The sequence below is a fragment of the Hemitrygon akajei genome, chromosome 7 (assembly GCF_048418815.1).
Source record: "Hemitrygon akajei chromosome 7, sHemAka1.3, whole genome shotgun sequence".
NCBI lineage: Eukaryota > Metazoa > Chordata > Chondrichthyes > Myliobatiformes > Dasyatidae > Hemitrygon > Hemitrygon akajei.
In genome coordinates this window covers 40,221,984-40,787,735 of record NC_133130.1, presented here as the reverse complement: position 1 = coordinate 40,787,735, position 565,752 = coordinate 40,221,984, and the positions used below count along the sequence as shown (strand labels likewise).

Below are 565,752 nucleotides of genomic sequence, written 5' to 3'. Positions count from 1 at the left end.
ATCATTCTAAAGAAATACTCAAAAAACTCCGTTGAAAAACTCAATCTTAGAACCATGAATTTCCAAGGATGCTTACTGAGCAGAAACACATACATTTCTCCCAACTCTTTATTTCAGATCTTTGAAGGAATGTTGTTATAAGCAAGTTTTAGGAAACTTGGCGATAAGTAACTATTTCTACAGAATTATATCCACATGCATATACAAATTGTACATAATCTGCTGAATGACATGAATTTAGTGGTGAAAATGCTTTCCACTCTCATATGTGCTCTATGTACTTATAGTTAAACAACAATCAAACTACTCTTAGCTACTGCAAAAGAATATAATGGTAACAAATGCCTCTGTGAGTGAGATCAAGTTACACTTTATGCTCTTCCTAGAAAGATATATTAACTTACTGGAACTTAGTGAGGGTTTTATTTAAAAAGAGATGTGAGGTGATCTCAATGCAAGTTAAGTCATTTTATAAATTGACAGCTGTTAATTCAGAGGCTTTGCCCATTGCTGAATAAGGATTATGCTTACTCTGCCAGTAGTAGTCTCTGATTGCTTGGCATGATCTTTTTGCCCCAAACTTCCACTTCAATCTTAAATTTGGTTTTATTTAGTATAGTTATTTACGATAATATAGCTTCTTCAATTCAGTAAGTTGTATACCATTCTAGTTTTTATCTGATAGTAATTCCATTGGGAGCATTTTACCTCAGAGTCTGTTGGTGTGTTATCATTGTCACATGTACCATGATGCAGTAAAACCCTTATCTTGCGTACAGTTCATACAGATCAGATTGTTACAAGGTACTGCAGGTAAACATAAAGGGTAGATTAAAAAGCTAGTTGTTCAACTTATCATACTAGGGAGTTCAAAAACAATTACATGTTCAAGCTCATAATCCAGGTTGATGCTTCAGTTTAATCCTGAGGAAGTATGGCTTCATTGTGTGGTGTTTTGGAGCAAATGCTGATTTAAAGATTTATATACTCTATTTTAAGAAAGTTTGAAGAGGAAGTTCCTCTGAATATTGGTTTAAATTTCCTTTCAACTAGAGGACAAATTGATCACTTATATTTGTGGGGCTCTGCTAAGAAATGACTGCTCTGTGAGATCCTGATGCAGCAAGATGGCACCTGTATTCTTACTCCCAGTAAATTGGGCAGGTAAATAGCATTCTATCATGCACTTTCAGACTTACACTCCATAAACCAAGTGGACATTACAAGAAGGACTGAGTGTAACAGGAGTAGCAGAGACCTCAATTATCTATGCAATATTAAAGGTTTATATACAATAACTGTCCATTAATGATGTTGTTTCTTTAATGATTATGTCACGGACATATATATCTCAGTGCTTCTCTCCATGTCTCAAAGATACTGCAAGCACTCAACAATTTAACCTTACACCTAAGGCTTTATATTAATATTGTAAAAAATAATAAATATAATAATCAATAATTGTTATTGTTTTATTAATTATAATCTTGCACTGCCAGGTGAAATTCTCACTGTGGCATTTCCACAAACTGAATTGTCCAGAACTTTTCACACACATAGTTGGAGAGTATAGTTTGTTTGCATGACACAATAGTTACATGAGGTAACTATTTATCTGAAGGAATGGGATAGGTCCCATTGATAATCATGAGCAAGAAAGCAGTGCTCATTGCTGTTCTCCTTCCCATCCCACAAGGGCAATGAGATTTCAAGTGGTGCTACTTTGGGGTGGAGTGCACTTTACACAGAATGTATGCCAAGCTCAGGTTTGGTGTCTGATCACATGGCCAGCAAAAAGTTCAAATTTCATGGTCCTTGCTGACTTCAATAAAACAATCAGGCTACCATTTCTGGCCTATTATCTCAATTGGCATATTTCAATCAGATGCTCCTTTATCAGTCACGAGAGAAATCAGAATGGTAGACAACTGCAAGCTTATTCTCACAGAAATGTGGCTCCAGAACAGCAACCCATGAACCATCAATCTTCAAGCTATGCCACTCAGGGACTTATGCTAACATTATTTTGAGACTGTATGTGCTACTGTAAATATATGTTTCATTTAGCTGTATACCTGTACGGTTGAATGACAATTAAATTTGAACTTGAACTTCCATTTCATGTGGGCAAGTGCCTCATCTGGGTATTGGTGTGTCAGGACGCAGTGAAAATTTTGATTTGCATACTGTTCATACAGATCAAATAATTACACAGTGGATTGAGTTAGCATAAGGTAAAACAATAACTATACAGAATAAAGTGTAAAACCTACTGACAAAGCACAGTGCAGGTAAATAAAAAAGAGCAAGATCATAATATGAAGGGTGATTGATATGTTTGTAGCCTAAGGTAGAAGGAGTCAATTTTAGAAAACCTAGCACATATATTTTTCATAGTCCCCTCCTACATTTACACACTTAGTCCACGCAGCATAGATCATACGGATCTTGGACCTCCAGAAAGTGTCCACAGCAGGGGGTGATTGATAACTTCGTGGCCTAAGGTAGAAGGAGATAAGTTATACAGCTCTCATTACATACACATGCAGTTCAACTCTTTGAGTGATTATGCAAAAAGTTTGAAGTTAATAGCTCATCTGGGGTGATTGATAAATTAATGGCCTAAGGTAGACGGAGATGAGTTATTAACTTCAAACTTTCTGCATAATCACTCAAAGAGTTGAACTGCATGTTAGCTGTTGAGCTGTTGGGGTGAATGATTAGTTTTTGTTGTACTGCAGATTACGGTCTTTCTTGGGGGCTTTGCTATGGCTTGCTTGGTGGGTAGTGGGTGCTGATGTTTTTTTCTGAAGTAATTGGGGAAGGGGGAGGGTTGTTGCTTTGCTGCTGCTCGTGAGTGGGGAGAGTGGGGGGTGTTTGTGGGTACTGATGTTTTTACTGTCACTCATTCTTTGGGGCACTCTTCTGTTTTTGTGGATGTTTGCAAAGAGCAAGAATTTCAGGTTATATATTGTAAACATTCTCTGATATTAAATGGAACTATTGAACTAAAATCATTCCTAAGACAATGTGATCTGGTGCTCTATAAAGAGTTTTCCATGGAGAATGATGTTATTCCATGTCCCATTAGCAGGAAAATTACTTAAATTGCTTAAGTATGAATCATGCTCAGAATAGCAATAGAATAACCAAGGAATTTTTGTTATCACTGTTCATTCCGAAAAACTATTGTCTTTCAAAGCCATAATGATGTATCTTTATGCAACTAAGTCTTGAGACGTGTGCTTTAACATTTATGAGTGTTACTCTCTAGCAAGACAATAACTCAATTAGTCATTAGCATTGTAGAAATAAAATAGTCATATTTTGAGGTTGATCAACGGGCTTATCATTGTTAAGGTACACCCTTACATAGGCAACAGAACATTAAGCACTGTTATTTCACAAGGATGTGAATCTAATGGTGAAGTACTGCAGAGAGTTTCCATCTGATATGTGATTCTTGCTCAGAACTTTCGATGTATTGGGATCTCGTTGAACTCACTGCCTCAGTAAACAGTAAAATAAGCTTTTAAACTATGTTTTTATATTCCCAGCTTTTTACAGATTCCCTTGATTTAGTCCAAGAATTATTTGATTTTCTTGGCAAGGCCTCCAAACCTCTCGCCAATCAATTGTGACATAATATTTAGTTTTCCATTTAATTTGATATGAGATCTCACAGAAGGACATTGTTTCTTTGTTGATTCTGGCTGTGCTACTCAACTGTAGTGCCCTAAACTCATGTCACCTGAAAGTTTGCTAATTGGAAAGAGATTAGATCTACTTGCCATTTGTACATCAAAACGTACAGTGGAATGTGTTGTTTGCTTTAAATCAAATGAGGGAGGATTGTGCTGAGGCAGCCTGCAAGTGCTGCCACAATTCTGGGGCCAACATAGCATGCCCACAACTTAGTAACCCTAACTGTTCACCTTTGTAATGTGGGAGGAAACCAGAACACCCAGAGGAAGTCCATGCAGTCGCTAGGAGAACAGATTACAAGCTCCTTACAGACAGTGGCAGGAATCGAACCCTGTTCAGTGTTCGCTTTTGCTGTAAAGCAATTGCACTAACCGCTATGTTACCATGCCACACTGCGCATTTATGATTACAGTACATCTTCATTAGATATACTATATGTGATCTGGCTCTTCAAGATGACAAGACGAACAGGACAAGCCATAATCATGCTTGAGCTAATTCCTTAGATAAGGTTTAGATGAGCCATTCCTGCCAAACACTGCATTAGTGGTGTGTGGCTACTTCTCTACAACCTGAGCACCAAACACTAAATAAATGAATAAATATTCTCATAGCTGCCTCTGGATCACACCTTAAAATTGCTATCATTTCAATTATCAAGGGGTTTCTCAGCCTGAACATGTCAGGATTTCTATGGTGAAGATGTTTGATAGTATGGTGTCTAAGCCAAGGAATGTGAACAATTTCCACAAATAATGGCAACTAAGATGAGCAGGAATGGTGACTGAGGTTACATGGGGAGCCTTTGATGAACTGGCCACCTTAATCCACATTAGATGTGCTAATTCGACCCACATATTCAAAAAACTAAATCTGCAATTGAGAGACTTAGGCAAGGCTGTGTCCCATCTGCGCATTGCCTTCCCCACTCAATTGCCGGGTATAGTGCACTTATTATCAAAGGCTGGAAACTTCCACTCCTGCAAACATTTCTTTCCTTTTTACCTCTTGGTATTAGAAGGATTTCTCATCACAGGCTTTGACTGAGGCTTTGCCAATGATGTTGACTTCTATTTACATAGTGGTTGTGTTGAAGTGAAAAGTCTAAATACACATCACAAGGATATCATTAGACAAACCATAACACTGAGCTGAATACTAGGGCAGATGCTTGATGAATAAGTAGGTTTTAAGGATGGAAGAGAATTAGATAATGAAGACCTTTAGGGAGGGAATCCAGGGTTCAAGGCCTTGGCAGCTGAAGGCACAAATACCAGTGGTGGATATTTAATACTGGTGTGGTGAAGAAACCTGAACTGAAAGACCTGTGAGCACAAGGAGTTAAACGGTGACCAATTATCAGCACCTATCAGATTTTTTTTGCTTAATATTAACACTTGTACATGAGTGTCATAGAAGTCTTTGGAACGCTATTAATCAAAGAAAAAAAACCTATAAGGAGGAGAAGGGAAGAGTGAATGTTGGGAGGAATGAAAAACACTTTTCTAAAACCCTTCTCAGGCCAAGAGAGTGATAGCATTGGTAGTTAATACACTGTGTGCCAGAAATATTTGGCAGGCCTTCACAGAAACATATTGATGTAACTTGTCAAACCATCAAAACTGCATTATCAACATTCTGGAGCTATTTTAAATATCTCTGGTTGTACATCAGTGCCCGGAAGATTTCTAAGAAATAAGATTTAATGGCCTTGGCTTTTGCAGTCCACTAATCAATCCAAAAGTCTTTAATCCATCACGACCAGTTGGAACATTGAAAGGGATGCTGAAGGAAGGATTTCTTGAGAACTTAGCAACTCTTTCCATGCTGCTTAATCATATGAATGCCATTTTAAAGCTTGGTAGAATTGAATATTTTCATTTTTTGGGTCAGTTGTTGCATATATATGAATGTGCAGATATCTACTAAGACCTCTGAGTGGCATGCTATTATTGCTGAATTACAGTTGCTAGTGTCTGGTTACAACTTTAGACCAAGGTTATTGCAACTGCTTGACCAAGGTTACTGTGCTTTCTGCATTGGATGTTTACCTAGCTGGCAGTATTTCTTTTTAACTGAGTAGAGAAATTGCTGGTTTCCATTTTGAACCTAAAATTCAAGGTGCATTAGATGCTGGGGTCCCAAGGCTTAAGAGAAATTATACCATCCACCTCGCCAACATACTTCCAGTCTAAACAAATTCTGTTGCTCCATCAAAACGGACTCATCAGTGCATGACGTCACACCCAGACCAGCAGTGACCTTCAGTCAAGCTCTGGGAAGTGAAACAGAAGGAGACATTTGCAATTTGGCCGTAGAGTGCAGTAATGCTTTGAAGCTGAGAGAAACAAGCAATAGTGTTAAGCATATCATGTTTTGTAAACTCCTTTTCATTGGCTGCAGTTAAGTCACAATAAATTTAGGAATTCCTGAACAAGCTATTAACAAAAGCAAAGTTTCTTGACTCATTTTAGATCCAAGATGGACATATTTTCCATGTTGTGGGGGTTGTGGTAATAGCCATAAGAAACTGATTTACCTTCCACAATATTGTGCAAAATGTATTGATAAAACAGGGGGTTAATTTCTCCCACTTTATATTTATTTATTCTGGGGAAAAGATAATCCAAAGCTTTAGGTTCTTTTGGAGCAGGAGAATGATCTCCCATCAAAGTAATATATGAAGTAGACCTGCCACCCTGGAATAGACAAAAGTAAAAATATATGCAACAGAAATTGTCCAGCATATAGTCCTTTGCTGTACTTAATGGACGTACCTGCTTCTGAATATTGTTAGATTACAATGGGTTGTTACCCGCTCGCATTGTGGCACAAGCAGCTTCATTGAATGAGTCAGCTAATTCCCTTGGTGTGACACAACCAAACAAGATAAAATCTGCAGATGCTGGAAATCTGAGCAACACACACAAAATGCTGGAGGAACTTAGCAGCATCTATGGAGAAAAGTACAGTCGACATTTTGGGCCGAAACTCTTCGAAGACGTAGTTAAAGCCACATACAGCATTATTGCCTCGTTATAATCCCAATGGTATGCCAGTCATCCTGGGACTTCCATGCAATATATTTGTGAAAGGACAGAAAACATTAGCAATTAAAGATGAACAAAGAGGGAGGACAATTTTGGTAATTCCATAAAGGTGAACAAACTGGAGGAGAATGTGATGATTACTGGACAAAAGAGAAATAAAGAAAACTGAAGCTATATGGCTGACAACTGGATAAAGGAAATTGGGGAGAAGGAAGATCAAGAACATGATTAAATTAGGTCATGACCAGCTTCTTGGCTCAAATTTATTCCACAAAATACTAATGTTATCTAAAAAAAATCTCATGCAGTATTTTCATTCAAAAGTATTCCTTTTGTAAAATTAGATATGCCAATTTATACATCCAGTTAAAGTTTGATCATTACAAGTGATAGAAATTTAAAAAGTCAGTATCCGGGTATATTCAGAAGATCAGGTAGTATCAGCTGTAAGAAAATTATAATTAATGTTTCAAATTGATGACCTTTATGAACTTAAGGCTGACTTGTCAGGGTGTCCTGTAAGGTGGTAACAAGGGAATGTAGGTGGTAATAAGATAGATCAGCTGGTTGAGTGGTGTTACCACATCAACTTCAGACTCAGCATCAGTAAGACCAAGGAGTTGCTTGTGGACTTCATCAAGGGGTAGTCGGGAGATCATACACCAATTCCCATCGAGGGATCAGTGGGAGAAAGGGTGAGCAGCTTTAGGTTTCTGGATGTCATAATCTCTGAAGATCTGTCTTGGGCACAATACTTTGATGTAACCATGAAGACTCAGCCAGCTCTATCATGGGCAGAACCCTCTTCACCATTGAAGATATCTTCATGAGGTGGTGCCTCGAGATAAAGATAAGCTTTATTTGTCGTATGTACCTTGAACCATACAATGAAATGCATAATTTACGTCAATGACCAACACGGTTTAAATATGTGGTAGTGAGGAAGATCAGCAAAATCTTGAGGTCTATGTCCATCGGACACTTAAAGCTGCTGCACAGGTTGACAGTGTTTTTAAGAAAGCGTATGATGTGTTGGCCTTCATCAACCATGGGATTGAGTTCAAGAGCTGTGAGGTAATGTTACAGCTAAATAAGAACGTAGTTAGACCCCACTTGGAGTTCTGTGTTCGGTTCTGGTCACCTCATTACAGGAATAATGTGGATACTAGAGAGAGAGTGCAGAGGAGATTTACAAGGATGTTGCCTGGATTGGAGAGCATGCCTTATGAGAATAGGTTGAGTGAACTTGGCCTTTTCTCCTTGGAGTGACAGAGGATGAGAGGTGACCTGATGGAGGTATGTAAGATGATGAGATGCATTGATGGTGTGGATAGCCAGAGGCTTTTTCCCCAGGGCTAAAATGGCTAACACGAGGGGGCATAGTTTTAAGGTGCTTGGAAGTAGGTACAAGGGGGATGTCAGCGGTAAGTTTTTCCACACAGAGAGTGGGGGATGTATGGAATGTACTGTCAGCAAAGGTGGTAGGAGCGGATACAATAGGGTCTTTTAAGAGACTCTTAGATAGAGTAGGTACATGGAGCTTAGAAAAATAGAGAGCTATGCAGTAAGGAAACTGAGGCAGCTTCTAGTGTAGGTTAAATGGTCGGCACAACATTGGGCCAAAGGACTTGTAATATGCTGTAGATTTCTATGTTTCTATGTGCTGGGTGCACCCCACCATTGTCATCATGCTTCTGGTGCTTAACTAGCATGTCCACACTTACTAACCTTTACTAATCCATACATCCTTGGAATGTGAGAGGAAACTGGAGTCACAGGGAGAATGTAGAAACTCCTTACAGACAGCATTTGCAATTGAACCCCGATCACTTGTGCTGTAAAGCATTACGCTATGCACTGCATTCCCATGCTGTACCATGAAGGCAGCATCTATCATTATGGATCCTTACCATCCAGCACATGCCCCCTTCTTGGTATTATGATTAGGGAGGAATTTCGGGAGCCTGAAGACACACACTCAACGTTTAATGAATAGCCTCTTCCTTTCCATCATCGTATTTCCGAATAGTTCATGAACCCAAGAACACTATCTCATTATTCTTTTATTTTGCACAATTACATACTTCGTAATTTATAGTAATTTTGTGCACCATCCTGCATAGTGATGTCTTGTGATTCACTGGAACTGTACTTTAGGCTGGAAAATGAAAATATGAAAGACATTGGCCCTTTTACTTTGTCTTTCCCTGAGTCTCGGGACCCAAATTGTCCTTCCATGTGAAGCAGTTATTCACGAGCACTTATTTCATACATGGATCAGCATCCAGATATGTGAATTTAACAAGTCTCTGCTGATTTGGTGAGAGTGCTGCTTCCCAATCAATACCCAGTCTGAATTTTCTTCCGGTAGACGAATGGGATCCTCAGAGACTCGTGAGATGTTTCACTCCGAGTCACAAGTCTTTTTAGGTGAGAAGTGGACTTTAAGAGTTGTTTCAATAGAGATTATTTTTATGCTTGAACTTCAGAAAGACTTTTTGTATTTCTGGCAAACCAGCTTGATGGGATTTAAATCAGTACTGGAGACTCCTAAAGTTCCAATATAAAGTTATAAAACATAGAACAGTAAATCACAGGGCAGGTCCCTTGGCTCATGATGTATTGAACAAACTAAATTTGTGACCAAGTGATCAGCTAAATTAATTCCTTCTGTCTACACAGTGCCCTTCCATGTATTACACATACTTAAGAGTCTCTTCAATGTCCCTGTTGTATTTGCCACAGTAACCACTATTCCTGTTAGTACTTTCCAGGCACCCACCAGTTTCTCCCATTCTCTTGCACATCTCCTTTGAACTTTTCCCCTCTAACCTTAAATGCATGCCCTCTGGTATAAGATATTTAAACCCTGAACAGAAGATACTTGCTTTCTACTACAGCTATGCCTCTTATAATCTTAAAATCCTTTATCACATCTCCTCTGAACCTCCACTGTTCCAGAGTAATTACAGCAGATGACCTCTAATCCAGTCAATATCCTGGTAAACACAAGGAAATCTGCAGATGCTGGAAATTCAAACAACTCCATCTCCCTCTGGTGCTCCCCCCTCCCCCTTTCTTTCTCCCGAGGCCTCCCGTCCCATGATCCTTTCTCTTCTCCAGCTCTGTATCACTTTCGCCAATCACCTTTCCAGCTCTTAGCTTCATCCCACCCCCTCCGGTCTTCGCCTATCATTTCACATTTCCCCCTGCCCCCACTACTTTCAAATCTCTTAGTATCTTTCCTTTCAGTTAGTCCTGACGAAGGGTCTCGGCCCAAAACGTCGACCGTGCTTCTCCTTATAGATGCTGCTTGGCCTGCTGAGTTCCACCAGCATTTTGTGAATATCCTGGTAAAGCTTTTCTACACACTCTCCAAAGCTTCAATGTACTTCCTGTGATGGGGGTCATCAGAACTGAATGCTGGGCCCTGGTGGAGGGCTTTGTCAAATGGTGCAAGCTGAATCACCTGCAGCTCAACATCAGTAAGACAAAGGAGATGATGATGGACTTTTGGAAGACTCAGCCTGCACTGCTTCCTGTTACTATTGATGGGGAAGATGTGGATGTGGTGAGGACCTACAAGTTCCTGGGGTGCACCTGGATGACAGACTTGAGTGGAGCACCAACACAGAGGTTGTGTACAAGAAGGGCCACAGTTGTCTCTACTTCCTGAGGAGGCTGAGTTCCTTTGGAGTATGCAGGCCTCTCCTTCATGTTCCAGCAGTCTGTTGTCTGTAGTACAATCTTCTGTGCAGTGGTGTGCTGGGGCAATGACATCAACGCAGGCAATGCCAACAGGCTCAATAAACAGATTAGAAAGGCTGTCTCTGTGATAAGAGTCAAAACGGACACACTGGAGGTAGTGATATAACAAAGGACCCTAGGGAAAATCCTGGCAAATCTGAACAATGTTTCTCACCCTCTTGCATGAGACCTTGGCTGAACAGAAGAGCAATTTTAGTAATAGACTAAGACAACTGCGTTACTCCAGAGCGCTGTATATGGTCATTCTTACCCTTGGCCTTTAGAATCTATAATGAGTCAATCTACAGCTGAGGAAGTGATGACTCCCTCCTGTTAGACTGTTTGAGGTAAAAAAAAAATTATTATTTCTAACTTCTCTTCTAATATCTGTATATCTATACACTTATAATGCTACTGTGAATCTGTAATTTCCTTTGGGATCAATAAAGTATCTATCTATCTATCTATCTATATCTCTATCAATCTTGTGTGTGTGTGTGTGTGTGTGTGTGTGTGTGTGTGTGTGTGTGTGTGTGTGTGTGTGTGTGTGTGTGTGTGTGTGTGTGTGTGTGTGTGTGTGTGTGTGTGTGTGTGTATTTATATATATATATAGGGGTGTCTAGGGAGGGGTAGCACCTCTGGACAAAGAGCTTGTCGTGTCCATTCTGGAGCAGCTCACTCATCTTTGGTCCCCACTGGACACTCAAAACTCACCTGTGGCTCCAAGTCGCTGTTTGCATGGGACAGTGGCCTCACCCCGATACACTGCTTTAACAGGCAAGTAAAACCAGGTAAGGGTGGCCAGCGGCCTCATACCCCAGTGAGACAGAGACATGCCTCTCCTAGCATGCAAAGTCAACTCCGGTGGGTTCAGTGGATCTACAGTGAGATCCAACGGCCAGGAAGGTAGTACTGCAATGCTCCATGGAGAGCGATGGGCAAGACAGGGTACAGAAGACATCATGGTCAACCATTGCAGCCAAGGAAGACCCCAGTTTGTGTTGCTTGCACATACCACTCGACCCACACCTCTGAGATGAAGAGAGTGGAATTGCCCCAGTGCTTTTCCACTTTAAAAACTCTCCCACACAGATTTTCTGTCATTATCAAGACATGATGGACAAACGCCATATATACCTTTAGTATATCTATACCTATCAATCTATATATAATAATATATATATATAAATAAAATATTGTCAACCTACATTCCACTTTCTCTATAGTTGTACTATTTTATTCTCAGAATTGGATTTGGGTTTATTATCACTCTGTATGTAACCATAATGCTTTATTCTGTACTCTGTCATTGTTCTACCTTGTACTAACTCAATGCATTGTTGTAATGAATGATCTGTATGAACAGTAAGCAAAACTAGTCTTTCACCGTACTCTGTACATATGACAATAATAAACCAATTTACCAATTAACCCACTTAATTCCTCAAAGTCTAGCTTCTACTTTTAGTTGACATCTATCCTCCTCTGCTGATGTCCTGACTATTAATAAATTGTGTATGTTCATAATAAATATGTGGTTTCCACATTCTATTTAAAGTTTGCCAATTACTGATCACATTTACCCAACAACCAAATTTTCTAAGTTATTCATCTCGGTAACTTGGCACTTAACAGCATTTTTTTTAGTTCCCAAGTCATAAATATTGCCTTTTCTTTTTATTGTAAAGGTATATTAAATGTATTCAAGCTTTTTCAGTTCTTACAGTATTGCCAATTTGAATATTTATGGTAAACCTTTTGCTTTTCAGTTTAATTTTGTATATCATTTACTATTAATTTTCAGTTGTGTAGCTTGGTCAAATATTATACGTGACATAATTGCAGTCCACTTTTGAATATTTTGCCTTCCTGACCAGCCCAAATTTAGATTTTGTATCCTGCAGTAGCTGCATTGCTTTTCAATCAACAAAGAACAAATTAGACTACACATTTCTGGTTCACAGACTCTTGGCAATAATGATCAAGGAAGGCAAAGACTAGTTTCATACAGGATCTGAGGTCATAGACTGTGATAATAATAGAATCAGCTTACTCTTGTAATCTGACAGCCAGTTGAAGAATATAATTGGTTAAAAGAAAGCCTATGCTGCTTGGCAGCAGGAACTTTGTGTGTCAGGTGAAGTGTAATAAAGGTATAGAATAACAAATTGATTTTTGAAGTAACTGATTGAGCATATCTTGAATAATGAGTCTGGTTATAAAAATAGTGTTAAACAAGGCCCGGTTGCTAACACTCCTGCCTCTGTCAGAAAGTCATGGTTCAAATCTTTCAACAGAATAATTGGAGAACAAAAATCTAGACTGAATGTATCACTGCCTGAAGTGAAGTCTTTTGAATGAGATGTTTAATAGCTCCACCACCCTTAAGTAGATACAAAACATTCCAAAACACTATTTTTAGACCTTCAGTAGAACCAAATGTGATCATTTGAAAAATATCACTTCATTGTTTGTGGGCAGATGTGGTAAATAAATAAATAAATAAATATTATTTACGTAATTCTTAAATGACAACAGTGACCAGAGCTTGAAATAACTACATTAGTTTATGGGCATTTCGGAAATCCTGATTTACTAATGATATGCAAATATAATGCATTTTTAGTCATAACGTTCCAGAAAATATAATTTTAAACTGAGCAGCTGGTGAAATATGCTTTAGTATATCATGTTGTAACAGTTGGCCTTAGGTAAAGTACATTTGGTATACATCTTAGCCCCAATATTGCTGAGAAATGTTGGCAATTCCAGACCAAATCTGAGAGTTTTTGATTTAATTTTCACATATCCCATGCAAACAAAGTCCAAAGTTGCTGGCTGAGTTTCACCATCCATTCTTTCTTTTTGGTCTAATGGCAGAGATCCATCTTGCGGGGTTCCCTCAGCACCTAACCTGTGGAATTAGCTCCTGGACCTTTCAGCAGTTTGCTCTTGTTCTGTGACCTATTTTATTTCAGTCGGTAGGGGATAGGTATTAGGTTTTGAGGTTTGAGGAAGAAAAGAAAAAACTGAAGTTGATTTACTTTCCTCTGAAAATAGTTACTTATGATTTGTTTAATGAAAATTGTTTTTATGTATTTTAGTTTACTTTCTCTTACTTTAATTATTTAGCTAAGTTATTAGCTACTGTTTACTCTTTGAGCTGCATGAAAATATGGAATTTCATTGCACTGTGGTGTATATGCCAATAAACTAGTCTGAATTTGAACTGTTTCAAGTTTCTCAGATTTTTAGTCAACTTTGTCTGTCTCTGATATTCAGAAACTTGGAAAATTCCCAATGGTTTTGTTAGCTGATGATGTTAGTAGTAGGGAAACTTCAGGCATGAGGTTTCTCTATTGCATATAAAACAAACCATCCACATCTGGACTCAAGAAGTTCAAGTGAATGGTGATTGCAGGTGGAAGATCAATAGCAGGAAGTTCCATCCTCGTTTACAATAGCACTTATGAAATTCTCTGGATTAAAATATAGAGCTGGAATTTCATATGCAGTTTCCTAATAACTACAGCATAAGTGTGGAATTAAATTATGTTTTTTTTCAAGAAAATTATTTGGCATGAATACATTTGCACTATTTTCAACAGCTGTTAGCCCATGTGCAGGATGTGCACTGCATTTTCATTGGTACTACATTTGTTGCCCCTGCTGAAAATGGTCAGGGATAAAGATGAATCCATATCCATTGCTTTTAGAATCACAGACATAGAGAAATACAGCATAGATATCGACCTTTTGGCCAACAAGACCCAGACAACCACAATGCCTACCCTGCTAGTCCCAATTTCCTGCATTCGCCACATATCCCTCGAAGCCCTGCCCCTCTATGTACCTACGCAAGTATTTGTTAAATGATACTATTGTGCCTGCCTCCACCACTTCTCTGGTAACTTGTTCCAACTCCTGCATGAAAAGATTCAAAGTTCAAAGGACATTTATTATCAAAGTACATATATGTCAGCATATACAACCCAGCGATTCATTTTCTTGCAGTTATACTCAATAATCCATAATTGAATAACAATCTTAATAGAATTAATGAAAGACTGCACTCAACTTGGTTCTTCAAACATTGTGCAAAAGGCAAAAAAGAATGCAAATGCAAAAAGAGATAGATGATAATAACAAATAACTGAACAATAAATATCAAGAGCATGAGATGAAACTGGAAGATTGGGAAAACTTTAAAAAGCAACAAAGAACCATTAAGCGAGCAATAAAGAAAGGGAAGATAGATTATGAAAAAAACTAGCACAAAATATAAAAACAGATAGTAAAAGTTTTGATAATTATATGAAGTGGAAAAGAGTGGCTAAGGTGAATTTAGGTCCCTTGGATGACAGAAAGAGGAATTGATATTGGGTAAAGAGGAAATGGCCGAGGCTTTGAATGACTTTTTTGTGTCAGTCTTCACAGTGGAGGACATGTCTAACATACCAAAGAGAGATGTTATGGATGCGATGGAAGGGGAGGACCTCAATACAGTAGCTATCACCAAAGAGGTAGTGTAGGCCTGAAGATAGACAGGTCCCCGGTCCAAATGAAATGCATCTCAGTAAGAAATGGTAGAAGTTATAGTAGATGCTTTGGAATACTGCATGCAGTTCTGGTCTCCTTACTTGAGAAAGAATACACTGGCTTTGGAGGCAGTGCAAAGGAAGTTTACCAGGTTGATTCCAGAGATGAGAGGGTTAGACTATGAGGAGCGATTGAGTCGCCTGGGGCTGTACTCACCGGAATTCAGAAGAATGAGAGATCTTATAGAAACATATAAAATTGTGAGATAGATAGACAACATAGAGGCAGGAAAGTTGTTTCCACTGACAAGTGAGACTACAAATAAGGGACATAGCCTCAAGAGTCAGGGGAGTAGATTTAGGATGGAGATGGGGAGAACTGCTTTTCCCAGAGAGCGGTGAATCTGTGGAATTCTCTGCCCAATGAAGCAGTGGAGACTACCACAGTAAATAGATTTAAGACAAGGTTGGATAGATTTTTGCATAGTAGGGGAATTAAGCATTATGGGGAAAGGGCAGGTAAATGGAGATGAGTCCATGGACAGATCAGCCATGATCTTATTGAATGACAGAGTAGACTCGACGGGCCAGATGGCCTACTCCTGCTCCTATTTCTTATGTTCCTATGTCCTTGATGAGGGTAGGGAAATGAATGTTTGATACATAGAATTTAGTAAACATTTTAACAAGTTCTCTTGTGGTCTGTTTGTCCAAAAGATTAAATCACATGGGATATTGAGTTGGTAAAGTGGATCCAAAATTGGCATAGTTGTGGATAGTGAGGAAGGTTATTAAAGAATTAGTTGGTAACTGGCAGATGGATTTTAATCCAGAAAAGAGTGAAGTGTTGCACTTTTGGAGGTGCAACTAGTCTTTTCCTACTAGTCTTCCTCGAGAATCAATCTCACCTCCAACCTGTTTGGAAAGCAACAGGCAACGTAGACACGGCTGTTCTCCAGAACTCCCAATGATACAGAGCGGTATTAATTTTACCCACCTTATATTGGAAATATACGGTAACCACAACAAAGTTCACTCCCTTGATTTACCATTGATCTGTGATCATATGCGGAAGATTTTAATGAGGAGTGCCACACAGCTCACGATGTACTATCCAATACATCAATCCGGTGTAGAGGGGCCTGTTCCTATTCCTGTTCTATGTTCTATGTTCTAATGTGCTTTCAAACTTTTAGCCAGATTATTTGGTTAATGTCAAAGAATAGACTATTCTTTATCCACCTGGCTTCTAACTCCAGGGACACTGCATGCCAAAGGAAAGCAAAATAGTAGTGTGTCAACCTTGGGTATGCCATGAGAGGAAAGTAGGAAAAGTTGAAGGAGAAAAAGAAGAGGGTGGAGAAGGAGAAGAAGAGGATAGAGACAACCTCATACCCCTGATCTGGTTGCTGTGTCAGGGAGAAGCTGATCTCATTACACTTTTAGTGAGGAAATGGTTGAAATCCACAGGCCAAATGCAGAAACTATTGTCAACATTAAGGGTTGGAATGATAAGGAACAAATAATATTCATTATACACAAGTGTGAAGCTATAATCATGTTTGAGATGACAGTGTCTAATTACTTATCCTTAACAGTTAATGGCATTACATTTACAGGTTGAGTAAAAACTGAACTGGACCAGCAGCTTAAAGTGAAGGATCGACTTTATTTGCCGTTTATATTTACATGCAGTATGAAATTATGGTGTCTTGGCACTACATGCAATGAAAAATGACATAATTCAACAATTACTGTATACAGAATAAAAATTGGATAAAAATTAAAAGTGCAGAAATACACAAATACCAGCATGTAATTACAGTGTAACAGCTTTATGAAAAGTGGTTTAAGGTGTTCACAGTTCAGAGCAGTCAATGAGGTAATAGATAGAGGGGCTGGGTAAATAGAATGATTGTGCTTTCCAGAAGAGAGCTTTTTGAAAAGGCAGTTTGTTGGGTGGGTTATGTCTGTGACTATAAGAATATATCAGAGACTATGTACTTTGCAACTCCTGATTCCTTAAATCTTTCTTACCCCGACATCTCCTCTGTACCTACTTCCAAGTACCTTAAAACTGTGCCCTCTTGTGCTAGCCATTTCAGCCCTGGGGAAAAGTCTTTGACTCTCCACACGATCAATGCCTCTCATCATCTTATATACCTCTATCGGGTCACGTCCCATGCTCTGTCACTCCAAGGAGAAAAGGCCGAGCCCACTCAACCTATTCTCATAAAGCATGCTCCCCAATCCAGGCAACATCCTTGTAAATCTCCTGTGCACCCCCTCCATGGCCCCCACATCCCTCCCGCAGTGAGGCGACCAGAACTGAGTACAATTCCTTGATAGTCAACCAAACACAGAGCATAAACTTCACATCATTTTGTCTTCACATCAGACTAGGCTCTAAAACTAAAGCCGCAATCAATTTTGGTGGTTGTGAATTATGCCAATGTTTCACCCCTTACATTATACTACACAATCCACCCCCAAAATTCACCAAAACACGCACTTACAGCCTGTTCGGAGCTCAGACAAACTTGGGTCTTATGTTACATGGATGGAGTAACAGTAGGTGTCTCTGGTTAGTCCAGAGGTATGTTGACCCACTTATGGTCATGTTGTGATGCCAGGAGCATGATAAAATCCTCCAACTCTTGCTGGGTCAGTTTAAGGCGATCTCCTGAACTACATTCAGGTTACCCCTTCTATCTATGGTAGAAGTTTTTATTCTCCATTTCAAATCACAGAAAGGGTTATTGTAAATGGGACTAATGGGATGCTGGTGTACATCATAGTGAATGAAAATGAACGAGACCAAGTGTAGGTCACCAGGAAACCAAGAATGCTGAACAGCATGATGGGAGGTAGGAATAGATACAAAGGAACTGAATTTACTGAGGAGGGTGGAACGCTGCTGAAAAGCCAAACAAGCGATTGTGCCTAGCCCTTGTAACAGATGCCCAGAAACCAATTCAGCTATAGACGACTGCAGGAGGCATGAGCCCCAGCAGCACCCACGGGAGACGATCATACCATCACTCATCCACCAGGGAAGCTCTCCAGCAGCTTTTATGGAGTGGTGAAACCATTCACGTTGGACTGCAGATGATAGTTTTTGTTTCGATGTCATCACACGCCAGAGGTCTGGTGTGAATTGGGGTCCGCATTCAGAGGAAATATCAGATGTGGTGCCAAACCCAGCAACCAAGGCACTAATGAAACCCCGTGCTACGTCTGTAGCCATTGTCGATGCAAGAGGAATGGTCTCTGACCACCTGATGGTACGTCCCACCATGGTAAGGAGGAGTGTGAAACTGCAGGAGGGAGGAAGAGGACAAACCAGCTCCACATTGCCAACAGTCAAACCGTTGCTTAGGGATCTCAAAAGGAACCAATGGTGCCCAAACATGACGATTAATTTTCACCCCCTTGCACTCAACACAGCCCATACTCCGATCATGCACATCCTTTCTCAGCCCACGCCACACAAACGAGTGCAACCAGTTTCTGTGAGGTGTTCTAGCCAAGATGCGAGAGGCTGTGAATGGAGATAAAAGCAGAACACCTCCAGTGTAGCTATATGACGTGGCATTGCGTGTCGCGCAGGAGAGAAACCCCAGCTTCCCTGAGTTAATGTCAGCAAACAGCAGGCCTGTCACTGCTTTTCAGTGCACCTGCAGCTCCAGGTCATGAGCTTCATCGGCTGTCATGCTGGTATGATCAACTCCAATGTGTACGGACTCGATGACCGGCAATCAAACTCAGCATTATTGTTCCCCTGAATGTGCTGTTAACTCTGATATGCAGGCCAGGTGGTATTGCTGCATGCAGGCAAAGGGCCTGATATTTTGACCATTGCATGCAGGAGAGGTTCATGGTCAGCCTGGATGAAGTCCCATGTGCAACATCACCCACTGAAGCTGAGTATCACCCATTATGTCCCGTAAGTCCGGATTGTGCTGCTGTTGGCGGCCTCCAGGGAGGTTATGTTGCTCTTTGCCTTCTCATCAATAGACGATGCAAGCAGCAGACTCACATGAGCATCTGCGTCACTCTGAAAGAGTATCCATAAAGAACAGTAGATAAAACTGGCAGCTGGAACACAGTTTTCACAAACCTCTGATATCCTGATGCACTGGCACTGTCGAAGCTGCAAGGTGGTCGGCACTTCCCCGTATTCGTACCAAAGCGAGTGTGATAAAAGCACACACACAGTGTTGTCCGTTTCTCAGCCGTGGGCATGTGTGTGTTCAAGGCCCCATGCACTGGGCTTATTGAGGTCGAGAAAGGGGGAGGAATTATACTCCTCTGCCTTGCTGAGTGAGACTTTCAGCGATTTTAGCCAGCTCCCTAAAGTAATTTATGGTTCTATTAGCAAGAGGTTTGCGAACTTGGTCAGGTATTTGCAACATAGAAATACAGAGAATCTACAGCACAATACAGGCCCTTCGGCCCACAATGCTGTGCCCAACATGTACTTACTTTAGAAAGTACCTAGGGTTACCCATAGCTCTCTAGTTTTCTAAGCTCCATGTACCTATCCAGGAATCTCTTAAAAGACCCTATCGTATCCCCTCCACCACCGTCACTGTCAGCCCATTCCATGCACTCATCATTCTGCGTAAAAAACTTACCCCTGACATCTCCTCTGTACCTACTTCCAAGCACCTTAAACCTGTGTCCTCTTGTGTTAGCTTCAGATTCAGATTGATTTTTTTTTATCACTTCTACATCCAAAACATACAGTGAAATGTTTGTTGCTTGCCTAGAAGAGTGGACAACCAAAAGATTAACGAAGGTCATTCCCTCTGCTTCTGGTGTATCGTGGTTCAGGTGTGAATGATTTATAAACTGCACTGCTGCAAGTTTCTACAGAGCCTTTGATATCACCTGCCATAAGTAATATCTACCATTTAGGAATCTAATGTTGGCCAGCAGGGAGAATCCATCAGCTTTGGTTTGATTCCAAGTCACACTCCAGTCTATTTGTCCATCATCACGTGGGCAAAATTTTGGAATCCCTCAGAGAAGGGAAATACATTCTCCACAAGGACCACAGAAGTTCCTCCTCACATACTCAGGGGCACTCAGGGATGACCAATGCCATATTTTATGAGTGAATACAGATAACAGGATCTCTATTGACAACTCTGTGCCAGTCTGTGTGCTTAGTGCTGGGTGGGGCAGATGCCTGGGCTCAGTGCAATCAGCAGTCTGTACAGCTCGCAACCTCAATTTTCTCTGAACAGAGTCTATTTAAGTAACAGAAGACACTGAACTTTTGAAAGAAACTTCTCCCATTTTCTTTTGCTAAACGTGCAAGGAATAGAGGATGAATTGTGGACTTTAGTTTATTCTTAGTCACATATAGCAGCATGGTCAGTCAGCCTGATTGACAACTGAATTATCCAATCATGCCACTCTATTACTCTGTTCACTCAGTCTCAGAATAGCATTGTAACCAAAATAAAAGTATAGAGAACTGCTCACTATGCTATAGACTTTCACTTCCTTATTTTCTGTAATAGTTCGCTCCAGGTGTCACAGGAGACAACAGATGCTAGGAACTGGAGCCAAAAATAAGCTGTTGTTAGGTAGCATCTAAGGAAGGAAATGAACAGTCGATCTGTCAGGACAAGATCCTTCTTCTGGACTGAAAGAGTAGAGAGGAAATAGCCTGTATGGAGAAGTGAGGGGAAGAGGTGGAGCAAGACCTGGCAAGACAGTTGGAGTGGGGTGAGAGTGTGGGGAGAACCAGCATGAACATCTTCACTCTCCACAACACTGAACACTGGACAACATTGAACACAATCAATAGCTGACTTTCAAGGACACACTATCAATAGTGTGACCACAGTAAGTGATGCTTGGTTTCAAGAATCACACCAGTTGGTTGTGCTCTGACTACATAATCTTCTAATCATTTTAACACTTGAGATTTTAGAGATCTCCCTTGTCATCTTTACCAGAACAATGATGTTACCCAGGTAAATCTAAGCGCCTGGACAGCCTTGCAGCACCTGGTCCATTGCCTTCTGCCAGAATGCAGGTTGTTGTTTTTCACTGTTACGAACATCATTCCCAACAGGACATATCTTTTCTCTAGTATAAGTTCTTGGTTGGATATCTATGGGCTTCAGTTCAATATTCTTTGAAATACCATTCAAACTCCATTTGTGGAATGACTGAAACAGCTGAACCAGTGTCCAGTTCCATTTTAATTAATTTACCATTCACTTTTGGCATGTCATATTACTTGACTTCTGATATTTTTCACATTGTAAATCTCAAGGCTGCCAGTCCTGTGTCACTCTCTTCATTATCAGATTTTTCATCAACAGCATGCAAATTAGTGCCCTTTTTGAAAATTTGATGTTATTTTCTTCTCTATGTAGTGGATTTATTTTTGTCTGCCTGGCATGCTCTTCATATGTGTCCTACACAGACAATTTGTTCAGCTACACAAGTTTCTGTTCAGTCATTGCAATTTTGTTCAATCTCATTTTCAGTCCTGACTGCAACTCAATTATGTCTCTGGCTGCTGTTTCTATTGATACAGTGAATTTAACTGCTCTTTTAAATTTGAGTGGTGCTTCAGTTAGAAGCCATTTTTGAATGTTTCCTTGTGAGTTTCCACAAACTAAACAAGCTCTCATTGTATCATTAAGCCCATCACTGAAATGACAATGCTTAGACAACCTCTTCAGTTCAGCCATGTACACCGAAATGGACTCCACTTCCATTTGATTCCACTAAAGTGTTCTGCGATCAACAATGTTTTTGGTTCTAAATGTTCCTGCATTGCCTTCATGATATCAACAAAACTCATTTGGTTGGTTTGTTTGGATCAGTCAATCTTCTAAGCAAATTGTATGCTCTTCCACCAATTGCACTCAGCAAAACTTGCACTCACTTCACATTGGCTATTTCATTTGTTTCAAAATACAGCTCAATTCATTCAGTATATATATTCCAGTTTTCTCTTTTGCAATGGAACACATCTATCTATCTGACGTAGCCAGTCATTTCTGTTTTATTTATTTATTATTACAGTATTATCATCCTGTACTTACTGTTTATGAACATATAAATTTTGTCAACGTCTGCCTTTTTAACTCAACCGTCTCTCCCAGTTCTGGAGAAACGTGCTGCACTTTTTAAAACTTGATTGTGTCTCTCCCCTTGCAAAGGAAAAAAAAATGTAGAACTTCAACAGGTTTGTAGCCATCTTGGGTTCATTTTAAAACTTACTTGTTGCCATTGTTATGCCTTTCAACTCCAAAACATCAAACTAATTGAAAGAAAAACATGGAGCCGGGGATAACTTGTGTAAGTTTAGCTTTTACTTTAGAGACTCATGCACTTATGATGTGTTGGCATAATGCTGTATGCTATTCACATTCTTTTGCATGTAACCATAATGTAAACAACAAAGAATGCTTAATCAAACAATATATTTACAACATTACTCAAATATTACTGAAATATTAATAAACACAACTTCTTCTAGCTCTCCTAAGTCCCATCTTAAGCTCCTTCCTGACTACCTTATAACTCTCATGTCCTTTCTGATCTTTGGTTCCTGAACCTTAAAAATGCTTTCTTCTTCATCTTGAGTAAATGCTCTACCTCTCTTTTTAACCTTGGTTCCTTCCTCCTGCCCTCCTTTTCCTGCCCCAATGGAACAAATCTATCCAGAACCTCATGAAAATGCTGCTTACTCAGCCTCCACATTTCTGTTGTGCATTTATCTGAGTACATTTGTTCCCAATTTACGTTCACAAGTTCCTGCCTAATAGCATCAGAAGTCCTCCCCCAAATAAATACTTTCCTATATTATATACTCCTATCCTTGTCTGAGGCTAAACTAAAGGTCAGGGAGTTGTGGTCACTGTCTTCAGAATACTCATCCACTGAGAGATCTGTCACATAACAAGATTTATTGCTTAGTGCTAGATCAAGTGTGGCCTCTCCTCTGATAGACCTATTCACATATCGTGCCAGGAATCCTTTCTGAACACACCTAACAAATTCTGTCCCTATCCAAACCCCTTGCATTCAGGAGGTGCCAATCAGTATTCAGAAAGTTTAAGTCACCCATAACAAAAAAAAAACATTCCAAAATCTGCTTGTTGATCTGCTCCTCAAAGACCCTATTGCTAATGGAGGCCTTATAGAATACTCCCAGTAGAATGATTGCTCCCTTTCTGTTTCTGACTTCCACCCACACTGACTCAGCCAATGACCCCTCCTCAACATCCCTCCCTTTCTGCAGTTGTGTTACAATTCTTGATTAGCACTGCCACATCCCCACCTCTTTTACCTCTTTCCCTCTCCCTTTTGAAACATGTAACCCCCATAACATCCAGCAGTCATTCCTGCTCTTATGGCAGCCAAGTCGCTATAAGGGCCACAGTGCTGTATTTCCATGCTCTAAATTCATTGCCCTTGTTCCTGATACTTCTTGCTTTAAAGTAAACAAGTACATAATCTTCAGAGGATGCAATCAATTTGAGCTTCATGGAGTCACTACCTCACCAACCTTCAACTCCAACCAGGTGGCTTGAAGAAGATTTAACCTCCATCATCCAAGTAATCTGCTGGCAGACAGATTGTCACACAACTGTGAGAACTCAAACTCCTTGTGAATACTGAAAGCTCAAACAATGGTGACTTTCACTATAGATCTCAGACTACAGGTAACTTCTGCTTGCCCTAAAATGGAAGTTGAGATGTCAGCTATCCTACACATTTTGATTATGGCTGCAACTATTGAAGAGGAGTTGGTGGCCATTTTCATACCTGGAGGAGAAAACATTTCCAGCTTCAGTGCAAAGCCATGTGTATGGCAGGAGATGGCTTCTAATTCCCCTTGAGGTTTGATCTTTCAAGCAGGTATGGCAAGAACCCAAGAATTTCATTCTGCAAACCCATCCATCTCTAAATGTGGATTATTCAATTAAGATCTTCTTCTGAGTCTTCCAACATATATCTCACATGCAGTCCTAACCTTCAGAGTGCTAATAACTGGGCTAACATCCCTTGGCTGCTATCCACTCTTGCTCAGTGACTCACTAGATGTAGTTTACCCCTTTAAGCTACCATCTCCAATGCCAGTAGCATTGCAGCTGGGTGTGGTAGTCAAATCACATGACAAGCTGTTGTCTGCTTTGCTCTCTTCTGTAGTCAGTCAACATAGGACTTCTCAACAAATAGAAAAGAGGAAGAGGCATGAGAAGGTATTAGTGAGGGAAGGTTAGATGGGCATGTTTAAGGAATTAAGGTACTGTAAATAGAACGACTTACTGGCATCTTCAGTGACCTGTGCACTACTTATCAGTGGACACTCTGTTGGCTACTCCAGTGCTACTAAGCACTCTCTCCTCCTGAACAGAATACTATTGGGTGCTGGCCACTCTCCCTGAAAGTTTCTCTTTGCTGATGCTATGTGCAGCCATCTCCTGCAAGAAAGAGAGCATTATCTTAGTTCCTGCCCGACAAGTGTTGATTAGTCTGTCCTGATGAAGGGTCCTGGCCTGAAATGTGGACTCTTTATTCCTTTCTGTTGATGCTGTCTTACCTGCTGAATTTCTCCAGCACTTTGTGTGTTGCTCTGGATTTTCAGCACTTGCAAAATCTCTTGTGTTTTTGATGAATTCAATATGTCATGTGGCTGCTCACACATACTAGCAGCGTGACTCTCATACTAATGATAAAGGTGTGACATTGTGATGGATACACGAGAACTACAAAAGTACTGTATTTTGATTGACGGATCTAATTGTTTACAAAGTTGGATGGCCATGTCCACACAAGTGTGGTCTTTACATTTTCTGTGGCACTGCATTCATGTCCTTGGCTCTTCATTCCTAGTATTGTTCACTTGTCAATGCTCCTTGAGTATTGGTCAAGAGGACTTCCTGGGTACCTACAGTTAGGGAACCTCTCTTTCCTCTCTACATCTGTTGACCAAAGCCTTTACATCCAACTTTTTTGTGTGCCCAGTCTCACCCCTGCTTTGATAACTTTTCCAACAAGTTGCCAATACAATTAGCTATGTAGGCTAGATCTTTTCTCAGTCTGCTGATTTTACAGGTCTCCTATCTGCCAATAACATCTGCCAATATGACTGCTGGTTTTACTGTATAGCTTTGAGGAGAGGTGTTTACAGAATAATGAACAATTAACAGCTGTAATGAAAAAGAAACCAGCTAATATATCATGATTTTGTGATAAAGTGTCAAATGTTAAATAAACAGAGCCGATTACATTAGGGCGAATTTTCTGTGTACATGCTGGAGAACCCCAGCTGCTGCCAGCAAGCGATGGAAGTCAATGGCCTGCCTTGTGTGCAAGACTTGGACAACAGCTGTGAAACCTCCCTGAGCCTCCTTGATGGTAGGCTTAATGGACGAATTGTACTATTTTAGTTCAAAATGTTAAAATATATTATCAATTCCTGTTATAATGAATGGAATGTGCTGGACACCTGAATTGTTATTTTTCTTTAGCAGTTTCATGCCTGTTGATGCCATTGTAATTATCTTCATAGTGCTGTGAAAACTCCAGCCTTTCTGTGGTGGGATGAAAGTACACTATTGAAATGGGCTGGCAGTATAGGCAGCCATGAGTAGTAGTAAGAAATACATTGCAATCTTAATGGAAAGCACAGATTTCATATGTGATGCACCATCAATAACTCTCCGAGACGTGAGGCGAGATATTGGCTTTTATTGACTGGAAGAAAGAACAAGCAGTAATTGACCACCGTACTACATCCTGGAGACTAAGGGGAGGGCTCAGGCCTCAATCGCCTTTATACCGGGGTCTGTGTGGGAGGAGCCACAGGAGCAGTCAGCGGGGGGGGGGGGGGGCATGTCCAGACAGGTATATGTAGTTCACCACAATATGTAAAACATCAAAGATATACTATAAATGCTGCACAATACTTTTTAAATTATGTGCCTGTGCACAGCATGATGCACTCACATTCATGCAGTACAATATTGCAGTCAATACAGCTAGGCCATTTCAACTCTTCCTTGTTCGGTAAGAGTGCTTAAAGCCAATATGAAAAGTCACCCCAATACGATAAATTCATTTCCCTGCATCTGCTTCTTTTATTAAAATCTACTTGAAATTATCATTCAATTAAACAAGAGAAAATCTGTACGTGCTGGAAATCAAAGTAATACACACAAAATGCAGCAGGAACTGAGCAGGCCAGGCAGCATCTATGGAAAAGAGTAAACAGTTAACATGCAAACACGAGGAATTCTGCAGATGCTGGAAATTCAATCAACACACACAAAATGCTGGTGGAGCACAGCAGGCCCGGCAGCATCTATAAGGAGAAGCACTGTCGACATTCTGGGCTGAGACCCTTTGTCCTGACTGACTGCCTGGCCTGCTGTGTTCCACCAGCATTTTATGTGTGTTGTTTGAAACAGTTAACATGTTGGGCCAAAACCCTTCATTGGAAGTTCTTCTAGCATTTTGGGTCTGGTGGTATACAGTATGCTTTCAGGCTTTCTATCTTCTGCCTGATTGGAGAGTGGTGAAGACAGAGTGTCCTAGGTGGACAGGGTCCTGGATGATATGGCTGTTTTTCTGAGATTGCAAGAAGTGTACCCAGAGTTGCTGGAGAAGAGGCTGGTTTTTGTGATGTGCTGAGCTGTGTCTAAAACTCTGCAGTTTCTTGAGTTTTTTTTTGCATGGCTTTTTATTTGTTTACTTGTGGATTGTTTGTACTTATCGGGTCTATGTACTCCAAATGTCACGGTTAATAGGAGCGAAGAGTTAGCTGCAAAAATCTCCGCAGTGCACACAGTTACAGCCATTCATTGTTTTAACAAAGTAAAACTTTTCCAAATGTTTCCAATGAGCAAAGTTTTGTTAATCCTGAAATGTGGATGAAAGGCATTATTGTTAACTGGGTACAATGTATCTCATTGGGCAGAGAGTGGTGTATTTTCAAAATTTATACTACAAAGAGTCAATGGAATTTGAGCAAACATTCATAAATAGAATGTTTGTAAATTGAGGAGCACTTGAAACTGAAAAGTTTCACGTCATCACCAATGCTTGAGTGTTAATCATAAACAAGAAAATATCTGCAGACACTGGAAATCCAAGCAACACACGCAAAATGCTAGAGGACCTCAGCAGGCCAGGCAGCATCTATGGAAAAAAGTACAGTCGACGTTTCGGGCCGAAACCCTTTGGCAGGACTGGAGTAAAAAAGCTGAGGAGTAGATCTAAAAGGTGGGAAGAGGGGAGAAAGAAAAGAGAACCACCAGGTGATAGGTGAAACCTGGAGGGGAGGGGTGAAGTAAAGAGCTGGGAAGTTAATTGGTGAAAAAGTCAGAAGGCCATGGAAGAAAGAAAAAGGAGGAAGGAGCGACGGGCAGGCAAGGAGATGAGGTGAGAGAGGGAATAGGGGATGGGAAATGGAGAAAGGAGGGGGGTGGTTTCGGGAGCCATTACCAGAACTTTGAGAAATCGATGTTCATGCCATCAGGTTGGAGGCTACCCAAATGAAATATAAGGTGTTGTTCCTCCAACCTAAGTGTGGCCTCATCACAACCTTGGAGGAGGACATGGATAGATATATCAGAATGGGAATGGGAATGGGAAGTGGAATTAAAATGGGTGGCCTCTGGGAGATCCCACTTTTTCTGGCGGACAGAGCATAGGTGAAGCAGTCTCCCATTCTATGTCAGGTCTCACAGGTATACAGGAGGCCACACCAGGAGCACTGGACACAGAATATGACCCCAACAGACTCACAGGTAAAGTGTCACCTCACCTGGAAGGACTGTTTAGGGCCCTGAATGGTAGTGAGGGAGGAGGTGTAGGGGCATGTGTAGCACTTGTTTCACTTGCAAGGATAAGTGCCAGGACAGAGATCAGTGGGGAGAGTCAAATAGACAAGGGAGTCAGGTAGGGAGTGATCCCTGCAGAAAGCAGAAAGTGGGGGAGGGGGAAGATGTGCTTGGTGGTGGGATCCCTTTGGAGATGACGGAAGTTTCGGAAAATTATGTGCTGGATGCGGAAGCTGGTGGAGTGGTGGGTGAGGATAAGAGGAATCCTCTCCCTGGTAGGGTGGCAGGTGGATGAGGTGGGGGCAGATGAAATAGAAGAGATTAATTTGAGGGCAGTGTTGATGGTGGAGGAAGGGAAGCCCCTTTCTTTGAAAAAGGAGGACATTTACTTCGTTCTAGAATGAAAAGCCTCATCCTGAGAGCTGATGCAGCGGAGATGGAGGAATTGAGAGAAGGGGATGGCATTTTTAATGGTGGGATGAGGTATAGTCTGGGTAGCTGTGAGAGTCCATGGGTTTATAATAGACATCGGTGGATAAGCTGTCTCCAGAGATAGAGACAGTGAGATCAAGAAAGGGGAGGGAGGTGTCAGAAATGGACCAGGCAAATTTGAGAGCAGGGTGGAAGTTGGAGGCAAAGTTGATGAAGTCGACCAGCTCAGCATGGATGCAGGAAGCAGCACCAATGCAGTCGTTAATGTAACTGTAAGGAGTCACTTAGCATCCTCCCCGTGGAATGGGTGTGTTTTCTCCAGGTCCTCTGGTTTCCTTCCAAGGTCCAAAGATGTACCTGGTCAGTTAATTGGTGATTGTAAATTGTCCCACAATTAGGTTTGGGTTAATTGATTTGGTCAGGGACTGAGACAGAGTGACTTGAAGGACTGGAAAACCCTACTCTGCATTGTACCATGAAATACGTGAATAAAATGAGAAATGCTCAATTGTATTTCAGCACTCCAGCTTCCACATCACTCTTTATTCTTTTCCCATTGACTCCAATGGCTGATTTGCTGATATAAAGTGTTCGATATTGGGTATATTTAAAGCGAAGTTTGATAGTTTCTTAATCAATAAGGGGATCAAAGTTTACGGGAGAAAACAGGGGTTACAGGGTTGAGAAGGATAACAAATCAGCCATGGTGGAATGGCCTAATTCTGCTCTGATGTCTCATGGTTTTATGGTCTTATATCCACCCTTCCTCCAGAGATTAGTAAAATTACCTTAAAATTCTTCATGGATTCTGCAAACTAAAACACACTGTGACTTATATGTTCCTTTGGGTTTCTAACCTTAAGTGCAGTACATGTGACATATGCAGAGTATTTTACAGGAAACTCTATAAAGTGTCTTATTATTTGAGGTTCTTCTCAGATTGTATTATTTATGCACACAACTGTATAGCCGATCCGAAGCAATAGAATTGAGGGAGGGCACATGTCTGAGAAAGAGGAATGAGCCGAAGTTTGACAGATTTAAGTGCTGGGCCAGATGGAAAAGGGTGGGTAAAGGCTGAATGGAGCTGGCTGGGCCCAGGCCTGAGGATATACTGAAGCAGCAGGGCCCAAGTCAGAGAATGAGGAATGAGACAAGGTCCGGCAGATTTAAGCGCCGAGCCAGATTGAAAAATTCAGGGTGTCGGGGTTGGAGGCAAGGGACGAGCTGGTATTCAGCTCACTGTTTGGCAAGGTTTACTCATCTCTGTGCTGAACTAGTCTATGGCCTACAGCTAATGGGCTCCTAGATAAGCTGTGACTGGCTTCGTGGCTGTGAACTTTAGTTACTTGCTTACTTTTTATTGTTTGCAAGATGTGTTCTGTTTTTATTGCACATTGGGTGCTTGCCGTTCTGTTTTTTAATGGGTTCTATTGAGTTACTTTGCTTTGTGGCTGCCTGTAAAGAGAGAAATCTCAAGGTTGTATATATGTAGTGTACTTACTTTGATAATAAATGTATTTTGAACTTTGAGTATACACACAATCAAACATGTCAGTCTTCGACAACACACTTATTTATATATAGTATACTACACTGGTTTTCCAATAAACTTTCATGGCATTTATAAATTTATGATTTAAACTGGTTGCTGGATCATAAATTTTCTCAATTTTTTTCAACTGATATAATTTGATTTGATCCACAGAGTTCAGCAGATGTCAATGCAGTATCTGTTTCTGGGGTCTCTTCTTAACTGCCTCAGTCATGCTTTGTGTTTCTTCTTTGATCAGCTTGTGATGGCAAGCTCCTTTGTATTAGTATCAGCATTGCACATCACTCTCACTTTTGCACCAAACTTGGCTCACATGACTCAGAATTAGTATTAGAATTAACACTATGCATCATTCAAGTTTCCTTCATGCTCCCAGAAGCCAGATCCATAGATGTGGTGATTCCATTTACATGCTCAAGTGTTAAATATTGCAATTTAATCATGTCAATTAAATATGCTAATTTGTTAAACCTCATATGAACTTGTTCAGGAAAGCACCAAACTGCTGTGACAAGACAGATTCTTCTAAACCATGACATTATTACTAACTAGAAGTCTCCCTGACCTTTGGTTTCTGTTAGCAATTCTGTGGCTTTCAATCTCTCCAAAGGTAGCAGATTGAAGCAATTATGCAATGCCATCTCTCTTTATAGAATGAAGAACCTTTATCCTGTATGGCATCTAGAAGTCTACCATGGTAGCCAACATATGTATCTCATTCTTTTGGTATTGCTTAAAGATGGCATCATATAGAATTTTTTTAAACAGGCACTATGTAAGCTTAACTTTCACCCTCAATTTCAACCTTTTTTGTATGCCCTGAAAACCTCTTCATCTGTTCTGTGTGTGAGAGCAGAGTCAATTGTTGGAGAAGAAATTGTCCAGAGCTATCAGAACCACTTCCTGCAGCCCCAGAATCAACTCCTACAATCAGCACAGAGGAAGCCCCAGAACCTGAGATTGTTTCACAGGCACAAGTCTCTCCTGCCAAGCAGAGTGAAGCACCCACCCACCCTCACCTTGTCAGAAAAGAAATTATCCCACAAGAGTAAGAAATCCTCCACGGCAATTAAATCTCTAGGCTGGAATGGAACAATTAGAATTTACTCTGCTGTGGATGTCTATATAGTAGTTGTATTATATAGTATAGAGAGAGAGAGAGAGTGTGTGTGTGTGTAAGTTGAGATGCATTCTATATTGAGTTGGAGTTTATAGCTAAGCAGGGAGTTGTGCTGTGTATTTAATATCTCAATGATGTTTGAGTAATATTATAAATATATTGCTTGTTAGGCATTCTTTGTTTTTTACATAATCATTTCAGATTATATGTAAAAGTACAGTACTGTGCGAAAGTGTTAGGCATATACAGTATATATACCTCGGGTGCCTCAGCCTTTTTCACAGTTCTGTACATGAATGGCATATGTCATTACCCCACCATGTCATATGTGAGTGCCTCAACTTAGTTAAATGAAGTAGACACATTGTCCTGGGCTCCTGTGTCTTTCTTACAATTAGTTTCTGGAGATACAAAATATAACAGTACCTTCCTGTTTTTTAATTCTATCTCTCCAGAAACACAATGCAGAGCTTAGTTTGCCTTTCCATGGCCTTCTTATTCCAATGAGATTTAAACTGTATTACTTTTACTGAGGCTTCACTCTTGCCCACAGATGAACCAGGTAACATGAAGGGATTACAGGTCTACTTTATGCATCTTCTGAGAAGCCTCACCACCTAGGTAAGTTTGCTCTTCAGAAATTCACACAATTGTAACACATTTTGAGACTGTTAACTGAGATGGACAGAAAATTGTGCACTGCATTTCTGTCAAAAAATACTTGGGAGTACTTGATGAAGTATGATAAACAAACATGGAAGGAGCCAACACCCATTTTATGTGAGGATACCAACAAGAATATTCATTGGTACTCTAATCCCTGAATTTAATGTTGGAAAAGGTCTTGCAAATTTTGTGCACACAAAGGCCTTTTGCCCCTGACTCTCCCACGTTTCACAGAGCTCATGGAGCGAAGTCAATTAGCAGCAGATGGTGAAATGGAGTGGGAGCTAGAATATCCCAGTGGAGAGCAAGTATGGTGGTGCGCTGAGTGTGTTGTGACTGACTGAAACTAAGCTATGCAGAAGCTGCAAGTGAGGAATATCAGTCTTTATTCACTCAGCAATCCTCCAGGAGTAAGAGAAACACACTCGCCTGACATGATGTTTTAAACTTCTTTAACACAAAGGTAACAACAAATGATTAACTACAGTTTCAATTGCTATAATCGCATACTTTAACATTTGGAATATCGTATGTAAATTTACAGAATTAATTATTTATAATGGCAGCACATCCCAATTAGCAAAATCTCTTTGAATATTCAATACTGGCGTCTGTTCCAAAAGCCTCAACGTTCAAAGAAAATTTATTAGCAGAGAAGATATATACAATACTAAGATTCATTTTCTTGCGGGCATTCTCAATAAATGCATAATAGAAGAATTACCACAACAGAATCTATGAAAGAAGTCACCAACTTGGGTGTTCTACCAATTTGCAAAAGAGAACAAACTCTACAAATACAAAAGGGAAGAATTTGTAAAAATAATAGACAATAGGCAATAGGTGCAGGGGTAGGCCATTCGGCCCTTTGAGCCAGCACCGCCATTCACTGTGATCATGGCTGATCATCCACAATCAGAACCCCGTTCCTGCCTTCTCCCCATATCCCTGACTCTGTTATCTTTAAGAGCTCAAATAATAATTATCGAGAACATGAGATGAAGACTCCTTGAAAGTGAGTCTACTGATAGCAGGAACATTTCAATGAAGGGAGCAAGTGAAGTTGAGTGAAGTTATCCCCTTTGGTTCTGGAGCCTGATAGTTTTTGCCTGATGGTGTGAATCCTGTATCTTCTTCCTGATGGCACCAACAAGAAGAGAATATGTCCTGGGTGGTCAGAGCCCCTGATAAAGGATGCTGCTTTCCTGTGACAACATTCATGTAGATGTGCTCAATGATGGGGAGGGCTTTTCTCATAATGGAATGATGTTGCAGCAACAACCTGGCACTCAACATCAGTAAGAAGAAAGAGCTGATTGTGGACTTCAGGAAGGGTAAGACGAAGGAACACATACCAATCGTCATTGAGGGATCAGAAGTGGAGAGGGTGAGCAGCTTCAAGTTCCTGGGTGTCAAGATCTCTGAGGATCTAACCTGGTCCCAACAGATCGATGTCGTTATAAAGAAGGCAAGACAGCGGCTATACTTTATTAGGAGTTTGAAGAGATTCGGCATGTCAACAAATACACTCAAATACTTCTATAGTTGTACCGTGGAGAGCATTCTGACAGGCTGCATCACTGTCTGGTATGGAGGGGCTACTGCACAGGACTGAAAGAAGCTGCCGAAGATTGTAAATCTAGTCAGCTCCCTCTTGGGTACTAGCCTACAAAGTACCCAGGACATCTTTAGGGAGCAGTGCCTCAGAAAGGCAGCGTCCATTAATAAAGACCTCCAGCACCCAGGGCATGCCCTTTTCTCACTGTTACCATCAGATAGGTGATACAGAACCCTGAAGACACACACTCAGTGATTCAGGAACAGCTTCTTCCCCTCTGCCATCCAATTCCTAAATGGACATTGAATCTTTGGACACTACCTAATTTTTTTTAATGTACAGTATTTCTGTTTTTGCATGTTTTTAAAAAACCTATTCAATACACATAATTGATTTACTTGTTTATTCATTATTATTATTATTATTTCTATTTAGCTTATTATTTTGTTCTCTCTGCTAGATTATGTATTGCATTGGACTGCTGCTGCTAAGTTAACAAATTTCACATCACACGCCAGTGATAATAAACCTGATTCTGATTCTGTATCTACAACTTTTTATGGGGAATTTCTTTTCAAAGATATTGGTGCTTCCAGACCAAGCTGTGTTGCAGCCCATCAAATACTCTCCACAACTCATCTATAGAAGATTGTCAAACTTTTAGATGTTATGCCGAGTCTTCGCAAACTCCTAAGGGTGTAGAGCCACTGCTGTGCTTTCTTCGTATTTGAATTTACGTGCTGGGCTCAGGACAGATCCTCCAAAATAATAACACCCGAGGAATTTAAAGTTGCTGACCCTCCCCACCTCTGATCCTCCAATGAGAACTTGCTCATGAAGTTTGGGCTTCCTTCTCTTGAACTTAACAAGGAACTCTTTGGTTTTGAGGTTGTTATTATGCCACCACTCAGACAGATTTCAATCTCCCTCCCATATGTTGACTCATCACCACCTTTGATTCGGCCATTGACAACGGTGTCATCAGCAAACATGAATATCTCATTGGAACTGTGCTTAGACACATAGTCATGTGTAAAGTGAGTAGAGCAGGGGACTAAGCATCTTATGATGCACCTGTGCTGATAGAGATCATGGAGGAGATGTTGTTGCTAATCTGAACTGACTGGGGTCTGCAAATTAGGAGATCGAGGATCCAATTGCAAAAGCAGGTGTGAAGGCCAAGATCTATTTTTAGCTTATTGATTAGCTTTGAGGAGATGATGGTATTCAATGCAGAGCTGCAGTCGATAAAGAGCATCCTGATGTATGCATCTTTGCTGTTCAAATGTTCCAGGGTCACATGAAGAACCAATAAGATGGACCTGTTGCTCCGCTAGGCAAATTGGAGCGGATCTCAGTCGCTACTCGGGCAGGAGTTGAAATGTTTCATCCTCAACATCTCAAAACACTTCACCTCTGTGGGTGTAAGTGCTACTGGATGATAGTCATTGAAACAGGTCACTATGTTCTTCTTGGACACCAGTATAATTGAAGCAAGTGGGTATCTCAGACTGCTGAAGTGAAAGGTTATAGATCTCAGTGACTACTGCAGCCAGTTGTTCAGCACAGGCCTTTAGTACTTGGCCAAATACCGTGTCTGGGCCAGATGCTTTTCATGGGTTCACCCTGGTGAAGGCTGCTGGCATGCTGACCTCAGGGACTGAAATCATGGGATCAGTGGGGGCTGTGGGAGTTTGTGATGGTTCCTCCATGTTTTGACGGTCAAAAAGCGAGCATAGGTGGCATTAAGCTCATCTAGAAGCAAATCCTTGCTGTTGACTACGTTGTTCGATTTAACTTTATAAGTGGTGATAGTATTTAAGCCCTGCCACAACTGTCAAGCATCCCTCATTGATTCAAGTTTAGTCCAGAATTGCTACTTCACCAGCGAGATCATACCTGGACCTCTTGTAGCTTTCTTGGTCACTGTTCTTGAATGCCTTTGATCTTCCTGTCAGCAGATTGTGGTTCTCAGGGTTCATCCATGGCTTCTGATTGGGGAAGAATCAGTACAAAATTCCAGATGGCCAAAATATACCACTTTTGTTCTAGTGTGAAGGACGGCTCCATGAATACACAACTAACCAGAAGGTTAAGTGACAAAACAGATCTGAACTGAACTGTGCCTTGGTGGCAGGGATATACCTTCAGCAATGTGCTAATAGTAGCAACGTTCATCTGTTGTTTTCCCCTATGTGGTTTTAATGGGACAGAATCAGAATGTCCCTCACCCAATGATTGGTTTCACTAGTCACAAACTATCAGTTGGAAGTTACATTGCGTACAGGTTTTATTTCCTGAAGATCAGTTCTCATCCATAATTATGCTATCCATAATGTCATAACTCCAGAATGATTCCAAGCAGAGTATGGGGATTTGTAAACAATCATTATTTTCCTACATCTTGGAATGGCAAGCAATAATAATATTGACTGATAAGATGTTCTGGTTATATTATCTGCCCTGAAATTGTAAATGTCCACCTTTTTTTTGTTCTGTTTGCTCCTATTTCACTGCCCCAGAAACATTTCAAATGCAGGGATGTAACAAAGTTTCCTGTGCAATTCTTTTGCAATGGAAATTTAAAGAAGGAACAAATGCCGACTTGGCGTTGTTCAAATAGCTGACATGTAGCTTTTATTTTGGTTTAATACTGCTTTGTCCGTCTGGTCTCTCCACTGATGCCAATTTCCTTTTTGACAGAGCTCAGCATTCTCCTGTCACTTGAGTTGCTGGTGCAGTGGGGAGGATTACAGAATACCACTGTCACGGTCCCGACTGTTAATTCCTCTTATTACCCTAATTCCCTTTTCCCCGTGTTCTCCTGGGCTCCTTGATTGCGGCACCTGATTCTCTTCTAAACCTGCTGCTTAAAAACCCTGGCCATCCACTCATTGCCAGACCATTGATCCATTCAATGTGGTAATTCACGTTCACAGCCACTTAGAATGGTGTATTCTAAGTTCAGCTTCAGTACCAAGGTTCTCCCTGTGTAACTCTGTCTCTCTGTGTCAAGATATGTATTCTAAGTTTACTCCAGTACCGAGGCTTACCTGTGAAACGCTGCCTCTCCGTGTCAAGGTACGAGGGGTGATTGATAAGTTTGTGGCCTTAGATAGAAGGAGTCAATTTTAGAAAACCAAGCTCATTTATTTTTCAACATAGTCCCCTCCTACATTTACACACTTAGTCCAGCGGTCATGGAGCATATGGATCTTGGACCTCCAGGAAGTGTCCAGAGATGGGTGATCGATAAGCTTGTGGCCTAATGTAGAAGGAGGTGAGTTATACAGCTCTCGTTACATGCACGTGCAATTCAACTCTTTGAGTGATTATGCAGAAAGTTTGAAGTTAATAACTCATCTCCTTTTACTTAGGCCACAAACTTATCAATCACCCAATGAGTTATTAACTTCAAACTTTCTGCATAATCACTCAAAGATTTGACCTGCATTTGCATGTAACGAGAGCTGTATAATTCATCTCCTTCTACCTTAGGCCATGAAATTATTAATCACCCATCTGTGGATACTTTCTGGAGGTCCAAGATCCATATGCTCCACGACCACTGGACTAAGTGTGTAAATGTAGGAGAGGACTATGTTGAAAAATATAAGTGCTAGGTTTTCTAAAATGGATTCCTTCTATCTTAGGCCACAAACTTATCAATCACACCTTGTATGCATTCTAAGTTTACTCCAGTACCAAGGTTTACCTGTGAAACTCTCTCTCTGTGTCAAGATATGTATTCCAAGTTTTAGTTCAGTACTGAGGTTTACCAGTGTTACTCCGTCACTCTGTGTTAAGATAAGCCTTGCCTGCCGTCTGTCTCCTTTTTGCCGTTCAGCTCCCGCAACGCCTGTGTCAAGAAAAAGATTGCCTGCCATTTGCCTTTTCTTCTGACGCTCCACCTTCCGTCCGTTCCCCGTTTGCCATTCAGCTCCAGTAACGCCCTTTGTCAAGAAAAGCTTTGTCCGTCTCCTGCTCTTCCGTTCATCCACACTGTTTGCCTGAGTTAACTTCTGTCTCTCAACCGCTTAGAATTGTGTATTCTAAGTTCTGTTCCCATGCTGTTTGCCGGCGTTAACCCTGTCTCTTGACCGCTAAGAATTGTGTATTCTTAGTTCTGTTTCCGCACTGCTTGCCTGTGTTAAACTCTGTCTCCCAGCTGCTTAGAAGGCTGTATTCTAAGTTTAGGTTCCGCGCTGTTGTTTCCATGTGTTAACTCTGTTTCTCCGTGTTTAGCGGGAGCATAGCATCCCCCCTGCAGTTCTCTTCAAGCCATGCTCGCACCCTGCTCTGCCTCTTTCTGCCACCCGCCTACACTCTCCGTTGGCTCAGTGGTTAAACGCCACGTAACCACCGTAGCGACCCGGGTTCAAGCCCCAGTCAAGCCTTCCTCGCTCCTCAGCTTTCCTCTGCCTAATCCTCGCTCCCCAGCCTTCACTGTGTGGTAAACTATGTATACCTGTCTGGACACGCCCCTCTGCTGACTGCTCCTGTGGCTTCTCCCACAGACCCCTGTATAAAGGCGATTGGAGGCACTGCTCCTCGCTCAGTCTCCGAGATGTCGTGCTCCGTTTTGTTGCTAATAAAAGCCTATCGTTCACTTCCAGTCTCCCAGAGTTATTGATGGTGCATCACACTGTAACCGTGAATAAACTTTTTTAGATTACTCTACCTCCGTGTCTGTGTCCTGCATTTAGGTTCGCCTTGTTCGTTGCAACAACCACCCAAGATAGGTAAAGCAATAATAGAGATCAAATCTGGAAACCGCAAGAACCATCTGACATTATTTGGCTGGAAGGTTAGCCAAGAAAAAAAAAGATAAGTGATTAAAAACTCAACCAAAAGAGGACAGAGAACATAGATCATAAAACAGTACAGCACAGTATAGACCCTTTGGCCCAAGACATTGTGCTGACTTTTAAACTACTCCACGATCAATCTAACCCTTCCCTCCCACATAACCCTCTATGTTTCTTTCATCTATGTGCCTATCTTAAGAGTTTCTTAAATGTTCCTAGTGTATCTGCCTCTACCACCACCCCTGTCAGATGTTCCAAGCATTCATCACTTAATGTGTAAAGGACTCACCTCTGATAATCCCCTATACTTTTCTCCAGTCTTAAAATTAAGTGCTCTTGTATTAGCCATTTGTGCCCTGGAGAAAAGCCACTGGCTGTCCACTTGATATATGCTCTATGCCTCTTATCATCTTGTAGACCTCTATCAAGTCAGCTCTCATCTTCCATCGGTCCAAAGAGAAAATCCCAAGGTTGCTCAGCCTTTTAAGAAAGCTACGTCCACTGAATGGCAAACTACCATGGCAGGCCTTGAACCTGAGGTCTTTTAAAAAGACCAGCGACCTTTATACAAAAATGATAAATAATCACATCCTAAACTTAGTACCTTCCAAAAATGAGTGTAGGGGTCAGAATGTAAGACTAGCTCGCTCCCATTGGTTCACCTCCTAGCTTCTCATATCTTTCCCTTTTATCCCCCCCCCACCCACCTACCTTCCTTCTCTTACCTGGACTCACCTATTATCTGCCAGCTTGTGCTCCTCCCCCTCCCCTTACCTTTCTGACACGCCTTAGGCTTGCTCAGCTCGCTTCCGTCTAGGGGGAGCACCTTCGACCCCGCCAAACTGGGTAGTCAGCTTGTGTGGATGCTGTGCGATATCCCCAACACGCCAAATAACAGACAGTACACCATATTCGATTAATTGATTACACTTTATAGAGCTTACTAGAACCAAGTGACTAATAACAATACAGTATATATGAAGGAAAAGAAAATAAAGAAAAAGCGCCAAAACTTATCAAAGTCCAAACCACTTCGTGCACAACCGTTGGAGCTCAATTAATGAAGTCTTCTGGCCACCATTCGATCCCTTCAGACCTCCTCGACTCGTAGCTCAGGACCACCCGAAGTGATCAACCAAGCACCCTGTCTTCGTCTCCTCTCCTTGCCGAAAATCCTGGCCTTGGACCCTCACTCGGGGTCCGTTCCGTCACCCAGCTTACAGCATCACGTCCTCTCTCTCTCACCCCCTTGCGCCAACTCCCCAAATGCCCACCAACAATAGTTTACAGACCCAGAAGAGAGAATAACATTAATCCCAATTAGTTAACAAATTACAATCCCCGTTATCAGCAACTCTAAACCCAAACAAGCTGTGAGAGAAAGCACTTATCATAACAAAGAAGCATTCCTACTTTTAACAAAACTAAGAAGCCATTTTTGATTAACATACGCAGTAACAAAGAAAAAGAAGAAACCCCCTTACACTGGCTGCTGCCTTCTTTTTTTCCTGTTTTGATGAAGAGTCTCGGCCCAAAATGTTGACTGTCCATTTTCCTCCATAGATACTGCCTGACTCAATGAGTTCTTCCAGCACTTCAGATGCATACATCAGAATGCTCTTTATTGACTACAACTCAGCATTCCATGCTATCATCCCCTCAAATCTAATCAATAAGCTTCAAGACCCTGTTAATAAAAGTTGTCATCTTTGTCTTGATCTAAACATTTTAATGGAATCTGTTCCAGAGTTGAAGGAGAGCTTTTGGGTTGTTCTTGAAGGTACACACTCGCCCACTTTGGTCTTAAAGAAGTCAATGCAGTAATAACTGTGGCGTATTCATTTAGATCCAAAGATGAATCTCTGAATATGGTCCGGTCCACCAGTTCAAAGCAGTCCTTCTGCCACACTTGACCATACCTTTATAGTCTTAACCATCGGTGGTGCAGTTCTCAGTCTCTCCTGCCACCATCAGATTTCTGAACAGTTCATGAAACCTACCTCACTATTCCTCTTTTGCACTTATTAATTTTTTAATTGTAACATAGTATTTTTTTTAAAATTGGACTTACTGCTGCCACAAAACAACAAATTTCAAGGCTTATTAGTCATAACGAACCTAATTTTGATTGATTGTCATTTCTTATCTACTTCACCCCTAAATATTTGTTGATTTAGAAACTGCAGAGTATTTGTCACATATCTGATTTTTTTTTTCAGTTCTCTGCTGTTCATTCGTCCCAGATGCAGCTCACATCCAGAGAAATAGAACGACACCCTGAGCACTGTACAAGCTGCTCCTCTGTACTCAGAGCTGCTCCAGGAAACAAAGGGGTGTCACTGTCTCAAGTGGTGGATCATGATGGCCCACCCTTGGACAGGCCTGATGTCCTTTGAGAGTTCATTGGTTTCTGTGTTGCTCTCCCTGTGTGTGAAGTAGGATGTAGACTACTCAGCAAAATGCCAGACTCCACTCAGCTGAACACAGGAGTCATGATATAGTGTCCAAGTTCCGGGTACTTTATTTGGCAGCAGTAAAACATACAACTGAGTAAGAGTGAAAACAAAAGAGAAGGAGAAATATGCCATAAGTACTTCATGCAGCAAACTTATCATGATTAAGTCACACATTAATAAGAAATTAGGAATATATGGAACCAGATGTACATGTAAAATAAATAAAATTTATACACAACATGAGTAAATTAAGTTTTAAATTATGCAAGAAGGTTAATATCACATAAGCATTCCTTAAATTACCAAGGTTGGTCAAACACTACACTGATAATTAGGAATAAAGTTGTACATAATATTAACACAAACTATTGCATGATAGTTCTCTCCTCTATGAACGAAAACAATACTTACAGGCGATAATTTCAATAGCGCAAATGAAGAAAGACATCACAGGATTGTAAATATGTACTTCAGTCTGACCGAGAAACTCCACCAAAAACAAAATGGCTGCTCATCTGATTCTCAAAATTAAAGTCAGCAGGCCTATATTTCAAAATAAAATCCTGAACAGTCTTCAAGGCCTTTGAACAATTTTAAACATCTCTGTCAGAAATATTCAGGAACTGTCAACTCAAATAAATAAGCAAATAATAAAAAGATAGCAATATACAGGAAAATACAGGAAGTTAAATTGACTTAAATATTATATGGCACAAGAAATGTATTAAAACATTAAAATGAAGGAAAATTATATGCAGCAAAACATACATGACCGTTTTGTTCTGGGTTGGGGTCTCTTTCAAAAGGTTATCAGGGCATTTAAGAAAAAAAATTATTACGTTTATTAAAAGGGCAGATCATGAAGCCCAGAACCTCATGATCTGCCACCAGATGCCCCAATGCCACCTGCAATCTTCTCAACTTTGTAAGCAGTTCAGTTCTGCATACTGATATTCTGCTGCTCAGCTCAGTGATGAGTCCCATGGCTGAGCTGGAGTTCAGAAGCTCTGGCATTAACCTCCAGGTCATCTCTGACTTTCATGCTTCAATACACAGATGTGGTGGTAGGAACGGTATGCAAAGGACAGCTGAACTCTACTTACAGAAATAATGGCATAAGATAAGCATGATTTGGCCCAATGTCTTCTGAAGATTTGTTTTGTAAGTCTTTACCTGTTAAATAGTTCCTCATTTTGTTAACTTTTAGCTTCTGGCATCTTAACGGACGTTAGTGCAATTCCAGCTTCCTTTCATGGATCTTTCTTCAAACAAAGAAAACATGTCCACATATGCACACACACACTCCCAGGCTGCAGGTTATAATTACCATTTTAGAACAATTAAGTTTCAAATCATTTGATGCAGTAGCATTTGTCATTAGGACAACTAACATACAGTAGCAAAGTAAGTCAAATTCCATACTTATCCACAGCTTTGTTCTAGAAGGCATCAGAATCCAATTTGTCCTGACTGCAAGCACTGTAAGGTTTTGATTAACAAGCATGTTTCCAGATTACTGAACTACTTTCAGCAGACTTTCAAGCAATACATTGCAAATCATAACAATTTGCTTGAGGAAAATAAAATACATTTTATCGAGGGCATTTTTGATCATTGTCGGAAATATGATAAGTGACATTCCTTATAATGCATATCAATCTGTAAGTTAAAAAAAACTATAAAAGTCATTTAGAAATTCAATAGGATGCTGATTGGTGAATGGGGAAGTGGAAACTCAGGTATCAGGCTAGCAGAGATAATAAGGCAATTGTGAACTAGTGGAGGAAAGGGCCTGAAATGGAAGGTATATAATGGGATTTGCCTTTGTGGAGACCCAGTGCAGTAAAATCTATTTATCCCAGAAGTGACCAACTGCTCTACAGAATTCCATTGACTAATTTCCCATGTCGGAAGAAACCCAGCACCAAGAATAAACTTCCTTATTGAGAGTCTGACATTGAAGTCATAATCAAAAGGACTGCAGATGATAATAAGTCTGATACAAAAACAGAAAATGCTGAAAAACTCAGCAGGTCAGGCAACATTTGTTGAAAGAATTAGTCAACTTTTCAGGTTTTAAGAACAGTTCTGAGAGAGCTGTTGGTGAGGCCTTAAACTAATTTGGTAGGGGGGTATGAACTGGAGTGTAGGGACATAGGATAAAAAAGCAAAAATGGCATGCAGTCAGACTGCCAGGAAGGGCAGGCAGATGATAGGACAAAATTGCAGCCAGCAGGGTGAGTATCAGTGCATTGGAGATGCAGAATCAGAGAAGGTAGCAAATACAGTACTCAAGTTGTTATAGCTCAATGCACAGAGCATAAGAAATAAGGTTGCACTGTTACAGATGATCACATATGATGTTGTGGCCATCACTGAATCGTGGCTGAAGGATGGCTGGAGTTAGGAGCTGAATGTCTAAGTTTACATGTTGTATCGGAAGGATTGGAAGGTAGGCAGAGGGCATGGCGTGGCTCTACTGGTAAAGAATGGCATCAAATCAGTAGAAAGATGTGACATAGGTTTGAAAGATGACGAAGCCTTGTGGGTTGAGTTAAGACACTGCAAGAGTAAAAGGGCTCTGATGGCAGTTATATACAGGCCTCCCAACAGTGGCTGGGATATGCACCACAGATTACAATGGGAAAGTAGAAAAGCCATGTCAAAAGGGCAATGTTATGATAGTCATGGGAGATTTAAACAATCATGTCAATTGGGAAAATCAGATTAGTAATGGATCACAAGAGAGTGAGTTTGTTGAATTCCTACAAGATGGCTTTTTAGAGCAGTTTGTCATGGAGCCTGCTGGGGGATCAACTATACTGGATTGGGTTTTATGTGATACACTGGAGGCATTTTAGGGAGCTTAAGGCAAAAGAACCCTGAGGAGACAGTGATCACAATATTATTGAGTTCAAATTGAAATTTGATAGGGAGAAAGTAAAGTCTGACATAACAGCATTTCAATGGAGTAAAGGAAATTACAGTGGGGGTGCATGGAATGCATTGCCAGTGAAGGTGGTAGAGGCGGATACAATAGGTTACATGGTCGGCACAACATTGTGGGCTAAAGGGCCTGTAATGTGCTGCAGATTCTCTATGCTTCTATGTTTCTAAAGGAGTTGGCCAAAGTAAATAGGAGGGAGATGCTGGCAGGGATGTCAGCAGAGTAGCAATGGCATGAGTTTCTAGGAAAAATGAGGAAGGCGCAGGATAAATGTATTCCAAAAATGAAGAAATACTCAAATGGCAAAATAGTACAAACATGGCTGACAAGGGAAGTCAAAGCAAATGTAAAAACAGAGAGGGCATACAACCAAGCAAAAATTAGTGGGAAGGTAGAGGATTGAGAAGCTTTTAAAAACATACAGAGAGCAACTGAAAGAATCATTAGGAGGGAGAAGATGAAATATGAAAGCAAGCTAGCAAACAATATCAAAGTGGATAGTAAAAGCATTTTCAAGTATGTAAAAAATAAAAGAGAAATGAGAGTGGATAGAGGACCGTTTAGAAAATGAGGCCGGAGAAATAATAATGGGGGACAAGATGGCAGCTGAACTAAATGAGTATTTTACACCAGTCTTCACTGTGGATGACACTAGCAGTGTGTCAGATGTTGAAGGGTGTGAGGGAAGAGAAGTGAGTGCAGTTACTATTACAAGGGAGAAGGTGCTCAAAAAGCTGAAAGACCTAAGGGTACATAAGTCTCCCGGACCAGATGAACTGCATCCTAGGGTTCTGAAAGAGGTAGTGTTAGAGAGTGTGCAGGCATTAGTATTTATATTTCAAAAATCTTTGGACTCTGGCATGGTCTCAGAAGACTGGAAAATTGCAAATGTCACTCCACTGCTTAAGAAAGGAGGAAGGCAGCAGAGAGGAAATTATAAACTAGTTAGCCTGACCTCAGTGGCTGGGAAGATGTTGCAGTCAATTGTTAAAGATGAGGTTATGGAGTACTTGCTGACACAGGATAATATTGGACAAAGTCAGCATGGTTTCCTTCAGGGAAAAATCTCCTGCCTGATGAACCTGTTGGAATTCTTTGAGAAGATTACAAGTAGGATAGATAAAGAGAATGCAGTGGGTGTTGTAGATTTAGACTTTCAGAAGGCCTTTGACAAGATGCCACACATGAGGCTGCTTACCAAGTTAAGAGCCTATGGTGTACAAGAAAGTTGCTGACATGTTTAGAGCATTGGTTGATTGGTAGAAGGCAGCGAATGGGAATAAAAGGATCCTTTTCTGATTGCCTGCCAGTGACTAGTGGCGTTCCGCAGGGGCCAGTATTAGGACCATTTCATTTAAGCTGTATACCGGTGATTGAGATAATGGAATAGATAGCTTTGTTGTCATGTTTGCAGATGATATGAAGATTGGTGGAGGGGCAGGTAGTGTTGAGGAAACAGGCTGGCAGCAGAAGGACTTCAACAGATTAGGAGAATTGGCAAGAAAGTGGCAAATGAAATACAATGTTGGAAAATGCATGGTCATGCACTTTGGTAGAAGAAATAAATGTGCAGTCTATTTCCTAAATGGAGAGAAAATCCAAAAATCTAAGATGCAAAAGGTCTTGGAAGTCCTTGTGCAGAACACCCCAAAGGTTAGCTTGCAGGTAGAGTTGGTGGTGAGGAAGGCAAATGCAATGTTAGCATTCATTTCAAGAGGTCTAGAATACAAGAACAAGGATGTGATGCTGAGGCTTTATAAAGCGCTGGTGAGGCCTCACCTTGAATATTGTGAACAGTTTTGGGCTCCTCATCTAAGAAAAGATGTACTGGCATTGGAGAGGGTTCAGAGGAGATTCACAAGGATGATTCTGGCAATGAAAGCATTACCATACGAGGAACATTTGATGGTTCTGTGTCTCACTGGAATTTAGAAGGATGAGGAGGATTTCATTGAAACCTTTCAAATGTTGAAAGGCCTAGACAGAGTAGACATAGAGAGAATATTTCCCATGGTGGGGAAGTCTAGGACAAGAGAGCACAGCCTCAGGATAGAGGGGCGTCCATTTTAAACAAAGATACAGAGAAATTTCTTTAGCTAGAGGATGGTGAATTTGTGGAATTTGTTGCTACAAGCAGCTGTGGAGGTCAGATTGTTGGGTGTATTTAAGGTAGAGATTGATAGGTTCTTGGTTGGACATGGCATCAAAGGTTACAGGAGAAGGCCGGGGATGGGGCTGAGGAGGGGAGAAAGGATCAGCCGTGATTGAATGGGGGAGCAGAATCAATGGGCCAAGTGGCCTAATTCTGCTCCTATGTCTTATGGTCTAAGATAGAACAGTACAGGCCTTTCCACCCATGATGTTGTGCTGACCTATAAAAACGTACTCCATATATCAATCTAACTCTTCCCTCCTACATAGTTCATAACCCTGCATTTCCCTTACATCCATGTGCCTATCTAAGAGTCTTTAAAATGTTCCTTTTGTTTCAGACTCTACTGCTACCCCATCAGTGCCCTCCAGGTACTTACAGCTCTCTGTGTAAAAAACTTAACTCCGAATCTCTGACATCTCACCTGAACCTCCCCCCTCTCACCTTAAATGATTTCCTTTGGTATTGGCCATTGCCACCCTGAGAAAAAGGTGGTGAAGCATTACAACCTGAAACATTGACCATTTCTTCCCACAAATGCTGTCTGACATCTATTTTGGTGACATGAAAATCCATATACTTAACACAGCAATTTCCCTTGTGGGAGGTATGATGATAATTGATCTTAGACCATAAGATATAGGAGCAGAAGTAGGCCATTCAGCCCATCACATCTGCTCTGGCATTCCATCATAGCTGATGTCAGATTCCACACAACCCTATTCATTGCATTGGTTGTAATAGTGTTTCGCTCAAGAAAATGTCCATTGCAGAAAGTTAAGTCAACATTATTTGCAAGGTATCTAGGTAACTACTCCATGAAGGAGTTAAACAAAAAGTTTTTCAAAACTCTGCTCTCAGCCAAGCAGTCTATTTTAAGAATAATTTCTGTGACTAACAGGATCAATCTGTTGAATTGGAAAGGATGATTCTGTGATAAGTCATTTTCTTATGTTTCAGCTGCACATGACAATTAGCTTCAAAGGATTAAATGGTATATGATGCCATATACTGGGTGAGAAACCTCAAAAGTACTATACATGCACTCTAAAAAGACAGCTTTCAACCGTCTGTTCAGCTATTGTTGAAATTGTTGAAGTTGAAGCTGAGGCCTAATTTGGAGCATTGTGTGCAGTTTTTGCTCACCTACAGGAAAGATGTAAATAAGATTGAAAGAGTGCAAAGAAAATTTACTAGGATATTGCCAGGACTTGAGGACCCAAGTTAAAGGGAAAAGTTGAATGGGTTAGAATCTTATTCCGTAGAATGTAGAAGGTTAAGGGGAGATTTGATCGACGTATACAACATTATGAGGTGTATAAATAGAGGAACTACAGAATCAGAATCAGAATCAGACTTTAATCGCCAAGTACCTATGCACATACAAGGAATTTACTTCCAGCAGATGTTGTCTCTCTGCTCATAACAATAATAATGATAGATATAAATGAAAATATAAATTATACATACAGGTAGTGCAATCCAAGTAATAGTTAGCCGACAGTTAACCGGCAGTTAACTGTTCAGCAAGGTGACCGCAGTAGGGAAAAAACTTCTCCAGTGCCTATTAGTCTTAGTCTGGAGGGATCTGAAGCGCCTACCAGACGGAAGCAGATCAAACAGTCTGTGCGCAGGATGGGAGGAGTCCTTTATGATGTTCCCCGCCCTCTTCTTCAACCTGGAAGAGTGCAGGTCCACAATAGAGGGCAGGGAGGCTCCAATAATGCGCAATAACAAGCAGGTTTTTTCCGCTGAAGCTGGATGAAACTCTAACCGGAGGTCATGGGTGAATGGTGAAATGATTAAGGGGAACATGAGGGGATCTTCTTCACTAAGAGGGTGGTGAGAGTGTGGAACAAGCTGCTAGTGAGAGTGGTGGGTTCCATAAGTTATAGGAGCAGAATTAGGCAATTTGACCCATCAAGTCTGCTCCGCCATTTCATCATGGCTGATTCAATTTTCCTCCCAGCCCCAATCTTCTGCCTTCTCCCCGTATCCCTTCATGTCCTGACCAATCAAGAATCTATCAACCAATCAAAAGAATCTGTAGAACCTATAAAGTAGCAAACACCAGAGGGCATATGTACAAAATTAAGGGAGGGAAATTTAGGGGAGACATCAGGGGTAGTTTTTTTACACAGAGGGTTGTGAGTGCCTGGAATGACTTGCCAGGGATGGTCGTGGAGGCTAAAACAGGGGTATTTAAGAAACTCTTGGACAGGCAAATGGATGAAAGAAAAATGGAGGGTTATGGGGTAGTGTGGGTTTAGTACTTTTTTTATGATAATATGGGTCAGCACAACATGGAGGGCTGAAGGGTTCTATGGTAACCACTGCCTTAAATATACATAAAGACTTGGCCTCCACAACTGCCTACGGCAAAGAATTCCGCAGATACATCACTTTCTGACTAAAGAAATATCAGGTCATCTCCATTCTAAAAAGACATTCCTCTATTCCGAGGCTGTGTGCTCTGTTCTTAGACACTCGCACCATAGGAAACATCCACTCCACATCTACTCTATCAAAGCCTTTCACCATTCAATAGGTTTCAATGAGGTCACCCCTCATTCTTCTGAATTCCAATGAATACAGGCCCAGAGCCATCAAACGATCTTCATATAACAAGCCATTCAATCCCGGAATCATTTTTATGAACCTCCTTTGAACTCTGTCCAGTTTCAGCGCATCCTTTTAAAGATAAGGGGGCCAAAAGTGCTTACAATACTTCATGAGGCCTCACCAGTGCTTTATAAAGTTGCAACATTACATCCTTGCTTTTATATTCTTGTCCTCTTGAAATGAATGCTAACTTTGCAGTTACCTTCCTCATCACAGATTCAACCTGCAAATTAACCTTTAGGGAATCCTGCACAAGAGATCCCAAATCCCTTTGTGCCTCAGTTTTTTGAATTTTCTTTCTAGTTATAAAATAGTCAACCCTTTCAATTCTTGTACCAAAGCGCATGACATTACACTTCCCAACCCTGTGTTCCATCTTTTGGTATCCTCTTTAATACTATTGGCTAAGTTACTGTCGTATTTCATCTTAACCTTCTGAATTACTTCCTTCTGTTGGTTTTTAAAAGCTTCCCAATCCTTGAACTTCCCATTAATTTTTGCCCTATTGTATGCCCTCTATTTGGCCTTTATGTTGACTTTGACTTCTCTTGTTGGCCACTGTTGTGTCATCTTTCCTTTAGAATACTTCCTCTGTGTGATGTATATATCCTGTGCCTGCTGAGTTGTTTCTAGAAATTCCAACCATTGCTGCACTGCTGTCATCCCTGCCAATTAATTGTGGCCCCAACTCCTCTCTCATGCCTCTGTAATTCCATTTACTCCACTGTAGTACTGATATATCCAACTTTAGCTTCTCTTTCTCAAATTTTAGGGTAAATACAATCATATTATGCTCACTTTCCCCTCAGGGTTCTTTTAGCTTAAGGTCTCTAATCAATTTGGTTCATTGCACAACACCCAATCCAGAACAGCTGATCTTCCAGTGGGCTCATCCATGAGTTGCTCTAAAAAGCCATCTCGTAGGCACTCAAAAAATTTCCCCTCCTGGAATCCAGCATCAACCTTGGGGGGTCTTCGTGCAGGATACCCTAAAGGTTAACCATCAGGTTGGATCGGCAGTAAGGAAAGCGAATGCTATGTTGGCATTCATTTCAAGAGGAATAGTGTATAAGAGTAAGGAGGTGTTGATGAGGCTCTATGGGGCACTGGTGAGACCTCATTTGGAATACTGTGCAATATTGGGCCCCTTAACTTAGAAGGGATGTACTGATGTTGGAGAGAGTTCAGATTTACAAGGATGATTCCTGGAATGCAGGGGCTAACATATGAGGAGCATTTGTCACCTCTTGGACTGTATTCATTAGAGTATAGAAGAATGAGAGAGGATTTAATAGAAACATTTCGAATGTTGAAAGGGTTGGACAGAGTAGATGTGGAAAGGCTGTTTCCCTTGGTGGGTGAGTCCAGGACAAGAGGCCACAGTCTTAGAATTAGGGTAACCCATTTAAAACAGAGATGAGGAGAAATTTTTTAAGCCAGAGGGTCATGGATTTATGGAATTCATTGCCACATGCAGATGTGGAGGCCCAATCATTGAGGGTGTTTAAGGAGGATATTGATAGGTATCTAATTAGTCAGGGTATCAAGGGATATGGGGAAAAAGCCAGAAATTGGAACTAGATGGGAGAATAGTTCAGCTCATGGTGGAGTGGTGGAGAAACTCGATGGGCCGAATGGCCTACTTCTGTTCCTTTGTCTTGTGATCTTGTGAACCTCATTTTCCCACAGATTGAAGTCCCTACAGATTGAAGTCCCCCATGATGCAAGTAACATTGCCCTTTTGGCATACATTTTCTACATCCTGTTGAAATCTGTAGGCCACATCCTTACTACTGTTCAGTGGGCTGTATACAACTCCCATCAGGGTCTTTTTACCCTTGCATTTCCTTAGCTCCATCCACGATGATCCAATACCTTCTGACCCCATGTCACCTCTTTCAAATGATTGGATTTCATTTTTATCAACCAAGTAACAAACACTGCCCCCTCTGCCTTCTTGCTGATCCTTTCAATACAACATGCATCCTTGGACATTACATTTGAGGACATGAGTTGAGAGTTAGGGGGCAAAAGTTTAAGTATAACATGAGGGGGAATTTCTTTACTCAGAGTGTGGTAGCTGTGTGGAACGAGCTTCCAGTAGAAGTGGTAGAGGCAGGTTCGGTGTTCACATTTAAAGTAAAATTGGATAGGTATATGGACAGGAAAGGAATGGAGGGTTATGAGCTGAGTGTGGGTCAGTGGGACTAGGTGAGAGTAAACGTTCGGCACAGACTAGAAGGGCCGAGATGGCCTGTTTCCGTGCTGTAATTGTTATATGTTATATGGTTGTATGGTTATTACGCTCCCAGCTATAATCTTTCACCCATGATTCAATGATGCCTTCAACATTCTACCTGCCAATCTGCAAGTGTGCTGCAAGTTCATCTTCCTTATTCAGTATACTGTGTGCATTCAGATACACCTTCAGTCCTGTATTCATCCGTTTTTGATTTTGGCCACCTTTTAGATTGCAACTCATCCTGTTGACTGTGATTTTGCCCTATCAACAGCCTCTCCTCATTACACATTGCATCCGTTTGTAAACCAGCTACCTCACCTTCAGCATGATTATCCGTGTTTCCTACGATACCTCTTGCATTGGAGTATACACAGCTCAGGACACTAGTCGCACCATGCTCAAACTTTTGATTCCTAACTTTCTCTGAAGTCATACCAATATCGGCCTCCACAACCTCTCCACCAACTGTTCTGGCACTCTGGTTCCCATCCCCCTGCAACTCCAGTTTAAACCCCAACGTGCAACATTAACAAACCTTCCCACTAGGATATTAGTACCCCTCCCGTTCAGTTGCAAACCATCCCTTCTGTACAGGTCCTGCCTTCCCTGGAGAGAGCCCAGTGATCCAAAGTTCTTATGCCCTCCCTCCTATACCAACTCCTTTGCCACATATTAAACTATATAATCTTCCTCATTCTAGCCTCACTAGCACGTGGCATGGGTAGCAATTCAGAGATCACAACCCTGAAGGTCCTGCCTTTTAACTTAGCACCTAACTCCATGAACTCCCTATGCAGAACCTCATCACACATCCTACCCTTGTCATTGGAACTACATGGACCACAACTTCGGCCTGTTTACCCTCCCACTTAAAAATGCTGAGGATTCAATCCGAGATGTCCCATACCCTGGCACCCGGGAGGCAACATACCATCCGGGAGCGTCATTCTCACCCACAGAACCTCCTGTCCATTCCCCTACTAATGAATCCCCTATCACCACAGTGATAGGGGATATCTCCTCTTCCTTTCTGTGTCACAGAGGCAGTCTCAGTGCCAGAGACCCGACCACTGTGACTTTCTTCTGTTAGGTCATGCCCCCCAACATTATCCAAAGTGATGTACCTGTTGTTGAGGTGGATGGCCACAGGGATACTCTGCACTGGCTCCTTAACCCCTTTCCCCTTCCTAACTGTCAGCCAGTCTCCTGTGTCCTGCATCTTGCATGTAACTACCTCTCTATATGTCTTGTCATCCCTTCCGATCCCAAATCATCCAGAGTTCATCTAGTTTCAGTTCCAACTCCTTAACACAGTTTGTCAGAAGCTGCAGCTGGATGCACTTCTCACAGTGTAGTCGTCAGGGACACTGGAGGTCTCCCTGCCTTCCCACATCCCACAAGAGGACTATTTCACTATCCTGCCTAGCATCTCTAATTTCCTAGCTGAGCAGTTATAAAGAAGAGAAGGAAAAAAATTAGCTTTTCTTTCCTTTGCTTTCTCTGAGTGAAACCTCTCTTCACTGAAGCCTTAAAGAGCTAAAGCCTTAAGATCTCAATTCTGACTATGCCCACTCAGGTGATGACCACTGTGCTTGCCCCTGCCTTCCTTTAATTTGCTCTTACTAATCCATCCCAAAGGCCGACTGGCCACTGGTCAAACTCCATGACCTGCTCCTGCCTTTTATCCTCGGGCAGTGAACCTGATTGAAGTCGCTTTCTCTTCAAACTTCCGATGTCTGGATTGGCCGCTGGTCAAAGCTCCATTACCAAAGGCACTCTCCTGCCTTCTCCCTGTGTCCCTTCAGGCTCTGACTAATCAAGAATCTGTCAAACTTCTGCCTTAAATATACCCAAGGACTTGGCCTCCACAGTTGCCTATTTCAGGTATTCCATAGATTCACCACTCTGTGGCTAAAGAAATTTGCGTTCAATTTCAACTCTTAAGAGAAATTTGGATAGGCACATGAATGGAAAGATTATCGAGGACTATGTTCCTGGTGTAGGTGATAGATTAATGGTTCGACACAGACTAGATGGGCTGAAAGGCCTGTTTCTGCACTGTGCTGTTCTATGACTCTCTGATTCCATGCATCCTTCCAATTATAAGTGTTGATTTAATGAAACACAGATTTTATGGTGCACAAATCAAATTCAAGCATGCTATTTTTTTACTGTGATGAATGCAGACCATTAGCAGAATTTTGACTATGAATAAAGAGAAAATAACTTGCCTTCATAGTTCATCACTACCCTTATATTGCAGGCAACATTTGCTGCTTAATTATACACACAATATAGTGGAGTGTGTGATGTGTTAAGTTAGAATGTGATCTGCTTAGCGCTGCTTTACATTCGAAGAGATTTCTGCCTGACAAAGCAGGGCTTATTTAAGTGAATAACTCTGAATATTCCCAGTCAATTAAATCACAGAACCATAGAAACTCGAAGTACAAAACAAACCATTCAGCCCACTCTTTCTGAACTATTTCTTTCGCCCGAGGAATCAGAATTGAAACTGTTGTCCCCATAGCCACATACCTTGCTCTAATGCTCAAGCAATTGTGCTTTAACAAGACACAATGCTCTCAGTGTTAGTCATTTCCTGTGGCAAACATTCTAAGATAAAGAATGCTCAGTAAAAATAATCTTGTAAACATTTCCACATTTTTAATGATAATTTAAGTTGTTTGCATTTATCATGGACCAAAGGGAATAATGTTTCCTATTCAGTTTAATGAATTCCAAAACTGATTATTTTAAATTTAATTTAGAAGAAAAAAAGCTTAACAGAGCCTTCAATAAGTTTCTTTTCTGCTGGACTGGAAAATCCGTAATGTGTGTTTCCAGTGCCCTTTAAAGATGGATTTTTTAAAATTGCATGGAATACTGTAAATTAACAACTTTGACTTTGCCTGAGAACTGAGAACTGGAAGTCCTGCTGAAGGTCTTGGCTCAAAACATTGACTGTCCTCTTTTCCATAGATGCTGCCTGCTGAGTTCCTCTAGCAGATTGTGTGTGTTACAGAGAACTGGGATGCTTGAATCTCATTGAAATCTACCTAATGTTGAAAGGACTGTGGATGTGGAGAGGATGTTTCCTATGGTGGGGGTATCCTGAACAAGCGGGCACAGCCTCAAGATTGAGTGGCAACCCTTTAGGACAGAGGTAAGGAGGAATTTTTTTAGCCAGAGAGTAGTAAATCTGTGGAATGCTCTGCCTCAGACTATGGTGGAGCCAAGTCCATGCATATATTTAAGGCGGAAGTTGATCATTTCCTGATCAGTCAGGATATCAAAGGATATGGTGAGAAAGCAGGTGTAAGGGGTTGAGTGGGATCCAGGATCAGCCATGATGGATTGGCAGAGCAGTCTCAATGGGCTGAATGGCCTAATTCTGTTCCTATGTCTTATGGTTTTATGGTCTTGCAGTAGATCTTACCTTTACATTCACATTGGTTTTTTAAAAATGCTAACTTATCCTGCTGTTTTGAAATACTAACCTAAAGTGAGTGGATTTACCCTTTCAAATATGCAGAAATCTGTGGAAATGCTGAAAATACATTTAAATTCAAGAAATAAATTAACATCTTTCCATTGAGAGAATATTTCCCTCGTTCTAAAATGTACCACTTTATGTTTTAAGTATTGTTTTAAACCTCTGCTTTTTATACTGCGGCGACCCACTTTCTGCGCAGGCGAACCAGCTCACAAATAGCCAGCGCGCGGGGGGAGACTTTGGTAATGCACCTCTGACGTCATTTCTGCCCGGAGAGGGCGGGGGCTAGGGATTAAATGCCAGCGCCGCGAAGTTTGAATAAACTAGTCTCGAAACGACTTACCGACTGCGTGTCGTTATTTCAGTGCTGTGTGTAACACATCACTACATTGGTGACCCCGACGGTCCAAACGGGATTTGGACCAAAGGTGACCGACTCTTCATCTGTTCACGCAGTTTCGCTAAAACTGCCAACTTTCTGGATGCTGCGACCACGCGTGTGGTTTAGCCAAGCGGAAGCCCAGTTCCAGATTCGGCAGATATCCTCTGATTCCACGCGTTACTACCACGTGGTGAGCGCCCTTGACCAGGAGACGGCCGCCCAGGTTCCAGATTTCATACAGTCGCCCCCAGAAGAACGCAAATATGAAGCATTCAAAGCGCTGCTCATTGGGACCTTCGGCCTCTCATGGCCTCTCATGCCTGCTTCACCTGGACGGTTTGGGAGACAGACTGCCATCAGCATTGATGAACGAGATGCTGTCCCTGGCTGACGGACACAAGCCCTGCCTCAGGTTTGAGCAAGCGTTCCTAGAGCGACTGCCCGAGGACATACATCTGCTGCTGGCCGATGCAGATTTCAGTGACCCCCGGAAGGTGGCGGCCTGGGCAGACATGTTGTGGAAAGCCAAGAGGGAGAGCGTGGCGTGGATTACCAGGCCACGCGCCCAACAGCAGACCAGACCAGGCCCGGCAGGGGGGCGCACACAACACAGAGGCAGGAGTGAGGAGGCCAGTGAACAGTGGTGTTTCTACCACCAGCGGTGGAGCACAAAAGCCCGCCGTTGTCACCCACCCTGCAAGGGCCAGGGCCAGGGCCAGAGCCAGCTGCCGCTAATGACTATGGCGGCTGGCCACCAGGACAGCCTCTAGTACGTCTGGGACAAAAAGTCAGGACGCCGCTTCTTGGTCGACACCGGAGCGTAGATCAGCGTCTTGCCCCTGACGGGGTATGACACCCGCAACAGGAAGCCAGGACCCACCCTGAGGGCCGCAAACGGCAGCACAATAAGGACCTACGGCACCCGCACAGTGCAACTGCAGTTCGGCGCCAGCTGGTTCACGTGGGACTTCTCCTGGGGGCGGACTTCTTGCGAGCTCACAGCCTGCTGGTTGACTTACAAGGGAAAAGACTGGTACATGCCGAGACTTTCCAGACGTTCTCCCTGGGTGAAGCCAAGTTTCCGGCCCCACACCTGGACTCCATCACGCTGTCGGACAATGAATTCACCAGACTCCTGGCGGGCTTTCCATCGATTCTGGCACCGCAGTTCACGGCAGCCATGCCCAGACATGGGGTACAGCACTACATTCCGACCCAGGGACCACCCCTCCACGCCTGTGCACGAAGGCTCCCCCCGGAAAAGCTCCGCCTGGCGAAGGAGGAGTTCAAGAGGATGGAGGAATTGAGGATCGTATGGAGGTCCGACAGCCCATGGGCCTCCCCCTGCACATGGTGCCCAAAGCAGCCAGGGGTTGGAGACCATGCAGTGACTACCGCAGACTGAACAAGGCTACCACTCCAGACCGCTACCCTGTGCCACACATACAGGACTTTGCAGCAAACCTGCACGGGGCAAGAATCTTTTCCAAAGTAGACCTCGTCCAGGGATACCATCAAATCCCGGTGCACCCTGAAGACATCCCCAAAACAGCACTCATCACCCTGTTTGGCCTGTTCGAGTTCCTCCGAATGCCGTTCGGCCTGAAGAATGCCGCACAGACGTTCCAGCGGCTAATGGACGTGGTGGGACGCGACCTGGACTTTGCGTTCATCTATTTGGACGACATCCTCATAGCCAGCAGTTGTCATCAGGAGCATCTGTCCCATCTCCGCCAGCTCTACTCCCGCCTGAGTGATTTCGGCCTCACGATCAACCCAGCCAAATGCCAGTTCGGTCTCGATACCATCGACTTCCTGGGCCACAGGTTTACCAAAGACGGGGCAACACCTCTGCCCGCCAAGGTAGACACGATCCGCCACTTTGCCCGGCCCAACACGGTCAAAGGCCTGCAGGAGTTTGTTGGTATGGTGAACTTCTACCACCGTTTCCTCCCCTCAGCAGCCCGTATCATGCGCCCTTTGTACACCCTGATGTCAGGTAAAGGCAAGGACATTACTTGGGACGAGGAGGCCGTGGCCGCTTTCGTTAAAGCCAAGGAAGCCTTGGCAGATGCCACGATGTTGGTGCACCCCAGAACGGACGTTCTGACTGCCCTCACGGTGGACGCATCCGACACAGCAGTCGGTGGGGTGCTGGCAACCCCTGGCGTTCTTCAGCAAGCACCTACGACCACCCGAACTCAAGTACAGTGCTTTCGACCAGGAGCTGTTGGCACTGTATCTGGCAATCCGGCATTTCAGGTACTTCTTAGAAGGCAGGCCGTTCACCGCGTTCACGGACCACAAACCGTTGACCTTCGCGTTCACGAAGGTGTCCGATACCTGGTTGCCTCGCCAGCAGCGACATCTGTCCTACATCTCCGAGTACACGACGGACATCCAGCATGTCTCGGGAAAGGACAACGTCGTGGTGGATGCACTGTTCAGGCCCTGTCCCTGGGGGTGGACTTTGCAGCACTGGCGGAGGCGCAGCAGGCAGACGATGAGATGCCCAGCTACAGGACCGCAGTCTCGGGTTTGCAGCTGCAGGACTTTCTCGTAGGCCCAGGTGATAGGACCCTCCTGTGCGACGTGGCTACCGGCCAATCTCGCCCCATCGTCCCGGCAGCGAGTTTTCGACTCCATGCACGGTTTGGCGCACACATCTATCAGGACAACCTTCCAGCTGGTCTCCAGCAAGTTCGCGTGGCACGGACTTCGCAAGCAGGTCAGTGAATGGGCCAGAATGTGAGCGCAGTGCCAAACAGCCAAGGTGCAGCGGCACACTAAAGCCCCTCTGCAGCAATTCGAACCCACCCACCGGAGGTTCGACCATATTCATGTGGATATCGTGGGCCCCCTACCAGTGTCCCGAGGAGCGCGGTACCTCCTAACTATGGTAGACCAGTTCACGAGGTGGCCAGAGGCGGTCCCGCTCACCAACACATCTGCCGATTCCTGTGCCCGAGCACTGATCGCAACCTGGGTAGCACGCTTCGGGGTACCGGCCCACATTACCTCCGACGGAGGCGCCCAGTTCACCTCCAGCCTGTGGTCGGTTGTGGCCAGCCTGTTGGGAACGCAGCTGCACCACACCACTGCCTACCACCCACAGTCGAACGGACTGGTGGAACGCTTCCACCATCACTTGAAGTCGGCTCTCATGGCCCGCCTGAGAGGACCTAACTGGGTGGACGAGCTTCCCTGGGTCCTGCTTGGAATTCGTACAGCGCCCAAAGAGGATCTGCACGCCTCGTCGGCCGAGTTGGTGTACGGTGCGCCCCTGGCCGTCCCGGGAGAGTTCATACCAGCCCCAAGGGGGCAAGAGGAAGAACCCGCAGCAGTCCTGGACAGGCTACGTGAAAGGCTCGGCAACCTGGCACCCGTACCAACTTCACAGCACGGACGGACCCCAACCCATGTACCCAAAGACCTGCAGAACTGTAAGTTTGTGTTTGTACGAAGGGGCGGACACCAGGCACCGCTACAGCGTCCGTACGAGGGGCCGTTCAAGGTGATCAACAGCAACGGGTCCATGTACGTTCTGGACATTGGGGGGAGAGAGGAGGTTTTCACAGTGGACCGACTCAAAGCAGCCCATGTGGACTTGGCGCAGCCGGTCGAGGTTCAGGCACCGCGGCGTAGAGGCAGACCTCCCAAACAGAGGCTGATCCAGACTGTGGACATTGTGGGGTGTATTGCCGGTTCTGTGGGGGCGGGGGGGGGTTATGTGGCGACCCACTTTCTGCGCATGCGAACCGGCTCACAAATAGCCAGCGCGCAGGGGGAGACTTTAGTAATGCACCTCTGACGTCATTTTGGCCCGGAGAGGGCGGGCACTAGGGAATTAAATGCCAGCGCCACGAAGTTTGAATAAACTAGTCTCGAAACGACTTACCGACTGCGTGTCGTTATTTCAGCGCTGTGTGTAGCACATCGCTACAATACTGTAAAATATGGATCTATTGCTCTTAGAGCAAGGACTCCCCTTTGCGCTATGTATGATCTGTTGCCTACGCATTTGTATTGTTCTCTCTCTCTCGCTGCAATGTGAATACATCAGTTAAAGCCATCCCCTGCGTGTGTGCTTTTATTTAATTTTTATGTACTGTGGTTGCACAGACACAACTAATTGGCGATGAGTACGAACCTGAATGTCAGAAAGTATCATGAATTGCACTGACGGTTATGGGACGAGACAGTGAGAGGAAAGAGTTAAACAGTACAGAAAAGGCTGTAACAGACACTAACAAAGGAACGCGTGAGTACACTGCACAGTATACAGTGAAAGACACAACTAGCAAATTTAAAGTGAAAATAATGTGTCGATGGCTTCAGTCAGGAAAGCTGACAAATTTGATGGCACGGCTCTAATGAAGGTTGGGAGTCATATGTCGAGAGGGTTGAACTGTATTGTAAGGCAAATGACAAGGTTGAACAAAAGAAAGCCCCCACTCTTCTTAGCTAATTGGGTACAACAAAGTACAGAATCTTACACAACCTAGGAACTCCAGAAAAGTCAGCAAGCATGACATTGGATGAAATTGTTACAATTTTATAAAATCAGTTGAGCCCTAAATTGCTGGTAAAAGCTGAGCAATTTAGATTTTACTAAAGGAACCAATCAAAGTATGAAATAATTTCTGAATACATTGCAGAACTGCACAAACTTTCCCAATACTGTGACGTTAGAGATGGACTTTCTGATGCAGTAAGGGGCAGGTTTGTATGTTGCATGCATAGCCAAGGCGCTCAAAAGAGACTACTGGCAGAAAGAGACCTGACCTTAGAATGGGCATTGACCATTGCAATATCATTAAAAACCGCAGCAAAGGGTGCAACAGAACTACAGAGAAAGATGTTAGAATGTGAAATGCACAAAATGTCCCTGAATGGTGCAAAACCCCAAAATTTTATTGATGTGGCAAATCCTCCTATGATGCAAATGACTGTTAGTTCAAAGAAAAAGTTTGCAGAAAGTGTCACAGACAAGGTCAAATAGAGAAAGAGAGAGCGCAAGGCAGATAAAAAAAACACAACCGAGTGAGAAGTTTCAAGCACAGAACTAAGCAAATGTATAGTGACCAAATGTGAAGCAGAATCAGGCAACACAGAGACTGACAAAGGTGAACTGTCATGCCTAGAAGTGCATATTATTACTGAAGCAGAATTATATGGATCACAATTGGTGTGTCTGGTGTAAAACTGAAAATGGAGCTGGATGCAGTGTCTGCTTTGTCTATAATTTCAGAGTCTGACTTCAACAGATTGTTTTGTAAGTTACCATTAGAGAAGACCTCAGTGATGCTAAAGACCTACACAGGCAAAAGTGTGTCTCCTGAGGGTAAAGTGAATGTGACATATGGTGGCCAAACATAGAGCTTTATCTGTTGAAAGGTGGAGGGCCAGCACTTTTCAGATGTGAATGATTGAGAAAAATCCAACTAGACTGGCACACAATCAAAGCTCTCAATGTGGGATCAAAAGGCAAGTGCAGCCGAAATGATAGCACTAACTAGAGACTGGCACAGCTGCTTAATGCTAATGAGAAGGGGATTGGTAAATCAAAGGCATGAGAGTAGAATTGAACTGGATAAAACAGAAACATCAGTGCCGTACACACTACGTTCTAAAGTGGATTCAGAGCTTGGAGGCGTCTGGAATTCTCTCCAAGGCTGGGGGTGGGGGGGGGGTGGAGGGGTGGCACTTGTGCCATGTCCATTGTCTCGGTGATCAAGTAAGGGAAAGCTGGAGCCATTCACATATATGGGGATTTCAAAGACGGCAGTAACCTGGTACTGCATACTGTGCAGTATCTCCTGCCACAAATAGAAGATATTTTTGCCTCTTTGACAGGCAGGGAGAGGTTTCAAACATTGACTTGTCACAAGCCTATCTGCAAATGAAGGTTGAGGAGTCAAGCAGGAAGTTCCTCCCAATCAACAAGGGACTGTTCCAGTATAATCATCTCATCTTTGATGTCACATCAGCTCCAGCAATTAGGCAAAGAGCAGAGGACCAAGAGCTCCAAGATATCCCAGGAACACAACGTTACCTTGATGACTTTATCATGAGTGGCAAGAATGATGAAGAGCACCTCCAGAACATTGGTAAAGTGCCTACTAGGCTGAGTGAGTATGGTCTGTGTGTAAAGAGAGAAAAATGTGAGCTTTTCAAGAATGAAATCCCATAATGTGCACATGTCATTGACAAGCCTGGCTTACATAAGCCTCAAGAAAAGATTGAGGCAGTGTTACAGGCACCCAAACCAAAAAATGTGTCACAACTCAGGTCATATTTGGGCCTTGTAAACTACTACCACCAGTTTCTCCCAAGCATTGGAAGCATTTTGGGATGTATTTTGCATACATTTCTCTGACATTAAATTGAACCTTTGAACATTGCTGCAGTGCTGCACCCATTGAATGCACTGTTACAGACAGGAGCAAAGTGGGAATTGTCAGAAAGATGTGTAAAAGCATTTGAGGAAACAAAGAGACTAATAACATCAGATGAACTGCTCATCCATCTGGTCTGGAGCTACATGTGGTGGCTGGGAATAGATAAACAGATTGAAGACTTAGCCAAAAGCTGTTTGGGATGCCAAAATGTTTGAAATGCACCCCCAAGGACACCAGTACACCCATGGCAGTGGCTGTCGACACATGGCAAAGAGTATATATTGACTTTGCTGGGCCATTCATGGTCTCCATGTTTCTGATTGCAATGGATGGTCTTTCAAAGTGGCCAGAGGTTATACCAATTAAGTTAATTACCACATTAAAGGCTGTTGCCACCCTGAGGACTATCTTCACCAGAAGTGGCTTACCCAAACAAATTGTGAGTGATAACGCACCACAATAGATGTCAGAAGAATTCCTACTGCTCCTGAAGTTAAATGGCATCAGATATTTCAAGTCACCTCCTCACCACACAGCAGCAAATAGCTGAAAGGTTTATCCAAACCTTCAAGAAGTCCATTAAAACGAAGGTCAAGGAGGACATTTCTCTTCAGCACAAGGTAGAAACTTTCTTTTTGTGTATCGGAACTCTGTTCATGTGATGACAGATCGAACACCTGCAATGCGATGCAATGTTCATGAGCAGGAATCTGAGATCTCACACAGACCTCCTGAAACCAGATCCACTGAGGGAAGTACAGAATAAATCAGCCAGTTTCCAAGTGAAGCAGCAAGGAGCTTCACATCTTATCCTTTCTAATTTAAGTTTTGTTATTTTTGCTAATAGAGTGTAATATGAAATATAGAGTCATACAGCATAGGAAAAGCCTCTTGGACCCACTTTGTCCATGTACCTACTTCAACCACCAAGTACCTATTTATAATAATCCCATTTACCAACACTTGCACAAAGCCTTCTCAGTCCTGATAATTCAAGTGCTTGTCCAGATATTTATTTTAATATTGTATGAGTACCTGCCATCACAACTTTCTCAGGCAGTGCGTTATAGATTACAATCATCCTTTAGGTGAAAAAGTTCCTCAGAACCCCTCTAACCCTTTTAATCATCACTTTAAATCTTGGACATCCAATACAAGGAAGTGCTTTTCACCAATCATCCTTTTTGTGCCCTTTGTAATTTTGAGTATCTCTCAGGTTCTCCCTCAACCACAACCATTTGAGGCAAAATAGACACCCTATCTAATCTTTCCCATATTTGAAACATTCCCTCCCAGGCCACATCCTGGTACATCTCTCTGCACCTTCTCTAGTGCAATTCCATCCTTCATATAGAGCAGAGACCTGAACTGCACATTACACTAGCTGTCACCTAAACCAAAGTTTTATAAAGTTGTTACATTATCTCCATGCTGGTATTGTCTATGCTCCAGGTACTGAAACCTAGCACCCTTTGTTTGCTACTGTACTCTGTTGGTACCATTGTTAGTAGAATCTCAGATGGAGATAAGAGACCTTACAAGAACAAGATATACCACCTAGCTGAGTGATGTCGCTGCTGCAACTTTGCACTCAATGTTAATAAGACGAAAGAGCTGATTGTGGACTTCAGGGAGAGTAAGACGAGGGAACACGAACCAATCCTCTTAGAGGGATCAGAAGTGGAGAGAGTGAGCGATTTCAGATTCTTGGGTATCAAGATCTCAGAGATCTAACCTGGTCCCAACATATCAATCATATCAATGCAGCTATAAGGAAGGTAAGACAGTGGCTACATTTTATTAGGAGTTTGAAGAGATTTAGTAGGTCAACAAAAAAAACTTGGGTTATGGGGAAAGATTGAATAGGTTAGAATTTTATTCCCTGGAGTGTAGGAATATGAAGGGAGATTTGATAGAGGTATACAAAATCATGAAGGGTATAGGCAGGCTTTTTTGGCTAATGTGAGGTGAGATGAGTACTTGAGGTCATAGGTTAAGGGTGAATGGTGTAATATTTAAGGGTAGCATGATAGGGCACTTCTTCACTCAAAAGGTGGCAAGAATGCAGAACGAGCTGCAAAAGGAAATGGTGGTTGCCAGTTCTATTTCAACATATAAGAAAAATTTGAATAGATACATGGGTGGAGTGATATAGAGGGCTGTGGTTCAGCCGTGGGTCAATGGGACTAGGCAGAGTAATAGTTTGGCACAGACTAGATGAGTCAAGGGCCTGTTTCTGTGCTGTAGTGCTCTATCAGTCTAAGAGTCTTTATGAAAACTTCCTGATCTCAGGCATGCAGTGTGATGGATGAATTAGAGCAGAGATAATGGGCCCATTATGGAGAAGTGCTCACATTAAATCAGCTTCTGTGTCCCCTTGGACTTCTTTTTGCACACATCTTGCCAAATCAGAAGTTAGAACTGCAAACGGTTAGAAGCAAGTCAATTTTATATCAAAGAATTGCAGGTAACTGCAGTAGATACACTGTGGCCAGCCTCTTGCACCTAATAAAGTAGCCACTGAGTGTACTGTATATTCATTGTTTTATGCTGCTGCAGCCCATTCACTTCAAGGTTCGATGTGTTGTGCCTCCAGAGATGCTCTTTTGCACCCCATTGTTGTAATTCATGGTAATTTGAGTGATTGTTACCTTCTTGTCATTCTCTTCTGATCTCTGTCATCAACTTGGCATTTTTACCTGCAAAATTGCCACTTACTCAATGATTTTTGTTTTTCTTACCATTGTCTGTTAACTCTAGGAACAGTTGTGTGTGAAAGTCACAGGGTATCTATTTCAGCCGTTTCTGAGATACTCAAACCACCCCATCTGACACCAACAATCATTCTACAGTCAAAGTCACTAAGATCATATTTCTTGCCCATTTTGATGTTTGATCTGAACAGTAACTGACCTCTTGACCATGTCTGCATATTTTTATGCATTGAATTGCTGCTATGTGATTAGCTGTTTATATATTTGCATTAACGAGCATGTATACCTAATAAAGTTGCTACTGAGTGTAGATGATAGGTCAAAGTAGCAGAACCAATTTAAATATAGAGAACATAATAACATCCAAAAAATTGGTGAGTGTTGACTGTGGTATACCTTACAAACAGAGGCGCAGCCCCACCTATAGTGAGTAAGGAAAATATTTTATAAATCAATGTCACTTATGTCAATATTATTCACAATTAATAACACTGTTAGACTTGGTCTTGTAGAATTTTGGTGCATTTTTCTTTGGAGTGTAAATGCAACAGAAATATCATCCAGTCAAATTACTATGGCAATATCAACTGGTACTTTATTTATAGATGAAGATGAGTCTTATGGGAAACAAGGAAGGAAATTGCTGGGGCACTTGCAGTGGTTTTAATACGTTTATTAGACACAGGTGAGGTATCAGAAGGTCAGAGTTTTGCAAATATGCCTTTATTTACAAAGGGACAGTAGAGACAAGCCAGGGAACACAGAGCCTCTGAAACTTACATTAGTGGTGGGATAGTTATTGGAAAGGATTCTGTGAGGCAGGATTTATTTGCATTTTTACTCTGAGAGCGTTGGATGCCTGGAATGAGCTGCCTAATGTGGTGATGGAGGCAAATACATTAGAGGCATTTAAGAGAAGTTTAGATAAGCACATGAATATGAGGAAGATGGAGGAAAATAGACATTGTGTAAATAGGAGGGCTTCATTTTCGGGTGGGGAGTTGGTTTACCTTTTAGGCAGTTTAGCACAACTTTGTGGGCTGAAGGGCCTGTTCCTGTGCTGTACTGTTCTGTGTTCTATGTTGTTCTATTTGCAAAGGCAAGGATTTATTAGGGATAGTCTTTGTGCATGGGAAATAGCCTCCACCAAATTAGAATTGGATTTTGAAAAGGTGACCAACATGATTGACGAGGGCAGGATGGTAGAAGATGCCTGCATGAACAGGGCTACATGAAAGGCTGGTCTAGAAAGTTAGAACACTGGTGATCCATTATGAACTAATCAGATGAGTACAAAATTGGTTTGATGGTAAGGGGCAGTGGATAGTAGTGGAATATTGTTTCTCAGACTGGAGGCCTTCAACCAGTGGTGTGCCATGGGGACCGGTGCTGGGTGCTCAGATTTTTATCATATTTAGTAACGATTTGAATGAGAAGGTCAGTGGCATGATGAGTAAGATGGCATATAACATCAAAATTGGTGGTATAGTGCACAGTACAGGTTATTCAAGGTTACAGCAGTATCTAGAGCAATTGAAAAATGGTCATAGGAATAAGCAGATGGAATTTCACTCAGAGAAGTGCAAAGTGTTGCTATTTGGTAAGTTAAAGTAGGTCAGGGCATACACAGGGAACGGCAAGCCCTGGGGAATGTTATTGTTCAGTCTGATTTTGGGGTAAAAGTGGAAACACAGATAAAAAGAGTGTGAAGATGACATATGATACGCTTGGCTTCATCAGATGGGGAATGGATTACAATATGGCATGTTGAAGGTATAGAAACTGTTACATTAAGCAGACTTCAATTATTCCAGTGCCTAAGAAGAATGTGGTAACCAGCCTCAATGGTTATCATCCAGTAGCACTTACATCCACTGTGATGAAGTGTTTTGAGAGGTTGATGATTAAACATATCAACTCCTGCCTGAGAGGCGATTTGGATACATTCCAATTTGCATACCAGCACAAAAGGTCCACAGCAGATGCCATTTCATTGGCTCATCACTCAACCCTGGAGTATCTGGACAGCAAAGATGCATATATCAAATTGCTCTTAATTGACTACAATTCAGCATTTCATCATTCCGTTAGATGATCTAATACCATTATTCCCTCAAAACTAATCAATAAGCTTCAAAACCTTGGCATCAGTACATACTTATGCATTTGAATTCTTGATTTCCTCATTTACAGACCCCAGTCAGGTTGGATTAGCAATAGCATCTCCTTCACAATCTCCATCAGTGCAGGTGCACCTCAAGGCTGTGTGCTTAGCCCCCTGCTCTACTCACTTTACACTTATAACTATGTGACTAAGCACAGCTCCAATGTCATATTCAAGTTTGTTGACGACACCACTGTCGTAGGCCGAATCAAAGTTGATGATGAATCAACATATAGGAGGGAGATTGAAAATCTGGCTGAGTGGTGCCATAACAACAACCCCCTTCTCAATGTCAACAAGACCAAGGAGCTGATTTATTGATTTCAGGAGGAGAAAACCAGAGATCCATCAGCCAGTCCTCATCAGGGGATCAGAGGTGGAGAGGGTCAGCAACATTAAGTTCCTCAGTGTTATCATTTCAGAGGATCTGTTCTTGGCCCAGTAGGTAAGTGCAATTATGAAGAAAGCACAGCAGTACCTCTACTTCCTTAGAAGTCTGCAAAGATTTGGCATGACATCTACATATAACTTTGACTAACTTCTATAGATGTGTGGTGGAGATTACAGCTTGGTACAGAAACACCAATGCCCTTGAATAGAAAATCCAACAAAAAGTAATGCATACAGCCCAGTCCATTACAGATAAAATCCTTCCCATCGCTGAATACATCTACATGGAGTGTTGTTGTAGAAAAGCAACATCAGTCATCAGAAACCTCCCAGGCCATGCTTTCTTCTCACTGCTGCCATCAGAGAGAAGGTACAGGAGCCTCAGGATTCACACCATCAGGTTCCGGAACAGTTATTCTCCCTCAACCATCAGACTCCTGAACCAGTGGGGATAAATTTGTTCAATTTCACTTGCCCCATCACTGAACTTTTCTCACAACCTAGGACTCACTTTCACAACTCTTCCTCTCATGTTCTTAATACTTCCTGCTTATTTATTATTATCATTATTATTTTTTTTCTCTTTCTTTTTGTATTTGCACAGTTTGTTGTTTTTTTGCACACTTGCTGCCCGCCGTTTTGGTGTGGTCTTTCTTTGATTCTATTTTGGTCAATGGATTTGGTGAGAATGCATACAAGAAAATGAGTCTCAGCATTGTATATGGTGACATATATGTACTTTGATAATTAATGTACTTCTAACTTTGAATTTGAAGAAATGTGTATAGTTCTGGTCACCACACTACAGGAATGATATGATTAAGCTAGAGGGGTACAGAAAAGACTACTTAGATTTGAGGACTTGAGCTGCATGGAAAGATCGGATAGACTGGGTGTGCTTTCCCTCGAGCAAAAGAAGCTGAGAAGTGACATAATACAGGCATATACAATTGTGAGAGGCAGGGGTCTGTTTCCCATGCTCATGGTGTAGGTAGGTAAATTAATTTATTATTCTCACACACACTATGACAAGCTGTCATTCACACAGATCATTTCATCACATCAGTACATCAGGGTAATACAAGAAAAAACAATAACAACATGAAGAATATAGTATTAAAGATTCAACAATCTACCATGAGGAAGTGAACCCAAAACAACAAACAACTGCTTGAAAGGCAGCTGTGTTTACTACTATAAAACTAGAGGGCATTGATAAATCTGAAATAGAGGAGATGTAGAGTGGATCTGAGGAGCAAAATTTACACTGAAGGAGAGGTTATTATCTGGAACAAACTGCCAGAGGAGATGGTGAAGGCAGACTCAGCAACAAGAGCAGGGCACAGAGGGATATGGAATGAATGCAAGCAAGTAGGATTGGTATAGTAGGCATAATAGTTGGCAGAAAGGCCTGATTCTGTCTTAACCATTAGATTCTAATCTGTTTCAAATCAAGATAGTGAATGGCATTGAATGAGAATTTAATTCAATTAAGATTAACTCTATTAAACAAAAATTAGGAATTCTACCAAAATTAACAAACAATCAAAAGAAATTACACATTTTTAAAAAAGGCGAATAATTCTTAGAAAGCTTTTTTTATCTGAAATGTTTACCAACTTTATAAATTTGTTAAAAATGTCTACCCCTCCTTAGAGTATTACTTATAGAAGAACTGTCATATTTAAACTTAGTTATTTTTGAAAACATTTATCTTGTAGATGTAAAACGAGTCTACCCATGACCATTTTCAAGAACTAACTTCCTAGCTATACAAAAGTCTTCTGAAGAATGTTTCAAGGAAGTTACTTTTCAAGTTGCCCAAGGCTCTATCAAAAAACTCTTAACTGATTTTTTTGTTTCCTTGTGAATCTGGAATGTGATTTACAAAATAAGATTTGATTTTTGCTTTCTCCACACTCAGAACATTACTCTTTTAAAACAGTCTAGATCAATTTTATTTCAGTGAAGTTTTTGAAATTGTATCTCTTACTTAACAAATTTATCTTAAGAAAAGTTGAGTAAAATTACTAAAATCTGAAAGAAAATATTTTATCGCATTGGTTTACTAAGCAATACTGATATATCAACAACAAAAAATCTGCAGGTGTCAGTTCAATCATCTTCCACTGACTGGCAAGTCCAATTTCAACCCAGAAATGCAAGGGAGAAAAAGTAATAACTCCATGTGTCAACCTGTGGTTTGGCTAAATTTATTACATGTAATATATACAAATGTTTATTGATGCCTGCATTTCTTTGAATTCAAAATAACTTATTTTCAAGGGTTTGCTGCTGTACCTTCTCATTTGGCAGGTAAAGTGCAAGCATATCCAAGATGACTTATAACTTGACTTATTTTGAGAACTTCTCCATAATGGACCCAGTATCTCTGCCCTAATTCATCTATCAGTTTGAGATCAGCAAGTTCACTTTTGGGAGAGACTTCAAAATAAATCTTCAGATGAAATTGATCCTCTTCTTGTAAAACATGTAATTTTCTGAATAGCATTCATTAAACCTTTATCAGGCATCATGACTTTAAAGTTTTGGAAAACGTTTGGAGAAATACAATGGAACCAAATGCACGAAGGGCGCTGAGTAGGCTACGGTCAATTATGGATAACTCTGAACTTCCTCTACATAGCACCATCCAGAGACAGAGAAGCAGTTTCAGCGACAGATTACTATCGATGCAATGCTCCTCAGACAGGATGAAGAGGTCAATACTCCCCAATGCCATTAGGCTTTACAATTCTACCGCCAGGACTTAAGAACTTTTTAAAAGCTATTATTAATGCTTTTTGAGATAGTGATTTAGATGCATATCATATTTTTTACTGAGTTAAGTATTGTATGTAATTAGTTTTGCTACAACAAGTGTATGGGACATTGGAAAAAAGTTGAATTTCCCCATGGGGATGAATAAAGTATCTATCTATCTATTTACCTATCAATATCTGCAATTATTAGAAAGTCTTTTGAAGAAAGGTTGAACAGGATATGCTTGTGTCCCCTGGCATTTAGAAGGGGGGGGGGGGGAATGTACATAAGATCTTGATGTGGAAAGGAACTTCGTTCTTACAGGAGAATCTAGGGGTCATAAAGGTTGGCGAAGTAAGGCTACATCGTTACCTCAATACTTTTCAGGTTGCACAATCTCCAGATGATGAATAGATAGCAGCAATTGAAAAGCACATGATAATGGTCACTTTATTTATTAAAGTTTATTACATCCCTCTTTCAGTGCATCTTGGAACTACCATGAAACTATCTTATTCTTCTTTAAGGTTGTGATTTAAAAACCTCAATGTATTTTATCTGCATTTAATATCAGAATCCAACAATATTACAGTTTTGTAACTTTTTGCTTGAACATCTCAAAAAAGTTTAAACTGCAAAGTCTGCTTAACAATTTTCCAGTTTCGTTATGACTTCCATTTTTCCTAACTCATCCATGAAACACACTTGGCAACCTAGTGTTTATCCAATTATTAGAGTCTCTGTTGAAACTGGAGAATTTGCCTTCCTAATTTACAACTATTTCCCATTTTGCATAAAGACACTGCAATCTAGATTTTGTACATTTTGTGCAGCAAGGTGTTGAGGGCAGGGTAAAGTTCTGGCACTGGGCATCAGCTTGAGTTATCTCCACCTGCACCAACACCATGGTATCCAGAATGTTTAGCACTGAACTTCACTCATCTAATGATGTGCTATTCAGTTCCAAACCACATTAGAATCAAAACATTTATACAACAGATGGAGACTATTCAGTCTTTCCTGTATGTCCCAGCTCTTTGCAGGGCCAACTAAAACCAGACAAAAAGCCCTGTCTTTCTCTGTAGAGCTTCATTTTTCATTTAACATGAAATAATTTCTGCTCAGATATTCCCTGTGGTAAAGCAGACTGCACGCTCTAACAATTCTATGTAAAGGCTTTTCTCAACAAGGCTCATGGCTCTCATTATGACAACTGTAAATTGATGACTCCCCAAACAGAGGAGGTAGTCTTTCCCAGTCACTCTGTCAAAACCTTTTCAAACTTTAAGGTATTTGCATTGATTGATTAGTTGAATAACCAGGATTTCATTTCAGCGGAACAGTCAGGAAAACCGAACAGCATTAAAGATGTACTGTGGATCATTTTCAAATTAACAAGCCAAGAGTCAGATAGATTTTAACCAATTCTGCATTTCCTCTGGCTGTTGATGACATAGATTTTAATGATTATTATTATTTTGAATGATTAAACACAGATAATTTTGCAAGCTAAATATAGTATATTATTTTAAAATTATCTTTATAAAAGTAGTTGTTAGACATCTGTGTATTTCACATTTCATACTTCATGTCAAAAGTCAAAAATGGCAATGATTATTTTCAGTAACATTTTAGTTGGGAATATTCAATACTCCCAGAAGAACTTAAAGGTTTTTAGAATTCTACACTAAAAAGCAAGATTTGAATTGAATTTTGCCAATAGCAATGTGTTTTGCATGTTCTGTTCCTCATGTGAAAGTCCAATGACACCCTCATATCTATTTTCCTGGTGAATTATGAGTGCCTCACAATTCCAGGAGAACTGTTTTAACTCCTTAAGCACAGTATCTTCAAGGTCATTTTCTCACCAGCAGCTCGGTATGAATTCCGCTGCTCCTTGGCACCAGAAAGCAATTGTGCAGTGAAATTTCAATGTTGGCAGCCAAACTACTGGACAGCTTGCTTCATAGAACTAGGGCACCACATTGTGGAAGAAGGCAGAAATATCATTCCCTCATTTTGCTCCCTAAAGCTGTGGTTAATCTGTGCTCTAATATTTTTCTCGATCTTCCTCACTGAAATGCTGCGTCTCATCTCCAACAAACACCCTGCGAGAATGAATTTATTTTTCAGTGCTGATAGGAAGCTCATGGCAAATGCGTTCCAGAACCAAACTCACCCAAGACTCGGTAATGTAATTGCAGCATAAACCCTTAAGAAATAGGAGCAGGATGAGGTCCTCTGGCCTATCGGGCCTGCTCCACCATTCAATAAGATCATGTTTGATCTGGCCATTGTCTCAGATGCAAATACCTGCCTTTTCCCCATAATCCCTAATTCCTTTGTTATGCAACATTTTATTTAACTGTCTTAAATATATTTAATGAGATAGCCTCTACAGCATCCTTGGGCAGAGAATTCCACAGATTCACTACTCTCTGAGAAAAACAGTTCCTCATCTTTGTCCTTAAATCTACTCCCCTGAATCTTGAGGCTATGTCCCCTAGTCGCAGCTAACCTACCAGTGTACCAAATGTTCTGCCTCTATCCTATCTATCCCTTTCATAATTTTAAATGCTTCTGTAAGATCCCCTCTCATTCTTCTGAGCTCTAGCAAGTATAGTCCCAGACAACCCAAACTTTCCTCATAGGCTACTTATCTTCTCTCCGGAATTAACATGGTTGACCTCCTCTGCAACACCTCCAAACCCAGTATATCTTTCTCAAGTATCACACAGTACCCAGGTTATGCCCTTATCAGTACCATGTATGGTTGCGACATAACTTCTCTTAAATCTCACTAGCAAAGAAGGCCATCATTTCAACCAGAGAAACACCCATTTATCTCATGTCTCTGCCTTCTTTAAGTTAACCGATACTCTATCCATTCGAATACATTACCCTCACTCCATGCATTCCTCGTGAGTAGGTCTTATGCGGCACCTTATCAGACACCTTCTGGACATCCAAGTATACATCACCTGCAAGTTACCTCTATAAATCTCAGGGTTGTGTATGGTGACATTATGTACTTTGAACTTTGATCTATTGTGTTCATTATTTCCTCAAAAAACTCCAGTAAGTTTGTCAAATGGGATCTGCCCTTCCTGAATCCATGCTCTGTCTGCATGGTGGAACCATTTCAATCCATAAACCTCATGATTTCTTCTTCAGTGTTAGCTTCATATTGCAGATGTCAAGCTAGCTGGCCTAATAACTTTTTTTTTAAGCAGTGGTGTGACATTCATAGCCTTCCAATCCTCTGGAACTACCCAGACTCCAGTGATTTTTTTATTATAAATTTAAAGTTCAAAGTTTAAAGTAAAATTTATTATCAGAGCACATACATGTCACCACATATAACCCTGAGATTCTTTTTCTGCTGGCATATTTAGCAAATCTAGAACAGTATTTATAAACAAAGTCAATGGACAACAAACTGTGCAAATGCAAATATAAATAAATGGCAATAAATAACGAGCATGAAATAACATGGTACAGAGTCCTTAAAGTGAGACTATCAGTTGTAGGAACACCAGAGTAGAATGAGTGTTGTTATCCCCTTTTGTTCAATAGGCTGATGGTTGAGGAGCAGTAACTGCTCTTAAATCTGGTGGTGCAATTCCTAAGGCACCTGTACCTTCTACCTAAAGGCAACAATGAGAAAAGTGCATGGCCTGGGGGAGAGGATCTTTGATGATGGATGCTGCTTTCCTACAGCAGCGTTTCATGTAGATGTGTTCAATGGTTGGGAGGGTTTTACCCATGATATACTGGGCCAATGACTTTTGGTAGGATTTTCCACTCAAAAATATTGTTGTTCCCATATCAGGCCATAATGCAGCCAGTCTGCACACTTTCCACCGAACATCTATAGAAGTTTCAGGAGCACTTTTATAACTTCACTATTTCTTTCAGTACCCTGGGATGCATTGCATCAGGACCAGAGGATTGATCTTCCTTTAGGCCCATTAGTTTGCTCAGCACTACTAATTTAGTGATGGTCATTGTATCAAGGACCTCACTTCTCATTGCATGCAGAAGACATTTGTAATTGAGGCTAAACTCTTAAACTATCAGTGACACTCTCACTGAAGAATATGAGAGGGCAGGCCTCACTCCTCGACCCTCACAGGACAACGGTCCTTGATTAATTTCCCTCATGGAGCAGAACTGTCCTCTGACAACAAAAGTTTACGGTGGAACTTTTAAGAAGGCTTTCCAATTCTCTGGAACTGTCTATTGGCAAAGACAGACATCAGTGATGTATTTAATATACATATACAGTACATACTCTTTAGTCAATACAAGACTGGGTGTGTTAAGATCAGGCCTAACACTGTCTAAAGGACAGCAGAGATCCCTCTTCTCCTGATTGATTTTGAGATTCAGCTCCTCAAGTCACTGTCTCTGCTAAATCCTCTAAAATCATCACAAGGATAAGTGAACCAATGGCAACATCCTCTCCCAAGCCAAGACTGAAACACTGAGGCCCATGTACTACTCAAATGGGCAGCCACATTGATTTCTGGGAACATCCAGTCTATGACTACAGAGGGTGGAGAGTCCCAATATAAGCAGCAGGAATACACCATCTCACAAACTATTCTCCCCTCAACTCATCATACACCACCCGGCCCACATATGAAGGATTCTGCAGTCCCACATTGTCTTTATAAGAGACTTTAAAAGAGACCCTGACTGGAGGCCTGTGACCAGTGGTGTGCCATAGGGATTGATGCTGGGTCCTTTGTTCTTTGTCATCAATGATCTGGATGGTAATGCCGTTAACTGGATTAGCAAATTTATGGATAACCCCAAGACTGGGGGTGTAGTGGACAGTGAGGAAAGCTATCATGTCTTTCAGAGGGATCTGCATCAGTTGGAGAAATGGGCTGAAAAGCTTCAGATGGAATTTAATGCCGACGAGGTTTTGCACTTTGTTAGGACCAACCAGGATAAGTCTTACACAGTGATCGGTAGGTCACTGAGGAGTGTGGTAGAACAAAGGGATCTGGGAATACAGGCCCATAATATGTTGAAAGTGGCATCACAGGTAGATAGGGTCATAAAGAAAGCTTTTGGCAGATTGGCCTTCAATGTATTAAATCAATGTATTAAGTGTAGTATATGGGATGTCATGTTGAAGTTGTGTAAGATGTTAGTGAGGCCTAGTTTGAAGTATTGTGTGCAGTTTGGTCACCTACCTTCAGGAAAAATGTAAACATGGTTGAAAGAGTACAGAGAAAGTTCACAAGGATGTTGCTGGGGTCTGGAGGACCTGAGTTATAAGGAAAAGTTTAATAGGCTAGGACTGTAATCTTAGAAGAATGAGAAGAGACTTGATAGAGCTATACAAAAGTATGAGGGGTATAGATAGTCTAAATGCAAGCAGGCTTTTTCCACTGAAGTTTGGTGGAATGACAAGCAATGGTCATGAGATAAGGGTGAAAGGTGAAAAGTTTAGGGGAACATGGGGGAAACTTCTTCACTCAGAGGGTGGTGAATGTATGGAAAGAGATGCCAGCACAAGTGGTGCATGTGAACTCGATTTCAATGTTTAAGAGAAGTTTGGATAGTATGGTCCTCTGGTGCAGGTCAATGGGAGTAGGCAGTTTAAATGGTTATGATGTAAACTAGATGGGCAGAAAGGCCTGTTTCTGCCCTGTACTTCTCTATGACTCTATAACACTCACAAACCCAGAGTGGAAGGAGGTCATCATCAATCTCAAGGGACTGCTGAAGGAAAAAACAGATCTGTCCAGGGGAGATGTAAACAGAAGGAGATGAATCTGGACAGAACAGAGAAAGGAAAACAATGCGGGATATGTGAGATTCAGAGCACTGCAGCTGCAGGAAACATGAAATGAATCAAATTCAGAATCAGGTTTATTGTCATTGGCATGTGAAATACGTTGTTTTGTAGTAGTAGTGCAGTGCAAGACCAAAAAATTACTCTAGGTTACACATTAAATAACTAGGGCAAAAGGTGAATAGCAAGTAGTGTTCATGGGTTCATGGACCATTCAGAAATGTGCTGAATTGAAAGAGAATGGTAAGAAATACTCAGCATGTCAGTGAGCATAGGTAGAGAGTCATTGACCTTGCAACAGAACTAGTCAGTTCAGATGTAAACCAAAAGACCGTTACCTGAACTTGTTGAATTCAGTATTGAGTTCTGTTGAGACCTACAACAGGACAAATCAGAAGACATGTTGCTGTTCTTTGAAGTCATATTGGGTTTGGATGGAACAGTGTAAGAGGCCAAAGCCAAACAGGTCGGAGGATGAGTGAGATGGAGAATTCATGTGACAGGCAACTAAAGCTTAGGGCACCATTGCAGACTGAATGGTTCACCCAATTTCCATTTCTGTTTCTCTAGAAGAATGTGCTGTGAGCACTCTAACCCTGCACTAAACCCAACTAATTCTCCACACAATCTCATCAACTGGCCCAAACCCCAAATTCTATCACGTCACTTACAAACTAAGGGCAATTTACAGTGGCAAAATAACCAATAACTTACTCGTCTGGGAGATGTCAAGGTAGAGGAGGGGCAGAGGAACGATAGCACTCAGAGGAGCACCCAGATGGTACAAGAATTGGTGGAGGGGCAGGTAGTGTTGAGGAAAAAGGTAGCATGCATGCAGAAGGATTTAGACAGATTAGGAGAATGGGCAAGAAAATAGCAAATGAAATACAATGTTGGAAAATGCATGGTCATGAACTTTGGTGGTAGAAATAAATGTGTGAACTATTTTCTAAATGGTGGAGAAAATCAAGGAATCTGAGATGCAGAGGGACTTGGGAGTCCTTGTGCCGAACACCCTGAAGGTTAACTTGCAGGTTGAGTCAGTGTGAGGAAGGCAAATGCCATGTTAGCATTCATTTCGAGAGGTCTAGAATACAAGAGCAAGCTGAGGCTTTACAAGGCACAGGTGAGGCCTCACCTTGAGTATTGTGAACAGTTTTGGGCTCCTCATCTTAGAAAAGATGTGCTGGCATTGGAGAGGGTCCAGAAGAGGTTCACAAGGATGATTCCTGGAATGAAAGTGTTATTATACGAGGAACATTTGATGGCACTCGGTCTGTACTCGCTGGAATTTAGAAGGATGGGGGGGGGGATCTTATTGAAACCTTTTGAATGTTGAAAGGCCTAGACAGAGTAGATGTGGAAAGGATGTTTCCCATGGTGGAAGAGTCTCAGACAAGAGGGCACAGCCTCAGGATAGAGGGACGCCCTTTCAAAGGAGAGGTGCAGAGAAATTTCTTTAGCCAAAGGGCGGTGAATTTTGTGGAATTTGCTGCCACGTGCAGCTGTGGAGGCCAGGTCATTGGGTGTATTTAAGGCAGAGATGGATAGGTTCTTGATGGGACATGGCATCAAGGGTTATGGGGAGAAGGCCAGGACCTGGTGTTGAGAAGGAGAGAGAAAAAGGATCAGCCATGATTGAATGGCGGAGCAGACTCGATGGGCCAGATGGCCTAATTCTGCTCCTATGTCTTATGGTCTTATTCATGCACAGAGGAGAATGTGCAAATTCCATATAGGATTGAACCCAGTTTACAAGGACTGTGAGGCAGTGGTTCTATTAGCTCCTCCACTATATGCTAACCCATTTCTGGGACAGAGAGGGAAAAGGGAATATGTATTTAAATTGTAGACTCCAGATGGATTGGAGAGGAAGAATGCATTTCTCTTACAATAGATGCTGATTAACAACACTGTAGAGTAGTTGGAAACAGGATTAAAGGGCAAGTGGAAGTGAATTTTTTCCACCCAGAGGATAGTGTAGATCTACAGCTATGAAAAGGTGAAGTCAAAAACAGCCTTCACTTCTGTCAAAGGACTATAACCTCTATGATACTAGAAAAGATTCAAGAGTGTCTTCATGCTTCTTTGAAGAAATGAAACATCTCGCTGAATTTCAGGAATCCCTGTCCATGACTTCAATGTGGGGAATGAGCATTTGGCAAGTATTGAGAAACTTACATTCAGCAGGAGCACCACCAGCCCAGTGTAGGCAGGTCACCACCTATCCTATAGGGCATCTGCTGCCCATCCATGGAAGGCTATGCATCTCACATTGGCCTCATTAGCCACCTCAGAACCCAAAGAACCAGCATGATAATAAACCATCCTCGATCTCAATGTACTGCCTAAGAAGAGGAAGAGGCTGCTACAGTCTAGGAACCAGAGAGTGGGTTTGGATTGGACAGGTCTTCCTCAGCTGGTGCTGACCTACTGCTGAGCCATAAGCTCCTATAAGACCAAAAGCCATAGGAGCAGAATGCGGCCATTTGGGCCATTGCTCTGCTCCACCATTTCATCATGGCTGATCTATTTTTCCTCTCAGTCCCAATCTCCTGCTTTCTCCCTGTTTCCCTTCATACTCTGAACAATCAAAAATCTGTACATAAAAACTTGCCCTCCACAGCTGTCTGTGGCAAAAAATTCCACAAATTGACCACTCTCTGGCTAAAAAAATACCTCTTCATCTCCATTCTAAACAGATGTCCCTCTGTTCTAAGGCTGTGTCCTTTGGTCTTACACTCTCCCACCATAGGAAACATCCTCTCTACATCCACTCTATCTAGGCTGTTCACCATTTTATAGGTCATAATGAGGACTCCCCTCATTCTTCTGAATTCCGGTGAATACAGGCCCAGAGCCATCAAACGATCTTCATATGACAAGCCATTAAATCCTGGAATCATTTTTGTGAATCTCCTTTAAACCCCCTCCAGTTTCAGCACATCCTTTCTAAGATAAGAGACCCAAAACTGCTTACAATACTCCAAGGCTCTATAAAGTCTCAACATTACATCCTTGCTTTATATTCTAGTCCTCTTGAAATGAATGCTAACATCGCATTTTCCTTCCTCCCCAAAGATTCAACCTGCACATTAACCTCTAGGGAATCTTGCACAAGGACTCCCAAGTCCCTTTGCACCTCAGTTTTTTGAATTTTCTCTCCATTTCGAAATTAGTCAATCCTTTCATTTCTTCTACCAAAGTGCATGACCATACACTTCCTGACATTGTATTCCATCTGTCATTTCTTTGCCCATTCTTCCAATCTAACTCTGACTCTCTACTTCCTCAAAACTACCTGCCCCTTCACCTATCTTCACATTGTCTGCAAACTTTGCAACAAAGCTATCAATCCATCAATCAAATCAATAACATATAATGTAAAAAGAATTGCTCCCAACACAGACACCTGTGGAACATCACTAGTCAATGACAGCCAGCCAGAAAAGTCTTCCTTTATTACCATTCATTGCCTCCTGCCAATCAGCCACTGCTTTATCCATACTAGCATCTTTCCTGTAATTCCATGGGCTTATAGCTTGTTAAAGAGCCTCATCTGTAGCACCTTGTCAAAGGTGTTCTGAAAGTCCAAGTACGCAACATCAACCGATTCTTCATTTTCTATACTGCTTGTTGTTTCTTCAAAGAATTCCAACAGATTTGGTAAGTAAAATTTTCCCTTGAGGAAACCATGCTGACTATGGACTATTTTATCATATTCTCTAAGTACCCTGAGACTTCATCCTTAATAATCGACTCCAATATGTTCCCAATCACTGAGGTCAGACTAATTGGCCTATATTCTCTTTTCTTCTTCCTCTCTCCCTTCTTGAAGAGTTGAGTGACATTTGTAATTTTCCAGTCTTCCAGAACCATTCAGAATCTTCTTGAAAGATCATTACTAATGCCTCCATGATCTCTTCAGCTACCCCTTTCAGAACCCTAGGGGTACACCATCTGGTCCAGGTAACATACCTACCTTAAAACCTTTCAGTTTTCCAAGAACTTTCTTTCTAGTTATGGTAACTTCATACACTTCATGACCCCTGACACCTGGAACTTCCACTACACTGCTTGTGTCTTCCATAGTGAAGACTGACACAAAATATTTATTTGATTCATCCGCCATTTCGTTGTCCCCATTGCTACCTCTCCAGCATCATTTTCCAGCAGTCTGATATTGTTGCACAGAGCAACTGAGGAGAACCCAAGTGCAGGACACAGGCACGGAGACTGAGTTGGGGATGCTGGCGCAGACGTGAACGTTGAACAGCAAAAAGGAGGAATCTGGACACAGAGCTCTGATATGGAGTCTTGACACAGAGAAGAGTTTTTCATGGAATAGCTTGAAACTGGAGCTGAACTTAGAACTAACGGTTCTAATCAGTCAGGAAATGAAGTTATCACACGGGAATAGACCAACAAACTGGCGACCAGTGGTTGTGACGTCAGGGTTCTTATACTGCAGTTCTTGATGGAGACCAGGTGTGCTCTCATCAAGCGAATTAGCAGTAAATGGGAAATTAACGATTGGAATCAAGACATAATCAAAGGAGATTAGGGGCAAGATAGGGGATTAACAATCAGGACCATGACAGATATCCACTGCTGCCTCTCTTTTACTAATTTTTGCTCTATTATGCGCCCTTTCTTTGGCTTTATCTTCTTTAGTTAGCCACAGTTATGTCCTTGCTTTAAAATACTTCTTCCTCTTTGGGATGTATATATCCCGTGCCTTTGAATTGCTTCCAAAAATTTCATCCATTGCTGTTCTTCCATCATACCTGCCAGTGTTCTTTTCCAATCAGTTCTGAACAACTTCTGTCTCATGCCTCCGTAATTCCCTTTACTCCACTGTAATACTAATACATCTGACTTTAGCTTCACCTTCTCAAATTTCAGTGATCATATTATGATCACTTTCCCCTAAGGGTTCTTTCACCTTAAGCTCTCTGATCAATTCTAGTTCACGGCACAACATCTAATCCAGAATAGCTGATCCCCTAGTGGGCTAACCACGAGTTGCTCTAAAAAGCATCTCATTGGCACTCTAGAAAGTCCCCTTCCTCGAATCCAGCACCAACCTGACTTTCCCAATCTACTTGCATATTGAAATCCCCCATGACTAATATAACATTGCCATGTGTCTTCTATCTCTAATTGTAACTTGTAGGCCACATCCTTACTACTGTTTGGGGGTCTGTATACATCTCCCTTCAGGGAATTTTTACCCTTGCAGTTCCTTAGCTCTATCCACAAAGATTCAACACTTTCTGACCCTATGTCATCTTTCTAATGGTTTGATTTCATTTTTTTACCAATAGAACAATGCTGTCTCCTCCGCCATCCTTCCTGTCCATTAGTTACAATTCATATCCTTAGACATGAAGCTCCCAGCTATAATCTTCTTTCAGCCATGATTCAGTGATGCCTACATCATTCCTGCCAATCTGCAACTGTGCTCTAAGTTCATCTACTTTATTCCGTATACAACACTTCCAGTCCTGTATTCACCCTTTTCAATTTTGTCTGCCTTTTACATTCTAACTCATCCTTTTGACTGCAAATTTGCCCAGTCAACAGCCTCTCCTCACTATATATTGCCTCTGTTTGTAAACCAGCTACCTGACCTTCAGCACGATTATCCACCTTTCCAACGATATGTTTTGCATTGGAGTATATGCAGCTCAGGACACTAGTCACACCATGCTCAAACTTTTGATTCCTAACTTTCTCTGAAGTCATACCAACATCTGCCTCCACAACTTCTCCACTAACTGTTTTGGCACCCTGGTTCCCATCCCCCTACAACTCTAGTTTAAACCCCACCATGCAGCAACACAAACCTTCCCGCTAGGATATTAGTGCCCCTCCAGTTCAAGTATTAGCCATCACTTCTCTACAGGTCTCAGCTTCCTTGGAAGAGAGCCAAGGAAGAAATGAACCAAAAATCTTATATCTTCCCTCCTACACCAACTCTTCAGCCACGCATTAAACTGCATAATCTCCCTCGTTCTGGCCTCTCTAGCACATGGCACCAGTAGCAATCCTGAGATCACAACCCTGAAGGTCCTGCCTTTTAACTTTGCACCTAACTCCCTGAACTTCCTATGCAGAACCTCGTCTCTTGTTCCACCCATGTCATTGGTTCCCACATGGACCGTGACTTCTGATTGTTCACCCTCTCACTTAAGAAATACTGAGGACTCGACTCTTGGTGTCCCGGATCCTGGCACTCCAGTGGCAACATCCCATCCGGGAATCTCATTCTTGTACACAGAACCTCCTGTCCGTTCCCCTTATGAACAAATCCCTTATCACCACAACTTGCCTCTTCTTCCCCTTTCCCTTCTGAGTCACAGAGACAGACTTAGTGCCAGAGACTTGGCCACTGGGGCTTCCCTTATCAGGTCATCCCCACCCCACCCCCAACAGTCTCCAAATTGTTGTTGAGGGGGATGGCCATAGGGGTTCTTTGCAAAAACTCCTTTCTCCTTCTGGACTGTCACCCAGTTTCCTGTGCCCTGCACCTTGGGTGTAACTACCTCTCCAAATGTCCTATCTATCAGTCCCATCAGCTTCCCGAACGATCAAGCATTCATCCTGTTTCAATTCCAACTCCTTAACGCGGTTTGTTAAAAGCTGCAGCTGGGTGCTTTTCTCAAGCTGTCTTCATCAGGGACACTGGAGGTCTCCCTGCCTTCCCATATCCCATAAGAGGAGCATTTCACTATCCTACCGGTCATTCCAAGTTGAGCAGATATAAAGAAGAAAATGAAAAAAATGAGTTTTTCTTTCCTTTGCTTTCTCTGAGTGAAGCCTCGCTTCAGGAAGCCTCAAAGAGCTAAGCCTTAAGATCACCACTCTGACAACGTTCACACAGATGACAGCCGCTGCGATGATGAGTTTGATTCTGCTTTCCTTTAATTTGTTCTTACTAATCAATCCCAAACGCCCAATGGGCATTGCCGTGACCCACTCCAGCCTTTTTATCTCGGGCAGTGGACCTGATTGAAGCCCCTTCCTCTCCAAACTTCCGACATCAGGAAGGCCATTGGTCAAAGCTCTATAACTCTAACATGATGAGAGAGACAGGGAGCACTCAATTGATAAGCATAATTACTATTTGTGTATCTGATACATTGAGACTTACCATCATTTTCACTAATTTTAGGGCAAGTTGTTTATTTATTTGAACACAGGCAGATATTTCTGTTTAAAGATATGTAACAGAGGGTTAATTCAATTTGTTTCATATTACAGTGACTCAAATATTTACTACCTTTGTGTGAAGGATGCTGTTGGCATGGTAGCAGGGGAGCTAATGACCATAATGAAATGCTGTGCTGAAGACAATCACTGGCACTATTAATTTGATTGTCAGCTTACTTATATTAGATTTTGTGTCAAAGAATCTCAGATTAAAGATTATAATAAAGCTTGCAGAAAAGATTATATTCAACACATCTACCAAGCTGAGTACAGAACCTTGCCATATTTTTATATGCATTCACAGAATGTCGCTGCCTCTGTCTAACTTGGCTTTTATTGTCTATTTCTAATTGCCCCTGAATTGAATGTTTTCAGGCTAGTTAAGGGGCAGTTAAAATTCTAATTCATTTCTGTCATACATGGGCTGGACTTGATAAAGACATTAGTGTGCCAGTGGGGATTTAACACCAACAGAACAGTTTTGTGCTTACTATTGTTGATGGCAGTTTATTATTTAATATTTATTAATTTATTGAAATGGCCACCCATTTCAACTTGATTTCCATTCCCATTCTGACATACCTGTCCATGGCCCCCCTATTGCCATGACGAGGCCATACTCAGGTTGGAGGAGCAACATTTCATATTCCATCAGGGTAGTCTCCAACCTGATGGCATGCACATCAATTTCTCTAACTTCCAGTACTGACTCTATTTCCCTGACTCCTTCCAGTTATCCCATGGTCCACTGCCGTCTCCTAACAGATTCCTTCTTCTTCACTTCTGTCCCCACTCCCCCCACCTGGTCTCACCTATCACTTGCTTGGTTGTACTCCTTCACCATCCACCCACCTTCTCATCCTGGCTTCTGTCCCTTTCCTATCCAGTCCTGATGAAGTGTCTCGGTCTGAAAAGTCAACTGCTTATTTCCTTCCGTGGATGCTACCTGACCTGCTGAGCTCCCCCTGCATATTGTATGTTTTGTTCAAGATTTTCAGCATCTGCAGGGTCACTTGTATCTTCAACCCAACTTCTACATGCCACTCAGTGGCCACTTTATTAGGTACTCCTGTACACCTGCTTATTAATGCAAATATGTAACGAGTCAAAAAGTGGCAATAGCTCAATGCACAACGGCATGCAGCCATGGTCAAGAGGTTCAGTTGTTGTCCACACATCAGAATAGGGAAGAAATGTGATCTAAGTGACTGATTGTGGAATGAATGTTGGTGCTAGACACGGTGGTTAGAGTTTCTCAGAAGATGCTGATCTCCTGGGATTTTCACATGCAACAGTCTCGAGAATTTACAGAGAATGGGTCGAGAAACAAAAAAAATCCAGCGAGTGGCAGTTCTGTGGACAAAAATGCCTTGTCAACAAAAGTGGTCAGAGGAGAATGGCCAGACTGTTTCAAGCCGATGAACTTTTGGCTCCCATGAATAGAAACCGAGTTCATGCATGTGATGTCTGCACAGTATTAACTGAACACTAGATGGCTTCTTAATTCAGGGAAACAGCTGCACTGTGAGGTTTCTCCTATGTTACTATTGTAATTTGTAATAGAATTCTGTAGATCATTTGAAAATTAAAGCAACTGATTATCATAATAATGTACCTACAGTATATATCCAAACATCCCAGCTACATTTGTCATTTTCCATAACACACAGAATGATATTTGCCTATTCCTTTTCGTGAAAGAAAGATTCATTAAGGCATCATCATTTGAATACAAATCACAGTCAGAATGAAAGCAGTAACATTATTGTGGCTGCCCAGTTTTTTGAAAACAAATATTTTTGATGTTACTCTAAAGGCAGTTTAAGAGTGACTGTCTAATTCCTCCAATTTGGAAAGAGCTTTCTAAAGTAAAAGGGGGAAGACAGAGAGGTAAAAGTGATGTTGCAGGGTCCCTGTCAGTCAGGTTTACACAGTATATGAAGCACAGGATCAGGCCATTCAGGCCAACCAGTCTCTAGGTATACTAATTCTCCATTTCACCCTCCTTCTGTTTTACCTCACCTAAACCTATCAGACTTGCACTCTATTCACTTTCCCCATATATATCTGTAATTCGTTATGAGGTCAGAGATTCTTCTTTACCAGTCTCAGCCTATATGCCACTGAAACACTCCTCCATACCGTAGCTGTTCCAAATTTTGTCCAACCAGCTTCACATCTTGGACCCAATTTGAACTCATGCTTGCCTAAAACTCTGGTGTATTTTGAAAAGTCTTCCCAATTTTAATGGCAATGAAAAAGTTAAGAGATGAGATTTTGTTTCATTCTCACTGCATCTCTAAGGCAGCATTTTAAGTTTTCTTTTTTTCTTGCAGAGTCAATGAGAAAAGAGTGAAGTCATTTGGGCTATTAAGTACTTCCTAGGTCCAAGTGGAGCAGCCATGACAGTGTCACATATATATTACACTTTGAAGTTAGGATAGGAGGTAACTTTGAGGAGAACCTGCTGGTGGTGAAGTTTTTAGGCACCATTTGTGTTATTTCTTCTTAGTAATGAAAGTTAGAGGTTTAGGAGTTAACAACCTAGTAACTTACGATTTTTGTTACAAACTAGTCTGGTAACTGTAGTGGATTTTGCAGATGTCAGGCAATGTGACACAAGTGGAGGGTATGAATGTTTAGGGAGATGGTTAAACAAATTTGGTCACAACTGCTTCAGCCTTGCCTTTAAGCATTAATGCATTTTGATGTGTCACCAGTGAAAATAGGGATCTTTATGCTCTTGCTGTAAACTGTGTAATAGTTTATTTATAATTCAATCAGTCCACCATTTGCAAATTACTTAGTTTTGTGTTTGCTGTATGATATTCATATCATCCCATGTTTGTATTTCATCAGGTGTGAAAATTTACCTTTAGTTTCATGTCAGGGGTGAGGAGATTATCCTGTCTACTTGACAGATAGACCTCAGTATGTGCGGTTGGGAGACTGTAGGTCTGACACGGTGGTCAGCAGCACAGGAGCGCCGCAGGGAACCGTACTCTCTCCGGTCCTGTTCACCCTGTACACATCAGACTTCCAATATAACTCGGAGTCCTGCCATGTGCAGAAGTTCGCTGATGACACGGCCATAGTGGGGTGTGTCAGGAATGTACAGGAGGAGGAGTATAGGAAACTGATACAGGACTTTGTGATATGGTGCAACTCAAACTACCTGCGTCTCAATATCACCAAGACCAAGGAGATGGTGGTGGACTTTAGGAGATCTAGGCCTCATATGGAGCCAGTGATCATTAATGGAGAATGTGTGGAGCAGGTTAAGACCTACAAGTATCTGGGAGTACAGTTAGATGAGAAGCTAGACTGGACTGCCAACACAGATGCCTTGTGCAGGAAGGCACAGAGTCGACTGTACTTCCTTAGAAGGTTGGCGTCATTCAATGTCTGTAGTGAGATGCTGAAGATGTTCTATAGGTCAGTTGTGGAGAACGCCCTCTTCTTTGTGGTGGCGTGTTGGGGAGGAAGCATTAAGAAGAGGGACGCCTCACGTCTTAATAAGCTGGTAAGGAAGGCGGGCTCTGTCGTGGGCAAAGTACTGGAGAGTTTAACATCGGTAGCTGAGCAAAGGGCGCTGAGTAGGCTACGGTCAATTATGGAAAACTCTGAACATCCTCTACATAGCACCATCCAGAGACAGAAAAGCAGTTTCAGCGACAGGTTACTATCGATGCAATGCTCCTCAGACAGGATGAAGAGGTCAATACTCCCCAATGCCATTAGGCTTTACAATTCTACCGCCAGGACTTAAGAACTTTTTAAAAGCTATTATTAATGCTTTTTGAGATAGTGATTTAGATGCATATCATATTTTCTTACTGAGTTAAGTATTGTATGTAATTAGTTTTGCTACAACAAGTGTATGGGACATTAGAAAAAAGTTGAATTTCCCCATGGGGATGAATAAAGTATCTATCTATCTATCTATCTATCTATATAGAGGGACTGAATAGGATAGGCATATGCTCTCAGGAGTTTGGACAAATAAAAGATGCCCTCTTTGAAAAATAAACAATTCTGAAAAATACTGGCACTATACATGCTGAATGATTGTTCATAAGTTTGGGAAGCTCAGAATAGGAATGCAATAAGGAGAAATATCTTCATCCCAGGGGCTGTAAATCTTCAAAGAGTTCTCAACTCCCAAGGAACACATTCAAAACTGCAATTAATATGCTTTAGGACTCAGGGGATGTGGGTTTCAGGCTGGACATTTGATGAGGCTGATGATAATCTTGGAACTTAATAAATAGTAGAGCAGACTTGGGGAAAACTGCAGTCAATTCTGGCTTCCAATTTTTATGTTTTTATTCACAAGCTGTAGAAGTACCTATCTGGCCTCTTCACTTTATGCTTCTCTTGCAGGACAATTTTTCCTGTTGATGCATCCAAACAGAGCAGTTTTCTCTTGAGGCAAAAGTGATTTTGTTGTCTTAGAAAGCGACACTGCAATTTCCTGAAAAAGTATTAGCAAGACACCAGAGGTATTATTATCTATGAAGAACCAATTCTAAACGTCCACTGAAAGATTACAACTGATGCAATCAAAGAAGATTTTAAGACTTTGGCCGTTAAATTTTAGAAGAGAATGAGAGGATAATCACACTGAACAGTATGGCGCAGCAATTGCCATATTTTTGAGTGCCCAAAATACAAGTATTGCATGGTGCGGGGTTAACAATTGGCATTGGCTGCCTAAGTGTCTTGATTAGTGTCTGCTTAACAACATGGATTGCTGAAGCATGCAATTCTGAGAAAGAAATAGGTTCAATCCTTCGTTTGTGCCATGACATGTAAGCTCAGAAACCACAATGGTAATTGCATCCCACTCCGAGATTGGGAGAATCAAACAAAGATCACACATTTCATCACTTCTAGTCTTGATAGTATTGGTTAAGAATATTGAAAGTATTGATTGGTCTAAGGGAGAGAGTTTCATTCTGCATCTGTTATAGTACACAACTTAGGAAACCCTACGAATGCTACTAGAAATACAGATCACTGCAATATCTGGAAGTCTGAAAGTAAGGTAAGGGCAGAAATGAAGACAGTTGTAATGTATGCAATGATTAAAAACTTGCAAGCTACCATTGATTTGTGCATACATTATGATGAATTAGTTGAATAATTTCTGTCAGTACCACTAATGTACGTATTTCCCCTTCAAAGGAGGATCAGGAGACAAAATTGAGTGAAGGAGTATATATTTTTGGATAGTAGCTGAATGGAATAATGTCTCTAATATAGGGGAATACAGTAAACAAATATTTTAACACTTTCAGACCATATTAATCTCACCACTGGATCAATAGTGTTCAGCATTATTAAGGTCTAGGGCCAACAAGCATTTGACTGTATTGGTCAAGGCAAATGATTTTCAAATTTTGACCTATTATAGTAATGAGAAAAAGCCCCAGTTTAGCACTTCACAACTTTCCATGCACAGCTATTTTTCAGTTGGTTCACAGCCAACCCAACCCCACTTTCAGAATTAGAGTCAGAAGCAGAATATCACTGGCATATGTCATGAAATTTGTTGTTGTGTGGCAACAGTACATTGCAATACATAAAATAAAAAATTGTAAATTACAGTAAGTATACTTACATTTTAAAAGTTAAAGAAATAGTGCAAAAGGAGAGAAAAAAGTAGTGACGTAGTGTTCATGGGTTCAATGTCCATTCAGAAATATGATGGCAGAGGTGAGGAAGCAATTTATTGAGTGTGTGTCTTCAGGCTCTTGCACCTCCTCCCTGATGCTAGCAATGAGAAGAGGCATGTCCTGGGTGGTGAGGTCCTTAATGATGGATGCCACCTTTGTGAGGTACCGCTCCTTGAAGATGGCCTGGAAAGGAAGGGAGGGATTTGGCAGGGAGAAACCAAAACGCCATACTGTTCAGTGTGATTATCCTCTCATTCTCTTCTAAAATTTAACGGCCAAAGTCTTAAAATCTTCTTTGATTGCATCAGTTGTAATCTTTAAGTGGACATTTAGAATTTAGAAATGCTAATTTGGCAGGGAGATGGGAACCGGAGTGATAGTGCTGAGGATAAGGTAGTTGGTTTACAAACAGAGACAGTGTGTAGTGAGACTGCTAGCAAAAAGACGTCGATCATAGGGCAAAATTGCGTCAACAGGATGAGTTACAATGTAAAAGGCAGACAAAATCTGAAAAGGTGAATACAGAACTGCACACAGAATGCTGGAGGAATTCAGCAAGCCAGACAGCATATATGGAAAAGAGTACATTCGACATTTCTGGCCGAGACCCTTCAGCAGGAAGGATCTGACCCACAAGAGGGGGAATTTGTAGAATGCCTACAAGATGGCTTGTTAGAGCAGCTTGTGGTTGAGCCCACTAGGGGATCAGCTATTCTGGGTTGGGTGTTGTGCAATGAACTGGAATGGTTCAGAAAGCTTAAGATAAAGGAACCTTTAGGGACAAGTGATCTCAGTATGATAGAATTCACCCTTCAATTTGAGAAGGAGAAGCTAAAGTCAGATGTATCAGTATTACAGTAGAGTGAAGGGAATTACAGAGGCATCAGAGAGAAAATGGTAAAAATCGATTGGAAAAAAACAGGCAGGGATGATGGTAGAGCAGCAATGGCTGTAATTTCTAGGAGCAATTCAGGAGCACAGGGTAACTACATCCCTAAGAGGAAGAGGTATTCCAAAGGCAGGATGATGTAACAGTGGCTGACAAGAGAAGTCAAAGCCAACATAAAAGCCAACGATTAGAGCAGAGCAAAAATTAGCGAGAAGTTAGAGGACTGGAAAGCTTTAAAAACCAACAGAAGACAACAAAAAAAGTCAGATGGTATACTCTCCCACATTCTGAAAGAAGTGGCTGAAGAGAATGTAGAGGCATTAGGAATGATCTTTCAATAATAAAACGAATCTGGAATGGTTCTGGAGAATTGGAAAATTACAAATGTCACTCCACTTTTCAAGAAGGGAGAGAGGCAGAAATAAAGGAAATTATAGACCAGTTAGTCTAAATTCAGTGTTGGTAAGATGTTGGAGTTGATTATTAAGCATTTGGTTTCAGAGTACTTAGAGGCACATAATAAAATAGGCTGTGGTCAGATTCGTCTTCTCAAGGGAAAATGTTCCCTGACAAATCTGTTGGAATTCTTTGAAGTAAAAACAAGCAGGATAGACAAAGGAGAATCGGTCGATGTTGTGTACTTGAATTTTCAGAAGGCCTTTGACAAGGTGTCACACATGAGGCTGCTTAACAAGGTAAGAGCCCATGGTATTACAGGAGAGATACTAGCATGAATAAACCATTAGCTGATTGGCTGGAGTCAAAGTATGGGAATAAAGGGAGCTTTTTCTGACTGGCTTCTGGTGAACTAGTGGTGTGTTCCACTGTGTTGGGATGATTTCTTTTTGTGTTATATATCAATGACTTGGATGACAGAATTTACGTCTTGGTGGGCAGGTTTGTTAATGATACAAAGATAGGTGGAGGTGCAGTGCATCTTGGTAGGAGAAAATAAAAGGTTGACTATTTTCTAAATGGAGAGAAAATTCAAAATTCTGAGGTGGTAAGAGACTTGGGGGCCCTTATGCAGGATTCCATAAAGGTTCATTTGCAGGTTGAGTCTGTGATGAGGAAGGCAAATGTGAGTTTAGCATTTATTTCAAGAGGACTAGAATATAAAAGCAAGGATGTAATGTTGAGGCTTTATAAAGCCCTGGTGAGGCCTCACTTGGAGTATTTTGAGCAGTTTTGGGATCCTTATCTAAGAAAGGATTTGCTAACATTGGAGAGGGTTCAAAGGAAGTTCATAATAACATTTCTGGGATTGAAAGGCATGTCATGAGAAGAGCGTTTGATGGGTTTGGGTTTGTACACACTGGAATTCAGTAGACACCTCTTTCAGAACTCTGGGTGTACACCATCTGGTCCAGGTGACTTATCTACCTTCAGACCTTTCAGTTTCCTGGGAACCTTCTCCGTAGTAATGGTAATTTCACACTTCATAACCCCTGACATCTGAAATTTCCCCCAGACTCCTGGCATCCTCCACAGTGAAATTATATGCAAAGTACTTCTTCAGTTCATCTGCCATTTCTTTGCCCCCATTACTACCTCTCCAGCATCATCTTTCATTGGTCCCATATCGAATCTGGCCTCTCTTTTATACTTTATGTATCTGAAGAAACTTTTGGTATCTTCTTTAATATTATTGGCTGGCTTACTTTTGTATTCCATTTTTACCTTTTGATGATTTTTTTAGTTGTTGTTTTTTAAAAGCATCCTAATACTCTAACTTCCCACTAATTTTTGCTCTATTACATAACCGTATAACAATTACAGCACAGAAACAGGCCATCTCAGCCCTTCTAGTCAGTGCTGAATGCTTACTTTCACCTTGTCCCACCTACCTGCACTCAGCCCATAACCCTCCATTCCTTTCCTGTCCATATACTTACCCAATTTTCTTTTAAATGACAAAATCGAACCTGCCTCTACCACTTCTACTGGAAGCTCGTTCCTCACAGCTACCACTCTCTGAGTAAAGAAGTTCTCCCTCGTGTTACCCCCAAACTTTTGCCACTTAACTCTCAACCCATGTCCTCTTGTTTGAATCTCCCCTACTCTCAATGGATAAAGCCTATCTACGTCAACTCTATCTATCCCCCTCATAATTTTAAATACCTCTATCTAATCCCCCCTCAATCTTCTACGCTCCAAAGCATAAAGACCTAACTTGTCGAACCTTTCTCTGTAACTTAGGTGCTGAAACCTAGGTAACATTCTAGTAAATTTCCTCTGTACTCTCTCTATTTTGTTGACATCTTTCCTATAATTCAGTGACCCAAACTGTACACAATACTCCAAATTTGGCTTCACCAATGCCTTGTACAATTTTAACATTACATTCCAACTCCTATACTCAATGCTCTGATTTATAAAGGCCAGCATACCATAAGCTTTCTTCACCACCCTATCCACATATGCCCTCTCTTAGAGTTTAATATTGGCTTTGACTTCTCTTGTTAGCCATGGTTGTGTCATCTTGGCTTTAGTCTACTTCTTCCTCTTTGGGATGTATATACCTTGTACCTTCTGAATTGCTTCCAGGAATTCCGATCTTTGCTGCTCCACTGTCATCCCTACTACTTCTGGCCAACTTCTCTCTCATGCCTCTGTAATTCGCTTTACTCCACTTTAATACTGATACATCTGAACTTAGCCCTTCCTTCTCAAATTTCAGGGTGAATTTGATCATATTATGATCACTTGCTCTTAAGGTTTCTTTTACTTTAAGCTCTCAAATCAATTCTGGTTCATTACAGAGCACTCTATCCAGAATAGTTGATCCCTAAGTGATCCCAACCACAAGCTGCTCCAAAAAGCCATGCAAAGGCATTCTAGAAATTCCCCCTCTTGGGAACCAGCACCAACCTGATTTTCCCGATCTACCTACATATTGAAACCTCCATGACTATTGTAACATTGCCCTTTTGGCATGCATTTTCTATCTCCCATTGTAATTTGTAGACCACATCTTTACTACTGTTTAGGGGTCTGTATAGAACTGTTATCAGGGTCTTTTTACCCTTGCAGTTCAGTAACTCTAACGAAAATGTTTCACCACTTTCCGACCCTACGTCACCTCTTTCCAATGATTTGGTTTCAATTTTCACCAACAGTGAAACACCACTTCCTCCACCTTCCTGCCTGTCCTTTTGATACAATGTGTATCCTTAAACGTTAAGCTCCCTGCTAAAATCTTCTTTCATCTATGATTCAGTGATGCCTACAACATAATACCTACCATTCTGTAATACTTCCACTAAATCCTGTCGTATCTGCTCCACTCATAAGCAGCATGCAGTTAGAAGCAGCCCCTCGTAAGACAGGGAATTCTTCTTTTGAGATTAATCTTCCCTCTCACTCCAAACTTACCATCTTTAGTGCCCTCACTGTTGATCCTGGCCCAATCACATCTATGAACCACCCTACAATTCAGAATTTTACCACCCGCCCCACCTCCACAAATGATAGCTTCCCTTCTCAGACTCCTTGCCAACAAATGAAGCTTCTATTCCCCTTACCACCACATCCCATGGGTTTCTCTTTTGAATCCCACTTCAGATCCAAAATCATGATCCACAATCAACCCATGTCCTCCACTAGCTCCCCAGAGGTACAGTGGTTGGAGAAAATATTGATTCTGCTGCTCGAGCTCCCTTGGCTCACATATTCAATAGCCCCTCTCACAAAACATACTCTGGCTCCTGTGCCACATCAGTGCACACAGTACATCTTTAGAGGTACAGAACAACCTCTAAACCATTGACTGAAATAAATCAAGTATCAAGAAAAGATAAAAAGAACATTTTCAAAACCGGCATAGTGAAAAACAGATTTTTTGGGGCATGGTTTAAATGCCAATTTCTCTTTAAGACAAATAATGTCGGAAATACTGCTATCTCTCCATTGAAGCTGTTGATTTTTGTTTGATTTTCAGCTGGTGATCATAAAGTTCACTCCAATCGCTATTCATTGCCATTTTCATCCAGCTGCTCCTTTTTACACTTGTTGGTATAACAACAGTGATGCAATTGGATTACATCAGCAAGCCAAGAAAGACAAAGGGAATGAAAATGACCAGTCTGAGCTGTAACCGGGGTTTTAAAATGACAATGTGAACAGATGTGAAAACCAAGAAAAGAAAATGAGCACGTTTAAAATTGCACACTAAAGGCTAGTCATACTGTCAAGCTAATGGTTAATATTGTGGTTTGCAGTACAGGATACTGTTACATTTATTCTGCTGGCAACATTAATGTCACAGATATGCTAGAAGGATATAGTCTACTCCAGAACTTGATATGATACAGCCAATAAATGTTGTAATACAGAAAGGGCACGTTATAATTTCAGAAGCATTAGGAAGCCTAAATGTGCATTGCTTCTGGCCCTAAGGCTAAATAATTGGCATATCAGATTAAATCCTGGACCAGCATAAATGGGACCTAAAAGCTCATTTGCAGACTTCTGGAAAATGTCCAAAGCCAGCTGACCAGGAAATGTTGAAACAGGTGATTGTTCATTTACTACAAAGAATGCCCGTTTCTTGTGTGGTTAGTGGAAAATCTGTTAAAATATCAAATTAAAGGTCTAACGGTATCAGAAAATGCTGGAGAAACTCAGCAGGCCAGGCAGCACCTATGGAAATGTAAAGGGGGGTTTCTTCTTTTTCTTTGTTACTGCGTATGTTAATCAAAATGGCTTCTTTGTTTTGTTAAAAGTAGGAATGCTTCTTTGTTGCGAGAGAGTGCTGGAAGCTTGTTTGGGTTAAAATTTACTGATAACGAGAATTGTATTCCTTTGTAAACCAATTGGGATTAATGTTGTTCTTTCTTCTGAGTCTGTAAGCTATTGTTGGCGGGCTTTTGGGGAGATCGGCACGAAGGGGTGAGAGAGAGAGAGGACACGATGCTGTAAACTGGGCGAGGAACGGACCCCAAGCAGGGGTCCAAGGCCAGGAGGTACCCTGAGGAGAGGAGACGAAGATAGATGTGCTTGGTTGACCACTTCAGGTGGTCCTGAGCTGCGAGTCGAGGAGTTCGGAGGGGATCGAATGGTGGCCAAAAGACTTCAGTAATTGAGCTCCAATGGTTGTGCACAAAGTGGTTTGGACTTTGATAAGTTTGGCGCCTTTTCTTTATTTTCTTTTCCTTCATGTATACTGTTATCATTATTAATTACTTAGTTATAGTAATCTTTATAAACTGTAATCATTTAATCGCATATGGTGTCCTGTTTGTCCTTTGGCAAGGTGGGGACATCACACAGCATCCACACAAGCTGATTACCCAGTATGATGGGGTCGAAGGCTCCTCCCCCTAGACGAGAACGGGCTGAGCGAACCTGAGGCGACCCGGGGGTTACTGAAAAGAGTACAGTCAATGTTTTGGGCTGAGACCCTTCACCAGGGCCTGGAGAAAGAAAAATGAGGAGTCAGAGTTAGAAGGTGGGGGGAGGGGAGGAAGAAACACAAGGTGATAGGTGAAACCAGGAGTGGGGAAGGGGTGAGTAAAGAACTGGGAAGTTGATTGCTGAAAGCAATACTGAGCTGGACAAGGTGGAATCTGATAGGAGAGTTGCTCCTCCGCCTTTTCTTCCTTCCATGGCACTCTGTCCTCTCCTATCAGATTCCCCCTTGAGGACTAGGCCTCAAACCTCAGGCTTGCCTGTTGCTGCAGACCAGGTGAGAGGCACGGAAGTGCTACAGCATAATGTCCATGATCGGCTGGGGCCTGGCCTCTCCTGTTGGTGCTGCATTCCCATGATCAAATGGTGGAATGAAAGGCTGGACTGTTTGCATCTGCACACTGCTTGGACAATCAATTGCTAGACACTGTCATTCAGGGTCTTGGATTTTATATATATATATATATATATATATATATATGTTTTTCTTTTGAGTTAATATGCTTTTTTGCTTGTAATTTATAATTATGTTACTCGCTATTTTGAAGTTTGCTTGCCATTTTGAATGATTTGCACCTTGCCCCCAGAGGAACGCTCTCATTCAGCTGTATCTATGTATAGTTTGAATGATAATTAAACGTGGTTTGATTTGATTGAATTTGAAACTCTAGAGACTGTTGTGCATGAAAATCCCAGAAGGTTAGTAGTTTCTGTGATACTCAAACCCACTCTGTCTGGAACAACAGTTATTCCATGGTCAAAGTCACTTAAATCCCATTCTGATGTTTGGTCGGAACAACAATTGAACCTCTTGACCATGTCTGCATGCTTTTATTCATAGAGTTACTGTCAATTGATTGGCTGATTATATGTTTGCATTAATGAGCCGATGTATAGGTGTACCTAATAAAGTGGCCACTGATTGTAGGTGTCCCTCTCCATCACTTTTCCCAGTCATATACATTCCCCAATGTTTTTAAATATCATTATTTTATATCTCCAAACTAGTCATTGATTGCTGTTTATTATCAAATCAGATTCTATTCTGCTTTGATAAAAAATGAAGAACTTGAAATATGGAATTGATTTTTCTTTATGCAGCCACCGCCAGACTTGTTGAGCATTTGCAGCATTCTCTTCTATTTCCTGTTTCTAACGACTGTTGTGTTCTGTACCTCACCACAGTATTTGTACCATCACGACAACCTCGGTCTTAGTCTCCATTCCATCAGACACCCCTCCCACTCTCTTCACCTCTCCCTCTCACTGGAACTTAAAACACATTAACTCCATCACTTTTCCACTTCCGGTGAAATACTACTGAGCTGAAAATTAAACTCCATTTCTCTCTTCAAAGATGTTACTTGAACCATTGAGTATTGCCAAACTTTTCTAATCTTATTTCAGATTTTCAGCATCTGCATTTTTGTTTGGTTTTTAATAACTGCTGAGGCTCATTAGGAAACCTTCACTCTCACAGTTTGCTTATAGCAATGTATAAAAAGAGATGGGAATGTTGAGAGTCTCATGGTTGAGTCAGAGTAATACATTGTAGTGTTTCAGATAGCAAGTTATCAAAGAAAGCTGAAGAGCATTGTACATCCCTGATGCACCAAAGTGTGATCTTAAGGTGCATGATTGGATGTCATAGAATTGTAGATAGCCACGTAATTAGAGATTATTTTAAAATTGCACCATGGTCAGTCAGTGTACTGTAGGCCAAAGGGCATGTTTCTATGTAGTACTGTTCTGTATTCTATAATATGATTTGTTTTAGAAGGGAGAGACCAGGGGAATAACAGGAATGTCCATGATAGAGTGGAGAGTCACATTGTTCAGAAGGCCCAAGACACAGTTTAACACATTTTTGCATCAACTTCCCACATCCAAAATCACAATAAAAACTGCTCACTTGAAGTACTTGAAATGGATCACACTGTGAATTTTCCAAAGTGCAGTGGTGATACTGTAATGAGCTGCCAGAAACAGTGGTTGAGGTGGGCACATTAGCAACATTTGAAAGCCATCTAGATAAATACATTGGAGAGGTTTAGAAGGCTACAGGCTAAACGCAAACAGATGTTCCTGGACAACACTGTTGGCAAGGAAGCGTTGGGCTGAAGGCCTGCTTCCATGCTGTAAGAATCTGAGACTCTAGTTGTTATCTCTCTCTTAGATGACAGAATTTGTTATGCTTCAGCAACCTCTTCAGGAATATTTCAATTTTAATATGTTTTTGGGAATATGAAATCACTTGTACAGAAACAGCTAATTCTCCCATTATAATTATCATATGCACATGTACATCTATGTACTGGTACAATAAAAAGTTTGCTTGTAGCAGTACCACTGTCACATAGCAAGTGATCCACGGTCTGAGGCCCTTCGTTAGCTGGGGTTGACCATGGATGTTGTGTCCTTACTGTCTAAGTCAATACACAAGTCAGGGCAGTATGATATAGAGAGCAAGCTGTTGCCCAGGGAGCAGGTTCCCCTCTCCACGCAGCTGATGAATTCATAGAGCGGCAGAGACCAATATAGTTTAGCACCGTCGCAGGAGTTGCTGGTCAGTGTTGAACTCAATGCAGGACTACCTCAGGGACTGTAGCTCCTGATTTTTCCTCAGGGTTTACTCCCAAAGCCTTCCCCATGAGTGGACATATTCACAAGGCAGCAGAGGTTTGAGATCAGAATTGTCCTTCTCCTAGATGACTTACCAACCCCATCTGCACAAAGTGACTAGTTTTAACGTACCAGTAGCCCGACTTTTCCCCTTCTTCTGTCAGGAGAAATGGATGTGAAAACTAGAAGCAGGACTTTATTCTCAGAGGCTATTTGAGATGCACACCAGGGAGCATTTAACAGGAGCTTACCCCCACTACCTCCCCTAGTTGTGACAACCTAAAGGAACCAATATTCACCAAAGGATACATAATATTCACAAGAATCATAAAGGTAAATTACACACCATTATTCAAAAGCATCCTTTGTAGTACAGAGTGATACAGTGGTCATAATGTTAGTTGTAGTGAACCTAGTGGTGTGGGTTTTCAAGCTTCTGTACCTTCTGCCTGATGGTGAACACAAGAGATTACACAGATGCTGGAAATCTAGAGCAAGACACACAAAATACTGGAGGAACTCAACCGGTTAGGCAGCATCTGTGGAATGTAATAAGCAGTCAATGAGCAAGTCAAAGATTCAGTTGCAGATAGAGTTACAGAGGCTCAGGTCATGAACCTTGATGATGAGTTTGGATCTCTCATATTTATAGGCATCTGTTAGTCTCGTGAGACCATGGATTTGCGCCTTGGAAGGTTTCCAGGGCGCAGGCCTGGGCAGGGTTGTATGGGAGATCGGCAGTTGCCCATGCTGCAAGCCTTCTCCTCTCCATGCCACCAATGTTGTCCAAGGGAAGGGCACTAGAACCCAAGCAGCTTGGCACTGGTGTTGTCGCAGAGCAATGTGTTGTTAAGTGCCTTGCTCAAGGACACAACACGCTGCCTCAGCTGAGGCTCGAACCAGTGACCTTCAGATCACTGGACCGATGCCTTATCCACTAGGCCACGTGCCAACATCTCTCATCTCTCATGTACTCATTCATAGAGCATCAATAGCCCCTGAACAGAGAAGTTTAAATATCCTCCACTATCTGAGTGTTGCCTTTGTTAAGGACCAACATCGGCTTTGATCTACCCTCGAGCCCAGTGCTCTCAGAAAACTTTCACAGCATCCAGCTTTGTATGGGCTACATCTTACCACAGAGAGGCAATCACTGTAAGATCCAATTTCACTGAAAACCGAGTAATATTGGCAAGTTCCTCATTCTCCATTGTCTTGGTCCAAAACAAGCTCAGAATCTCATTTCAGTTCAGACGTTTATTTCATATGAGTTCCTCCTCACAAGCTGCCCACCTCATTCACTTAGCATTACATGTCACTGCACTACACCAGCCTATCTGCAGCTGAAACCATCATTCCTAGACTGATACCTGTGATACTCAAGGAGAGAGCTGTGATGAGAGCAAGCCAGAGGGAAAACTGTGAATGGGAGAGTTGTGATATTTTCCCATTTTGCTTCCTGGACCAGGTTAGATAATGCCCAATTGCTAGAAGGGAACCCAAAGGCTGAGAGCACAAGTGCACCACTGCTGCACTGTAGAAGTAGGGGGAAGTCAAAACAGAGAGGGGGAACTGAAGGAGATGGGGTTGTAAGACTTCTGTGTGATAGCAACGAGGATGCTGGATTATAAACCAGAATGCACCAACTCATTTGCTTGAAGCAAAGTATAACTGATGAATAAATTATTTTCCACTGCCTCTCTTTGGTAAGGTAAACTAGTTCAAATCTAAATGGCCACCAACATCTCAATAACTTCACATATTGCCGTGTGTTTTGCATCACGATTCGCTTTATTTGTCACATGTGCATTGAAATACTAAAACATACAGTGACATGCATCACTTGGTTCATTTTGGTTGGTCAAACATGATGGCAGAATATAGCATTAATGGTTGGACTCTTGGCAGTGTGGAGGATCAGAGGGATCTTGGGGTCCAAGTTCATAGGACACTCAAAGCTGCTGCGCAGGTTGACTCTGTAGTTTAGAAGGCATACGGTGCATTGGCCTTCATCAATCATGGGATTGAGTTTAGGAGCCGAGAGGTATTGTTGCAGCTACTGTATATAGGACCCTGGTCAGACCCCACTTGGGGTACTGTGCTCAGTTCTGGTCGCCTCACTACAGGAAGGATGTGGAAGCCATAGAAAGAGTGCAGAGGAGATTTACAAGGATGTTGCCTGGATTGAGGAGCATGCCTTATGAGAATAGGTTGAGTGAACTCAGCCTTTTCTCCTTGGAGTGACGGAGGATGAGAGGTGACCTGATAGAGGTGTACAAGATGATGAGAGGCATTGATCGTGTGGATAGTCAGAGGCTTTTCCCCAGGCCTGAAATGGCTAGCATGAGAGGGCATAGTTTTAAGGTGCTTGCAAGTAGGTACAGAGGAGATGTCAGGGGTAAGTTTTTTTACACAGAGAGTGGTAAGTGCGTGGAATGGGCTGCCGGTGGTGGTGGTGGAGGCAGAAGCGATAGGGTCTTTTAAGAGACTCTTGGATAAATACATGGAGTTTAGAAAAATAGAGGGCTATGGGTAACCCTAGGTAGTTCTAAGGTAGGACATGTTTGGCACAGCTTTGTGGGCTGAAGGGCCTGTATTGTGCTGTATGTTTTCTATGTTTCTATGTAACCACTATGCTACCATGCCACCTACTATGCTGTCATGCTGCTATATCTGCATTACTCACCTGAACCATGATCTCCATTGTTCATGACATAGCTATCATTTACCTATATTCCAACTACCCCCTTCCCACACTATTATACAGTTACCAGTACTCTTACACTTGCACCCACAGTATAAAAGGCCACCAGCAGCCTGGAAAGTTAAATTAATGTTCCAAGTAGAAAATAGTGGAAGATGTTTTTTTCACAGTGGAATCACTCAAAGGGACTTCTGCTTTTTTTGGAATTTATCAATAGGTTCGACATTGATGGGTTTTCCAAATACACAAATGTCACAAAGCTGGAAAGTCTGATTCAGGATATTCATTGACTACACAAATGGGTTGGCTGAATGGGAAGACAAAGTGCAGACAGCATTTACTTCAGGGAAGTGTGATGTAATACACTGTGGAGAGACAATGGGCCAATAAAAAGAAACAATAGACCAGATTGTCTCTCCTTATAGGTCCATTGTCTCTCCACATCATCACTCACTGATGAGATGCAGTAGTGCAGCGGTGATTGACAAACCTGATGAACACCAAGGTGAATTCAGCAAGCCGGCCCCACAGTGAACTGCATGCCACGTGTGATTGGATCTTGCATACGATGAAGGACCTCCCACCAAAAAAGGTATGCTTCTCAGTCTCACAGGCAATACTGACATATGAGTTTCCTTTATAAAATTAAATACATAGAAAATTTGTAAAGGTTACTAAACACAAGTAAGATATTGTGGAGTGTAGGCCATGCCTCTGGACAGACTTAGTTACTTTATTAAGAGATACAACATGGAAAGGATCTTTCCACCCAATGAGCCGTACCACCCAACAAACCAGGCTGAATGGTCTAACTCTGCTCCAGTGTCTTATGGTTTTATGGTCTAACCCGCTGATTTAATCACAGGACAATTTACGATGACCAGTTAGCCTACATCAGTACATCTCTGGACTGCGGGAGGAAACCAAAGCACCCAAAGGAAACCCATATGCATACAGGAAGAATGTACAAACTTCCTTGCAGAGGATGCCGGAAATGAACTCTGAAGTCCAATGCCCCGAGCTTTAATAGTATCACACTAAACACTATGCTACCATGATGCCCTTGTAGTAGAAAGGTGCAGGAATGAAACTAAACCATAATTTACGTGGTTTCTGTGATCATAGAATCTGATACATATAATTTTACTAATTTGCATGTTTTAGGGCATTCAACAAAAAATTTACATTTTTTGAAATAATCTTTAACAATATGGAGAGAATTGAAAATCTTAGCAAAGTGGTATGAGCAGGACAGGAAATATTATCTCATGTAATATTTACTCCCAGCCTCAAAACAGTTCATGTTATGGCTTGAATATACTATACTAGTAACAGACATACGAAGTCAGGAATCAGAAGTTTGAACATGGAGGAACTAATGAGCATGAGTTGTGTATATTTTAATGTCAGGAGTATTGTAGGAAAGGTGGATGAGTCAAGGGCATGGAGCAGTATGCGGAATTATGCCAGTGCAGTCAGTAGTTAGATTTGGTTGCAGGAGGGGCAGGACTGGCAGATCAATGTTCCAGGGTTATGTTGTTTTAGACGTGACAGAGCAGGAGGGATGGCATTTCTTGTCATGAAAAATGTCACAGCAGTGCTCAGACAGGATAGATAGAAGAGCTCATCAATGGAGGCTAAATAGGTGGAAATGAGGAATAGGGAAGGAATGACCACATTAAAGAGATTATATTATAGACTACCCAACAGTCCACAGGATTTAGAGGACCAAATTTGTAGCGATATCACAGACTGTGGCAAGAAACATAAGTTTGTGAGAGTAAGTGATCTTAACTTTTCATGTATTGACTTGGACTCCTATACTGTAAAGGGGCTGGATGAGATAGAGCGTGTCAAATGTGTTCAGGGAAGATTCTTTAATCAGTACATAGAGGCCCTAATTAGAGAGTGCAATACTATATCTCCTATTAAGGAATGATACAGGGCGGGTGACAGAGGTTTGTGTAAGGGACAATTTGCATCTAGTGGCCATAATGCCAGAAATTTCAAGATAATTATGGAGAAGGATAAGTCTGCTCTGCTAGTTGAGATTCTGAATTGGAGGAAGTCCAATTTTGATGGTATCAGAAAGGATCTTACAAGTGTGGATTGGGACAAATTGCTTTCGGGCAAAGATGTACTTGGTAAGTAGGAAGCCTTCAAAAGTAAAACTTGAGAGTCCAGAGTTTGTATGCTCCTGTCGGAATAAAAGCCAAGGATAACAGGTTGGGGGAATCTTGGTTTTCACAAGATATTAAGATATTTTCTGGTTAAGAAAAGAAGGAGGTGCATAACAGGTTGAAACGGGAAGGAGCAAATGAGGTTCTTGAGGAGTACAAAAAATGCAAGGGAACACTTGCAAGAAGAGCTGAAAGAAGACATGAGGTTGCTCTAGCAGACAAAGTGAAGGAGAATCCCAAGAGCTTCTAAAATATCTTAAGTGCACGGGACAAAATTGGTCCTCTGGAAGATCAAACTGGTAATCTACGCCTGGAGCAAAAAGAGATGAGGGAGATCTTAAATGGATTTTTTGCATCTGTATTTACTTGGGAGATGGAGACAGAGTTTATAGAAGTGATGCAAAGCAGCATTAAGGTCATGGACTCTATACAAATTACAGAGGAGTTGTTTGCTGTCTTGAGAAAAATTAACATGAATAAGTCCCCAGGGCCTGACACAGTGTTCCCACAGGCCCTGTGGGACCCTAGCAGAGATACTTATAATGATTTTAGCCATGGGTGAGGTATAGAGGAATGGAGAATAGCTGATGTTGTTTAAGAAATGCTTTTAGAATAAGCCAGGAAATTATAGGCTGGTGTGCTTGGTATGAGTAGTGGGTAGGATATTGGAAGGTATTCGAAGGGCCAGATATATGAATATTTGGATAGACAGGGATTGATTAAGGAAGTCTCACCAATGCCTTACAAAGCCTCAACATTATATCATTGCTTAAATATTCTAGTCCTCTCAAAATATGTAAACATTGTATTTGCCTTCCTCACCACCAACTTGACCTCCAAATTAAGACCATATTAGACCATAAGACATAGGAACAGAATGAGGCCATTTAGTCCATCAAGTCTGCTCCACCATTTCATCATGGCTGATCCATTTTTCCTCTTAGTCCCGATCTTCTGCCTCCTCCATGAATCCCTCAATGCCCTGACCAATAAAGAATCTATCAACCTCTACCTTAAATATGCATAAAAACTTGGCTTCCACAACATCTGTGGAAATGAATTCCACAGATTCACTACTCTCTAGCTAAAGAAATTTCTCCTCATCTCTGTTCAAAAAAGATGCTGCTCTGGCCTCTGGCCTTATTCTCCCCAGTAGTAAAAAACATCCTCTCCATATCTACTCTATCGAAGCCTTTCAATATCTGATAGGTTTCAATGAGGTCTCCCCTCATTCTTCTGATTTCCTGTGAGTACAGGCCCAGAGCCATCAAACGCTCCTCATATGACAAGCCTTTCAATCCCAGAATCATTTTTGTGAAACTACTTTGAACATTGGGTTTTGAAGCAGCGATTAAAAGACAAGCATAATCACTTGTGGAAATCCTGAAATCTTAAGATTTTACTCACATACCTATTTATTTAATGAGATCTTGGTGTTCCTGGGAAATTCAGCATTTATTACCCATTTCCAATTTTCCCTTGAGAAGGCAGAGGGAGCCACGTGCAACTGCATGTGTTGCTTGACTGTTTCAAAATCAACTATCTGAGACAGGTTTGGTGTTACATTTAGGCAAGACTAGATAAGGATAGAGGATTTACTTCCATGAAGAGCATTGGTAACATAGGTAGACTTTGACTGGGGGGAATTCAAAGTATCAATACTATCATTCCTGCTCTTGAATGGTGTCAGGACTTCCCAGGAAACACACCAGGAAAGTGTGAGACATAATTTAGCTTTTACAGATCTTCTGTTGTTAAGGGTTGAACTGATACTAAATACCGTGAATACTGTTAAAATGTTATCAAGCAACTAGAAAAAAAGTTAAATAGATTTAAAACAATACTTGTTACTTTTAAACATGCTTCTCATTCATTGTTATTCCTTCCTATCTGAATGAATGGACCTATTGTTTCTGCTATAGGCGTTTGCTAAATCCAACCTTGGAGCTCAGCTCACAAGTTTGGGCTTTCAGATTTTACACTGGAATGGCAGATCTCAAATACTTACGAAGGGTGGTGTAGCTATTGTGGGGTGCAGGTGGGAGGGGGGTTGGGGAGTGTTGGTCTTGACAATTTTAACAAATGCTGGCTGTTCAGAATGCAAATGTTAGCAAAACAAAATCCCTTGTTTTCTACTAAATATATAGGAACAGTGATTGTTTACCATAGTAGGATAGAATACTGTTATCCTTATTCTGGAAAATAGTATGGCATATCAGCTTGTGAATATTGAAAGAACATATCTTGAAAAATACGTGTACCATATCCGGGCTGGATGCCAGAAATCTGGAACAACACACTAAATTTCTGGAGGAACTCAGCAGGTCAGGTAACATCTAAGGATGTGGGACGAACAGTTAAGGTTCCAGGCCAGGACCCTGCATCAAGGCTGGAAAGGAAGTGTGGAGAAGCCAAAAAAAAAATGGTGGGTGTTGGGGAGGATCTCAAGCTGATGATCACTGTCCTTTCTTCAGTGAGTAGGCTGAGACTCCTAATCAGCCCACAAATTTGTTAAAGGTCGAGCACAATCAATTTTTTAATTCTTTTTCTGTATTTTTCATTCCACCACATTAGTACAAAGTAAACTGGAATTTTAAGATCTCTTGCAACAGCTCCAGAGCTATTTAGTATTGAGGGCAGAGTTGAAATAATCTCTCAAACAGAACAGCCTGTCAATCAAATCTTCTTTAATATTAATAATAAATACTTTCTTGATCCCGGGTGAGAAATTCTTTTCTTACAGCAGCAACATTTAAAAACACACTTAGCAGATTGTAGACTTAACCAATAAAAAGATACAGAATAACAATATACCCAATAATAATGTACCAATATTCAATAATGTGCAATAATAATGTATGAAATAATAAAGCAGAGACTATTGTACTATGATGTGTGTTCTCCTGTCACACAGAGATGAGCTGTTATATATACTTATTGCATTTGATAGGAAAGATTTTCTGTAATGATCTTTGTGACAGCAGAGCTGAATGAGTCTGTTGAAAAGGGTGTTCAGCTGCTTATTCAGTAGATCATGGAGAGGATGTGCCAGAATGTCCATAATGGATAACAGTTTGTTCAGTGACTTCCCCTCCACCACTAACTCAAGAGTCTAGGCTTGGAAAGGCATGCTGTACTGGGGTACTTGGGCACAACAACAGTATATGAATAGATTGAGTGACTGGGCAAATCTTGGCAAATGGGGTTTAATGTGGGCAAGGCAGCATCTATGGAAAGAAATAAACTCAACGCTTCTGATCGAGGCCCCTCATCAGGATTCTGAGGAGTGAACATTTTGTGTGTGTTGCCTTGGATATCCAGCATCTGCAGATTTTCACATGTTAATGTGGACACTTCATGCACTTTGCTCAGAGGAATGACTGTTCTCTAAATGGAGTGGACCGCAGAGGGATCAAGATAGTCTTGCTTATACATCAGACAGGATTAGAAGATAATTATGAGGGGAAATGACATATTATAGTTATTGTCTTAGGGTTGGAATTTAGACATAGATGGGTATTATTACAACTGCAGAAAGTGCTAGTGATGCACACCTGGGAAAAAACCTCTGACTATCCACACAAACAGTGCCTTTCATTAGCTTATACACCTCTATCAGGTCACCTCTCATCCTCTGCCACTCCAAGGAGAAAAGGCCGAGTTCACTCAACCTATTCTCATAAGGCATGCTCCCCAATCCAGGCAACATCCTTGTAAATCTCCTCTGCACCCTTTCTATAGTTTCCACATTCTCCCTTGAACTGGAAATTTCCAGCTCAAGTATTTATAATCTTCTCCTTTTGTAAAATTCTTTGAAAATATTATATTATGTATCTTGAAGAGCATGAGCTTTAATTTGTACTACATTGTTATACAGATCAGCAAGCCATAGCCCTAAGACTAAACATTGTGTTGATAAATCGCAATTCCCATATTTTAAACAAATATAATAATTACAAAATAAGACAAATTATTATTTTTATTTATAAATGGTTTGTTTTGAAAGATCTAATTTCCATCTTACATTTATGTTCTATCCTTATTTTCAGTCTGTAAGATATCAAACAGATCACAAATTGTGATTCTTACTTCTGATTTGCTGTTTGTGTGAATTTGTGATTAGTTATCCACTGCAATCCGTACCTACTGCTGCCAGGTTAACTGCCATCTGTGCCCAACCACACTGCCCTGCCCTGGAGACTGCGTCTGACTGTCCACCCAAAATCTGCACCTGCGTATAACTCCCGCAAACTCTCACCCCAGTTCATTGATCCCTTTAAGATTACCCATTACAACAACCCAGTCACCATCCCTCAGGATCACACCTATCTTCCACATCTTCTGCCTGAAGCCTGTTGTCCATCGACCTCTGAACCCTCCTGAGCCTGCACCTCTGGAACCAGATATGGTGGAAGGTGGTCGATGTATGCAGTTCGTCGTTTGATGGATTCATGTTGTCCTGGACAGGTTGTGTAGTACCTGGTCGACTGGGAAGAGTACGGTCCAGAGGAAAGGTTTTGGGTTCAAAGATCAAAGGTCCAAAGGTTCAATTTAATGTCAGAGAAATGTATACAATATACATCCTGAATTTTTTTCATAAATATCTACGAAAACAGAGAAGTGCCCAAAGAATGAATGACAGTTAAATGTAAGAACCCCAAAGTACCCCCCCAGCCCTCCTCCCTCCCGCACGTAAGCGGCAGCAAGCAACAATCTCCCATCCCCCCACCAGTAAAAATAAAGCATCAGCACCTGCCACTGAGCACTCAAGTGTGAACAAAGCAATAGCAGAGACACAGACTTGCAGTTACCCAAAGACTTCGCTTCTCACCTGGCATTGGACATACCACAGGTGCCATCCAGTTTCATCTTGGATCCAATACTCATCGAGGATCAAAGATAAATGGTTTGTTTTGATGAATCCGACTCATCTGGATTGAACTGGGCTGTCAAGTGTCTGCTGTAGGAGTGGGGTCCTCTCAGGCCTGCACAGCCAGCACCTCCCAGTCTCCACCCAGCTAACAGGAATCACCCTCCACTCATTTCTAACTCATCACCCGCAGTCTACTTAAACCCAGCTGTCATCCACAAACCTTGTTCTGTCATCAAATCAGCCAGCCTCAACCAGTTACATCTAGCCTTCAGTTACCTTGTTGCCTGTGAGTTTAGCATCTGCTTGTATCGTGGCCTCTCATGGCTTGTTACTTTGCACTCTATTATTAAAGTCTTCACACACCACTGAATCATCTCTGCCACTCTACATTTGGGTCAAGCCTCCTCTACATTTCCTGACAGGCGATAATATGTGCAAGATCTCTGTGACTCTGATTCCTTCTCTTTACCGGTTCCACATAGCTCTCAATCCTCAAATTTTCCAAACACTTATCTACTTCCTCTTTTAATACCTTCAGTGACCTGGCTTCCACAACATATTGGAATGGAGAATTCCGGAGATTCACCTGCATCTGCAAAAAGAAATTCCATTGTACCTCAACTTGAAATAACTCTGCAGCTGGTGGGAACATCTCTTGTTCCCTTAGGATGTTTCACTAAGATCATTCCACCTTCTTCTAAACTGTAAAGATTACAGATTGTAATTCTTTTTCCATTCTAGTGAACATTTCTTCTGATGCTAGTTATATCCTTTCTTAAGTGGACCAAAACTATGCACAGTAGTTTTGAGGGATTCTTCATGTGGATAGTCAGAGACTTTTTCCCGGGGCTGAAATGGCTAGCACAAGGGGGCATAGTTTTAAAGTGCTTGGAAGTAGGTACAAAGGAGATGTCAGGGGTAAGTTTTTTACAAAGAGAGTGGTGAGTGCGTGGAATGGGCTGCCAGCGACGATGGTGGAAGCAGATACGATAGGGGCTTTTAAGGGATTCCTGGACAGGTACATGGAGCTCTAGGTAAGGTCATGTTTGACACAGCTTTGTGGGCCAAAGGGCCTTTATTGTGCTGTAGGTTTGCTATGTTTCTATGTTTCTAAATGATGGTTTTGACCACAATCTCCACATAAGGAGTAGATGGAATTCAAACAGGTTTCTCCTTGCTGAATAAGAATTGGGTTTTGCCTATATAGTTGGAGATACAAGCATGAAGATACAGCAAATGGAGGGTATTGTTCAATGGAGCTACAATGATCAAAGTAACGAGAGAACATTTTTAACAAGCTCAAAATACTTTGTGATTTCAGAAGTCAGGTTCCTCATCATAAAACATGTCATTTCCAGCATATTCAAGAGCCCCCACCACTTAGGAGCCATGGATTCACAGGATTTCAAGACTTTGAAGCTTTCATAATTCTTTGATTTCCGGAGACGATGTCTGAGAAAACTACGGAAGAACTCACCCTGTGGTGATGGCAACTCTGGATAGTCCATGAGTGGCTGCCAGATTTACGGTGCAATGGGGACAACTGATTTAAATTTCACCATCACTTCAATTGCCCGCACTATCAGAAAAAGGCACCACTCATTAGTGCCTGCAGCTGCTGCTAACGTAATGTCATTTCATTTTCCTGTTTTACCATGGCAGGTGGATAATCAAAAGTCCAAATCTCCTTAGATTATCAGCAAATAATAAATTTTAATTTTAATTCAGTTCACTTGTGGTTAATGTAAATGAAACAAGGAGCCAGGTGAAAAAGCATTATACCCTGCGACCACTGTGGATAATAAGCCTGTACCCTGGCAACAGATAGCTCAAAATTGTGAGAAACATGCAGGACTGAATTTATCCAACAGGAATTTTGTATGAAGTGTTTATACTAGACCTTTGCACTCCTTAACACATACACATATTAGAGAACTTGTTATTGCTACGTTCTATGTTTTAGAAAAGATTCAGTGGGCCAAAAGGCATTCTTCCTGAAGAAGATGGTGCAAAGCAAACAATGCAGTCAAGGACTACATCCTCCAGACAGTTCATGAAACTACTTCTTCTTTTTCTTTCCAAGTTGGTTCTGCTGCTGTTGGAGCCTGTGATCTGTATTTTGGTGGCGTATTTTCAGGCCGATTGAGCAATCTGGCAACTTTGCTGTCACAGAGGGTGTTTGGTGAGGTTTCAAGAGAAGAGTGCAGCCTCAAGGCCATGAAGACTGGACATGGGGTGCAAGCCCATAATTGACTCCATATCTTGCCTATCTTGCCGGTTAAAGTATTGAGGAAGATTGAAATAATCAAGGCAAGAGCGGTGCCAGAGAAATGTCCCTGAGTCCAATTGATCTCTCTCTCTCTCCCTCTCACTCGATTCAGGAGTCCTGGGTCTTGGGCAAGGTTTATTTGACATGGACTGTGGATTGGACTCATGTTACAATGTGCTTCTGGGGTCTGGTGGCTCCTTTTGGTGTTGCTATTTTGGGCGATTTTGATCAGGGCATCTTGTAGATAACGAATGACACTACTAGATTTAACCGAACTGAGCTGAATATCAGGACTCTTTCAGTCTTGTATTTCATATTGTGTTTTTGGTTGTTTTTTGCCATCTGCGTGATTTGTTTTTGTTTTGCACATGTGGGGAGGGATTCTTTAAATGGGTTCCAGGTTTTGTGGCTGTCTGTGGGAAAATGAATCTCAGGGTTGTATACTGCATACATACTTCGATAATAAATGTACTTCGAATCTATTGAATAATTCAGAGATTCCATATAATGAAAGGATACTTGCTAAATTGATTTCAGTAGGTTCTGGAGAGTTGGTGGCACAGTGGCGTGCCTTACAGCTGTCATACAGCTCCAGTTATCTGGGCTTCGTCCTGATTTGTGGATCAAGATTCAACCTTATTCAGATATACATGTATTAGGAGTCTGCATGTATTTACAATGTAAGCAGTATCATAAAAGGTGGCTGAAAGAGTCTACAGTCCATGCATCGATGAGGGTTCTTAGGGGGTATCCTGGAATTATGTGAATATAGCAGATGTTAATTCAAGCAAGAAATAGTCTTCAGTTCTTAAATTAAATTGTAAATTGCAAGCAGTAAATTGAAGTTAAAAGTATACCTTTGTATATAAATGATACTGCCTGTGGATCACAGGCTAGCCCACAGCTGGTGGGGCGGCGGGTACGAAGCTAGCTACTGAGAGATATAGTTTGCACTGGGAAATGGCCACGAGGTGCTCTTGTGCTAAGACAATGGGGTTATGTTAATTGGCCTGCATCAAAGCAGGCAACATGGGCTTATCAATAGTTGGGATATTTCTGAACTCAGAGTCAGTCCTAATAACATTAATTTTGGTTGTCTCTGATCTCAGACCCCAGCAACCTTTAGACCTCAGCAGCTTTTAGATCATTTGTGTGAATTAGTTTGTCCCTGCAAAGGTGTTTGAGCATTCAGAGTTGTCTCCCACTGCAGATATGCAATTCAAAGGAAGCATCGTCACCCCAAAGTACTGAAGTAAACATTGTCATTGTAACTATTGATATCATGCTTCGATCTGATCACCAGCGGGCTCCAGAGTCCTCCAGGCTCCGACACTCCTCCTTATTTTCACCTGTGCCTTGTTTTATTTCTCCATTTAAGCTCCCTCTGTTTTGTTTGTCTTTGTCCTGTGTGTAGTAATTCTCGAGTCCCAGCCTATGTACAACAATTCAATGGTTCCATTTAATATCAAAGAATGTAAACAATATACAACCTGAAATTCTTGGTCTTTGCAGACATCCATGATAAACAGAAGAGTACCCCGAAGAATGAATACCAGCAAAAACATTAGAATTCAAAAGCCCCCTTCTCTGCCCCCATGCACTAGCTGTAGCAAAGCATCAACTCTCCCCTCCCCCCTCACACTTACTTTAGCAAAAAAACCTCAGCACACAAACTACAAACCAACCCACAAGTAAAGATTCTTTGTTCAACTCCATCCTCATTTCTGATCTATGCCTCTCCTGGTTGTCCACTGGTTGAAGATATGGAACTTCACCATAATAACCCTGGATTAAACTGAGCCTGTTACTGCAAGACTGAGCCTCAACATGAACCCGTCAGAGTACGAGCACCTCTGATCCGAGCTGGCCTGCCATAAAGTCACAGTAAGTGGACATGAGTGTGTGATCCAGCAGATCTTGACTGCTCTGCAAAGACTCACTGAGATCATCTGGCTGGGCCAGCAAAACCCTGCTGCCACCCCAAATTCTGGGTTGCTGAACCTGCTGGTGCTCAAGTGATTTGATGGCAACCCAGGGACCTGTAGATGGTTTCTTATTCGGAGTTCCCTGGCTTTTGAGTTGCAACCCATCCAGGTCTCCTCTGACTGCTGCAAAGAGGCCTAGATCATCTCTCTCCTCTCTGACAAAGATCTTGCCTGGGGCACTCTGCTCTGCTCGGCTACTCTGTCCAATTTGTGTAGACATCTCCCACTTCACAAGGGAGGTGAAGAGTGTGCTTTACCACCTGGTCAGTGGACAAGGGGCTGCCAACTGACTCCTCCAGTCTCATCAGGGTACCCATAATGTGACTGGCTATACAATCAAATACCGCACCCTGGTGGTAGAGAGTGGTTAGAGCACTGATGCCCTTATGGCCATGTTCCACCATGAGTTATCAGTTGAAATTAAAGATGAATTGGCAGCCAGTGACCCAGTTGAAGATCTCGAGACTTTCATCAATACCTCCATCTGGGTTGACGTTCATCTCCAGGAAATGAGAAGAGAGCACTGCAGTGAGTCCTCTACCTCCCATCTGTCTACATATTGGACACCATACTGAGACTATGCATTTTCACTTTATTTAACACACCCACTGTCCCCTACAAATATGTTATGATGTTGTTTGGTTTAGATAATGATTCAGCAGTCCTCTAGGCCCTGATGAACGATGTTCTCTGAGAGATGCTAAATCACTTTATCTTTGTATACCTGGATGAGGTCTTCATCTTCTCCAAGACCTACCACAAACACATTTGACATGTTCAACAGGTCCTTCAAAGTTTACTACAGAACCAACTATTCATCAAACTGAAGAAGAGTGAGTTCCACATCTCCTTCTTCGAGTTCACTCTCTCTAAGAGGTATCTGCAGATGGACCCTGGCAAAACCTAAGCAGTCAGAGATTGCCCTCAACCCACCACAATCAAGCAGATCCAGCAGTTTCTGAAGTTCACTAATTTTTACTGCAACATCAGTGCCATTGTAGCATCCCTTATTGCTCTGACTAAGGGAACCTCTGACCCATTTCATTGGTCCTCGGAAGCCAAGGTAGTTTTTCCAGAAGTTGAAGCATCGCTTCATAGTGGCTCCTGTCCTTGTTCTCCCTGACCCAGACTGCCATCTATTGTTGAAGAAGACATCTCAGACATTGGGTTTGAGGCTGTTCTTTTACAGCCTGGGTCCAGTGCTTGTCTCTGTGCTTTCCTCTCCCAGCAACTCTCTCCTGCAGAGAGGAATTATGACATACAGAATAGAGAGTTTCAGTGGTCAAATTAGCCCTGGAGGAGTGGATACATTGGCTGAAGGTGGCCAAACATCCATTTGCGTTCTGAACAGACCACAGGAACCTGGTCTATTTTCAAGAACTGAAGCAGCTAAATTAGTGCCAGACTTGGTGTCTCTCTTTATGAACCATTTTGATTTTAACATTACCTGCCATCCAGATTCAAAAATTCAGAAGCTGGAAGCCCTCTCCAGGCAGATTGAACAACCAGACCTGGTGGCTGTCCCAGAATCCAACCTCCCAAGTCTGGGGGCACCAGTCCAATGATGGGTTGAGACCACGATCTGGAGAGACAACAGCAGGGAGCAGACTCAGGAAATGGCCCACCGGTTCAGTTTTTGTCACTAACTCTGTCCGTTCAGATGCATTATAGTGGGGGTATGCATCATATATTGCAGAATATCCAGAGGCTGCTCGAATGGCAGAGTTCATTAAGAGACAGGCATGGATGGCGATGTTAAATAATACATCTGTCACATCTGTGCCCAGAACAAGGAACTCAGATCACATCTACAGGGGCTGCTACACTCACTGCCCGTTCCATCCCATCCTTGGTCTCATCTCCATGAACTTCATTACCAATTTGCCAGCACTGCAATGTAACACAGTGATTGTGGTGATGGTGGACCAGTCCTCCACGGCTTGCCACTTTATGCCCCAACCCAAACTTCCCCCAGCTCAGGAGATGGCCAACCGTATGCTGCAACACATTTTTAGAGTTCTTAGCTTTCCCCGGGATGTTTTTTCTGACCGAGGCCCTCATTTTGCTTCTCGCTTTGGGAAGGCCTTCTGTCGGCTCATTGGAGCTAGTCAGCCTCTATTCAGGATTTCACCCCAGACCAAAGGGCAGACAGAGAGGACCAATGACGACCTGGAGAAGACCCTGAGGTGCCTTGTGTCAGGCAACCAATCCACTTGGAGCGATCATCTGCTCTGTAAGAGTTTGCTCATGGCACTTTGCACCACTCTTCTACAGCTATGTCTTAGTTTGATTATTCACCCCCTCTTTTTTGTGAACAGAAGTCCGAAGTGGAAGTCCCATCTGCTAAAAGCTGGCAGAAGTGGAAGAAAGCTTGGGTAGCTCTGCTAAAAGCCTCTCTGTAACAACAGTAGGATGCCAACTGTCGAAGGCGGCTAGGGCCTTCATTCCATCCTGGTCCAGCGGTCTGGCTCACCTCCAGAGACCTTCCTCTATGGGCTGAGCCTTATAAACTGTTGACATGCTACATCAGACCATTCAAGATTCTTCGTCAGATTGACTTATTCTCTCCAGACGCCATATGCCCCTTCTGTGCAGTCTGCTGCCCTCCCCATGCTCCTTGCATCATCTACAGTCAGTCGGTGTACATTGTGCATCCTCATCACATTCTACAGGGGTTGTATTGAGAGCATCCTGAGCAGCTGCATTGCTGCCTGATTTGGAAATTGCACCATCTCGGATCGCAAGACCCTGCAGCGGATAGCGAGGTCAGCTGAGAAGATCATCGGGGTCTCTCTTCCCACCATCACGGACATTTACACTACACGCTGCATCCACAAAGGAAACAGCATATGAAGGACCCCATGCACCCCTCATCCAATCTCTTCTCCCTCCTGCTGTCTGGGAAAAGGCTCCGAAGCATTTGGGGTCTCACGACCAGACTATGTAACAGTTACTTTCCCCAAGCTATCAGACTCCTCAATACCCAAAGCCTGGACTGGCACCTTGCCCTATTGTCCTGTTTATTATTTATTGTAATGCCTGCACTGTTTTTGTGCACTTTATGCAGTCCTGAGTAGGTCTGTAGTCTAGTGTAGCTTTCTCTGTGTTGTTTTTTTTACGTAGTTCAGTCTAGTTTTTGTACTGTGTCATGAACACCATGGTCCTGAAAAAACGTTGTCTCATTTTTACTAGGTACTGTACCAGCAGTTATGGTCGAAATGACAATAAAAAGTGACTTGACTTGATATTCTAATGCAAAGATGAGGAAACTGTGTTGACAAGGGAAGTCAAAGACATCATAAACGCAAAAGACAGGGCAAACAACATAGCAAAAATTAATGGGAAATTAGAGGACTGGGAAGTTTTTAAAAATCAAAAGAAGGTAACAAAGCCTTAAAGAGAAAAAAGATGAAATATGAAGGAAAGATAGCCAAAAATTATAAAAGAAGATACCAAATGTTTTTTTAAAAAATATATAAAAAGTAAAAGAGAGGTGAGTGTGGATATCTGACGGCTGGAAAATGATGCTGGAGAGGTAGTAATGGTGTGTGTGTGGGGGGGGGGGGTGCGGAAGAAATGATGGAGGAACTTAATAAGTATTTTGTGTCAGTGTTCATTATGAAATATACCAGCAGTATGCCAGAAATTTGAGAGTGTCAGGGGCAGAATTGAGTGTTGTTGCTATTACTAAGGAGAAGATGCTTGTGAAGGTCAAATGTCTGAAGGTAGATAAGTCAAGTGCACCAGATGCACTATACCCAAGGGCTCTGAAAGAGGTAGTTGAAAAGATTGTGGAGCAATAGGAATGACCTTTCATGAATCACTAGATTCTGGAATGGTTCTGGAGGACTAGAAATTGCAATTGTCACTCCACTCTTTAAGAAAAGAGGGAGAAAAAAGTTATAGGCCAATTAACCTGACCTCAGTGTTGTGTCTGTACAACTACATATCAAATAAATAAAGGAACGCACTCAGGGGTGAAGTTAACTTGTATATTCACTTCGCAGAGAGGGCAGCAAATCAATGCACATGTGTAAGTTAACACTCAATGATTACTGCTAAGGGGAATCATTGAACTAAGAGCAATAGAGCCATACACTACACTTCCTCCCCTTTTAGATTAATGTTACATAAACTGTATGTGTTATAAAACATTCAATTTCCCTTTAACAGACCATATTCAAACAAACATGCTTGCACGATAACAGTGTTTGCATGATTTTTTTTCTTTTTTAGAAAATAACAGTTCATAATGAACTTCACTATACTAAAGATCCAGGTTTTGGGGTGGCGCTCTGTTTCTTTCAGGATAGCACCTCAGGACTTGTGGAGTGGCATCAGGTTTGGTAGCTGTCTTTTCAAAGACAGCTTTCTCTGTTGCCAGTGTTATGTTGCTGTTAGTGACATGATCATCACTGAGAGGTAAGCCCAGTGGATGTAGTGTGTCAGTCTTGTTGGACACAGATGAACCAGGTGTGTTGTTTGGCTGAGCATCCAGTATCTGGTCTGCATAACATCTCCAAAATCCACTGTGTACATCAATGGTCCAGTTCTTGTAACCAGTTGACCTTTTGTCTTCTCTGTAATCATGTACTAAGACTTCCAGTCCAACCTCAAAACTGCTTGTTGATTTATTTAGCAACTATTCTGCACTTCCATCCATAGATCTGGTTTCAGGAGGTCTATTCAGTTCTGGGCATGACAACTCACCTTTGTCAGACTCTGTGTTGTCTGATTCAGTTTCACTTTCATTCACTTTATGCATTTGTTTAGTTTTGTGTTTGAGAGTTTTCACTCCGCCTGGTTTTTCTCTTTGGTTGTGTTTTTTTGTCAGTCTTGCATACTTTATGTGGCCTTGTCTGGGACACTTCCCGCAAACCTTTTCTTTGAAAAAACAGTCATTTGCATCATGAAAAGATTTGCCACATCAATAACATTTTTGGTTTTTTGCACCATTCAGGGACATTTTGTGCTTTGCACATTCTGAACTCTTTCTGTAGTTCTGATGCATCCTTTGCAGCTGTCTCCATTGATATTGCAATGGTTAATGGCCATTCTAAGATTAGGCTTCCTTCTGACAGTAACCTCTTTTGAGTGTTTTGACTACACATACCACATACAACCTGTCCCTTAATGCATCAGATAGTCCATCTCCAAAGTCACAGTACTGGGAAAATTCATGCAATTCTGCAATGTATTCAGAAATGCTTTCATCATCTGACTGGTTCCTTTCGAGAAATCTAAATCTCTCAACTATTACTAGCAGTTTTATGCTCAAGTGATTTTGTAGAATTTCAACAATTTAGTTGAAGGTCTTGCTTTCTGGCTTTGCAGGAATTATTAAATTGCATAAGAGATTTATGCTTTAGTACCCATTAAGCTAAGAAGAGTGGAGACTTATTGTTCCTCATCCACATCATTTGCATTACAATACAGTTCAACCCTCTCGACAGATTATTCCCAGTCTTCAATGGCACTATCAAATTCATGAACTTCCCCGACCAAGACGATTGTCATGTTGTTTTCACTTTAACTCTGCTAGTTGTGCGTCTATCACTGTGTAATGTGCCCTTTTTGATTCATGCATCCCTGTGCTAGCATCTTTGACTGCCTTCTTTGTACTGGTTCACTCTTTCCTCTCTCTGTCTCTCTCTCCCTTCCTTTGATTCCGTCACCTCGTAAATGTCAGTGCAGTTGGTGATATTCACTGACATTCAGGAAGATGTTGAAGTCCATTATTAAGGATATGGTTTCGAGGTACTTGGAGGCACATAATAAACCTGGGCAAAGTCAGAACAGATCCTTAAGGGGAAATTTTGTCTGACAAATCTATTGGAATTCTTTGAGGAAATAACAGACAGGATAGACAAAGGAAAGTCAGTGGATGTTGCTTACTTGGATTTTCAGAAGGCCTTTGACAAGGTGACACACATGAGGTGCTTAACAAGGTAACAAGGTATTACAGGAAAGATATTGGCATTGACAGAGCATTGGCTGATTGGCAAGAGTCAAAGAGTGGGAATAAAGGAAGCCTTTTCTGATTGGCTGCCAGTAACTAGTGATGTTCCACAAAGTTCAGAGTTGGGAACGCTTTTTTCTCCATGTTATATTTGAATGATTTGGTTGATGGCTTTGTGGCCGAGTTTGCGGATGATATGAAGTAAGTAGAGGGGCAGGTAGTGCTGAGGAAGTAGGGAGCTGCAGAAGGACTTGGACAAATTATGAGAATAGGCAAAGAAGTGGAAAATGGAATATAGTCTAGAGAAGTGTATGGTCATACACTTTGGTAGAAGGAATAAAGGCATAAACTGTTTTCTAAATGGGGAGCAAATTTGAAAATCAGAGGTGCAAAGGGACTTGGGAGTCCTTGTGCTGGGTTCTCTAAAGGTTCATTTTCAGATTCAGTCCATGGTAAGGAAGGCAAATGCCATGTTAGCATTCATTTTGAGTTTATAAGAGCAAGTATGTAATGCTAAGGATATAAGAACAGAGATGTAATCCTTATAAAGATAAGGCATTGGTGAAACTGCAGTTGGACTATTGTGAGCAGTTTTGGGCCTCTTATCTAAAGAATAGTGTGCTGACATTGGAGAGGGTCCAGAGGAGGTTCATGAGATTGATTCTGAGAATGAAGGAGTAAATGTGTCAGGAGTGTTTGATGGCCCTGGGCCTGTATTCACTGGAGTTTAGAAGAATGAGAGGGGATCTCATTTAAAACTATCAAACATTGAAAGATCTAGATGGAGTGTATGTAGGGAGGATGTTTCCCATAGTGGGTGAGTCAAGGACAAGAGGGCACAGCCTAGAGGAACGTCCATTTCGAACTGAGATGAAGAGGAATTTCTTTCACCAGAGGTTAGTGCTTTAGTTCAGCATTCAACACAATCATCCCTCAGAAACTGATTGGAAAGCTGAGCCTACTGGGCCTGAACACCTCCCTCTGCAACTGGATCCTACACTTCCTGACTGGGAGACCTCAGTCAGTCTGGATCGGGAGCAGCATCTCCAACACCATCACACTGAGCACAGAGGCTCCCCAGGGCTGTGTGCTCAGTCCACTGCTGTTCACTCTGCTGACCCACGACTGTGCTGCAACACACAGCTCGAACCACATCATCAAGTTCACCGATGACACCACCGTGGCGGGTCTCATCAGCAAGAACGACGAGTCAACTTACAGAGAAGAGGTGCAGCAGCTAACTGACTGGTGCAGAGCCAACAACCTGTCTCTTAATGTGAACAAAACAAAAGAGATGGTTGTTGACTTCAGGAGGGCATGGAGCGACCACTCCCCGCTGAACATTGACAGCTCCTCAGTAGAGATCATAAAGAGCACCAAATTTCTTGGTGTTCACCTGACGGAGAATCTCACCTGGTCCCTCAACACCAGCTCCATAGCAAAGAAAGTCCAGCAGCATCTCTATTTTTTGCGAAGGCTGAGGAAAGTCCATCTCCCACCCCCCATCCTCATCACGTTCTACAGAGGTTGTATTGAGAACATCCTAGCAGCTGCATCACTACCTGGTTCGGAAATTGCACCATCTCGGATCGCAAGACCCTGCAGCGGATAGCGAGGTCAGCTGAGAAGATCATCGGGGTCTCTCTTCCCGCCATCACGGACATTTACACTACACGCTGCATCCGCAAAGGAAACAGCATTATGAAGGACCCCATGCACCCCTCATACAATCTCTTCTCCCTCCTGCCATCTGGGAAAAGGCTCCAAAGCATTCAGGCTCTCACGACCAGACTATGTAACAGTTTCTTCCCCCAAGCTATCAGACTCCTCAATACCCAAAGCCTGGACTGAAACCTTGCCCTACTGTCCTGTTTATTATTTATTGCAATGCTTGCACTGTTTTTGTGCACTTTATGCAGTCCAGTGTAGGTCTGTAGTCTAGTATAGCTTTCTCTGTTTTTTTTATTACATAGTTCAATCTACTTTTTTGTACTGTGTCATGTAAACCATGGTCCTGAAAAACGTTGTCTCATTTTTACTATGCACTGTACCAGCAGTTATGGTCGAAATGACAAAAAAAGCTGACTTGACTTGACTTGACTAGTGAATATGTGGAATTCATTACCACAGGCAGCTGTGGAGTCCAAGTCTTTGAGTACTGTATATTTAAAGCAGAGGTTGATAGGTTCTTGATTAGTCAGGGTGTCAAAGGCTACAGGGAGAAAGCAGGAGAATGGGGCTGAGAGGGATAATAAATCAGCCTGATGAAATGGTGGAGCAGTCTCAATGTGCTGCATGGCCTAATTTTGCTCTTATCATCTTAGGGTCTAATGAGGGCAGCCAGCCGCAATGGGTGTTTCAAATTCTGAAGTGGCTTGATGTGATCTATTGAACTTACCCATGGCTGACAGGAGAGTCAGCAATGAATTTTGCTCAACTGGTTTCTACGTCGGGTGTTTGTTCTATAAGAAACAATTGATTGGATTGTGCCTGTGTACCTTGAATGAAAGGTGATCATAGTATAATATATTTGAAATTTTAATTTGCCTTGACAGGCTGTTTTCTGAGGATGAAGAGACTAAAAAGAAGTCCCTTTTTTGTCAAAGTGAAAACAGACCTCTACAAAGTGATCTAAATTAACTACAAACATAAAACACAAAATAATTGATGGCATAAATATTCACCCCCTTCAAGTAGCATTAGCAGCAATTACAGCCTTGATTCAGTGCGGATAGGTCTCTATCAGCTTTGCCTGTCAGGACACTGAAATGTTTCCCCATTCTTCTTTACAAAACTGCTCAAACTCTGTCAGATTGCATGGGAATCACAAGTGAACAGCCTTTTTCAAGTCCAGCCACAAATTCTCAATTGGGTTGAGGTCTGGACTCTAACTTGCCCATTCCAGGACATTAGTTTTGTTATTTTAAGCCATTCCTGCATAGCTTTGGCTTTATGCTTGGGGCCATTATCTTGCTGGAAAATAAATCCATAGGGATCGCTCCCTATGTGACTCCCTTGTCCATTCATCCCTCCCCACTGATCTCCCTCCTGGCACTTACCCTTGCAAGCAGAACAAGTGCTACACCTGCTCTTACACCTCCTCGCTCGCTACCATTCAGGGCCCCAAACAGTCCTTACTAGTGAGGCGACAGTACACTTGTGAGTTTGTTGGGGACATCAACTGTATCCAGTGCTCCCAATTTAGCTTCCTGTATATCGGTGAGACCGATGTAGATTGGGAGACCGCTTCACTGAGCATCTACACTCTATCCACCAGAAAAGTGGGATCTCCCACAGTCCACCCATTTTAATACCAGTTCCCATTCCCATTCCAACATGTCTGTCCATGGCCTCCTCTACTGTCAGGATGAGGCCACACTCAGGCTGGATGAGCAACACCTCATATTCTGTTTGGCTAGCCTCCTTCCTGATGGCATGAACATTGATTTCTCAAACTTCCTGTAACGCCCCCTCCTTCACCATTCCCCATTCCCATTTCTTCTCTTACCTTATCACATCCTTCTGGTGCTCCTCCCCCTTTTCCTCCATCCATGGCCTTCTGTGCTCTCCTATCAGACTCTCCTTTCTTCAGCTCTGTATCTCTTTCACCAATCAACTTCCTAGCTCTTTACTTTACCGCTCTGGGTTTCACCTATCACCTTGTGGATCTTCCTCCCTTCCCCAAACGTTCTTTCTCTGACTCCTCATCTTTTTTTTCCAGTCCCGATGAAGGGTCTCAGCCTGAAACATTGACTGTTTACTCTTTTCCATAGATGCTGCCTGGCCTGCTGAGTTCCTCCAGTATTTTGTGTGTGTGTGTGTGTGTGTGTGTTGCTTAAATCTTCTCTTGCAGCTGCAAGTTGTAGTTCTCTTGCACACTGCATCAGGTTTTCCTCCAGGATTTCCCTGTATTTTGCTGCATTCATTTTACCCTCTACCTTCACAAGCTTTCCAGGGACTGGTGCAGTGAAGCATCCCCACAGCATGATGCAGCCACCACCATGCTTCACGGTAGGGATGGTATGTTTTTGATGATGTACTGTGTTTGGCTTAAACCAATTTTGGTTTCATCAGACTATAGAACCCTTCTTCCAGCCGACTTCAGTCTCTCCCACATGCCTTCTGGCAAGCTCTAGCCGAGATTTCATGTGAATTTTTTCCAGCAGCAGCTTTCTCTTTGTCACTCTCCCATAGAGCTGCTACTGGTGAAGCACCCGGTCAACATTTGTACACAGAGTCTCTCCCAGCTCAGGCACTGTAGCTTGTAACTTCTCCAGAGTTGTCATAGGTCTCTTGGTGGCCTCCCTCACTAGTCCCCTTCTTGCATGGTTACTCAGTTTTTGAAGGCAGATTAATAACAGTGCCATATTCTTTCCATTTCTTGATTATTGACCTAACTGTACTCCAAGGGATATTCAATGACTTGGAAATTTTCTTGTATCCATCTCCTGACTTGTGCTTTTCAATAACCTTTTTGCAGAGTGGCTTGGAGTATTCTTTTGTCTTCATGGTGTAGTTTTTGCCAAGATACTGACTCACAAGCAGTTGGACCTTCCAGATACAGGTGTATTTTTACTACAATCAGTTGAAACACCTTGACTGCACACAGGTCTCCAAAAACAGATCTCCATTTAGCTAATTATGTGACTTCTAACACCAATTGGCTGCACCAGTGATGACTTGGTGTGCCGTGAGTATGTATTCAATCAACTATTTTGTTTTATATTTGTAATTCTTTTAGTTCACTTTGGAGAGATATGTTTTCACTTTTGCACGAAAGTCTTCTTCTGTTGATCAGTGTCAAGAATCCAAATTAAGTCCACCGTGATTCAGAGTTGTAAAACAATAAAGCACGAAAACTTTCAAGGGGCGTGAGTACTTTTTATAGGCTCTGTATATCTTCACACTTCGCTTCTGTTTCATTGTACCGCCTTGATGGATATGGAAGATCAGACCAGTTGTTTTGCAAAACAATAGCTTTTCACTGTATCTCAGTACATATTACAATAATAAACGATAGGGTGTTTTAAGAGGCTTTTAGATAGGTACATGGAGCTTAGTAAAATAGAGGGCTATAGGTAAGCCTAGTAATTTCTAAGATAGGAACGTGTTCGGTACGACTTTGTGGGCCGAAGGGCCTGTATTGCGCTGTAGGTTTTCTATGTTTCTATGTTAAACCAATTACCAAGTTATCTATCTATTTACTTACAATAATCACCACAGTTTTTATAACAAGACAACTCTATATAACCTCCTGCACGTTGCATTCCTGGGTATAATGACATAAGTTAAATTCAGACCGCAGCCCACAAATTTAAAGGAAGTTGGTCCTGGCGATGGTGGCCCTAAAACTGCCGGATTGTTACGAAACTTGCATCCAATTCAGAAACGGGCTTCAGCCAAGAATCGAGCGGTCCTTTTTTCCGGTCTAGTATGTGACTCGACCCAGGACGATGTGGGTTCTTAAACACGAGAACATCTGCAGATGCTGGAAATCCAAAATGCTGGAGGAACTCAGCAGCCTAGGCGGCACCTGTGAAAAAGAGTCGACGTTTCGGGCTGAGGCTCTCCACCAGGACAGTTCTTAAACGGGCCAGCGAGGGGCTTAAGAATAGTTGGCAAACATTGCACTTGTCAACTTCTAAACAAAAAGAATCAGGAATGAAATTGGTGAATTTGGCGGGTAATGTGATTTAGATACATAACTGACCGCCTTCAATGTTCTAATTTTCCAGTCATTAGCTTAACAAGCACCTGGAACAGGAGCGCCGGAAGCTTCGGATATTGCAGCTGAACGGGCAGCAGATGACCGCAGACTGACGCTTTTTCCTGGATTTAAAGGATCCCTTTCATTTCCCTCGCTGGATACTTTATGACCGGACGCAATAAGTATCCAATCGATGTTATCTACAGTGATTATTCTCTATTTTTAAGTAGTTACTGGTGGACGTAGATGTGTAAGCGCTGGCGCGGACTGCGTGCGCCGTGGAAACATTCTTATCTTCGACATACAATTATCTTTCCCCAGAATAACCCGGCCCGGGGGGCAGACGATTTAATATGGCTCAGTAGCACTAGCACACATGCTGACGTGTGAACAACGCACTGTGTGATTAAATGAGACTCGATCCCGCTAATCTCCCGCTATAAATAGAAGCGCCGGGATGCAGTGAACACTGATTCCTCTAGGAGCATCTTGGATACATCTGAGCATTGGCAGGCCTTCAATCGAAGTACCATGGAATACGCCAAGCAGTTAGTGGCGGCGGAGATTAACGGCGTGTGCTGTGCCAAGAAGTTGGTTGCCAATTGTTTTGACGGGTTCAGTAATTTGACTTTAGAGCCCAAGAAAGTCGCGGTTCAGTGGCGAGACGAGAAGGCGCGGAGCGGAGGGGATGCCTTGGCGGAATTGGAGGAAGCCTATGCAACCATCCTGAGAGGGCTGGGGGAAAATCCACAGAGGGAAGGACTGCTAAAGACTCCCCACAGAGCCGCGAAAGCCATGCAGTTCTTCACTAAAGGTTATCAGGACAATATTCCGGGTAAGGGTTTGCTTTACGTTTTAAATTGGGTCAGGAGCAAATTAAAGGAGTGAAGCTAGCCATACAAGTTTGACAACAGCCGATAAACAGATAATATTTCAAAAAAATATTTCATCTCCCCCCCCCCCCCCCATCTAATGTGGACGTGGAGACTTGCCGCTGTTTGAAACGGGTGAGTATTTGTGTTACAGAGTAGTTCTTGGCAAGAGTGACATGGTAGACAATGCCAGGGCCATTCATTCATTCATTCCTACAGCGAGGAGCTGGCAATATTTTCCTAGTTACTGACCCCGTCACACCCATAGCTGTCTCATCAATGTGTTTGTCAGTGCAGCGGGCGGGGACGGAAGAGAAATTATAAACACAAGAGATTTTGCAGATGCTCGAAATCCAGGACAACACACACAAAATGATGGACGAACTCGGCAGGTCGGGCAGCATTGGAATGAATAAACAGTCGACGTTTCGGACCGTGACCCTCCATACGTGTGCAGCCATAGCTAAAGCAGCAGGCGGCAGCGACCTTCTGAACCTGGGGCTCCGCTGTGGGGAGGTGGGTAGCGGTGGGAGAGAGGGGGGGGGGGGGGTGAAGAGGAACAGGTGCTAGGACAGCACCGACGATAGAAGAAGCAAGAAAAATAGCCAGACTAACAATATCGCAATGCCATCTGTAAACAGTAAGTTGAAATTCGGAGTGAAATGTACAAAAAATTAATCTTGCCGCAGAAACGCATTGTGTCTTAGCTACCAAACATTAAAATGTTAGTAAGCCAATTTTATTTTAAACACAGGAATACTTCAAAATTTATCTTTAAATCAAAACCATGTCTTGCCTTTTAATTGTGGAGGAATTTATAGTACACAAAGCCCTGCGCAGTAAAGTAACCGTATTTCATTAATTCTCCCTGCTTTCAGCACCTATTTTTAACCTTCCATCCAGCATTATATAGCTTTGCAAAATCATTCATGCAAAGAAAATATCTTCACAAATCTTAATGTCATCACTTTATGATCATCAGTGTTTCAATGAGCAACACCAAGTCCAACTTCGGTGATCAGCAGGTCCATGGTCTGTCATGCTCTGCACCCCCAGTTTGTTTTCAGCGGGAGCATCTCTTCCGTCTTGCATCCTCGTGTGATTTCCCTTTTCCCCATGTTGAGGTGTATTGTAAATTCACTCCAGCTCCTTCATGTTTCTAATCTAAAAGCAAGCTTGACATTTTTTCCAGCTATTCTTCTTTACTTTGTGGTCTAAATTCATTTTTCTACAGAAGACTATTGTAAGATGTGTAATTTTTAGATTCTCTACCATTCAACTCAATCATTCAATGTAATGTAGTCACAGACATTGATCAAAATTTTTTTCCCAATTTAATCCCCAATTTCAGATAATACTAATACTAGCAATCTCAAAATATTTCCTAAGAACCATTACTTCCACTTGCAGGGATTGCACAGTTCATAAATTGTTTGCTGGTTTATTTTGTACAGCCATTCCAAGATTCAGCAGGTTTTTGTCATTTTCTATAGTTCAAAAGTTCTCACATTTATTGAACTGTTACTGGCTTCCAAGGTTTCTGTATAAACAGTTGCTACAGTACATGGGTGCATTAGTGTGCATTCATTTTTCAGTGTTTCAATAACTCTATCCTCATTGAAATTTATATCCCAAAATCAAAATGAGAAAGGTCAAGGCCCCACTTAACAATTGCTGTCAAAGTGATTGTGTCCATGAACCTTTCTGCTTGAGGCCTTCTAAACTGCTGCAAGACATGCTGGTAACATCTATGAAAGATGCCCTATGCTTGAAGAGAGCTCAGATTTCAGTGTGTTGACAGAGACCACTAGATGGAGTTAGCACACCACTGCTTGAACACTGCAATGTTGCCTTTAAAGAGTGCACACAGGAAGTTAAATCTAACCACTTTTTAAAAAGGCTGTGAATTATTATAAATATATAGTTGGTCAATCAAGATTGATGAGCTAATGGACCTCTTTCTGTGCATGATGGTTTTCACATAGGTACGAGCTCAAATGAGTGATGTATTTAATGGCTACTGGGAAGTAGGGCTAAAGTTCTTCATCACCACTTTCTTCATGCATTTCTCAGCACACGCATAATTCTGCAAGTGTACAATGTGGTTCTGCCAGATATCAGAACAAGAGGGATTCCACTCTTTAGGTATCCTGTGAACATGGGCGGTAAATACTGAAGGGCTGTGAAGGACTTAGCGGTGGAACGAACCCAAGTGCAGAACACGGGCGTGGGGGCAGAGTCAGGAGGCGTTCTTAACGTAGCGAGCGTGGAGTCGAATGGATAGGAGGGTGAGAATATGAATCCCAGATGATACGTTACCTCCCGGGTGCTAGAGTCCGGGATATCTTAGATCGAGTCCTCGGCATTCTTAAGTAAGAGGGTGAACAGCCAAAAACCATGGTCCATGTAGGTACCAATGACATGGGTAGGACAAGTGACAAGGTTCTGCATAGGAAGTTAGGTGCTAAGTTAAAGGGCAGGAGCTCCAGTGTTGTGATCTCAGGATTGCTATGTGCTAGTGAGGCCAGAACTAGGAACATTATACAGTTTAATATGTGGTGAAGGAGTTGGTGTAGCAGGGAGGCATAACATTTTTGGATCATTGGGCTCTCTACCAGGGAAGGTGGGACCTGTACAGAAGGGATGGTTTGCACCTGAACTGGAGGGGGCCTAATATCCTCGCGGGAAGGTTTGTCAATGCTGCACAGTGGGGTTTAAGTTAGAGTTGCAGGGTGATGGGAACCTAAGTGCCAGAACAGTTAGTGGAGAGGTTTTGAAGGCAGATGTTGGCAAGACCTCAGACAAAGTTAGGAATCTAAAGGTTGAGCATGATACGACTAGTGTCCTTAAATGCATATATTTCAATGCAAGATGTAGGAAAGACAGGTAATAGTGCTGAAGAAGAGGTAGCTGCTTTACAAACAGAGGCAATGTGTAGTGAGGAGAGGTTGTTGATAGGGCAAAATCACAGTCAACAGGCTGAGTTGCAATGTAAAAGATGGACAAAATCAAGAAGGGTGAATACAGGACTGAAGGTGTTATATTTGAATGCAGGCAGTATATGGAATAAGGTAGATAAGCTTGCAGCACAGTTGCAGATTGCCAAGTGTGATGTTGTTGGCAACACTGAATCATGGCTGAAAGATCATAGGAGAAAGATAAATGTCCAAGCATACACATTTATTGAACAGATAGGCAGGAAAGCAGAGGGGGCAGTGTTGCTCTGTTGTTAAAAGCTAAAATCAAATCATTAGAAAGAGATGACATAGGGTCGGAAGGTGTTGAATCATTGTGGATAGAGCTAGGGAACTGCAAGGGTAAAAAGACCCTGATGGGAGTTGTACACAGCCCCCCAAACAGTAGTAAGGATGTGGTCTAAAAGTTACAACGGGAGATAGAAAATGCATTCCAAAAGGACAATGCTACAATAGCCATGGGAGACTTCAATTTGGAAAATCAGGTTGGCGCTGGATTCCAGGAGGGGAATTTCTAGAGTGCCTGTGAAATGGCTTTTTAGCAGCTGGTGGTTGAGCCCACTAGGGGATCAGCTATTCTGGATTGGGTGCTGTGCAAAGAAATAGAATTGATTAGAGAGCTTAAGGAAAAGAACTCTTGGAGGCAAGTGATCATAATATGAATGAATTCACCCTGAAATTAGAGGAAGAGAAGCTAAAGTCAGATGTATCAGTGGAGTAAAGGGAATTACAGAGGCACGGGAGGGGAGTTGGCCAGAATTGATTGGAAAAGAACACTGGCAGGGATGATGGCAGAGCAGCAATGGCTGGAATTTCTGGAAGTAATTCGAATGGCACAGGATGTATACATCCCAAAAAGGAAGAAGTGTTCTAAAGCAAAGACGACACAACCGTGCCTAACAAGAGAAGTTTAATCCAATATAAAAGCCAAAGAGAGGGCATATAATAGAGCAAAAATTAATGGGAATTTAAAAACCAACAGAAGGCAACTAAAAAGTCATTAAGAAGATAAAGGTGGAATACAGAAGTAAGCTAGCCAATAATATTAAAGAGGATACCAAAAGTTTCTTCAGATACATAAAGTGTAAAAGAGAGATGAGAGTGGATATCAGATTGCTGGAGAGGTAGTAATGTTGGACAATGAAATAGCGGACGAACTGAATACTGTAATTATTTTGCATCAGTCTTCATTGTGAAAGACACTGGCAATATGGTGGAAGTTCTAGGTGTAAGGGGACATGAAGTGCGTGAAGTTACCGTAACTAGGGAGAAGGTTCTTGGGAAAGTGAAAGGTCTGAAGATAGATAAGTCACCTAGATCAGATGGTGTCCATCCAGGGTTCTGAAAGAGGTGGCTGCAGACATCTTGGAGGTATTAGTAATGATCTTTCAAGAATCACTAGATTCTGGAATAATTCCAGAAGAATGGAAAATTGCAAATGTCACTCCACTCCTCAAGCAGGGAGTAAGCAGAAGAAAGGAAAATATAGGCCATTTAGTCTGACTGTGGTTGGGAAGTTGTTGGATCGATCATTAAAAATTAGGTCTTGGGGTACTTGGAGGTACATGATAAAATAGGCCATTGTCAACATGGTTTCCTTTCAGGAAAACGTTGCCTGACAAATTTTTTTGTATTCTATGAAGAAATAACAAGCAGGATAGACAAAGGGGAATTGGTTGGTGTTGTGTACTTGGATATCCAGAGGGCCTTTGACAATGTGCTACACATGAGACTGCTTAACAAGGTAAGAGGCCATCATATTACAGGAAAAATGCTAGCATGAATAAAGCTATAGCAGGAAGCAAAGAGTGGGAATAAAGGGAGCCTTTTCTGACTGGTTGCTGGTGACTAGTGAGTGGTGTTCCACAGGTGTCTGTGTTAGAATGGATTCTTTTTACATTATAAGTCAACGATATGGATGGTGGAATTGATGGTTTTGTTGCAAAGTTTGCAGATGATATGAAGCTAGTGGAGGGGCAGGTAGTTTTGAGGAAGTAGAGGGGACACAGAAGGACTTAGACAGATTAGGAGAATGGGCAAAAAATAGCAGATAGAGTACAGGGTCAGGAAGTGTATGGTTATGCACTTCGGTAAAAGAAATGAAAGGATTGACTATTTTCTAAATGGAGAGAAAATACAAAAAACTGAGGTGCAAAGGGACTTGGGAGTCCTTGATCAGGTTTACTCTATTTCATCTTTTGTTTGGAATAATAAAGGACCAAGAATTGGTAAATATCATTTACAAAAATTTAAAAGAGATGGAGGTCTTGCTCTGCCTAATTTAAGAAAGTATTATTGGGCTGTTAATATATGTTATGTGTTTTTGGTTATATTGGGCTAATAAAAATGAACGTCCACCTTGGGCTGATTTGGAATTGAATGCTATGAAACAGTTTTACTTAACTTCATTATTAGGAGCTTCTCTACTGTACAACTGGCGAAAATTACTAATTTAAATTTATACCCTGTGATTAAACAGTCATTACAAATTTGATACCAGTTTCATAATTTTTTTTATCAAAAAATTTAAACTTTTTAATTTATCTAAATTATTTATTTAAGCCTCCATTAAGTGATCCTACCTTTTGTCTTTGGAGGAATAAAGGAGTTTACTCCTTCATGGATCTGTTCCAAGATGGCTGATTGATGTCTTTTGAGAAGTTAGTAACTAAGTACTCTCTCTCATATTCACATTTCCTGCAATATCTTCAGGTCAGACATTTCTTACAAGAATATTTAAGTAATTTTCCATATATACAGGATTCTGACCTGTTAGATATTATTTTTAAAATGAATCATTCAGTGAAGGGTTTTGTTAGGAAAATTTATAATTTATTGTTACAACAGCACAATTACCCTTCACTTAAGATTAAGCAAGATTGGGGGAGAGAGAGCTTAACATGACCTTGATAACAGAAGATTGGTTGCGGATTTTGAAGTTGGTTAACTCTTCTTCAATCTGTGCCAGTCACTCTTTAATTCAATTTAAAATTGTATATCGTTACTATTTGACAAAGGAGAGTGTCTAAAATGTTTTCTAATGTTGATAGTCAGTGTGATATATATAAAACCGAGGCAGCTACATTGACACATATGTTTTGGTCATGTTCTCTATTGAAACATGTTTGCAAGTCTATTTTCTCTACAATTTCTGAAGTTTTAAACATTAATTTACAACCTAATAAATTAACAGTTTTATTTGGTATAATACCTCAATAATATTCATGGTATTTCTCCATCAGAACAACATGTAATTGTATTTGTTACATTATTGGCTAGAAGGGCTATTTTGTTGAAATGGAAAGATGCTTCTGCTCTTACTTTGATACAATGGTTCTCTCAGGTGATGTTATGTCTTAGTTTGGAGAAAATTAGAAGTCGAACATTTGATCCTCGATTTGATTCTGAGAAAAGGTGGGGTTCATTTGCCCACTACTATCATCTGATTTGAGTTAATTAATATGGTTCCCTTCCGATTTTTCTTTAAATGGATTTGAGTTGGCGGATTGATGTTTTTCTTTTATGGAAGCTTGTATGATGTATAGCTCCGGGGTTGTGCTCCCAGTGGGGGGTTTTTTCTCTTTTTTTCAGTTAGTAGGGGTTTTTTTCTTAGTAGGGGTTCTTTTTTTTCCCCTTTTTTCTTTCAAAAAAAAATATTCTTAACACTTACAAAAGCTGGATGAACTCAGCAGGTCAGGCAGCATCCGTTGAAATGAGCAGTTAACGTTTCGGGCTGAGACCATTTGTCAGGACTTAACACTTTTTTCTTCTTATTATTGATATATTGCTTGGCTTTGTTAATCAGTTATTTGCTAATTTAATTCATTGTACATAATGACATATTGACTTAATGTGTCTTTTTTTTGTTGATCTTCAATAATAATTAATAAAAAAAATTTAAAAATAAAATATGAAAAATGCAAAGGGACTTGGGAGTCCTTGTACAGGATTCCCTAAAGGTTAATTTGCAGGTTGAGTCTGGGGTGAGGAAGGCAAATGCAATGTTAGCATTCATTTCAAGAGAACTGGAGCAAAAATGCAAGTATGTAATATTGAAACTTTATAAGGCGTCGGTGAGGCCTCACTTGGAGTATTGTGAGCAGGTTTGGGGCCTTATCTTAAAACAAATGTGCTGACATTGGAGAGAGTTCAAAGGAGGTTCACGAAAATGACTCCATGATTAAATGGCTTGTCATATGAAGATCATTTGATGGCTCTGGGCCTTAACTCACTATAATTCAGAAGAATGAGGGGTAACTCTTTGAAAACTATCGAATTGTGAAAGGCCTTGATGGAGTAGATGTGGAGAAGATATTTCCTATGGTGATTAATTCTAAGACCAGAGGGGACAGCCTCCGAATAGAGGAGCGTCCTTTCAGAATGGAGTGGTAAATGTGTGGAATTCTTTACCACAGGCAGCCGTGGAGGCTCAATCTTTATGTACATTTAAGGCAGAGGTTGATAGACCTCTGCTTGGTCAGGACATGAAGGGATTCAGGGCGAAGGCAGGAGATTGTGGCTGAGAGGCAAATTGGATCAGCTATGATGAAATGGTGGAGCAGACCCAATGGGCCAAATGGCCTAATTCTGCTCCTATATCTATAGTCTTATGGTCTTGCATCTTATGGAAATGTTCCTACAACTTAATGGAGTCACTTTTCTTTTGTATTTGCACAATTTGTTGTCTGCCCTATCGGCTGCGGTCTTTTTCCAATCTTATAACTTTTTTTTACGCCCAATCTCGGGATTTTTTTGTGCGGGGAAGGGGTTTTGGGGATTGATGTTCCTGTTCTGTTTTTGTTCGTGTTTTTTTGTTTGCAGGGAAGTGGAATTTGGGGGTTGATCATGCTGCATTTCTTCTTTCATGGCTACCCAGAGAATTGAAGAATTTCAAAGTTGTATACTTTGATAATAAATGAACCTTTGAACCTTAAGTCAGGGGTTTCCAACCTTTTTTTTTCCCATTGACCCCTACCATTAACCGAGGGGTCAATGGATCCCAGGTTAGTAACCCCTGCTTTCAGCAAATTTCTGGTAGATATCTTCAAGTCACGAAAGATACAATTTCAGCATAAGGTATGGGATGGAGTGTCTGAACATATAAATACCAGTTAAGTTGGAAGTCTGCGCCTTATCCACCCAAGTTTTTCTGAAACTGTTGTGGGGAATCTAGTAGTGCATAGCCCAAGGTATAGGTAGTGCAATCACTTGAGCCAGGTATGATGTTTGCATAAAAGACTGTCTATTGGTGGGTCCTCAGGTGGCTGTAGAGAATGTAAGGAGGCTGATGCCAGGTCAGCAAGCACACGGTTGAACATATTGGAGTTGGGGCTCAGTGGCATGGAGTGCAAGACGACTGTGGACCCTTCTTCCACCTTCACTACCATTGTGATGTGACAACATCTTCCACTAGGTCCACCGTTGAGGTTTTAGTTGGATCACTTTTTGTCTGGAACCACCCCTTGACCATACTGCCACGGGTGACCCTACCAGGAGCTAAGCACCAGATGGCTAAACTGCAGACCGTATGGTTCTCAGGACCTTAAGAACTAATAGTCCTCTCCGCCATGACAAGATGATGATCCTTGGAGAAGCTTGAAGAGATACACACACTGGGGACAGATGAGGCTCTGGAAAGGTTTGTGTTTGCATGGAGAAAATATAAAATTCAAGCCATTCGTGGGCCAGGAGCCAAACTAAGTCTGAGTGTCACTATCTTGGTGTAGTATTCAGTGCTTTCTATAACCTAAACATTTCCTGCAAGTTTTCTTGAGTAGTCGCTGTCTGGAAATTGCATGGCTGCATTTCTGGATATCTAAGTTTATTACATTGGACTTCCAACATCATATGGGATGACATTTGCTTCTGTGCAATTGTTGGCCTTAATGATCTGAAATCCATCATTTGGGTTTTCTGCTATTCCTGGCAGTATCATCATGCAAAGTACTTTTTATTGATCATTCATTTGTATCTCTTTGTTAATTTGATATTTGGTATGATTTTAGAACGTATGAATGCAGGTGATGACAATGTGCAATTGTATTCCATCATTTTATTGGAATAGATTATTGTTAAATGTAGGAATAAAATAATGTCGAAATTGAAAGTATTGTTTTTATAGTTTGGTTCATGTCGTACCTCAAGTAAACTGCCACATTCCCTTAAGCATTTTTTCTCTTAATTACTAAAATGCACAGCAAAATCATCCATCACCATCTCCTTGTGCAGAACATTTCAAATATTTACCGATCTTCTGCTTTCCTTGGCCCCTGATATTTAAAGATCATCACGAGGACTCAAATATTGCAGTCATTTTTGCAAGTACTACGCAGTGAGACGAGGACATAATTTTTGTGTGCTAACTTTAATGGATCAAATTTTAACAGTCATGATCTGATCAACATCCATTTCCCAGAGAAATGCTGTTAAATCCACAATGTATTTTACACTAATAACTTAAGTTTTAAAGGATCTATTTCACAAATATGAAAACATTTTTAGAATAACAAGCATTAGTAATGACTGAGGGTGCTGAAAATGGTCATTAGTTCACCTAGGAAGAGTAAAACAAAGTTAACATTTCATGTGCTCTAAAGCAGTGGTTCTCTACAGCAGCCATATGGCCCCCAGGAGGGCATGCTTGACTTTGTAAGGGCCACAAATAAAAAAAAAAAACAAGCAATTGGGGGTCACATGAGCCATAAGTTTACTGCTTAAATTAAATATTACTAAAATACATAAGTAAAAAAGCAATAGTATATGTAATTTAGTTGGAACCCTGAATGAAATGATTGGGTAAGTATGTTAGATGAGGCAGCATCTAAAGAAGTGATCTGAGGCAGAGTGGAAGGGCTTTGGCTCATTTGTGCTTTGGCGATAACAGTTCGAGGTGAGGTAAGTCACCTGTGAGGAATAGAAACAGGTAGTATGTGTGTGAGGCCAATGTTCTGTACTGGGTGTCAGATGTGGGAAGTTCGGGAGAGTCCCAGCTTCCCGGATGGCCACATCTGCGTCAGGTGCATGAAGCTGCAGCTCCTTGGGGACTGGATTAGGGAACTGGAGATGCAGCTTGATGGCCTTCGTAAGGTCAGGGAAAGCGAGGAGGTAATAGGGAGGAGCTATAGGTAAGTACTTTCACCAGGAACTTGGGAGACAGATAAGTGGGTAACAGTCAGAAGAGGGAAGGGCAAGAGTCAGATACTAGAGAGTACCCCTTAACAGTAAGTACTCCAGTTTGAGTACTGTTGGGGAGGGAGGGACCTACCTGGGGGAAGTAACAGCGGCCGAGCCTCTGGCACAGAGTCTGGCCCAGTGGCTCAGAAAGGCAGGGAAAGGAAGAGGATGGCAGCAGTGGTAGGGGACTCTATAGTTAGGGGGTCAGACAGGCGATTCTGTGGATGCAGGAAAGAAACACAGATGGTAGTCTGCCTCCCAGGTGCCAGGGTCCGGGATGTTACTGATTGCGTTAATGTTATCATGTTACATATTGGTACCAACCACATAGGTAGGAAAAGGGAGGTGGTTCTGAAAAGAGACTACAGGGAGTTAGGAAGGAAGTTGAGAAGCAGGACCTCAAAGGTAGTAATCTTGGGATTACTGCCTGTGCCACGTGACAGTGAGTGTAGGAATACAGTGAGGTGGAGGTATAAATTTGTGGCTGAGGGATTGAAGCAGGGGCCAGAGATTCAGATTTCTAGATCATTGGGACCTCATTTGGGACAGGCGTGTACAAAATGGATAGGTTGCTCTTGAATCCCAGGAGGACCAATATCCTGGCGGGGAGGTTTGCTGGGGAGAATTTAAACTAGAATTACTGGGGAGTGGGAACCGAACTGAAGAGACGAAGGAAGGGGCGGTTGGCTCACAAATAGAGAAAGCTTAGAGACAGTGAGCGAGGGAAGATAGATGGGTGATAGAGAAGGGATACTCTCAGACCGATGGCTTGAGATGGGTCTATTTTAACGCAAGAAGCATCATGAATGAGGCGGATAAGATTAGAGCATGGATCAGTACTTGGAGCTATGATGTTGTGGCCATTACAAAGACTTGGGTGGCTCAGGGGCAGGAATGGTTGCTTAGAGTGCCAGGCTTTAGATGTTTCAGAAAGGACAGGGAGGGGGCAGAAGAGGTGGGGGCGGGGCACTGCTGATCAGAGATAGTGTCATGGCTGCAGAAAAGGAGGAAGTCATGGAGGGATTGTCTACGGAGTCTCTGTGGGTGGAAGTTAGGAACAGGAAGGGGTCAATAACCATATAGCAATTACCGCACAGAAACAGGCCATCTTGGCCCTTCTAGTCCATTCCGAATGTTTACTCTCTCCTAGTCCCACCTACCTGCACTCCGCCCATAACCCTCCATTCCTTTCCTGCCCATATACCTATCCAATTTTTTTTTAAATGACAATACCGAATCTGCCTCTACCACTTCTACTGGAAGCTTGTTCCACATAGCTACCACTCTCTGAGTAAAGAAATTCCCCCTCGTGTTACCCCTAAACTTTTGACCCTTAATTTTCAACTCGTGTCCTCTTGTTTGCATCTCCCCTACTCTCAATGGAAAAAGCCTATCCACGTCAACTCGATCTATCCCCCTCATAATTTTAAATACCTCTATCAAGTCCCCCCTCAACCTTCTACGCTCCAAAGAATAAAGACCTAACTTTTTTCAGCCTTTCTCTGTAACTTAGGTGCTGAAACCCAGGTGACATTCTAGTAAATCTCCTCTGTACTCTCTCTAATTTGTTGACACCTTTCCTATAATTCAGTGACCAGAACTGTACACAATACTCCAAATTCGGCCTCACCAATGCCTTGTACAATTTTAACATTACATCCCAACTCCTATACTCAATGCTCTGATTTATAAAGATAACTCTAATTATAAAGATAATAACTCTACTGGGTGTTCTTAATAGGCCAGCCAATAGTAACAAGGAATTTGAGGAACAGAGAGGGAAACAGATTCTGGAAAGGTGTAATAATAACAGGGTTGTCATGGTGGGAGATTTTAATTTCCCAAATATTGATTGGCATCTCTCGAGAGCAAGGGGTTTAGATGGGGTGGAGTTTGTTAGGTGTGTTCAGGAAGGTTTCCTTTCACAATAGGTAGATATGCTTACAAGAGGAGAGGTTGTACTTGATCTGGCATTGGTCAGGTGTCAGGTCTCTCAGTGGGAGAGCATTTTGGAAATAGTGATCACAATTCTATCTCCTTTACCATAGCATCGTAGAGGGATAGGAACAGACAAGTTAGGAAAGCATTTGGTTGGAGTAAGGGGAAGTTTGAAGCTATTAGGCAGGAACTTGGAAACATAAATTGGAAACAGATGTTTTCAGGGAAATTTATGGCAGAAATGTAGCAAATGTGCAGGAGATACTGGAACATACCAATGAGACGGAAAGGACGGTAGGGTACAGGAACCGTGGTGTACATAGGCTGTTGAAAATCTAGTCGAAAAGAAAAGCTTACGAAAGGTTCAAAAACTAGTTAATAATAGAGATCTAGAAGATTATATGGCTGGCAGAAAGGAGTTTAAGAATGAAATTAGGAGAGCCCGAAGGGACCGTGAGAAGGCTTTGGCAAGCAGGATTAAGGAAAACCCCAAGGCATTCTACAAGAATGTGAAGAACAATAGGATAAAACATGAGAGAATAGGAGCAATCAAGTGTGACAGTGGAAAAGTGTGTATGGAACTGGAGGAGATAAGAGGTCCTTAATGAATACTTTGCTTCAGTATTCACTACGGAAAAGGATCTTGGTGATTGTAGGGATAATTTACAGTGGATTGAAAAGCTTGAGCATATAGACGTTAAGAAAGAGGATGTGCTGGAGCTTTTGGAAAGCATTAAGTTGGATAAGTCTCCGGAACTGGACAGGATGTACTCAGCCTACTGTGGGAGGTGAGGGAAGAGATTGCTGATCCTCTGGCGATGATCTTTGCATCATCAATAAGGAGAGGTTCCAGAGGATTGGAGGGCTGCAGATGTTGTTCCTTTATTCAAGAAAGGGAGTAGAGATAGCCCAGGAAATTATAGATCAGTGAGTCTTACTTCAGTGGTTGGTAAGTTGATGGAAAAATCCTGAGAGGCAGGATTTATGAACATTTAGAGAGGCATAATATGATTCGGAATAGTCAGTATGGCTTTGTCAAGGGCAGGTCATGCCTTATGAGCCTTGTTGAATTTTTTGAGGAATTGACTAAACATGTTGATGAAGGTAGAGCAGTAGATGTAGTGTATATGGATTTCAACAAGGCATTTGTTAAAGTACCCCATGCAAGGCTTATTGAGAAAGTAAGGAGGCATGGGATCCAAGGGGACCTTGCTTTGTGGATCCAGAATTGGCTTGCCCACAGACGTCAAAGAGTGGTTGTAGACGGGTCATATTCTGCATGGAGGTCGGTGACTGGTGGTGTGCCTCAGGGATCTGTAGAGGGATGGGTTAGTAAATTTGCTGATGACTCAAAGGTTGGGGGGGGTGTTGTGGATAGTGTGGAGGGCTGTCAGAGGTTACAGCGAGACATCAATAGGATGCAAGACTGGGCTGAGAAGTGGCAGATGGAGCTCAACTCAGATAAGTGTGTGGTTGTTCATTTTGGTAGGTCAAATATGATGGCAGAATATAGTATTAATGGCAAGACTCTTGGCAGTGTGGAGGATCAGAAGGATCTTGGGTCAGAGTCCATAGGCCACTCCAAGCTGCTACGCAGGTTGACTCTGTGGTTAAGAAGATATACGGTGCATTGGCCTTCATCAACTGTGGGATTGAGTTCAAGAGCGGAGAAGTAATGTTGCAGCTATATAGGACCCTGGTCAGACCCCACTTGGAGTACTGTGCTCAGTTCTGGTAGCCTCACTACAGGAAGGATGTGGAAACCATAGAAAGAGTGCAGAGGAGATTTACAAGGATGTTTCCTGGATTGGGGAGCATGCCCTATGAGAATAGGTTGAGTGAACTCGGCCTTTTCTCCTTGGAGCGGCAGAGGATGAGAGGTGACCTGATAGAGGTGTATAAGATGATGTGAAGCATTGATCATGTGGATAGACAGAGGCTTTTTCCCAGGGCTGAAATGGTTAGCACGAAAGGGCATAGTTTTAAAGTGCTTGGAAGTAGGTACAGAGGAGATGTCAGGGTTAAGTATTTTTACGCAGAGAGTGGTGAGTGCATGGAATGGGCCGCTGGCTACGGTGGTAGAGGCGGATACGATAGGGTCTTTTAAGAGACTCCTGGATAGGTACAAGGAGCTTAGAAAAATAGTGGGCTATGGGTAACCCTAGGTAATTTCTAAAGTAAGTAAATGTTCGGCACAGCATTGTGGGCAGAAAGGCCTGTATTATGCTATAGTTTTTCTATGTTTCTAAAACAGCTTGGCCTCTGTGTGTATGTGTGTGGCTGTGGCATGTCAATTGATATTTCTGCTTGAGCACACACAAATCACTGTTCACACCCTGCAGGGTAGCCCTGAGAGTCCCTCTCTACATCCACCCCCAAATCTCTGATTATACAGTGAGCAGGCAGGCGTCACCCAGCGGGATACCCTGCAATGTGCTCTACCAGCTGGTGATTGTAGATAATTACATGTTAATGGGAACCAGCCTCATCTCTTTCCAACTGAAAGACTGTTAGAGGTTGCCAGGTTTTCCATATCAAAACCTTTATCAGAAGGGATGTTAAATGGAAAGCCTCGCATGGCGGTATTGTAGTACTCTAACCAAACCTGTTTTGAATATCGGGAACAAACTGAGAATTGGATGGGGCTGTCTGCAGCAAGGCCAATAAGCAAGTCCGCAGCAGGAGCTGGTTACATTTGTCTTCTATTGACCCATCCTTGTTATAATACCTATAAACGTGACATGACGGCTGCAGTTACTACAACGGGGTCATCTGCCCCAAACAGCTAAACTGCAGAGAGGCAAGAACACGTGACGTCTGCTACTGCACCACCACCTACCACTGCAACTGCCATTACATCCCTGATACTTATATTTTGAAAGGAGTTTCATTCAGTTTTCTTGGTGAGTACAAGGTCTTTATTGACACATAAAATTTGCATATACAATAGCATTTTTAAAAATACTTGGCTAGAATTTAAATTATTTTGAATTTCAAAGTTCAGTATTTTTAACAAATACTGCCTAAATGTCATTTTATTTTTACATCTCTATTCCAATACTGATACTTTTTCCACTTGTAATTATATTTATTGTAATTATTTTACTAATTTTTTATAGAGCCTACTCACACAATTGTATTGTTACTGTTTGTTCATTTAATATATATATAAATTTTTAAAAATTTATATAAGATTAACCATGGCTACTGCAGCAAAGGAAAATGTTAGCAATAGGTATATGGTGGAATTTAAGGTGGGGGATATATGGGAGGCAAGATTTAAGGGTCGGCACAACATTGTGGGCTGAAGGGCCTGTAACGTGCTGTACTATTCTATGTTCTATATTCCATTGAGTGCCTTCCACCGGGTTTTTTTCCATCCCCACAGAACAAAAAGATGTCTGATTTGTAAGACTACACTTCCAAATTAAAACTTGTGGCCATATATGCTGAGAAGGAAATAAAGCATCCAAGTCAGAGCTTTGAAATTATTTTATTTTTCATATACACCAGTAATGTTATATTTAAAATATAATAACATCTAAAACCTGTTCAAATGTAAATATTGACTGTATATTAGAATAGTTACTAAGTTGACCAAAAAAACTTTAGCAATTAACGGAGACTATGGAGGGTAGGGGTCACAGAGGTAAATGAAAGTCACTGGTCCATGAGCATAAAAAGTTTGAGAACCACTGCTCTAATGGAGGATTCGAGCAAAGTGGATGGTAACTTGCAGGTAGCTTGTGTTTCACAGTGCAGGTACAGATGTGCAGATATTGCTACTAGATGTACATATGAAGTAATATGAGCTCGGAATCTAGCTGCCATTCGTACTGGAAAAAGTGTCAAACTTTTTTTGCTTTGATACTATAACAGTATTTTTGATACTATGACAGTTTGTTTGAAAAAAGAGAGATCAACCACAAAGTTTTGGTTAATATTACATGGAATATTTTGATGACCATCTATAATCTTGTAGTTTTTGCTGGTACCATTAAATTTTTAAACCACCTGTGATTTAACTTTTCAGACTAAGTTTGAAAAGAGAAGCTATTTAACCTATACAAATTCTTTACTTGTTTTTAAATCCGTCTGTATTGTTAGAAATTGTACAGAACAAGCTAGGTTAGTGATGCTTATAGCTCAGAGCCCTCTGTTCAAGTCTGCTGTTCAATTCCCACTTCAGAGACCACAGTACAAAAATTATGGCTGATATCCATTGCATTTACAAAGAGGTGCACAGTTTTGTAAATGCTATTCCTTTTGGATGAGACAATGAACAAATTCAATTTATTTTCTTACATGTGCATAATAGATCCCATGGGAACCTTTAAATCTTGTGTTCTTTCCAGAGTTGCTGCCTGACCTGCTGAGTGTTATCGGGCATTATCTTATACTGCCAGTGTCCTAGCTGATAATTATCTCTCAATTATTTTCAGTGTAAAGCAAATTATTAGATCATTACCGCATTGCTGTTTGTGGGATCTTGTTGTGCTGAAATTGGATATTCCACCATTGCAACAATTGTATCTTTAAAATGATCTATTTGCTGTAAAGGTGCTATACACAGGAACAGCAGTTTCCCATCTTTTAATGCTGCATTGCGATTTTTCAGAAGAATCCTCATCCAGGTCCATTTAAACATTATTTGAGAAATCTTAAGCATTTTATTCCAGTTACGCTCCCAACCAAAACTGCCGACAAGCATCAGGAAATTACTAGTACAAATATTTATAAGAACTCATCAAATATTTTGCAAACACATTGTTCAAAACTGTTAATGAAGATTAAGACTAGAAGTTCAATTTCAACTAACATTTTATGAGTCTGCTTGCTAACATGATAATAACATATAAATGAGTATCAATATTTTCAAGGAATATGCAAGATGCCAACAAATTAGGTTGTTGTGTAATTTTGTTTAAATATAGATACACTATCATTATTTTATTCATGGCTTGTACTACAATATTTCATTATCATCTGAGTGTTTGGTTTGGTGCCAAGACTGTGCAATGTCTGTACAGGCAGTCCCTGGGTTATGTCTGAGTTCCGTTCCTGAGTCCGTCTTTAAGTCGGATTTGTACGTACGTCGGAACAAATACATCCGGTATTATTTAGCGTCAGTTAGTCAAACGTTTGTCTTAGTATATAGTATATATTTTACCTTTCTATGCATATAAAACACTTAAGAAACGTATGTATTCCAATAATTAAACCACTGCATTGCTTAGTAATAATTGTAGCTTTCATCGGGGCAGGGCCTTTCAAATGCTCCATTATTCTCACTTTATCCTTTAAAATTGTTCTGCTCGTTGACCGACTGTAGCCTAATGCTTTTCCAATGACTGATGGCATTTCACCTCTTTCCAAACACTATTATTTCCATTTTATTTTCAATTGCGATTGCTTCCCGTTAATGGAACAGAAACACTGCGGGCGGCAGATCCCGACCTCCGCCGGCTCCCGAGGTCTGCTGGGTCTTAAAGACCACCGCACACCATCAACAGAACAGAAACACTGTGGGTGGTGGGTCCCGAGGTCCACTCGGTCCTAAGGACCACCACACTGAGACAGGCTAAATGGGACAAGTGGGAGCTGTGCTGGGTTTGGGTATTTGATCCTCCACAATATTCCGCGTGGGAATTTAAACTGGAGGTGGCTGTGTTGTTTTTTTTTTTAAGCGGTTGAGTTGCGAGCTGTAAATCAACCCGACACAGATGGTACGGGAGTCACTGGATCGACAACAACCCGGCACGGGAGCAGTCTGTCAATGGATCGAACTCGCGAACATCCGTTCTCCAGCCTGGCGCTGACCTCACTGCGCCACCAGCCTACTGGAACGGTGGGGGGGGGGTCAGGGTGAATCTTACTAAAAACAATTTAAGCCAAATACAAAATTTAAAACTCAGCAATGACTTAAAATGGCAGACGGCGTCGCGATCCGACTTAAAATGGCGGACTGCGTTCTCCTTCCTCGGTTCGTAAGTACAAGTTGCCTGTAAGTCGGACGTTCATAACTCGGGGACTGCCTGTAATTGGAGTTTATTAGCTCAAGTTTTTTTTAGTGAGGTCTGATCATGAGTTGAAAATGACCCGTTGAAACTAGCTTTTATTAAGTGTTCTGAGAAATGTTTAGTAAAGGTTGCATCTAATGCAAGCTGATATTTGTAATAAGAACAAAAAATACTGGAAAAAACTCTAGTTAGGGAGCAGATGTGAAAAATGAGGAATAGTTAACAATATAAAGATTTGAGTCAAGGAGAGGGGAAAGAAGAACACAAGGCATTAAGAATGGTGAGAAATTAATTGATTCAACTGGTGGTGCATGTCAAATGAAGATGGTAATAAGGCAGATCTAAGACCATGACACAAAAAATAGCAGAATCATTACAGTAAATTTTTGGAGAAAAGGTAAAACTGACATTGAAATCTGTATTGAATCCAAAAGTAGGAAAGGTGCTGACTCAATTAATTAGTTGATCTTCCTTGAATGTTCATTAGAGGAATGTAGAATCTGAGATTGCAGAGGGTAAGAGATTAAAGTGATAAGTGACTGGCATTAGGTTCACAAATTTTTTTAAAAATAGGTGCAAATAAAATAGGTGAAAAAAGCAATCATCAAACTCCTAATGCGGTCTCCAGCACTGTAGAGTTCTCAAAACTGAAACCTTTGCAATTAAATCACTGTTTTGGACTGCAAAGAACCAGACCTTCAGCCCACAACGTTGTGCCAAATCATAAGACCACAAGCTATAGGAGGAAAATAAGGCCATTTGGCCCATCAAGTCTGCTCTGCCATTTCATCATGGCTGATCCAATTTTCCTCTTAGCCTCAATCTCCCTGTTATCCCTTTATGTCTTGACTAATCAAGAATCTATGAAACTCTATCTTAAATATACACAAAGACTTGGCCTCCACAGCTGCCTGTGGCAAAGAATTCCACAGATTTACAACTTTCTGACTAAAGAAATTCCTCCTCACTTCCATTCTAAAACAACTCCCTCTATTCTGAAGCTGTGTCATCTGGTCTTAGACACTCCCACCATAGGAAACCTCCACTCTATCAAGGCCTTTCACCATTCAATAGGTTCCAATTGAGGTCACCCCTCATTCTTTTGAATCCTAGTAAATAAAGGCCCAGAGCCATCTAACATTCTTCATATGACAAGCTATTCAATCCTGCAATCATTTTCGTGAAACTCCTTTGAACCCTATCCAGTTTCAGCACATTCTTTCTAAAATGAGGCCCAAATCTGATCACAGTGCTCCGTGAGGCCTCACTAGTGCTTTACAGTCTCAACATTACATCCTTGCTTTTGTATTCTAGTCCTCTTGAAATTTTTGCATTTGCTTTCCTAACCACAGACTCGGCCTTAAAATTAAACTTTAGGGAATCCTGCATAAGGACTCCCAAGTCCGTAAGCACCTCAGATTTTAGTATTTTTTATTTAGACAATAATCAATCCTGTCATTTCTTCTACCAAAGTGCATGACCATGCATTTCCTGATGCTGTATTCCATCTGCCATTTCTTTGCCCATTCTCTTAATCTCTCTAGGTACTTCTGTAGCCTTTCTATTTCCTCGAAACTACCTGCTCCTCCACCTATCTTCATATTGTCTGCAAACTTTTCAACAAAGCCATCAATTCCATCATTGAAATCATTGACATAAAACGTAGGAAGAATTGGTCCCAACACAGACCCTCTGGAACACCACTAGTCATGGCAGCCAACCAGAAAAGGCTCCCTTTATTCCCATTCTTTGCATCCTGCCAATCAGCCACTGCTTTATCTATGCTAGCATTTTTCCCATAATACCACTCAAGGAAGGTCAACTAATTGACTGAGTCAGCACTTTTCCTACTTTGGATTCAATACAGATTTCCTCTAATTCCTGCTTGTTAAGCAGCCTCATGTAGCACCTTGTCAAAGGCCATCTGAAACTCCAAGTACACAATATCAACCGATTCTCCTTTGTCTATCCTTGTTATTTCTTCAAACCAAATAAATTAGTAATCAAATGGCCAACTAAGCTAATCACTTATGCCTACACAATGACCATATCTTTCTATTTTCCTTGTATTCACATGCCAATTCACTATAAATGTCTCTTAAAAGTTCCCAATATATCTGCCTCTACCATCCACCCTGGGCAGTATATTCCAGGCATCCACCACGCTCTGTGCCTGTAATATATATAACTTACATCTTCATGTCTCCTTTAAAATTACCTGCTCTTACTTAAATGTGTTAACTCTGGTATTTGATGTTTCACCGTTGGAAGTAGGCAAAGATAAAGTGAACCCTATCCTGATGGTTCTGAGAAGAGAAAGGATGGGAGCAGTTGTACAGAAAGTGAAATAGACATGGCCAAGTACTACAGTGGAAAAGGATCTTTGACTGAGCTGAAAAGGAAGACTTAATTAGATACATTGGAAGAGTCATTATCATGTGGATGTGACTGTACAGATACCTAAGATCAATAAACGTTACCACAGCCAGTAATATAAATTTGGAGGAATCAAAGGAAAAATGGCTCTTTTTGGACAAAAACTAAAAACAGAAAATTGCTTTGACAGGTACATTTACTTTTCTTCTGTAGATGGTGCCTGGCCTGCTGAGTGTCTATACCCTTTCCTATTTTTATTTCAGATTTACAGCATCTGCAGTTTCTATTTTTAATCTGAGAACATGTTTAGTCAGCAGAAGAAGGTGTGGTATTGAATGAAGGCAATTTAAATGTCAAATCGAGGAAAAATCAGAAGGCTCTTTGGTTGAATTGAATTGACTTCTTGCATCTTTCACAGACATGAGAAATAAAAACCATTACGTTACGTCTCCATCTAAATGTGCAATGTGCAATCGCAGTAATTCATAATAAATAGAACAGTCAATGTAATATAGAGCACACTCAAATCAGCATGAGTTCATCAGTCTGATGGCCCGGTGGAAGAATCTGTCCCAGAGCCCGTTGGTCCTGGCTTTTATGCTGCGGTACCGTTTCTTTGGATGGTAGCAGCTGGAACAGTTTGTGGTTGGGGTGACTCAGGTCCCAATGATCCTTTGGGTCTTATTTACACACCTGTCTTTGTAAATGCCTGAATCTTGGGAGGTTCATATCTACAGATGCGCTGGGCTGTCCGCACCACTCTCTGCAGAGTCCTGTGATTAAGGGAAGTACAGTTCCCATGCCAGGTAGTGATGCAGCCAGTCAGGATGCTCTCAATTGTGTCCCTGTAGAAAGTTCTTTGGATTTGGGGGCCCACACCAAACTTCCTCAACCGTCCGCCCTGGTAAAAGAAAGAACCTAAAGATGAATTGAGATTCCCAATGATGTGGTTAAACCTGGAGTTTGTTTTACAACTAAGTTTGAATTTATAATTTTTCTTATTCAGTATAGACTGTCACCAGCATGATAATATGTAGCTGAAAGGATAAGGTTCTTTTTCAGAAATGTTATCATCATTTAGCTTCAACATCTTTCCAGTACATGTTCTCTCATCTTTTTCAGACATACTGAATGATGCTGTCTTTGATGAGGACCATGATGAAGTAGTTATTGTGAAGGATATCGAAATGTTTTCACTTTGTGAGCATCATTTAGTTCCATTTTTTGGCAAGGTTAGTATACAGTTTAAAAAATCTACGATCAGTTAATATGGTCCTCAATACACTGTTAAGAGCGCAAGGCAAAGGCATTTGGAGCATCATTAGCTTTTGGAATTACTCCCAGTTCCTTCATTCTGTAACCTTTTGCAAATATTAATAAATATATTAATATAGTTGATATGCATTCTCTTTACACTGCTGTCTCTGCTAGGGAATTCATTTAATATCCTAATTTTACTGAATTGATTTTTTTTATTCGTAAGGTAACTTTCTGGTCAACTAATGAAAATAATTCTTCCTTAACTTTTATCAAACTTTTGACAATTTTAAATCCATTAATCTTCAGCATTCATGGAAAGGCTTCCTATCTTTATGGGGTAGAATGTATCCTTGTGTAACTTTTCTCTGTGGAAACCATTCCATGGATTAGACTTCTGTCCTAAAGTAGGGCGATGAAACGAAACAAAACTATTCAGATTTCAGCTCTGTGCATATTTTCTCTTCAGTAGAATTATATTCTTCCCCAAAAATTGTTTGAATTCCTGTACAAGATGAAGAAAGAAAACTGATGGTTAAATACCTCTGAAGCATAAAACTTTAAATAAAATCAGAGTTTCCAAAGAACAATCCAGTCCTGAAAAAATACCTTGAGCCTTCAAACCTCAATAACTTGTGAATAAGTTTATTTTCTCCAACATCACAATTGTCTATACAGTGGGTGATCTGAAATACTTCTATGTAAACAAGAATCAAATATAACATGCCATAGATCTATTATTTAACCAGCTGTATCATGAATTATTGAATTGGAATGCTCCTCACTTCCAATTGCTACATAACCTTCCTGTTCTGAGTATTTCCAGAATTATCTATTTTAATTAGTTTTTGAGCATCAGCAGTATTTTCATTTTTATGTGCTTGTGTTATAAGACCATAAGACATAGGAGCAGAATTAGGCCATTTGGCCCATCGAGTCTGTTCCACCATTCAATCATGACAGATCCATTTTCTCCTCCTCAGCCCCACTCTCTGGCCTTCTCCCCGTAATCTTTGATGCCATTGTCTGTATTCATATCTGCCTTTTATATCTCATCACCAATTACTAGTCACAGTAATATTTTGCCTTTTCTTGCAGTGTTGTCATTTTGTATCACTCTTTCAGCCAATGGAAAAGCTTTTATCAGCCTTGCTACAGCAAGAATATAATACCATTTTAAATTAATTGAGGGCAAAGCAATGTGAGACTTTTTTCCTATTCTTATTTACTTCTCACTTGCAGGTACACATAGGTTACCTACCAAATAAAAAGGTGGTTGGACTAAGCAAACTAGCAAGGTAGGTAAACCGTAAATCAAATTTCTCACATTAAGCTTAAGCTTTTTATTGCCTTAGTTTATCCTTTGTGCACAAGAAAATTATGGAAAATCTAACAGAAGGTTTGAAATAATGTTTATGACAAATCCTATTTAATTAAAACAGAACACCAAATTACAAATACAGTACAAGGCAGATGCATAGTGATTGAAACTTGAGCCCTTGTATCATTACAGAGGCCTCTACATTCACCAGTGTTTGAGGTGATTCCTCTGGCAATGGAAAGATGAAAATTAACCCAATAATCCAGTTAAAGTCTCTGTGATACCTGCCAAACCCTGTAGTTTATTGCTCTGTTTCTTTTTCTACTTGATTTGCTCCAATTTGCTATGAATTTGGTACTTCAACAATTGTTAGCTTTTTGAATATTTAAAAAATTGAAGGACAAGTGATTAATGAAGGAAAGTGGTGCTAAATTTTTTTAATCTGCCATTTTTATCTCTAAGGGTGGAGCATCTAGGTGGCTTGCTGGTTTAATTTTTTTTTTGTTCTCCATTGTCTGGAATTGCATCAATATTCGAAAAATGCTGAATCTTGTTAAATGAGGTTAAACAGGATTTGGCTCATGGGGAAGAGTGATATATTAAGTAGTAAGATTATGGAAACGACCTTTATGATTAGAAATTACTCTCTGAACCAAGATTGTGTTGGAACAAAGTAAAGTAATTAGTCATTTTCCTCTGCCATTTCTGCAGCAAACTAACTGACATAAAGGATGAAATTAGGTAAAGTTAGGAGAACCAGCTACTTCCACTCTTTGCTCTTGCCCAGTCCCCAGCATCCTCCTTCCACAACTGTCAGACCAATTCTGACAGTAGTTTGGTTTAGACCATAAGACGGGAGCAGAAATAGGCCATTCAAAAAATTCCTCCTTGCCACTGTTCTGAATGTCGAGGCTGTGGCCACCAGTTCTGGATACCCCCATCAGAGGAAACATCCTCTCCACATCCACCCTATCTAGTCCTTTTAAGATAAAATCTTATGGCGTTACAGGAAAGATACTGGCATGGATAACGGAATGGCTGACTGGCAGGAGACAATGAGTGGGAATAAAAGGGGCCTTTTCTGGTTGGCTGCCAGTGACTAGTGGTATTCTTCAGGGGTCAGTATTGGGACCACTACTTATCACACTGTTTGTCAGCGTCTTAGATAATGGAATTGATGGCTTTGCAGCAAAGTTTGTGGATGATACAAAGATAGGTGGAGGGGTAGGTAGTGCTGAGGAAGCAAAATGATTACTGCAGGACTTGGACCAATTGAAAGAAAGGGCAAAAACGTGGCAAATGGAATACAGTGTTGGGAAATGTATGATAATGCATTTTGGTAAAAGGAACAATAGTGGAGACTATTGTCTAAATGGGAGAAGGTTCAACCACCAGAGGTGCAGAGGGAGTTGAGTCCTTGTGCAAGACTCCCAGAAGGTTAACTTACAGGTTGAATCTGTGGTAAGGAAGGCAAATGCAATGTTGACATTTATGTCAAGGGGAATAGAATATAAAAGCAAGGACATAATACTGAGCCTTTATAAGATACTAGCCAGGCCACACTTGGAGTATTGTCAGCAGTTTTGGGTCCCATATCTCATAAAGGATGCGTTGTCATTGGAGAGAGTCTGGAGGAGGTTCATGAGGATGATTCCGGGAATGACAGGGTTAACATATGAGGTGCGTTTAGCAGCTTTAGGCCTGTACTAAAGCTGAATTTAGCAGAATGCGGGGGGATCTCATTGAAACCTACTGAATGTTGAAAGGACTAGATAAGATGGATGTGGAGAGTATGTTTCCTATGGTGGGAGTATCCAGAATTAGAGGCACAGCCTCAAAATTGAGGGCCGACCCTTTAGCACAGAGGTAAGGATGATTTTTTTTTTAGCCAGACAGTAGTAAATCTGTGGAATGCTCTGCCACAGACTGCAGTGGAGGCCAAGTCCATAAATATATGTAAGGCGAAAGTTGATAGTTTCTTGATCAATCAGGGCATCAAAGGATATGATGAGAAGGCAGGTGTATGGGGCTGAGCGGGATCAGTTGTGATTGAATGGCAGAGCAGGCCTGATGGGCTGAATGGCCTAATTCTACTCCAATGTTTATGGTCTTGTAAAGTACCTATTAAGTTCATCTGATATTTCTTTGTCCTCCATCACTACCTCACCAGCATCATTTTCCAGTAGTCCATTATCAACTCTCACCTCACTTTTACTCTTTATATAACTGAAAAAAACCTTTGGTATCCTGTTTGATATTATTGGCTAGTCTGCCCTCGTATTTAATCTTTTTCCATTTTATAACTTTTTTTGCTGCCTTTTTTTGGATTTTAATCTTCCCAGTCATCCAACTTCCCACTCACTTTTGCTACCTTATATGCCTTTCCTTGGCTTTTACCCAGTCCCTAACGTCCTTTGTCAGCCACTGTTGCCTACCCCTGCCATTTGAGAACTTCTTCCTCTGTGGGACATATCTATCCTGCACCTTTGAACTATTCCCAGATACTTCAGCCATCTCTGCTCTGTCATCATCCCTGCCAGTATCCTCCTCCAATACACATGGGCAAGCTCCCTTCTCATACCCCTGTAATTCCCTTTATTCCATTGCAATACTGACACATGTGAGTCATGCTTCTCCCCCTCAGATTGCAGTATGAATTCAATCATGTTATGATTACAGCCTCCTAAGGATTCCTTTACATTATGCTCCCTAATTAGATCTGGGTTATTAAACAACACCCTGTCTAAGATAGCCTTTCCTTCAGCAGGCTCAAGCACAAGCTGCTCTAAAAAGCCTCTCGTATACATTCAACAAATTCCCTCATTTATAGGAGCTTGGATCTTTTCTGTTTAGGTGACAAGTGATCATCACAAATGTTTTGTCTTTAGCATTTTAGATAAAAATTTTCATGTTGCAGTGATGAACAAAGAGTTGTGTTTCAGTTAATTCTGTTCAATGTATTTCACCTTAATTTCCTGTTGTCTTGTTAACCTGAAACAATTAATAAATGTAATTTGGTGAGAGTGCCTATAGGTGTCTTATCAATTAGCAATTAACACTGAGGTAGGAGAAAAATGAGGTAATTTAGTGCTAAATTGAATGCAAGTGTCTATTTAATAAAAAGACAATAGATGCACTTCTTTCTAACATTCTCTCTTGTCTCTCATTGGGAGTTCATAGCAATTTAGAACTCAAATCCAAAAGGTTATGTAGCATATGAAAGCTTGCTCTTTTTAATTATTCAAGTGAAATTGATAGCAGATGGCAAATCATCTGGCAAATTTGGAAGTGACCTGAATATAAATGATTTGCTCATTTTTCTGGACCACTGTTACTGTACAAATATGTACAGCCAGATGCCAGTGGCTAACCTCAAGCCAACTTGGAATGTCTCTGTGCCCGAAGAGAGCTGAATTTGATATTCATTGTTTCTTCGCTCAAAAACATTTAACTAAAAGCTATCAAATCTACAGGTTATGCCCAGGACCTTCTGAACCTTGCAATTCAGTCTTACTGATCATTAGGCAGCAATTCTAAATGTAGCCAAGGTGTCAAATAATTATTGTCACAATCAATTACTAATGTTCCCTCATTAATAATTCTTCAATATTTCAATGTGAGGAAAATATGATTCCATTCTATTTTAATTTTCCTTTTTCACCTTTTGAGTCAATTGTAATCTCCACCAATTTTCACCTGAAACATATTCTAGATTTGCACAGGAATCCCGTGTATCTCAGGTTCAGATGGACAAACTGACATGGTTTCTCAGTGCTGCATGATGATTTGAATTGATTTTTGGATTGCAACATTTTGAAGGAAGCATATAAATGAATTGTCAAAAATAAGTCTCTGCATGGAATCCTTTAATTAGGTCATTGATGAACATTGAACAATAGTATAGGCCCTTCAGCCAATGATGTGGTGCTGACCTTTAAATCTACTCTAACATCAATCCAATGCTTCCCTTTGATTTAGTTCTGTCATCCATGAGACTATCGAAGAGTCTCTTAAATGCCCCTAACATATCTGCCTCTGCCACCAGCACTGGCAGCACATTCCAGTGACTCATCACTCCCTTTAAAAATGTTTTTTGATACATTGTACTGTTAATGTTGTTATAATAGAACATGGATAAGTACAACACAGAAACATGCCCTTCAGCTTGTGATATCTATGTCAACCACAATGCCAATTGATTAATCCCATCTGCCTGCACATGGTCTCCATCCCTCCATTCCCTGCCTGTTCATGTGCCCCTTTAGATGCCTCTTAAATACAGCTGTTACAATTACTTCAACAATTTTCCTAGCAGTGTATTCCAGGAACCTACCATTGTGTCTCTTAGAAACTTGACTCAAATATTCTTTGAATTTTCCCCTGAGCTTAAATTTCAATCTAACATTTGACATTTCCATCCTATCTATTTCCAGTCCGACCATCTACCCATCCAGGCCTCTCATATCCTGGGCCCAACATATTGATACAATCATGTTGATTAGTACCAAGAGGATGATTGTATTGAACGCTGAGCTGTAACAGCAGCCTGACGTAGATATTACTGTTGTCCAGGTGACTAAAGGATGAGATTGCATCTGCTGTAGATCTATTGTGGCAGTAGGCAAATTTCAGCAGGTTCAGGTCCTTGTTTAGGTAGGAGTTAATTCTGGCTATGACCAACCTCTCAAATCATAGCAGATGTGAGTGCAAATGATTGATGTTCATTGAGACAGCTGACCTTGCACTTCTTGACAATTGGTAGGACTGCTGTCTTATTGAAGCAGATGAGAACCTCTGACTGCATTAGAGAGAGATTGAAGATGAAAAACCTATTTTAATATTGCAAATTTTAAAATAAGCATTTATTTTAATTTTTACAACTATACAGTTTTTATCAGTGAACCCTCTGAAATATGGCTTCTGAAGTTTGGTTATTTTACACTTGCACTTAGTAGTAATCCACCATGCTAGAATGTAACAAGAGGATACTTTTTTTCTTAACAGAATTGTTGAAATCTACAGTAGAAGACTTCAAGGTATTCAGTTCACTTTTTTTTTGTTTCCTCAATGTGCTTTTACTAATTATCATAAATTATTGACTTTAATTCCTTCTCAAATCCATGACATAACATATCAGTATAATAAATTTCAGCTTAAATTGCCAGGAGTCATACCCTATTTGCAACATTCAGGTTGGGGAGAGGGAAACCTTTTAAATTTTTGACATGGGTCAACAATCATTTATCTAGTACACATCCCTTCCTGATGGTTTCACGTATTCATTTGGTAATGCCAGGTATACCAGCCAATTAGGAACAGATGTGTTGACAATTCAAGAATTTAGCTTGAATATCCTAACAAATCTAATTTGTTAACAAATTTTCACATGCATTCTCTGTGTTTCTATTCCCTTCTTCCAAATAGTATACATCAAATATGTCCTTAAATACAATGCTTACAAGTTTGCTATGATTATGATACATTTATACATAGTGAACCAGAGAATATTTTCCTTTTGATCTCTGGTCATCCACATGATTTAAATGTATAAATGCCTTTATGACAGACGTTTAGAGTAATTTTGATGTGGTTTCAATATCCAACTCAAATCTTCCCTTGTATTAGTAGTTCTAAATGAGTTAACTCATTCTTTAGCTATTCAAAATGTATAAGTCTGTTTATTAATGATTTTTAAAAAATCGTTGTGTTGGAGGTGAGCACTGACAACTTTTCCTACATTTGTTCATTGTAGTTCAAGAACGGTTGACCAAGCAAATTGCTGTAGCCATCACAGAGGCTTTGAAACCAGCTGGAGTAGCTGTTGTAATAGAAGCCACGTAAGCACTCCTTTAATTTAGGCACATATATCGTTGTATGGTGACCCTGCTTTTATGAGGTGCCAGAGTTGTATACTGAAAAAGTAAATTATTTTGATGTTTGCAAAATTTTCTAAAGTAGCTTACAAGCGTTGAATGCGTTTTGTAGGAGCCATGCATCTGTTTTCTATTTGCATTGTGTTCTGTGTTGCCTGTTTATTATGGTAATACAGAGCAGAGGCTGAACAGTGCAATGTTGAAGGTCAAATTGCTGGAGGAAGTGAGAAATTAAACTTACTGGGAAAGCTCTGGTGACTAGAATTGATAATGTTCAAAAGTATTATAATAAAATTAAGAAGATTAATGATTTAATACCATTAATTAGAAGCTTCCTGGTACAAGAAGAGCAAAATATCTTGCAAGTGCAATCTCATTTGGAAGATTTGAAAAATCTTTGTGAAGATGTTGCTCAGCAGCATAACTTGTCTTTAATCCTATCTCAGAGCAAGATAAACAAACCAAAAGCTTTGCAAATATTGACACTCTTATTAATACAGTTCTTTGACTTCTGGAACAGTATTATTGGATTGATCAGAGGGCATGTCATACAAAGATAACAACCCAGGTAGCTAGCAGCGACATTGGTTTTAGAATTGCTGCTGCATTCTGTCAACAAAAGATTTCGACAGACACACCAAATGAACATCAGCATCCCATACGACCATAAGATATAGGAGCAGAATTAGATGACTTGGCTCATTGAGTCTTCTCTGCCATTTCATCATGGCTGATCCATTTCCCTCTCTGACCCAGTCTCCTGCCTTCACCCCCTATCCCTTAATGCCCTGTCTAATCAAGAACCTATCAACCTCTGCCTTAAATATACCCAATGAATTGGCCTCCACAGCCGCCTGTGGCAAAGAATTCCACAGATCCATCACCCTCTCACTAAAGAAATTCCTCATCTCCATTCTAAATGACTGTCCCTCTATTCTGAGGCTGTGGTCTTAGACTCCCCCACCATAGGAAACATCTCCACGTTCACTAAATTGTGGCCTTTCAACATTCGATAGGTTTCAGAGAGATTTTCTCCCCCACCCCCACCCTCCCTGTTCTTCTAATCTCTGGAGTGCACAGGCCCAGAGCCATCAAATGCTACTCATATGATTAGCCTTTCATTCCCAGAACCATTTGAACCTCCTTTAAACTCTCTCCAATGTCAGCACATTCTTTCTTAGGTAAGGGGTTCACATTGCTCCAAGTGAGGCCTCACTAATGCCTTATAAAGCCTCAACATTACATCCTTGCTTTTAAATTCCAGTGCCCTAAAAATGAATGCTTACATCACATTTGCCTTCCTCAACACCACCTCAATCTGCAAATGAACCTTTAGAGAATCATGCACAAGGACTCCCACGACCCTTTGCACCTCAGATTTTTAAACTTTTTCTCCATTTAGAAAATAGTCTATGCAATTCCGATGTGTTGGCAAAATTAGAGCGCAGCATGTGATAAGTAATGATTCCTGCTGTGTGCTTTGGGTGGAACACAGTTTGGAATGGTCATTGCTTACTGTAAGCTCTATAGTGTGGTGTTCGCCTTAGATTTTGGCACTTGGTTCTGTTGAAATGCCAAAGTATTTCAATTGCTAACATCAGAATTAAATGCCATTGCTTTGTCTGGTTTGCATGCTTGGAAAACAACAAGAGCCAAGCTGGAAGCAGTGACCTTGGAATCAGGACTAAAAGAGAAAGTATTTATAAAGCCACAGGGCATGTTTTGACCACATATAAAGCCGATGATTTTCGGGATGAGGTACACCTTGAAGACAGTGCATCTAATGTGCATGCAGGAAGTCTTATTTTGATAGCAGAGCATCCCGTGCATCTGATACCTCCTAGCATACATTGGAACAGAGGGTGATTTAACTGAGTTATGCGCGAGACAACAAATGTTGAGGGATAAGCGTGCATTGTTTGAACAAGAGGAGCAGATGGAAGAACAGATATGAAGAAAGATGGAGCAGCTTAAAATGCAGGAAAAAAAATTGCAGACAAGATGGCCAAAGTGAAAGCCCTGAAGGCTTCAAGTGCTGTGGGTGCTAAATGTGCTCCAGCAGGATAGTTCTATGGTGAGAGCTCTGATGTTGACATGGCACAGAGAAAATCCAATATACTCAATGGAAATGTGGATACATTTGTTCCTCAAATGTCTGAGGCACAAGCTTGGACCCCAGGGATTTGGTGTTCACTCTCAACCTGCACCAAGGAGGCACTCTGAACCTATGTCATACCCAATAGCACAAGGTGCTTCTGAGAACATTAATTTACAGTGTAGTGACAGTTGTGTTTCAGGTGATAAAAATCTAACTAGTGCACTGGAGGCCATAAGGACGCAAAAGGAAATAACAAGCTTTGGAATGAAACAACAATGCATTGCACCTCTGCCTAAAAGACAGATTCAAATCTTTAATGGTGATCCATTGCAGTGTCATTCATTTATGAGGGCTTTCAAGAAGATCATTAAAGGAATGACTGATGACTACGGCAACTGTCTCTATTTTTCTCAAACAGTTCACCAGAGGTTACCCCAAAGATCTTGTCAAATGCTGCCAGCAAGCCGGATTGGAGCAAGATTATTGAAAAGCCCAAGGATGTTGCCTGGAATGGGGAGCATGCCTTATGAGAATAGGTTGAGTGAACTCGGCCTTTTCTCCTTGGAGCGACAGAGGATGAGAGGTGACCTGATAGAGGTGTATAAGATGATGTGAAGCATTGATAGTGTGGATAGTCAGAGGCTTTTTCCCAGGGCTGAAATGGTTAGCATGAAAGGGCACAGTTTTAAGGTACTTGGAAGTAGGTACAGAGGAGATGTCAGAGATACGTTTTTTACGCAGAGAGTGGTGAGTGCATGGAATGGGCTGCCAGCAGCAGTGGTGGAGGCGGAAATGATAGAGTTTTTTAAGAGACTCCTGGATGGCTACATGGAGCTTAGAAAAATAGAGGACTATGGATAAAACCTAGGTAGTTCTAAGGTAGGGACATGTTCGGCACAGCTTTGTGGGCCGAAGGGCTTGTATTGTGTTGTATGTTTTCTATGTTTCTATGTTTAAGCTTTACCACAGGAACATTTTCGTGATGAGTACAAAATTGCTGCAGCCTACGTGGAAAAGGCTCTTTTTTGGCTGCATATCAAGTCCGAAGACATGAAAGCTCTTCAAGACCAGTCTTTTTCTTAGAGGTCTTTGCAATGCCATGAAAGAAATGCAGGACATGTGTGAGATGGACATGCCTGCTAATATGATGGTTGTACTATTGAAATTGCCCTTGTAGTGTTCTCGCACAGGTGTAAAAAAACCTCTGAACTAAACACACAGTATAAACCGAGTCAATGAGGCGTGGTCTCAGTAAGATTAACCGTTTACTGTTCACTCTTTCACATTAACGTATGGTGAAAACTGTTGATGAAACAATACAAAATATATACAGTATTTCCTTCTTGGCATCACATTTATATCATAAATACTTGCAAAAGTAAAACTACAACAACTATATTACATTAAAGTGCAACATACAGTCAAAATCTACCTACGCCATGGACTGGCTTTAAATACATCAACACAAACTATCCGCAACTCTTTAAATAATAAAGAACATAAACTTTATCAACCATCATTACTTTTAACAGAATCAGCGTTAACATTTTTACTTCAACATATCGATTATCTTATGAACTTACGGCGTTGCTTCTCTGATGTTTCTAGTGCGTAGAAAGAACTTTTCTCGCGCTGATCCTGCACACACAACCCCCTCCTTCCCGTTTCTCCAAACCGGTATTTTCCCACAAGATGCAGCGAAACCGGGTGTGACATCATCGCATGCCGTGATACATCACAGACAACGAATTTACTTTAAACAACCTTAGCTTTAATTAAAAAATAATTACAAACGAATTACTAAAGCGAAAATATACTAAACAAATATCTTAAAGGCAACACGGCCCTATATGCTTCGGGATAAATGGAGAACGGTTGTCTGTGAACTGCAGGAAAATTGCAATGGTAAGGTTACTTCCACTAACATTGATTTTATCGAAAGACAAGTAACGATTGTTACACACACTGTGTTTGTAATGTCCTGGTAACTAATGGCCTTACCAGGGCTGGTGATCATGATTGTAAACTCTCTATAATTCCAGTTCAGCTGAAGTCCAAGAGTAACAAGACGGTGCTTACATATGCTTTCCCAGACCAAGGAAGTACATAGAAACATAGAAAATAGGTGCAGGAGTACAGTTAGACGAGAAGCTAGACTGGACTGCCAACACAGATGCCTTGTGCAGGAAGGCACAGAGTCGACTGTACTTCCTAAGAAGGTTGGCGTCATTCAATGTCTGTAGTGAGATGCTGAAGATGTTCTATAGGTCAGTTGTGGAGAGCGCCCTCTTCTTTGTGGTGGCGTGTTGGGGAGGAAGCATTAAGAAGAGGGATGCCTCACGTCTTAATAAGCTGATAAGGAAGGCGGGCTCTGTCGTGGGCAAAGTACCGGAGGGTTTAACATCGGTAGCTGAGCGAAGGGCGCTGAGTAGGCTACGGTCAATTATGGATAACTCTGAACATCCTCTACATAGCACCATCCAGAGACAGAGAAGCAGTTTCAGCGACAGGTTACTATCGATGCAATGCTCCTCAGACAGGATGAAGAGGTCAATACTCCCCAATGCCATTAGGCTTTACAATTCTACCGCCAGGACTTAAGAACTTTTTAAAAGCTATTATTAATGCTTTTTGAGATAGTGATTTAGATGCATATCATATTTTTTACTGAGTTAAGTATTGTATGTAATTAGTTTTGCTACAACAAGTGTATGGGACATTGGAAAAAAAGTTGAATTTCCCCATGGGGATGAATAAAGTATCTATCTATCTATCTATCTATCATTCGGCCCTTCGAGCCTGCACCACCATTCAGTATGATCATGGCTGATCATCCAACTCAGAACCCTGTACCTGCTTTCTCTCCATACCCCTGATCCCTTTAGCCACAAGGGCCATATCTAACTCGCTCTTAAATATAGCCAATGAACTGGCCTGAACTGTTTCCTGTGGCAGAGAATTCCACAGATTCACCACTCTCTGTGTGAAGAAGTTTTTCCTCATCTTGGTCCTAAAAGGCTTTCCCTTTATCCTTAAACTGTGACCCCTCATTCTGGACTTCTCCAACATCGGGAACAATCTTCCTACATCTAGCCTGTCCAATCCCTTTAGAATATTATACGTTTCAATTAGATCCCCCCTCAATCTTCTAAATTCCAGCGAGTATAAGCCTAGTTGATCCAGTCTTTCTTCATATGAAAGTCCTGCCATCCCAGGAATCAATCTGGTGAACCTTCTTTGTACTCCCTCTATGGCAAGAATGTCTTTCCTCAGATTAGGGGACCAAAACTGCACACAATGTTCCAGGTGTGGTCTCACCAAGGCCTTGTACAACTGCAGTAGAACTTCCCTGCTCCTGTACTCGAATCCTCTTGCTATGAATGCCAACATACCATTCATCTGCTGTACCTGCATGCCCACTTTCAGTGACTGGTGTACAATGACACCCAAGTCTCGTTGTACCTCCCCTTTTCCTAATCGGCCACCATTCAGATAATAATCTGTTTTCCTGTTCTTGCCACCAAAGTGGATAACCTCACATTTATCCACATTAAGTTGCATCTACCATGAATTTGCCCACTCACCAACCTATCCAAGTCACCCTGCATCCTCTTAGCATCCTCCTCACAGCTAACACTGCCGCCCAGCTTCGTGTCATCCGCAAACTTGGAGATGCTGCATTTAATTCCCTCGTCTAAATCATTAATATATATTGTAAACAACTGGAGTCCCAGCACTGAGCCTCGTGGTACCCCACTAGTCACTGCAGTGTTCTGTACAGTGAGCCTCATGAAGAAGCTCAGACTGACAGGAAAAAGAACACGAGCAAGAGAAAACCTGCAGTTGCTGGAAATCCAAACAACACACACAAAATGCTAGAGGAACTCAGCAGGCCAGGCAGCATCTATGGAACAGTTGACGTTTTGGGCTAAGACCCTTCATCAGGATTGGAAAAAAGATGAGCAGTCAGAGTAAGGAAGTTGGGGGAGGAAGAACCACAAGGGGATAGGTGAAACTGGAGGGGTGAAGTAAAGAGCGCGGTGGTAGATTGGTGAAAGAGATACAGAGCTAGGAGAGGACAGACGACCATGGAAGAAAGAACGGGGAGGACCACCAGAGGGAGGTGTTAGGCAGGCAAGGAGAGAGAGGGAGATGGGAATGGGGAATGTTAAGGGGTGGAGGCTTTACCGGAAGTGCGAGGAATCGATGTTAGTGCCATCAGGTTAGAGGCTACCCAGACGGAATATAAGTTGTTGCTCCTCCAAAAAGAACACGTGTTCTCTTGCGCACCATGGGTCAAGAGAAGGTTGTGAGTAGCTACTTCATTTCAGGATTGGAAGTAGCTGGCTTAGGTAGTACAAACTATTGTGAACTGACTAACATCTTTATGCAGGAAAGCATTCCTGTCCACAAAGGGAATATTCCTCCTCAAAGGGATCTTCAGGAATGGTCTCACCTGAGGCATATTCATTTGCTAGAAATTGATTCAGAAATCAAGCTGCTGAATATGCCTAAAGCATTTGAGCCATTGAAAGTGATTTGCAGTGTTAATGATGGACCCTACACTATCAGAACCATGCTGGATTGGACTATTAATGGACCACTGAAAGGAGACCATGGTGGTGGAAGAGTCTATGCTCAAACAGAGCTGACAGTAACAGGATTTCAGTTTTGAACTTTGATCTTCGGCAGCAATTCATTTGCCAGGAGAAGATCACAATCCAGGATAGACTGCTTACCAGAAAGAGGACATTTGTGTGAATGTTAAGGTTTCATGTCTCCAGATGCATGTAATTGTAATTATTATACGATAATAATTAGGAAGCTGGGATATACGAGCCGTGCATCTGTTTTTCTATCTGCCTGATATTCTATGATACACATTTATGATGGTAATTATGGCAAATAGTCACATGGGTGGGGTTGTGGTAAAAGTGAGGGAATAAATTATGTATTTGTGCTTTGTTCTGGGCAGTTTAGTTTGGTTTTGGGGTGCACTGTATGTCACATCTTTTGTTGACCACAATTACACCTAATTGAATTGCTTCAAGATCATTTGTTTTGCTAGTTACTAATAAAGGATCAAATAGAGTTCTTTGATTTTTGGGGCATTATTATTGGATTGATCAGAGGGCATGTCATACATGGTTAACAACCCAAGCTAGGTCACTAGCAGTGGCATTGGTTTGTTAGAATAGCAGCTACATTTTTATTCATTAAAAGGAAAATAATTTCATTGGTAGCCAACCGATTTCTTCAACGGCAACCACTAATGCAGTGTGGGTGCTTCTGGACCCAGTACACTCTCAAGACTCATCTTTGCCATCTGCACTTAATTTATCAAGAATTACAAATTGATTCTCTACTCAGTTATGGATGGGTTTTGAGGGCAGCACAGCCCGAGGCCTCAACCTTGTAAGTCCCTATCAGTCTTTGAGAGTTCGTCAGCAGCCTCCAATGGCTGTAAGTGGATTTTTTTGGAACTTTTAAAAAATATTTCAGGAGACACTTAAACTGTATAAGTACTGTAGATCTCAATTTTAATAATAAAAACATGAACAAATAACTGAACAATAACAATTAGCATCAAAATATAGTAATTTATGGTATTTATTTTCAAAGGTTTCACTTCAGAGTATCACTGCTCCATTGGTGGGCACCAAGATTCATTGACCTACAGGAAGGTCAGATGCAAGAACTACTTGCTTTCAGTTAGCAAGCTGCAACATTATTAGTTAAAGGCATCCTTTAAATAGGAATGGGGCAATAGACAGTATTATGCTTTCATATTATTACAACAGATAAATTGGCTGCATTTGGAAAATAAATATTGGAGCTATTGCTATAAAGGTACCATCTCCTTTGAATTTTACCCCAGACCTTCTATGTGCATTCTTTTAAGATAACCTTCAAAGACACATGATGCTATTTATGCCTGACATGCTCTTCAAAAGGTGATCATGTTAGGCATTGGTTCACAGACACTAATCCCAGAGTGTCACTGGAAATAGTGGGATAGGAGAAGATTCCACTTCCAAATGAAATTGCAATACAGATGCAAGCTGGCAATGTTGTTCATCTCCCTTGCCTTGTAATGGCAGAGACCCAGATCTGCCAATTGTTTGTTATCTCTGTGTATTTCATGCTGTCCTATAAAAGGTGTAAACTCTAATGTTGTGTTTTGACTGCATGTTGACATTGGTCTTTAAGTAATTCCATGCAGTCTCTGGGAAGGCAGGTCTTTGCAGCAGGGTTAGGTTGGAAGTGTGAGAATTATAAGTAGAGTTATGTCACATAGAAACAAGAAGGTTCTTTGGCCCATTGTGTCTGTGCTGACCATCATGTACTATACTTATCTGTAATACTATGCCACTTTCAGTATATTGTCTTCTATCCACATTATTTCAAGTATTTGCTAAATATTTCTTAAGTTGTGAGAGCACCTGTCTGCATTGCCTTTGTGAGCAGTTCTTTCATCGTTTAGTATTATAGTGTCACACAGCACAAACAGACCCTTTGGCCCCTCCAAGTCTATGCTGACTACCAATCACCTTTTACACAAAACCAACATTAGTCCACCAGGTGAAAAATATCTTGCTGAAACTACCTTTGAATATTCAAGTATTGCCTTAAGCCTACACTCTCTAGTTATTGTCTCCCCTGCTAGGACAGTTGCAGGGGTAACTATGTCCTTCATGATTTTTTATACACCTCATCAAGACTCCCTTCAGTCCTCTCCATTCGAAGGAAAGAAACCCGATGTTATCTTATCTCTGCTCATAATGAAACTACTCCATGGCAGGCAACATCTTGGTGAATATCCTCTGCACCCTCCCCAGTGCAACCACATCTTTCCTATTGAAAATAGTATTTTACCTGTGGCCTAAATGTTTCACATGTTTGCACCAAAACTTCCTTGCTCTGTTTCTGGATAATAAAGATAAGTATTCTGCATGGCCTTTTAACCACGTTATCCATCTGTGCTGTGCTCTTCAGGGATCTTTAGACATGTACTTCCAAGGGCCCCACCACTTGTGTGTATAACTCTGCTTTATTAGTCCTTCTAAAATGAACTGCATCACAATTTTAAGATTAAGTTCTACCTACAATTGTTCAGTCAATCTAACCAACATGGTAATATTGTTCCTTAACCAAAAGTTATTGCTTTTTGTTTGCAATGATGCCAATCATCAATTCATTAACTAATTTTATTTCATACAAGGTCTCTTGACACAGTATGTAGATAAGCCTACAAGAGGAGAAGCTGTACTTGATCTGGTATTGGGAAATGAACCTGGTCAGGTGTCAGATCTCTCAGTGGGAGAGCATTTTGGAGATAGTGATCACAATTCTATCTCCTTTACCATAGCATTGGAGAGGGATAGGAACCGACAAGTTAGGGAAGTGTTTAATTGGAGTAAGGGGAAATATGAGGCTATCAGGCAGGAACTTGGAAGTATAAATTGGAAACAGATGTTCTCGGAAATGTACAGAAGAAATGTGGCAAATGTTCAGGGGATATATGAGTGGAGTTCTGCATAGGTACATTCCAATGAGACAGGGATAGGATGGTAGGGTACAGGAACCATGGTGTACAAAGGCTGTTGTAAATCTAGTCAAGAAGAAAAGAAGAGCTTACGAAAGGTTCAAAAAACTAGGTAATGATAGAGATCTAGAAGATTATAAGGCTAGCAGGAAGGAGATTAAGAAAGAAATTAGGAGAGCTAGAAGGAGCCATGAGAGGGCCTTGGTGGACAGGATTAGGGAAAACCCCAAGGTATTCTACAAGTATGTGAAGAGCAAGAGGATGAGACGTGAGAGAATAGGACCAATCAAGTGTGACAGTGGAAAAGTGTGCATGGAATTGGAGGAGATAGCAGAGGCACTTAATGAGAACTTTGCTGCAGTATTCACTACGGAAAAGGATCTTGGTGATTGTAGGGATGACTTACAGCGGACTGAAAAGCTTGAGCATGTAGATATTAAGCTGAGGTAAGGACATGTTTGGCACAGCTTTGTGGGACAAAGGGCCTGTAGTGTGCTGTAGGTTTTCTATGTTCTATGTTTTATGTTCTATAAAGCAGTCCATCAACTGTTCAGTGTGAATTTTCACCTTTCACAAACTTCCCTAATACTCAATGTCAATACCCTCATTAAGTTCCCCACTGCCCGCATCCTGAGAAATGGGGTTGCCATTTAACAGAAAGTAAACTGCACAACCACACATTCTATGCCACAAACACAGTAAAGAGCCTGTGTATTTTACAGCAAATGACTCCTCTTCTGACTTCTGGAAACTGTTCATTGTCTGTAAAGCAGGAGGCAGAAACATGACAGAACGTTCTCCACTTTCCAGGATGACTACAATAACACTCAAGGAGGAGGACACCTCTATTTATCTACTCCACCACAGGATCATACAGTCACTGGGACTTGAACATCTAGATTGAATATTGACTGAGGCAGGAAAGGTTTGTTTTAGTATGATCACTCAAGTCAAGTAAGATGTTCTCCTAAAGTGGTTGTCCATTGGTGGGTCCTCAGGTGGCTGTAGTGGTTGATCCAGGAACCACATATTCTCATGTGGTGTGGACACAATTAAGTGTTAGTTATGGTGAGAGGTTGGGTCTTCTGATTGTTGGTTCTCTCCTTCTGCTGGTGCAGCTTGGTCTCTGTGGTTCAGCAGAGATCATTCTCGTGTAGTGCAGCTCCCTCTCGATCAGATTTCCTCCAGGTGCATCTATTGAGTGCAGTGTCTTCCCACTTTTTAAAAGTAATGCTGGACTTCCGGTAAGATGGCGATTGTTTAGCTGCTCCGAACTTTTGTTCCGTTACTGTCGCTACCTTTGCACTAAATGTCTCCATTTTATAAAGCTTAGTTAGGAATTATTTCGGTATCTCTTACTTGCCTGTGAATATATCTAACCTACAATGTCTAGCAAGAGTTCTAAATCCGGGAGAAAAGAAACTACGACCTCGTCGGACGTGACGATGGAGGCGCTTGAAAATCTCCGAGACGAAATCTTAAAGGAAATTAAAACCGCTTTCAAACAGTTAGAAGAGAAACTGGATCGGATCAACGATAAAGTGGACAAACATGCTGAACACCTATCTCGCATCGATTCGACTTCTGAAGCTTTAGAAAGTCGGGTTCGATACTTGAAGACTCTCTGTTCCAGCTTAGAGGAAAAATCTAATAAACTTCTTTCCAAAATGGTGGATCTCGAAAATCGCAGCAGACGCTGCAATATCAGAATTCTGGGATTACCAGAGGCGACTGAAAAGGGGTCAACCGTGAAGTTTTTCGCCGAGTTTCTCTGTGAGATATTTGGGAAGGATCTGCTTCCGAAGCCGCCCGAGCTCGAACGGGCACACAGAGTTAACGTCCCCCCCGGAATTCTGGGCACCCGTCCGCGACCAGTAATCTTGTGTTTCCATCAATACCAGGTAAAACACAGTCTGATTGTGGAGGCACGTCGCAGAGGCTCTTTTTCTTTCCAGGATACAACCATTCGCTTTGTGGAAGATTTTGCACCCCAGACCTTAAAGATGCGCGCTGAGTATAAAGGCGTAATGAAAGTGCTTTTTGATCGTGGTTTCAAACCTTCCTTTCATAATCTTGCTGACCTAAGAATCAAGTTTAATACCGGGGAATTCAAGTGGTTCAAATCAGCGAGGGAAGCTGAAGCATTTGTGGCAAGTCTTCCGGCTATTCAGTCATCCTCGGAATCTGATCGGACCTCCTAAAATGGTGGATAAGTACTCCTCGTAGTAAAATTACTTTCTCTGGACTCGGAATTCACTTGAATCACTCAGACATTATTCACTGAAACTCTAAAGGCTGTTGACAATCTCTCCCGGGATTTGGTGTGTGTGTAATCTATTTTTACCTCTATATAACCTTACCTACAGAGTTCTACAACTAATTCTAACTTGTTTTGGAGGTTTGAAGTCTTTAGTGAAGGCCTCCCTGTTTGTTGGTTCACAGTTCAACTGCTGATTTATTTTTCCTCTGTTTTAAATATTTATTTATTTTATCTTTTTCTTTTCTTCACCCTTTTTTTTCCACTCTCTGAATTTTTTTTCTCCCCTCTCGGTAAACGGTTGATAAATACTCATCTTGAATTTATAATTTTCCCCTTCCTCTTTTTTTCTTTTTCCTTCTTACCTTTTTTTTCCCTTCTCTTACTTTATTCTTCTATAATATTTCGCGGGTAGGTTAGTTTTGGTTTTCTTCCGATTTTCTCTGTATTAAGTTGTATATCTTGGCAGAAGCTGTTCTAATCTGTAGTTATGTTTTCTAGTGCATAAACTAGTTACTGTTTGTTATAGCATTTATACGGAACTGCTGTCAATGACACAGATCTGGAAGTTGTATTTGGGTTAATTTTTTTGGTAGAGCTAGCTACTTGTTTTGGTAGCCGTCTAGTTTTGGGTTGTGTGGGTGGGGTGGGTTTTCCAGTTCCAACATTTCTTTATTGTTTAGGACATGTTTATATTTTGACCTTACGAATCTATGTTTACATCTCTGCTCCCAGACTGCTATTGTACCGCTTGATTTTTTATTTGCCTGCTGCCTTTTATGCATTAGTAATTGATAATGGCTAGTGCACTTAAATTCGTGAGCTGGAATGTAAAGGGACTGAACCACCCTGTTAAAAGGAGGAAGGTATTCTCACATATTAAACAACTCAAAGCTGACATTGCTTTCCTCCAAGAAACTCATATTCGTTGTTTTGATAACTCCCGGCTTCTGTCCAAGTGGGCGGGTCAGCATTTTCATTCATCCTTTGCCGCTAAAGCTAGGGGAGTCTCCATTCTTATTAACTCAAATATTCCTTTTGAACTCCATAATAAAATATCGGACACAAATGGCCGTTTTATTATTGTTTCTGGTAAACTATATAACACTAAAGTTGCACTAGCAAACCTGTATGCCCCTAACTTTGATGATGTTAACTTTTTTGAACGGTTTTTTTCCTCACTACCAGACTTAAACTCACACTCTCCTATATTGGGTGGTGACTTTAACTGTTGGTTGGATCCTAAACTGGACCGATCGTCCTCTGTTACCAGATCACCTACCAAATCTGCCTTAGCTATTCAGTCGTTTCTCTCTAATTTTGGTATCTCTGATATATGGTGTTTCCTCCATCCTACGGAGAGAGATTATTCCTTTTTCTCACATGTTCACCATACCTTCACTAGAATTGACTATTTTCTACTCGATAACCAACTTATCCCATTTGCCCACACTTGTGACTATCAGAGTATACTGATTTCTGACCATGCCCCAATTACCCTCTCTCTGAACTTTCCCGGTCTCCCTCAGAGGAACAAACACTGGCGGTTTGATTTAACTTTATTATCGGATGATGATTTCATAAAATTTATTAAAGACCAGATAACCTTCTATTTTAACACTAATACATCACCTGAAGTGCCATCCCAGATTGTCTGGGATGCCATGAAAGCATACTTGAGGAGTCAAATAATCTCTTACACAGCAAATCTCAATAAAAGATCCCGTGCAGATCGAGCAGACCTCATTAACCAGATCAAAGATGTGGATCAATTATATGCCCAAACTAAGAACCCTGAATTATACAAGAAGCGCGTTGAACTCCAAACTAAATTTAACCTTCTGTCCACTCAACCTGTCGAACGCCAACTTCTCGAAAGCAAGAGCCGCTTTTACATTCATGGGGATAAGTCTGGTAAATTCCTAGCCAATCAGCTGAGGCGTTCTAAAGCCAAACAACATATTACAAAGATCCGGAAGGAGAACGGAGACTTTACATCGGATCATTTAGAAATTAATGACGCATTTAAAAATTTTTATTCTCGGCTTTATTCCTCTGAATCCCTGAATGACAATATCTCTGTGGATCAATTTTTACAGAATCTGAATATCCCCTCACTTTCATCTGATTTCAAAGCCAAACTTAATGCGCCTATATCACTAGAAGAAATATCTTCTGCAATTTCTGCACTGTCCTCAGGGAAATCTCCTGGACCTGATGGGTTCCCTGTGGAATTTTATAAATCATTCTCCTCACTTCTTTCTCCTCAGTTACTTTCAGTATTATCTGACTCGTTTAACTACGGCAAATTGCCACCCTCTTTCAATGAGGCATCTATTATTCTTCTTTTAAAAAAGGGGCAAAGACCCAACAGAGTGTTCCTCGTACAGGCCGATCTCTCTGCTCAATGTTGATGTAAAGATCTTAGCTAAAGTGTTGGCTCATAGATTAGAAACCGTTATTCCCTCCATTATCTCTGATGACCAAACAGGCTTTATTAAAAACCATCTCCCTTCTTTTAACATTCGGCGTCTATTTAATATTTTATACTCAGTTCCAACTGGGACTCCTGAATGTGTTATCTCCCTTGATGCGGAGAAAGCATTTGATCGTATAGAGTGGAACTACCTTTTTGCAGTCTTAGAAAAATTTGACCTCGGCCAAAGTTTCATCTCTTGGATCCAATTGCTGTACCTGTGTCCTACTGCTTCTGTTCTAACTAACTTTCAGAAATCCCAAGTATTCAATCTCAAACGTGGCACCCATCAGGGATGCCCCTTAAGTCCCTTTCTCTTTGATTTGGCTATAGAACCTCTGGCGATAGCATTTCGAAAATGTCCTGAACTGACCGGGATTTGGAGAGGGGGTGTTGAGCATAAAGTCTCTCTCTATGCTGATGACCTACTACTCTTTCTCTCTTATCCGTCTACATCCTTACCTCTAATGTTTTCACTTCTTGACCAGTTTAGCCAGATCTCTGGCTATAAACTCAACTTACATAAGAGTGAACTTTTCCCAATTAATAAAGAAGCACAAGAACTAATATTTTGTGATCTCCCTTTTAAAGTAGTCCATAATCAATTTACTTATCTTGGAATTACAGTCACAAGGAAGTTTAAAGATCTCTTTCATGAAAACTTTGTCAATCTTTCATATGCTACAAAACAGAATCTGGTACAATGGTCACCTCTATCTATGTCCTTGGTAGGTCGTATCAATGTTGTCAAAATGTATGTTCTCCCCTTTCTATCCCAATTTTTATTCCTAAATCTTTTTTTGATTCCTTAGACTCTATTATTTTGTCATATCTGTGGCAGAATAAGCGCTCTAGAATTAATAAAATCCACCTCCAAAAATCTAAAAAAGAGGGTGGCATGGCTTTACCTAACTTTCGCTTATATTACTGGGCAGCTAATATACGTTGTGCTGCCTTCTGGTCTTTCTTCCACGGTCAACCTGAGTGCCCTAACTGGGTGGCAATGGAGTTGAGCTCCACTAAAGAATTATCTATATCTGCACTTCTTGGCTCTGCACTCCCTAGCAGTCTACCCAGATCAATAGCTAACCCTCTGGTTAGACACACTTTGCGTATATGGGCTCAGTTCAGGAAATGCTATGGTTTCCAGGGGTTTTCCATTTCTAGCCCTGTCACACATAATCACCTCTTTTTACCTACCACGTTCGATTCAGCATTCCATGTTTGGTACAGGAAGGGCATTAGACATTTTGAAGATCTCTTCATTGATACCCGCTTCGCTTCTTTTCAACAGCTCTCTGTTAAGTTCAACCTGCCTAACGCTCACTTTTTCAGATATCTCCAAATCCGACACTTTACTGCTCCCTTAATTCCTAACTTTCCTGAAATGCCTACGAAAAATGCTATGGACCTATTTCTCTCCATTAATCCACTAGGTAAAGGTTTAATTTCAATTATCCAAGATAAATTAGCAGCCTTATGACGGGCCCCTGTGGATAAAATTAAAATGGCCTGGGAGCAGGATTTAAATATCTCTTTATCCGAGGAGAGCTGGGACTCAGTCCTCAAATCGGTTAACTCAACCTCTCTTTGTGCTCGCCATTGTCTCTTACAGTTTAAGATTGTTCATAGAGCCCATTTGTCTAAATCTAAACTATCTCGATTCTACCCTGGCATTAGTCCGCTCTGTGATAAATGCAAGAGGGGCGTGGCCTCTCTCATCAATATGTACTGGTTCTGTCCTAGCTTGGAGAAATTCTGGAAAGATGTCTTCACTACACTATCGGGTATTCTGAATCAGCACCTAGAACCTAACCCCTTAATTGCTCTGTTCGGTTTTTGGGGCGAGACAGATTTATGTCTGGGTCCGACCAAATGCCGAATACTATCCTTTGCCTCTCTCCTGGCGAGACGCTTGATCCTCCTTAGATGGAGAGATGTTGCCCCGCCCACTCATGCGCAATGGCTTAACGACATTATGGCCTGCTTGGACCTCGAAAAAATTCATTATTCAGTTCTCAATTCGGATTTAAAGTTCCATAAGGTCTGGGGGCCTTTTATCGAGTACTTTCATAACCTTCCTCTTGACTAGGGTTTTTTTTTCTCTTCGGTCCCTTGCTTTCAGCTCCCTTTTTTTTTATCTGGTAGTAGGCATTATTATCCTCTGTTGCTAAGTGTATTCACAGTCTGGGAGTTTGACTGTCCGGACTTATACTCTCTATATTGTGTGGTGGTTGGTCTGGAATTGTTTTTTTTTCTTGTGTTGTGGGGTTTGGGGAGGACACTAAGCTCACTTGTCTTTAATTTAGGTGCTTTTTTGTTAAGTTCTCTTCCTTTGTAGCATATTGTTATTGTATGCTTAACCTTGCTCTGTATCAATGCTCCTCACTGGGATTTGGGGTTTTTAATTTTGTAAAATGTTTTGAAAAACTAATAAAAAAATAAAAAAAAAGTAATGCTGATTTTTTTTTCAGGCTGATTTTGATGTTACCCTTGAAGTTTTTTTTTCTGCCTACTGAGGGTTCTCTGACTTTCCTTCAACTGGGAGTAAAGGATTGTTTGAGGAGATGTGAGTTAGGCATCTGGATGACGTGACCTATCCATCGGAGTTGGCGTCATTTTATCGTGGCCTGTTCATGTTGCCCTCCTCCAGTATGATGGTATTAGTGGATTTGTTCTCCTAGCTGATCTTCAAAATCTTTTGTAAGGATCTTTGGTGGTATTGTTTCAGAGCTGTCAGATGTCTACTGTAGGTGGTCTATAATTGAATCCCTTGCAGTAATGTAGGAAGGATGACTGTTCTATATAACAAAAGTTTTACTGTCTTTTCCTTAAAGACTCTGTTCCTTAAGCTTGCTGAAGCTCCAATACCACTACTTAGGTGGTGGTTGATCTCTGAGTCGAGGTCTGCTTTTGAAGAGAGAATGCTGTTGTGGTAGGGAAAATGGTCTATATTTTCAAGGGTGATATCGTCAACTTTTATGGAGGGCTGAATAAATGGCTGGTTTGACGGTGGCTGATATAGGACCTGCGTCTTTTTTATATTCAGGACAAGTCCCAGTGCTCTCTGTGCCCTGTCAAAGGCATTCAGGATGCATTGGAGGACTTATTCAGAGTGTACTGTGATGGTCTTGTCATCCGCATACTGAAGCTCCATGATAAAGGTGACGCTCACCTTGTTCTTGGCTTTGAACTGGTTGAACTTGGGCTAATACAGAGCATGATTCTTAGCTTGGAAATGGGCATAACCAGAATAATTTCTGCCCTTGTTCGCTTTCCACGTGGAAGTAGCAGCAGCAACAGCAAAGCAGGCTGACCTTTCCCCTTCCTCAGATAGAATTGCGCAGAATAATCGCAGAATCCTGGCAAGGATCCAGTAGAAGCCAGATAACAGCACGGGAAAGCAAAGCATTGTGGCCTAGTATTTTAATAAGTCACGACAAGTAGAAAAACCAGCTACGCAATAAATACATCACCAAAACACCAAAAAACATCAATCCACCATCTCCCGCGCCATCTCCACCCTCATCAACTCCGGACACCTTCCTCCCTCAGCCAAAAAACTCATAATTCCCACACCCCGCACAACTCGGTTTTACCTCCTCCCCAAGATCCACAAGCCTGACTGTCCCGGCAGACCCATAGTTTCAGCCTGCTCCTGTCCCACCGAACTTGTGTCTGCCTACTTGGACTCCATTTTATCCCCCATAGTTCAGTCTCTCCCCACCTACATCCAGGATACATCCCATGCCCTTCACCTCTTCAATAACTTCCAATTCCCCGGCCCCAACCGCTTCATTTTTACCATGGATGTTCAATCCTTATACACCTCCATCCCACATCAAGAAGGCCTCAAAGCCCTCTGCTACTTTTTGGATAACAGACCCCACCAGTTCCCCAGCACCACCACACTTCTCCGGTTGGCGGAGCTTGTTCTAACTCTCAATAACTTCTCCTTTGGTTCTTCCCACTTTCTCCAGATCAAAGGTATAGCCATGGGCACTCGCATGGGCCCCAGCTATGCCTGCCTCTTTGTAGGTTATGTGGAACAGTCTATGCTCCAAATCTATACTGGCACCACTCCCCAACTTTTCCTCCACTACATCAACGACTACATTGGTGCTGCTTCCTGCACCCATGCTGAGCTCATCAATTTCATCAACTTTGCTTCTAACTTTCACCCAGCCCTTAAATTCACTTGGTCCATCTCGGACACTTCTCTCCCCTTTCTTGATCTCTCAGTCTCCATCTCCGGAGACAGACTATCCACTGACATCTTCTACAAACCCACTGACTCCCATAACTATCTTGACTATACCTCTTCCCAACTTGCCCAATGCAAAAATGCCATTCCCTATTCCCAGTTCCTCCGTCTCCGCCGCTTCTGCTCCCAGGATGAGGCTTTCCGTTCCAGGACTTCTCAAATGTCCTCTTTCTTTCAGGATTGTGGTTTCCCTTCTGGCATCATCAAAGATGCCCTCACCTCCATCTCCTCCACCACCCACATTTCAGCCCTTAACCCATCCTCCCGTCACCACAACAGGGACAGGGTTCCCCTTGTCCTCACCTACCACCCCACCAGCCTCCGGATCCAACACATCATCCTTTGCAACTACCTCCACCTTCAACAGGACCCCACCACTCAGCACATCTTTCCCTCCCTACCCCTCTCAGCATTTCGCAGGGATCGTTCCCTCCGCGACTACCTGGTCCACACGTCCCTCCCCACAGAACTCCCACCTGGCACATCCCTGCAAGCGCAAATGCTACACCTGTCCCCACACCTCCCCCCTTACCACCATTCCGGGCCCCAGACAGTCCTTCCAGGTGAGGCAACACTTCCCCTGCGAGTCTGTGGAGTTGTCTATTGCATCTGGTGCTCTCGGTGCGGCCTCCTCTACATCGGTGAGACCCAATGCAGATTGGGGGACCGCTTCGTCGAGCACCTCCGCTCCGTCCGTCACACCAGACAGGATCTCCCGGTTGCCACTCACTTCAACTCTGCCTCTCATTCCCATCTAGATATGTCCATACATGGCCTCCTCTACTGCCATGATGAGGCCAAACTCAGGTTGGAGGGGCAACACCTCATCTACCGTCTGGGTAGCCTCCAGCCTGGTGGTATGAACATTGAATTCTCCCATTTCTGGTAATTCCCTCCCCCTCCCCCTTCCCCTATCCTAGGTCCCTCTCTGCCTCTCTCCCCTTTCAACTTTCTGCTCCTTTACCTCTACAGTTCTTTCATGCTTATCCCCTCCCCCCTTTATCCTTCCTCTGATTGGTTCTCCACCTGGCGCCTCTAGCCCTTCCCCTTCCCCTATCTCTATTACTGGGCTTCGGCCCTCTCTTCCCCCCCATTCCTGATGAAGGGTCTCGGCCCGAAACGTTGGCTACTCTTTTCTCACGGATGCTGCCTGACCTGCTGAGTTCTTCCAGCGTTGTGTACGTACGCAATAAATATATTTACCTGAAAAAGTTACTACATGACCATGAAGTGAAGCAACCAAGAGGAGCTAAGACATTCTTTCGAATGTGATTGGAAACAAGTGGGTATAACTGTTTTAACAGTTACACCTACTTTAATAGTCTGCTCATATACCTGTATATCCTAAAGCAGAGTATACACTGATGTAGCCCTAACCTGCAGGTGAACTGTTAAAACGGGTGAAAGGTGATAAGGTTAGAGAAAAGGTCAATGTTACGGCAATCTTTCTCTTGCTGCCATAAAAGAAATAGATAACTAAGGTAAATTTAGGTGAGATGTGAAAGATTTAAGAGGGATTTGAGGACCAGCATTTTCACTGAGAGTGTGTGAGTATATGGAATAAGCTACCAGAGTTGAGCCAAGTAATTTAAGAGAAATTTGGTACAAGGAGGAGCAGGGTTTCAAGGGACAACGGGCTGAATACAGAAAATTGGGACAAGCAGGGTGAGCACTGTGGTATTCATGGAGTCATTGGGCTGTATTGGTCTATAATTCTATAAGTGATGAGTAACTATCTTAAAATGTTGTTTCTAGGCACATGTGTATGGTGATGCGAGGTGTGCAGAAAATGAATAGCAAGACAGTAACCAGCACAATGCTTGGAGTTTTCCGTGAGGATCAAAAGACACGGGAAGAATTTCTCACCCTGACAAAGGAGTAGAAGGATCGTTTTCAAAGTAAAACTCTCTTCAATGTTAGAGATAACTTCTGGCCTGTCATGAAAAGAGGCTTGCAGTGAAAATTCAAAGACAATTGATTCCTGCACTGATTAAATAAGATTTAATTCATCTAATTCAAACAATCGACCAATGTTTTCCAAAAATACTGAACTGTTTTAGTGTTTTCCCACCATACCTGAGTGACATATAATGCATTATCTTCTTTGTGTGTGATGGTGATTCACTTTGTACCTGTCAATATCCTTGTTGTGATGAACTGTATGGATCTGCAATTTCAATTAGCATTCTAAAAAAAATTCCTAAACTTTTAGAAATTTATTTTTAATAATATAGTAACTATTAAACCAACAGAGCTGGCAGATTACTTTATTAATAACCGAGCTTTAATTTTGGGCAGTAAAGATATGGGGAATGCACTGTCTCTCTCTTCAGCAATCTAATCACATTATTTTTCTTTTTTTTTTTAAAGTTCAAAGCCAGGGTATGCAGTGGACTTTCACTTCTCCTATCTGTCCTAACCGATAAATCAGAACTTTCCTCTCTAATGGCTTCAGTGCTCTTGATGTGAACCAAATTTCTAATTTTCCATTAGATAGATGCTTTATTGATCCCAAAGGAAATTAGTGTCACAGAAGCATTACAAGTGCACAAATGTACAAATAACAAATATTAGAAGAGAAGTAAGAAAGAATAAAAAATTAAAATATTAAGTTACCTCAAACTGTCTAACAGGAGGGGGTCATCACTTCCCCAGTTATAGATTGACTCCTTATAGAGCCTTATGGCCAAGGGTAAGAATGACCTCATATAGTGCTCTTTGGAGCAGCACAGTTGTATCAGTCTGTTACTAAAAGTGCTCCTCTGTTTAGCAAAGGTGGCATGCAGAGGGTGAGAAACATTGTCCGGAACTGCCAGGATTTTCCAGAGGGTCCTCCAGTGTGTCCAGTTTGACTCCTATAGCAGAGCCAGGAAACACCCAAATAGCTTTCATATTGTATGGAAACACATCTTCACTGTGTACAATTTCAATTAAAGCACGTTTTGAGGGATCAAACAGAAGATGCTTCATTTAAATTCAGTCATTCTGAGCAAAACTGGAAGTTCTTGACTCTGTGCAAGTGCGCTAAATGCTCTGTGGCTTTAACGAGGACAAAACAGTAAAAGAAAATTGTTTTATTATTGTTCTCTTTAACAGTATTTTTTAAATGGTTGAGAAGTTTTACTTTTTTATTTGTATGCATCAATTGTTGAGTGTGATGTTCAGATATACACATATATTGCAAACCTGCTAAGTTCTTGTTAGTAAAGTCAGGAGAATGGGATAATCAATCAGCTGTGATAGAATAGGGGACCAAACTTGATGGGCCAAATGGCCTAATTCTGCTTCTATGTCTCATCATGTTACAGTCGTATACACCTACATGTGATGAATTACTGAAACAACATACCCCAGGAATTACAGTTCTTTTCCAGACTGCGTTGAGTTAGCTAAGCAGTCATCAGCAATCCTGAGGTTGTGAACTTGGGGTCATTATACTGTACGTTGATTCAAATTCAATTGACAGAGGACAACATGATTTTTTTCTGATGAAGGGGCTCAGCCTGAAACACCAACTGTTTGTTCATTTCCATTGGTGCTGCCTGACCTGCAGAGTTCCTCCAGCATTTTGTGTCTGTCACTCTGTTGTTGTATGTGCTAAATGTATCCTCACTCTAGATTGATGCATAAAGATGACAGCTTTAATGGAGAATAGCTGGTGCCATTGTGAATGTAGTTCAATTCTCAACAAGCAGGCACACCTCTTGGGGTGGAGTAATGGAAAGAAAGAATAGAAAGAAAAAACCATTTCTCATGTAGTGAATAATAATCTAGCTACATTAGTAATTTGTCTGCAGTGCCACAAATTTAAAATAATTGCTGTTAATAATAAAAAAACAATTCATTTGCTGGTGTTGTAGCATAAGATGGATGAAAACAAATCATCAGACTGAATTAAGTAAGTGGCAAAGAAAATCGTACACTTCTGTCTTATTTGATTTGTACTAGTCCCCCACATGCCACAAATAAATTTCAGCCCCAATATGGTCTCATTGACTCCCTTGTCCAAATACTTTGATGAAGATCTTAAGAACATATTTAAAATAAATTTATGTCTCCAACAAATTATCTAAGTTATGGATTAATATGTACTATAATAGTAATTTCATGGTATGTTGCTCTTACTAGTTGTAATATTATACATTACATCACTACAAATTAGATCAAAAATACAATGCTCACCTCCTTTTGTACAAAGTTTTATATTAATGATACATATTTCCATTTTTACTAGATCACAGCCTTTTATCAGCTGAATAATCTAACTCCAATGCTAATACAACAGATTCTTAGACCAAGAGTCTGCGGAATGGAAGTAGCATTTGTGAAATATGACTAAAGGACATCCAAAGTGCTTTACAACCCATGAAGTTCCTTTTGTAAGATAGCTGTCAACTTGCATGGTGTAATGTGAGAAGTTATTAGGTAGTCTTTGTTAGATATTGCTTAAGGAACAGGGTAGTATAGTAGGGAGAATGCCTCTACGTGTGTTCTGGACTCTTTCGTATACCTGAGAGGGAACCAAAGGATAACAATCAAATTTACCTTTCATATGTAAAAGAGTGTCCTCTAAGCTAAGACACCAGATATAAATATAAAATATATAGAAAAGATAATGGTACTCATGTTTTGTAACCCATGTCATTCTTCAAAATGACACACGATGTGGCCTTAATAAGTTCTAATTGTATTATGTAAAATATCTTGAAATATAGAAATGACACAAACATTTCATTATTCTGTCAGCCACTATCACTTAAATGTTTGTATTTCTGCTGCAGATACATGATTACACAATTTCTTATGTATTACTGTACTAAATCACTGATTTTTTTTAGCCTTGTCACCCTTGGAAAGTCTTTTAACTTTAAATCCACCATTTCTGTATATCTGTGGAAATAATTTGTGCCTTTTTAATTTGTGCAATAGGGAAGAATTGTTATGGGGATTGTTTCATATATCATTATTTATGGAAAAAATGTAATATAGAATTTGGTTTTTATTTTGCTTCTGCTTGTCTGTAACAATGTTAAAGTGAATTACTAAAATATATCAAAATATAAGTTGCATCTCTTAACCAAATTTTTTTTCATGATTAATAAAATTAGGATAATATTATTAACATACTTCTCAATTTTATTGGGCAAAACAAACTTACTGATCAGATGTTCTATATTTCATAAGCGGTAAAATTTTGACATTGTACAATAGACCACTATTCTTTTCCTAATTTAACACTGACCAATTGGACAATCCTGTGTAAAAGTGAGAAGGAAGATTTCTTTCAAATCTGTTGCATACCAATATCACAGAAGAGAGTACGGTTTCTACAGTGATCTTGACAAAGACCAAAGCTTCAAAACCCATATTATAGTCTCTGTAGGCATGAAGAATCTATACTAGGTTTCATTTTAAGTGATTGCAGACAGAGTGGGAATAGAAATGAAAAAAGATAAAAGATTAGCTTTATTTGAAACGTAGATTGAAACATCAAAACCCTGTAAAGGGAGATTACTATCATAGCTCGAAGGGCTGAATGGTCTACTTCTGCACCTATTGTCTATTATGATCAGACTCCTAGGTGTTTCTGTACCTTAAAATCTCTAATCTGATCTAGATGTTTATAGAACACGCAATCCAGAACAGCTGATTGCCTAGTGGGCTTAACCACAAGCTGCTCAAAAAAGCCACGACATAGGCATTCTACAGAATCTCTCTCTTGGGATCCAGCACTAACCTGTAATCTTCTTTCAGCTATGACAGTGATGCAACAACATCATATCTGCCAATCTCTAAGTGTGCTACAAGATCATCTACCTTATGCCATATCTTGTGTGCATTCAAATATAACACCTTTAGTCCTATATCCATCAACCTTTTTGAATGTTTTCGCCTTTTACACTGCAACTTATCCCTCTAACTGCAATTTTTCCCTGTCATCTGCTTGTCCTTCCTCACAGTGTCACTACACACTGCCTCTGCCTGTAAGCCAACAGCCCTATCACTCAGGTTCCCATCCCCCTGCCAAATTAATTTAAATCCTTCCCAGGAGCTCTAGCAAATCTGTCTGCAAGAATATTGGTCCCCCTGAGGTTCAGTGTAATCTGTCCCCATGAAGGGATTCACAGGATTATCTTGGCCTTCAAATTCCACTCCACGACAACCTAAATTTCCACTCTCAAAAGAGGACTGCTAACTTAAGTTTGCAAGCATAAAGGATATACGTAGTGGGAGGACTATATAACTGGCAAAGTTTTCTTACAAAACAAGATAGGCTAGGAATACCTCAAATAGAGAAATTATAGTCATTTATTATCCTAGTTGGCAGACCATATTGCTCAAGTACTTTCATATCTACTATCAATATCCACCATATACAGGGCTGTGCACTAGGCACTCTTGATATTTTATATGGTTTCAGATGGTATGGCCTCCACAGAGCCCTGATCTCAACATCATTGAGGCTGTCTGGGATTACCTGGAGAGACAGAAGCAAGCAGTGCAGCCAAAGTCTGCAGAAGATCTGTGGCAAGTTCTCCAAGATGCTTGGAACAACCTACCAGCCGATTTTCTGATAGAATTGCACAGTGTATCTAAGAGAATTGATGCAGTTTTAAAGGCAAATAGTGGTCACATCAAACATGGGTTTGATTTAGATTCCCATTGTTTACTGCTCTTTTAGTATTTTTTGACATTTTGAAACTTTTCAAATTCATTTTTTTTAAAGCAACTTAGCTGTACAGAATTTTTTTTAGTTGTGCCTAAGACTTACACACATTACTGTACAGATATAGAAAAATAAAGGGCTATGCGGTAGGGAAATTCTAGGCAGTTTCTAGAGTAGATTACGTGGTTGGCACAACACTGTGGGCTGAAGGGCCTGTAATGTTCTGTAGATTTCTATGTTTTCTATCACCCAGATATCAAGATCTGGGACAATCGTCGGTTATAGACAAGGATTCCATTCTGCCACAAATACACTAACTGGGATGATACCCCAGGAATTTTAGGGTTGAGGTACCTTACCAATACTTAATTAAATGATAATACTGCTCAAAATGACTGGATAATGGGGAAGCAGTGTAGCAAGTTTGAGATACTGGCATCACTATCAACACTATGCTCCTCACTATCATCAGCTTTCATACCATCAGCAAACATAATAATATTTCCTACATTCATATACAAATCATTGATATATATGACAAATGATAAACACATGTCACAGGCTTCAATTTATAAAAGCAGCCCTCCACTATCACTTATGTTTTCTGTTACCAAGCCAACTTTGAATCTAGTTTAACAACTTGCCTTGGATTCCATGGACATTAACCTGGTGGACCACCCTTCCATGTATGATCTTATCAAGGGCTTTACTCGAGTCCACATAAACAACATCAATCACACTGCCCTCATCTATATACAAACGTTTTTTAACTACTTCACAAATTTCTATCAAATTAATCAGACAGAATGCCCTCCCAATAAAGCCATGCTAATTATCCTTGATCAATCCTGGCCTTTCTAAGTGTAGATTAATCCTGTTGCTTGACTTTTTTCTAATAATTTCTGTACCACTCTCATTAGACTCACTATAATTATCTGGCATATCCTGCTGCCTTTAGTAAAGGAACTATAATTGCTAGGCTCCAATCATCTGGTACTGGCAATTTTCTTGCTTGCTTTTCATAGATGGCTGAGTTATGTCTTCTCAAGAGACTTATACACCTTCATACTCGAGAATATATCCATCCTCATCCATGATACATATTGTATATGCAAATACAATGCCTTTTCCCTACTGAATTCAGAAGTTTTCATTGAAGACCTCTGTTGTCATGTACAGATTGTCCCTTGCTCTGGTTACCTTCTTGCTCTTAATGTGTATACAAAGTCCATGGAGATGTTGCCTTAACCTTGTCTGTCAGTGATACTTCATGGCCCCTCTTTGTTCTTTTAACTTTTTCCCCTGCAAATTCAATAATCCTGAAGAAACTTACCCTTTCCTTTTTCTGTCTACATTGATGGAGCCAAGAGGTACCATGACCGCTGGCTGGTTCTCTTCCCTGTTCAGAATGTGCAGTAATTATAGCCTTGACCCTGGCATCAGAGAGGTAACACACTGCAGTAGAGGTTGCTGATTGTTGAATCACAACAAGACATGTTTTCTCCCCTTACAATTGTGTCCCCTATCACTAGCCACCTACCGTAGTCTTTTCTTAACCAACCCCCAAACCCTTTGCAACAAAGCAGACCGCAGTGCCACAGTCTTGGCTGTTGCTGCTTTCTCCTGTGGAGGCCATTCCCCCCAACATTATCCAACACAGTTGAAAGGCAGATGAGCACAGAGAACTCCTTCACTACCAGGCTACACTTACCACTCTGTTCTGTGGGTAGCCATTGCTTTTCTGTCTATGCACTCATAGCTTGTGATGTGACCAGATCACTAAACATTGTATCCACAATATCCTCTGTACCACGGATACTCCATGGTGCAGCAGATGTAACCAAGCAATGTGTTCAGTCGGGAGTTACAGCCATACACACTTCCTGAAACTGTGGTCAGCTGTGACAGTGCAGTAGTAGTATTTCATGGGGACCAGAACTTCTGCTATGAATTAAGCTTGGACTAAGCCACGTTACTCATTTTAGTAATTACTCTAGGGATATTATTGCTCTCTTAAAGACTTTCAATTGTAGTAGTCAGTCATCCCTTTACTTTTATTTCAGTGAATGGAAGTAACAAGGGTAGAAATACCCACTTGTTGCCACTCACCAATCATCTGCCTCTGAATCAGTAACAGGATATAGATAGGCACATAGAGTTTACCCACCTCCAACACTGTCACTGCTTGCTGGGAAGTGGGTCTATTTATGTGTCCATCCTGCTGCTCACTCCCACATCCTCCTTGCTCATTGTTGCTGATAATTTGCACCATTTAAGAAGATTATAATTGTAAAACACCTGAAATTTGGGGGAGGGGAACAATTGTATCAAAATTTAAGTGAAATTACCCACAGGGATTCTCTGCTTATAACATGGAAGCCTCGGATAAAAAGCTTCCAAGATCCAAGGATTTCTATGGTTCTTCAGCGAAAGTTACTGAAGTTGAGGTGGGGATCTTCTACGTTCTCCCCTAGAGCATAGAAGACTGAATAGTGACCTCATAGAGATATACAAAATCATGTGGGGCATAGGTAAGTTAAATGGCCACAGTCTCCCCCGCCCCCCCCCCCCACCCCCAAGGTATGGAAGAGTAAAACAAGAGCATATAGATTTAAAGTGAGAGGGGAGATATTTAAAAGGGACCTAAGGGGCAATTTTTTTCACACTGAGTGTGGGGTGGGGGTGTATGTGAAATGAGTTACCGGATGAAATGGTAGAAGTGGGTATAATCACAATGATTAAAAGACATTGTTATGGGTTCTTGGATTAGAAAGGCTTAGAAGGATGTGGGCCAAACTGGGGCCAGTTCTAGAAGGCACCTTGAGTTGGACTGAAGGGCCTGATTCCTTGCTGTATAACTATAACTGTAACAGTTGTGGAAGTAACCCTTCTCATGCATTGTTTAAGGGATATTCTGTACACTATGCTGTACATGATATTCATTGACCTGAAATATTTAACTTCTATGGATGCTGCTTGATAGGCCTGAATTTACTATTTTCCATTTATAAAATCAGATTTCCAGTATCCAAAATATTTTGATTTGGTATATTGCTTGCTGTTGTCTTCCAAAACAATGACTTTCATATAGAATTTCAATTAAGCATCTCAAACAAACTGCAGTTACCAGAAATCCGGTAACTGATCACCTGTTTAATATATATACACATTTTTTTCTACTTACCCCAGTACGTTATGAATTTTATTTCTGTGATTTTGATGCATCTGTGCCAGGATTCCTCAGTAATTTAATATTAAAGAGGCTGCCTGCAGAATTCACAGGAAGCCTCAGCCAGACCTAAACTAATCTCAAATTAAATCACTGCTATTATCAGAGGAGACAACTAATAAAAATAGATTCCACCTAAAAATTTACTTCAGGACCTGCTTTCCCTGGGGGGAAAAAAGCAAAAGCTGAGAATTTTGAAGTTCAATGATTTATATACATTATTTTCAACTTGCTGAACTTAAGGATATTGACTTTTTGGTAAATTATATGTGCATATGTAGTCTGTAGTAAGTGGGGCGTGTCTCTGGTGGTCTCACTTGACTATAACTGCTTCAAGCTATTCTTGCCTGGGTGTTGTCTTTAACCCTTCCCTTACTGCAGTACACTGATGAAGGGTCTTGGCCCAAAATGTTGACTCTCTTTTTCTTTCCCTTGATGCTGCCTGAGCTGCTGAGTTCTCCAGCCTCTGCAGAATCTCTTGTGTTTGTGCATTAGCTAACTCTCTCCTTCATGACTATTGGTTTTAAGTATTACATAAAGGAGAAGTATACCTCCATATAATTACCACTTGAAAATTAAAATCCTCTTCATCTCAATGTTGCTTACTGGCATCCTGGAGTCTATTGCTTGCATACATTTATGAAATGGCTGCAAACTTTGGTTTGTTAACAGTAATGGTGTATTTATAGGACTAAACAAATCTAAATGACAGGTTAATCAATTTCACACAATTCACACTGAGTCACTGTTTGTGCTATAGAGTTAACTTTGCAAAAACAATCCTGTAATATAACAGGTTTTTCTTATATAACCATGTAACATATAACAATTACAGCACGGAAACAGGCCATCGCAGCCCTTCTAGTCCGTGCTGAACGCTTACTCTCACCTTATAAGCAATAGAGATCTTTACTCACCCTGACTCTGAACAGTCCCCTCAACCTATTGACTAACTTTCAGGGACTCTTCACCACTTGTTCTCAATATTTGTTGCTTATTTGCATGTTTATTTATTGATCAATTTTTAAATTTTCTTTTTGTCTATTGCACATTGGTGGTTTGTCCATTTTGTTATGGGTGGTCTTTCAGTGATTCAGAAACAGGTTTAATATTACTGACATCATGAAATTTGTTGCAATGATGTCACAACTATTGTTGGCAGAATTTCGGATGGTGATGAGGAGGCACACAGGAGTGCGATAGATCAGATGGTTGAGTGGCGTCATAGCAACAACCTTGTACTCCATGTCACTGAGACCAAGGAACTGACTGGGGACTTCAGAAGGGGCAATCAGAGGGAACACCCACCAGTCCTCAGAGGGATCAGAAGTGGAAAGGGTGAGCAGTTTCGAGTTCCTGGGTGTCAACATCTCTGAGGATCAATCCTGGGCCCAACATATTAATGCAATTACAAAGAAGGCATCTTCTTCATTTGGAGTTTGAGGAGAATTGGTATGTAACCAAAGACACTCTCAAATTTCTACAAGTGTACCACAGACAACATTCTAACTGGCTGCATCAGCATTTGGTATAGAGGGGCCACTGCAGAGGATCAGAAAGAGCTGCAATGAGCTGTAACTCAGCCAGCTGCCTCCTCATCTAGAATACTTTCAAAAGGCGATGTGTCAAAAATATAGCATCCATTATTGTGGACCCCAGTCACCCAGGACCTGCCCTTTTCTCATTACTACCATCAAGGAGGAGGTACAGGAGCCTGAAGACACACACTCTATATTTCTGGAACAGTATCTTCCCCTCCCATCAGAAATCTGATGGAAAATAATCCCATGACCACTACCTCAGTTTATTTTCCCTCTCGTTTTGCACTCCATAATTATTTTAAATTTTTTTACCTACTTATTGTAATTTAGTTTTAATTATAATGTATTCCAATGTGTGTTTCTTTGTATTTACTGTGAATACCCACAAGGTTGTTTATGGCAACATATAAGTACTTTGATAATAAATTTACTTGAACTTTGAACTTTAATCAATGCTAGGTGAATTACTGAGGATAAAGAAATTATCAGTGTTAGAGAAGTATCATGTGGCCAGAACCCCCTTTATTCTGCTGATGCATCCCAATTCTATCAATTTATGGCTGTATTTTACTCCCGTCCTGCTTCTACTGCACCTGGCAGCAGCAATAAACGTAAACTGTACCACAAAGGGATTGTGAAGTTGAATTACAAAGATGCCTGCCAAAGTACAACTACAATGAAAGGACTGCCATCTTGTGGCTATCCTGCTCGATATTTTCTGTGTTAAACAGCTCTTGGCACAGTTAGTTGTTTTTCCAAAATTTGCAAGTTGGAAAGAATACTTGTGCAAATGTTGAAGTATTTATGGCTCTTTTGTAATGCTCCTTTAGTAGATAATTTTGGACGTAGAGACACAACAACAGTGCAGATTCTGGAAATTGAATGGGGGGGGGAAGAGGAGTGAGCACTGCAAGAACTCAGAGGGGCATAAGGGCATGCAGCATTTAATAGACAAAAGGAGTGACTTAACAGTTCATAACCCTGCATCAGGTTTGAGAGGAAAGGGGAGAGACTGCTCTAAACCAGCTATAAAAGGTAGGAGAGTGACAGAGGCTGGTAGGTGATGTATATGTTTAAATAGGGAAGGGATGATTGCCAGATGGAACAAGGTGGAGAGGAAGGAATGGGAAAAGTGAACAAAGAGAAGACAAGTAGGTTGACAGGTGAGGATGTATCAGGGGTGTGGGTTACCTGAAATAGATAATTTCAATGTTCATGTCACTGGGTTTTAAGTAACCCAAGCAAAATAAGATGGTGTTTGTCCTCTTTGTATGAATAGCCGAGGCTAAGGACAAACAGGAGTGAGACAGATAGGAGTTAGGAGTGAGAACAAGAGTCAAAATGACATGCATCCAAAAGCTTAAGATGTGGGCAAGATGCAGATGGTCCACAAAATGGACACCTATTCACAACTGGTTTCTCCATTGTAGAGAACCACATCAGTTAGATGGCACAGAAGACCAGGTTGGAAGAGGTGCAGGTGAACCTCTGCCTCACTTGGAAAGGCTGTTTAGATACTTAGATAATGGTAAGAAAAATCTTTAACTTCCAACTGCAACAGGGGAAAGCGCCAGGAGACAGTGAGGGGTGTGTGGGGAGGGATAAGCAGATCAGGGAGTCACAGAGAATGGTCCTTGCAGAAAAACAAAAATTGGGAAACACAGAAGATTGGATGGATATAGGCCAAACACAGGCAAATGGGACTTGCTTAGATGAGAGTCATAGTTACTATGGATTAGTTGGATCAGAGGGCCAGTTTCCATGCTTTTTGGCTCTGTGACCGGTGGAATGATCCCCTAGGAGCTGGGATACGTTGGATGTGGATGTTCATGGGGTGAAATGTGAAGATCAAGGGAACTCTTCTTTCTGGGGTGGGGTGGTGAGAGCAGAAAGGCAGGAAATAGAGGAAAAAGCTCGTGAGAGCTCCATTTCTGGAAGGCATTTCAAAAGCCGTAGGGCAAGAGGCCTCATCTTGAGAAGTGACTTGGTGATGACAAATCCAGAAGAGATGGCAAACTGACACCTTTATAGTAGGCAGTTGTGATAGTTGGTGGACAGTTGTAAGTGGCCATTCAGACTACTGAGAGTCAAACAGTTTGGTGGATTTAAAGGCAGAGTGAAAGCTTGCAGCAAAGGCAATAAATTGATGAGTTCCACACAATGCAGGGAGCAGTACCAATGTAGTGGAGAAAAAGAGCTGGGTGGTTGGGGGTGATGGTCTGAGGTGTGCTGGAGTAGATGCAACTAGGCTCGCTCTACATAGGCAACAAAATGATGTGTTGCTGCGGCCCATGAGAACCCATGGTTACCCTTTTGATCTACAGAAAGTGGGAGGAATTGATAGAATTTGTTTAGAGCAAGGACAAGTTCTGCCAAGTGGATGATGATGTTGGTGGAGGGGAATTGCTGGGGTCTTTGTTCAAGAAGGAAACAAGAATCCCAGACGTTAGTGTGAAGGGAGTGGAAGAGGGAGACAGGAAAGAGTCCAGGTATGAAGAAATTAGTTCAATTGGCAAGTTGTACAGAACAGCAAGCCTTTCAGGGCAGTCCTGTTTACAGATAATAGACAAGAGGTAGCAGGAAATGCAGGCTTGAGACTATGAAATGTGAAGGATTTTCCCAATGTGATGAATTATGTAAAAATCTGGGAGATGGTGGCCTGCTGTTCATTACCAGGGCCATGATCTTATAGTCCAGGAGGAAGTTACAAGGAGCTGTCAGAAAGCTGGCATTTAGCCTTTGCCATGTAGAGATTAGTGCACCAGACTTCAATGGCACTCACCTGGTCAGTGAGTCTGATGACAAGATAGGGATTGGACGGAGTGCTGATTCATGACCATGAAGATTCATATATGCTTGACTTCTTGAGTAATTTAGTCAATCAGTACCAAGCAAGGATTAACAAGTCAGAGATAAAGACTCCTAAAATCCAAGTAACTTTATTGCTTCCAAAAACTGGAACATTAAAAGCTTGTTACATAGCATTAAGAAAAAGGAAACTTTACAAAATTGCTGAGTAATTCTGTAACTCAGCATAGCAAATTAGTCTCAGCAATGAAAAAGTTCAAATTACCAAATTCTTGATAAATATTTTCATTTCTGAACCAGAAGAAAACAAAGCAAATATAAGAAAACATCAATAGAATCCTTCCCAGGAAGTACAGTACTCAAAGTTTCTATTAAGGTAGTTTCATCACAAAGGATGTCTATCACTGTGACTCCATTTTAAAAAAATCTCCAATCATTTCAAATTTAAGAATGCTGACTGCCACAAGATTTCTTTTTATTTGAGCAATCAAGAAATGGAAGGAGGAGATAAACTATCAAATATTATAAATTTTGCTGCTGTTGCACGTTGTCAATATATAGCCAAGGTGATTACGCCTCCACTCATTTGGAGACTTTGTCATCTATCCAGTCAAAATTTATAACAATATTACAATTCAGAGTAAATTCTACAACTGAAATATGTGCACCAATAGATAAGACAAGCAACCACATTTATTTCAGAAGTATTACCTGCTTTTCTTTTACTGTTCTAGAATTATATACATTTTATTTCATTTACATACAAGAGCAATTTTAAAGGTGCAACAGCACGTTGTTTAGATACTTCAATGACGTCCAAAATACCCAAGCACAGTTTCAAATTTAAATTACACTGATGTCTGTTTGTAGTTTTTAGTATCCAAGATTTTTTTGCCACACATTGCACAGATGCCTGTAACAGAAGAAAAATCTGTTTAATGTTCGAACATTTGATAATTTTGTTGATCTAGATATAATAGGCAATTTAACATATTGTAAATGGATTCTTTACTGGAAATAGAAAACTATAGTAATGAGTAACATTTAAATGAAAACCAGAAGAATTGTGATAAAAATATTCATAGACACAAGAGCAAAAAGAACCAAATCCAGGAATAGAAATAGCAGATTAAAATATTAAAGTCATACTCCATGTACACATCAGCTCAATTTCCATACCTTTACTCAGTACTCCTTACTTGATTAAAAACCTAGCTGTTTTGACTTTTTTAAAAAAATGTCCTTGTTTTAACAGCTTTTGAATATTCCAGATTTACAATGTCCTTTGTGAGAGGAAGATCATCCTGACATCATCTCTGATGAGTCTTCACTCAAGTTTTAGATGGTAATGTCAGAAGAAAGCTGTTCTTATGAATTTCTATAATCATTTAAATACCTCAGTTGGAGGTAACATTTTCTTTACACCAGCCAACATAGACCTAATCTGTGCAAACAGACACATTATTTGACCCTTTAGTCAGTGTTATTCTGGTGAATCTGTGCTGCACCTAAACCAAGATCAATAAATCCTTTTGTAGCATTGTGCCTTTTTTTCATTCTTCTTGAGCAGGAAGGAGATAAAGTAATGTACCTGGTAACAGCCCTTCCGTAAAGGATTTCTTTTATTGGTGATTTAACCTATTGGTCTGATTGACACAAATTCTATTTAGATTTGAGTTAACCTTTAATTATGAACCAAACAAATGAGTCAGAAAACATTGTAGGAAGACATCAAATGAATGAAATAGTTTACTTAAAACATAATGGAAAAATTGCATGCAAAAATCAAGCAAGAGACAAAAATTAAATTTTCTAAAATTAGTGCAGAAATAATTTTCAGTTCCACTGAGATCACTACAAACGTTTTCAACATGATCTTGTGTGTCATAAAGTTTAAATCTGAGAACTTCCTGTGCACAAGCATATTGTCACCTCAAAATACTAAAATAAATCAAAATGACCAACACATACCTTTTTTGTATGCACAGCCTTGACAATAATTAGACCCAGCCTGATGAACTGCACTTTTACAAATACGGCACACTGAAAATTTGCTCTTTCCGTATGGATCAAACCTAAGGAAAAAGTAATTGCTTTACTTAATTACTTCTGACAACAATTTAAAATTTTTACATTATTCTAAGATTAGAAGGGAACTAGACTGGATCTTATTCAGAAAATGACAAAGAATGGAAAAAAAAAGTTGGTTAAAACATTATAGAAGTATTTTATGTTACAGAACAGTTACGTTCCACCGAGAATGAAGTGAAAGAGCAGTAAAGATTTATCTTGCCAACGTCTGAAAGGTGTTCAAATGTTAGTGTTTTTCTTAAAATATAAAGCTACTCTAGGGCAAAACAAATATAGAAAAACGTTAATCAAGTTAAGAATCCAAAATTAAAAGCCGAAAAGAGTGGAAACAGTAGGATCTGTGAAAGGCAAAACAGTTAATAGGACAGAAGAAATGCTTTGTTCTTCCACAGATGCTGAGTGCTTCTACTATTTTCTGATTGCATGTTCCTGAATAGATTGAGCTTTCTGTTTACAGTCAAAGAATGTAAGGTTACTGAAGGATTTTTTTTTAAATGGAAATAGAAATGTCAGGCTAGAAAATAAGGGACTAGAATATTAATTTGCAGATTTTGCTCATCTGTATAGGTTCTCAGCCTGAAAATTCTATTTAAAATTTCTCATTGTTCTTTTCAAATCATGCCATGACTTTATACTTTCTCACCCCATTCGTTTACCCAGTCCTAAATACTTTGAAATCCTTGTGCTTGCTCAAATGTGGCCTCCAAGGATCAGGACGCAATTTGCAAGTTCACAGATTACGGTTTATTCAGCTAAGGGACTGCTGGTAACAACAGGCAGCTCTGTATTTATGATTCCCAATTTGAAGGATCACAGACTTTAGAGAAGAAATTCCACAGCAGATAGAGTTAAATGGACAACAAGAAAACAGAACCAGGCAGTATGAAGACAATAATAGTTTCAGCTTGAAGTCAGAGCATAGCAAATTCTGACTCAGTGCCTTTGGAAGGAATGAAACTGGTGCCACAGGGACAAGTTAGTGCAGTGATGGTGAGGAGGCTGGGAGATAAAGATAATGGCTCACGATGCAATGCATTTTTTTAAAAAAAAGCACAAAAGGAAAATGCTAACTTTTTAGGGCCTGTTCCTTTATTTGCCCAAATTATTCACTGTTACATCAATAAGTTACATAAAGTCAAATTTAGCACTGATTTTCAAAGTTCTTTTCAGCATTGTCTAGAGAACCCTGTTCAACAACCATACAATATAGTATGAACATAATTTTCAAAAAAATCTAGTTTAAAAAATATTTACATTGTACAAATAACACAAGTCAAAAGGTTTCAGTTCAATTGACAGGCCAAATTTATTAGTTAATGATAATCAAATAATCAGATAGGAAATTGCTAGCTCCCATAATTCTGGCATGCTTTGCAGTCCAATTTTTACTCTCAATTCCCAATGGGGAAAAAAAAATCTAAGTAACTGCAGATGTTAGAATCTGGAAGAAAACTCAAGAGGGTACAACAGCAGATATGGAGAGAAATTAACAGTCAATATTTTGGATCAAGTCACTTCATCTGAACACAACCATGCTCCAAATCTATAATGTAAAATTGTACAACTTTTCATAAGTGAAAAGTCAGAAACAAATCCTACCCAACTAGGGCAATTAGGGATACTAAATTATTAGTAATACATTAAAAGAAAATCAACATTTGAAAATTTTATCTTTTAAAAAGTAGCTTTATACAAACCTTGCCTTTTTGGAAGTCAAAGCTTTATTCTCATTGATCTTGCGGCCACCACTTTCTGCATAATAATAAAATTGCAATTTTGGTTAAAAGGATTGCAGTGTATCATATGTAATAAAATTCTAAATACAGTCATAACTGAATGTCATACCCATTGTGTTCCTTGATCCATCTTTCCAGGTGTCTGGAGTAATAACTCTTCCCAGCTTCTTTTCACCTATGAGAGTAGGAATCAAAGAGTAAAATTAATAAACCACCAATAAAGAGGAATCAATGGGGATTCAAAGAACATTTATTATCGAGGAATGTATAAATTATACTTTGAAATTTGTCTGCTTACAGGCAGCCACAAATCAAGAAACCTGAACAAGTTAAAAAAAACTAAAACCACAATGCAGAGAAAGAGAGGGGGAAAAACACACACAAACCATGCAAACAGCAGAAGCAAGCTGACAGCATCCCAAACCAAACTGAGTCCCAGATCCACTCCCAGAGCAGCTGAAGTAGGCCCAAGCCTTAGTCCCCAGTTTATCACTTATGCCTGAAGAAATTGTCTCCTGAATGGAAGAGTTTTATTTTAAACAACAATTCTGGTATGATTAAAAGAGGAGTCAAACATTAATTGTTCATGGGAAATCCATAAGCAATTTGGAAAGTATTTTAAATCATAATTGATGTTTCTGAGGAGAGTAGTTACAATAGATTTCTGTTCAGAAACTTCTAGATAATAGATTAATGAAGGTGTTCCAATAAACTACGGGACACATTAAAGATGTGAAATACAAGCCAGAACTGTTGCTTTAACTAAAAGCTGAACGCTGAAGTTGCCCGTCAGTTCGGCTTGGCTGTCGAAAAGGTCTTCACAGATCCAGAAAAACACAGTGGCAACCTTGGTATCACCTCTCAGAAATAATCCCTTTTCTATCCACACTTCCCACCTTTTCTATGAGTTAAAATAACTTGATTTGTCCCTTTTCCCAATTCTGAGGTTCTTTATCCCGAAATATTATCTGCTTTTTTTCCCTCCGTGCAGCTGCTTCCCGACCTGCTGTGAGCTTCCCACATTTCCTGTTGTGCTTTAATTTCAGATTTATTCCCGGCCACAGGTAGGGAGAAGAGGAGGGGATGAAGGGCAGATGGCCACTGCCACTCCCCACACCCCTCTAAAGGAGTCAAGCCATAACGACATCCTCGGTGCCCTGGATAGCGTGTGGATTAACATCGGCTGGGAGGCCCGAGACCTCAGTAGCCGCTGTCACTCTGGGCCCGGGCCTCAATTACGGAATAGCCAGGTCGACACTCACATTTCTCACACACCATCCTGCCCCCTTCTCCGATCACTCACTTCCTCCAATACACAGGTCGCATTTCCGCCGCCAGAAGCTGCCTCCTCATTGGCTCACAGGATCAGGGTGAGCCTCTGGGTCTTAGTGCGAGGAGAATTCAGCCAGAAATCGTTCCAGCAACCTGTCACACTCAGTATGTTCTAGCAGCATTCAAAAATACTAGATACAATCTGAAATAGATGAAGATACACAACAGACCTAGCAAAATCTGCGTCAAAAGAAACTTAATGAATGGTGGAAAAGTAATTGACCATACGTGCAATTTTCTCTCCATAAACTTCTCTCTCTATTGCTGAACAACTGCTCAGCATTTCTGGCATTTACTGTTTTTATTTCACATTTCCAATATTTCTGTTTACATTAAAGAATACCTATCTTGCAGATTTTTTAACCAAGTACACGTTGTACCTACCAACTTTGCAACTTGCTGTAGCTTTTTATTGTTATACAAGCAAAAGGCATTTTTCTGAGATTAAAGTTAACAAAAAGAAACATAATTTTATTTTTGGATCAAACAAAAAAATGCCAGAGGAACTAAGCATGCCACAAAGCTGGTCACAAACAAAAACTGACAAAAGTAAACCAATGATTTAAGAATCAAAATTACATTTTTATCTAATGTTCTGATTGAGTTATTGATAACATACCCACAACAACCATTGCACCCGCCTTATTTACATGCATCAGTTCTAAAACCTATCATGTCTTGGTGCAGGGACCAGACTAGAACCAGGAGTGGAGAGGCAAGTAGAGTGCAGAGGGTGTGAGAATCTAGGAGGGCAGTTTTGCGCAATGCCAGAACTTTAATACCCATGCAGTGGTGCCTGGTTTCCAGTGGTGTTGGGCCCCCTGCCACTGGATCTTGCTCTACAAAGCCTGTGTGTTGTGAAATAACAACCCACATTAAAAATGAAACTATATAGAAGCTCAATCTAATGTTTGGTACGTGTAATATCCAGATCCACAGAGACAATCCCAACAGCTTTAAGTAGTGGAAGAAATACGCCACCTCACCGACCACTCACCTACCCATGCCATCAGCCGACACCTGTCTACTCTATATAAAGTGGTGGATACAGCCCAATTCGTCACAAGCAAAGCACTCTCCACCATTGAGTATAATTACATAAAGCTCTGCCACAAGAAAGTGGTATCCTTTCTCAAAGACCCCCACCACCCAGGCCATGCTCACTTCAGAATTCAAAGTAAAATTATTATCAATGTACATATATGTCACCATATACAACTCATAGATTCATTTTCTTGCAGGCATGCTCAATAAATCCAATAACAACGATCAAATCAATGAAAGACAGCACCAACTGGGCAGACACCCAGTGTGCAAAAGACAACAAACTGGCCAAATACAAAAAGAAAGAAGTAAATGAACAATAGATACTGAGAACATGAGAGGAAGAGTCCTTGAAAGTAAGTTCATTGATTGTGGGAACATTTCAGTTATGGGCTTGTCTTCTTTTACATACTGGTTGTTTGTCAGTCTTTGTTTATGGATAGTTTTTCATAACGTCTATTGTGTTTCTTTTTTTCTTGTAAATGCCTGCAAGAAAATGAATCTCAGGGTTGTATTTGGTAACATACGTACTTCGTTAATACATCTACTTTGAACACTCGACACAAGAGTGGAAATCGACCTTCTTCTCAAGATACTTTCTTCAAAAGCAATAGGCTATTTGCTGGAGGCACTCAGCAGGTCAAGCAGTAGCTATAGGGAAAAGGAACGGTCGACGTTTGGGTCAAACCCTTGCAGCAGCACAAGATTATCTTTAACGTGTTATACTCCGGAGTCATGGAGTCGCACAGCAGCAAACAGGCCCTTCTGTCCAACTTGACAATGCCAACTGTGTTTAGCGAGTTTATCCCAGCTGTTCGCGTTTGGTCATTAGCTTTCTAAATGTCTCCTATCTGTGCATTATCTAAATGACTTTTAAATGTTTCTATTACCTTTTTTTCCTCATACTTTTCTCTTCCAGGAAAAGTGGCTATTTTCCTGTACTGATTCCAAGTTGTTTCTTCAATCTTTCAGATTCCCTCAGTAAGTCGGATGCATTAAGGTTCTGACTAGTTCTCTCTCCACACATATATCTGACCTGTTTCATATTTCCAGAGCTTAGATTTTTTGCCAATAAAATTTGCAAATATGCAATTGAAAACTTTCGCATGAATTCGCCTTAAATGTATGTAAGAGGCTTACATTTGCTATAAAACATTAAACGCCCCGGCAGGGACAACGCGATTTGAAAGTAACCTTTCCAGCGCAACGCGCGTCAGAAATCCCACCCTCTCCGCGGACGATTGACCCAATAAGCAGGCAGCAAAACGCGGCTCTCTGATTTTGATTGGTCAATTCGTGTCACCAATTGACGGTCTGAACCCTGCGTTTCCGCTGTAGTGAAGCAGGTTGCTTGATTCATGATGGCGTCAATGGGAGATTGATTTGTAATGAGGAAAGAGGGGAATAATCCTTGTGAACCAGATACAGGACTGAAAACGCAGCTCCAGAAGTATTTTACTTTGCATTCTTTGCTCTGATTTTTAACTGTTGTAACACATTGTGCAGACACCAACATGAAGGACGTTGAGTTAAGAGGCATGTTCTCAGCGCACGTAATTCTCATCCTCTCGGTTCTCTTTGCTACTTTTGTACCTTCCTTATTTTTGGATAACTTTTCTGTAATTGAAACGCACCTGGTGTGGCTGTACATTTGTTCAGCTTCTGTGGTGGCTGTTAGCATTGTTTTACATTCACTACTGGAAACCAACACTCCATCGAACAAAAAGAATTCCTTCAATAATAAGGTAAGATTGTGATATATGTTTAACGGACTTAAATACGGTGAATTTTGTTTTTAAATTATTAAGTGGCGTCTTTGTCTTTTATTTTTGTTTAGATCTCAAAGACTATCAAGTCCTGTTTGTTATTCTTGACTTCCTGTTTAATATTTCATGGAATCATTGTATTATATGGAGCACCACTACTCGCGTAAGTAAATATCTAAAGCTTCTGCAAGAGTACTTACAACATGTAACTCAAAATTATGGACGTTTGTGGCTTCCAGTTTTTTTTTTTTTGAAAGGTCTAAAATTGGTATTTTAAGGGTGAAAAAACTGAATGTAATATCCCAGCATTGTTTTGCACTATCAACATGACATTTCCAGCTTCTATACTCAGTGCCCTGACGGATGAAGGCCAGCTGTACCAGAAGCTGTCTTCACTGCCCTGTCTACCTGTCACACCACTTTCAGGGGTCAATATACTGAAGACACAAGAGCTTCTGCAGACTCTGGAAATCTTGAGCAACTGGCAAAATGCTGGAGACACTCAACAGGTTAGACTGCACCTGTGGAGGGAAATAAGCTGTCAATATTTTGGGTGTCAATGAAGGGACTTAGCCTGAAACACCGATCGACTCCAGATGCCGCCCAACCTGCTGAGTTCCTCCAGCATCTTGTGTGTGTTGCTCAGGTACTTAAACTGTACTTCTGGGTTCCCGTGTTCTCCAGCAGTCGTACCATTCACTGTGGAAGGCCTCCCCTCATTTGACTCCCTGAAATGCAGCTCCTCAAACCTACCTACATCAAACCCTACATTTTTTTATTCTTTGGCCAATTTACCCGGCTGATCAAGATCCCTCTGTAAATCCTGACAACCATACTTAACTATACTGACACCACTTATTGTAGTGTCATCTGCAAGCTTACCATATATTCTCATTCAAGTTATTGATATAGATGACAAATAACAAGGATTCCAGCAGCAAGCCATTTCAACAGCAGAAACAGAATACTGTTTTGCTGTATTACTACATTTAAACGCTTTTTATTTGTAACTGCTAATTTTCAGAATCTATTATTTCTCTTGGTACATTGTAAGATTCTGCTTCACTCTGACTGGAGGTTCAGTATATTTTTCCATGGGTCCCCATCTCTCTCCTGAACATTGTTGCATTTAGTTTTGCTTTCTGATTGTTTCCTTTCAAAACTTATTTCACTTTGAATCTCATTTATGAAATCCTGCTTTGAGATCCAAGCTCCCAGTCATTCCCAAGGCTTTTGTACATGATGCAGTTGTTCCTTATTGTGTTAAAATCTTTCCATCCACAAGTTTCAAGGCCTTGTTATTGTTTATAATATTGCTATATATGACAAAGATTACAATAATCCTAAAGCTTGTGGGATTTTTCTTGTCTTTCTGTGTTAATGTTCCTCCAATAATTGCCATTTGTACATGTTGATAAATTTATTATTTTCTTCTGTCTTAATTCCATAATTTAAGAGGCACAACAGTGCCTCTTTCACCACAGATGGTTGAAGAAATTTGGTGTAGGCCCCCAAATCCTAAGAACTTTCTTTAGGAGCACTATTGAGAGCATCCTGATGGGCTGCATCACTGCCATACAGTTTATGGGAACTGTACTTCCCTCAATTACAGGACTCTGTAGAGAGTAGTGCAGACAGCCCAGTGCATCTGTAGATGTGAACTTCCCACTATTCAAGACATTTACAAAGACAGGCGTGTAAAAAGGGCCCGAAGGATCACTGGGGACCCAAGTCTCCCCAACCACAAACTGTTCTAGCTGCTACCATCCGAGAAACGGTACCACAGCATAAAAGCCAGATCCAACAGGCTCCGGGACGGATTCTTCCACCAGGCCAACAGACTGTTTAACTCATGCTGACACAACAGCATTTCTATGTTATATTGACTATCCTGTTGTACATACTATTTATTATAAATTACTATAAATTGCACATTTAGATGGCGACATAACATAATGGATTTTACTCATGTATATGAAGGATGTAAGTAATAAAGGCCATTCAATTCAATATTGTTTTATACTAAACAAACTATATAGAATAATTTGGTTAACAATTGTATTACATATAATGGCCTCATTGTGAAGCAGCTTCATTACAATGGAGAGTATCGTAACTGGTTGCATCACAGCATGGTATGGAAGCATCAATGACCAGGAATGGAAAAACATTCATCCAGACCAGTCAATCACAGGCAAAGCCCTCCCACCATTAAGTACATTTACATGAAGCACTGGCACAAGAAAGCAGCGGCCATCATCAAAGACCCTCACTATCTAGGCCATATCCTTTTCTCACTACTGTCATCAGGTAGAAGGTACAGGAGACTTGCGTCCCACACCACCAAGTTCAGGAACAGTTACAACGCTGACCATCTGGCTCCTAAATCAGCATGGATAACTTCAATGAGCACTACTCTGAACTGATTCTATGACTTACAGACTCCCTTTCAAGAACTCATTACAACTCATGTTCTCAGAATTATTTTATTTGTACATTGGTTGTTTGTCTGTCTTTGTTTATGTATAGTTTTTCACAAAATTCTATTGTATTCTCCTCCCGTAAACACCTGCAAAAAATGAATCACCAGGAATGATATGGTAACATATACTTTGATAATAAATTTCTTTTGAGCTGTGGATCCAAGTGGCATGGACACCAGAGTGATGCTTTTTATTGGATTCCTTGCTGATGTCTATACTAGACAGGAAGTAATGAAACAAACTTGTCAATCAATATAAACATGTTGCACCTTGATCTTTGATGGATGGCATGGTAGCATAGAAGTTAGCACAACGTTCTACAGTTCCAGCAACCCGGGGTCAATTCCTGCAGCTGCCTGTAAGGAGTTTGTACGTTCTCCCTGTGACTGTGTGGGTTTCCTCCAGATGCTCCAGTTTCCTCCCTCAGTCCAAAGGCTTAACAGTTGGTAGGTTAATTTGTTAGGCCTCGAATGGGCTAGTATTAAATTAGGGACTCGAAGGGCTGAAAGAACCTATTCCATGCTGTATGGCAATCAATCAATAAATAAATACTTAGTTACAAATAGAGGATTGTCCTCCCTTATGAAATAAAAGATTTTGGAATTAATAGAATTCTATTAAGTCATTGACCTGGTGAGATTGCACCTGGAATACTGTTCTGGTAGTCTGTTCTTCCTGCTCCAGTAGGATATACATGCGATCAAGAAAGTATGAGTAAGATTCATCAGATTGTTTCCTGGGGTGGATAGTTTACCCTTTAATACAGATGCCTGAGCCTATGCTGCCATGACATTAGCAGAATAAGAGGTGATCTCATTCCAATATGCATAGTTCTTGTGGGATGTTCAGGGCAGATACAGGATAGGTATTTCCCCTGACTGAGGAATAGTGTTTCCACCTACAGAGGTGTCTAGACTTGGAGAATACAGTCTCAAAATAAGTGTCAGCCATTCAAGACTAGGGACAAGAAGAATTTCAACCATGGTTAATAAATATTTGGTGTTCTTTACCCAAAGGATTTGCAGAAATAATAAGTTTATCTTAAGAAAGTAGGGTAATCTTATTGAAAGCTAGAGAAGATGTACGGGGCAGAATGGCCTTTTTTATTTCTTAAATGGGACCAACCAAGGTCTAGAAAAAGCTGAAAGAGGGGAAGGAAAAGTAACTTCTGACATTATTACTGACTCTTTTTGCTTTATTCATAAACATATCTCATTTTAGATTCTATCTGATTATTGATAGGTCTAGGAGAAACATTTTTATAGTTTGGATGCTCTCCAAATATTTTTGTTGTGCCTTGAGATGATCTCCACTCACTATATGACCTTGTGCATAAAGTATCTGACAATGCACAGTGTTAGAGGCACTTTCACATTCTTATGAAAGTTACTCAGCTTTTCCTAACTTCAGTAAATGTCCAGGTAAGAATCTTAAGACTTAGAAAGACTTGGCTGCCACGTATTTTGAGATGCAGTAAATGTATGTTAAACACTTCTGAAAATATCAATTAAGTAGCAGTGTTCCACTGACGTCTTGTATTTTACAGGTCCTTCAAGGAAACCTTTTCATTTGCTGTTCTACTATCTACCTTCACAACATTTCGATGCCTGTGTTTGCGGGGACCCAATGTGCAAGCATGGATACGTGTCTTTAGCAAAAATGGGTAAGCAGCAAAGTGTACAGTATTTGATTTACTTTTCTCGTAGATTTTTGGAGGGAAACCAGACTATTTCAGTTCCACTGTTTATCCAATCATCTGATTAATCAGACAGGTTTCCATAGCAGAATTTGATATAAAGTTAAAGAGTAAGAGACTATAATATTCATAATAGTTTTCTACTAAAACAATTCTCTAGTCCCGCCAACAACACACACAAAATGCTGGTAGAACACAGCAGGCTAGGCAGCATCTATAGGGAGAAGGACTGTCGACGTTTCGGGCTGAGACCCTTCATCAGGACTAACCGAAAGGAAAGATAGTAAGAGATTTGAAAGTAGAGGGGGGAGGGGGAAATGCGAAATGATAGGAGTAGACCGGAGGGGGTGGGATGAAGCTAAGAGCTGGAAAGGTGATTGGCAAAAGTGATACAGAGCTGGAGAAGGGAAAGGATCATGATATGGGAGGCCTCAGGAGAAAGAAAGGAGGGGGGGGGGAAGCACCAGAGGGAGATGGAGAACAGGCAAACAACTAAATATGTCAGGGATGGGGTAAGAAGGGGAGGAGGGGCATTAACGGAAGTTAGAGATGTCAATGTTCATGCCATCAGGTTGGAGGCTACCCAGCCGGTATATAAGGTGTTGTTCCTCCAACCTGAGTTTGGATTCATTTTGACAATAGAGGAGGCCATGGATAGACATATCAGAATGGGAATGGGACATGGAATTAAAATGTGTGGCCACTGGGAGATCCTGCTTTTTCTGGCGGACTGAGCGTAGGTGTTCCACGAAACAGTCTCCCAGTCTGCGTCGGGTCTCGCCAATATATAAAAGGCCACACCGGGAGCACCGGACGCAGTATACCACACCAGCCGACTCACAGGTGAAGTGTCGCCTCACCTGGAAGGACTATCTGGAGCCCTGAATGGTGGTGAGGGAGGAAGTGTAAGGGCAGGTGTAGCACTTGTTCCGTTTACAAGGATAAGTGCCAGGAGGGAGATCGGTGGGAAGGGATGGGGGGGGACAAGTGGACAAGGGAGTCACGTAGGGAGCGATCCCTGCGAAAAGCAGAAAGAGGGGGTGAGGGAAAAATGTGTTTGGTAGTGGGATCCCGTTGGAGGTGGCGGAAGTTACGGAGAATTATATGTTGGACCTGGAGGCTGGTGGGGTGGTAGATAAGGACAAGGGGAACCCTATCCAGAGTGGGGTGGCAGGTGGATGGGGTGAGGGCAGATGTGCGGGAAATGGGAGAGATGCGTTTGAGAGCAGAGTTGATGGTGGAAGAAGGAAAGCCCCTTTGCTTAAAAAAGGAAGACATCTCCTTCGTCCTGGAAAGAAAAGCCTCATCCTGAGAGCAGATGTGGCGGAGACAGAGGAAATGTGAGAAGGGGATAGCCTTTTTGCAAGAGACAGGGTGGGAAGAGGAATAGTCCAGGTAGCTGTGAGAGTCTAGGTTTATAGTAGATATCAGTAGATAGGCCGTCTCCAGAGATGGAGACAGTAAGATCAAGAAAGGGGAGGGAGGTGTCGGAAATGGACCAGGTAAATTTGAGGGCAGGGTGAAAGTTGGAGGCAAAGTTAATGATGTCGACGAGCTCAGCACACGTGCAAGAGGCAGCGCCAATGCAGTCGTCGATGTAGTGAAGGAAAAGAGGGGGATGGGTACCGGTATAGCCTTGGAACATGGACTGTTCCACAAAGCCAACAAAAAGGCAGGCATAACTGGGACCCATACGGGTGCCCATGGCTACACCCTTGGTTTGGAGGAAGTGGGAGGAGCCAAAGGAGAATTATTGAGAGTAAGAACTAATTCCACTAGACAGAGGAGAGTGGTGGTAGAAGGGATTTGGTTAGGTTTGGAATCCAAAAAAAACCGAAGAGCTTCGAGACCATCTCGGTGGGGGATGGAGGTATTTTGGGACTGGATGTCCATGGTGAAAATAAGACGGAGGGGGCCAGGGAACTTAAAATCATTGAAAAAGTTCAAAGCGTGAGAAGTGTCACGAACATAGGTGGGAAGAGATTGGGGGGATAAGACAGTGTCAAGGTATGCAGAAATGATGTCAGTGGGGCAGGAGCAAGCTGAGACAATAGGTCTACCTGGACAGGCGGGTTTGTGGATCTTGGGTAGGAGGTAGAAACAGGAAGTGCGGGGTGTGGGAACTATGAGGTTTGTGGCAGTGGATGGAAGATCCCCAGAGCTAATAAGGTTGGTGATGGTATTGGAGACAATGGCCTTGTGCTCCTCAGTGGGATCATGATCAAGGGGTAAATAAGAGATGTTATCAGAGAGTTGTCGCTGTGCCTCAGCCAGGTAGAGATCAGTACGCCAGACAACAACAGCTCCCCCCTTATCAGCAGGTTTTATAGTGAGGTTGGGATTGGTGCGGAGGGAGCGGAGAGCAGAGCGTTCGGAAGGAGTGAGGTTGGAATTGGAACAGGGTGTGGTGAAGTCAAGACGGTTGATGTCCCGTTGGACATCATAAAGAGATCCAGAGCAGGCAGAAGACCAGAACGGGGTGTCCATGAAGAGGAGGAGGGTTGAAGACGGGAGAAGGGGTCATCGGTGGGGGTAGGAGAGTCCTTGTCCAAGAAGTAAGCTCGGAGACGGAGCCGGCGGAAGAAGAGTTCAGCGTCATGGCGTACGCAGAACTCACTGAGGTGTGGGCGAAGGGGGACAAAGGTGAGGCCCTTGATGAGGACAGAGCGCTCTGCCTCAGAGAGTTGAAGGTCGGAGGGAATGGTGAAGACCCGGCATGGATGAGAGATGGGATCAGAGGGGGGAAGGGAGGCTGGTAGTGTCAGTGGAGAGGGAAGGGTTAGGGTGAGAGGAAGATGGAGCCTCTGAGGGCCCTGGAGCTGACGATGGAATCTGAGGGAGAGGGGATTGCAGAGTGGTGGTGGGGGAAGGGGAGACGGGAGTCCCAATCGCAGCATGTGAAGACCCGGCCTGGAGTTCAAGGCTGGAGTCGCAGTTGGTGGTTGCGCAATTGCTTTGAAGCTGTCCATGGTCGTTGGAACCCACGTTGATGGTGCTAGGGTCCGGGTTTTCAATATGCCCTGGGTTGCTGGGGCAGCCGAGATCGACGGCCAGGACGTATCCATGTCGGTTGGGACCCGCGTTGATGGTGCTGGAGTCCGGATTTTCAAAATGCCCTGGGTCACCGGGGCTGGGGACGCGATACAAAGACCATGCTCTGGGGTCTGCAGATGGAAGATCTTGCAATCCTTGCAGGACGTGATAAAGTCAAAGAAACGGCGATTGCACGCATGGATCCGACGGAGGATGAAATAATGGACAGGTCCATTGCAAACGGAGAGAAAGGTGTCCCGGAGGCGCGGAAGGGATTGTGATAGGGACGCCAGGTACCTTCTCATGGCGCAGAGTGTCGCCCTCAGAGCTCGATGGGAGAAACAACGGGAGACAGAGCCAATTAAATGTGAGTACCTGGGATCCTCAGAAGGTCCAAATTGAGAAGCTCGAAAACGGATCCTGAAGCCAACTGGAGTCAGTTGGCGGCGGAGACACGTTCCAAGGAAGGATATATGGCTATAATAGTGGGTCTGGGTCAAAATATGATCGAAAAGTTGAAGGGCCGAAGGAATTATAGATGGGGAGCAGTGAGAGAGGGTTTCACTGAACTCCCGTCGAAGAGAAGATTTAAACTACTTCAGTGTAGGCATCACTGGCAGATGCTTCACAGTAGTGAATTTAAAGAGCAAACACAAGGAAATCTGCAGATGCTGGAAATTCAAACAACAACACACACAAAATGCTGGTGGAATGCAGCAGGCTAGGCAGCATCTATAGGGAGAAGTGATGTTGACGTTTCGGGCCGGGACCCTTCGTCAGGACTAACCGAAAGGAAAGATAGTAAGAGATTTGAAAGTAGAGGGGGGAGGGGGAAATGCAAAATGATAGGAGTAGACCGGAGGGGGTGGGATGAAGCTAAGAGCTGGAAAGGTGATTGGCGAAAGTGATGCAGAGCTGGAGAAGGGAAAGGATCATGGGACGGGAGGCCTCAGGAGAAAGAAAGGGGGGGGGGGGGAGCACCAGAGGGAGATGGAAAACAGGCAAACAACTAAATATGTCAGGGATGGGGTAAGAAGGGGAGGAGGGGCATTAACGGAAGTTAGAGAAGTCAATGTTCATGCCATCAGGTTGGAGGCTACCCAGCCGGTATATAAGGTGTTGTTCCTCCAACCTGAGTTTGGATTCATTTTGACAATAGAGCAGGCCATGGATAGACATATCAGAATGGGAATGGGACGTGGAATTAAAATGTGTGGCCACTGGGAGATCCTGCTTTTTCTGGAGGACCGAGCGTAGGTGTTCTACGAAACAGTCTCCCAGTCTGCGTCGGGTCTCCCCAATATATAAAAGGCCACACCGTGAGCACCGGACGCAGTATACCACACCAGCCGACTCACAGGTGAAGTGTCGCCTCACCTGGAAGGACTATCTGGGGCCCTGAATGGTAGTGAGGGAGGAAGTGTAAGGGCAGGTTTAGCACTTGTTCCGTTTACAAGGATAAGTGCCAGGAGGGAGATCGGTGGGAAGGGATGGGGGTGGGGGGACAAGTGGACAAGGGAGTCGCGTTGGGAGCGATCCCTGCGAAAAGCAGAAAGGGGGGGGGGTGAGGGAAAAATGTGTTTGGTAGTGGGATCTCGTTGGAGGTGGCGGAAGTTACGGAGAATTATATGTTGGACCTGGAGGCTGGTGGGGTGGTAGGTAAGGACAAGGGGAACCCTATCCCGAGTGGGGGTGGCAGGTGGATGGGGTGAGGGCAGATGTGCGGGAAATGGGAGAGATGCGTTTGAGAGAAGAGTTGATGGTGGAAGAAGGAAAGCCCCTTTGCTTAAAAAAGGAAGACATCTCCTTCGTCCTGGAAAGAAAAGCCTCATCCTGAGAGCAGATGCGGCGGAGACGGAGGAATTGTGAGAAGAGGATAGCCTTTTTGCAAGATGGCCACACATTTTAATTCCACGTCCCATTCCCATTCTGATATGTCTATCCATGGCCTCCTCTATTGTCAAAATGAATCCAAACTCAGGTTGGAGGAACAACACCTTGGAGGCTGGGTAGCCTCCAACCTGATGTCATGAACATTGACTTCTCTAACTTCCGTTAATGCCTCTCCTCCCCTTCTTACCCCATCCCTGACATATTTAGTTGTTTGCCTGTTCTCCATCTCCCTCTGGTGTTCCCCCCCCCCCCCCTTTCTTTCTCCTGAGGCCTCCCGTCCCATGATCCTTTCCCTTCTCCAGCTCTGTATCACTTTCGCCAATCACCTTTCCAGCTTTTAGCTTCATCCCACCCCCTCTGGTCTACTCCTATCATTTTGCATTTCCCCCTCCCCCCTCTACTTTCAAATCTCTTACTATCTTTCCTTTCGGTTAGTCCTGACGAAGGATCTCGGCCCGAAACGTCAACATCACTTCTCCTTATAGATGCTGCCTAGCCTGCTGTGTTCCACCAGCATTTTGTGTGTGTTGTTGTTTGAATTTCCAGCATCTGCAGATTTCCTCGTGTTTGCTCTAGTCCCACCAATTCTTCAGTTTTGCAATTTTTTCTTTGCTACATAATGCAGTTCACACAATGTTCCCCACTGCATTCCATATTCCAACCACATGCTGCATACATTTTTAAAATTAATTTTGCCCTCAATTCACTTCCCATGTATTTAAATCTTATGACCTATAGTCTTTGACTCCTGCATCAAAGAGCCTCTCGCTGTCCACTCTAATCAGAATTCTTATCAGTAAATATTCTAACAGTAGATGTTCTATTTATCACAAAACAACATTTTGGAGAGGGAGGGAGAGCAGCAAGATGTCTTGGTAAATATTGGTACCAATGACATAGGGAGGAAAAGTAAAGAGGTCCCAAAAAGAGAATTTAGAGAGCTTGTAAAAAGCTGAGAAGGAGGACCTCCCGGCTAGTAATTTCTGGATTGCTGAATGTGCCACATGCCAGTGAGGGTAGATACAGGATGATCTGGCAAATTAATACATGGCTGAGAAGCTGGTGCAGGGGGCAGGGCTTCAGGTTCTTGGATCATTGGGATCTTCTCTGGGGGAGTTATGACCTGTACAAAAGTGATGGGAATCAATATTCTCATGGGCAGGTTTGTTTGAGCTGTTGGGGTGGAAACCGAAGTAAAGGGACACAGGATAGAATGCATGGTAAAAAAGTAAAGATAGCATGCAGTCAGTTGGTCAGGAAGGGCAGAAAATAATAAGATACAATTGCAGCCAATAGGGTGAGTATCAGTGCATTAGGGATGCAGAATCAGAAAGGATAGCAAGTAAGGTACTGAAAGTGATATATCTCAATGCACCGAGTATAAGAAATAAGGTGGATGATTTTATTACACTATTGCAGTTTGTCAGGTATGACGCTGTAGACATCACTGAGTTGTGGATGAAGGATGGTTGTAATAGGGAGCTGAATGTCCAAGGTTACACATTGTATTGGTGGAATAGGAAGGTTGGAAGAGGGGGTGGCGTGGCTCTGCTGGTAAAGAATGACATCAAATCAGTAGAAAGGTTTGACATAGGTTCGGAAGTGCGTTGAGTTAAGAAACTGCAAGGGTAAAAGGACCCTGATGGCAGCTATATACAGGCCCCCCCCCCCCCCAACAGCTGGATATGGGCCACAGGAAAAGCCATGTCAAAAGGGCATTTATATGATAGTCATGGGAGATTTCAAAATGCAGGTCATTTGGAAAAATCAGGTTGGAATTGGATCTCAAAAGTGAGTTTGTTGAATGCCTATGAGATGGTTTTTTAGAGCAGTTTGTCATTGAGCCTACTAGGGGATCAGCTATACTGGATTGGGTGTTATGTAATGAACCGGAGGTAAATAGGGAGATTAAGATAAAATTATTCTTTGGAGGCAGTGATCACAATATGATTGAGTTCAACTTGGAATTTTATTAGGAAAAAATAAAGTCTGACATAGCAGTATTTCAGTGGAGTAAGGGAAATTACAATGGTGTGAGAGAGATAAGTTGGAAGGAGATGCTGGCAGGGATGACAGCAGAGCGGCAATGGCGTGAAGGGCTTAGACAGATTAGGAGAATGGGCAAGAGAGTAGCCAATGAAATACAATGTTGGAAAATGCATGGTCATGCACTTTGGTAGTAGAAATAAATGTGAAGACTATTTTCCAAGTGGTGAGAAAATCCAAAATTCTGGCATGTAAAGGGACTTGGGAGTCCTTGTGCAGAACATCCTAAAGGTTAACTTGCAGGTAAAGTCAGTGGTGAGGAAGGCAAATGCAATGTTGGCATTCGTTTCAAGAGGTCTAGAATATGAGAGCTGGAATGTGATACCAAAGCTTTATAAGGTACTGGTGAGGCCTCACCTTGAGTATTGTGAACAGTTTTGGGCTCCTCATCTAAGAAAAGATGTGCTGGCATTGGAGAGGGTCCAGAGGAAGTTCACAAGGCTGATTCTGGGAATGAAAGAGTTATCATATGAGGAATGTTTGATAGCTCTGTGTTTGAACTTACTGGAATTTAGAAGGATCGGGGAGGGGAAATCTCATTGAAAGTTTTCAAATGTTGAAAGGCCTAGACAGAGTATATATGGAAAGGATGTTTTCCATGGTGGGAGAGTCTAGGACAAGAGAGCACAGCCTCAGGATAGAGGGTCATGCATTTAAAACAGAGATGCAGAGAAATTTATTTTGCCAGAGGGCGGTGAATTTGTGGAGTTTATTACCACAGGCAGATGTGGAGTCCAGGTTGTTGGGTGTATTTAAGGCAGGGCTTGATAATTTCTTGATTGGACATGGCATCAAAGGTTATAGGGAGAAGGCCGGGGAGTCGGGCTGAGGAGGGGGAGAAGCATCAGCCATGTTTGAATGGAAGAGCAGACTCGATGGGCCAAATGGCCTAATTCTGCTCCTATGTCTCATGGTCTAAGAGGAGCTTTGATAATATGAATGATTGTTTCAGGAGAAGATGAGATTGACTGGGGTTATTGCTGTGGAGTTTAGCAATAAAAGGAATGGAAGTGTAGGACATTTCACTTGGTTGATGTAAAATGTATGAATATTTTATAGGTTGGATAACAAAGTGTTTAAAAATACAATGTAATCAGAGTAAGTTGAGCTAGCGTGAACTGAGTTCATTTCTACATGAAACTCAGAAAACTGGCAGGACATTTCCAGTCACTATCCATTCTACCAGTCTAATGTATTCTCAGTGTCAGTTGCACTCCAAATAATGTGATCAAGCAATTCATATTTGATGCTCTTCTGATACAAATTGGTATTCCCAGTTTCCGAAACCAAAGAGCAAAACCATATCATGTTGAGCTCTAGATTCAAAGGGACATTGAGGTTATGACAGGACAGTGCACAAAGCAACTCAAAAGCTTACTGCAGACTTCTCAAAGAGTTCAGACTGTCTGTAAGCAGAGACCATTTTTTTAAGAGAATCAGTAAGAGAAAACTATAGTTATTTGGTGCTTCAGTGATTCCCTCTGCCTAGGAACAGGTCACTCGCCTACAATCTGATGAAGTCTTTCTCCTAGTTGAATACATTCAGACCCCAGTTAACACTGAGGACACATTCACTGGAAGTGGCACGCTATGTAACGCAGCGCTTTGCGGGGTCATTATAATATTACGTAAATGGATATGTGCCTGATTTTTAAAAAAGAAAACAAACCCGTGATGTATGATATTTTGTGTATACACAGTCATTCATGGAGTAACAAACAGGCAAATCGGCCTAACCTGTTCATCAGTGGAGCAGCACACATCGCAGGAGCCGCAGAGGGAAGTGGGTGTTGTGTGCATCTTGGAGGAGGGACTAGGCAGTGGGTCCTTCTCTAGCTTTGGCTTCTTCAAGTGGGTGTTGAGATTTGACTGCCTTTTCCTCATGAAGCAGTTCTCGGTAGCAGGAAATCATGTCATGAGCACCTCTCTTTTACAGGAATGCAAGTCCGAAGCATGTTAAGATTCTCAGGGTGGTCTGAGGCATTATCAGGCACCAAGAATACTTTAGGTTCAAGGTCATGCTTGTCCCAATAGCACTTCACTGATGGACAAAGATGTGAAACAAGCCAATTTTGGAAAACGTCAATCGTCACCCAGGCTTTCTTGTTTGATTTCCAAATCACTGGTGGACTTGACTTTAAAATTCCTTTCACTGCTCATGGTGTTTGAGAATGATACACAATCATAGGCTTTAACTTAAAGTAACCTTTAGCGTTGTCTCCGAGCAAGAGAGATGACCAGTCCTTTGCAGCCTTGAACCAGATGCATGTTTCTCTTCTCTGGAGATGAAAGTACAAGGAGGCATTCTTTTCCAAAATAGGCCTGTTTTATCCACATTGAAGGCAAGTCCGGGATGATAAGTTCAGAACGTGTGTGTTGCAGGCAAATCTTGGGCTACATTGCTGTCAGCACTAGCCACTTCACCAATCTCTGCTGTCTGTGGATGGTACCAACCTGTCCTCTTCTTCTTGAATATGATCGAAGCCACTTCTTGCCTTTTCCAATATGACCAGGTGACTTGGGGTCATGTTTCATTGTCTTTGGTCATCCACCCATATATTTAGTCTATTTTCCATTTTTTCAAGCTCCTTGAACAAGTCACCTTTGCTGATGACAACTTTTAAGGATTGCAGAAGCTTTCATCTTGTCTGCATTTTGTATAATTGTTCTGATTGATGTAGCCAATTTCAAAGAGGCGCCATCATCTGATTGACATTCACCAGCTTCTTAATGCTGTATCATTTGCAGTTTCACATCCCTGCCAATGCATTTCCTAGACATCTTAGACGTACTATTGCAGGCTGTTTTCCAAATGGAATAAATTGGCGAGGGAGCAAAAACGTTTATATACATGGGGGAGGCTGAGCTTGGACTAATTCGTGATTGGCTGTGAGTGGCACAGAGCGTATGTAAAGCACTCTCATTGGCTGAATGAATGTTTACTGTAATGGCAGCTGCGCTTGAGAGTTTTAAGTGTTGTTTAGAATGAATTTTTGTCATTCTTAAAAATGTCAATAAAGAATTGAATAACTGCATTGTTACAAATCAGCGCTATGCGGGGTCCGAGTGTACTCTCCTATCTGTATGGCCATCTGCTTCTGATGGTTTTTGTCTTGGTGTGAGGAGATAGATTTCCTTATGATAATTATAACCATATAACCATAAAACAATTACAGCACGGAAACAGGCCATCTTGGCCCTTCTAGTCCATGCCGAACGCTTACTCTCACCTAGTCCCACTGGCCCGCACTCAGCCCATAACCCTCCATTCCTTTCCTGTCCATATACCTATCCAATTTTACTTTGAATGACAATACCGAAACTACCTGTACCACTTCTACTGGAAGCTCATTCCACCCAGCTACCACTCTCTGAGTAAAGAAATTCCCCCTCGTGTTACCTATAAACTTTTGTCCCCTAACTCTCAACTCGTGTCCTCTTGTTTGAATCTCCTCTACTCTCAATGGAAAAAACCTATCCACGTCAACTCAGTCTATCCCCCCTCATTATTTTAAATACCTCTATTAAGTCTCCCCTCAACCTTCTATGCTCCAAAGAATAAAGACCTAACTTGTTCAGCCTTTCCCTGTAACTTAGGTGCTGAAACCGAGGTAACATTCTAGTAAATCTTCTCTGTACTCTCTCTATTTTGTTGATATCTTTCCTATAATTCGATGACCAGAACTGTATACAGTACTCCAAATTCGGCCTTACCAATGCCTTGTACAATTTTAACAATCCTATGCTCAGTGCTCTGATTTATAAAGGCCAGCATACCAAAAGCTTTCTTCACCACCCTATCCACATGAGATTCCACCTTCAGGGAACTATGCACCATTATTCCTAGATCATTCTGTTCTACTGCATTCTTCAATGCCTTACCATTTACCATGTATGTCCTATTTGGATTATTCCTACGAAAATGTAGCACCTCACACACAAAATGTAGCATTAAACTCCATCTGCCATTGTTCAGCCCACTCTTCTAACTAGCCTAAATCTCTCTGCAAGCTTTGAAAACCTACTTCATTATCCACAATGCCACTTACCTTAGTATCGTCTGCATACTTACTGATTCAATTTACCATCCCATCATCCAGATCATTAATGTATATGACAAACAACATTGGACCCAATACAGATCTCTGAGGCACACCACTAGTCACCAGCCTCCAACCTGACAAACAATTATCCACCACGACTCTCTGGCATCTCCCATCTAGCCACTGTTGAATCCATTTTACTATTTCAATATTAATACCTAACGATTGAACCTTCCTAACTAACCTTCCATGCGGAACCTTGTCAAAGGCCTTACTGAAGTCCATATAGACAACATCCACTGCTTTACCCTCATCAACTTTCCTCGTAACCTCTTCAAAAAATTCAATAAGATTTGTCAAACATGACCTTCCACGCACAAATCCATGCTGACTATTCCTAATCAAACCCTGTTAATCCAGATAATTATATCTCCCATCTCTAAGAATACTTTCCATTAATTTACCCACCACTGACGTCAAACTGACAGGCCTATAATTGCTAGGTTTACTCTTAGAACCCTTTTTAAACAATGGAACCACATGAGCAATACGCCCATCCTCCAGCACCATTCCCGTTTCTAATGACATTTGAAACAGATATTAGTTATTAGTTAACAGTTATTAGACATTTGAAACAGAAAATTAGTTACAGGTTTTATTTGTATAAGAGAGCTGTCGTTTGTAGGAAGATGTAGGAATGTAGATCGGGTATGTGTGTGAGCATTAAAGAACAGTATTTATAATACAGAATTGATCACGTTGGTTCCTGTGACATCATGATTTTGTTTTTGGCATTGCTCCATTATAATTCAGTTTTGTGCTTGGAGAAATTCAGTGCTGTCTGCATCTTATGTTGTTTTTTTCACTCTCCCTCTCATACTGTTCCCGCACTTCCTTTCCTTGGCTCTCCAAAGGGATTCTACCACCAAACGTTTTCACCTTTCCCCAACCCCCACACACTTTCTACAGGGACCCCTGATTCCCCTGTCCATTTGTCCCTCTCGGCACATATCCCATAAGCGGCCAACGTGCTATACCTGCCCGTTAACCTCCTCCTTCGCCTCCATTCAGGGCTACGTTCAGCACCCTTCCAGGTGGGGCAACACTTCACCTGCGACTCTGCTAGAGTCGTTTTTTATGTCCAGTGCACTTGATGTGGCCTCCTCTACATTGGTGAGACTTGTTGTAAATTGGAGGAACCGCTTTATCGAGCACCTCTGCTCTATCTTCCAAAAGCGGGACCTCCCCAGAGACCAGATATTTTAGTAACGCTTCCCATTTTGACATGTTGGTCCTTTTGTGACATGATGAGGCCACTTTCAGGATGGTGGAGCAAAACTTTGTATTCTATCTGGGTAGTCTCCAACCTGATGGCATGAATATTGACTTCACCTTCTATTAAAAATATTATCCATCCCCCTTCCCTTTTCTATTCCCCACTCTGGCCTCTACTTTTTCTCATCTGCCTGCCACCTTCCCTTCCCTTTCTCCAATGGTCCACTCTCTGCTCTCATCAGATTCCTTCCTTTCCAGTCCTTTGCCTTTCCCACCCACCTAGCTTCATCTATCATCTTCTGGCTATGCTTCTTCTCCACCCCACCCCCAACTTTTTATTCTGTCATCTTTCCCCTTCCTTTCCAGTGCTGAAGAAGGGGCTTTGCCTGGAACGTCAACTGTTTATTCATTTCTATAGATGCTGCCTGACCTGCTGAATTCCTCCAGCATTTTGTGTACCTTGTTTAAGTGCTGATACTGTTTTGCATCAAAGTAATGACTGCTGTAATGAACTGTCTGCACATTGCAACATGTGTAAATCTCTTTGATGCAGCTGTTTGAAATTGTTAAGATACCAGTTTGCAGTCAATTTTGTTCCTTTTTTTGTGGGGGTTTGGGTGTTGAGAACACTCAACTTGATGGTAGTTCTCTACACAACAAAGATTTCAATGCTTTTGGAGCGTGAAAAATCTTTTGTTTTAAGACTTGCATGAAGTCATTCTAAATAACCTGTCTAATGGAAAAAGTGACGCCACGCAATAAAATTGTGAGAACATTAACTATTGACAAGAGGCTATAGTTATCTCATTATTTATCGACATTGTGAAACAGAAGGTTATGTGTTCCTAAACTGGATTGGATCCAATAATGTGAAGTGACATTTATATTAATTGAGTTGGAGAGTACTTATTATCCAGTAGTCAAATCAGATATGAACTGACTCATGTTAAATAGAAAAATAAATAAGTCTGAGCTTAAAACACTCTGAAATGTAAATGTGTGCAAGTGGAAAAATTTAAACTTTTTAATTAGCAGTAGAAAATGTCAATACGCAGAAGGAAAAGAATGACTTGGATTCTGCGGTTTGTCAGTGAAGATAAGAGACTGGAGGCTGGTGATGCAGCAGGAACAAAATAAATACTCCAAGAAGCAAAGCTGGTAGAAATTCACCCTGTAATGTGGGCCTATTTGGGCAATATCATATTGGTCACCTCTTATCGGAATCACCTGATACTCTCTTCCATCCTGCCAGGAATTGAGGCTGAAATAAGAGTAGCGAGCTGCTTCATTTTTGGGCAGCTCTGTGGATGAAGTTCTACTGTCAAGTGTTTGCAATAATGAAAAGGAAACTTAAGTATATGTATAGTTCATTCGTTGTGTAGAGGTTAAAGAAAGACTAATTTGAAAGGTAAAATGCAAGGCACTTCATGACTTCCCGATTATATATTCTTCACAAAATGCTCCTTTTCTGAAGTATGCTTTACCTGGTCGGGAAACTGTAGAATGGGCCAAAGAGCAAATTTATATAACAGCCAAGTTAAACAAAACTTTTATTCAGATTTCTAGTTGATGTATTTATCAACATGATCAAACAGTTTCTAATAATTAATGGTAAAATTATTTTGAATGTGTTTGAAGCCAGCTTCCTTCACCAGACAATCTCTTGGGACAAAGATGGAATGATACACTGGCATTGAGATAACACCACCGCCATTTAAAACACCTGATCAAGCTAAAAGACATTTAAGGGGTGTTACAGTAGCGTAGCAGTTGGCACAACACTTTGGAGGCTCAGGGCATTGTAGTTCTGAGTTCAATTCCAACACTGACTAAGAAGTTTGTACATTCTCCCACATGGATGTCCTCCAGCTGTTCCAGGTTCCTTCCACAGGAGTCAAGAGACAAAATTATTGGGCCCTTGTCTAGTAGCTTTGTGTCCTTTCTTGCCACGGGCAAGGTCCCAGAGGACTGGCGAGTGGCTAACGTTGTACCTCTATTTAAGAAGGGAACAAGGGAAAATCCTGGGAACTATAGACAGGTGAGTCTCACATCTATCGTAGGGAAATTGCTGAAGAAAATTCTTAGGGATAGGATATGTGAGCATTTGGAAACCCGTGGCATGGAGAGCAAGAATGGCTTTGTGTGTGGCAGGTTGTGCCTTACCAACCTGATAGTTTTTGGACAAGGTGATGAGAGAAATTGAAGCTAGGGCAGTGGATGTTGCCTATATGGATATTACCAAGGTGCTTGACAAAGTCCCTAATGAGAGAGACGCTACTCCAGAAGATTAAAATGAATGGGGTCTGTGGCAAATTGGCTGTTTGGATTCAGAGCTGGCTTGTGCATTGAAGGCAGGGTAGTGGTTGAAGGGACTTACTCAAGCTAGAGGTCTATAATTAGTGGAAGTTGCAGGGATCTGTGCTGGGACCTCTGCTGCTGTGATGTATATAAATGACCTGGATGAAAATGTAGATGGGTGAGTTAGTAAGTATGTAGATGATACCAAGATTGTTGGAGTTGTGAATAGTGTTTATTAAATTTTTTTTATCCCAAAGCCCCCTTAATGCACTTTCATGCTTGCCAATGCCCCTCTTAGGCACAGCATACTTTCCAGCACCCCTATACTGTAATAACATGTCTACCGTATACTAACATGAGAAAAATGATGCTGCAATTTTTATTTGTCTTTAAACCTAGCTTACACAGTACCTGTGCCCTGAACAGCAATGTCCAAGCAGTTTCTTTTTTTGTCAGTATGTGGTTCACTGCACTGAAGCCTTTTTTAACAAAGTAGGAGGATGGAAATGCAATGAAGAGCAGTTTGGTTCTTCTCCAAAGACCAGAAAACTTCGTATGAGAGTGTAGCCACCTATCACAAATGATGACATTTTTGAAAATCATTTTTGCTACTGCTGTGTCCTGAATTTCAATAATTTCTTCTTGCAAGCTCTCATCCTGTTCTTCCACCTTGCAAAGAGATGGGTTAATTACCCAGTCCTGAATTTATCAGGTCTTTGATAAGTATAGATCCTTTAGTAACTGCAAATGTAAGCAGTACTCTTTCAAATCATTGTCTGTGAACGAGATTTGCCATACTTTCTATACAGGGAAACTGTGAGAAGATTCTTCTGCCATATCTCCAGTAGAAGTTCAATCTTGTTTCCCAAGCTCTAGTCAACCTTGAGCAAAAATTCAACCCCAGTGTCAAAAAGATCAAAGAAATATTTTAAGCAGCAGCCTTTTGACAGCCAACGCACCCCAGTGTGAAGAAGCAGGCGTTCAAACTCTTCATTGTTATCTTGGCACAGCTGGCAAAATATTCTGCTGTTTAATGGATGAGCTTTAATTTTGTTGATAGCAGATATTACAAGAGTTGGGCATGAAAAAAATCGCCAGCTGAGGTTTTTGGCTGCAAGCTGTTGACGATCAGTTACACAATGGATTGCAAGCAGACTTGGAATTTCTTTTTTCATAAATGCCACTAAACTAGCATGACGACCTGTCATAATATGGTGCTCCATCTGTTGAGCAAGAAATCATGTTCCTAATCGAAATACTTTTGTCCTCAATATACATTTTGAGCTTGTCATAGATTGATTCTCCATTGATATTTGTTTTTCTCTTTTTACAAAAGAGAATCTCTCATAGAATTTTCCATCTTTGATGAACTATGCATTTGCCATTACCAATGCCTCGTTGCCTCGCACAGTCGACTCATCCAGTTGTATCACAAATTCTGTTTTTTGTAGCTCTGAGCATAGTTGTTACTTTGTATCTTCACTCATATTGTCAATACAACAAGCTACGAAGTTATTACTCAGGAATTGATTTTTAAAATACTGGGATCCATTTTGAGAACAGGCATTATTAATCTTTCACCAATTGTGTGAGATTTTTTCACACTTTGCTATCATTTGGAAAAGTTATAAAAGCAATGAGACCACTATCAACATCACTTTCAGCTTTCTGGGCAAATGACTCGAGTGTGCAATGCTTTTCAAATGCTTCTTTCATCTTCTGGAACTGATTAATACCATAAGTAGCCTTTTCAGGGTGTCTTTTAAGGAAGTGTTCCTGCAATCCTGATGGTTTTGTGGCTTCATTAGACAGTACAGTGTTAGAAATAAGAAACATGGGCATTGCTGATCCGACGGGTATGGAATAAAACTATACTCCAGTTATGTAACATTGTATTGACGCACTTCCTCTACTTTCTGTTTCTTAGCAGGATTAGAATTTATGGCTCTACACAAATTTATCTATCATTGGCAGGGCTAAAAAAATTAACAGAAACTTTGAATGCATATGCAATATTGATGACGGCAGTGAGTTGATGTGGATGGAATGATGGTAGCAGCATCCAAAGGAATTGAATGAGGTGAAGATGAAGTCGATCACAACAGTGAAAATTACATTGACAAGGATTCAGATTGCAATCTGAATGTTAGTCAGGGTAGAGCTGATGTTCGGCAAGCTACCTTTATAGTATTCCAGTCAGCGCGATTGACCAATCACATAAGGTCTCATAATCCCCAAAGATGGTTCTTGACCGCACATATGAAGCTGAGGTCACTTTGAGCACCTCAAGAGGAATCCTCGGGGTCAGTAGGTTCACTAATTGGACTTACTTCACCGTTTGGCTCTGGCCAGTGCTCCCTGTTTTCTGTAGATCTGTAGAGAAAGCTGAGAGGGTGTACTTGACACCGACTGTTAAATTGCATGAACCTGTTCTGTGCCGCGTGTCAAGGGGAACGCTACTTGATAATTTATGCATCCCCAGTAACGTCTGTTTGGTTGGTAAGGTCTGGCGAGATCGGCGAGTGCTCACCACCTTCAGTGCTTTCTTTGGAAGTGCCTGCTCTACTAATAGTTGGCCAGGTCCTGTGAATCAAGTTAGGGTTCCACTTACAGTAAACCCCCCCCCCCCCCCCCCAAAAGAATCTTGAATGCTCCCTAGCGACTTCTATTTCCTAACACTCCCTTAGGACACGTAACTGCTCCCTTTGGGAATCACTGGTGTAGAAGACTGGCAAAGAATATAGCACAATATAGATATGGGCTGAGAAATGGCAAATAGAGTTTAACCAAGATAAATGTGAAGTGTTCCACCTCGGTAGCGGAAATGCAAGGAGACCGTTAAAGGCAAGATCGTTAAGATCATTGCTGAGCAGAGGGATCTTGGGATCTGAATTCATAGCTCTTTGAAAGTAGCTACACGGGTCAATAATGTGATTAAGAAGGCTGATGGAATGCTTTCTTTTGCTGGTTGAGGCATTGAGTTCAAAAGTCAAGCGATTATATTGCAATTTTATAGAAGTCTGGTGAGGCCACGTCACAGTTCTGGTTGCCTCTCTGTAGGAAGGATGTTGAGGCTTTGGAGAGGGGATAGCAGAGGTTTACCAGGATGCTGCCTGCTTTAGAGGGCCTGTGTCAAGCAACAGACTGGATAAACTTCATTTGTTTTATCCAGAGTGGCAGAGGGGAGATTTGATAGAGGTATGAGATTGTGGGTTATAGATAGACTGTACAGAGAGTATCTGTTTCCCAGGGCTGGAATATCTTATATCCAAAACTGAAGTTGAGAGAGGGTAGGTGCAAGGGAGACGTGAGGAGTAAGTTTTTTCACTCAGAGTCGTAGGTGCCTGGTATGGTGGTAGAGGCAAATACATGGAGGCAATTAAGAGACATTTGGATAGGCACATGGAGGGATATGGACATGGTGTAGGTAGGAGGATTTTGATTTGGTTTTTAGCTGGTTCGGCACAACATTGTGGGCCGAATGGCCTGTTCCTGTGCTGTACTGTTGTGTGTGTTTGTATTGTGTGCAGCACCCTATACCTAAAGCAAGCCATTCCTGCCTGGAGTCAATTTCATGGAATTTTGTTAGATTGAATCCCAGGATTAGGGATTGTTGTTTTGGGAGAGACTGGTCTATCCCAAGATAGACCAAGAGTTTAGATCACTGTAAGGGGATCTCATTAATGTATATCAGACTGAAAGGGATTTACAGGAAATGTGCTAGAATGACTTTTCTTCAGCTGGAGAGTTTAGAGTATAGGCTCAGGATCCAGCAATGCGGAGGCAAGAAGTTTCTTTATCCAAAGTGGTTTGTAAACTTTTGCGATGCTCCCCTTTAAAAGCTGCTTGCTTTTTGATTGTATGCAAGGTGGAGGCTGAATTTAATTGGAATTAAATGCACTTAATTGGTTTTGTACATCCAGGAAATGAGAAGATGTGGTGAAGTTAAAATGATCTTATTGATCTATGATGTTAATGAACGTTGAGGAAGCTCAGAGGGGTTGTATGACCTACTTCTGCTTCTGTTTTGCATGCCCTTAGAAGAGTTTTTTTTAAACCTCGCTATAAGAAACAGATGCAGGAGCATTTCCCACAGCTGCCTGTAAAGAGTTTGTATGATCTCCTCGTTACTGCATGGGTTTTCTCCAGGTGCTCCAGTTTTCTCCCACAGTCCAAAGATGTACTGGTTGGTAGGTTAATTGGTCATTGTAAATTGTCCTGTGATGAGGGCGTGCATTGAAGGTGAGAGGGAGAAGGTTCAAAGGGGATGTAGGAGTAAGTGTTGTTTCTTTACCCGAGTGGTGGATGCCTGGAATGCGCTGCCTGGTCTAGTGGTAAAGGCAAATCCATTGGAAGCATTTGAGAGGCGTTTACATAGGCATGCGAATATGTGGAAGATGGAGGGATATGGATATTGTGTAGATCGGAGGGATTTGGTTTTGGGTTTTTATTTACTTTTTAGCTGGTTTGCACAACGTTGTGGGCTAAAGGGCCTGTTCTTGTGCTGTACTGTTCTATGTCCTAATTACCAGTTAATTGGTAATTGCAAATTGTCCTGTGATTAGGGTAGGGTTTAACAGGTGGGTTGCTGGGTGGTGTGGCTGGTTGGGCCAGAAGGGCCCATTCTGCACTGTATCGCTAAATAAAAGCAACACAATGAAATAACACTGGGCAACAAACTTTTTCGAAAGGGCTGCTTCCTCGGAAATTTTTCAGTTTATGATAGACCACTTGAATCTGAACACGAATACAATTTCGTACTACTTGTATTACATAGGAATTTGGAGAAACAAGAAATTAACTTTTATTGACTATAATGCATTTAATTGCATAGCAGTGCTGACGTTTTGCAATCGCTCAACTAAGCAAAAAAAAAAGTTTTGCTGATGATTTTTGTTTGTGTTCAGTGTCTGAGGCTTCTCGCTTGTGTCCAACAATAATCAGCCAGCATTGATAAATTCCAGTTGCCTTAAGTGCTGTTTCTGCATGACCGCAATGTTCTGGTGAAACCTTTCACCATGCTCGTCACTGACAGCACCAAGATTTGCAGGGAAGAGGTCTGAATGAGAATGCAGGAAATGAATCTTCGATGACATGCTGCACTTAATGGTTTTGTATGCTTGAAGCATGTTGTCAACCAGCTGTACATAGTTTGGTGCTCTGTAGTTGCCAAGAAAATTTTCAACATCCTTGAATGCCTTCCATACGAATTTTCATTTCCGGTCCCACTGGGAATTCTTTGAATTTCCTGTCATTGATGACCTGTTTGATTTGTGGACCAACAAAAATGCCTTCCTTGGCATCAGTTATTCTGACTTGAATTATGAGTTGAAATAACAATTATAAGTGATTTCAAAAAAGTGGTGTGTAATAGGGGAGTTTCATGATCAGCAGCCTAAAACCCAGAAGATACATTTACAGGAGGCAAAATCTTTGTTGTCAAGTGTAATCACTGCAATCTGGCCTTTACTCTTTCTGTTGGAGTCACTGTGCAGGGCTTTACTCATGATGGAGGGACAGGTGAGTTCCTGCGTCCTTTCTCTTTGATGTAGCACTTTAGGAACAATAGCCTGCCCACATGTAGCATCATTTTGCTCCTTTAGAATCGCAAACTACTCATTGGTTGCATCTGTTGGATGTTCATAATTGGCATTGCTCTGCTAAATGAGGTGAGTGAGTACTCAGAATTCTTGTTCTTGAGAAGGCAACGTTGTGCATTTGTGACTGTCTAGATATGAAAGCATTCCAATCATTGTGTTTAGATAGATAGATAGATACTTTATTCATCCCCATGGGGAAATTCAACTTTTTTTCCAATGTCCCATACACTTGTTGTAGCAAAACTAATTACATACAATACTTAACTCAGTAAAAAATATGATATGCATCTAAATCACTATCTCAAAAAGCATTAATAATAGCTTAGGAACCTTCTCTTTGGTGACCCTCTCCACAGTAAAATGACTGGTGTCAGAATATAGCTTGGGGTATTCCTCTGTGTTGTGCATCCTCTAACCATTAATGCTTATCCTGTGATATTGGATTTTGGAATAACAGTGCAGACTCTTGTCCTGTGGAGGTGACCTGCATTCAGATTCTCGCAGTTTTAGCTGAAACTGTGAGGATTAATGAATGCCGAGTGGCCTTTCCAATGTCCTATCTTTGAAGGCTTGGCTGGGAGGCAGAGAGGGTTGAAATTTAGTGATGAAAGAGGGGATGGAATGTAGATGGTCTTGGTGTGTACGTGTGTATGCATCTGGGTAACTGTGTCTTGGAGGTATGCAGCTTTCCCTGTCATGTCTTTTAAGGTCATGAAATCTATTATGACATGCGTTTAAATGGTAATTCACAGTCCTGGCAGTAACAGCTCTGGCCGCAAACTGCCAGTCTCTTCTCATTTAATAAGCAGTACAATCTTTAGAGGTGTGGTGCATGTCATTCCCCCAACTTTGGTTCTAGGTTTCCACTCAGCTTTGATTCTAATTTTCCATTCAACTCCCAGACTCTGTTTTTTGCATCTTGCACTATTCCAATAAAGCTAATCTAAACTTGAGAAACCATACCTCATCTTCTGCAGCTCTCTGCACTTGAATATTCAACGATTTCAGATACCCTTTCATTCCTGTTTGTATCGTAACTAGCCAATTCTAATGCGAAGTCGTGTGCCTGAAACATGAACTCAGTTTTTCTCTATCAGTACTGCTAAGTGTTTTGCCCCCAGCCTTCCCTTTCACATTTTCAGCAACTGTGGTATTAAATCTCCAGCAGATTGTTTTCCCATTCCTTCGCATCTGCCTTCATTAACCTGCATCTATTCACACACTCTTCCTAACAGATGATTGACCAGGTAGCCCAAAAAAGTAATTGTATCATTTGCATAGCCTTTCTCCCCACTCTCCACTTTCTTACCTTTTCCACAAATGCTGTCGGAGCATCTCCAGAGTTGCCTGTTTCATTGTTTCAGATTCCCAGCATCTGCATTTCTTTTTGGCTTTTCTAATATAATCTTCTATCTTTTTGCCTCTTCCCCTCGCAACAACACCCCCCCCCCCCCCGACTTCCCTCCCCACCAACTCCAAAAATCTGAGTACTCTTTTCCCTTTCTATTTCTGATGCTGGCCCTCAGTTCTCCAATAGGAGTCACAATGTATGTTGCTCCCACAAGGGGAAGGAGTTTAATGGCCGATACCCTTCTCAGATAGCCGTGCAGGGAAGTGTTGATAGCTGTGCTGAATTGAGCATGGTGTCTTTGCAGATTGAGTCAGAATTGGGAAATAGTCCATCTTCATGCTGTTTCGTACACCTTCTTGACCAGATCCCTTTGAAATAAACCCAATTTGGCATTCGCACTAAATGCTACAGTGTTTTCATGTGATTCAGTTATTATTGTCATCAAACCCTTGTTGTTGTCATCAAAGTAAGTGGGGAAGGTGATGCTGTGGAAAAACTCTAGTAAACATCTATTTGATAGTCATCATGGTTTAAGCTGCACTTAAATGTGTTATTGTAAAAGCCATGGTTGAAGTAAGCATGATTTTCAATTTCAATATCATTTTTTTTCAAAAACTTACAACATTTATGAAGGATTGCGAGCAGTTATACAGATTACTGATGTAATTAAGAGTTGCAAAAGTCAAGACATTAATTTTCAGTGTAATGCTGTTAATCTGCACTTTGGTGCTGGACCAGTAGATTTTCCAGACCATCAGAAGTTGTTCTATTTGTGCTTCAGTGCACTTTCAAAATATGTTTTAGATGCTGTGCTGTAGAAATGTAATTCTTCTGGTGAACACAGCAAGTTTCAAGGGAATGTGGAGACTGGGGCCCTGCTGAGTGAAAGGGAGCTTGGGAACTAGAGCCCTGTGAATGGAAGAGATTGCGGGAATCTGCACACAGTAAACCAGACTGTTAGGATTTTCCAAATAGCTCGATATTGGATTGTTGAAGTTTTCCTGTGATAGGAAATTTGGCCCGGATAATAAATGTTTTATTAACGATAACGGGTCCTAGTACCAGGAAATTCACACAAGAAAATGATTGTGGCAGGAGAAAATCTGAGAGAGATCAGGAGGTAAACATTTAGACCTTTTAGAAAAATAAAAAGGCTTTTGCTGTCGAAGGTTGGAAATTTTAAAAAAAGTTACAGATGGTAGTGATTTAGTTTTCCCTTTGCGTCATTTAATCAACACTGCATCTTGCTGCTCTCATTTGGTTGTTTCACAGTTGTGCAGAGTACCTCAACCACTAGGAGGCGCGTGGTCACAGACATTTAGTTAAATTTACAGTATACATTCTGAGAAGCCTTGTTCCTTTGAGTTGAGTAAAGGTTGTACAGATAGTTGACCTCAGACAGTTTAGCACAGCAGGTGCTGTTAAACATTTTGTTTAAAATGATTGCTTTTGTTTTTATGCCTTCACTTTGAGGATAATAGCTAAAATGCCAGCATTTTATGTTCATCCCTAATTACCCTTAAACTGAGTAGACAGTTAAGAATCAACTGCATTGGTAGGTCTTAACTCCATGTAAGTCAATGGTGGAATGGTACAGTAGTGTGCTGATTAGCCCAGCACTTTACAGTACAGGCGATCTTGGTTCAATTCCCACCACTGCCCGTAAGGATATTGTACATTCTTTCTGTGACTGTGTGTTTTTTTCTGGATGTTGTAGTTTCCTCCCACAGTCCAAAGACTTACCAATTGTTAGATTAATTGGTCATTGTAAATAGTCCCATGATTAGGCTAGGGTTAAATCGGGGGATTGCTGGGTATCACGACTCAAAGAGTCTATTTTGTGTTATATCTCAAGAAAATAAGAAATTAAGGATAACAGACTTCCTTTAAGGTTATCATGATAAAAATCAGCTTTGAAAAGAAATTCAGATTAGTTTAATAATGTGAAACTAAATTCCTAGGATTTTTACAGGGATTTGACCTTGTCTCACCGTGGCATTGGTTCCAACACCCGGCTTTTAGTAAATAACAGAACCACTAAGTAACCATGCCTTATTTGCTACCTATGGTGTGAATAACTTTACAGTGGATTCCAATTAATTGGGACATATCAGGACCAGCACACTTCGGTCCAATTAAATTGCTGCCCCACCCCCCCAATTAGCCAAAGTTTCATGGTAATAGTTTAAAACGGACAAAGTACCATTTAATTAAGTACCAATTATGTATTTATATGAAATGCAGAACAAACTGGAACACTACCAATATTACTACAGTACTCTAAAACTGTGATTACTTCCTAATTGTTATTGATGGAGAAATTTGGACAGTGTACACTGCCGTGTTCTTTTGACTGTGTAGACATCCAGTGCAAATAATGGAGTGCCTTCATTGCCTTCCTGCATGAAGTGGTGTCAGAAATCACTGCTTTTTTAATTTGGTGTTGGTCACCTCAAACAAATAACATTAACACAAGCATGCACAACTGGCGCTATTTAACAACTGTTAGTTCTAAGCATAGTGTAGTGTCTTAACAGCCACACAAGCACACATGGTTTCTAGTTAAAAACTGTTGCATCCTCTAAATCATCATTTTCATTGTAACATTTAAGATGATTGTCGATACCTTCAAATTCATCATAGTTCCTGTTTGTTGAAGTGGTAAAATCGTTTCATTTTCACTCCATTCTGTTTCTCACATCTCCAAGCTTGACTGTTTGAAACTGCAGTGAGAAAAACAGTTCTGTTATTGTCCTACTGCTTATTTCTTGCCAACTATCAGTAATAAATATCACTGCTTTTTGAATACAAACACACACAACTGATGTTATTTTAAAAAACTGTTTGCACTAAGCAGGGTCTAGTGTCTAACAGCCGCACAAGTGCACTTGACTGACACTTGTTAGAAACTGCTTGGCACCAGTCTGCTGTCCCAATTAAGAGGCATGGTGTCCCAACTAAATGAAGGAAATCCCAGCTATTTTCTCGATTAGTTTTTGTTCTTTAAGAGTTGTCCCTAATAAACTGCAGCCTCGATTAGCCGATAGCCCAATCAACCAGAATGCACTGTGTACCTTTAATGGGCTTTTAAAAGTAATGGGTTGCTGGTCTTAATAGAGAGAAGTACTTCCCCTTAACATTGCTCTACATACAGGTTCTTTTGTTGGCTAACTTATGGGCTCAATAGGATTGATTTAAAAGGGGCTCAGCAGTAGAATTTGTTCGACCAACACCCACGTCTGGAATTAACAGTCCACCATGTTTTGAATATTAAAATCCACTCTTTTAACTGGATCTTACATATGTAACTCTTTGTTAATTGAAAAAACATTTCTGCTCAAGTCGAGTGTTAAAAATGTCTTTGCCTTCCACAGGCTGAAAAGCAAAAAGTGCTTGGTTGAAGGATAAAGGAGATAGGATTTTGACTGCATGTGTGATTCTTCATCTCAGATTTTTTTTCTTGCTTCCTTTGCTCAAGACAGGAGCAGTATATTAGTCCCATGTAACTGAAGCTTTACTTGGGAGTAAAGCCAAGATGAGCAATGAGCTGCCCCATTCCTACTACATCTGCACTGTAGGACAGCTGCTCATTGTTAATAGTGGTATGCACACGAACAGGGAGAGCCTCCAACTTCCTGACCGACTGGCAGGAACTAGCAGAGCAAGAGGAGGAGGTCAGTGCCCTTGTTAACAAAATAGATATGGTAAAAAAGAATTATATCACCTGGTTACATTTAAAATATAAATTTGAGTGAGTGGTGCATTGAAATGAACTTGGCTTCGGCACTTCTGACATCAGCATGAAATTGCATGCAGGTTTCCATCACAATACTTACAGGAGTTGTTAGCCAGGAGAGGGAAGGGAAGTCAGCTCTGTGGAGGTTTGTCTTTCTCGACGTTTAAAAAGATGCTCGGTTTATAGCTTTCACTAAATTGAAGATGAGTGTTTATGTATCGATAGTGTAAAAAGATATTTCTTTTTGTAATTTAGACACTGGGTTAGGAACTTCAAGTCCAACTTTACCTAACAGAACCAGAAATAATGGTTCCACACATAAATTTAATAAGACTAGAAATAGAAAGCTGTGCCTCTTTCAGTAATTTAGAGGTTCCGAGAGCAATTTAGATTATGAGAAAATGCAAAAGATGTCAAATCAGATTGAGTGAATTCTCATAATTTCTCTATGGTTTTATTTCCATCTGTGCTGTCAGAGAATGTCGAATAACAGTGCCATCATATTTCAATCTTATTGATTTGGGCTTTGATATTCTTAGGATCTGGTTCTCTGGACATTGTTCTCTCCACTTCTAAAGACTCTATTTTGTGGAAGTTATTCAGTTAGTGAAAATTTATTGTTTGAAGAAACTTGGATCACAGCCTAAAGTACACAGCATTGGACAGGGTTGATGTTGAAGTGGGAGAGAGAAACTGTAGCAGTGGATAGTCCTTCGAGAAGAAATAATTGGGACGTATGGTGGTGGGGGGAGGGGGCAGGAGAGATTATTGAGAGAAGTATACAAAATAATGGATAGTAGAATAGACTTTCCTGATGATGAGTATGGGTTTAACTGACATATGTGAATTTTTTTTCTCAGCTAGGAGAGAGGCAGTGCATATTAGATGACATCTAAGTGGGAGAGCTGCATGGGCTCAGTCGTAGCAAGCACTAGGCCTCAAGCCCCAATGCCAACGCCGCTGCCAGGAAAGAAATGTTGGAGCTGGTGTGCTCCACTGGGGGGCAGTGTGGTGCAGAGTCCAGGCTGGAGTGGAGCAGAAGATGTTGTGGTCAACTGCAGATTTCTACGGCATTCAATGGACCCTGCCTCATGTTGTGGTGTCACTTATTGACAGATGTCAGGAGAGAGGCATTGGAGCTGGTGCATTCCTCCCAGAGCAGAGTAGTGCACCATCTAGGTTAGAGTCAATGCTGCTCCCTGTGATCGTTCGGCAGATGACAAACTTGTGTTGTGGTCGACTGCAGGTTTCGACAATGATGGCTCAAGTGGCTGTATCTTGTACCTTTATGCGCTTGCTATATTGTACATTGTATGTGTGCTCCGTGCTGTGTATGATTGTTGGTACCGTGTTTTCGACCTTGGGTCTAGAGTAACATTGTTTCGTTTGGTGGTATTCATGTATGATTGAATGACAATTAAACTTGAATTGAATTAATTGAAGAAGCATCTGGATGTGCATTTGAATCACTAAATCTCAGTAAGCTACAGACCAAATATTTCACAGAGAACGGCAGGTTCCTGGTGAGTGTTACAGACAGAGGATCCTTGCAGTTCAAGAACAGAGGAACCAGAAAAGGATCCTTTTATTTCCACTCACTGCCTCCTACCTATCAGTCAATGCTCTAACCGTTAATGCCTGTAATTTCCCGATAATAACATGGACTCTCAACTTGGTAAGCAGCCTCATGTGTGGCACCTTGTCAAGGGCCTTCTGAAAGTCCAATTATACAACATCCACTCCATCCCCTTTATCTATCCTACTTGTAATCTCCTCAAATAATTCCAACAGATTCATCAGGCAGGATTTTCCTTTATCTTCACCAAGTGTCACCGAGTACTCCATAACCTCATCGTTAACAATTGACTCCAACATTTTCCCAACCACTGAGGTCAGGCTAACTGGTCTGTAATTTCCTTTCTGCTGCCTTCCTCCTTTCTTAAAGAGTTGAGTGACATTTGCAAGTTTCCAGTTCTCTGGAACTATGCCAGAGTCCAATGATGGAGGTCACACTTGGAGTACTTGGTTTCGTTTTGGTTGCCCTGCTATAGGAAATATGTTATTAAACTGGAAAGAGAGCAGAAAAGTTTTTCAAGGATGTTAACAGGAGTTGAGGGACTGAGTTATAAGGAGAGGTTGGACAGGCTGGGATTTTATTCCTTGGAGTGTAGAAAGCTGAAGAGGTGATCTTGTAGAGGTGTGTTAAATCATGAAGGGTATAGATAGGGTAAGTGCAGTCAGTCTTCCCAGAGTTGGGGAGAATCAAAAACTCAAGGGCATGGGTTTATGATGAGAGGGGAGAGATTTAATCAGAGCTTGAGGGGTAACTTTTTTAACACAAAAAATTAGCTTCCAGAAGTAGTAGTTGAGATGGGTACAGTAACAACTTTTAAGGGACAGTTGGACAGAATCAGAACAGGTTTATTATCATCGTCATGTGATGTGAAATTTGTTAACTTAGCAGCAGCAGTTCAATGCAATACACAATCTAGCGGAGAAAAAAATAACAAATAAAACAAAACATAATAATAATTAAACAAGTAAATAAACTACGTATATTAAATAGATTTTTAAAACGTGCAAACACAGAAAAACTGTATATTGTACACTGTATACTGTACGTAGATTGGGAGAAAATTAGAGGATTTGAGCCGGACACTGGCAAAGGGGACTTGCTTGGATACAGCACCTTGGCCAGCATGGATCAGTTGGGTTGAAAGGCCTGTTGGCACACTATGTCTCTATGACTATACTGGTAAAAGAGAATAGTGTAGATGAGTACTTGAACTCCAGTCCTGCTGATGGGTTTCGGCCCAAAACATCAACTGTACTCTTTTCCATAGATGCTGCCTGGCCTGCTGAGTTCCTCCAGCATTTTGTCTATGTTGCTCGGATTCTTGGATTTCCAGCATCTGCAGATTTTCTTTTGTTTGTACTTGGGTATAGAGGGTCTTCTTCTGAAGGGCACCTTTCTATGTAACTGATTCTGTGGCAGTTAGTTGCTGAGTCAGGATCACGTACAGGCCACACTGTTAGATATGTTTAATTAAAGTTTTCCAGCTGGTGGGATAACCTTAATGGAATTTTTACCTACGGATCAATAGTCCATGCCTCTGGCTCTAGTCAAATAACAAAGCCACCAGGTAACGGTTTCATAATTGTGTCATGACTTGTTAGACTCAAATAGTAAGGAAGATTCGTTTGACATAATGCTGAACTCCCTGCCAAAAGTTTTAAATTTTATAATGTTGCTTTTTGCCAACTTGTACGTACGATTGAAATAAAGGTCATGCATAGAATCAAAAATGGATGGTATCATAAAGAATCTCAAGTCCCAGGAGGAGGATGCAATCTACTTTAGCTAACTTTCTATGTATTGCTCAGCGTAGAGTAAGATGTCGAATGAGATATATTTCAATTAAAAGTTTCTGCATATTTGACTGTGAACAATTCAGGGTTGTCCTGCTGCTGAAATAAAATTCAGCAATAATTCACTTCAAATTGTGACTTGCTAAGACAGGGAGCTATGTTTTGTCATAGGCATTTATAGTGGAAGAGGGGTCAATTGGCCCATTGTATCTGGTCGTGAAGGACAAATATCCAGACTAATCACACTTTCCAGTTATTGACCTGTAACCTCATAGGTTCTGTGTGTCAGGATTTCTCCAGGTATATTTTACATATGATCATTGTTTCTATCTTCACTATCAGTTCAGATTATGACTTTCACACACTATAGTGATTTATTTTCCTCAATTTCCCTCTAATTCTACTAGTACCCTAATTCAAAATCTAATTATTCATTAAGTTGCCCCGAACTTTTCATAATATTCTAGGTATAGTCTACTTGGGGCTGTTTTTTTTAACTGAAGCATAACTTCTACATCCTTTATATCCAGAGGACTAGAATATAAAAGGAGAGCATTTCCATTATTGATGAATTTCAACGTAATTTGATATCTCTGTTCTTGGACCACAAAGATTACTATCTAAATGGAGTCAAGTTAGGAAAAGGGGAAGTACAACGAGATCTAGGTGTTCTTGTACATCAGTCAATGAAAGCAAGCATGCAGGTACAGCAGGCAGTGAAGAAAGCTAATGGCATGCTGGCTTTTATAACAAGAGGAATTGAGTATAGGAGTAAAGAGGTCCTTCTGCAGCTGTACAGGGCCCTGGTGAGACCCCACCTGGAGTATTGTGTGCAGTTTTGGTCTCCAAATTTGAGGAAGGACATTCTTGCTATTGAGGGAGTGCAGCATAGGTTCACAAGGTTAATTCCCGGAACGGCGGGACTGTCATATGTTGAAAGATTGGAGCGACTGGGCTTGTATACACTGGAATTTAGAAGGATGAGAGGGGATCTGATTGAAACATACAAGATTATTAAGGGATTGGACACACTGGAGGCAGGAAGCATGTTCCCGCTGATGGGTGAGTCCAGAACTAGAGGCCACAGTTTAAGAATAAGGGGTAGGCCATTTAGAACAGAGGTGCGGAAAAACTTTTTCACCCAGAGAGTGGTGGATATGTGGAATGCTCTGCCCCAGAAGGCAGTGGAGGCCAAGTCTCTGGATGCATTCAAGAGAGAGTTAGATAGAGCTCTTATAGATAGCGGGGTCAAGGGATATGGGGAGAGGGCAGGAACGGGGTACTGATTGTGTATGATCAGCCATGATCACAGTGAATGGCAGTGCTGGCTAGAAGGGCCGAGTGGTCTACTCCTGCACCTATTGTCTATAAAGTTTCCTTGGAATTCTACAGTTTTAATTTTCCACTGTTTTAAGGTCCTTGGTGGATGATCTTGTATTTGTAGACATTGAAATAGATTTCCCACACTTTTGTTTAATCTATTATTGCTGCTTGGTAGTTCTAGTTTGCTTCTCCACAGTGTATAGTTTCCCTGAGTGCCTTTTGTAATCCAGCATATGTAGTTTTCTGATGCGTATATTTAATACAACAGAAATCATAAATAAAGGCCTTGAATAGTTGAGGCACAAAACAAATTGCAAGACACTGGATGTCAGAATTTGACATCCTATTATTATTCTGTGCCACTCAGTCAAGCTAGCAATAATATGCCTTTCATGAGCTGCAGTCTTATTTTAAAAACTCCTTTTGATGGTTTTCATTGTAAACTGGTGGTTCATATAAATATTAAAATAGCCAAAGAATGAATGCCTGCTAATGTCAGAGGAAATGGAAAGGTGGGAATTTTAGAGTTTAGGGGCTCCTAGCCACCATTAAACGCTGACAGATTCTTTGCTCGTTTCCGGTAATATCCAGTCTTGAACAAATCAATAAGATCCTTCCTGGGTCTTGCTCTCAGTCTGCTCACCTGAATTCATTTGGGCTTTACTGATTGCCCAAGCAACAAACTGCACTCCACTTGCTATTCGCAGATGGTTACCTCATCCAAGGCCTAACACAGGTTTGAGTCTGCTTAGCTGAGTACTCACCTGGGCTTTTGCTTCCTACTTAAGGCATTGTCCAAACAAGAGCCAGTGAATACAGAGAGAATGTATGATGATAGGGCTGATTGGTGTGAAGGTGCATGTACAACACTGGGTACATGGAGCTTAGAAAAATAGAGTGCTATGGGTAACCATAGGTAACTTTTAAAGTAAGTACACTTCTGGCACAGCATTGTGGGTTGAAAGGCCTGTATTGTGCTGTAGGTTTTCTGTGTTTCTTATTGCCACCTCAAACCCTGTCGCACTAATGGATGCAGGATGGTAGTCACGTCACAAGATTAACAATCTAATTGTCAGGAGTCCTATTCCCCTTTGGATATTTTGAAATGCTATCTGTTGTCCTGGTTCAATATTCCTCAGATATCTAAGTCTAACTTGAATTAATTCGATCAGTAAGGTCCTTTATCAAAGACACCAGGAAAGAATGCTGTATGCAGTCTTGCCAGATCTCAAAGTACCTTGGGCAGTGTTTGGGTGGGTGTTGTTAAGCCAAGTGCGAATCAGCCTTGAATGGTAGAACATACTTAGTCCATTAAGTATCAGAAAGTAATATGGTAAACTTTTCAGGAAGCTAATGGTGGTCATGTGAAGTGGAAGTTTCTGAGCAATCCCTGACCATTTGGGTAGTGGTTATCAGAGTAGGGCTCATATTCTAATACATTCTGTGTTCTTTGTCTTCCGACTCGATATGCTTCCACCGAATACTCTACTCTGGTGGGTCTTTGTCCATTTTATCTCTGTTTTCCATTGCATCACACAAATTGCTGGAGGAACTAAGCAAGTCAGGCAGCATCTGTGGAGGGAACTGAGCAGTTGAGGCCATCTTGGCTGGAAGCATCGATCACTTCTTTCCCTCCAAGAATGCTGCCTGGTCTGCTGAGTTCCTCCAGCCATTTGTGTGTTGCTCCAGATTTCCATTATCTATAATCTGCCTTGTCTCCTGTTTTCTGTTACCAGTTCGTGTTCGTTCCTTTGCCGACTCACTTTAATTCCTCCCCAGTGCAACGTTGCTCCATGTTCACTCTCTGTCATTTGGCTTTTTACGTTGTCCTTTTTTCTGTCTACTGATCAATATCTATTTTGTTTGCAATTATCTTAACCATTTTATAAAAGTCTTCCAGGTTAACTATATTGGGAATGACCTAATGAATAAAATGTCCTTTTCCTCCTGCAGGGCAACATCTGTCTGGGATACGAGTCTGCAAATCACCACAATTTCCAGTTTGTTTGGAGCTTGGCTAGGAGCATTTCCTATCCCACTGGACTGGGACAGGCCCTGGCAGGTACATAATCATTTATAGGAATCTTCTGTAATGCCCTGGTTCATATTTTTACTGTTATGCTGTATGTATTTCATTTTAGCAGTTCTGTAAGAGCTGCTTGTTTTCAACTTGCTCCATTTTCAGCTTGCTAGGATTATTGTTGAAGATAAGAGATGAGGAGAAATGTGTGTTATCCAATTAGGATGGTTGAATTAAGGGGAGTTTTCTCTGGTGAGGGCACTACGGTTGGGCTTGAGTTTTTTGGTTCGGTGGAAAATGAAGAGAGAAGGCGCTGGGGAGAACTGGACGTTGCATACGATCTGGTGGGAGACTCGTTCGTTCTAGGTGGATTGCGAGTGCCGTTCGGAAGGTGGTGTGGGCTTTCATGCTGACTGAGGGCCCAACGTGTGAGTGACAGAGAAGTTCAGGTTGAGCTCCAACTTGTGCACATTTGACTGTTTAATTAGAATGGGCCCTTTTCTTTTTGTTATTCTTTACTATAACCTTAAGTTAAGGTTCATAAATATAATTCCTTTAATCCTATGCAGTGTACGGTCTGTTATTTTGTGGCACTAATTTGTAACAGGGTAAGCATCTACCACAGATGGGTTTGGCGTGGAAGAGCATGGGAGGTTGTCTTCCCTCGACCTAAGCAGCCAAGGAAACCAGGGGCTTTCACTTGGAAACTTACGGTGAACTTGAAAAATCTACTAAATATCTAATTGGTTTGGTAGTATGCATTATGAGAAAGAGAACCAAATTGTTTGAAAAGGAACTACTTTTGACAAGGACGTGTGTAAAGTAGAAAAATAATAGCCAGTGAATTCTGAAATGGGTAAAAGGATCAACATCAGGCTAATAGTTGAAATGCGAAGCGTTTAGAGTATAGCTAATATATTGTTGTGTAAGAGCTTTTGGAGAATTATATCTGAAAATACATGTATTTATTTGTAAGACAAGAATGATTTTAATGCATGATAATTTACACAGAACTAAAAAAAATAACTTGTTCAGCTGTCGGACTTTTTAATGTACAGATTTTCAAATTCAGATCTCCCAACTTGATCCCAGCTCGGGACTCTCACCACCAGGTTCAGGAACAGTTCTTAATCTTCAGTCATCAGGGTCTTGAAACAGTGGGGATAACTTTACTGCCCATGACTGAACTGTTCCCACAATCTATGGACTCACTTTCAAAGACTCGTCACCTCATGTCCTCGATATTTATTATAATTTCTTTTTTTTTTGAATGAGCACAGTTTGTTGTCTTTCGCACATTGGTTGTTTATCCATCCTATTGGGTGCAGTCTTTCATTAATTCTATTGCAGTTCTTGGATTTACTGAGAATGCCTGCAGAAAAAAAGAATCTCAGGGTTGTACATGGTGACATGTATGTACTTTGATAATAAATTTACCTTGAACTTTGAATTTTGCACTTTGTAGAATTCCATAGAATCATCCTTTTCCAGGATTGAAAGACTTGTCATATGAAGAGCGTTTGATGGCTCTGGGCCTGTATTCACTGGAATTCAGAACAATGAGGGGTGACTTCATTGAAGCCTATCAAATGTTGAAAGGGCTTGATAGAGTGAATGTGGAGAGGATGTTTCCTATGGTGGGACAGTTTAAGACCAGAGGACACAGCCTCAGAATAGAAGGGGCATCCTTTTAGAATGGAGATGAGTCGGAATTTCTTTAGCCAGAGAGTGCTGAATCTGTGGAATTCTTTGCCACAGGCAACTGTGGGGGCCAAGTCTTTATGTATATTTAAGGCAGAGGTTGATAGATTCTTGATTGATCAGGGCATGAAGGGATACGGAGAGAAGGCAGGAGAGTGCAGGTGAGAGGAAAATTGGATCAGGCATGATGAAATGGCAGAGCAAACTCGATTGGCCAACTAGCCTAATTCTGCTGTTATATCTTATTATTACCAATTGTTTTTTTATTAACTGCTTAATAACTTCAATATTTTATTCACATTTTATGTAATTTTAAAAATATTTGGTATATTGCTTTTTCAACATAGCAAAACATCCTAAAATGGTGGTAGTTGTGCTTCTGTTCCATAGAAGGAGCAAGAGGTGTCTGATGGGACAGGAAGTGAGCTCCTAGGTCAACACAAAGGGTTTCCATGTGCCAAAAAGATTGTCAGTGCCATTCTTATCATTCCTTCTTTGCACTGAGTTGACCTGCGGCTCCCAGGAGTTGGGGATTTGAGGAAAGCTATGAGTGTGTCCAAGAACACTTTTCTGTCTGCCAGGGAATCCTCTGTGACAGAGCCTGGAACAGAGTATCTGTTTGGGGAGTAACTTGCCCTCATTTTCCAGCTTCAGTGACAAACTTGATGAGCTTCCGATGAGTTTAAATGCACTCAATGAGATGTTTAGTTTGAAGTTTGAATTAGTTTTCTAATAAGTGGAAGAGATCAACTCTGAAAAGTCATCAATTTGAGGAAGTTATTTCTGTATGAACGCTGGCTAACCTGCTGAGTGTTTGCAGGTTTTTCATTTTATGTCATATTTTTAGTGTGTAAAATACTTTCTAGATGTTAGTTTTCTTTTAATTATGTTGTGTCCTTCATACTTTTTATTCTCCAATGATTACAACATCTCCAGACAGATTATTCCTGGGTTACAATGACCAACTATGGACACCCCCATATATATGAATGAGCTCCCGTGATATCACTAATTTCAAAGGTCCATAGGTAATTAGGTTTTTATTCCATACAAATGGCAGAAATAGTTTTCTCTCTGCACTTTCAGCGATTGCTCTTTCTTATCAGCTTTGTGTGCTTTTGATGCTATTCATTACAATACTATTGAGATATGCTTGCCATCTGAGTGATTTTTGTGCATTCTCTGACGTATGGACAAAATTTACATTTGGACTTAAGTGAAAACAGAATCAGTTCGTCAGCCTGTAGAGTCAGTGCCAGACAATGTACCAAATCTGGGTATAGTCTATGCCTCAGAATGTCACTGATGCTGGCACAATTGAACGAAGACTTCAGCTAGTGATTGTGTTCAACTGACTATCAGTCTCCCTTTTTAATGTACTGAAGTGAATAGCTAATGTATCACTACCCTCTTCACTGAATCGTTCACAAAGAAGGCAATTTGTGGCAGAGGTCCTGCAATTTTATTCCATCCACTGTTTGACATTGGTCTAGCAACTGCCAAAGAATACATTTGAATCTAACAATAAGTTTTCTCTTGAAGGTAGATATAGAATTTTAGCATTGATATCTGAAGATGTATTTAATGCAATGGAGTCTGAACCCAACCTAGCTGGATGCTCCTTACTTTCTCTGAGTGTAGCCACTCTACCATACCAGTTTATGAATTAAAGCATTTCACAGAGGGCACAACATTAAACTAAGAGGCTCTATGAATGAATCTGTTCTGTAGATGATTTGGCACTGTGGAGAAGTTGTGAAAGTGTAACTCTGGGAGAGGTTCCAGAGAATTGGAGGGTTGTGGATGTTGCTCCCTTATTCAACAAAGGGAGTAGAGATAGCCCAGGAAATTATAGACCAGTGAGTCTTACTTCAGTGGTTGGTAAGTTGATGGAGAAGATCCTGAGAGGCAGGATTTATATACATTTGGAGAAGCATAATATGATTAGGAATAGTCAGCATTGCTTTGTCAAAGGCAGGTCTTGCCTTACAAGCCTGTTTGAATTTTTATGAGGATGTGACTAAAAACATTGATGAAGGTAGAGCCATGTATATGGATTTCAGCAAGGCACTTGATAAGGTACCCCTTGCAAGGCTTATTGAGAAAGTAAGGAGACATGGGATCCAAGGGGATATTGCTTTGTGGATCCAGAACTGGCTTGCCCACAGAAAGCAAAGAGTGGTTGTACATGGGTCATATTCTGCATGGAGGTTGGTGACCGGTGGTGTGCCTCAGGGATCTGTTCTGGGACCCCTACTCTTCGTGATTTTTATAAATGACCTGGATGAGGAAGCAGAGGGATGGGTTAGTAAATTTGCTGATGACACAAAGGTTGGGGATGTGGTGGGTAGTGTGGAGAGCTGTCAGAGGTTACAGCAGGACACTGATGGGATGCAAAACTGGGCTGAGAAGTAGCAGATGGAGTTCAACACAGCTAAGTGTGAGGTGGTTTATTTTGGTAGGTCAAATGTGATGGCAGAATATAGTATTAATGGTAAGACTCTTGGCAGTGTGGAGGATCAGAGGGACCTTGGGGTCCAAGTCCTTAGGACACTCAAAGCTGCTGCGCAGGTTGACTCTAAGGTTAAGAAGGCGTATGGTGCATTGGCCTTCATCAACTGTGGGATTGAGTTCAAGAGGCGAGAGGTAATGTTATAGCTATGTAGGACCCTGGTCAGACCCCACTTGAAGTACTGTGCTCAGTTCTGGTCGCCTCACTACAGGAAGGATGTGGAAACCATAGAAAGGGTGCCGAGGAGATTTACAATGGTATTGCCTGGATTGGGGAGCATGCCTTACGAGAACAGGTTGAGTGAGCTCGGCCTTTTCTCCTTGGAGTGAAGGAGGATGAGAGATGACCTGATAGAGGTGTACAAGATGATGAGAGGCATTGCTCGTGTGGATAGTCAGAGGTTTTTCCCAGGGCTGAAATCGCTAGCATGAGAGGGCATAGTTTTAAAGTGCTTGGACGCAGGTACAGAGAAGATGTCGGGGTAAGGTTTTTACGCAGAGAGTGGTGAGTGTGTGGACTGAGCTGCCGGCGGTGGTGGTGGAGGCGGAAATGATGGGGTCTTTTAAGGGACTGCTGGATAGGTACATGGAGCTTAGAAAATGGAATGCTATGGGTAAGCCTAGGTAGTTCTAAGGTAAGGACATGTTTGGCACAGCTTTGTGGGCTGAAGGGCCTGTATTGTGCTGTAGTTTTTCAATGTTTCTATGTAACATTCGTAACATGGCAACCTGGAAAGAAATACTTCCATCGCTTCGAAATGTCAGCATAAGACATAGGGGTAGATTTGGAACACTCAGCCTATCACGGTTGATCAATTATCCCTCTTGACCCCATTTTCCTGCCTTTTCCCCCATAACATTTGACGCCTTGGCTAATCAAGAACCTATCATCCTTCGCTTTAAATATACACAATGACTTGGCCTCCACAGTCTTCTGTGGCAATGAATTCTACAGATTCCCCACCCTCACTTCCGTTCTAAATGGACGTCTATCTATTCTGTGGCTGTGACCTCTTTCTCCCCCTTCCATACTACAAGTGAAGTCTGACCAATGCTTTTAAAGCCTCAGCTTTATATTGTAGCTCATATTCAAAATGAATGCTAACATTACATTTCCCTTCCTTACCACCTGCTCAACCTACAAGTTAACCTTTGGGGAATCCTGCACAAGGACTCCCAAGTCCCTTTGCACCTCTGATTTTTGAATTTTCTCCCCATTTAGAAAATAGTCTGTCTATGGCAATACACTTCTCTACACTATATTCTACCTGCAACTTCTTTGCCCGTTCCCCCATTCAGTTCAAGTCCTGTAGACTTTCTGCTTCCTCAACACTTCCTGCTCCTCAACATATGTTTGTATCACCTGCAAACTGGGCCACAGTGCCTTCAATTCCGTCATCAAATTCATTGACATACAAGTTGAAAAGAAGCAGTTCCAATACCAATACTCTGGAGCACCACTAGTCACTAGCAGCTAACTGGAATTGTCCTCCTTTTTAACCCGACTCTTTGCTTTCTGCTAGTTGGCCAATCTTGTCTCCATGCTAGTATCTTTCCCGCAATAGAGGTTCTTATCTTATTCAGCAGGTTTATGTACGGCACCTTCTCAACGGCCCTCTGAAAATCCAAGTAAACAACATCCACTGGCTATCTTTTTTGGCTCTCCTGCCTGTTTCTAAATGAATTCTAACAGGAATTCCTCGTGAGGAAAGCATGCCAAATTTGGCCTACTTTATCTTGTGCCTCCAAATACTCTGAAACCTCGTCCTTAATAATGGACTCCACCATCTTCACAACCACTGAAGTCAAGCTTACTAGCCTATAATTTCTTTTTATTCTGCCTCCCTCCTTTCTTAAAGAATGATGTTTACAATTTCCTAGTCCTCTGGAGCCGTTCCTGAATCTAATGATTCTTGAAATATCATTACTAATGCCTCCACAATCTTATCAGCTACCTCTATCAGAACCCTGGGGTGTAGTCCATCTGGTCCTGGTGACTTACCTAACTTCAGACCTTTCAGCTTCCAAATCGCCTATTCCTTATAATAGCAACTGCACTCACTTCTGTCCGTGACCACGCTTGAATTTCTGGCATACTGCTAGTGTCTTCCACAGTGCTGACTGACACAAAATACATCTGCCATTTCTTTGCCTTTCCTTACTACCACTCCAGCGTCATTTTCCAGTGGGCCAAAATCTACTCTTGCCTCTCTTACTCTTTTTATATTTCTGGGGGGGAAAAAAGCTTTTGGTGTCATCTTTTATTTTATTGGCTGGCTTGCTTTTATATTAGATTCTTTTATCTCCTTATGGATATGGAACAAACTGAAAATTGTTTGAATTTTGTGTAATTTTGCTTTGTGAGTAGATTATCTTTGGCATATCCATTCCAACAATTTAAAATAATTTGACTAAACTTTGAAACCATATTGACCAACACAGAATTCTTCACAGATGAGAATTCTTGGCCAGTTTTCCTTTGGAAAATAAGGACTCCAGAGACTTGCACTTTGGATTGTTTTGAACTTGAAAAGCACTGTTCTGCTGTCTGTAACATTGTTATCCATATGCAAGTATGTAAGAGCTGGCGTTGGTACTTGTTAGAAACCTGGAAACAAAGAAAATCTACAGCACAGTGCAGGCCTTTTGGCCCACAATGCTTTGCCAAGCATGTACTTACTTTAGAAATAACCAAGGGTTACCCATAGGCTTCTGTTTTTCTAAGCTCCATGTACCTGTCCAGGAGTCTCTTGAAAGACCCTATTGTATCCGCCTCCATCACCGTCACTGGCAGCCCATTCCACACATTCACCACTCTCTGTGTTTTAAAAAAAACAACTTACCCCTGACATCTCCTCTTTACCTACTTCCAAGCACCTTAAAACTGTGTCCTCTAGTGATAGCCATTTCAGCCCTGGGAAAAAGCCTCTGACTATCCACACAATCAATGCCTCTTATCATCTTATACACCTCTATCAGGTCACCTCTCATTCTCCTTCGCTCCAAGGAGAAAAGGCCGAGTTGACTCAACCTGTTCTCATAAGGCATGCTCCCCAATCCAGGCAACATCCTTGTAAATCTCCTCTGCACCCTTTTTATAGTTTCCACAGCCTTCCTGTAGTGAGGTGACCAGAACTGAGCACAGTACTCCAAATGGGGTCTGACCAGGGTCATATATAGCTGCAACATTACCTCTCGGCTCTTAAACTCAAACCCACGGTTGATGAAGGCCAGTGCACTGTATGCCTTCTTAACCAGTCAAGCTGTGCAGCAGCTTTGAGTATCCTATGGACTCAGACCCTAAGATCCCTCTGATCCTCCACACTGCCCAGAGTCTTACCATTAATACTATATTCTGCCATTGTATTTGACCTACCAAAATGAACCACCTCACACTTATCTGGGTTGAACTCCATCTGCCACTTCTCATCCCAGTTTTGCATCCTATCAATGTCTCACTGCAACCATTGACAGCCTCCACACTATCCACAACACCCCCAACCTTTGTGTCATCACCAAATTCACTAACCCATCTCTCCACTTCCTCATTCAGGTCATTTATAAAAATCACGAAGCAAACAAGTCCCAGAACAGATCCCTGAGGCACACCACTGTTCACCAGCGTCCATGTAGAATATGACCTGTCTACAACCACTCTTTGCCTTCTGTCGGCAAGCCAAATCTGGATCCACAAAGCAAAGTCCCCTTGGATCCCATGCCTCCTTAGTTTCTCAATAAGCCTTGCATGGGATACATTATCAAATGCTTTGCTGAAATCCACATACACTACATCTACTGCTCTACCTCAAAAAATTCAATCAGGCTCTTAAAGCACGACCTGCCTTTGACAAAGCCTTGCTGTCTATTCCTAATCATATTATGCTTCTCCAAATGTTCATAAATCCTGCCTCTCAGGATCTTTTCCATCAACTTACCAACCACTGAAGTAAGACTCACTGATCTATAATTTCCTGGGCTATCTCTACTCCCTTCCTTGAATAAGGGAACAACATCTGTAACCCTCCAATCGTCCGGAACCTCCCCCATCCCAATTGATGATGCAAAGATCATTGCCAGAGGTTCAGCAATCTCCTCCCTCGCCTCCCACAGTAGCCTGGGGTATATCTCGTCCGGTCCTGGAAAATTAATCAACTTGATGTTTTCCAAAAGTCAGCACATCCTCTTTCTTAATGCCTCTGTGCTCAAACTTTTCAATCCACTGTAAGTCATCCCTACAATCCCCATTAGGTGACTCAAATTTAAATTTTTATATATACCATCTGATTTTTCGACTGTGTCAGTTTCTAAATTACAAATCATTTAGTTTCATTAATGAATTTTCATCTTGATACTTTGGATTTATTTTAATAAAGTATATGTTCACCATTCCCTTTTCCCCTAATTTTTCCCATTTGGCTTAAGGACAACCTGCTGTGAACTAGTCATCAGAAATAACAGACCTAAGGTATCTTTCGTAACTTCAGAATTCCCCCAAACACAGTGATTTCTTTTAAAGAGTTCTTGTAGGAAAATGCAACAGACATTTTTCACAATATGACATCCCATAAGCAGCGTTGAGGTAAATGAACAGACTTGCTTGAGGCTTAACAACTCATCTGATAACGGCACCATTCAACAATACAGTGTCCCTTCTGTACTGCACCCGGTCAATTTCTGATCCCATTTGAAATGGAAAGCAGTGCGTCAATAAAGAAGGAAAGAACCACCTTGGAGTTCAATCGCAACTAATTTAAGTATTACACATTAGTGTATTTTCCCTTCCTTAGTATTATACTATTTCTCATTTTTTTTAGGAATGACTTTCAACTTTAATGCTGTGAATGAAATGAGAACAGTGTTGAGTCATGTGGTCATATGAGCCTGCTGTCCCATTCAATAATAGTCGATCTGATCTTGGCTTCAGCTCCCAGCTTGCTGTCTGTTCCCCATTAACTTTGACTGCTCTGCTAGTCTATAGACTGTCTGTCTGTCTCAATATATTCAATGAACTGGCCTCCGCACGTGTCTTGGGTAGAGAATTCCAACGGTTCAGGATCCTCTGAGGAAAATAAATCCTCTTCATTTCTTTTAAAAGAGAGAACACTTGTTTTCCTGAAGCTGTGGTCACAATTTTAGATTGAGGGTTAACACCCACTCAGTATCTATCCTGTGGTCCCATCCGAGTAACAGACGGCCACATTGGGAGCACTGAAAACAGTATATGACCCCCAACAGGCTTGTTCTCCCTAACTACCATTCAGGGCCCCAAAAGGTCCTTCCAGGTGAGGCGACACTTCACCGGTGAGGCTGTTGGGGTCATGTATGCTGCTCAGTGCTCCCAGTGTGGCATCCCGTATATCAGTGCGACCTGATAGAGATTAGGAGACCGCTTCATCAAGCACCCACACTCCATCCGTCAAAACAAGTGGGATCTCCCAGTGACCACCCACTTTAATTCCACTTCCCATTCCCATTCTGTCTGCCCTTCACTGTCGGGATAAGGTCACACTTAGGTTGGAGGAAGAACACCTTGTATTCTCTTGTATTCTCATGTCGCCTCCAACCTGGCGACATGAACATCAATTTCTCAAACTTCCAGTAATGCCTCTTCCCCCCCCCCCCCCCCCCGAACTTTTCCCATCTTTGTCCCTCTCTCATGTTCTCTCCTTGCCTGCCCATTACCTCCCTCTGGTGCTCCTCCTCCTCCCCTTTTCTCTTTCTTCTCTGGCCTTCTGACTCTTTCACCAATCAACTTCCTAGCTCTTTGCTTCATCCCTCCCCCTCCAGGTTTCACCTATTGTCTAAGCAAACACGAGGAAATCTGCAGATGCTGGAGATTCAAGCAACACACACAAAATGCTGGTGGAACGCAGCAGGCCAGGCAGCATCTATAGGGAGAAACGCTGTCGACGTTTCGGGCTGAGACCCTTCGTCAGGGCTAACTGACAGGAAAGATAGTAAGAGATTTGAAAGTAGGAGGGGGAGAGGAAAATGCGAAATGATAGGAGAAGACTGGAGGGAAGGGGGTGAAGCTGAGAGCTGGAAAGGTGATTTGCAAAAGGGATACAGAGCTAGAGAAGGGAAAGGATCATGGGACGGGAGGACTCAGGAGAAAGAAAGGGGGAGGGGAGCACCAGAGGGAGATGGAGAATGGGCAGAGTGATGGACAGAGAGTTGTTTTTTCCCTCTCTTTCTGCCCATCACTCTGCCTGTTCTCCATCTCCCTCTGGTGCTCCCCTCCCCCTCCAGCATTTTGTGTATGTTGCTCCGATTTCCAACATCTGCAGATTTTCTCATTTGTGGTCCCATCAGAGTCGTTCATTCTTCTAAATTCCAGCCTTTCTGACAACAGTTTTGTGATCTCATAAATCAACCTATTGAATCTTTTTGTGAATGATGAAGATGATGTAAACTCTGTTGTATTCCAAGTATGGTCCCAACAATGTCTGTCAAAGACAAGCCTGCTTTAGTACCCTATTTCCTTTGTGACAAAGGCTAACATTCCATTTCCCTTCCTAATTACTTGCTGCTACCTGAATACTGACTTTGTGTTTCATGTACAAGGACTTCTAGATCCCACTGTACCACAACATTATGAAGTCTCTACGCTTAACAGTGTTTCTTTCTTTTTCTTCATTAAATAGTTAACCTCACGTTTCCCCTCACTATTCTACACCCACTAAGTTTGGCCCTTCACGCCTTCCCCACAGTTTGCTTTCCCACTTAGAATCGTCAACAAATCTGGCAACAGTCACTTTAATTGGGCTGTTATGTAAATAGTTGAGGTTTCAGCATTGATCCCAACAGCACTCCTCATCAGCTACAACTTTACAGATCATACAGCCAGTGTAGAGAGTGTGGTTTTGTCAGACAGACAGCTCAGCAGTAAGAATCTCTTATTTTTTATATTATAAAGCTAATTGAGTGATAAACATTAGCCAGGGTATTATGGATTACTCTCCAGTCTTGCAGTCTTGCATTGATGCAATTTGGGACGGTTTCAACAGTTATTTGTCATTGCTAAAATGAAGCTCAGATCGGTGCTGGCAGTGAAAAGAATACAGAGAGTTCTGTTAAATGAGAAAAAATGTCAGTCACGAACTGCTTGTCTACATTGGGCAGTAAGAACATCTTTAATGTACAAATTGAATGAGAAATTCAGTGACATTTCTGTCTGGGAGATTAATTCCACCTCATAAAAGTTGTATCAGCTTTTTATTTAGTACCATTGGTTCCAAAGGTGACTCCTATTTAGACTTCCATTGTCTTTTAATAGTTTTGGATGACAATGTGCATATATTAACAGCCATGAAGCTAATCCTGAGCAGGAACTATTGGAGGTTTAATTGGTCAGATAGGTCTCTTCCAAATGATGTTTCACAGTAAAAAAAAAGACGTGTGTTTCTAAGTTGGTTTTTATTCTTTCATTAGTGTTGGTGAGGCAACTTATCCATTTCATTAAGGTACTCCCTCAGTGCTGTAGTATAATAAAGATGAAATCAAAAGTTAGTGCCACTAGTAAAGATGTTGCCCTACAGCTCCAGCAAACCTGGTTCAATCCTACACTTAGTTGTTCTCTGTGTGGAGTTTGCAAGATCTCCAAGTGGCCACGTGGGTTTCCTTCAGCTACTCCAGTTTCTTCCCACATCCGAAATCTGGTTTGTTCACTGTAAAATACCACAAGTGTGTAGATCAGTGATAAAATCTATGGCGGAGTTGAGTTTGAGGAGAATAAGTTTTTTTTTAATGGGTTCTTGATGGTCCAGCTGACTTGGTGGGCGGAAGAAACTATTTCTGTACTATGTTGTCCCATGATCCAACAAAAAGTATTCTGGTACCTTATTAACAACACACAGAACACTGGAGGAACTCAGCATGTCAAGCAGCATCTACAGAGAGGAATCAACTGCTGATGTTTCAGGCCAAGACCTTTCATCAGGACCTTTCTGGTGCTTTAACTGATTTAAGCATGTATGTACACAGTTGCTGCCAATCAGTTATCTGATGAGAACTGATTCACTCATTATTCTGTCTTCTTCACCTCTGGCATCTCCTGAATATTTATTTTTGCTTCCAGCCTATTCCATGTGCAGGTACTTCCCGTAAGTGTTGCCATCTTCACACCTGGATTCAGATCCCATGCACCTGTTGTATCAGTCTACCACTTCTCCTTCACCCCTCTCTCCAGTCGATTTCCTAACCTGTATGAAACTTTCAGCCAGGCTGCATTAGGGGCGAAACACTCACATAAGAATACCTGACCAGGGATTTGCTTTTATAGTCGTATCATTGATATGAATGGCAGGGTTGGGTTTCTGCTCAGTCTTGATAACCCTGTGGTGTTCATTGATGCCAGATGCCAGTTAAGTACAGAAGATGGCCACTGGCTAGATTTTAATGTGGCATGACCTGTTAATATTTTTGTTGGACTAGTTCAAAAATTGCTGAACTACAATTCTTATACCATAGTGTTCCTTTTTAGTGCCATATATTAAATATGGCTGGCTATCTATCCCATAGGATGATGATGGTTCCTTTCAGTCATTTAGTGGGGTTTTGAGGATACCCCATGCCTCAGAAAGGAACAGCGTGTGCGTGAATGGATTTTAGGTGAGTAGGGGGTTGCACAGGTCCAGACCCACCCTCTCAACATCCCTTCCTGGATCCAGCGGCACGGTGGGGTGCAAGACGGCTGGGGGAAGTTCTGTTGCAGTGAATGGCCAGACCAAGCCTCGACGCAAGGGATGCCCTCTCCGCGCTTCACGGCACGTGTTTGCTAGATGGCCGTTGATCCTATGAGAGGGTTCATCCACCCTTTCACAGGTCTTGTTTTTCGTCCTGCAGGGTGTCTAGCCCCCCCCCCCCCCCTTACCAGGCAAGCCTGGTGGGGGAGCCAGTTTAGTCACTGACCATGAGACAGGTAGTACTGGGTTACATGGTACCAGTAGCACTCAGACCAGTGACCTGACTCGTATTAAATACATGTACTTGTGTAATTGATTGGTCAGCAATTCAGTGACACTAAAATTTAATGTTACAAAGAATTACTCTTTGTGGCAAATGAGCAGTAATGGTGATTGCAACACTCAAAATGTAGTTTGTCGTCATTCTGTACGCACCTATTTTTTTTTATTCCTTTCTAGAGGCAATCTACACAAGTACTGGCAGCCACATGGAGCCTAACTCAATAGTCTAGGGATAGCTGCAAGAGACTCCATTTCAGTCTGAGAACGATCATGCAAAATGGCAAAGTTTGCTGGTTAGAGATGCAGGGGTGGAATCTATGAGTCTCTTTAAAAACACACAAATATTGCTGGAGGATCTCAGCAGGTCAGGCAACATCTATGGAAAAGAGTAAGCAGTCAACGTTTCGCCCTAAGACCATTCATCAGGACTGGAAAGAAAGGTGAGAAGTTAGAGCAAGAAGGTTGGGGGGAAGGGAGGAATTACGAGGTGGGAGGTGATAGGTGGAACTGGGGGAGGGGTGTAGTAAAGAGCTGGGAAATTGATGGGTGAAAGAGATAAAGGTCTGGAGAAGGGGGAACCTGTAGGAAACTGTAGATTACCATAGAAGAAAGGGAAGGAGGACCAGAGGGAGGTGATAGGTTGTTAAGGAGATGAGGTGAGAGAGGGAAATAGGAATGGGAATGGTGGAGGTGGGCAATTACCAGAAGTTCAAGAAATCAATGTTCATGCCTTCAGGTTGGAGGCTGTTCAGACGGAATATAATGTTTTGCTCCTCCAACCTGAGTGTGGCCTCGTCGCGGCAGTAGAGGGGTCCATGGACTACCATGTTGGAATGGGAAGTAGAATTGAAGTGGGTGGCCACCAGGAGATCCTGCTTTTTCTGGCGTATGGAGCGTTGGTACTCAGCAAAGCAGTCTCCCAATCTACGTCAGGTCTCACTGATATACAGGTGGCCATAGCAGGAGCACCAGATACAGTAGATGACCCCAACAAACTCACAGGTGAAGTGTCGCCTCACCTGGAAGGACTGTTTGGGGCTGTGAATAGGAGTGAGGGAGGAGGTGTAGGATCAAGTGTAGCACTTACATCGCTTTCAAGGATAAGTACTGGGGAGAGATCAGCGAGAGAGGTGAATCGACAAGGGAGTCGCATAGGAAGCCATCCCTGCGGAAAGTTGATGGAGGTGGGGGAGATTACATACAGGTGGGACCCCATTGGAGATTGGCAGAGTTTATGGAGAATTAGGTGCTGGGCACAAGGCTACTGGGGTGGTAGGCGAGGACCCTTTTCCTGGTGGGGTGTTGAGAGGATGGAGTGAGGATAGATGTGTACAGAATGGAAGTGATGCCGGTGAGGGCAGCATTGATGGTGGAGGAAGGAAAGCCCCTTTCTTTAAGGACACCTCGTTAGTCTGAGATTGAAAAGCCTAACATCCTGACTTGGAAATTAAACGGCATCAATTAAGAGATAGAAGCGAAGAAAAGGAGCTCAGCAGAAAGCGAGTGGATATGGAAATGGATGAGTTAGCGTTAAAAATTATAACAATCGTCTCTATTTACTAAAGAGCAAATGTGCTCAGTCTCCAGGCAAAAGGCATGCTTATGCACTCACAGGAACTGACTAGTTTTCAGCAAGGCAGTAAGAAATAACTAAACATGTGACCCTTCACAGAACAGATTTATGGGAGAGTGAATGAGGTTTTCAAACTGTGGCTCATTTAAAGCAAAAGTTGTTTCATAAGCAAATAACATGCGGTCTGCACTTGCTTTCACCTCTCTCCTGCCGATCAGGTTTCATGGAATACAACTGAGTCCAAATGTAATCTTCCCCTCCTACTGAGCAAAAACTCCACCAAAGGAGAATAAGCACCATCCTGCCCACGCTCACTGCACGGACAAATCTCAGTAAGGTCCAAGTTTGGTTGCATTCTCTGCCTTTGGAGAGTGATTACTATCTAGCAGCTCCCCACACCAAACAAAGATGTTATCCAAGATCCATTCTCGTTTGCATGCTGTTCCATGTAAGAATTTGCATGTTTCAACCTGTGGTTATGAAATTCTCATATGTCGGAAGTAGACGCCGCTGGACATTCTCTATAGAGAATTGTATACTTTTACAACACAGGAAGCCATTTTGCTCATTGTAACCAGTCTGGGTAAAAATTGATTTTAATTTATTCCCACTTCTCAGCTCTTTGATGCATAGCCCTGAATGTAATGGTTCTTTAATGCTCCCTCAACCACCTTTTAAAACTGTTGAATGTTTCTGCCTTCATCAGCCTTTCAGGTAGCAAGTTGCAGCTCTCCATTAACTGGTATCTTGTTATTAATTCCTCTTAAGACCTACCATTTAAGTTAAATCTATGCCTGCTGTTTACTGGCTTCTCTACAGGGAAATGAATGCTTAAGAACATCCTGCCTAAGTTTCTGACAATTTTATATAGCTCAATTAAATCTCTGTCTGCTCAGTCTCCTGCTCCTCAAAGAAAACTGCCCCAGTGTAATGTTTAACAGGGCCGTTGACAAGGTTCTGCAGAGGAGGTTGGTAAAGGAGATTCAGTCGCTTGCCATTCAAGATGAGGAAGAAAATTGGATGCAACATTGGCTTTGCAGAAGAAGTCAGAGTGGTAGTAGATGGTTGCCTCATTGACTGAAGGCTTGTGACTAGTGGTGTGCCACAGGGACTGGTACTGGGTCCTTTGTTTGTCATCTGTGTCAACAATGTGGATGATAATGTGGTAAACTGGATCAACGGATTTGCAGATGACACAAAGATTGGGGGTGTAGTCGACAGATGGAATTTAAGCAGAGCTTACACCATCTCCAAAGGGATCCTACCACTAAATGTATCTTTACCTCTCTGCTCTCTTTGCTTTCCGCAAGGGTCACTCCTACTGCAATTCCCTTGTAGAGCTGTCCATCCTTCCCTCCCTCCCAGCAGGTATCCCTGCAAACGGCCCAAGTGTTACACCTGCCCATTCATCTCCTCCATTCAGGGCCCCAAACCTCCCCTCCAGGTGAGGCAATTGCGAATCTGTTGATGTTGTCTGTTGTGTCTAGTGCTCCAGATGTTGCAGTCTCTACATTGGTGAGACCCGTTGTAAATTGTGGGAACCGCTTCATCAAGCACCTCCGCTCCATCTGCCAAAAGCAGAGCTTCCCGGCGGCCAAACAGTTTAATTCCGATTCCCAGTTCCATTCCGGCATGTGCCTGTTATATGAAGATGTTGTATACCAACCAGGTGGCATAAACATCGATTTCTCCTTCCGGTTTAAAAAAAAATCCCCCTCCCCTTCCCCTATTTGTATACCCTACTCAGGCCTTTTACCTCTTCACCCTTGCCTGTCACGTCCCCCTAGGTCCCCTCTTCCTTCCCTTTCTCCCAGGGTCCTCTCCTATCAGATTCCTTTCTCTCCAACTATCCACCCATTTGGCTTCACCTGTCACCATCGAGTTAGCCTTATTCCTGTCACCCCTGCCTTTTTATTCTGGCACCTTCCCCTTTCAAACCTGAAGAAGGGTCTCGGCCTGAAACATTGACTGTTTATTCATTTGCCTGACTACCTGAGTTCCTCCAAAATTTTGAGTGTGTTGCAGATGGAATTTAATGCAAGCAAGTGTATGATGTTGCTCTTTGGGAGAACAAGCCAGGCTAGGACTTAATGATGCGTAGTGAGACACCAAGGAGTGCAGTAGAACTGAGAGGGTCATGGAATAAAGATCCATAAATCCTTGAAAGTGGCGTCACAGGTAGACGGGGCTATAAAGAAAGCTTTTGGCACATTGGCCTTCATAAATCAAAGTATTGAGTAAGTAATTTGGATGAAGCTGTATAAGATGTTGGTGAGGGCTAATTTGGAGCACTGTGCAGTTTTAGTCACTTACCACCAGGAAAGCTGTCAATACGATTAAATTATCACAGAGAAAATTTACAAGGATGTTGCCAGGACCTGAGTTACAGGAAAAGGTTGAATACATTAGGACTTTATTCCCTGGAGCATAGGAGAAAGAGGAGATTTGACAGAGGTAAAACTGATGAGTAGTATAGCCAGGGTAAATGCAAGCAGGCTTTTTCCACTGGGCTTTGGTGAATGAGAGGTCATGGGTTAAGGGAGAAAGGTGAAATGTTTAAGGGGAACATGAGGGGGAACTTCTTCACCCAAAGGGTGGTGAGAGTGTGGAATGAGCTGCCAACGCAAGCGGTGAATGTGGGCTTGATTTCAACATTTGAGAGAAATTTGGATCGGTACACTGGGTGTGGTCTTGCATTGATTCTATTTTTATAGTAACTGATTGCCTGCAAGAAAATGAACCTTAGGATTGTATAGGGTGATATATAGGTACTTTGGTAATAAATGTATTTTGAACTTTGAAATTGAGGTCTTAAAACTGAATAAAGCAAACTTCAAAGGCATGAGTTGTTGATGGTACATTGGGGAAATGTATTAAAAGATGTAACTGTAAGCGATCAAAGGTTACATTTTAAGAAGCTTTTATAAAAGCACAGAATATGTACGGAATGGAACAATGTGCATAATGTAGCGTCTTCATCATGTTTGGTATAGATGTTTTGGGCCATTCCTGTGTTGTTCTATTTCACAGCACTACAATTACAGGAAAAATGCCATGAACAAAGGCAACCCTTGTACTTGGCTTTCATAGGTTTGATAAAGGCATTTGACACAGTATACCACCAAGTTCTCTGGCATATCCCATGAAGACAAGAATATTGGGGCTGCTGTATGATGACACATCAGCCACAGTACTCAGCAGTAGTGGCTCTGAATCAGATTCCCTTCACTGTGAGGAAAAGAGTTAAACCGGCTGTGTCATTGTACCCTACGTTTTGCCATCTTTATCACTACCATCCTTCACCTCATTGGCCAAGGCCTGCCACCTGAGATCCAAAATATGACCAGAATAGTCAACAGGCTTTTCAGTTTCAACCAGTTCAAGGCCAAGAACAAGGTCAGCACTGCTTCTCTCATGGAGCTTCAGTATGCGGATGACAACACCATCACAGCACACTCTGAAGAAGTCCTCCAATGTATCCTGAATGCCTTTGCCAATGCATATAGGGCCCTAGGTCATGTTTTGACACAGGTCCTGTGTCAGCCACTGCCAAACCAGATATTTACATATACGGCGCTCGATAAAAGTTGATATTGTTTTTGAAGATTTAGACCACTTTCCCTACCTTGGCAGCAGTGTTTCTGCAAAAGCAGATATCAACTTCAAGATCAAGAACCTCCAGAGTAGTGCTATTGGAGCATAAGCAAGATAAAGGAAAAGAGTCTTTGAAGACCACAATATACAGGTCCAGACAGGTTCTATAGAATAGTCATTCTTCCTACATTACTGCATGGAGCTGAATCATGGACCACCTACAGTATACACCTGAAAGCCCTGGAACAATACCACCAAAGATCCTTATAAAAGACTTTGAGGATCAGGCACAGTAACACCAGTATATTGGAGGACACCAACACGAACAGATAGACAGACATACTTTATTGATCCAGAGAGAAATTGGGTTTCGTTACAGCATCTCCACCATGATAAAGGAACACCAACTCCGATGGATAGGTCATGTCATTTGGATGTCTAACTTGCATCTCCCTAAACAGATCCTTTACTCCTGGTTGAAGGGAAGTCAGAGAGTCCCTGGTGGGCAAAGGAAATGCATCAAAGATGACATTAAAATTAGCCTGAAGAAATCCAACATTACATCTTAAAAACTGGGAGGGCATTGAACTCAGTTGATGCAATTCTTCATCTAATCTGTGTAACTCAATAAGGGAACATCCTCCTCGACTCAAGTGATCACACTACTACTCTTTTATGTTCTATTTAAAGATTGAATTCATTGTTATGCTTAAAGGACTTTAAAAAAACAATCCAACAGGAAAATTGGTATGGGTATAGATAGTTAAAAATAGTACAGGTTGACCGCCGGCTTTTCTGGAAACTGATGGTTCGGCACCCCTTTTAATTCGGATGAAATTACGAGGCCAAGTATCGCTGACTTTTCATGAAACGTCTGTTAGATGATGGCAATTTAACCTGAAGGACATTCTTTGGTTCATTGCCCACGAGTGGGAGGAGGTAGAGCTTTCAACACTAAAGATTCGCTGGCATAAGCTGTGGCCTGCCTTGATGTCTGATAAAGCACCTGAAGGAAAGCTTGACGATAATTTTACAGGATTTTATGAACCAAAGGAGAAAGTAGTTCTTCATAATATGCTTGCTTATGCAAAAATTGTTACAAGACTTGCTTTCAAAGATTATAGTAAGTAGTCCTAATGAAGAAAATCTATGTGAGTGGATGATTGTCGATGACAAAACACCTGTTGTGCATCGCCTTACAGACTCAGAAATTATAGACAGTGTTCTAAATGCTGATAAAAACACTGCAAGTGATAAAGATGGCAGCAATGATAATGGAACGGATGAAACAGAAAGATTTACTACTGACAAGTTAATTGAATTGTTGGGTGATTTAATCAAATGGTTAGAGAAACGTACGTTAGTGACGGAACAAGAGCTAATGAATTTTTATTTGATGCAAGAAAAATTATACAGGGAGAGATCAAAACACGAAACAACTTTGCCTGGATGAAATGTTAAAAACAATGACTGAGAAGCAGCATTCTCAGTAATTAATTAATACATTTAATTTTTGTTTAATTAATAATCCTTTTTAAACTTATATAGTCTATTTTTGCCACTGTTGTTGGGTGATCTCCTTTTGCCCAGCAAAAACCCTAATCCGACAAGGCTTAGGAACAGAGGGTGCTGGAAAATCGGTGGTGAACCTGTACTGGATCAAAGAAAGAAACTGGTCATGTTAAGGGAAAAGAGAACTTTAAAAATTCAGAATCTGGCAAAAAGAAAAGGCATTGGCAAGGAAAGAGGATGTAAAGTACACACGCAGTCTAACAAACACATGACTAAACTATCTTGTAGGTCTTTGAATAGGAAAGATTAGCAAAAGTTAATGCGGGTCTCTTACAGGTAGATGAAAAATTAAAATGAGAATTAACAGAAATAACAGTTAAATTACAGTAAGAAAATGTGTGAATAAAATACCTTCTGGGCAGAATTAACATGGGTTTGTGAAAGGGCAATCATATTTGTCAAATTGGGTTTCAAACTAGCAGATGTGGACTTTAGAAATCCTTTGATAAGGAGCCACACGAGAGAAAACAATGAGTGTACTGGCACGGATGAAGAATTGGTTGAAAGTCAGAAAACAGAAAGAATAAATGTGTCGTTTTCAGGTTGAAGGCTGTGAAGAGTGGGTTGCTGTTGATGAGATGTCAGCTTTTCACAATCTATATCAACAATCTGAATGAGGGGATCATGTGCAGTATAACCGGTTTGCTTTGGTGTGATGCTGAGTGGCAGTGTAGTCTGAGAAGCGAGCAGAAAGCGTTTGGGAAGATAAAGACAAGTTAAATAAATTGGCGAGGCTCTGGCAGATAGAATTCTGTGGAAAAATTGAGGTCATCCACTTAAATGGAAAATAAAAGCAGAGAAACAGTTGTTTTGTAAAATAATGAGTGACGGTTACACAAGCAACGTGGGTGTCCTGCATGAGTCACTGATACAGGTATTTCAAGTAATTAGGTGGATTGGCTTGTTCTGCAAGAGGATTTCACTACAAGAGCAGACATCTTGCTTTACTGATACTGGAGCCTCGTGAGACTGAGTCTCCAATGTTGTGTATATGTCTGATCTCATCCAGCAAAGAAAATATGTGCAATACAGGGGAAAGGGGTAAGCAGAGGGACCAAAGCTGCCTTCATTTTTGAAAAATGAACGATGCTCTCATTACAAAATTAAAACCCTCAAAATGTTTTCCACCTGTGTCCAAAGAAACTTAAAAAGACTCTTTGGTGACATACCAAATCTCCTCAAACATCTTAATGAAGTAGAGTTGCTGGTGTGCTGCCTTCAGCGTTGTGTCAATGTGTTGGGCCCAGGATAGATCCTCTGTGCATCAACATCTCAGGAAAGCTCCTCACCCTGTCCATCCCTGACCCATCAATGACAACTGGTGCATGATTGCTCAACTTCTCCTACCTGAAGCCTGGCAAATCCTCATCTTGCAGACATTGAGTGGGACGTTGTTGTTGCAACATTACTTCACTAACTGATATATCTCACTCCTGTATGCGTCCTTGTTGCCATCTGAGATCTCACTAACAACAATGGTGTCATCTGTGAACTTGTAGCTGGTGTTTGAGCTGTGCTTAACCATCCGGTCACAAGTGTAGAAAGAGTAAAGTGGTGGGCTAAGAATGCGGTGTGGTGCGGCTGTGTCGATTGTCAGCGAGGAGAAGATGTTATTTACCCATCTTTACTGACTGGCCTCCCTATGAGGAAGCTGAAGGAGGGCAAGAGGCCCATAAGAGTCTTTTATCCTTGAGGGGGTAGGTGGGTCTCAACTTCTAATGAGGACTGATATAAGAATTTAATATCCTAAGTGAAACATTACACCTCTAGTAAGCCAAGTACTCTGTATTGGATTGAAATATCAGCCTAGTCGCTACACTCAAATTTCTGCACTGAAGCTGAAACCCACAATTTCCTAACTCCAATTTTCTGAATAATATAACAAGTGGCTGCTATTAAGGTAATTAATTTTAAAAGTTCTGCTAGGCTCAAATTCTAAAAGCTGCTCTATATAGTGTTTTTGGAATATTAGGGCTGACAGGTTATTTTATATGTTTTTTTTCCAGTCTATTTTTGATCCAGATCTCCACATTTCTTCCTCTGATTACACGTCTGACTATTTTGACTTGCCGTGGAGTGATCTTGAGTAGCCTATAATCAAAATTGACCTTAACTTGTTGTACTTTTTTAACTCAAGTTTGAACAACTGACCTCTGTATTTTGCATCAGATTATTTCCTGTCTGTGTTTGATCTACTGCCCTTCCAAGGTTTGGCAAAAATTCCTGTATCTCATTTAATGATGACATAGTCTTTTATATATAAAAAAACACTAAGCAGTTTAAAAGCCAAAATTGAATCATCATGTAAGTGACTGATCACGCACTTTGATTGCAATACATAGAGATTCAGTTAAAAAAAGAACAACTTTTTCTGTCAAGTCTTGCTAGCAAACTAAAAATTAATTGGATAGCCATAGTCTCCCATTTCTGTGAATTAAGTACCTGATTGAATCAATTTTATACTTCTTGGTTAAGTAAATCCACAGAAACATCTGGAATCTTAATGAATTATTTCATGTTTATTTTCCCTTTCCTCTCAACTGCAACTGAGCTAGCTATCCAGGAAATTTTTGAAAAAAGGAAGCCTGTGATATGTAAAAAAATAAAAAAGGATGGAAGCATTCAGTAAATCCATTGGCATCTTGAAGAATGGTTAATGTTTCAGGTGAATGATCTTTCACTAGAACAAGGAAAAGTTGGAAATGGAATGTTTTAAGTTATAGAAGGAGGTGTGAAGAAAATAAAAGGAATATTTCTAACACGATGAAGACCAAGAGACCAAAGGGCACAAGAGATGGCCATACTACTTGCGTGGAGGTAGTAACAGTGAGTTAACTGCAACTGATCTGCCTGGAGAAGATCCTAAGAGAGGAGATGATTGAGCAGAGAGGAACAGAAGTTATTCAATTGATGAGGTTACGGATGAAGTCATTCAGTTGGTGACACGGGACAAATTAGGACAAAGTCAGCATGGTTTCTTTAAGGGAAAATCTTGCCTGACGAACCTGTTGGAATTCTTTGAGGAGATTACAAGTAGGATAGATAAAGAGAGTGCAGTGGATGTTGTATATTTGGACTTTCAGAAGGCCCTTGACAGGTGCCACACATGAGGCTGCTTATCAAATTAAGAGCACATGATTTTTACAGGAAAGTTACTGGCATGATTAGAGCATTGGCTGATTGGTAGGAGGCAGTGAGTGGGAATAAAAGGATCCTTTTCTGGTTCCTCTGTTCCTGAACTGCAAAGATCCTCTGTCTGTAACACTCACCAGGAACTTGCTGTTCACTGGTTCTTTAAGGGAAAATCTTGCCTGACGAACCTGTTGGAATTCTTTGAGAAGATTACAAGTAGGATGGATAAAGAGAGTGCAGTGGATGTTGTATATTTGGACTTTCAGAAGGCCCTTGACAGGTGTACTTGGTCTGTAGCCTACTGAGACTTAGTAATTCAAAAGCTCATCCAGATGAGATCTTCAATTAATTCAATTCAAGTTTAATTGTCATTCAATCATACATGAATACCACCAAACAAAAGTGTTACTCCAGACCCAAGGTCGAAAACACAGTACCAACAATCATACACAGCATGGAGCGCACATACAATGTACAATATAGCAAGCACATAAAGGTACAAGATACAGCCATGTGATTTTAAAAAAAAGTGTACACTTGACCCATCATTGCCAAAACCTGCAGTCAACCACGGTATAGTTTGTCATCTGCCAAATGATCACGGGGAGCAGCATCAACTTGAACCTAGATGCTGCATTACTCTGCCCTGGGTGGATCGCACCAGCTCCAATGCAGCAGGGGTCGGTGTTGGGACTGCTTTTTATGCTGTATATCAATGATTTAGATGATGGAATAGATGACTTTTTTGGCAAGTTTGCAGATGATATGAAGGTTGGTGGAGGGGCAGGTAGTGTTGAGGAAACAGTCAGGCTACAGAGGACTTAGATTAGGAGAATGGGCAAGAAAGTGGTAAATGAAATACAATGTTGGAAAATGCATGGTCATGCACTTTGGTAGTAGAAATAAATGTGTGGACTATTTTCTAAATGGGGAGAAAATCCAAAAATCTGAGATGCAAAGAGACTTGGGAGTCCTTGTGCAGAATACCCTAAAGATTAACTTGCAGGTTGAGTCAGTGGTGAGGAAGTCAAATACAACGCTAGCATTCATTTCAAGAGGTCTCGAGTACAAAAGCAGGGATGTGATGCAGAGGCTTTATAAGGTACTGGTGAGGCCTCGCCTTGAGTATTGTGAACAGTTTTGGGCTCCTCATCTAAGAAAAGATGTGCTGGCATTGGAGAGGGTCTAGAGGAGGTTCACAAGGATGATTCCAGGAATGAAAGGGTTATCATACGAGGAACATTTGATGGCTCTGGGTCTGTACTCACTGGAACTGGATGAGGAGGGATCTCATGGAAACCTTTTGAATGTTGAAAGGCCTAGACAGAGTAAATGTGTAAAGGATGTTTCCCATGTTGGGAGAGTCTAAGACAACAGGGCCCAGCCTCAGGATAGAGGTCCGTCCATTTAAAACAGATATGGAGAAATTTCTTTAGTTAGAGGGTGGTGAATTTGTGGAATTTATTACCACAGGCAGTTGTGGAGGGCAGATCATTGGGTGCATTTAGGGCAGAGTTTGATAAGGTTCTTGATTGGACACGGCATCAAGGGTTATGAAAGAAGGCCGGGGAGTGGGGCTGAGGAGGGGAAAGAAAGATCAGCCATGATTGAATTGACTTTATTTCTTACATCTTTCACATACATGAAGAGAAATTTTTTTTTCGTTAAGTCTGCATCTGAATGTGCAATCATAGTAATTTATGATAAATAGAACAGTCAATGTAATATGGAGTACACTCAAATCAGCGTGAGTTCATCAGTCTGATGGCCTGGTGGAAGAAGCTGTCCCGGAACCTGTTGGTCCTGGCTTTTATGCTGCAGTATCACTTCCCAGATGGTAGCAGCTGGAGTAGATTGTGGTTGGGATGACTTGGATCCCCAATGATCCTACAGGCCCTTTTTACACACCTGTCCTTGTAAATGCCCTGAATCATGGGAAGTTCACATCTACAGATGCGCTGGGCTGTCCATACCACTCTCTGCAGAGTCCTGCGATTAAGGGAAGTACAGTTCCCATATCAGACAGTGATACAGCCAGTCAGGATGCTCTCAGTTGTGCCCCTGTAGAAAGTTCTTAGGATTTGGGGGCCCATACCAAACTTGCTCAACCGTCTGAGGTGAAAGAGGCGCTGTTGTGCTTTTTTCACCACACAATTGCTGTGTACAGACCACGTGAGGTCCTCGGTGATGTGAATGCCGAGGAACTTGAAGCTGTTTACCTTTTCAACCCCAGATCCATTGATGTCAATAAGGGTTACCCATCTCAGTTCCTCCTGTAATCCACAACCAGCTCCTTTGTTTCTGCGGCATTGAGGGAGGGGTTGTTTTCTTGACACCACTGTGTCAAAGAGATGACCTCTTCCCTGTAGGCCACCTCGTTATTGTTTGAGATAAGGCCGATCAATGTAATTACATCGGCAAATTTAATTAGTAGATTGGAGCTGTGGGTGGTGATACAGTCATGGATATGCAGGGAGTAATGGAGGGGATTCAGTACACAGCCCTGAGGCTGTGAACCCTGAGGATTCATACTCAGAGGGTTGGAGGTGAGGGAGCCCACTGTTACAACCTGCTTGCAATCTGACAGGAAGTTCAGGATCCAGCTGTGCAAGGCAGGGTGAAGGTCGAGGTCTCTGAGCTTCTTGTCGAGCCTGGAGGGAATTATGGTGTTGAATGCTGAACTGTAGTCCAAGAACAGCATTCTCACATAAGCATCCTTCTTTTCCAGATGTGTAAGGACAGTATGTGGAGTGGTGGCTATTGCGTCATCTGTCGATCGGTTGTGTCAGTAGGCGTATTGTAGGGGGTCCAGTGTGGGTGGTAGCAAGCTGCAGATTTAATCCTTGACCAGTCTCTCAAAGCATTTGCTTATTATTGAGGTGAGTGTGACAGGATGCCAGTCGTTCAGGCATATTACCTTGGGCTTTTTTGGTACAGGAACAATGGTGGATGTTTTGAAGGAGGAGGGCACTCTACACTGGGAGAGGGAGAGATTAAAAATGTCAGTAAACACACCTGCCAGTTGTGCCGCGCACATCCTGAGTACCCGCCCTGGGATGCCGTCTGGTCCCGCAGCCTTGCGGCTGTGCACTCGTTGGAAAGATCTGCATACCTCGCCTCAGATATGACGAGGTTGCAGGTTTTAGAGGTGGCTTTCCTCGGAGGTTCAGAGTTAGCAACAGCAAACCGAGCGTAAAAGTGATTGAGTTCATCTGAGAGAGAGGCCGCGATGTTGACGGCACCACAACGTTTGGCTTTGAAGTCTGCGATGGTATGCGGCCCTCGCCACAAATCACGTGTGCTATTCATTGTGAATCTTGACTCACTCTTGTCCCTATATTGTTGTTTCACAGCCTTAATAGCTTTGCGCAGGTCATAGCTGGTTTTCTTGTGCTCTAGCTGATTGCCAGCAGTGTAAGCTCTATGATAGATAGATAGATAGATAGATAGATACTTTATTCATCCCCATGGCAGTAAGTGCTGCTCGCACAAATCTATTGATCGAGGGTTTCTGGTTCGGGAAGACTCTGACCGACTTCTGAGGGACAACATCGTCAGTGCACTTCCAGATGAAGCACATGGTTCCATCAGTGAACTTGGAGACATCCTCATCATGGAAGACATTCCAGTCGATGTCATCATAGCAGTCCTGCAGCATGGAGGCCGATTGGTCGGACCAACAGTGGACGGTTTTAACTACGGCTGCCTCTCGTTTCAGCTTTTGCTTGTATGTTGGCAGAAGCAAGACTGAAGAGTGATCTGATTTTCCAAAAGCTGGGCAAAGGGGAGTTTTGTAAGCATTGTGGAAGGGAGAGTAGCAGTGGTCAAGTGTGTTATCTCTATGTGTGCTCACCTGGATGTGCTGACAAAATTTTGGAGAGACTTTTGTTAGTGATGTTCAATTAAAGTCACTGGCGACGATGAAGACAGCCTCTTGGTGTGCGGTCTCCAGCGTGTTGATGGCCTCGTACAGTTCCTTGAGAGCCAGGTCAGTGTCGGTCTGTGGTGAAATGGACACTGCTGTGATGTTAACAGCCATGAACTCCCTCAGCAGCCAGTAGGGTCTGCACAGCAGCACCAGGTACTCCAGGTCTGGGGAGCAAAAGGATTTGAGTGCATGCACATTCTGGGGGTCGCACCAAGCAATGTTGACCATGAAGCATACCCCTCCTCCTTTACTCTTCCCAGTGAGGTTTCCCGGCCTGTCTGCCCAGTACAGGGAGAACCCAGGGGGCTGGATGGCATGATATGGTATCTTCTCCATCAGCCAGGTCTCCATAAAGCACAAAACATTGCATTCCTTTGCTTCCCGCTGATAGGAGATTCTGGCTCTCAGTTTTCACAGCTTGTTATCCAGGGACTGAACATTAGCCAGGTGTATGCTAGAGAGTGGTGGTGGATTTGCACGCTGCCTCAGCCTCATCAGGACATCGGCACTTCTCCCTCACCTCCAGCGCTTCTTCCAAGGTAGTGGCGGTGTAAGAGATGAGTCTTCCATGGATCGCACGAGCAGGGGTTCCCAGAGTAGCTAAGGCGGCACACAGTGGGTAAATACCATCTTTCTGATGTCCAGAAGGGTCAGTCTATTTTATCTGATGTGCCTGTCAGCTACTTGAACAGAAAATGCAGACTCAGTGGGTAAATGGCCTAATTCTGCTCCCATGTCTTATGGTCTTTTGATCTTGATTTTGGTGACCAACTCTGCCAACTTCATCTGCGATGATGCCTGGGCATGTCTAGTCCAGTGGCATCTGTACCCCCATCAGGAATGACCAGTCAGGGGGAATGGACATCGAAGGTGAAAATGCCACCAGTCTAGACATGCCCTGGCATCGTCCCCAATGCAGAGTTGGCCACCGAAATGCGGTTAAAATCGATGCCTGTTCCCGGCTGGAGGCCTGATGCCCTAATTCTGCTCTTGTGTCTTGTGGTCTAAATACTCAACAGTTTTGGTAGCAGCTGTGGCAAGAGAAAAGGAACTGTTGATGTTAGAGGTTTCATCAGACAGACCGGTTCTGTTACAAAGTGGAAAGGATGTGTTATCTGAAATTTTTTAAAAACTGGGGACAAAATGATGAGGGTATGGCTGCTTCAACCGAACAATGAGAAGGGATGAGATGAACGCAGATATTGCAGCTCCTGCCCTCGCATATGAAGGTGCCATGGAAAAGGACCCTGTTGGAGAGGAATGACTGTGGAAGGGTCTCAAGTTCAAGTTTATTGTCATTCCATCAAGTACATGTTTACTGTCAAATGAAACCACATTCCTCCGGACCAAGGTGCACAACACAGTATATATAACGCTCACAACACATGAAATCATATTGCCACAAATGACTTGACAAATAATGAGCATTTATGGCAAGTTCAGACTTTAGAATGCCATAAGAGTAAATCGTATCCGATCATGACATTATGTTGAAGTTAGTAAAACAAATAGCTGAACATCTGTTCAATATGGCATGGAAAGCAAGGATTGTGGAACAGTCTTGACTGAAAGCAGAGCAGTGGGGAATAAGACAGAAATGATTGGAACCCTGTCAGCTTGGGTGGAAGGATATTATGGATAAGAAAAAAATTAGCCATTTTGGAAGAATTGGTGTGGAAGATATGATCAGAATTAAGTACAGTAGTGCTGGAAAAACTGGGGTCATGAACAAAGGCGGTCAGGATAGATTGCCATCGAGACAGGCTGCAAACCTTTCCTCTGAGATAGAGAACTTGGAGAAGGGAAAAGTTACAGTGGAAATTGGAGAGCAATGAAAATGAAAGTTTCAAGTTCTATGCAAGAGCAGGAAACAGCACTTAAAAGGCATACTAGAAAAGGAGGCAAGGGAGGATAAAGAAAGGACTGAAATGAGGGCCGTATCACACAAAGACAGGTACAACTTAAATCCTTACACAAACCTAAAGCTACACACTCAACTGGAGGAAGTGAGTAAAATTAAAGGAGAAGTTATTTAGTGTGCTAATGACTTCGGAGTATTGGCAGTTTTTGGTTTTTCGAGGAGGAATGTGCATCTGTCTAAAATGCAGTGATGTGGTAAATTGGTTTCAAACAACTATGTGTGAAACACACTTTGCTTGAGTGGTGGGGAAGGGTCCATGTGGAGAATGCAATGGAAGATGCCAAAATTGTAATTCATGCCGTGGTTTGCCTATTCAAACTATTTTGCAAAGAAATGCAGAAGTTTGACTTACTGAAGGCAACTAACAAAGCAACAGGAAGTTTGTCGGAGCAATTTTAGTATTAAATATTGCTTAAATATGCACATGATAGTTAAGAGGAAGTGAGCTGCTATCCATCTTCAAGGTAACAATTTTTCTAAACTAAACATAAAATTACCCATGAGTAAAAAGTTTCTACAAACTTATCAATATCAAAACCACTATTCACAGGCTGCTTGTGTCACCTTCTTTTACATAGGCAAGGCAATAGATTGATTCATTTTCAAAAGACCAATACTATTCATAAGAAATGTTATTTTAAAAAATGAGTAAAATTCTTACCATGTGTCTTGTAACTTCATTGTAATTGTAGTATTACATTTTCGCTCAATATCCATTATAAGAGTTTGAAAGAAGAGCAGATGAAGGCCATGTGACACATGATCTGGTCTGCATTCAACATTCAGGCATTTCCCTTAACTAGATGGGAACTTCATCAAGGTGTTACCACCTGACTTTCAAGGGAATTTGGGAATGGTCGAGGTTACTGGAGAAAGCACACATTTATGGTTATAAATATAACTACTTTGCCTTTAAGTTGAAACCTCTGCAGTAAAGCACTGTTTTGAACCTCCAGAGTTGCATTAGAGTGAAGTTGATGCTTATTATATCTTGACATGGGTTTCCGTTTAAACTATTTTCACACTTCCCCATATCGTATAAGTGAATCAAATGTTAATTCTTCCTGCATAAACGATTACATTTTGGAAACATGATTTTAATAAATTCTTGTAGTTTTATTCTGGATGAATAATTTTTTGAATTGTATAATAGGAGAATGAGGAGAGATTTGACAGAGGTATACAAAATGATGAGAGGTATAGATTGGGTAAATACAAGCTTTTTCCACTGAGGTTCAGTGAAACTAGAAATAGATGTTATGGATTAAGGGTAAAAGATGAAATGTTTAAGGGGAACATGAGGGGCAACTTCTTCACTCGGGTCTTTTAAGAGACTCTTAGATAGTACATGGAGTTTAGAAAAATACAGGGCTATGCAGTAGGGAAATTCTAGGCAGTTTCTAGAGTAAGTTACATGGTTGGCACAACATTGTGGGCCGAAAGGTCTTCTATAGATCTTCTATATTTCTGCACTGTTTCATGAACTGTAAAGACTGGAGATTTAAACATGAGTATATGGTTAGGGTAGTGCATGCATGTATGTATCTAATTATTGCTTAACAGTATTCCCCAGTTAACTGGGGAATTCTCTGAAATTAACTTGTACTCCAAACAAAATTTGCTTATTCCCATGTCCCAAATCTTTAAAAAAACAGAATCTGGAAGTACAGATGGTTTCTTGGACACATTATGACACGTAGATCATTTGTACTGCTGTAAATCTCATAAGTGTTTTGGGCAGAGTAAGATTTTCTGTGTACATTTTTCTATAAAAAATCTTACATAGTCATAGAACACTACAGCGCTGAAACAGACCCTTCGGCCCATCTAGGCCACACTGAACCATTTAAAACACAAAAATACAACTGCAGATGCAGTGGATCAAAGAATACGTACACATCACTGGAAGAACTCAGCAGGCCAGACAGCATCCGTGAGAAAAGAGTAGCCAACATTGCCAACTAGTAGCCAAATGTTGGCTACTCTTTTCTCACGGATGCTGCCTGGCCTGCTGAGTTCTTCCAGCGATGTGTACGTACTGAACCATTTAAACTGTTTACTGTCATCGACGTGCACCAGAACCATAGCTCCCCCATACCTCTACCATCCATGTACCCATCCAAATTTCTCCTAAATGTTGACATCAAACCTGCATCCATCACCTCACTGGCAACTCGTTCCACACTCTCGCTACCCTCTGAGTGAAGAGTTCCCTTTCATGTTCCCCTTAAACATTTCACCTTTTACCCTTAATCCATAACATTTAGTTCTGGTCTCACCCAACCTCAGTAAAATAAGCCTGCTTGGATTTGCATATTTCTCTGCAATATTTCAATCTTATTGACATCTTTCCTTTTGGCAGGTGACCAAAACTGCACTGCAATACTCCAAATTAGGCCTCAACAACGTATTGTACAACTTCAACATAATATCCCAACTCCTGTACTCAGTACTTTGATTTATGAAGGCCAATGTGCCAAAAGTTTTCCTTATGACACTATCTACCTGTGACACCACTTTCAAGGAATTATGGATCTGTAGTCCCAGATCCCTCAGTTCTGCTGCACTCCTTAGCTCTGTACCGCTCACTCAGCAAGGCCTACCCTATCCTCCCACAGTGCAGAATCTCACACTTGAATGCATTAAATTTCATCTGCCATTTTTTTGCACATTTTTCCAGCTGGTCTGGATCCCACTGCAAGCTTTGATAGACTTTCTCACTGTCCACTACACGCCCAATCTTGGTGTCACCTTCAAATTTGCTGATCCAGTTTACCATATCTCATGCAGATCGTTGATATAGATAACAAACAACAACACACCCAGCACTGATCCCTGTGACACTCCACTAGTCGCAAGCCTGCAGTCATCTACTTTCTGGCTTCTCCCACAAAGCCAATGTCTAATCCAGTTTACTACCTCATCTTGAGCACCAAGCAATCGAACCTTTGTGACTGACTTTCCATGTGGGACTTTACATGAATATTACACCCAGTATTAATGGCTGGATTAACAAAAACATTTTGGTGAAAATGGAAAACTCTTTGGGGCTCCAAAATTTCTGTATAGTTTTCCTTATTTCCCAATATTGTAGCTTCTAATATTAAATCAAGTCCTACAGTTTTAATTTAATTGAATTCTGGCCTTGGTGTTGGTCTCCATAGTCTAATCCCTGTACATCCATAATACCTTTCTTCAATATTCACCTCTCAGGCACAGATGCAATCACTTACCAACTGTGCCTTCATTTGCCAAGGTCCTAGCTCAGCTCTGTAATACTCTCAACTCAACCTCTCCACTTCTTTCCTTTACGGCATGTCTTAATACTTACCTTAATGGCCAAGCTTTTTCTCATTTCCTCTGGTAACTCTTTTTATATAGCGGGATGTCAGGGGTAAGTTTTTTACACAGAGAGTGGTGAGTGCGTGGAATGGGCTGCCAGCAGCGGTGGTGGAGGCGGATACGATGGGGTCTTTTAAGAGGCTTTTAGATAGGTACATAGAGCTTAGTAAAATAGAGGGCTATAGGTAAGCCTAGTAATTTCTAAGGTAAGGACATGTTCGGCACAACTTTGTGGGTCAAAGGGCCTATATTGTGCTGTAAGTTTTCTATGTTTCTATGTTTTTATATATATATCTAAATATCAGTTCTGTTTCAATTTCTCTTCTAAAAGTAGCTACAGGGACATTTTCTTTTGGCAGCGTATCTCAAGGCAAGCCTCTGCTTCTCCTTTCATTCAGACCGAAACTGAGAATAATCATTGCTTAATTAACTACTTAAGAAGTGAAAGCAGGATCCAATTTTTTTTCATGTTTGCCCAAAGCCCACACAGATCCACAGCATATGCAAGCTGTATATATTCCTGTGTGGAATACGTTTGCATTGGGTTCCCTTGAAAACCATGTGTTTTTTTGTGTTAAAACCAGTATTTGGCAAAATGGAATGTTAAAAATAATTGGGAGGGAAATAATTTTTATATAATTGTTAAACTTTAAGAACAGCTGGATATGTTCCCTTGGATAGTTCAGTAGGAGTTTTGTATTTCTTTAGCCTCATACATGTTGGAATGGGGAGCCCATTGAGCATGCTACAGGATTCACTAAGATCATGGCTGATTTGATTTCAGACTCAACTGCACATTCTCATCTATCCTCAAGAATTTTTCACCTCATTTATCAAAATTCAATCTACCTCTGGCTTACTATTCAGAGACTTGGCTTCCATCACCTTTACGAGGAAGGGTGTTTTGTAAACACACGAGAACCTTGTGGGAATAACTCTCATGTGAATGGCCCACTTGCACTCTCCTCTCCCTTCCCCTCCCCCATTCTAGATTCTCCGATGAGTTAGTGACTTCACCACATCCACACTGTCCAGATCCACTGGAATCTTGTATGTTCCAGCCCAGATATTATAGAGTAGAATCAAATTCAAAACTTAACTAAATATTCAAAATAATCAAATTTTATGCATGTAATAATATTGGGTCTATGGGTTTTTCTTAATTGTGAAAGAAAATACTTGTGAACTAAATTAAAGGCCACAAAATTGGATTATAATCATTTGATGCTTTTTTCTGGAAAAATGATTCGGAGTTGGTAAAGTTAGGTGCACAAGAGACTGTAAGTGCTGGAATTTGGAGCAACAAAATCTGCTGGTGGAACTCAGATTAAACAGCATCTTTAGACAGAAGTGGAATTATCATCAATTCCTTCTCCTTCCACCCCTCCCCCCCCCCCCCCCCCCCCCAATAGAGGCTGCTTGATCCACTGAGTTCCTCCAGCAGATTGTTCTTTGCTAGTGAAGCTGGGTGCCTGTTTTTGATCTGCATCAAAGGAGAGTTTCTATGGCCCCAATGGTCTTGTCAGAGTTCTCCCTATGTTCTGAACTTAACTTTTAAAGTACATAGACCAATGAATACTATGTTGATTCTTTCCCATGATTTTTAATTGAAATCCTTTAAACTACAAAACTCATTTAAACTTAGCAAGCTGCCTTAATGTTTCATTGATTTGGTTAAATCAATCTAGAAAAATAAACATCTGAATCATCCCTGAATACATGAATCTACAATAAAACAAATGTCCTCTGTACTTTATTGTTTAAAAATCTCAGGAGGAGGAGGATGATGACAGTGATTTGGGGTACTCTGCTGGCTTACTCATGCTTATGACAGCTGTTTTACTCCACTTGGTAACTTCATTCAATTAGCAGAAAAATAAAAGTAGTGTTCTATCACTGACATGAACAAGTTTTCTGTTTGCAGCATGAATGATTGTAACCCACAATGCACTGAGATAATAAAATTTATTTTCGTATCAAACAACATTACAAAGTTGCTTCCTCAGCATCTAACTTATTTACACTCAGGGCAGGGATAAGGAAGAGGGAGTCAAACTTTAGATGTAGCTTCAAACTCTTGGGAGTTGTGTTTCACATTCTTTACCAAGAGGATCTTTCATATACATTTCAAAAATCGAGAGATCTTGATTAATACAGGCATGGCATAAGTTAGTGTTTAACATTTTTTTAAATAACACTTGAAGTAGGCAAAACCTACAAAAAAAAAGTGGCTTTAAAAAAAAATGTTTGTGCATGTATAACTGGCTGCAGTGATGGGAACAAACCTACAAAAGTCAATTAACTCTTTCCATTTGCACAAGATTGCAGCAATATGGAACAGATCTGACTATTCTGTACTGATTTAATTTTACACTTTAATTAGAGCCAGGTTAGGCAAAAGTGTGCTTAAGAGTTTCCCCATGTGCAACCCAACATTATGTATTTATTACTTCTCACAGGTGTGGCCAATTTCCTGTACACTTGGAGCAACACTTGGATTCACTATCAGTCTTGTCATCGCGCCTTTATGGATATACTGGAACAGGAAGCACCTCACATACAAATGCAGATGATTTCAGCAGTTGGTGATAGTGCTGTAATATATTGGTTAAACTAGCTCTATTTTGAATGGCATATGGGCATTCCGCAGCATCCAGCATTACATTTTGTAAAGTAAAGTGTTTACTTGAATGCATGTGTTCCAAGACTATATATATTTTTCTGGAAATCCTTCGGTTATTTTCTTTCTTAAAGAGGGGAAATAAAATATGTAGCTTTTGCAAATGAAATGACCCCTGAGAATCTTAACATTGTACCTTACCAGGAAATAGATTCCTCCAGATGATATTTATTTGCTGTTTTCCCCCACCTCCCAGCCCCAGTCTCTGGCTAGTACAAAACTTGTGCAGTTTGATAAATCTAGATAACTTTCATCTTTAGCTGCAATGAATGCATATGTAATACAAGCTCTTATTTTATATTCGGAGGGATTTTCACAGTGGACTAGATCAACCTTTCGTGTATCCTCATGTGATCATACAACAGTTTATACATCTTGATCCAAGTCTTTTTTTCAAAACATTTTTCTTTGGAGTTAGAATAGCTATTATGGCTTCATCAAAAACAGTCTTCAGTCCTTTTTGTGTTAATGCTGAACACTCCACATAGCAATATGCCCCAATCTGTCAGATAAATAAAAGGAATTGGGTTACATTTTGTAAAATTTTGAAGTTGCAGAAAAAAAAACTTGTTCTGAATGTAAATATAAAATTTAATCTATAGAAACTACTTGCGTTATGCAGCTTTTTGTTTTCCTTAAACTTCAAGCATCTGTAGTTTTGACTTTCCCCCCCCTATCTACTGAAGGTAAATCCAGTACTTTGGGAATCGTAGAAAAGTGCAGCACAGGAACAGGCTCTTCAGCCCAACTAGTCCATGCTAACTCATTTAAACTCTCTACTCCCATCTATCTGCACGGGGGCCCCTAGCCTTCCATACCTCTATCATCCATTTACCTACCCAAACTTCTCTTAAACGTTGAAATTGAGCTCACGTGCACCACTTGCATTGGCAGCTCGTTCCACACTCTCACAACCCTCTGAGTGAAGAAGTTTCCCCTCGTGTTCCCCTTAAACTTCTCACCTTTCACCCTTAACACATGACCTCTAGCTGCAGACCCACCCAACCTCAGTGGAAAAATAGATGTTTAATTAAAGCACTAATTTCTTTAATTTTCATCTAGGCTTTTTTATATGCAAATTTAGTGCTCAGACCGTATGTAGGATAAAGTTTGGACAGCTAGAACACAGCCTGTAGTTGAACAAATACCAGTGTCCCTAAGCCAGTAGTGAATACCCAAGCCAGTTCAAGAAGCATGCCTTTGTAAAAGCTGTCACCCAAGGCTTTTGTAGCTATACACAAAATCCTGGTTCCTGAGGATATATCAGCCATGTTCAAAAGCTGAATTAGATTTTACTCTACCAACTTGAAAACTGCAAGTACCAAATTGCAACCAAGGCAAAATGAACCCAAGGAATTTGAGTTGTGTTTGTGGGGGTTCAGGAGGATGGGAAAAGCAAGCGTCAAGAATCCAAAAATCACCTACAATAAAGTCAAACAGAACTAAAGCACTTGCTTCTCCAATTTTCATCCTGGCTATTTTATATGCAAGTTTAGTGCACAGATTCCATACAGGATATAAAGCTTGGAGAAATGGAACAAATTATATGCAAGGATAAGGAGATATGTTTGATAAATTTTGGAAAGAATTTAGACATTCCTACAATGAGTCTCTAAGAATATTTTGCCTCTTCCTGGAGCTGCTCATGCATCTATGATCAAGTGGATCGAACATTGCTCAAATTAAATGGCTTGTTTATGTTAATTTGTCCATTTTTAGATGCAGAAGATATAACGGTATGACAATAATGAGGCACGTTCTTTCACATAGCACCAGTCCTGAATCGTATTATTCCTGCGCTGTATTGCAGGAATCTGAGCTATAGCTAATGACCTGGCTTTCGAACAGTGGAGTCTTTTTGATGAAAGTGGAACTTATTTTAAAAAACATATTTAAGCAAAGCAAAACATTTAAAATTTAAGTCTTTCAAAAACAGTAAGCTGGACTTCAATCGCAAAAGATACACATGAAATATTAATCACTAATATTAACTGGAACACTGTACCCCCTTTGCCAGTTTCTCTCCTTGTTCTGTAGACACGGGCTTTTCCTTCATGGTGTTTAGCCTAGTTAAAGTTCTTGGGTCATCGCGAAGGTCAATCTGAAAAACAATCCATTGCAATTTTTGAATTTGCAAGTTGTCAAACTCAACTTGTGTTGAACAGTTTTTCTAAAGTTCTCCTGTGGTGATCTGCAGTTGTCCTCCACCTTGGGTAGCCAACTGTGAATTCAGTACTAGCAAATCTGATGAACAAAACCCAAATCTTAAAGCAGAGTAAAGTTTTACACAAGTTTAAGGAGAAGATACTAGATATGACAATGGTTTGAACAATGATGTTCACACAACTGTTGAAAAGAAAATGGGGAACATTTTGGAAGAATTACAGTTCTTGGCTTCTAGGGTGATGAACGTTCAACTGTCAAAACATTCAGTTCTCTAGTAGGTGCCACAGTAAAAAATCAGAATTCCCTAGATTCTGAAATTCATTGGATTGTGAAGATAGAAAGTTGACTTGGGGATGGGAGTCAGAAAATAGAGAACTACATACCGATTTGCCCAATAGTATTTGTTGAAAGGGGCACAATATTTCTGTTAAAGTAATTAAATCATCTGAAGTCTCAAAGTGTTATCAACAGGAAATTATGTTTGACAAACCCAAGTTTAAGGAAGTAAAGAGTAGTGGAGACAGCAATCTGCTGACATGGCACATCCAGATTTTCAACAGGCTCTTATTAAAATGAAACATTTGCAGTGTAAGAAAAGGCTTACAGTTGACAAGGGGAAAGGACTAGTTAAATAGGTAATTGTAAGAATGGATGAGTAAACTGCAGGTTAACAAGCTGGAACTAGTGAGGCACCAGAAAGAATCAGTGTTGGGGCCCCAGCTTTTTAAAATACTATCTACAAGATGACACCAAAATCACAAGAACTAGCAAGCGGTGAAGAAAATATAGCTGTGAATATGCTAAACGGTAATACAGATTAGAGAGTAGTAGGAATAACCTCCCACTTCCTCAAGGATTACTGGTAAGAGTATAGGCCTTTGGCAAGATCACTACAGTATGTACTACCCGCACATCTGCTCTGACCCCATCCTCCCACCACCCCACTCAGGATAGGGTTCCCCTTGCCCTCACCTACCACCCCACCAGCCTCCGTGTCCAACATATAATTCTCCGTAACTTCCGCCACCTCCAACGGGTTCCCACTACCAAACACATTTTTCCCTCACCCCCCCCCCCCCTTCTGCTTTCCACAGGGATCACTCCCTACCCGACTCCCTTGTCCATTCGTCCCCCCCATCCCTTCCCACCAATCTCCCTCTTGGCACTTATCCTTGTAAGTGGAACACTTCCTCCATCACCACCATTCAGGGCCCCAGATAGTCCTTCCAGGTAAGGCGACACTTCACCTGTGAGTCTGCTGGTGTGTTATACTGTGTCCTGTGCTCCCGGTGCGGCCTTCTATATATTGGTGAGACCCGACACAGACTGGGAGACCGTTTCGCTGAACACCTATGCTCTGTCAGCCAGAGAAAGCAGGATTTCCCAGTGACCACACATTTTAATTCCACATCCCATTCCTATTCTGATATGTCTATCCATGGCCTCCTCTACTGTCAAGATGAAGCCACACTCAGGTTGAAGGAACAACACCTGATATTCCATCTGGGTAGCCTCCAACCTGATGGCATGAACATTGACTTCTCTAACTTCTGTTAATACCCCTCCTCCCCTTCTTACCCCATCCCTTATTTATTTATCCCCCCTTTTCTCTCTCTCTGCCCCTCTCACAATCACTCCTTGCCTGTTCTCCATCTCCCTCTGGTGCTCCCCTCCCCCTTTCTTTCTCCCTAGGCCTCCTGTCCCATGATCCTTTCCCTTCTCTAGCTCTGTATCCCTTTTGCCAATCAACTTTCCAGCTCGTAGCTTCATCCCTCCCCCTCCTGTCTTCTCCTATCATTTTCGATTTCCCCCTCCCCCTCCTACTTTCAAATCTTTTACTATCTTTTCTTTCAATTAGTCCTGACAAAGGGTCTTGGCCCAAAACATCGACTGTATTTCCTCCTATAGATGCTGCCTGGCCTGTGCGTTCCTCCAGCATTTTGTGTGTGTTACAGTATGTACTGTATGTGTTTACCACTATACAATTAAGTCTCCTTATTTGCAAGCGTTAACAGTACAGGCTTTTCACTAGTTACTGAAAAAAACTCACGCCTCTGGCATTGACATCTCCAATGCTATAACAAACTTGCATGTATTTTTCAGCTTGTCAAACCATACGGGAACTTGCTACCCTAGTGTCCCACACATGGGAGAGGGCTGTCCATATGAATGACAGGTAATAAGTCAGTAGATAACAAGGACAGTATTAAAAGCAGGCATTTGATTATTTGTTGGGACGCTATTTTGCCTTAAAGGAGTGACCAACACTACCAGCATATACATTATACTGTTCAAAAGAATAAAAGCAGACTATAGTGAAATTAGGTTCTATTTCCCCAAGATGAAAAGTCTGAAACTACAGGGCACAGCCTCAAGATTAGGGATCAAATAAATTGGAGATGAGATGCTTCCTCTTTAAAGCAGTAAATCTTTGGAAATGTAAACCTTGGGAGTTAGGAGTGCTCAATCTTTTCAAATATATTCAAAGCTGAGATCAATTATTTTTTGACTGCAGGAAATCAAAGGATATGGTGAATTTGACATCGCGGTCAAGATTCCGAAAAGATCTTAATGACTGATTGGTCCTTATCCTTAAAATGAAAAATTGTATTAGAGTTTCATTACTGATAGAGACTTTATTGATCCTAAAGGAAATTACAGTGTCACAGTAGCATTACAAGTGCACAGATATACAAATATTAGAAGAGAAGTAAGGAAGAATTTTAAAAAGTTACCTCAAAGAGTCTAGCAGGAGGGGTCATCACTTCCCTGGCTGCAGGTTGACTCATTATAGAGCCTAATGGCCGAGGGTGAGAATGGCTTCATATAACACTCTTTGGAGCAGCACCGTTGTCTTAGTCTACTACTAAAAGTGCCCCTCTGTTCAGCCAAGGTGGCATGCAGAGTTATTGCTCAGTTATGCTATAGTTCAATATGTTCAAATCGTAAACAAGGAAAAACTGCAGACGCTGGAAATCAAACTAATACACACACAGGCCAGGCAGTATCTCTGGAAAAGAGTAAACATTCAACATTTTGGGCTGAGATCCATCATCAGGACTGGAAAAGAGCTGAGAAATCAGAGTAAGAAGATGGGGGTGGGGGGGAGGTGAAATAAAGAGCTGGTAATTTGACTGGTGTACGAGATAAAGGGCTGGAGAAGGGGCAATCTGATGGGAGAGGACAGAAGGCCACGGAAGAAAGGGAAAGCAGAGGAGCAGCACTGGGAGGTGATGGGCAGGTCAGGAGACAAAAGGGAATGGGAATGATGAAGTGGGAGGAATTACTGGAAGTTCAAGAAATCGATGTTCGTGCCTTCAGGTTGGCGGCTACCCAGACAGAACGTAACATGTTGCTCCTCCAACCCGAGTGTGGCCTCATCATGCTAGTCGAGGAGACCATGGACTGTCATGTTGGAATGAAAATGGGAAGTAGAAGTGAAATGGGCGGCCACCTGGAAATCTGGCTTTTTCAGCCAGATGGAGTATAGGTGCTTGGTGAAGCAGTCTCCCAGTCTACATCAGGTCTCAACGATATGACTCCAGACTCACAGCTTAAGTGTCGCCTCACCTGGAATGGTAGTGAGGGAGGAGGTGTAGAGGCAGATGTGGCACTTGTTCCACTTGCAAGGACAAGTACCAGGAGGGAGATCAGTGGGGGGTGACGAATGGACTGGGGAGCGATCCCTGTGGAAAGCACAGGGATCCTGTTAGAAATGGCTCCTGTGATCTCCCAGTGGCTATCCATTTCAAATCTACTTCCCACTCCCATTCTGGCATGTCAGTTCATGGCCTCCTCTACTGCCGCTGTTATCTGTGTACAAACTGCAAACATGGTCATAGTCAAAATTGCACTGCTACTTGTTAAATATTAGATGAAGTCACTGAAATACCTGTATTTTCACTAAAAATCAAGCACACGAAATTAAAGTAGTGTCTGTGAATCATAATCAACTTGGATTTTAATGAAACAGTCGGAAATCAAGTTAGATCCCATTGCTTCATTTGTATATTTAGACCCACCAAAAGAGTTTATGGGAAGTGGAAATTGTTCCTTTCAGCAGGGAAAAACACTATTTTTACATACAAAGTTGTCTTGAAAGAGCAGCAACTGGAAAGTTGAGAGTGTGTTGAGGAGCAGAGTGGTAGCCTAGCACTATGACAGCACCAGTGACCTAGGTTCAGTTCTGCCACTATCTGTAAGGAGTGTGCATGTTTCCCTGTGGATTTCCTCCAGCTGCTTAGGTTTACTCCTACATTCCAAAGACATGCAGGTTACCAAGTTAGTCACATGGGTGTAATTGGGTAGCACAGGCTTGTTGGGCCAGAAGGACCTGTCACTGTGTTGTATCTCTAAGTAACTAAAAAAAAAAGGAAATTAGATATAGGAAAACAAATCAAAATCATCTAATCCCTGGAAGACACACTTCAACACCACCATTCCTCGCCCACTTCAAAGTATGAACTCCGGTACCCCACGTTCAAATGAGCATGTTGTACTCTGAATTATCTGACTATGAATCAGCTTTTCACTTTAAATTTAAAAGTTAAAAAGAAATTGTTCTTCATTATTGCAGTATTTGACAAAATTAACACTAAGATGCAAGTTCAATATGAACAACAACAAAATCCTGTTTAGTATTTCTTTACAAATCTGTTAATAACTATAATATCGAATTTCTTTATAACACTTAAACTTGACAGTGTTAAAACCTGCTGTCTCTGTGCCCTGTCTTTATCAGAAAAACTATAAAGCTCCTGTCATTATGAAGATGGTAACAAATGATTTCATGCTAATCTAAACATGAGGAAATCTGCAGATGCTGGAAATTCAAGCAACACACACAAAATGCTGGTGGAACGCAGCAGGCCAGGCAGCATCTATAAGGGGAAGTACTGTCAACGTTTCGGGCTGAGACCCTTCGTCAGTGCTTCTTCCTATTGATGACGCCTGGCCTGCTGCGTTCCACCAGCATTTTGTGTCATGCTAATCTAATTAACTTCAATGTGTTCTGGACCAAGCCTGCAAATATGAATCAGTCACATACATTTTAGAAGCATGATTGTTGAAAGTGATTACATATTCCAGAATTTTGAAATGATGATACAACACTCTAGTGCATATATGTCAAACTCAAGGCCCGCGGGCCAAATCCGGCCCTCGGTGGAATTATCTTTGGCCCGCGAGATAATATCTAATTACTATTAAAGCTGGCCCCAGTAATCGAAGTGCCGATGGCGTATGATATGGCTAATGCTGAGTTTATTCAGGTACCAGGTTTTCAGGGTTTTTAGTGTTTATTCGGCAGTCTTCTTCATAAGAAACGGAATTTGTAAAGTGAAATACTTTGTAATTATAGCAGAGACTGAGACACATGAGAGCAGGCTGAAAAAACATGAGGCAACAAAAGCTGCGTTCGCACGCGTCCGACTGATCCGGCCCGCATGAAGCTGCATTTTGCTCAATCCGGCCCGTGACCTAAAATGAGTTTGACACCCCTGCTCTAGTGAGTCATTTAAAACAATCAAATAAAGTTAAAATCAAAGTAGTCAGGAATGAAGAATAAAGTTCTTATTTCATGTTTTGGAAACTTGCCACATAATGCCCAGGACATCACATTTAAAACTCAGCTCAGGGTCTGATGACAGGCAGGCATTTATGCAACAGTTTCTTCTCCAGTTATAATTAGATGGTCTCTTTACAGAAGTAAACAAAACTCACATGGTGCAAGAATGCCCATATATAGAAAAACTATCCCTAATATTTTATCACAAGTCATTAATGTGAGAAGTTTGTGAACATTGTTTGACAGTGACTAAGACTGCTGTAATCCCATTCTTTTGGAAAGAAATTTGTAAACAGAAAGAATAAACAACACACATTTATCCCAAATGTGGCATAGAGTCAATGCATTTTTAGCGATGATAGTGAGTGAAAGGGGGATAGCTTTACCTGCTTAAAATCAATTACGTGAAGCATGCAACCAACAAGCATTAAAATCAAGACACAAATGAGCTTCAAAATTGAATACTGACAGCACAATATTGCTTGTCTAAATAGATAATACACACAATTTTTAAGTATCTTTCTCCTATTTTGGCACTCTTTAATTTTGCTATATTGCTGGACATTGTAAATTGTAAACACAAAAAATCTGCAAATGCTGTAAATACTGAGCAACATGGATAATGCTAGAGGAACCTAGCAAGTTGACTTACTGAGTTCCTCAAGCATTTTCTGTGATACAAATTTCACACTTCTTCAACTTTCGTGATCATTAATATCCCACTGCATTTCCACAGACTAAATCATGTTCTGTCACATTGCTATTTCTTACAGGTTTTATTCATAGATAAGGCATACAAGTTGCTATTATTTTCAAAAAAATTGAAACATTTAATATGAACCATTTCCCATATATTTTAAACGTCTATAAACATAGATGTATTAGCATATCTAAAACTTAATTACATATTAAATTGACACTGAAGGGGAAAAAAAAATCACAATTTTATTGTTCACAGATTTTCAAAATACTCATCATTTGGAGTTAGAAGAAGTGATGTGGCTGCCAGGAGATAATAGCTGGACTAAAGCTGAGCTTGAAGATCTAAAGTGATTCTATCTCTCTCTCCCCCCCCCCCCCCATTAGAACTGAAACTATCACAAGTCTTTCAAGTGAAAAATAAAATAAGATGCAGATGCAGATTCAGAACTAGGAAGTGAATTACAAATAAATGTGGGGCATTGACCTCCAACAAAATGTACCTTCCTGACCATTTGGAATTCATTCCCCCCCCCCCCCATTAAGAAAGTGCATCTCCAATTCTTTGGATAGTGATGAAAACAAATTATTAAACACCAAGCCTTTTTTGTCAATTTATGCTTCATTGCTCATTAGCTTAAACACTGTTTGAAGTGTGGATTCCTGAGGGTTTCGAACCAAAATGCTTTTGCCTTTGATTGTTAAATATCCTTGGGTCAAAATCTATAACTGAAGTCAAGATGTTTACTAAAAGATAGTTAATTAAAAATTCCAAATGACTAGGCAACAGTTCCTAAAGAATTGTACAGCAAATCAATTTAAATATCAATTATCTACCTATGGGAAGTTCATTATTCAATTCAGATACTCTTCTTTGCATCATTTCTTTCCCACTTTAAGCTATTTTCTTGTACCATACACTTAAAGCAATGGAAAATGATCTGGAGGATAAAAAAGGCATAGCTTTGAAATGATAAAACATGAAAAAGAAAAGATATCAGGACTAATTCATCCCTCCAAAAAAAACACTACCTCCGAATTTTTAGTTATCATTAGCAGTTTCACACAGGAATTGCCCACACAACAGTTCTGTTAATGAATCTCCCACATGCCTTGATCTGCAAATGTGTTAATGTTTATATTTTTAATTAGTGCAAATTAGAGGCAATATTTTGATTAGAGTATTTTCACTGGCACTACTTAATGCTGAAAACAAATCTTCTCACCTTGATAAATATTCATGTGTCTAAATTTGAGACTAAATCTGGTACACTGTGAACCTGGTACAACATAAGCCTTTTCCAGCCCTTCAAATAGTAGCAAGCTGGTGGTTAACTAACTCTTCATTTAAATAATTACAAGCAAATACACAACAAAGTAACTTTTTCCAATCAGGATAGAACAAATACATTACCAGAAACTCCAAAAAATACTGCAGTTAGAAATATTTTCTAAGCAAATAAATACACTACATCTTTGTTATTTAAAGCTTAGAAAATATATTTCAATTTCTATCTTTAATTATCTTTCAATTTCCACCTCTTCTTTAGTTTGAGATCTGCAAAATTAAGCACAGTTCAACCATAGAGTCATAGAGCTGCACAGCTTGGAAAATAAGACCTTTGGCCCATCAAGTTCATACTATCAACTACACATTTTAAATTAATTTTTCATTCATCCTTTTTTATTATTCCACCATTCTCTATAACTCCGTCCCTAGATTATAATCTAAAGTTACACACGCGTTAATTTACCGTTGCCAAATAATCTACCAATCTTCAAGTCTTTGAAAATGCAAGAGGAATCTAGAGAACTTAGTGGAAATGGGCAAAACAGGTGGTTGAAGCTGGTACACCTCCACATAGACTGCACCAAGATCAGTAATGAACCCAGGATTCTGGAACTGTAAAACAGCATCTCAACTCAATGTGTCTACTGTGCTTTATACCCATGTATAAACCAAACCCTGTTCTATTTACAACTGTCAAAGATCATTTGTTTCATAATTTGGGGCAACTGGTAAAATATTTTGAGATGTTAACTTGCCCTTTAAATGACTAATTCACAAACTAAAAACTTATTTCCATCTCAGAAACGGACTATTTTGTTATTTGCATTCTGGCAATAGCAAATCTGTTTGGATCTAATATAGTGAAAAGGTATTTGCATATCCTTTAAATTTGCTTCTACTAAATGCAAATGTTTATGAAAAGATAATCAAAATCTAAATGCAAAGCAGGATGCATACATTTTCAGGTGTCCTTTTGGGCCTGGAATAGCCTGCAGCCCATTCGAACAATAAGCTCAGGACCATCTAGAAACTAGGGTTCTGTATTAATAAAAATTATTTGGTTGAGTTTCTAGAGTAGGTTGCACCTAGCATCATACAGGACAGAAACCGGTCCTTCAGCCCAAGCAAGTACCATCTGCCAGAATTTGGCCCATAACCTTCTAAACCTTTCCTATCCAAGTATGTATCAAACTCTCTTAAATGTTATTAAATGCTTCATCGACTTCCTGTGGCACTTAACTCCACATATCACCAATCAATGCCCTCTAGTTCTTAATTCCCAACCCTGGGGAAAAAAACAGAGTGCATTCACTCTATCTATTGCCCTTCAGGATTCTCTACACTCTAAAGACCATACACATTTGCTTACCTATTTGATGAAAAATGGTGGGCTGCTTTCCTCCTGAACAATGGTATGAGATTATCTCACAACTTTAGGATTAGAACAGATGACAAAGACAAACATAGCCTTCAGGAATACTATGAAGCAATACTGCTCCTGAATCATTAAAGTTGCTTTCTATAAAATAAAACAGCTAACTTTTCTTGGTGTAGATAGCATGTGTAAGCTGATCCACCTTCTGCAGCACAATTTCTACCTGGGTCTCAATGAGCACCTTCCATGTGGAACTAAACCCTAACTGAGGTCATACCATCCATAAAATTGGCACAATAAAGGCTAAATTATGTCTTTCAAATTAAAACTTCCACCCTAACACTTTCCCTTCAAATAATTCACAAAATGTTTTTAAAGTAATGCAGATTATGCGATTTCTTATTTAATATGGCAGCTTGAATCTACGTGCACATCAACAAGATGTCAAGATTCAAGTTGCGTTGATAAGCAGCAAATATACAACTTTAGGTTAACCACCTCAACATAATATAAAAAACACATTATCACCAAATCTCTCAAAGTCACCGTTGATCAGAACCTCAAGTGGAAAAGTAGTATGGCTGCAAGATCATATCAGAGACTAGGAATTATATGACTCATGATTTATTTCAATATTCCGCCAAAGTCTTTATGTTATTCAAAAAAGGCACAAGAACGTGCAGTAATAATCATTTTAAGCATCACCTTTGACTACATAAGCATTCCAAATGGACCAGTATATCAGTTATCTCCAAAAACTAACATTTACTGAGAGCAGCAAACAAATGAGATCACCAAGTCATCAACTCTTGAAAATACTTCTCACCGGGAGGTCCCTTGGGATCAAGGGCAACTTCCTTCTACTAAAGTGAAGAGATGAAAATGCTGTTGCATGATTTCTCTTAATAAGCACTGGTGGTTGAACAGCAGCTGCCAAAAGGTCATAAAAGCAAAAGGTTTCAGTCCATGATCAAAGAGATTCAGGGTGACTGAAGACAGGAACTGCAGTAGGAACACATATATATACACGCGCGTGGACACACACACACAATGTCTATTAACATCTTCCACCCCATCATCTCTGGATATCTCGACAGTGGAATCACCAGTGGATGATGAAATAATACTGATGATGGAATAACAATTACAGTGGGAATTCCTGGGAGAACGCACTTGCCCAAAGCAAAGCTTACCTACCAGGAAATCAGTACCATTGTTCTGGTAGTGAAGCATTCCCACAGGAGGCCGATTTACAGTAAATTAATGCATTTATAATTTTGTCAAAAGCCCTTTGAAAATTCACAGAGATAAACCAATAACTTGATACAAAACAATCAGAGTAACAGAGCACAAAAATGATTCATCCATACCTATGAAGATGCCCATCTAAGCTAGCTCAAAGTTTGGGCTCTATGGTTCTAACATTTTCCTACCCAGCATTTTCTTTTAGTATCTTACTTTTTCTTTAATGTTACAAAGGCTCCACTATGGAATCTCAGTTATATTCCTCAACATGACCTCCAACTCAATATTTTCACTGAGGCCTAGTAATTGCACGTCCTTAACTTTGTTCGCTTCAACCCTACCTAAGCTCAGCTTCTGCCAAAGCTTCAACCATCTTTTTGTTTCCTTTACAGCTAACCTTTAAAGTTCTCTCCCAGATGGCCTCTAATTTACATTCTCTGTGAATTCAAAACTCTCCCTTGTTTTGACTACTGACATTCTCTTTAGTCAATGTATCAGTGGCAGCCACGGCAATCCAATTCACATACTGGCTTTTACTCCTGTCTTTCTTTTAAATCTTACTACAAGTATACATTGTGATGAACTTTTGATCACATGTCCTATTGTGTCCAGAGGTTAACTGAAATCAAATTCTGCAAATTATCCTGGGATGCTTAAATATGTTATAAAATGTTATTCAAATTCAAGTTGTTGCTGTGGCCTTGATAGCTTTCTCTGTACTTTTAATTCTTTACTCTAACTCCTATTTTACATCCCTGTTTCTTTATTGTCAGCAAGTCATAAGTCTTAAAGATTTTGTCAATATTATGAGAGTACTTTTGTTTCACAGAGTGCAGAGGAGTGGTTTATTTCAGCAGTAGTTTACCACAACCACTGACTTGAGGGTATTTATGGATACTCCAAATCCATACAAAACTCGGTGTCTGTATGGAAGAGGGTGTTCAATTTCAAGTTTAATCATCATTCAACTACTCATGAATATGGGCAAACGGAAGAGTGTTCCTCCAGGGCCAAGGTGCAAAGCATGTTACCAACAGCACACAGCACACTGCGCATAGCATCAATAGCACATATGGTTACGATAGCAGAAAAACACAGTCACAAAGGAAAAAAAAAATTATAGCCCAGTGGCATGGCCTGTAGATGAATGGCAAGTTGTCCTGATCCACCTTGCCCTTCCACCGAGCGAACACAGGAGAGCAGCACGAATACGAGGGGCCAGCACAAAGCCAGTGCGGATTCCAGTGTGTCAATAGTACCCTCCCACACTGCCTCCTATGTCACCACCCCCGGGCGGCTACAACAGGTGACCCCAATCGCATGATAGCCTAGTCCGCGCTACAGCTGAGGCAATGCAGCTCCCCTGCTGCCGGTCTCACCAATGAGCCAGAGAACCGGATTTACAGTGTTCTACATTACCAATGCCCATTGGGAGTCTTGTGATCACAAGACAATCAGTCGCACTGCCTTGCCACAACTCCAAGCGACAGCGCTGCAAGAAATCCAGCTCCATAGCTACTGAGCAACTTGCTGATGGGGCAGAACTGTAAACATAATGTTCTTAGTACCCAGCAGTGGCCTGTGACTGTAAAAAAAAAAATGATTACACCTCTGATTGGACCCAGGATGGCTGCTGCATACTGATGTATGGAACAGGATAACTTAGTGGGTGAGAACATGGTAGATGGAATATATTGAGAAAAAGTGAGTTCACCCACTTCAGCACATGAAAAGAAAAGCAATGTGAAGACTGGGAAACACTGACATCCAAAGGAAAACATGTGTCTTTGGTGCACAAATCAGTGGAAGTTAGCATGCAGGTGTAGCAAGCAATGAAGATGACAAATTTCACATCATCCTTTATTAAAAGGATGAGTACATGAGTAAAGTTATTTACTACAATTAAATAGGACCTTGCTGAGACTGCATCTGGAATATTAAATATGTAAACTTAAGCTTTATTAAAGAACAACACACACAAAATGCTGGTGGAACACAGCAGGCCAGACAGCATCTATAGGAGAAGCACTGTTGACGTTTCGGGCCGAAACCCTTCGTCAGGAGAAAGGAAAGATTATCTTTATTAAAGATAAGCTTTATTTGTCACATGTGCATTCAAACATCAAAAGACACTTTGAAATGTGTCTTCTGTGTCAAATCAGCAAAGATTGTGCAGGGCAGTTGGCAAGTGTTATCACTCTTCCACCGCCAACACAGCAAGCCAACTCACTAACCCTAACACGTATGTCTTTGGAGTGTGGGAGGAAACTGGAGGTGCCCAGAGAAAACCTACGCGGTCACGGGAAGAACGTGCAGGGTCCTTACAAAGAAGGGTGGGAATCAAACTCCAATCTTTCATCTGACACACTATATAGCATTGCACTAACAGCTACCCTACTGTGCCATCTAACAATATGTTTCAAATCTTCTTCCCAAAAATAAAGGATATACTTGCCTTAGGAGGGTGTACAATGAAGGTTTACTGGACTAGTGCCAAACATGGTGGATTTGCCAAAGAAAGAAAATTAATACACTAGAGCCACATTCTCTAGAGTACTGAAAAATGAGAAAAGGTCTCACGGAAATGTATATGATTCTTACAGGGATTGACTGGCTGAATATCTTACCGAGGCAAAGGAATCAAGATCCTAGAATAAAGGATAGGCCACTTAGAATTAAGAGGAGAAATGTCTTTATTTAGATGCTAATGATTCTTTGGAATTCTCCAAATGGGGACTCAGTCATCAAGTACATTCAAATAAGATAACCAAGATTTGGAAGGTTAGGGAATTCAGGGATGGGGGTATTACAGGAAAATGACACTGAAGGAGAGGATCATATTGATGAATAGTGGAGCAGACCAGAGTCCAAATGGACCACACCTGCTCTTGTGCTTTCAAGCAAGAATTATACATGACATTAATAGACTCGAGTTTTAAAATGGTTTTCACTATTAGATTTGTTGGACATGGGGTTATTTTTTTTTAAAACTCAGTCTGTTCTATGCCATTTGCACAAAACCAATGGGTTGTGGATAGTGAGCCAGAAACGGTCAACACTGACATATAGGAAAAATCTATACTTATCTTCTGTGGATCCCCTAATGCCAACTAACTGGTTTAGAAGTTCAGCATCCAAAATAGCATTGTCCTATTGCTCTAAGGTAATGTTATCACATGGGTGGAACTGCACAAATCCTGCCACTCAACAGCTTGGGAAAAAAAAACGGATAACTGGTAAACTCAATGCCTGGATTTGCCAAATTGTCCTGAATGCTTCGAATGACCTTGGCATTCAATTAAAACATTTAAAACCTGAAATCACTTGTTCATTTCAAAATAACTAACAGCAAATACTGTAACACTTTATTTTGCATTCTGTTACTGCTTTTTGCCTTGTACTACCTTAATGTACTGACGTGAGGAAATGATTGCATGCATGGCACACGAACCTAAGATTTTCATTGTACGCAGTACATGTGACAATAGCAAACTGATTTACTAAAATATTAGAAAACACTGATTCAGAAATTAAAAAGGAAATCCTGGAAACATTTATTGTTTCAAACATTTTCTGTTTTTATATTCTTAATTTAAAATATTAAGTTATCATGTTTTTAATCACTCTCTTGCAGTGATTCAAATAAATGAGTTTGTTATTACTGCATCAATCAGTACAGGGAACAGACTCCCAGAGCCGAGAAATTGAGTAAGTTTATGCTCCACTTCTGGCTTGATAGGAGTGTCTCATTAGAGCACAGAACCTGATACTGTGACTCAGCAGCAAGTTTGTGATTTCCACATCTGAACAGCTGGAGGTTTATCAGATACTACCTGCTGGCATCTCTCAGCAAGTTCCGGCCCATTATAAAGTTACAATAGATTTAAAAAAACAAATTGAAGCACGCTTCATTCTTCCAAATGGTGCAGAAACAAAATGCAATTCAGATAAAGAACAGAATACCTCACTATTGGTTGGTTTCAAGCAAAAACATGTTTCACCTTTAAAGGTTCAAACATCGAGTTATTATTATCTTGCTATTTAGTTAAACTAATTGATTGTTTATCCTGTTAGAAGAGTGAAGTATATTTGGTTATTTCCCAGCTTAAAAAACTTAATAACAGCTCACTCCTTAGTCACTTTTTAGTTCTCCCAGCCTACTGCCCATACCATTCAAGACAGCCAGCAAGATATTACTATAGTCACCATAAGCATTTCAATTTTCCTTCATTGTTGCTAATAATAATTAACACATCACAAAAGTATTGCTTCAAACCACAATTTGTTAGAGCACTGCTTCTTAGCAACTCCCCATTTACCTGGAAGAGTGCTGCTCCCAACAGCAAACATGAAGCCTGTTGGGTGTCCCATCTACCTCTGTGGCAGTAGTGTGCATCATCTACAAACTATTCCATGGTTACTTTTCCAGACTACTCCAAAAACAAAATTCCTACCCACAACCTCTAAAACCATGAAAGGTAAGAACTTCAAGCATTGGAGAACAAAGTCATCTGCAGATTCCTCTCCAAAGTCGCACTCCATCCTGCTTTGAAAATGAACCACCGTTTTTCAGTGTCTCTGGGGCTAAGTCTTGTAGTACCCTCTGAGCAGCACTCCAGAGTTACCTTCACTAGAAGGAATGCAGCAATTACCTTCCCAAGGGCAATAAAAATGTTGGCCTTGCTGGTGATGCCCAGATCTCAAAACCAAGACATTTTCACCATAGAAAAGACCACATTCAATTCTTTGAAAACGGATACTACTCTGAGTGATGCGCCAGAATTTAAGGACCTTCTTCTAATCCTCACTTGTCAGGTTACCAGCATTGTTCAAACTCCGCAGCCTCTGACTCAGAAGCAGGAATCCTCTTACTAAATCAAAGATTCCCACAGTAGGTTGCACTACTGATATTTACAGTGTGATTGGCCTTCTTAAAGTGCTTGTTGTCTAATATTGTGATATTCAATTAAACACTGACACATAGATCACCATTAATACAGAGCAACTCACATATAACATAAAACAGAGAACTAACTTTGCATTAGTCATGCATCAATATAAATGACATTGCACATCTTGCCATTTAATTTTGTTCAGATAGGCTTGAAGTATTTCCAAACTAAACTATCCTTATCCCACAACAAATTCAAGACATTTTTTATTTCAAATAATTTTTTGTCACCAGCAGTCATCTGAAAACAAATGGTTGAAATAATTTAACTAAGAATGTGATTTCTTTCTTTATATATTCGCTACAGCACTGGAAGCCATTTGTCCCAACAAAGCCATTCCAACTTTAGTATAACTATCATACCAGTTCAAATCCAATCATCTCTGTCAAATGCCCATCCAATTCCTTTCTGAAGGCCCTGATCAATTCTGTTTCTACCACTTTTATAGCCAGTGAGATCAAGATCATAACTTCTCTGAATGAAAAAAAGATTTTCCTCATATCTTCCTTGTGAAATTTACTCCAAGTTTTAAATTTATGTTCTCTACTTCTTGAACCATCCACTAATGAAACAACCTTAGCCCACATAATACAATCTGCTAAAGTTACTAAAGGATAAAACTTTGAGAATTAAATCCAACAAAACAAAACCACTAAGGTCATGGCACTGTTGAAGATTCTTTGTGCATCAATTTTCATATTTGCTACATTAATCAGCATTGCATCTTTAAATCATGTGAAACAAACAATATGAAGTATTAAATACATTAACAGAGTTTTGGGTACTCAAATTAGCATATGTTTTTCTTTTCTCAGAAATGTATTTATATTATAACTGAGGTTACATTTTATACTTCAAATGGGGTTAAAAGTATACTACCATAGGTGTTCACACTGAGCATTAACTATTTCCAATTTTCCATTCCCTCCCCCAAAACTTTTTGATCTGTTAAAGTTGTGCAGCCCAGGATTTAACTAACTGCCACAAATGTGGCTTCATGTTTCACTGATACACATTTGAAGAACAGCAGCTCAACAAAGGTACGTAACATTGAAAACACCCACAAAAGTAAATGCCTGGTTCACTACATCTAACACTGATTCTTTTGTGCTAAATGATGAAGCCAATCCAGTCAGCAAACCAAAAACATCTGGTTGGGAGGTCAAACCTGTTAAGTAAAGACATTTCAAGTTCTGACTGCCAAACTCAGGGGAAGGGAACCCAAGATCTACTTTGTTAAGACTGAAAATACCTATTGATCTATGTGTAACAAAGCTTGCTTTTCCTTACTATTTTCAAACATTGAAGAAATTTTCACAGAACAAGTTATTTTATGTTGTGAAATTGCTGTACCTGTGTTCCAACTAACAGGAATGGAACATTTGGTGCATATTCTTTAAGTTCAGGGACCCACTCTTCCCTCACGTTCTGAAATGACGCTGGATTCACAACCGAGAAGCAGATCAAGAAGACATCAGTCATTGGATAAGACAAAGGTCTCAGACGGTCATAATCTTCCTGTGAATGAAGAGTAGTTGCAAATGTTATGTAAAGGCCAAAATACACACTGGGAAATGTAAACAGTGTCCATCTTTATGGATGATAAATGACAAAGTTACATATTGATCTTACATCAAGAGGCTCAATACACAGTACTCTTTCTCTTCACAATACAGCTGACCCGTGTGAATGAAAATTAAGCAATTTGACTTAAAATAAGTGGGATATATATATGCATAAAAAGTACAAGTTAAATAACATAAATTATTGGAGAACAGATTCATTTACACCTGAAAAGTTAATTGTCAGATGTGAGCTATTTTGCAAGCCGCAACAACCAATATTGACTAAACAAGGTTTGTGTATAATATCCTAGCAAGTTTTTTCATGGCATTAAGAATCCAATGTATGTTACACAGAAATTAATACAACAACCTTCTCCTACAATCCAGCTTTAGCAATGCTTTTTGTTGATCATCCCTCCCCTGAAAAAAGAAATCAGAAGAACAAGAATTGTTTCAGGATTATTCCATGTTGTGGCACTATTAGAAACCAACCAGCTGAAATGCCTAATTTAGAAAAGAAAACCAGGAAATGAAACATAAGCAAATCAGAAACCATATGATAATATTTGAGCAGTGTTGCAACTAATTTTCATATTTAATAGTGTTATGTTAAGTGTTAAAGTATCTGGGGAGATGGAACACAGACTCTCTTAATTTACCCAAGTGTTTGATAAGAATAATAAAGTATAACAAAAAAGCATTGTTATTCCAATCAAAGTAACATATATCATTTATAAAATATACGCTACAAACACACAGAGATTGGGGTTGCAATGACCACTTTTCACAAGTTGGTAACTTGATATCAACTAGAAATAAAGGTAGCTGATGTCAGTGCAAATATTAAGCAAATCATTTTTCCAGTGGACTTAAATGAATAAAAGTCATAGGCCATAGTAACGCTATTTTCTAGATTTGAAGTACATCCTTGAAAAAATTTATTCTTACAGTGATACACAAAATAATTCTAATAAAAATTAAATCAAATTTAAATCATACAAGGAATACAGCTTAGAATATTTTTCAACTCATTAATCATAACATACATACAACTGTACGTATTTTTAAAAAAGAACTTTTGATAATATGAACTATGTAAAGTTCCAAACCAATGTTACAGCAGCTTGCCTATAAAGTTGTCAATTTTTGATTTGAGAGTTCTTATTTGCTATTGAAAATTATAACCCAACATAATTAACAACACAAATTTTACATTCAAGGGACAAATTAGGGTGTGGTGTAACATTTCCTATTCTTTCATGTGACTCAAGTTGAAGAAACATGATGAAAGGTCTGAAAGAAAAACAAACCAAATACAAATCTTCCTCCAAGAACATCAATTAATTTACACTTTAGTATCATTGGAAGCTGCTGAGCAAAGTGAATCTGAATTCATTAGTTCAACAGTTTTGACAAGTAATTGATGCTATTGCAACTCAAATGTAATAAAGCACACTTAAGTATATAATTTAGATGTCAGATAATTCAAAACATTCCAAACTGCACGTTGAATTGCTAAAAAGTAATATGAAAGAAGAGAAAAAGACATTTAATTAACTTACAGGGTAGATTAAAAGCTAGCTAAGCATATGCTGTATCATTCAAAGACAGACATTCAAAACCCTGCTCAGAGGCTTAACATGGGAAAGTATTGAAAAATAAAACCTTATATTTATAGGCACAAGGTGGCTCGGAAACTTAATGCACAAATGTTAAACATACATTAATATGGTCTAACATAGTGATTGCTAGTTTAATAATATTTTTACCTTCAGGAGAAAACTCTACCAAAGCATATATAAATTTAAAGTTGTTAGGTTACCAATTGTAAAGCCATTGACCATCTGTTGCTTTCATGCTCATAATCTTAATCATGGCAGGGTGAGTCAATCAAAACCATCTGCATGACAAAAATAGATGGAGAGCATGTGTCCTACAAATATCAAAATGTCAATTCATAGATGGCTTGGGAACGAATAACTTATGAAGCAAGTTTTAAAAAGCATAGAATGTTTGAGCGGAAAGGAATTTATCGTCTTAAATCCAAAGGTAGTATACATTTTAAAGTTTTATGCAGAAGCAGATTCAATTCTCAATAAGATTTTGAATTCAGCTGATTTGAAAAGTTCCTTGAAGATTCTTTTTGTGGGGTGTTACTTCCAGGATATAATATCATTTAAAAATTAAAGAAAGCACTGTAACTCCCATCTACAATTGTACAAACTAGCACTAAGTGAGAACATGCTTTCTGCAGATGTTGGTGGATCAGAATCCAGTTTCAGCAGGAAACATTCTCTTGAAATGCATGCAGTTGTAGTTACAATTTTCTACGTTGCAACCTGGAATAATTTTAAAGAACAGTAGGGGTAGAAAGCAAAAGAGAAAACAAGTTTCTGCTTCTTTACATTAGTAAATCAACATGAACTAAAGAGAATCAGGTTAATCAAAGTGAAACATAATGGAATTTTAACTTGGGAATTATTTATTGAACTACTTATGCTTTCCAAAATCTTACACTGGTTGAGAAATCTAATTTGTCTAATCAGGCCCTACTCAAAACAAAAAATTAGCATATTATTAGATCAAATAGGCATGATTTTATTAACTGTGCTGTTCAAATAGACACTTCATTGTGCACAGTTTTAAATAATAAAACTTATTTAAATTAGTGCACACTATTGAAACTACTACATGATGCAAGGTTTCAAAATACCATGCGATAAAGTTGGTTAGCTCACAACTGAAGATAATATATAGCCTTACTTGAAAGCTCAAATTTACTACTAAATGATGATAGTCAACTGTCATCTTGGTTGTCACAGTCACAAATTAGGTTGGATAATCTAGCTTTGATGTTTTTCCTGCCTCTTAACTATTATTTTAAAACATCTTATTCCAAAACAATTTCAGAATGCAAATAAGTGAATTGCTTTATTAGTTGACTGTGCTTGCTCCAATTATGTTGACAAACAATAAACACAAACGTGAGGTTGTATATAGATTAGTAACTACTGCAATTGAGCACATAATAACCAAAACTAGGTAATATTAGTCTTACAATGATATGAAATAGACAGCATTATCTTTTTCTGCTAAGCAAATGCATTGTTGTCATCAGAGAAACTATGATGTGTCTCTATTAAAAATGACTGAAATCAAAATGTTAAAAAAAGCTGATTTATTGAGAAGTTTAAAAAACCATCTTAATATACTGGAACTTTTGAATCCATGTTTATTTGACTGGCCAAAGGCCAGATATCTCCCTCTTTATAAGGCTTCTGATATGTTGTGGAGTATAGCACTTGAGTCTATCTTTCTCATTTCAAGGTGACTTAAAATTGAATTACATAAACATGTATATTTGAAGTTCAAAATTCTGTACTTCAAAACTATATGTTTATCTCTTTCTGTTACAACAGAAATCTGTTATTTGGATCAAATTTTGATCAACCATTTCAAAGTCAAAATAAATTTATTATCAAAGTATATAGATATCACCATATATTACCTTGAAATTCATGTTCTTGCAGACTTTTACAGGAAAATAAAGAAATGCCTGCATTTCTTTATTGCTTATATTTAGAACATTTATTTTAAAAACAATATTTATATTAACTTAAAATTTGGAAACTATACCACTTAACATTGAACAAAAACTGCAAAGCACGCACATCAGCCAGCTCAAAGATAAGGTAGTATTCAGAAATAACTTATAAAATTATAACTTATTCCCTGATTATATAGAAGTATTGACCTACTGAAAGTTCTATGTCAGCATAACTGCGTTTACTTTTAATCCAAATGGGCATCTCTGCAGATATCCAAGTAAGTTATATTTTTGCTGTCAAAACATTAATCTATTTAAATAACAGCATAATATGTTCATAGAACTTGATTTTAAAAATATGACACAGAAACAAAGTTAATTTCTGTGTAATAACATAAAATCTATTTGGCAGTTATTACTTATTTTGTCATTAATGATATACTGTACTGACATGCACGTTACATAACTTTTTGACCTACCTTTGGCAAACTATAACACACCATCAGGAAAAATAGCCTTTACAATAATTGTTTTTGTTTAAGTTCACCTGCCAAGACCTCTTGTACATAATGAGTTGCAATTTCCTAGAAGCATTCATGACTTGGATGCATTTTCCTTCTCACTTTTAGCAGAAAAAGATGTTATACCACAGGCTACAGGAGGTGCAAACTAATAATGGGGCATCTGCAAATAGTCTGTAGCCAATGAAATTTAATGATAGAAAAAGAACAAAGCAAAGGAGAGGGAAAGACTTGCAAAGAAGTATTGTTACCTTAGATACAAAGCAAGAAGTAAATGAGGGTAAAGCAAGTCTGAATTGGTTGAGAGCTGTGAGAAAAAAAACTGAAGCATTTTAAACTGAAAAATAGCCTGTGGAAACAATTTAAGCTCCTTCAGTACTGAGCCTCTGCAATTGTAACTGATCTGTTTCTGGATCTCCAAGGTTGTGTATCATTACGTGAACTTCAACATTAAAGGGTCCTTATGCTGTGAAATACCACCCGTAATGTTCCACAAAGAACTTAATTTGTACTTATGGCACAAATCCAGCAATATCTTGAAGCTCCTGGGGAGGCTGTCACTGAGGTCTGGTGTTTTGAGAGGCTAACAACGATTTATAACTCTCAGTCGGTCCCTTCTTTGCCACAGACTGCTAAAGCTGAGGAGGATTATGCTCTAGTGACACTATATGCTTTGAACTTACCATTATATTTCCAACATTTTTGTGTAACTGTTTATATCTTTGCCAGGAGTACAACTTAAATAAACCAACCCATAGGGAATTCTAGCCAAAGAAAAAATTTAAAACGGCATTCCCCAGATAAAAGCAAATAGCAGTCATAAAGTCATCAAATAATTATTATGGAGTCAAATGCCTCCATTTTAAAATACATATATCTTACGCCACGTACAAGAAATATTCAAACACTCCCTCTTTTCCTGAAATTAGACTTTAAAAAAAGTTTAAAAGGTTCAGCTCACCTGTCCTGCAGTATCATAAAGTCCAAGGAGATATTGTTTACCTCCCACTGTGACAGTGACTGTTCAAACAGGAAAAGAATGTACATTTTACTAGTTTCAATGAAACATTATCGTAACTTTATAGAAAAGTACAACAAATGTTTTTAATTAATAGCGGATGGAACATGCATCAAAAAGGCAGACGTCTGGTTGAAAAAAAAGCTCAAACCAGACAGTGAAACTTCACTGAAACTTTCCCAAAAGTTTGTGTTCAGCCTTATAATAGGAACTCATTTAGAGGAAAAACTTAAAAAACAGAAAACAAATTATATATATATACATAAATATACGATACCCGCATAATGGTCGAACACAGTTGGCACGTATTCTTCAGGAAAAGCATCGTTAGCGTAACTCATCAACAGACAAGTTTTGCCCACCGCTCCGTCACCGATCACCACGCACTTCAACATACTCTTCGGACCGGTTCCATTGGCCATGGTAAGGGCAGCTCATTGCTTCCGAATCATCTTTCCACCGGGACATGTCAAAGGTGCCATTTTCCACATGTTCAACCCGAACAGCGGTTCTCAAACAACTGCATTCCCCCAATAACAAAACAAACTATTTCTTTAAAACAAATACAAATAGAACTGCCAGGAGATCCCCCCGCCCCCTTTCCCCTGCCTTAAATCCGACTGATACAAATGTGTCAAGAGGGCAAACGCTGTAACAAGCGAGGAGCTCTGCTGTTCGCACTCACTATTCTAAAACATAGTTTGACACATCTGGACCTCCTTCCCCATGCAGCACGAATGTCAATATTTATAACTCCACACTGCTGCAGTTCGCTGCTCTCGCTATCCCACAGTCTACTGACTTCACTCCGGTAGCATTGTACTGTACAAGCAGCCGAACTTAGCCTGAGCAAGGAGGTGGGTGGGATGCCGGATGATTGACATACATCTTGTCCAGTCAGAAGAGCGGGTTGGGGAGCAGAGAACCAATGAAGAGAGAGAGAGGGCGAGTGCTTCCCATAGCACAAATCGAGATAGTCATTGTATCATTTCTGCAGATGTCATGTGACAATAAAGTGACCTCATCTATTCAGAGCAGCGCTGAGATTTAAAACGGAGTCACAGCGACTCCGAAAATCCAGAATGCAATTTGCGAGCTCTCCTCTTTAAGAAAAATGCACGTCAGTGAAATAATTCCTTCCAGCATTATTATCTGTTCTGTTGATGCTAAGTGATCACAATACAGTTTTCGTATCGTCTCCCAGCAGTGGGAGATTGCTTTTCAGAGGGCGATGCCACCCATTTTTAAAACAGTATTCCAGCGCCTTTTTCGAAATTCATGAGGTAAAATTTTGCTTTTCTGAGTATTAAGGGCTGAAAAGTGGAAGGGCTGAAAGTGACCCTCCCGCTTTACCATTACGAGCTGCTGTGGTGTACTGGTTGTTACTAGGCAAATCTCCAAGTGACTTTCGATCCAGATCCCTGATTTCAAATCCAGCTACGGCAACTGGAGACTTTAAATTCAAGGCCGTAAGACCATAAGAAGTAGGAGCAAATTAGGCCATTTGGCCCATCGAGATCTGCTCTATCATTCGATCATGTCTTATTTAATATATCTCAACCCCATGCTTCTGCCTTCACTTCGTAACCTATCAAGAAATTGTCAACCTTCCCTTTAAGTATACCCAGTGACTTGGCCTACACAGCTGTCATTAGCAAGAATTCTACAGATTCACCACCTACAGGCTAATGGAATGCCTTCTCATCTATGATCTAAAAAGACGTCCTTGCATTCTGAGGCTGTGCTCTTTGGTCCTAGACTTCACCAACCCGCCCCCCCAAAAAAAAACTATTGGAAAAAATCCTCTCAATATCCACTCTGTCCAGGCTTTTCAACATTTGATAGGTTTCAATGAGAGCTCCCCTCATTCTTCAAAAATCCTTCTGAGTTGTAAAAAATTTCCAGGTCTAGCTCCACCTATGTACTTGTGGAGATCAAGATACAGTTGATAGTGATGCTGGCCTTTATCTGCAAAATTCACATTTTGATATATATTTAAAGATCCATGTGTTGCACAGGTCTTCATTTCTGTCCATTCCTTCCCATTGAACTATCATCTGACTTTTATTATAGATCAGGATGCTACTAAATCTGGTGAGATCTGGTTATAAATGTACAAGCACATGTTTTTATGATGTTAAGCTTTTCTTCCTCTGGAAGACAAGAGTGCTCTCCATTTGCTGAATGTTCTTTGTGTAAATAGCATCAAATTGCAAGTTTGTCTGTCTTGTAAAGGTTGTATCTTTTCAGACGGTGGTGTCCGAAAAGAGGATGCTGTCCAAGTTGCATGCCATCTTGGACAATGTCTCCCATCCACTCCATAATGTACTGGTTAGGCACAGGAGTATATTCAGCCAGAGACTCATTCCACCAAGATGTAACACTGAGCATCATAGGAAGTCATTCCTGCCTGTGGCCATCAAACTTTACAACTCATCCCTTGGAATGTCAGACACCCTGAGCCAATAGGCTGGTCCTGGACTAATTTCCACTTGGCATTATTTACTTATTATTATCTAATTATTTGTGGTTTTATATTGCTATATTTCTACACTATTCTTGGTTGGTGTGACTGTAACGAAACCCAATTTCCCTCGGGATCAATAAATTATGTCTGTCTGTCTGACTGTCTATATTCTGGAATAGAAAACACTGCAGTTTAATTTCTGAAGAACTAACACAATTTTCTTCCATTCATACAAATAACTCTCAATCTTTACCTGAAGTCCCCATCACTTTCCCAGCTGCCACTTTAAGTAGTGCAGATTATTGAATTCTGTTAGACCAGTGACTCATTTTGCAGATGCAAAGCTGGTCTATTAAAAGCTATATATTTTCACCTTTGTTGAGTTTATTATGATATGAACAAGTACTGCAAGGAACAGGTACAATGAAAAACTTGTTTGCAGCAGCATCTCATGCATCTAACTACAGAAAGTTTAAATTCTCTGATTATTTTCTTTATTGCTTCCCCATATTCATTCAAACTATTCAGTGTACTTTATTCATGTTCACTTCCATTCAAATTCATGCAATTCTGACTGCAAGATCATCCTATTTCTCTCTCTGTCTTAAGAACTAATTATAATTTCCCATAAAAGTCTACATTGTTGGTTCAACTAACTTCATGCCGTTGCAAGTTCCATATTCTAACAAATACATAAGACCATAAGACATAGGAGCGGTTTTAAGCTATTTGGCCCATTGAGTCAGCTCCACCATCGATCGTGGCTGAGTTATTTTCCCTCTCAACCTTCAGTGCTTTTCTGCCATTATAAACTGCAAGTCAATTAATACCAGAGGCTATCTCCCAGTTACAGTAAGAATCATATTATAACCATGCATGCTATTTCCACACTTCACTAGCATTTGCAGTACCTGAGAATCAACTCTAATGAATGTTATAAAACTTATGTTGAGTTGACAACTTCAATATTCAACCACCTTTTCTTGATTCAAATCTTGACAGCTAAAGTCTGCTTTCTGAAGAGGATATTTAGTATTAGCACTTTACACATGCACCATTGAATCAATCCACAAGAGTGGAGATCTCAAACATTTTAAATTTTTGACTCTGAAGCACTGTGCCAAGAGTAGAGACTATAGGAACGAAGGAAGAGAATTGAAGGCTGTGCTAAGGCACTGTATCGGTAGATGTCTTAAGAACGGTCACTATTTATCTCAGTGGTTGAACAAAGTGGGGAGAAATACAATTTAGGAGGAAGGTCAGTAAATGAAATGTGTAAACAACAGCTCATATCAGTGATGCATGGCTTGGAAGGCCACCCAAGGAACTTAGACCATTGTAGAAATTGCTCTATACCAGAGCCTAATTATTCAGAGTCGTTTCTAAAGCTAAGGAAGAAGAGAAACTATTTTCTGTTTTGTGCCAGACAAGTGGAACTAAATGAGATGATAAGAAGGAAATAGATGCGATAAACAAAAACTAAGTGTTTTTTTATTGTTTTGCTGTTGGGATGTAAACAAAGTTGACAAAACTATATTTATTGCCCATCCACAGCTTCCCTGTTCTTGTGATGGTAAGCCTTCTTCATCAGTATAGTTTGTGGTAATTGTGCCCTTACATTAATGACAGATTCAGAACCAGATTTATTTTCTCTGTCTTATATATTATGAAAGTTGTTTTGCTCCAGCAGCAGTACAGAACAAAGACATTAAATTACTATATATAGGTTGAGTAACTCATATCCCAAATGCTTGGGGCTGGAAGTGTTTAGAATTTCAGATTTTGGAATGCATAATGAGATAGCTTGGGATCACGATCATTCCTGACTCTGAATTTATGTGCTACTGGTTATCAGTCTTTGTCTTACACTTGTTCATCGCACATACATACTTAGCAGTAAAATTTATTGTGTAATATTAACATAATAAAAATATAATGTATGCAGGGTAACAAAAGCAGCACAGGAGCATTGAGAGAATACCTGAACAACAACAAACAATGGCAGGCTTTCAGTCTCCACCTACGATGCTGCGATTTGATTAAAAGGTTACAATACATTGTATTGTATTTGACTTTATTTTTAAGCTTTATATAAGGTATAAAAACAATCAGCATTGGAGAGTGTTCTGGTGTTGGATTTCATCACCAATGATCTTTACAAATTCATTAATGAATTTTTCTGCTGCTTCAGGGTCAGTAGATGCTTTAACTTTAATTTTTTAAAAAAATCTTTAAACATTAAATGGTATGCCTTTTCTTAATGCTGAATATTCACAAAAAACCTTCATATTTCAGTTTGTTGTGATCAATCTTTGCTCGTTTCATGATCGGCATACTGTTAAGCAGCATATGTTCACTCTGACACTAATGAATCCACTCTTTCAATACACAATCAAGATGTTCATTCTTCGCTTCATGCAGCGTTTTTCTATTTTTCCATTAACTTTTGTTCATTACATATGTGAGGTCACTTCTCTGACCAGAGACCCGAGCATCATCTGGGAACCTTCCCAGCACCTTGTGGAATTTTCCATTTGTGGTGTCGTGTCAGTGCTCAAAAAAATATCAGAGTTCGGAATTTTTCAGATTTGGTAATTTCAGATAAGGGGTACTCAACCTGTATTAAAAAATAAATAACTAGTGCAAAAATAATGAGGTAGTGTTCATGGTTCATATACTGTTTAGAAATCTAAATGGAGTGTGAGTCTACAGGCTCCACTAGCCCCTCCCTAATGGTAGTAATGAGAATAGGTCACTTTCTTGATGCTAGGTACTATCTTCTTGCGAATGACCACAATGGTGTGAGGGTTGTGCCTATGATGGAGTTGTCTGAGTCTGTAACCCTCTTGCAATCCATGTACTGGAGCCTCCATACCAGGCTGTGTTGAAACCAGTTAGAATACTCCCCACTGATAACTTTGGAGACGGGAGTGAGGGGTGAGATTGATCAGCTGGTTGAGTGGTGTTGCAACAACAACTTCACACTCAACATCAGCAACACCAGGGAACTATGTAGACCCAACAACCAGAGGTCACGGGTTAAAGGTGAAAGGTGAAATCTTTCAGAGGAACATAAGGGAAAATTTCTTCAGTCAGAGGGTAGAGAGACAGTGGAAGGAGATGCCAGCACAAGTGGTGTATGCGAGCTCGATTTCAGTGCTTACAAGTTTGGATGGTACATGGATGGCAGGAGTATGGAGCACTGTGGTCCCAGGGCAGGTCAATGGGAGTAAGCAGTTTAAATGGTTTGGCATGGACTAGATGGGCCAAAGGACATTTCTGTGCTGTACTTTTCTATGGCTCTGACTTCAGGAAGAGGAAGTCAGGAGAACAAGATTCTTCCTCAGCAGTGGAAACAGCGAGCAGCTTCAAGTTCCTAGGGGTCAACATCACAGACGATCTCTCTTGGATGGTGTGATGACGAAGGCACAACAGCACCTCTAATTTATTAGGAATTTGGGGAGTTTTGGTATGTCATCCAGGACTCTTGCAAATTTCTACAGATGTATGGTAACGAGTATTCTGTCGTGGGTCCAGGATAGATACCCCCAAAACATTAGCACTCAAGAACTTAAAGCTGCCACACTTCCCACTGCTGAATGAAGGTTGGTATGTAGAAATGTAGAAAACCTACAGCACAATACAGGCCCTTCAGCCCACGATGCTGTGCCGAACATGAATTTACTTTAGAAATTACCTCGGGATTCTCCCGTCTTCCTTTTCCTGAAATCTACATCAATTCCTTGGTCTTGCTGTCAATGAGTGTGAGGTTTTGTTGCGACACCACTCAACAAACCAATTTTTCTTACTCCTGTGTGCCTCCTTGTCGCCAGCTGAGATTTTACCAACAACAGTAATGCCACCTGCAAATTTATGGATGGCATTTCAACTGTGCTGAGCCACTCACTTGTGAGTGAGAAAGACTGGAGCAGTGGGCTAAGGACACATACTTGAGGTGTGCCGGTGTTAATTGTCAGCGAGGAGGAAGTGTTATCTTTGGTCCATGCTGACTGGGGTCTGCTGCTGAGGAAGTCAAAGATCAAATTGCAGAGGGAGGAGCTGAAGCCCAGGTTCAGAAACTTGGTGGTTAATACTGAGGGAGTGACGGTATTGAACGTTGAGCTGTAATTGATAAACAGCTTTAGCTGTTGTCCAGGGGCTCCAAAGTAAAGCAGAGAACCAGTAAGACTGTGTCAACTGTGATACGCAAATTGTAACAAGTCCAGGTACTTGCTCAGGCAGGAGTTAGTTCTAGGACTCCAGCTTAACAGAACAACAATACAGGTAAAGTTCAAGATTATTGCCGGTTTAGGTGTAACTTTCTCTTCAACTAGCGGCTTAATGTAGGTGATGATAGCGCCCCCAGCCCAGCCAAACTTAAGAAATCTCGTTTGGGTGGATGCTGCATGATGTGTCCCTGTTACAAATCAGTACCCCGAGATAACAAACAGTACACAATATCTGATTAAATGATTGAGCTTTATAATTCTTAATTTGATTATATGGTTAGTAAAGAAAAAGGGCCCATTCTCATGAAACAGTCCAATGCGCAACGTTGGAGCTCACTGATAAAGGCATTCGGCCATCATCAACCTCCTCCGATTGTCACTGACCTTCAGACCCTCGTTCCAAGTCCACTCCATCCAAGGTCTACCAACTCTCTCCATTAGTGTCTTCCCTCCTCATCTCTCCCCAGCAAAAGACAGTGAATTCCTGGCTCCCAGACACACAAGAAAGAACAACATCCTACTCATTGGCTAGCATGCCCCGTTATCTCTAGTCATAACCCAAACATTGCTGCTACAGAGAAACCATTACCTCAGCAGTGGAACATTAAGAGAAGCCATTACATTAGCAGTGAAACCTTACAGCGTGTTACATAGGCATATATACACAGGCTAAAAGTATCATGAAAATCAGTTTTTTTTTGCAGTAATTTACAAACATGGATTACATACTACAGGTGGACCAGGACAGGCTATTGGTGATGTTTACACTGAGGAACTTGAAGCTTTCAACCCTTTCATTCTCAACCCCTTGATGTAGACAAGAAAGTGTGCATTGTCCCTCTTCTGGAAGTCAATGTCCAGCTCTTTTGTTTTGCTGACATTGACGAGAATGAAACCAGGGAGAAAAATACTGAAAATTGATTTAAAATATGTTATTGGAGAGAAACCAGAGATTGAATACACGTATATTTCTCTTTTATGGAGCTATGAATGGTGGGACCATTCAGATTGATACTTGGTGTCCAGCTGGTCACAATCTCAATCAATAATCTGAGTGAAGGGACCAAATGTCACACGTATAGGGAGGAGGATATAAAGAGGCTTTGGGAAGACAAGCCAAGGTGTATGAGGGATAGATTATTGCAGATGAAATATAATGTGGAAATGTGTGAAGAAATCCACATGGGTGCTTAAATCAGAAAAGCAGAGCAATTTTTAAATGGAGAGAAATTAGGTTCAAAAGGAACTTGCCGTCAATATAAATGTTGTTGAAGGCTATCAAATGATTTGGAAAGCATATTGACCTTTATTATGAGAGAATACAAGTACAGAAGTGATTATGTCTCACTGCAATTTAATAGGGTTCTACTGAGACTACACCTGCAGTACTAAGTATAGTTTTGGACAGAAACACTTACCATAGAGTCAGTGGAGTGAAGATTCATGAGGCTGATTCCTGGAACAGCCAGTTTGCCTCGTGAGTGGAAATTGAGTGAATTGGTTTGTACTCTAATGTTCAGAAGAACAATAGCCGATCTCATTGAAATGTACAACGTTTTTTACAAGGCGTGACACACACACACAGGGAAAATCTTTTCCATGCTTGAGAAGCCAATAACCAGGCGTCATATTCTCAGGTAAGGAGCAGGCCACTTGGGAATGAGATGAGGAGAGAAAACACCAGCAAAAGCAGTGAAAGGAATGTCACATCTTCCAATCTTACGACCCACCCATCACATCATACATCTTTTTCAGCATCTGTGATTCCCACACTGAGCTCATTAATCACCTTGGAATCCACAGAACTAAAGTGGAAGCAAGCTATCCTCACCATCTCATACATAGGAGAAAATGGGATCCTTAAGGATGTTATCGTGGGTGTTGTAGTGGAATAATCTCCTATTAGATGCTCCCACTGGTGAGTGTCTCAAATAGCCTCCAACAATCAAGTTCAGTTTTTAGCCTTTCTCTGCTAAGCCCGGAGAAATCATTTCTACTGACAGGAGAAGAGGCAAAAAGTGGGTGATTGGTGCCTTGGAACAAGTCACTTCAGGAAGATGGAGCTTATCAGCCGTAGTTGGCAGCTCATCTAGAAGGAAAACTGATCTCAAGCCTCCACTGCCTTGTGACTATACCCACTCATGGGGAAGGCTTTGGGAACAAACCCCAAGAAAAAAATCCGTAGCTAGAGTCCCTAAGGCAGTCCTATGTTGAGTTCAACACGGACTGACAACTTCTGCGACACCACTAGTACCAAACTGTATCTGTATCTGATGTTGCATTGGATTCATCAGATGCGTTGAGAGGGGAGCCTGTTACATGGGCAACAGCTTGCTCTCCATATCGTACTGCCCTGGCTTGCATACCGGCATGCGTATCACATAGTCACCCATGGTTAACTCGGACAGAAGAACACCAGACCCTGAATGCTTAGATGGAAAGAGTAAAACTGGAAAGAGGATTGCTCTTCTTTCAGCTGCATGGGAGAGCAGTAGATGGAAATGAAACCAGTAAGTTGTGGAGACAGCTCACTTCTGGTATGCTGAAAGAGAACATGAGTCTGGGTGTGGCATTTCATTGAAAATGGTGGAAATTATTGAGGATGATCCATTGGCAACAACCTTGCACTCAACGTCAATAAGACGAAAGAACTGATTGTGGTCTTCAGGAAGGGCAAGATGAAGGAACACATACCAAACCTCACAGAGAGATCAGAAGTGGAGAGAGTGAGCAGTTTCAAGTTGCTGGGTATCAAGGTCTCTCAGGACCTAACCTGGTCTCAACATATTGATGTAGTTATAAAGAATGCAAGACAGTGCTATACTTCATTAGGAGTTTAAAGAGATTTGGCATGTCAACAAATACATTAAAAAACTTCTGTAGATGTACCATGGAGAGCATTCTGACAGGCTGCATCACTGTCTGGTATGGGGAGGTGGGGCTACTGCACAGGACTGAAAGAAGCTACAGAGGGTTGTAAATTTAGATGACTCCATCTTGGGTACTAGCGTAAAAAGTACCCAGGACATCTTCAAGGAGCGGCATCTCAGAAAAGCAACGTCCTTTATTAAGGACTCCCAGCACCCAGGGCATGCCCTTTTCTCAATGTTACCATCAGGTAGGAGGTACAGAAGCCTGAAGGCACACACTCAGTGATTCAGGAACAGCTTCTTCCCCTCTGCCATCCGATTAATAAATGGACATTGAACCCATGAACACTACCTCACCTATTTTAATATATATTTTTTCTGTTTTTGCACAATTTTTAATCTATTCAATATATGTATACTGCAATTAATTTGTTATTTTTTATTATTTTTTCTCTTCTTCTGTATTATGTATTGCATTGAACTGCTGCTAAGTTAACAAATTTCACGACACATGGCGGTTATAATTAACTGGATTCTGATTCTGGCTCTGGAGGTTGGTAGATTTGAAATTAATTTTAAAAAAAACACTTTCTTTAGTTTGGATGGGAGCACAATTGAGAACAAAGCTGTGGTAAAAGTTTGAGAGCCTTGTCAACCAAGATAGATTAGAAGCCACAGTTATGAGGATGTCTCAGAAGTAATAGAAAAAAACACAATGGAGAAATTAGAAGAATGACAAATTACAAATTCTTACAGGAAGCAGGGCAGGAATGTCAAGAAAGTTGTGGAATTCTAGGTATAAACCTAGAATAGATATATGACTTAAACCTATGCCCTGAGATGGAGATACAGAAGGAAAAGATGGAGAGTCATATGGACTATGTGAAAGTGAGAGAAGAGTGGAAAATGGCTGTTGAGGTAATGAAATGTTAAAGTTTGAGTATCAACCTGATTCTAATATAGACTGGTATGGAGTCTTCATTATTTATTTGAAAAAAATACATAGTGGGAGAGAGAGTTGTTAATGGAACATAATGTCTCTTAAAATCAGCACATCATCACTCTTGTAACCGTACACAGATTGTTCAGTTTTATATTGGATAAAAGGCACTACTGTTCTGCCTCCTTGTGGTACATAGCTTTCAGCAACAACTGAACATGTGGCTGTCCACAAACATGCATACACCTCAGGAAATGCATAAGGAAGAATCACATTTCTTGCATATTTAGAAATGTGGGAAAGTACTACTGAAGAGGTTTAACACATTTATTTAGAAATTAGATTACCATCAACTTTAACAACCCTACGCCCCCCAACCTTTCAAAGAATACCTATTTCTTTATTCTGTTTCAGCTGCCATGTAAAATTTATGTATGTTACTTAACATTATTGTGTTGTAGTTGTATTACAACTTTTCTAAGATAATCCTTAAGATAATGATGCCTAATTAAAATCTGGCAAAAATATGAAATATTGGAAAAAAATTTTGTAATTTATTTTTTATTGAAGTTCATCATCAAACAAACATCTCCATAAGATGTATTTCAGACATTGTAAATATATATCATATAATCATATATATCACAAATCTCCACAAAGTATTTATCTGAGGTATACACTTATAGAAAAGAGTGGAAAGAACAAACAAGCAAAAGGAAAAAACTATGTACGAGTAGGGAGTGACCTTTTTTTACAACATATTCATTGATTTGTGAGAATAAAATCAGACCTATGAGGTATTATGTAGTTAAACCATTTTTTCCCAGTATGAATCAAATTGTTCCAGCTTATGATTAACAGATGCTGTTATCTTCTCCATTTTGTAAATGTCCATTGTAATTTCCATCCATGCATTTAAAGTTGGGTTCTCCTGTGATAACCATTTCCTAGTAAGAGTCTTTTTACCAGCCACCAACAGTATGTTCATTAAATATTTATCTCTTTTCAACCATTCTTGAGGTATATATCCGAAATATATGGTCTTACTCTCTAAGGGTATTTCACATTTAAAGATGTCTTGTAGGGTATTGTGTATCCCCCTCCAATAGTTTTTGATAACAGGACAGTCCCAAAAAATATGATTATGATTTGCATTTTGATTTCCACAATTTCTCCAGCAAACAGGGAGGTTACTATCATAATGGGATTTCTGAGAGGGTGTAATAAAATATCTTGTCAAGTTTTTCCATCCAAACTCCCTCCATTTCTGTGAACTGGTACACTTCCATTGATACCTCCATATTATTGTCCATTCTTCCTCAGATATAATTATCCCTCCTTCCTTCTCCCATTTTGTTTTAATGTATGAAGTCGAATGTGTTTTAAGATTTGACAACCCCTTATACATGCTTGAAATGATTCTATTACCGTTAGCTGAATTGTATGCTTTTCGAAATAGCTCTATCAAGCATGTACTTGCCTTGGTTACATTTGTAAGTGTCTTATTAACATATTGTCGCATCTGTAAATACCAATAAAAATCTTGTATTTCTAATAAGTGTTTCTCTTTAAGCATTTCAAAACTGAACAGTGTTCCTTCTTTCATTATGTTGCAAAGAACTGTTATTCCTTTAGCTGTCCAGTCCTTAAATCTAGCATCCAATTTATTTGGTGTAAAATCCAAGTCATATGCATACCATTTAAGAATTGCAATATCTCCTTCTAGATTATATTCTTTACAGTAGTTTTCCATATTTTAAGAGTCAATTTCACCCATGGGTTATCAATAATATTTATGTACCTTTGCAGGTTGTTTTCAGCCAAAATAGCTTGTATGGGGATGGGAAGTACCCGCTCCTCAATGTTTTGGAAACAAATTCTATTTTATAAAGCATATGTAACAACCTGTAGAATCTCCAACCTAATAATGCAGTTAGTCATTAAATTACACCCAAAGAAAGAATTAATTCACACTTAAAATATTTTACTACAGCTATGAAATGTAAAGGTGATCTGGTCCATAAGGAAGTAAATGAGATTAAATAACAGGGTTGTCGTGCTAGGTGATTTTAAATTCCCCAATATTGATTGGCATCTCTGTAGAGCAAGGGGTTTAGATGGGTAAAGTTTGTAAGGTGTGTTCAGGAAGGTTTCCTGACACAATATGTAGATAAGCCTACAAGAGGAGAGGCTGTACTTGACCTAGTATTGGGAAATGAACCTGGTCAGATGTCAGGTCTCTCAGTGGGAAAGCATTTTGGAGATAGTGATCACAATTCTATCTCCTTTACCATAGCTTTGGAGAGGGATAGGAACAGACAAGTTAGGAAAGCATTTAATTGGAGTTAAGGGGAAATGTGAAGCTTTCAGGCAGGAAGGTGGAAGCATAAATTGGGAACAGATGTTAACAGGATGTACAGATGTACAGCAGAAATGTGGCAAATGTTCAGGGAACATCATCCCTCAATGTTCAGGGGCGTTCTGCATAGGTACGTTCCAATGAGACAGGAAAGGATGGTAGGGTACAGGAACCATGGTGTACAAAGGCTGTTGTAAATCTAGCCAAGAAGAAAAGGTTATGAAAGGTTCAAAAAACTAGATAATGATAGTGATCTAGAAAATTATAAAGCTAGCAGGAAGGAGCTTAAGAATGAAATTAGGAGAGCCAGAAGAGGCAATGAGAAGGTCTTGGAGAGCAGGATTAAGGAAAACCCCAAGGTATTCAACAAGTATGCGAAGAGCAAGAGGATAAGGTGTGAGAGAATAGGACCAATCAAGTGTGACAGTGGAAAAGTGTGTATGAAACCGGAGGAGATAGCGGAGGCAATAACTGAATACTTTGCTTCAGTATTCACTACAGAAAAGGACCTTGGTGATTGTAGGGATGACTTACAGCAGACTGAAAAGCTTGAGCATATAAACATTAAGAAAGAGGATGTGCTGAGCTTTTGGAAAGCATCAAGTTGGATAAGTTACCGGAACCAGACGAAATATACCCCAGGCTACTATGGGAGGCAAGGGAGGAGATTGCTGAGCCTCTGGCAATTATCTTTGCATCATTAATGGGGACGGGTGAGGTTCTGCAGGATGTTGTTCCTTTATTCAAGAAAGGAAGTAGAGATAGCCCAGGAAATTATAGACAAGTGAGTCTTACTTCAGTGGTTGGTAAGTTGATGGAGAAGATCCTGAGAGGCAGGACTTATGAACATTTGGAGAGGCAAAATATGATTAGGGATAGTCAGCATGGCTTTGTCAAAGGCAGGTCCTGGCTTACGAGCCTGATTGAATTTTATGAGGATGTGACTAAACACATCGATGAAGGAAGAGCAATAGATGCACTGTATATGGATTTCAGCAAGGCATTTGATAAGATAACCCATGCAAGGCTTATTGAGAAAGTAAGGAGGCATGGGATCTAAGGGGACCTTGTGTTGTGGATCCAGAATTGACTTACCCACAGAAGGCAAGATGTGGTTGTAGACGGGTCATATTCTGCATGGAGGTCGGTGACCAGTGGTGTGGTTCAGGGATCTGTTCTGGGACCCCTTCTCTTTGTGATTTTTATAAATGACTTGGATGAGGAAGTGGAGGGATAGGTTAGTAAATTTGCTGATGACACAAAGGTTGGGAGTGTTGTGGATAGTGTGGAGAGCTGTCAGAGGTTACAGCAGGACATCAATAGGATGCAAAACTGGGCTGAGAAGTAGCAGATGGAGTTCAACCCAGATAAGTGTGAGGTGGTTCATTTTGGTAGGTCAAATACAATGGCAGAATATAGTATTAATGGTAAGACTCTGGGCAGTGTGGAGGATCAGAGGGATCTTAGGGTCTGAGTCCATAGGATACTCAAAGCTGTTGCACAGGTTGACTCTGTGGTTAAGAAGGCATACGGTGCATTGGCCTTCATCAACTGTGGGATTGAGTTCAAGAGGCGAGAGGTAAATTTATAGCTATGTAGGACCCTGGTCAGACCCCACTTGGAGCACTGTGCTCAGTTCTGGTCACCTCACTACAGGAAGGATGTGGAACCCATAGAAAGGGTGCCAAGGAGATTTACAAGGATTTTGACTGGATTGGGGAGAATGCCTTATGAGAACAGGTTGAGTGATCTTGACCATTTCTCCTTGGAGCGACAGAGGGTGAGAGGTGATCTGATAGAGGTGTATAAGATGATGAGAGGCATTGATCGTGTGGATAGTCAGAGGCTTTTTCCCAGGGCTGAAATGGCTAACACGAGAGGGCACAGTTTTAAGTTGCTTGGAAGTAGGTACAGAGGAGATATCAGGGTTAATTTTTATTATGCAGAGAGTGGTGAGTGCGTGGAATGGGCTGCTGGTGACGATGGTGGAGGCTGATACAATATGGTCTTTTAAGAGACCCCTGGAGAGGTACATAGAGCTTAGAAAAATAAAGGGTATGGGTTACCATTGGTCATTTCTAAAGTAAGTACATGTTTGGCACAGCATTGTGGGCTGAAGGGCCTGTATTGTGCTGTAGATTTTCTATGTTTCTCTACTTCTGATGCAATTTTTGAGCTTTGGAACGGTCAGATTTTCTTCAAAGGAAATAATCAAATATCTTTAGTTGTATGTTTAGAGAACAGTAAAAGTTCATACATTTCACATTTCAGTTCCCCCCCCAAAAATACACAAGTTTCCCTCTGATTTCCCCAGTTCATTACTACTACTCCTTTGCTGGTTAGTCTGTCTGATTTCTGTGCTTGAAATTCTCCACTCATTAAAAACGTTGTATTTTGCAATTTAGGAGAACACAAGTTAAGCTGTTTCACTGCTTTCTGAGTGGGCAATTCTTTGGAGGACTTTTGCATCTATGTTCCCTGCATCCACTGGTGAACAAGCTATTCTATTGTTATATTAATACAGGACCGTAACTCTTCCTTTGTTTAATCTGTAGCCCAAAGAGTTGAGCACATAGATTAGTTCATACCCTACTTCACCAGTAAAACATATAAATTTTAAACCAAGATTTACTAATGCAACTCTCCCCACATCCCCCCTAACACACACACACACACACACACACACACACACACACACACACACACACACACACACACACACACACACACACACACACACACACACACACACACACACACACACACACACACACACACACACACACACACCCCATGATTAGAGATGGGAAAGCAGAAGACAGTTCTCATCATGACTGCATTTAAGTCAGCAATATTTTACCAGGGACTTTCCAAGTCATTGGATGTTTGATTTTTCAGCTGCAACACTCTCTGGGAGTTGCAAGGCATCTATCTGACTGCAAGACCCTACAAAGAATTGTGAGGATCATCAGGGTCTCTCTTCCACCCATCCAAGATATTTATCTGGAGCACTGTGTACGCAGGACCCTTTGCATTGTCAAAGATTCCTCCCATTCATCCCACAATCTGTTCAACCACACCCCCTACAGACAAGCAGAAGGTACCATGGCATTAGGACAGGACTGTTAGGATGAGAAACAGCTTCTTCCCTCAGGCCGTGAGACTACTAAATTTCCTCCCAGCACCCAGGTCTCTTCAGGTATGAAGCACCAGTAGCGTTCTATTGTTTACTTTTTAACATATATCGTAAATGCACCTTTTGCTACGTGTCAGTCTTCTGGAATTTATTTTCTTATTTGTGAATTTATTTGTGGTAATATTTCTTTATGCGTTGTGTGTGAGTTATATGTATTGTGTTGCGCACCTTATACAGGGGAATGTTGTTTTGTTTGGCTGTATAAACAGTTGCATGACAATAAAATTGAACTTTTTCTTCAACTCCAGTTAACTGCTTCCTGTCCAGATAAAAATTAGATGACACAAGTTGAAAGATGTCTGAAAATAATTGTTATCACTAATTTACCTAAGCATCTTAATTCATATTATAAATTAGGAAATCCATTGTTGCAAATCCATGAGGCTATTGTATTGGTGAAGCCATGATTGGGTTTGCTTTATAAATATGAAATTTACAACTACCTAAGCCCATGCTTCCTTCCTAAACGAAACCAATTAAACCAATGTGCAAAACTTTTGTGGCAGGGATTCTGCCTCATTTTCTTCATCTCCACCATTATATTTTTGTGGAACCTGAGAAACAGATGGACTTAAATCATAAAGATTAAGATATGCCGTGAAAACAAGCTTAGTTAGGTAGCAGCTCTACCAAATGAGAGAAACAAAGAGCAATGAAATTATTTTACAAACATTTGTATTTCACTAAGGTTTTGTTCAGAAGGGCTAAAGGACCCCAACTACTGATATTTGTGTTTCAATCTTATGCACAGTGTTGGGAGATAGTTAACTTGAGTTCCTTTAGTAAAAACAAAAGAGAAGGCATACAACAAAGCAAAAGTTAGTGGGAAGATAGATTGGGAAGTTTTTAAAAACCTACAGAGAGTAACTGAAAGAATCATTAGAAGGGAAAAGGTGAAGTATGAAAGCAAGCTAGCAAATAATATCAAAGTGGATAGTAAAAGCTTTTTCAAGTACAAAAACAAATAAAAGAGATGAGAGTGGATAAAGGACTGCTAGAAAATTAGGCCAGAGAAATAATAATGGGGGACGAGGAAATGGTGCCACACATGAGTCTGCATACCAAGTTAAGAGCCCGTGGTATTACAGGAAAGTTACTAAGATGGTTAGAGCATTGGCTGATTGGAAGAAGGCAGTGACTGGGAATAAAAGGATCCTTGTCTGGTTGGCTACCAGTGACTAGTGGTGTTGGGACTACTTCTTTTTATGCTGTACATCAATGATTTAGATGATGGAATAGATGACTTTTTGCCAAGTTTGCAGATGATATGAAGATTGGCAGAGGGGCAGGTAGGTTGAGGAAACAGGTAGGATGCAGAAGGACTTAGACAGATTAGGAGAATGGGCAAGAAAGTGGCAAATGAAATATAATGTTGGAAAATGCATGGTCATGCACTTTGGTAGTAGAAATAAATGTGTGGACTATTTTCTAAATGGGGAGAAAATCCAAAAAGCTGAGATGCAAAAGGACTTGGGAGTCCTTGTGCAGGATTCCCTAAAGGTTAATTTGCAGGTTGAGTCAGTGGTGAGGAAGTCAAATGCAATGTTAGCATTCATTTCAAGAAGTCTAGAATACAAGAGCAAGAATGTGATGCTGAGGCTTTATAAGGTACTGGTGAGACCTCACCTTGAGTATTGTGAACAGTTTTGGGCTCCTCGTCTTAGAACAGATGTACTGGAATTGGAGATGGGCCAGAGGAGGTTCACAGGGATGATTCTAGGGATGAAAGGGTTATCATATGAGAAACGTTTGATGGCTGTGGGTCTGTACTCACTGGAATTTAGGATGAGGAGGGATCTCATTGAAACCTTTTGAATGTTGAAAGGACAAGACAGAGTAGATGTAGAAAGGAGTTTCCCATGATGGGAGAGTCTAGGACAAGAGGGCACAGCCTCAGGATAGAGGGGCATCCATTCAATATACAGTCCATATTATTGTCCACTCCGATAAACACATTCCCCTATATTAACTGCTTTTGGCAGATAAGATTGTGCTTCTATAGTGGAGAAGCAGATCTTGCAACTGGGCACAGAAGTTGTACTAACTGAGAAGAGCTCAACACATGTTCATGGATACAAAGAGACTATGGATTTGCTATTCTTTAAGTGAATTTGTAGACTGTTTCCTGAAGCAATTGAATATGGGAGTATGATCAGAATCTGTACAAAATAGTGTTCTTCAGATCACAGTCCTTCCAGCAGTCACCTCACCAGTGAAGAATGAAATATGTGGACCACCTGTGGGTGTGCTATACCCAACACATTATCCTGAGCTAGCTATTATGAAATCAGCTGCATTCCCCTTCTCTGTTGATCTCCCATGTTAAGTTTGCTAAGCTGATTTTTTACTAGACTGAAAATGTAAAGCAGAAATTGAACATTTTAAGTATTAAAAAAATGGGTTGCTGGCCTATATGGCACAACAGGTGTTCCTTTATATTTCACGCTTTCCTTGCATTGTGAATTGCCTTTATTAATTTTGCTCCCTAGATTATCATTATAGTTTATGCAATTGTCATTATAGTTTAAGAAATTATCAAATGATCTTAGCACAAGATATTGGAAGATTAGAGTTTTGATTTACCAAAACAAGATCTAGAAATCAAAATCATACTGCAATATCCACAGCATGTCTATGCTGGTGTAAAGTTAAAAGACCTTTCCTCTCTACTTTTTTTTAATTCTGTAATCCTTTATTCTTTCCTCCATTACCTGGTTGCACATCACCTTTCAGTCTCTATCTCTCTCCCCCCGCCCCCCAACCTCTACCCCGCACCATCCTGCCCACATGGTTCCAAATGCACAATTACTTGTCCCCATCTATGATCACCAGCCTTTGTCTTAAGCACCCCCCCCCCCAAACCTATTTCATCTGCCCTCTTATCCTTCCAGGTGAGGCAATACTTCACCTGAAAGTCTGTCGGGGTCATTTTCTGCATCTGGTTCACCTGGTGCAGCCTCCTCTACATTGGTGAGACTTGACATAGATTTGGGGACTGCTTTGTCGAACACCTTCACTCCGTCTGTAACAAGCAGGATCTCCCAGTGGCCAACCAATTCCCATTCCACCATGTTGGTCCAATGTCTCTTCTACTGCTGAGATGAGACCATTCTCGTGTTGGAGGAGGAACACCTCATATTCCTTTTGGGTAGTCTCCAACCTGACAGGATGAATATTGATTTCTCTAACCTCTGGTATTTCTCCCCTCTCCAGCTTCTCTCTTCAACTCTCCTCTCACCTCTCTTCTCCTTACCTGCCTATTATATCCTTCTGGTGCCCCTCCTCCTTCCCTTTCTCCTATGGTCCGCCCTCCTCTCCTATCGGATTCTCCTTTCTTCCTCAGCACTTCGCCTTTCCTACCTATCGTCTCCCAGCTATTCATTTAATTCCCCCTCCATTCACCCATCTTCCCCCTCATATATCACCTTATCACCTTCTAGCTTGTGTTCCTTCTGCTCCTCCCACATTCTTACTCTGGGATCTTCCCCCTTTCTTTCTAGTTCTGATGAAGGGGCTTGGCTCAAAATGTTCAATCCCTTTCTTCCTATCCAGAGACGCCACCTGTTCTGCTGAGTTCCTCCAGCAAATTGTGTATGTTGTCCCCACCTAACCTGGCTCCACCTATCAGTTTAACCAATCCGATTAACTTTCCATTTCAAGCACAGTAACAACTGAATTTAGGCCCAATGTGACAGAATAATAAAGTAAAGCATTAAGGATATGTCCAAAAAGTAGAATCAGCATGCACAGTAATCTTGAGCATATGGTAGTAAAATTCCTGGAATCAATTGCATCAAACTATTTTGCCAAACTGTACTTTCAGCAACATACTCCTCCCTTTCAGGGCTGCAGTAGCACTTGTAAATGTTGCCAAAAATAATACAAGATTAAATTTCTGAATATTCTATAAACATTATAAATTGATAGCACATTGAAACCTGGCCATAACATACTGCACCCATAATAAATTTGAAGGCAATGTCACCAGTTGTAAAATATAAAAAGTATTATATTACTATAAGTAGTAAAATAAAACTTGTAAGAATTCGTACTTCAAAAACAGTGGTGAGCATGAAACCCTGCAACTCTGACAGCACTTAATGATGTCTTGCCTTTATGTTTTAACAGCAGGATTGGGAATACATACTTTAGCTATTTTTACTACAACAGATCTCATGATGGATTACCGACTTATTGAAATCAGATTGGCCTTGTCTGTTCAATGATAAGCTGAGGAGGTTCCTCTGTATCACTTCATTTGACAACATGAACATAAGATACCAGTAACTTTTACCAAGGGTCTCCTGAAATCCTGATAGAATCTCCAAGATAAATTGTGTAAATGGGAGATCCTTGAAAAAACTCTACTTGAACATACTGTATGTTACCTTTTTTTTTGTTGTTTCCTTCTTATGTTAGTTCTCTCCTTTCCTTTCTTCCAGCATGAAGTTGTGACTCCTTGATGGGAGTATAGTTCACAGATACCAAGAAGTTTAGAATAGATGCAGCATCTAAGATGCTGGCCTTCATTTATGTCAGTGTGGACATAGTGGAGGATTACAAGTACCTGGGGATACGAATGGACAATAAACTGGACTGGTCAAAGAACACTGAGGCTGTCTACAAGAAGGGTCAGAGCCGTCTCTGTTTCTTGAGGAGACTGAGGTCCTTTAACATCTGCTGGACGATGCTGAGGATGTTCTATGAGGCTGTGGTGGCCAGTGCTATCATGTTTGCTGTTGCATGCTGGGGCAGCAGGCTGAGGGTAGCAGACACCAACAGAATCAACAAACTCATTCGTATGGTCAGTGATGTTGTGGGGGTGGAACTGGACTCTCTGACGGTGGTGTCTGAAAAGAGGATGCTGTCCAAGTTGCATGCCATCTTGGTCAATGACTCCCAGCCACTCCATAATGTACTGGTTAGGCACAGGAGTACATTCAGCCAGAGACTCATTCCACCGAGATGTAACACTGAGCGTCATTCCTGCCTGTGGCCATCAAACTTTACAACTCTTCCCTCGGAGTGTCAGACACCCTGAGCCAATAGGCTGGTCTTGGACTTATTTCCACTTGGCATGATTAACTTATTATTATTTAATTATTCATAGTTTTATATTGCTATATCTCTTCACTATTCTTGGTTGGTGCGGCTGTAACGAAACCCAATTTCCCTCGGGATCAATAAAGTATGTCTGTCTGTCTGTCTGTTCATAACAAGAGGAATTGAGTATAGGAGTAAAGAGGTCCTTCTGCAGCTGTACAGGACCCTGGTGAGACCACATCTGGAGCATTGTGTTCAGTTTTGGTCTCCAAATTTGAGGAAGGACATTCTTGCTATTGAGGGAGTGCAGCGAAGGTTCACGAGGTTAATTCCTGGGATGGCGGGACTGTCAAATGTTGAAAGACTGAAGCGACTGGGCTTGTAAACACTGGAATTTAGAAGGATGAGAGGGGATCTGATTGAAACATATTAGATTATTAAGGGTTTGGATATGCTAGAGGCAGGAAACATGTTCCCAACATTGGGGGAGTCCAGAACCAGAGGCCACAGTTTAAGAACAAGGGGTAGGCCATTTAGAATGGAGTTCAGGAAAAACTTTTTCACTCAGAGAGTTGTGGATCTATGGAATGCTCTGCCTCAGAAGGTAGTGGAGGCCAATTCTCTGGATGCTTTCAAGAAAGAGTTAGATAGAGCTCTTAAAGATAGCGGAGTCAAGGAATATGGGGAGAAGGCATGAATGGCGTACTGATTGTGGATGATCAGCCATGATCACATTGAAAGGCGGTGCTGGCTCGAAGGGCTGAATGGCCTACTCCTGCACCTATTGTCTATTGTCTATAACCATGTTGTCCAAACTGAGATAAGGTAGCTCAGCAAATTCTCTGGCATTTCTAGTCTGGTAGAGCCAGGGCTTCCCACAGGGGCAAACTGATCTGCAGATCATTTCAATACTTTATTGATCCCGAGGGAAATTGGGTTTTGTTACAACTGCACCAACCAAGAATAGTGAAGAAATATAGCAATATAAAACCATAAATAATTAAATAATAATAAGTTAATCATGCCAAGTGGAAATAAGTCCAGGACCAGCCCATTGGCTCAGGGTGTCTGACACTCCGAGGGAGGAGTTGTAAAGTTTGATGGCCATAGGCAGGAATGACTTCCTATGTCACTCAGTGTTACATCTCGATGGAATGAGTCTCTGGCTGAATATGCTCTTGTGCCTACCAGTACATTATGGAGTGGATGGGAGTCATTGTCCAAGATGGACTGCCATGCATTCAATTTTTCAATTTCCAGCATTTTCAATTTTTATTTTAGTGTTTTCAGTGGGGTTTTAGCAAGAGTCTTTGGTGGAATGCCAAATGTAGAGTATGCCACATTTCACAACAAATAAAACTGGCAGGTAAAAGAAATATATGCAATTAGCCATTGCTAGCTTTCTGTAATGTGTGTATTCAAGTGGCATGTCAAATTTCACTTAATGCTCATCTCTTCCAAATAGGCCACTGAGCATATCAGCTGCCTTTAAATTCAAAAGAAGACTCTATAAAATTAGATTTCCACTGCAAAAGATCTGAAGCTGTAATATTTTTGTTGATAAGCATCAATATTTAGTTGCATTTTCCTTTAATTGTTTGTTAAAGTGTTGAGAAATTTCACACATACTGAAAATAAATTCACTAACAACCACAAGCATTGTTGCTGCAGTTCCAAATGAAATAATGAAATTGGGAATCTTGTAGAACTTTACGTAGCACTGTACAACTTAAATGAAGAGAACAAATCCATGAAAGGCCCCAACTCCATAGAAATCTGCTGCTAGTCATTGTGAATATACATACCGGTCAAAAACAATAATTATTGTTTTTATTGCCATACATTGACCTCATTGCTTTATTTCACAAGACCAACTATAAGTTTTGATAACAACACACACAAAATGCTGGTGGAACACAGCAGGCCAGGCAGCATCCATAGGGAGAAGCACTGTCGACATTTTGGGCTGAGACCCTTCGTCAGGACTAACCGAAAGGAAAGATAGTAAGTTCGGTTAGTCCTGACGAAGGGTCTCGGCCCGAAATGTCGACAGTGCTTCTCCCTATGGATGCTGCCTGGCCTGCTGTGTTCCACCAGCATTTTGTGTGTGTTGTTGTTGGAATTTCCAGCATCCGCAGATTTCCTCGTGTTTGCTTTATAAGTTTTGATGAAGGGTCTGACTAAAGGTCTCGTTCCGAAACATCAACAGTTTATTCATTTCCATAGATGTCCCCTGACCTGCAGAGTTCCTCCAGCATCTTGCATATGTTGCTCTGATTTCCAGCATGCAGAATCTCCTGTGTTATCTCAGGTTGATCATTTTTATAAGGACAATATGGGAAATTATTAACTTGAGTCTAGTTCTCCCTCTAGTAATGATCCAACTTCCACACATTCCTTTCTCATTAACTGCAAAACAATAAGAGATAAAGCTTCAATTCCTGAAAATTCCTACACAATTCTAGAGTATCAACAGACCCCCAATCTCAGTACAATTAAATGCATGTTACTGAAAAAACATGGCTTATAAACATGGCAATCCATGACGTGCACATTACTAAAGGCTCAGATGAATGACATGGGTACTAAGACTATCCTTCGCAGCTTTTGATAATGAACCCCTGAGAAATATTCTAATGCAATTACATGTTCTTTTCTCAATCAAAATGTCTGCAGAACACAGCTGAGCAATACTGCAACACCATAGTTGTTGTTTGGACTAATTAGAAAGTGTATTCTTCAATAGCCTATACAATCTATTCATAAAAGGCAATAGATATTGTCTACATGGACTTTAGTAGGACGTTTGACAAGGCCCCACATGGAAGAGTGGTCCAGAAGGTTCAGTCACTTGGATTCAAGATGAGGTAGTAAATTGGATTAGGCATTGGCCTTGTGGGAAAAGCTGGAGATTGGTAGTAGAGGGTTGCCTCTCTGACTGGAGGCCTGTGACTTGTGGTGTGCCACAGGGTGCCATGTTGTTTGTCATCTATATGAATGATCTGGATGATAATGTGGTTAACTGGGTCAGCAACTTAGTGGATGATACCAAGATTGAAGGTGTAATGGACAGTGAGGAAGGTTATCATGCCTTGCAGAGGGATCTGCATCAGCTGGAAAAATGGGCCAAGAAATGGCAGATGGAATTTAATGCAGAAAAGAGTCAGACTCTTGACTGCACTTCAATAGGACCAACCAGGGTAAGTTGCGCAATGAACGGTTGGGCATTGAAGAGTGTGATAGAACAAAGGGATCTGGAAATACAGGTCCATAAGCCATTGAAAGTGGAGTCACAGTTAGTGTTGTAAAAGAAGTTTTTCACACATTCACACACTATGAACCTTGGTCATAAATCAATGTATTGAGTACAGGAGATGGGATGCGATGTTGAAGTTATACAAGATATTGGTGGGGCCTCATTTGGAATATTGTGTGTAGTTTTGGTCACCTACCTACAGGAAAGATATAAATAAAGTTGAAAGAGTACAGAGAAAATTTACAAGGATGTTGCCGGGTCTGGAGAAACTGAGTTGTAAGGAAAGATTGAATAGGTTAGGACTGTATTCTTTGAGAACATAGAAGATTGAGAGGAGATTTGATAGAGGTGTACAAAATTATGAGGGGTATAGATAAATGCAAGCAGGCTTTTTCCAATGAGGTTGGGTGGAACTACAGCCAGAGGTCATGGGTGAAAGGTGAAAAGTTTAAGGGAAACACTTCTTCACTCAGAGAGCTATAAGAGACTGGAATGAGCTGCCAGCACAAATGGTGCACATGTGCTCGATTTCAACATCTAAGAGAAGTTTGAATAGGTACATGGATAGTAGGGACATAGAAGGCTATGGTTCCAGTGCAGGTCAATGGGAGTAGGCAGTTTAAATGGTTTCCGCATGGGTTAGATGGGCTGAAGGGCCTGTTTCTGTGCTGTACCTCTCTATGACTCTGTGACTATGACTCTATATAATTAGTAACTGCTCCTTGCACACAATATCATTGTTTGAAGAGAAGTAGCCCAAATTGAAAAAAAGATGCATGATGCAACAGCAGCAAGGATGTGGCTGGGAACAGAAAAGTGAAAGTACAGACAAGAGGATCAGTATTGTAGTAACTTTTCAAATGCTCACACAAATCTAAATGGCATTTCCATAATTCCTCTCAGAAGGCATATGAAAACAGTTCTAGTCACCTCTGAAGGAAAATTCTCTCAGTCTTCCCTGCTCCTCTACCTGTTCTGATTTTTCCTCATAGAATAACCTCTGAAAGCAATACCTATATATTATTCTCTCAAAATATGAATATAATTTTTACTCAGTTGAGTTGCTCATCTGCCATTCAAATCTGGTGCTAACAAATACCTTTAAGTTGGAACCCATGATCTTAACAAATCATAGTGCTTTACTGTGAAACATTTTCCAGATTCCATTTCACCAGATTGTTCCTTCTTTTTTCCTCAATTATATATACATTTTAATATCATGCACTTTTGGAATAAAATTTCCTGATGCACCTGGGCTTCAGGCATAAAATCATTCTTTCAGTGCCAGCAGACAATAATACTATAAATAATTAGGAGCTTAATTATACCTTATTCCTTTGTTCATTTTGTTTCTAAGGAAAGCCAAAGTGGCTACACCTAGTGTGCTCCGAATTGGAGAGCGACCCCTGAGATAACTTTACCCAACAGAACTCAGACACAAAAATGAGTGATTTTGTTAACTGTCTAGCCAATATACAGGCTGTAATAGCTCTCTAAGTCCCTGTAGAAGTTTACTCTTAATGATGAATAGCTATCCCATTTATTGCTTGAATTTACAACAGTATCAAATCATGATATCAAATATTGGAAGAAACAAAGTGTAAAAATTTGCTAACAGACATAAGAATTAATCTCAAGCAAGCCAACTTCCAATGTTTCCTTTGCTTCAACTGTACATTGTTACAAGCTTTTCATTGCAAGAACTGAATGGATCTAAATGGATACAAATGAGTAACAAATCAAATACAAACCCCATTTCCAGAAAAGTTGGGATATTTTCCAAAATGCAATAAAAACAAAAATCTGTGATATGTTAATTCACGTGAACCCTTATTTAACTGACAAAAGTACAAAGAAAAGATTTTCAATAGTTTTACTGACCAACTTAATTGTATTTTGTAAATATACATAAATTTAGAATTTGATGGCTGCAACACACTCAACAAAAGTTGAGACAGAGTTAAAATAAGATTGAAAAGTGCACAGAATATTCAAGTAACACCGGTTTGGAAGACTCCACATTAAGCAGGCTAATTGGTAGCAGGTGAGGTATCATGACTGGGTATAAAAGTAGCATCCATCAAAGGCTCAGTCTTTGCAAGCAAGGATGGGTCGTGGCTCACCCCTTTGTGCCAAAATTCGTGAGAGAATTGTTAGTCTGTTCAAAAGAAACATTTCCCAACGCAAGATTGCAGAGAATTTAGGTCTTTCAACATCTACAGTACATAATATTGTGAAAAGATTCAGAGAATTCAGAGACATCTCAGTGCGTATAGGGCAAGGTTGGAAACCACTGTTGAATGCGCGTGATCTTTGAGCCCTCAGGCAGCACTGCCTAAGAAACCGTCATGCTACTGTGACAATTATAGCCACCTGGGCTCGGGAGTACTTCGGAAAACCATTGTCACTTAACACAGTCCGTCGCTGCATCCAGAAATGCAACTTGAAACTGTATTACGCAAGGAGGAAGCCATACATCAACTCTATGCAGAAACGCCGGCGAGTTCTCTGGGCCTGAGCTCATCTCAGATGGACCGAAAGACTGTGGAATCGTGTGCTGTGGTCAGATGAGTCCACATTTCAGCTAGTTTTCGGAAAAAACGGGCGTCGAGTTCTCCGTGCCAAAGATGAAAACAACCATCCTGATTGTTATCAGCAAAAGGTGCAAAAGCCAGCATCTGTGATGGTATGGGGGTGCATCAGTGCCCATGGCATGGGTGAGTTGCATGTATGTGAAAGTACCATTGACTCTGAAGCGTATATTAGGATTTTAGAGAAACATATGTTGCCATCAAGGCGACGTCTCTTCCCGGGACGTCCATGCTTATTTCAGCAGGACAATGCCAGACCACATTCTGCACGGGCTACAACAGCGTGGCTTTGTAGACACAGAGCGTGTGTGCTTGACTGGCCTGCTGCCAGTCCAGCTCTATCTCCTATTGAAAATGTATGGCGCATCATGAAGAGGAGAATCAGACAACGGAGACCACGGACTGTTGAGCAGCTGAAGTCTTATATCAAGCAAGAATGGACAAAACTTCCAATTACAAGTCTACTACAATTAGTATCCTCAGTTCCAAAACAATTAAAAAGTGTTATTAAAAGGAAAGGTGATGTAACACAATGGTAAACTTGCCTCTGTCCCAACTTTTGTTGATTGTGTTGTAGCCATCAAATTCTAAATTTGTGTATATTTACAAAATACAATTAAGTTGGTCAGTAAAACTATTGAAAATCTTTTCTTTGGACTTTTGTCAGTTAAATAAAGGTTCACGTGAATTAACATATCACAGATTTTTGTTTTTATTGCATTTTGGAAAATATCCCAACTTTTTTGGAAATGGGGTTTGTAGTTCTATGAGAAGTCTTTGTTTATTGTTTTATCATAAGCCATGCATATCATGATTATTATTCTCAACTTGAGGTAAAATAAATTAAACTGGATTCTCACAAACTTAGAAAGTGATTTCTCTTTTGTATCTGTTTAGTTCTTGTAATGAAATGCTTCTAATATGTATAGTTGAAACAAGGAAATGCTTTGGACATCTGCTTGCTTAAGATTAATTTTTATGCCTCTGTTAGCAATTTTTTTTACATTTTGCTTCTTTCTTCCAATATTTGATATCATGATTTGATTAACCATTCAAGTCTCACCTTAAAGTACTTAGCTTATCACTGTTACACTAAAATTATGTACAAGGTCATTTGTCTCTAAAAATATTGTGGTGACTTCAAAAATAAATAGGGTAGTGTATCATTACTCCTTGAAATGTCAATAACCGTCTCATTATATATTTGAAACTCTCTAAGATCACTTAAAGTTTTCAGGGGTAGATCCCTAACTTTCCATATACGTTATGTACCTGTGTCATATTGCTCATGGCTCAATGATTCCATTAGCTTCCCGAATTAGTTGAGAACATTGCATGGTTGAATGGTTAATGGCTATGGGGATAAACAACATTTGTGCTGTAGTACTGTGCTCCAGTACAATCAGAGCCTCTAGCCAAGATGTTCAGTGCAGTTTCAAAACTAGTAGCTATCCAACAATGTAAAAAGTCAATGATCCTTCCCACCCCAGTCATTCCACCTTCTCCTCCCAGCAGTATTGTGCAAGATGCAAAAGTTACTACAAGTTACAATAAATAAATCAATACTGCAAAAGAGGAAATAGTAGTGTTCGTGGATTGTTCAGAAACCTGATAGTGGAGGAGAAGAAGCTGTTCCTAAAACATTGAATGTGGGTCTTTAGGCTCCTGTACTTCCTTCTTGATGGTTGTAATTAGAAGAGGGCATGTCTCGGATAGTTTGGGTCCTTAATGATGGATGCTGTCTTCTCAAAGCACTGCATTTGAAGATGTTCGCAATGGTGGGGAGACTTGTGTCGATGATGGAGCTGGCTGAGTCAATAGCCCTCTGCCACTTCTTTAAACGTCAGTAAGATGAAAGGGCTGATTGTGCACTTCAGGAAGGGTAAGATGAAGGAACACATACCAATCCTCATAGAGGGATCTGAAGTGGAGAGAGTGAGCAGCTTCAAGTTCCTGGGTGTCAAGATCTCTGAGGATCTAACCTGGTCCCAACACATTGATGCAGTTATAAAGAGGGCAAGACAGTGGCTATAGTTTATTAGGAGTTTGAAGAGATTTGGCATGTCAAGTCAAGTCAAGTCAAGGCACTTTTTATGGTCATTTCGACCATAACTTCTGGTACAGTACACAATAAAAATGAGACATTTTTCAGGACCATGATGCTACATGAAACAATACAAAAACTAAACTGAACTGTGTAAAAACAACACAGAAACAACTACACTAGTCTACAGACCTACCCAGGACTGTATAAAGTGCACAAAGCAGTGCAGGGATTACAATAAATAATAAACAAGACAATAGGCACAGTAGAGGGCAGTAAGTTGGTGTCAGTCCAGGCTCTGGGTATTGAGGAGTCTGATGGCTTGGGGGAAGAAACTGTTACATAGTCTGGTCATGAGAGCCCAAATGCTTTGGTGCCTTTTCCCAGATGGCTGGAGGGAGAAGAGTTTGTATGAGGGGTGTGTGGGGTCCTTCATAATGCTGTTCGCTTTGCGGATGCCGCGTGTAGTGTAAATGTCTCTAAAGGCAGAAGAGAGACCCCGATGATCTTCTCAGCTGATCTCCCTATCCACTGCAGGGTCTTGCGATCCGAGATGGTGCAATTTCCGAACCAGGTAGTGATGCAGCTGTTCAGGATGTTCTCAATACAACCTCTGTAGAATGTGATGAGGATGGGGGTTGGGAGAGGGAGAGCACATTGGACCTTGTTTACACAAACGTCCCTGATGTGTACCGGGCATGTCAACAAATACACTCAAAAACCCTTATAACTGTACTGTGGAGAGCATTCTGACAGGCTATATCACTGTCTAGTATGGAGGGACTACTACACAGTACTGTAAGAAGCTGCAGAAGGTTGTAAATCTAGTCAGCTCCATCTTCATTACTAGCCTACAAAGTACCCAGGACATCTTCAGGGAGCAGCATCTCAGAAAGGCAGCGTCCATTATTAAGGACCTCCAGCACCCAGGACATGCCCTTTTCTCACTGTTACCATCAGGTAGGAGGTACAGAAGCCTGAAGGCACACACTCAGTGATTCAGGAACAGCTTCTTCCCCTCTGCCATCTGTTTCCTAAATGGACATTGAATCTTTGGACACTACCTCACTTTTTCCCCCCAAAATATACAGTATTTCTGTTTTTGCATATTTTTTTAAAAAATCTATGCAATATATGTAATTGAATTACTTGTTTATTTATTTTTTTAAATTTTATTTGTTAATTTTTTTCTCTCTGCTAGATTATGTATTGGATTGAACTGCTGCTGCTAAGTTAATAAATTTCATGTCACATGCTGGTGATAATAAACCTGATTCTGAAATCCTGTACATTGGAGCCTTCACCGTATATCTGTAGAAATGTGCAAGTGTATGGTGACATACCAAATCTCCTCAAACTCTAATCAAGCATAGCCATTGGTCATCATTGTAGCTGTATCAGTGTTGGGCACAGGATAGATCTTCTGAGATGATGACACCCAGAAACTTGAAGCTCCTCATGTTTTCCACCACTGACTCCTTTATGTGGATTGGTGTGTGTTCTCCCAACCTCCCCTTCCTGAAGCCCACAATCAGCTCCTTGGTCTTGCTGACATTGAGTGCAGGATTGTTGTAGTGATGCCATGCAACCAGCTGATTTTTCTTGTTCCTGTATGCTTCTTTGTCACCATCTGAAATTCTGCCAACAGCAGTGGTGGTCATCTGGGAACTTACAGATAGTGCTTGAGCTGTGCCTAACCACACAGGTAAGACATACAGAGTACAGCAGTGGGCTAAGCACTGTTTGATAATGACTATGAGACATTCTGGCATGTATAGGCCAGATGTACAAACACTATCTCAAGACAATAGAATTATGTCAATCATCAAAAGCCTAGCCACCATTACATAGCATACTACAGTGTAACAGGTAAGAGAGATATTGATGTTGAGAAACAATAGCTGAAGCCCTAGAAATTAGATACAGACATTTGAAGTGTGGGAATTGTTTCCCATTCCACAGATATTGCTTGGAATGTTGCATGCTCCCAATATTTTCTATTTTTGTTTCATATTTGCAGCATTTTCAGTTTCTTTCATTTCCACAGAAACACAGACCACTGAGATGTGTGGAATGTCTTAATCCTACAATAAGATTATGGAAAGTATTACCTAGCACCTCAACATGATCACATTCATCTCTATAAATCAAAGTTCCGAGATGTTATGTTGAATCTGTATAAGACATAGGTGAGGCCAAATTTGGAGTATTGTGTGCAGTTATGGTCACCTACCTACAGGAAAGATGTAAATAAGGTTGAAAGAGTACAGTGAAAATTTGCAATGATGCTGTTAGGTTCGGAGGACACGAGTTATAAGGAAAGGACTTCATTACTTGGAATGTAGAAGTTTGAGAAGAGATTTGATAGAGAAATACATAATTATGAGGGGTATAGATAGGGTAAATGCAAGCAGGCTTTTTCCACTGAGGATGGATAAGACTGCAACCAGAGATTACGGGTTAAGGGTCAAAGGTGAAAAGTTTAAGGGGAACATGAGGGGTAACTTCTTCACTCAGAGGGTCATGAGAGTATGGAATGAGCTGCCAGCACAAATGGTGCATGCAAGCTCAATTTCATGGTTTAATATAAGCTTGGATAGGTACATGGTATGGATGGTAGGGGCATAGAGGGCTATGGTCCCAATGCAGGTTGATTAGAGCAGGCAGTTTAAATGGTTCAGTATGGACTGGATGGGCCAAAGGTCCTGTTGCTGTGCTGTACTTATTTATGACTATGACTTCCTTCTATTCAAGACCTTTGTAAAACTGGCACAAGGGTTATCAGCTTGGTTGTTGAAAGACTTTTTGTGTTTCCATGAAACAGATCAGTGTTATTATCTGAGACAGAGACCACACTTTTCAGTTTTCATCCAGCTCTACTGTACTGTACATTATGGCGTTAACACTTGCTTCAATTTTCACTCACATTAGCACCCCATTAGCACTACACAGATCTGTTGACTGCATGTGTTGTTGACTATGCATGCACATTGCTCTCTTTCTCTGTCACTGCAAAGTGAATACGCAAGTTAAAGCCATCTCCCACGTGCATGCTTTTATTCAATTGATTTGTAGTTGTGCACAGACAATAGCGAATTCATCTTTCACAATCAATCCCTCTTAAGGATTGTTTTAATTTTCTAAATATACCTTTTAATGAATAGTATAGGTAATTGTGCACAAGTACAATCTGTCCAAATCCATGACTTCTTATTACAAGGAAATTGTTTATGCACGAGTATTTTTTAAGTGTTTGCTCTCACATTGGACAAATAAGCGAGAATGGGCACACTGTAGATTCCAACTATACTACATTATTGTAATGAGAAAGTGAAGTTTCTCAAGGACCTAGTAGTGTGGGTATTTTATTTTCCGTGCTGTCTGCCAATACCTGTCACTGCCTGAGGACCACCCTACCTTCATTGTTTATATTTCACAATACCTCCTCAGTAACAAAATGAAGATCTGCACATTCATGCGGTCTCCTGATGCAGAAGAGAAGCTTAACAAAGAAGTTTGAAACCTCTATCCTTACATTCTTCCCGCACAATCCAAAACATCTATTTCACTTCAACTTCAGGCAGATCTTCAGTTCACACAGCTATTGAAGAAGTGACAAATATTTTACATCTTCATTGTGCTTCCCATGGAAAGCAGGCATCACTGGGCAGTTACTGATTACACACTTACTGATTATAAAGTGAAAGGAGTTATACATAGAAACTAAAACAAGAGGCAGGATATCCTCAATCATCAATGATCCACCATCTCATTCCCACTCACCTCCCTATACCACTCTATGCTCTGTTTGTCCATAAATCCAACAACCTACAAATGCAACGACTTTGTCTTCTCATTCTTCTGTGGTAGAGAATACTACAGGTTACTACTTTCAAAGTGACGAAATTTGTCCTCCTCTTGAGTTCGAAAAGTATTGCCCATATCAAAGGTTCATAAAGTTATACAGCACAGAAACAAGTCCTTTGTTCTAACTCGTCCATGCTGACTGAGTTGCCTACCTGAGCTAGTTCCATTTGCCTGCATATGGCCAAAATCCCTCTCAACTATTTCTATTCATTTACCTGTCCAAATGTCTTTTAAACATTATGATTGTACCTGCTTCTGCAGATTCCTCTGGCAGCTCATTCCACATATCCATCGCCCTCTGCAAGAAATACCCTCAGATCACCTTTACATTTACCTTAAACCCAAGCTTTATATTCTGAATAAATACTGCAACCATTTACCTTTTGATGCCCCTCATTATTCGAAATGTCTCCTAGTAGGTCATCCCTCAGATTTTTACATTCCAGGGCAAAAGGTCCCAGGCTATTAAGTTCTTTCTTATAATGCTAGCCCTCCAGCCCTGCTAACAACTTGTGAATCTTTTCTGCATCCACTTCTGCTTAAAAGCATCTTTCTTATTGCTGGGTGACCAAAACTGCACACAACACTCCAAATTCTAGTCTTGCCAATGTCTAGAATAGTTGTAACAGAGTGTCCCACTTCTTGTACTCAACACCTTGACCAACGAAGACAAGCATGCCATATGCATCTTCACCATCATGCCTATCTGTGTCACTACTTACAGGGAGCTTGTACTCTTGTCTCTTTGTTCTGTAAGTCTCTCCACAACCCTGCCATTTACTGTTCAAATCCTCTTCTGGTTTGTTTAACTTGACAAGCTGCAGCGCCTCACACTTGGCTGAGTTAAATTCCATCTGCCATTCCTTGGCACACTTTTCCAGTTGACTGACGTCCTGTTGTAATCTTAGATAATATTTCTGTACAATATACCACAAATTTTGATGTCATCTGCAAACCTACTAACCAGGTCAACCATATTCTCATCCAAATGCTTAAAACTGTCCAAATTACTAATAAACAACAGAGGACTCAACACCAATCCCTACTAGACATATAAGGTAGCAAAAGTGAGTGGGAAGTTGGATGACTGGGAAGCTTTTAAAAATCCAACAAAAGGCAACTTAAAAAGCTGTAAGAAGGGAAAAGATTAAATATGAAGGCAGACTAGCCAATAATATAAAGTAGGATACCAAAAAGTTTTTTTCAGTTATATAAAGAGTAAAAGAGAGGTGAGAGTTGATATTGGGACCACTGGAAAATGATATTGGTGAGGTAGTAATGGGGGGGAAAAGGGCAGATGAACTTAATGGGTCTTTGCATCCGTCTTCATTGTGGAAGTCACTAGCAGTGTGCCGGACGTCCGTGAGTGTCAGGGATCAGGAGTGAGTACCATTGCGATTACAATTGGATAACTCAGTCTGGATCCCATGTAATTTCACCTTTTAGAGCATCTTACCATGTGGGATCTTTTCAAAAGCTGTTAAGATCTATCTAGACCGTGTCTAGAGTCAGCCCTTATCATTCTTCTTGTTCACCTTTTCAAAAAGAATCACATTTGGAAAATACAACGTGTAGGCCTCCGTTAGTCTCGATAGACCATGGATTTGCACCTTGGAAAGTTTCCAGGGCGCAAGCCTGGGCAAGGTTTTTTTTAATGGAAGACCAGCAGTTGCCCAAGCTGTAAATCTCCCCTCTCCATGCCACCAATGTTGTCCAAGGGAAGGGCATTAGGACCCATATAGCTTGGCACAGGTGTCGTCGCAGAGCAGTGTGTGGTTAAGTCCCTTGCTCAAGGACACACACGCAAGCCTCAGCCAAGCCTCAGACTAGCAACCTTCAGATAACTAGATGAACGCCTTAACCACTTGGCCAAGCGCCAACGGAAAATACAATATCCCACACAAAAAGCTACACTGACTATGCCTAATTAATCCATGCTTTTCCAAATTCAGAATCAGAATCAGGTTAAATATCACCAGCATACGTCATGAAATTTGTTGACAGGTAGATCCTGTTTCTCAGTATTCCCTTCAGTAACTTCCCAACATTATTTTAGATTCACTGATCTGTAATCCCCGACTTGTCCTTGCAGCCACTTCTTAAATAAAAAGCACATTAGCCACCAAGTTTACTGATACCTTCATTCATAAGAGCAGGATTACACCATTTGGACCTTCAAGTCTGCTGCACCATGCAATCATGGCTGATTTATTATCCCTCAACCCCATTCTCCTGCCTTCTCCCTGTTACTATTGCCATCCTGACTAATCAAGAACTTAATAACCTCAACTTTAAATATACCCAATGACTTGTCCTCCACAACTGTCTATGGCAATTGATCCAGATTCCTAGGTCTAAAGAAATTCCTCCTCATGTCTATTCTAAAGAGATGTCTTTTTATTCTGAAGCTGTGTTCTCTGGTCCTCAACTCTTGCACCATAGGAAACATTCTCTCCGTGTCCACTCTGTCTGGACCTTCCAATATTCAATTGGTTTCAATGAGATTCCTCCACACTCCTGCAAGTACAAGCCCAGAGCACTAAAAGCTCATCATACATTAAATCTTTCATTCCTGGGATATACCCAGTTACAAATCAACTTACAAATCAAAATCAGAGCAATGTTTACTATGTTTACGGATTCATAATGTTCACTTTAGCCAGGATCACAAATCCAGGACATCCATTTCACCACGTTTCCTCTTCTGCTCTCTCCTCTTATTTGGCCAGTGGTCTCTGGCATTTACAGCTTTCCAGAAATAAAAATATGATGGTTACAAAATGTGAAACTTAATCATAAAGATCTCAATGCTAGGAAGCAGGGTTTATTCGCACCATGGTAAGAAAATCGGGTGCTTTATCTTGTACCATCACGTCTTCATACATCACAGAATTGAATTCCACATATTCTGAACCAATTAACAATGTGTCAGAAGAGGGGAAAAAGAGCTAATTGATTATACTAGGTTTTTCCACAAGTACGCTTAATCTCATATTTTCTTGCCAAAATAGTTGAATTTCAAGGTGATCCTAGAAAAATGTGATGTCATTTAGATTGATATCACTTCTCAGAGTTATCAATCTCATCTCTTGCACCATATCTGGCTGCGACTCCATAAAATAGAACTCCCCAAATCTAAACAGGTCAAATTGAGCCTATCAAATTGGAAAAGGTCCCGGTTTCCCTTTAACAACCAATCAGAAATGTTATCATATCTTGTAAGAAAGTAGTATCCCAGAAAGACAGCATTTGAGTTAATTCTGTACTGACTGACAAAAAGCAGTACCTTCCAGTACTTTATCAAATCATTACTCATCAAGGTCAATTAGTAGCTTCCCATTTCAATAAATTACCTGTTCCCAAGAATTTTGGCTGAATCACTTGTATAACTGCACAGCATTCAAGAAATATAGAACAAACACACACCACAATCACTGGTTTTCAGGGATTTTATTTTAAAGATATACATTCTACACAGAGGAGAAAAATACTTGAATATTACTGTTCTGAAAAATTTTAGATCATCTGGGTACTTTTATTGGCATGTTTGTCTAACTTGCAATGGAAGATTGGTCATTTACATTAGAGCATATAAAATTCCCTAGCTGACTCACTTGCTTTTATTTCATTTGACACTTACTTGAACAAAGCAATGTGAAAAAGAAGAAATATGTGATAAGGTCAATAGATGCTGTATGCTTGGCTGAATGTGAGTCAGACATAACCTTATGACCACCCATTCAAAAAGTCTGGCACAATAAACTATTTTGAATAAATACCATTCTGTAATTTTACTGCTATTTTACTGCTTGCAACTTTTAGCAAACTGCCTTGGATGAGAAAGTAGCCAGAGATCTTTTCCCAGGGCAGAAATGACAAATACAAAGGGATATAATTTTAAGGTGATTGGAGGGAAGTATGGAGGGGATGTCCAAGGTAAGGTTTTTACACAGAGAATGGTGGGTGCATCTAACAACCTGCCAGGGATGGTGGTAATGTCAGATACAATAGGGACATTTAGTAAACTCTTAGATAGACACCTAGATGACAGAAAAATGGAGGGATATATAGGAGGGAAGCTTCAGACTGATCTTAGAGTTGGTTCAAAGGTTGGCTCAACATCATGGGTCAAAGGGAATGACATATAATGTGGTGTTCTGTGTTCTATGTTTATTTCATCTGTGTACACCCAAGACATTTTATTTTTATTCATTAGCAGGACTAAAACTGAATTCAAACAAATGATAACTGGACATACATGCTTAGCAATTAACAGTGTTCCAGAACAGGGAGTTATCTCTATTGGGACAAACTAAACTTTATTGACATGGAGGGCATTTTCAGGCTTATTAGCCTTTCAAAATGCTTCCTGTTCAGTCAAACATGGCTGTGGGCCTAGACTTGGACATTATTACATGGGCTACAGGAGTTTATCTGCTTGGAAAGACCTTTAATGAGAATATGTTTTCCTAACCAGTAGTGGATTAGTTTGGCATAAATAGAAGATAAAGATGCAGTTTGCCACAATGATTGATGCTTAAAATCTGACAAAATTGAGAAATAGGGGACTGCAAACCTCACAATGGGTTAGTAGTGGCTTGTGACTTCAGTTCTGGAAACAATATTTGATTCTTAAATATCCTATATCCTCAACATAAACTTTTATGCTCGTAGAAACATAGAAAATAGGTGCAGGAGTAGGCTATTCGGCCCTTCAAGCCTGCACCGCCATTCAGTATGATCATGGCTGATCATCCAACTCAGAACCCTGTACCTGCTTTCTCTCCATACCCCCTGATCGCTTTAGCCACAAGGGTCATACCTCTGTCTCAAAGATCTCTGAAACTTTAAAAATTCTAATTATATTACTCAGTGCTTATGGATTTTGAAAGTGGTTCAAAAGAGCTGAGTTCCAAGAAAACTGTGAATCTCAAATGCAATGATTAAACATGGAGATTATTCTGTTGTAACAGCTATCACAAAATAACACAAGTTGTGGCAAATTCCATCTCTAACCTCTGTTTAGTAGCACACCAGTTCAGAAGCATATTTCCTTTTCTATCTCTACAACTATAGGTCAAAATTCCCTAAGAAATTTTGGGAAGAAAATCTTATCCTCACATCTTGTTTCTATTGAGAAAGTGTGTAAACTATTTTTTGATTTATTCTGCATTTATCTTTCTCGCAGATTGCAAATGTTTTAAAAAGTTATCAATCTCACACTCAAAGGAGAGATGTGTTGAGGCATAAAAGTCAATTTAATTAAAATAATTGAATCACTTAAATAATTGAATGGTATGCAAAATTTTAATCTAATTTTTAAACTTACTTTAGCCTTTTGTTATATACAAAGAAATATCAGTTTGTAAAGAAATAGCAAAAAATGAACATAATCTATTTTGTAATTTGTGGGAGAACTATATTGCACTGTCCAATTACAAGATAATTTATGCATTATTAAAGGGTGATCAGATTATGGTGGCCAAATCCATTAAAATACCCAAATAAAGGAGAAAATCGTCATAAAAAAGAATTTTGAAAATACAAAATGCAATTCTCTTAAAAGATAGGTGTGACCCTGAAAATGTTGTTTAGTCATGTGGTAGAAATTAATACCATTACAAGAAGCCGAATTGTGATTTATAGGAAACATTTTTAATAATATCCGTAATTGCAGGGAATCCATAAATCCATAAAGTATTGGTTTCTACTAAATGTTCAGTTAAAACAGTTTAAGATTTTACTATTTAAAATTTTAGAATTCATATGATATCATTACAGCTAGCTCTAACCTATAGTTTTACCACAACTGGTCTGTGGTATTAACGCAGCTAATTAGGGAGTACTCTAGTTGTTAATATAGAAAAAGATTAATGATAATTAAAGTGTCAAAGTTTCACCGATTGGATTTTAGTTGAGAAAAAGCACAAATTAAAATAGCTTTTTAAATTTTTGATCCCAATATGGGATGAATGTAGAACGCACTCACTGTCCATCTTTCAAGCCCATTTAGCAAACATATGGGGTTCATTTAAGATCGTCTGGTCAACTTCCCACTCGGAGCAGAGGGGAAGAGAGTGTGGTGCGGCATTTTGACCACAAGTCAGACAGCAAGTATGGAAGCTCAGAACCATTCACACCTGTACATTTTGAGAGCAATGAGATGTTTTTGGACAAACCTTGATGCAGTGGTGAAAATTAATGCAAATCCTACCCAGAAGAGATTAAAACCAGTTTTAACGTATCTGACTGACCTGCAACACTGTAATCACAGTCTTGGATTCATTCCTTCACATTAACACCAGTATTCTGTACTTCACAAGATGGAAGTTTCGTCTATTTCAGTAGCCAGCCACTGAAGAATTTACCGATATACCTCCTAAAGGAGGCAAAGGAAAAGCTTTATGCTTAAAAATAGGGCTTGTTTCCACAAAGTGGTTGCTGTAACATGCTCCGGATCACACGCGCAGGTCAATACATCCCCACACAAAAAAGATCTATTTAGACCTGCGGTTGAGAACATACAAAGCAAACAATTATTCAGGCGTTCGTGCAGCGAGGAAGCTGCATTCGCTCACGTACTCGCGAATGAATTACAAGCCACCAAAAAGGCACGACTCCGAAACCGCACGTAGACGCGATGATTCAGCGTGAGCCGAGAGGAGAATGCGAACACAGATACAGGGACCGGAGCCGGAGCCGCCTGCTGCTCGCTTTGCCCCCGACCAGGCGATGTCGCCCACTATCAGTGGCTGCACGCGGCCAATTGTTCTCCATAGCAATGGGCAGCAGCCAGGGAAGAAAGCACCCCCTGCCTTTGTGATGGTCCTCCAGAAACGCCTCGTGCTAAATCTCATAGGTAAGCTCGCTCTGAATTCATTCCGGCTACGTGTATGTTTAATCGTCATTAATACAATTGCTTGAATTTGAGAATGGCTTTGTTTTAAGACGCACACCTTATGTAATTGAGTATATTTCAGAAAATCTTGGCCAGTTATGAAGAGTATTTGGATATCTTGAGGTCCTGAAAAGTTATTTGAATACTCAGTGTGGAGGATTTCGAAAATCAAAGTTCCATGTTTATTTCAAGGATTTGTCGATGCCTGAAGTATATGCTAGAAGTGCATGTATTTGAGGAGACTTGTAATTTTATAAACGTCCTTTATAAACGTTATTATTCTCTGAACTAAAATATCGTATTTTAGCCTCGAAAAGACTTGCCCATCTACCCCAATTTTTTTATGCTAGGAAATCTATCACGTTGCTTATCTCAAGTCGTTCCACATTATCATCTGCCCTTTGAAGATCTTGTTTACCTTTCCAAGTACCCCTCAAGTTCTTTTGCAACTTACCATTGCTGTGGACTTGAACCAACATCTATAAGAGCACCTTTGATCTAATTAATAACAATGCATGCTATCCCCAACATTCTAATTCGAAATCCAGATATCAACACCATCTCAAACGCTTGCGTCTACAGACTTGAACATAGCGAGAAAGCCATTAACCAACTTGCTCACTTGCCTTCTAAAATGCCACGGGACAAGTATACTTGTAAACATTTCTCTTTCAGTAAAGACCTTCTATTGTGTTCGTTTTGTTCCTCTTCGATATTAATTGTCTTCCAACCTGCACCACAAACGTCCCTCTCTAGGATTGGTGGTTGTCCACCGTGCCCAACGATGACAGAAATCTTGTGTGGGAGAGTTTTTAAAAGTGGAAAAGCCGATGCACTGGGGTAGTTCCACTCTGTCAGCCTCAGAAGTCCGGGTCCAAACCGGGGTCTTCCTTAGTTGCGGTGGATGACCATGGCGTATTCTGTGCTTTGATATGCTCTTCGCTCTCCACGCAGCGTTGCAGAATGCCTTCCTAGCTGTTGGATAACACTGCAGATCTCATCAATCTGCCGGAGCATACTTCACATGCTGGGAGAGGCATGCTGTCCCCATCTCACCAGGGTACGAGGTCGCCGGCTACCTGGTGGTTCAGCCCGCCCGGCGAAGCGTAGTATCGGGGTGCGGCCACTGTCGTATGCCAATAGCTACTGCGAGCCAAAGTATCGTAGCGCCAAGAATTATTCAAGATCATTGCATCAATATTCCTGCAAACCCTTATCCCCATTTTCACTACACCTTTGTTGAGCTTATTAAGCTAGGTTTTATTGAGTACAAACTCTATTCAAAACCATTATAATGTTCTTATCATAAAATTGCACCCACTCTTTGTATTTCATTCAAATGCTCTTCCATTCTTACATTTTTATCTCGTTCAGAATACTTAACCTTGAAAATACTGTCTTAACTTACAAGAAAATCCAAAAAGTTTTTATTGCCTCATTCTGCCCTTATTGGTAGCCTCTATTCCCTTCTTCTCCAGCCCTTTACTTTTTGTGCCCACCTGGCTTCACCTATCACCTGCTAGCTTGTCCTCCTTTCCCTCCACCCATTTTTATTTTATTCTAGCACCTCCCCCTTCCTTTCCTGTCGTGATGAAGGATCTTTGCCCTCAGCAGAGACTGTTTATTCATTTTTATAAATGCTGTCTGACCTGCTGAGTTCCTCCAATATCTTGTGTTTTGCTCTAGATTTCCAGCATCTGCAGACTCTCTTGTGTATTTTGTATACTATTCCTTGGTAAAGATAGGTAAATGCAGAAACTATTTCACAATCAGATTTATTATCAGACCATGTGATATTTGTTGTTTTGTGGATTAATTACCATTGATAACCAAAAAAAATTTCTATGTTCATCAGGATGAAGTTTTTTTAAAATTTAAGTATTAATTTTCAGGCCAGATTTACATTCTTCAACAGTATATCTGTGACCTAAATTCCCATCAGTTTAATTTCTAAACTTATTTTCATCAACCAGTGCTTGTAAGCATTTGCCCACCATTGCACCTCTGTTGTCTTTTGAATAAATCTGGATTGGCAAGTTTTAGTGTCTTGGTTAACCTCCCTTTGTATGTTGATTTTTCCCCCCCAGGAAATTATGTATTTATGCAGTGCTGATATATTGATTTACTCTTCTGTCTTTATCATCCAGCTCAAATTATAGCCTTCATCACTCTAAGAGTCTCCATCTTACTCCAATGTCCCCAGGTATTCCATAAATTCCAGTCTAAACACATGGACTACCAGAAATAACTTTTTTGCAAGTCCACTGTTTTGAGACTAATAAATGAAAAAACTTTTTATTTCAAATTCCTTATTTGCATCTTACTTCATATACTTTCTAAATTATAGTTTGCACTATCTACTGTTGCAGTACCAGGTTTCCTTTTGTATCTGGAACTCATTTCCTACAAGTTTTTGTATTCCCATCCCAACTTTTCCCAGAGACAAACCCAAAGCGTCCCTTTAAGTTATGATTAATTTGGTTTGGTTCCTTTTTTTCTTTTTATTCTGCTTACTTTTCACTTTATTTTCTGGTGAAATACTTTGAATTGTTATTGTTAGATGATGAAAAACGTGGACATGTTGTTCAAATTGTGCTGTTTGTTTCTTTCAATGGCAAAATAGCAAGGACCAGCTTTCAATCTTTGGCAGCTAGAAGTGCATATTTTTAAAAACTTTTCAATAATAATAAAATGTCTCGAGTTCATTATTTTAGGAAGCTGACTCTTTTCCCTTGAGAGTAAAATCTGTTGTTTTATGAAATCAGCATACAAATTAATGGTTGTTGTCTGCTGTTGGTTTAGCCTGCTATTTTATTTAAAAGTTGGTTAGCAATAGTATTCAAGTGACAAAATTGCATAGAAAATCAGTATTTTTTGTCACAAGGCATTGGATTTTACTAAAGTGCTTCATTTGTGTTTAACTGTTGTATGCAATTATATTTAGATGTTGCTTGGAACTATTTTGGATGTGAATAGCCTAAACATCTATGGACATTGTGGGAATGTTTTTTTTTCCAAGGATTCCATTTGTTTCCTGCAAACGTGGGTTGCTGTTGTTTGAACAGATCCACACTTTGCACTTTCTAAAACCAAATTTTGAACCTTAATGTCACAAATGAATATTGGAATGGAGCTCTATTACAGAAATCCCGTGGGCACAAATTTTATTTTTCTTTATCAACAGGTTTTGAAACAAATCAGTGCCATAATGGTATTGTGGGATGAGAAATACCATGTCTCCCCTACATTCTTTCCACACCTCTCTGAAATGAGCAGTCTTACTCTAGGTTCATTAAAGCGCAGGAGGAAAATATTTATTAATGACTTGAATGAAGGGACTTGGGTAAATGTAGATGTGTTTCCTCATGATATGAAGCTAGCTTGGAAGTTAGAGAACTGGAATCTCTCCTGCCCTTAACATTTAAACTAATTATTGCCAGCTGTGTAGACGTCCTGACTAGAGACTTTTTTTGTAACTTCAACAAATCAGAATTCCTTATTCTGTACAAAATGCCTTTAACAGAGATCAAAAGATCACAGCAATCTTGATGTAACTGTTCACAAGTAGAATATACTTCCCTTTTTTTCAACCTTCTTATGAGCTAATCCCTGTATCTATTTGTTGTCATCTGAGAAATCACTCCATTGCTCATATAGAGTGTGAGTATTGTTGAAGTACAAAGGGATCTGGGAGACCTCGTACACAAAACATGGAGGACTGGCGCAGATTTAGGAAGTCAATTGGAATTGGAATACCCTTTACTGCAAGGAGTATGGAGTATAAAAGTATAGAAGTCTTGGTGGAACTTTAGAGAACAGTGATAAGATGGTACCTGGAGTACTGCATACAATTTTGGCCTTGATAATTAAGAAAACGTGTCATTCTATTGGAGGCTGCTTGGAGTTCCTTCTCTGGGTTGATTTTTTTTCTTAGGATGGAGGTTGTTGATGTAGAAAGAAATGTTGTGCCAATGCTTACTGAGATTTAGAAGGATGAATGGGAGCTGATCTTGACAAAACATATGAATCTAAGAGGATAAACAGAAAAGATGTGGATTTCTATTACTGGGGTTGCCTAGAACTAAGCGGTTCAGGTTCAGAACAAAGAGCTAACCATTCTAAGTGGAGTTAAGGAGAATGTTTTATTTGTGTCCTGCCTCATTGGAGTTGTCTACTCAGAGCTATAGATGTAGAATCATTGAATGCATTGAAAGCAGAGATTAACAGATATTTGAATGGCAAGGGAGTTAGTGGTATGGGAAAAGGGCATGACAGTAATTTTAACAAGAAGATTGGATCAATCGTGACCTCACTGAATTATAGCATGAACTTGAGAGGACAATGTGTCTTCTGTTGCTCCTGTTTCTTAAATACTGAATTTCAGAAGTTGGTATGCAGGCTCAGCAAGCAATTGGTAAAGCAAATGGAACATTAGTGTTATTGCAAGAAGGTTTGAGCATACTAGTTGGGAAATCTTGCTGCAGCTCCGAGGAGCTGCTGAGATTACAACTGGAGTAGCAGATACTACTTATTTAAAGAATGATATTCTTGTGTTGGAGGAATTTCAAGAAAACTTTACTAGGTTGAACCCTTTTTAAGAAATGCCAGCTTATCCCTATAATACATTAAATTATTCCTTATTTTGTTAATGTATGTGTAGATAAATCCTGATACTGTTTTGATTCAGTGATTTTTTTTTAGAGGTAGAATTGACTAAATGTCTATTTTAGTTTTAACATTCTTTAACTATTGCCAAAGTATGTTTACCAAAATAAACATAATTCATAATAAATTATTTACAAGAATAAACCATGCAAGGCCTTTTTATTCTTGCATTCATAGACAATGCATTAAGTAGTGTACATTTCTTGGATAATATATTCCTTAAAACTAATTGCACTGTTGCTACACATGCGGCCCTCTGGGGTGGTAGACCACTAGAATAATTGAGGGGCTTCCTCACCCAATCCAGACCCTTCTTGTCCAGTAGCAGAAGAACCCTACACTGCAGTCCTTCTCCACTGAGACCTTGCAGGGACAGCATCATGCCTCAATGTGTCCCTCAGCACATACCCTGTAGCCTGGTATGTGCCTACTAGCAGCATTCCTCCATGGACATCTTGATTTGTTGGTGGGCCAACAAGTTTCGAACAGGGAAAGGGTGTCTTTTACCAAGTTGATGATCATGATGTCTGTCTGTATGTGGAACAGCCCGTAGATCAGGAAGTCATCTCTGGTCAATGGAATGTGTGGCAACACTTATGGGCTTCCCCAGCACACCCTTAGGTTGTGTTGGTTTTCAACGCAAGTGACACATTTCACTGTTCATGTGATAAATAAATGAATCTGAGTCCTCTGACACACAGCATGACAGAGGCCCTTGCATCTTTCTTCAGATCCTTTTCACAGCCCACAGTCTGCAAAGAGATGAGCAACAATCTTGTACCAGCTACAATCATCTCTGGGGCAGTGTGCGTGGGCATGATGTTCTAGCCGTGCAAAAAGGATCTGACTGGAAGGACCCCTCTCACCACCAGCCAGGCAAGGTCTCGGTACCTGTTGGTGAGATCTGACAATGAGGCATTTTGCCTGATGGTGTGGAAAGTTTGCTCAGGGAACCACCCCACTTCATCCACTAAGTCCTGTAATTCTGATCACTGCCCGATGGACTTGTGGTCAAAGATGTAGGTCTGGAAGGACAGTAGTGCAGGAACATCTAGCTGACTGGGATGTTGTGTGGCAATGGGGCCAATCAATTTCCAATTTATGGCTCAATATTATATTTATCATCTGGCTCTTTGTGTGCACAGTTAGAATGTATTTGGCAGTGCCATATCTGGAAATTGCCATTGAAAAGTAAAAGCACATTGTCTTTTGCATGTTTGCTGCATTTCTGCTCCATTCCCTTTGCTTGCTCTGTCAACATTGCTGCTTCAATGATCTTGAATAATTCTATTACATTTTTCCTCTCATTTTAGTTATTCTAATCTTCAGTTTCTGTAATCAGCCCTATTTTCTTATTTGTTTTCTGTCTGTGCCCTCCTCCTCACTACTCCAATTTTCTGATAGATTTCTGCTTCCACTTCCTCCCACCTGCTGTAGATAAGTGGTACTTTATTCCTTCCGGCATGTACACCTGTTCACTTGTACAAAATTGATGAGGAGTTTAAACTTTGAATATAGTTCAATTGTGCACAGGTGTCACAAGAACTTTGTGGGTTACCAATAAAACCCAACCAGTGAGTTGAGTGTGCTGCTATTTGGCTCCTAATATAAGAATCACAACTGGTTTGTATTGGTAAACCACAACACTCCAATTATGTATCAGACTTTATTTTGGGTAATTCAGAATTCATTTTTACATATGGTAAGAATTGTACATACCCTATATCTTCTGATGTGCTCCAGTACTATGAAGTATCTGACAGGCATCATATGAAGTCTTGATTAATCTTTTTTTGGGCATAGTCATCTCCTCACTGATAAGCAACACTGGTGCACCTCAAGGATGTGTGCTTAGCCCACTGCTCTACTTTCACTCCTCACTCACGATTGTGTGGCTAGGCACAGCTCAAATGGCATATGTAAATTTGCAGTTGACTCTACTGTTGGGAACCTCAGTTGGCAACAAGACATTACAGGTGTGAGATACAGTATATCAGCTGCTTTCATGGTGTTGCAACAAAACCTTACACTCAGCTTCTGCAAGAATAGATTGTTGATCAGGAAGGGGAAGTCGGGGGGACACATCAGTCCTCATTGAGGAGTCAGAGGTAGAAAGAGTGAGCAGCTTCAAACTCCTGGGCCCGACACATTGTTGGAATCCAGAAGGCAAACCAGCCGCTTTATTTCATGAGGAGTTTGAAATGATTTGATTTGCAAATTTCTACATATGGGGTATTAAGTTGCATTACAGCCTGGTAGGAAGCCTCCAATGCACAGGATCCCAAAAGACTGCAGAGGGTTGTAGAATCGGTGAGTTACATCATGGTCACACCTTACCACCATCAGGGACACCTGTAAGAGGCAGAGCCTCAAGGAGGTGGCGGCTATCATTAAAGACACTCATCACCTGGGTGATTGTGTTACTGCCCATGGCAGGTGGTCCAGAAGGCAGAAGGCCCACTCTCTATGTTTTAAGAATAGAGTCAGCCATCAGGTTTTCAAATGGTTCATGAACACTATCTTATTACTCATCTTTTGTGCTTTATTGCCATAATCACTTAACTGATATTCAAATGATATTTTGAGAATTCATGGGAAAGAGTAAACAGGGACTGTTGAAGGGTCTTGGCCTGAAGTGTCGACTGTTTGCTCTTTTCCATTGGTGCGGCCTAGCCTGCTGAATTCCTCAAGCATTCAAAGTATTTTATGTATTGTTTTGAATTTTGTGAGGATTCACTCTTTTCTCCTCAATGTATTAGTCTATATCACTACCAAAATGACCCTGGACAGTGCTTTGCAACCAATTTTCTTTTTAAATTTCCAAAAAATAATTTGTAAGTGGTAAATTAGAACACAAATAAGAGCAAGAGTAGGCCACTGGACATCTTGGTGCTGACCTGTCATTCAATATTAACATGAATGATCTATGTTGGCCTTGACTTGTGTGAAAATTCCCATAATTCTCACTTTGTTAATCCGAAGAGTCAATTTTCAAGCCCTAATAATTTGATCCACCAATCTTTTCATCCCGGATCCGAGAGCTTACGTCAACTGTTTCAAAGCACCAATGCCTTGATATGAGTTTGCAGGCAAAGGCAGCTTTATATTTCTGCAGGAAAGTGCTGACTTTACATTTGCTGCTAGACCTGTCCTAGGTTCTGTACTGCTGCTGGGATTTTACAACTCTTGACATGCTAGTATTGGGGAAGGTGGTGGGGGCAGGAGAGACTTGTAAACAGTCTTTGTTTGAGCATATGGCACAGCATCCCTGAAGACTGCTATACAGTATATTTCATGGTTGATTATAGAGCCAAGATACCATTTGATGTAAACCCCAGAAGCTGGTTGTAGATTCCTTTGCACTCACCATAGTGTGTTGGCACAGTATTCTACAATTACCTTATGCCACTAGTCTTTATGGCTAGTTTCATGAAATCCACAGAAAGAAGACCATGGAGAGACAATAGAATGCAGATACTGGAATCTGGAGCAACAAAATGCTGGAGGAGCTCAGTAGATCAAGCACAAATGAATAGTCACGGATTTGGGAAAACTCCCCTCATTGGGACAGGCAGTTGATATTTTGGCATGAAATATTGGCTGTCCATATCTTTCCACAGATGCTGTTCCTCCAGTATCTTGCTGCTGAGGGAAAAAACCTTCATTAGTTTTCTGTTTCCCTGTCTTGAATAAGTGCTGTTCTTCGTGCATTAGGTTGCACTGATCAGACTTAAGATGAGGCTTTGATGACTCTTGACCTGCAGTATGGTTGCTTTGGGGTCATGCTTGTGATGCTGAAAATATGATACTCTTGCATTTTCATAGTTTTCTCTACCAGGACACAATTAAATGGACATGAAAAATCAATGGCAGCTCTTTGATTCAGTGGTTTCTTAAAATGTATTTTAACTGTGCAATGTAATTTTAAGCTGACAAGCTAACTTCAATTTAAGATGCAAGTTATTGCCAGCACAAAACCATGTTATGTCGACAAGATGACTTGCTCTGCTTGTAATTAGGAGGTCAGCTCATTAATCTCACTATAATGAGGCTCAATAGCTGAAGTAATCTGGACCATGTGTTGAGAATGTGAGCTGATGATGCATGCTTGCTTTCCCATGTGTGGTTTTAACAGGAGTTTGAAGTCACATCACTAAACCTAACTTTCTATGCACACTGTCCAAAAGATCATGTATTTTTCTTAATTCCTCAATGCAGAGCATTTTGTAAATGGCACACACCATAGCCAGATTGTTGATGGTGATGGGAATAGGATTTGGGAGAAGATGGGATTTCAATTAATTCTGCTGCATTGTATTGAGTTTGAGCTTCTTAACCAATTAATTGGCCAAAAACTGCCTTGATAACGAGGGCAAATCAACTTTGGACATGCTTGAACACAGGCTATGATGTGATCTCAAGCTAATTGACTTCAGAGAAAATCAAAATGAGCATCGATGAGCAGTTTTTATGTGAGTATGTGGTGCAAGAGAGCTTGTTTGATGTGTTCTATCATTGTGTTACTGAAGGAAAGTAGAATGGTGTGGTCATTTGGCCATCCCCTCTGTTTTTTAAAAAGACATGCATGAATGGGAGCAGTTTATATTTTTCCCCAATTGAAGCAAGTTTGAACACTGTTTTGACTTCTGTGCCTCTGTATTTAATTTTTCATGGTTTTCTATTCATGTAAATTCCAAGTGGTTCCTTAAGGTTGTTATAGTCAGGGGTGGTTGTAGGGATAGGCTCCCACTATCTATTAAGTGCTCCCAATCGAGTGCGTCTGAAATAGCCTCTGATAACCATCCAGCTCCTGGCCTTCAACTCTGTCTGGCAACCCCTGCGATGCTACTGATTTGGTCTCTGGCATGACATGGAGAGCAAGTTGCTTCCGTTGGATTCTTTAGCTGTGTGGAGAGAGGGAGCCTGTGACATGAGAAACAACTTGCTCTCTATGTCATTCTCCAGGGCTTACATATCACTCAGACAGCTGGGATGATGGGCTGAATTGCCACCTTATCTGTAATCTTTTTAAATAAAGATCTTTTTACATGCAGCATAATGTATATTACTGTGTTTAACAGTGATGACTTACTGTTATCGCATGGCGACATTCGATAGTGGTAAACTACTTCCTTACCTTTACTATACACACAAAATTGAAGACATAATGATAAGAGATGAACTTGATAAAATCAAGCTAATTGCTATTCACTGAATTAGTAACTCTGGTTCAATTTGAATTGCTGCACAATTAACCTGCAAGAATTGAATCTGATGCTTCAATTTGCCCTTGCTTACATCAAATATGAGGTATGATTAGCAGGTTACCTTAAAGGAGTTTGCGTCTTTACCTCTGAGACAATGTATACAGTACATATAATGTGTCCTTAAAGGGAATAACCTGCTGCATCACAGATTATTTCTGTTCATTTGTACACCATATAAAATGCATATGCCTATAAATAATCTATGCCACTTCAGATTACAGAGTACTGTATAAACTAGAAACTTTGTTTTGCATGAATATAGAAAGGTGCAAGATAACTTGACATTGCTGTCAGGATGCCTGCACTACTACCAAATAATCATAGTAATAGAGTGACAATTCTGATGTGAGGAAAATGCAAAATTTGTTCCATTATTTGAAGTATCAGGCATTTACCTGAAAGATTAATGACAGATTAATCATTGGCTTTTCATTTGACTGTTATATCAGTCTTTTTTCTTGGGTAAACTACTTCTTTACTAATAAATTAAACATATGAGCACCGATTTATCACGTTGGTTTCAGTTCGCAGAGTGCAACCTCATCCATTCTCCTATGTTGTTTGCTCACGTTAAATTGTATATCATTGATACTGTACCATATTCACTGTCCCAATGCATTCTCATTTACATTGGGGTGACCAAATGCAGATTCAGTGATCACTTTTCATTTCACCTCTGTTCAATGCATTTGTGTGACTTTGAGCTTCTGGGTTGTCGGTGAGTTTTTCGCTGTGTTGCTCTCACTCTGAACTCCTGCAGTACTCCAGTAAATCTCTCTGCTAACTCAAGGAACTGCAGCTTTATAAATTATTCATTTTACAACCCTTCAGACTGTCCCACTGCTGGTGCATTTGGTAGGCTTATTTTTATTCTGATGGAATGTAACTCTTCACAGATGATGCCTGACATCTAAATACTTCCGGAATTCTTTACAAACTTCATCTTTCTAACAAATGTATTTTGCTTATATACACTTCAACGACAAAAGCAATATTCTTGAAGATGAAAAGATATTTTTGACTATGTTAGAAGTAAATTTTGAAGACACTGTCTCAGGATGAGATTTTGTGAATCAAGTTGAGATAGCCCATTTCACACAACTGTTCTAGTTTTGCATTTTATAGAGTTTACTCCCATGCTGAACTGATAGTGGTGACTCAAGCTGAGGTGTAACTCAGAGTACCTGCAGCTTCAGAGTACTGCAGAATGGCAGATTACAGCATAAAAAGAGGTTAATCAGTCCACCAAGCTTGTGCACACTCTAGTCAAAAGTTATTTAGTTAATTTCATGGCCTTCATGGCTTTGTACTTTAAAAAATTTTTCCAATACTCTTGAATACCTTGACTGAAGCTGCTTCCAATAGCACAGACCCCTCCCACCACCCCACCCTCAGGACTGCTTTCCGCACTAACTTCTTGCTCTTTTAAGGAAATATTATGGTCCTTTAGGTTCTTCCCCCTCCCCCCCACTTTTGGCAATTTTGAATTGTGCCTTCTAATTTGTTAGCCACATTCTTCTTATGAAAATGTCATAAATATTTCTGCATTAAGCTTCATCTGCATATTCCACTAGCCTGCCTCAATCCCCTTGCAACTACATTTTTCCTCATGCAGTTAACTATATTTTTTAATACATATTATGATTGTGTGCACAATTTGGAAATTTGTGTGCCCTGTGCACCTGAGTCCAAGTCATTAATAACTAGCCCTTCCAATGACCTTTTGGGTTGGCCAGGGGTACCACCGACCACTTCCTGCCATACATTGCTGCTACCGTTTAGTCAATTTTCTCTAAGAAATTCCTTGGCCTTCAGTGTCTATTGTGAGCACCCTCTCAGATGCCCTTTGTAGAAGCTGGTATACCCAACGTCAATTGTATTTCCCCAAAGGTCATTTTGCTGTAATAACTAAAACTTCTGTCAAGTTGACAAAATGTGATTTGCCTTTAATGGATCCGTTCAAGTTTTCCTTAATAATACTCTTTTATCCAGGTGGCTGCTGAGTTTCTTCCTGATTATCATTTCTGAAAACCCTGTGATCTCAGTTAAACTGACTAGCCTGGAGGTACTGGGTCTATCTCTGCTTTTTGAACATTAGTGTAACACTTGTAATTTCTAATCTCCGAGCATAACACCTACGTCTCTTGATATTCAGAACATTATGGTTAATACTGTTTTTTCCCAGCCTGCTTTCCCTTGGCAAGGTAAGAGCCTACTTAAACACAAATGATGTATTCACTTTAACTGCAGTTAGCTTTTATTACTGTAACTCTCTTCAGTGTCAATCTACGTGCTGCTTCACCTGAGAGTCCAGCAAATTATTTGGGAAAGATGAGTTTAAGGTAATTTATTCACAGTGGCCAATACTCTGCCTTAACAGTTAGATCTTTAGTCTGTAATCGGTTCCATCTTGCCTCTTGCTACCCACTGGTTATTAACTAGCTTGCGATGGATTTTTGTTCACCCTTTTTATGTTTGCCACAAATACCTTTTTCTCACCCTATAGTTTATAATAATTAGAATGGTTTTTTTGCCTTTGTTATTAATCTCTCTCTATTATGATCACATTTTAAAGTTGATATTTGCTTGTTGTTCATCTGTGGAGCTTTGGCTTGATGGTTGCCTGATCATTTTCCCTTGCAAACTTGACTGACGTCTACCAACATGGTCTGGTCTGTGAGTGATGCCAGATTTGCTGCTGTGTGGTTGATTATGGAATGTCCTCTGAAATGGCCTTGTACTCCGTGCTGTTCAGTTGAGGATGAGCAATTAATGCTCACTTTGCTGGTGATAGCCATGTGGGGAAAGTAAGCTTCCTGTTGTTCAGTTACAGTTTTGCTTGGCAATCTTTGATTTTAGTTTACCCAGGTTAAATTTCTTCCCATGAAAATGACTCTTGACTGCCTTCCCCATGGTGGTCCATATCCTTGATCTTTGCTGTACTAAAGATTGGAAACAAGAGGACAGCTTGAATTCCTTTTAACCGCAGTTATTAGAAGATATCAGTGGAGTTCTGAAAATCCTAAAGGGAAATCATGCAATCCTAACCCTTAATATATAATCTCCTCATAGCAAGAAATGTGTTTAGCAATCAGAAGTGGTCAGCTAGTGACATTTCCCATTCATATTGAGATGTTACTGAGCCCAGTTATGGTGCTTTCATCAATGGCCTGGTTTTTTATCAAATAACGTAACACAGACTAGGGACATTCCTAGTCAATGTGGTTTAATTTCATACTATATTTTTCGTGAGAGCCAAAAAGTTCTTGTTTACAGTGATACATTTTTGAGAAAAATATTTCACACATGTAAGTTATTATGGAATGTTACAATGGAAATAAGCTAATGTTTTGACAACCTCATCAGATTTCCAAGTTATTGAGGAAAACCTGATAGTTTTTGTTGACTGGGTCAGTGTTCTCAATTTTAAGTTCAAACACGTTAAATACATTGAGCGCAAATGGCAATCCAAAGAGGTGTAAAATTACTGAAAAAAAAATTTCAATTCTGTATATGCTGGACTAATGCCAAACCACCCTGATACATGAATTTAAGCACGTACAGAGCTTGCCTAAACACTGTGCAATCATAACTCATTTGAGCATCGAATTTCACTTTCACCCAAATTGTCACCATTTGATGGCTCAGAACTGATGCTGCAAAAGCATACATTGAGTGAGGACTTCATTAAAGCAAGCTGCCTGTGCCTGTTGCATCTTTGATTAAGGAAAAAGAATGAATTTCAGTCCTTGTATTTCAGTCACTAGAATCCTGTGATAAAATGCTGAAAGGAAAAAGGCTGCTGTACTGCCCCCTTGTGGCTCAAATGTCTTTAAAGTTTTACAATCTTGAGTGCAGCCGATGCCCCAAAAGCCCGTACCTGCCAAGACCAGATTCCAATGAGTGTTAAATCCATTCCTATAAGGAACGTATTAACTGTATTTAACTGTATTAACTGTATTAACTGCTTTAAGCTACCTCCATGGTTCTTATGTTGTCAAAAATTTGCATTGCCTTCCTTCCTCAGTGCACGCAGTCATGAAATATTGGGGCGTAAATGATCAAGCCTACAAAGTAGATACTTTTTTGAAAATCATTTCAGAAACATTCAGAAAATCATTTAAGTAATCTAAGCAACACACACAAAATGCTGGTGGAACGCAGGACGAAGGGTCTCGGCCCGAGACGCCAGCAGTGCTTCTTCCTATAGACGCTGCCTGGCCTGCTGCGTTCCACTAGCATTTTCTGTGTGTTGCTTGAATTTCCAGCATCTGGTCTCTCAGTATATGAATTAATTGCCATACTCTTGTGAACGTGGGGAGTACTCAAAGTAGCTGTAAGATGGATCACAATTGCCAGAGTGCTGTAGGAACTCCAAACAACACACACAAAATGCTAGAGGAACTCAGCAGGCCAGGCGGCATCTATGGAAAAGAGCAGAGTCAACTTTTTGGGCTGAGATTTTTTTTTATCAGGACTGAAAGATATGGTGGAAATGACCAGTATGAAGAAATGAGGGAGAGTGGTAGAGAAAGTGCTGGCGAGCAATTGGTAGAACCAGGTGAGGAGGGTTGACTGGCAGATGGAATCGAGTGGGGGAGATGTCTGGAAAAAGTGACAGGGGTCGAGAAGTGATAGGTTCAGGCTAAAAAGGGCTGTAAATGATGGGCTGTGATAAGAAGGGTGGACAGACTCGAACGGTGGACATATGGCAAGTTTGAGTGTTTGTGTGATGGGCAGATGGAGTATGTAGGGCAGCAGAAAGTAACTGGGCGGCAGAAAGCTGGGGAGGAGTTGGTGGTGAGCTTTATTGGTGATTTGTGTAGTAGGATCTGTGGGGATTAGATAGGAAGAGAATTGAATGGGGAGAGTGGGGAGCAGGTTACCTGAAAGTGAAGAATTCTACTTTCTTCCTGCCGTGCTGTGGAATACTCAATCAGATTATGAGGCGTTGTTCCTCCTAGTTTACAATTGGCTTTTCACTGCCAGATGAGGAGGCTGAGCGCCAACAGGCCAGTGTGGGGAATGGATTGGGGAGATTGTCTCACAAGCGGGAGTGCAGATGGCCATAGTGGATGGAGCACAGATGGTCACCTTTACTGCATATGGCCTTTCATGAGACAACATCATGATTACTGAATGCAATAGACAAGTTGGTACAGGTGCATGTGAATCTCTACAGGTGCTATTTCGGCCCATGGAGGGACAGATAGGCACAGGTGTTACACCTTCTACTGTTGCAGGGGAAAGTGGCTGAGGAGAGGGAGGGAGGGATGGGTGGGGAGGGGATGATTTGGTGATGGGATCAGATTACAGCTGATGAAAATGTCAAAGAATGATAGGCTGATGGGGAGGGGTGGGAGCGGAAATGTGGGAAATTCTTGAGGGAGATGCAAGAGAAGCCACACTGAGTTACAGTGTAATCCTACCACCTGCCATATCTTCTCCCTCCCACCACTTTCTACTTTCTGCAGGGACTGCTGTCTTCCTGGTCTGCTCAAGCTCGACCTCCCTTTGTACTCTTCCCTGCAGCATTAGGAGTGTAACACCTGTACCTACGCCTCCCTCACCATCAATGAGAGACTTGTACGGTCCTGCTAGGTGAGGCAGAGATTCACATCTCTATTGCATTTAAGCACCATCTATTGTGTTCAGTGCTCCTGATGTGACCTCTTCTGTATCGATAGAATCAAGTGCAGACTAGGTGACCATGTTGCTGAGCACTGACATGTACTTTGTCTTAGCCATCTGGACGTCATGATTGTGATCCATTCCCCACCAGCCTATCTGTCCCATGCTCCTGTACTGCCAGGATAAAGCCAATGGTAAACTAAAGGAGTAGCATCTGATATATTCCATTTGGATATAATATAGCCTGAAGGCATAGACATTGAATTCCTCAATTTCAGGTGACCTTCTCCTTCTCTGTTCCTTTATCTTTCCTTCTGATCTACCCATACCTTCCATACAACCTATCTCCCAGCCCTTGTAACCCAGTTAGTTCCCCCTCCCCACCTGCCCTTCATCCGCACATTCCTTCCACTGTCCACCTGGATCCATCTATAGCTTGGCAGTTCCCTTTTACCTTCTTATATTGACTGTCTTCAAATCTGGATGAAGGAAGGGTCTTGGCCTAAAAGTTGACTCTCCATTCTACTGCTGCGCAACTGCCTATATTTCTTCAGTAGATGGTTTGTTTTGAAAATCCAGCATTTGCAGTCCCCTATGTCGTCTTGCTAATGCTGGTGTTGTGCTTTCATTTTCTCAATGTCATCCATATTAAGCTTTTCTGGCTATTTATTTATGGTTGTGTTTTTTTAGCAGCATAAACTGTAGGGTCCCCTTTTCCAGCTTTTGATTGTTTCTCCCTATACTTCAGCTCAGGAAGTGACTAATTTCTCATTTCTTGTAAAAGTTGCCTCCATCACTGGTGAGGGAGCCTTGTATGATCTTGGCTGGTTTATTCCATTATATGCTGTAGTGAGAAACATGGTGATTTTAATATAAAGACTGCTCCAGCACTAACTCTTCTGGTCCTTATAAACAACTGAGGACTATATGAAAGGGACATAGCTCTCAGTTGTTAATAATTGGACTCTAAGTTGTGAAACATCTCACAGGAAATCTTGCAATAAGAAAATGAACTAATGCATTTCATTTAAAAAAATACACAGGATTACTGCTTATTGTTAAGTTTAATATCAAAGCATAAAGCTGAATTTTTAAAAATCCATATTCAATTGGTAGTATTGGGTCCAGTTGGCAATTTTGAGTTAACTGTACCAGATTGTAACATTGTAGACTGATCACAACAATCCAGATTTTCTACTCGTAAGTTATCTGGACAGCACACGTGGTTGTGACCTATTTCAATTTGAAAGCAATGGGGAGTGTTTGGAGATTGAGCTAGAAACAGACAATGCAGGTCTATTCATTGCTGCTTCTGTTGGAGTTACAACCATGGCATTCACATTTTTAAAATGTTCTTGTCAAATTTATAGCATGAATTTTGTGTTTTTCTTCACTACTCCAAAGATGTTGAATCATGTTTTGGAGTGATCACATTGATGTTGCCATGTTTAATTCAGGAGAAATCTGGAGAAGACCTTAAGCTAGATGTTTAATTTGGTAACCAATCCAGCTGCTGCACCAATTCATCACTCAAGTTTTTACATTTCACTAGACATGAAATACAATGTGTGAAGATGAGAATGGAGATTCTAAAATTTTATCAGAGTAGTGTTTGCAGTTTTCCATTTGGTATCTGGATGGAATTTGTAAGAAGTTATGACTTTAAAAATCAAATTAGAGCTGAATGTTCAAGATTTCTCATTTTAGTTTAAAAAAAGAAACCACAGGAACCACTTAATTGCAAAAATTATGTTTGTAGTCATCTGTCACGTAGCTACTTGAATGTGAAACCAAAATCTAGTCAGAACTAACCAGTCCATCTTCCGTATTTGTTCTGAAACTGAAGGCCAATATACTGACTTGTGACAGTGAAATTTAAAATAGTACCGAATTCCTGTCAGAAATTACAAGTACATTGATCATACCTAATCGCAAATTTGCCCACTAGGTCAGACTTCTTGCACCAGTACTACTCTCCCCTAACTCTGAAATCTTATTTAGTTTCTTTCTTCTTTCCCCTCTCTGAGCTCTAGTCTGTGAAACCCAACATTTGCTTTCTCAATTCATTCCCACTAAACAACAACCACTTTCAATGTCCATGCTAGCTGACATAATTGGCTGGTTCACTGACATGCTGTTGTTTTTACACACACCCAACTTCTTTCTAAAATTATTCCTTCCCAAGTCGACTTTTTGTACCTTCTCAAAATATCCCTAATCACCAAACAGCTTTGCAAATCATAGCATCATCACTCACTTTACAAATCCTTGTCTGTTTTAGCCTGCTTTTAGCTCTTTTTATTTTAAGAAGGGAGGGTGGTATGTTGGAGAAATACGGTAAACTTGGTGAGGCAGAATATCCTATTATTTTTTTGGCTCATGACTATATGTGAAAATCAGCACGTGACTGTTGCCTGAGACCTTTTATAGGATGAGGTGCGAAAATCAGGTTAGCAAAGGAGTTCTGATAAAGGGTAAACAATGATCCCTGTTGATGCTAGATTGAGCAACAAGTGGGGGGGGGGAAGAAAACTTGCTCTTGTATTTGTATATATTCCACCCCCCCCCCCCCCCCAGGAATGCAGGCCAACAACATATCAGCTCAAAATGGCGGATGAACTGAATAAGTACTTTCCACCGGTCTTCACTGTGAAAGACACCAGCAGTATGGTGGGAGTTCCAGGTGTCGGGTCAGGAAGTGTGTGACGTTGCCATCACTGGTGAGAAGGTTCTTGGGAAAACTGAAAGGTCTGAAGGTAGATAAGTCAGCTGGACCAGATTGTGTACACCCCTGGGTTCTGAAGGATGTGGCTGAAGAGATTGTGGAGGCATTAGTAATGATCTTTCAAGAATCAGTAAATTCTGCAGTGGTTCCGGAAAACTGGAAAATTGCAAATGTGAGGCCACTCTTCAGGAAAAGAGAGACAGCAGAAAGGAAATTTTCTGCAACCGCTCAGAGCCATCCTGGACCCTAGCACCTGGGAGGCAACACACTATCCTGATATCTCTTTTGCTGCCGCAGAATCTCCTATCTGTCCCTCTAACTATTGAGTTCCCTATGACTATCGCTCCACCTGACTTCACCCTACCCTGAGGCTCAGAGCCAACCACAGTGTTGTTAGTCTGGTTGCCCAGATAGGTCATCCCCCTCAGCAGTATCCAAAGGGGTATATCTGTTGCTGTGGGGAATGGCCACAGGGGGTGACCCTGCACTACCTTCCTACTCCCTTTACCTCTCTTGGTGTTCACAAATCTGCTCCCTAAATTCTGCATGCTGGGTGTAACCACCTGCTCCAAATTCGTACCTATCAATTACTCTGCCTCCTGGATGATCCTCAGTTCATCCAGCTCCAGCTCCTTAATGCGGTCTTTCATGAGCTGGAGTTGGCTGCACTTCCTGCAGATGTAGTCTTCGGGGAGACTATCAAGGTTCATGAATTCCCACATCCTACAGGAGGAGCATTCCACTGCCATATCTTCCATCCTGCCTGCACTGTACAATGGGCAACCAAGACCCAATCTCCTAACCTGTTTCTTCGGCCGCAACCTCTTCTCATCGAAGCCTCTTGAGTCAAAGCCTGACGTTCCTACTCTCACCACTGGCCTCTTCTGTGCTTTTATTTAATTCGCACGGCTCTGCTCCTGACATTAGTTGGTCCTCTGGAATGACCAAATGTCCGCAAAGCTCTCCTTTTATACTAGCTTCACCAACCTACAGGTAACTTCTTTGAAGTGCCCTGCTCCCAACACTGACTGGACCTCTGGAAAGGTTATGCAAAGAAAATCAACAATATATACTCATATCTTTTCTGTTCTATAAAGCTTTCCTAAGATACCTCTCGGCTAATTCCACTGCCTTTACCGCTAGTAACAAGTGTGGGGACCTCATAGGTATCTTTGTTACTGACCCTGTGGCCATCTAGCCAGATCCCTCAGTGTTCAAACTCATCTTGTGAGAGACATGTACTGCTGTTTTCTTGTCTAGTTTTCTCCTTCAGCAGTTCCAAGGAATCTCGGTTAACTAACTTTCACTCCAATTTAATGGAATCTGTAGCGGCTGATGAGGTTGACGTGGGATCAGCAGACTTTCCCACAGATGGGGCAGGTGGCAGACAGCAGGGCAGGCAGGGGTTAGGTTTGAGAGATGTAATCCTCCGTTCCTTAAGCAAGGTCTCTCTGTGTTCCTGATACATGTTCATGAGGTACTTAATGTTATCTACCTCATCCCCGAATTCAATGGTGGATATATTTCAAATAAACTGCAGACGTCCACATTTCACATGCTAGTGCCCACATTACCTAATGCTATTAGTGATCCCATCTCTTAGAGAACCTTGCTCAAAGCAGCTATCAAACTTCTCTCATAAAAAAAACCTACACTGCAATAATCAAAATTTCTGCCTCATCTCCCAGCTCTTCCTCTTCTCTTTGAATTTTCTATTGCATCCCAAATTGAGAAACATCTTTACCGAAATTCTTTGTTTAGATTACCTCCCCGTTAGGTTTCCACTGTACTGTAACAGCTCCAAACAAAACCAAGAGTTGCTAGAAATTCTGTGGGGAGAGAGAAACAAAATCAATATTTTGGATAAATAAGCTTTCATAAGAACACTTATTGGTAAGAGTCACTAATGCATTCAATAGTGTCAGGAGAAGGAAGGGAAATGGGCAGAGACTGCAGAGAACCCCTGCTGCCACTCCCCTCAATAATAAGTATACCACTTTGGATACTCACGAGAGGGACGACCTACAGCGACCCAGTCTCTCGCACTGAGTCTGGTGCTTTGGCTTCCAAGAGAAGAGAGTTGATGAGGACTGCAGTGATGATAGGAGATTCCATAGTCATAGGAACAGTGACAAGATTCTGCGGGTACCCCGATGATGAATTGCCTCCCATGTACCAGGGTTAGGGATGTTCTGGATCAGGTCCATGATATTTTAAAGGGGGTGGATGAGCAACCAGAAGTCTTGGTACATAATGCCACCAATGACATAGGTAGGAAAAGTGAGGAGGCCCTGAAGAGAAATTTTAGGAAGCTAGGTAGAAAGGTGAAAAACAGGACCTCCAGGGTAGTAATCTCTGGATTGCTGTCCATGCCATGTGCTAGTAAGGGTAAGAATTAGATGATTTAGCAGATGAATGCATGGCTGAGGAACTGGTGCAGGGGTTCAGATTTATGAATCATTGGGATCTCTTCCAGGGAAGGTATGACCTGTACAAAAGGGATGAGTTACAACTGAACCCGAGGGGCATCAATATCCTTGCTGGCAGGTTGGCTAGAGTTATTTGGGTGGGTTTAAATTAATTTGGCAGGGGATGAAAACTGGAGTGATAGTGCTGAAGATGAGGTAGTTGGTTTACAAAGACCGTGAGTAGTGAGACTGCTAGCAAGGAGAGGCTGATGATGGATAAATTTGCAGTCAACAGGATGAATTACAATGTAAAAGGGGGAACAAAATTAAAAAGGGTGAATACAGTATTGAATAATAGGATTTAATACTGTGGCCATGTGTCAAATGTTATGGTCATAACCAGCTCTACATCACCATATCGATCATTCCCAAAGTTGCAACTTCCTCTGTTACCAACTTTTTTGCCAAATTCTCCAGTTGTGGATGAGCCACAGTTCCTTTCACTTTAAAAACTATAAAAACCAAAGCATCCTATGTTCTTCCCTCAAACTTGGATCGATTTTGGATTTCATTTCCTCCCTTCCTTTTATAGTGAAGAGTGAAAGGCAACTATTCACAACATTGTTGTCCTCTTTTGATCTTGATTCCACCGTTGTATCCTATTTTATAAAGAATTTCAATTTCTTCTGCCACTTAGTAATTGATCAGCCACCAAAAATCTCCATTCTAAGGTTCTAAAAGTAATCTGGGAAATTACAGGCAGGTAAATTTGATGTCGGTAGTAGGTAAATTATTGGAAGGAGTACTAAGAGATAGGATCTACAAGTATTTGGATAGACGGACTTAATAGGGAGAGTCAACACGACTTTGTGCGTGGTAGGTCATGTTTAACAAATCTATTAGAGTTTTTCGTGGAGGTTACAAGGAAAGTGGATGAAGGGAAGGCAGTGGATGTTGTCTACATGGACTTCAGTAAGGCCTTTGACAAGGTCCCGCATGGGAGGTTATTTAGGAAGATTCAGTTGCTAGGTATACATGGAGAGGTAGTAAATTGGATTAGACATTGGCTCAATGGGAGAAGTCGGAGAGTGGTAATGGAGGAATGCTTCTTGGAGTGGAGGCCTGTGACTAGTGGTGTGCCACAGGGATCAGTGCTGGGTCCATTGTTATTTGTCATCTATATTAATGATCTGGATGATAATGTGGTAAATTGGATCTGCAAATTTGCTGATGATACAAAGATTGGAGGTGTAATGGACAGTGAGGAATGTTTTCAAAGCTTGCAGAGGGATCTGGACCAGCTGGAAAAATGGGCTGAAAAATGGCAGATGGAGTTTAATACAGACAAGTGTGAGGTATTGCACTTTGGAAGGAAAAACCAAGGTGGAACATACAAGGTAAATGGTAGGGCACTGAGGAGTGCAGTAGAACAGAGGGATCTAGGAATACAGATTAAAAAATTCCCTAAAAGTGGCGTCACAGGAAGATAGGGTAGTAAAGAGAGCTTTTGGTACATTGGCCTTTATACTCAATACTTTGATTTATAAGAGTTGGAGTGTTATGGTGAGGTTGTATAAGGCATTGGTGAGGCCGAATTTGGAGTATTCTGTGCAGTTTTGGTCACTGAATTACAGGAAGGATATTAATAAGGTTGAAAGAGTGCAGAGAAGGTTTACAAGGATGTTTCCGGGATTTGAGAAACAGTTACAGAGAAAGGTTGAATAGGTTAGGACTTTATTCCCTGGAGCTTAGAAGAATGAGGGGAGACTTGATAGAGGTATATAAAATTATGATGGGTATAGATAGAATGAATGCAAGCAGGCTTTTTCCATTGAGGCTAGGGGAGAAGAAGACCAGAGGACATGGGTTAAGTGTGAAGGAGTAAAAGTTTAAAGGGAACATTAGGAAGGGCTTCATACAGAGAGTGGTGGGAGTGTGGAATGAGCTGCCAGATGAAGTTGTAAATGCGGGCTCACTTTTAACATTTAAGAAAAACTTGGACAGCTACATGGATGAGAGGGGTATGGAGGGATATGGGCCAGGTGCAGGTCAGTGGGACTGGGCAGAAAAATGGTTCGTTTCTGTGTTCAACAGGTTCAAAAGGCCTGTTTCTGTGCTGTAATGTTCTATGCTCCACTTTACGCTTCTCTGAAAGTCTTTTCCCATGTCGTGGTGCTGCACTGTTGTTGTCATATGAAGGGGCAAGTGAAGTTATTGCCTCAAGTTCATGAGCCTGATTTTTTGAGGGGTAATATTTGTTACCAAACCTGGTGTTGCAAGCCTTGAAGCCCCTGTAATTTCTTCCTATTGATAGTAGTGAGTAGAGAACGTGGCCTGGATGGTGGGGGCCCTTGATGATGTATGCTGCTTTCCTGCGACATCGCTATGTGTAGAAGTGCTCAATGGAGGGGAGGGCTTTACGTGTGATGGACTGGGCTATATCCATTATTCTTTGTAGGTTTTTCCATACAATGGCATTAGTGTTTCCATACCAGGCTGTGAGGCAACCAGTCAATAAACTCTCCAACACACATCTGTAGAAGTTTGTCGAAGTTTTAGATGACATGCCAAACCTTCACAAACTTCTAAGCAGATGCATTGCCGTGCTTTCTTTATAATGGCTGAACCCAGGACAGATGTTGACCCACTCCATCTCTGATCCCCCAATGAGGACTGGCTTATAGGCCTCCGGTTGCAGTCTCCTGGTCAATAATCATCTTCTTGGTCTTGCTGACATTGAGTGAGAGGTTGTTGTTATGGCAACACTCAGCCAGATTTTCAGTCTCCCTCCTGTATGCTGATACATCATCACATTTGATTCTGCCAGTGACAGTGGTGTTGTCAGCAAAACTAAAATGTGGCACTGAAGCTGTGTGTGACCTTGCAGTCATCAGTATAAAATGAGTAGAGAATGAGGCTAAGCACACAGTCTTGTGGTGCACCTGGGTTGATGGAGATTGTGGAGGCAATGTTGTTGTCAATCCAGATTGACTGGCGTCTGCAAATGTGGAAATTGAGGATCCTGTTGCACAAGGTGGTATTGAGGCCTAGGTCTTGGAGCTTGATTAGTTTTGAGGGGATGATGGTGTTGAATGCAGAACTGTAGTCAATGAAGAGCATCCTGATGTGTATCTTCACTATCCAGATGTTCCAGAGTTGAGTGAAGACCCAACAAATTGGCATCTGCTGATGACCTATTGTAACGATCAGTAAACTGTAGCAGAAGTAGGGATGTTTCATTACCAATCCCTCAAAGCACTTTCTCACAATGAATGTAAATGCTACTGGATGATTGAAGTAGATCGCCATGTTCTTCTTGGGCACCAGTATAATTGAAGCCTGCTTGAAGCAGGTGGGTCCCTCAGACTGCCCAAGTGAGAGGTTAAAGATTTTGGTGAACACTTCAGCCAGTTGATCAGTATAGGTGTCCCATCTGGGCCGAATGCTTTCCATGGGTTCACTCAGCTGACAGATACTCTCATGACGGCCGCAGAGACTGAAATCACAGGCTCATGGGGTGCTGTGGAAATTTCTGGAGGTACCTCTATGTTTTGACAATCAAAGCAGGCATAAAGTGCATTGGGTTCACCTGGGAGCAGTCCTTTTGTCACCTCCTGTATGTTGCTCAGTGTCATTTTGTAGGATATGATAGCGTTCAAGCCCTAACATAGTGATTCAAGTTTGTTCTGGAATAGCCACTTCACATGTGAGATGGCTTTCCCGAGTTCGTAGCAGGACCTCTTGTACTTGGTCGCTAGACTGAATGCCACTGATCTGACCCTCGGGAGATTGCAAATCTCATGGTTCATCGAGGGCTTCTGGCGAGGGAAGACTCCGAATGATTTTATATGGACACAGTTGTCTGCAACTGATTTTATAAAATCTGTGACAACTGTGTATTCGTTCAGATCCTCTGAGTCCTCGAACACTGCTCAGTTAACTTTCTCGAAGCAATCCTGTACCATTCCTCTGCCTCCTGTGATGACTTCTTTGTTGCCCTAATCTCCTGAGCCTTGTCCTTTAGCATCTGCCTGTAGGTAGGTAGGAGGAGGGCAGCCAAGTGATTAGAATTCTCAAAATGAAGTCTAGGCATGGAACATAGGCATTCCTGATCGTTGTGTAACAGTGGTCGAGTGTATGGGGGCCCTTGGTGCTGCAGGTGATATTTTGATGATAATTGGGCAGAGATTTCTTCAAACAAGCCTAGCTGAAATCCCTACCAATAACTTGAAAGACGTCACGGTAGACTGTTTCTTGTCTGGTGATGGCAGCATTCAATATCACAGAAGCCTGATTAAAGTTGGTTTCTGGCGGTATGTAAACTGCAGTCAGATTTATGGAAGACAACTCTCTTTGTAAGTAGAATGGTCAGCACTAATTATTAGATGTTCCAGGTTGGGGGAAGCAAGAGTGCGACAAGACCACTGTGCCCAAACACCACAAACAGTTTATCATGAAACATAGGCTCCCATCTTGCACCTTCTCCAAATCAGCAGTCAGGTCTATCCTTTGGATTGATAAGCCCTTGTCTTACCAACAGATCTGGAGTTGTCCAGAGTGAGCCATGTCTCTGTAAAACACTGTGTTTATTCATAATCAACGTGAACACTCCCTGGAATTCATAATAAACAAAACAGTCCTTGGAATTGTCAATTGGAAAAGTACAAGACTTTGAAAAGAAAAGTATTTGCTTAATTTACCTCTTCTTGTATCCTCATTAGCACAGTGTTAATTTTCCATTTCTTTGTGGCTAATCCTGCCTGTCTATAAAATCTCCGGAGTTTATAATTGTAAGTGACACAAACTGCAGTCCTCTGAACTTTAATGAATGGAGTTTTCTGTTACTTTCTAAATGCCAATTGCATTTTAAAACCAAAATAAATGCTTTTAGCAAATGATTTGTGGCAGTTGTCATCACCAGCCTGTTTGCCCTAAAACATTGTGATCTCCTGCCAATTTAAAATCCCACTAACAATCTACACAGGATTTAAATAAATTTCAGTTGGATATGCTGTACCTACTTAAAATTGACTTTCTGGTCCTGTGTAAACTTCATGCATAGCGTGATAGAACAGATGAATGAGTGGCTGAGGAAATGAGTGGCTGATGGTTCAGGGGGCAAGGTTTGATATTCTTGGATAATTGGAATCTTTTCTGGGACGGGGTGACCTGTATATGAGGGATGTCACACTTAAACTGGAGGGAAACCAATAACCTGGTCAAGAAATTCACTAGTGCTACTCGGGAGGGTTTAAAGTAGTTTGGTGAGGGATGGGAGCCAGAGCGGAGTGCAGGAAGGGAAGGTAGATGTCAGAGTCAGTAAAAACTGGCAGGAGCAAAGTAATATATGAAATGGTATGAATAGTTTGAAGTGTGTGTATTTTAATGCTGGGAGCATTATAGGTGATAGTGATAAATATAGAGCATAGATCATTACATGAAACTGTGATGCGGCCATTACGGAGACTTGGTTGAGAGGGGGACTGGAAAGGGTCAGGAATATCCCAAACAGGAGGGTTTCCTAAATCAATATGTAGATAGTCCAAAAAGTAGAGGGGCTGTACTAGACCTGGATTCAAAAATGGGAGCAACTGTTTTCGGCAAGTCCACATCTGACATGCAGGGCTTGTTTAAAGACCACTACACAGCGTACAGGACAGAGCTGTTCCAGGGAGAAGGGAGGACAAGATTGGAAAGAAAAGTTAACCTTGGATGCTGAGAGAGCTGATGAGTTTAGTCAAGAGGAAGAAAGAAAAGCATGTAAAGATTAGGAAGCTGGAATCAAACAATGTCCTTGAGGATTATAACGAAGCCAGAAAAGAACTGAAGAAGGGAATTGAGACAGCCAGGAAGGGCCATGAACAGTCCTTGGGAAGTAGGAGGAAAGAGAATCCTGAAGCATTCTGTATACACATCAAAAGCAAGAGGATGACTAGGGAGAGGTCAAACATAAAAGGGGAGGGAGGACATTTGCTTGGATGCAAAAGGGAGGATGTGGGTAAGGTCATTAATGAGTACTTTACATCAGTGTTTATCAAGGAGAAGGGTGTGGGTGAAAGGGAGAGCAGTGCTGGTAGAATTAATGTGCTAGGGCATTTCAAGGTAAAGGTGGAGGTCGTGTTAAAGAGTATTAAGGTGGCTAGGTCCCAAGGGCCCAATGACCCTCACTATTCTGATAATAGCCTCTCTGTTCTGAGGCTGTGCACTCTGATTCTAGACTCACCCACTATAGGAAACAGGCTCCCTACATCTAGTGTATCTAGACCTTTCAATATTCTATGGATTTCAATAAGATATCCCTCTCCTCTCCATTCTTCTAAACTCCAGTGAGTACAGACTCAGTGCCATCAAACACTTTTCATACATTAACTCTTTCATTCCTAGATCATTCTTCTGCACCTCCTTTGAACCCTCTGCAATGTTAACACATTTTTTCGTAAACTAAGTGTCTGTCAGCACTTTCTTGAGGTTTCCTGTAAAGTATACACAAAGTATCCAACCCTATCATTTCATTTCAAGGGAAAGCTTTAAAATGGCATTGGATTCTCAACTTGGACTCTTGAGGGAGCTGGACTATGGGATAGTAGGCTGTGTTGTGAAGAACTGAAAGTTGAAAGGGGGCTTAGACTGTGATAAATACAAGAACCCAGAAACATGATTGCCTGATCTGAAGTACATTTACTGGAGGACATAATTTTCATCTTGGAATTACCTATGTGGAGAAGGATAGGGGTTTTTGATGTCATTTGCTAAATTTAAGTAATATTCTGGACATTATGGTATCCCATCATGCAAAGCTGTTGTTCCTCTCCATGGAAAATTGATCAGTGATGAAATTTAAGGCTAGACTATTAAGAAAAAAATCAAGGGGTTTAGGATCTGATCTGTTACTTTAAAGGAAAACCACCCAGTTGTAATTTTATTTTGTTTATGTTTTGGTATTCAAGTACTACCCCAAATAAATTGGTTTATTATTGTGACATACACCAAGGTACAGTGAAAATCTTTGTTTTGCATTCTATCCATAATGGTCATCTTATTACTAGAATGTATTGAGGTAATACAAGGAAAAACAAAGACAAAATGCAGAATAAGGTGTTACAATTACAGAAATATGCAGTACAGGTAGACATCAAGGTGCAAGACCATAGTGAGTTTAGACTCTGGGTTCAAGGGTACATCTTAGCATACTAGTGGATTGTTCATTAGTCTTATAACAGTGGTATAGAAGCTGATCTTGAGCCCACTGGTACATGATTACTCCCATCTGATGTAACAATAACAGTATTTTCCAAATTTGCTTTTCACAAATCAACCTGGATGAGTATTAGTCATTTAAAGAGTGAAAACTCTTGTGTTGTATTCTATTTGCATGGATTCGAAACTTTTAGCCACTTTAAAAGTAACAGAATAATATCACTTCGGAAAAGTTTCTAACGTTCAGTTAAATGTGCTTAGCTTTAAAGGAGAGCATGGGCCCATTAGTAATAACGAGCAAATCCAGAATTAGGAAAAGCCTGTTCAATGTGCTTGTTTCAGACTAAGCCCACATCTAAGAGTTCAGTTATGAATCGTTTGCCACAACACTTTTATATTTTGTGTTACTCCTTAATTGCAAAGAGTAAATTCCCCTGAAATCCTGAAGAAGTGTGTTGGCCTGAAACGTTGACTCTTTACTCTCTTCCACTGATTCTGTCCGACCTGTTGAGCTCCTCCAGTATTTTGTGTGTGTAGCTTTGAATTTCCAGCATCTGCAGAATCTCCATGTTTGTATTATCCCTTGTTTTTAAAAAAAAAAATCAGCCATCACATCCGGAAGGTATGTTGCCTCCTGGGTGCCAGAGTCCAGGATATCTCGGATCGAGTCCTCAGCATTCTTAAGTGGGAGGGTGAACAGCCAGAAGTCATGGTTCATGTAAGTACCAATGACATGAGCAGAACAAGTGACGAAGTTCTGCATAGGGAGTTCGGGGTGCTAAGTTATAGGGCAAGACCTCCAGGGTTATGATTTCAGGATTGCTACCTGTGCCATGTGCTAGTGATGTCAGAACTACAGTTTAATATGTGGCTAAGGAGTTGGAGTAGGGGAGGGACAATAAGATTTTTGGATCATTGGCATCTCTTCCAGAGAAGGTGGGGCCTATACAGAAGGAATGTTTTTCACCTGAACTAGAGAGGAATTAATATCTTAGTGGTAAGGTGAATTCACAGCACACAGCCCCTGCCAGGATTGTCGTTCATAAACTGTAGATGTTACATTTACCTTGGTGAGTGGTTAAAGAACAATTGTAACAAAACAGCAACATGGAATTGCACTGCTTGATACAAAGTGTTCAATTTTGTTTGCGTGCTCTTGAAACTTTGGGTATTGTATAAAAATTTGCAAGTGATGTTAAGCCCTATTTAGCTCCCATTTATACACTCTATAGAGAGGCAATGTTTATTGTTTGATCTAAATTTTGAAATCTGCAACCAAGAGATGGTACATGTTTGTAAATATTCCTGCCTAATGACAATTTTAAATGGGCTGGGAACTTTTGTTCATAAGATACATCTCTTAACATCTGTTTCCACTTTTCTTTTCCAGAGATCAAAGAGTTATGGAAGTCCTGACAACCACTTTAGAAAGTCAGCATGTAGAAGAAATAATGTTATACTGTAGACTCTGATGCAAATAATTCTACTCGGATGAAAAAATGATGGCATGGACCAAGGTGAATGTTCTGCCATTTCAAGATACCTGAGACGAAAGAAATTCTGGCGAAACCTATAGAAAAAGGAGAATAAACTTTACAGGTACAGAACTAATCATTCTTATCATGGTGTGTTTAGCAATATTACCACTTTTCGCTCAGCCTTTCCTGTCTGATTTAAGGACTTTTCCATTTAGTTCAATGTATTTGGAACTGGAAATAATTCAGAAAATGTGCAACTCAGATGGTTGAGTTGTTCTCCAATCTTGGTAGTTTACTTGCAAAGGTTTTGTCATCATATGAGGAGACATCATCAGTGTGCTGTTAATTGTATTTGGAACTTGATATTAATGTTGAGCAGTAATTTTTACTTCGGCGTGATGAAACCAAAATAACAACCAGATTGTAGAATTGCTCTTGGGAAGGAGGAAGCAAGTCACGAATACAAAAATTAAAAAAAAAATGCAGATGGTGGAAGATGGTGGAAATCAGAAAATAAGAAGAGAAAATACCTGTGAAAGAGAAGCTGTTACAATAAAATTATTGGGTAAAGACAGATTGTTGTATAGATCTCTGCTACACTTCTCAATTAAAATACTGATCTAGTTCTAAAATTCTTTTATGAAATGTTCTGACTTAAAGCCCATGTTTATGGGCGCATACGTAACTACATGCTAGTGATTTAACATAATTCCCTAAGTGTTTATCTTCACAAAAAATTGTGTTTGTGAAATCCAAAATACATGACTAATTTTCTAAATGAATACAAGTGCTGAAAGTTTCTTCCTTTGAATTTTTGCATGCCAATTTAGAGCATCAAAGTTTAAAAATTGATGTTGTTATTTCAGTTTTGGGGACACTCTAAAAGAATACACTGGAGAGAACTTGCTAAAATAATCTCTCGGAGATTTTGATAGAAGCATTTCAAAATGCACAGCTGCGGTGATTTTTCTTCACTGTTGCCTGTACCTCTCCCTTTGCCCAATCTAATTTGAATCAAACATGCTTAATTTTGTTTTGTTTGTTTCTCAAGTGGGGACTTGAAGCCTTTTTATATTTTCTTAGTGTGGATTGAAACAAGTGATTGGGTGATTGTAGTGTAATGCAATCTCAGTGCAGGCAGCAGGGTTCAATTCCGCTATTGTCTGTAAGGAGTTTGTATGTTCCTCTGTGACTGTGTGGGTTCCTTTAGGTGCTCTCGTTTCCTCCCCCAGTCCTGAGACATGTGGGCTAGAAGGTTAATTAGCCACATGGGTGTAATAGAGTGGCTTGTGCTCATTGGGCCAGAGGGGCCAGTTACTGCGCTGTATCTGTAAATGAAAAAAAAAAACCCAATATTGTCAATATGCCTGGAAATCAATACATTTGTTTTTGTGGAAGATATCTTAAGGATAACTTCAACTGAGTATAAGAGCACTCAATGCATTCTGCACAAAAAGCACCCTTGACTCCTGATTTGCTTTACAGGTTCATTTTTTTTTGCTATATTCTGTTTTGTGGTCTTAAAATCTATTCCATGGATGTCCATTGAATACACTTTTTTTTATTCCTTCTGTTGTGCACATGAAATATTTGGAATACTTGTTGCACAAAATGACCAGTAGCTTCCTGAAATAACCATACCACAGAGTCACAACTGCCAAAATATCGGACTCTCACAATCTCTGGGCACGTCCTGGTCCAAAGGCAAGGCTTTCCCCTTGTTGGCGTTTGTCCCAGAGGTGGCTACATGCATCTGTGTGGTCCTTCATATCCCCTCTTATCAACAGCGTAAGCGTGTGCAGATCACCCCCTCTGCATTTTTCCAAATCCAGCACTACTTAGAGGAAAGACAGAGTAGCCAGAGCACAATGTAGGCATTGTGGTCTTTAATGGCTATCAAAGGTTACCACCACTATCATTGACTGAACATTCTGAAACACATAACTGTTCAAGATAATGAGAGAAGCAACATGACATTAAACCAAATTGATCTTCTCCATGTCTACTGTTACCCTATTGGTAGGACTAGCAATACAAAATCCTTATGGGCCCTGCCTTTACAGTAAGGATACCCTTCACTCTGTTAAGTGACATTGCCACCATGAGAAATGGGATGGATTCAAAAGAAATCCAGATCATTACTACCACAGCATCGCCCCAGGGATCCCTTTTTAAACTGGGAATCAAAGAGAATTCTTTGTGCCTAACAAGTGAAGTCAGAGCCAAAGTAAAAGCAAAAGAGAGGACATGCAAGAATTCCAAAGCTAGTGGGAAGATAGAGGTTTGGGAAACTTTTAAAAACTTGCAGAAGCGAACTAAGAAGGTCATTGGGTAGGAAAATATGAATTATGAAAGGAATCTGGTGACTAATATCAAAGAAGTATTAAATGGATTAGTAAATTGCTGATGACACAAAGGTTGGGGGTGTTGTGGATAGTATGGAGGGCTGTCAGAGGTTACAGTGAGACACTGATAGGACGCAAACCTGGGCTGAGAAGTGACAGATGGAGTTCAACCCAGGTAAGTGTGATGGACTTAGTGTGATGGACCCAGGTAAGGTCAAATATGATGGAAGTGTGGAGGATCAGAGGGATCTTGGGGTCCAAGGCCATAGGACACTCAAAGCTGCTGCACAGTTTGACTGTGGTTAAGAAGGCGTATGGAGCATTGGCCTTCATCAACTGTGGGATTGAGTTTAAGAGCCGAGAGGTAATGTTGCAGCTATGTTAGGACTACAGAAAAGATATGGAAACCGTAAAATGGATGTAGAGGAGACTTACAAGGATGTTGCCTGGATTGGGGAGCTTGCTTTATGAAAATAGGTTGAGTGAACTCAGCTTTTTCTGCTTGGAGTGATGGAGGATGAGAGGCGAGGTGACTTGATAGAGGTGTATAAGATGATGAGAGGCATTGATTGTGTGGGTAGTCAGAGGCTTTTTCCCCAGGGCTGAAATGGCTAGTACGAGAGGGCACAGTTTTAAGGTGCTTGGAAGTAGGTACAGAGGAGATGTCGGGGGTAAGTTTTATAGGCAGAGAGTGGTGTGTGGAATGGGCTGCCGGCGATGTTGGTGGAGGTGGATACGACAGGGTCTTTTAAGAGACTCTTGGATAGGTACATGGAGCTTAGAAAAATAGAGGGCTATGGGTAACCCTAGGCAATATCTAAGGTAAGGACATGTTCGGCACAGCTTTGTGGGCCGAAGGGCCTGTATTGAGCTGTAGGTTTTTTATATTTATAAGATACTAAAAGCTTTTTTTTAAGTATATAAAGGGTAACAGAGAGTTGAGGGTAGATATAGGACCAATAGAAAATGAAACTGGAGATACTGTAATGAGAGATGCAGAGATGGCAGAGGAACTGAATGCATATTTTGCATCAGTCTTCACAGTGGAAGATATCTGCAGTATACCGGACATTGAAGAGTGTCAGGGAAGTGAAGAATGTGCAGTGAAAATTACAACTGAGAAGGTGCTCAGAAAGCTTAATGGTCTGAGGGTGGATAAATCTCCCGGACCTGATGGAATGTACCCTCGGGTTCTGAAGGAAGTAGCTGGAGAGATTGCGAAGGCATTGATAATAATCTTTCAAGAATCAATAGATTCTGGCATTGTACTGGATGACTGGAAAATTGCAAATGTTACTCTGCAGATTAAGAAGGGTTGGAGGTAGAGAAAGGAAACTATAGACCTGTTAGCCTGACATCAGTGGTTGGGAAGTTCTTGGAATCTATTGTCAGGGTTGAGATTATGGAATACCTGGAGGCACATGACAAGATGGGTCAAAGCCAGCATGGTTTCCTGAAAGGAAAATCTGGCCTGGCTAACCTATTGCAATTTTTTGAGAAAATTACAAGCAGGGTCGACAAAGGAGATGCAGTAGATGTGGTGCACTTGGATTTTCAGAAGGCCTTTGACAAGTTGCCATACTTGAGGCTGCTGAGCAAGATAAGAGCCCATGGAATTACAGGGGAGTTACTAGCATGGGTGGAGCATTGGCTGATCGGCAGAAAACAGAGTGGGAATAAAAGGATCCTATTCTGGATGGCTGCTGGTTACCAGTGGAATTCCACAGTGGTCAGTGTTGAAACCACTGCTTTTTACAATGTATGTCAATGGTTTTGAATATGGGATTAATGGATTTGTGGCTAAATTTGCCGATGATACAAAGATTGGTGGAGGAGTGGTTAGTGTTGAGGAAACAGAGAGCCTGCAGAGAGACTTAAATAGTTTAGGGAATGGGCAAAGAAGTGACAAATGAAATACTATGTTGGAAAGTGTATGGTCATCCACTTAGGTGAGAGAAGTAAATGGGCAGAGAATTCAAAATGCAGAGATGCAAAGCGACTTCAGAGTCTTTGTGCAGGATACCCTAAAGGTTAACCTCCAGGTTGAGTCAGTGGTGAAGAAGGGGAATACAATGTTGGCATTCATTTCTAGAGGTATAGACTATAAGAGCAGGGATGTGATGTTGAGGCTCTATAAGGCACTCGTGAGATCACAGAGTATTTTGTGCAGTTTTGGGCTTCTTATTTTAGAAAGGATACACTGGCATTGGAGAGGGTTCCAAGAAGATTCACAAGAATGATTCCAGGAGTGAAAGGGTTACCATATGAGGAACATCTGGCAGCTCTTGGGCCGTATTCCCTGGAGTTCAGGAGAATAAGAGGGGATCTCATAGAAACATTCTGAATGGGTGTCATTGTACACCAGTCATTGAAGGTGGGCATGCAGGTACAGCAGGTGGTGAAAAAGGCAAATGGTATGTTGGCATTCATAGCAAAAGGATTTGAGTACAGGAGCAGGGAGGTTCTACTGCAGTTGTACAAGGCCTTGGTGAGACCGCACCTAGAATATTGTGTGCAGTTTTGGTCCCCTAGTCTGAGGAAAGACATTCTTGCCATAGAGGGAGTACAGAGAAGGTTCACCGGATTGATTCCTGGGATGGCAGGACTTTCATATGAAGAAAGATCTTATTGAAATGTATAAAATTCTAAAGGGATTGGACAGACTAGATGCAGGAAGATTGTTTCCGATGTTGGGGGAGTCCAGAATAAGGGGTCACAGTTTAAGGATAAAGGGGAAGCCTTTTAGGACCGAGATGAGGAAAAACTTCTTCACACAGAGAGTGATGAATCTGTGGAATTCTCTGCCACAGGAAACAGTTGAGGCTAGTTCCTTGGCTATATTTAAGAGGAAGTTAGATATGGCCCTTGTTGCTAAAGGGATCGGGGGTATGGAGAGAAAGCAGGTACAGGGTTCTGAGTTGGATGATCAGCCATGATCATACTGAATGGCAATGCAGGCTCGAAGGGCCGAATGGCCTACTCCTGCATCTATTTTCTATGTTTCTATGTTAAAAGGCTTGAACAGATTAAATATAGCAAAATTATTTCCCATGGTAAGGGAGTCTAGGACAAGAGGACGTGATGTCAGGATTGAAGGATGTCCTTTTTAAACTGAGATGCAGAGAAATTACTTTAGTCATTGGGTGGTAAATCTATGGAATATGTTGCCACGAGCGGCTGTGGAGGCCAAGTCATTGGGTGCATTTAGGGCAGAGATAGATAGGTTCTTGATTAGCCAGGGCATCAAAGGGTATGGGGAGAAGGCAGGGGAGTGGGGATGACTGGAAGAATTGGAGCAGCTGATGATTGAATGGTGGAGCAGACTCAATGGGCCAAATGACCTACTTCTGCTCTCATATCTTATGGTCTTGTGGCCTCTCTTCATTGGTTGATTGTATATTGAAAAAAAGATGAAATAAAATACAAACTATTGAAATGCCTTGAAAGTTGAACAGTATCCATGGAGGGTGGAATTAATCTTTTATATAAATAACTTTTTAATCAGCACCATTTTGATGAAATATTAATTCCTCTCCCTGTAAATGCTTCCCCAATGGTTGAATACCTGTAATGTTTGTGTTTTAGGTGTCCAATGCCAGCTGTAACAACACACATAATTCTGGAGGAACTCAGCAAATAGGCAGCATCTATGGAGACGAATAAATAGTCGATGTTTCGGGTCCTTCACCATGGCTGGAAAGGAAGGGGGAAGGAATCAGAATAAGAAGTTATGGGGAGGGGAAGGAGTACAAGCTGGTTGGCGAGGGGGCTGGGGGGGGGGAAGAAGCTGTAAACAACACCTTATTCTATCTGTAAAGCCTCCAACCTCAATTTCTGTAACTTCAAGTAACTTCTCTCCACTGCCCCTCCCTCTCTTTTCTCAATTCCCCATTCTGGTTACTTTCTCACCCCTTTTCTCCTCAACTGCCCTTATATTTCTCTAATTCCGCTCCTTCCCTTTCTGTCAACTCCTGTCAGGTTTCTTTCTTTAGCCCCTTACCTCCTCCACATATCATATCCTAGCTTCCTAACTTCATGCCACCCACCTATCCTGCCCTCTCTTGGTCTCACATCTCACCTTCCTACTCCCATCGTAATTTGGCTTCCTTTCAAGACCTAATGAGGGGCCTCCACCCAAAACATCAACTGTTTATTCTCTTCCATAGATGCTGCCTGATCTGGTGAGGTCCTACAGCATTTTGAGTGTGTTGCTCAACATTACAGAATCTACAAGATCATTTGTGTTTGCAATACCAGTAGTATTTTGCTTGCAAACGGATGTGTTGTGGTTTTTGGAAGTCCTGATTACAATTTTGACTTGAGTAACTCCTGCAGTGCCCTGCACCCAACCAACTGCAGTTGCTTCTTCACTGGCCTTTCTTGCAATATAGGGCCAGGAATGGAATGTTTGGCATGTTCAGTCCTATTTGCAGCTCCTCAGAACTAGTCCGCTACGCTTGCTGCAAGATCACTCTCAGGACTTTTATGCACGGGGTGATAAATGACAAACAATAGTCAAGCAAGCAGGAGCTGGGCTAATGACTGTTTCCAGCAAACACTGATCAAAGCAAGCTTAAGGGTAGTTTCCAGTTGCTGCCTCAACTTCACCAAGGTAAATGCCTTCATCAAATATAATAACAGGAGAATGAGAAGATATATCACCGTCACTCGGGGGGGAGAGAGTTAGGAAAGGCAATAAATGCAGGCCCTGCTTGAAACGTCCTTATTGTACAAACTGAATGAATGCAGTAAGTTCCAGGAAGTAGTGCCCAGAAAAATCTTTCATTCACTCCAGAAAATGTATGGACGACTGAGAGCCTCTAGTGGCAGCAGTTGAGAACTACAATAGACTCAGCAACATGTCCTGCTGGAGGAATTTGATGGGTTGAACAGCATTGGCGTGAGCAACTGAATTGTCGATGCTTTGGGCTGAAACTCCACATCAGGACTTGAGAAGGGAGATGGCCATAGAGAAGAGAAGGGGAGTGGAACGAAAGGAATCTGAAGCAATTGATGCAGGCAGGTATTGCATTGTAGGAAAGGTGAGTGGTTGTGGGGTTGGAAGTCTGTGGGAGGTGAATGCTATTTGAAAGCAGGCAAAATGTGAGAGGAAAAAGATAAAATACCAAATGGAGCAATCTGGAGGGGAGGGGGGTGCGGGGGAGGAGAGTGAGATGGGGGGAGACTGCTGCTGAAGGGAGCTGTGCAGGAGCATTCTGTTGAATAAAGGAGTTGAGAATGGGAACCATCTGTGGGGAAAACAGAGGTGAACAAGGCAAGGGTAGAAAGCTGTAGAGGGGAAAGGGGACAAAGATTGATAAAGGGGGTGCTGGATGGAAGGTGGAAAGAGGGATGACAATCATGGGCTCAGAAGGAAAGGCTATATCACAATATAGTAAGGTTGGGCTTCACTGTTCGATTCGCGCTGCTTTTTCTCCCCTTTCAGAGTAACACATTTACTCTGGATCTTTTGGTTTTCTTAATTTTTTTTACAAAGTCTAGTAACAAAAGTTCTTAAAGGCAATATATTTCATTCAGGTTATCCTTATTGCAACTTCTGTAAATAGTGCTTTTTAGGGCAGCGACATTTCTGCCGACCTTCTGCAGTGGTCAGAGCATTTGACTTGTCTACGGGATTTCTACAAGGTGTCTGTAGCAAAATGCATAGCAAACCAAAAGGCACAATATCAGTTCTTATCTAGTTTCATCCCTTTCTTGCAGCTCTTTGTTTGACTTTTGACATTCCTTCAGACAGGCTGTGATTCTTAACAAAATACATGAAGAACAATGATTGCTATTTGCATTAATAAATGTAGAAAATGACACACACACAAATACACATTTCAGAACAGAGGTATTACAAATAAACAAGTTGTAAATAGGAATATGGCTGACTGGACGGACTGGACAAACAAACAGTTATTAGAATAAATGTATCTGATGTACGGGGAGGAAGAACGTTAAGCAAATATGGTAGAGCATAGAAGTTTCTGTGAGGAATATAGTAGAAGTCAAACAAAAGATATTGAAAATATCTTCTATAGGACCAAAAGGCACAGCCTCAGAATAGAAGGATGTCCATTTAGAACAGAAGGAACGTCCTTAGCCAGAGGGTAGTGAATGTGGAGGCCACGTCTTTATGGTTATTTAAGGCAGAGGTTGATAGATTCTTGGTTGGTCAGGGCATGAAGGTATATGGGGAGAAGACAGAAGACTGGGGCTGAGTGGAAACTTGGATCAAACATGACAAAATGGTGGAGCAGACTTGATGGGCCAAATGGCCTCATTTTGCTCCTATATCTTACTGAATGTAAGTCAACTGGAACCCAAGAGTGCTGTATGCCATGATGGGAGGTAGGAATAGGTGTGGAAGAATTAGGTTTACTGAGGAGGGTGGAGCGCTGCTGAGACTCTAGCCAGGCAGTTGTGACATCAGGAATAACATAAACCAGCACCCATAATGACTGCCTGTACACCAACTCAACTGTAGAGAACTGCAGGTCCTCTTTTGGAACTGTTCTGACCCCCAACAGGACCCACGGGAAATGATCATGTCTGTCAGGGAGACCTTCATAACAGCCTTTAAGGAACTGTGAAAGGGCTCGTGCAGGTGAGAAGTCGCTCTGCTACCGGTGAGAGGAGACTACCTCTTTACCACTGGTGAGATCACTCTGCTACAGAGAGGGAGAGCCCTGCCACTGTGCTTGAAGAATGTTACCCCGCTTTTCGATGTTTTGGATATGGACTTGGATTAGAGACATCTTTTTCCAGTCATAGTCTTTTTATATATTATGTGTTTTTCACCTATTTTTTCTATTTGTGTGTGTGTGGGGGTGGGGGGAGAGAGAGGGGGATCTGGTGGTCGATGTGCCTGTTCTGTTTTTGTTCATTTTTTTGTGTGGGGAGGAGGGATCGGTGGGGGTGGGGTTGATGATTGTGTGGCCATTGTTTTCTTTCTTGGCTTCATGGCTATTTGGAGAAGAAGAATTTCAGAGTTGTATACTTTAATAATAAATGAGCCTTTAACCTTTGAACATACAGCACATTGAAGGGAAAAATAATGCTGTGGCTGATTGCCTCTCACGGACCGCCATTGCTGCCACACACATCCGGCAGCCAACCCAGCATAGGTCCAGGCTTACAGGAGAGCAATCGTGGACCTGCAGTTGGCTGACATCAACTTCCTGCAAACTGGAGGAGTACTGTTTCTAAACTACATTCACAGCCTCGCGCATCCAGGCGGGAAGGCTTCACATAAACTGGTTGCTCTAAAGTTTGTGTGGCATGACCTCGGGATGGATGTGCAAGACAGGAGTGTAGCCTGTGTTGTGTATTGTGACAGAGACAGGAAAGAAGACAGAAATAAACCATTTTGTTTGGGCACCATTAGCATCGCTCGAGGCCCCTGTGCGACAGTCTGACCACATCAATGTGGACCTTGATTATACCTCTTCCCACCCTGCCAAATGCAAAAATGCTATTCCCTATTCCCAGTTTCTCCGTCTCCACCGCATCTGCTCCAAGGATGAGGCTTTCCGTTCCAGGACATCCCAAATGTCCTCTTTCTTTAAGAATTGTAGTTTCCCTTCTGCCGTCATCAATGATGCCCTCACCCGCATCTCCTCCATTTCCCGCACTTCAGCCCTCACCCCATCCTCCCGTCACCACAACAGGGACCGTGTCCCCCTTAACCTCACCTATCACCCCACCAGCCTCCGGATCCAGCTTATTATCCTCAGCAACTTCCGCCACCTTCAACAGGACCCCACCACTAAGGACATCTTTCCCTCTCTACCCCTTTCTGCTTTCCGCAGGGATCGTTCCCTCTGTGACTGCCTGGTCCACACGTCCCTCCCCACAGATCTCCCACCTGGCACTTATCCCTGCAAGCGTAAGTGCTACACCTGTCCCTACATCTCCTCTCTTACCACCATTCAGGGCCCCAAACAGTCCTTCCAGGTGAGGCAACACTTCACTTGCGAGTCTTTTGGGGTAATCTATTGCATCCGGTGCTCCCAGTGCGGCCTCCTCTACATCGGAGAGACCTGACGCAGACTGGGGGACCACTTCGTCGAGCACCTACGCTCCGTCCACCACAACAGACAGGATCTCCCGGTTGCCACTCACTTCAACTCTCCTTCACATTCCCATTCAGATATGTCCATACATGGCCTCCTCTACTGCCATGATGAGGCCAAACTTCGGTTGGAGGAACAACATCTCATCTACTGTCTGGGTAGTCTCCAGCCCCTTGGTAAGAACATCGAATTCTTCAACTTCCGGTAATTCCCTCCCTCTCCCTTCCCCCATCCCACCTTCACTCTGTCTCCTCTTCTAGCTGCCTATCACCTCTCATGACTCTGCCTTCTTCTACTACCCATAGTGCTTTCCCCTTAGATTCCTTCTTCACCTCTCCTGCCTATCCCCTCCCTGCTTTCCCTCACCCACCCCTTGATCTTTCTTCTGATTGGTTTTCCACCCTCCCCCCACCTTCTTTATAGGGCCCCTGCCCCCTCCTTTAGACCTGACAAAGGGTTTCGATCCGAAACATTGACCGCTTCTTTCAACGGATGCTGCCTGACCTGCTGAGTTCATCCAGCTTTTTTGTACATCTTGATTTGACTACAGCATCTGCAGTGTACTTTGTGTTCAATGTGGACCTGCCTGGTCCTCTCCCCATCTCCTGCTATTTCATGCATCTCTTTACCATGATGGATCGTACCACCAGCTGACCAGAGGTTTCCCTCTGACATTGATGACGGCTATAGACATGGCTCGGACATGCATCAATACCTGGGTCTCTCAGTTCAGCACCCCGTCTGATATTTTTTTCCAACCACGATCCTTAATTCACATCGGATTTCTTGGCCACAAAGGCCTAGAGCTCTGGCATTAAATTGCACCATACCACGGCAGCCAGTGCTCACCCTCCACATCCGCCTCGATGTTTCAATCTCCCTCATTGCTTTAGTCGGTTTTCAAAATGCTTTAAATGGAGTCGATCTTCGGCTCGTGTCTCATCCCGCAGCCTTCTTGCCTCTTTCCCGGAATCCTCTTGGAGACTGCAGGCATTGAAACAGCCAAGCCATCTCTGAACTGCAAATCACAGGCTCCAACACTTGCAGAATCACGTTCAAGATGAAAAATAATGTAAAAGTTATGTGTAAAAGAAGGAAAAATTACGGTTTCAGGATTTATCCAGAAGATGTTGACTGAAGGAGCATTGTACGCAGGCGCTAGCTTGACCAGAAGTCAATCATGAATTCCGAAATGTAAACCAGACGGTTTGCTGCCACGTAGAACAAGGATCTGGCACTTTCGCCATCGCATGCACGAAGATTTTGTGATCACCAAACTCTGTAAAATGGAGCGACTCCCCAGTAGAAAACCGAAATGACAGTCAGCCAGATAGAGACTGAGAATCCTGTCTTCAAATGTGCTGTACTTCCTCTCGGGGGTGGGGGGAGGGACGGACGGACGGTTGTGGAGCTGCCTGCTGAAGAAGGTGATTGGTTGCCACGAGCATGGCACCCACAGCATAGTCTGAGGCATCAGTAGTGATGGCTATATGTGCATTGGGGAGCATGTGGCATCAAATGATCTGGTCATGTCTACTGACCTTTAAGGGCAATATTCAAGGGGAGCACAAGTTCAGATGATCATGGAATGAAATGGTGTTAGAAGCGCACCACAACTTATTTAAAAAAAATCTCTTGCAGTGCTTTGGTAGTGTGGGGCAGTGAAAATATAATAGCAGCAGCTTTCGACGGCAGGGGTGTTGCACCTACTGCAGAGATGCAGTTTCTGAGAAAGTCAATTGTCAACAACCCAAAATGCCATTAGCACATGTTGGCTTAAGCACTTGAAAAGTGTGTGGAGATGTAATATGTGCTCGATGACTCTGTGTGTCTACTTATCTGTCTGTCTTCCTATCATCTTATCTACGTATCATCATATCTACTTATTGAGCTATATACTTATCATATCTAGCTGTATACTTATCTATAAATGTATCTTATCTACTTATCTATTGACTTGTCCTTCTATCTATATATCTTCTCATCTTTCTAGTGGAAAGGGCCCTTCTGGCCCTTTGAGCCGTGCCCCCAGCAATCCCCCAGTTTAATCCTAGCCTAATCATGAGACAGTTTACAATGACCAATTAAATCGCCGATCAGTACATCTTTTGAATGTGGAAGAGGCCATGCAGTAATGGGGAGAATGTTCCTTACAGGCAGTGTCGGGAGCAGAGCTCGGTTTGCTGGATCTATAAAGCATTGTGCTAACTACTACACTACCGTGTCATTTTAGATGTGCTCGTATCACGTCTCCACACATTTTTCAAGTATGTCATCCAGGTAAACAAAAAGTATTTGGAAAGTCTGTGCTGCATTTTCCAGCCCAAACGGCATGCGCAGAAACTCAAGTAGGCCAAGCAAGGTTATAACAGCAGTTTTGGGAATGTCCTCAGTGCACTCAGGCTCCTGACTAAGTCATTCTTAGAAAAAATTACCTTTCCAGTTCTGCGTGCCGAAAAGTCTTGAATATGTGGGATCAAGTAATGATCAGGGGTGGTGGCTTTGTTAAGGCTTTGCTACATGGGTGGCAAACCGCCATCGAGCTTAGGGACCATGTGGAGGCTGTTCGACCAAGCATTTCCATGTGTGCCAGCTGTTAGTGAGCTCGGCCTTCACGCTGGCCAGCTTTTCTGTGTCCAGTGTAAGCACACAGGTGTGAACCAGTGAGCTAATTGTGGAAAATGTGGGCTTGGTGAGGTTTGGAAATTAGTTAAGCAGGCGAGTGAATTCGCATGTGGTGGTGCATGTGCCAGACAGAGTCGCTGGGAACTACTGGGGGTATAGAGTAACGGACACAAAGTCTTTTGTGTCCACAAGCCAGCTGTTCTTAAGATCTACCAACAGTCCTTTGTGCACGGGAGATCTGTGCCAAACAGAGGTCTATCAAATTTAGCCAAGACGAAGTGTCACACATTGTGTCTAATGTAGGGTTTTGTCAGTGAAACGTGAGCGTCATTTCATGTGCTTAACAAAAGCCGTAGCTCTTTACTTCAACTACCACCAAACCAAATACAGTTACGGACATCAGTATGTCAGACACCATCTCTTAAAGTGAACACAACAAATCAGTGATGATGTTTGTAGAATAGTTTGTATTATGAACAATATGTGTTGTCTGTCATCTATTTCATTACCCAATCACCCATCGCTCTATGTATTTTTTAAAAAAAAGCTTCCTCTGACATCTTCTTTAATCTTTCCTTCACTCACCTTAAACTCATGTTCAATGATAGTGGCCATTTCCTGTTTGGGGGCAGAAAAGGTGCCAGCTGTTCACTCTATCTATGTCTTCCATGATCTTGCCCAGCCCTATTAATTCGCCTCTCATCTGCCTTTGCTCCAATGAGAAAAGCTCTCATTCAGTCAAACTTTCCTCATACAACATGCTCCATGATACGGGAAGCATCCTTTGCATTCTTTCTAAAGCTTTCATGAGGTGATCAGAACTAAACACAATGCCCTAAGTGAGGTCTAACCAGAGTTTTAAAGAGCTGCATCCTTGATCTCGACCCCCGCTAATGAAGGCCAGTACACTATGTGCCGTCTTAATCACCCTATCCACTTGCATGGCAACTTTGAGGGATCTATTGACTTGGACCCCAAGATCCTTCTGTGTTTCCACCCTGATAAGAATCCTACACAAACCTTGTACTCCACCTTCAAGTTTGATTTTCCAAAGTGTATATTTTCGCATTTTTTCAGATTAAACTCCCTCTACTTCTATATCCAACTCCACATCCTGTCCTTAGCCCATTGTATCCTGTAACAGCCCTCTATGCTGTCCATGACACAACCAACATTTGTGTCATCTGCGAACATACTAACCTACCTTCCGCGTTGTCTTCAAGTTTTCACTTATAAAAATCCACAAAGAGCAGGGGGTCCCAAAAAAGACCTTGTCCATCATTAGTCAGCAGCCTCCAGACAGAATGCATGCCATCTGCTCCCACCCTCTGCATTCCGTAGGCAAGGCAATTCTAAATCCATGCAGTCAAGATTCCATGGATCCCATGCCTCATGACTTTCTGGACGAACCTACCACAGGGAACCTTGTTAAACACTTCATTAAAATCCACTGCTCTACAGTCATCAATTAGAGAACTATCAGACGTGTGAGGCAGAACCTGCCCCTAACAAAGCCACGCTGACTATCTCTGATCAAACCATCCTCCTCCAAGTGCTCGTAAATCCTGTTCCTAAGAATCTTCTCCATTGAATTTGCCTACCACTGATGTACAGAGGGCTAGAAATTGGGTTGGAGGTATTGCTAGCCTGAAAACACTTTTGTGCTCTGAAGGTGCTTTCCTCTTCCTTGTGACTCACCAGTCAAACTTTATTGCACAGATTCTGACTTGTCCTGTTCTAATATGACACTCTATTTTCCCTAATGAACAAGGCGTATCACAGAAACAAACAGTTGCTTTTAGACATTGGGTGGTATTCCCCTTTGAAACATAAGGTTGAGATGTGAGATGCCAATGCTAAAAGGGGAGGAGCAGTCCAAATTAGTTTCTAATAAGAAGGAAGATTTGCATATCTAAACTGTCTTCCAGGAAATGCCAAATAATTTTTCAGCCAATTAAATCATCTTTTTTTTAATCACTAATTTTTATTGCAACACCAACAAATTACATTCAATACAACCAGTTACCGGTTACATTTTGACTGTCTAACCCAGCCACCCCTGAACCTTCACCATTCCCCCCCCCTCCACCCCTCATCCTCTTCCTCCTCCCCACCTCCCTTTCCACCCCTCTCTCCCCCCATCCCTCTCCCCTCCACCAACCGAGTAGAAGCGCATACACAGACAGAGCATTCCTATTTTAACAGAAGATTTTTTAAGTTAGATATCAAATTTGTCCACATTAAGATTGTGTTTGGTTTGCATCATTTACTCTTGCTGAAGATAATTCCGGGTAAGAAATGTCCACAAAGCTCTGAAGCCAGTGAGTATATGAAATATCACGGGGAGGTTTCCAACGCTGGACTACAATCTTCTTACCTGCAGTCAGGCCATGCCAACCAGACTTTGCGTGTTTTTTCCGTAAGGGAAAGGTAGGAGTCCTCATTTAGAAGATGTACAGCGGGGTCCATTGGTAATTGTACCCCAGTTAGTTCTGTAAGAATACTGATAACCTTCCCCCACAAACCAAAAACCCCTGGACATTTCAATACAATATATATAAAAGAGCCAATGGTTCCGTGGGGGCAAAATGAGCAATATGGGTCAGGAACCAGTCCCATTTGATGTCTAATTCTCAGTGTTAGATGTGCTCTATGACAAAATTTCAAGTGTATATACCAATGATTTGGGTTTTTCGAAGCACCTGCAGCATTATCCCAAATTGCATCCCAGTCTAGGTCTTGTCCCAATTCAAATATGTCCCTATCCCAGGCTTTCATTCCTGATGTGGGCATATATTTCTGGGAGTTTAATTTATCATAAATATATGACACTATCTGTCCTGCAGCACTCTGTATCCAACTTAAAATGGAATGGTCCTTTAAATCTGAACCCCAGGGAACCCCGTAGGCTTTAGAAGCTGATCTTACTCTAAAGTAGAAGAAAAGAGAGTGTTTATCAATATTATATCGAGATACCAGTTCTTGAAAGCTAAGGATAGTACTTGCCCCGTTAATATCTTGAAGAGTAATAATACCTTTATCCTCTCAAGTTCTGTTAGTGAATGGTTCCCCCCCTCCAGATAGAAGATGATTATTCTTCCATAATGGAGAAGATTTACACCATACACTTTTAAATTTTAGGAATTTTTCTGCTGCTCTAAACACTTGTAGCATATGGGCTAAAATTGGATCGTAATACACACCACATTCTTTTGGTAGATATACTTATGAGAAAGTCCTTCAACCTTATTGGTGCTATTAGCTCTTGTTCTATATTTTTCCATGACGAAACTTTATCCTCCTCCATCCAATAGCTGAGACTTTTTAATACAAATGCCCAGTGATACAATTTAAAATTTGGACATGCCAATTCCCCCATCCGACTTTTGAATTGTAGAGCTGACCACTTTATATTGGATTGTTTACTGTTCCAAACATAGCATTGTAGTAAGGAAAAAAATAAAAGCACAAAATGCTGGCAGAACTCAGCAGGCCAGACAGCATCTATGGGAGGAGGTAGTGACGTCGTTTCGGGCCGAAACCCTTCATCAGGAGTGAAGTAACATGGGATGGTTGAGAGGGGATAAGAAGTGGGGGGAGGGATGTAGTAGAGAGCTGGGAAGTGATAGGCTGAAGGGAAATGGGCTAGGGGGAAGGTGGAGAATTATGGGAAATAAAAGAGAAAGAAAGGTAGGGCTGGGGGGAGATTATAGTGAGGGGTGAAAAAGAGAGAGAAAGAGAACCAGACTAAAATTATAGATAGGGATGGGGTAAGGGGGGGCAGGGGTATCAACGGAGGTCTGTGAGTTGAATGTTCATGCCGGCAGGTAGGAGGCTACCTAGGTGGGAGATAAGGTATTGCTCCATCGACCTGAGTGTGGCCTCATCTTGACGGTAGAGGAGGCCATGGACAGACATATCGGAGTGGGAGTGGTCTGTGGAATTGAAGTGTGTGGCCACAGGGAGATCCTGCCACTGCTGGAGGACTGAGCGCCGGTGTTCGGCGAAACGGTCTCCCAGTCTGCGGCGGGTCTCCCCAATGTATAAATCGCCACATCGGGAGCACCGGATACAGTATATCACCCCAACTGACTCGCAGGTGAAGTGGTGCCTCACCTGAAAGGACTGTCTGGGGCCTGGGATGGTGGTGAGGGAAGAAGTGTGGGGGCAGGTGTAGCACTTCTTCCGTTTGCAGGGATAAGTGCCTGGAGGGAGGTCGGTGGGGAGGGATGGGGGGGATGAATGGACAAGGGAGTCGCGTAGGGAACGATCCCTGCGGAAAGCCGAGAGTAGGGGGGAGGGGAAGATGTGTCTGGTGATGGGATCCCGTAGGAGGTGGTGGAAGTTACGGAGGATTATACGTTGGATCTGTAGGCTGGTAGGGTGATAGGTGAGGACCAGGGGGACTCTATCCTTGGTGGGCTGGCGGGGGGATGGGGTGAGGGCAGAGATGCGTGAAATATGGGAGGTGCGATGGAGGGCAGAGTTGATAGTGGACAAAGGGTAGCCCCTTTCTTTAAAAAAGGAAGACATCTCCTTTGTCCTAGAATGAAAGGCCTCATCCTGAGAGCAGATGCAGCGGAGGCAGAGGAATTGAGAGAAAGGGATAGCATTTTTGCAGGAGACAGGGTGGGAGGAGGAATAGTCTAGTTAGCTGTGAGAGTCTGTAGGTTTGTAGTAGACATCGGTGGATAGGCTGTCTCCAGAGATAGAAACAGAAATATCTAGAAAGGGGAGGGAGGTGTCAGAAATAGACCAGGTGAATTTGAGGGCGGGGTGAAAGTTGGAGGCGAAGTTAATGAAGTCGACGAGCTCAGCATGTGTGCAGGAAGCAGCACCGATGCAGTCGTCGAAACATCGTAGTAAGGAGTCCAGTTTTTGCCAATATCCTGCTGGAGGCGCAAGTGGGATCATTGAGCTGATAAAATTAATGTGGGGTAAGATGTTTATTTTAATGACTGATATATGGACTGGGACTGATGCTGGCAGGTATCTCCATCTATTAATATCTTGTATTTTTTTCAAAACTAACGAGTAATTTGTTTTTGCCCCAGACGATAGGGAAGTATTAACTTTAATACCCAAGTAGAGGACCTGTTTTGTAACCTTAATCTGGGGAGGGAGAGACACCTTACTTTTATCTGTATTAGTCAGCATCGGTGCTGATTTTGACAAATAATTTTGTATCCTGAAAGAAAGCCAAATTGCTCCAGTGTTTTTAAAACATAGGGGAGAGTTTGTTGAACATTTTTTCACATAAACTAGTGTGTCGTCTGCACAAGGTGATATCGAATGTGATGTTGTCAATTAAATAATCTTGAAGTCGTGCACCCAGTGCAAGGCAGCAGATTTGTTTGGAGGATGCTCTTATAAACGGCACTACGATGTCTATTTATTATTATTTGAGGGTATGATTTTTTTTGACAAGGGTACCAGCATTTCTTCTGAGACATTTATTCCAATTAGCATTGTGTTATATTCAATTTCCTTTTTTCCCCAGTTAGTTATTTAGCTGTCTTTTCAGTTCAGTAATGGATCGTTTTCATTTGAAAATCCTAGATCCCTAAGCACCCTTATAACTAAGAAAATTCTGACCATTCACCGCCTCCACCCATTGCTCTTTCTGTACTGATTCAAGTTCATTAGATTCTAATGAATTAGATTAATCAATCTAATGTCTAATTAAAATTATGCCTGCTCGTACAATAGATAGGCGCAAGGAGTCTACATTAAAGGCACTGAGATGCTTTGTTTTGCCACCTTGAGTCACCATTCTCCTTCAAGCGCTTCTCTCTTACTACTTAATGCAAATTTGAAAAATTAAATACTGAGCATTCTTATTTATTAAATGTGAAGAATAATTGAAAACATTGGCTTGTTATTCTTTGTACACATTTCGTTACAGATAATGTGATTACGTTAATCCTTCATGTAAATATATTCAAAGTTCAAAGTGCATTTCTAATCAAAATATATTTACCATATACAACTTTGAGATTCATCTTCTTGCAGGCAACCACAAAACAAAGAAGCACAATAGAATCCATTTTTAAAAAAACCCACACAATAAAGATCATCAAATATTCAGTGTGCAGAAAAAGAAGAAATTGTGCAAACAATAAAAACAGTAAACAAATATTACATAGAACATGAACGACAGAGTCCCTGAAAGTGACACCTCAGCAACAGAGCTGGAAGAGAAATATAGCAATTGAAATACTTTGGTAGTTCTGTTCATTTAAACTCCATTGGCATCTATCTCCAGTAACACTCAAGGGGCTTTCCACCATTCTCCACCCCACCCCAGCCTCTCACCTGCTAGGGTACCTGCATATTTGACAACCTACCTACTTACCAACTTGCTCATAACAAGTGTTTCCAGACCTGACTTCAAAGCCTTTGGTTGCTAAGTAGATGTTTAGGGAAAAATGAGTACAACAGATGAAGAAAAATGAGTAGACCAAAGAAGATCTAATTAAATGAGTGGGGATGAGGACATTAGGGAACGGTTTGTTTTTACACTGATGTTCATAATCCAGTTCAATCAGGTGCACAAGAGACTGAAAATTTTTCTTTACTGGAATTTTCTGGTGCCATGGCATCTTGGTGCTTTTCTGGAGCATCCTGCATTTCCCTAATATTGAAACTTGGACAACTGAGTCCTTGTTTGTAGTTTTCTAATCTGAGTGTTTATTATAAAATAGCATACTCTTCAGCTCATTGAAGTGAGCTGCAAGTATTATTCTTTACATGTTATCATCTTCCTTTAAGTATAAACTCATAGGTAATTCTGTTAACCGTGGAAAATTTATTAGTTGTAATTTTAAATGGGGGCTTTCAGTATACTGAATTGTTTCTGAAATCAAAATGAGGCCTCACTTTGAGTATCGTGAACAGCTTTGGGCTCCTCGTCTAAGGAAAGATATGGAAAGAGAGGGTTTAGAGGAAGTGACAAGGATGATTCTGGAAAATGAATAGGAACATTTGGCTTTGGGTTGGTACTCGCTGGACTTTAGAAGAATGAGGGGGGATCTCATTGAAACCTTTCGAATGTTGAAAGGCCTAGACAGGGTAGATGTGGAAAGGATGTTTCCCATGGTGGGAGTCTAGGACAAGAGATCACAACCTCAGGATAGAGGAGCATCCATTCAAAACAGATGCGGAGAAATTTCTTTAGCCAGAGGGTGGTGTATTTGTTGCCACAGGCAGCTTCAGAGGCCAAGATATTGGGCACAGATTGATATGTTCTTGATTAGACATGGCATCAAAGGTTACAGAGAGAAAGCTGGAGAGTGGGGCTGAGGAGAGGGAGAAAAGGATCAGCCATGATTAAATGATAGAGCAAACTTGATGGGCCAAATAGCCTAATTCTGCTCCTATGTCTTATTGTTTTATGGGAATTGTGGGAAAGAGGGAGGGGAAAAGTCACCATCAGAGATAAATATATGATGTTACAATTAGTACCTTGAATTTTAAATTGTTCAAATCCATATTTATCTGAATGAAAGCAGGAGATTTTAATTTTACCTGGTACCTAATTGGCTTGTGAAAACTCTCAAGTGTCAGGATATAACAGATGTTATTCCACTAGGTGGCAGATCATCCATTAAAATAGGGAAATTGTTTTGCACGGACTTGTCTGCAAACAGTGATAATCTGCACGGGGAAAAAAATACAAAGTAAACTCATTGCCCTAAAGAATAGATAGATAGATAGATAGATAGATAGATACTTTATTCATCCCCATGGGGAAATTCAACTTCTTTTTCCAATGTCCCATACACTTGTTGTAGCAAAACTAATTACATACAATACTTAACTCAGTAAAAAAAATATGATATGCATCTAAATCACTATCTCAAAAAGCATTAATAATAGCTTTTAAAAAGTTCTTAAGTCCTGGCGGTAGAATTGTAAAGCCTAATGGCATTGGGGAGTATTGACCTCTTCATCCTGTCTGAGGAGCATTGCATCGATAGTAACCTGTCGCTGAAACTGCTTCTCTGTCTCTGGATGGTGCTATGTAGAGGATGTTCAGAGTTATCCATAATTGACCGTAGCCTACTCAGCGCCCTTCGCTCAGCTACCGATGTTAAACCCTCCAGTACTTTGCCCACGACAGAGCCCGCCTTCCTTACCAGCTTATTAAGACGTGAGGCATCCCTCTTCTTAATGCTTCCTCCCCAACACGCCACCACAAAGAAGAGGGCGCTCTCCACAACTGACCTATAGAACATCTTCAGCATCTCACTACAGACATTGAATGACGCCAACCTTCTTAGGAAGTACAGTCGACTCTGTGCCTTCCTGCACAAGGCATCTGTGTTGGCAGTCCAGTCTAGCTTCTCGTCTAACTGTACTCCCAGATACTTGTAGGTCTTAACCTGCTCCACACATTCTCCATTAATGATCAGTGGCTCCATATGAGGCCTAGATCTCCTGAAGTCCACCACCATCTCCTTGGTCTTGGTGATATTATGGTGATAATATTAAAACTTATTGCATGAATAAGCTCTTCTCAGGCTTCCAACCGAGTACAGATATTGGTTTTAACTGACATTTCGATAACGAACTCTGCCATCACAATTCTCAAGGCAAAAGAAACAGTTTTACAGACATCTGAAGACAGAAATCAGCAGATAACCTGTACATGAAACAATAGATTGTGGATGGAAAGAATACAGGAGCCTCAGAAATTCTCGGTGTTCTCTGAAACTCAATGTCCTTGTAAATTTTCTCTGTGCTCTTTCAATCTTATTGATATCTTTCTTGTAGGAACCAGAACTGCACAAAATACCCCAAATTTGGTCTCGCCAATATTTCATATAATTTCAACATAACATCCTAAATCCTGTGCTGAATGCTCTGATTTATTAAGCCCAATGCGCCAGAGCTCGCTTTGTGATACTATCTAACTGTGAGCAACACACACACAATGCTGGAGGAGCTCAGCAGGCCAGGCAGCATCTATGCAAAAGAGTTCAGTGGACATTTCAGGCTGAGACCCTTCAGCTGCTTGGATTACCAGCATCTGGAGATTTTGTCTTGTCTATCTAACTGTGATGCCACTGTCAAGGAATTATGGATCTGTACTCCCAGATCAATTTGTTCTACCATTGACCTCAGAGCCCTGTCGTTCACTGTGTAAATCCAACCCTGATTAGTCCCCCAAAACTGCAACATTTCACACTTGTCTGCATTAAATTCCATCTGCCATTTTTCTAGCTGGTCCAAATCCCACTGCAAGGTTTGCTGTCTACTAGGCTCTCAATCTCGGTGTCATCCGCAAATTTGCTGATCCTGTTTACGTTGTTATCCGGATGTTTGATGGAGATGACCAGCAGCAATGGTCCAGCACTGATCCCTGTGGCACACCTCTAGACACAGACCTCTAGCCAGAGAGTTAGTCAGAAATAACACTCTGTTTCCAATGTATTCTCAACCATGAATCTAGCTTTTTAAGAGCAGCCAGCTGATTCAAGGTGTATAATATGGTTCAATTTAATGCACATATTTTGAGATAATTTTCAGTGGTCTGAGAAATAAATTGTTAAATGGTTTAATGCTATGCTGCAGATAGCTGGTTGTAGCAAATGATGTAAAATAAAAAACAAAAAGTTAGGAAATTTTCAGCAGGTCCAGCATTTTCTCTGGAAAGAGAAATGGGACCTGAAATACTTTCTGATTATCTTTTCATGGGTGGTCTTATTTGCCTTTAGTAAATGATTTTTGAGCTAGTCGTGCCCAGTGGACTCCCTGGTATGAAACTGGGGGAGGGTGGAAGAGAATTGTTGAGTGAGGTGAATGCTAATTGATGGTGATGCTGATGTTGATAAAGGAACTTGAGGGAAAGCCTTTGAGCAAAAGTTGCATTTCACTCTCATGGGAAGAATACTGATATTAGGGGGACAGATGAGAGGTTCTGTGGAAGAGATCAAGAATCCCGGATGGTCTGTTGCCTCCCTGGTGCCGGGGTCCGCGATATCTCGGATCGAGTTCTCGGTATTCTCAAGAGGGAGGGTGAGCAGCCAGATGTCGTGGTTCATGTAGGGACCAATTACGTGGATAGGAAGAAGGAGGAGGTCCTGCAAAGAGAATTTAGGGAGTTAGGTGCAAAGTTGAAGGACAGGACCTTCAGGGTTGCAGTCTCAGGATTGCTACCCGTGCCACGTGCTAGTGAGGCTAGAAATAGGAAGATAATGCAGCTAAATACGTGGCTGAGGAGTTGGTGCAGGAGGGAGGGCTTCATGTCTCTGGACAATTGGGCCTTGTTCCAGGGAAGGTGGGACCTGTTCCGACGGGACGGGTTGCACCTGAACTGGAGGGGGACTAACATCCTTGAGGGAAGGTTTGCTAGTGCTGCTCCAGGGGGTTTAAACTAGATTTGCAGGGGGAGGGGAACCAGAGTGTTAGAGCAGATAGTGAGGTGGAGGAGGATAAAGGTCATGTGAGAGCTTCAAGTATAGTGCATGGAGTAAAGCCAGATCTAACATATAAAGAGGCTTTGAGGAAAGAGAAACAGAATAAAGGGTGTTAAAGGTAGTAAGGTAGAAGGGCTAAAGTACGTGTACTTCAATGCAAGAAGCTTCAGGAACAAAGAGGATGAACTGAGAGCTTGGATACATACATGGAATTATGATGTAGTGGCCATTACAGAGACTTTGGCTGGCACCAGGGCAGGAATGGTTTCTCAGTATTCCTGGATTTCAGTGCTTTAAAAGGGATGGGGGGGGCAAGGGGGGGGGGGAGGAGTGGCATTACTGGTCAGGGATACTATTACAGCTACAGAAAGGGTGGGTAACAGGATCCTCTTTTGAGTCAGTATAGGTAGAAGTCAGGAATAGGAAGGGAGCAGTTACTCTACTGGGGGTATTCTATAGCCCCCTGGTAACAGCAGAGATACTGAGGAGCAGATTGGGAGACAGATTTTGGAAAGGTGCAAAAATAACAGGGTTGTTATCATGGGTGACTTTAACTCCCCTAATGTTGATTGGCATCTGATTAGTTCCAAGGGTTTAGACAGGGCGGAGTTTAAGTGTGTCCAGGATGGGTTCCTGTCACAGTATGTTGACAGGCCGACTAGGCGGAATGCCATACTAGATCAAGTATTAGGTAACGAACCGGGTCAGGTCACAGATCTGTCAGTGGGTGAGCATCTGGGGGACAGTGATCACCGCTCCCTGGCCTTTAGCATTATCATGGAAATGGATAGAATCAGAGAGGACAGGAAAATTTTAAATTAGGGAAGGGCAAATTATGAGGCTAGAACTTGCGGGTGTGAATTGAGATGATGTTTTTTCAGAGAAATGTGCTATGGACATGTGGTCGATGTTTAGGGATCTCTTGCAGGATGTTAGGGATAAATTTGTCCCAATGAGGAAGATAAAGAATGGTAGGGTGAAGGAACCATGGGTGACAAGTGAAGTGGAGAATCTAGTCAGGTGGAATAAGGCAGCATACGTGAGGTTTAGGAAGCAAGGATCAGATAAGTCTATTGAGGAATATAGGATAGCAAGAAAGGAGCTTAAGAAGTGGCTGAGGAAAGCAAGAAGGGAGCATGAGAAGGCCTTACCGAGTAGGGTAAAGGAAAACCCCAAGGCATTCTTCAATTATGTGAAGAACACAAGGTTGACAGGAGTGAAGATAGGACCGATTAGAGATAAAGGTGGGAAGATGTGCCTGGAGGCTGTGGAAGTGAGCGAGGTCCTCAATGAATACTTCTCTTCGGTATTGACCAATGAGAGGGAACTTGATGATGGTGAGGTCAATATGAGTGAGGTTGATGTTCTGGAGCATGTTGATATTAAGGGAGAAGAGGTGTTGGAGTTCTTAAAATACATTAGGACGGCTAAGTCCCCGGGGCCTGATGGAATATTCCCCAGGCTGCTCCACGAGGTGAGGGAAGAGATTACTCAGCCTCTGGCTAGGATCTTTATGCCCTCGTTGTCCACAGGAATGGTATTGGAGGACTGGAGGAAGGTGAATGTTGTACCCTTGTTCAAAAAAGGTAGTAGAGATAGTCCGGGTAATTATAGACCAGTGAGCCTTGCTTCTATGGTGGGAAAGCTGTTGGAAAAGATTCTTAGAGACAGAATCTATGGGCATTTAGAGAATCATGGTCTGATCAGGGACAGTCAGCATGGCTTTGTGAAGGGCAAATTGTGTCTAACAAGCCTGATAGAGTTCTTTGAGGAGATGACCAGGCATATAGATGAGGGTAGTGCAGTGGATGTGATCTACATGGATTTTAGTAAGGCATTTGACAAGGTTCCACATTTTAGGCTTATTCAGAAAGTCAGAAGGCCTGGGATCCAGGGAGGTTTGGCCGGGTGGATTCAGAATTGGCTTGCCTGCAGAAAGCAGAGGGTCGTGGTAGAGGGAGTACATTCGGATTGGAGGGTTGTGACTAGTGGTGTCCCACAAGGATCTGTTCTGGGACCTCTACTTTTCGTGATTTTTATTAACGACCTGGATATGGGGGTAGAAAGGTGGGTTGGCAAGTTTGCAGACGACACAAAGATTGGTGGTGTTGTGGATAGTGTTGAGGATTGTCTAAGATTGCAGAGAGACATTGATAGGATGCAGAAGTCGGCTGAGAAGTGGCAAATGGAATTCAACCCAGAGAAGTATGAGGTGGTACACTTTGGAAGGACAAACTCCAAGGCAGAGTACAAAGTAAATGGCAGAACACTTGGAAGTGTGGAGGAGCAGAGGGATCTGGGGGTACATGTCCACAGATCCCTGAAAGTTGCCTCATAGGTAGATAGGGTAGTTAAGAAGGCTTATGGAGTGTTAGATTTCATAAGCCGAGGGATAGATTTTAAGAGTCGCGGGGTAATGTTACAGCTCTATAAAACTCTGGTTAGGCCACATTGGGAGTACTGTGTCCAGTTCTGGTCGCCTCACTATAGGAAGGATGTGGAAGCATTGGAAAGGGTACAGAGGAGATTTACCAGGATGCTGCCAGGTTTAGAGAGCATGGATTATGATCAGAGATTAAGGGAGCTAGGGCTTTACTCTTTGGAGAGGAGGAGGATGAGAGGAGACATGATAGAGATGTACAAGATATTAAGAGGAATAGATAGAGTGGACAGCCAGCGCTTCTTCCCCAGGGCACCACTGCTCAATACAAGAGGACATGGCTTTAAGGTAAGGGGTGGAAAGTTCAAGGGGGATATTAGAGGAAGGTTTTTTACTCAGAGTGGTTGGTGCATGGAATGCACTGCCTGAGTCAGTGGTGGAGGCAGATACACTAGTGAAATTTAAGAGACTACTAGACAGGTATATGGAGGAACTTAAGGTGGAGGGTTATATGGGAGGCAGGGTTTAAGGGTTGGCACAGCATTGTGGGCCGAAGGGCCTGTACTGTGCTGTTATTGTTCTACGTAAGAATGCTTCCACTGCAACCTGGGGCTTTGTGTAGATTCCCTCATGATTGTGTGGAGAACATTAGGAGGCAGAACTTTATTTCCTTATCACCTTTGTTATCTACTGCGAAGCTCGTGGATTATGCTCCTGTAACTGCCCCAATCGTAAGTTCTAATTGAGCTCTCTATTTTGATCGGTTCCCTGTAAGATTCCCCAAATTAGGCTTGCAGAGAAACTGTCCTTTAACTAAACAACCCTATTCTAGAAATGAGGCAAGAAAACCACAAATGTGTTTTGTGCTGAAAAACGTGGCATGCTATCAGCTGCTCTAAAACTTGCCCATTGCTACTTTACTTTAAAGAAAGTTGGAAATGTTACCACTATTGTATCCAGGTTGGGAAGTGCCCTGTCACAAATCATGGTTAATTGCTGCAGTGTGGTGATCGAAGAACTAACCACCTCTTGGTGTAAACCCCAAATGTGGCATTATTATGGTTGGTATTTCATTGTGGATTGAGGGAAACCAAATAAACCATTGTGGCATCGAATGGGTAATGCAGAATGGGTTAGAGGCAGTCTGATAAGCAGCAGTTATTGACAATACAGTCAGTCCTTGCCCATTAGAATACTTATTGTATAAAGCATGATGAAAAAAAGATATTTCTGACATTTGTTTATTCCCTCTCCATCTTTGCCCAAACCATTGAGACAAACTCACAAAAAAATTCATTATAATTTAATGATTCTGCGGAAAAGGTCATTGTTCTCTGGAGATTAGAAGATGAGGAGATCATTTGTTGAAACATATAAGATTCAGAAATGGTTTAACAAGAGAGTAGACCAGTTGTTCCCTTGGCTGGTGAGTTAAGGAGGAGGGGGCATAGTGTTGAATAAGAAGTAGGCATTGAAGAACAAGGTCAGGAGGAATCTGTAAATTCTTTATTTTAGTTCAGTTGCAGATGCTCAGTTATCAAGTATGTTCAAAGCTGAGGTCAATAGATTTTTGCAATCTAGAAAATTTGGGTTAGGTGGGGATTGAACGGGCAAGTATATGCAGGAGATCAGCCCATTATCTTAATAAGTAGCAAATCAAGCTTGAAGTTCCATTACTGTTGTTTTTCCTTGCACTTTTAATATCAATTTCCATGGTACTGGTGTAGTATGGATTGGCCACCAGCACTGAGGCTGTGACTTGCATTTTTTCTTGCAATAAAAATAAAGTTTAAATTGTTTTCTATTATCTTAATGATTTGCAGGTGAACTGGGAATGAAAATATTCCTTGAAAATTTGCCTCATCCTTATTCTATGTATTCTTTACGAAGTTCTTACGCAACTTTTATTCTGCATTTTTGTGTAATATTAACATCAGACAGGTGCTAAAGGATAGAACAATTTTGCACATGGAAAGAGAGCTCTTTTTAAAAAATTTTTTTTATTAGTTTTTCAAAACATTTTACAAATTAAAAACCCCAAATCCCAATGAGGAGCATTAATACAGTGCAAAATTAAGCATACAATAACAATATGCTACAAAGGAAGAGAATTTAACAAAAAAGCACCTAAATTAAAGACGTAAGCTTAGTGTCCTCCCCAAGCCCCACAACACAAGAAAAAAAACAACTCCAGACTGACCACAACACAATATAGAGAGTACAAGTCAGGACAGTCAAACTCCCAGGCTGTGAATACACTTAGTAACCGAGGATAATAATGCCTACTACCAGAAAAAAAAGGAGCTGAAAGCAAGGGACCGAAAAGAAGAAAAAAAAAGAAAAAAAAACCCTAGTCAATAGGAAGGTTATGAAAGTACTCGATAAAAGGTCCCCAGACCTTATGGAACTTTAGATCCGAATTAAGAACTGAATAATGAATTTTTTCGAGGTCCAAGCAGGCCATAATGTCGTTAAGCCATTGCGCATGAGTGGGCGGGGCAACATCTCTCCATCTAAGGAGGATCAAGCGTCTCGCCAGGAGAGAGGCAAAGGATAGTATTCGACATTTGGTCGGACCCAGACAAAAATCTGTCTCGCCCCAAAAACCGAACAGAGCAATTAAGGGGTTTGGTTCTAGGTGCTGATTCAGAATACCCGATAATGTAGTGAAGACATCTTTCCAGAATTTCTCCAAGCTAGGACAGAACCAGTACATATGGATGAGAGAGGCCACGCCCCTCTTGCATTTATCACAGAGTGGCCTAATGCCAGGGTAGAATCGAGATAGTTTAGATTTAGACATATGGGCTCTCTGAACAATCTTAAACTGTAAAAGGCAATGGCGAACACAAAAAGAGGTTGAGTTAACCGATTTGAGAACTGAGTCCCAGCTCTCCTTGGATAAGGAGATATTTAAATCCTGCTCCCAGGCCATTTTAATTTTATCCACAGGGGCCAGTCGTAAGGCTGCTAGTTTATCTTGGATAATTGATATTAAACCTTTACCTAGTGGATTAATGGAAAGAAATAGGTCCATAGCATTTTTCGCAGGCATTTCAGGAAAGTTAGGAATTAAAGGAGCAATAAAGTGTCGGATTTGGAGATATCTGAAAAAATGAGCGTTGGGCAGGTTGAACTTAACAGAGAGCTGCTGAAAAGAAGCGAAGCGATTATCAATGAAAAGATCTTCAAAATGTCTAATGCCCTTCCTGTACCAAACATGGAATGCTGAATCGTACGTAGTAGGTAAAAAAAGGTGATTATGTGCGACAGGGCTAGAAACGGAAAACCCCTGGAAACCATAGCATTTCCTGAACTGAGCCCATATATGCAAAGTGTGTCTAACAAGAGGATTAGCTATTGATCTGGGCAGACTACTAGGGAGTGCAGAGCCAGGAAGTGCAGAGATAGTAAAGAGAGCTCTTGAAGGAATACATTTGTCTCAAAATTTGGAGTCTGGTTACAAGACATCTGAATCACTTTTTATAATATTAATGGCAGGCTATTGAAGTGGTCTCTGATTTATTTACATTAGTATTTACATTATCATGTTTTGATTTTGTTTATTCTATATCTGATACAATAGATATTTCCAGGTGGTCTTTCTCTTTTTTTTTTCTACTAAGACACAAAATGCTTGTTTAATTTTGATTACTTGTTAAATTCCAGGACAACATTGAAGGAAAGACCACTGAAGTATAACTACTACTTTTGTTAGCGCTACAAGTAATAGTTTTGGTTTTTGAAATTAATTTCTCTGAGCATTAAGGTGCAGACACAAGTCCAAATATCTTAAAGCTATCTACAGTTCACATTGATTACACATATCGCAGAGTATTAAAAACCTGGGATAATCCTAGTCTTGCTTGTGGCAGAAATAATGATAGATCTTACCTGATCAGATAGCAACAATTAGAATACTGTTTTAAATTATTTGTGCAAGAAATGGAAAAGAGATTCTCACTCTGTTACCATTAAATGTAATGTTCATAAGCATTAAGTGGCGTCCTTTACTATAGGTTTCTGTGTACATATTTTCACATATCTTCAGTTTTATGAAATGCCTAATCAGGAATGATCTACTCAACATTACTGTCTCAGCTTGATGAGCATAAAAATATATTTTCTGTTTGGCAAATGTTTGAAACTTAAGAACAAATCTTTAAGTTGAAACCCAATTACATTATAACTTTGAAATAATTAGTAGGTGCTCACAAATTTTAATGCTTAATCATAGCTAGAAATGCAGCCTGTGCTTATACACAGAAGACAGCAAGATTTCCCACGAGAAACAGTCCATTTTAGTAATTCTTGAGGCCTTAGACGGAAGTTGAGGTTTGCAGTCTATGATGAAGTAGAGGGAAACAAGACAGAGAGAGAGGCCACTAAAGCGAAATATGGATTTGTATGTGTTGGCAGGTGCAATTTCTGGTTATGCATATGACTGTTTCAGGAAGCATGTTAACCAGAGAAAATGGGTCATCGCTGGGTCACAGTGATAAATGATAAAAGTTGCCCTAGACAATTAATTTTTTTAAATCCTAGTTTGTTTGTACCAAAATTACAGAAGTACAAATAAAGTTATGTGTCCTGATGTTAACCAAGACTTTCTGTATCTCCGAATTTGTCAATTGAGTGCTATTTTGCAGCATTATTGAAGAGATCAAGGGTGTATAACACCTATTTTATTCCTGTTTGGTGCATCAAGTAAGATGCAGCTTTCCACAATGCATTTAAATGTAAAATTCCATGGTGAAGCTCTTTTTTTTCTATATAAAAATACAAGTAAGGACATTGAACTCTTCATTAATTTATTAACTTCGGTTAAGATGGCGATGGGTTCTGTCCCCATCAGCAAGCTGCTCATTGAAAGAGGAGCTGGACTTGGTGTTTACTATATTACTGCCTGCTCCAGGAAGGCATCTAAGGCATCAGACTCGGTGTGAGAATGTGGTGTGCGGTCTGACAGCGAGTGATTGTCTTGGACATCTCAGGACCCTGTTGGACATTGATAATGTAAAATGCTGCGTCCGATTCCCTTGTTTATTTGTGCGAAAGGCTCATTTGTAGCTGGCCTGTTGCTGCAGTCCAGGAGAGCAGATGTTGGAGGTGGTGTAGCGTGGCATCCACACATGGGGGCATGGTGCTGGTCTGTCCCATCAGTGCTACACTCCAGTGTTCGATTGGTGGAATGACAAACTGAATTGCGTGCATGTGTACGTTTGCGGATTGCCAAGAAACTGCTTTTCACCCATGCAGCATCAACTTACAGAACATGTCACTTGGACTTGGGCTAGACGTATATTTGTTGTGTTACTTTATGTTTTCTTGCTTTCTTATATGTGCCTTTTGCTGTGTAATACCGTTGGTACTGTATTTTGAACCTTGGCCCCAGAGGAATGTTGTTTCATTTGACTGTATTCATGTCTGGTTGAATGATAATTAAACTTGAACTTGAGAACAAGATAAATAGAAACCAGATCAGCCACTTGGTCTCATGTGGCTGCATGGATAGACAGTTCATCCTGTTACCCCCACTACCACCAGGGAAGAAGTTTTTTTTCCTTCCCGCTCTTACGGCTTGTCCTTTCATTTTGAGTCTGTGCTCCCGTGTCTGGAACCCCAGATGGGGAACAAACATGCACCTATCCAAACCGTCTAGAAATGTGGCAAGTTTTAGCTCAGAAACTCATACAAAACCACTGTGGATTTGAAATGTGAATATTGAGTAGTATTCCTTGTTAATGATTTGATTATGACTTATAAAAGGTAGACTTTTGACTATACAGTCAATCTTTGCCCTTTAAGAATTTTATGGTTGAATGAATGCTGAAATTCCTTTCTGATATTTGTTCACTCACCACCTACGTAACCACCACCTCTTATAATGAAGGAAAGCTCAGAAAAACATTTGTTACAATCTAATATTGAGTAGAATGAGCCATTGCTCTGTAGAGATTAGGAGGCTGGAAAGGATATCTGCTGGACATGCAGGATTCTGGTATAGCTGAGAAGTAGTGGGTGTAGTCCCTGGATTAAGGATAGGGTGTTTAAGAATGAGGTGAGGAAGATTTATTTCTTTACTTAGCGTTATGAATATTTTATAAATTCTCTATTCTGGGAAGTTAAGGATACACTGTTACCAAGGATGTTCAATGCTAATGCCAAAGTAGAAGTTTGTGAGGACAGAGAAAGAAAGTGTCCTTGTGCCACGATGAAAAACCCTCATAGTGGAGGAGCAACACCTTGTATTCCAACAAACTAGCCTCCAACCTGATAGCATGAATTTCAATTATCCTTTCGTTTAAAAAAAAATCCCTCCCTTCCCCTCCCCTCTTCTTCTATTCCCCACTCTGACCCCATGCCTCTTCTCAGCTGCCTATCACCCTTCCACCCTCCTTTTCTCCTGTGGTCCACTCTCCTCTCCTATCAGATTCCTTCCTCTCTAGCCCTTTACCTTTCATACCCACCTGGGTTCACCCGTCACCTTCTAGCTGTCCTCTTTCCCCTCCCCCACCTTTTTATTCTGACATCTTTCCCCTTCCTTTCCAGTCAGGAAGAATGGTCTTGGCCTGAAATGTTGACTGTTTATTCATTTCCATAGATGTTGACTATCCCTCTTGATGGCGAAATAATATCAGTGCCGGACTCCGGAGTGAAGGTCCCCAAGTTCGAATCTAAGTCGGGTTGAGCGTTGAGCTAGCAACTTGGCCTTGTAAAAACAAGAATAGCTTGCTACGGAAACACTGTCATAATGGCGCCCTGATAACTCCACTGCCAAGTTAAGGACTATTCTTCCTCTTCTATAGATGCTGACTGACCTGCTGAGTTAGAAACATAGAAAACCTACAGCACAGTACAGGCCCTTCAGCCCACAATGCTGTGCCAAGCATGACCTTACTTTAGAAATTATCTATGGTTACCCATAGCCCTCTATTTTTCTAAGCTCTATGTACCCATCCAGGAGCCTCTTAAAAGACCCTATCGTATCTGCCTCCATCACCATCCCTGGCAGCCCATTCCACTCTCTGAATAAAAAAAACTTACCCCTGGCATCTCCTCTGTACCTACTCCCAAGCCTTAAAACTGTGCCCTCTCGTGTTAGCCATTTCAGTGCTGGGAAAAAGTCTCTGACTATCCAAACGATCCACACTCTCATCATCTTATACATCTCTGTCAGGTCACTTCTCATCCTCCGTTGCTCCAAGGAGAAAGTTCCTCCAGCATTTTCTGTGCGTTGCTTGTGAAAGTGTTGATATTTTTGAGTAATGGAGCTTTTATTGTCTCTTTCATGTACTCTTAATATAAATCTCAAAGCAGTTTTGGTCTAATATTCATTAGCCACTAGCTTTGAGGCTGAAGCTTCCACTTTTCATTATTGCTTATGAAATAAACCAGCAAACTGTCTCGCTGCAGATGACTGGGCATCAAAGGAAAAATAAGTTTGAACTTTGATACCTGATTTATATTCCCCATGTCTGATAACATCTCTTCATTTGTAAATGCATTTAACTTGTAATGGTGGACACCTTTGAGGAGCTTTATCATGTTAGTTAGTTAATGTAAATGATCCTTGAGTTATCCAAAAGGTTTAAACATTAGATCATTAAGATAGGGGAACAGAAGCAGTCCACGCAGCCCTTCAAGCACACGTCAGTTATTGCTGGTCTGATCATTTCCTGTTTAATTTCCTCTGTAATCTTTGATGTGACCTTGAATTTACCTTTCGTCAGTTTGAACTGCTACTTGGGTGAACACAGCACAGCACAGGCCCTTCAGCCTTCATGAACATGATGCTTAATTAAACTAATCTTGCCTGCATGTGAGTCACATCCTTTACTCCCCACAATCCCATGTGCGTGTCTAAAAGCCACTTAAACACCACTATAGTATTGTTACTCCCTGCCATTCATGACAGTACATTGCAGGCACCTATCACTCTGATTTAAAAATAGACTGCTGTTTAGACCCTGTGCTTCTCTACTAAAGTTTCCCAGTCTCACCTTAATGCTATGCCCTTGAGTATTTGACATTTCTACCCTGGGGATAAAGAATTTGTGTTACCCTATCTATGCCTTCCAAAGTGACTGAAAGGGAGTGAGCAATCGGGCTTAGTTTCAGAAGGGAGTTGAAGATGGAGAGGACATTTGTGGAAGGAAGGGGTTTGGGTGAGAACTAGATACTTCGGTGTTGAATGTGGTTAAGCTGTGTTAATTTAGAGTTAATTCACAGCATTGTTAAAGCAAGAATTGATGGGTTAAGACAAGATGCATTAGTGCAATACAGCAACTCGTGCATGTTTAAATGTAATCAGGTAGGTTTATTATCACTGCTGTATGAAATTTGTTTTTGCCACTGCATTACAGTGCAAAGAAATAAAATAACTATAAATTACAAAATAAATAAATTATGGTAAAAATGGAACAATGAGCTGCTGTTCATGGACCATTTAGGGATCTGATGATGGAGGAATGAAGCTGTTCCTGAATTGCTGATTGTGAGTTTTCAGGCTTCTGTACCTCCTCCCTGATGAGAAGAACAGATGTCTGGGATGGTGAGGTCCCTTAATGATAGATACTGTCATCTTGAGGGGCAACCTCCTGAAAATGTTCTTGATAGTGGGGAGGTTTGTGTTCACACTGAAGCTGGCTGAGTCTCCAAACCTCTGCAGCCTCTTGTGATCCTATGCATTGGAGCCTCTATGCCAGGCTATGATGCTACCAGTCAGAATGCTTTCCACTATAAAAATTTGCAAGGGCCTTTGTGGCATACCAAATCTCCTCAAGCTCCTAACAAAGTAGATCTGCTGACATGCCTTCTTTGTGATTGCATTGTATGTTGGGCCCAGAGTGGATTGATGTCACTGAAGACAATAAGGTGACCTTTATTTAATAGTGTGTGAGAATCAGAGAAGGATTCTGTTTTCCCAAGACTTCCAATGACAGGCTTGATTTTATACATGTAGGCATTTCAAAAACGTGGGTTCACTATGAGATGATGTCTTACCCATGATACCCGAGGGATGATGGTTTCAGTGTCTGTCACATTGGCACTTGTGTGGTGCAAGCAAGAGGTGAAGGAATGGCCAGTTATACTGATCTTCTCAGGGACTGTTGTCCATGGCTTGAAACAAAAATCACATTGAAATTGGTCTGTACTGGTAATTGATGAGCGCACTGTGAGCAGTGAGTGTTTTCTCCCCCATTGTGAGCACGCACTTGGCAAATTGGGGGTGGATTGAACTTGTTCGTGGAAGGACTTCTCTTTCTGTGTTCCATCACTTATGAGGATTCAGGATCAAAAGAATAAGATTTGATTGTGTCTAATAAGTAGATGAATTAGGGAAAAGATAAGTAGTTGGGAAGAGAGGCTGGCAATCGTTATTTGGGAGCAGGAGGCAGGATACTGTCAGTGTTGGGTGTGTTAACAGTTAGCATTTGGAAATGGGGAGGGAAGAGTGCTTGGGAGGTAGGTGCAAGCTGAGAGCTGTGGGGAGGTTATTGAGTCTCTGGTGGATGCAAGAGGGGGGAGCCAGAGAAGTCTCTTTAATTAAAGTGAAACAACATAGTATGGGTTCCCAATAGAGCCCCATTGTAAATAATGCTGAAACAAGGCGTACTGGCAAAATGAAGATCCTCTGTACAAATGGTTTGAAAAAGGCAATGGCCATACATGCATCAATGAAAATTTTTAAAGTTCATCTGGATCCCTTTGTATAAAGTAGAAATTTATTTGTATAATGAGCAAAGAACATAGAACTACATGATCCAGTTTCTAGATAAGTATATGTACAGCCTGATTTCAAGGAAGCGAAGCAGAAGGCCTTACAATACCTCCAGCCATCTCAATTTAGCTACCTCAATTTCTGCTCGCTTAATTTTCGGGTATCGGGTGGATAAGTGACGTAACAAGTTACATGATTTAGAAAGCAAAAATAAAGTTCACTACAACCTGTAGAAAGTCAGTATGTTTCAGTGCGGATTTGAGTATATTTAAAAAAAAAAGTAGTATCTGTGTGAAGCTGGATCTGAATTTTAATATATCACGCGTATGCAATGTAATGTCTAACCACCATGACCAGCAAATGGTGTTCTGAAAGGTCTTGGAAGGATGGCTGAGACAAGTTTATTATTAGTGGCTGCAAAATAATACTTCCTGGCTGCAAAACTCTGTGAAATTCATCTCAGAGCGAAACCTCACTCCTCATATCTATGCTAGAAAGGGCAACTGTGCAAACCATGATAACAAATCTTCATATTTTACCATTAGAATTCAACTGACTTTTATCTCCTGGAGCCAGGTAAACAGTACAAAACATGAATTGGGCAATGATTCTGCATAATCCAACTGTTTAAGCATAGTTAACTAGAGGACACTAATATGAGCCCTTCTAAAACAAAGTAGCAGAAAGACAATTCAAGCCATGAAGTAAAAAGTGCAATGTCCTTTATTCCACAAATAACTACTAGCGGCAAGGCCTTGCATTTATGTAGCGTATTTTGTTAACTTGAGAACTTTCAGACCTTTTTACAGTATATGTGTGGTCACTATTGAAATGCAGGAAAGTGAACGCAATTTATGCACAGGAAGGTGCTGCACAAAGGACCAAATCATCTACTTTTAGGTGTTCGTTGAGGAACAAATAGAGATCAGGAAGTAGTGTTTGTAGGGTTTTCATTACAGATTAGTAAAGCAACTATAGAGAATGATGCCTCTAATTAATCTTTATTTATTAAAAGCAAACAGCTCGAAAATAAGACAGATAGATATTTCATTGATCCCAAATGAAATTGGTGTCACAGTAGCATTACAAGTGCACAGATATACAAATATTAGAAGAGAAGTAAGAAAGAATGAAAATTAAGTTACCTCAAACAGTCTAACAGGAGGGGGTCATCACTTTTTCGGTTATAGGTTGACTCATTATAGAGCCTAATGGGTTCTTTGGAGCAGCACAGTTGTCTCAGTCTATTTCTAAAAGTGCTCCTCTGTTCAGCCAAGGTGGCATGCAGAGGGTGACAAACATTGTCTGGAATTGCCAGTTCTTTCCGTAGGATCCTTTGTTCTACCACAGCCTCCAGTGAACAGTTTGACTCCTATAACAGAGCCAGCCTTTCTAATCAGTTTATTGAGCCTGTTGACATCACCCGTGTTGATACCATTGCCCCAGCACAGCATCACAGAGTTGAATGTACTGGCGATAACAGACTGGTAGAACATGTGAAGGAGAGGTCTGCACACTCCAAAGGACCCCAGTCTCCTCAGGAAATAGAGATGACTCTGGCCCTTGTATATAGCTTCTGTGTTGGTGCTCCACTCAAGTTTGTCATCCAACTGCACCCAGGTACTTGTAGGTCCTCACCGCATCCATGCCCTCATCATAAATAGTAACAGCTCAGTCTTCCTGAAGTCCATCACCATCTCCTTTGCCTTACTGATGTGGAGCTGCAGATGATTCAGCTTGCACCAGTTGACAAATCCTTCCACCCCTCCACCAGGGTCCTGTATTCATCCTCCTGTACTCCCTTTATACACCCAACTATTCCTGAGTCATTAGAGAATTTCTGCAGATGACATAACTCGGGGTTGAATCTGAAGTTCAAGGTATACAGGGTAAACAGGAAGGGAGCCATTACAGTCCCCTCTGGGGCCCCAGTGATTTTTATAGCCATGTCTGACACTCAGCTCTGAAGCCACACAAACTGTGGTCTGCCAGTCTGGTAGTCCATTATCCAGGACACAATGAAAGTGCCAATCTGCATTGAACAGAGCTTTTCCCCCACCAATGAGGACTCTATGGTATTGAAGGCACTTGAGAAATCAAAAAGCATGATTCTCACGATGCCGCCCTGCCTATCCAAATGGGAGTAGGCTCTGTTTAGCAGGTAGATGACAGCATTGTTGACTCTATTGTGCTCCTGGTAGGCAGACTGCAAGGGGTTTGAGGGCTGATCTGACCAGGGGTCAGAAGTGAGCTAGTACCAGCCTCTCTAGGGACTTCATGATGTGTGAGGTCAGGGCCATTTGACAGCAGTCATTCAAGACTTTCAGTTGGCCCTTCTTGGGTACTGGGACCACACATGATGTTTTCCACACAGTCAGGACCACTTCTAGGTTGAGACTCAGATTGAAAATGAGTTGGAGAACCCCACACAGCTGCTCAGCACACTCCTTCAGGACCTTGGGGTTCACACTATCCGGTCCCAATATGCCATGTCTGAGTTTCCCCAGAGCCCTACTCACCTGCTCAGTAGTATTGTGGCCAAAGTTAGTTAAGAAACAGGAAAAAGGTAAATCAATTGGTTCTTTGACTACGTAATATTCCAACATTCATTCTAACTGTTTGCTTTACCTTCATGCCAACTTGTGTTTCATACATGTGTTCTATGTGATAAGGTGATGCACATGAGGCTCCTTAACAAGATAAGAACTTAAGATATTACAGGAAAGATACTAACATGGATAGAAGATTGTCTGACTGGCAGGAGGCAAAGAGTAGGAATAAAGGGGGCCTTTTCTGGTTGGATGCCAGTGACTAGTGGTGTTCTGCAAGGGTCTCTATTGTCTCTGCTTTTTACATTATATGTCAATGATTTGGATGATGGAATTGACAGCTTTGTGGTTAAGTTTGTCAATTATACAAAGATAGCTGGAGAGGCAGGAATGATTGAGGAAGCAGTGAGTCTCTGCAGAAGGACTTAGAGAGATGAGAAAGGGCAAAGAAGTGGGAGATGGAATAAAAGTGCAGTGGAGTGTAAGGTCATGCACTCTGGTAGAAGGATTAAAGGCATAGACTATTTTCTAAAAGAGTAGAAAATTCAAAAGTCAGAGTTGCAAAGGGACTTGGGAGTCATTTTGCAGGATTCCCTAAAGGTTAACTTTCTGGTTTAGTTTATGGTAAAGAAGGCAGAAGCAATGTTGGCAATCATTTTGAGAGGACTAGAATATAAGAGCAAATTTGTAATGCTGAGACATTTATAAGGCATTGGTCAGACTGTATTGTGAGCAGTTTTGAGCCCCTTATCTAAGAAAAGATGTGCTGGCATTGGAGAAGGTCCTGAAGAGTTTCACAAAAATTGTTCCAGGAATGAGAGGGTTAACACGAACATTTACTTGCTCTAAACCTTTACTCACTGGAGCTTAGAAGAATGAGTGAGAATCTCATTAAAGCCTATTGAATTTGAAAGGCCTACATTGAGTGGGTTTGGAGAGAACGTTTCCTATAGTGGGCACAGCCTCAGAATAGAGGGACATCCATTCAGAACAGAGATGAGCAAGGATTCCTTAGCCTGAGGGTGCTGAATATGTTAAATTCATGTCACGGGCCATTCATGCAGAGGCCTAGTCATTGAGTATACTTAAAATGTAGGTTGATAGCTTCTTGATTAGTCAGGCTATCTAAGTTTATGGGAAGAGGGCAGGAGAATAGGGTTGAGAGGGATAATAAATCAGTCATGGTGGAATAACAGAAATGAAACACCATGGGTGAATGGCCTAATTCTGCTCCTATGGTCTAGTATAGTAGCACCCCTAGATCCCTTATACCTCTGTCTTACATGACATGAAATTTGTTGTTTTGTGGTAGCCGTATAGCTCAAAGACTCAAGTCAACACTAGTTTGACTACTTTTGGGCTGAAGTCAGCCATTCCAATGATAATAAACCTGATTCTGATTCTGTTCAGTGGTAAAATAAAATACCTGCCATATGGTGTCTTTTGAGAGAGAGAGAGTAAACTCAAACATTAAAGCTTGCTTTAAATTATTGCAAAAATTTCACACACAGGCAAATTACTGTCATCACTTTCATTTTCCAGTTAATGAACTTATTCACCATCTCTATCACCTGGCATCATCGCTCTTCGTCCCATTTGAATAGTGCCTTGCTGCTACCTCGAGCAGTAACATCTCCCCATGTTCTCACTGTGCTGTCTGTAGGTTCTTAATATTGCTATTTAATAAAACAAACAGCAAGGATACAATCTCTAACCAAAGGTTCTTTATTGAAAATGATCGTGATCGACTGCAAATAACCACAGTGGCTCAACCAGATATCAAAACTCGTATTGCAGTGTACATGTACTATAGTCATATACATATAATATATATACAGTATACTACACTAGATTTCATGGGCTGTCCTGTTACTCATCAAAATGCTGCCATAAAATCTTCTGTCCACTTGAGAGTAGTATTATATTTGAGAGATGTAATTCCGACAGATTCAATTCTCATTCATTACTATTAAAATATTCAAGTTCGTTTATTGTCATTCAATCATACACATGTATACCATCAAATGAAACAACATTCCTGTGGACCAAGGTATACAACACAGTACATGTAACTCAGACACACGACACAAAGTAATATTACCACAAAATATATGTACCCTTTAGAAATTGAAATGTTTGGAACATTTATTGCAGAAGAATTGTTTGCCATTGTGCTGTGCAAGGTACAAGTTGTTTCTATTTACATCAGTAAACTGACTAAAGAATGCGGAACAAATAGATTATTGGGTCGAGTTTAATGATTTTCAGATTTGTTTTTAAATGGATGAACAGGCAACTGGTTAAGTTTTGAATAGACTCAATACTGGTAAAAGTCTGTTGTGATATTTCATTTCTGCAATCAGTTGTCTAACAGCCAGCTGCTACAGAATGCATTCTAAAAGAGCAGGAGTTGGATTGTACTGATTTATCAATATTCGCGCCTTTCTAATTTGGTTGTTTAAACATCTTAGACAATTATGGGGAAATTTTTGAGAAGTTTGTATTAGTTTGCATTGTACTAAGATAACGTTCTTTATACAATTTTGTTCTTTGTGGCTTAAATTAATATATAGTGTTTGCTGTTGATGCAGATTGGAGTGCTGGGATTCAGAAATGTACACTCTTCCCATTACAAAAGCACTTAGTCGTCCAAAAATTTGACAAATTTGAACTTTATAAGAGTAATTAGGGAAGATTTGGCATGTTCTCTCTAGTTTGAGTCAAGATTAATCTAATTGAAGTGCGTGAGTAAGTTACTTGAAAGAGTGAAGTGTCTTAACCTGCACGATCACAAAATCCTTATGCCCATTGAGCCTGTGCCAATTTTAGTATAGCTATCCAGCTGCTGGCATTTTTTTTTGCTTAGTTCTTTTGAACCGCAAATTATTTTCCTTCAAGTACTTGTGTAATTCCATTTTCAAAATCGTTAGTGTTTCCACTATCTTTTTAACCAGTTATTATTTCCAAATCATAATGCATCTCTGCATTTTCATTCATTAAAGTAAAAATGTTTTCCTTGGATTCCACCTGCATGTTATACTCCTGTATGTGCACAATGAGAGCATAGAATTGCAAAATGTTCAAAGAAATATTTTCTCCCTTAAGTAATTCAGATGGGTGCAATATGCATTCCTTATTAAGAATGATGTTCAGAAATGGGCTTTGGAATATAATGACTAAATATCTCATTATTTTACCTGTAGCATTATTAGGCATTGATTGAGTTTATTTTGCTCCTGGTAGTTCCATTCATCCCATGACTCCTGCTTATTTCCCAAAGACTGCTTGAGGGCCTATTTAAATTCTTCTCTGAAATCAATATTTGATTCTGTTTACACTATACTTGCAAGCAGTGATTTCCATCCCCTGAGGTGTTAGGCTTTGTCATTGTATTTTTGTCCAAAGACCATAAATGTGTCCAGAATCATATGTTAACTTGAATGGCTTCCCACTATTTTAATCTATCTGAACTAGTCAGGATCTTTGCACGTTGATCAAACCTCCTTTCAACAGTCTTTGTCAAAGGAAGAATAATCTCCCTTCATCATACTTATTGTATAGTATAATATATTATCTGTAGCTGGCCATTTGGACACAAGCTGGGGTCTGATCAGCCCCGGCTGGGTCACCTGGAGAAGGGTGTATGATGTTGAAAGACCCAAAACACCCGATGATTCCAGGAACATCACTGATGATGTGTCCAGAAGCATCAGTAGATGTATGCACACAGTTATTGATAAATATTCATCCTTGCCCCTCCAAGAAAAGAAATTCTTCCTAATCTCTGTGCAAGTCTCTAATATGCCCCTATATTCTAGAAAACCCCACTAGGGGAAACATTCTGTTGGAATATGATTTCAGCAAGATCACTTGTCAATCTTCTAAATCCCGATGAGCATAGGCCCAGCTTGCTAAGCATCTCTGCACAAATGAGAGAAGATCTGCAGATGCTGGAAATCTGAGCAACACACACAAAATGCTCGAGGAACTCAGCAGGCCAGGCAGCATCTGTGGAAAAAGAGTCCAGGCAATGTTTTGGGCTGAAACCAGTTGGCAGGGCTGGAGAAGAAAAGATGAGTAGATTTAAAAGGTGGGGGGAGGGGAGAGAGAAACACAAGATGATACAGTATGTGGCCCTGGAGGGGGAAGGATGAATTAAAGAGCTGGGAAGCTCTTCATACCTTTTCATCCCAATCAATCTTATTTGCAGTCTCTGCAATGGAAGAAAGCCGTTCATCACTTAATGAAGGATGAAACTATCAGCAATACACCAGCACCTCAAAACTTCCCAAATTATGCACTGTATTGTCTCTTGCAATAAATACAAACAATCCATAAATGGCAAATGCTTTATTAAAGTCCATGTAGATAACATCCACCACACTCTCTCATCAATCATATTGCTCACCTCCTCAAAAAATTAACTCAGTCAAGTTTGTAAGACATGGACTACTCCACACAAAACCATACCGACTCTATTTAATCAGCCTGTGTTGCTCAAAATGTGAGTAAATCGTGTCCCTAAGAATACCCTCTGATAGCTTTCCTATCACTGATTTGAGGCTTATTGGCCGATAATTTTCTGGATTATCCGTATTTCCCTTTTTATGCATGTTTGTTTTTAAATACAGTGATAAAATGTTTTATCATGTAGGAAAATAAGTACATCTTACCTTGGGAATTTTCCACAATCTTCAGTATTTTTTTATGGATATTTTCCCAAGTTCAATCATGAGAATAAACATTGCAGTCAGTTCAACATTAATACTCGAATCTACAATTTCTGCAATACTACAATGTCAGATCTCTACCATAAAGTGTTTGATTGTCTAACCTGCTCCCACGCCCCAGAGTTTCCTGTCCAGCTGTTCACAGAGTCCAAGTTGATCATTCTTTGCAGCAGATCCTGTAAACAGTATCAGTCAGATCCCTGGACTGAAGTAATGAACTGTATTAGAAGGATGTACATGAGAAAACATGTAGTTATTAACATGAAATCCTTCATTGATGTGATTTAATGGCATTATTGAAACAGTTTGAAATGTATTAAAGTGTGTACACTATGATTTTAGAAGTATGTTGATACAAATTTGTTGAAAATGGATTCCTCATTTTATTGGCCGCAATCAGTTGGGTCAATTGATTTGTCATTCTCTTTGTCTCCTCATTAATGTGCTGATTTGTGACCATACATTTTACTGGAACCAAATCTGAATTTATAAAATTTTTGAAAGTTCATTACAAGTGCTTCCACTTTCTCTGCAATCACTTCTTCTTTTAGAGCTCTAAGATAGAGACAATTTAGTCTACTTTTAGTTCCCTTAATTTCTCTAGTACATTCTTTTGTTAACATTGATGTACATTAAGTTCCTTGCTATCATTAGACCTTTGGCTCATGACAATTTTCATTATATTCTTTGACCCTGGCACTGAGTTTGACTCTACGACTCAGAAGGGAAGTGGAGAGAAGAGGTGAGATCTGGTGATTGGGAATTCACTAGCTAGGGGAACAGAAAGGAGGTTCTGAGAACACAAATGAGATTCCCAGATAGTATATTGCCTCCCAAGTGCCAGGATCCAGGATATCTCAGATCGAGTCCTCAGCATTCTTAAGAGGGAGAGTGGATAGCCAGAGGTCATGGTCTACACAGGTACCAATGACATAGGTAGGAAGAGTGAAAATGTTTTGCAAAGAGAGTTCAAGGAGTTAAAGGACGGGACCTCCAGGGTTGTGATCTCAGGATTACTACCCATGCCACAGGCTAGTGAGGCCAGAACTAGGAAGATTATACAGTTTAACATGTGGCTAAGTAGTTGGTGTAGGAGGGAGGGCATAAGATTTTTGGATCATTGGGCTTTCATCCAGGGAAGCTGGGAGCTGTACAGAAGGGACAGTCGTCACCTGAACTGGAGGGGGGGCTTATATCTAGTGGGAAGGTCATTAATGCTGCATGGTAGGGTTTAAACTAGAGTTACAGGGGGATGGGAACCCGAGTGCCGGAACAGTTGGTTGTGATGTTGTGCAGAAAGATGTTGTTAAGACCTCAGACGAATCCGGAACCAATAGGTTGAGGATGGTGTGACTAATCTCCTGATCTGCATACATTTCATTGCAGGGAGTATTGTGGGAAAGGCAGATGAGCTCAGAGCATGGAGCAACACCTAGAATTATGATGTTGCAGCCATTGGTGAGACTTGGTTGCAGGAGGGGCAGAACTGTCAGGATCCAGGATTCCCTTGTTTTAGACATAACAACACGAGAGGGATTAAAGGAGGAGAGGTTGCATTTCTAGTCAGGGAAAATGTCATGCCAGTGGTCAGTCAGGACAGACTGGAGAATTCATCTAGTGAGGTGTTATGTGTGGAACTGAAAAATAAGAAAGGAAGGACCATATTAATGTGGCTATGTCACTGGCCACCCAACAGTCCAAGCAATTTAGAGGAACAAATTTGCGGAGAGATTGCTGACTGTTGATTTTTAACTTTCCACACATTGACTGGGACTCCCATGCTGTAAAAGCACTGGATGGGATAGATTTGTCAAGGGTGTTCAGGAAAGTTTGCTGAATCAGTACATAGAAGTCCCAGTGAGACAGTGTGTGATACTTGAACTGCTATTGGGGAATGAGAGCAGGGCAGGTGTCAAAAGTTTCTGCAGGGGAATACTTTGCATCTAGTGATCACATTGCCATTAGTTTCAAAGTAAATGTGCAAAAGGATAGGTCTGGTCCATGGGTTGAGATTCAAAATTGCAGAAAGACCAATTCTGATGGTATCAGAAAGGATCTAGCAAGTATGGATTAGGACAGACTGTTTCCTGACGAAAGTGTATTTGTTAAGTGGGAGGCTTTCGAAAGTGAGATTTTGAGAGTACAAGAGTAGTATGCACTTATCAGAATAAAAGCTAATGATAACAGATGAAGGGAACACAGACAACATGCTGGAAAGCAGGCCAGGCAGCATCTATGGAAAAGAGTATAATCAATGTTTCGGGTTGAGACCCATCATCAGGATTGGGGGAATAAAGCTGAGGAGTGAGAGTAAGGAAGTGGGTGGGGGAGCGGAGAAAGAACCACAAGGTGATGGGTGAAGCCTGGAGGGGGGAGGAGTGAGGTAAAGAGATGGGAAGTTGATTGGTGAAACAGATGTGTCTGGAAGCCATGTGGTACAAGCTGGTGGTGAAGACATGTTTCCAGGAAGGATATATGGCTGTGGTAGCAGGTCTGGGTGAACACTTAGTCGAAGAATCGGAAAGCAGCAGAGACCACAGAGGGCAAGCAGTGAGAGAGGGTTTCACTGAGCTCATGTCCAAAGGAAGATGTAAACTTCTTCAGGGTAGGCATTGCTGGAAGAGGCTTTGCAATGTACAAACCCCATTTCCAGAAAAGTTGGGATATTTTCCAAAATGCAATAAAAACAAAAATCTGTGATATGTTAATTCATGTGAACCTTTATTTAACTGACAAAAGTACAAAGAAAAGATTTTCAACAGTTTTACTGACCAACTTAATTGTATTTTGTAAATATACACAAATTTAAAATTTGATGGCTGCAACACACTCAACAAAAGTTGGGACAGAGTTAAAATAAGATTGAAAAGTGCACAGAATATTCAAGTAACACCGGTTTGGAAGACTCCACATTAAGCAGGCTAACTGGTAGCAGGTGAGGTATCATGACTGGTATAAAAGTAGAGTCCATCAAAGGCTCAGTCTTTGGGTAGAGGCTCACCCCTTTGTGCCAAAATTCATGGGAGAATTGTTAGTCTGTTCAAAAGGAACATTTCCCAACGCAAGATTGCAGAGAGTTTAGGTCTTTCAACATCTACAGTACATAATATTGTGAAATGATTCAGAGAATTCAGAGACATCTCAGTGCGTAAAGGGCAAGGTCGGAAACCACTGTTGAATGCGCGTGATCTTCGAGCCCTCAGGCGGCACTGCCTAAGAAACCGTCATGCTGCTGTGACAGTTATAGCCACCTGGGCTCAGGAGTACTTTGGAAAACCATTGTCACTTAACACAGTCCGTCGCTGCATCCAGAAATGCAACTTGAAACTGTATTACGCAAGGAGGAAGCCATACATCAACTCTATTCAGAAATGCCGGCGAGTTCTCTGGGCCCAAGCTCATCTCAGATGGACCAAAAGACTGTGGAACCGTGTGCTGTGGTCAGATGAGTCCACATTTCAGCTAGTTTTCGGAAAAAACAGGCGTCAAGTTCTCCGTGCCAAAGATGAAAATGACTATCCTGATTGTTATCAGCGAAAGGTGCAAAAGCCAGCATCTGTGATGGTATGGGGGTGCATCAGTGCCCACGGCATGGGTGAGTTGCATGTATGTGAAGGTACCATTGACTCTGAAGCATATATTAGGATTTTAGAGAGACATATGTTGCCATCAAGGTGACGTCTCTTCCCGGGACGTCCACGCTTATTTCAGCAGGACAATGCCAGACCACATTCTGCATGGGCTACAACAGCATGGCTTTGTAGACACAGAGTGCGTGTGCTTGACTGGCCTGCTGCCAGTCCAGATCTATCTCCTATTGAAAATGTATGGCGCATCATGAAGAGGAGAATCAGACAACGGAGACCACGGACTGTTGAGCAGCTGAAGTCTTATATCAAGCAAGAATGGACAAAATTTCCAATTGCAAATCTACTACAATTAGTATCCTCAGTTCCAAAACAATTAAAAAGTGTTATTAAAAGGAAAGGTGATGTAACACAATGGTAAACATGCCTCTGTCCCAACTTTTGTTGATTGTGTTGCAGCCATCAAATTCTAAACTTGTGTATATTTACAAAATACAGTTAAGTTGGTCAGTAAAACTATTGAAAATCTTTTCTTTGTACTTCTATCAGTTAAATAAAGGTTCACGTGAATTAACATATCACAGATTTTTGTTTTTATTGCATTTTGGAAAATATCCCAACTTTTCTGAAAATGGGGTTTGTAGTAGCCCAATCACAAAAAAGGAAAACACCTGCAGATGCTGGAAATCTGAACTGCTGCCCTCTGAAGGGCATGAGAGTGTGGAACGAGCTGCCAGCACAAGTGGTGCATGCAAGCTCCATTTCAATGCTGAAGAGAAGTTTGGGTAGGTTCCGATGGCTGTGATCCCGGTGCAGGTCAATGGGAGTTGGCAGTTTAAATGGTTTCAGCATGGGCTAGGTGGGCCAAACAGCCTGTTCTGTGTTGTACTTTTCTATGACTATCCTGCTAATATTCCTTTAACACTTCAGCCATCTGGAAATTCTAATTGTGTATGCTTGCATAACTAGCACAATGTAAAATTCTCACACACATGTTAATAAATAATTATAATTTGGAATGGACAAGGCAAGATTTCAGTAATGTGCTTACCACCCCCCCCCCCCCCCCACCCCACCAGTAATCAGTATCAGGCTGCAATCACAAGCTCTTGAAAGTGAAAGTTAAAAGGTAAAACTGCAGGGGAAATTTGGCATCAACCTGATTGCAGACAAAATAGTTCTTCTATGGTGTCTACACTTCGTAAAAACTTACTTAGGGTTTTCTTTCCTCCTTGTATTTTCCTAATTATTTTCTTTTTGTAAACTAGTGACTACTGAGTAGTACTGAGTTCTATTTTGTCCTTGTTAGTTTTTTCCATGGGAGCAAAAGCTGGCCCAATTCTGGCTGAATGTGTTAATGATATTGTGGTGGAAGCAAAACTGGTCAAATTTGGAGATTTTAAAGAGAAAGGTGGAGTGGCAGAGGAGCTAACAAAGAGAATTCCAAAGGCTGGCGCTCCTAAGTCAGATGTCCCTGTTATTTCTTACCTTCCGCATCAGTTCATGGGGTAGGTGGTAAAGAACATAATGGAAACTGTGAAGAACTGAGGGTCTCATGATAGCAAGGAAATTAAAGTAAATCAAATTATCAAAAAGAACATGCTCAAGAAATTGAGAGAAGTAAAAGCAAGCCACATTGTCTGCACCCAGGCTGCATTACCAACTATGAGAAGGAAGCAGCTGTGTACGTCAGAGTCAGAAAAGTTGTATTTTGCTGGGGGAAAGGGTGGAGAGTGATTTTGAGCTTGGTGAAGCTGTTGACATAGGACTAAAACAAGGCTGGAGAATGTGAGAAGATATGGGAGTTAATTTTGAATGTTTGCAACTCAATGGAAGAGCACAATTTGAACAAAAAAGGTCCATTGGAGTGGTCATAATGTTGCTATCGTGAGGAAATAATTAAGGTTGTGCGGGATGGTTCAAGAACCAAATGATTGAAGGGAACTAGCTGTATTTGAACCTGCTTATGTGAACTTCAGACTAATGTAACTTCTGCCCAGTGGTAACTGTAACGAGTTGGCATGGCTTGAAGCATACTTAGCCCCCTGTGCTATATACAAAAAGAAAAAAAGAAATAATAATAAATAATAAGTAAATAAACAATAAATAGTGAGATGATGAGATGAAGCATATCGACGAGGAAATGAAGTGAGTATAGGTTGTGGGAACAGTTCAGCGATGGGATAAGTGAAGTGGTCCAAAAGCCTGATCATCAAGGGGTAATATACAAATTTATTAATGATTGTTGGTTGAATTTTCACAGGTAGTGTCATACAGGAGCAAGTGAAGACACCTAGTAGAGAGGTGCTGCAGCAGCAACCTCTCGCACAATATCATTGATCTCATGAAGGTTGAGGTCCGCCAGTAGCACATCTTTCCCTCCCTTCCCCCAATGTTCTGCTTTCCGCAGGGATCGCTCCCTAGGTGACTCTCTCGTCCATTCTTCCCTCACCACTGATCTCCATCCTGCCACTTATCCTTGCAAGCGGAACAAGTGCTACACCTGCCCCTGCACCTCCTCCCTCACGATGATTCAGGGCCCCAACAGCATTTCCAGGTGAGGTGATACTTCACCTGTGGGCCTTTTAGGGTCATCTACTGAATCCGGTGCTCCTGACGTGGCCTCCTATATATCAGTGAGACTTGATGTAGTTTGGGAGACTGTTTTGTTAAGCACCTATGCTCCATCCACCTGAAACTGCAGGATCTTCCAGTGGCCACCCATTTTAGTACCACTTCCCATTCCCATTCCAAGGTGTCTGCCCATGGCTTCCTCCACTGCCCCGATGAGGCCACACTTAGGTTGGAGGAGCAACACCTTATATTGCACTTGGGTAGCCTCCAACCTTATTGCATGAATATCAATTTCTTGAACCTCCGGTAATGCCCCCTACCCCACTCTCCATTTCCCATCCCTTTTTCCCTCGCTCACCTTATCTCCTTGCCCACCCATCACCTCCCTCTGGTGCTCCTCCCCTTGGCCTTCTGTCGCTTTTACTAATTTACTTCCCAGCTCGTTACTTCATCCCCTCCTTTTAAATGCACTCAGCTTTATTTTGCAGTCCTGCCGAAGGTTTTCAGCTCGAAACATTGACTGTATTCGTTTCCTAGATGCTACCTGGCCTGCTGAGTTTCTCCAGTGTTTTGTGGGTGTTGCTTTCAGATAATCTGTCCCAGAAATCGATCTTTAGGAGTTATATTCCATCAAGGAAACTTAATGGAAAATAAAGTCCCATTTTATATTATATCACTTTATTTCTTTTCCATATTTTCAATAAGGAGCAATAGTTGAGTCATATGATTTAGGAGCAGGATTAGGTCCCTGGTTGCTCAACCCTTCCTCACTGTTCAATAAGATAACGTGAATCCATTTTGTTTCTAATCTCACCTCCACCTTTTTCATCAACAAAATGCTATTCAAGGACTCTGCTTCCAGTACTTTTTGAAAAAGGGTTCAAAAAAACCTAGACCCCTGTATGAGACAAAGAAAAATCATCTCATCTCTTTTAAATGGGCACCCCTTTATTTTCAGCTCGTGACCCCTAATTTGGGATTCTCCACAAGAGTTAAGTACATTTTCCTTAAATGAAAACATAATCTATATAAAGGATTCGAGATGGTCTCATTGTTGTTGTATATACTGTACTTAAAACATAGGCTCCCTGCTTTCATTTTCAATTTGTAGAACATCACTGCGCTATACAGGCTCTATGACCCACAATGTTATGCCTTCCTTTTAACCTACTCCAAGGTCAATCTAATCTCTCCCTCCCACTTAACCCTCCATTTTCCTATTATCCATATGCCCATCTAAGAGTCTCTTAAGTGTCCGTAATGTATCTGGAGTAGGTTCCACACACCCACCACTCTTGGTGCTTTAAAAAAAATATATATATACCTCTGACATCTGCCCTGTACTTTCCTCCAATCACCTCAAAATTATGCCCCCTTGTATTAGTCATTTTTGCCATGGGGAAAAAGTCACTGCCTGTCTATGGTCTCTGAGTGGACATTTCCCTTCACAATAAATGTTGGCATTTTTAGCTTGCCTAATTACTTGCTGTGCTACACATTATTCTTCTGCAAATCATAACCCTTCAAACCCTTTGTGACTGAATTCTGCAATCTCTCAGAATTTATTAGTGTGCTACTTTTTAATTTATCCCATTGGGATTGACATTTTTACATTTTCCCACATTATGTTCCATTTTCCAGACCCTTGCACACTTCACCTGTCTATATCCTTGTTACAACCGTCATGTTGAACTTTTACTTTGTGGAACCTTTATTAAATGTCTTCTTGAAATCTACAATTAGTGAATCCACTGGTTACCATTAACTTGCTTCTTCAAAGAACTCCAAAAGATTAGTCAAGCTTGATTTCCTTTTCGCAAAACTACCCGGTATGTTGCCTTTATCAAATTTTCTTGAAGCATTCTTCTATAAAGTCTGTAACAATACCTTCGAACATTTTCTCAAGTTACTGACCTGCAGATTCATATTTTCTGCACCCCTGCCTTTTTCAACAGATTATTTTCTCATCTATTGGAACCTTCCCTGAACCTAAGGAACCTTGGAGAATTAAATTTAATGCATCATTCACCACACAGGTCTTTCGTTTAAGAGCCCACGATAAAGGTTCTTGTTAGGCTGCATGTGACCTCAAAATATAAACAAGTTTTTAACAACTTGGTCAGAAAGTGTATTTTGGAAGTGTTTTTCAGGACTATGTTAGTTTCTTAAGATAATAGCACTGCAATGAAATGCTCTTCATCTTTACAAATGTAGTAGTTTGGCAGTAGAATGTGTCATCACTGTTCATTATCAAAACTTTGTTCATTAATTGCTGTGACTACAAGAGTTTGGGGATCTTACAGTTAACAATGCTTTCAAATCTTTCTCATTGCCTGCAAGGTACCAGGTAGGAGAATTCTTACCTGGATTCTACCAGGTCCAAAAATACTTGAGAAACTTGATATAATTTAGGACGGCACTGTGCTCGGTTAACAAGAGATTCATAATCTTAAGTAATCATTCCCTTCACCACCAGTGTGAAATGAGTTTTTGCACATTGCCAAATAATTTATACTGTTGCTTTGCATTAATTTTACATTAAAATTGAATTTTGATTTAATTTTTTACATTTAATATCAAAGCGGGGTACAGATATAATGGGAGAAAATAGATTTATTTGTGTATGTATATATGTGTGTGTGTGTGTGTGTGTGTACACACACACACACACTCACTCTCTCACTCTCTCTAGGGAATTGAATACCCAATCAATGTTTTGGACGTTTCAGGAATGGAAAGGAAGGGGGAAGATGGCAGAATAAAAAGTATGGGAGAGGATAAGAATGATAGCTAGAACATGATGGGTGAAGACAGGTGGGCAGGAAAGATAAAGGGCTGGAAAGGAAGGGATCTGATAGGAAACCAGAGTGGTCCACAGGGAAAAGGGAAGGAGGAAGGGTCCCGGGGGAAGTGATAGGCAAGTGAGAAGAGTTAAGAAGCCATGGTGGGAATAGACGAGAGGAGGAGGAGGGACTTTTTTTTACCGGAAGGAGAAATTGATATTCAAGCCATCACGTTGGAGGCTACCCAGACATAATAGAAGGTGTTGCTCCTCCACCCTGAGGGTGGCCTCATCTTGGAACAAGAGGAGGCTGTGGACTGACATGTCAGAATGGAACTGGGAATCGGAATTAAAATATTTGGCCGCCGGGAAGTTCTGCTTTTGGTGTATGGAGTGGAGCTGCTTAACTGCTCCATCTGCTCTTTAGCAAATGAGTAAATCTTTGAACTTCAACTCATTTATATCAGATTTGCACAGGAAAATAATCATAATTGGGCTGAAAAGTTCCCTAAGGATAGCTTTCCTTTGACTTGTACATTTCTCTCGAACCCAGTATTCCAAATGGAGTTTGCAACTGTTGATAAATGCTTTTCATGCTATGGTCTCCCGGCGGCAGGCCACTAATCTAAAATATAGAAAAGAGGAGTCATGTACCATTAGCATTCTGTCCTTTGGCCTACCATCTCGATGCTAAACTTTTTGTCTATCTGCAATAATCTCATTTGCCCAAATTTGGACAGCATCCTTCCACAGTTTGCCTTTAAATGCTTCTTAATAATGATATATGGTTCCACCTCCTCCTCTGGCAATATATTTCAAATGTCAACAACTCTCCCCGTAAAATACTGTACTTGCCCTTTAGACTCAATTTAAAACTCTTTACTCACTTCTTATGAACTCTTATTGACATTCTTATCAGTACATCTCATAATTGTATATCCTTTATCAGATTACTCCTCAGCATCCTCCATTCCAGGAAAAACAAGCCCAAGCTTGTCAATCTCTTTCCATAACTAAATTCCTCCAATCCAGACATCCTGGTGAATCCCCTCAGCAAAAGAGAATTTGTGGCTATGAGTTAGAGGAAAGGAGTGCAGTTTAGGGTGAAGGGAAGTGATAGGGAAGAAAACAAACGGTTTAGGAAGAGAAAAGAGTGAGATATTGGATGTATTGCAGCTGATACTGGCAATAAAATAAGGTGGATAAGTACGCAGGGTCACATGGAGTATATACCAGGAAGCAGGAGAGGAGATTTCTGGGGTTTGGATAAGGATCTGTATGTCCCTTTTAGTCATAGCTGAGGAAATTTGATCTTCCTCTTCCCTGTCTTAATGACCTACGCATCAGCTGTCTTTGGTTTGCCACCTCAGATTCCTTTTTCAGTCCATAAGACATAGGAGCAAAATTAGGTCATTTGACCCATCGAGTCTGCTCTGCCATTCCATCATGGCTGATTTATTATCCCACTCAATCATATCTTCCTGCCTTCTCCCTTTAACCTTTGACTCATTAATCAAGAACCTATCAACCTCCATTTCAAATGTACCAATGACTGACCTCCACAATTGTCAGTAACATTGATTTCCACAGATTCACCACACTTTGTGTAAAGAAATTCCTCCTCACCTCTGTTGGAAAGGGACATCCCTGTATTCTGAGGCTGTGCCCCCTAGGCCTACACTCCCTACTACAGGAAACATTGTCTCTACATTCACTCTATCTAGGCTTTTCAGTATTCAATAGATTTCACTGAGACTACCCCACTCCCTCCCCCCTATTCTCCAAACTGCAGTGAGTACAGGCCCAGAATCATCAAATGCTGCTCATACATTCTCAGAATCATTCTCATGAACCTCCTGGACCCTCTCCAATGCCACCACATCTTTTCTTAGATAGGGGGCCTGACGCTGCTCACAATACTCAAAGTGACTAAAGCCCCAGCATTACATCTTTGCTTTTGTATTCTAGTCCCCTCAAATTAATGCTAAGAGTGCATTTGCCTTCCTTACCACTGACTCAACCTGCAAGTTAACTGCTTGGGGTTTGCAAGTCCCTATGCACCTCTGATTTCAGAATTTGATCCCTGTTTAGAAAATAGTCCACACCTTTATTCCTTCCTCTAAAGTGCATGACCTTGCACCTCCCTACACTGTATTCCAACTGCCGCTTCTTTACCCATTCTCCTAATCTAAATCCTTCTGCAAGCTCCTTGCTTCCTCAATAATACCTGTCCCTCCAATTGTCTTTGTATCATCTGCAAACTTGGCCACAAAGCTATCACTTCTGTCATCCAAATTGCTGACATATAATGTGGAAAAAAGGTCTTTATACCAACCCCTGTGGAACATCATTAGTCACTGATAGCCATCCAATAAGGGCTCTCTTTATTCCCATTCTTATTCCCTAGCAGCCAATACTCCATCCATGCTAGTATCTTTCCTAAAATAGCATGGACTCTTGCTGAGTAGCTTCATTTGTGACACCTTGTCAGATGCCTTCTGAATATCCAAATAAACAACATCCACTGACTCCCCATTGTGTATCCTGCCAGTTATTTCCTCAAACAATTCCAACACTGTTTGAAGTACAAGGACACACATTATATCAAAAGGAAAGGCAGTTAGGCTGAGGGGGTGGGGTAGCTCTGATTTTTGAAAAGTGAAATCAAATCTTTACAAAGAGGTGGCATAGGATGAGAAGATGTAGAATTGTTGTGGGAAGAGTTAAGGAACTCCAAAGTTAAAAAGACCCTGATGGGATTTATACACAGGCCTCCAAACACTACCAGGATGTGGGCTACAAATTACAATGGGAAAAAGAAAATGCATGTCAAAAGGGCAATGTTCAGATAGTTATGGGGGTTTCCATATGCAGATAGATTGCAAAGATCTGGATGGTACTGATTTTTGGATCCCAAGAGAGTGAATTTGTGGAATGCCTATAAGATGGCTTTTTAGAGCAGCCTGTGGTTGAGCGTCTATGTGATCAACTATTCTGGGTTGGGTGTTGTGTAATTTGATTAAGAAGCTTGAGGTAAAGGAACCTTTATGAGGCAATGATCATAATATGATAGAATTCACCCTTCAATTTGAGAGGGAGAAGAATGTGCTGACATTGGAAAGGGTTAAAAAGAGGCTTACAAAAATGATTCGGGGAATAAAAAGCTTGTACTTGCTGGAATTTAAAACAATTAAGGCTAGATAGATGGAGAGGGTGTTTCCTGTGTCTACGACCAGAAGGCACAACCTTGGAATAGAGCGGCTTCCATTTAGAATAAAGATTAGAAGGAGTATTTTTAGCCAGAAGGTGGTGAATCTGTGGAATTCATTGCCACATGCAGCTGTGGAGGCCGGATCATTGGGTGTATTTAAGGCGGAATTTGATAGACTCTTTATAAGTCAGGGCCTGAAAGGTTATGGGAAGAATGGGGTTGAAGGGAAATGGATCAGCCATGATCAAATGGCAGAGCAAATTTGATGGGTCATATGGCCAAATTCTGCTTCTGTCTTGTAGACTTATGCTCTACATTTATTATCAAAGCATATATACTACATTCAACCTTGAGATTCGTCTCCTTGCAGGCAGCCACAAAACAAAGAAATCCAATAGAACCCATTTTTAAAAAAAGGCTCAAACACCAATTGTGCAAAAAAAAATCGTGCATACAATAGAAAGAAAGCAAATAACATTGAGAACTAAATTTGCCAAAAGTGAGTTTATTGCCATGAAGCCACTTCATCTCTGCAGCTGATTCAGGAGCCCATTAGTTGCGGGACATAGCCTCAGTTCAACGCAGAGATGAATAGACCTTGCAAAGCAGTGAGCTGAAACCAGGCCTGCCTTTGCCACTGGCCCTGACACCCTGATGTTTTCAGTCTGGCATGGCACTTAAATTCACCAAACCTTTGCGCGTTCCTCGCTCTCAGTACCAGACTCTGTTGCTTCAATATGTTCTTAGGCCTGAGCCCTGCTGCCTCTATTCAGTCCATACCCAATCTTTACAGTCTGGCCTGCTGTTTAAATCGGTCAAACATCAACTAGTTCCTTTCTCTTGGGCTTGGACCCTGCTGCCTTGATTCGGCCCGTACACACCACACCGCAACCATCCTGCACCTTTGAGACTTCAGATCACACTGCAAATAAAGCTCGGCTCTGAAAGTGAAGTTACAGGCAATAGATTGTGGTGATCACTTCCCATTAAAAGTGTGATTAATTGAGAAGTTAGTTTTATTTACTGCCAGTAATTCATCACTGTGTCTCACCTGCGCCATCTTACAGGTTTCCCCTCCAGGAAACCATGTTGAATTTTGCCTATTTAGTCTTGTCCCTCCAAGTACCGTTGCTACTGTTTGGAAGGAGGTACAAATGCCTGAAATTACACACTCAGTGATTTAGGAACAGTTTCTTCACCTCTGCTTTTCAATTCCTGAATAGACATTAAGCCCATGAATACTACCTCGCTACTTTTTTATTTTCTATTTTTGCACTTAATTTAGCTGTGCTTCAGTTACTTTCTATTAATATGTATTGCATTTTACTACTGCTGCAAAGACAACTAATTTCATGACGTATGCCGGTGATATTAAACCTGATTCAGATTCTGAGTTGGCAGAGTTGTGGATACTGAGGAAGGCCGGCGAAGGATTCAACAGACTATAGATCAGCTGGAAGTTTGAGTGGAGAAGTGGCAGACTGAGTTTTATCAAGGTGAAGGTGAGAAGCTGCTCTTTGAGAGGCCAAATACCAAGGGGAAGGTACATGGCCAATGGCGGGACTCTGAGGAACATTGATGCACAGACACAATTTGAAATACAAGTCCATAGCTCACTGAAAGTTGCAAAACAAGTACCCGTAGTAAGGAAGGCATACAGCATACCCTCATCGGTAGGGAGGGTAGTTATAAAAGCTGATGCATTTGTAGGTTTGTAAAATAGCTGCCTGTCAGGAGAGATTCAGTTCTTCCACCTATTTAGTCATTAAATTTGCTGATCTTAAGAGCAAAATAAAATCTGTTTTTCTTAAACAATACAATTATTATGGTGTTATTGAGAAGCTAATTTTGAAAGCAGTGCTATATTAACTGGTGTAAGTGCTTTATATTCTGTTTGTTTGAATTCATGGTGGATTTAACCGCAGAATCAGGTTTATTATCACCAGCACGTGTCATGAAATTTATTAACTTAGCAGCAGCGGTTCAATGCAATACATAATGTAGGAGAACAAAAAAAAATCAATTACTGTGTATGTATGTTGAATAGTTTAAAAACTGTGCATAAACAAATAATATATACTAAAAAAGTAAGGTAGTGTTCACGGGTTCAATGTCCATTTGGGAATCAGATGGCAGAGGGGAAGAAGCTGTTCCTGAATCGCTGAGTGTGTGCCTTCAGGCTTCTGTACCTCCTCCCTGATGGCGGAGGGGAAGAAGCTGTTCCTGAATCGCTGAGTGTGTGCCTTCAGGCTCCTGTACCCCCTCCCTGATGGTAACAATGAGAAAAGGGCATGCCCTGGGTGCTGGAGGTCCTTAATAATGGATGCTGCCTTTCTGGGACACCGCTCCCTAAAGATGTCCTGGGTACTTTGTAGGCTAGTACCCAAGATGGAGCCAACTAAATGTACAACCCTCTGCAGCTTCTTTTTGTCCTGTGTGGTAGCCTCCCCACCCCAATACCAGACAGTGATACAGCCTGTCAGAATGCTTTCCATAGTACATCTATAGAAGTTTTTGAATGTATTTGTTGACATGCCAAATCACTTCAAACTCCTAATGAAGTATAGTTGCTATCTTGCCTTCTTTATGGCTGCATTGATATGTTGGGACCAGGTTAGGTCCTCAGAGATTTTGACACCCAGGAACTTGAAACTGCTCTCTTTCTCCACTTCTGATCCCTCTATGAAGATTGGTATGTGTTCCTTCATCTTGCCCTTCCTGAAGACCACATTCAGCTCTTTCGTTTTACTGATGTTAAGTGCAAGGCTGTTGCTGCGACACCACTCCACTAGTTGGCAGATCTCACTCCTGCACGCCCTCTTGTCTCCATCTGAGATTCTACCAGTAATGGTTGTATCATCAGCAAATTTATAGATGGTATTTGAGCTATGTCTAGCCATGGGTATAGCGAGAGTAGAACAGTGGGCTAAGCACACTGAGGTGCACCAGTGTTGATTGTCAACGAGGAGGAGATATTATCATCAATCTGCACAGATTGTGGTGTTCCGGTTAGGAAGACAAGGATCCAATTGCAGAGGGAGGTACTGAGGCCCAGGTTCTGCAAGTTCTCATTCAGGATTGTAGGAATGATGGTGTTAAATGCTGAGCTATAGTCAATGAACAGCATCCTGACATAGGTGTTTGTATTGTCCAGATGTTCTAAAGCCATGTGAAGAGCCATTGAGATTACGTCTGCTGTTGACCTATTGTGGCGATAGGAAAATTGCATTGGGTCCAGGTCTTTGCTGAGGTAGGAGTTCAGTCTAGTCATGACCAACATCTCAAAGCATTTCATCACTGTAGGTGTGAGTGCTACTGTGCAATAGTCATTAAGGCAGCTCACATTATTCTTCTTATGCACTGATATAATTGTTGCCTTTTTGAAGCAGTGGGAACTTCCTGTAGCAGTAAAAGGTTGAAAATGGTCTTGAATACTCCTGGGAGTTGATTGGCACAAGTTTTCAGAGCCTTACCAGGTACTCCGGAGCCTTTTGCCATGCAAGGGTTCACCCTCTTTAAAGACAGCCTAACACTGGCCTCTGAGACAGAGATCACTGGGTGCAGCAGGGATTTTTGCAGCTGTAGTTATATTCCCCCTTTCAAAGTGGACATAGAAGGCATTGAGTTCATCTGGTATGTCTGGCAAACCCAGCCAGAGGTACATTTCTAGATACATTTTTCTCAGCTTAATGGATTTGTTTGTGATGGTGGTGAGGTAAACAGTGGAGGGAATAGTCTAGATTACATTCAAACTAATTCACCTTTCTAATCTACCCAGTGCCTGAAAAAAAGATAAAGCTCATTTTGACCAAAGTCTGTGGTTATCTATGTGACCAGCAAGTACCCAGCTAGTTTGGACTTAATAGATAATCAAATACGTAAGCTTGGAGACTCAGCATTTCTACACTGTTTACAGAAGTTATTTATGATGCAACGGTGTTTTTCTGATCATTTTAAAATTAATTTCTGTTGTGGCTTTCATTAATTTTTGCATTTGTAGACTTGATTGGGAATTATTTGCAGGAGGCAAAGATTGGGAATAAAGGGGGCCTTTTCTGGTTGGCTACCGGTGACCAGTGTGCTCTGCGGGGGTCGGTTTTGGGACTGCTTTTCATGTTATATGTCAATGACTAGGATGACAGAATTAACGTATAATTCTCCGTAACTTCTGCCACCTCCAACGGGATCCCACTCAAGCACATTTTTCCCTCCCCCCTTCCTGCTTTCCACAGGGATCGCTCCCTACGCGACTCCCTTGTGCATTCATCCCCCCCATCCCTCCCCACTGATCTCCCTCCCGGCACTTATCCTTGTAAATGGAACAAGTGCTACACCTGCCCTTACACTTCCTCCCTCACCACCATTCAGGGCCCCAGACAGTCCTTCCAGGTGAGGCGACACTTCACCTGTGAGTTGGCTGGTGTGGTATACTGCGTCCGGTGCTCCCAGTGTGGCCTTTTATATATTGGTGACCCGACGCAGACTGGGAGACTGTTTCGCTGAACACCTACGCTCTGTCCGCCGGAGAAAGCAGGATCTCCCAGTGGCCACACATTTTAATTCCACATCCCATTCCCATTCTGATATGTCTATCCATGGCCTCCTCTACTGTCAAGTTGAAGCCACACTCAGGTTGGAGGAACAACACCTTATATACTGGCTGGGTAGTCTCCAACCTGATGGCATGAACGTTGACATCTCTAACTTCCATTAATGCCCCTCCTCCCCTTCTTACCCCATCCCTGATGTATTTAGTTTTTTGGTTTTTTCCCTCCTCCCCTTTTTCTTCTTTCTGTCTCTGCCCATCACTCTGCCTGTTCTCCATCTCCCTCTGGTGCTCCCCTCCCCCTTTCTTTCTCCCTAGGCCTCCCATCCCATGATCCTTTCCCTTCTCTAGCTCTTCCCTTTCGCCAATCACCTTTCCAGCTCTCAGCTTCACCCCACCCCCTCCGGTCTTCTCCTATCATTTTGCATTTTCCCCTCCCCCGCTACTTTCAAATCTCTTACTATCTTTCCTTTCAATTAGTCCTGACGAAGGGTCTCGGCCCGAAACGTCGACAGCGCTTCTCCCTACAGATGCTGCCTGGCCTGCTGCGTTCCACCAGCATTTTGTGTGTGTTGCTTGACAGAATTAATGGCTTGTTGGCAAAGTTTGCAGACATATGGGGATTAGGTGGAGAGGCAGGTGGTGTTGTGGATGCAGAAAGTCTGCAGAAGGACTTAGATTTGGAGAATGGACAATGAAGTGGTGGAATGAATATAATGTATGGAGTGTATGGTCATGCACTTTTCCCAGAGGAATAAAAGTGAAGACTATTTTCTAAACGGGGAGAAAATTCAGAAAGTCAGATCTTCAAAGGTATTTGGGAGTACCTTAGGCTACCTTAGTACTCAGGCTAACGATAGTTAACCTAAGGAGTCAGTGGTAAGGAAGTTCAAATGCAATATTAGCATTCACTTCGAGAGGGTTAGAATATAAGAGCAAGGATGTAATGCTAAAGCTTTATAAGACTTTGGTCAGATCGCACTTGGAATATTGTGAGTGGTTTTGGGCCCCTTATTTAGGAAAAGATGTGCTTAGAGAGGGTCTAGAGGAGTTTCACGAGAATGATTCCAGGTATAAAAGGGTTAACATGTGGAGAATTTGGTGGCTCTAGTCATGTACGATCTGGAGTTTAGAAGATTGGTGGGGGGGGGGTGGGAATCTCATTAATTTTATCAAATATTAAAAGACATAGATAAAGTGGATGAGAAGAGGATGTTTCTTAGGGTGGGAGAATTGAGGACCAGAGGGCACTACCTCAGACTAAAGGGTTGTCCCATTTAGAACAGAGATGAGGAATTTCTTAAGCCAGAGGGTGGTGAATCTATGGAATTCATTGCCACAGAAAGCTGTGGAGGCCAAGTCATTGGAATATTTAAAGCAGTGGTTGATAGGTTCTTGATTAGTAAGGGCATCAAAGGTTATAGGATTATGGGGTTGAGAGGGATAATAAATCAACCGTGATGGAATGGTGGGGCAGACTTGATGGGCCAAATGACCTAATTTAGCTCTTATGGACTTATTGACAAATAGCAAGGTTGTGCATTCTCATGGTCAATAACAAAATAAAAAGCCACAGTAGCCAAAGCCCCAAGTTCTCACTTCCTATCTTCTGGATAATATGGTGTATCAGCAGTTTGGATCTGAGAAATATTTAAACCTCTCTGTAAACAGGAGGAGCTGTCCCACAGACTACTTGAACAAACAGCAGGATGCACTTGTGCTCTCCTCTGCCACAGTATCTACGTAAAACCTCTCCCACCAGTGGTGAAATGGTGCTGTGTAAATGGGAAGTAGCCTTGGGGTTCCCAACAGTATCTCTCAACTCAACAATTCTCATTGTATTGGATCCAGCATGAGTAAGAAACCACTTTTCTATTACTAGCAACTGTCCACCACATCAGTGGTTGCAGATATAGGTCAGAGGTTGACAGTTCAGTTCTCAACACCCCAAATCCTTTCAATTTGAGATTGTCTATCTGTAGCTTTCTCCTTCATTCTGTGCTGTGCATTCTGCTTTTAGGGACTGGAGGACAAAATTTATCATTAATGTCAATGATATTTTCAGCTCTCCCATCCAATTCAAAGATTGCAGTTCCCACGATGCATTTCTGTCCCAGACATCAGTCCCAAGCCAGTAAACTTCCTTATTTTAATATCTAGAATAATAGAGTTGTACAGCTCAGAAAAGGCGCTTCGGCTCAACTTGCTTATGCTGACCAACATGGCCCATCTAAAACACAAGATTCTGCAGATGCTGGAAATCCAGAGCAACATCCAAAATATTGGAGGAACTTAGCAAGTTGAGCAGCATCTATGGAGGGGAATAAACATTCAATGATTTGGACATAGAGAGAGAGTGTGAGAGTGCATGTCCAATCCATGCAGCTGTCCAGTTGTTCCTTTAAAGTTGTTACTGTACCTGCCTCAACCTCTTGTTCTGGCAGCTCTTTCCACATACATTCCACTCTTTGTGTAAACAAAAAAAAAGTGATGGCACTACAACTTGCCCACTGCAATACCTGATATTCAGTTTCCTTGGAAGTGAATATTGGGCAGGGAGAACTGGTGGTGACAAATGGTGACCACATACTGCTAGCAAGCAAAGAATTGTTATTTTTTTTAAAAAATCAGACTTTCCATAGGAAGGCATCCTGTATGCTATTCTTCTCAGCAGATAATAGGGTAATCTGGAGATTAAAATAGTCCACAAAGCCACCTTTGAAGCATTAGATTTGCATCATGATGAATCATGCATCACCTTTGATGCATGATTTTAGATTCATCAATAACATTTATGGGAGATCTTGTTGCAGTGCCGCTTAGAAAGTTTCAAATGCTAACAGAATTTCAACAAAGTACAAAGGCAGGTAAATTGAAAACATATATTAAAGCGTCATGTACAGAATCTAGAAAAATGTTAAAACAATTACACGAAGACAGATATACAAGCATATTTGATTGGTGATTCATCTATGAAAGAGTTTGCTTTAATTTGTTCAGATGAGGAAATTAAACATTAAGGTACATCAGGATGAAAAGCTTGAGGTGAATTGTTACATCACTTCCTGGTTTGATGAAAGCTGTTTACTCAAATGACACTCAACACTACTTGAATTGCCAATGGTTGCATGGAAGAACAATTTTAGTGTCAAAGAATGGCGTAGGTATAGGTCATGAATATAGACTTTGAGGTGTCCTGAGCAGAATGTACAATATAAATTGTGTGACATGCATTAATGATGCTGTGTTTGTGTGTGTGTGTGTGTATTTTTTGTTGTAGGGAAATAAATACAAAAATGATTTTCAATACAAAAACATGAATAGCGCAGTAGCTAGAATGCTTGTATTTTCTTTTATCTTGTCTGCCAGTGCTATTTCATGTCCTCTCTTCACTGTGATAGCTTGTTATATATCATCCAAAACATTTTTGCACCCCTGTAGGGCCTCCCATGTTTCTGTTCTCTAAACCTGCCTCTTTATTCCTTTTGAAATCTATGGTTTTTTGAACTAGATAGGTTATTGTTGGCCCAAACAAAAACCGATCACATTGATGGTCTGATAACTATATAACACATAGATAAGGAGCAATAAACAATCTGCTAGAAAACATCAATGGATTGAGCAGCATCTGTTGATGGGAAGGGAATTATCAACATTTCCTTTTATCCGTCCTTCACTTCTTTCCCCCAAAGGATCCCAATAGCACCTTCCTTACTTATCAGATTCCAGCACTGTTAGCTTTGTATTTGTGCTTATCATCCTCCTAGCAGTCTCCAACTTCACCCTCTCTTCCCCCTACCTGGCTCCTGCCTTTGATTTTGTTTGCCTTCATCTCTGCCTCCCAACTTCATTTTTCTTCCTTAACTGGCTCAATCTGCCCATTCTTCCTCCCCCCTCCTCAGTTTACCAATCAACCCTGATCTGTCTCACTAATTCACCTCTCTGCTTGTAAGGTCAATGTAAGAGGAAATTTTACATAAATTGACAGGACCCATAGCATAATTTATATAGAAAGGGATCATGGGCTGTGTCCATAGCTCTCTAAAGGAGATGTATTGTGCAGTAGGAGAGAAAGTTCAAAAGAAGCAAGTGGGAGCAGTCGGGACATTCTGCATGCCGTAGTCCCTGAGGAGATGTTAGATTGCGTAGCAGGAGAGAGAGGTAGAAAGAAACCAGTGGGGGCAGTTGGGGCATTCTGTGTGCCACAGTTGCTAGGAGACACTGGATTGTGCATAATTAGGTACTTGGTAAGGGCCAATAAAAAGAAGTTGGGTTTAGGTGCGGCCATTGTGTGAGGAGCCAGACTTAAAAGTGGGAAGATTAGGCTTTGGCTTATAGAGGCTTCACTGGGAGATAGGAAGGCTGTAAGTTAATTTTTTTTCAGTTAATTGTTTTTTTCTTCTTTCTTGCACAGTTAAGCAGTGGGGATGAGAGGCAGGATAATGGAATGCTCCTCTTGCAGAATATGGGAAGGCAGGAAGACCTCCAGGATGCCTGACAACTACACATGTAGGAGGTGCATCTGGCTTCAGCTTCTTTCAGATCGTGTTAAGGAATTGGAGCTGAAACTGGATGAAATCTGAATCATTCAGGAGGCTGAGGGGTTGATAAGACAGAACATACAGGGAAATAGTCACACCCAAGATGCAGGACACAGCTAACTAGGTGACCATCAGGAGGAGAAAAGGGGATAGGCAGCTAGTGCAGAGTACCTATGTGTTCATTGCCATCAACAACAGTTAGACCACTTTGGATACTGTTGGGGGGTGGTGTATGACCTAACAGAGGAAGGCCACAGCATTTGGGTGTCTAACACTGTGGCTAAGAAGAAGAGGGGAGAGAACAGGCAAGCTGCAGTGATGGGGGATACATTGGTTGAGGAAAAGACTGGAGGTTCTGTGGATGAGAGCTAGATTCCTGGATGGTATGTTACATCCTAGGTGCCAGGGTTAGTGACTTCTCGGATCAAGTTCACAGCATTCTTACAAACACAAGGAAATCTGCAAATGCTGGAAATCCAATTTGTGTGTGTTGCCACAGCATTCTTCAGTGGTTGTGTGAGTAGCCAGAGTTCATGATCTACATTGGTACCAATGACATGGGTGATGTGGTCCTGCAAAGTAAGTTCAGAGAGTTGGGGGGCACTGAGACAGGAATCATGGTTGGGAAGAGGGAAAGGAGTGGGAAGCACCAGAGTGACATTCTATAATGATTGATCAACCAATTGTTTGGAATTAAATGACCTTGCTGGGTGTCTGTGTACTTGTGCCACTCCTTCTCTGCCACATATCCCACATCCCTCCTGCGGCACTCAAATCTGGCCATTTCCAGCATCATTTACTCCCACCAGATTTACAAACTTGCTGTGTGCTCCATGTTGACACGTGTGGTACTGTACTGTGCAAAAGTCTTTGGCATGGACGTGGGTGCCTCATAATTTTGCACAGTATTGTATTGTGCAAAAGTTACAGGGAAAGGTTGAACAAGTTAGGTCTTTATTCTTTGGAGCGTAGAAGGTTGAGGGGGGACTTGATAGAGGTATTTAAAATTATGAGGGGGATAGATAGAGTTGATGTGGATAGGCTTTTTCCATTGAGAGTAGGGGAGATTCAAACAAGAGGACATGAGTTGAGAGTTAAGGGGCAAAAGCTTAGGGGTAACACGAAGGGGAACTTCTTTACTCAGAGAGTGGTAGCTGTGTGGAATGAGCTTCCAGTAGAAGTGGTAGAGGCAGGTTTGGTATTGTCATTTAAAGTTAAATTGTGTAGGTATATGGACAGGAAAGGAATGGAGGGTTATGGGCTGAGTGCCGGTCGGTGGGACTAGGTGAGAGTAAGTGTTCGGCACGGACTAGAAGGGCCAAAATGGCCTGTTTCCGTGCTGTAATTGTTATATGATTACCACCTTATTTGGTATAGGCAAAAGACTTCACTATGTCAAGATTAGATGAAACCATTGATACTACATTTCCTGTTGGGCATGGTGACAGCACATTTGGGTACTTAAACAACAGATTTTTTGGTGTCCAGTTTGTTACAATCACGAAAGTTGAGTTCAGGTAATTTGTCTTTTCCCACCTTGTCTGATTGGAGTTTCTAACATTCTAAACTGGATGAGGAAGTAGAAGGGTGGGTTAGTAAGTTTGCCGATGACACAAATGTTGGGGTGTTGTGGATAGCCTGGAGGGTTGTCAGAGGCTATAGCAGGACATTGATAGGATGCAAAACCGGGGCTGAGAAGTGGCAGATGGTGTTCAACCCAGATAAGCATGAAATGGTTAATTTTGGTAGTCAAATTTGAAGACAGATTATTAAGACTCTTGGCAGTATGGAGGATCAGAGAGATTGTGGGGCCCCAAGTCTATGGGTCACTCAAAGCTGCTGCACAAATGACAATGTTGTTAACCCATGGGATTGAGTTCAAGAGCTGTGAGGTAATGATAAAGCTATACAAGACCTTAGATAGAGCCCTCTTGGAGTATTATGATCAGTTCTAGTCACTTCATTACAGGAAGGCTGTGGAAACCATAAAAAAAGGTGCAGAGGAGATTTACAAGGATGTTGACTGGATTGGAGAGCATGCCTTATGAGAATAGGTTGTGTGAACTTTTCTCCTTGGTGCATGGAGGATGAGAGGTGTATAAGATGATGAGAGGCATTGATTGTGTAGATAGCCAGAGGCTTTCCCCCAGGGCTGCAATGGCTAACATGAGGGGACATAGTTTTGAGGTGCTTGGAAGTCGGTACAAGGGCGATGTCAGAGGTAAGTTTTTCACACAGAGAGTGGTGAGTGCGTGGAATGCACTGCCAGTGACGGTGGTGGAGGCAGATACAATAGGGTCTTTTAAGAGACTCCTAGGCACATGGAGCTTAAAAAAAAATAGAGGGCTTTGTTGTAGCGAAACTCTAGGCAGTTTCTAGAGTAGGTTACATGGTCGGCATAATATTGTGAGCCGAAGAGCTTGTAATATGCTGTAGATGTCTATGTTTCTATGTTCTAACCAGAAAAGAATACTTTAGATTGGTCCATGGTGCTGCTGCTTAAAAACTTCTTACTAGCAGCAGGATATTGGGTGTTAGTGTGAGAGTGTGCCAAGGAGTCTGCAAGTTGAATTGAGTGCTGGCATTGTTGTAAAATAAAATTCATGAATTGCTGGATTGTTATGCAACACATTTATGCAAAATGTGCTGCACTCAGAAAGATATGAGCGTTGAAAATGTGAAAGATGAACATAATTCATTATGGCTATGCATGCATCATGTACTGTAGTGGTCCCCAACCACCGGGCCACAAGGCATGTGCTACTGGGCTGACTCGTATCGCTTCATACCGCCTAATCATATCGTTTCCTCGTGGCCCGGTGGTTGGGGACCACTTATGTACCGGACTACTTCTGCTCCAGGTGCTGTTGGTGGTTGTTTTGAGCTGATGACCCTAAGCTAACTATGGTATAAAAAAATATACAGTGAATTCTGGTAATTTGGGACACATTGGCACCAGTACATCTTGGCCCAATTAAGCAGTTGCCCAAATTAGCTGAAGTTTCATGCAAATAGTTCAAAGGATAAAAAAGACAATCTAATTTTACTGAGTAATATATTATGTATTTAAGTGAAATATGGAAATTAGAACAGTATCAATACTATTACAGAACTATAAAACTGTATTAACTCCTAATACTTATCAGAGGAATTTATCCAGTGTACACATTCATTTGATTGACTGTAAATAAATAAAATCTGCACAGATGCTTTGTATAGATAATAGATTGCCTTCATACAATGCTCTAAATCTTCATTTTCCTTGTAACATTTAAGATAAATGCTGCTACCTTCAAATTCATTGTAGGTCCTAACTTGTTGAAGTAGTTAAATCATTTGATTTTCACTCCCAGCCACTTCTGAATGCTTGAAACTGGAATGAACAAGACAGTTCTGAATTGTTTTACTGCTCATTTCTCACCAATTATCAGTAACTAAAATTACTGCTTTTAGAACAAGCGCACGCATCTGGTTAGAAACTGTCTGGCAACAATCTCCTGCCTGAGTGGTAGAGCATCCCAAATAAATGAAGGGAATCCCAGCTATTTTCTTGATTAGTTTTTTGTTTAAGTGTTGTCCCAAATAAGCAGCTAATCTGATTTAACCAATAGTCCAATTGACCAGAATTCAATGTACTGTGTTAGTTGCGTAACTGTGAGCCAGTTTAACAAGTCAGTTATCCAGTGTGTTGTGTGACTACTGACAAAAATCAGCACATTGGGACTGGCATGCCTCAGTGTGACCTAATTTCTCAGCATGCTTCCGACATCCCTTTCACAGTTAGCAATAGATTTTCTGTAATGCTTAAAGACATGTACTACATGATTGAATTCCATTTATATCGTGGGATAGTAATAATTAAGTCCTGAAGAAGGTAGTAAACCATCTGTACTACAACTTGTGCCTGCTCTTTTCTAGATTGATGTTACATTTGATGATGGGAGTCAACATTTATGTGATTTCATCACTCACCGAGAGCCCATAGAAATTGCTTCCAGCAATGTAAAAACAGTGGTGTTATAAGGCAAAGTAGTTAGTAACGAATCCAAAGCAAGGCAGGTATTTATTATAATTAGCCCTAGATACTTGCTGGTACTAGTCATGGTCAGCCCTGCATTTAAAAACCATACATGTCCTGCCAATATAATTATTACATGGTGTATCTATTTAATTTTGTTCTCTACCCTTGAGCTAGGTGGTTGTCCTGTGCCTCAATTCAAGCAAGTTTGTAACAGTCAAGAATAAGGCAATAATGGCCCAGTCAACAAAAAGAATGTGGAAATGAGACTCAGTTTGGTTATGTATTGGTGCATTTAAAGGTATTTTTAACATTAAAGAAGGAAATAGATGCTGTTACACAACTTGTAACAGTAATCATTCTGCTCCGTCCACCTTCACAAAGGCTACCCTTTTTGAAAAAGCAACTGTAAATTGAAACAAATGTACTTGTAGTCTCTTGAGGTAGCTACAGCATTTTAGATATGATCTACTGTCTACAGTTATTAACTTTATTAATTTTCTGTACACTGGAAAGAAACTCTGCGGCAATGCTAATTATTCTGAAAGTTGATACCGTAAGTTCAGTACGCTGTACTTTTAGATCAAGTTGCAAAGCTAAAGAAATCCAATTTTTTTAATCAATCCTCTCCACCACAGTTTTGATTAATAGATACAGAGAAAGTGCTAAAATAAACTTTAAAAAATGAATGCAGATATGTGACATGAAATGTTTTATGCTTTAATAAGATACTGATGTCAAAAAATACGTTACCTCATTAGATTAAAATTTCCCATACAGAAAAGATGTTAAGAGGCAAGCCATACAGATATTAAATACTTGTAATAAAAATCTATAGCTGTTAATATTAGAACTAAAACACTGGCATGCTAATTTTGAGCCAAAATATCAAATGGATGCTTTACTTCAAATTCATTATACCATGGCCCTTTGATTCTTAAGGAATTAGGCTGGTACATGCATTATTTTTGAAGAAAACATTGAAAACATGTGAATCTTGAAGGTTCCCAACAAAAGAAACAACTTTATCTGATTGAGGTCAAACCTTCTCCATATTTTATATTCTGCTGGGCACATTTACTATTGGAATGAAGTGTCAGGATAAAATGTTACACTCTGTAAAAGTGCCTTTGTAAAGGGAAAATGAGCTCAAGGAATAAACAAACAGTTTGGGTCTCATTTATTTCACTATGACAGTGCAATTTGACCATTCCACCCTTCGATTCTGAGTCACCTAAGGAATCTTTTTAGTACAATTTATCTTGATATATTTTGTTTCTTGCAACAGCCTCACCTATAGAGCATAAAGGGTTGACCTTAAATTGATAGGGTCCCATTAAGCTTCACAGCATTTCAGCAGGATAAAAGAACTGTTATATCTGACCAAAGAAAAATACAACTAAATATACTTTAAATCTTTTACATTGTTTTGATGTATTCTCTTACAGTGCATTACATATCTAAAATATTCCAGATTTTTAATAAACATTAATATTAAATTGTTGGCTTCTTGCCTTCTTTTCAAGACATCCCCAGTTATCACTGACCAGAACACCAATTGAATGCAAAACCAACACTTAAAAAAAAATTGGTTATGTGAATACAAATAGAAATCCATTCTGTTTCTGCTACTCAAAGTACCAGTACAAGATTAACACCAAAGATCTATAAATCTTTATAAGCTTAATATTTAGTAAATGAGTCACCAAGAAGATGAAGCTTATTGAAGCTACAGTGTGCAACTGAGCAAAATGTCCACATACAATACACTGTATCTACTACCAAAATAGCTTTTTAGCAGTTAGTATTTTAATTCACTGATCTTTTGTAGGAAAAATAGTGGAACATTTTAATTGTCTTTCAAAAAAAATTAAGTGCATTTTTTCCAAACACAAGAAAATAGCTGCTTTTTTAATTGAAAGGGTAAGTTGAAAATTAGGAAATAACGTATAATGCTACCAGAATGTTGCTGAGAACTGTTTACTGAAAACAGAGACAGTACATTAAAGAAATAAGATGTTGTAATGGCAAGAATAATAGTACATATTAATCTGAGAAGATTTATTACATAAAATTGTGGACTCATTGAACAAGCAAGTGATTTTTTTAAAAACTACATCAATAATGGACTACTCACAAAAAAAAAGTTACATTTATAAACTTGAAGCTATTATCACAATCCAGGCTAGCAATAATGGCACGACTCTTAGGTTGCTTGGTCAAGAGCTCGGAGCAGTTCACGTCCATGCAAAAGTGTTGAGCTTCCCATCACAGGTGCATTTACTTCACAGTCATACCTTGTCAGCTCTGGCAAAGAGTAGGCCAGAAATGAGGAACCCAAAAGGCGGGTTGCCATTCCTGCAGACAGAATAAAAAAAAGAAAACCATACTTGCATAATCATTTCTCAAAAAGGTCACTTTAAATCTTTAACCAGATGAATGAACATTACAATAGGTGTGAAATTCATTATGCAGAATTCCATCCACAGTACTGCAGTATTGAAAACACCACCAGGATTTCAGCCAAAAATCCCAAAGATATTGTCAGTATTCAGCTTCCCTTTACAGGCTACTTGTTTTTGATCCTTATCCAACACAAAGATGCACTGGTGAAAATTTTCAGGTATATACACTCTGGCGTGTGAGGTTCAGTTAAGGTGCAAAATGAGGTTCCATTTGAAATGAGGCTTGTAAACCTCTGGCCTTACAATGCAAAGCTGCATGTTTAGTTGATCAGATAATGGATTTTCAACTTAATAATTAATTGTTCCCAATATTTTGGATTTTGTTCTATTATATGGAAATAGTTGATTTTTTTATTTAGGGATCTGTAAAATGCTTGAAATAATATCTAGAAATAATGATTTTCCACTCCGCCCGCCCCCCCCCCATCTCCCACCCCTTTTCCCAGTTCGTAGTCTGAGAATTCTTCAGTGCCATTTGAAACTTGACTAGCAAGATGATAGCACTATTGCTGCGATCCTGAGAACTGATATCCAATAGGAACAGATGACAACATGGGGAAACCCTGTGCCCTCAAGAATCTTGCAGTCTCTGTATCTGCTGCAGTCTCCTCTGCAGAATCGTCACTTTTATTCAAATGTACAGAGAAAACTGCATCCCAGAACATATCCTGAGATTGGGCTTCCAATGTAATCTGAATGGAATCAGCACATAGGGTAAAGGTTTGCCAGTGTTATATTTAAAAGTTCAAAAGTCATTGTACACACCCCTGAAATCAAACTGAATATATGAATAGATTGTGGCAAGTACAGAATGCACATTCTTACCTGTAAGTGAACCTGAACTCAATGATTTTCTCTCCATTAGAGGAGGATTATGTTCAGATTTAATGCTTTTCATTCTTTTCCACAACATTTGTGTAGAAGTATTACTTCTTGGTGGGTCTTCATATGGAGATTCCTTAAACAGAAACAAGATGCCAGTCCATGCTATCAATGGTAGATATTAAGATGTTGTTTGTATAAAACAAATACAAGTGTTCAAATACTTTTTAGAGAATTTACAGCATTGCACTATAGTACCTTGTAAAAGAATTCATCCCCGAACTCTTTGTTCACATAAAGTATTATAACCAGGAATTTTGATCAATTTAACTGCGAATTTTTATTTGTGAATCACATGCATCTTTTTTTCACAGTTGAGTCCCCCCCCCCCCCCCAGAAAAAGCAACTGGGAAAATTATTAAGCATGAAAAACTAAAAATACAAAAACTGAAATGTCAACAGTTCAGAAGTATTCATCCCCCTTTGCTCAGTACTTTTAGTTGAACCACATCTCATAGCTATTACAGCTAGGAGTCTTGGTGGATAAGTATCTATTAGCTTTGCACAACATGATGGAGCAAGATTTGCCTATTCCTACTTCCAAAATTGCACGATCTGTGCTCAGTTAGTTGGGGAATGGAGATGGACAGCAATCTTGTCGTCTTATCAGAGATGTTCAATTAGATTAAGGTCAGGACTCTGACAGGGCCACTCAACAACATCAATTTTCTAAATTCAAAGCCATTCTATGGTTACTCTAGCTTTGCGCTGTTAGAAGATGAATTTCCTCCTTGGTTTAAGTTTTCTGGCAGATTCTAGCAGGTTTTTATCCAGGATCTCTCTGTATTTAGCAGCATTTACCTTCTCATCAATCCTGACCAGTCTTCCATTCCCTGCTGCTGAAGGGAATGCAGGAGGGTTGCTCCCACCATACATTACAGTAGGGATGGTGGTACCTGGCAGATGTGCAGTATTAGATTTACCCCACAAGTACTGCATAGTGCTGAGGCCAAAAGATTCCACTTTAGTCTCATCCAACCACTAGATCATCTTCCACACCTTTTGAAGAGTATCTTCTTCGTGACACTTTGCAAAGTCTTTTTGAGCAAGGATTTTTTTTCAGCTAGGGTTTCTTTCTTGCTATGCTTCCATAAATATCTTTTTTGTGCAAGGCTGTAGAGATTGCGTAGCCACAAGCTTCATCTCCAGTTGCTGCAGATGACTTCTGCAGCTCACTCAGAGTAACTGCTGGCATCATAATAGCCTTTTTGACAAGTGCCATTCTTCTCTAGTGACTTAAGTTTAAAGGGGTAGGCTGGACTAGGCAGAGTGGCTGTGGTTTCATATTTTTTTCCATTTATACCATAATGGACTACACTGAGCTCGGAGGTAAGTATGTTTAGTGCCTTTGAGATGGGTTTGTACCCTTCTCCAGATTTGTGCTTCTCTATTATCATTTCCCTGACTTGTCTTGAATGCTCTTTTGTCTTCATTTTGGTTTGGTCTGTTGAACTTCAACCCATACTATTGGACCTTACAGAGACTGGGGATATTTATACTTTCGAGTTCATTCAAAAAAGGCAATCTTCTAATTTTCTACATCAATAAATTGGGTGTGTTGGTAAAGTGGTATATTGCATCTGAGGAAACTTAGTGTAGTCATTACAAAGGGGATGAATACTTTTTCAGCCTTACATTTTGGTTTTTAATTTTTAGCAAATTTAAAATTGCTTCATTCTTAATTAACACATTGGTAGATGGCGTTTTTAGCAGACCATCAGATTCTGTTTGAACTTGCTGTTAATGTTATATTCTGAAGCAGTAGAAGATTTTCCACCCTATGATGGATAACTCCATATTCAAGGGAATTCCAGTGCTGAAATTTTCCCACAGCCTGTTAGCTAGGCTGATTCAAACTACACAGGCAAGTCAGTTGAAAAATTATTGAAGTTCTATATGACCAGTGATGAAATTTAAATGTAAGCATAGCTGCATGTTTGGTAACTACAGCGAGGACTGGTGAGTTACCTGGACAATGTATTGAACAAAAACTATTGTGTTAAAATGGTCTTGGCTTTTTATGTTCAAATTGTTTCATTTTTTTCTTGTGAATTCTGCATGTGTCTGTGATGCTACTGCATCTGTGCATACGACAAATAAACTCAAGTTCAAAAGCTCTTTTCCTGTCTTTCAAAAGTTTCAGTGAGTTGTAAAAGTTGTTGGCTTTGTAGCTCAGGCAAAAGCTGATATTTCTGATTTTTTTAAAAAGATAAATGATACTAGAGTTATATTTGCAATCTCAAGGATTATTGAAAAAAATTACAAATTAGAGTTGGACAAATCCTTCAGTTTTCGCATTATACTTCTTAAAAATTCATTACAGATCCAAACCAAACAATTTCAGCTGTCAAGGTACAGTATTAAAAAAGTATAAATTATTAATTTTTTTCTTTGGTTTAAAACAGTGTTTGAGCATATTTTTCCTTCATGTAAAATTAATGGGCTAATTATACAATAACTAAATGAAAACTTGAGTGTTTTGCTAGGGGTTGAAACAAATTATATCAACATGCCTTATCAAAGAATAATACAGATAGATAACATCTGCTTATTAGATTCCATCTTCAACCACTTAAAAAAGATACCAAGATACCAATAGCACATTTTAAAAAAATAAACCTACTGTTGATTGTTGAAATATCTGCTCTCCAAAATCCAGCTGTAGTTTCCGTTTCAAGTTGTTTCTGAAATTCAGTTCACTGATGGTGTCTTTCCCATATTGTCCAAAGTTATCCAGGGATCTAATACAAAGCAGTAGTGTGGTGTGAAAAAATTAATATTTTGTTATTAAAACCCTTCTTAACTGAAAGCATAAGACTTTAAATTTCTGTAATGAAAATGCAAGAAATGGGTTTACAGAGATATGGGAGCCTGTTTTATACTGCACCTGAATTACACTTCATTGATGTATGGTGAAGACTAATCATAATCCTGTTTAGATTATGATTTCAAGGACACTGATCAATAGATAGATAGATACTTTATTCATCCCCATGGGGAAATTCAACTTTTTTCCAATGTCCCATACACTTGTTGTAGCAAAACTAATTACAAAACTGCTATGCTATACATATGCTATACATATTGTCAAAGTGGCCATTATTCAAATGAAATACACTTTGATTATGGCCTGTGGTATACTAAACTTTCCCAAATTTCTTCGTATGCTTCTGATAGGGAGAACTGACAAGTTTTCTGGAAATGGAATTAATGCACAGACCAGAGAAAGAAATTGTCCATTAGAGTTTTTTGTAGCAGTGACCAATATGTCCAACATCCAACTTTGCCATCTGGTATAGTTCGACCAGCAACTAGCTTAGCTTACCTTCTAAATCTCTGAAAATTTACATTTTTGGTCAAAGGACAGTTAGCTCCCAGATCATTCTCTTACAATCCCTACCCAATGCAAAATTAACTTTGAGAAGTAAGACTTAATGATAGATTCTCTTCTACTTTTAGTTCCATGCCTATTAGGGGTTATTCCTCTTCATCCAAAAAATAATGGATACAGCCAGACCAGAATGCATCATACTGTGCAACAGGACAGAGCTACCTACATGGGATGATTTTAATAAGTTCAGTTTGTATTGTGTTAATTTAGAATACTACTTCAATCATACCATCACAGCTTTTTTGCACTTTTACGAATAATCATTCACCAGGATAAAATAGTTGAAAGGAGGCCTGATGATTGAGACACAATTGGCATCATTTTGAACCTCGTGCAGCTTATGTTTGCCTTAGGAGTACAGTTGAAAATCAAATTTGGGAGGGGGTAGAGAGAGTCTTTATGGTATTCAGGTAAAGGAATTTGGAGTTCAATTAAGCCAAAGGTATTTGAATAAGAAAAGTCTAGAGCTTGTGGATCAATATTAAAATATTAAATGGTCATGTTGGTCAGACTTTAAAATTTTGAAATATCAGTTTCTAGCTGTTGAGAAGAATAGAATTCTGTTAATTGGTGGAATCAAGCTGATGGAGGAGTGAGGCACTTGCTATCAGTTGATTGTTGCTCATGTTTCAACCCACTGCATATGTACTATTAAACATGGAACTCAGAGATAAGTGGTATGAGTGAATATCCATTTCACCATCAAACCTGTTATTAAGACCAATGGTGGTTCAGTGTTGGGCTATGGCAGGTGCCTTGGAACACTGCATTTGTATCTTCAACTTGTATTAGGGTGGGGAGGGGTTTGATGTATGAATAGAAACCCTGTCATTTAAATAGAAAAAATTCCATGACAGTTACTTAAAAATAATTGAGAACTCAAGTTTTTAAAAAATTAATTAATTCAAATCTATTTGAATAGTTTATTTCTGTATCTGTCATTATTATTTAAACTGTTAAGAAATCTTTCAGTATCTAGTGAGTTATTGCTTGGTGTGGATGAACTGAGGGGGGTAGGCAAAAGACAGGAAGGCAGTGAATGGCAGCAGGGTGGGGAGGGGGTGGAAATGGTTTGTTTCGATGCCACATATCATATGTGATCCTGAAGCAAGTCCACTGCCATCCCAGGAGCTGTTCCACATTCTGAAGATGTGTGAGCTGCGAGTGGTATTGGTATTGCATGCATCCCAGTAGGGGTAAACCAGTTTGTCTTCTTTTCCAAATTCGCCATTTTATCAGCCATTTCTATAATTATGCTTAGCCATGTGCAAATAATTAGTTCACTTTTTCATTGGCTTGTCTGTAATAAAATGTATATTCTGGGAGGGGAATTATTGGAAAAGTGAAATTTCACAAAATTCTCTGCAGTGTGCAACCTAACAGTTTATTTACCTACTCCACAGAATTAACAAAGAAGATATTTTTGAACCTTAATCATGAAACATTTTAGTGAGCTAAGATTATGAAAGATATTATTTAAAACCTTAAGATATAGGTCCAGCCGTAGGCTATTCGGCCCACTGAGTCTGCTCTGCCACTCGATCATGGGCTGATCCAATTATTCCAGTCATCCCCTTCCCCTGCCTTCACCCATACCCTTTGATGCCCTGACTAATCAAGAACCTATCTATCTCTGCCTTAAACACACCCAATGACTTGGCCTCCACAGCTACATGTGGCAACAAATTCCACAGGTTTACCACCCTCTGACTAAGGTAATTTCTCCACATATCTGTTCCAAATGGATGTCCTTCAATTCTGAAGTCATGCCCTCTTGTCCTAGAATCCCCTACCATTGGAGATAACTTTGCCATGTCTAATCTGTTCAGGCCTTTTAAAATTTGGAATGTTTCTATGAAATCCCGCCTCATTCTCCTGAACTCCAGGGAATACAGCCCAAGAGCTGCCAGACGTTTCTCATACGGTAACCCTTTCATACCTGGAATCATTTTTGTGAATCTTCTCTGAACCCTCTCCAATGTCAGTATATCCTTTCTAAAATAAAGAGCCCAAAACTGCACACAATGCTCCAAGTGTGGTCTCGTGGTCTATATTTATTTGCAGAACTTTCTGTTTTAATGTTTTATCTCTATTAAAGAATTATTAAACCACTCCTTAAAATGGCAGGATTCACTCACTGATTTCATACCAGTTCTCTGTGCGCAATCAAGCCAGTATCATCCCTTACTCCACCTGCATAACTATGTCAGACTTATTTTTAAAATCCCCCTCAAGTGCTTATGCAATTTCCTTCAGAAATCATTGATGACTAAAGAATACAAGGAGATGGAATAGGCAAAGCCTACTCTACCATTCATAAAGATCATTGCTAATATTCTCCTCAATTTAAATTTCCTGTATATCCCTTGATTTGCTTTATATCCTGAAACCCATCAATCTCTGTTTCAAATAAACTCAAAGACAGGGCCTCCAGGGTAGAGAATGTAGATTAATGTCAAATTGAATTGTCTCTTCATTTCCATTCTAAATGGCCCACCCCTCATTCTGAGATGGTGACTTCTTCTGGACTCCTCAACCAGAGGAAATACAATTCCTCTATTTTGTCACATCTTGTAAGAATTTAAGTTATTCTTAAAAACTCTAAAGAAAGAGACATTGGTTTATTTATTTTCTCCCCATTCCCAGGAACTATTCTTTGTCATACTCCCTTTTCAGCAGATGTATCTCTGTTTAGGAACAGAGACCAAAACTGTACACTATATCAAGATGCAGTTTCACACAGGCTTGATAATTGTATTAGGAGTGTTTTGCTCTTGGACCAAAATCTCTTAATGAGACCAACATAATATTTATCGTCCTATTGCCTGCTATACCTGTTAAATTTCAGTGACCTGTCTACAAGGATACCCAATCCTTTCAAATGTCCATTGTTCCTGAGTAATCTCACATTAGACACATACTACATACAATCTGCCATTATCTTACTCACTTTCTTTACTAATGTCTATCCCCTTGAGTTCACTTTGTATCTTTCTATTCCCACACGCTGAATAGAAGTGAGTTCCAGGTATTAACATAAACATACCTCACTGAATTGTTCTTGTGTCTTGCTAAAGGTCTACATTTGTTTTCTTTGCTCTTGTGCCATCAGCTATCAACTTAGCTATCCAAAACTGTGCACTGTTTTAGAGTACTGTTTTTTTTTCTCCTGCTTGGCTCCAATCAGACCAAGTCCAGCTTCTCCAGCCCGATCTAATAACATATACCTCTTCTTCTTGGAATCATTCTGGTAAGTTCTCCCCGCATCCTTCATTTTCTTACTAAAATGCGACCAGACTGAGGTAGCATTGTTGTTTAACCAGAGCTAAAGGTTAAGCAAAACCTCTTCTTTAGTACTCATATTTACAAAGCTAAGCTCCTTTAGCTTTTCCAACTACTTAATGTATTATGCCACTTTCAAAGACAAACACCCATATCTTTTTCCGCAATATTTTGAGAACAGTGCCATCAAGCTTGCCATGTTTTCTGTCAAAATAAGTCACCTCAGACTCTTTTAAATTCCCTGTCACTTGTCTTCCCTGGCTGTGTCTTGATGCATTTGTTTGATATTATGTATTGAGGTTTGGTATCATGGGAAAATATTTTTGAATTTGTCTCTGTTCCAATATCCATGACATAGATAAATATGCAATGAACCTTGTGCCAATTCTTAAGGAACACTACCATCTGAAAGATCAGCCATTTACCATGTTTTTATCTAAGTTCATATTGATCTCCCTATTACAGGAACCACTATTTGTTAACCATCTTATTTGTTACTTTGTCACTGCTTTCTTAAAATCCATGTAAACAAGTCTACTGTTCCCTTCATGCAGTTTTTAAAAATGAATATAGTGCTTTCCCAGCTTAGATAAATAAACTGTTCTCTGGCTTCCAGCCAGGTACAGCATCAATTTTTAACCAAAGATTCAATGACGTACTCTGCCATCTTCATCAGGCATGATGCCTGTGCATGTCTAGTCCGGAAGTACTTATACCCCTGTCATCCATCCCTCTTGACTAGTTGGTCCTCAACCAATCAGATTTCCAATGTCCCATTTTATTTACAATCGAATTCCAGTTCTGAGAGCAAGACTTTTGTCTTTGTTAATATTCTTTTCCTCTAGTTAAATGCTATCCCCAATTTATAAATCAATGCTGGCTATTGTTATTGAACTCAAAAGTCAGAAATTGCCTTTTAAGTTTGTTCTACCTGAATATTGATTCCAAACCATACTCATGAATGATGTCAATCATACTGGCCTGTGGTTATGAGGCATGTCCTAATATCCTATTTTGATCATGGTATCATATTTACCAGCTTCTAATCCCATGGCACTTTCCCCTCTAGGAAAGTTTGTATCATTATGACATATCCTTATACTACCTACGTTCCCTGTCTCACTCAGCAACTTGGGAAATTAAGCTGTTCAGATCAGGACTCATTCACTAAGTAAATTTTTCCAGTACATATCATTATCAAAACAATTATTTACCTGATATTCTGTCAACATGTTCTTTGTAAATACTAATAGAAAGTTCTGATTATTCTAGCCTTGCTTTTTACCTCCAAAAATTTGCCATCTTCTGTATTGCTATATGTCATCATTTACCATAATCAAACAGGGGAATGAGTACAAGAATTGGGACAGCCCATTACAGCCATACAAGACATTGGTGACATCACAGCTGGAATACTGTGTGTAATTCTGGTCAACATACTAAAGGAAGAATGTGATTAAACTAGAGAGGGTGCAGAGAAGTTTTGTCAGGACTGGAGGGCTTGAATTATAAGGAGAGATGGCTGTTTGTCCTGCGATTGTAAAAGATTGGGGAGGGAGTGTCACCTAAAAGAGGTTTATAAAATCATAAAAGGGTTAGATAAGGTGGATGGTCACAGTATGTTTCCGATGTAGGGGGAGTCTATAACTAAGGGGCAGGGTGAGAGGGAAATGATTGAAAGACCTGAGAGGCAGGATTTTACCCCACATGGAATAAGCAGCATGTAGTAGTAGAGAAGGATAAGGAATAGGAAAGGTTTCGAAGGATTTGGGCCAAATACAAGTAAATGTGACTAACTCAAGAAGGCTCCTGAGGGAAACGGGTCACATGCATAGCAAAGAATTTTAGGTTATTAACTGCCATTTGATTGTCATGTACACTATTTGGAAGTCTCTTCCTCTTCACTCTCCTCTTAATATATTGTTTCACATGGTTCTCACTTGATAAAATCACCAAGCATGCACCTTTCTTTTTGCCTTATCCTATTCTCCATCTCCCTCACCATCCAAGAAACAGTGGCTTTTATTCCATGGGGATCTACTTAGGTTGTGGCAGAATCATCTCCTCTACAGATCACTCGATATTCCAGTACAGTTTTTCCTGCTTTCCCTTGATTGAATCTATTTGATCTCAGCTAGATCAGGTAAATGCTGAAACAGGTTTTCATAATTTTTTTTCCTTTTACCTTTCTTTATAGAGTGACGTGTGCATCAACTGGCAAGGTGGGACACCAGGCGGGATACCGGGCAATGATCCAGTCCTCTGATCCATCAGTTTACACTTCCTCGCCATACAGTTGAAAGGTGGATCTGGTGGCCACTGACTACTTGTTTTGCAACCCACTGAGGATACTGGAGTACTTAGAGGTGAATGGTAATGTGGCAGAGGAATACCATTTCTGGTGTTGTAACCCAGTGGATGAATTTGGTTGAGATCATTCTTCTTTACTGTTGACATCTGGGTACAGTACTTTTCTGGAGGCAGCTGTCTGTGCAAGGTCACAAAATTTGGAGCAAATGACTGGAGCATACTGTTCACATTGACTGAATAATCTTGAGTCCTTGATGGGTTTTCTGAAGCAGCTTGCTCATCACGACATATCGGGCTTAGCTGGAAGTCTTCCCCATCCATCGGAATGTATGGAGCCAGTGTTTCAAGGTCCAGATCACTCAATTCCGTCTGGAATCAGAAATTATGTAATAATGATGAAAAACACACAAACATGTGCACAGTACGTCTGTTTGTGTACAGGTGTCATTCCACACAGGTATAAACTTAGCCAGGTTATTTAACTATTAATATATTCATACAAGCAGCACCAAATTACTTAGAACTTGCAAAGTTTCTATAACAGAACTGCGGCACTTAAGTAAATAGTTTCTAAATGTAATTAGTGGAGTGATAATGGTACACTTTTTTTTAAATCTCAAATAACTTATTTAATATAAAAGTAGCCATGCAGCTTAATTTTGCATATTACTTTGAGGATTTAATTGATTAAGAACAAGCCACCTTTTTTAAAAAATCTTGTAGTAGTGCTTTCCTATTAAGGCCTGAGATTTTTTTCCTGTAATTTACCCTTTTCCTGTCTCATGTGGACTTTGCAGTTGGTGTTGGAAAACCTACTGAATGGACATACAGTGTAGTCCACTTATTAAATGACAAGGTTACAATAGTTCAGGAAATAGGACTGAAAAAAAGGTTTGCCTGACATTATTTGCCAATTTATTCAAACATGTCTTGATTTTAAAACTGGTGCCATTTTAATGAACACTATTTTAATCCATATACCTCAAGACTGAGGGCTGTCAAAAATTGCTAATAATGCATTTATCAAGTGAGGTGATTGGACAACTCGCAGGGCTGTAGGTGGAGTAACACAGGCTTTGAAAGTGTGAGCCAGGCAGCCCAAGCAAGGTGATACCATTTTGACACAATGTAAAGGAGTCCAAATTTAATTGATTTATCTCTGTGGAAAGATGAGGCTTCACTGTAGGCAAGATTGGCTGCTGATGTTTTGGGGCCCTGATTCAATCAGCTCAAATCAAGCCATCAGAAGATACCAACTTACGCTGATTCCCCATTTACCTTAATTTCAACTGCAGGCACAGTGCTCCCTTCTGCAGTCCTCCCTGGGGCCAGGAGAAAGAACACCATTGTTCAGTTCGCTTGTGCAAAGTCTGTTCTGCAATCTGCAGCTTAATGCTTGAGTGTTTCATTGCCCTGGGGACTTCCACAGAACTGCTGCATGCTCAGAGCATAATGATCATTTACTATGGGTATGCTATGATTTTTCTTTCTGTAGGTTTTATACTCATCTCAAGTCCTGAAGAAGGGTCTCGGCCCAAAATGTCGACTGTTTATTCATTTCCATAGATAATGCCTGACCTGCTGAGTTCCTCCAGCATTTTTTTGTGTGTTACTTTATATTCAACTTGTGCATTACATTATTTTGCAGGAAGTTAGGTATGACTTTAATTGCCTGACTTCCTGTGCTGCACAGTAGATCATCATATTCAATGAATTCTGATAATACTTTTGTATCTATTTATCTATTTGAATAAGATACATCCTTCCATTTCTTAGGAATCTCTGATTGAATAGATATTGTCTTAATGTTTATTTTGTATTAATTTATTGAACTGACCTGAGTGTTGCAGTGTTTTTTTGCTTCAGTGTCCATAGCAAAAAGCTTCTCAATCAGTTCTATCTTAAGATCATTGTCCAAGGAACTGTAGTAATCTCCAGGGCTGCTTGGCTATAATTGCAAAGTAAAGAAGCATTTTCAGACATGTTATCCTGTGACAGAAATATGATTCATCCTATTACCATAGTACATTATTAAATGGTATTAAGCTTTGCCTACAATGGTATCACAGGTCTGAATCTAAGCTTTAGTTGCATGCGGTGAATGAAAGTATTGTTTGTTTTTGAAACAGTTCAGATGTACATGATATGGTAGAAAAAAGCTGTCTGAAAAATGTAATTCTAACTAACCAAAAATCTGCTATGAATTCATTATAAAATGCTAGCTGAATTTAAAGCCATCAGTAAATTAAAACACAGTGAGAAAATAACTATGCTATAAAAAAAGCTTTAACATCAAAAGGTCTTAATTGATGTAGCTATGAACACTAAAAAAAATTCTGCAAAGATAATACATGGTCTAATCTGCAATAGCTATTTACAGTATTAAATTGTTAAATAAACCTCTATTGTGCAAGATCCCTTGCAGTGTTTTTGAATACAAATTTAGGACTGTACACTGGGTATCAGACAGTTTGATCCAAGGGTACACGGTAAATCATAGTCAAAGTGTGTCTAAATCTTCATTTGATTATTGATGGACAGGTGTCTTCAACAATGAGCCAGGCTTATAACATTACCTCGATGATGCATTAAAAAAATTTGCATTGCATGGAAATATTTCATTGAATTGGGAGGCAAATTGCTGCATTATAGTCATGTTCTAACCTGCTGTTATAACTGCACAATATGGCAATTCCAATTAATGATGATTTCCCAGCATGTCAGTCATGGGTAATTCAACATTTGGCCAATCAATAGCTGCTAGATCATAAGCACCAGATAAGAAGAAATACCACAGGCAGTGGTGAGTGGGAAGAAAAGCTGTTGTAGCTCATCATCTGGCTATAGCTGGGCAAAATGTCAAGAGCTGGATATTTTAAGTATTTGATGTAATTTTTGGAGTAGCAACAATTTAACTTCAGATATTATATTAAAGAAAAAATTATTATTTGCAATGATGTCAGAGAATTTTTCAATAATGAAATGAACTCTTAGTTCTCCTGTAATATGTATTACCTGTCTTTAATTTACAGAAGCAGAGCATTTTTAAAAAAGGGAGGAATTTTAAATATTGGGGAGTTTATTTAAAGATATATTTCTGAGCCTTATATTTAAAAGATATAGCAATTATGTATTTTGAAAAAAAAAATCTTTTAAACAAAGGAGGGAAAAGAAGGTGCACAGGATGGTGGGGGTGGATTTGGAGCTGAACAGTAGGTAAAGATTATGGAGTTAATTAGAAATGAAGGCTAGGACATAAATTCAATCATTTAGGGATATGAACCAGACAAGATTAGGAATGGTGATAAGCAAATTGGATTTAGTGAATCAAATGAGTTTGGGATCACTTAATTTTATAGAAGGTGGAGATCAAAACTGTTTAGCACAAACCATATGCAGACACATCAATGGTGTGTGTGAAACAGCGTGATGCAGGTCAGGTAGAGGTGGAAGCAAACATTACCACATTACTTGGGCCTACTACTGTGCTGTGTAGCATTCTTTACTTTTGTTATAAAGGGAAGTGGAAGGGAATTAAGTGCTTGACATGATCTCTTAATATATAGATTACAGCTGCTGTTCAGAAATTGTAGTTTGTAATTTTATCTTATTACTTACTGAAGAACTTGAGGTGCTGCTGCAGGTATGTGGACTGGAACTGCCAGATGGGACCTGGGGCACTGTAAAGGCGCGTAGATCCAGAGACGATTGCTTGTTTAGTTCAGAAGGACATTTCACATTTGATTTTGTGACTTCAGTAGGCCACTGCTTGCTTGGTGGCATAATAGCTTTATTGTAAAGAGGGGCTTCTTCATACTGTTGGTTTCCTAGTGAGGAAAATAAAGAAGTGGATATGTATTGAAATTGTTGGTTCATATTTTAGTTCAGTTATGCAATGTTAAACGTAAAATGTAAACTATCTTGTCAGTTTGAAAGGGTATGAATATCTTAGCAGCAAGTATGGTTATTTCTACTGCATACAAGAATAATGGTCTGGAATATCAACTGTTGTCTGTTGCTCAATACACAATCCAGGATTCTGTTAATTTCTCTGCCAGTGCAATATTCCAAGAGTATGTTCAAGTCTACCACTGCTTGTCAAAAACTGCAGGACACAGATTTTCCTTTCTCCACTGGGAACTGCCTCATTTTCTTGTAGCTGGTCCACTACTACATCCCAAATTTTCTTGATTAACTTCGTACCTCTTTGATGACCCCAATCATGCTTTTTTAAAAATCGCAGCGTTATTGTTTTAATTTGTAACAATCTGTAACATAGCTTTGTTACCGAAGTCAAGTAAGATGATGGAATCTCCAGGTGTAGGAGCAAGTTGTGCTAGTTCATCAGGTTCTTCCTTCAATTTACTAAACAGCAGTTGACCATCATCTGGCACTGGAACACCATTGATGTGTCTCCCATTCATATTTCTCACAGTCTGGCATGGTTTGAAGAGAGACTCTGTCTGGTCCATTGAGAATACAACATTGTTCTCCTCAATTTCACTGTGAATACACAACAATTGATTTTAACTTTGGTTGTGCTGTAGAATGAAAGAAAGCAACTTGCATTCCATTTCATATCTTGTCATCCTCAAGATAGCTATTCTTTATGATAAATAGATGTTTGTGTAGTTACTATAATGTTGACGCTCATTCTAACAATGTTGGTGAAATCATGCTCTGTCTTTGGTTATGGAATATATTTTGACATAAGAGTTTTCCTTGTTCTTAATTCAAGTTGCCTTCAGATCTTTATGACTTGCCCTCAGCACATAAGAAAACTGTGCTTTAATTTCATATTTTTCCAACAGACAATACTGCACTTATCCAACATTGTGTTCAATTCGGAAAACCCATCAGATCAATACCAAACGAGTTAAGCCTAAAGACATTGCATTAAGCCACTTCTGCCCACGTATTATTTATGATATTTTCTCCAATTAGTACTTTACAAATCATCTGCTGCGATAACTTTATAGTCACTTTGATGAAAGGTTGCTTCTCGGAATCATGGCCAATGACTAAGGGTGTGTTTGGATCTTTGTTGTTCATTAGTTAGCTAAGTGATTTGGGCATAAATACACAAGGCTTGATTAGTACATTTGCAGATGACACAAAATTAGATGGAGGTGGTGAAGATGAAAAAGGTTTATCGTAGATGACAGGCAACCTTCATCAGTTAGCGAATTAAACTAAGGATCAGCAAATGGATTTAAATATAGGGAAGTGCAAGATGATGCATTTTGGAAAGTCAAACCAGCATTGGACATGCGATGAATGGTGCCGTGTTCATCCACATCATTATGTGATGCCCCATTACGTGGGTGATTGTGCTCAATGGCCATGATTGCTCTTGGCAAATTTTTCAACAGAACTACCGGTAGTTTGCCCAGAAGGCAGGCATAGCAATGTCTTTATAAGACAGGTGACCCCAATTGTTATCAATCTCTTTAGAGATCGTCTGCCTGGCATCAGTGGTCGCATAACCAAGACTTGTGATATGTGCCAGCTGCCCATACAACCATACACCATCTGCTCCCATGGCTTCATACACTCCTGATCGGGGTGGGGGAGGGTCTATGCTGGTGCTACACTTTGCCCAAAGGTGATCTGCAGGCTAATGGAGAGAAGAAGTGCCTTTTACCTCCTTTGACGCAGACATATCTTCACCCCACCATGCTGTAGAGCACAAGGGAGCATATAGGCACAGCCAAACCAACTGCATAGTTGAAAATGGCATCACAGGTAGTCAGAGTGGTGAAAACAGCTTTCATCAGTCAGGGTACTGAGGTTAGGAGCAAGGACATTATGATGCAATTGTATAAGTCATTGGTAAGATCACACAGAGTCTTGTGCACAGTTTTGGTCACCCTATAATAGGGAGTACATGATTAAACCGAAAGAGGGCAGAGAAGATGTACACAGATGTTGCAAGGACTACAAGGCCTGAGTTATAGGGAGCAGTTGTTCAGGCTGAGTCATTCTTCCTTGGAGCATAGAAGAATCAGGAATGACCTTACAGACCCAGGATAGGGGAGTCTAAAACTGGCGAGAGGGGGCATAGATTGAGGATGAGAGGGGTCTGTGGGGGCACCTTTCTCCACACAGAGGGTGATGAATAGATAGAACAAGATACCAGAAGTATTTATGGCAAGTACATTTAAGAGACACTTGCTTAGGTACATGGTGGGGCAGGGCTGAGAGGCAAATAGGCCAAAAGCAGGCAATTGGAACTAACCTGCTGGGCACCGTGGTCAGCACAGTTGTTGAACCGAAGGCCCATATCTCTCCTGCAATACTCTATGACTATTACTTTAATTGACACTTTTGTTCACAATTATTCCACAGTTATGAGACGTAACTTCTGGAAAAATGAGCAATCTAAGTGCTTTGAGTTTATTTTATTCAAATATTATAATTTATTGGCTAAAAGTTATCAGTTGATGTAGCATAACGGCTGTGGTCAGGCTCTAAATAGTAAACATGGAAATGAAATGTGGTCTAAATACCTATGATTTCTGCATATAGTGATCATTTTAATTGCACTTAACGGACCTTCCCTTTACCAAATATTAACTGCTAATCATTGCATTTTAATCTTTGTTATTCTTGCCAGTCACTGATTATTCTGGATCTAGTAAAGAACCATAAGGCAAGAGTACCTGATGCCATGTACTGCTTTAACTTGCACTCTGTTACAAACAATTTACCTTTTTGTTTTAGAAATGACTGAGAATTAGTTTGTTGAATCATAGCCTCTTACACTTTAAGTTCAAACAAATTAAAAGCTACTTTTTAATTAGGCTTGTTGAAATTATTCACTTGAAACATCCAAGTGAGAATCATATTCATCACCTTGATACTTTTTCATCTAAACAGCAATAGACTAAATAACCTGATTTAACTTGCACACAAATTAGACTTAATTGAAAACCAAATCTGCCCAACAGAATCCTTTATACCAATTTTAAAAGTTAAGTTTCTTGCAAAATCAAATTACCTGCAAATAACAACACTACTGAATGTTCAACATCTGTTAACTGCAACCCTGCCTAAAACTTAAGTGATGATTAAATTTAGCTGTAATCAGTGAAGAGAAACACTTTAATCATATACAGCTTTTAGCAGGAGCCCTTCTCTATTTTAAATGTTTTATACTTTACCACCAGGACTACCGAAGTTTCCAGACAAGTTTGTCATGTGCCTAAGGCTGTACTACTGATGAGTCTTTACCAATTATCCATGTACAGAGAACAATAGAAGACTCAGACGCCAAAATAAGATCACTGAATCACAGGATTTCTGTCCTGAATTTCCTGACTGTGAGATCAATTGTGCAATAAAGCAGACATACCTCAGAACATAGTTGATGCAGACAATGCACTGTGGCTGAGAGTTACGGCTGTTGTAGATGACTGTCCCCTGGGTCTCAACCCACACATATCCACCTCGTTTAGCAAGCATCCGGTACTGGCCAGTAACTGACTGACCTTTTGTGCATACTTTAAAAACAAAAATAAAAAAGGAAGACCTCACTTCATGTATTTAAACTTCAGTGATCATCCAGAAGTATTTTATAAACAAACCATTTCATTATGTATTGAACATCTTTTGATCGTGTAACATTGACATTGTGCAGTATCATTGTACAATACAATGAAATGTATTATTTTGTTTTGAGTTACTTGATTCACTGTTTAAATTTTAAACACCTTTAATATTCTGTTTATTACAATTTGAAATCATTAGAAAATTGCCACTCGATGTATTAGAATGCTACTTTCCGCACTGTTTCTTTAATGTACATCCATGAAGTACTTACCGGTATGTATTTTGAGCCTGTCATTTGGAAGTTTAAACTGCACCTTGATTCAGTATTTGCTTTGGGAGCCTGTCTGAATCTGGTGGTTATCATTTGTGTTTTGAAAGGATAATGACATTGGTCACAATCAATAAAATCTCAATGTGTGCTATGCTCCAGTTACTTGTTTACCAGAAGGCCTTGTTAGTGCTGTAATCTTGTTTTCAACAGCACACAATGTCACCAGAAGAACAGCTGCCAATCTGATAGGCCAATGATAACACAAATACTGCAATGTAGAAGCTAAACTACACTGCTGATCACCCTATTCACCTTCTACTGACCTACAAAAAAAAAACTACTTATGGACACCTTATATTAAATTATTCAGGTTGCATGCAATACAAGCATGAACTTCAGAGAACAGAAATTGTTGCTGTGGTCAAAAGTGAAACATTAAAAATTTAGCCTGTTTACAACTGAAGATAAAGCTTTGCTATCTGATTTCATTTTCAATACTATAAAGGCTATTATGAAATTAAGTGAGTTTGAGATTATGGCCATTTGAGAATAGGTTGAAGAATATGGATCTTTAATTCAATTAGTTGTCCTTATTAAGGTTTCAAAAATGATTTATATTCATCACAAAGACATTAAACAAAATTCCAAACTGTTTGATATAATTTCATATAATGCTTTTTCATGTTTCTTCTTTATAGCTTAACTTCCTGCAGTACCACACCCAAATGACCCATCTCCATTACACCTATCACAGATTAGACTATTCAGCTAAAGAGCTAGTTCTATTCCTCCTCTTTGACCTCTGTCGATAGCATTACACAGCAGTCTGATTTGTGATGGTTGCTTTGTTCAGATTATTTCTTGTTCTTTCCTCTAGTAAGCCATTTTATTTTACTGAACTGCCCAGTGTTGTCAGGATGGTTAAAATTAGAATTCCAATAAAGGAGAACCGGATGTGAAAATTGTAGGATTGCTAAATTCGGTATTTTTGAGTGCTGGTTCAATAACACAAGGGATAGTTGTGACAAAACATTATTACATGGACTAGCATTACATATTTTGTGCATTTCCTATTATTTAACAATAAATCTCTTCATGGTTTATCTCTACGGAATCCATCTTGAGGGGTGTTGTCAGGTTCTAACTTGTTGTGCAGCTTCTGTTCCATGGATGAATTCTTACTATTACGACTTCTTCAGCAGTTCCTTGAGATTGATATCTGTGTGGGCTGGACACCTTGTGACACTCGAATAGGTGGGGCCTTGAATATTTTGGCTGAAGGAAAACAAACAGCTCTATCCACTGAAGACTACCTTGACAGTGTTGAAAAACACATGCATGTCATGGCCTACAGCAAATCACTGAGGCTTCTATATTGTTCACATCTGTCATCTGTTCTTTAAGTCACACACCTTCTGCTGGACCTCTGCCTTCAGCCATCCATAGAGCTGCTGATTTTCCTTTGAGGAATGGTGCAGCTTTCAATGCAGGAACATGTTAACTTGGAATTAATTAGCTCTTTGATCTTCATGTAATTTTCAACAAACAAGTTATGGTAGTGTTTGGAAGAATAACAAAGAGGCCCTCTACATAATTTACTCTGGATTTCCAGCATTTGCAGTGTATCTTGTGTTTCTGTACAGGTTTCAGTTTTGGTGGACTTCAGGACAGCTCATACACTGGACACTGCAAGTCCTATTGTAAGCATGCTGTTGTGCAGAGGGACTTGGGAGTGCTTGTGCATGAATCCCAAAAATTTGGCTTGCAGCTACAATAGGTTATTAAGGCAAATGGAATGTTGGCCCTCATTGCTAGAGGGATTGAATTCAAGATCAGGGAGGTCATGCTGCAACTATACAGGGTACTGGTGAGGCCGCACCTGGAGTACTGTGTGCAGTTCTGGTCCCCATACTTGAGGAAGGATATAGTGGCTTTGATCGCAGTGCAGAGGAGGTTCACCAGGTTGATTCCAGGGATGAAGGGGTTAACCTATGAGGAAAGATTGAGTCGCCTGGGACTACACTCTCTGGAGTTCAGAAGAATGAGAGGGGATCTTATAGAAATATACAAAATTTTGAAAGGGATAGATAAGATAGAAGTGGGAAAGTTGTTTCCATTGGTAGGTGAGACTAGAACTAGGGGGCATTGCCTCAAGATTCAGGGGAGAAGATTTTGGACGGAGATGAGGAGAAACTGTTTTTCCCAGAGAGTGATGAATCTGTGGAATTCTCTGCCCAGGGAAGCAGTAGAGGCTTCCTCATTAAATATATTTAAGAAACAGTTAGATAGGTTTTTACACAGTAAGGGAATTAAGGGTTATGGGGAAAAAACAGGTAGATGGAGCTGAGTTTACGGACAGATCAGCCATGATCTCATTGAATGGTGGGGCAGGCTGGATGGCCTACTCCTGCTCCTATTTCTTATGTTCTTATTGGCTGAGAGTTGACAGCTTTTCAGACAAGCACAATCTTTCTACGTTCCTGGTCAGCTTGAGATTTGTTCTTCTTTTAACATTTCTGTTGAGGCTGATATTTTGAAGCCAGACTGATGAAGGTACTGAATGACAGTTCAGCGATCATTGGTACCTTTGATAGCATAAAGTGACCATTGAATATTTGCCATCCCTTGTTCAGATGGTGGAATAGCCATCAGCTTATAACAGGCATATTGCTTGCTTCTCTGATTGTAACAAGCATTTTGTCAGGTGGACCATAGCACAATCTAGTTTACCCTACTTCCTCCTTGCCAGTCACACCGCAGAGGGTTGAAACTTTTCCCATTCTTGGAGTAAAATTTCCTAGAGGATGAATCTGCCTCCTTCTGGGCTGCAGACAAGGGTTCTTTCAAAACCTGTGTAGAAGTCACCATCGTGTGTCAGTTCTGTGTTAGGTGAGTGAAAGGGTCAAAAGATGATCGCTACTTCTGCAGATGGCAAACTTGCTTATTCTTGATGAAGCAGCTCATGCTGAACACTATATTCTCCTGCTTTGCCCCTCCAGAAGGGGGTACCCATTGCTGTATGGGTATTAACTTTCCAGCATTAGCTGGCATCCTATGGAAATGTAAGATTTCCTTAAATGCCACTCTTTGCAAAAATATAATTAAAAAAACCTGAGAAGGTTGATTCTAAAATTCCACTCAGCTGGTCAGTCTGAAAATTTGAAACCAAAATCTTGCACAGTTTGCAAACACAAGAAAATCTGCAGGCGCTGGAAATCCAAAGCAACACATACAAAATGCTGGAGGAACTCAGCAGGCCAGGCAGCATCTATGGAAAAAAGTAAACCATTGATGTTTCTGCCCGAGACACCCAACCTGGACTGGCTCCCACACAATTTAATCCCACAGGAACCTCCATATCTAAACCAGCCAAACTAATCCCTTATCTGCCATACCCTTATATTGTTGTGAAGTTATCTATTAGTGTTAACTCTACCGGCTGAGATGGCCACTCATCACCATAGCTCCCACCCTCCAGTGATTTACTGGGATTTTTAGTTAAAGCATAGGTTCAGTGGAAAAAAACACTGTTTTGTGGTCACTCAGCCTAAGCCAAGTAGTACAGGTCCATCCTTATAGGTTGGTACTGTTTTTATAGAGTAGATGGAGATCCTTGTATGCTGGAAATGTCAGAGCATTTTTACAAGCAACACTTCATATATTGCATGGAGAAATTAAAGTTGCAGTATTCAAGGAAGCAAGTGTATTTTTCAATTACTTAAGCATCCTAATGGATTACCAGAATGCTTTGTACACTATATATACATTTTTTTTTAAATCACAAATCACTTCATCTGAGAACACATGGCATGATAACACATAACACAACCTAAGCATTTTTAAAATCAAAAGTTAACCTTTTTCTCCAAAGTAATTGGCAAATAGTGCTACCACATTAAAAGGCAAGATATTTTGATGAGCTACTTACAGTTCTGGTGACTTTTAATCATGTGATCTGAATCCAGTGCATGGTAGAACTCATAAACCGAGCGGCCAAGCAGTTCATCAGGACAGTATCCCATCAGTGCTGCAATTCTGGTGAAGAGAAAGTGGACAATTATCTTTTCACCGATTCCCCAAACTTCCAAATGTGAAAATAAAATGATGTATGGTTAAGTTCAAGTTTAATTGTCATTCGACCATACATGAATATCGCCAAATGAAACAGCGTTACTCTGGGGCCAAGGTGCAAAATACAGTACCAACAGTCATACACTGCCAAAGGGACTCCATCATGGATGCCATGCCACACCACCTCCAGCACTCCGGTGGAGCCTCCTCCCTCTGGGCGGCTCCAAGCAGGTGACTCTGCAGCTGAGGCTTAGCCCTTGCAATGATGAGGCCACACCAATAAACCAATGAATTGGATTTGCACCAATCCACATGACCAATGTCCAACAGGGTCTTGCAATCACAAGAGAAGCGACTGAGACGATCACTCGCTGTTAGACTGCATACCTCCATGCACCAACACCTCATCAAAGGCAGCTGCACAGTCCGAATTAAATCCAGCTCTGTTAGTTTCCCCACTATGAGCAACTCGTTGACAGGGCACACCCTCAGTGCTAATAAGTTATTAAATTCCAGCAGGGTCTTGCTATCGTAAAAAACGCTTTAAAAAGACAATAACTCCTTTGGTTGACCCCGTAGTCTGAGTGTGATGCCATCTTACCAGAAGTAAAAACAACAGAAAACGTCAACCATTGAAATGAATCTTAAAGATGAAGGAGAGAGTGAAAAAAATTGTAAAATGGGACCAAAGATTTAATAGGTACTGAACCCATGCTCTTGAAATGAAAGAGACATAATTTGTAACTGTGTACTTGGCAGAAAAATTAACACCATGAAGCTTAAATTATAACCCCGCAAGTTTCCAACAGATGAGATGTGCCCAATGTTCTAATAAAGGCAAATGTAGTTTAAAGCTTCCATTTGTGATTGACCAAAACCTGGAGTGTGTTCCCACAAAATTGTTCCATAATTTTCCTTTGAACACTGGTATCAACTTTCTTAATGAAAACTATATCCTGCCAATAATTGTGGGCAAGGATCAACAGGGAAAGTTGAACCATTACTGATCACTGAAGTGTTCTTTTCATTTTGCAATTCAGACCTAACAATAGTTGTTGCTGAGGAGCTATGATGATTAAGTCAGTAAGCACTGAGGTAATGAATGAAGTGGTGGGTGCAATTTAGGGACAGGTATGAGGCCATTAGTGAGTAGAAAAAGGTATGCAGTTGTGTTGTGATAGTCAACTAGAGGAAACAAAGGCATGAGGGAGGCTTTCAGCAACAGAATGACTGAGGCAGCAATAACAATGGTTACAGTGATAAAAAAAATGAACATTCTCCTCTTCAGCAAGACATTGAGAGTCCCAAATTCAGTTCAGACGTCTAACTTCATTTGCGAGCTTTCCATGAATCTCTGACCTGACAGAGGAAAAAGCAGGTTGTTACAAAACAACGACTGGAGGAGAGGAAAAGGTTAAAGCAGCTCAGGGTAATAATCATTATTCTCAGAAGAATCTTCTTTTGGAAATAAACAAATTAGGATGAAACAAAATAAAACAAGGTAAAATAATCAAGATAAAAGCAGTGATGTGCCAGTTGGAAACAGTGAAGCTTTATTTCTTATGTCTTTCAATTTGAAGGCTACCAGAACAATTCTGTGGATCAAACTGTTATGTTATGGTGCTTTCATACTGACACTGAAACAGTGTGATCTAAGATCATAAGACGTTTTGATCCAGGTCACAAGCCTCTTACCTAAACAATGAATGCTTAATATTGGGCTGAATATTTTACACTTCAAATTGTACTGTTTACTAGGAGTAATCTGGCCCTAAGCTGATATAGTTAATGTGATTTGGATCATTGACGTGGATCTGGAATTTGTCTGATGAGGTTTTTCTAACAAGGGGCCATTGAACTCTAATTTACTGCAACGAGACATCTATTGATATCTGTCATTTGTTCGAATTGCCCATTTAGGTTTTAAAATAATTTGTGTGGCAAGTTATTAAAAATGTGAATTAACAGTAACAGTAAAATGAAGGAGGTGATCTTCTATATTGGAGAAACCTAGCACAGATTGGGTGATTGCATGGCCGAGCACATTTGTTCAGTTTACAGTAGCAATGTGGCCTGTCTTTTTAATTCCTCATCTCACTTCCACTGTGGCCCATCAGTTTGTGGACTTCTGTACTGTTACTGTGAAGCCCATTGCAAGTTTGACTATCTGTACACTTCATCTGCGAACTAACAGGACTCAATATCGAACTGTACAACTTCAATTAATTTGATTCTTCTGACTGTATCAGCCAGAAATCTGTGATGCTGGATCAACTGTTTTTTGCTCTCTCTGTCAGGAATATCCTCCTGCTCTATATTTTGCAATTCCCATGTCTATGTTCTCTTGTTAATTCACCCACTCTCTAACTGTTCCGATTCACTCACTGACCAGGTGATCTTGTTTGCAGCTTATCCCCATGGTGACCCCAATTATGTCTTATTAGAAACATTCAACTACCCCACTCTCACTGCAGCCTAATAAGCTTGTTTTGCCAGTTTTTCAGTTCTGATGTTGAAGAGTTGACTGGAATCTCAATGAAAATGATAAGTAACTGCCTCTCCTTAAAAATATTGGTTTGAGAGATTGACAAGGTAACAATGTAAGGGCAAAGAAAACACGTAAATTTAAGTTCAAAGCACATAACGAAAGGGAAAGAAGGAAGATCAAATAAAAAATGTTAGAAGACAAAAAGAAACTCAGTTCATTTCTTCAGTGATTTTATAACTAAAACCTGAATTATCAGCATCGGAATCAGGCTGATTATCATCGACATGTATCATGAAATTTGTTAATTTAACAGCAGCAGTTCAATACATGATAATATAGAAGGGAAAAATAAATAAATCAATTACAGTGAATATATATGTACAGTAAATAGTTAGATTAAAAATAGTGCAAAATAGAAATAATATAATAAAGTGAGGTAGTGTTCAAAGGTTCAATGTCTATTTAGGAATCTATAAGGTTTAGAATTTTTTAGCTGTAAGGTCTATAAGATTTAGATCTATTATATTTAGGAAGCTATAAGATTCTGTACGTGAGTAGTTTTCAGGGTCAACAAGGCCAGTTGGATGCATCACACTGTTAAAAAGTTTTGGTTCAATTCCCACCGTTGCCTGTAAGGAGTTTGTACGTTCTCCCCATGACCGCATGGGTTTCCCCCATGTTCCGGTTTCTTCCCACATTCCAAAGACATACCAGTTAGTAGGTTAATTGGTCATTGTAAATTGTCCCAGAATTAGGCTAGGATTAAATCGGAGTGGGGGGGGGGGGAATTGTTGGGTGGCGTGACTTGAATGGCAGGAAGGACCTATTCCACACGTTTCTCAGCAAACAAACATGTATCTGTTCTTGTCTAAATTTCCCATTGTTTTGAGAAAGGATCCACCTCACCATTAATCTAATAGAAAAAAATTATGTAATTGATTGATAATATTTGTGACCAGGGCTGTTCATGCAAATTTACCTTTACAACATTATATTCTTGTACAGCATTTTTAGATCAGCTAAAACCAATTAATTCTGCAGAAACTTCATTTTCAAGGGAAATTATTTAAAACCATCAATGTACAGACAATGACTATTTTTAATCCTAGTTTTCATGGGTAATCAGATATAAGAAGTAGTCAAGGGAAATGGAAGCTATAGATTTGTAAATGGTGAAGCAGAGTTTTGTACTGTCCTGCTTAAATTTGATTAAGCATTAATATAGCATGCTTAGTTAATTCAAGTTATTTCTCTGCATGGCTCGCTGATTTAGCCCACTTATTAACTTTTCATAATATGCAGGTCTCTAATATATTAAGATTGCTTTGTTTCCTGTAAAACTGGCATTGCAGAGTAGAGTTCAAGAGTTATTTATACAGCCTGGAAACAGGCTCTTCAGCCTAACTCATCCATCTGATCAAGATATCTTTCAGAACAAGTTGCATTTGCCTGCATTTCATCCAGTTCCTTCTAAATACTTCAGAACTGGTACATTTAAAAAGCCTTCAAATCTCCCATCCAGGTTCACTGTGGTTGGATGCCTTGCAGTGCTGCCTAACAAGCGGCATAGTGGTGCTTCACAGTCTCAAAGACCCAGGTTCAGTCCTGCCCCTGGGTGGTGTCTGCACAATCTTCTGGTAGCCATACAAGGGTGGGGTGCTCCGGTTTCCTTTCCTCTCCGAAGGCTAGTTGGTAATTAGCTACAGTAAATTGCCCCTAGCCTACAGGTAGTGATAGAATTAAGGTTATTATCCGGGAAGTTAATGTAAGTGGTTTTTTAAAAAAAGGGACTTATGTAGGATTAGTGTAAATAGATGGTTGGGAGGCCTTGTTACCCTGCTGCAGTTGCTAGACTGTGATCAATAATGTGCCCCTAGACTGAATGTTTCCATTTGACATGTTATTCATTTGCCACACAAACCATTATGTGATACCGATGATTAAGTGTAGATTTAGAGCTGAAAAATAGGTCTGTGACAGCAACAAATTAAAGTCATATAAATTAAATTTATTTTGATTTCATAGGTGCCAAACAGTGAGAGCTCAAGGCATTTGGATTCAGAGATATTGATAACAATCTAGTGGCCCAATATACATAGAACCCTCCTATCATCTTCTGAGATCTCCAGCAGGCATCTGTCTTTTAAATGTATCCCAAGAGCCCAAAGTTAGGTGCATCCCAACTCTATCTGTTTTGTACATGGATTAAATCACTTATTTTTCCTCTTGGCTTTCTACTCGTCTTTATAATGGAACTTTTCATTATTCAAAAGTTCCACTCAAAGCGCAAATTCATTACTTTCACTTTGACAAAACACCATTTTAGAAAATAAAAACAACCTCAATGATAATAAAACAACCTTCTTGAGCAATGAACTTTTGACTGCAAAACAACAAGAAAACCACCAAATGTACTTCCTCCCTTATGTGAGGCTGAGTCAATAGGTCTCATGTTAGACCTTGGGACAAACATTGAAAATCTGGTGGGAGGGGGCACAGTTGATCTAAATATGGTTTGTCCATGCTTTTGCAACAGCAGACCTGTATAGAGCTGAAGGTCCTGAGCGTTAGCCTGAAGTGGACATTGGATCCATTGCTATGCTCACCATTGGCGAGGAAGAAAGATCACCCTATTGTACTCATTTTTCAGTTTACCATGAATGATTTATTAGTATCTGTGAACTTAACACTAAAAATTCTGAATAATATGAAGAATTGAGGGCATTTCAAATTTGACTTTTGACATTTGAAGTGTTACTGTACCTCTCATCGCAGTAGGTAAATTTCATATCCATGCTGTGGCGACTCAGGAATGTTCTGCAGTCCAGTGGAACCTCAATGTTGGATGGATGTTGAATTGGCTCACACATCATGATCAGACAATTCAGAGGTGGCTCTTTATATCCACAAAGTGTGTGGGATTGGCAGGCGGTGTATATTTTGATGTGGCCTGTGCAGTGCAGCACCTGAATGAAGTAAAACAGAACACTTAAAACTTACTACCTGTATAATAGAATGACATTAGGAGTGTGGTTTTTCTGGCGTCCAGATCATTCTGGTATTTTATCGTTTAACAGTTTTGACAAGGAGCATCAATGGCCCTGTAAATAGCCCATTGAGGAACCCAGTCACAATCTTGGCATTGATTTTCACCCAATAAGATTAACTGCCTTGGTGGACAGTTGACAGTCCTAGTGAAGAGATCACACAATTTCAAATGAAAAATAGCCAACAGCAATCACTCTGAATTTTGAGCACATTTTATTTAACAATGCAATGAAAAGCATCAAAGCAAAAAAAGTAATAAAATAGTATGGAGTGCAATTCCTTCCAGGAGATTTACCTGTACTGAGTGCATTCAGTTTCTGAAAGCATTCTGAAAAATAAACAAGAACTCCTTGGCTCAGCTGGACCACCCAAACTACATATCTGCTCTGACCATCAAGCACTTCCTCCCTTACCTGAGGCTGAGTCAATAGGTCTCAAGTTAGCCACATCAGCATGTACACACCAGGTGCGGGAAAAGGTCATCCTCAATCTTGAGAAACTATCCAAAGATCCTTTAATCCTTGCTAACTATAACCAGCTACTAAAGTTGGTAAGAAATTACAAATTATGGAGTTTCTGCTCAAACCTCTCCTCCTTAGCCATTCATCTTCTCTCACAATCCATTCGCCAACATATGGAAGTTGAGAGATATTGATAACAATCTAGTGACCCGAAATTCATAGCACCCTCCTATCATCCTCAGAGCACCCCAGCAGGTATCCATATTTTATCACTCTTTTAAATGAGTACAGAAATCCCAAAGTTAGGTCTATCTGTTTTGTGCATGGATTAAATCACCTATTTTTACCTTTGGCCATTAGATACTTTTCTACTCATCTTTATAATGGAACTTTTGATGAATCAAAAGTTCCACTCAAATCCCATATTCATTACCTTCACTTTGTTTGTTTTTCTAAAATGGTGTTTTGTCGATCTCAATGACTACAGAAACTATTTCTCAAACATTGAACTTTTGACTGCAAAACACCAAGAAAACCACCAAATCCAATTCACTACATTTCTACTTCTGTTTTCTCACCTTCCAGGTGGCAGACTTGAGGTTGACAGTTCGTCCGCGGTTTGTCACTGTGCATTTCATTCGCATGAAAAAGTCACGCTCTGTGTTCACATCTCTATGTTTCCTTCCAAAGCCTGGAGCTACAAGTTAACAAATAAAAAAAACAGCCATCAATATATTCATTTCTAACATTTTTTGAAAACTTCCCTTCAAAACTGTTTTTGTTTACTTCTCTCTCTCTTACCTCCAATGTTGGAAATAAATGATTACAGGTTTTAAACAGAGTTTAAGTAAAGATTAATTAGAATATACAAGTTGTGGCTTTTTCTTATTTCAAACCTCATCTGTGATTTCAGGTATCAAGCAATTTCCTGTCAGATAGCTGTGATTCTTAAACAATGAAGTAGCTAATACAAACCATCCTCAACACTTGAGAAAGTAATTGTTTCTGAACTCTACTGAAAATGATCAATCAGATTAACCATTTAAATTTTTATTATTATGATCCAGGGACACCAGCTGTGGACGAGATTAGTGGATGAAGAAGCAAGAATTTTCAAAACAAAACCTGGGAGGCTACTCACAGAATCAGAGCAACAGCATTTCAAAGAATCAAAGAACTATTCTGTCACAGAACATTACCACTTGGCCCATTGAGAGCTGTAAAGTAAAGAACTAACATTTTAAGGCTGCTGTACTGTCACGTCATAGCAGAGTGAAATGGAATTCACTGAGAAAAGAAAAGCTTAAATGCCGAAAATAGTCAACAGGTCAGGCAGTTCTGTGTGAAGAGACAAAAAGACCCTCTCTCACTGCTCCCCATCTATAATTTCTTCGGCCCTTCAACTTTTCGGATTTCCCCCTCCCCCTCCTACTTTCAAATCCCTTACTATCTTTTCTTTCAGTTAGTCCTGACGAAGGGTTTCAGTCCGAAACATCGACTGTCCTTCTTCCTATAGATGCTGCCTGGCCTGCATTTTGTGTGTGTTGCTAAAAAAAAAAATCACCCTATTGTCCTGTCACCCTATCAGGGACAGGGTTCCTCTTGTCCTCACCTACCAACCCACCAGCCTCCACATCCAGCACATAATTCTCTGAAACTTCCGCCATTTCCAACTGGACCCCACCACTAAGCACATCTTTTCCTGCCCCCCACTCCCGACCCACTTTCTGTTTTCCACAGGGATCGTTCCCTACACGACTCCCTTGTCCATTCATCCCTCCCCACTGATCTCCCACCTGGCACTTGCCTTTGCAAGCGGAACAAGTGCTATACCTGCCCCTACACCTCCTCCCTCTACCGTTCAGAGCCCCAAACAGTCCTTCCAGGTCAGGCGACACTTCTCTTGTGAGTCTTTTAGGGTCATATACTGTGTTCGGTGCTCCCATAGTGGCCCCCTGTATATCGGTGAGAACCAACGTAGATTGGGAGACTATTTCACCAAGCACCTATACTCCGTCAGCCAGAAAAAAGTGGGATCTCCCAGTGGCCACCCATTTTAATTCCACTTCCCATTCCAACATATCTCCTCTACTGTCACAATGAGTCCACACTCAGGATGAAGGAACACCACCTTATATTCCATCCTAGTAGCCTCCAATCTGATGGTTTGAACATTGATTTCTCGAACTTCTGGTAATGCCTCTCCACCCTCTCCTTCACCATTCCCCATCCCCTTTTCCCTCTCTCACCTTATCTCCTTGCCTGCCCATCGCCTCCCTCTGGTGTTCCTCCCCCTTTTTCTTTCTTCCACAGTCTTCTGTCTTCTATCAGACTCCCCCTTCTCCAGCCCTGTATCTCTTTCACCATTAACTTACCAGCTCTCTACTTCATCCCTCCCCCTCCAGGTTTCACCTATTACCTGGTGTTTCTCTCTCCCCTCCCCCCACCTTTTAAATCTACTCCTCAGCTTTTTTTTCTCTCCAGTCCTGCCAAAGGGTTTCAGCCCGAAATGTTGACTGTACTCTTTTCCATTGACGCTGCCTGGCCAGCTGAGTTCCTCCAGCATTTTGTGTGTGTTTCTTGGATTTCCCGCATCTGCAGATTTTCTCTTGTTTGTGAAAGGAATAATGTTTCTGGGTGAAGCCCTGTGTCAGAGCATTGAAATTTAAGATTATCTCACTTGTATACTGAACAAAGAAACAGATAAGCAAGAATTTGTCATAAGGTCAAAGTATATCTGGTCATGTTTTTCTTAATGTTGTCTCAAATGAACTATGCTGTGTTTCTCTCTCTGCGTGACGTATACTTTCTTTTCCTCATATTCTGTGTTTGGGCAGCTTTTCTTTAATTCCACCTATAGTGTTGTACAAAAGTCTTAGTTCCATATATAGCCAGAATGCCTAAGATTTCTTCACAGTACTGGAGTAATTTTATGTATTGCACTGTACTGCTGCCACACAGAAAACTAATTTCAGGATTAAGCAGCACACACAAAATGCTGGTGGAATGCAGCAGGCCAGGCAGCATCTATAGGGAGAAGCACTGTCGACGTTTCAGGCCGAGACCCTTCGTCAGGACTAACTGAAAGGAAAGATAGTAAGAGATTTGAAAGTAGGAGGGGTAGGAGAAAATGCAAATGATAGGAGAAGACCGGAGGGGGTGGGGTGAAGCTGAGAGCCAGAAAAGTGATAGGCAAAAGGGATACAGAGCTAGAGAAGGGAAAGGATCGTGGGATGGGAGGCCTAGGGAGAAGGAAAGGGGGAGGGGAGCACCGGAGGGAGATGGAGACCAGGCAGAGAGAGAAAGAAAAAATAGGGGGGGGGGGGGGAAACTAAATATATCAGGGATGGGGTAAGAAGGGCAGGAGGGGCATTAATGGAAGTCAGAAAAGTCAATGTTCATGCCATCAGGTTGGAGGCTACCCAAACGGTATATAAGGTGTTGTTCCTCCAACCTGAGTGTTGCTTCATCTTGATAGTAGAGGAATAGACGTAATGGATAGACGTATCAGAATGGGAATGGGATGTGGAATTAAAATGTGTGGCCACTGGGAGATCCTGCTTTCTCTGACGGACAGAGCGTAGGTGTTCAGCGAAACAGTCTCCCAGTCTGTATCGGATCTCACCAATATATAAAAGGCCACACCGGGAGCACCGGACGCAGTATACCACACCAGGCGACTCACTGGTGAAGTGTCGCCTCACCTGGAAGGACTGTCTGGGGCCCTGAATGGTGGTGAGGGAGGAAGTGTAAGGGCAGGTGTAGCACTTGTTCTACTTGCAAGGATAAGTGCCAGGAGGGAGATCGGTGGGAAGGGATGGGGGGATGAATTGACAAGGGAGTCACATAGGGATTATTTCAGGATTAGTCTGAGTGATGATAAACCTGATTATGAAATGGGTCTCTGTTGTGGACTGGAAGTAGGAAGGGGGGCAGGGACAGGGGAATCATGGTTGGGAAAAGGGGAAAGGACAGGAGAGGGAATGGAAAAAACAGTAATCAATAACCCAATTGTTTGGAATGTAATTACCTTGCCTGGCGTCTCAGGGCTGGGTGTGTCTGCACCCACTCTACACCCCACCCATGGCACTATTTCTCTGCCACTTGTCAACACCCCTCCTGTGGAAATCCACCCTCTCCATTCCCAACATCCTTTGATCCCACCAGATATAAAACACACTCTCCATCCCATATTGACAAATACAATACTGTCTTACGCACCATATATATGAGAGAGAGAAACATAATATTCAGCAACATTACAGATGGAGTAGTCTGTTGCTCACACAAGAATACATTATTCTCCTTTTTAAGTTTTTGTCAATGAATGGCCCATTAAGGGAAACCCAATTTGAAAACTAGAAAATCCTGGAGAAGTCGTTCATGTTCTTGGTTTGCATTCTGAAGGAATACAGATAGTCAGCTCTGTTGCAATAAACCTAAACCGAATTGAAAATTCAGGAAATAGAGCAGTGATTGCTTGAAATTATCCTTATTTACAGAAATTCATTACAACTATTAGCTACCCTAAAGCTCCCTCCATGTACTAGGAATATTTTCCAGGTCTATTTCAAGAACAAAATTTTGTGATCGCCTCCATCAAATTCTGTTGTCTTGTCTTGGCACTTAGCTACCTTTCGTGAAGTACAGGGGCCTGATAAAAGTGTAAAATAAAATGAGCACAGACTCCAATGAGAATCATAAACACTAAACACTTCCTTTGTGGTATGTAGTTTTGATACTCAAAATATGTCTAGAAATTTTTAAAAAGTTCTACAGAACTAAAACATAGAATCAAATCACTGAAAGCACAGTAGACAGTGGGAAGACACCTGGACTCGGTTTAAATTCCTGTTTGTTTTCTTCTGGGGCTTTTAATGAAATATGGTGCATTCCCCAAAGGAGAGGCTAAATGTCAGGGTTAGTCTTGGAGTCTTGTTCTTGAGATGTACAAGTGCCCCACGCAACAGTAGCAGTAGCATGAGATGCAATTGTTCATTCAATTGTGCAATTCAGTGCTTCCGAGGCTAATGAAAACTGTGGTCAGTTAAGAGGAAGAAATAAGCATGTTGCAAAACCAATGTTTTTACCATTTTTTACAGCCAGGTTTTCTCTTATCTCCTCATGATCACATGGATGGGTGAAATCAAAAATGCTGTGTCCTGTCAACTCCACCTATTGCAAACAAATATTAAAATAAGTTAAGCAGAACAAACTTTAAATTAAATGACACCTGTAAACTAGTAAATTACCCTGGCAAAACAAGTCTTTCACTTCATATGAATTATGGTCAAACTGAAGAATTTGTTTCTCTCTCTCACTTTCTGTACAAGTTGTAAAAGTTTGTTCCGTACAGTGTTTATATAGAATGATCTTTTGTATTCATTAACTTTGCGGAGTGTTTCCACTGACCAGTTCATGACTGCCATTAATCTAAAAGAAATTGCTGCATGAGTACACAGTTATGTTCTGTCCAGCTTTTGACTGGGAATTTTAAAAAACGCACTCATTTCTCTTAGGACATTTTGTGTCCTTCCAACTGCACATGTTCTACATTATCCTCATTCCTGTAGTTTGGGTAACTTCCTGGTGTACCTCTGGTTCACTCTGTTAGATCAGCATGGAAGTGGGTTTCTACTGCACTTCTAACAGAGTTATGGGTATAAAACAAAATAATTTGAGATACAGTTGTCATTCATAATTGCAACAAAAAAACTCCTTTTTCACTTGGAAGGATTTTTAATGCATCTTCACTGCCTCTAACAAGTGCAATCCAGAATACTGGTCTACTAGTGAATTTATGATAACTTGTCATTATCCAATGTGTGTCATCATGTCCTAACATTTTGATGTGCCGACTCTGATCCTCCTGATTTGGTAGATAGATAAAATTAATGTTTTATTGTTTTCTTGTGGAAATTCTGTGGATATTGGCATAAAGATAACAAAATAACAGAACTGCAACCTGATTGAGGTAACACAGGCACCAAAATATTTACTATTAAAAGTCTCCAAAGATCATTGGATGAAACTTGGTGGTATGGAGGAGAATGGCTGACCAGTAAAATTAATTCCTAGTTATTCTTTGTAATTTCAGAACAGTTATGGGGATCCTATGATACCATAGTTCCACTGCTTTAATAAACTGCTTTAACAAATATTATTTTCCTGCAGTTTTATTGTGAGTGGAATGATAATCTGCCTTTTACTGACCATTTCAGTTTCAGTGGCTCCCAACCATTTTTATGCCAAGGACAAATACCTTTAAGCAAGGTGTCCATGAACCACAGGTTGGTACCCCTGGTTATGCCATCGATGACTTGACTATAAATGCAAGAGCGAACTAATGTGTACATATAGTTTGAAAACACAGGAGTATTGAAAATTCACCCAACTCCTTTTAAGAACACATAAATATTCACAACGATTGTGCAAGACTTAAGCTCTCATTTTTTATTCTAAATAGGTTTGAAATCACCTGTGTTAGTCCCATGTACTTGCTTATATTTTCTGATAGGAAAATTATGTCTCCATCCTGTGTGACCATCATGATAAATCCCTCCAGGGCTTTAAGGTACAAGGAATCCATTTGCTTTTCAATCTCAGTTTCATTTTCCGGTGTTCCTGCAAGAAAGAAGTCAGTATATAACATATGGGAGAGTACGTTCTGCACCTTATGCTTACAACATTGGAAAGAGAAGCATTTTTCCACAACTTGTAGTTTGTAGTACCCAAAAGACTAGAGAAATGGCATCAAGACCAAACTGCATTCATGGTAAACTGATGTATTGATCACATTCAAAACAGTTTAAAAATATTTACACAGAATGCCAGTTTCAGGAAACCTTTTCTTTTGCTTGATACCAAGTTGGGTAGAGCTTCCCTGATAGGTGAGCCAAATGTTCTATAGGCTGTACTGCTATCCATTGCATTGAAGGAAATCTTTCATAAATGAATAGGGCATGCATTAGATTGCTTTCTGTGGATAGCCTTATTTTTCCGCTGTTCCCATGAATTGGATATTCTCAGGATATCATCTTCGAACCATCAGGATAAAATAATATATCCAATTAACTTTTCTCACTGCCTCAGCAAAATAGAGGACTCCATCAGTAAAAGCTGGGCATGGATATTGCATTCTAGCTGTCCAGTTACGCATGCCTGGGCAGTATGATCTGAAGAGCAAGCTGTTGCCCATGTAGCAAGCTCCCCCTCTACAAATCTGATGAACCCAAAGGAATAACAGAGACTGATACAGTTTGGTGCTAGCAGCATCATAGGAGTTGCCATTCAGCATTAAGCTCAATGAAGGACTGACTTAGGGACTCTGGTGCTGGATTTTACCCTCCTGAAGCTTTCCCTATGAGTGGATATAGCTGCAAGGCAGTGGAGGTTTGAGATCAGCATTTTCCTTCTCCTAGATGAGCTGCCAGCCATGGCTGATGAGCCCATCTGCCTGAAATGACTGTTTTTAAGGCACCAGTAACTCACCTTTGCTCCTTCTCCTGTCAGTAGAAGCAATTCTGCCGGGCTTAGTAGCAAAGCCACACGGGAAGGCCATGAGCTGGACTTGGTTGTCAGAGGCTGTTCGAGGTGCATGCCATTGGAAACATTCAACAGGTCCCCATTACCATCCCAGTCTATAGCAACCTTAACTAACATTATAAGAGTCCCCACCCACCCTGGGCATTCTTTCTTCTCCCCCTCTTATCCAGCAGAAGAGATAAAAGCCTGAAAGCACATTCCACCAAGCACAAGGACAACTTCTATCTCTAACACAAATAAACTGTCCTTCAGTACAATAACGTGAATTCTTGAGATCACAATCAACCACATTACAGCCTTCCACTTAGTTGTCAATTTGCATTGCACTTTCTCTGTACTGCAACAGTTTATTCTGCATTCTGTCATGGCTTAGCATTACTTTAACGTGCTGTTTTAATGATTTGATCCCTATGGATAGTACGCAAGGTTTCCACTTGACCCCCGTACATGTGAAAATAATAAACACGTCTAATGAAAACAATGAAAGGAATTTTTTGAAAGATCAATAAAATTTAACCCAGAATTGCATTGTTTAATTTAAATTCCCTGATAGAAGATAATCTGTTGATAATCATTGGGTCACTGGTCGACTCCCAAACAAAAACCTGTAGATATCCTGCTTCTCAGCAGTCCAAATCTCCCTGACCTTTTGATTGTGAATGAGTGTATTTGTTTTGAATTCTAAAAGTGAGATGTAAAGAATCAGCACAATGCAGTTTAAAGAATGCCTTTGAAAGTCGGAAAGAACCATCTTAAGAATGAAAAATTACAAATATGCATTGTTTTTAAAAGAGTATACTTTCCCACCCAATGTTACTTTTGCACAGGAATATTAAAAATAGCAGTAATTACATAAATATTGATGGGGCAGATATCTTCCTGCAAACAAAAACAAAAATGGGGATCTCGCGGTGCAAACATTGATACAGAAACGGTAAAAACATTGACCTCCCATTTCATCCTTAGCCTTCAAACTACTGTCAATTTTATAATAAGAACATTTCTTTCTTCAGTAGCCATCTGAAGTCAAAGACACAAAATCTCTCTTTATATAAATGTAATTGTTACTTAATATAGTTTCCCCATCACCAACTTGATTTCAGTACCTCTGTGTCAAATGGTTGATCTTCAGCCTCTCTTTTTAAACACTCAGTCACAGGATCCAAGGTGACTGCAAAAACCAATATTTCTCCTTTCCAAATAAGTATTATACACTGGCATAGACATACACTAGACTTGTACAAGTGAATTATAACTGTTTTGTATAATGTTATTGTATCTAATGCAGTTACCCAACTCAGTCACTCAAGTGTTAAAGAACGTCTGGATTTATTTTATCTTCAGACAACAATGCTGGCCTTGCTCATAGGGTAACAGCTGCAGATATTTTTATTCACCCCTACTTGAGAAAGATGGTCACATGGAATCAGATGTTATACAGAAGGCCTGCTTCCTTCACTTAAATTAGTTTTACCCCAAAAGATACTTTCTACCGCATCAGAATGAAGTAAAACCATCAAATAGATGAACTAGCCAAGCAAAGTGGAATCTTTGAGAGTTTCTCCCACATTAACAAAGGAATAAATATAATTTCATGTGATGAAACCAGAACAAATTTGTCAAGATTTAATTTGAGAGGTATGAAGTTTCTAATCTTTAATACCATAAGAGTACTCAAAAAATTAAGCACCAATACTTCAAGTATTTGTACTGGACCAACAACACAACTTGCGTTCATCAAGGCAGCACACAAAATGCTGGAGGGACTCGGCAGGTTAGGCAGCATCTATAGAAATGAATAAGCAGTTGATATTTTGGGGAGAACACAGCTGTCTGGGAAATGGAGAAGATGCAGGAGAGCAGCATCAATGGTGGAGGAAGGGAAACACCATTCTTTGAAGGAGGAGGACATCTCTGATGTCCTGGAAAGGACAGCCCCATTCTGGGAACAGATGTATTGGAGACAAAGGAACTGAGAAAAGGGAATAATGCTTTTACATGAGACAGGGTAAGTAGTAGTATAGTCAAGATAGCCATGGGAATCGGTAGGCTTATAAAAAAACGTTGGTAGACAGTTTGTCTCCGGAGATGGAGGCAGAGAGATTAAGAAAGGGGAGAGAATTTAAGAGCAGGTGGAAGCTGGAGGCATGGTTCAAAGTTCAAAGTAAATTTATTGTCAAATTACATATATGTCACCATATACAACCCTGAGATTAATTTTCTTATGGGCCTTTTCAATAAATCCATAGAATAAGAATTATGACAGAATCAATGAAAGAAAGCACCAACTTGGGCATTCCACCAGAGTGCAAAAGACATCACGCTGTGCAAATACAGAAAGAATGAAATAATTATAATAAATTAATAAGCAACAAATATGAAAAACATAAAATGATGAGTCCTTGAAAGTGGGAACAATGGGGAATAGATGGGGAAGTGAGGTTGAGTGAAGTTATTGCCTTCACTCATTATTGCATTAAGACCCTGATGGTTGAGGGGTAATAAAACTGGTAGTGTGAGTCCTGAGGCTCCTGTACATTCTTCTTGATGGCTTGTCATTATTCCCTAAACAATACAGCATAACAACTATTTACATAGCATTTACATTGTATTAGGTATTGTAAGTAATCTAGAAATCACTTAAAAGTACATGAAGTCCCTGGGTTATGAACAAGTTCCATTCCTGAATCCGTCTTTTAGTTGGATTTGAAGTCGGAATAGGTACATCCAGTATTATTTAGCATCAGTTAGTCAAATGTTTTTCTTAGTGTATAGTACATATTTTACCCTTCTAGGCATATAAAACACTTAAGAAACACAGGTATTTCAATAATTAAACCACTGCATTGCTTAGTAATAATTGTAGCTTTCATCAGGGCAGGGCCTTTCACATGCTCCATTAAAATGACCGATGGCATTTCACCTTTTTCCGATCGCTTTATTACTTCCACCTTACTTTCAATCGTGATCGTGATTATTTTCGTGAACAGAAACACCATGGATTCAGAGCTGCACCACCAGGTCCTAATGTCCACCGCACTGAGCATGTTAAATAAAGTCCAGGGTTCCGCTGGGTCCTAAAGACCACCGCACCGAACCAGGTTAAAAAAGGGACTTGAGCATCCACATTTTTTGGTATCCACGGGGGGGGGGGGGGGGGGTCTCGGAACCAATCCCCCGCAGATAAGGAGGGCCAACTGTATATCAAAGTTTTAGGTGTTATGCTGAATCTTCACAAACTGCTAAGGAAGTAGAAGTACCGTTGTGCTTTCTTTGTAATTGCACTTTTGAGCTGGGCCCAGGACAGATCCTCTGAAATGATAACCCTGAGGAACTTAAAATTGCTGACCACCTCCACCACTGATCCTCTGATGAAGACTGGATCATGGACTTCTGGTTTTCTCTTCTTGAGGTTCATAATCAGCTTTTTGATGTTGCTGACATTGAATAACAGGTTGTTGTTATGGCACCACTCAGCCAGATTTTCAATCTCTCTCCTATATGCTGATGCAGCACTACCTTTGATTCGGCCTCAGACAGCGGTGTCATCAGCAAACAGTTTGATGAAATTGGCGAGATCAGCATGGGTGCATGAAGCAGCACCAATGCAGTTGTCAATGTATCACAGAAAGAGTTGGGCAGCATTAGCAGTGGGTGTTAAACTAGGCCCCAAGAACCAAATTCAAAAGGGAGGTGTAGAAATATACCGCTGCACAAGGTTAGTAAGTGACCAAATTTGGATAAAGGCAGCTGGGTTTTGACTGCACTCAAGTTTCTAAGGGTACAAGCTGGCGAGACCATTCAGGAAAGAAATCAAACTGAATGAATTTAGCAAACACACTTTGCAAGCTTAATCAGTTATAGTTTGGATTAAAAAAAATTGCAACTCAATCAATGATATACATTTGATTCAGCCTTCATATGATCGACAGGAATCAAGATTTCTATTTAAACAGTTGGATTTTAAAATCTAGCTAAGATGTCAATAACAGCAATTTGGTTTACAAAAAGATATTCTATTCAAATCCTTGAAGATCTAGTTTTAAAACTCTCTAGTGAGCAACTCCTGCAAGACAACATTTTTCACATATATAAGTCTTGATACCTTGGAAAGAAATTAAAACAATATTTATCATTTTAAAGTTATTTACAAGAATAAAAAGTTAATTTCTTAATCTTACTCCAGACTGTATCCAGTAGGGTTCTTCGGTCTAGTTTAACCCTTCCTGGTAATGCTCCCCAATCTAGTCATAATCATAATAGTCAAAGACAATTTGATTTCCTTATTCTTCCTTTTCATAAAAACACCAAAAATTAAGCATTGTGTGTTTTAAAATATTAATTATTTTTAACTGTGACTAACATGACAGCACAGAAATATGCACTTCCACCCATGCCAAATCATTAATCTGCCTTGTCCCATTGACCTGCACAGAACATAGTCTACCATACCTCTCCCATTTATGTACCTATCTAAATGTTTCTTTAATGTTGAAATTGAACTCGCATGCACCACTTGTGCTGGCAGCTCATTCCACACTCCCATCACCCACTGAGTGAAGAAGTTTCCCACTCATGTTGCCCTTAAACATTTCACCTTTCACCCTTCACCCACAACTCCAGTTGTAGTCTCACCCAGCCCCTGTGGAAAAAGCCTACTTGCATTTACCCTATTTATACCACTCAAAATTTTGTACATCTTTTGTCCGATCTCCCCTCAGTCTTCTGTGTTCTAGGGAAAACAGTCCTAACCTGTCCCAGCCACAGCCTTGTAAATTTTCGCTGCACTTTTACTAACTTATTGACATCTTTCTTGTAGGTTGGTGACCAGAACTGCACACAATACTCCAAATTAGGCCTCAGCAGCACCTTATACTATTTCACTGTAACATCCCAATTCCTGCACTTAATACATTGATTTATAAAGGTCAATGTGCCAAAAGCTTTCTTTACAACCCTATCTACCTATGATGCCACTTTCAGGTAATTATGGGTCTGTATTCTCAGATCCCTCTGTTCCACCACACTCCTCAGTGCTCTGCTGCTCACTGTGCAAGTCCTACCCTGGCTGGTCCTCCCGAACAGAAACACCTCACACTTGTCTGCATTAAATTCCATTTGCCATTTTTCAGCCTATTTTTCCAGCTGGTCCAGATCCCACTGCAAGTTTTGACAGTCTTCCTCGCTGTCTAATACACCACCAATTTTGGTGTCATCCACAAATTTGCTGATGCAGATCGCTAATGTGAAAGACCAGAAGTAATGGACCCAGCACTGATTCCTGCAGCACACCACTAGTCACAGTTCTCTACTCAACCATCTACTACCACTCTCTGGATTTTCCCAAAAAGCCAATGTCTATTCTAATTTACTACGTCATCTTGAATGCCAAGCAACTGAACTTTCTTCACCAACATGCCATGCGAGACCTTATCAAAAACCTTGCTAAGGCCCATGTAGAGAACATCCACTGCCTTGCCTTCATCAGCTTTCCTGGCAATTTCCTCAAAAGTTTATATATGATTGGTTAGACATGACCTACCATGCAGAAAGCCATGTTGACTATGCCTAATCAGTCCTTGTCCATCTAAATACTTGTGTACCTGGTTCCTTGGTGTATTTCCTATTGACTTTCCCACAACTGAGGTCAGGCTCACCAGCCTATAATTTCCAGGTTTATTCTTAGGGCCTTTCTTAAACAATGGAATAACATTAACTATCCTCCAATCCTCAGGCACCTTAACAGTGGCTAAGGATGTTCTAAATATATTTCCTAGGTTCCCTGCAATTTCTGCACTAACCTCCCACAGGGTCCCAGGGAACACCTCGTCAGGCCCTAGGAATTTATTCACCCTAATTTGTCTCAGGACAGCAAACACCTCCTCCCCTGCAATATGTATAAGGTCCATGACCTCGCTGCTGTTTTGCCATACTTCTGCAGACTCTGTGTCCATCTCCTGAGTACATTCAGATGTTAAAAATCCATTTAAGATCTCCCCCATTTCTTTTGGCCCTACACATAGTATACCACTCTGATCTTCTAGAGGACCAATTTTATTCCTTGCTAACCTTTTACTATATATATATCTGTAGAAGCCCTTTGGATTCTCCTTTACTCTTACCGCTAGAGCAACCTCATGCCTTCTTTGAGTCCTCCTGATTTCCTTCCTCAGTGTTTTCTTTCATTTCTTATACTCCTCAAGTGCCTCCTACGTTCCTACCTGCCTATACCTGCTATGTACTTCCTTCTTTTTCTTAACTAGGGCCTCAGTATATTTTAAAAACTAAGGTTTTTTAAACCTGTTATTCTGAGAGGAACATACTGTGTTGCTCTCACAATTTCACTCTTGAAGACCTCCCACTTACCAAGTACACCTTTGCCAGAAAACAACCTGCCCCAATCCACACTTGCTAGATCCTTCCTGATACCATCAAAATTGGCCTTTCTCCAACTTAGAATCTCAACCCAAGGATCAGACCCATCCTTTTCCATAATTACTAATGAAATTATAATTACTGGATGCAAAGAGCTCCCCTACACATACTTCTATCACCTGCCCCGTCTCATTCCCTCATAGGCAACCTAGTATCACACTCTCTCTAGTTGAGACTTACATGAACTGATTAAGGAAACTTCCCTGAATACATTTGACAAACTTTTCCCATCAAGCCCTAGTCTAACATTGGTCCACTCATTGTGGCCACTCTGCATAAACCTAACTTATTTTTAATGGATTTTGCCAAGTGCTTAATACCTTTGCTAGAACCCCTGCAATTTCTCCTTGAAAACTGTTGAGCAAAATGTGCTGACTGCCCCTGCTTGCTTCTTTTATACTCTATCTTCCCCTGCGCAATCCAATGTGTCCTCAGGAACTGTGGTAGCCAAAATGTACCAATTGCCCCTGCTCATTTCCTTTAAACTCTTCCACCCTCTATGGAATCCCATGTCTCCTCGGGGATTATGGCACACTAAATGTGCTGACTGCCTCGCTTGCTTCTTTAAAACTCTCTCTCCCTCTATGCAATCCAATGTCACTAGAATGCGAACTCGGGATAATTTGACAGTGCACTGAGAAGAAAATTAAAATCTGAGCGGCTACTGAAGTAGGCTAACATTAAAAGAGACAAAAATTTTTCAAGTGACTTTTCAATAATTCACTTAAAGTGCGTATAAAATTTACAAAGGACAATACTCCTCTATTTTATGCACAAGTTGTTTTTGTCAAATCTCTTATTCTACAAGCTGAATCTTCTCAGTTCCACTCTACAAAGTGAATATCTTCAGACCTCAAACAGGCTGTTTCCTTGTGCATCCTGGAATAACCTTGTTGCATTAAACCAGGCTGGAGCTGATAGCCCTTAGGGAATTATTACTGGCTGGGAATACAAAGAGCATAATACTTCCAACTTCATTTCAAAACTGTATTTGTCAGACATTATTTATTGAACTAACAATCCCTTGAATGCACTGAAAACTTAAAGAGTTTGTATTTTATATTCAACGCCATATTTGCACTGGATCACTTCCAAAATTATTTCAGTTTTAGTGCTTCGAGCTCTACAAATACTTTGATATATGCTTTCCTTCTATAAAATAATTTAAGGTCACTTTTAACAATTTAATACCCCTTTGTATGAAGTAAATGAGGTAGTGTTTCATTAAGCAGACAATTATCAGTTGTCTGCTGGAGGAAATAAATGTGACTTCAAGGTAGCATTGAAACTTTCATTTATTTATGAATAATAACCATTTTTAAAAATAGAGCTGTAAACAAACAGACTAATTGTCTGCACAGGATGTGCATGGTACTTTGGTTTGGAGCACTTTTCCATAGATGTCCCCTACCTCCCCCCCTCCCCACCAGTTTCCTTAAAGTGACAAGGTCCAAGACACAATCTTGTACAACAATTATTTATTGTTAATACTTCCTTTTATGGGGCCTGTGCTCTTCCAAACATGTTGAAATTTTGCAGTAAAATGTTTTCAAATCACAAATGATCAAAGCAGTTACAGACTATTCTGCTCATCTCGTCCATACCAGCTCCCTGCGAAACCAGCTCACCCCACTCACCCCACTTCCCTATCGTCTTCATAAAAGTCTGCCAATTTTTCCTTTTCGGATAATTAACCAATTCTGTTTTAAGTGTTTGAGTTGAATCAGTCAGTGCATTCCGGACTCTACCCACTTGCTTATTTAAAATATTTCTTTATATTAATTTTAGGCCTATTACCAATCAAACTTCTACAATGTCCCATCATAGAACAGTACAGCACATGAACGGGTCTTTCAGACCACAATGTCTGTGTCAAATTTGACCAAATCTTTTCTTCCTGTATATGATCCATAACCCTCTATTCCCTGCACATTCATGTGCCTATTTAACAGCATCTTAAACACCACAATTGTATCCACTTCCACCACAATTCTGGACGATATTCTAGGCACCCACCATTCTTTTTTTTAAAAAACTTACCTCACATCTCCTAAAAACTTTCCCATTCATCTTAAGTGCATGTCTAGTTCACACTATTTCTACCCTGGCAATGTAATTTTCGATTGCCCACTCTATAGGTACCTCTCAAAATTTTATAATCTTCTATCAGAAATAGAAGCCTCCAGTGGTCCAACAAAAACAACCAATGTTTGTCCAACCACAAACAAGAGATACTCTGCAGACGCTGGAAATCCAAGCAACACACACACAAAATGGTGGAGGAACTCAGCAGGCCAGGCAGCATCCATGGAAAAGAGTACAGTCGACGTATCGGGCCAAGATGTCAAATGTACTCTTTTCCACAGATGGTCTCTGGCCTGCTGAGTTCTTCAAGCATTTTGTGAATGTCTGCTGAACCTCTCCTTGTAGTTCATAGCCTCTAATCCAGGCAGTATCCTGAAAAACCACTTCCCTACCCTCTCCAAATCCTTCATATCCTTCCTGTAAAGTTCTTTTCTACCATAAATATTTGAGTAGTATTGTAAGTACATTGTTTGGTTTAGTATTCTTTGTTTGTTTAAATAACTCATTATGGTTATACATCCAAAGTATGTGAATGGCTTAAATCATTATGATGCCACATCACGATACCATATCATCAAGGTGCACACCTTGCTTAAAGTGAAAAGAAAACAAAGATGTGATTCCCAGCTCTGTGTTTGCTTTGAATTAGTTTTTCTGTTTTGGAGTTACAAATCGTAACAGTGGCAACAAGGTATTTTTTGAAATGAACCTGAAACGACTACTGACCTGTTGAAGCGCCGCAAGACGTTCGAGTTTCTAAAAAAGTGCATCAGGAAATGCTCAAGCGAAAAAAACAACATAGCATGTGCTTCTTTGGGAACATACAGAGACGGTCAAGTTTTAAAAATAAAAGCCAGAAAATGGGAGAATCCATGGGTTCGTAAACAGCGAGTACTGGGTGATAATAATCATAAAAAAAGAACAGAAATGACTGGCTACATCTGAAAGATTGACGCATTAGATTACACAACAGATAACAGGATATTGTATATTTAGAGGATTGAGCAGTATTTTAAAGCAACCAGAAAGGTAGATGAGAAGCAAGTTCCAATTTTGCTGAGTGTATTGGATTTAAAGGCATACTGTTTGCTTCAAAGTTTGACTGCTCCAACTAAACCAGCTGAAATAAGCTTTGTTGAAATAAGATCATAGGACATAAGAGTAGAATTAGGGCACTTGGCCTGATGAGTCTGCTCTGCCATTTGATCATGGCTGATCTTTTTTTCCCCCCTCCTCCCCATAATCTTTGATGCTGTGCCTAACCAAGAACTTACCAAGTCCTTTACACATCTACTCCATCTAAGGCCTTTAAACATTCGAACAGTTTCAATAAGATCCTTCCTCCAAGTTCCAAAGTCAACTCCTACAACCACCACAGAGGGGGCCCCAGAACATAGATACATAATTTGAGATACTGAGTTAGAGTTAATAGCCAAGCAGGGAGGAGTGTTGTGTATTTAATATTTCAGTAATATTTGAGTAATATTGTAAATATTTTGTTTGATTAAGCATTCTTTGTTCAAATAATTTATTATGGTTATCTATATGAAGTATGTGAATGGCATATGTCATCACTCCACTGCATCATACGTGCACACCTTGCTTAAAATAAAATGAAACCAAGACATTATTCCTGGCTCCGTTTTTCCTTTCAATTTTTTAAAATGTTTTAGACTTACAGAACATAACAACCCCCACTTCAAGAATATTGATTCTGCAGATTTTATAGTTAGAGAATATTTGGAGAAGGTCAATGTTTAACCAGCGTGTGGTATGATTACATCTCTGTCCAGCTAGAATGTTATTCAGGTCTTGTTCTTTTATGATATTAGGCAACTGTATTATCTTCATTATCTGACAAACTAAGAGTGTATTCTGCTTCTTCACGTTGACTAAGCTATTGCTATGGGTGTTTTATATATTAACTTATGAAATTTGGACATGAGTGGCAAGGTGAATATTTACTGGCCATCCCTAATTTAAATAAACAAAGAGGAAGAAAAAGTGAAGGGAAATTGAAAAGTACAAAAACTAGAAACATTTTATGTATTTAAAACTTGGTTTAATTTAGTTATTGACAGAGTGTATTGTCATTTTCACTTTAACATTGAGAATTGTACTGGATAAGAAAATCAAGTGAATGCACATAAAGATTCAACATTCATTGCTTAATGTCATTCTCTGTACATAGGTGTAAATAAGAATGAAATATTTGTTACTCCAGATCTGATGCAGCACAAAAAAAACAGAAGATATAGAACAGAATAAATATAAATACATGAGATAGCTTATATACATAGATTGATTGCTTGTCAATAAGGTGACAGACAGGAAATAAAGGATAAACAGAAGAGACATGAAATATGTATGAAATTTTATTCTGCACTCTATATCACATGAAACAAGTTTTTGAAATTTTGACTATCAAAAGTTTTAAATAAAAGTGTCATTCTTCTTGATGTCAGCTGCATATGATTTTGTGTGATGTTTCTATATGACACGGAGTAGCACAAAGTCTTTACTTTTACAGAACAAATCAGTATGCCTTTATTTTTAAACTCTGATACACCAAGTTAGAGTTTAAAATAGGCTGAGTGATTAACGCATTAATGAAATCCATTGCATTCAGTAAAATATCTTTCCAGGCACATTAGGAGAACCATTTCAGAAAAGAGCTTGTTTTAAATAATTATCTTTTTATATATTTTTAAATTTATTAAACCCATTACGGTTTGCTAACATTCCCCCTCCCCAACCCCATCAGGTATAGAACTTATCCTTGCAAATACCTATGAGTTACTGCCACAGTTTTCATGTTTAGGGACAATTGCATTAAAAGAATTTAAAAGGTTTGCATGTAGAGATATTCCCCAAATTTATAGCAATTATTCCAAAAGGCCGAAAGGCAGATGTTTCCCCTAAGTAACAGTCTTGTGGGAGTGGAATAAACAAAACAAAATTCAGTGGTTTGGGCCTACTTTGTTCCGGTTCTTTAAGGTGATTATAGCCAGGAGAGGTAGTGAGGACAAGCTCCCACTACCTATTAAATGCTCCCAATGGCATGCACCTCAAATAGCCTCTGACAACCAAGTCCAGCTAATGGCCTTCACATGTGGCGTAGTTACCAAGTCTTGTGAAACTATTTCTACTGACAGGAGAAAGGGCAAAGGTTGATTATTGGTGCTTTAAAACCAGTTGCTTCAGGCAGATGTGCTCGTCAGCAGTGGCTTATAGCTCATCTAGGATAAGGAAAACTCTGATCTCAAACTTTCGCTGCCTTGCGGCTACACCCACTCATGAGGAAGGCTTTGGGGGTAAACCCTGAGGGAAAATACGGAGCTGGAGTCCCTAAGGCAGTCCTACGTTGCGTTCAATGCTGACCGGCATCTCCAGCAACTCTGCTGGTGCCAAACAGCATGGGTCTCTGCTGTTCCTTTTGGTTTGTCAGATGCATGGAGAAGGGGAGATTGCTACATAGACAACAGCTGATCTCCATATTGTATTGCCCTGGCTTGCATATCTAGCAGGCAACATCTATGGTCGACCCCCGACCAACGGAAATCTCAGTTTTCTTATAATTCAAAGAGTATCCAATTAGTTGAAGGCATTTAATTAGAATTACAAAATTATTTTTGTTTCCATTTCATCAACATGCTCAAGCATTACTCTGCAGTTAATGTAATACGATTGTTGGCAGTGATTTTTAGTTTTACCTGCTTCAGTCAATGACATTGCCATGATAACAAATGTTGACAAAAATAGGATGAGCAAGAAAAACTCTTTGCATTTTTGTTTTACTTTCTTCTTTTAGATTTGACATACTTGATGTCTGTATTTGGCCAATAATAGAATTGGATTGGGTTACATCTTTACTGTATCACTGCCTTCGGAGTGAATAGAAACTGTGTCCTTGTTGATGGGTTTTATACGTTTAGGAATTTGATAAATACTGTCACTGATTTATAGCTGTTGTTGTGATTTTGAAGCTTCAGGAAATGGTTGCTTATGACTAACAATTCTAATCTTTGGATCATTATTAATTTAAGTGAATTCGAACTGTCATTGTTCTCCTTTACCTTCACTTATCAAAGACAAAATGGAGCTCATCAGAATGAAAAGGAAACACTATTTTTAGTCTAGATAGGATAAGAATAAAATTTAGGAGAGAACGGAAATCTAAATAGAAACAAACATTTCTTGTAAGAACTCTATGATGTAGGCATGTTAAACCAATTCTTCATTTTCCAATTACACCATGTACCTTTTGTGCAGGACATGGCCGTATTTGAAAACCATTGTTCCAGTTGATTTCCTGTGATATTAATCTCAATCCAGTCACTAATTCAGGAGCCACAGTTCCTTCCATTGAATTTCTTCCCTCCCCACATTCTCAAGTCATTTCTACATCGGGCCAAACCAACTAGCTATGTTTCGAGCAACTAGGACATTTTCTGATTTCTGAAACAATTATTCTTAGGTGTTGAATCAAACCTTATAAAAATAGATATAAATTCTACAAACTAATACTTATTTCTTTAAACTGATAGGATAATCCCTATCTATTAGTGTTTGGTGTCAGTAGTAAATAAGCAGTCTTGCTTTATACTATTACAGTCTTAAGTCCTGTGTTATGAATTGCAACTTCACAATGTCCAAAGACAAGAACTGTACTAAGCAGTGATCAGAGGCACCCTTCGTCCACCACATGAAGAGTCTGCCACCATTTATGTATGTTTGTGTTCAAAGAAAGACTACATGTTTGAGACTTGCAGACCTGTACTTTATATGTCTTAAGTAACAGACCACATTCTTTCTGAAGTTCAACATTCAAAATTGACCTTCATAAATGTTGGAGCAGCACACATAAAATGCTGGAGGAAGTCAGCAGGTCAGGCAGCAGTTATGGATGAGAATAAACAGTCGACTTTGCGAATTGAAACCCTTCATCAGGACTGAAGGTCTCAGCCCAAAAGGTTGACCATTATCTCCCTTCATAGATACTGCCTGACTTGCTGAATTCCTCCAGCATTTTATGTGCATTACTCTAGATTTCCAGCATCTGCAGAATCTCTTGTGTTCATAATACTGGAGACGGTCTTACTGAACATACTGCTGTCAGGCTGTGAGGAACAATACTTCGGCAATCATTTATCCCCGCATACATCATAGAGATATTAGCTACACTATTTAACTAATGCATTTAAAATTTTCTCCCAAGTTGAAATGAATGAATGCCTGAAGTCTTGAAACTTTAATTTCTAAGTTCCTTTCAATTAAGTTGCTATTAATGATTTAAAACTAATTAGCTATAATTTTGGGGTTAAATAACTACTCTTCTGCAGTAAATCTTCTCTAATAATGGCACTTATTTTAAAAACAAGCAAATGTTTTTGATTCAGGGAAATTAGTGGCTGAAGATTTCAAAAGGATCTATTATTTTAAATAGTAATTGATTCTTATCACAGCTACCCTAATATTTAACCAATGGAGTCCATTTTAAGATTCCACACTAATGGCCAATGTTCATTTATGATCAACCATGAAAGCTGCTGGTTTTTTCCCCAAGTAAGATTTATTCAGCACCTAGATTCTTAGCTGCAGTGAAATGTGCAGGATTTTGAAAATTTGATTGGCCCCCCGTCAGTGTATTTTGAAGAAAAAGTTTCCCCCTCTTCTCTGGTGGGGTGAGGGAGTGGTGGGTGGGCGAATTAAGGAGGGAGTGATAAGTTATTGCATCACCATTACACTCGGTTGATGCCTGCCCTTCTGTGTGTCTTCTGATTGGTTGTTTCCCGCAGATGAGATTGGAAATACTTTTTTTTTAAAAAGAACTATCCTCAGAGATCTCACCATCCAAGTGAAAAAGCAAATTCCCTACCAGCCTTGTGCACTGAATTCAATGCTCATATTGTGATCTCATCTGCATTGGGGAAAACAAATGCAGGTCACGCGATCTCCTTGTGGAACACCTGCATTTAGTCTACATGGGCAAACCTGAACTTCATGTTGCTGCTATTTAAATTCTCCATCCGACTTCCGCTCAAATATTTATCTCTGCCCACCTGCGCAATTGTAGTGAGATACAGCACAGAACCAGAATCGGGTTTACTATCACTGATGTAGGTCGTGAAATTTGTTATTCTGTGGCAGCTAAAGCTTGAGGAACAGCTTCATTTCCATCTGGATTCAGTGACTAATTTCAAAGTAAATTTAGAATTCAAAGAAAATTTATTATCAAAGTAGATATATGTCCTCAAATACGACCCTGAGAGTTAATGAGATCAAGTAATTTATTTTCTCTGAGCAGGTGTATTTCAGCTCAATTTTCACCCCTTTACTAGCACTTCAACATATTTCACTGTTTGTGCTTTATCATTTTATCAACAAAATATCTCCATGGCAATCCTGACCTTGCCCTGATGGACATGTTCCTTTGTCCTCAACATCTTTCTCTGCAAATTAAACTTTTTTCACTATTTTTTCCAGTTCTGACAAAGGGTCCTTGCCCCAAACCATTAAGTCAGCTTCTCTTTCCACAGTTTCTATCGGACTTGGCTAAATGTTGCCAGCATTTTCTGGCTTTGGTTCAAAGGTACATTTATTGTCCGCGAGTTGTACACAATATACATCCAGAAACACTGTACCCTTTCTTGTAATTCTGTCACTACCGCATTCTGCTCCTACGTCTTATGGTCTAATACCTTTTGATATGGGTCAAAAAGATGGTAAAGAGGAAGAGTTGGGTTTCAGTCTATATGTGAAAACGGACATATTTTCTGATGATGTGATCAATAACAACAGGTAGACAAGAAACAGGTGTGCTGGTGGGGTCACAAAGGAAGGAGCCTTTACATGCATCAAAGGAACAGTCGGGACAGAGAAGCCTTTCTCTTTGGATATTAGGAAATGAGTCACCTGAATTTATTCAGCTACATCATTGATATTTCTCAGATCAAATAAGCATGGAATACCTCAGTCAGCATATAAAACATTAGACATTTTCTTAACTATTAGAAATATGGCTCTAAATCATTTAGCCCAATCACTGGTTAAAAAAAAACTACCAGAGGAAAACAAAATACATGGCGTCCTCTACTGTATCCGGTGCTCCAAGTGTGGTCTCCTCTACACTGGTGAGACCCAACATAGATTGAATGACTGCTACACTGAACGCTATTGTCTGAAACAAAGGAAAGATTTCCCGATGCCACCCAATTTAATGCAACTTTCCACTCCAATTCCGACATGTTTGTCCATGCCCTCCTCTACTGCTATGATGAGGCCACACTCAGGTTGGAGGAGCAACACCTCACATGAGGCTCACATGTTAGCCTCCAACCTGATGGCATTAACAACTGATCACTCTAACTTCAGGTAATTTCTCCCCCTCCCCTTTCTTTCTTTTACCATTCCCCAGACTGGCTCCTCTTTCTCTTCTCCTCACCTGCCCATCAGCTCTCTCTGGTTTCCCTCCTCCTTCCCTTTCTCCCATGATCCACTATTTATTGATTGCAGCTACACCCAGGTCTGCAGGTGCAAATAGAGGCCTCCAGGGAGGTATGAAATATTAGTGGAAAAATCACCTGCAGACTGGTAATCACACTAACCCGTGCTCTATTTGCACCTGCAAACCTGGGTGTAGCTGCAATCAATAAATTATTATTTAAGAGGATTAGGATTACACTAAAGGTTACAGCATTTCAGTACTCCAAGCTAACAGTCAATATGAACTCTTAAAAACAGCTTGAAGGGCTCACGGGCTTTTGCCAGTTGGATCAAAGATTTTCTGCTTAACTACCTCTAATGAGGCTCGACTTTCCTTTCCCCTGCACCATGGGGCCAAGTATTCTCCAATGATCCACTGTCCTATCATTGAAAGCAAAAATGTAAAATAAAAACAAAATCAATTGTGTTCTTATTCCATTATCAAATGTATTTCATGTTTGTAGCAATATTTTTTTAATAAAAGGCATACAGAAGCAGCCTGAAGGTGGAAAACTGAGATTGAAGGAGAAAGTTATAATAACACCAGCAATATTTTGGAACTTTAGACCTGGACTGTATTTCTTTAGTATAAGCTGTTGATGCACTTTGTATTGAGGGCAAACTTTTAATCTTTGTTTTTGCTTTTAGGGGGTAATTTTACAATTTTCAACAAAAGCAATAACAAAGAGGGACTCTGAAATCAAGCCACATGTAATCAGGAAAGGAGCTGGTCAAGCACTTGTGGAATTCTGTCTAGGGAACTCAAAGGGCAGAAACCTGCTGCAGGTATATTTCTATGAGCCTCCAAAGTGAGCAAGCTTCCAGCATACCAATCACCAATAAAATTAGAAAGCTTCCTCTTTATTTTTCTGTACCTGACCTTTGCATCTACGTTCATATATGACTGATGTGCTATCCCCACAAAAATAATCTGCACTTCCACATCTGGGCCTTTTTAGGATCTTTGTTTCCCAGGTGGAGTAGCGTCAGATTCTGGCAACTTTCCAGAGCATGTCTCAGAGAATTCTCACAAACTTCTACGTTCACTTCAGTAGTTTTTCCTATGTGGAGGGCTGCAGTGGAATCCTCAGTGACATGTAATAGCATGAAATTCTCAGTACAGTTCTACAAAGTGGCCCATTATCCACAGCTGGCTTGTAGTGACCACATTTTTCCATGGGAACTTTGACAGTTCCAAGTCTCCTGTAAATTGATGCAAAATTAAGTGACTTAGAGTTTTAATTTCTATAGTGGAGAACTTGCTGAGTATCACGAGTGCATGTAATTATTTGTACATTGTGTTACTGCCAGGCATTTTATGTGACTCTTACCCGAGTCCAAAAGCTTGCGGGTTCGTAGGAAACTGATGGTCAGGCGCATGATAGAAGCTTTGTCCAGGTGTGTGCTGACATTATGGGGCAGTGGCAGCTGGTGAGCCAGTTCATAGAACACCTCAGTCTCTTTACTCCTTCTGTATCTTGCTGCATCTCTCGACTTTTCCTTCCTCCTCTCTGAGTTACTTCTGAAAGTTAAAACGTAGAGTTTAAAATCAAGATTCTAATTCAAGAAATTTTACACAATGTCATTCATTGTAGCATAAATCACATCTTAAGTTGGAGATTTAAGTTTGCTGGACTTCTCAAATTAACGTTCATAGTGGTTGGATTGTCATCACCAGTCAGTGCACCCCTCACCCCAAATACTCATTCACTTGTTAAGAATTTCCTTTATGCATTTGAGCACATGGTCCAATTTGTACTTGACATGCACACAACTCGAAAAGGAGGCTGGAAAATTTCCAATAATCAGATTAATATAGATACGTGACATTTTTTTCATTAAATCTGGCAAGATTGGAAAATGAATGACATATTGACCATTTTTATCTGTGCTGTTCAGAACATAGCCCTTCTGGGCAGATGGATCACTTTTGTACACCTTGCCTGGTGTTAATTCAAAAAAAATAGTTGGGCTATGCAAAACTGAAGAGCTACCTGGTTTAAATGTCCCTTGGGAAGCAAAGACAAAAATTTACATCTGTAACTTGCACACAGAAGAAAAGTTCACGAAATCTAAGTTTACATTAATATATTTTCTTGTCACATCACATGATATGTATGTGGGGAAAGAGCTTTTGGTTTCTACTGATAATAGGTGTGGTTCAGTGATAAGCTAATATCACATGTAAAATTACTGTTAAAGAATTATTAGGTTTACCCTTTTCAAGAGTTCCAAGAACTCACAAGAGACACGCATATACTACGTAAAACTTCAGAAAAACCACGCTTACTACACTTAATTGGAGCACTTTCCACACCTGCCATCTTTATTGCCAAGCAAGTTTCTCAATTAGGTGCTAATTAATGTTGAATAACATTTATGCCATGGGTCTTTGGAAGAGTGAAGCTAACTAAACATTTAATGTGTATACCCAGAGAAAATGAACATTATTACATCATTCTTAATCACATTTAGACTCAGGTCAAAGAACTTAAAATGACAATGTCAGAACTCCTTGTTCACTCAAATCTTGCCTTCAGTTATTGGCTCGGAACAACAGCAAAAAAGTCAGTATTCACTGTCTTTCATCTGCAAAACTGCCACCTTGCATTTGCACATGATGCTGTTAAAAGCAGAAATCCAGTTGTGATCAATGTACTCTTCCATAAAGTTCATATTAGATAACTGATCATTAAATCGACAAGAACTTTTTAAAAAAAATTATTTCTTCAGAAGACATAGAAATTAGTCCACTTGGTGGGTGGGCCATTACTGAGATTTTAACAGCTCATTGAAAACGTAATTTGAAATCACCTCTCCCACCCTAAAAATTAATATTGTTCACATGGCTTATATATTCTTTCAGATAATTTATTATCAGAATCAGGTTTAATATCACTGATATATGTCATGAAATCTTTTGTTTTGCAGCAACAGTACATTGCAATACTTAAAAAGCTATAAATTACAATAAATTGTATATATGTAAATTAAATAAGTACAAGAAGAGAGCAAAATTAGTGAGGCAGTTTTCATGGGTTGGTTCACTGTCTGTTCAGAAATCTGGAACCTGCGTGGGGAGAGGGGAAGAAGCTGCCCCTAAAGCATTCAGTGTGTGTCTTTAGGCTCCTATATCTCGTTGCCGATGGCAATAATGAGAAGAGGGTATGTCCTGGGTGATGGGGTCCTTAATGATGGATGCCACCCTTTTGAAGACGTCTTCAATACTGCGAGGCTAGTACACATGGTCAAGCTGAGCAGAGCAGCAGGAGTCATTGAGGAGGAGATGTTGCTTCCAATCCGTGGTCTCTGGTGAGGAAGTCAAGGATACAATTGCAGAGGGAGGTACAAAGGCCCGTGTTTTGAATCTTGTTGGTTAGTACCAAGGGTGCAAAGGTATTGAATGCTGAGCTGTAATCAATAAACAACAGCCTGGCATAGGTATTGTTGTCATCCAGGTGGTCCAAGGCAAAGTGGAGAGGCAGGGAGTTAATTTTCAGATCATTTGTAAATGCGATGGTCTTAAAAATAATAAAAAGTAGTTTATGGTATTTCTAAACCAAGTCCTCTGTATACCGTAATCTATGCTTTCCATAAAACATTTAAAGTGAAATTAAATGTGAAATTGGCTGTTCAACCACCTTAGTGTATCATCAATTTTGTAAGGCAATACTCGATCCACGGATAAGGCAAATGACTGAAATCGTATTGGGAAAGAAGAACTCAATGGCACAATTATCAAGAATAGGTTCGTCAAGTTCAGCGGTCAATGTGATCACTTGTTACAAAATCAAGCCTTGTTTCTCCATTCTTGAAATTACCTGTGCTATCCCTTGCCTACAACTGTTTGCATGTATTCCTGAAAGCCAGAAACAGTAATCGTTCTTTATTTCCTGTGTCAGAATGAATCTAAATCTTCAACCTTCTGAATACATTCCCAATCTCGAAAATTACCCCTTGAAATTTTGAAAGTAACTTTGCCAAAGAGAGAAGGGAATCCAAGCCACTACCAGCATATCAAATTAAAAATGATGAAGTTTGTTTTCTTGAGAAAATGTTAATTAATGAGACAAACTTGAATCATAATTAGGAGTTGGATTAGCCTTGCTGTGTGGTTCTGTCTGTTTTAAAAATGGTTTCTTTCTTCCCTATAGCACAGACTATCTGATAAATAATTCCACCCAGGGTTTATTTACCAGGCAGAGATGGAAAATACTTTGTAAACCTCTTCTGTCATTAATATGATTGTGTAATCTTTTGTGTAATCTTTCAGTGATTATCCCAGTAAGAGTTTTAATGACCTTGTGAGTGAAATCCTTAAGCCTATTACCAATCCTCAGAACATTGTAAATTATTTCCTTTCAGTTTAAGGTGGTTTTTCGTAAACTCAAAGAAGTCTGCAGATGCTGAAAATCCAAAGCAGCACACACACAATGCTGGAGAAACTCAGCAAGTCAGGCATCATATGCTTTTTTTCCCTGTTCATTTATACTCAAAAATAAAGAACTGGAATTTAGTGAGGCAAAAGATGTGACTAATCATGAAAATGTAGTTGGTGTAATTCAGTGCCTTTACATTAAACCTGCTAATTTCCTTTTAATATTCAAAAGGTTTTATTTAACTTACAGGATGAGAGAAAAAATCCTTTTTTAATGATAAATATGTGGTGGAATTACTGAAACCAACAAAAATTCTGTTGGTACCACATAGAACAATATCTAACAAAGATATCTAGCAATATTCAAAGTCATGAATATATAAGTATTTAGAAAGTATTTATGATCCACCATGTTGGTTTGTATTTTGCCACTCAAAATCAAAAGAAAATTACTTTAAAACCTGCATAACAAAACTGATGAGATATATGTACACAAATATTAGGAAATCAATCATGCAGCCCTCAATGACGTTCTACCACATACTGTGACAGGTTTTCCTTTCTTCTAGGTAGCCTGAAATTCAGGATTGTAGTCTTAGAACAAAGGGTGGTGTGGTGGGAGGGAATAAGAGTCATTTGGGACAGAGATAAGAAATTATTTCAATTGTATTGCCATGGAGCATAGAAATTTATTGCCAGTAAGATATGGGTGATTGGTAACAATATGTTTCTCCTCCCTTAGGTGCATGCCAACCTAATTTCCAGCACTTTTTTTTCCTGGATTTTTTTTGCAGTTTGAAAGTTCGCTTGCTGAACAGAAAATGAAAGTTGATAAAAGAAAGATGATAAGGTAAGAAAATGATTGGGATAAACAAGGCCCCAGTTGAACCAGCTGCTGTGTCAACGGTCCATTAGAACCACCTCACATTCAGTTGCCCCCACTCCTGATCATTTCCCCTACTGGTACCAATACCACAGAGAAATGTTTTTAGACACCATTAAAACCGACTTTCAGTCAGAACAGTTAACTGGTTGGCAAGCAGTCTTCATTGTACACATGTGTATTGATCATTTCCATCTGGTTCTCTTGATCCTTCGTCTAACAATGCAGGAATCAGAGAAATCAGTAGTGATCAATGAGCTCACCCTTTCCTGTTTAGTTGCAACAGGGGCTTCAGAATTTAACTAGTAATCCCGTTGACTAGTGAAGGCAAAACTGGATAATAAACACAGTGCTCTCATTCCTCATTTATTGCTCTGGGCTTGTTTTGTACTTAGCAATACCAGGACTTGGAAGTATTAATAGGAGGAAGAGAGGAAGTCATTAAGATTGTCGATGTGGTGGACCTCAGACAGACCTCTCCCTGTTGCTGTTCCAGATCAATGCAGAGAGAAAAATTAAATAACAATATGTTGGTGTCCTGAAGCAACTCCTTCCAAAGTAGAATGCCCTTAGAGATCCTATCTGTGGAACGTGTTTGTAATGTATAGCTGTTGTGGAGTTACAAGTAGACGAGAGGAGATAATACTCACTGAAGACTGTCATGCTGCATCAAGGAACATCGGTGTTGCTATTCCTAAATTACAGGGTGCACTTACTCTCAGAGGAAGAGGCAAGGTGCCACTCCATATTCCTTTCGTGATGTTGCTTCCTCTGCATCAACATGGATTATAGGAATTTAAAGTAAGAAAATACTACAATACTCAGTAGCTCAGATACAAAATATAGACAGAAAAGTAGCAGTGACACTTCAGGTCAATGACCCTTCTGATCAATACCACCAACCCAAACGCTAGCCAGTTCCTGTAGAAAGGATGTGGATGCTTTAAAGAGGGGCAGAAGAGATTTACCAGAATGCTGTCTGGATTAGAGAGCATCATAAGGAAAGACTGAGTGAGCTATGACATTTCTCTTCAGAATGAAGGTTGATAAGAGGTGACTTGACAGAGGTGCACAAGATGATATATGGCATAGATCAAGTAGATGTTCAGAGCCTTTCCCAGGGTGGAAATGGCTAATAAGAGGGTGATATTTTTAAGGTAATTGAAAGAAAGTATGGGGGGGGAGGATGTCTGAGATAAGTTTTTTTTAAAAAAACACAGGAAGTGCTCAGTTTGATTAACAATTGTCAGGGGTGGTGGTAAAGTCAGATGCATCAAGGACATTTACAAGCCTTTTAGGCACATGGGTAACAGAAGAATTAAGGGCTACGGAGTAGGAAAGGTTCAATTGATGAGAGTAGATTAAAAGGATGGTAGAACATTGTGAGCCAAAGGGCTTGTACTGTGTTATGTTCTATGGTCAAAACAGTTTCTCTCACTCACTTTCACAGCTGCTGCCTGACATTTTTTAAAAAATAATTTCAGATTTCTAGCAATATTTTGCACTGTAATGGTATGAGGTAATCCTGAGAGATCCTTGCATTTTTGGCATTATTTGTAATGCAAACAATTATTTGACAGTACATTAGGGAATTGATATTCATATCCACAAATTAAAATAAAATTTATAGCTATACACTCTCACTAATTCTATATTTTCATTGGAGTCAAATATGTTTGAGAATTATTAAAATCATATCAAAAAAGCCAAAGTTTACTCATTGGAATGTCTTCCTTCTGTTGCAACAATAATGACGAACTTATTCGTGACATAGCCTACGAAAGCACAGTTCTGTAATTGCTAATCTTTGCATTACAGGAGTCATATTCTTGATAATCTGTGAACCACATTCAGGCACACCCAACAATATTGCAACTGTTTAAAAGTTAACCACGAAAACACACTCTTCCAAGAATATAAACACACAAAAAACTAAATAGGTAATGCAAAGGATTAGCACCCTGGCATGTCGTCATTAGTATTTGCATTAGAAGCCAATTTACAATTTTAACCTTGGGCCTGTGTTTTTAGTGGGGAGGTAGAAGGTAAAAGCACCAATATGAAATAACATTTATGTCATACTGTCCGGTTATCTGTAAATGCCCATTTTAAGCTGGGAATTTAAACATTGCAAGGCTTTATGAAGGGACCATAGGATAGACGATGACGAAGGGTCTCGGCCCGAAACGTCGACTGTGCTTCTTCCTATAGATGCTGCCGGGCCTGCTGCGTTCCAGCATTTTGTGTGTGGAACATGTTTGTTGCGTGGTTTGATGTTTATTATTGGGAAGGGCAGTGATAATTGTAATGTGCCATAGGTCAGGTCATTTCAAAGCTCAATATGAATTTATTATCAAGGTCATATGTGAGATGTATTTTCTCGTGGGCATTCACAGTAAATACAAAGAAACAGCAGAAATTATGAAAAAGTATACATAAACAAAAATCAGCAAACAACAAATGTGTAAAAGACAAACTATGCAAATACAAAATAAAACTAAGAATATGAATTGTAAAGAGTTCTTGAAAGTAAGTCTGTAGGTCATAGTACTGTATCAGTTCAGTGTGGCACAGGCAGTTAGTTCTGATCCAGGTATCAGAAAGGAGTTTCTTTCCTTCCACTAACTGCCTACATCTTGATGCACTATCACCCATCCAAAAATAAAAGTTAGAATATTAAAATTATAGGCAAATTATATGACCTATGTTTTATTGAATGATGCAGTACAATTACATAATCACTATGCCAGAATATAAAACAACACACACAAAATGCTGGTGGAACACAGCAGACCAGGCAGCATCGATAGGGAGAAGCGCTGTTGACATTTCGGGCCGAGACCCTCGTTTCAGGCCCAAAACTTCGACAGCGCTTCTCCCTATCGATGCTGCCTGACCTGCTGCGTTCCACCAGCATTTTGTGTGTGTTGCTTGAATTTCCAGCATCTGCAGATTTCCTCGTGTTTGCCAGAATATAAAGGGTATCTTTCTACTACAAAAATGGCAGTTGTACTCTGGATTCAAATGAAGAGAGTCCAATTCATCAGTTAGAGCATAAGGCAATTGCCATGTATGACAAAAGCTCAGAGATTAGTAGATGAATGCACTTCAGTACCCAAAACCTTCCCAGCAGGAAACCCCTGCTGATCTTCAATATTTTTGATATTGTAGGAGGTGCAATGCATTTTCTCTCAAGGCAAAAATATGTCATTATATAACCAAGTGTGGTGGGTCCAAATGAGAAACTGCAACTACAAACACTGGCATGTGGAGTTAAACAAAACAGAAGTTGCAGAATGTACAACATCTAAACAAGAATTTTACAAAAAGATCCAGGTGAGGAACTGGATGTACTACTACAATAAAGAAGTCCTAATGGATCAAATGGCCTTCTGTGCTGTAATAATTCTGTCTGAACATAGTAATGGGAACCTTGTCTGATTCAAATAAGTGATAATGATTGTGCAGTGGATGATACCAGAGCTGGAATAGGACAACAAGTTAAGTTCTCAGTGTCATGTTTGTTTTTATTGAGTGTAGCAAGATAAGGTCAGTATGTTAGTGTACTGCTTATTCCAGCCTTCATTCTATATTGTACACATTTACCTCAATCAATTTTTTCCTCATCCATTACTTCTGTACGGTTTAACTCCTCCAGTTCCTGCTAAGCTCAGGTTCCTATTTTTAACATACCTGATGAGCTTGTTGTGCATTCCCAGCCTTTTATTTAGAAGTTTGCCTAATTGGTCAAGACTCACAATTAATGAAGATGAAAACATAGATTATTTTTATTTTTTTTTACAGAAAAGGTTCAAAATACAACCTGATATAGGATGACATGACATGGAGCGTCAATTCATAGACATAGCTATTATTTCTCATGTGGAGTTGAAGAGAGCTCCAGTCATATAATTCACTACAGGATGCACAGCAGTCTTACAGGTGTTAGGTTTGCAGTTCAGTTCCTGCCACTTTCACTGTCACATTGGTAAATGGCATTGGAAATTCATTATTGTGGCAGCAGTCAATTACAAATGCTACTGCTTATAACACGATAACACTGACTAATCTGAGCAGGTCATGTACTCATCCTGTACAAGTTTTAAACATCTCTGCTAATTCCAACCAAGGCTTGAATTTCAATCAGTTTTAATTAGCTGCTTGCATTTTGTCACCATGGATGTAACTGACAGCAGTAACTCGTTGTGTGAAATTTCCTGCTTTTCAAAAATAAGTTGGTTACATATTGTGAAGTGGGAGAATTAAGTTATAACTCAACACTAAGTGACAGGAACTAACCATTTAACAGAATACCTTTGATTTTAAAATAGAAAAACTATTTACTTTCTTCATTATTTGTAACAAAACCATAACACACTTCTACTCTCAATTTCTGACAGTGACAAGAAAGACCCGTGGGTTTCAGCTAATTGGGACCAGTATATTTTGGCTCAATTAAGCGGCTGCTCCAATTAGCTGAAGCTTAACAGAAAAAGTTAAAAAGGTATTAAAGAGAGAAAACTGAGTAAAAAATCATATATTTAAATGAAATACAGAACAAATTAGAATGCAAATATACCAAAGTAGTACAAAATTGTGTATTAGTTTCAAACACTTATCAACGGAGGAATTCATATGCTTTGCCTTTTGTCTGTAAGCAAACAAAATCAGCGTAGACACCTTGTGCAGACCACCTTCATACACAGCTATCGACGACTGCATCTTTCAAATCTTCATTTAGATTGTAACATTCAAGATGATTGTCAAAACCTTCAAATACGTCATAGATTCTAACTTACTGAAGTAGTGAAATCATTTCATTTTCATTCATGGTTGTTTCTGGCATCGCCAAGACTGAATGTTTGAAACTGCAGTAAGCCAATCAGTTCCAAATAGTCTCACAGCTTATATCTCGCCAACTAGCAGTGACAAAAATCACTGCTTTTTGCACACAAATATACGCAACTGATGCAATTTTAAAACTGTTCACTCAAAGCAGTGATGTATCTAACCGTCAATCAAGCACACACAACTGACGCTAGTTAGAAACTATTTGGCACCAATCTCCTACTACAGTTATGTAGCATAGTCTCCAAAATAAACAAAGGGAATACCAGCTAATTTCTCAATTATTTTTTAAGAGTTGTCCCAAATAAGTGGCTGTCCTGATTAACCGATGACCCAATTATCCAAATACACTGAATTTCATATTTTGACAAATGTGCACTAAATCATAAATTTATACTCATGCAGGTCTATAAATTAGAGTAGAAATGGTATACACTAAATTTTGCAGTTCCCCAATTCACTTTCAGCATTTCTGGAGAGCTTGCATCCATTTGCAGCATAAGTGCCACCCAACTGGAAATTGAAACAGACAATTCATATTAGTTTTCACCACAATGGAAGCACCATTGCCCTATCAGTTTATGCAATTGATTTGATTATCAATATTCTTACCTAACATATCCATAGAAGCTAAATCAAAAAAAAAAGCATACTACAAATGTTTTCTGTTCACAGTAAAACAAGATGAACATACCAGAAATTCTGCAACACACACAAACTTAAAGATTATCCCTCTACTGGGATACCTTTTATACGAGGTGTCCAGTGACATTGATTTAACTCTGCCATGGACCGTCACAAGCCTGGCTGTGAGAGGAGGGGGGTTGGGTCAGAGGCTAGCAACCCCATTCCGTAGAAATCCAGAGCTGGACAGACGCTCATAGAAGCTCCAAAGACCTCATCCCTGGGAGAGGAATGATCTCAAAAGATGGGCTACACTTGGGGACAACTTGAAAGACCGGCCCAGGATACAGGACTTCTGGCATGTTGCTGTCGGCAGCCTAAGAATGCAAGACATTGATTTACAAGCAATTTCCTTTGATCAGGCTTGATACTGGTAAACATTGGAGCATCCTCTGCTCTGGATGCTGTATTCTGCAGCTCTGAATTTGCAGTGTCCGTGATTCGATTGTTAAATAAACCAAGTCACAGAGCACCACCAGGTTTATTACCTACTGCAACACCATTTTCCCAATCCAATTTACTACCCTCCTCCCCCACCCAGCACAGTACTCAATTTTCTGTCTTCTTTGCTACACTGAATGTTCCCCCATCTCCATGTTGAAACTTTGAGGCTGCCATGGGGAAGTTACTTCAACAGCACTGAGTCACTGCCGGCTGAGCGGTGATCATGGATTTGGGTAGCAATAGCTGCAGCCAACTGAGAATAACATGGACACCTCATTTCTTTTAGTGGGAGAAAACAAAATTAGTGATTCCTTTAGGACCTCCCACCTTGGTAATTTTTTAAAAATCTCATAATATCCATTTAGCATAGGAGAAATGGGTAATGATTAACACCCAAATTGAATTATTATGGCTCAAACAAACAGGAGTTCTATCATGGTTCAAACAAAAATATTTTATGCTCTGTTGCTATTTTAAACTTGGCTACCATTAACTTACACAAAATTGATACACATTGCTTTCTGTTGCTCAATCCATCATTTCATATGTTTATTTCTGCAAATATAAATTGCTTTTATAGAAAATAGAAACTGTCTTCACGTCAATTTTCCAAAAAGCAATTTTGTATGTGAGGAGGAGCACTGGATTGGGGAAAGGTCACACGTATATTGATATTTTAATATAGCTAGTCATCGAGAGAAGAAACTTCTCGTTGTGCTATCTTTCAATTTTAACTTCCAAAAAATTACAATGTATTTCTCAGTACATTGATGTGACCTGACCTGCTGAGTGTTTCCACCATTTTCTGTTTTCATATTAGATTCCAGCATCTGCAGATACAGATAAATATTTAAAAATGGTACATTGCAGGGTTCAGGACAATCCCCGGCAGCTAAGGTGGTTGCACCAGAGAGAAAACTGAGCCTGTTTGTCAGGTTGTTGGTCTGAAGTATTGATTGTTTATCCCTCCCCAAAGGTGCTGCCAAAATTTTGTGTTGGTTGCTCTGGATTTCCAGCATCTGCACAATCTCTTTTGTTTACGGCAGAAAGAGTCAGCCCTGATACAAAAGGAGCCAATGACTTACCTGAAGCTGTAGAATACAAGGTTGAGTCTGGATAGTTGTACTGTACCCAGACTTAACAATACTATTTCTCAGACTTATGTTGAGCCTCAACATAACAATGCAGGAGCTCAGGTCAGAATGGGAAATGAACAGAGAATTAAAGTGATAAGCACAGGAAGCTTAGGGTCACCCCTCAATCAAAGCAGAATGGGAATGTGGCAACACACACAAAATGCTGGAGGAACTCTGCAGGTCAGGCAGCATCTATGGAGAGGAATAAACAGCTTCGGGCCAAGAACCTTCATCAGAACTAGAAAGGAATGGGGCAGAAGCCAGAATAAGACAGGGTAAGGTAAAGAAGTACAAGCTGGCAGATGAGGCCAGCTGAGGGGAAGGGAATGTGGGTGGGGATGGGGAAAGGTGGAAGAGATAAAGGGCTGAAGAATGATGAATCTGATAGGAGAGGACAATGGACCATGGAATAAAGTGAAGGAAGATGGGAACCAAGGGGAGGTAACTGGGCAGGTGAGAAGAGAAATGTTGAGAGGGAGGCCAGAATGGGAATGCAAAAGGAGAGAATGGGGAGGAGGGAAGAAATTATCAAAAGTAAGAGAAATCAATGTTCATGCCCTCAGGTTAGAGGCAACCCAGATGGAATATGAAGTGTTGCTCCTTCAACAATAGAAGCATAGCTGAGGTAGGTGATAGGCTTATAATCGAAAGCCTGAAATGGAGATGTAAAGATCCAGAAAGGGAAGAGTCAGAAACACTTTAAAAATGAGAACAGTGGGGAAATTTCCACAATGATAATGAAATATAATTCTTGTACAAGTTCAGGATGAGACAATATCGATAATAAAAGAGAACTGCAGGATTGATCCATATTTCGACTGAAACAGAGACTATTCCACACATCCCTCAACAGACATGTAGCCCGGCCTTCTGTGGATTCTTACATCTTTGGAACAAATAGAGATAAATGTTTAAAGTGAAAGTTAGTCTAGCCAGGACCCTCAGATCTTCCTGGTGATGAACAGAGGTGTAGGGGGACTGTGCATTCATGGAATGATGGGTAGAGTTGGACCAATGACCTGGAATTTGTTAAAATGGCAGAAGATAACAAAGATGTCATAGATGCAGGTGGGAAGGGATTGCTGAAGTGATAGGAGTCAAGTAGCAAGAAATAAGTTTGGTGGAGCAAGGGCAGGCTGAAATTGTTCACATAGTCCCACTTACAAATCCTAGGCTGGTAATGGCAGCTTGTTAGGCCAGGATAGGAACACCTAGGTAGAAGGAAAATCTCTCAACAAATTGAAGTCAGTGAAAGTGCGGGAGATAATGACCTAATGTTTGGAATTGGCATTCTGGTTTGAGGAAGGTATGCAGGTATGCACTCGGAGGCAGACAGCTGGCTTCTGAAAAATACAGGTCAGTTCACAAAATCACAATGCCTGAACTCCTGCTGGCAGGTAAATATCAATTTTACTTATAACACAGGTGTCTGATAATGTAGGTGTTAATACTGTCATCAGCATCATGTTGCACTGTTTTACTGAATTAAATGACACTGAAAAGCAGAAATTTCAAGACTTACTGTCTGGTCGTTGCACTATTATGCTTTACTGTCTCAACATGCATGGTCATAACTAGAACACTATCATACTCAACTCAGAAATTGAAGGTAAGTTAAAAATGTCAGTCTATAGAACTCCTAACAAAAGGCTAATTGTACTTTACAATCAGGTTGCCAATTGCCTATAGAAACACATGAATATAATTACTTAACGTCTAATGCTTGTTGTCCATACCTCAATCCCCAATGCATCAGGTAATTGAACATTTCCTGAAAAAATGCCCAAAGATTTCAATTATTTTCATTTTGTTCATCATTTTACAGTTTATATCAGTTGCTCAACAATGGGTGGGTGGGGAGGGTGTGTGTGCATGTCCCCTCCCCTTTGCCCTATAAGCTGCATAAATGAATCCATCCTAATTCCTTTTCTGTCTGACCTATGAAATATTTCCACAAAAAAAATTTGTGCATTTGTCACAAATGTCTAGCATCTGGAGTTTATGTTTCTATCTCAAGGTTGTTCACTTACATTTACAAAACTAAAGCTTGAGTGTTTAGATACGTTTTAAATTATTGATGCAAGTATGGGATAATACTTGATGTGAAATAACTGAGAGACAACCACAAACATTTAACCACAAGTGATTCAACTCAGTGCAGGAAACGCCAACTTAAGCTGTGGATTGTGGTAAGAGCATGGCATTGCAATCTGCCCAAGACACTTGCCACATCACCCAAATTCTGAGTGGATTAAGCATTTCTCCTACTACATTACTTTCATGTGGCTGAGTAAAGTAACCACTGCAGCATGCTTGAAAAGGCCTGCATTGATAATTGTTGTTGAATGTCACACAGTGTTCAGACAGATTAATGGAACCAATTAAATCTAATTCATCCCTAACATCTCAGCAGGCTCTAATTGACTGGTCAACAAAACGCTTTATTTTATGTGCTGGGCATCTTTAGATATTCAGAATGATCTCCATTTTTAATACCGTCATAAAAGAAAACAGAGAGCTATCATTTATTTCCAACATTAAATGTTCTTATAGTTAAGCAAAATATCTTCACACTCCCCTGCTTTTGGGAAAGCAGGGAAGAATATACACACACAGTAAAAATGTGCATGTATGTAAATGTGAGAGCAATGGAAAATTGTCCTGTAGTGACCCATGTTACCAAGGCACAATGACAAAAAGGAGTCATTCATGAGAAACAGAAAACAAATTCATATGCACTTCAAGAAGTAATCATGCAACGATGATCAAAAATTTGGTGTAGATGCTTGGGTTATTTTTATTTCCCTCAGTTGTTCAATAATATTTTGTTTAAAATCACCATGTCAGGGGAACAGTTATTGTTTGGTTAAACAAGTAGAAATTAATCTTTTGTAGCTAGCACTAAAATGGCCTTAAGGCTGCCTCCTGCACTTCACACCTGACATTCAAATCCATTGAAGTCAACTGACCCAACTGCTGAATGATCTTTTATTGAAAGATAGGGAACATACATTTCAAGAATAGATTGTGCCAAAAGCATATTTTACAAAATGTTCCCTGGCAGACTGATGGACTTTAAGATACTAAACAGATCTAAAGTGGAAAACTTTGAGCGTGAATTCTGCAGTGATGAGACCATGCTCAAGCTGCAGGAGCAACACCTCATATTCTGTCCAGGTAGCCTCCAATTGATGGTGTGAGCACTGATTTCTGTTACTTCTGGTAATTTCTCACCCCTACTCCTCTCTTTCCTCTGGTGCCCTTCCCCTTCTTCCATGGTCCACTGCCCTATCCTACCAGATTTCTTCTTCTTCAGCCTCTTATCTCTTCTACATTGCCCTCACTCCAGCTACCTATTATCTGCCAGCCTACGTACCACTGCACCTCACCTCTCTCCCCACCCCCCCCCCCCACCAACCTTTCTTATTCTGGCCTCTTCCTTTCCAGTCGTGATGAAGGGTCTCAGCACAAAACGTCAACTGTTTATTCCCCCCCACCCCATAAACGCCACCTGACTTGCTGAGTGCCTCCAGCACTGTGTGTGTGTGTGTGTGTGTGTGTGTGTGTGTGTGTGTGTGTGTGTGTGTGTGTGTGTGTGTGTGTGTGTGTGTGTACGCGCGAGAGAGAGAGAGAGAGAGAGAGAGACACACACACACAGACTTATGATTTTCAGCATCTGCATGGAGCGGCCCTGCTGGCCCTTCGAGCCCCACCACCCAGCAACCCACGACAACCCCGAAATAACCCTAACCTAATCACAATTTACAATTAACCTACCCAGTAAGTCTTTGGTCTGTGGGGGAAACTGGGGGAAAGCCTTGCACTCAACAGGGAGGATACACAGAGGCTCCTTACAGAGGGATGTTGGAATTGAATTCTGAACTCCAACGCCCCGAGCTGTAATAGCATCGCACTAACTGCTTCACTACTCTGGCACATAGCATCTCTTGTGTTTATGATACATGTTGACTTGCAGAGAAATGCCCTTCACCACTTAATTTTCTCTTAATCTCTACCCCCTCACTCCAGTCAACTCCCCTCCCAGAGCCTTCCATTCATCTACACAAGGGCAAAATTACAGTGACCAATTAACATCTCTGAGATGCGGGAGCAGACTGGAGGACTGGGGTAAATCATGCAATCACAAGGAGAACATGCAAGCCCCCAACAGGTATCACCCAAGGTCAGGATTGGGTTACTGCAGCTCTGTCAGCTCTATCCTGAGCTACATCACTGAGCCAACCTGCATCAACATTTAAAAGTCATTCACTCACTTTTTCAAGAGCTTTTATTTCATGTTATTTTTGTTTTCTTACCTCTGCTAAATCTAATCATACTTCTGTCAGTTACTAAAGCAGTCAATGTTATTTTTCAGGAGACAGTAGTGTCAGGTGACTCAACAGCTGGGTGCACAAGAGCTGAACCAACAGTCAGATACAAATAATTTCCTAAGGCTTTTTTGAGTAATTGGCAGTAAAAATCAACCCACATCACAAAACGTTGAAGCAAACTGCAGCTTCCTATTCACTCCTTCCAGTTTAACAAAAATGTACGTTCTGTCCACCTAGAAGACAATCTTACTTTTCATTTATATTTTAGGGTTCCAACATTGGCTATATTAAATAAATAAATAAAGATATTGACCATCCTGTTGGCATATTATTCATCATTTTTTGTGAAGGTAACAAATTACTCTACCAGCTTCCCATCAAAGTAGTCAAGCATGATTTTGCTATTAGAAAAAAATCTGGAAAGAAAATGACATGGAGAAATCTTTACAACATTTGGGACAATAGTACATGCTAACTTTTCCAGCAAAGAAAAAAAATGCCCGAAGTATAATTGAAAAGGAGAAAATAACTGAGCTGTGCCAACAGAGCATCATGAGAAAATGAGCAGATATATGAGAGGGGCCCATGATAGGTTCATCCACAAGGCAAATGCTCTTTCATTCATAATCATGTAGGGAACTTTACAGATGACAAATCAAGAAAAAATATGCCTGTTTACCATCTGTAAATACTTTAAGCAACTGCAGTAGCATTAAGACTAAATTTAGTCAATAGAAAGGGAACGATAGAGTTGTGCACAGTTTGTTTTAGGAATTTTTGCACAAAGTAAAAATGATTTACCACATCCTAAGGAAAGACTGGCCTCTCTTTCCTTACAGCTCAGAGATTTGCCTCAATTCACCTATTAGGTCAGACAATTATTAAATATTTTAATGAAGTTACATGCAGAGGATTGGTGTAGATTTTTGCAATCATCACGGCAGATATTGTTTGTGTTTCTTACGTCAAGATAAAATAACATGCCTCTTTTTAATCTTATTAAACACCCTCCAGAAACACTTTGTTACTGTGAATCCATGGCAAACAGGAAGTGAATTAATCTCCAGATGATGCAAATAAAGTTTCCAAGCACTGGATTATTTGTAACTCATACCAAGCTAATATTTGTAACTCATACCAGAAAATGCTGCTTATAAAGTAAGCACATAAATATGCTAAATATAATGAACTTGGAAAACAATGAACTTCTGGAGAATTAGATTATTAAATAAGCACCATCTTCATAATCACATAAATATCTGAAGAGAGCAGTCTTGGCTAGGTAGTTTAGAGCCTACAGCACATGCAATTATGACAAAACTTTAAAACATTTTGCTGGCAAGCTGCACACAGGGAATCTGATCAAGAATAAATCCAAACAAGTCCACTGTGCATCGTTAATATAAATTGTTAATGCAAAATCTCTGACGTATCACTTGTATCTATTTTGTTTGAATGTGGTCTAATTGAAAGGTCTATAAACCAGACAATGTAATAAAAGAACAAAACCAAACTGACATAAATGGGGTACTTAAGTACGACTTGTATTTCCACACACTCATTTTGAATCTGTTTTCTCTACCCTTTATGAATCCTATACCACCTCGACTGCAGCACAAAATATGTAACTCCCCAGCCGTGAGCATGGGAACCTTGTTCGAATGCTCCAACTGAGACCCTCTGATTTTGTTTTCCTACAAAGAAGCACCATTCTTGCCCTCAGCACAAGGAAAGGCTTCCTGCTGTGACTACATGTTAACAAACTGTAAACAAGAATGGGAAGATTTCCTCTTCATGTGACTTCTAGTGGAATCATAACCTCTAAGGACACACATTTTTTTTACTAGAAATAGCCAACATAGGAAATCATCCCACTCTGTTTTCAGCATCACAGGAAATCTTAACCTGAATAGAACCAAAGTCTTATTTTAAAAACTGAGCGTGGTGAAAATGCTCAACAGGTCAAGGAGAATTTTTGGAGTGAAAAATCAGTTACCACTTCAGCTCATTGATATGAAATGTTATCACTGCTCCTTGTATTAGCTTTTATTTCGGAATCTGCGCTTTCTGCTTAAGAGATGGCTATCTACTCATACTAATCGATCATTGTCTGGTGATAGTGACAAGGACCACAAAATTTTGCTATAGATTTTCTAGTGGAAATAGAAGAAATAGCCTTGCAAACAGAATCTGAACTTTCATTTAAATATTATACAATTCTTAGGGGTCCTGTTGTTTTTTTAAGTGTACACTTTGCTAAACCTTCTCCCAACTTTTCCCATTCTCATACAAAAACTAGAATCCCACAATAGTTCATCTTTCTAAGACCTGACATGATTCTGTTACCTTGATGAACACATATTGATGTATTTCACATATGTGCACAATTATTTTCGGACCCTGCACTACTGGGCTCACTCTGCAACTCAGGGTTCATCTTAATTCTCAAATCTTTTCAAGACCCTCCACTGATGCAGCAACACCTATCCTTCTGCTGGTATATTGAATGTAAATGTTAAATTTCAGCTTGTCCCTCATGTGCCCACTTCGCACTTTCCACAAGATAACACGAGTCAATCAATAAACCTATCAGCCATGATAATGCCCTTTCCAATGTGAAGTGTTCAAACCTATACATCTTATAATAACAGTAGTTTACCCATTGCCTTGGAGAAATATAATTAAATCATGCACCCTAATGTACCCTGTTTTGTGTTAGTTTGGTGATTGGAATGACATCTTTAAGTACTCTCAAATCTAATAGAAGTTCTAAAATATATCTGCATTTGATTGTGCCTTCCTTCACATCATTTTAAAAGACTGAACATTCATTCAATTTAAACAATTCTCTTTAACCCCACATTCTCTTACCATCCATCAATCTATGCCATCTCTGTACAAGCCATCTCTTTTACCATGAAACTAATTAAAAGCATTTGAAATAAGTGAGCTTGCAAGGTTATTCTTTTTTCTGACAATTTTTTTTGGATAAAATAACCACCATGCAGTAGGTATTAAAAACCTGCTACAAGTAAGTGAAATGGATTTCAAAGAATTCCCAGAATAAAACAGAAAAGAACATAACTAGAGTAATAATATAGTGGACAAAAATAAAAATAAGGATTTATGTAAACTAATCCTCTCATTTTCTTTTAAATGCCACCAGTAAAATTTTTTAAAATAGCCCTGCTTTTCAAATACTACTTAACCTGAGCTATCTAATTATAGCCACCTAAAGTTGTAACAATCACTTGTCTCAGGCAGATAACTTAGTTCTGACCTTCCTCCAGATGGCAACTAACACATAGCTCCAGATGCTGAGGAAGTTTATGAAAGCTCAGGTACAGAGTTTGCAAAGCTGTTTAAATCCAATGCAGCACTGACTTTAAGGTAATCATCAACTGGATTTCACTGAGACAAGAAAATGTCGAGCATTATGCTACATTCGCTTTTCTCCAAGGTCCTTTTTCTCAAATTCATGTAAATACAAGTGTGTGCTACCAAACTGGATTAGACACCTACTTTTGTGACATCAGGGTTCATTGAACAGATATAGATAATTTGGGAAGACTCTCAAACATACAGAGTAATCAGAGTTGACCCTCATCTGCCTCACAACTTATTTAAGTGACTCATTAATATCTGTATCTTTGACCAAAGTCTTGGTCATCTCTTCTGTTTTCTAATACCTATTCTATATTTAAAGAAGTGCTTAACAGATGCAAATTATTATGGTTTGGATTGTACTGCACATCCTTAGTACTTTTGCAGGTTCTCACCATCTGGGATCCTCATATTGTCAAATTAAAAAGTGTACAATGTTACTATCCAGTCTAGCTGCACATCCTGTAGCACCTTTTCTTTTATGGGATACTACATGAGCCATTAACCAGAATCCACATTGTCCTGCCCCAATAGGAGTATTCCTCTTTCAATGGGTTCAATGTTAACTTGAGGTCAAGATGATACTCTGATGTGAAAAATTCTGCTGTATCTCTTCTTTCTTTATCAGAGTTTCTGAAATTCAGATTTCATAAAGTAGGTGCCTTCAGTGATGCTCTCTAATCACATTATTCTACAGAATACTTTCAACAGTGTTTGGTTCTATAGCGATCTTTATTTTAAGATCATATTTCAGTAACTGGACGTCACTGGCAAAGTCAGCATTCTTGTTCATCCTGAATTGCCTTTGAACTGCTAGTGGGCACAGATTGGTAAAGGTGGTAGGTTTCTTTCCTTGAAGAACAATGGTGAATCGGGGGACTTCTGAAATGACAATCCACCTGCTTTGTGGCCATCATTATCTCTACCATAAATTCCAGATTATTGATTGGAATTGCAATCCAGTAGCAGCATGAAATTTGTTTGTTTAGGCCTCTGGATTACCGTCCTAGGAAACGAAGTTGTACAACCACCATACTCTGAATCATGTTCTCAAGTGTACATAACAGATGTCAGAGAAACACAAAGTTAGACAAACTGTGATTAGAATGGACTGCGGGTGTCCAATATGCTTAGTCGATAGTGTAAATCCACATACTATAAATGTTCACTCCCAAATACTTTGTCCACCAATATCATTTCTATAAAATCAGTCAAGCAATTGTTAAATAGGCTTTTACTCCACAATCTCCTTAATTTAGGCCACTCTAAATCAGCTTGTTCTTCGCATTCTATAAATCTGTTAATTAATAGACATTCCATGAATTACTTTCAATTTAATTAGTTAAATATTAAATTGCTTAACACTTTTCATTGCTCATTTCATATTCTGGCTATTTCTAAAACTGTGCGTTAACCATTTGATTAACTATTCTGATAATCAGAAATGCTACAACGATCTGTTTTGGACTTTGAGCTGAGGCATAAAGCTGTGCTAAAACACCACAGGATACAGAAAAGCTAATAGCTTTTGTCTATCTATTTGCACAGTTAGCACGTGCAAGTCTAAAGTAAACAAGTATCTCTCAATATGTTACAGGCAATTTATTGGCTTTAGTGTCATTATCAAATTATAAACACTAGGTGGTTGCAAAGTCCAGTCTAAGTTGTACCTTGCTACTGAGAAGAGGAGGCATCGTAGTGTAGCAGGTAGCGTAATGCTCATCAGTGCCACTAATCAGAAGATCGGGCTCAGATCCTGTGACAACATGGGTCTCTTCTGGATGCATTGGTTTCATCCCACATTCTAAAGGTCCTATCGATTACGGCTAGTAAGTTGTGGGCATGGTATGTTGGCCCCCAAAGCTTGGTGACACTTGTGGGCTGCTCCTAGCATATCGCAACAGAAACAATGACATGAACAATGCTTTTCAATGTTTGCTTCCATATACACTTGTGATAGATTTATAACTCCAAAGAGCACTGTATTTATGAACTTTTATTAACTATTAAAGATAACAATGCTAATATTAATAACACTATGGCTGCACCAATTATGAATGGCCCAGATGACCTAAAACTTTACTGAATAGGCTAAAATTGACAGCAGATCCATGAGGTAGCAATTCTTTGGAAAGACTCAACAGGCTGGAACTTGCTTCTCCAGAAAGATGAAAAATTAAATAAGATTCTGGAGACATGACAGATTGCAGATGCTGGAATCCAGAGCAACAAACTCCCTTCTCCACTGTCAGACCTGATGCAGGGTTTTAACCTGAAATGTTGACATTTCCTCCCCCTTTTCCACCCCCACTCCCGATCCTGCTCAATCTCACTGAAGTACTCCAGAAGACTGTTTGCTACCATAAGATTCTCATTGGATATCATGGTGTTGTCATAAATATGTATCACATGCACCATAATACATAATGATTACTAATGAATCTAAAATGGGACTTGGGAGTGATGCTTTAGAATGTGGGACCTGTTACCAGTAGAGAACAAGGACATGGAAATAGATAATTTTCCAAGGAAACAGCAAATTCATGGGGAGAATAGAATAGAATAATATGTTAATACCATTAGTTGAAAAAGTGTAGTCAGATAGAGTACAGACACCAGTGGATCTACTGGGCGAAATTACCTCTGCATCTCTTGTGAATACACAGAAAATGTAGGTAAAGCGAACAGGCACTTTGTGCACCAAACTAATATATACTGCATCTACTTTTTTTTAAAAAAAGAGATGCAAGAATTCTTGTTACATTGCCTGCTTGGGAACAGCAATAAAATTGAAAACTGCTGACTTAAATGGAAAAAAACTTACATTCATATCTCACCTTTCAGAATCTCAGCAATTGTTCTAGATCATGATACTTCTGAATAATATTAATTGCAAAAATCCAGAAAATACAGAGGACAATTTACACAAAATGCCCTACAAAATGTAGCGCAATATAAAACTACATTATTAGCTACTGTGGTATTAGTTGGGGATTATTATTGGCCAGTACCCTATGAGAACTCTCCTGAGTTTAAATGCAGATGCCATTTAAGACATCATTAATGTTGCTTTGGATGCAGAAAAAGCATTTGATAGATTGGAATGGGATTTTTTATTTAAGGTATTGGAAAAATATGAATTTTTATACAATGGATTAAAATTTTAAATACTAATCCTCAAGCTAAAGTAGTTACAAATGGTCAGATTTCAACACCATTTTGTTTAACGAGGTCAACTAGACAAGGCTACCCATTATCACCTGCTTTATTTGTATTGGCAAAAGAACCATTAGCTGAATTAATTAGAACAGATTCAGATATTGGGGGCTTTAGAGTTAATCAAGAAGAATATAAGATTAACTTATTTGCTGATGATGTTTTGATTTACTTAACAAACCCATTGCAATCTTTGCAAAGATTATCTTTTAGATTGGAAGAATATGGGGAAGTATCGGGTTATAAAGTAAATTGGGATAAAAGTGAAATTTTACCCCTTACCAAAGGAAATTATAATCAATGTTGATTAGCAACTCAATTTTGATGGTCAATAAATGGGATAAAATATTTAGGTATTAGAATTAATAATGATGTAAAAAATTTATATAAACAAAATTATTTGCCATTATTTAAAAAAATAAAAGAGGATCTTGATAAATGGATGATGTTACCAGTAACATTAATAGGTAGAGTTAATGCTGTAAAAATGAATATATTTCCTAGATTGCAATATTTATTTCAAACTTTACCAATACAATTATAAATAGATTAAATTCAAATATGTCTGACCAATGTTTTCGATGTAAACAAGAAATTGGTACTTTTTTACATTCTACTTGGTCTTGTTTTAAAATTCAACCATTTTGGATTAATTTAAGACTTTTATTGGAACAAATTATTAGAGTACAACTCCCACATAGTCCATTATTATTTTTATTAGGAGACATTGAAGGGACAATAACGAAATTTAAATTGAATAAGTATCAGAAAAAATTTATAAAAATTGCTTTGGCAGTAGCCAAAAAAGTTATCGCAGTTACTTGGAAATCTGATTTCAATTTAACTATGGATCGTTGGAATAATGAAATACATAGTTGTATTCCACTTGAAAAAATTACGTATAATCTAAGAAATGAATATGATATATTTTTGAAAATTTGGTTCCCATACTTACAAAAGATAGGATTAGATACATAGGTCCTTTGAAGATAAAATTATAGTAATTGGGGAAAGTGAAAATAAATATCAAAATTATTTTGAACTCCATGGAGCATGAGGGGATCCTCCGATATCCAGGCAATCTTTCTTTTCTTTTTTTCTTTCTTTAGATAAGGGTTAAGGGGGGGGGAGGGTTAAGGGGAGGGGGAGGGTTAATATCATTTTTCTTACTATTTTATCACCACATTTATTCTTTGTAATCTCTAAAATTTAATAAATAATGTTAAAAAAAGACATCATTAATAAATTATATTTCCTACCAGAGTACACTTGCCCAGTATAAAGTATAATTCTGTCATAAAAAGGAAAATATTCCACTGAGTCAGGTACTGATTTGCTTTGAAGTTAATGTTTGCATTTTCTTCAAGGGATTTAAAACAAAGGAATATTTTCCCAATGGAAACAGTATCTGGACTGAGGTAATTGTTGTCTGCTGAAGACCTGCAGGAAGGAGGTGTTTGTTTATACTGAAGTTGCACCCTGATTTAGTCCTTTACCTTGTGACTGATGAATGATTATTGTCCTTCACAGGAAAAAGTAATGCTTGTTTGCATTTGGTCTGCACAATCTTTTTACCAGGTCACCACTAAAAGGCACGTTAGATTAAATAATACGGTTTTTTTTCCACCTATAATCAGCAGACCAGGAGTGAAATGTACAGAAATTAAATTAAGTCATGATGGAGAACAACTACCACTCCAACATTATCAACTTAACATTTCTAATGACATTTCCTTTGCATCTTTATATACTGTGGTCATTGCCTAAAATGTCAACGTGGAATTTATGGCAGTTAAGTGCAAAATGATGCTTTTTGGAAAGTTGAAACAGGGCAGGACATGCATCATAAATTACTGGACCCTGGCAAGTGTTGTTGAACAGAAACCTAGGGGTACAAGTGCATGGTTTTCTGAAAGTAGTGGCACAGATAGACAGGGTGAAGAACACGCAAGCAAAACTTGCCTTTATTGGATGCAACACTGAACGCAACAGTTGAGATATCACATTACCACTGTGCAAGATGTTGGTGAGATATCTCTGTGCAGTTCTGGTTGCCACACCAAAGAATGTTTTAAGCTAGAGATAGTATAGAAAACATTTACAAGGCTGTTGCTAGAACCGATGGGCTTGTGTTCTGGAGACTGGGTCTCTTTTCCCTGGAGTGAGGAGGTTTGTAAAATCATGAGTGGCCTCCCTGGACAAAGTGGGTGGTCACAGACTTTTCCCAGTGTAAGGGATTCTAAACTGAAGACACAGGTTTAAGGCAAGAGGGGCAAGATTTAAAGGGGCAGGATTTTCACAGAGGTTGGTGGGTAAATGGAAGTGCTCAAGACGTTCAAATGACCATTTAGACAGCTTCACGAATAGGAAAGTTTTAAAAGGGTATGTGCCAAATGCAGGAACACAGGAGTAGCTCAGGAAGACTCCATGGTCAGTACGGGTAGATTGGGACAAAGGGCTTGTTTGGTGATCAAAATAGAATTCAATGATTCTGTACTAACTTCTGCTGTCCTCTCTCTGGCAGTATCTCAAGAGTTAAGGACAACTTGATTCCATGCCATTTCTATGATAACTGATACAGTAATTTCTCTAAGTGTAGAAACCCACACAGTCTGCCTTAATGATGTGAGATATGTTCGACAAGTTGGTAATTAGATCTCTATCATTTACGTGGACTTCCATGCACACCTACATGGGATCTTAAGTTCTCAATGACACCTTAAGTACTACTTCTCCATTCTGTACTTGTGGCCTAGGAACTCTGAAAAATCAATGGGTTTTGGTTGAGAACATGCAATAAGTGTTTTTTCTACTCACTTTGTAATCTCTTGGCACACTGGGCGTTCAGAATTGAGTTAACCATTTTGACAAGCTGGGGACATGAATGAGGTTGCCTGCCCATGTGAGTCAACGGAACACGAGGCTGGGAATGTTGGCCAGGAAGAGGACATTGGTCTGCTAATCCTACGGGGAGATGTAGAGGATTTTGCAGAGGCAGTACTAGTAACAGCACTCCAGACAGAAGTGTGCCATCCAGGTGGATCAGTTTATCAGCTGACATGCAGTACAGATTTGACATTTCAGTGCCATTTTCTCATGCGGCTGAACACGTATTCACCTACAGGACGGCTGCCAATTACTGTGATTGAATGGAAATGTTACTAGTTCGTTGCTGATGAGTTGTTTTGGCTTTGTGAATTTCCATTGCTGCTACACGTTGCAGCAGTGCATAGGGTGCGGCATGATAGTGCTGATGGATTTGTTGCTGCAATCTTGGAGAGTTCTGCACAAGCTGCTTGCCACACAAACCGTCTGCTGCTAGGTATTAGTCAACTTCATCTTGTAGTCATCATGGGCAGAATGAGCAAAGGACAAATCAAATCAAAGGAAACTTTCTGAAGTAAAGTGGGAAATGATAAATCCTGCTTCTGGAGGCAGGATTACAATATTCATTCTTAGCATAAGGTGATTGAACTCTACTCATTGCATATCACAGCTCTCTGTCCCAACTTGGAGATCTCCTGGCCATTCAGACATGTGATGCCACTTCTTCCATACTAAGACACTTCTTCCACTAGTGTGCTTCCACTGTTGTTTTCCAGGTCTTATTCAATTACTTCAATGTTAGTAAGATAGAATGAAATAGCATAAAATGTTTTGAGTACTACTGTCAGAGCAAAGTAAACTGAGTCACACATAAACAAAACAGTAAGCTAATATGAAACTTCACAGTAACTTCACAGAAACTTTCACAGTACCCTCACGAGTGAGCTAGGTGCAGGCTGGGTACTGGTCAGCAAAAAGCTGCCAAGCAGCTCATATTGCAGTCAATGGATGTGGGTTAAGTGTGCATCACATGGCCAAATACTTTCTTTTCCAGAAAATGTGGGATATCTAATTTTGTTCTCTAAATCCCATTACAGACAGAACTGTGCAAAAGTCTTAAGCGTATATACAGTATATATATCTGGGGTGCTTAAGACTTTTGCACAGTACTGTAGTAATTTTATGTATTACACTGTACAGCTGCCACAAAACAGAAACAAGTTTCCTGACAGATGAGAGTGATGATAAACCTAATTCTGATATGTGTCTCTACTGCGGACTCAGTGGTCTGAGAGTAGGGAGAGGGCAGAAAAGTATAATCGTGGTTGGGGAGAGGGGAGTGAGTGGGAAGCACCAGAGAGACATTCTGTACTGATCAATAAACTGGCTGTTTGGTATCACATGAGCTCAGGTGTCTCAGGGCTGGGTGTGCCTGCAGCCACACCATCCATGCCCTGGCACTCTTTCTCTGCTGCCTGTCCCACCCCCCCCCCCCCCCGCCCCTCCCACGGCACTCCACTCTTGGCATTCCCAACATCCTTTGCTCCTGCCAGATTTACAAACTCTCTCTCCGCTCCATGTTGACAAATATTGTACTGTGCAAAAGTCTTGGGCAACCTAGCTATATAATATACACAGTACTGTAATCTACATGTAATTATCTGCAGGAAATAATACAGTGCACCAGAAAGCAATAGGAAATTGATGAACTAATTGTAAACTGATTAATACTGATACAGTAGAGTCAGAATCAATAATTAAGTTTAATTTTGGAACCATTGTTGTACACTGTATTTGAAGAAAATGAAAGCCCTATTCTTTGTCACTAATGCATTTATTCTGGCACAATTCCTATTGCATTTTTACTGTTGCTAATGTCAGACAGCACCTTTTTATGTTGTTGTCCATTACTGTAGCCCCTTTCTATTAACACACCCATTCTTTGTTTTAAATATTCCATTTCCACTTTTTGCTTTACTAATTGTTTAATTGGCTTTGTTCACTTCACCCTCAAAGAATGAGCATAGATAATATATAAAATTTACAGTATACTATATTGTTGATCAGATAAGATGAATTTCCTAAATCTTTAACCTATAAATTAAGTGCTATAAATCCCGTGCTATAAATCCCCCTTTTATTATTTAATCAATACTAGAATAAATTATCTACTAGAAATATATATTACCTATTAAATCATCTAAACTTACCTATCTGAAGTTGTAACTAATTTATATCATAGTCACTACAGCACAGTACAGGCCCTTCAGCCCAAGATGTTGTGCTGACCTTTTAACTGATTCAAAGATCGATATAACCCTTCCTTCCCACATGGTCCTCCATTCTTCTTTCATCCATTTGCCTACTAAGAGTCTCCTAACGTGCCCCTAATGTATCTCCCTCTATCACCAGCTCTGGCAGCTTGTTCCACACACCTACCACTCCCTGTGTAAAAACCTGCTTGTGACATCCCCTATACATTCCTTTCAACACCTTAAAATCATGACAATCAGCCTAGTTTCCTGACACAAACAAAAGAAAATCTGCAGATGCTGGAAATCTGAGCAACACACACAAAATGCTGGAGGAACTCAGCAGGCCAGGCAGCATCTATAGAAAAAAGTACAGTCAAAATTTCAGGCCAAAACGTTGACTGTACTTCTTTCCATTGACGCGGCCTGGCAGCCTGAGTTCCTCCAGCTTTGTGTGTGTGGCCTAGTTTCTTGGTTAATTGAATACTTTGTAAGTTAATTTAATTTTTTTCAGTGTTAAAATTACATAACTTCATAAGTGTATATTTATGAAGTGTAAAAATAAAGAATATTTTTTGTTATAGTTTTGTCAGTTGTCAAAGCTAGGACATGTCTGAATCAAATTATTCTTGACATTTGTTGCAGGGCTTGTTCTGGCCCCACCATTCAAAGTCATTCATGTTCAGTAAACAATGCCGCACCAATGTGATCACAGTCAGTTTCAGCAAGAAAGCTGCCATGAGATGATCTACCATGGGTAAGAACACACCCAATGATTTGGCAGGCAGCAGACACATGCAGTGTGCCCTTTCACGGAAACACAGAATCATAGAACCCGACCTTTCAGCCTAATTCATCCATACCAAGTATGATGTCAGTCTATACTAATGCCATTTGCCTGTATCCCTCTGTGCTTCTCCTTTCTGAGTACCTGTCCAAATGCCTTATAAATCCATTACCTCTTCTAGCTGCTCTGCCCAGATATTCACTCCCTTGTCGTGAGAAATGTCCCTTATTCACCTTGAACCTATTCCCTTTAGTTCAAAGCCCTCCTGCTGCAGGAAAAAAGATTCTGACCATCCAATCTCATCTTACAAATAACTGTAGCCCTCCGTTCCAGGCAACATCCTTGTGGATTTCATCTGCACTCTCTTTATTGTTGCTACTCTCTTCCTGTACTGAGAGTGACCAAAATTGCATGATATTTTAACTGCTCTCTAACCAATTTGTTGTAACGCTTGCTTAGAAATATGGAACAATAAAAGTTTAAGAGGAACCATTGAATAGGATAGCTGACATGAGAATAGGAAATGTTTCTAAAGCTATGGAAAAAGCAAGGTCTTGGTGCCTAGTATGCATAATCTGACTGTACAATATGAGAACAGTACTTGTCTTGGAGAGCTTCATGTCAAATCATGTGTTATTAAACTAGTAAAATAAACATTCTATATCACAGCTCTAAGATCTACCATCTTGACCAGTTAAATTTACATTTGCCATTTGAGGAGATGTCTTTCAGTACATCAATCATTAAGCACTAACAAATAAGCTGCCAGTGCAATATTGCTAAGTGGATATATTTCTCTTTTATTTAACAAGGCTCTGTTGCACTAAACCCACATTTACTTCATTCCTAATCAATAACCCACTTCAAATCAATTCCCTAAAATTTCCATTGCAAGTAAACTATTTTAAATCTGTTTAAAGAAGTCAGTATTTAGGTAACCAAAAGAAAATTGCAGATCAAGCAGTATTTGTGAAGAGAAGAACAGAACTAACTTTTAGGTCAATGATTTTTTTCTATATTGGAGTAGCATACTAAAACAATACAAATGCTTTTGATCATTAGATTGATACTAGCAATTATTGTTTAAGAGGAACCAAAGTGTGAAAATAACACACAAATAATCTGACCACGAAGTTTACATTTAAACTAACAAATGTTAATAATGAAAAAAACCAGAAAATACCTTGTCCATTCCAGACTGATCATACCAATGACAAAATACATTACCAGAGTTATTACTAAGGTCTCTATAAAGCTTCCTTGTTTGTCTCTTTACAGATAATTTGAGTTTGCAGTCCAGAATTATTGGTGTTTGATTATTATTGTTACATGTACTAAGATACAGTGAAAAGCCTGTCTTAATACTGTTCATATAGGTTAAATCATTGCACAGAGCACTGAGATTGAACAAGCTAAAAACAGTAGCAGCACAGAATAAAGTGTAACAGCAAGAGATACTGTGCTATACAGGTGAACAATAAGGTGCAAGATCATGACGAGGTAGATTGTAAGGCGTCTCCATCTTGTTGTACTAGAGAACCACTGAATTGTCTTATGACAGTGGGGTAGAAGGTAATATGTGTCTCTAAGCTTTAGTATCTTCTGGAAGAGATAGAAAGAAAGGTATAGGGTGGTTGGGGTCTCTAATTACACTGGCTGCTTTACTGAGACAGTGAGAATTATAGACACAGTTCATTCACAGCAGGCTGGTTTAGAATATAAAACCTACAGCACAATACAGGCTCTTCAGCCCACAATGCTGTGCCAAACATGTAGTTACTTTAGAAATCACCTAAGGTTACCCATAGCCCTCTATTTCTCTAAGCTCCATGTACCTTTCCAGGAGTCTCTTAAAAGACCCCATCGTATCCGCCTCCACCACCATCACCGGCAGTCCATTGCACTCACTCGCCACTCTCTGCATAAAAAAAACTTACCCCTGACATCTCCTCTGCACCTGCTTCCAAGCACCTTAAAACTGTGCCCTCTCATATTATCCACTTCAGCCCTGGGAAAAAGCCTCTGACTATCCACATGATAAATGCCTATCATGGATATCACGATCCATGATATGCTGTGCTGTGTCCACAACTCTGCAGTTCCTTGCAGTCACGTGCAGAGTAATTGTCAGACCAGGCCATGATACCTCATGATAGAATGCTTCCTATGGTGCATGAGTAAAAATCTTTAAGGGTCAATGTGGACACGCCAAAATTCTTCAGCCTGTTGCAGAAGTACAGGCATTGGTGAGCTTTCTTATCCAAACTAAATCCAAATTAAATCTAAAAATCTCATTAATTCCATAATTGAATCTTATATACATTTTTGAAGATGGACATCTTACTTACACTGAAAGATCTCTTAGCTATATCCTTTTATTACTATAAAGTGCAAAGCAATATAATACAAAAGATTTTCTGTTTTTCACACTTGAATGAATTTCTGGTGCTGATGACACTGAGAATTGATCGACTGTAGAACTTAAAAAGAAACACCTAAATCTGAAACTGACATTCTTTATAATATATTAATCAACCTTTGCTTAATAAAGTTAATTGTAGGTTGGCTCCAATCAAAAGCTTGTGCATTCCGAGCATCTTTTGAGTTACAAAACCTGAATGTATCAGATCAAGAATTGCAGGAAGGAAGTTCTCAGCAATCCACAGCTTGAAACAGTTTGTTGCAACAATTACATTAATTAGTCAATATTTCCATGATCCTCCACCCCTCACCAAAACAGCACAAGTTTACAGCAAGTTTTTTTTAAGTGCATTGTTTATAAATAAATACGAAAACTTGGCAGGGAGACAATCCTTAGGGAATGCATTACAGGGCTCTTTGAGGTTGACCTTTGCTGTATGGAGTTTGCTAGCAGTTTTCTCAGGGATAATTTGCCACAGGGTAAATGGTCAGCTCAAAAAGCTAAACAGATGGTTAAGTCTTGGACATTTTGTTAGTCCCCTGAGATTTGTCATTGAGAATTCCAGCTGGGCAGAATACCAAAATCATTTTCCCTTTAAAAAATACATTTCATTACTATGTACAATTTATCTTTCTTTCAAAGAAATGTGGTGGCAATCTAATGAAATTCAGATTATGCATTGAGAAATTCAATTATGTGGTTTTCTCCAAATATCCCAAGGTCCTCTTGCATCTTTTTATAGAGATTTACAGGAAATCACAAAGATGCATACTTTGTGGAATGCGTATATAATGTGTAATAACTGTTGCCAGATTAAACCACACTGCATTTCTTGACATGCAATTAATCTTCATCTTGGCATTGTGGCTTACTAAGCAAGCAGGTAAATCTTTTTTTAAAATATTGTATTTTTCACAATTACACTAACATCTCAAACAATAACTACATCCAAAACCTAATCACAGAGTTTTATCAGCATGTCATGCACGATGAAAATAAGATCTCAAGGTTAAATGAACTATTTCAGGTGTGACTTTATAATCTCACTGATAATGAATTTCATTTAACCATTAACAATTTTCAATCTGGTCCTGACTGTCCTGCTGTAATCCGATTTATTGATTTTAAGTTAATGTTGGGTTATTTAGGCATACTTAGAGAACAAAGTGGGCTGAATGGCCTGTACTGTGCTGTATTGTTCTTTGTTCAAATATTCAGGCTATTTCATGGGCAATTTATGACACAACAGCATCTCTAATGTTACCAAACTGGAAATAAAAATAATCCAGGTGCCACAGAATATATCACATTGAAGCTCCATGTTTATGCCTAGTCCAGTTCCCTTTGGAGCAAATGACTACCTTTTTCTGTTCTCCACATGCATCTGCGTCATCCAGGCTTTATGGTACTGCATCTGGATGTTCCCATTCCTATTTATCTAAAGTCAGTCCATCTCCAAGAAATGCTTTGTTTTGCTGCCCTTGCCTTATTTAAGATGCTCCTGATGACAACAGCCAAAGTCACAGTATGGGTCTTCAATGGAATGCAAATAATATCCAAGATAGAAGAGACAGCTCCAGCCCTTCAACTACTCCGATCAAACTAACCCTTCCCTCCCACATAGCTCTCCATTTTTCAATTACCCATCTGTCCATCAGAGACTCTTTCATGTCCTAATGTATCTCTTAAATGTTACATTGTTTCACCCAAAATTAAAGCAGAATCATTGACAGCAAAAGGCAAGGAAGGCTTAGAGTAACTGTTTTGCATACTGTCAGGACTGAATACAAAACCAAGCATGATGGATGAGACTTAAGGAAGGAGGCAGTTATAACAAGCTTTGTGGAGATAAGTATAATTATCCCACCTAGAGAAACACAAGTCACAAATTCTGGAAGGTCTTTAAAGTCAAGAAGGAGAAAATGAAAAATAGTGACTATTAAAAGAAAGATCTGAGTAAATACTTGGAAAGAAAACAATTGCAGTCACAGGCACAGCTTCATCAAATCTCTGTGATGACATGAATCTACATGACTAACATTGCCTTTCCAGAATATGCCACAATTACTTGAGCTCAGTATCATGAAAGCCAAAGTTATCAAGAGTCACTTTTATCCCAGTTAGACAATATTCTGTCAGTCGATCATCCATCCATTATGAAACCCACTGGATTTTTTACCCAACAAAGCAGGCAGTCCATCTGCGAGCACAGAGACAATGAAGTGTGGTTCACTTCCTACCCATCAGTGCACTGACTACAGAGTGTCTTGCTGCCTCACAATTCTGAGAAAATCCCTGTGCAAGCTTTTCCATCACACTCTTTGCCTTTCAAAATTCATGAAGCGCGTACAAATTGAATCTGCTTGCATCAGCTAAAAATTAAACACATGGTTCAGAAAGCTTCTGCTGTTTTGGTGACTTTTTTAAAAATGCATTTCACTAAATTGAATAAGTAATAATTTTGTGCAGTATTCAACAAAAAAGATTCACCTTTAGATACATTAATAATTTTTAAGGAAAGAGCTTTAATAGTTATCAAACTCTTACAGCACAAAAGGCGCTATATAATGCAGAGCTCATTCTCTGAAACACGACTCCAATTAATACCTTCATCCCACTCTTTCCCCATATCCTCAGTTTCACAATTTCCAAGTTTATATCCATTTTCTTTAGTGTAGTTTTACTGATTTTTTCCCATTGGCCTTGCCTTATTATGAAGTTAGGATATCCTGAAGTGATTTATATTAATTCTGAAGTATTGTTTTAATTATTTAACCAAGAAGCACGAGGGTACAAATTTGTGCACAGCTAGATCATGTACCAAATTCAACTAGTTTTATTTTTACAGATTAGCTAAATAATGGAATAACTCCTGTTCATCTTCAAATGTCTCCAGTAATCACCTGTGTGAGCAGTTGATGCCTTAGCTAAATGTCTCATTGAAATAATAACAGTCTCTGAAAACATGACACTCCCTCAGTATTGCACTAAAAAGTAGATTCCACAATGGCGCATTCAGAGACCTTTTGCATGCCGGAGTGCTTTCTGCTGAAATGCTGACATTCTATAATTATTGTAAGCTGCCTTATCTATAGTTATCTTATTTTCCAGTTGCTTTATTAGGGCAAAATGAGTCTCTCTTAGTAGATGCGAATACAGCAAAATTGTTTTGTACAGGCAAAGCTTGAGATGGTTGTATTTAAAATCCATCATGGTTCCTGTAATCTACCATCCGTGATGATTAGATCCTCAATTTCCATGGAGAGAAAAATCTCTGACACAAGCACTATGTCTGCTACACAGTTTATCAGCACACCAAAGCCTCAGTTGGACATATAGGTCAATTTACAGGAGACAGGAATGCAAAGCGTTGAATTAGACCAGTTAAACAAATCCTTTTATTTTCCATAGACTCTAGGAAGAATGTTTTGACTATTGACATTAACGCCCATCTGCTACCTCAGTCACAGTTACATCAGGCAGAGCATCACTCCAGGTTTTAGTTACACAGGGCCTCCCATGTAAGGGAGGTGTCCAACTCAGATGTTCTACAGTGATTCCAATCAATGTCAGATAAGAGAGGAATAATTGTCCCATTGGTTTATAAACAAGTGCATTAAAAAGAACTTATCTGATTTTGAAGAGGCCTGCTTGTAGTTGTTTCGGGTTGACATGCATGATTCCAAGTTAAGATTACTGCTCTGAATTTGGTAAACAAGAAGCATTTAGACTCCCAGAAACAGCTCAGCCTCTGATGTGTGTTTACAGGTCACCAATTTATGCAACTCACATCCATATTCCTTTTTTTAAAAAAAATGTTAGCTGATAAGCAGCATAGCCCAGATTCTAACCGAGGGCAAGAGACAACCATGGGGCCAGAACATTGCTGACAAGCTTCTTGATACAAGTGTCCTCCAGACCACATTATTCAACTGGATTTTAATTTAAAACAGGAATCAACAAGATAGTGAAGATTTGGGGTGGCTGAAAAAATGGTGTGAAATTTTTGCTCACGATCTCTATAAAAGGGTATCAATCCTTTCCATCAATGGCAAGTATATAACAGACAAAGATATTATCCCAGCAACAGAAGCAGGGAAAGCTATCTGGGACAGGGGAGCCTTGTACATAATTCTACCTTTTTTCACCCAAGACTGTAAGGAGGACAGGGCTGAATACAATTATTATTGTGCAATGACTACGAAATGAAAGTATATGCATGTAGTTTCTCTCCCTGCACAAACTCAAAACCAATATAAAACCCAGTTTCGAATGGAAGAAATTCAATAAACACAGTTTAATTGAAGTGAATTGAGTTTAATTAAAATTAAGAATTAATTGTATCAATTCTCAATATAATTTAAAAGTTATATGATGGTCATCTACATTCTTCTGGATAAAATTTGGAATCAATAACCAGAAACCAATCCATTGAAGCTCCATGAACAGCTTTCAGCATCCAATGTCCATGAAATGGAGGAGATGTGGGTGAGGCAGCATTAATGAAGTAAGGGAAACCCCGTTCTGTGAAGGAGAACATCTCTGATGTCCTGGAAAAGAAAGCCTCATCCTGGGAATAGCTGCGACAGAGGCGAGGGAACTGAGACAAGGGAATAGTAAAGATAGCCGTGGGAACAACAGCAATGCTTGGAAAGGTCTTCTACCATTAAGGAAATCTCTCAGGATGAATTGAAGCTACCATCTGCTTCCAGGCCTTGTTTTTCCAGTTGATAATGGCCTTTTCAACTTTGGTTAGTCTGGTGTGATGACAAGGCTGGCCTGTATGAAGATGTAATAAGAAATCAAGGACACATTTGAGGAGTTCTTTAAAACTTTTGTTTCAGCAGACACTGAAAGCTCAATGGCCTTCCTTTGTTCTCCTGACAGTGTTAGCCATAGGGAGTATGGATCATAGATGATCTTGAGAGAACTGAAAACAAGTTTTTTGCCTTAAACTACCAACTTATCTTCTCAGAGAGATGAAGCCTTTTTGTTTACTCTAAAAATACCTTTGTAATTTCATCGACTCTTTGAATACCTTGCCAACTTTCTCTGCTGTAAGCAAAAAAAGGCCCTGGCCTAACCACCGTCTCATCAGAACCAGAATTAGGTGGGAAACATCCACCTAAACTTAGGTTACTACCTCCCAGAAGATGTAACCTATTGAAAACCTTTGTTAGAATCATAGTTTGTGTACAAACATGAAGTCAAAAATTCAAGATTCAAAGTGCATTTATGATCAAAGAATGTTTGCAGTATACAATCCTGAGATTCATCTTCCCACAGACAGCCAGGAAACAAGTAACCTGTTCAAAGATAAAAGTTCAAACACCCAATATGCAAAATAAAGAATAAATCATACAAACGGCAAAAAAAGAGGGAAAAACAGAGAATATAAAACATCAAACCAAAAAAATCATCAAAACAGTCCAGGAACATTCAGTTCAACACAGTTCAGTTCCATATAGCGCTGCATTGTTTACCGCAGAGACAGTCCACCCTGATCAATACCGCTTGGTATTGCCGACGTAAAAGAAGTGATCAGAAACACATCATCACATGAACTACAGAGTCTAATACAGAAACTATGTCAATTAAACCTTGCCCAAGACACAAGAGCCGGGCACCATACTCTGGCAGCATCAAGCGAGAGGGAGTCCAATTAAACACAGGCACCTTCCTCCAGGAGCAGTGAGCAAGAGCGAGAGAAAGACTGGTTACATGATATGACCTTCCTCCGGCCGAGGTGAGAGAGTGGGAGAGGCAGAGGGAGAGAGATCGAGATCAAACCCAGGCAGAACGCGCTGAACACCCACTTCCATTCTTGCACTTGCTGATTTTCAGTCTTCCAAATGGAGTCAATTGTGGGATCGTCTCCAGGCTTCTCAGCCTCCAGGCCACAAATTTTGCTCAAATCTTCACCAAACTCCCTCAGAGAGAGGGAAGCACCAGATTGCTTAATTGGCTGAAAAAACACCATCAAAATGTAGATCACAGGCTGTAACAGTAGCAGATCATATTTGAAAGAAGTGAAAAAGTAGTTTTGTGAAGTTTCTGAAGGACGTCCCCTTTGGTCGCATTGTTTGCTGGCACCATCTTCCCAAAGTCCCAAATGCACCTAAACTTGAGGAGGACCCTGCTCACTGACTTTGGAAAACACTCTGACCTTGTCAAAAAGCCACATGGGTGGGAGGTGCTGCTCCCTGCATTTCTCCTGAGGTAAGTGTACATTGAAGATCATATCAATACTTCCAGATGGAGATAACCCACAGTGTGATTCAAGGAGTAGCTCTTTGGCTACCAAGAAGATGTGAATGAGGAGTCTCATGGCAATGATTTTCCTCGTTAGAGGCAATAGAGAGGCCCTCTTTTGCTGAATTAGCTAATTTTCTTGAAGATTGTCATAGTAGCAACATCTCATTTATGGGAACACAAAGCTGGCGGTACGGAAACATGATCCACTGTCACTGATCTTGGTACACGAAACCGAGAAGGACACCACGGAGGTTCTGGAGCAGGCAAACATGAAGCAGGCACAAGAATTTTTAGAATCGTGGTTCTCCTCTGATAACTGTCAGGAAACGTATTGAAATAGATGCAATCTGCGAATCCCTAATTGCCAAAGAAACGTGAGCCAATGTAATTCAAAGGTCAATGGAAAGGGTAGCCAGTCAAGACCAACACAAGCAAATGATTGGCCTATGTAAATATGAGCACTCCCAGAGAGAAGCACAAACAGCTGCGCACTGAGGATGTCACCTTGACTGGTGATTAAACCTCTGTGAGGTAATTGCCAAGCTCGGCAAACACTGCAACATCAAGTTAGTAGCATATTTGATCAGTTTTAATAAAAGATCATATGCAATGTTCATTTTTTGAATTTCATTTATTCATCATCGCAAAGTATTAATACAATTTTTAAATAATTAAATGAAACAATACCAAGCCAATTTATTCTAGATTAACAGCACTTAATAGAATTAGCTCACTATTTAAATAATATCTACTACATAGAATGTAAATGAGAAGGAAAGTACTTATCTCAGGTTAGAGACAAAACAGTCTATTCATTATATCTGGTAAACTGTATTGCACTAATTAATATTTCTAAGGTATCATGAGTAAAACATTCCATTTAATTTGTGATACATAATAGATTTCACTAAAATATAATCACTTTAATTTTACAGGGTGCAGCCATTTGACTCTTATTTGTCAGTTGGAAGAAAAATCAGCTCAACCTAATCCCAGTTTCCACTACTATGCCTCAAGCCCTGTAGGTCACAGCTCTCTAAGGACACAACCCAGTACATTTTGTCTGTTGTGGGCTTTACTCCCTTTCCAAGCAGGATTCCTGATCCCAACCACCAGCTGGGTGAAATCATAGTTCCTCATCTCTGTTTGAATCCTTACACTGATTTTTTTTAAATCTATGTACACCATTTTTGACCCCTCCTCTATCTCAGTCCTTTGTGAGTTTATGCTGCTAATTCCCTCCCTCTCGATATTCTCTATTCAAGATTCAAAGTACATTTATTATCAAAGTATGTATGCAGTATACATACAGTATACATGCATATACATACAGTATACATGCATATACATACAGTATGTATGCAGTATACATACCCTGAGATTCTTCTTTCCTGCAGACAGCCACAAAACAAAGACGGCCATGGTTCAAATAAAAACATCACCCCCTCCCCCCCCACAAACACACATGCAAACAGCAACAAAAAAATAAATAAATCAAGTGAAAAAACACAGAACATATAACACAAAATTGAAAGAGTCCAGGCATATTTAGTTCAGGTCAGTGTTCATTATCTGTAGGCCACCCCAACTCAAAATCGCCCAAGATAGCCACAAAAAGAGGAGTGAGAGACCAGAAACAGATAATAATAATATTAACTACCAAGGCCAATCCACAAGCCGTGTTGATTAAACCTTGCCCAAGATCCAGAATTCCGACAGCATCGAGGGTGAGAGAGAGACCATTCGGATGCAGGGACCTTCCTTCAGGAGCAGTGAGCAAAGAGGAGGGAGAGAGTGTCACTCACAGACACCTTCCTCTGGCAGCAGTGAACAAGAGGCTAGTAGACACCACTGAATACCCACTTGCCTCGATTATTTCAATCTTCCTCAGCACTTTGATCATTTAATTAATTATAGGCTCATGCCCTGACTCCAGATTTCTTGGGTCTTGAGGCTACATACTTTGCTCAAACCTTACGGAACACCCACAGAGACAGCAAAGTGCCAGATCACTCAATCAGCCCGACAAAACACCACTGAAATGTAGATCGCAGGCTCCAATGGTAGCAGCACTATCTTCTGTTGTAAAAACCTGTGAACTACTCCAGTGTTGATGCATGGGCTGGATTTTCATTTCTAGAGTTGCTGGCTTAGTGAGGATGGACAGTTGTCCAGTAACACAGAGGAAGCTTGAAGTAAGTGGAAAATATCATTTCATGACTTTTCAAACACAGCCACTGCATTACCACATCTTTAGGTTTCCTGACCAAATAATATCAGTGAGCAAGAGGATGGCAGATGTGAACTGATTTATCATGATACCCCATTAGTGCAGCTGGAGTTGCTGGAGAGTGACAAAGCTTTAGTGCAGGGAGTCAAAAATAGGCAAAGGCTTTGCATTTTAGTGCCAGTGAAACATTTTACCAAGCATTGTGGGGCTTGTGAGGGTATTTGGAGGTTTGTATTGGGCAACATTCAGTTGGGGAAAAGATGGTCAGTAATGGAAAACGTACCTCCTTCTACATTAGGTCTGAGTTGACTGATAAAATGGAGTTATTTACTAATTAGGGTGTCATTCTAAGCAGCAATTTGCACTGCTGCTAGCATATTAGTTAGATCACATTTCACCACCACCTGCTAGATGAGCACTGTGTTCCTCTTGTAGCTCCAAGCAGCTATTACATAATGATGCACAGACTGTAACACACCATGGATATTCTGGAAATCTTGGGTGCTACCCAAGGATGCCTTCAAATCCCAAAAGCATCTTTTTTTCTTTCTGGTAGCTTGTTCAAAGAGGCACAGATTAATTAATAACAGTTACCATTGTTTTAAAAAGAAGATACTGTCCGACTGATCAAACAACCGATGGAGGTAATCAAATGTGGGCAGTGAGATTTATATACGGTAGTTACTTTATCTATGTTCAATAAGGCCCTTGCGAACATCCACATGTGGCCTGATCCAAAGGAGAGGGGCCATAGGATGCAGGGTAATTTGATAAACTGCTTAAGGTTAGGAGGCAGAGTACAATGATTGATTGTAGCCTTTGTGATCAGAAGTCTGAGTTCAATGCTGGACGAAAAGGATCATTGCTAGGAACTTTGCAGTTTGCTCATTACAACAAGGTGGAAGTGAAAGTAGGAGGTAGGATTGGTATTTCACAAAATACAGGAAAACCAGAGGCATTATTTTTGATTAGACCACTGTTTTTACAGAATGATGTTGCTAAGTTGGTAAGACAAGCAGATGACATTTAATCTTTGAAATGTGAGGCGATACACTCTGGAAGAACCAATAAAGCTGAGATACAGAGAATGAAAGAACAGCGGAGTCTTGCTACAAACACGTTACTGGTTAAGACTACATGCATGTTACTCCCTTTTTAAATAATGCACAGAACACAAGAGCAGGAAGGGTAGTGTACTACCATATAAATCATGTTGGAGGCATGTGTGCAACTCCTGTCACCACACAATATGAAGGACATGATTGCACTAGAGAAGGTACAAAGGAATTTCATAAGGGAACTGACTGAGATATAGTGCTTTAGCTTTGGGGAGAGGCTGAATTTGGCATTCCCGGAGTCAAAAGGCTTAAGAGAAAGGACTTGACTGAGGTGTACAAAATTACGAGAGGCATAGGGTGGAGTAAATAGTGAAAAACTTTCCCAAGGCTGTCTATAACTGAAGAAGAAGAAGAATTTAAATTTACAGGATCCTTTAAGATTTTTTTTGAAAAGCCAGAGACCGATTGAAATCTGGAACAGACTAGCCTGAGGGGGTGGTGGAGACAGATACATTAAGGTGAGGAGTGTTTAGGAGAGCACTTGAAATGCCAATGGCATAAGCTGCCACAGGTCAAGTAATGGAAAATGAGATTAGATAGGTATTTGATGACCAACACAGACACAATGGGCTACATATTTTAAAATGCTTTACATTGCACCACATGATTCAATGGTGTGAGGTGCTGCATCTTCATTGAGCCAGCAAGTCTGGTTGAAGATGTGATTAGATCAGGGAAGATAGAAGCTGGAGGGCAAAGTCCTTGTGGCAGCTGCCCAGGAATCCTGCATGCATATCATACGGTGGTTATGCACCAGCCACAAATCAATGCAGAGAATGATAACTTCACTTGAGAATTTGGGGCTGGGCAAACTCATTGTTATGTGCAAGTAGCCAATAATGCACTTTCCCAAGGCAAGAGAGCCATGGCCAGAATTCTGAACATCTGCTGATTGCCAAAGAGATCACTGGAGAAACAATTCCAAACACTACCTGGCATTTGTCACTCGCCTTATCCAAGTGTGGCAACCTAGAAACAACTCTGTAAAATGCTTTCACCACGACTGATGGCAAGAGGAATTGATAGTGTAGTAACCATATACACATCTATGAAAAATCATTTATGAAATGTAGGTATGACAAACATTGCCCATTACCACCTGTCTTTGTGGTGGTGGGAGGCATTTTCTTGTATTGCCAAGTTTTAGTGAAACTATTCCACATAAAACAGTTGTTAGGGATGAAACAGACTCCATAATAAAGGAACAAAAATATAATGTGTCTCAGGATAGTGTGTGAATCGGAGTGGAACTTACATATTGTGGTATTCCTATGTACCAATTGGCTTTGATGGAGATGATAGAGGTTATGAGTCTGGAAGGTACTGTCAGATTGTCTCAGGCAAATAAGTAAATCACTTTTATAGTAAATGATTATTTGATAATTGCTTTATTATTGTCAATAGCAGCAAAGAACAGCGAAAAACTGTCTTTGCAAGCCATCCACATGAGAATGGTCCGGGGAACAAATGGATTAGTGTATGAGGAGCTTTTGATGGCTGTGGGCCTGCACTTGCTTGAGTTTAGAAAAATAAGTGGGGAACTCATTGAAGCCTATCAAATATTGAAAGACCTAGATAGAGTGGACGTGGAGAGGATATTTCCGAGAGTTGGGGTGTCTAGAACCAGTGGGCTCTGCTTCAGACTAGAGGGAGGCCCTTCAGAACAGAGATGAGGAAGTATTTCTTTATCCAGTGGGTGGTGAATCTGTGGAATTCATTGCCACAGATAACCGTGGAGGTCAAGTTACTGGGTATATTTTAGGTTCATGATCAGCAAGGGTGTCAAAGGCTGGGAAACGCAGGAGAATGGGGTTGAAAGTGATAATAAATCAGCCATGATGCAGATGGGCCAAATGGCCTAAACCTGCTCCGATGACTTAAGGTCATTCAGATCATTTCATCACAACAGTACCTAGAAGTAGTACAAAGGAAAGGCAATACTAGAATAAAGCACACAGTGTTACAGAGATAGTGTAGTGCAGACAATGAGGGCAAGAGACTATCAGTCACTATTTGATAGCAGGTTTAAACACCTGCCCTCAGACAGAAGATGTGTTGAGTTGGGTATCATTTCCTACCAGCTCACCTCTGTTGACCTGCTCTCACATAGAGCTGTAGCTAGCTGAAGCTATCCAGTGCTCTTCCCATTCATCTTGGTCCTCTCAAGTTCTAAAGTATAAACTGTAGCCTTGTGCACTGGAGGTCCATATTCCTTCAAAGTTGCCACAGTCTGTCAAAGTGAACTCCAGATCTGCCAAAAGAACTCAGTGCCAGTACTGTGAACAAAACCTTTTACCCAGTCAACAAAACTGTTATCAAAATATTTTGATCTCTTTCCCTGCTAAGCTTTCAGCACCCTGAACTACTCACACATTCTTATACCAGTTTTACCATCTTTACCACCTAGCTTCACAAGAGCTGATGAAAGATATACAAATTCACATTGGAATTTGACTTGGGGTTTCAAGTGTGGAATTGTGGCTCCTCCAACTATATTTTTACTTTAATCGTGTAAACAAACTAGAAGACAAAAATTTGAAAAGTACATCACTGTAAGTTTAACACAAGTTCACATTTGTAAGCAGCAAATTATTTTTGCAAAAGATAAAAGTGTCACAACCACTGGTACTCTACTTTCCAGCTTTGAAACATTGTTTCAATCATGAACAATATGGTCCTTGTCAAATTTAAAGCTCCAAAAAGATAAATTTAAGTTCAAGTTTGTTGAATAGTTACCACTGGGACAGCCCAGAATTTCATAAAAGTTCTTCTAACCTGATGCATCAAATAGTAACGTGATATGTTTCATTGTTTACTGATGCCTACCCTTTCACAACAGCTTTTGTAATTCACAAACTTGTTACGGGCAGAGATCCAGCCTAATATCATAGTTATTCAAGAAGCAAGGAAATATTATGCAAGTCCACAGGAAGTTAGAGGAGACAGTTTTCTGGGCAGGCCTGGTGAATAGTCTGTGTGAAATTCAGCTGACGGGCAAAAGTTCAACCACAAGGGCCAAATCAGTGGCAGTCATTCCCACTGCGGGAAGGGGATTTACTCCATACACTCTAAGTAGTCTATAATCCAGAACTTTCTGTGCTTGATCAACAGGCATGCAGCTTCTCTGCTGTTAAATTCTAATGTGCTCATTACTACAACTGATTAACTACTTAAGTGACCGTGGGTACATTGTCACAGAGCAGCATCTGTTCCGTTATGTTTCTCAACTGAACTTCTAACCTCGACCAAGATTAAATAACAGAAACACGCACATGATGTTCTTTAACATATTTCCTAACTTTGGCAATAATAGCAGCTGCATTCTTAAAGAATCCATTTTTGTTTAAATGGAACTGATGTTTTCTTACATATTTGAAACAGACCAAGAAAAAAAAATTCCAATGTAAATACAAGGCATTTTCAACAAGGAATTTTAAATGCTTTGTTCCTTTTTTGAAAACAATTTTTCCACATGAAACACAGCCCAAATATTCGGAAATCTACAAGCCACATGCAATGAAACAGTACCAAGGCCTTAAGTTTTAATGCAAATGACTTGAATTAATGCACTGAAGATACAACTGTCAAAAAAAAGTGTAAAAAAGCAAATTGTGGAGAGAATAAAAGGGAAATGGATAGGTTAAATGAACAGCACATGGACTGCGATGTGGAAAAACAAAATTGTTCACTTGAGCAGGAGATATATGAAAACCTATTGTCTAAAACATTAAGGATTACAGTGCTCTGAAATAGAGATACAGGTAACCTATTACTTGTTTTACAAACTTCAGTGCAGATCAATGGAAGTAAGCAGGTTAAATGGTTCAGCATAGACTAGATGGACCAAAGGGCCTGTTTCTGTGTTGTAATTTTCTACAACTCCTCAAGATGAGCTTTTAATTAAAGCTTGCAGAGTGGAATTATTTAGTATTCATGTAATTGAATAAAAAAGGTAACATATGCTTTAGTTCTATTGGGCAATGGCAAAATCACTTCTGGAGCACTGTGTATACAGGTGTTTTCCTTGTTTAAGTAAGAATGCAAATGCAATGGAAGTATTTAAGGCAAGGCTTACGCAACTAATGCCTCCAATGATGAGTTATACTAGGTTAACAGGTTGGAGAATCTGGCTGGCATCCATGGAGATTTTAAATGATCAAGAGGTGACCTCATTGGAATATTCAAGACTGAGGCATCTTCATATAGTGGATGTGGAGAGAATGCTTCTCTGTTAAGAGAACCTAAAACTAGGGAATTACTCTTAAATAAGTAATCCATTATTTTCAAAGACTCAAAATTACAATGCTTTGGAATTTTCTTCCTCAATGGGCAGTGGAATCCAAGTCCTTGAATATTTCAAATGCACAGGCTGATAGATACATTATAAACAAGGGGTGGGTGTGGGTGAATGACTGAAGTAGGTAGACAGCAAAGCAGGCATTAAGTTCACAATCAGATTAATTACAATGTTGTGAAAAATACAGAACAAGTGTAAAGCTTCAAATGGCCTGCTCCAAGTATTCATGTTTGTAACATGTTCTCATTAATATGATTTGTTGTATCAAAAAGAACATTGCTATCATTTCCTGCTTGAGACTCTTATCATTGATCTGAAATTCCAAAGGAACATTATTGATTTAAGCTATGCATCATAATTGGGCATAGAATCCTGTATTTTAGAGAATGGCTCACTGTGGGTAAATAGCTTCCAAGCTGTCAGAACTGGACTGAAAAATCAAAACAATGCCTTTGGAGATATTGTTGGTAAGATTGATCTTTGTCATTTATTTCACAAGAGTCTAATGTCAGATTTTTAAATAGTGTGTCAGACAGAAACCAAGATTAAAATTACTTTTGTACAACATACTCATTTTGCAAAGCTTGCAATCAAAATGTAATTATTCTTTTAAAATTAATACAACATTGGTCATGATGAAATGCTTGAATATATTGGATCAGCTGGCAAATAGAAAAGTTGTATCAAACCTCCTTAGAAAATTCTGGAGAACTATTCCATCATCACCAATAAAGTGAAATCTTTCCCTGGAATTAGCTATCCAGAAAATGAAACAAAATAACTTCCTATAAGAACCTTGATCACAATGGACCTCTAAGCTGCTATGTTTAACAGTCTGCTTGGAGATGTTACCATTACGTATTACCATTTGGAAGTAAAATACAACTACAAATATTATATTGAAACTATTTTGAGAACACTGTATTCTTCATTTTTAAAAAAAAATCTCTGCTGATTGAAGTTGCCTCCTATTCCAAACAACACCTTAAAAAAAAAGAGGTTTCTCTTTCTACTCTGTCTTGAGGTGCAGGACAATCCAGACGGTCAAAGATTACTTACATTCACACCCTCTCTCATGTGAGTAACTGGTCTGGAGAAATAAATTAGTAGCAAAATTTGTGAATTTCCCTAAAATGTGCACTGACCTAACACAGAAATAATGAGAACAGTAAAATTCCTAAAATCACTGAGAACTTTTTTTAAATTACAAAAGAAGTCAAAGGAGATGGCTGATCCACTTCCTTCTGAGCCAAGGACAAGGAGACCCTTGATAATACTGAGTCCAACTCATTCACACGGGCCTTTTACGTAGGTAAACATGTAAAGGCACAGCATATTTACTCATCAAATTTTAAAAACAGGAAACTAGCTAAACTACAAAAGATCTCATTGTCACAACACATGATGACTTGATATTATCATAACTTATTGTGATCTGCCTGCGTAAGGAAGATTATTTTTAAAATGCACCACAATAAAATATTTTTAAACAATGTGTCACTTCCTCAACAGGAAAAACTGTATTCTTATACCTTTAGTCCTGCCAGTCAAATGATCATAGAAACAATCGTGATTGTCATGTTAACCAAATAAAATTAGACACAGACGTTGCATAGCGAGTAAAAGAAAAGACTGAAATTAAGCCATTAAAATAACACTTACAAGTAAAATTCAGGTTCTTCTTCAAAACTATATTTTTTGCCAAAAGGAATCAAGAACAGTAAACTTCAGAAGTTTTGGTCTGGTCTGCCTTGCACAACTCTCTCATTAGGTAAGTTCTTACGTTCAATGTTCAAAGTTCAAAATAAAATTTATTACCAGAGTACATATATGTCACCACGTACAACCTGAAACTCATTTTTCTGCGGGCATTCTTAGCAAATCTATAGAACAGTAACTGTAAATAGGATCTGTAACATGTAAACATCAGGAACTGTAAACAATCTGTGCAAATGCAGATAATAAATGAACAGCAATAAATAATGAGCATGAGATAACAAGATAAAAGAGTCCATAAGTGAGTGTAGTTATCCCCTGATTGTTGAGGGGTAGTAACTGTTCTTGAACCTGGTGGTGCGAGTCCTGAGGCACTTGTACCTTTGCTGCAGTAGTTGCAATGTATGCAAGGTTCAAGATAGCACACTTCAATTGGTGCTGTTTCACATCTCTGTTGACTCAAAGTTCCATCCTAACATCCAGCACTGTGTGAATTTACACATTCTCCCAGTGACTGTGATTCAGTTTCTGAAGATGATGGTTAATCAGCCCTGCAATGACTTCTAATGAGGGTGGATAGTGGTGAATTGGGGGCAATTAATGGGCATATGTAAGACGTTGCAGAAGGAAATCAATAGAATGGTAGGGATCGATTGTTTTGAGAGCCAATCCATTTCTCAAAATGGATTTGAGAGGCTTTTTATGTCATAGGGAAAAATTAAACTGAGAACAAAAGGGTTAACAGCAACCAGTGAGAATAGACGATCAGAATGTAGAATGTAAATAAAATTGTAACCAATTTCAATTTCCAGAAAGCTTTTGATGAGGTGCCACGTGAAACGGAGTTCAAAAGAAGAGTTCATAGCACTGGCCATTACAGGATAGAGAGGACGCACTAAAAATCGAAAACAGTCAGGGTCAATGGTCCATTTCCAGATGGCAAGTTGCATCCAGCAGTGCCACAAAATTCATTCACTTGTGTTTTCAACTATTTAAAGTTATTAACATGAAAGAACTAGATGAATTAGTTAAATGATGAGGAAGATACAAGAGAAATCAAGCTACGATAATAGAAGTCTACAACACGACATAGATAACGTAATGAGAGGTTAAGTTGCAGATGGGATGTAAAGAATGTAGGAAAAACAGAAGTAGAAGAATACAAGTTAAATTGAGAGAGATGGTAGAACATGCATGCAAAGATCTGGAACTCCTCATACATAATGACAGGAGATTAGCAAGTAAGTACAGCAAGTAATTAGAACATTGGCCTTTATTGCAAGAGGCAAACAACATGGAAGCAAACAGCCTTGCTACTTTACAAGATGTTATTTACATGTCCTAATGCTATTAAAACACACTGCTGGAAAATGTGAAAGCATTCCAGCAAAGTTCACACATGGGGAAATTCCTGTTCATGAATTTAGTCCAGCCTTATGTTTCACACTTATAAAACCCAATTTTTGTTTTCGGTGAAAATACATAAGGTATACAAATGAGAATGCATTTAAAACCCCACACACCTGCATCCAGAAACATCAGTGCCCCTTGTGATTTTTCTCAGCAATATAGTATAGTACTTAAAAATTAGACCAAAAATTTTCTGCACTTCAGATTCCAAAAACCACAAAGCCTTTGTCTTGCAAGTAGAGAATACTAAACAAAGATTCCAAAACTGAATGTACACATTTTCAAGCAAATGTTACATATGATTATTTTACTATCTTTGCTGGTAGAAGAGAGTTTGTTTAAATCTGAAACTGTTATTTACAGGAAGAAACTTCAGAAAACTATTGATTGACTGTTTTCAGTGAATGCAATAATCTCTTTATTTTAAACAGTCTGCAATTTACACTGCCTTAAGGCATGATATTGTAAAAAGTACATCATGTAAGGAAAAGAACAAGTCAATAATAAGGCTCCCAAACATGCAAGACCCAATGCATTTGAGTTCAAATGCAAGGATGACTACAGTAAATCAAAGGGTAGCTATCTGGATATTCAGGTGAAAATGTGTTATCTATGGCTCTGCACAGCATGGATACACTGAGGACTTCTTTTACCTCTTCTGGCCCTACTGCTTCAAATCAGCAATCTGGGATTCTACAGCAGGGGTCTGGTACCATAGTGAGCAGCTGCTGGAATTTTCAGACACTTGTTGCCTCCTGCTAGTAGTGTAAAGGACAAGTTCACAAATCCAAATGGGAATGATTTTCATGTTGCAATAATTAGGTTAAGTTGGTTAAGTTTTATGCAAAGCCTTGTGTCAGGATGTTGTTGTGTTTCTCCAAACTCAAGACTAAATTCAGTATTTCTGGCAGGTTCCCCAATGCAACAATCGTGTATTTATATTTGCCATCCATCTCGCAGTCCTGATCCAAACCCAAAGCAACAGAACACACAACATGGCCACATTTCGTGACCTTATCTAACCCTCTACAAATTATACATGAGCCATTTCCCTGAAATGATTGCTTGTTTCTCACTACTCAAGTATATGGCAAACCACAGCTCAAACACCACCTACAAAAAATACCACTGACACCATCATTGTTGGCAGCATCTCAGATGCTGAAGAGGAGGCATTCAGGAGTGACACTGATCAGCTGGTTGAGTGGTGTCACAATGACACCCCATTCAGCATCAGCAAGATTAAGAAACTAATTGTGAATATCAGGAAGGGAAAGTCAGTGTTGTGTATTTAACATTTCAGAAGTACTGAGAAAGTTTTAAATGAACCTGCAATGACTACCTACATGCTGAAGCACAGTGAGATGTTCAAATTTTTTTTAAAAATGCAGCTCACTTTCTTTGCAAGAGGCGAAGACTCTAAAGTTTTGAGTAAGCATACTTCATTTGTTTAATTAATTCATTATGGGTTACATGTAAAAATACGTGTATTGCATACGTCACGACACTATGTGATACATGCGCGCCTCGCTGAAAGTAAAAACAAAACTAACACCCATTCTTCTTGCCTCTCAACATCTTCTTGGAATTAGTTCTATGTTTTGGGATTACAAAACATAACAGTCAGGAAATGCACATCAGTCGTCAGTGAGTGGTCAGTGGTGGAAAGGGCGAATAGCTTTATGTTCCTGGGGATTAACATCTCAAAGGATCTACCCTTAGCCCAACACAATAATGTCAGCCGTTCCTCTGGAATAACAAGCTGTTTGAAGAGATCTAGCAAATCTCTACAGAAATACGATGGAGAACATTCTGACAGGTTGCATCATAGCATGGTATAGAACCTCCAATGTATAGGATTGCAGGAGGCCGCAGAGGGTTGTAGATTCAGCCAGTTCAATCACCAGCACAACTCAGCTGCCACTGAGGACCTCTTCAAGAGGCAGTGCCTCAAGAAGGAAGCATCCATCATTAAAGACCCTCAACATCCATACCCTCGTGTTATTAATGCCATTGGGGAGGAGGTTCAGGAGTCTGAAGATCCGCACTCAAAGCTTCAGGAACAGCTTCTTCTCCTCCACCACCAGGTTCCTGAACAGTCTATGTCCACTAATGCTACCTTGTTATTTGCCTTGTTCACTAGTTATTTTTGTCTTATTTACTTATTTTTTATATTTTGCACTGCACTGCTCCAACAGAACTACAGTGGACTCTGGCTAATTGGGCCATCAATTAATTGGAGCAGCCACTTATTTGGGACATCTGTTAAAAACAAAAGCTAATTGTGAAATTAGGTGAGTTCCCTTTGTTTATTCGGGACACTATGCTACTCGATTGGGACAGGAAGTTTCTAACTAGCATCAGGCACATGCACTCTTGTGGCCATTAAACACTACACCTTGATAAGAGCGAACAGTTTTTAAATACCATCAGTTGCATGATTGTGTTCAAAAATCAGTGTTTTTTTGTCACAGATAGTTGGCAAGAAATTGGCAGGATGCAAGATTTGGAGGATGCAGTTGTTGAAAGTATCATATGAAAGCAGCCCATTATCTGCACTAGGTGTCTGTGCTGATTTACAGGCGATCACCAGAACATTGCAGCAAACACTGCATGAATTCCTGAGTTGATAACTTTTTGGAACTACAGTTTTATAGTACCGTAGTAGTATTGTTAGTATTCCAATTTGTTATGTATTTAATTTAAATACATAATTTGTTACTCGATTATAATGTAGCTTTAATACCTTTTTTTAAACTATTTCCACGAACCTTGGCTAATTGAGCCAAAATGTACTGGTCCTGATGTATCCCAATTAACTGAAATTCAGTGTACAAATTTCATGACATATGTCAGTGCTAATAAACCAGGTTGATCCTAATGCTTCATAGTCACAGTCGTCCTGTGTCTCACTACATGCAGATCACCTGGCTGCAAATTTGAGATCAGAGACAGCCCATTGTCATTCTCTTGTTTTGACACCTAGTGGTCTGGCCAGTTTACATTCTTTAGGGATTTGAAAGGGAAAATATACAAAACTGTAGAACAGGGAGATCTTGTTGCAAGATGTAATCCAAAGGCCTATCCTAGTAATACAGTTAAAAGGGATGAATTTACAACAACGTACCCAGGTTCTAGGCGACCAACTTCTAGTATTGACATTCTGAAGCATTTGTTCTCATTGCCTAGATGCATGCATCAGGAGGACTTCATGGACGGCTTTCCTTCAGTGCAATGTGGGAACATCCTGGATTCCAAGGTTCACCCTAAACTCTTTAAATGCTTCACAGGTCAGATTCACTTTCTATATGACCAATATCACTAGCTCCAACCTCTGGCAGTTCAGCTTTTTAAAGGCTCAAACTATTGTTAAGTGGAGTGAATACTAACATTGTTGTTCTGCAATATATAGTTTCACAATGCAGAAACTGCATAAATAAATGGGCAGCATGAGCTGTAAAATACTTGTCACAGGTCCAGTGTCCCTTCTCAGGGTCAATCAAACTATGTTGCAAGGTCTACATTACATTATTGTGAATTAATTTGAATATCTGATTCATACAGCATTTCTACAAATAATTCGGCAAGTGTTGTGTTTGGGCAGGGCTTGCTTTGCTTAATGGTGTTAAGCATTTAATCAAGCTCAAGGAACAAAAAATGCTTACTTCAAAAATATATTAGCTAAATGATGAAACATAGATTAGTTTTAAAACTGCAAAGTGGTTCCTTTAAGTGCAGGAAGTGTCCCATTCAATCAATGGTTAAAAATAATTTCCTTTTGAAAAATAACATACCAAACCTAATGTTTATAACACACCAAGACTCAAAGTGACAGTAATCAACAGGGGAAAAAATAATGACGTTTGGGGAAATTGAACAAGACCTGCCCAATTCTTTGCTTCTATCTAGCTCTACACAATGAAATTCAATGCAAAAAGCTGCAGGAATCAGATACCAATCTTTTCTACCCAGAAGCTTGAATAATTAAACATGGTAGGCTCCTGAATATTGTTGTCTAGATCCTTGGAAGGAAACACCCTAAACATTCTGCAAATCAAAGTAAAATGCTGACTTCACATATTTAATTACCAGAGGTTACAGTCAGGACACTACTCGTATCAAAAGATCCTACGTAAAAATTCAACTATCAAAACATGTCTATCAAAACATCTGAATAGTTTTTACAGTCATAATGCACAAGGTTTCCCACGTCAGATGCAAGCCACTATAAAAGTGCAAATAAGCTTCAATTCATAAGTTATTTTCTATTTTTCTTTTACTTAAAACAAATCACAATTTTGCATTTAAAACAGCCAAGGGAAATGGTGCTGACTGATATTTATGCACAAACGTTACAGCAACCTCAGATCTACAGTCAAGTTCAGATATCTAAAAGTCACTTCAAATTGCACTTTCTGTTCTTTGACAGTTCCTCAATGTCAAGCAAAGCTTGCTTCCACAATGATGCTGCGGGTTCTGAGGTGACCAATGAGTGCTGAGCAGATTCTGCAACAGGTGGGAGATGGCTTGGTGGGTTTGGTGGCTGTGGGGAAGGTGATGTTTGACATTAATGAAAGGCTACAGTTTGTTATATTTTTTTGCTTTCAGCCTCCAAGTGCTCTCAGAGAGGCTCAATCTGCTCTAGTCTCTCCTTGCATGCTTCACCATAAGTTGAACGCAATCAGGCAGGAGACTCTCATGAGTCAGTTAGGGATATTAACATTTTTATTTACAATCTCAGGTGCTAAAAATGAACAACTGCTAATGTAGTGTTCCGTTCCTTCAGGATTTTAATGCAACAGATTTTAAGTGCTTAATTTGCAGAGAATTTTGTTGTTTATTCACTCTCTCGTACTCTAATTTATATCTCAGCCCATTGTTAATTTGAGGTATTAAGTAAAGAAACTTTTTGATTGCTGCATCAATAATACTATAATAGATAAAGCTAATATTTGCATTGTTATTTTGCTTTCAGTTTCAAATTAAGTTTTGCTATTATACTCTAAACTTGGAAACTACAATTATTTGCCTCTCATTTCCAACTCCCTTCTTTTTCTGTGCGATGTTTTAGAACATTGGAATTGTTTATTGTCACATGTGAGAAGCTTGTCTTGCATACTGTTCATACAAATCAAATCATTACATTGAGGTAGAAGAGTATAGCACAGGAAGAAGCCTTTCACCCCGACGTGTCTTCATCAACCATGATGCTAATCTAATTAATCCCATCTGCCTGCTCAAGATCAATATTTCTCTATTCACAATCAGTTTTAAATGGCTCTTAAATGTTGTTATCATATCCGCTTCTACCACACCCCCCCAGCAGTGAGTTCCACACTTAAAAAAAGCAAATTCTCCCCCTAACCTTGAAGTAATTTTAAAAACATAAATTGAACTATTAAATGGTTTAATTCATGAAAAAAATATCACACTATCATGACCAGTGGCCTCTATTAAGCCTAGTATTTCCAGATATTTTTAATCTTTATTGTTAATATGGTTCAATTATTAGTTTCATTAATGGAACACACAAGTGTGCTTATTAGTAAAATCTATCACAGAAATACAATCACTTATGGCCATTATCACAAAAACTGTAAAGTAACTTCAAGTGGTAAAGAGGAATATGGCATTATTGATTGACTGGCAAATATTTGCAAGGTAGAAGTCCAAATTTTGGTCATAGTTACCCATAAGCCTCAGTGTATGAAAACCTATATTATCTTGCAGTTAAATATAGACACAGAATAAATCCTACTACGCTGATCAAGTGATTATCACAAGGTGATTTAAATACCCAAAATTCAAAGTAGTCATCCATCACACCTGAACCTAAAATTAACTGTCATTAAAGCATCACAGCCAATCAAAAGTCTGTGTCCTCACAAGGTCCACCTACATATATTTCCACACTCGTTAGTATCCTTAATCCATTTTTCTTTTCAAATGCAAACAATTTTGTTCATATTTTTCCCCTCATTATAGTACATTTCCTGGGTCACATAGTTATCCATAAGCCACAGTGTAGGAAAACCTATGAGTGTTGTTGTCTTGGAGTAAAGTAGAGACAATTCAATCATAAATTGTACTATTTTTAGCAAAATTCTACATCCTGAACAGGTCCAAATTGAGCAGGCAACGCAATAACGTAACTTGAGAGTTTCATAATATTGTTCTTCAAAGATGCACAATATATAACAACTGCCAGCACTCCCATCATCACATTATACGTCCCACATTCATGGGCTTACAACTGTGAACAAATTTGCAATTTCAGCTGCCTCATAATAATAAAAAAGCAAAGATCCATAATAACACATTCTTAAATCCATCTCTCCCAACAGGGAAGCACAAGCACATTACTCTTCATAAATGAACTTGTTCAACTATTCTGTATGGGCCAAGTAAGCACAAGATAAAATTGACCAGGAAATAAAGGACAGTAGACATGGTTTCAGATATCTATCAGACAGGCTAGACCATATTAATACAGGACAAATTATTAAGTCATTACTAAAAAAATATGGACTGGATCACTGATGTCACAAGTGCTCCAGCAAAGACAGAAATGAGCAACAGGAATTACCAAAACAAAATAGTTTTGTCCTAGTCCTTTACCCTTCATTCATACTTAGACATGGAAACAATGAAAAATATCACTACATACTCTAAAAGAAAAATTAAAACTATTAACGCAAGGAGCTACGGGGTCAAGATAATTGAAGTCACTATTAATCACACGGGTCGATTAAGCCGGGGCTTTAAATTAGCTACAGCTCCGTGCCCTCATAATGGAAAAGCAGTACCCGCATACAGCAAAAGTTGAGAAAAGCCTTGTCATCTTCACTATTTGTTTTAAAATGCTCCACAAACCCCGCCCTCGGATCTCTCGCACACCTATATTTGATCGAACTCCCGAATCCCTTTCCGGTTGTGATTTTAGAGCATTTACTTGATTAAATGCAAACACTACAAGTAAAAATGATATAAAATCAGGGTATTATAAATTTAAGTTCAGCCATTTCATGTCCCGATAGAAAACCGTGCTGTAACAAATTACACAGGTTACCACCGCACCTGCAGCACATCTGCACGAATTTCGTTAACCTGGACTTGCTCGCTCGTGTTTCTCGTCCGAAGAACAGGTTCAACGATTTTTCGTTTAGTTGTGAAATAGCGAGTAGCTGTGTGTAACGAATTTATACTAGCAATGAAACGGGTGCATTTTAATAAACTTGTTCAGGTGTCACGATTGTGAATTGTTAAACGAAGAAATGTTCCACACTTCCAATTTATGTTACACGAACTGTAGTATCACTCAGAAAGTTTGTATGAAATACTGTTTGCAGTATTTATGTTGCTCCCCACAACACATCCTCCCCATCCTTATGGAATTTCTTCAGGCAACGGAACGAGCTTATCCCTGTCTAGTGACACATCGATGCATAGATCTACTGTACTTGAAATGTGTACTATATGCTGATTTAGCAGATGTCACTCATCCCAAACAAGACTAAAAAGAACTAATTTCTAAACACGTTTCATCGAAAATATTTAACCTGAACCTTCGGTTAGTTTAGACACAATAATGCCATGTCCCATTAACACGTGTAAAAAGAAACGGAAAAGCAACAATTTAGGCAAAAAAAACGCTATCTTTCCAAAGTTTTCCTGGACTTTGTTTTATTTCTAGGCATATACCTCTGCATCGCGGCAGTGTTTTTGCTCATCGTAGGCTGATCTGTCTGCTCTTTGGGGCCATTATTTGAAGTAAGGATGTTCAGAACGTGAACCTACTAGAAATCACGTCCTTCAAACTGTAACACAGCATCTGCAGTGTACTTTGTGTAACCAACTAGTGCATTAGCGCAAAAAGAGAAGCGCGATTCTGGACCAAACTTCCGAAGTTATTCGCACGGGGCAGCTCTTGTATGAAAATGTTGCAAACTATTTTTAAACAATTGTGCACTGGCGTATTAAAATTACGTAGATGTGTCCTCCCCCCCACCCCCAAATTCTTCATACGGAACTGCAGGCAGTTAATAAAACCGCAGTGGAGTCTACTGTCATTTATGTCGTGGTCAATTTTATCCTAATTCTTCAATATTATGGGGCATAATAATCTATTTTGGCACCAAAGAGCTGCGCGTTTAACAAAGGAAACAAATTGGCTGCAGTTAAACACGAATATATTTACAATGCAAGTACAGATATTCACTTCTAATGCACTGATCTTTAAGACGAAGATTAGTTAGCTTTTCATGTCAATTATCAGAGATCCCTTAATTCTCAAAGAGCCGTTTATTTCTTTATCTGTAAAAATTCAATTCCAAAGTGCAACCGTTTGAAGTTTAGGAACTGTCCAAAGAGAAAGTAAATCTTAATCGGGGTTAAATTGTTTGAGAATAGCATCGCCGAATCTCATTTTAACGCCAATAGTGGCCCTTTCAGTGTTCGGGATGGTCGAGTATTCCGCTGTTATAATACAATTGCCCCATCACTCATGACGCTATACGCGTTGCAACTTGTTTCAACTTGCGCTGAAGAGCAGCATTCAGGAGCAATTGCTGAGTTCGGTCCATTTCGCATAATACGAATACAATATTAATCAACTGCTGTCGGGGCTCTGAAAGCGTTGGGGATTGGCATGTATGCAAGGACACAAATTGCATAAAAGACCAAGCTGCTTCTTACTATCAAAACGTTCAGAAATCTCAGCTGGTAATTTCCTCACATATTAACTAACAAACATTTATTTTGAACTAGCTGGGAAGTAAAAAGAAACAGCGGTAACTTGAAGGCAGTTTTTTTCACACATCCAAAGTTTAAAATTAGTTGTTTTCTGCGAAGAACGTTCCATAAAGTCCTTATATGTAACATATATGGTGCTGTTTTTGAATTAAGAATGTCTGGTTTATACTATCATAAACACTAGTTAGTTATGATATAGTTGTGACTTTTAATGAGAACCAAATATACCCTCCCAATCTTGTTCCTGGACCCAACTCTAATCTATGACTGTATTTCTCAAAGGTAAACTTGTAATCAGCTTTTAGCTGTATTTTAGACTGACCACTCTGTCTCAAAATCAGATTGTCTCTTCTGGTTTAAAGTTAAAGTAATCCTTTCTGCTCAAAAATTAACTGAGAACAAACGGGCTCAGTCAAACTCTAAAGCAGAGCAGATATCCTATCGCGGAGACGGGGGCGGAGGGGGGGGGGGGTGGTCACTGCATAAGCTGGTGGCAATGTTACCGTTGAAAAGTTCAAAACTCTCAAGAGCAGTTTGCCATTTTCTCAATGTCAGTCTTTTCTAATTGCTGGATGAAATAGCTCTCAGCAGAGCCACAGAACTTCCAGCAGCATCCACCAATGCATTACGGCTAAGGGGAGGGGAATTACTACCCGAAATGGAATAACATAACCGTGTTTCCATCCTCACACCGTAAAAACAGGTAAGCAATGACATCTATTTTTTACGGGCGATGTCTGTATTTTTTCTTCCTAATACCCAACTTTCATCAAAGTTGACTCTAAAAGTAGAGCCGACTAACGCCCGTGTCCTTGTGACTGGCTGTCAAATCCAATACCGGGCAGAGCAAAGGATGCGATCGCAGCAAGTGACAACCCGTCTTCGAAGTTCAGGGTTCAAAGTTCAAAGTAAATATATTATTGAATTACAGCGATGTCATGGATTCGTTTTATTGCGGGCATACTCAGAAAATCCAATAGGATCAATGAAAGACCGCACCCAACTGGACGGACAAACAACCAATGTGCAAAAGGCAACAAACTGCAAATACAAAAGAAAATAATAATAATAAACAAACAATAAATATTGATAACGTGAGATAAGTCTTTAAAAGCGGGTCCATGGGTTGTGGGAACAGTTCAGTGATGGGGCGAGTGAAGTTGAGTGAAGTTAACTTGCTTTGAAGGAAAACACTTTTTCTTCTTGCAAATAATAAGTGGGTACATTATAGATCTGCAAAGGGAGTCCGCAAATATCTCCAAAATGGAATAAATAATAGCCACACGAGAGTCTCTGATTGCAACATAGGCTTAGACTTCATGCCCTGTTTCAACTGGTGTCCAGTGGAAGTTGTCCTCGGCTGGCAGAGGTCAATCCCGCCGTTGAGGCCCCGAGCGCCTGTTGCCACCGTGTGGAAAACACACCGAATAAAAGATAACGCAAACAGCGCACGCAAATCAAACAAGCGAAGGAGGGAGAGAGACAGAGAGAGAGAGAGAGAGAGAAACAAACTATTCAAATAATTCGGTCACTTTTGCAACTGCGTGTGGATCTTGGTTGGAGCGGACTATCTTTTGCCCTTGGCAAAGGGGTTGAGGGACGAGCTGGCAATATTGAGAGACAGGTAGCAGCTGACGAGTGAGAGGCAGTCAGCTGCCCGCGACCTGTTCACCTCGACAAAACTATTCGACCCAGCACAATCGCAAAAATTCTGGTCGCAGTATTGTTGTATTCTCTCCACTGTGATTTTATGTCCAGTTCCGCAGACACTCGCCAGCAAATCATGCTCTGTTAACTTGTCAGAAATGAATTAATCATTATTGATCATTAGCAACCTAATATCTTACCTTTTCTTTTCCTTCTCGGCTGTCATGGTTTTGGCGATTCGCGTTTATAGAGAAGCAGAGGACGAAGTGCTGGTGATAATCGAAGTTCAAACTCGCAATGCCCTACAGAAGGCAGAATTCATACTTCTGTTTCCTCAGCGACTTTCTTTCACTTTCTCTCCCCCTCCTTCACACACGCAGAGCCGAACTTGGTCGTTGTTTTTATTTTGTGGGACTTTTGCTTTTTTTTTCTTCTTCTTTCCTTGTCAGCCTCTTCGCGCGCGTGTGTGAAAGTAATGCTGTATCTATAGTTGAGTCAAGTGGTTGAGGGTGGAGCCGACCGTACAGTCTCAGGACACTGCTGAGGATTGTACAGCCACTCCGAGGCGAAGACTAATTATAAAGAGAGCAGCCAAAGAGGAAAACCTTGCTTTTTGAACGTCCACCCGGCGGGAGGCTTTTGCTTCGGAGGCTGTGGCGTTTTTTTTCCTCCCCCTGGCTTGTCCTTCTTGGGCCAGATGACAGGTCGTGAATCGCTCCCCGCCTTCTGATAGGTCGATCGCGGCGCGGCTCCGCCCCTCCGAACTGTGTTTAACTCTCTCCACCTTTGCTCGCTCCTGCCAACTAACTCCATTAGGTCTAGTTACATAACACTTATCGTGTCAGTTAAGTCCCTCTACTCACTCCCTGGTAGTTCAGACGGTGATAACTCGATAGAGCCAAAAAAGTCGGGGGAAGAAACTGCAGAACAGCCAATATCCCAATTCCAGCGAACATTGGAATTAGCTCCGTGGACATCCAAATTTGGCACACTTTAAAAGAAAACAAGCAAAGTCAAAACGTTGTTTGTAACATACACCTGAAAGTGGCAACGGCAACAAAAGTTATGAAATATGAAAAAAATAAAATAATTAAAGACTTCTATTTAGATGAATTAAAACAACTTCGGTAGAGATGGGGGCAAGTACTCAGGTAAAAAAAAAAGTTGGGCTTGAGGTACTCTCGATGCTCAATATCTGTTTCAGTAAGGCATCTTCATTTATTCTGCTGGGGAATCCCTCGCGACAGTACGTTCGTTTACCGCAATATTTTCCGAATGCAAAGGTACGCGGGACATTTGCTTCACCAGGCGGCAAATCCGCGCAACCCTAGATCCACCGAAGTTCATCAGTAAATACAAACATTAAAAAATGTATAGAAAAGGGACCTTGCAAATGCACAGATATTGGAAATGGTATGGGATTTATCCCAGGCCAGACATTCATACTCATCTGGGATATCCATCAAGTCCAATCCGGGGTATAATATTGTAAATTCTAATAGGCGACACATTAACTCTTACCACCACAAAATTATAGCTGCACTTATAGGGGCACGTGAGATAACTTGAGAACTATTTTCGCATAATAAAAATGTTAAGGTGGGACCTAAATTCCTAAGTCTTGTATTGCATGGCACAATGCAGTAAGAATTAGAAGATTGCCAGAAACCTAAGAGATTTCTATAGTTAGGCCATATGTCAGAACAATATATTGAAGGACTGGCATGAGCTATGAGGTCTGAAAAATAGATCCTTGTATATTGAGCAGAGAGTTGTTACTTCATTTAAGGGATCACAAGGGTGTCATTTAAACATCCTCCTGACATTCCTAGAATCTGTACAATCAGTGACAGGGAAAAGCGTTTACAATCCCTGAACTCTTCAGATCCATGTATAGTGTATATCACAATAAAATGTTGAAATTGACCAGAGAGCCCAAACAGAAGAATTTTGCAGTTAAAATAAAAGCATGAATTGTAGGGTGAACATGAACACTGATGAAAAGTGAATCAGAATCAGGTTATTATTGTTGACATATGTAAAGTATTTCATGAATCTTGTTTTGCAGCACCAGTACATGAAAAGTTCTTGGAAGTTGCAAGAATAAATAGTGCAAAGTTCACTTAATTCAGTGTTAATGATCTCATGGAATGCTCATAAAATGTAGAGGGGAAGAAGCTGTTCTTCAGCTTCTGTACCTCCTCCCTGATGATGGTAACTCAAAGTGGACATTGCGAGGGTCGTTAATGATGGATGCTGCCTTCTTGAGGCATTGCTTCTTGAAGATGTTCTCAGCAGCAGGAGGATTGTGCGTGTAATGTAACTGGCTAAGTCTACAACCCTCTGAAGCCTCTTGTGATTCTAGGCATTGGAGCCTCCATACCAGCTTGTGATGCAACCAGTCAGAATAGCCACCACTGTACTTCTGTAGAAATTTGCTGTAGTTTGTGGTGACCTACTAAATCTCCCGAAACTCCTAATGAATTAGAGTTGCTGGCATCCCTTCTTCACAATTGCATCAGTGTTGAGCCTAGGATAGAACTTCTCAGACGATTTTGCCCAGGAACCTAAAGATGTACACCCTTTCCAGCATTCACCCCTCAATGAGGACTGGTGTGTGTTAGAACCATAGAACATTACAGCACCTTCTGGCTCTTCTTGGCTGTGCCAAACCATTTTTCTGCCCAGTCCCACTGACCTGCACCTGGACCATATCCCTCCATACACCTCTCATCCAGGTACCTGTCCAAGTTTTTCTTAAATGTTAAAAGCAAGTCCACATTTACCACTTCATCTGGCAGCTCATTCCACACTCCCACCACTCTCTGTGTGAAGTAGCCCCACCTAATGTTCCCTTTAAACTTATCCCCCTTCACCCTTAACCCATGACCTGTTTTTTTTCTCCCCTAGCCTCAGTGGAAAAAGCCTGCTTGCATTCACTCTATCTATACCCATCATAATTTTATATACCTCTATCAAATCTCCCCTCATTCTTCTATGCTCCAGGGAATAAAGTCCTAACCTATTCAACCTTTCTCTGTAACTCAGTTTGTCAAGTCCCGGCAACATACTTGTAAACCTTCTCTGCACTCTTTCAACCTTATTAATATCCTTCTTGTAATTCGGTGACCAAAACTGCACACAATACTCCAAATACGGCCTCACCAATGCCTTATACAACCTCACCACAACATTCCAACTCTTATACTCAATACTTTGATTTATAAAGCCCAATGTACCAAAGGCTCTCTTTACAACCCTATCTACCTGTGACACCTCTTTTAGGAAATTTTGTATCTGTATTCCTAGATCCCGCTGTTCTACTGCACTCCTCAGTGCCCTGCCATTTACCTTGTCTGTTCCACCTTGGTTTGTCCTTCCAAAGTGCAATACCTCACACTTGTCTGTATTAAACTCCATCTGCCATTTTTCAGCCCATTTTTCCAGCTGGTCTAAATCCCTCTGCAACCTTTGAAAACCCTCCTCACTGTCCACTACACCTCTAATCTTTGTATCATCAGCAAATTTGCTGATCCAATTTACCACATTATCATCCAGATCATTGATATAGATGACAAATAACAATGGACCCAGCACTGATCCCTGTGCAACACCACTAGTCACAGAAGCGTTCTCCCAACTTCCCCTTCCTTGAAGTCCACAATCAGTTCCCTTTTTTGCCGACGTTGACTGCGAAGATGTTGTTATAATACCACTCAACCAGCTGATCTATCTCACTCCTGTATGCTTCCTTGTCACCATCTGACATTCTGGCAACAACAGTGGCATCATTGCCTAACTTATAGAGAACACCTGAACTGTACCTAGCCATACAGTCAGAAGTATAGTGAGTAGATGTGTGCCTGTGTTAATTGTCAGCAAGGAGGAGATGTTATTTTCAGTCTGCACTAATGGTGGTCTCCCAATAAGGAAGTCGAGAACCCAGCTGCAGAGGTTGACACAGAAGCTCAGGTTTTGAAACTTGTTAAATAGTGCTGATGGAGTGATGGTGTTGAATGCAGATCTGTAGTTAGTAAACCACAATCTGACATATGGGGACCTTGGGGTGAAAGTTCATAGTTCCTAAAAATGTCTGTACAGGTAGTTAAAGGCGTGAAGAAGGCACATGGTATATGTTTACCTCACAGGTGACAGTATAGAATAGAATAGGACATCATGTTGTGATTTTACAAAACATTACAAAGTATTGTATGTAATTTTGGTTGCCGCACTATGGGAAGGATATGTTTACAATGGAGAGAGTGCAGTGGACTTTCAGCAGGAAAGTGTCTTCATTGGAGGTCATTAGTTTTGGGGAAAGGTTGGATTAGATGGGTTTGTTTTCCTTGAGGCAAAGGCTAAGTGGCCACCTAACTGAAGTATATAAAATTATAAGAGGCATAGATAGGGTAGATAGTCAGAGTCTTTGGTATGGATAGCAAAAACAAGAGGATATATGTTGAAAATGCAAAGAGGGAATTTCAAAGGGAACTCAAAGGGAAAGTTTTTTTTACATACACAAACACAGAGTAGTTGACACATGGAACTCAAATCAGATTAAATCACTAAATTAAGGAGACATTTAGACAATACTTAAACAGGCAAGACCCAGACATATGTAGACCTAATCCAGGCAAATGGGATCATTTTAAATAGGCAAAATGCATATTTTCTATACAATATAACTATAAGCCACGTTTATTCATCCTAGCCTGTCAGTAGGTGCGGTAAGGACCCTGCTCTGACAAATATCTTATTTGATGCAGTTCCTGCCTCTCAGTGAATGAATTATTTCTTAATCATTTCTCCTTTTAGAGTGTGTGTGTTGTTGCCAATTAAAGGCAATTAAGCCTAATTATTGTGTTTTAAACTAAACACTCAAGTTGATTATCTTGACATTTTACATAAATTGTAAGCTCATCGTGGAACTGAGTATGTAAAAATCCAAGCATTACTAAATACCTAAATTCTCAGAGTACTTTAGCTTGGTATGACATTTTTAAAGTCAATATGCATCTGAGGCAACTTCTTGTCCTATCTGCAGCTTCTGCACATTTACAAAGGAAATTAATTTAATTATACTTATTTTGTAGCTGCAACACCTTGCATCATCTGGAATGTATCGTACAACCATGTCTTTCATGCCTTCAAAGAAAAGCTGTGTAATCCATCTCCAATCAGTGATAGGAACCTGGTAGGAGGCAGACTTTCTGAGCAAGAACGGAAGAAGAATGAGTTGTGCTTGAGAAACAACCAACGTTACAAACAAAACTAATTACTTGTATCTTTTCATTGGGAGGGGATATTAACAGTGGACTGCATGTCCTAGTGAAATTACAAGATTTTGCAGAGTTTCGATGGCATTGTTCTACTCTCTTGAGATGCTGCAGATGATCTGGGTCTCAGACGCACATAGCACCTTCAGAAACACAATGTGCTTTGCTGCCACTGAAGTAAATTTGAGAAGTATATAGTCTCTATAGCAGAGTAAGAAACATCAAATCATTTTACTCATAGTAATTCCACATGTGTAACAATGTGTTAATAATAAGACATTTTACTTCAGAACAACATACACTAAATACTGGAGAAACTCGGCAGGACAGGTAGCATCTATGGAAATGAATAAGCAGCCAACGTTTCAGGCCAAGCCCTTCATCAGGACTGGAAAGGAAGGGTGAAGACACCAGAATAAAAAGGTGTGGGGAGGGGAAAGAGAATAGCTGGAAGGTGATAGATGAAGCCAGGTGGGTGGGAAAGGTAAAGGGATGGCGAGGAAGGAATCTGATAGAAGAGTGGACTATAGAAAAAAGGGAGGAGGAGACCCGGGGGAGGTGATAGACAGGTGAGACCAGAATTTGGAATAGAAAAAGGGAGGGGGGAAGGAATTTTTTTTTTAACTGGAAGGAGAAATCGAAACTGATGTCATCAGGTTAGAGGCTACCCAGACAGAATATAAGGTGTTGCTCCTCCACCCTGAGGGGAACCACAAGAAGAAGCCAGAGACCGGCATGTCAGAATGAGAATGGGAATCAGAATTAAAATGTTTGGCTTTCAGGAAGTTCCGTTTTTGATAGATGGAGCAGAGGTACTTGACAAAGTGGTCCCCACACCCTCCTCAATTTACAACAGGTCTCACAAATGCAGATGGAGCTGCACTGGCAGCACCAGACACGAAGATGATTCCAGCAGGTTTGCAGGTGAAGTGTTGTCTCACTTGGAAGGACAGTTTGGGGCCCTGAATGGAGGTGAGGGGTGTAGCTCTTTGGCTGCTTGCAGGGATAAGTGCTGGGTAGGTGGGGAGGGGGGAGATTAGTGGGGAGGGCTGAATGCAAAAGGGAACCATGGAGGGAGTGATCCCTGTGGAAAGAGGAGAGAAGTGCAAGGTAAAGATATGTTTGGATATAGTATCCCTTTGGAGATGGCAGAAGTTGCAGAGAATGAGTTGTTGGATGCAGAGCCCCATGGGATGGTGGGTAAGAGCAGGAGGAACACTAACACTGTTAAGGTGAGGTTCAGGAAATGGAGATGTGGGGTGAGGGCAGCATCAATGGTGGAGGGAGGCAAACGCTATTATTTGAAGAAGGAGACATCTCTAATATCCTGGAAAGGAAAGCTACATCCTGGGAACATATGCAGTGGAAAAGGAGGAACTGAGAAAAGGGAAATAGCATTTTTACAGGAGACAGACTAGGAAGAGGTATAGTCAAGCTACCCATGGGAATCAGCAGGTTTATAAAAGATGCTAGTCAACAGTTGGTCTACAGAGATGGAGACAGAGAGATCATGATAGGGGAGGGAGGTGTCAGAAATGGACCAAGAGAATTCAAGAGCAGGGTGGATATTAGATGTAAAGTTGATGAAATTGACAAGCTCAGCATGGGTGCATGAAGCAGCACCGACATAGCTGACAATGTAGCAGAGGAAGAGTTGGAGACCATTACTGGGGAAGACCTGAAACATGGATTGTTCCTCCCATCCTGCGCACGGACTGTTTGATCTGCTTCCGTCTGGTAGGCGCTTCAGATCCCTCCAGACTAAGACTAATAGGCACTGGAGAAGTTTTTTCCCTACTGCGGTCACTTTGCTGAACAGTTAACTGCCGGTTAACTGTCGGCTAACTATTACTTGGATTGCACTACCTGTATGTATAATCTATATTTTCATTTATATTTATCATTATTATTGTTATGAGCAGAGAGACAACATCTGCCGGAAGTAAATTCCTTGTATGTGCATAGGTACTTGGCGATTAAAGTCTGATTCTGATTCTGATACAACTAACAAAAAAAGGCAGGCATAGTTGGGATCCATACTAGTGTCCATGGCTACCCCTCGAATCTGCAGAATGAGGGAGGAGCTGAAGGAAAAATTTTTGAGGGTTAGGACCAGTTCTGTGAGACAGAAGAGGGCGGTGGTGGAGGGGAACTGTCTAGTTCTTTTATTGAGAAAGAAGCGGAAAGCTTTAAGGCCTTCTTGATGGGGGATAGAAGTATAAAGGAGTTGGACATCCAAGGTGAAAAAGAGGTGGTCCAGCCCAGAGAATTGAAAGTTGATGAATAGATCAAGAGCATGAGAAGTGTCACGGATTTGGGTGGGAATGGATTGAACTCAGGACAATAGAATGGAGTCAAGGTATGACAACAAGTTCAGTGGGGCAGGAACAGGCAGAGACAATGGGCCTACCTGGACTGTCTCATCTGTGGACCTTGGGCAAGCGGTAGAAACAAGCAGTACAGGGTAGGAACTATAAGCTTGGTGGCAGTGAATGGGAGTTCTCCAGAGATGATGAGGTCAGTGATGGTGTTGGAGGCAGTTTTCTGATGGTCTGGAGGGGGATCCTCTTCAAAGGGTGGGTATGAGGAGGTGTCTGAGAGTTCCCACCTGGTCTCAGCAAGGTAGAGGTCAGTCCACCACACAACAGAATGCCCTTTGTCTGCAGGTTTGATGTAAAGTTGGGATTGGGGTGGAGAGAGTGGAGTGCAGTACCTTCAGAGGGGGCAAGTTTTGAGGAGCAGAGAGGAATGCTAAATACAGGGCAGTTCATTTTTTTCTCTATTTATGTTCACTAAAAAGCAAATACTGACCTCAACACTAAGAATAATTACATTGTTATTCTTCCAGATAACGCCATGAGGTTCCTTATGTGCTTGTGAGAGTAAAAATATGTTAATACTTTATCTCACAAGATAGCACTTTTGAAAAACTCCCTAAATGGATTTCTTCAGGACTTTTAACAAGAATTTGAACCCAAACTTTGAGAGAGTAAGGCAAGAGGGCTACTCACTGAAAAAGAGTAGCCAATTATCCAGAAAAGGGAGAGCTATCTGTACACAGAATTGTGGTAGTGCTCTTGACTGTATCTTGGCTCCTATGAGGGCACCATACAAATCATGAGTTGACATACCAAATCTGGAATGCATGAACTGGATAATAATCACTACATACACTGATCCCTATCACAGAACTTGTGGAGGAAGATGTCTGGCTTGAAAAAAATAACTAGTGTCGATTTATCTCCGGAGCTGCAGAGGCTAATCTGCGACTTGACAGCAGCTTATAAAATTATGAGGGGTGTAGACCGAGTATACCATCGGGGTCTTTTTCCCAGGATTGACATGTCTAATATTAGAAGGCATACATTTAAAGCGAGAGGAGGAAGTTTAAAGGAGATGGGCTGGCTTGGATTTTTGTTTAAAAACACAGCGAAGGTGGGTGCCTGGAATGTATTGCCACAGGTGGTGATGCAGGCAGATACAACAGAGGCTTATTAAGAAGCTCTTAGATAGGCACATGAATATTCAGAGAATGACAGGATAGGGAACCATGTGCAGACAAATGGAACAGTTTCATCAGGGAAAAGTTCCCCAAAATCTACCCTTTCTAAATCCAAGATGAAAGTGAGAAAGTTAATGAAGGGGTTGTAATAAATTTGCTCAACACCCTACAGGGTTACTGTTATAGTTCCAAGCTGATTGTAGTACAAGTTATTCTGAATTTTGTAAATGTACTATCTCTTTGCATCTTTAGAAGTCTCCTCAAGGTTACTCACTTGATGACACCATTTGACGCTTTCTATAAATGTTAGACCATAAGACATAGGAGCAGAATTAGTCCATTCAGCCCATTGAGTCTGCTCTGCCATTCCATCATGGCAGATTTATCTCTCTCAATCCAATTCTCCTGCCTTCTCTCCATTACCTTTGATGCCCTTAATAATTAAAAAACCTATCAATCTCCGCTTTACATATACTCAATGATTTGGCTTCAACAACCATCTGTGGCAATGAATTCCACTGATTAACTCCCTCTGGCTAAAGAAATTCCTCATCTCTGTTCAAAAGGGACATCTTTCTATTTTGAGTTCCTCTGATCCTAATACCCCAACTATAGGAAACATCCTCTCCAAGTCCACTCTATCTAGGCCTTATCAGTATTTGATAAGTTTCAATGAGACCCCCCCCCCCCCCATTCTTCTGAACTCCAGAAAGTACAGACCTAAAGCCATCAAATACTCCTCATATGTCCTGATGAAGGGTCTCGGCCCGAAACCTCGAACGTGCTTCTTCCTATAGGTGCTGCCTGGCCTGCTGCGGTCCACCAGCATTTTGAGTGTGTTGCTTGAATTTCCAACATCTGCAGATTTCCTCGTGTTTGCTCCTCATACGTTAATAGTTTTATTCCTGGGTTAATTGTTGTGAACCCCCTCTGGAAGCTCTCCAATGCCAACACGTCCTTTCTAAGATAAAGGGCCCCAAATTGCTCACAATATCTTTTCAGTGCATCTTTCACTCATTCTGCTTTTGTGAGTTAGCGTACAAGTGTTTACACTATAAAAGATGCTATATATGTATTGGTTCTTTCTACATTGTCATCAGCAAACTTGGATATTGGCCTTCTAAGGCATATATACTGTAAATATAGTGAACACTTGAACATCAATATAGATTCGCATAGGCCAACAAAAATCACTTCCTGACAATTTCCCTAACCTTTCATAACAAGTTGAAAATATATTAAAGGATTTGAGAGGAATCAAGAATTATGGGGATCAGGCCAGAAAATGTTGCAGCCAAAAGTCAGATAAACCACATTCGTACAGACTGATAGAGCAGACTTGAAATACTAAACAATCCCAGCTTCCTATGTTCCTGTAACACTTTTCAGTTGCTGTATTTGATTTATATTTTCTTCATCTTCTGTTCCTTCACTTAATATTTTTTTTTCCAGTACTGTTTATAAATAAACCAGGGTCTTCAGCACATTGGCTATTCACCCTTTTTGGCATTTCTGTAAAACTTCTGGAAAATTCCATCAGCCATGGAGCTGTCTTCCTGTGGGATTTATTATGTATGTTTACAATTTGTTTTGCAAACTATTTCCACTTTCATTTGAATCCATATATTATCCACATATTTTAAGAAGTGGTTTTGAGCATTGATTTCAAATAATGTTAACATTTATCTGTAGTACTTCATTTGTGAAAGTGATAACTTACAAATGACTAATAAGATTTTGCTTCATAATTAACAGCAATAACATTTGAAAATTCAAAGCAATGGAGACACTATGATAATATTATAGTCATGAACTATTAATGCCTTTTAATGTGGATATCATGCATTTACTAAATTGCACAATATTAGTATTTTTTGTTCTAAACTTCTTATCGTACCTCAGAATATGTGAAAGATACTTGTATAGCTGCTGTTCAGATAATAAGAAATGTGTTTAGGAAATTGTTGCATATGGGGGTGCTCATGTACATACATTCACAAATTAGGAGCAGGACTGAATTACTTACACTCTGAGCTTGCTGCATCATTTAGTAATACCATGACTAATATGACTTGACATAATTTATGATTTTCTTGTGAACATTGTATATCTGATGCTATGTTCCTGTGATGCCACCTCAAGTAAGTTCTTCGTTATATCGGAGCATACGTGCACTTAAGGCATATCACAATAAACTCAACTGTGATTTTGTAACTCTGTCCACAATCATTTCTCCTCTCTCTTAGCAAGAAGCTATGAATATTGATGTTAAAATAATCAAAGGCTCTGCTTCTACTACATAAACAAAATCACAACCATCTGAGTAAAGAAAATATTAACTCACTTGTCTTAAATGGGTCAACCCTTATTTTTCAACAGTGAGTCCTAGTTCTAGATTTCTCCACAAGTGGAAATATCCTTTCCACATCCAATTTATCACAATTCCTCATGATATTATATTTCAACCAAATCTCCCTTTACTTATCTAAACTCCAGCAGACACAGACCTTTCCTATCCCACCTTTCCTCATAATGCAATCTGGTCATTTCTGGAATTAAATTTGCTACAAATTTTGATTTGGTTGTTCTAATTGTGTTTTCTTGTAAATATTGTGTATAGTTAATATATATATTTTTTTCTTATGAATGCTACTTATAGCTTGTTATGTGCTTGTGATGCTTCCCCAAGTAATTATATTTTCCATTTCATCTGTGCATACATGGACATGAGCAAATGACTATAAACTGACTTTGACATTGAAGCTTGAACACAGAATCTTCCGAACTGAAACATACAAAATCCTTAGAGAGCTCAACAGGATTGATATAGAAATGTTCCTTCTGGTAGAGGAGTCTAAAACTATGGGTTATGGTAAGAGGGAGGCCAATTAGAACCTAAATGAGAAGGGTTTCTTGACCCAGCTTTTTCTAGCCTTAAATATGTGTTTGTTCACTTTAAGTCATTAATTGGTCACAGAGCTATATATATTTCAGAATATTAGAAAATCAGAAATAGGCAGGAAAATTATTTTGATGTAGTGGATTAACCATGACCTTGTTGAATGGTAGCACAAGTTTGAGGGGCAGAATGGCCAATTTCTGCTCGAAATTTTTTTATGTTTGAAAGTTCATCCAACAGCAATAAAGAATGTGCAGTTTGTATTGAGTGATAGGCTAAATGTAGCAGGTATGCAGAAGACTGTTAACTTTAAAGAACATATTATAAAAAGATAATTCATGCATTTTTGACTTGGTTCAATATTTTTTGATTTAGCATTTTAGAATGGCTAACTATGCAATTTTTTGGCAGTGTTTTGTTCAATTATACTTAAGTAATTGACTTAATTTTCAAAACTTTTACTAAATTATTGAAGAGTAACAGAAGTCAGTAATCAAATTAAGAGGTATTTTGCAACTGGAGCAACTGTTCCATTTTTGGGGATTTTACAAATTCTATTACACTATTTCTCAAGAATTAGTGTAATGTAATGTTATTATAATGCTAGGAAATTATTTTCAAGGGTAATGTGCTGCCTTTATGGCAGTTATTTAGTTTATAATATTTTCGCTTAGTAATTCGTTTGTTAGCATTTTTTAGTTAAAGTTAGGATTGTTTAAGTAAATTCGTTGTCTGTAATATATCGCGGCATGCAATGACGTCACATCCGGTTTCGCCGCGTTTTGTGGGAAAATACCGGTTTGGGAAAGACACAAGGGTGGGGGCCACACATGTACCAGTCCAGCGCAAGTAAGGTTGTTTTCTATGCACCAGAAACATAGTGAAAGCAACGCTGTAAGTCATGAGATAATCGATATGTTGAATTAAAATGTTAACGCCGATCCTGTTAAAAGTTAACGATGGTCGATAAGGTCTATGTTTTCATTAGTTAAAGAGTCGGGATAGTTTGTGTTGAAGTGTATTTAAAGCAGTCAATGGCGTAGATAGATTCTACTGTATGCTGCACTTTAATGTAATGTAGTTGTTGTAGTTTTACCTTTGCAAGTATTCACGATGTAAATGTGATATCTAGAAGGAAACAAATACTGTACCAATCTTGTATTGTTTTATCAACAGTTTTCACCATACGTTAATGTGGAAGAGTGAACAGTAAATGGTTAATCTTACTGTGATTCTGTCTTCATTGACAACGGTTTACCTCGATGTTTAACTCAGGTTCCGTTACACCTGAGCGAGAACGTTACAGTGAAAAAGCAGCATTATCAGGTGTTTCAAGTGCAGCAATGACAACTCGGTCCAGCATCAAGTCGTTGCCATCCAGCAACAGGGGCAATAGGGCATCAAGTAAGGCCGCCCAAGCAAGGCCGCCCAAGCAAGAGCTAAAGCAGAAGCCGCCAAGGTGCGAGCGCGCTATGCCAAACAAGAAGTAGAAATAAAAATGGAAGCGGCTGCCAGAGAAGCCGAAAACCAGAGGAAAAAGGCTGCCAGAGAAGCCGAAAACCAGAGGAAAAAGGCTGCCAGAGAAGCCGAAAACCAGAGGAAAAAGGCTGCCAGAGAAGCCGAAAACCAGTTGGAAAGAGCAAGGATAGCAGCAGAGTTAGAAGTGCTGACGCTAGATCGAGAAGAAGAAGCTGCCAGGGTGGAAGCAGATTACATAGGAGAGGCTGAAGGAATGCATGATCCGGTTGACGGAAAATCTACTTCAGAAAAGATCAGGTTGGAACGCACAAGCGACTATGTCCAATCTCAAATAGACTGGAAGATTCGTTCTTCCTCTCCACACTTATTTGATAACGTCCCATTTCACGAGGAGTCTCAGAGAGGCCCGACCGCATCACATCCATCCGAGGAAATCAATTTACGCTTGCAACTCCGCGACAAACTCAAGAGTGAAAGGGCTCACGACAAGTACTTCTCGACACCAAACTTACCAGATTTGGGGAGAAGAGAGGCAAAGACCAAGTCCAGAACAGCAAATTCCATAACAGATGTACGCCCTCAGTCGTATACCCGCAGACACGTTTCCTCAGCCCGCATGCCACTTGCAGTCGAACCCATAGCACGGTATTTAGCACAACGGGATCTCGTCACTTCAGGACTATACCAGTTCGACGATAAACCTGAAAATTACCATGCATGGCACTCCACATTCACCAACGCTATCAACGGAGTCCAGCTCAGAGCAACCCAGGAGTTGGATCTGATGGCGAAATGGCTGGGAAAAGAATCATGCGAACAGGTGAGACGCATACGTTCAGTGTACATCAACAAACCCGAGCTAGCCTTGAGCAAAGCATGGGAGAGACTTCGGGAGGGCTATGGGGCCCCCGAAATTATTCAAGCAGCGCTATGCCGACGTTTGGAAAATTTTCCTAAGGTGTCAGCCAAGGACCACATTAAGTTAAGGGAGCTCGGAGATTTACTCATGGAGATTCAAGGCGCCAAAGAAGATGGCTACTCAGCTGGTCTAGTATACCTAGATACTCCACCCGGGATTAGACAACTCGTGGACCAACTTCCATTTGGGCTGCAGGACAGGTGGTGGTCCGTTGCCTCAGAGTACAAGGAAGATTGCAGAGATCGATTTCCTCCCTTTGAGTATTTCACTAGGCTTGTGTGCAGGGAGGCGAAGAAGCGAAATGACCCTAGCCTCATGGGTCCAGGAAGCAGTACAATTTACACCAAGCCAGATAAATCCTCTTCGAATAATTCAACATTAATAAACCAGTCTCAGTGCTTAAGACTGAAGCCTTTACAACTAACAACGACCCTAGCAAGAATTGTCCATTGCATAACAAACCCCACCCCCTCAAGAAATGCAGAACGTTTAGGGAAAAACCCCTTGAAGAGAGGAAGGCCCTTCTCAAGGAGAAAAGAATATGTTTTAAATGCTGTTCCTCGACCTCTCACTGTGCTAGAGAGTGTATGATTGCCGTGAAGTGCCCGGAATGTAATAGCACTAATCACGATGGGGCCATGCATCCCAGCCCGTTACCGCGAACCAACAACGCTCCTTCACCCCCACAACAGGACGGCGGGGAGAGAGAAGCTCACTCCAGGACAACTGTTGTCAGCTTGAGCTGTACAGAAGTTTGCGGTCAAGCTCAGTCAAGCCGTTCTTGTTCAAAGATCTGTCTCACTAAGGTGTACCCTAAGGGAGCCAAAGACAAGGCCATTCTGGACGATCAGAGCAATCGCTCGCTAGTCAGTCCAGAGTTCTTTAACTTGTTCAACATTGAGAGTGAGCAGTTCCCATACTACCTTAGAACTTGCTCAGGCAACATGGAAACTTACGGAAGGAAGGCAGAAGGCTTCCAGATCGAGTCCCTGGATGGTAAAGTCCTCATCTGTCTCCCTCCACTCTTAGAGTGCAATGAAATCTTGAATCACCGCACTGAGATCCCGACGCCAAGTGTGGTGCTACACCAGCCACATCTCCACCACATTGCCAAACACATCCCAGAACTGGATCCAGAAGCAGAAATACTCCTGCTGTTAGGGAGAGATGTTCTCCGGGTACACAAGGTTAGGCAGCAGGTCAATGGACCACACGACGCCCCCTTTGCGCAACGCCTGGATCTGGGCTGGGTGGTGATAGGAGAGGTGTGCCCTGGCAATGTACACAAACCGACGGTTAACACACTCAAGACCAATGTGCTAGAGAGTAGCCGCCATTCGATTCTTCAACCCCGCACAAGTTCCATGTGTATCAAGGAAGCACGACAAGGCTTTAACAAGCGCAAAGTAACTGACGAGACGCTGGGTCAGTCAGTCTTTGCTCAAACGGAGCATGACAATAAACCTGCTCCATCAGCTCAAGATGCCATTTTCTTAAAAACAAAGGACACCAAGGTCTTCAGAGATGAAGCAAATAATTGGGTCGCCCCACTACCTTTCAGAGAACCATGCCAGTGCTTGCCAAACAACAAAGAGCAGGCAGTCAAGCGGTTCACGCCCTTGCAAAAAACCCCGAAAAGGAAACCGGAGATGCAGCAATGCACCCGATTGACCCACGAGGTACTGTGCACACTAATGGCAGAGGTCACAGCCATTATAAATGCACGACCACTCCTACCCGTGTCTTCTGACCCGGAAAACCCCTTCATACTCTCGCCATCAATGCTCCTTACGCAGAAGGCAGGAGCTCCCCCTCCACCAGGGGACTTCTCTGATAAGGATTTGTACACAAAGCAATGGAGACAGGTCCAGGCTCTGGCAAATCGGTTCTGGTCTCGTTGGAGACAGGAATATCTACCTTTGTTGCAACACAGACAAAAGTGGACAGAACCCGGCAGGAATCTTCAAGTTGGAGATTTAGTCCTGCTCAGGGACAAGCAAATCGCCCGCAACTGCTGGCCAATGGCCAGAATCACTGCCACATTCCCTAGTAGGGATGGACATGTCAGGAAGGTCGAGTTGAAAACTACTGACCAAGGCGATGTGAAAATTTACCAAAGGCCAGTTACAGAAGTCATTCTACTTCTACCTAATGACTGATTTAGAGACTGAAGTTTTGTATTATGTTCATTGTGACCTTACGAAGGTCAAGCGGGGAGTGTGCTGCCTTTATGGCAGTTATTTAGTTTATAATATTTTCGCTTAGTAATTCATTTGTTAGCATTTTTTAGTTAAAGTTAGGATTGTTTAAGTAAATTCGTTGTCTGTAATATATCGCGGCATGCGATGACGTCACATCCGGTTTCGCTGCGTCTTGTGGGAAAATACCGGTTTGGGAAAGACGCAAGGGTGGGGGCCACACATGTGCCAGTCCAGCGCAAGTAAGGTTGTTTTCTACGCACCAGAAACATAGTGAAAGCAACGCTGTAAGTCATGAGATAATCGATATGTTGAATTAAAATGTTAACGCCGATCCTGTTAAAAGTAACGACGGTCGATAAGGTCTATGTTTTCATTAGTTAAAGAGTTGGGATAGTTTGTGTTGAAGTGTATTTAATGTACGTCAATGGCGTAGATAGATTCTACTGTATGCTGCACTTTAATGTAATGTAGTTGTTGTAGTTTTACCTTTGCAAGTATTCACGATGTAAATGTGATATCTAGAAGGAAACAAATACTGTACCAATCTTGTATTGTTTTATCAACAGTTTTCACCATACATTAATGTGGAAGAGTGAACAGTAAATGGTTAATCTTACTGTGATTCTGTCTTCATTGACAACAGTTTACCTCGACGTTTAACTCGGGTTCCGTTACACCTGAGCGAGAACATTACAGGTAATTAATACAGTTTTAAAATTTTACTTTTGGGTCATTGTATCTGGGCACCCTGACATATCCATCACAAATCAATTATGCTTAACTCCATCCATTATTGCAATACTTGGAGTAAGACTCATAGTTACAGGCAAATTGCAAATAACATTTGCTTTTGGGCTAATGAGACAAGGCATATTTGCAACAAGTGTTGCAAAACCACTCAAGTTTTCTATAAAATTCAAGACTGAAACATACAGTAAATCAGAACTGTCTGGACACACATTTTATCCAGAACATTCAGCAAGACAAAGAAAATTAACTTTAAATGTATTGACTTTAATCCTCAAATTTGTACATTTCACCTTGTTTCCATAATAAACAAAACTTCAGTCTATGAGAATAAAATAATGATTCCTACTTTAATTTCTTAATATCCATATATTACTGAAGCTACATGCCACAAGAAATCCTGCTGGTGCTGGAAATCCAGAGCACCGTACACAAAATGCTGGCAGAACTCAGCAGGTCAGGCATCATCCATGGAAATGAATAAACGATCGATGTTTCAGGACAAGACCCAGTTTGGAGATACAGAAGCCTGAAGGCACACACTCAGCAATTCAGGAACAGCTTCTTCCCCTCTGCCATCTGATTCCTAAATGGACATTGAATCTTTGGACATTACCTCAATTATTTAAAAAAATACAGTATTTCTGTTTTTGTATATTTTAAAAAAATCTATTCAGTATACATAATTGATTTATTTGTTTATTTATTATTTTTTTTCCTGCTTATTTTCTGATTTATGTATTGCATTGACCTGCTGCTGCTAAGTTAACAAATTTCAGGTCACATGCCGGTGATAATAAACCTGATTCTGATTCTGATTCTAAAGAAGGCAGATAAGGGTAAGGGGAGAGGGAGGACAAGCTGGAAGGTGATAGGTGAAACCAGGTGGGTGGGGGGGGGGGAATGAAGTGTGAAGCTGGGAGGTGTAAGTGGTAAAGGCAAAGGGCTTAGAAAAAGGAATCTGGTAGGAGGTAGATAATGGGAAAAAGGAAAGAAGGGGGAAGTGACAGGCAGATGAGGAGAAGAAGTAAGAAGCCAGAGTGGGAGTAGAAGAGGGAAAGGGGAGGGTAAAAATTACCAGAAGTTGGAGAAATCAATGTTCATGTCATCAAGTTGGAAGTGACCTTGACGGAATCTGACATTCTGCTCCTCCAAGCTGAGAGCATCCTTACCGCAGCAGAAGAGGAGACCATGGACCATGTTGAGTTTGTTATTGAGGGACCGTGCAGAGTACACCAGGAATGGCATACAGCATACAGGATCCTCAACTGAACTTTATTATGTGAACTCATCCTATGTGGGAGTGGCTAACTGGGTGGGTTAGAAATTACACCATTAACTACCACTAAAGACTGACATGTCAGAACAGGTAAGTGGATAGGAGTTGAAATGGTTGGTCACTGGGAAATTCTGCTTTTTGTGGATGGAGCTGAGGTGCTCGCCAAAGTGGTCCCCCAATCAACATTGTGTCTCATTAATGTAGAGGAGACCACACCAGATACAATAGACAGCTTCGGCAGGTTCACATGTGAAGTGCTGCTTCACTCGGAAGGACTGTTTGAGGTACTGATTGGAGTTGGTGAATGCGCAGGTGCATCACTTGCAAGGAGAAGTGCCAGGAGGGAGGTTAGTGGGGTGGGAAAAATGGACAAGGGAACCATGGAAGGCAGAGAGTAGGTGAGGAGGGAGGGATGGAAAGAGTTAAAGATGTGTTTGGTGATAGGGTCCCACTGAAGTTGCCTTGAATGATGTGTTGGATGTGGATGCGTGAGGACAAGCGGAACTCTATCCCTGTTAAGTTGGTGGGAAGATGGGGTGTTACAAAATACTGACAGCTGGAAAATCACCCTAAAAATGCTAACAAGTAATGAACTATAAACTTGAGGTTTGTTCACATGTGTGATTAACTTTCTCCACATGCCAATTGCCTATCGTATCTTGGTTGAAATCAGGAGGTAAATTTTGGATGAATGGAAGATAGCTCCATGATATAAAAAATTGCAGTTTCTGCAGAATATCAATGAAGGAATTCTCATTCCTGTTAAAACTGAATGAATATAATGTAATAGCAATTCTAATTGAAAAAAATACATCTGATGATACTGGAAATCTGAAAACGCAGGAAATATTAACCTAATGAGACAAAGAGCAAGTAACAGAGTCAGTGATTCAGACTGATGCCATCTCAGCCAAACTAGGTCAGAACTGAGTTAGAAATCAAACATTTATTTAAATTGCTGAGAAGAGGAAGGGGTGGAGAGCTAAAGGGACTTTTTGTGATGAGATGGAGACCAAGACAGACTGAATGGCACAAGCAGTAGTAAGTTACAAAAGCATCATTAGCTGAGAGAAAGCAGTGAAGGTTTGGTAATCACAACTGTTTGGAGAAGACATAATGGAAGAGATGACTGAGGACAAGAGGAAAAGATAGTGGAAAATTTGCAGTAAAACTGACGATGGACATATTTAGCAGTTTAGCCAGAATCTGTGGAGAGAGGATAAACAACTGGGTTAAGACTGCCCACTATCTTCAATCTCACTGGTTTGACAATGACAGATCCTATTCAGATTTTACCAGCTCTGTTTCCTCTGAATCATTCTCTGTAAAGGACAGCAATCACTCTGCATTCTTTGCCAGGATGGTTCTCTGCACTCTGCAGGTTTACTACTGACACAACACACAGCTCACACTTAAAGCAGAGCCTTCCTCATGTCATCAACCTCAGAATCCGAACCAGGTTTAATATCACCAGCATGTATCATGAAATCTGTTGTCTTTGTGGCAGCAGTACAATGCAATATGTAATAATAGAAAAAACATGAATTACATATGTATAGTAAGTAGTTAAATACATAGTGCAAAAATAGAAATTAAAAAGTAGTGAGGTAGTGTTCATAGGTGCAATGTCAATTCAGAAATCGGATGACGGAGGGGAAAGTGGTGTTCTTGAATTGTTGAGTGTGCACCTTCAGACATCTTTACCCCTTCCTTATGGTAGCAATGAATACAAGACCTGAGCTGGGTGGTGGGGGTGCTTAATGATGGATACCACCATTCTGAGGCATCACTCCCTGAAGACGTCCTGGATACTACAGAGGCAAGTGCCCATGATGGAGCTGACTAAGTTTACAAATCTGCATTTCATTGGGGAAATTGTCCACAACAGGCAATTTGCTTTCTGGATGTAGTTGGGATGGACTGCACAGAAATCAGAGGTAACCAAGGGATCCATGTTGAAGAAGATATTAAAGTCCCCAACCAGTAAGAGAATGTATTGGGAACACTCAGCTGGTCAGCGAATGTCTGTGCCAGGAGAAACAGAGTTCATATATCAGATCAAAAGATTCTACCTGACCAGCCCATTGTTACCAGAATTTTTTTGTTTTTATTTCTGATTTCCAGGATTTTTATAAAAGGGTCCCAAACGATTTGAACTCAGAGCTTACAGGAACCCATTTAGTCTTCATTGAGGAGAGTATTAATGCAGCCTAGGATTCATTAAAGCAGCTCTCACAGAGATCTGGAACTTCCTGTGATCACAAGTACAGTGACACAACATGTGCCTGGACTCCTTTGCCTCTTGAAACGAGCTCATGGCCATGGTTTTGCTACAATGCAGGTTTCCCTGAAGTGTAGGCTATCATAAACGATACTTGTATTAGGCTATTCAATATAAAGTCCTGTCTGGCAATATCATGCCAAGGGTACTCAGGTATAGCATAAAGACGCCTCCATTACTTGCTAATATGAAAAACATTCCTCCTGCAGGTACTATTCTTCATCGGTCTATCCAGATTGTTTTGACAGCACTCCACATTCCCATTCGCATTGCTAGAACGACCATTCTTGAAGCACTGACATTCTCCAATGTCTTATAACTAGAGGATCACTACCTGTTCGGGAACAGTTATTACCCCTCATCCATCTGCTCTTGAACCAAAGGGGATAACTTCACTCATCCCATTACTGAACTGAACACAACCTATGGACTCACTTTCAAGGATTCTTCATTTGATGTTCTCCATACATATTGCATATTTATTATTATATATTTCTTCTTTTTGCATTGGTACAGCTTGTTGTGTGGTATTCTGCACAATGGTTATTTATCCATCTTGTTGTGTGAGGACTTTCACTGTGTTTCTTTGTACTTACTATGAATGCCTGGAAGAACATGAATCCCAGGGGTGTATATGGTGACATACATGTACTCTGATAATAAATTTACTTTGAACTTGTAATATGCAGCGACCCCTTTAAGGACAGGCTTTACAGATCAGCAAGAACTCAGTGGCAGTAGTGTGAGGCCTTCCAGTGCTCAGGTGTGTGCTGACGCTGATATGGTACTTCTTTACACCAAGGAAACACACCGTTGTCCTGAGAACCTCACTGTAGAAAATAGTGGTCTTTGTAGAGCGAAGTAAAGTATAATGTTTTAGTATCAGGGAAACATAGGAATGATTTTTTTTTAATAGGTTTTAAAGTTGAAAAACTTAGTTTATTATCGAAGTACATATGTGTTATATGTGTTACCTTGAGATTCATTTACTTACAGGCATTTGTAGGAAAAAGGAAATAAAATAGAATTTTACAAAAACTATACATAAACAAAGACCAACAAACACATACAAACAAGCTGGAGGAACTCAGCAGGATGGGCAGCATCCTTGGAAACGAACAGTCAACGTTTCGGGCCGAGACCTTTCGTTGACGAAGGTCAACACATCATCTGACCACAGCATCTGCAGTGTACTTTGTGGTAACTAACAAACACAAATGGGCTAAAGACAAACTGCAAATAAACATAATACTGTGAACTTGAGCTGGACAGAGTCTTTGAAAGCATGTCTGAAATTCATAGAATCAGTTCAAAGTAGGCTGAAATTATCTATATTTATGAACAGCTAGAATGATAAGTGAGGCAATGGAGTTCATGATAAGGCTGGCATCGGAAACGAGATGATCACATCTAAGTTTAATTGTCTTTCAAACATATGCACGTGATCGGCTAAATGAAACAGTGTTCTTCTAGGGTCAAATCACAATATATATAGTCACACACAGCACATATGGACTGAAAGTGTTGTATTGAATGCACACAGCATAAGAAATAAAATGGACGATCTTGAAATTCAGCTACAGATTGGCAAGTATGATGTTGTTGCCATCTCTGAAACTTGGCTAAAGGGTGGCTGCCATTGGGAGTTGAATGTCCAAGGATATATGGTGTATCTGAAAGATAGGTTAGTAGGCAGAGGGGGTGGTGAAGCCCTGTGTATATTAATATTAAATCATTAGAAAGGGATGACATAGGATTGGAAGGCGTAGAGTCTCTATGGGTTGAGTTAAGAAATAGCAAGGGTAAAAGGACCCTAATGGCAGTTGTATACAGGCCTCCAAACAGCAGCTGGGATGTGGATTACAAATCACAGCGGGAGATAGAAAAGGCGTGTCAGAAGGGCAATGTCATGATAATCATTGGGAATTTTAACATGAGAGTGGATTGGGAAAACCAGGCCAGTACTGGACCTCAAGAGAGAGAATTTGTAGAATGTCTAAGGCATGGCTTTTTAGAACAGCTTGTTGTTGAGCCCACTAGGGGATCGGCTGTGCTGGATTGGGTGTTGTGCAATGATCTGGAGGTGATAAGAGAGCTAGAAAACCTTGGGAAACAGTGATCATAATATAATCGAGTTCACTTTGAAATTTGAGAAGGAGAAACTAAATTCCAATGTGTCAGTATTTCAGTGGAATAAAGGAAATTTCAATGGCTTGAGAGGGGAACTGGCCAAGGTTGACTGGAAAGGGACACGAGCAGGAAGGATAGTAGAGCAGCAATGGCTGATGTTTCCTCGAAAAATGAGGGAAGTGCAAGACAGATGTATTCCAAATAGGAAGAAATTTTCGAATGGAAGAAGGACACTACTGTGGCTGACAAGTGAAGTCAGAGCCAAAGTAAAAGCAAAAGAGAGGGCATACAAGGAAGCCAAAGCTAGTGGAAAGATAAAGGATTGGGAAGCTTTTAAAAACTTGCAGAAGGAAACTAAGAAGGTCATTAAGAAGGAAAAGGTGAATTATGAAAAGGAAACTGGCAACTAAGAAGATGCTAAAAGCTTTTTTTAAGTATATAAAGGATATAAGACAGTTGAGGGTAGATATAGAGCCAATACAAAATGATGCTGGAGATATTGTATTGAGAGATGCAGAGATGGCAGAGGAACTGAATGCGTATTTTGCATCAGTCTTCACAGTGGAAGACATCTGCAGTATACCGGACATTCAAGAGTATCAGGAAAGTGAAGTATGTGCAGTGAAAATTATGATTGAAAAGGTGCCGAGGAAGCTTATTGGTCTGAGGGTGGATAAATCTCCCGGACCTGATGGAATGCACCTTTGGGTTCTGAAGGAAGTAGCTGGAGAGATTGCGGAGGCATTAACAATGATCTTTCAAGAATCGATAGATTCTGGCATTGTACCGGATGATTGGAAAATTGTAAATGTTACTCTGCTATTTAAGAAGGGTGGGAGGCAGCAGAAAGGTAACTATAGACCTGTTAGCCTGACATCAGTGGTCAGGATGTTGGAAGTTGTTGGAGTTGATTGTTAGGGATGAGATTATGCAATACCTGGAGGCACATGGCCGGATAGGCCAAAGCCAGCATGGTTTCCTGAAAGGAAAATCCTGCCTGACTAACCTACTACAGTTTGTTTAGGAAATTACAAGCAGAGTAGACAAAGTAGATGTAGTAGATGTGGTGTACTTTGACAAGGTGTCGCACATGAGGCTGCTTAGCAAGATAAGAGCCCATGGAACTACAGGGGAGTTACTAGCATGGGTGAAGCACTGGCTGATCGGCAGAAACCAGACAGTGGGAATAAAGGGATCCTATTCTGACTGGCTGCCAGTTACCAGTGGAGTTCCACAGGGGCTGCTGTTTGGACTGCTGCATTTTACGATATACGTTTGTATGTCAATGATTTGGACTATGGGACCTATAGTACATATAGTCACAAAATAATATCAACACAAATCCCTGAGTGGCACAGCCTGAAGGTTGATGATGCATGGGATGCTGTTCTGAACACTGATGGTACTTCGATGTTTTCTGGAGCCACATTCCTGTGAGAACAAGCATGCAGCAGTTCCTCATCTCTTGCAACCACAGGTGGAATCAATCCAGCTCGTCTTCCAGTAAACAAGCATTAGAGAGCAGCACTGAGGGGGGAGCTGGACTACAGGGCCAGCTCCAACCTGCTACAGATTCCAGCATGCCCACTATACTTCTGCTCTCTTCCACTTTCTTGTTTAATTGGAGGAATAAAATGGGTATTGATGGACTACTTGCAAGCTGTGACATTGTATGTTTGGATGATGTCATTGAGGAGATTCATGTAGATAAGCTCTGGAAAATAGTCCAGATATAACAATGATTGGCCTGGTAAAATGAACCATTGTAACAGATTTCTTAATGTGATTGGATTTATTAGAGTGGATCTTGTCAAAGACAGAAATGTTGAGCTTGATTTTTTTCTGAAAAAAACCTGCAGTAAGTCTAAGGGTTATGGGCCAAATCTTCTCTAGCACTGGTCATTTCTCCTGTGGAGGCCTGCCAGTTGCTCTTGAACACCTGTACACAGAGAAATGCAGATGAGAGAAGTCGGTGATCAATGGCACTGATCCCTTGCTCTATCACTGAGTCTGACACATTGAGCAGAGAGGCAGAACACACTTTGCATCCAGCATTGTGGCTCCGCGCCAGGAATGGCTGGTGCAAAAAGGACAGGTTACAACTACAACAAGTAATTACAAGTGTGTAGTGAGATGGTGAGGAAGGACAGGCAAATGATAGGGCAAAATTTCAGTCAGTGGGATGAATTGAAATGCAGCATAGGGGTAAAATCGAAAAGGGTGATGAATACAGGACTAAAGGTGTTATATTTTAATGCATAGAAGGTACAGAATAAGGTAGATTACCTTGCTGCACAGTTAGAGATTGGCAGGTATGTTGTGGGCGTCAATGAGTCATGGCTGAAAGATCATAGTTGGGAGTTTAACATCCAAGGATACACATGATATTGAAAGGGCAGGCAGGTAGAGAGGGGCAGGGGGATATGAACATGGATAGAAGATTGGTTGACTGGCAGGAAGAAAAGTGTAGGAGTATAGGGGGGCCTTTAATGGTTGGCTGCCAGTGACTAGTGGTGTTGGGACTGCTTCTTTTTACGTTATAGGCCAGTGATTTGGATGATGGATTTGATGGCTTTGTGGTTGAGTTTGTGGCTGACATGAAGATAGGTGGAGGGTCAGGAAGTTTAGAGGAAGCAGGGAGTCTACAGAAGGATTTACAAAGATTGGAAGAATGGGCAAAGAAGTAGCAGATGGAATATAGTGCAAAGAAATGCACTTTGATACAAGGAGTAAAGACAGATTATTTTCTAAACAGCAGAAATTTCAAAAATCAGAGATGCAAAGGGACTTGTGAGTCCTTGTGCAGGATTCCCTAAAGATTAACTTGCAGAAAAAAAAGGCAAATGCAATGTTAGCATTCAATTCAAAAGGACTAAAATATAAAAGGATGTAATGCTGTGGGTTTATAAGGCATTAGTCAGGCCACGCTTGGAATATTGTGAGCAGTTTTGGGCTACTTATCTAAGAAGAGATGTGCTGCCATTGGAGAGGGTCCAGCCGAGGTGCACTAGAATGATTCCATGAATGAAATTGTTAATGTATGAGGAGTGTTTGTAAGTTTTGAGCCTGGACTCGCTGGGGTTTAAAAGAACGAGGGGGGAAATCACATTGAAACTGATCGAATGTTGAAAAGCCTAAATAGAGTGAATGTGGAGGATGTTTCCTAAAGTGGGGGAGTCTAGGTCTAGAGTGTATAATCTCAGAATTCAGGAACATCCATTTAGAACAGTGATGAGGAGGAATTGCTTTAGACAGAGGGTAGTGAATCCATGGAATTCATTGGCACTGGCGGCTGTGGAGGTCATGTCATTGGATATATTTAGGGCGGAAGTTAATAGGCCCTTGGTTCTTTGGAGTTTCCAAGGGGAGAAGGCAGGAAAATAGGGTTAAAAGGGATAATAAATCAGCTATGTTAGAATGCTGGAGCAGACTCAATAGGATGAATGACCTAAATCTGCTCCTATGTCTTTATGGTCTTATAAAAATGTGACCATAAGGATTTTCTTTTGTTTATCACAAGGGTTTTGCTTATTTTACATGATTTTGTCTTATCTTAATAAATTTAATTATTTTCTCACCATGTATTTTAGAAACATAGAAAACCTACAGCACAATACAGGCCCTTCAGCCCACAAAGTTGTGCTGAACATGTCCCTGCATTTGATTACATTTACTTTTATTATCACTTTTTAATCCCAGATTATTTAGTTTAACTCTTGAAGTCCAATTGTACAGTTTTTCAACAGTTAAGGACCCCACCACCCAGGCCAAGCCTCTTCAGAATCAGGTTTATTATCACCGGCATGTGACATGAAATTTGATTAACGTAGCAGCAACAGTTCAATGCAATACATAATCTAGGAGAGAGAGAGAGGGGAAAAAATACATAAAAACATAATAATCAACAAGTAAATCAATTACATATATTGAACAGATTTTTTTAAATGTGCAAAAACAGAAATACAGTATATAAAAAAAAAGTGAGGTGGTGTCCAGAGCTTCAATATCCATAGACGAATTGGATGGCAGAGGGGAAGAAACTGTTCCTGAATCACTGAGTGTGTGCCTTCAGGCTTCTGTACCTCCTACCTGATGGTAACAGTGAGAAAAGGGCATGTCCTGGGTGCTGGAGGTCCATAATAATGGACGCTGCCTTTCTGAGACACCGCTCCCTATAGATGTCCTGGGTACTTTATAGGCTAGTGCCAAAGATGAAGCTGACTAGATTTACAACCATCTGCAGCTCCTTTCAGTCCTGTGTAGTAGCCCCTCCATAACAGACAGTGATGCAGCTTCTCAGAATGCTCTCCATGGTACAGCTATTGAAGTTTTTGAGTGTATTTGTTGTCATGCCAAATCTCTTCAAACTCCTAATAAAGTATAGCCACTGTCTTGTCTTCTTTATAACTACATCAATATGTTGGGACCAGGTCAGATCCTGAGAGATCTTGACACCCAGGAACTTGAAGCTGCTCACTCTCTCCACTTCTGATCCCTCTATGAGGATTATGTGTTCCTTCATCTTACCCTTCCTGAAGTCCACAATCAGCTCTTTCCTCTGACTGACGTTGAGTGCCAGGTCATTGCTGCGACACCACTCCACTAGTTGACATATCTCCTCCTGTACTCCCTTTCGTCACCACCTGAGATTCTACCAACAATGGTTGTATTGTCAGCAAATTTATAGATGGTATTTGAACTATATAGCTACAGTCATGTGTATACAGAGAGTAGAGCAGTGGTCTAAGCACACACCCCTGAGGTGCGCCGTTGTTGATCGTCAGCGAGGAGGGTATGTTATCACCAATCCACATGGACTGTGGTCTTCCGGTTAGGAAGTTAAGAATCCAATTGCAGAGTTTCTGCAACCTCTCAATCAGGATTGTGGGAATGATGGTATTAAATGCTGAGCTAGAGTCAATCAACAGCATCCTGACGTAGGTATTTGTGTTGTCCAGGTGGTCTAAAGCCGTGTGGAGAACGATTGAGATTGCATCTGCCGTTAACCTGTTGTGGTGACAGGCAAACTGTAATGGCCATTGCTGAGGCAGGTCTTCAGTCTAGTCATAAACAACCTCTTAAAGCATTTCATCACTGTCAATGTGACTACTACTGGGCGATAGTCATTAAGGCAGCCCATATTATTCTTCTTAGGCACTGGTATAATTGTTGCTTCTTTGAATCAAGGGGGAACTTACACCTGTAGCGGTGAGAGGTTGAAAATGTCCTTGAATATTCAGAGCCTTACCAGGTACTCCATCGGGACCTTCTGCCTTGTGAGGGT

At 40.5% G+C, this 565,752-nt stretch overlaps 5 protein-coding genes and 2 long non-coding RNA genes across 8 annotated transcripts; 4 read left to right on the top strand and 3 right to left on the bottom strand.

Annotated features, from left to right (window-relative positions):
* Positions 1 to 122,329: 122,329 nt before the first annotated feature.
* On the top strand, positions 122,330 to 175,601 carry gch2 (GTP cyclohydrolase 2). Of its 2 annotated transcripts, XM_073050693.1 has the most exons (7): positions 122,336 to 122,872; positions 144,514 to 144,623; positions 145,891 to 145,946; positions 150,974 to 151,005; positions 151,722 to 151,806; positions 172,239 to 172,381; positions 174,718 to 175,601. In XM_073050693.1, the coding sequence occupies exons 1-6, from the start codon at positions 122,569 to 122,571 to the stop codon at positions 172,363 to 172,365; spliced, it is 714 nt and encodes a 237-aa protein (XP_072906794.1). In that variant the 5' UTR covers positions 122,336 to 122,568; the 3' UTR covers positions 172,366 to 172,381; positions 174,718 to 175,601. The 2 variants fall into 2 exon arrangements, with proteins under 2 accessions (XP_072906795.1, XP_072906794.1); XM_073050694.1 differs by lacking the exon at positions 172,239 to 172,381 and having other exon boundaries at positions 122,330 to 122,872.
* A 9,242-nt stretch (positions 175,602 to 184,843) lies between these two features.
* On the bottom strand, positions 184,844 to 189,915 carry cript (cysteine-rich PDZ-binding protein). The gene is made up of 5 exons (XM_073050692.1): positions 189,818 to 189,915; positions 188,665 to 188,730; positions 188,517 to 188,571; positions 186,700 to 186,803; positions 184,844 to 185,641 (listed from the first exon to the last, which is right to left on the bottom strand). The coding sequence occupies exons 1-5, from the start codon at positions 189,831 to 189,833 to the stop codon at positions 185,577 to 185,579; spliced, it is 306 nt and encodes a 101-aa protein (XP_072906793.1). The 5' UTR covers positions 189,834 to 189,915; the 3' UTR covers positions 184,844 to 185,576.
* Positions 189,916 to 192,256: 2,341 nt separating this feature from the next.
* On the top strand, positions 192,257 to 269,898 carry pigf (phosphatidylinositol glycan anchor biosynthesis, class F). The gene is made up of 5 exons (XM_073050690.1): positions 192,257 to 192,676; positions 192,769 to 192,860; positions 196,727 to 196,843; positions 228,797 to 228,905; positions 263,563 to 269,898. The coding sequence occupies exons 1-5, from the start codon at positions 192,446 to 192,448 to the stop codon at positions 263,674 to 263,676; spliced, it is 663 nt and encodes a 220-aa protein (XP_072906791.1). The 5' UTR covers positions 192,257 to 192,445; the 3' UTR covers positions 263,677 to 269,898.
* Positions 263,052 to 288,576, bottom strand: rhoq (ras homolog family member Q). Its single transcript, XM_073050691.1, has 5 exons — positions 288,006 to 288,576; positions 287,672 to 287,730; positions 282,431 to 282,595; positions 265,789 to 265,884; positions 263,052 to 264,285 (listed from the first exon to the last, which is right to left on the bottom strand). The coding sequence occupies exons 1-5, from the start codon at positions 288,148 to 288,150 to the stop codon at positions 264,130 to 264,132; spliced, it is 621 nt and encodes a 206-aa protein (XP_072906792.1). The 5' UTR covers positions 288,151 to 288,576; the 3' UTR covers positions 263,052 to 264,129.
* A 38,701-nt stretch (positions 288,577 to 327,277) lies between these two features.
* Positions 327,278 to 458,416, top strand: LOC140730371 (uncharacterized). The gene is made up of 3 exons (XR_012099576.1): positions 327,278 to 327,449; positions 356,772 to 356,980; positions 456,258 to 458,416. It is a non-coding gene; the product is annotated as an uncharacterized lncRNA (long non-coding RNA).
* On the bottom strand, positions 425,670 to 538,437 carry LOC140730369 (endothelial PAS domain-containing protein 1-like). Its single transcript, XM_073050687.1, has 15 exons — positions 537,956 to 538,437; positions 480,072 to 480,262; positions 461,669 to 461,814; positions 460,281 to 460,365; positions 455,769 to 455,887; positions 454,445 to 454,647; positions 449,051 to 449,157; positions 444,655 to 444,802; positions 441,589 to 441,803; positions 440,919 to 441,127; positions 439,138 to 439,248; positions 437,176 to 437,669; positions 430,941 to 431,058; positions 428,261 to 428,393; positions 425,670 to 427,328 (listed from the first exon to the last, which is right to left on the bottom strand). Exons 1-15 carry the CDS (start codon positions 537,979 to 537,981, stop codon positions 427,177 to 427,179), a joined length of 2,457 nt encoding a protein of 818 aa, XP_072906788.1. The 5' UTR covers positions 537,982 to 538,437; the 3' UTR covers positions 425,670 to 427,176.
* On the top strand, positions 536,669 to 558,796 carry LOC140730372 (uncharacterized). Its single transcript, XR_012099577.1, has 3 exons — positions 536,669 to 536,811; positions 554,598 to 554,727; positions 558,548 to 558,796. It is a non-coding gene; the product is annotated as an uncharacterized lncRNA (long non-coding RNA).
* Positions 558,797 to 565,752: the final 6,956 nt, after the last annotated feature.

What these genes read in the sequence shown, in the direction of transcription:
- pigf (XM_073050690.1), top strand. Translation starts at nt 192,446, where the DNA reads ATGAAGGACGTTGAGTTAAGAGGCATGTTCTCAGCGCACGTAATTCTC. An exon ending in AGAATTCCTTCAATAATAAG is followed by an intron (nt 192,677 to 192,768) that starts GTAAGATTGTGA and finishes ATTTTTGTTTAG; the next exon opens with ATCTCAAAGACTATCAAGTC. An exon ending in CGTGTCTTTAGCAAAAATGG is followed by an intron (nt 196,844 to 228,796) that starts GTAAGCAGCAAA and finishes TTCCTCCTGCAG; the next exon opens with GGCAACATCTGTCTGGGATA.
- gch2 (XM_073050693.1), top strand. Translation starts at nt 122,569, where the DNA reads ATGGAATACGCCAAGCAGTTAGTGGCGGCGGAGATTAACGGCGTGTGC. An exon ending in TAGTTCCATTTTTTGGCAAG is followed by an intron (nt 144,624 to 145,890) that starts GTTAGTATACAG and finishes TCTCACTTGCAG; the next exon opens with GTACACATAGGTTACCTACC. An exon ending in CTACAGTAGAAGACTTCAAG is followed by an intron (nt 151,006 to 151,721) that starts GTATTCAGTTCA and finishes TGTTCATTGTAG; the next exon opens with TTCAAGAACGGTTGACCAAG.
- cript (XM_073050692.1), bottom strand. An exon ending in TGGATCAAGGAACACAATGG is followed by an intron (nt 188,572 to 188,664) that starts GTATGACATTCA and finishes ATTATTATGCAG; the next exon opens with AAAGTGGTGGCCGCAAGATC. An exon ending in TTGACTTCCAAAAAGGCAAG is followed by an intron (nt 186,804 to 188,516) that starts GTTTGTATAAAG and finishes CTTTTTCCTTAG; the next exon opens with GTTTGATCCATACGGAAAGA.
- LOC140730369 (XM_073050687.1), bottom strand. Translation starts at nt 537,981, where the DNA reads ATGACAGCCGAGAAGGAAAAGAAAAG. An exon ending in GATTAAAAGTCACCAGAACT is followed by an intron (nt 444,803 to 449,050) that starts GTAAGTAGCTCA and finishes TTGTTTTTAAAG; the next exon opens with TATGCACAAAAGGTCAGTCA. An exon ending in GCAGCACCTCAAGTTCTTCA is followed by an intron (nt 439,249 to 440,918) that starts GTAAGTAATAAG and finishes TTGCAATTATAG; the next exon opens with CCAAGCAGCCCTGGAGATTA.
- rhoq (XM_073050691.1), bottom strand. Translation starts at nt 288,150, where the DNA reads ATGGCCAATGGAACCGGTCCGAAGAGTATGTTGAAGTGCGTGGTGATC. An exon ending in TTTATGATACTGCAGGACAG is followed by an intron (nt 282,596 to 287,671) that starts GTGAGCTGAACC and finishes CTTCATTCACAG; the next exon opens with GAAGATTATGACCGTCTGAG. An exon ending in TCCTGTTAGTTGGAACACAG is followed by an intron (nt 265,885 to 282,430) that starts GTACAGCAATTT and finishes ATTGTTTTTCAG; the next exon opens with ATTGACCTTCGCGATGACCC.